The sequence below is a fragment of the Marmota monax genome, unplaced genomic scaffold, assembly GCF_021218885.2.
Source record: "Marmota monax isolate L192 unplaced genomic scaffold, Marmota_monax_Labrador192_F-V1.1 WCK01_AAM20220418_F8-fsc00152, whole genome shotgun sequence".
Classification (NCBI taxonomy): Eukaryota; Metazoa; Chordata; class Mammalia; order Rodentia; family Sciuridae; genus Marmota; species Marmota monax.
The window spans coordinates 2,884,852-3,461,567 of NW_026694348.1; the positions used below are offsets into that span (position 1 = coordinate 2,884,852).

A 576,716-nucleotide genomic window follows, 5' to 3' on the forward strand; every position below is an offset into this window, starting at 1 on the left:
ATATTTTCTGTACACAAAGCAGCCAAGATTGAAGCCACCTTCTTTCCCAGACTTTAAGTCAAGAAATGGCAGAAAAATGCAGAACCAGTCCTAACACCACCACCACCATCACCCCCACATGACCCTCTTCTAAAGAGAACTGAGAAAGGAACTGGTCACCTTCTTTAGAATAGCAAATTATGGGAAAAGTCTGTTCCTCCTAGAACCCATTCAGAAGGGAAAGAGGATTGCCTCTCTTCCCAAGACAACAAAGACAATTTCCACTGAGGCACCCAGAGAATCTCTTGTAAAGATTGGGGTGACCACAAAAAGACTGGCATTTTATTCCCTATATGATGTCTGCTGGGCCAGTAGACCTAATGACCTACTCCATGATACACATGTAGAAAAGAACCAGAGAGAGCAGGCAAATGGGAATAGGGGAGGTGCCTGGGGAAACAAAGTCAGAATGGTCTCCACCCCCTCAAGTTCTTGGTTTGTCACAGTCATGGAAGATGGGATCTCACATGTGTTTGCCAGTCCTAGAAGTAGGGAGTTTTAACAAGCAGTTGAGAATGGAAGAATTCTTAAAACCACCATAGTCTAAAACTACCATAGCTGAGTAGGCAGAAGGGAAGATATTTTCTATTAAAGAATGAGAATGGCCACCATCCTCAGGGGAACAAGGTATCGAACTATGACAAAGGGTTACCAATGCCCACCAACATTAAATGAAAACAAATTTTCCTGAAAGGAGCATACTGATCCTTTTACCATCCCCACTGACTTCACGAAAGCTAGAATAGCAGATACAACCAACCAAGAAAAAGCTGCAAGCAAGCCCACTTCCCCTCCCCACCCCCGACACACATACTCCTACAAAGATCCAAGCAGCTAAAGTCACACATAGGTGTCACAGAGAAGACGACTCGAAATTGCATTTAAGATTGAAGTATTAAGCTGAACACAGTGGCACACACCTGTAATCCCAGCAGCTCAGGAAGCTGAGACAGGAGGATCACGAGTTCAAAGCCAGCCTCAGCAATTTGTTGAGACCCTATGCAACTCACTGAGACCCTGTCTCTAAATATAATACAAGAAAAGGTCAGGGATATAGCTCCATGCTTAAGTGCCCCTGGGTTCAATCCCCAGTGCCAAAAAAAAAAGACTGACATTTTAAAATAAATATGTTAAATACCAAAATGAGTCCACTTTAATAACAGAAAGTGACAGGAAAGCTAGAGAAAAAGGATGGAGGTTTTACTATAGAGACTACACACCACTCAACAAAAAAGAAAAATTTAAAATATTACATTTGGGAGAAAGCCATTTTTAAAAAAATTAAATCATTTCATATTCATGTTTCAGTGAATTGTATATCTATTACGGTTTGAATATGGAATGTCCTTCAAAAGCTCATGTGCTAACAACTTGGTCCCCAGTGCAGTAATGTCCAGAGGTGGGGCTTTAGGAAGTGATTGGATCATGTGGGCTCTAACCTCAACAGTGGATTAATCCACTTAACGGATTGATCATTTGAATGGATTACTGGAATTGGTAAAAACTATAGGCAGGTGGCCATGGTTAGAGGGAGTAAATCACTGGGGGCATGCCCTTAAGGACTGTGTCTTGTCCTTGGTAACTTTCTCTCTCTCTCTCTCTCTCTCTCTCTCTCTCTCTCTCTCTCTCTCTCTCTCTCTCTCTCTCTCTCTCTCTCTCCCCCTGCTTCCTTCCTGGCCGCTTTTATGACTCTCTGCCAAGTTTCTGCCTCACTGCAGGCCTAAAACCAATGGAGGCAGTCGACCTTGTACTGAAACCATGAGCCCAGATAAATCTTTCCTCCTCTTAAATTGGTATTCTCAGATATTTTCCCCCAGAGACAAAAAGAAAAAAACAGAAAGCACCTCAATAATTACCTTCATGAATTGAAGTCAGCACATTATAGAAACACCTGCATGCCCATATTTATCATAACAATAAACAATTCACAATAACTAAGTTATGGAGCCGGCCCAGGTGCCTGTCAATTGATGAATGGATACAGAAAATGTGATATGTATACACAATGGAGTCCATTCAGTCCTAAAGAAGAATGAGATCATCTCATTTGTAGCAAAATGGATGGAACTGGAGATAATCATGTGAAACAAAATAAGCCAGACTCAAACAAGTATCACACATTTTCTCTTATATGTAGAATCTAGAAAAAAAATGTTCTTTAAAGATGACATGAAAGTGGAAGAGACATTATTAGAGAGGGGGAAGGGGAGGGTAAAGGAGACTAATGGGGATGGAAATGATCAGAAGATGTTAAACACAAATACAAAGAAGCCACAATGAGACCCATGGTTTGTATAGTTCATATATACTAATAAAAAGTAATTACCTTCATATTTTAAAAGCTAAATATACACATAATATATATAAATAGAAAGGATCAGAAGGCTACATATCAAACTGTTAACAGTGATTTCACATACAAAGGGAAAAGATAATGAAACGCATCAAAGACTGAAGGTAAATTTTCCTGCCTTATCCCATCTTCTTCAACATAGGAAACTTCATATCCTATCTTCTTTAACATATGAAACTTAAAGTAAGCATGTGTTTGCTTATTACTTATAGAAGTGTACTAAAGAAAAAAGCAAAGGGTTTTCTTGGACTCTCCCTAGGAGGTATTATGAGCTCCTTGTGTTAATAATTATTGTAAGGGTCAGAGGGGACGATGCACATAAAGCCTTATCACATGTCTTGGCACAAAAGACATTCACCTAGTTCCTGCTCCTTGACTCTCCCGTAACTGTGTTTGACACTGATGTCTTATACTAAGCACCATGGCCCTTTATAAAAGGAAAACCATTGTAACAAATGCCACAAATGCAATGATTTCTTTAATGTTCACTATGTTTTTAAGGATCAGTGTTAAATACTTTTGTCATAAATGACTTTGGCATTTTTTCAATGTTTTCAGTATCCCTGTACTTACTGGATTCTCCTTAGGTTCCTTTGCAGCTAAGGGCTTTCCTCTCCCTGCCTGGTTCTGATGGACCTTGGTCCAGACCAACTTCCCCTGCACAGCCTCCCTCCTGTGCCTCTCGGAAATGCACATGTGACCTAGAGATATTTTGGTAGATTAAATCTGGGTAGGATCTGGGAATATATGTTCTGAAATAGCATCTCAGATGATAATCAGTGGGGTTTGCCATGTACTTTAGTAAAGATCCAGGAGAGAAAGTGGGATGGTAGTTGTAGTCACGGCAGTGGATGTGATTTCCCAGGGAGACCACGGAGAGCAGGTGAGGTGCAGGGCTGAGGTCAGAGCCCATAAGATCAGGAGTGAGATGCACAAAAAAAGCACAGAAACAGAAAAGACTAGACTTTGGGTGCTCCTAAATCTTAGAATGATAAGCTTCACTTCTGAAACCACATAGAGAAAGAGTAAAGAATAAAAATTTTTTAAGACATCTAAAAACGAAAGAAAAGCACTCATGAAATCCTGAAGGTCAAACAAATGTCAGCAGCAGAATGCACCGGAAAACCCCGGCACCTTCTCTGTGTTGCCTCCCGTTGCCTCACCAGCTTTCTTTGCCTGGCTCTCATCCGAGGACTACGTCTTGCACTTTGCCTGATGAGCTGACAATGCCACCAAGGCATCTCCTAGCGTTCCACCCTGTGTTCATTCCACAAGTATTTATAGAGGGCTCCCAAGTGTCAGGGCTCTGCTAAGCCTTTGTGGGTTGGGGGGGAGGTAACTAGGCTAAACATGATACATTCAGTTCTCACTGGCCACACTCTTAAACCACAGATTTCCCAGTGCTCATGCAGCGCCAGGTTAAACCCTGCCTTCCAAGCTTACCGTGATCTAATTCTCTCTAATTTTTTTATAATTTTTCTAAAGTGGCTGCTATGATACTGTTTGCTGTGAATATTAAACACTACGTCAATTGGCCAAATGAAAAATCCAAGGTACAGTTCATTTTATATATATATAATGTCTATGATAACCTGCCTCTCTGGATCATAAAATGTTAACAAAATCATCTTAACTTTATGAGTACTGAAAGCCATTAACCATGATTTTTAAAAGATGTTTAATATAAAACCAGATCGGACATGACTGTGATTGTGGGCTCTAATCCAGCGGGAGGTTGACACCACTCTGGGAAGGCTATCACAACTGCCATTGAGTGTTAAATTCACAGTTTCCACTAAGTGTGAAGGAGTCCAAGTCAGTATTGCAAGTCTGTGGTATAGATTCTTGAGGGTGCTAACGGGACAAGGAGTTACCTTCCTATTTACTACATTACGCGTAACTCTATCCTCCCTGGAAGCTACAGAACAATGTGGAGATCTTAGTTTGAAATAGATGATTTATTGTGATTGTCTGACCACTCTGCTAATTTGTGCTTTTGAACAAAGTTAATATTAATTCAGATATGAGTTAATATTTAATTAACTTCTAATTAGTTTCTCTCTTATCAAAATGAATTGTCTGATAGAATTATTTCCCTACCTTTAATTTCTTTTCTTGGAGAAGAAAAGAAACAAAATTTCAAAGGAAACAAAATTGAAGGGCTAGAAAAGAAGGGAAAATAATAAACTCGTGGTCTGTGAAACTCACCTCTGAATTTGACTGTTGGTATCAACTCAAATATTGCATCTGATGCAAGAATATTGGTAGGTCAACTTTTGAATTGTGCTTAGAAAAAAAAACACTCTTGCTCCAGGATCTCAAAATTCAGCAGAGTATGTTTTCTTTAACAATAAACTGATTGCCAAAGTGTAAGTAGCATATCCTGCTATCATGTTAACATATAAACTCATATTTAGAGCTACAGCAAGTGATTTTGATTTGTTGTTTTAAAAGCACTGCTCCCTTGGATTCTTTAAAATCTGTTCCCTCCCTGGGCTGAGGTTGTGGCTCAGTGGTAGAGCACTTGCCTAGCATGTGTGAGGCACTGGATTTGATCCTCAGCACCACATAAAAATAAATAAATAAATAAAAGGTATTGTGTCCATCAAAAGTAAAAAAAAATTTTAAAAAAAGTCTGTTCCCTCCCTTCCTCACTCAGCTAAAGCTGACTTCTTATCCACCCTGTCACTCCCTCTCTCTCAAGTCACATTCCTTTGAAGTATGAACTCACTCAACTTTTGCCCCACAAGCAACTTCTTACCAAACTATTCTTTAACAATATTTCAACCCAGCCAGAACAAAATTCCAAGAGAAGGAATGTGACTGCAAGCCAGAACCTTATCTTTTTATAGAACAGAATAAAATACACAGCTATTTGACTTGTATGGATAGAGTGCATAGCCAATGTCATGTGCAGGAGTGCTTAATAAGATGGTTTGATGATGAAATACCCTGGGCAAAAAAGCCACAAGGAAATTCCAGAGAAAGGAGCAGGGCCAAATCCTGCAACAAATTTAATTTAGCCCGCCAAATCACAACATGTAATTGACAATAGCAGTGAACAAAAACAAAAAACAAAAGCATAAAAGTTGATCCTTAGGCACTAGGCTCATGATATTCAATTATAGCATGGAAAATACATATAATAAAATATACCAGGAGATTAACGTTTATAAAAACTGTTAGCTCTTTCAACACTTATTGCTCTTGTCCTAATACATTTAGTAAGACATCAAATAGAGGCCTTAGTTCACTTGTAGTTCAAATTACACAGCTAACCTCCTGCATTAAAATTAGGCATTAACCAGATACGAATGGTCATTTTAACATATTCATGTTGTCAGTGTGCACACACTGCTGCTGCTTTTGACCCCAAGAAAAGCTCTCCCCTGGTTTAAAAATATAACTTATTCATAGCATCATTGATTAATAGTCTTTAAGAAATCATGGAAAATAAAAGAAGTGTCAAAAAGAACCAAGAAGAAGAGACTGCCAGATGTTACCCTGAATTTTTAAATAGGGTAAGAAATAGATCCAAACAAGTGCCAGTCAATGGGAACATTGTAGCTACAACCTAAAATGTTAAAAGAACCAGGTGAAGTGAGGTTTAGTGGTATTTTTAATTTAGCTCCATACATCCAAATATCATTCCTCCATGTACTAAATATTAAAATTTTTAATGAGCTATGATACAACTTTTGTTCTACCACATCTTTAAAACCTGATATGTATATGATGTTTACACCACATCTTAATTAGGATCAGCCATATGCTCAGGAGTCACATGTTGCCTCTTGGTTAATATTGGTCTTTGCAGCTACTGACCCCAGCACAATCCTAAACCTGATTTTGGCAAAGCCTGAGGCAACAGCTTACCTGCCACTACCTTATAAAAGTGCAATCCTCCGGAAGTAGAAATGAGGCAAAGGAAGAGCGGTAGGGGAGGAAGGAGAGCTATCAGGAAGGTATATTACTGAATTGGCCACTGCTTAAAAACGAACACAACCATTCATTTCATCTCATACAGTCATCCTCTGAGACAAATAGAGGTACTTTATCTCAGCAGGAGGAAAGAAGAAGGATTTATCGGTTAGCTTCCATCTCGCACTGACCAAGAACACTTTGCAGAACATTAACTCCCCCGCACTTTCAGGTGATAGGCACCTGCTGCCAGCCCTGGTCTCACACCACCTCACCCACTACAAGCAATCCCAGGAAACGAGCAGGAAATATCACAGCAGGTACGGGAGTCAGGGCACTATTGGGATGTGCCCATGTAAAGCCAGTTGCCATAGCAGCTGGAAAAAACAAATGGCCAAAGCCCCCAGGGACAGGAATGTAAGTGAGGATGCGAGGTGGTGTGTACGATATGTCTGATGCAACCAAGAAAAGAATGCAGAAATGACTAGGAGTTACCACAGGTGCACACAGATGAAGTCATGCCAAATTAATTTCATAGAGTGCTTTAAGCCACCAGACAGGTATATCACGTTACAACATGCCTGGATCTCTATCCATCCATCATCTGTTTAATCTTCAAATCTGGTGCGGTTTAATTCCTTTCTACATACCAAGCTTTGCCGGAGGTGCTCCTCAAAGGTAGGCACTATGTAAGTAACAAAGTCCACCAGACTTATAAAACAAGAGCCAGAAAGCCTTATTCAGATTCTCCTCTGATTCTAGGGTCCAATTCTGGTGACTGGGTTCCTCCATTATTACTTCGTTCTTTTTTCTCTGTTTTCTCTCTCCTTCTTGGGCTGCTAGAGAGCAGCTGTGCCAGGACCCATCACCTAGAGCTGGAATTGTTCCACTGCCTTGATTTTCCTCATTGCTTCGGATTACTTAATCTTTGCTTGCCAAAGTATTGATCTACCTGGAAGCCACACTTGCTTTATTGGTTATTCCTAGTAGAGATGGATCATCTGGGTCTCCACAAATGCCTTCCTCCAGCATTGCGGGACTTCCACCAATGCCTACAGCGTGATCTGTCCCCCATTTCCACTTCCCTCTCCAGTATCCAATCTTCTTTAAAAGCACATCTGTTCTCCAGGGTACAAGGATCTACTGTCTTTGGTCTTTCCTAGCAAGGGCCTTCTCCAGAGGTATCTGCTAGCCATCCTACAATTTGTACACCTCTCCCTCTAGACAGACACAGTCCTGCATCAGGCTCACAGCATGAGAGCAGAAACACCCTGGTGCAAGTTACAACCTGCCCAATTTCACTTTAGGCTTCCCTTTTGAGGCCTGGAGCACGTTCCTCCCACACTCTTCTAAGACTTTCTTCCAGTCTCCGATTATATGCTCATCCTCAGAGGCCCTCCCTGGCTATCCATATTAAACTAGGCACTCATTACCATCTCAAAGCACTTGTAATTTACAGATGATACCTCCATTTTCTTAGTTACTTGCCTGTCTTTCCCTCATACTCTAAGCTCTATTAAAGCCAAAATTGCCAATAGATATCCAGACTCCTTAGAGTGCCAAGATAAATCTATTTGTTGAATGAAATAGAATGGGTGAATGAATTATTTATCTAGCAATCAAGTTCCTCTATTAAAAAGCAAGGAAATATCACAGATCACAGATCAGGTAGCATAATTATATAAACCACTGGTTTCTGATACTAGAAAGCGGCAAGACTTGGGGCAAACTGCACAAAGCCCATGCTGCCTAAAGATGTTCGAATTCAGATTTCAAATGCATCCACTGGCCCAACAGAACTTGCCCTGTCTCAGCACACTGCTTTGCACCAACACTGCTTGCCACCTCCTGAAGCTTGATGGCCAGCATTGGACTGTGAATGCATGACCCAATCGACATAATAGTCTTATTAAATTAATACAAAGCTTTACCTCCAGGTCTTTGCATGTGCTATTCCCTTCATTCCATTCACATCTATCCTCTCTGCTTTTACTTCACTAACTCCCGTTCACCCCCCAGACCTCAGTATAGGTACCCTCGTCAAGGGGCCTTTCATGATCATATCCCACCACCCTCCTATGTGATCCTTAGATGCCCTGCACCCCTGTTTACCTATTTGCCTCCACACCACACTTCCCTAAAGGGAAAGAGACTTGGACTTGGGTCCTGCAACATCCCTGGTGCCTAGCATAGTGCTTGGCATAGGATAAAAGCTCAAAATATTTACTGAATGAACATGTGACTCCATTCTAAGGGACTCCCAGAGAATAGAACCCTGCTCCTACAGAAAGCTAAAGAATGGATCCAGACAGATGTGAATTAAGATCTCTTATGCTGTGTGACACAGGCCCCATCCCATTCAATAACCTTCATGAGTGACATGGCTGAGGACAAGCTCTGTTCCAACATGCAAAGCTGGGAAGGAGAGTCAACGCATTGGGAAACAGCCAAAGGAGAGGAGATAGAGACTGTGGCTGTGGTGAGTGTGGGCTAGGGCCTTCATTTTTTAAAAGCCAAATCTAAACATTTTTGTGAGTGTTAGTGCGTGAAATTTGTAGGCGAGCATGGGGGGAGGAGCTGTGGCTCAAGTTAGGATGGTGCCTCTGTTGCCTGGATCCACTTAAGGGTGGTTTTACAGACCTGAAGCTGGAACAGGTCCAGGTGTTTCACTTTTGTTTTGCCAGAGATCTATAAATGCTATTTAAAAGTAGCTTTGATGACAGGATTCTATAAATTGATCTGTGTGTGCCTTTCTCTCCCAAGTTCTCAGTTTATAATACCCTGGGTTAGAATGCAGCTTCCTTATCATGTGCATGTAAATACGACTGGGTTTTTGTCCTCCTCTTTAAAAAAAAAAAAAAACTTACTGATGTTGGTTTTACTCTTAAACTTATATAAGGATTGCTAAATTTCTGTTGGGGGGGGGGGGGTTAGAGAAGCAGAGCTGATAAAAATGGGGCCATGGAACCAGTGTGTTTTGGATGACAGCCAAACTCCTAACATAGTCTCTCTGACCTCCAGGTATAATGCTTCAGGGAACCAGTTTTCCCTAAATTAGGTGTCATCCATTGTCCTACAAATGCCTCCCTCCAAGAATCCAAGCCTACTTGTTACTAGCAGGATCCCCATTAATACTGGCTTAAGGAAACACAAAAATTAGGCTGCCGTATGTGGGTGACCTTACTTCGTTTTCACGAAAACCAGCTGAAACTCATAACAGACAATGCAGGTGCCCTTCATATCCACTAGCCCACACTGTCTAAATGTTAACCTCTCATCATATAATAACTTGATATGTGGTTTGTGCAAATCAAGATATAAACTACATGGAGCTGGGGATGTGGCTCAAGCGGTAGCGCGCTCGCCTGGCATGCGTGGGGTGATAGGTTCGATTCTCAGCACCACATAAAAATAAAAAAAGATGTTGTGTCCACCGAAAACTAAAAAATAAATATTAAAAATTCTCTCTCTCTCTCTTTAAAAAAAAAGATATAAACACAAAATACACACAGACGTCAAAGACCTGGTATGAAAAAAATGTAAACTATAACATTATTAATTTTATATTGATCATTTATTACAATTATAGTACTTATATGTACAGAGAAATTAAATATGATATTAAAAAATTAATTTAATCTGTTACTTGTTACTTTTTTAATATGGCTACTAAAAAACTTAAAATCATATTTGCGGTATGAATTCATGGCTTGTGTTATATTTCCATTGGATAGTTCTACGTTCAATATTCACTTCTATACTCTAAAAGCTGCTTATTATGAACATCTGTGACTCTCACCCCAAGGGCTTTTTCCTGGCACCAGATGCTTGATTGACCCATGCAAAAGAAGTCAGAAGTGTTGAAGAGTTAATGCCTCCAGAAGCAGCCCCCAACCCATGATAAAAGGGGAGTTGGGGAATAAAACCCCAGATCTCTTGCCCCTCCATTGAAATAACTCTGAGGTGCATGTTCTGCAGAGACCCCCACAATTCCCTGGAAGGACTGAGTTCCAGCAGCCAATTGTGATGATTATGTAATAACACAGCCTTTCCTAGCTTCCTTCCCCTTCCCCTCTCATTCTCCCACTTCCTTTCTGGTGGTCCCTGGCATCACTTCCCACATTATTTGCACCCACATCCTTGTCTTAGCTTCTGGAGGAGCACAAACTGAGAGGCTTCTGCAAATTATTTTGTCTATTTAAAAACCTTAGTCTCTGGGGCTGGGGTTGTGGCTCAGTGGTAGCGTGCTTCACTTGCACGTGTGGGGCACTGGGTTCAATCCTCAGCACCACATAAATAAATAAAATAATTTACAACTAAAAAAATTTTTTTTAAATAAAATAAAAAATAAATAAAAACTTCAGTCTTAAAGAAGTTGGGGGGGGGTGGGAAAAACACTTGCTCAAGGTCATACAGTTAATAAGTAGCAAAGCAAACATTCAAAACCAAGTCTTCCTGACCCCAAAGCCCTCGGTTCTCAAGTACTATCCACCCCCATGAAATCATTCACCTTTGTAGGGGCAGTCAGGCACTAACTAGCTCACCTGAAGAAGGACCGTGGGATAGGAAAAGAAAACAAGGACAGCTCTTAAACACAGAGCAGAGTCTTGTTTTAGGCAACTTTTTTTTTTTTAGTACCAAGGATTGAATTCAGGGGTGCTTAACCGCTGAGCCAAATCCCCAGCCCTTTTTTAGATTATATGTTGAAACAGAGTCTCCATAAATTGCTTAGGGCCTCACTAAGTTGCCTAGGCTGACTTTGATCTTGTGATCCTCCTGCCTCAGCCTCCTGAGCTGCTGGGATTACAAGCATGTGCCACTATTCCCAGCATTTTAGGCAACTTTTAAGACAGACCCCCCCCCCAAAAAAAATGTCTCTCACCTTCTATTATTCACACTCTTTAAATCCTTTCCCATTGAGTATGGGCTACACTTACTGACATACTTCTAAACAAAAAGAATATGGCGGAAGTAGTGAAACATGGCCTCCAAGGTTAGGTTATAAAAAGGCTATGATTAGCATCTTGGCAGCTCTCTTACTTGCTCTCTCTGTATCTTGCCATGTGTCATGCACTAAATTGTGTCTCCCCCACTCCCCAAAATTAATATATTAAAGCCATCAAAGTGATGGTGTTTGAAGACCTTCAGGAAGGTCACTGGGGTTAAATAAGGTCAGAAAGGTGAAGCCCTAATCTGATAGGGCTGGTGTCCTTACGAAAGGAAGACACTGGATTGGTGGCTCAGTGGTTGAGCACTTGCCTAGCACTAGGGAAGCCCTGGGTTCCATCCCAGCAATGGAAAAAAGTAAATGAGACAGAGAGAAGAGATCATTTTCTCTATGCCCACAAAGAGAAAAGGCAATGTGAGGACTCCACAAGATGGTGATAGTTTATAAACCAGGAAAAGAGCTACCACCAAATATCAAATTTGCTGACATCTTGTCCATGAATATCTAGCCACCAGAACTGTGAGAAAATTAATTTCTGTTGTATAAGCTACCCAGCCTGTGGTATTTTGTAATGGCAGCCCCAGCAGAATCCCCCTCCGTTGGACCTTCAGATGGGACAACAGTTCTGACTGACAGATGACTGCCTCCTCATGAGAGACCTTGAAGCAGAGCACAAAACCAAACCCACCCAAATTCCTGACCCACAGAAACTATGAGATAATCAATGCTTGCTGGAATAAGCTCTAAGTTCTGCCGATAATTTGTTATGCAACAATACATGACACAAAATATCCAGGAGCAAAGGAAATATTGAGAGGTAAGGTGAGTAAAGTGGCTAACAAAGAGTCAGCTCCAAATGCACTGCAATTAAAAAATAAATAAATAATACAGAGCAGAGATTAGGGAATTCCAGCACGAAGCCAAGTGAAATAGACATAAAGAGGCAAAGGCAAGGAACAGCTAGGTGGCCATGCACTTGAAGGCTATTTTCTTCAATTCCCAGAACTACTTAACTTTAGGTTTGGACTGGACTTGTACATGCTGCAGCCTGAAAAATGCATTTCCTCAGATCTATAAAAATAGGTCGTGTAGTGTCTTCATTGAGGGTTACATCAGAAGCAAACTGAGATAAAGATGTGAGTGAAAGTCATTCATTGAAAGGACACCATTAAAGGAGTGGAAAATTAAGGCAAGAAAGAGAAGTAACCCAGTAAACAATGTGTTACTGTGCAAATTATCACTGTGAGCAACAAATGAATTTGAATGCCACTGGAGAATGCTAGGATCCTGGATAGAGAATGCATTTCCGAGTTATTCCATGCAGGAGTAAGGGAAGTGGGGTGTTTAAACACCAACTCCTGTCAATCCTTGTTGCAGGAGAACATTAATTTCCAGCATCTCTAGTCTATGAAGACAAACAGACATGAGTTAATAATTAGAAGTTAGCCAGTACGCTTAGACATATAGCAAGAGACAAGGGAAGAGAAGTGAGACTTCAAGAGCATGTGCTGTACTTAGGGCCTCCTGAAATAGCCTATAATTATTTAAGTAACAATTACATTCAATCTAACTAAAAGGAATCATAGAAAATTATTATGAAAATCTGTTGAAATAAAAAAGAATATTACATTTTTGAAGGGATCTGAAGGATAGTGTTTCAATTCAAATGAGCTCAGTCTCCCTTGCTGTAAGGCCTGAGTCACAGACCTTTGAAAAGCTAGTTTATCTGAGCCTTGGTTTTCTTATCTGTAAAATGGACATAATAATTTCTACCATACTGGGTAGCTGTGAGATAAAGTATACACAACAGGTAGCATAAAGGCAGATAATCAGGGTTTTTTTTATTATTTTAAATTTACAGTGATAGTTGATGATGGGAACTTTGCCTATACAAAAGATTCCTCAAAGAAAAATAGCAATACTACTTAAAAGTCCACATCAATGTGCTTAGGATAAAAGCTTAAATATCAAAATATTTATTCTATACAACATTATATAGATGAATATTTCTTGACACTTTATTTCACACTCCAGCACTTAAATAACATTAGATGGGGCTGGGTTGTGGCTCAATGGTGGAGCATTTGCCTGGCATATGTGAATCACTGGTTTTCGATTCTCAATACCATATATAAATAAAATAAAGGGCCATCAGTAACACACACACATAAATAAATAAATAAATAAATAAATAAATAAATAAATAACATTAGAAATTTAATATTGTTTCAGTCACACCAAAATTTTATTATTCACTCAAGTTTGTTTTTCCGGGGCTGGGGATGTGGCTCAAGCGGTAGCGCGCTCGCCTGGCATGCGTGCGGCCCGGGTTCGATCCTCAGCACCACATACAAACAAATGTTGTGTCCACTGAAAACTACAAAATAAATATTTAAAAAAAAAATTAAAAAAAAAAAAGTTTGTTTTTCCTATAAAACACTATCAAAGCCATTATACATAGGGTCAGGGTTGTGGCTCAGTGGTAGAGCGCTTGCCTAGCATACGTGAGGCACAGGGTTTGATCCCTGGCACCACGTACCAAATAAACAAATAAAATAAAGGTATTGAGTCCATCTATAATTAAGAAAAACATTTTTTAAAAGCTATTATACATAGAGGAAAGATAAAATCAAAACGGTAAAATTTTAAGTAAGTTTATTAGATTAAAATGAACTTTGAATTTTAAAAAGCAAAATAGATAAAATAAGGAAGTGGCATTCCAAAGTTGTGGCTTTTAAATTACAAAATCACAGTAGTTCACACAAAATTAATCAATAGATGAATTAGAGGTTAGAAGCACCCACATTTTATGAGTTTGGAAAACACAGATCTAGAGACTAAACTTAAATTCAAGAAAGATGGTCAAACAGGCTAAGAAGATCTAATTGTTCAAAAATAAGTGCACTCCAAATGTCAGAGAAATGGAAACATTGTACATTCTTATAATTACTTCAGTCTTTATAAAATAATTCAAAAACCCTGAAAATCTGAAAAAAATAAAGATATTTAAGATCACATAAAAATGGGCCACATCGCTTGGTGCACAAAATTACCAATATATAATAAACTTATGTTGGAAAACATTTAATTGGGGCAATTTGTTTTAGCCAATTCCCCAAAAGTCCCCAGGACAATCTGACAAACGTTTGAATATTAACGTGAGCTCCCCTTCCTTGGTATGCCTGCAATTTTGTTAAAGGAAGAAAATGCTGGTAAAGATTTCTCCAAGCCCAAACCATCCCCAAATAAGGCCTATTGGGAAAAGTTCAATTATGGGAAATCAAGCAGCAAGGTTGTGATGAGGTGTTTTGGGATTGTTTAGGAAGAAAAGAGTAACAAAGAAAGACAGAGATGGGGCACTGGGAGAGAGCCAATCCATACCTAATCCAAGTTGTACCCCCAAAATAATAATCATAAGGTCTATGAGCCCCAGAAGCAGAGGTTGGAACAAGCAGAGGAAATGGAAAGGCTCAGAAGCACCCAGTGATGCTAAGTATCTCCTGAGACGATCTTTTTTGCTAAACCAGACCAAAAACTGAGGGGAATCCTCAATGTAGTCAGAAAAGACTATTCAAAGTCCACCAGAAGTCTCTGATGTCTAGCACTCATATAACCCTGTAATGGAAGAGGATGCCTCACTAGTCTGACACGGCTCAATGGAAATAAATCTTCAGGAAGATTCAATTTCTTTGCATGGATTTTTTTTTGGGGGGTGGGCCACTGAGCCACATCCCCAGTGCTATTTTATATTTTATTTAGAGACAGGGTCTCACTGAGTTGCTTATCACCTCACTTTTGCTGAGGCTGGCTTTGAACTTGCAATCCTCCTGCCTCAGCCTCCCGAGACACTGGGATTACAGGCATGCGCCACCGTGCCTGGTTTACATAGATTTTATATTCATCAGACTTTGATTATTACTCTTTCCCAAAGAACTTATCACTAAGCATGAGATGCTCAGACCAGTGAGTGCGCTTAAACATTCTGGTTTTAATGGCCTAGATATCTAAAACTGTGAATTACAGTAATGCATTCAAGTTTATTGCCCACTCATCAAATCAAATCTGACCACAGCTGAATTAAAGTTCCTGATAATCCACATGCAAAGGCATATACACTCTGAGGGTCCTCCTCCAAGACTCAATCCCAGGCTCAGCCTGAAACAACCTGTCAGCCTCACATTCCTGCAAGTGTGTTCTGTGCTTGGACGTTAGCGATTACTACCAAAATCTCTGAATCCATTGAATCAAATTCTTTTCACGAAGTTAGAGGCAATTCTGTTTGGAGAGTTGCTAAGCAGCTTTGTCTCCCTCCTGGAGATCCACAATGAGTCATTGAACGCCCTGGTCTTATTGGCTTCCTTGTTGCTGGGGTGATGAGCTGCCCATTGTTACAGGGGCTATGGCTCAGGCCCAGACATCAGCTGTGCCACCTTTATTTGTGAAAGCCTATTGCCAAAGGTTTGGGTGACATTGGAGAAAGAGAAGACACTACTAAATTGACTCCATGTTTCCCTTGGTCAGAATCATTTTATTTGCTAAGCCTTGGTCATTTAGAGAAGGTGGCTGCCGTAATAAAAAAAAAAAAAAATCAACAATGATTTTATCCTGGCAGCTCCATGCCATCAAGTTAGAACTTGTAGAAGAGTGTGAGGGCGTGTCCAGGCTTTGAGTGGACAGACTTGGCTCTTGGATGATTCAGGTCATGTTTACCCAAGGGCATTGCCAGTGCCAGCCGGCTCAGCTACCCTCTGACAGCAGAGCTCGGTTTTCTGAGTGGATGGTACTATTTGGTTTTGGTGGTGATGAGAAAAAGCTTCCAGTCAAAACATGATTTGTGACCAGAACATTTGTCTAATATTGGCTTTGACTACCTAGTTGTATATGAACACTCAAGAATATGAAAATAGAGTACATCTTAGGACTTTATGTGTAGGGGATGATTCTGCATTCAAGGTTTAACACTAAATATAAAACTTTTTTTTAAAGTAATATTTTAAAATACAGTATTAAACAACCACATCAAATATCCTAGTATGCAAAACCATCCCCCACACATTAAGCCAGATTAACTAGCTGTCTGTTTGCCTCGTTTTCATACACAATGACTTGGGAATCAGATAGATGACTTCCAAGCCCATGTTTACCACCTGCAATCTCTGAGCTATTGAACAAGTCACGAAGCTTTGTAAGCTTCTGTTTTCTTATTTGTAAAACTGGGATAAGACTCATTTAATAAGTACTTATTGAGTGCCTAATATAGACCATTCTTTTAGGTACTGTGGATAATGGCGTGAAAGAGGGGCAGGGAAGATAAAAATTTCAGCTATTATGATGCTTAGATTTTTATGTGTCTCAAGATCACTTGAAGGAGTACAAGATAAAACAAAGCGCCGGTTACATTATTAGCACATAGTAGGTATTTAATGTTAGGTCCCCCAGCTAACCACCCCTTCAGTTTTGTTTCCTGTCGGGAGGTGCTGTAGAGAGGGTAGAAGACAATGTAATGAGTCACTTCTGACCTGTGTTTACGAATTCAAACTCATATAGGTCAATTTTTTTTTTAATTTCCATTGTGAGATGAAAATCAATTTACTGTGTTAAGGTCAGCATTTTTCCTCAATTAAAGACTAAAACAGAATGGAACAGAATAGAACAGAATAGGGAGGAACAGGATGGGGTGGAGTGGAACAGAAGAGAATAGAAATGTAGTAAAGGTTAAAAATAGATTCCTGTAGCATTTGTTTCAGTGTGTGTGTGTGTGTGTATACGCACACTTCTACACTGGGTCAGGGGGTAAAATACATTTCTGATTTTAGGTCACAGTTCTAAAATAAAGAAAGAAAAAAATTTTTCTGTTTTTGCTATTATGCTTAAATACCTAACATTCTTTCTTTCTTTCTCTTTTCTTTCTTGTAACTTTGAGATAAGATCTTGATAAGTTGCTGAAGCTGACTACAAACTTGTGATCCTCCTGCCTTGGGCTCAGGTGACTGAGATTACAGCTGTGTGCCCAGCTCCCTAACGTTCTTACCTCATGTTTACAATGATAACCACTATGAAAATGTACACAGAACTTAGTTTTTAAAGAAAATGAAGACATTCTGAAATTCATTTTCCATCATTCCGTAGACTGTACTTCCCAGAATGTCCAGCACAAAAGTGAAGTAGATGAAGGGAAGACAGGGCATATACTTACTCTAAGCAAATTTGCCAAAAGTGATACTGTCCCAGTAGTTTCTAATACATTTACATGAGGCTGTTGGAAACTATCACGAATAAAATTAGAGGGAGATGTGAAAATCAGATTGCGTGGCACAAAGAGAAAAGCAGACAAAGGTGGTGATCTTCCCTTCAACCAACCAGCAGGTCTTGCCCATCGTTCCAGACACACCATGCCCTACTTCCTGGGATACTGCTTCTGATTTAGAGCCTTACCCCATCTCTAAGCCAGCTCAGGATATCCTAGGCTGGGAGAAGTACAGTGGCTCCAATCATGAGCACATTTTCCATCAGTTTTACTTTCACTCCACTTTGTGAATCTTCCTCCACTGTGAACTTGCGCCAAGGTCAATGTAGCCATGAACAACTAGTGGGCTTCTTCTTTTTTTCTTTTTTGGTAAATATCAGTTGCCTCTAAAAAGCAGCTGTTCTTATTCATTTATGTCTTCTCGGAATAGCATTTTTAAACACAAATAAATGCATGAGATAAAAAGAAAGCCAAATGCATTGAAGTGCAACTGATGAAATATATCAAAATAATGTGTGACATACAAATACATAGGGTTCTCTACAAACGCATTAAAAATAGACCTACTAGTGGGACCTACTACTAATAAAATTTCAAAAGTAATGAGATTGAATGACATGTTGAATTATCTGTAACATCAGTAATGTGTCATGAAAATAAATGATTCTATTAGTGACAAAGAAAAGTTAATAATGCCAGAGTATGTTGCCTACACTCATGATTGAAGAAAATTCTATATTTCATTTAGAGCTAATGAAAATTAAAAATGTAATTCTTTTTCATATCCAAGACCATGAACTCCTTGAATTCTACTTATGCAGAAAGTCCATAGACTATGGACTAAAAAGCTGTAGTGGCAGATGACTCTATAGCACTCTACAGCCTCGTTCTAGGGCAACAAAATAAAGGCAAATGTATAACAGAATCCTGCCATTTAATTAACAGGCAGACCAAAGCAGTAGGTATCCTGGTATCCTGTCCTTTAAATTGCGTGAAATTCCAGCTCTCTGTCTTTTTTTTTTTTTTAAAGAAGATTTGATAGCACCTTACAGGAAAGTCGCACCCAAACTAAATGGGACATGATCCAAATATTATGATTCCACTAATCCTCAAATAGAGTCATAAGTCCAAGAATCTACCCAATTAGAGATTGAAAACAGGACTTCTTAGGAATCGCCATTCACCTGAGGCTCCATTCAGGGTTGCTCCTGACAGTTGTGTTGGTTGAGCACTGCAAAATCTTATAACCAAAAACAGCAACCCTGTTGCCATTCCTAAGGGTGCAGCCTGCTAGGCTCTCTCATTTTTATACTTTGTGCCAAGAGAAAATATTTAAAATATTTAACATCAAAAAGGGTACCAGACCACCCAGTTAGAATTGATGCTGACCCTAAACAATGAGTATAATCAAGACAATATATCCCAGCCCTGTCCTCTACACATAAGAGTGGGAGACTATCCTCTGACAGTCCCCATTTCTTGGTTGTTAATTCCACCAATGAATAATCTATAGTGTACTCATACAGAACCTTTATAATTGATCAAAAATCAACATAGATAATATCCTAACTTAGAGTAGCCATCACTGGAGTGTGGCCTCTTGATCAAAAACTGGCTAATCACTTTGGAGGGTGTTTTCTAGCAACTATATCTGATGTAATGACTAAAATGAACATGAATGCAGATACATATCTCACAGGCCATATGGAAAGTTTTTTTTAAAAGAATTACAAAGCAGGTCCTTATTTATCATTACTTTGAAAAATTAATCTACTAGGATTTTAACCTGTCAAACTATTTTTAAAGAAATATCTCTTACATTTATCCCTGGAAGGAATTCATGGAAAACTGTCTTTGAATTTGGGTGCTCCAGATCCCCTCCATTACACGATATTTTGCAAGCTTTGGGGAATCCCCAAAGCATCATGAAGTTTTAAAGGAATGGAATCTAGTCGAGCAGGGAGATCCTGCATTCCCCTTTATGAAGCATAAAGAGAGATAGTTTTCTAAAAGCCAGTCGGGAGAGACTAAAAGGCTAGAACTTGAAAGAGTTATGATGAAATCAAAGATACAGAAGAGGATAAAGTTGGTCTTTGCAAGTGACAAGTCTGAATGTGTGTGGAAGGAGACATTGGCACCACATGATTCAGGCACCAGAGAAAGACAATGAATGAGATTAAAAAGGATGAGATTGGGACACAGATTTCTATCTTCCTCCTCTGAGATCAAAGAAATCTCAAGTGCTCAGTACCATATACTACACTAGTGAAACATAGTTTTTAAAAACTGAAATCCATGAAGGTAGTTACACATCTAACCTCGGCATCAAAAAATAGCTCAAACAAAACTCTCAAACAACAACAGTGTAAAAGCTATAAAAAGAAAACATGGCAGCTATAAAAAGATGGAAACTAAACTATTTCTCATCAAATAATTTTAAATAAAGAATACTACTTCTAAGGGTAAATACACTGAATTATGGCCAAAACAAAGACAACTAGAGTGTCCAGGACTCAACAGAAAGTTATGCTTATGGTATAAAACACCATTTTGTAGCCAGGTGCAGTGGTGCATGCCTGTGATCCCAGTGACTCTGGAGGCTAAGACAGGAGGATCTCAAGTTCTAGGCCAGCCTCGGCAACCTAGTGAGGCCCTCAGCAACTTAGTGAGACCCTCAGTAACTTAGCTAGACATTGTCTCAAAATTAAAAATAAAAAAAGGGCTTAGGATGTAGCTCAGTGGTAAAACACCCCTGGGTTGCATCCCTAATACCAAAAAAAGAAAAAGAAAGAAACACCATCTTGTTTTCTTCTGGAGCAAAGCTTGTTTTCATTTCCCAGCATTCTTTGTAGTGCTGTGAATCATGAAACTGAGTTCAGACCAACTATGGATGAAATTGAAAAACCTCGCATCAGATCTGGCCCACCCAAACCATTCATGTACACTTGCACCCTCTTTTTTTTTTCCTTTGGTGGTGGTAGGGGAGGGTTTACCAGGGATTGAACTCAGGGGCACTAGGCCAGTGAGCCACATCCCCGGCCCTATTTTGTATTTTATTTAGAGACAGGATCTCACTGAGTTGCTTAGTGCCTCGCTTTGGCTGAGGCTGGCTTTGAACTTGCAATTCTCCTGCTGCTGGGATTGCAGGCGTGCACCACCATGCTCGGCTACTTCCATATTCTTTTACCTTTCAGTCTTTGTATTAAAGAAAATTTTGTGACTCTGCAGAGAAGCAGGACCACAAGGACTTTGGGTTTCTAGAAAGTGCATGGACAAAAGCAGTATGCAAAAAATACGGTCACCTATGGGTGGGAGGACTCTTGAGTAACGTTTTCTACACTTCTTTCTGATTTCCTTTACTTCTCAAAATGCAAATTATATGCAAACATCATGAAAGGTTTTTTTTGTTGTATTCGCTAATAGATTTTATAAGTAAAAAGCAAAAAAAAAAGTGATTTACTTCAACTTTATTTGGATAACTCCAGATGGCATGGATTTGGGTGTGCTTATTCATGAATATATCCTCAACCCCCAGAACAGAGCCAGGAACACTGTCATCAATCAATAAATACAGTTGAAAAGAACAAATGGTTTCTGGTATTCTCAACATTTGCTTATTTGTCAATATTCCTCTTAAAAGGTGATGATTTCATCTGCATAAAATGCTTGAGACCAAAAAATAAATAAAAAATACTCACACATCCTCTTCACAAAGTACCTTGTGACCATTATTCTTACTTTTTTCATTTAGTATTATATTGCTGCAAATATGGCCAAAGATTGAATTGGGGATTTTTTTTTTTTTTTGGTTTTGTTTTCAAAAGGAACATCGTATTGTTGGCTCATATTGATCTTATAATCAACTGAAACCCTCAAGTCTTTTTCACATAATTTGTTGTCAAGCCTGATTTCCCTCATTCTGCACTCGTACGATTGATTTTCGTACCTCCAAATGCTGGACTTCAAATTGTTCCTTGTTAAGTTTTATCTTATTTGTTTTGGTCCATTATTGGAGTCCGTTGAGATGCTCTTGAATCCCTGACTCTGCTGTCTTGTAGATTACCTATCTCTCTGAATATGTCTTCTGATAACTTTATTATGTTCTAAGTCTCCAAACTTGAGGGTAAAACTATTAATTGAATCTGAATCAAGAGGAAAATTGTGTTAAACACCCTTAGAAAAACTGAACATCATCAGAAATCCCATCCAGAGGAACACTGATTCTCACATCAATACTCTTGGAACAAATTTCATAGAATGTTAGGTTTGAAAGTAAAAAAATCCCCTAGCTCATCTGAATTCTAAGATTTACCCAAGCCTCACAGCATATTGGTTGTTTAACACTTTTATGGTTCCATCTATACAGAGATGTTCATTACTTCTTTGGACCTCAATTCTGTTTTCTCGGAGAAAAATTCTTTCTTAGAGAACCTACCCTGCTCCATCCCTGGAAGGAACAGCCCTGTTTGCTTATATAGAACTTTATTCCCTGACCACAGATGATCAGAATATGGAGAAACACCTACCAGAGTACAAACACATCTAGAAACAAGGATCCATTCTGTTATTCAACAAAAATACCTATAATAGAGAAGACACTGTTTGAGATCCTTGCAAAAGATCACTGATCAAGATAGACAAAGAGTCATGCACTTATGGAACTTACTTTAAGCAGTTGAAGAAAAATATATTAAGAGCCGGGCATGGTGGTGCACGCCTGCAATCCCAGCAGTTCAGGAGGCTGAGGCAGGAGGATGGAGAGTTCAGAGCCAGCCTCAGCAACCGTGAGGCACTAAGCAACTCAGTGAGACCCTGTATCTAAACAAAATACAAAATAGGGCTGGGGATGTGGGTCAGTGGTTGAGTGCCTCTGAGTTCAATCCCCGGTACCAAAAAAAAAAAAATATATATATATATATATATATATATATATATATATATGTGTGTGTGTGTGTGTGTGTGTGTGTGTGTATGTATATTTATAATATGTACATTATGAAAGTGATAAATCCTATGAGAAAGGAAAATTATGGGTAAATGGTATGGGAGGTAAGAAATGCAGTTTTGAATAGACTGACCAGGTCTTCACAGAGAAGGTGACATTTGAACAATCACCTGGAGAGGAGGGAATGAGGCTTGCAAACTTCTGGGGAAAGAGCATTTGTACTGAGGAAACAATCAATGCAAAGACACTAAGGAACATAATAATAAAAAATAAATAAATAAAAAGACACTAAGGCAAAAGGCAACTAGCACTTTCAAGGTACAATAAAAAAAATCAATGTGGCTGCAGCAGAGGAATGATTTTAGGGAAAGGCTATGTCATTCGATCAGATATGTAATGGAAGCCATCAAAAGGGCTTTAATTCATACTTTGAATGGAAAAAGAAAAACTACTGCATAGTTTTGCACAGAAGAATGACATGATTTGATCTACATTTTAAGAGGATAACTTTGATGCTATAACCAACCTAAAAAGTAAGAAATTTTAGGACATTATTGGAGTAATATAAGCGGTGCCTGGGACCAGGGTAGACATAGTGCTATGTCATTAAAAAAAAATTGTGGTTGCTGCCAGGCAATAAGTGTAGCCCATGCTCAAGGGGAAAGGATTAAAAGAGTGAATAATAGAAGGTGAGGGACATTGGAATGTGTCATAAAAGTTGTCTAAAATGCTGGCCACAGTGGCACACACCTATAATCCCAGCAGCCTAGGAGGCTGAGGCAGGAGGATCACAAGTTCAAAGCCAGCCTCAGCAACTTAGCGAGGCCCTAAGCAACTAACTCAGTGAGACCCTGTCTCAAAATAGAAAATAGCTGAGGATGTGGCTCAGTGGTTAAGCACCTCTAAATTTAATCTGTGGTTCAAAAAAAAAAATGTGGTTACTCGTTACACAGCAAAATCTAACTGTTCACACTACCCCACATCTTTTGTTTTCTCTTTATTTTAAATTCCATTTCTCAGCATTTTGTCTCATTTCATTGCCAAGAAACCCTGCTCCTAAGCCCTACTGTACATTCTAGAGAAGTAGCACATTAGGAAAACAGCACAGGTATGGCTTGTAGTTCATTCCATGCTTTCAGAACTTGGAGAAGTTCCTAAGATTGGACTTCCATGCTTTCGGCCCTATAAATATGCAGTTGAAAAAGTTTATTTATATATGGATATACATCTTATATACATGTATGTGATTATACATTCAGGTAGAGGTAAAGTACTCTCTTGCTGGGTGATATGTAAAATGAATCCATTCAGAAAAAAAAAAATTACATTGTTCTCTGGAGAAACTCAAACCAAAAGTAATAATAATAATAATAATAATAATTTTTAAAAATGAATCCAGAAGTACTGAATTTAAAGATAGTCCCCTACTTTCCCATCATCAGAGAATAACCTCAGTTGCTTGTGTTCAGAGGGGGAGGAGGGGAGGGTGGGAGTGATAAGGGAGGCAACGGTCTCCAAGAGAACACTCATTTATAAGCACAAAAGCCAGCACTGGAGCTGTTAACACTTTGTTCCTGTCCTCCTATACAATATAAAATAGAAATTAAATAACTCCAGAAATCTGGGGCTGTGGCTCAGTGGTAGAGCACTTGCCTAGCATGTGTGAAGCACTGGATTCGATCCTCAGCACCACATAAAAATAAACAAATAAAACAAAGGCATTCTGTCCATCTACAACTACAAAAAGAATTAAAAATTTTTTAAAAAAATAACTCCAGAAATCTGAGATCATATCCAAAATTAATTCTCACACCTGCCAATGATATTTTAAAGATGCCCACTAATTTGCAATCAGAGTAACGTTTGCTGTAATATTCAAATATTTATATTTGGGTCTCTTAGAACTTTGTATTAATATGTACTCTGGATCCTATCACAGGACTGTGACACATTTTTGTCTTCCTTTTCCTGCAGGCATATAGTAAAATTGCTGTAATGGCGGTTTCATAGGCTCCTGCAGACTCTTCCTTGGGATTTATGTAAATGGGGGCCTAGACTATGACAGCACCTTGTTAATTAGCCAGTTAACATGTTTTATGAATGCTCCTGTGCGTCAGCTGCAATGGATCTTGCCCACTCTAAAAGCTTAGGCTATCACTTCAAATTTCATTCCCATGTATCAAACGCAGAACCATTTGAGCAAACATTTTGAAGTTTGAACTAAAGTAGAAGCCAAATGATGGAATAGGTCAATATGGAGCCTGTTATTATTTTTTTAACCAGAAAATATCCTGTTACTTTACCCCTCCCTTCTTACCTTGTGAAAATAATGGCATTTGACATAAGACTCGCCTTCCAGGAGAGCAAAGAAGCTGGGGCCATTTGATGGTGATACTCCTCACGTTCATAATTCATTGACCTATAGGAAATAAATGTTTCGATGGTATTTAAATCTACACTTCAAAGGTTTGGTTTGTTTTTTTTTTTCCTTCAGTTTGGCTTTTACCCATTGCTAAGGTTCATTGGATTTATGTTTGCTCTGTAAAATATACAAAAATTCCTGCACGTAGGCCATCACCTGACTAGTAGTATAACAATTATATCGAAATCTGTCCCAACAATCCATAGCTAAGAGACAGAACTCAATTTACCTTCACACTGAAACAGCATGTTAATTCTCCAAAAACTAAAACAAGAACAAAGTGGAGGCTTGCTTCCAAACCCCATTAGTGTAAGTACATTAAATCTCCATGCAACTAGTGACACTACACGAAAGGATACACACACACACAAAAAAAAAAACACTCTGGGAATCAAAACATCACAGCTCTTTTACTCTGACAAACAATCCCATGGATTCTGCAGATCAGCTCCTAGAGTGAGTGATTTTCCTTGGATTTTCATGCCCGTATTAGTTGAAAAAAAAAAAAAAAGAACTTGAGAGTAAAGGTTTACAAAAAGTCTGCATCCAAATCTTCCATAAAACACTGAGAAGCTTGCATCATTCATCTTGCCTCCTCTAAGCATAATTCAGAGATGAATACAGAAATTATGGGAGAGTGATATAGCTAGTAATGGAATTTACATATTTTTAAGAATGAATTCTGTCAGGAAAAAAAAAAAAAACATGTTCATGATGGAAAACTCCTCTCCACAAATAAAACACATGGAGTTGAAATGGCTGATTTAAGGCACATGGGTAAAGATTTTCTAGCATGTAGTACAAAATTATCAATCAAAAAAATATATTGAAAGTTGCAATAGCTATTTAGAACAACTTTACAAAAAAAAAAAAGATTTATATGTATGTGTGCATGTCTGTAGCCACCCTTTGGTATTCACAGGGGACTGATTCCAGGACCTTCTGAAGATACCACAATCCATGAATGCTCAAGCCCCTTATGTAAAATGGCATAGTATTGGCATTTGACCTGTGGATAGTCTATATTTCAAGTCATCCCTGGATTACTTGTAATATCACTATAATATAAATGCTCATTATGTTGTATTGTTCATAGAATAATGACAAGAAGAAAGCATACATGTTCAGTACAGATATAATTTTTTTCCAAATATTTTGACTGGTGTTCCAGTTGGTTGGATTCATAGGCACCAAACCCAAGGATATGGAGAGCTGACACTAGATAGATAGATAGATAGATAGATAGATAGATAGATAGATAGATAGATAGATAAAGAGATGCTAGAGATAGAAACAGACAGAAGTTTGTCTTTATAAAAATAGTTCCTATATCCTAATAGCTTTGCCTTATATCTGGCAAAGGGAATATGTTGATTGATAATTCTTCCATAAATGAATGTTTTACTGAGCAGTAAAATGTGGAAAGAAAGATGTCAGTGAATAATTCCAGAGAAGAGAACACTGAGCTTGGTTTTGGTTCACCTGAATCACAACCTCAGATCCACCATCAATTGAACTACCAAGACTCTGGGCAGACCAAGAGCAACTTATTCACATGGATTCCACTGTTCACTAAGTGCTCTCAGATGCATTACTGTGATAGATTGCCTTCTTGTTAAAAATACCTGCTGTTCCTCCCAGCAGGAAACCTCTTCCCCTAAGAGAGATCATATTTTCCACTCCTTTGATATTAGACAGCTGGTGATTTCGAACTGAAGCCCTAAGAGCCAGTATTTGCTTTGCCATGATCTCTTTAACCCTGGATCAGCCAGCAATGTCCCAAATAGGGACTGCTCTGTCAGCCTGTTCTCAGAATAAAGATATTACCAAGGAAAGCCACACTGACCATAAGCATAGGCATAAGCAAGAAATAAATTCTGGTTTTAAATCACTGAGATTTGGGGATAGTTTGTTACTAAGGCATAACAGACTAAACTGACTGATACAATTAGACTGAAAGAATTTAAGCTTCAACTGAGACTCACAGAAGTAATGGTTTTGCATGCTTAAGGTTACACAGAGGGAAATGCCAGTGTTCCTTCCCCTTCCTGCACTGCCTGTGATTTTACATTCTATATTTTCATGTCCTTATCTAAATTTTTAAAAATTTTGAAAAACTCATCTCTAAATTTCCTTCCATCTCTCAAATATTCTTCTTCTTTTTCTTCTTCTTCTTCTTCTTCTTCTTCTTCTTCTTCTTCTTCTTCTTCACTGGGCACTGGGGATTGAACCAGGGGCACTCTACCACTGAGCTATAACCACAGCCCTCATTTATTTTTTAATTTTCAGTCTCACCAAGTTGCCCAGATTGGCCACAAACTTGCAATTCTCCGGCCTCAGCCTCCTGAGTGGTCAGGATCACAATGTGTGTGCCACCAAACTCAGCTCAATTTCTAACTCATTGTTCTGTTTCCTCCTTTCAGAGTTGAGTTTTGCAAGGATTGCCTGGGCAATATTTGCCACTGTATTAGATATATTCCTTTGGATGAGATTAAAATTGTTTGCATGTTATAAAAAAATCTACAACTATTATAGCAAAGTTTAGAACCTATTGATTTGCACTTCTTGGTTCTTTGTAAATGTTACTAAGTTTTTAAAATATATTTGCATACAACCTTTCCAAAGGTTCATTAAAAAAAAAAAGAGGGCTTTTTTTTCCTTTTACTTTAATCCTGATTTAATAAGTTTATGATTTAATGAGTGCTTAATAAACTTGCTCCTCAATGAATAAATCCTTTTCTTAATTTGAAAATGATGGAAATCAGACTTGACAAAAGAGTAAAACACTGATTGTAAAGATTTTAAAGATGGGAACAAATTTCTTTGATATTCCTCCTACCAAGATTGGGTCTCCAACCGTAGTGACTCACATGTAACCAAAAGAATGCACCAGAGGCAAGTCATGCACACAGCCAAGCAGTTGCAAAACTTCTGAGGCTAGGTCAGAAAAAGGCATGCAGCTTCCACCTGGTTCACTGGCACACTCATTCTTGGAGCCCTGAAGGTAAGAACTGCAGCTATCCTCAGCCCGCCATGCTGTAAGGAGGCCCAAGTCGCACAAGGAGGCCATATGGGAGGCAACCCAGAGACAGTCCCAGCAAAAGCTAGTTTTCAGGTCATCCTAGCTCACAAGCCAGACACATACTTGAAGAAGATTCTAGATGAATCCAACACTCAGCTATTAATGTCACCCCCAGTTGTCCTAGAATAGAGACGAACAGTCCTCTTTCTTCCCTATGTAAATCTCTGATCCGCAATATTTATGAGCATAATAAAACATCTGTTGCTTTCTGTCACCACATTTTGGGGTGATTACGCAGCAGCAGACAACTGGAATGTTGGTATCTGTAAGTCAGCCTGGACCACAATGTCAGCCCAGACAACCACAAAGAAGTGTGTGCAGCAGCCACATGTTTCCTGCTTTGTTTATTTTTATTAGGGTGTAACAGCTTATTGGGGTAAACACATCCCCAGCAAGAGCCATGTGGAAGACAGGAGTATTAAAACATCAGGCAGAGATACAATCAAATTATTATCAAGCAATTGCAACATAAAAAAAGAGTAGGTACTGATAGAATCTCAGAACCTATTACTTTACGGTGCAATTGCAACATAACAAAAACACCAGTCAAAGATGTAATCACAAAGACAAGGGAAATCGATACTGACTCTCAAATACATTACAGGGCATTTTAAAGTAAATATGTAAAATCTGCTTTAAATTGAGTCTAGCTCAGCATAGAGCAAACAGCTGGAACAATTTTTACATAGAAAGCCCAGAGGGGGAAAAAAAAACAGAGAGGAACAACCTGGAGCAGACACAGCTTGGGGTGAAGATATTCTTCCACTTAAACTCATTTTGTTACATGAAGTTGTCCTTTATACTCAGCAACAGATTTCACCTTGTGGGTCTCAAAAGCTCTGCTCAGGAGAGAAAAACCAACTTGTTCAAACTATAACATCTAGAGAGTTAAAAATAAAGCCAAGTGCTCTTTGATGTCAGTCCACTTTCCTAAGAAATCTGTACAGAGGGAGTAATCAAAAGTGTTAGGTTTCCTATTTGGTTGTATTGTTTGGGTTTGTCTCTGGAGCCAAGTATCATATTAGTTTATATGCAGAAATTTAATGACGTTTCTGTGAAGGGTACTATTTCTAGACATCATGAAGACAAAAGATATGAAAGTCATAGTCCTTGTCCTCAGAGCTTATCAGTAAGAACAAGATAGGTAAATCTAAAAGTAACTATTCTACAAAGTAGAAGGTATTAAGAGAGGAAAACAAGAAATATTTGTGAAACAGAGAGAGAGAGACACCTATATCACAGAGGTTGAATTTAACTTGGATATTAAATAGTCCAGAAGCCATACTCTGATATTTTAAAACATGACTGTAAATTCATACACACACCCATTCCCATACTTCTCTTCCAAGATGGCAGCCTCTTTAGACAAAAGAACATTTAGTTGCATGTTATGTGTCTACTAAATCCCTCATCATGTCCTTCAGGTATGTTGCTACATAAGAGCATGCAATAAATATTAATGGATACAGTGTATTTTATGCAAGATCTGTCACTAGAGAGTAGCAGCCTAGGAGAATTTGGGTTTGGGTGTCCAGCCTAATTCTGGGGTATCTATTGTTCTTATTCTCATCTTCTCGCTTTAAAAAGCTGCCAGTATGGTTTTAGGGAAATTTGAAGTGTTACCTCAAGAACTTAGCAATTTGAACTTTATCATGAATTATGTGACACTGAAGCTTAGTTCTGTGGGCAAGAAAATGGCCTTTCTCTGTGAAATCATATCATGGGTAGATAACAATACATTTTACCTACAACTGACTTTGTTGGAGAGAAAAGTCCTGATTTTACCTACAACTGACAAGAGTCACTGACTTTGTTGTCCTACTCCAGCTAAAATATAGGCTCCTACAGACCCAGGATTCTGAGTCTCCAGCTTTGCAAGGGCCTTTTAAATATTTAAGATCTGATGAAAGAGGTGCTGACTCCAAAATATGAACAGAAACCTGCAAAACTGAAGTGGAAACATGGTTAATAAAAAAGGCTTCAAAGGATAGTTAATAACCTAGATGACTGCACCTCATCTCTTACATGGTTGGGCAGAAATGTGAACAACGAGGGCTTCAGAAAGGATGTGAACCATCAGGATGTGGTAGGAACTGTTATTGTCTTCCCTTCTCTATTCTGCCACCCCATCTTTCCACCCCTTGTTTTTTCCATTTTTTTCTAACAAGGTTCTGATTTTGTTCATCATTGGTGTGTCCACCTGGAATTTGGACCTGTGGAACTACGTGATATTCATGTTCTGATAAGCCACTAGACTTAGATGATTTGTCATACGGTATTAGAAACAAAAATGTAGCTGGGCACAATGGTGCATTTCTGTAATCCCAGCAGCTCAGGAGACTGAGGCAGGAGGATCACAGGGTCAAAACCAGCCTTAGCAATTTGGCAAGGCCCTAAGCAACTCAGTGAGGCCCTGTCTCAAAATAAAAAGTAAAAAGGGCTGGGGATGTGGCTCAATGGTTAAGTGTCCCCAGTACCAATTAAAACAAAGAAAGAAAGAAAATGTAAGAAAAAAAAAATTAACACACAAAACTGATAATATATGATATGCTAGGGGTCAGAAAACTACAGTGCACAGTCTACACAGAGCCTTGTTTTGATTTTTTTCTGGCTCACAAGCTAAGAATGGTTTTTATTCTATTAAGGATTTATAAAAATTGAAAAAGAAGAATATATGACAGAGGATGAACATATTTCACAAACCTAAAATATTTACTATCTGGCCTTTAGAAGAAGCCGGTTGACCCTTGCTATGCCTGACTTTGGTGCGGGGACAAGTGTAAATAACAGGGTCTCAGGGATGCACACCATGCTGGATGTCTTCCATGGGTCCCCTCTGGCTCCACTTCCCAGGTTCCTCCCTGTGAGGGGAGAGTTTGAACTGTAGGGACCACGCCAGTGTCTTCTGCTGTCTGGTTGGGTGTGGCAAGTAAAGGCACTGTCAGCAGAGGAAGGAGTGGGAGGAGAAAGGCAGGGCGTCTCTTTGCCTGCTCCCTCTCTGCATGGCTGCTTCAAATGGGTTGTGTCCTTCCACCAAAGGCACATTCTACAGAGGCTGCCTGCTCCACACAGTTGTCTCCTCTGAAAGTCAGGAACTGTTCCCTCCCTCCTCTGCTTTAGGCCTAGAGCCACTAACACTCTGGTTTTCACTCTGATCTCCCTGCCTTCTGCCCACACCTGTGTGAAGGATCTCTGTCAGGAACATTCACAATTTATCCATCTGGAGCATGACATCTGCTTTCTGCCAGGACCCTGATGGAGACACCCACTAAATCAATTATAGTGAAGGGAAGAGAAACCAGAGAAGGGAAACAGAAAACTTCAACTTGATCTTTAACGTGCCTCTCGTTTGCTAAAGGATTAGAAGCAAAAGGAACAAACTGTGAATGTTGGCTCATTCTGGATGGCAAATACACAAACATATGAGGACTTTTCTGGTATTTCTCTATGTCATCATCCCTCAAAATTAAAAGACTTTACCAACCATCCTAGTGGTTGGTTGTTTGATCAGACAGTGGAAGGCATCTATCTGAATTCAGAACCCACAATGTACCTGACTGGCCCCAGTCTTGCCTGATTGGCAGGTGTATCTCTAACTGGTCACTTCATCAGAACTTGCAGCACCAAAATCCCCACTGCCCACTCTTCTCATCACCACCCAAGGCACGAAGCCACAAAGGCGATGCAGCCCAGGACTGACTCAGCAAGCGTTGCTCCCACATGTCCATTCGGTGTCTCTCTCTCCACCCCTGGACCTCCACAGCAGGCTCTGTGTGCTGTTTTGGGGATGAAGTAATAAACCTTCCCTGCCAGTACTTATAAAATGTTCTGGCTTTATGGGACAGCATCTCCTGCTGCTTTGGGCACAAGTCCAGTTTAAGCAAAGAGGCTGGAAGGAGAGCAAAACGACAGTTTTATAATCATTGCACTAGGATGGTGGGAAAGAAAAATTAGGTTCGTGGTGAAAGAAGCTCATCTTCTGAACAAACGTGGAAAAAAAAAAAGATAGGGCTGCTGGCTTGGATCTGCCTAAATGAACAATGATCTGCCTAAGTTTTGAAAAGGAAATTCTTGGATTAATCATGAAAGCTTTAAACATATTAGAAGACACCCCCCCACAGACACCCACAAAAACTGTGTCACCCTCCACCCAATGCTCCGAAATACTTAATCTCCACTTCACAGTCACACTTCATTTCACGCCATGGACCCTCTTCATCTGAATTCCGACTTTTAGGGAAGTGCTTTGGGTGAGTTATGGATGCTCCGTGGTTTTACATGTACTTCGTTTTTTTACCAGCTGTGACAAGATTTTTTAATCTTTATACAAGAGAAACTAAACCCATACAAGAGCAACCTGTCAGGAATAGTTACAGCCTTGTAGTTAACTCTCTCTTGAGTGTGATTTAATCAGCAAGGTGCTGCTGACAATGTGTAATAGAACATCATAAAAGCTACAGGTTAATACCTCTGAGGGTGCCAAAGGAGAAGCCATAAAGGGTATGGCAGGGAAATGAGAAATGATTATTATTTAGCATTTATTAATCCTAGGTGGTATGTGGAGCTCTAAAGAGCACAGCATAGACAGAAGCAGATTACCTCTAAAGTTCTGTGCTTCCCTTTACAAAAATGGAAGAGGCTCTCACAGCGCTCTCTCTAAAGAATAATATGAAGTAGAAATACCTTGACTCCACGGACAAAGGTGCAAAAATATCAAAATAAAAGCCAAAAAGATTTCTGATATTTATGTCCTTCCTCCACAATCTACTTTCATAAGCAGCACCGTCCTGTATATCTAGACCAAGAGCCAGCAAAGGACAACCTGTGGATGCATCTTTTTGTAAGACTTCATTACAACACAGCTATGTTCACCTGCCTACCTATTGTCCTTGGCTGCTTTTATGCTATGATGAGAGGTGAGTACTCATGACAGAAATCTACCAAGCACATGTCTGTAATTCCAGCTACTTGGAAAGATGAAGCAGGATAGAAAGTTCAAGGCCACTCTGGACAATTTAGCAAGGAAAAAAAAGAAAGATAATAAATACTTATTATCTGGCCTTTTCTAGTTTGACCTAGAAAAATTGTGATCCAGATTTATAGTTTTCTGGATACATTAACACATTCATTTGCATTCATTCATTAAGCATATATACAATGCCAATGCTGTAGCATTGTAGAAGAATGTCGTATTACTAGTGAAAGCTACTAGATTACTCCTCCAGAGCAAAGGCACTCTGATTCTGATGGAATTGTAGGAGATTCTCCCAGATTCTTCCCTAGCAAGATCTTTCCTTTTGAAAGTCAAAGATTTGAATAGAGTGGAATGGAAGGTCTGATTATACAAGACATCACTCTACAAAGGATAATTGCCCATGCTTTAATTTTGAAAACCATTATAAATAAGATTTGAAAATGATTTGGAGCATTAAGTCATTCGTGGGTTTTGAAATAAAACCCATGAACTCTTGAAAAAAAAAACATCCCTTGCGATCTACTTCCTTATTCTGCGGTTATAGTATCTGAGCCACACAGTCAACAGTGTGATCAAATCAAATGGCATTTGTTTACTCAGAGGCCACAAATGGCTTTCTCGATATGAAAGTAAACATTGTTTGAAAAGTTCTAGCCTGAAGGATTGCTTTTTCAGCCCTCTTTGAAGAACTACTTTTAGCACTCCAAAAAAATGTGGACACTGGAAAAACTCCTTTTTTAATCCGAACAGACCAGTAATGGAGTTTAAATCTTTCAGACACATGGAAAAAAAATGTAAATAGCAGTTTTTCAACACACAGGTGGTGCTTCGAATGGATGTTCGATTTTGTTCTTCAAGAATTGGACTCTGATGTAATTTTACCAGCTTAACCTCCAAAGATTTGTTTTAGGTTTTTGGCAAACCACACATGCTTCCCGTGGCAACTGCACAATAACATCATATAGTTTGAAGAGGGAAAAAAAAAATCAGAACCTTTCAGGCCCTATTACTTCATGAAACTAATTTAAAAGTCAGACTGAACCAAATTGCTGTATTTCCATTTACAAGTATCTCTTTACTTTACAACATTTTTAAACAATCCATTTGAACAATTTAGATCTTTCACCACTTAAACTCTGAATAAAACACCTCGTCAGAAAGAACTATGAAGAAAAAATCCAGGCTTGTTCAAGAACTGATCATGGATGTGCATAAACAGAATCAAAACTAGCACCAAATAGGGTGAGCTGGCAGGACTTGTGGTCTAGCTCTGCCACCATTAATGAACCAGACGAATGACCTTGACAAGTTCCCCGTCTTCTCTGGATTTTATTTTCCTCATCAGGAAAAGCAGGTAATTTAAGCCTACCTCTCAGAGTCCTTCCAGCCCTAAATACAATGATGACTAAACTTGGCCTCTATCACAGCTCTCAATATAATTACCTCTAACCTTCTTCCAACCTTTTTCCTATGCATGACAGAATGCCAGTGGGAGGGAAATCACAGTACGCCAAATGTGAACTTGATCCTCCCTTTTCAATTTGGAAGGAGGCGTCAGGATACCGCTAAGCCACAGAGAAAGTATATTCTTGACCCTTCTTCCAGAACTTCATACAAGGTTAGACAGAAGCCTAATCTCAGTTTCTCCATCAATATCGTCTTAAAAAGTAAAAATAAAGAATGATTTAAAAAAACAATCAAGGAGCTGGAGTTGTGGCTCAGTGGTAGAGCGCTTGCCTAGCATGTGTGAGGCACTGGGTTTGATTCTCAGCACCATATATAAATAAAAGTGAATAAAATAAAGGTCCATCAACAATTAAAATTAAAAAAAAAACTTTAGGATCATACAGATTCATAGATTGACACACTGGCTCATTGCAGAAATTTCTTTAATTACCTAAAGCATGATTCCAAAGCAACTTTATCATCTGTCCTTTAAAAAAAAAAAAAGAATGTAGAGTCACTGGAACTCCCTACAATCACTGATGGAAGTTAAAATATGGTCTGAGTTTGGAAAACTGTTTGGCAATTTCTTATAAAGTTGAACATACACCCATGCTGTGGCTCAGACAGAATATGGCTATTAGCATCAAATTTCACAAAAAAAAAATGTAACATGACAATAAATTACAATATAGACCCTTACTTAAAAGTGACTATCACAAGGACTCTGAAAAGTTCTTTGCAAGTAATGTTGACCTTCAAATGATGACAGTGTCACAAACTAATGTATTAAGATACTGCCAAAGAGAACACAGACCAGGTGCAGTGGCACGTATCTGTTCTGGGGTACTTGGGAGGCTGAGACACAAGTCCAAGGCCAACCTGGGCAACTTAGAGACAACTTTATTGTCTCAAGAGAAAATAAAGGGGATGGGGATGTAGCCAGTGATGGTACACTGCTTGCCTAGTATAGGCAAGATTCTGGGTTCAACCCCCTGCACTGCAAAAAAAGAACACAGCAGTAAGCAGGTAGTCATTTACAATAATAGTTAGGAAGAATTAAAAACGTGACAAAATGGTTTGGTTTGGATGTGAGGTGTCCACCAAAACTCATGTGTGAGACAATGCAAGAAGGTTTAGAGGAGAAATGATTGGGTTGTAAGAGTCTTAACTCTATCAGTGGATTAATCCCCTGATGGGATTAACTGATAGCTGAAGACAGGAGGGGTGTCATTGGAGGAAGTGGGCCCCTGGGAGTGTGCCTTTGGGGTATATATTTTGTATCTGGCTAGCAGAATCTCTATCTCTGCTTTCCAACTATCATGTGAGCCACTTCCCTTCACCACACTCTCCCACCATGATGTTCTGCCTCACCTCGAACCTTGAGGAATGGAACTGGCCATCTATGGACTAAAACCTCTGAAACTGTGAGCCCCCAGATAAACTTTTCCTCCTCTAGATGATTGTTCTGGTCAGATCTTTTAGTCATAGCAGCAAAAAAACTGACTAACACATGGATTGACAGACTGAACTTTGTAAGTGACCAGGCTGGGAAACACTGAGGATAACTTCAAACATTCAGTGCTTTCTGATGCCAGAAAGGACTATCCAAGCAAAAAAGCAAACAATTAAGCAATCCTATCTTTCTTCTCTATGATGAAGGGCCCTCCAGGAGGTAAGAGGTCCCAGAGAGGAGCTGATGGAGGAAGAAGTAATTAAAAGCAATGAAGCACAAACTGCACATTGGTTCTTTTCTAGGATTTTTTTTTAAACTTTATCTCAGAGCATTAAAGGAAACAAAGAATATAGCAATATCCCCAAGCAACAATAATTCCTCACTTTTCAGTAATCTTATGCAGAATAATAAACTCCAGGAGGCACAAGAGTGTGAGGATGTTTGACGGTTTCTCAGATCTGCCAACAACAGCAATACCATGTGAAGAATCCAGACAACATCTGAATTTTAAGCCCAAGGTACCAATTTTACATGAAATAAACTTCAAACTCTTCACACAGCTCATAAAACCCCAAATGACCTGGCTTTTGTTCACTTCTCTGCCTTATCCCTCTGCCTCTGCACCTCACCCTCTTCCTTCCAGTTGTTTCCTAGAACTCCCCAACACCTGGTCCGGCCTCAGGGATGTTGCACCAGCCCTGCCTCTCTCTGCCTGAGGTGCCCTCTCTTCCTCCTCTTTGCATAATATTCTTGTGTTTCAACTCTCAGCCTGAAGGTCCTCACCCTGGAGTGGTCCCCTCCAATCACACAATTGTTTAAAAAAAAAAAAAAAACACTCATCCACATACATTTTTTTTAATTTTCATGTCTGTTTATTTTCTTTCTATACCCATTAGAATATAAGCTCCATGAAGACTAATAACTTGTCTGTTTTGTGCCTGGTACTATGAAAAAAAATATGTTGACACTTGTTAAAAATATAAGGGAAACTACTTAAAACTATGGCAAGGCTGGGGATATAGCTCAATTGGTAGAGTGCTTGCCTCGCATACACAAGGCCCTGGGTTCAATCTCCAGCACCACCAAAACAACAACAGCAACAACAACAAAACAGTATTACAATAAGAGTGAGAGATCAGACTTGACTCAAATCCAAAAGAGTATGTGGGGATTTGTACCCCAAGGAGCAGGGTGAGGGGGGCCCTGGAGGGAAAATGACTAAGAGGAGAAATCAAGGGTAAAGGGATTCTTGCTACACTGAATTAACCAGATTCTTGTTGAAGGTAGACCAGGATGATAAAGATACCAAGGGTTGGGGATAACTTAGCAAGACTCTGCTAAGACTGGGTTGGGTGGCCAGATAGGACAAGGTCAAGGTTAGCGTCCTCAAGAGCAGAGCTCAGTAGTTCACATCAACCATGCTTCCAAGGGGGTTGGGGAGAACATCTCAGGGATAGGTGCAACATGGTGCTGTTCACATCCTAGGAGGAAGGCAGTGCTGGGTGCCATGGGAATGAGTGAGAAGGAAGAGGCCCTACATGAGGCCCTATGTGAGGAGGCCTGGGAAGGGTCTTGGCCTGCAGCTTTAGGCCAGAGGGGCAGAGGAGGGAAGAGCAAGGGCCTACTATCTGCTAGAAAAAGCATCTTGAAGAGAAAGAAGAACGGTTGCACATCCTAAAATCAAGATTCAGAAACAGATAAGCTTACTATAAAATTTAAAGTCATAAGCAACAGCAAGTAGCAAAATGAACATGAAAAACAGAATCAGAAGATCCATATTTCTGGATTTCAAAATTTACACTAAAGCTAAAGAAGTCAAGTCTTTGTGGTTGCAGTCATAAGATAAACATAACAATTAATGTGATAAAATCTATACATATGTATATTGTATATATATACACACACAGTCCGTAAATAATCTATTTTGAGTGAAATTTTATATACACCTTATAAAATTTATAATTTTTATACATATATACATCTATATGTGTGCGTATTTATTTAAACAGTGATGTGTGACTGGATGTAAACATGCAAAATAATGAATTGGATTCTTACCTTACACCACATACAAAATTTCACTCAAAACAGGTAATATTTTTTTTGTATATGTGTGATTCTGGGAATTGAAACCATGGTCTCATGCATAGCCTTATGCATGCTAGGCAAGTGCTCTCCCACTGTCTGATATCCCCAGTCCTCAAAATAGATATTTTTTAAAAAAACTACATATAATGAACAAAGCTTTTAAAAAAAAATCCCAATAGAAAACATAAGGGTAGCGCTGGGGTTGTAACTCAGTGGCAGATAGCTTGCCTTGAATGTATGAGGCCTTGGGTTCAATCCTCAGCACCACATAAAAATAAATAAATAAAAATAAAAATATTTATAAGCAAGAAAACATGAGGGTACATCTACATGAATTTGGATTTGACGATGATTTCAGATATGACACAAAAAGCAAAAGTAACAAAAGAAAAAATAGATCAATTAGACTTCATCAAAATCTTCTAAAATGTCATCAGGAAACACTATGAAGAAAGTAAAAAGATAGCTTGAAGAATAGAATAAAACATTTGTAAATCATTATCTGATAAGGTTGTAATGTCCAGAATACAAAAAGAACAATTACACCTCAAAAAAAATTCAAATAAAAATGGATTGATGACTTGAACAACCTTTGTCTAAAGAAGATGTACACAAGGCCTGCGACTACATGAAAAGACACCCGATGGCATCCATCAGAGGAAATGCCAATAAAAAAAAAATAATGAGATGCTACTTCACACCCACTGGGATGGTCAAAAATTTTTTTTAAAGAGCAGAAAAAGGACAAGTGAAGAGGAGGATGAGGAGAAAACAAAACCTTCATACATCGCCAGTGATTATAAAATGGTTCAGCTTCTGCAGAAAATAGTTTGCGGTTTCTCAACAAGCTGACAGAGAACTCCCATCTGATTCAACAATTTTACCCTTGTGCGTGCTCCCCAAATAATTGAAGACAGGTATTCAAACAAGAATTTCACAGCTACACAATTCACAATAGGTAAAAGGTAGAAAAAACCTACATGTCCACAAGTGAATACCTGCAATAAAAATATGGCATATCTATTCAATAAAATATCATTCGTCCCTAAAAATGAATGAAGTACGGACACATGGTACGGCATGGATACATTTGGGAAGCATTATGCTCAGTGAAAGTAGCCTGATTTAAAAAAAATCCGTATATAATATGATTCTTTAGCATGAAATAGCCAGAATAGGCACATCTGTGGAGTCAGAGAGCAGATTTGTAGTTAGCAGGTTAAAGGGAGAGAAGAATGAGAACTGGCTGCTTAGTAGGTTTCAGGGTTTCCATCAGTGTGCTGAGAAACTTCTGAAACTAGCAATTGGTAGGGCAGCAAAACATTGTCAATGTATTCAGTGGGACTAGACTGTATACTTTAAATTTGTTGAAATGCTTAATTTTATGTTATGCATGCCTTATTACAATAAAGACTGAAACGCTGGAATTTTGGCATGTATAAATGGAAGATGGATGATAAAGAGAAAAACAGTGATGTCTCAGAAGAGAAAAGGGGAGAGTCTTCGTTAGCACTCAGTAGACTTTCAAAAAATATTGACTGATTAATGCATTGAAAGAACAAAGGAATGAATGGATTTTCTCCCCCAGAATTAAAGTGATATTTGTTATTTAAATTTTTTCATTGCTTCACTTCTCTATTTTACCTCACTCCCATGAACACTGGTAATCATTGAAATAAACGAGGAAGGAAAGCTGGAGAATAAACTCTCTACTCTCTTCCACAGTAAACAGTTTAAATCTTCACAATTAATGGGACATTTTGTCACTTATTCCCCAACCATTTATTGAGAGCTCACCATGTCATATGCTGCCTACTTTTCCAGGCATGGACAGGTAAAAATCCAAAGGAAGAATCCCTGCCTTCAAATTCATTGTCTATTAGGGTCATTGTCACTGTCTACTGAGTGATAAATTCATGAATAGCTTAAGTATGGAAAAAAAGGAGTCATGATGGCTAAAATGGGGACAGGGCAGAAAGGGAACCTCATCTGGCAATGAGGCAGGCAAGAGAAGAAAACTCTAGTGAGAACTTCCCAAATCAAATGCCTGGTAACACTTCTGCCTGCAGCCCTATTTATCTTCCACAGAAGTATAAACCTCAGGACATGGACAGTATGATTTGATTTCTTGTGGAAGCCAGGAAAGGAGTCAGGGTGAGTGAAAGATTTGTGCAGTCCTTAGACTCAGCCAGGGAGACAAAGGTACAGCTGCACTTCAGGGTTATGTTAATAAATTGGAAATCATGATTATAAAACATTTAGTCTGATTATTGCAAGACTGATGTCAAAGAAAAAAAAATGGCACAGATACCCATGAGAATATCATTTTACTCTAGTGAATCCAGAGGGGTAAGGAAGAAAATGTGCTGCAATGAATGCAATGCAGCTACAAAACTGGCATGGATTGTGGCCTCAGTGGGTCCCCACAAAAGAGGATGAAAGGTGAGGTGCTCACTCCTGATGCTGTCCTGAGCATGCTCCCTGTATCCATCACCTCCACTCCTAAGGGTGTGAAAGGTAAGCTACAAAAACTGAAAATAATATTTGCTAATACCTGTGTATTTCTTTCTTATTTTTAATATAACCAATATGTGAGTTTATGGTGATATTTTCAAAAAATAGAAAAAAAAATATTTTTAAATGTAGAACTTTTATTTCGAGAGTACTATAACCCAAAGCAAACTAGATGACCCCAAACTATAAAAGCAGAAGAGCTGACAAAAAGAAGACTAACTCAATGTAAGAGAGGTGATAGATGGTGGCAATGATTTCCAACACATGCTCATTTAAAAATTGTGCTAATTAGAAGCTCTGCTTCTTCCATCTGAAAGCAACTAATAAGAAGTTGATGACAGCAGAATCAGGCTTCAAAAACCCCACAAGGAAATTACAAAAGTAATAGATACCTCTGGGTGCGTATAAGACTTTTAAATCTAAATTGAATCTTTATTTAGAAATCAATTTATGTGGGTAGACTCGTTGCCCGAGGGTATTTGTTTGCTATTTTATGAATGTTTCAAACCAGCAATTTTTTTCCTGAGGGTTATAAATGCCTTTGACTAAATAAAATATGAGAATAGATTCGTGTAATAAATATGTCTCTGACATTAGCTATTTATCTGTTCATTGATATGTGCAGACTTTATCTAAAAACAGTTATCTATGAAACTTTTTATTTTATGAAATAAAATTGTCTACACATGACTTACTTCCCCCTGTGCCCACCAAAAGAACTAAAATAGTAAGACTTCAATTTATCCTGGAGATTTTGAGGTCAACCTGTCTCCACTTCCAAATAAAGTAAGGACTATGCAAAGTTAGCCAACCTTTATTCTATGTATCAAAATATTTTACATAATTTTTTAAAATAAATATTCTTTAGAGTAATTATCCTTTAGAAGACAATAGAAAATTCTCTCCAGTTGCTCCTTTTTAAACCACATTTTTATATCCTGAAAAGAAAGAGGGTCATAATTGAGGCAGAATCAGCCACTAGACCTAAACTGGTGGGAAGAGAGGTTCTCCCAGAATCAGACAGAACCAGGCCAGGGAACTGCTCAACCTAGGTGAGCACCAAAGGTCCTCACTCCAGATTCCTTTAGAAGACAGTGAGCTGGTGCAGTTGACATGAATCTCCAAGGAATCTACAGCAGCATGTTCACTTATTGGTGAGTGAGGAGGTCAAGGGATGACAACATCATGGAGATATGTAGTCCATCTGGTTTGGGAAAAGATTGTAGTGAATAACAGGAAGCTTGGAGAACAGAGTTGAATCTCAGCAAAAGCAGATTTGTCAATGGCTGAGATTTAGGGCAAGATCCCTATCAGGAACTCAAGAAGCAGCACATTTAGGGCTGGGGTGGTGGCTCAGTGGTACAGAACTCGCCTAGCACACATGAGGCACTAGGTTGGAACCTCAGCACCATATAAAAATGAAATGAAGATATTGTATTCACCTACAACTAAAAAATAAATATTTAAAAAAAAACATTTAAAAAGAAGCACATTTATACTGACTAGACAAGGTTAAGAGTAGAAAAATTTGGACACATGGGGATTTGAGCCTACATATGCTACACAACCTCTCAATAGGACGTAGCCATCAGTAAGGGCAGGCTCCCAACTCTTGTTTAATCTACAGTCAAATTAAAATTTGAAATTGCATAGGATTATTCCACTGTGCCCCTTCGGTTCCCTGAGATGACCCATGTAGACTTTGCAAGACAAGGTGAGAAAAACTCAACTATCCAAGGGAAAAGTTATATGGAAAACACTAATACAATAGCCACATCAAGTAATAATAATAAAATGATACATGCTTTCTACTATAATCAGCAGAAATTTAAATGATGTGGTATTTTTTTTCTGGTTGTATATAAAGTATATTCACACCATTCGTGTCTTCATACATGTACTTAGGGTAACGATGTCCATCTAATTCCACCATCTTTTTTACCCCTATGCCCTCTCCCTTCCCATCCCACCCCTTGTACTTTAGTGTGTCTGCCTGCCCCCAATTTCAAGGTATAGAAGCAACTTCGAGCCCAATGTTCTCTTGATCATCAAGTTTCATATTTAAGGTTCTCTTTTCCAGCAAAATCTCCTGCTGTGCTTGAGAATTTCTTAATTACATTTTTGAGTTTTCTGCTATCGTGGCAGAATACTTCAGAAAGTAATTATGGAGCTAATAAAAAGAATGAAAAACTTTTTTATTTTCCCAAAAGCATACAACAATGCAAAGTTGTAAACACAAACTTAAATGATTTGCTCCACATTTACTTCTGCAAATTAAAATGCCATCTACCCTTTCTGAAGAAAATTTGGATAGTAAAAATAGAATATAGCAAAGTAAAGAAATAACTAGAGACCAAATTTCCATCCAAACTCACCATGGGATTAATTAAAAGCAAAATTTTGAAAATTTTAAGTAATTTCCAAAATTGCTTGTTTTTTATGATTAAAACTATAGCAAATGTTTGTGATAGAAATTTGGGTAAACAGAGAAAAACACTTTAAAAAAACAAAAAGAAATATTCAAAGCCCCAACATTCAAAGTAAGACAAAGCTAACATTTAAGTATATACGCGTTGATCTCTTTACTAGACACATATGTGCATTTTTTTATATTGAGAAATCATAGTACACTTAATTTTTTGTAAAGAACTTTTTTCTCTTAAACACAGAACTATAAAAATTTGTCCATCAATGAATACTCTTCTAAGGCACTACTTTTATGGATTACAAAATATTTCAAAACTATAATTTATTTTATACTCCCCTATTGTTGGACATATAGTTTATTTCCAATTTTTTCTTTATTATGCACATTGCTTTTACATATTTCATTTAAATGATTAACTATTTCATTGTGCATAACCATGACAGTTTCCTTAGGTTATATTTAAACCTTTTGCCCAAATCACTTTCCAAAATATACGTACCAACTTATATTTGTCCTCCCCTTATTATGTATATAAGTGTTTATTTTCTAGTATCACCAATAACATTGGCTTTATTACTTCTAATTATTGCCAAATTGATAAAGAGCAAATGCGTTCATTTATATTTCCATTGTCCCAACTACTAGTCATGCTATTCCTTCATGCTTGTTGCCATGTACATTTTCTGTCTTGCAAATTGCCTGTTTGAATCCTTTACCCAAAACGGGGCAATGGGAAAAATGCCTACTGGGCTGCTCAGTTTTTCCTTTATCATAAAATCATTCTATTTAGATTTTTTTAACTTTATTTTATTTATTTTTATATGTGGTGCTAAGGATCAAACTCAGTGCCTCACATGTGCTAGGCAAGCGCTCTACCACTGAGCCACAATCCCAGCCCCTATTTAGATTATTAAAGTAATAAATTACAGACATTTTACTCAATTTCTCACTTGAGTTTTAGTGATCTTTCTACTGATTTTTTTAATATACAGAATATTTTTTTTCTAATCTTAAATAGTTAAACCTATCAGAATTATCTTTTATAATCATTTACAATATTTTCTTTTTTGTTGTTGTTTTTATTTTATTATTTTATTTATATATAACAGTGGAATGCATTCCAATTCTTATTACATATATAGAGCACAATTTTTCATATCTCTGGTTGTATACATAGTATTTTCTTACAAGGTTTTTGTCACCCTCCCTCCAGGGTCATATAATACTTGCCTACATCCTCTTTTTTAAGTTCTTTAATAAATTTCATTTTTACAGTTAGTCCATAATCCTCCTGGAGTCTGTTGGCATTACGCTGTAAGATTTTAACTTTATTCCCTTCCATATTCCTAAACACTAGATCATACAACTTCTGTTTCTGTGGTTGTTTCAACATATTTCTATAATGGTGGAATGCTTTCTCCAAACAAAATCTTACATGAAAAGCCACTGAACGTAATACAAGAAAAATGGAGCTGTGTTAGTGGCATCAGAGGTGGGTGACAGGTTCAGGGAGGGGATTTTCTGCATCAGCCTGCAGGATTCCACAGAGCTCCATTTGCAAATCACTGATTTTTTTTTTCCCCCTACAGATTGAAATGTCACCATTATATTGCATTTCTTACCTGACTTGGGTCAGGTTTTGATCTTCCTGTTCTATTCTGGTCATCTATTCTTTCAGCACTGTCCTTTTATTTTATGCATTATAACTTGTCTACACTAACTTGAACACACACAGAGACACATGCCCCCACATTCACTCAATTCTTTTTCAATGTTTTTTTTTCTTGGATCCTTGTGTCCACTTATTTTTTTCATCCAAACTCTTTTTTTTTTTTTTTTTGGTGGGGGGAGAGGTATTAGGGATTGAACCCAGAGATGCTTAACCATTGAGCCACATCCCAGCCCCTTTTTAATTTTTTATTTTGAGACAGGCTCTATCACTCAGTGCTCTATCACTGAGCTACATCCCCAGCCCTTGTTTGTTTTTAATAAGCATCCAGATCAATTTGGAGGAGGAAGCGGGTACCAGGGATTGAACTCAGAGGGACTCAACTACTAAGCCAATTCCCCAGCCCTATTTTGTATTTTATTAGAGACAGGATCTCACTGAGTTGCTTAGCGCTGAGGCTGGCCTTGAACTTGTGATCCTCCTGCCTCGGCCTCCTGTGCTGTAGTGATTACAGGCATCCGCCAAAGCATCCAGCTTCACATGAACTTTTTAATGAGACTATTAGTCTTATTCACCCCCAAATCTACAAATAATAATTCAGGAGAATTACATCCAATTTGTAAATTAATTTGGGGCTAGCTGGCATCCTAACAGTGAATCTTTTGATAGAAAATGGTAATATACTTTTTCATATTTCAACTCAGCTTCTCCTTTAGCAAAATTTACATGAGTTTTATGCACTTAATATGTTTCTAACTAGATATTTATATGTGCTTTGTTATTGGGATTGAGATTACCATAATACATTTTCCTTCTGATTATCATCAATTTATAAGAAAACTGTTGTTTTATTATCATCTTACTAATTTCAAAATTATTTTGTTTGACTGTTTAGAATTAGTAATCAAATCACCAGTCATCTGCCCTATGCATCTTTATTATTTTTTTTTTTTTCAAATCTAACTGCATTAGCTGAACGTTCCAAATGAATGTTTCTTGGTAGAGCCACTCTTTCTTTGACTCTGACCTTGACAGGGACGCCTGAGATGGTAGCTTAAATATATTAACTGATGTTTGAAATAAACAGCCCAGGACTGGGGATGTACCTCAGTGGTAAAGCACATACCTAGCATGCACAAGGTCACTTGTTAGATCCCAGCTCCACAAAAAAATTAAAATAAGAAAATAAACAGCTCATAACAATTGATAAGGAAAGTATTTTCTACCCTAAGTTTAGTTAAAAATGTTGATTTTTATCAAAACCTTTTTCAGCATTGGATTATTTTTCTCCTTTCAATTATTAATATGATTAATTACATTGATATATTTTCTCACACCAAGCCATCTCTGAAATTCTGGAAATTATTACTTAATTATATATTGTTCTTTTAATATAACACTGGATTTTATTTGCTAGTATTATATTTAGGAATTCTGCATCTGTGTGTGTAAGAGAAATCAGCCTATGGCATTAGAGTTTTGACACTTCGTTAGGTTTTGGTATTAATGTTATATTAGTTTCATAAAAGGATTTAGAAAGCTTAGTCTAATATCATGATTTTAATAAAGCATATGCTTCCAGGGTAAATTGCAAACACAGCTCATTATCAGTAAATGATAAAACATTCCATTTACATCAGTGAAATTCCATAAGACAAAGTTTCCCCAGCAAGGTTAAGCAATAAATTTCTTACAGATAATGATAAAGGCTATGTATAGCCAACATAGGAATTTATAGAACTATTCTATCATAAAAGATGAATATTGAATCTAATACTCAAACTTTATACAATTTGCAGGCATAGTGGTTTGATGCTTTAAAACACACAAATGAGGCTTATTGAAAATACAAAGTGGAAGTCATTATAAAGTAATATAATTGACACACTCAAATTAAACTTCATTCACCAAATGTTTGAGTATGATAGTTTTATCAGATAATGTCCTAAATGGTATAGAATATTCCTAAGATGCCACTTGAGGTAGTGGTTAAAAACAAGATTTCTGAGCCCTCCTCCAGACTTAATGAACCCAAATTAAAGGTGAGGTGTCTAGTATATCTGTTATTTATTTATTTATTTATTTATTTATTTATTTATTTATTTATTTTTGCAGTGTTGGGGATTGAACCCAGGGTTTGCACTTGGAAAGTAAGTGCTCTATTACTGAGCTTTGTTCCTAGCCCTTGTTTGTTTGTTTTTAATAACATCCAGATCAATTTTTTTGAAGGAGGGGTACCAGGGATTGAACTTAGGGGCACTCAACCACTGAACCACATCCCCAGCCCTATTTTGTATTTTATTAGAGACAGAGTCTCACTGCGCTACCTGGTACCTCACTTTTGCTGAGGCTGGCTTTGAACTCATGATGCTCCTACCTCAGCCTCCCGAGCCACTGGGATTAAAGGCATGTGCCACCACACCTGGCCACATTAATTTTTATCAGGAAAGTCTAGAAAACACTTGCTGTAGGAGATCAGAGTAGATTGCCTTCATTGCACTGAGAAATCCGGGTCCCTGAGACATACACTGAGACATCCAAGATGTGGACTTGAGACTCAGCCTCTGTAGGAGCCTGAGGGGACAGCCCCAAGCCATAGACAGGTTTGTAGAAGCTCCTGAATTTCTCCTAGGGGGTTTAGGATTACTATCTGGTTATAAGTATGGGCAAAGGAATGTGTAAGTGTACTCCGTAGCAAACTGGCTCTTTGTATTTGATTATATGTTTAAGTGGGGCGGCTTTGGGAGTCCAGTGAAAATTATAGAGGCTAAAACCACCCTAAGCCACCATTTAGCACCCGGAATGCCACAGGATTTGAGCCTGTTTTCCAAAATAGATTCAGACAGAAACAGCCTGAGACTTTGCTCTCTAAAAAAAAAAAAAAAAAAAAAAAAAAAACATTAAGCCTTTCCCCATACTACAGAATTCAGAATGGAAACAGCAAGATGCAAGTGAGAACATTAGCTTGAGATATTCTGGGGCGGGGACTTGTTTATTTAGGATGAGGGAGAATTAAGTGCACAGGTAGAAGAGTGGGATGAAGAAGAAAGAAAGAACAAAATTTGAAAGCTCAGAAAATAAGAGAAAAATATGGGGCAGAGCAGAGGAACCAGGACAAGAGTTCTGAAGTGCCCCTATTGGAAGCAGAGGTAGGTGACAGCTAGCAAAAGAGAGGAAGAAGTGATGTCAAGATGCCCAGGACCCTTCTCAGCTGTGGAATCTTTGGTCACTATTCTGTTTCCTGTTCATCAACTGATCCTGTCCTAAGAGAGAAAGAGCATTAATAACTTTAGCCTTTAATCAGAATGTGGGTATTAACACATCTTCAAAGTGATTTTTTTTTAAGTACTATATTCCCTGGGCATGGATCTGCTCTGTAGCATGCCCAGGATGAATACTGGATACCCACAGGAGGACCAAGCTGCAATCTCCCTTTAACCAGACTAACAGGTAAGCCTCGTGTTCATCCCAGATACTCCAAGCACGAAGCAGCTGTCTACGTTTTATCGGCCTTTCCCAGGAAACAGATCTGGGCATCTGAGGGGCTAGAGCTGCTGCTTTAGCCAATCAGATTTGCAATTGCTTTCAGGTGACCTGCACCTGAGGGCCAATGATCTTGGATTAGGGAGCAGAGCAGTCAACCACCTCCTCTGGAGGTTTCAGTTAGTCTGCCCTAGGGCAGCATCCTCTAGAGCTGAGCTGTGCTTCCCAAAGTGTTCTCTCAGGATTAGTAGTAACAGCACCAACTCTGAACTTGTTACAAATGCAAAGTGCTCAGCCCCATCCCAGACCTACTAAATCAGAAATTCTGCAGGCCAGGTCCAGGAAGGTAGGTATTAACACATCTTCAAAGTGATTTTTTTTAAGGTACTGGGGATTAAACCCAGGAGTGCTTATCCACTGAGCTACATCCCCACCCCTTTTTATTTTTTAATTTGAAACATGGTCTCTCTTAGTTGCTTGGGACCTCATTGAGGCTTGCTGAGGCTGGCCTCAAACTTGCAACCCTTCTGCCTCAGCCTCTCTAGCCATTGGGATTCCGGGTATGTGCCACCACCCCCAGCTTTCAAGTGATTTTGATGTGTGAGAAAGCTTGCAAGTCACTGTCCTATAGGAAGGGGAGGAGATTACTGCCTTACCCACCTCTCTCTGGACCTTCTAGGTATTGTCCTGATGGAATCACCTCTGTGTCTAAGCTCACTCACTTGGTCCTGCTCAGTGGCTGTTCCCTCCTCTGAAGGCGGTAAAGGGGGAACCCTCCCACTCCAAGTAGAAGCACCCCTCTCCTGGCCTCAAGCCTCCATTGGCAGGGTCAGATGGCAGCCCCTGCACCTGTGTATTGCTGTGGCAAAATTGCAATAAATCACCAAGTCCATCTTAAAACAGGAGACGGAAACTTCATTCACCAGCTGGAGGTCTGGACCTACCAGCTGGTGGGCCAAAGGGTAGGCTGCAAGTTTACACCCTTCAACCCCCTCCAGGGTGTGAATATATCTTTTTAATATACCTTTTATAGTCCAAAACCACATTAATCATAAGTGGCCATTGCTATGATCCAAAACCATAAACAAACATCATAAAATCATAAGCAGAAAAGGGAGTGGGCCAAAACGTCCCTAGGTGAGTACAAGTTAAAGAATGGTTACTAACATCTAGACAATCAATCTCTGATAGGGTACATTGTCCAAGAAAAATGGGAACCAAAGAGAGAACAATTTTACATTGTACAAGAATTGCCATTTTGTGTTGCCAAACATGCTATGCTAAGCAACTATTGATGGGTGCAGAGGCAGGGCTTTCCCAGGGGAGAAGCAGTTTTTACATGACGTAGAGTCTCAGGGTAAGATGGAGTCTGTTTGGTCATTGCCCATAGAGCCTGGCCCATAACAGTGTTTTTGGCAAGACTCTCCCTCCTTTTCCCTCTCAAAATTCACAGTCTTCACCTTGACCATCAACACTAATGTTCTCCTGCGTTTGTTCCTTCATCCCAAGACCCTCGACCCCATCTGTGCCCCCTTTCTGACATTAGCGTCCCCCCACTCCCCAACTCCTGGTAACACTTCTCCTGGGCCCTCCAGAATTCATGATCCATCATCAGCAAAATATCCTAAAAACTCATCCTCCTCTCTCAATGTTGGCTTCACGTTATTGTCGCAACCAAGGGCTCCAATTTCAGTACTCTCCGCTGATGAGTCTCATACTGGGCCTGAGGATGGAGTAGGTTGCCTTCAACATCCTCATGGCCACATCTAGCCCATTCTCCCTCTCTCCTCAAAACTCCTGGCTTTGACTCTCACCACGCTCCAAATTCTGTTTCCTCTCCTTATACCAGTCATCTACTCATCTGCAAGTTGCTCCTTGCAGATTTTAGCTCTGGTTCATATTGCCAACATAATTCCTCTGGATTTCCAAATGCATACATGTGATCTTTTCAATACCCTGTCCTCTCAGTTCCTGGATCTCCTTCCCTCCAGTGATCATTCCTTGTCTCTAGTGCTCACTCCCCTAGCTGTATTGTACATCCCATAATTACAAATAACTCCCTGGGATCTCAATCTGCAGCATCCCATGTTTTTGTTTTGGTTTTGGTACTGGGGATAGAACTCAACGATGCTTAACCACTGAGCTACATCCCAGCCCTTTTTATTTTTTATTTTGAGATAGGGTCTCTCTAGGTTGCTTATAGCCTCCATAAATTGCTGAGGCTGGCTTCAAACCTGAGATCCTCCTGCCTCAGCCTCCTGAGCCACAGGATTACAGGTGTGTGCCACTAAGCCTGGCCCAAGAATCCCATTTTCATGGCCACTTCCTCTCTTTCCATTTAACATTTACCCCAGGGCTTGACCCCATCAGAGCCACATGTGTCTCATGTGATCACTTTCCTTCTTATTCAGCCTAAGTATGGCTTATCATTTTAATCACTCCCTTGCATATACCTGCCTCCACTCCTGTCCGTCTTTCACCTCAGTCTCATACTAACTTTATGAGGCACTATTCTGTAATGTCCGTCTTTCACCTCAGTCTCATACTAACTTTATGAGGCACTATTCTGTAATTATTTGCTTGTTGTTTCTTATTTTACAGATGATATATCTCACAAAGAGATATAGCAATAAATACTGACAAATCCAGACTTAGAACCCAGGTCATCTGGTTCTAGCACTGGGCTTTTAACCACTCCATGAAACTATCCATGAAGAACAGATGTAGATACATGGCATGTTCACAAGAAGACTAAGGGAAGCCATATGGAAACTCACTCTGGGTCATCCCAGTTTTTTTCCTTAAAAGAAGAGGCAAGAAGGTTCCCAGAACTGCTGTCCAATAGAAATATAATGTGAGCCACAACTATGAGTCCCATAATAATTTTAATGTTCTAGTGGCCACAGTTAAAACATTTTTAAAAAGTGAGATTAATTGTAATTTAACCCCTTATGCCCAAAATATTATAATTTCAATATTATGATCAATATGGGTTTAACGACATTAGATCAATTGAGATATTCTACACTTCTTTTTTCAGACAAGTCTTAGAAATTCATGATCTATTTTAAACTTATGGCACATATCAATTTAGTCCACCCATATTTCAAGTGCTCTGTGACCACCATATTGGATTGTGTAGTCATCAGTCAGGTAGTGAAAGTGAATTCAGGATGTAAACAGTGATAAGGTTGTTTAGGAAGGGGGTTTCTGTAATACCTAGGATTATCTGTCTGGAGTCCTTGAGAGAAACAAGTATTAAGACTGACAAGTAGAAGCCAGGTTTACACTAAAATAAGATACTATAAACCTATACAAATGTGTATGTGTGTGTGTGTGTGTGTGCATGTAGGTATATATGCACACTCACACATATTAGATTCAGCATTTATTTTTGGTGAGGTAGCAACTGGCGTAATGTGATGTCAATGAAAATTAACCATCTCCCTCCCACAGTGCCTTGGGCTCCCGGTAATAGAATATGGTCTTTGGTGAAATGATCTCTACTTGTCTTATATCTGTCCACCCTGATCATGCTGTTCCCAGTTGCCAGTTTTATGGATCTCTCCAGTCTGACACCTCCAGCCCCTGTATGTCCTTCACCTTTCCCTTCATTCTCGTGAGCATCTCTCTCCTCATTCGGACACCCCTGGATTAACACAGGGATCCTCAACTTGCTTGGCACTGCCCTTGACCTTTCCACAGCCACACCTGTCCCTCGGCCAGTTTTACACCTAGTGCGAAACCACATCCCATTGAACGACACCTGAAATTATCCCACTAAGCACCCCACGGTTCAACGTGGCATCTTTCAGTTTATTTAATTCCCCCTCTTTATTTAAAGCTTGTCATCTCTTTAGAATGAATGTTCAGTCAAGATCAAGGAGGCAGCCAATCACTGAATTGCCATTCAGGTTAGGAAGCACCGGGCAATTTACATGGGGGCCAGATTGGAAGACAGGAGTCGGAAAGGGAAAGCAAAATGGCCGAGGGACTGTCTATCTATAAATATATTTTTAAACTATATAGCAATATAATAGCTATGAAATTGAATCTTCTTCCCTAGGGTAAGTAAGTAACAGAGTATCATAGGCCTTGGCAGACAGAATAACCCCCTTTCCAAGCTGGAAGATATCATCCTTTGATCAAAAACATAAGATCCTTTCATTTTCCCCACTACAGTCAGTGCCTCAATTTCAAAGGCCACTCGCTGTTTCTGATCTGTTATCAGTCAGGCAGACTCCACACACACAGAGAAAGCCACTTTAGCAGAAGCTGCTGCGTCCTTTATCACAAAGGCAGACTTAAGGATCCTAGCCTGCTAAAGTGCCACAGCTCAACGCAGAAAAGCAGAGGTGGGAGCCGAGGAAAGCCAACTTCATAACGGGAAGTTGCAGATTCTCTTGAGCAGAGAGAGGTGAAATGTAAGTGAGATGTGGAAAGGGGCTAGATGTGGCTAAATAAATCCTTTCGTTGCTGAGTCAGTTTTGCTCCTAAAATCAGGATATCAACCCAAAGAAAATACTAAGATGCTATTGGGAGGTATAAATATGACATTGCAACTAGAAAGGAAATCGACCGTGCATTCGTATGTTCTATTACATAACACATGGCAGGCACAGTGCTATCTTTTTTAAAATACATCAAACTCCAAGATCACCTCTGCATGGAAAAGAGATGCTCCGAGGGGTACGGTGGCACAGGAGGCTGAGGCAGGAGGATCTCAAGTTCAAAGGCAGCCTCAGCAACTTAGTGAGGCCCTAAGCAACTCAATGAGACCCTGTCTCTCAATAAAATACAAAAAAGGGCTGGGGAGGTGGGTCAGTGGTTAAGCACCCCTAAGTTCAATATCTGGTACCAAAAATAAAGGCGCTCTTAAGAAGAGGAGCCTTCAAACCTCTGTTTCTCCTCCCCTCAAGGCTGGGCTTTCTCTTTTCTTTTCATTTTTTAATTGTTTGTTTCCTTCCATTCTCTCTCTCCTGTAGCACTCTGCCTTCATAGAAAAAGCAGAGTTGGCTGTGAACTGGTTTAGCCAGAAGAACAAGTCCAACCACACTAACATCTGTTTTCACTCTCTCCATTGTGTGTACATCATAAATGTACATCCCTCAGGGAAAAAAAAAGTTAGGGCAAATAAATACCAGGCACACAAAAACATCTGTGCCTTTCCCCACAATATAAATCATATTTGCCAAAAGTTGTTCAATTTGCTAAATTTGTGGTTCATCGGTTTTAAACTACAGATTCATTCACATGCTTAATTAGCAATGTAATGTTCTTCATGTGATTTTTTTTTTCAGGAGCACTTAACATCACTCATTCATATTATTTATTCAACAATTTCATTCAACAAAAGACAATTGGGCCAGCACAGCGGTGCACACCCACAATCCAAGTGTCTTGGGAGGCTCAGACAGGAGGATTGCAGATTCAAGGTCAGCCTCAGCAATTTAGTGAGGCTCTAAGCAACTTAGTGAGATTCTGTCTCAAAGTAAAAAATAAAAAAGGGCTGGGGTTGTAGCTCAGAGGTAAAGTGCCCTTAGGCTCAATTCCCAATACCAAAAAAAAAGACAATTTTACAAAGGATAAAAAGGCCAAGGAAGATTGGAACAGAACAACTATAATTGAACCAAACAAGAGCTACACAACTAGGTTAATTTCAGTCTTACATTACTTCCCCTGTTTTCTTGTGTGATATTTGGTCTTGACCAATTCTTAGAATTCCAGAGTGATAAGAGTGTTTTCTGTAGGCTCCTGAGATGTCTAGAGGCTGTGGTCTCTAAATAGCCTAGGGATGGAAACTGGTTATCAATGAATCCAACCATGTGATTAGAGGGAGGGGATTCCAACCCCATCCCCTGACCTCTGGGATGGGAGAGAAGCTAAACTTGAGTTGAACCAACTGCCCATGATTTAATCAATCATATCTTCACAATGAAGCTTCCATTAAAAAAAAAAAATCAAAAGGATTGAGATCAGGGGACCTTGAGTTTGATGAACAAGAATCCATCATGTGCTGGGAAGGTGGTACATACCAACTCTATGGAAGCCCCTGTGCTCAAGACCCTTCTGGACCCCATCTCTTGTATCTTCATGAGGTTTATCCCTTTTATTCTCTAGCAATGAACATTGAAGTTGTATTCCAAATGTTTGGTCGTCGTTATTGTTGTTTTACTCTAAGTACTATTAGAACAAACTTCTTTGCATACATATCCTTCTGTATAGGTAGCTGGGGGCTACATCATAACAAGACGTAGCCCATCTGGGGGTGTAGTTCAGTGATGGAGTGCTTGTTCAGCGTGCATAAGACCACATCACTGCAAAATAATAATAGTAATGATAATAATAATAATAATAGCACCACCAAAATGTGTGTGTGGAACTGTTAAAAGATTAAAAGATCATGTGTTCTAATAGATATTTCCATTAAATGCAGCAGTGGTAGACTATTTGCAAAAGCACAGCTGTGACTCACTGCAGCAGGTATAGCAGAAGAACATGGTAGCTCTGAGAGGGGAAACGTTCTGACAGATCTCCACCATTCCCCACCACCTTAGTCAGTAGCTTCCAAGACACAAGAATCCTCCATCGGTGTTCAGGCACCCTTCATCACCAGCCTTAGCAAAACTATCTCCTGAAATCTGCCTGCATTATACCGTATTTTCTGACAACTATGAGGAAAAAGGATAAGAGTAGAGGAAGAGATGAGGAAAAACAATTCACTGCTACCCAGGATAAAGGGGAAGAAGGCTAAAGGAGTCTAGGTATCTCTAGAATTCTCTAAGCAGATAATCCTAAAACACCCCTAAACAATCTGTGGACCTGATGCTGGAGGCAGAGATAAAATATCTCAAAATTCATTTAATCACAGCTGTGGTAAGAATAACCACAAATATCTGTTATTAATTTAAAAAATCTCTTATTGATGAAAAGGAAAAAAAAGGGCATTCAAATCAAGAAATTAAAAAAAAAACAAAAAAAAGGTAGGACGAAAATCCCTAAGGAAGGCAAAACAAAGGAAATACTAAACATAAAAACCCAGGTAACTAAGGAAGAAGACAGAAAAATAGTAGAATTTACAAACAAATCTAGGAGTTTGGGTTTTGTTATTTTGGTAGTGGGATGGAACCCGGGGACACTCTACATCCCAATCCCTTTTTTAGTTTTTATTTTGAGACAAGGTCTTGCTGAGTTGCCCCTGCTGGCCTTGAACTTGCAATCTTCCTGCCTCAGTCTCTAGAGTCACCGAGATAACAGGGCCTGCACCACCACGCCCAGCAAGAATTTTATTTTTAAATATAAAAATCAATTAGATAATCAAAACCCTGAAAAGAAATCAAGCAAAGTATTGTAAGATTAAAAACATACACACAAATTAGAAATAAAATAGAGAATATAAAAGTATGAAGATTTTGTCTAATTCAGAGCAAACATATTCAATCCAAACCTAATAAAATTGAAACATTGAAGAAAATAGGTAATATTCTAGAAGTATACACAGATTAAAAAAATTGGAAAACCTGAGCTGGGGATGTAGCTTGGAGAGTGTGTCTGAAATGCATGAGACCCTGGGTCCATCCCAAGTGCTGGAAAAAAAAAATTTTTTTTTTAATTAAAAAAAAAAAGGAAAACCTGAATGAACTAAATGCATTTTTTAAAAGGAGTAAATGGTTAGGGAATGCCTTCTGGAAAAGTAAGAATTCTCTGGATCTATTCTACTTTCCAGTCAGACTTTCCTTCAGATTTTCTGTGGTTTTTTTTGCCTTACATATTCTTTCTTTGCATTTTTGACAAATTTTCAATGTAACTGAATGAACATAGTATCTTGTCTTTCCCACTTAACATTCTATCACTAATACCTTCTCATGGAATTAAAAATCCTTTATGGTCATATTAATACCTGTAAAACATTGAATTTCATTAATGTGCTAGTTTTTTACTTGTATATATTTAGCACTTTTTGGCTTTTCAAATTGTCACTCAAGCTGGGCACAGTGCCACACGCCTATAATCCCAGCAGCTCAGGAGGCTGAGTCAGGGGGATCATATGTTAAAACCAGCCTCAGCAAAAGCAAGGTGCTAAGAAACTCAGTGAGACCCTGTCTCTAAACAACATACAAAATAGGACTGGGGATGTGGCTCAGTGGTTGAGTGTGCCTGAGTTCAATCCCCAGGATCCCAAAAACAATTGTCACTCAAATGTCTATAAATCATCTTATATTTTTTTCCAGATGTTCTTTCTTCATTCAGTCTCTATCTATGAACATTTTTAAGGCTCTTGAAACAATACAGCTTTCCTAAGGGTTTATGACATTGAGTAAAGAATATGTGAGCATCCCTCTCAATCTGCACTCTGACCAACATTGAGTAATGTCCATTTTAAAAGTTTTGAGCTGATTTCTTAGATGCACACAGAGTCTCAGTTTAAATGTCCATAATACCGGTGATAACTTCGCAAATATGTTAGTTATTTTTCATTCGTTTTGGTTTAGATTGTTTTTTTCTGTTAATTAACTCATTTGTGTATAATAACATGATTTGGGACATTATTCAGTTAAAGAAACTCCTATAGAGTAAAAAATGTAGCTTTTTTTTTGTTATGTTTGTTGTATGCATATTTTCCCTCTATTTTAAAATTTTATTTATGACATGTCTTGAATACAGTTTTATATCTCTCTGTAATAAAGTTCTTTGCAATTTCTTCATGTTGTTTTATCAAAGTTTTCACACTTAGTTTATCAGGTATTAAAATTATTATTTTTATCATTATTATTTTCTACAGCTTTGTGATTTTTGAAAAATGAAATATGAGTTATTTTTCTAATTATAAAAATCATGTACACTAAGTAGAAAAATTGATAAGAACAAAAAGGTATTTAAAAAAATCCCCATTCCCTATATTTCACAACTATTTAATAGGAATTCAGGAAAAAGTTAATATTAGGAAATCTACTAATGAATTTATATTAAAATACCAATTAGGAATAGACCATATGATCTATATATATGCTTATAGACAGAATTTAATAAAAATCAAGAGTAGTCCTTAATTTTAGAAAAAAAAATGAACTATGTATAAAAAAAGGGAATAGAGGAAGTAATAAGATTCAAAGAGACATGAATAAGATAGAGAATAGAGAAACAATAGAGGAAATAAATAAAACCAAACCTAGTTCCTTGAAAAGATCAACAAAACTAATAAGTCTTTAGCAAAACTGACCAAGAATAAGATAATTCAAATTACTGAAATCCAGAATGAAATAAAGACATAACTATTAATCTTACAGAAACAAGAAAAAAAAATAACTTTATAAGGGAATTCTATAAGCAATTGTATGCCCTCAAATTAGATAACTCACATGTGATGGACAATTCTAGGAAGACAGAAATCACAAAACTAACTCAAGAAGAAATAGAAAATACAAGGGAAACTGTAATAAGAGATTGAATTAGTAATCCAAAAGCTTCCAACAAAGGAAATCTCAGATGACTTCACTGGCAAATTCTAGCAAATATTTAAAGAAAAAAAAATAACACCAATTATTCACAACTTTTCCAAAAATATAGAAGAGTCAGAAACACTTCCTCATCAACTTACTCTATGAGGTCAGTACTACCCTGATACCAAAACCAACCACATCACATGAAAAGAAAGCCAAAACCAATATAACTTATGAATATAGACAGATAACTCTAATAAAATACTAGCAAACTAAATTAGGCTACACATAGAAACAATTATACACCACGACTACATAAAATTTACCTGGAACACAAGCATGTTTTTGCATGGAAAAATCAGTCAATGAAATATACCATATTGCTAGGATACTGAACAAAACCCTAATGATCTTCAAATGCATGAAAATCAGTTGACATTCTAGGTGTGTGCCTTAGCATCAAATATTTTTTAAATTCTCAGCTGATTCTAATGTGGCACCAGGGTTAAGACCATGGCTTTATGTCTGTTCTGCTTATTGGAAGGAGAGTTTTCCTAAAGATAAAGGAAAAATTAATTGGGGATTCCCTGAGTTATTTGCCATTAATATTTTCAGATCATGTTGTGAAACATGTAGGCTTTGAACCTGGTGGTTTTATATTAGAAAACCTCCTTGACCTACTTCTTTAGGCTAATCAAATTACACAATTAATTGCAAAGGAATACCAGGGTTTTTTTCTGTGTTTTGACTGAGTATGAAAGAGTGATCTGTTTAAGGAATTCAATCCAGGCACAACCTATCAATGTAAGTTAGTGGTCCATAAAGAATTTCTTTCATGGTGAATTAAGTTGTTCCAGAAGATGGTTTTCATATAATCTTGACCAGACCACCCACAAGTATATCCAGGAATTATTCAAATCCAAGTGGAGTTTAGAGGCACATCTGGAGTCCTTGAATTGAATCTGGTATTTAAGATTGTAAAATAATGCATCTCAATTCTGTTTACCAGCATCACAACAACAACAAAGACCCCACAGGTAGTGGGAGAGTGTGAATTCTAGCTCACTGTTCTGTCATTTATTCTGGTTTTCCAGAATTAATATTAATGCTAATTCTGGAGGATTATAATAGGGGAGAAACATCTTGTTCACAGGAGACAGTGACTTAAAGGGGCTCAAAGTGCTCACAATTTTCATTTCAAATGTTGCTGCAACAACATCATGGTTCTAAACTACAAAGATCTGACAATAAATCAGCCATTGCCCCAGTTGAGTTTAAAGAATTGGTGGAAAGAAAACATATACTAGCTTTCATCGCCCTGTTCACACCCAAGAGAAGAATCTGGTTATAATGGAATTGAAATGCTCCAATTGTTGGGGGAGATTGCATGATAACTCTTGTCAGAGTCACCTTGCTCAGGGTGTCCTTTAGTCACCAGCTCAAGTTTATCCTCTGGAATTACTGATGGATCAACATCTTTAGACTTGCCTTGATGGTGTTTATGCTTACTTAGGAAAATTTATAGGACAAACAGGACTGACTTCAGAGATTACTTAGCCTGTACTTATCTTTATTTCTACTACAAGAATTAGTTGTGATTACAATATATAATAATGAATCAAGATGAATTCCAGAAAATATGACAGAAGTTGAGAAAACCTGAGTTCCATAAAAGACCTCAGGTTAGTCCCTGTTCGTCGTCACCGAACGCACAAAAATTCCTAGCCTGCCTACTTGCTCAGGTATAGTGACTCAAACATGACCTTGAAGTGACTGAGGCCACTATCAATGTCATATTGTGTGATACATCATAAGTCCAAAAACATTCATCTGTTTGTTTTTGCAAATATTCATTCTTTGGCTTAATACATTTTATATCATTAAGGAAAAGAGGCCAAGTTCCTGCCCTTAGAGATTAAATTCTGATGAAGAAGAAAAGTAATAAATGAGTAACAAGGACCTTTATGTCCTAACAGGAGGCAGCAATAGATGTGCTATAGAAAAATAAAACCAGGGCTGGGATTGTGGCTCAGCGGTAGAGCACTCACCTAGCTTGTGCAAGGCCCTGGGTTCGATCCTCAGCACCACATAAAAATAAATAAAATAAAGGTATTGTATCCAACTACAACTAAAAAATAAATATGTAGAAAATAAAAATAAAACCAGGTAAGGGAAAAGGTGGTAGTGTTCTGCTATGGTGAGCAATGGTCTCTCTAAAATGGTTGTATCTGAGCAAATCAATGAAAGAAAAGAGAGGGTGGGAAGAAAAATGGGTGATATGAGTGAGGAGCCTTCATTTTTATTCTTTTTCTGGGCCTGTTAAACTGCAGAGGTGGACCTACATAGATACAACCTCATATTCCCCATTTGAATTCTCCAGTTCAATTTAGCACTGTGATCAAATTTAAAAAAAAAAAAAAAAATTTATTTATAATGTCGTGCTGAGTTGGAACCCAGATCCTTGCCCCTGTTAGACCAGCACTCTACCACTGAGTTACATCCCCAGTCCACAAAATTGTTTTGGAACAGTTTTATTGTAGCATAGTTGCCATGTGGTAAGTTGCATATATTTAAGTAATATCATCCAATATGTTTTCACACCAATAAAACAATTACTGTAATCAAGATAATAAGCATATCCATCACCTCCAAGAGTTTCCTTGTGCCCTTTTGTTCTCCCTTCTTTTTGCCCTAGCCTGCTTTCCTCAATCGCATGTTACTTAATGTGCCCCTAACGTTAAGTAACATTTTCTAGAATTTTTAAAAATAAATTGGATCATGCCATACAAACACTTGTCTGGTCTCTTTCACTCAGCATAATGGCGCTGACACTCATTCTCACCATAGTATCAGCAGTTCATTCCTTCTTATTGCTGAGTGATATTCCGTAGTACAGAGGTACCCATGTTTAACCATTCTTCTATTTAGGGACATGAGGCCCTTTCTAGCTTTGGCCTATTATTAAGAAGCCAATATGAACATCCAAGCACAAATCTTTGTACAGGCACATGGTTTCTTTTCTCTTGAGAAAATTTTATCTGTAGTGAAATGGCTGGATTGCATTGGCAGATACATGTCTACATATTTTTTTTAAATGCCCGTCTGTTTCCCAGAATGGTTATGCTGCTTTATATTTATACCATTTTGTATTTCCACCAGCACTGTTAAAAAATTCTAATTATTCCACATTTTAAGCAACACTTGTTATGATTAGTATGTTTAATTTTAGACATTCTAATTGGTGTCTAGTGCTATCTCATTGTAGTTTAATTTATATTTCCCTAATGACTAAGGATATTCAACATTTTGTATGTGCTTATTTTCTATCTGTATATCTTCCTGGGTGAAGGGTCTATTCAGACCTTTTGTCCATTTTTTAATTGGATTACTTTCTTATTATTGAATCTTAAAAAAAAATTTATGCATTCTGGATACAAGTTACTTTGGATACAAGTAAAACATATGTTCCACATGTATTTTTCCCAGTCTATATGGCCTATTTTTTCACTCTCCTAAAAATTCCTTTGAAGAGCAGAAGTTTTTAAGTTTTATAAAATCCAATTTACCAATTTTTTTTTCTTTTATGAATTGTGTTCTTGATATCACATCTCAGAAATCCTTATTGAATTTCAGGTCATGAAGAGTTATACATCATCTAGAATTTTTATTGTTTTAAGTTTCACATTTCGGTCTACAGTCTATTTTGGGTTAATTTTTTTTATATATAATATGAGGTGTAGATCAATTTTTCATTCTTTTTCTCTTTTCTGCTTGTGTACAGATCAAACTCTTCTATGTAACGATGGTTCCCTTTCTCCCTTGAATTGCCTCTGCACCTTTTTCAAACATCACTTGTTATACATGTGAGTCTATTTCTGGATTGTCTCTGCTGTTCCATTGATCTGTTGTTTAGCCTGCTGTCAATATTACACAGTCTTAAGTCCTTTAGTTCTATAAAAAGTCTTAAAATTGGGTAGTGTTAAGCCTTCAGCTTTATTTCTTTTTCAAAGTTATTATTTTGAACCAGTTTTAACTGGTTTCTAATGAATCATCTACAATGAGCCAGCTTCTCACAAAGCACACTCATTCAAAGTACTGATATTCCTGTGCTGTGTTATGTTCCTCAGCAACAAACCCAACCCGTCCTCCGAGCTGGGGTGCTACAAATTACATTTCTTTGCCACCCGAATGCATTATCAATCTCTGCAATACAGAAAGCTGCCCTGCTGGAGGAGAAAGGGACTTGCTCCTTCCTATTTGCTCTCTGCACCTATGAGCATCACCCCAATACTACATCTTCACCCCAGCAGTGTCTCCTTGTAGCAACAGATGAATCCACTCTGCAGTTTTTTTCCAACACTTGCAAGACCAAATTCATCACACCTGCACTTCCACCCTCAGGGACACCAGAACAGCACTCTCCTCAATGATCTGAAATTTAGCTTCTCCAGGTTTCCAGAGTTTATACAATTCTGATAATTCCCCCCTTTGTTTTACCAGTCCGAGGGATAGATGCTTCCTGCATGATATTTTAGAGCTCAACTTTTTACCTAGTTAACAACTTCATATTCAGTTTAACTTTCTTCCTAGTACATTCTTTCTATTCTAATAACTAATGTGCTTTTTGCCTCCTGACTAGACCCTAAAGAAAACTGGTTAGCATCCTAACAGATCAATGGATGTCTTCCCTCAAAACATGGTCCTGGGACCATCAACACTAGCATGACCTGGGAACTTGCTAGAAATACACATGCTTGGAATGTGCACCAGACCCAAGGAAGCAGAAATTGGAGGTGGACCCAGAAATCTGTTTTAACAAGCCCTCCAAGTAATTCTGGTACACACTGAAGTGTGAGGACACAATTAAGTATGTGAGACTTAAGTGGGGGGAATGAGCCAGATACAATATCAGTCCAATGAAGTAATCATATTCCAAAATTTGAAATGAGTTTCTCAAGGGTGCAGGCACTGTCCTTTAAGTTTCTATAAACCTGAAGTCTAATGTATTTGATTAAAAGATTCCATTATTAAATGATTCTGTCAATTAGCATTTAGGAAGGAAGATGTTAGTTTGGTTACACAAGCTCTGTGATTGTTAAATTATCCCAGACTTTAAAAAGTGCATTCCTCCCCCAACCCCATTTTTCCAACAGTGGCCAGGATACAACATGCACATAGGAGCACACAGAAATGAGCCAAGATTCTGTGGGTGACAAAGAAAGGGAAAGAGTGGAAAACAAAAATATGTTTGTCTTCTGTTCTCATGTAATTTTCTTTCTTCATTTGCTTAGTTCCTTGGAATTCTCTCTTTTATGATCAGCTCTTCCTGACACATCAAGTAAGACACTTAAAACAGACATGCATTCTTAGCTCCCAGGTGCACACATCGAAACCCAAAGTGAGTTCTCCTGGACTCCCTCCCATAGCATGGCCTTTCCCATCAGCCTTATGACCCAGAGCAGCAGCAAACCTCCTTCTAGCCAGATGTCTCTCTCTCCAACTTCTTTCTCCCAGTAGGTACTTCCTATTGCTTACCATCTTCAGGTTCAAGGTACTGTAAAGAGTGCAGCCTGGCTCCAGGTATTTCAAAGGCCACATAAAATCCCATGATTTGTCCTCTAATTTTAGATTTTCTGTTTCCTTCAAAATCAGTATAAGGCAGAGAAGTTAGGTGATCATAGAGAAAATATTAGCTACCATTTATTGATCCCTTACTATGTGCAGGGCCATGTAGTATGGACTTTAATAATATAGTCACATATTTTCTTTTCAAAAACTGCTATTGGCAAGGATAGGGAGGAACAGGAACATTCATTCATTGCTGTCAGGAATGCAAAATGGTACAGCAACTTTGGAAGACAGTTTTTGCAATTTCTTATAAAACTATACATTCCCAGGTATTCCAACCATTCAGGAGCCTGAGGCAGGAAGATCACAAATTCAAGGTCAGCTTGAGTGATTTAGTAAGACCCTGTCTCAAAAACAATATCAACAAAAAAGAAAACTATGGACTTTGAGTAATATGTCAGGGTAGGTTCACCCATGATAACATTGGTGGAGGGGGTAAGATGTTGATAGTGGGAGAGATTGTGTTTATTTATTTTTAGAATGTTTATTGATTTAAAAATATTTATCTATGAATTAAGGAATTTTATGCTATTTCAAAGATAAAGAAATTGGGGGACTTAAAAGATTGAGTAGTTTACCTAAGATATAACTCTCATCAAGAGAAAGAATTCAAGTTTTGGCAGTTGATTCCAGAGTTTGTCTTCCCAACCACTACAGAAGAAATCTCAGAAGTATACAACCTTAAAATTGAAGGACAAAGCACAGTAGATTATACTTGTAATCCCAGATACTTACTGAGGAAGGAGGATTGCAAGTTTGAGGTCAGCCTGGGTAACTTAGCAAGAACTTGCTCCAAAACAAAAAATATAAAAGGCTGAGTACGATGTAGCTGGTAGAGCACCCTTGGGTTCAATTCCCAGTCCCATAAAAAAAAAAATGGTTGAAGAATGTGAAGGTATGGTAAATATTATGTAGGCTGATGGTTTTCAACTTTAAGTGCACACTAGCATCATGGGTTGATTTTAAGATATTGACAACCAGGTCATAATTTGGACCAATTAAGTAATAAGCTCTGGGGATGTGACTCCATGTCTGCATTTACTAAAGCATTGTGGTGATTATTCTAATGGACAGAAACTGTTGAGATCCCCAAGTTAAAGAACAGAAGGCTCCCACCTGCCACTGTCATGCATTGCCATTCTACTTCAAAAAAATTAACTTTTAAATCATCCTTGTCTAACACCGATAGAAAGAAACATCATTGTTTTCCTTTGAAATTTTAAGACTTTTAAGGCTTTAAGTGAAACTATTCTATATGTTATAATGTGTGTGTATGGTATACTGAAAAGAGCAGGGTTAGAGGTAACACATTCTCAACTCAACTCTGACACTGATTAACCACGATCTTGGAACACAGTCTTTCTAGAACTTCAATTCCTTATCTGCAAAATTAGTACAATAGTCCATGCATGCTTTATTGATTTCATAGCTAGTTCTAATAGTCAAATAAGACGATGTGTACCTTCCTTTTTCTCTTCTTTCTTCTTTTTTTCTAACTTGGGGAATGTCATAATGTTTGCTTTTAGCACATAGTGAACTTAAAGAAAATGTACATTGATGGCATGTGGTCTTGGTATTTATTAACTGCTCTTCAGGAAATTGTATGAGTTTTTTTTTTTTAAACGGGGAGAGAGAGAGAGAGAAAGAGAGAGAGAGAGAGAGAATTTTAATATTTATTATTTTTTAGTTTTCGGCGGACACAACATCTTTGTTTTTGTATGTGGTGCTGAGGATCGAACCCAGGCCGCACGCATGCCTGGCGAGCGTGCTACCGCTTGAGCCACATCCCCAGCCCCTGTATGAGTTTTTTAAAAGAGTACTCTCATCTACAACATGTATAAAGCAAAATCAATAACCTCATGATTGTTTTGAGAATTAAATAACACAGTACATAGCACTTAAAAGTTATTCAAGAAGTGTTACTTTGTAGCTGGGTGTGTAGCTGGGTGTCTGACACATACCTGAAACCTAACCACTCAGGAGGCTGAGGCAGGAGGATGGAAAGTTCAACTTAGTAAGACCCTGTTTAATATAAAATAGACTGGGGGTATAGCTCAGGGGTACTTGCATAGTATAAAAGAGGTGCTGGGTTCAATCCTCAGTACCACACAGAAAAAAAAAATTGAAAGTAAGAATAGCCAGAAAACATTGAAAAGGAAAATCTGCAAATAAGAACTGTTCTACTGATCATTACAGCTTTGTACAATTATAATTAAAATAGTGAAGAGCTAGCATAAGTACAGACAAGCATATAAGAAGAATAAAATGAAGTCAATAAGTATGCCCAACTAAATGAAGAAACCTAGAATAAGATCAAAGGATATCTTTGGAGGAAATTCAGTCATTTCACAAGTAGTATGGAGATAAGCAAATGACTATTTGGGAAAAAAATAAGCAAATTTCTCTGAGTATAATGAAAAGTTTCTATGACCAAATATCTAGAAGTAATAAAAAAAGAAACCTGATAAATTTGACCATATAAAAATAGAGAATGTGCAAGGTCAAAATACACACACACACACACACACACATACAAAGTCAAAAGGCAGATGAAAAACTGAGAAAAAAATTGTAATCTATATCACAAATAAGGAGATAATAAATCTAAAATGTTTTAAATTGAGGGGGAATAGATCAAAAATCCTAAGGAAAACTTATAACAAGAGAAATTTATTTCTCACTGTTCAGGAGGTGGGAGGTCCTAGGTCAAAGCACAGCAAATTCCATGTCTGGTGAAGATTTCTTTCCGGTTCATATTCAGCTATCTTCTTTTTTTTTTCCCTCACCTTTATTTCATTTTTATGTGGTGTTGAGGATAGAACCCAGTGCTTCACGCGTGTTAGGTGAGCACTCTGCCACTGAGCTACAACCCTAGCCCCAACAGCTGTCTTCTTTCTGTGTCCTCACATGGTAGAAGGGACAAGGAAGCTCCCTCCATCATCTTCTCTAAGGGTGCTAACTCAATTCAGGTGAGTTCTACTGTCAGGACCTCATCACCTCTCAAAGGCACCACCTCCTCATAACACCATCTCACTACGTGTTAGGATTTCAACATGAAAATTTGGGGGAGACACAAATATTTAGTCTGTATCTAATACTCACAATAAAAGAAATGTGAATTAAGCTGGGCACAGTGGCACATTCCTGTAATCCCGGTGGCTCTGGAGACTGAGGCAGGAAGATTGTAAATTTAAGGCCACCCTCAGCAAATTAGCAAGGCCCTAAGCAACTTCGTGATACCCTGTCTCAAAATATAAAATAAAAAGGGCTGGGGACGTGGCTCATGGATTAAGTGCCTCTGGGTTCAAACACTAATACCAAAAAAGGAAGGAAGGAAGGAAGGAAGGAAGGAAGGGAGGGAGGGAGGGAGGGAGGGAGGGAGAAAGAAATGTGAATTAAAACTATAGCTAGATACCATTCCTCATCTATCAGACCAGCAAACATTAAAAAGCTTGACAACACACTTGGTGAAGCTGTGGGAAACAGACATCTTCCAGCACTGCTTGTAGAATGCAAAATGAAGGAGAATTTCCCTATGGAGGAAAATATGGCAATGTTTAACAAAACTACACATGCGCTCCCACTTCCAGGAATTTATCCTGAAGCTATACCTCCAATAATATGAAAATATACAGGCACAAGGTTACTCACTGCATATTGTTTGCAATTGAAAAATATTGAAAACTATATAAATGCCCAAGGTTAGTTATATAAACTGGTATATTCACAATAGAGTACTATGTTGCTGTAAAAGGAATGAAGTCAGTCTTTAGAAATGGATATAAATTTATTCCCAGAAGATATTGTTAAGCAAAAATAATGTTTATGTATAAAATGCAATAAGTTACATAAATAAAAAGGAAGCTCCCTTTAAGGGAAAAAAGGGGGGGCAAATAAGATAACATACAGGTATCTGGTTTTTGGGTTTTATTTGCTTGTTGCTAAGTTGCTGAGGGCCTCGTTAAGTTGCTCCGGCTGTCTTTGAACTCATGATCCTCCTGCCTCAGCCTCCTGAGCCACTGGGATAACAGACATGCACCACCGTGCATGGCTCATGCATATATCTGTTTTTAACCAAAAATAAAAGGATAAGACCAATAATCAAAGGTAGGAGGAGACCAGTGAAGTGGAAGGACCACAGGAGAGAGTGACATTTCTAACTACTTATTTTTATATAGTTTTGAACTTTGGAAGCATGTTACCATTCTACATATTTTTTAAATTACACCAAATAAGCAAAGATGGTAAAGGGAAAAATTAAAAACTTAAAACTGAAAGCAAATTAAAACAACAAATCAATCCTGTTTCATATGAATGACATCCATAGTGAGGGGGGGGGAAGAAATAAAGAAAAAAAACTAATCTAAATAACATGAGCAGAATACTTGATTTAAATATATACTCGTGATCTTGTTGTGGAGTAGGTGAAGAACACAAAACCCACACTCTTTTTTCTGGGTTTGTTTATTAAACTGGTATGAGCAAAGTACTACTGGAACTATTTTGGATGAATTAGAGCAACAAGGGGGAAAAAATGTGTCCATAATTTTGAGAGCCAAAGTTCTCACTATGGAAGAAGGAATATTCAATATGGGATGGGAGAATGCAAGAAGAAACACTATGGAGATGAGCTGAATTTGTAGGTACTGGTGAACTCATGACTTAAAATATGTATATGTACATGTATATGCACATTGACATACATGTGTGTCTGCATGCATAGATGTATGTATTTGTGTTATGCACATGCATATATCTATTAGCTTTGACTGCTGAAAGGCCTAGAAGTAAACATACCTCAATAGCAATGAATGTAAGTAGTAACTAGACTATCATTTCTAATACTATTCCTCACCAAAATGAACCAGGGCTCCTCAAAAAATAACCAGCTCTGGGGCTGCAGAAAAATCGGTACAATAAGAGCCTTGAAAAGCTTATAAGGAAGTGATCACCAAAAATAAATAAATAAATAAATTCATTAATTAATAATGATGAGGCAGAGGCTGAGGATGCAGCTTAGAGGTAGAGCATTTGTAGCATTCGTGAAGCCCTGGCTTCAATCCCCAGCACTGCAGCAAACAAATGGGGCCAAGTCACCAAAACACGGGACCCAGCTTCAGGGGGTTCTGCCGCCCAAATGTGTTGACACGGCTCCCCAGTCCACTGGTCCCTGCCAAGAAGCAGCAGCAGAGCAGTGAAATGGCAGAGTATCAGCCCAGGTGGGCTTAAGCACAGGCAGCAAGAATGGGCTGCCCTGTAGAGCCTGCCATGTCCGTATGAGCCTAAGGCACAGCACAGGGCAATACCATCTCCCCACCCCACGCACAGCCCAGCCTGCAGTGGGGATGCCCCTTGCAGAAGCACACTCCATGCAATTCTGCAGCTCTAGACACCCCCCTGAGCATGCTCAATTTAATGACTTCAACCTCCTGCTTCCCAAGCAGGGAAAAAATGAAAGTAAAGTAAACCTGAATGGGTTCAGGACTGATTAATTGCATTAGTACCTTTCTAAACTCTAACTAGTATAAGTTTGGACCAACAGCAGTGACCCAAGTGCTATCTAAACCCACATACTAGCACACTTAGAGACAACCTACTATGGGGTCCCCTCTTGCACTGTAAGACTTCTGTTTCTATTCTTCAATAAATCCTAGTCTTGAACTCATCCTAGTCTGTGGGTTTCATTCTTTCAATTCACAAGACAAGAACCCCCAGAAAGAAGAAATTAACGGTGAGCTGCTGAGGTCTGCTGCAACACTGAAGGGCATAGCCCACCATAAAGAGAAGCAAAACTTAAAGAGGCCTGCAACCATAAAGAGGCCTGCACCTTACACAGACTCCCACCAGCAAAATCAAAGAAACTCCAGTCTTCCACTAACAGAAGTGGAGAATCAAGTTTCATCTCAAAACTCCTGTTTCACTGTAATAATTTTTTTTTGGTACCAGGGATTGTACTTAGGGGCACTCAGCCACTGAGCCACATCCCCAGCACTATTTTGTATTTTATTTAGAGAAAGGGTCTCACTGAGTTGTTTAGCACCTTGCTTTTGCTGAGGCTGGCTTTGAAACTGCTGTTCTCCTGTCTCAGCTTCCCAAGCCGCTGGGGTTACAGGTGTGTGCCACTGCACCCAGCCCTTCACTGTGACAAACTGAGCACCAGAATGTCTAAGGAGTACAATAGCTATAAACCATTGGGAGAAAAAAAAAAAGGACTTTGTAAGCCCATACCACTAATAAATGCATAAATTAAAATGAGGAAGAGAGAAGGGATCCTGTTTACAGTAGGAATTCCACATGCCAACAGGGAAACCTGGAATACGGGAGTTAGCAAATCATCATTTTGCAGCCATCGTAGAGAAACTTGGTTCAAGCAAAACTCATTAATGGATGCTAGATCTAGGGGAAAGTTTAATGATGGGAAGAATGCTTGTATGACCTTATCGTGTCTCTCTACAGATTGCTCATTAGTGCCAAAAGTAAAAAATAATATCTGTACAGTAGAGACATAGGGATCACCCTGTCAAGACAACTCTTGACTGGATGATCAGACTTAGCATCACAGATGTGGAACAGAGGAACATCACAGGCCTCCAGGTATATGCTGAAAGGAACATAATGTCACTCGTACAATGTTTCAGCCAGGAAGGCATAACCTGAATCTAATTATTATGAAACACTGGGGAAACCCAAAGTGAGGAACTTTTGTCATAATAGGCAAAGAAATGCCATGAAAATTTTTTTCCAAATCAAAGGAAACAAAAAAGGCATGGCAATTAGATGCAATGCACAATCCTAGACTGGATCCTGTACTGGAGGCCAAGTCGGGGTGAGAGGAGGAGCTAAACAGAACATTACCGGATCTATAAATAAAATTAGCCCAGATTAAATTGAAGCATTATATAAATATATTTAAATTTTAACTATACTGTGATTGTATAAGGCATTATTCCTGTTCTTAGGAAACAGATCCTGTTGATGGATAAAGAGCAGTGATATATGCAACTGACAGGCGAATAATTCATAAAGACATCAGCATATATTTCTGTGTACTTATATACACATATACACACATAGACACTGAGAGATTATGCACAAATAACACAACAAATGGGGTAAAATAGATTAACAGATGGGCTAGGATTGTAGCTCAGTGGTATAGCACCTGCCTAGCAATGTGAGGCACTGGGTTTGACCTTCAGCACCACATAAAAATAAAATAAAGGTATTATACCCATCTACAACTAAAAAAAAAAAAAATCAAAAAACGTTAACAGATAATCCTGGGTAAAAGACACACAGTTTTTCTTTTTTTGTTTGTTTGTACCAGTCTCAATCTTTGCAACTTTCTAGTACACTTGCATTATTTCAAATAAAAAGTATTCCAAAAAATACACAAATAAATAGAAGGGTTCAGGGTGTAGTTTAATGGTAGAGCACTTTCCTAGCATGCATGAAGCCCTGGGATCAATCCCCAGCAACTGGAAGGAAGGAGTGAGTGTAGTGTCAAGAGTTAATTGGAAACACAGAAAAAAATAATGCAGGTTAGCCCAAAATAGCATAGGTCAATATTAGAATAGTTATAAATTCATTTAAATCCTGGTCTGACAATGTTGCAAGCTAATTTTGCCTAAATGGCTTCATTATTTAACATTTATAATGCCATTCACTGGAACAGTTTTAAAATAGCATACAAACTATAGCACAACCAATAGAGTAAATTATATTTAATACATAATAATGACTTAGCAATGTGCCACTGATTAGCTGGATGTCTGAGACCCTTTCAAGGAAGACCTGCTTAATGATAAGGAAAATATTGGAATGTCTAATCCATAGGCACTAAATACATTTATTAGAATTACTCTTAAAATTATAACATGCTTTTTCTTATTTCAAAATAATGTAACCCAACAGTAATATATTTTAATTTCACATTTTAAGTGCTAACCTTTTTAGTAATACTTATATTACTAATATTCATAGTGAGATAATTTTTTGTGTGTGTGGTGCTGGGGATTGAACCCAGGGGCTTATGCATGTGAGGCTAGCACTCTACCAACTGAGCTATATCCCCAGCCCTTATATTGAGATTCTGAATGGGAAAGATACAGAATTAAACATTTCATACCCTACAAAAATGCAGTATCCTTTAATTCACATGGATATTGAGAGGTTGACACCATAATTTTTTTATTCCAGTGTTTGCTTTTTAGAAACTAATATAAACAGAATAAAAACTGTTGCTTCCACAGCATTCAGACCGCTCACATTAGCAGGTCAGAGGTAACTTTTTTCAATGGGTTAAGGTCATTTTGACCAAATCATCTGTAAGGATTGGTTGTGTACTATGACCTCAGCCTCTGTTTTCTGTTTTTGTTCAATATTCTTTTAAAGGAAACAAACTTATTACAGATCTGAGATCTACTTTAATTCACATTTCATAGCAAGAAAATACAACTTACTTATTCACAAATTATCTGCTATAAGCACAAAAGCTAGTTACTTGTTTACCTAATAAACTAAGTCTAAATACCTTAAGTGGCCATTAGTATATGGAATAGTATTTGTTCTTTTAACAAAAATTTTAATTCCACTCTGCATTTCACATGTAGTCTTTTTATGTAAAAATGCCTGATGAAGTCATGACTCCTTAAAGCTCACATTTAATTTCTTGGAATTGCCTGTATAAACCAAAGGAGAACGCACAATTTGTAAATTTTCTGCTGTAGACATCAGGTCATGTCCTTGAAGTTCAAATCTACTTGAGTCTATTAGCATGTAATGATTCCAACACTGGCAGGGAGATAACAGGAAGAAATGAGAGTATGGGGGGAAAAAGTGAATGCAAAGAGGGAGAAAAAGAACAAAATAAGAAGAGGAGGAGGAGAAGGAGGAAACAGAAGGAGGAGAAAGATCAGCAAGAAAGAAAATAGAATAGATGGCAAGAAAGAGGAAATGAGAATGAAAGGAAGTGGGAGATTAAAACTTCCCTCACCTGCAGAGTTGTTGGAAAGATCCTGAGCTGAAACTGCCTCATTCACATTTTGGTCAAAGGGAGTACTAAACTCTTAATCAGAGATTAAGAATTTCTTATATCTCATATTGCTTGTGTGTGTCTAATGTCGACTTAGTGTATGTACGTTAAGATACAACTTGGCTTGTGTGAAGGTATTCTTTAATACTTGCACAAGCTTCAAGTGTTTGCTTCAGAGGTGGCTGTTAACCGTAATAGACGGCTGGGCTGAGCAGAGGCTTCGCAGCACGCCTGGAATTTGTAAGAATTGCCGACTATTAATAAAGCAGTGTTCTTCCAGTTGTCACTGTGTGCCATTCTTTGAAGCATCCCCGGAGGACTATTTTTAAAGAAGCTTAGATAGAGCTTGTCATGGTATCATATAACCACGATTGAAGTGTGCTGAGCTTTGGATCAGCCATGTATCCTTTGTGTGACAAAGGAAAACAAACTGTCATAAAAGTGCATGAAAGTCGACAAGATTTTCTCTAATCGTTATATCCTGGGAATACATATTTATGAATGTTTTTCAACACAAGCGTAGTAAACACATATGACATCCTGGGATTGTTTAAAATATGAACCACTGGCCTAACAATCACTACAACTTACATTGTGGATAAAGCTGTGGTTTCCTGACCATCCAGCAGCCAATAATGTTCTATATTAAAGAACTTGTGTGTGTTTTTTTTTCCTCTCAATATTTTAATGATTAAGTATAGACATAATTTAAAATAACTGCCTCAACTCATCTTAATGTTTCTATAATTTCCTTTCCATATTTTAATTTATGATTAGACATAGACATCATTCAAAATAACTGCTTCAACTTGTATTACTGTTTATATAATGGCCTGCACTATATCAACAATTCTCTAATATTCTGTCACTATTCTATGAAATCAATGAGGTTATTTAAAGGCAATGACAGTGCAAAAAGAAACTCAAGAGATATTTTTTCCTCTTATCTAAAAATTATTTTTCTCTTTCAAATCTTACAACTAATCCATACTATTTTTAAAGTAGACATTTTTCCTGGCTTTGAAGGCAATGACTTCTAGATTGAGTGGCAATGCTACTCAGTGATACACGGATATTTTTAGGACACATAAAAATGTAAATAGGAATGAGTGATGATTATATTGAGGAATATTTGACTATATTTGCAGAGTCTCTGGAGTCAATGGTGTATCCTCATTTTTAATTTATGGTGGAGTTGACTTCAGGATTCCCAGGATGAGCACACACAGACACCTAGTAAAATACCCCAGGATGGTTCACCATTAAAAACAGGAAAAGCAATTGCAGGAGTGCCTTTTATAATAGTCAATCATAAATATTACTGTTGTCCTTGTATCTGTTACTTGTATAGCCTTCATAAGTATATCCCCATTATTTCTTCTTTGACCCCCAAATAATATTATCTGCCTTTTAAACAGAAGGCATCTGAGACAAAATGATATAAAGATAACTTCACCAATTAATTTAAGGTTCATTGTGATTCATGAGCTCTAATTCCTGTGTTCACCGTACCAAGATACCATTTCCTGCCATCTCTGCTTGTGACATTTATCTCAAGTAATACCAAGATTAGTTTAAGAATTAAGGCCAGAGTCTAATGCAGTAGAACGCAGAGGCATAAAGCACTAAAGAATTTTAGAGCTGATAGATTTTAAAGATAATGTGCGTAACATTTCAAAGGAAACTGAAGTCAAAGAATGTGAAAAGATCTTCCAAATCTTGCATCGCTGGAGAGCAGATGCTGCTATGAGAATAAGTAGAAAGACTAAAAACATTCAATAAATACATAGGAAAGGGTAAGAAAATAAAGTCTTGGCAACTTAGGTCAACTAGACAATATTGCTCAGTACCCCACGGGGCAGAATGGTTTATGGAGCACTGCTCAGAAAATTCCCTTGATGCGGTGATGAGCTGTGAAGTTGATGCGCTTCAGGTTGCTCCTTCCCCACAAACAACAGCAAATAGGCTTTCAACCCTCACTTTGGCTGCAAGGATCTGTCCCTAGATATACTTCATAAGCAGCAGACACACAGGACTTCTAGTGTCCTATTTGTTTTTACTAACAGAACACACCAGCCCTTTAATCATATGCAAAGAGAAAATGTTTTAAATAATGAGGAACATTCCCTGATGTCTTTCAAATGTGAATAAAGAAGCAGAATGGGAAGGAAAAACGTGTCAGGGACAGCATGACCCCTGTGACTAAGGGTAAAGAGAAAACCTTTTTGCCTTCAAAGTGAAAATCCCCTTCTATTTTAAGGAACACTCCCTTCTTTAAAAAAAAAAAAAAAAACTCTCCAATGAATCATTAGGGTTAGGTCATAGTCTCCTGGGACATTTAGTTTCCAAAGAATAAGTTTTTTAAAAAAAAAAAAATTTTATTTGTTCTAATTAGTCATACATGACAGTAGAATGCATTTTGATTCATGGTATATGATGTACACACCATATGTGCAGTCAAGAATAAGTTTTTAAAGAATCAATAAGGGGGGAAATGTATAATCTGACAACTAGGAAGGAGAACCATCCCTTTCCAAATGTCCTGGCTGCTTTGGTCTCATCAGTCCACAGAATTCAAATAACTGTGACTGGCAAAGATCCCAACTTTGTGGAAATAGAATGGCTCAAACTTGAGTTCTCTGAGCCCACATTTTCATATGGCAGCTTTTCTGTAGCTATTAGCCTTGCAAAGCCTCTATTTTGCCTTTAGACAATGTGTCTCAAGGACAGAGAATGGTACTTTAAAAACTTTTTGGACGGATGCTGCAGCCTAAACATGGACGCCTGAGGCACTTCTGGATCCTAGAGCCTAAACATGGATGCTGAGGAACTTCCAGACCTGGGGGCTTAAACATGGACGTGCACCTGAGGAATCTCTGGATCCGTGAGCCTAAATATGGACGCCTGAGGAACTTCTGGATCCGGGGGCCTAAACATGGATGTGTGCCCGAGGAACTTCCGGATCCGGGCACCTAAACATGGACGTGCACCTTTGAAACTTCTGGATCCGGATCCGGGGGCCTAAACATGGATGTCTGAGGAACTTCCGTATCTGGGGGCCTAAATATGGATGTGTGCCTGAGGAACTTCCAGTTGCTTCCGCCTAAACATGGAGGACTGATGAACTTCCGGATCCATGGACGTGCGCCTGAGGAACTTCCGGATGCTGCGGCCTAAACATGGACGCCTGAGGCACTTCCGGATCCTAGAGCCTAAACATGGATGCTGAGGAACTTCCGGATCCTAGAGCCTAAATATGGATGTGCACCTGAGGCACTTCTGGATGCTATGGCCTAAACATGGATGTGTGCCCGAGGAACTTCCGGATCCGGGCACCTAAACATGGACGTGCACCTTTGAAACTTCTGGATCCGTATCTGGGGGCCTAAACATGGATGCTTGAGGCACTTCCGGATCTGAGGGTCTAAACCTGGACGTGTCCCTGGAACTTCTGGGTCCTTATGCCTATAAAGGGGAGGGTGTGACTCTCAGAAGGGACGTGGCCCATGAAGGGGAGCCGAGTATGGGGCCTGTTGGGGGGCAGACTGAGTTGTCGCACCCTGAACTTGAATGTGACGGTCGCCTCACTTCCTGGCCTTCACCTGGGTGTCACTTCCTCCCCTTCCAGGCAGTGCCAGGGAGGAAGTGAGACCAGGCGCAGGGGCCAGGCCCTGAGGAGGGACACTGTCTTTCTCCTCGCTTAGCCAAGCGCCCAGCCTGGCTGGGGATGGGGACGTCTTATGACACTAGCTGCCTCCTGCATCCCTGCCCCAGGACCTCAGGGACCACAGGCGGGGAGTCGTTGACATGATTCTCCCCTGGCCGTTGACCCTCAGCCCCAGGGTCTGCCCAGGGAGAGCTCTGTCTCCCAGAGGGTCAGGGGGCCCCTGTGACCTTCTGCTCCTTACCCACCATCATCCCGGGTGAGCAAAGTTCAGGACACCAGACGATGCTGAGAGTGACATCTCCTGGATGAGCGGCTGGGGACTTTACCTCTGTCCCCAGGCCTCAGACACCAGATGATCCCTCCCAGAGACACCACACTGCCCAAGACTTATTTTTAAGCTTTGGATTCTGTAATTTTCCTGCTGCCACCTTCTTTGTGAAGCCAGTTTTTCAACAGAGACAATATTCCAGTGGGGGAAAAAAAAACAACAACAACATGGAGTCAATCAAACCAAGCTGACACATCTGGTCCTCCCAGAGAAATCTAGATTGGTGGGAGAACAGCCATTCTCAACTGGCGAAATAGTGAAGTTCCCTTGTCCTTATTTTGTGTAAGCAAAATAAATAATCTGGTGTTAACTCATCAAATCATTTTTGAGGAGTGCTTGGCTCATAGGAAAACTGATTCTGTTTTATGGAATGAAGTGTTACCTGATTTTAAAATTAAAAATGAAGCCAAGTAGGATTGTTAAATTACACTGTCATAATTCTGTTCTTTGATAGCAGAAATAAATAAACCTTAAAAAAAAAACTTTTTGGTACTTTATGGTACAATATGGTACTTTAAAAACTTTTTCAGCTTTTGGGGTGAAAGCATAAACATATACCTGAAGTTGGGCTAAAGATATATATCAATGCCTGCTATTTTATGGTTTGCCCATTTAAAATGACTTTTTATCTTCTGGGCTACATTTATCCTCTCCTATATAATCTCTGAATTTATCCTACAACACAACCCTCTTTATGGAAATTTCTACTTCTTAAATAATTTGGTTTTATATATTTAAAGAGTTGGAATCAAAAAGTAAACTCTCAAGTTCCCAAATAACGAGGAAAACAGGCCTTCATTTTCATATCGAAAAATTCAACTATATAGAAATAAATTACAGCATAGAGTGGCTGTCGACCTATTTATGAAGCTACAGTGATAGATCTGTGAAAACAAAAGTGGCCCGGCTTTCCTCGAGAGCATGTGAGAAGAGGTGTTAGGTAGGACCCTAAAGAGAGGAACTAAAGTTCTTTGATTGGTATCCAAATCCTCATATGAGATAGCTTAATTCAATGTTGAACCTGAGGAAAAAATATGTACACACACACACACACACTCACATACATAAAAGCTCAGGCTTTTTCTATGCGAAGGGAAAGCACTATTGCTGGCCATAAAACTATAGGACGTAGTTCTAAGCAGAGCAAGGAAGGATAGCCTCATTCCTCACTCATTCATTTATCCAACAACCACCTATTAGCAATTTCTGTGTGCAAGCACCATGCTAAAATGAAGAAGACCAGTATCTTCAGAAGCTTAAAACTCAGTGGAAGAGGGAATGCACTATTAACCATCCTATTGATGAGGATTCTTTGCATCACAAATGACAGAAGCCTACTTCATAAGAACACATGTGCTGGGAATTTATCGGCTCATGAAACTGAATGTTGTACGTGTAGATTTCAGTCACCACTGGATGGAGCAAAGTCAGCAGGCACTCTGTCTCGCTTCACTCTGGAGCCTTCCTCTGGACTGATTTCACTCTCAGGTGAGTTTTCTTTCGCCTTTGGTGATAACAAGACCACCAACCACTCCAGGCTTATGTAACACCAGCTTAGTGACCATACAATCTTTGCCCAATCGTTTTAGCAGAAGTCTCAGAACTGATGCCAATTTGTTCTGACTGGGATAATGGTCACTGCTAAACATCCTCAGTGCTAATAGAGATAGAATATGTTACTCAGCCTGGTCGGTAGGCTAAGCATAAGAGGGATGCAGATGAAACAGAGATGTTCACTGCAACATTACAAGACTGAGTGGAAAAGGGCTGAACAAAGATAAACAGAGAGCGCTACAGGAATGTGGAGACAGGACACTGAAACAGGACAGCAAGAGGAGGCTTTAGGAGGCAGGCAGGCTGTTGTCAGCTTCACAGTAAAAGCCATAGTTCCAAAGCAGCCACTTTGGACAAAGATCGGGCAGTTCCCTGAAATAACTAAACATAGTTATCTTATGACTCAGCAATTCCAATCCTCAGCATATACCCAAGAGAAAAGAAAACAAATGCCCGCACAAAATCTCATACAGTGCGTATTCACGGCATTACTCATGGTGCCCCAGAGATCAAAATAACTCAAATGTCCAAGAACTAAAAAATCTGGATAAACAAATGTGGTTTATCCACACAGTGAAATATTATTTGGGCATAAAAAGGGATAAGGGGCAGATACATACTACAACATGGCTGGACTTGGAAAATGGTTACAGTTAAGAGAAAGAAGCCATAAACCAGGCACAGTGGTGCATGCCTGTAATACCAGTGGCTGGCTCGGGAGGTTGAGGCAGGAGGAAAGTGAGTTCAAAGCCAGTCTCAGCAACTTAGTAAGGCCCTAAGCAACTCAGCAAGATGTTGTGTCTAAATAAAATATTAAAAAGGGCTGAGGGTGTGGCTCAGTGGTTAAGTGCCTCAGGGTTCAATCCCTGGTACCAAAAGAAAAAAAGAAGCTAGACACAAAAGACCACTTATAAGATCCATCTATATGAAATGTCTAGAATAGGAACTAAAGAGAGAAAATAGATTCATGGTTTCTTGGGGCCAGGGGAAAGAAGGGGATAGAGAGCTAAAGGTAGGGATTGTTCTATGGTGATGAAAATTCCTAAAATTGACCAAGGTGATGGTTGCACAAACCTGTGGGTACACTGAAAATATACTGAATTGTACATTTAAATAGCCGGATTCTATGGCATATGAATTGCATTTTGATAATAATGCAGTTTTTAACAAAACAATATTGAAAAGGCAGGTAGGATTTTAACACAGGTCATCTCAGGCCAGCGCATCATATGAGGCTGAGGAATTAGTTGAATAGAAGACAGATTGCACAAAAGAGAGAGAGAGACAGAGAGAGAGGGAGAGAGAGAGAAGAAGGAGGAAGAAGAGGAGGAGGAGGAGGAGGAGGCAGATTGCATTACCTCACCTGTTTTATAAGCACAATACAGTCAGGTAAGTTGAGTCTATAGTGACTGCTGTGGCATGCCACACAGACCTTCCTTTCCAGAACTAAAGGGTCTATTTCTGCAGCTGCTGGGAGTGGTCTCCCCATCAGTCCTCTTTGGGAATGGCTCCTAGCAGCACAGAGCTGGGCCAAGGTCATGCCTCCCCCCCCCACCCCCCACCCCCGCCCCGTGGAGCCTACCTCCAGGGGCTGCTCCTTATGAGTATGTAAGAACCTTGCCCTCTGGGACTCAGGATAGTTTAGAAAGGTTGTCTGTTCTTCAGGGTCACTGTGCAGTTGGCTGAGACCTTTGGTGTGACTGCATTGCAGCTTATCCTCTTACCCCACCCACTCCTGTCTCCTCCTCCTCCCTTCCCCGGCCCCCTGCTTTCCACACAACACAATCTTCATCCGGTGCATAGAGGGATACAATTAAAAGGAAGAGAAAAGTAGATCTGGGATAATTATAGAGGACCTTGAATGCCATGCTGAGGAATTGGAGCTTCAGTGGAATATAAGAAAGTTATCATTATAATTACATTTGGAGAAAGAACTCAGGCAAGCATGTTAAAAATTATCTAGAATGCAACAAGATAAAGACAGAGATACAAGTTAAGAAAACCACAATAGGAGTATGAGCAAAAGGAAAATTTACTGGAGACCACAAATAGGACTACAGCAATACCGATGAAAAGGAGGAAAGAAACTGAGAAAATCAATTGGGTTTGACAAATGATGAGGTGAGAGGCAGTTAGAAAGAAGGTGAACAAGACTACAAGATTCCTAGGCTTGGAGTTAGCTACCAGGGAGAAGAGTAGCACAGTGGTGAGGGGTACCTGTCAGGAACCAGTCAGAAAAGGGAAACCACGCTAGTTATTTTAACTGACAAAAGAGAATACAACTTAACTGGAGTTGGAGCATCACAGGGCCAAAAAGGGACAATTAGAAATTCTAGGTAGATAGTGCAGGAGCAGCTACTGTTCCAAAAACTGGGGAACCAAAGGAAGAGAGAATACAGATGTTTGGAAGAGGAACCCCACAAGGTGGGACCTAGATCTAGAAGGAACATGCTCTCAACTGCTGACTGTTGCTATTGATTTTTTCTTCTTTCTTTCTTTTCCCTTTCTTTCTGTGTTTTTTTTTCTAATTAAAACAATCAAATTTATTATCCTAGAGGGATGTGGGTCAAAAGTCAAACTTGGGTCTCAAGAGCTTAAAATCAAAGTGTTGGCAGGGATGTGTTCCTCTTAAGAGGCTCATTTAGATTATTTGCAGAACTCATTTCCTTGTGATTGGAGGGCTGAGGTTCCCATTTCTTGCTGGCTATAATTTGGCTATATTAAGCTTCTAGAAGCTTCCTTCACCCATGCCTTGGTTCATAGACCTTCCTCCATCTTCATGCAGCTATTTCTGAATGTGATAGGATCCCATGAGACAGGTACCCAAACCCTTGAGAAGGGGGGGCCACAGCCAGTGATACTGGTGATAGTTTTGAAAATGGGAAATTGGGAACAGGAACTGACCTCTGCTACTAGAACAAACTGTGAAGAGGCATTGCAAGGGTGATACTCTACAGGAAGCAAAAACATCCTTTCCCCCTCTAGCCTTATGGCCTCCCTCTGGTGCCCCTGAACTGCACAACCTCTATACACTAGAGTGACCATTTAATTTAACTCCTCAATTTCCTCATCTATTAAGTGGGAGTTCACATTGGTCCTGCCTGACAGGGTGATTGGGAGCAGTCAATGAAATGTAATGTGGCATTTATGGTGACCTTTCAGCAAATAACTTTGGGATTAAAATAGGGGACAGAGAAAGAAAGAGAGAAGTCAGAGTTGATTATTTTTGTTTTGTGAAGTAGATGAGGAACAAGGAAGAGTGAGTTGTTGGGGTCATGTTGAGTTTAACTGTCTTCTAGAACAGTTTTATTTAGTAAGGATAGAGTTGGGAGTGTATTTTGTTGTTGTTGTTGTTTTGTTTATTCTTGTTTTAGTCAACTTTTTTGCTGCTTTGAACAAAAGACCCAACAAGAACAATATTAGAGAAGGAAAAGTTTATTTGGGGACTCACAGTTTCAGAGATCTCAGTCCATAGAAGATGGCTGCATTTCTCTCGGCTCGAGGTAAAGCTAAACATCATGGCAGAAGAGTGTGGCAGAGGAAAGCAACTCACATGAAAATCAGAAAGCAGAAAGCCAGACCTCCACTTGCCAAATACAAATATGTACCCCAAAGCCACACCCCAATGCCCCACATCCACCAGCCACACTCTACCTGCCTTCAATTACTACTTAATTAATCCCACCAGACAATTAATTCACAGATTGGGTTAAGGCTGTCATAACCCAATCATTTCTCCTCTAAACCTTCTTGCAATATCTCACACACGAGCTCTTGGGGGACACCTCACATCCAAACCATAACAGTGTACATCTGAACTTGCCTCAGAGGCTAGGGCTAAAGTATCAACAGAATGAATTTATAGCCAGGTGCGTGGTGCATGCCTATAATTCCATCGGCTTGGGAGTTGAGGCAGAAAGATCACAAATTCAAAGCCAGCCTCAGAAACTTAGTGAGGCCCTAAGCAACCTAGCAACATCCTGTCTCAAAATAAAATTTTTAAAAAGGTCTGGAGATGTGGCTCAGTGATTAAGTGCCCCTGAGATTGATCCCTGATACCAAAAGAAAAAAAAAGAATGAATTTGTAGCCACACATCTTGGTTAATATACCATTTTGCTGACAATAACCAGCCAAGCAGGATCGGGAGCAAAAAACATGATGTATGCTCAAGAGTCAGGCAGAAGCTTAGACATGAAAAAACACTAAAGCTGTCGTCCTCAAATTCTAGCATACATCAGAAGTTGGAGGACCTATTCAAACACAGATTGCAGATTCCTACCCTCAAAATTTCTGATTCAATAGGTCTTGATGGCAAGGCTTGAGAATTTGCATTTCCAGCAGGCTCCCAGGAGATCCCAATGCTATTTGTTTCAGCACCATACTGCTAGTAGCAAGGCTGTGGAGCTCTGAGAAAAGAGTTTGGTTAGTATTCAGACCAGATTTTAAAGGGGAGGAAGAAAATTAATTGTTGAGTGTCTACTATGTGCAAGGAGTTTAACAGGCATCATGTAATTTGAGCCAAATAAGCCTAGAGAGTGGGTGCCATCATCCCATATTCCAGATTAAGTAAATTGCAACTCAGCAAGATAAACCACGTGATAAGTAAAGTGGAGTACTGGTGCTCTGATCCAGATCTGTTCAACTCCAAAACCCATTCATTTTCCACTCTGTTATGCTCAATTAGCAAAATCAGGAGGGCAATACAAGACTTGTCAGATAAGAAAACATACCGTTTACAATGAGGTTTTATGTACCATCCAGATGACAACTGCCAAATTTATCTTTCCAGGCCAGACCTACCTCATCAAACCCAAAGCTCAGCTTCCTGTCCAACATCTCCAACTTCTTCCTCAGTGTGTCCAACAATGATTGTAAATATTACCCTCAAAGGTAATTCACCCTTCCTTCTCTCTTTGTAGCTGATAGCAACTCTGTCCTCAGAAATGCCCAAGCCACATATTTTATTCTACTCCTTCTTGCACAATCCACAACTAACCTGTCAGTCTTGATGGTTCAGTTCTTCAAATAGGCCCAGATTTCCCACCACCCCTATCCAAGTCACTGACATCTTTAGCATCGATTCCTTCAATGAACGTATTCTCTGCTCCCATCTTTTCGCCTCCTGACTTTCCTCTGAAAAATCCAAGTTCTGCCTAACACTGATCCCCATCCTTCCTTGACCCTAACCATACCGACCACTTTGCTGTTCTATAAACACTGATGGGCGTATTGTCACGTTAGAGACTTTCTACTGACTATTCTCTTTGCTGGGACACTCTACCCCTAGAAGTCTGTAGTGTAAAATCCCTTCCTCCAAGTCTTTGTTTGAACTTCACTTTGTATTTGAAAGTACAATGACTCCTATTTTCAGAAATCCTGAACTCTCTTTTCTATTTTTTCCTGCTTTCAAATTTTTTCTTCCTAATCCTTCTAAAACACTGCATAATTTAACCTGTGAGCTCTGTTTACCGTCTATTGTCTGTCTCCCCCCACCCCACCCCAGAAAGTCAGGTTTATGACAATAGGGATTTTCGATTTTGCTCACTGAAGTATCTAGCATGCCTAAAACTGTGCCTGCCACTGAGTGGGTGCTCAGGAAGCCCTTGGGAAATGAATGAGGATGAAATTGAGTTCAATGTGCAAACAGAGATGCAAAGTTAGAACAATGACATTAGAGAGAACTATTTTAGAATGGGAGCTCTAGCCCGGATGCGGTGTTGCATGCCTGTGATCCCAGTGATTCAGAATGCTGAGACAGAAGAAGCACATGTTTAAGGTCATCCTCAGCAACTTAGCAAGATCCTAACTCAAAATTTAAAAAATTAAAAACGGAGCCGGGCACATTGGTGCACGCCTGTAATCCCAGCAGCTCAGGAGGTTGGGACAGGAGGATCGAGAGTTCAAAACCAGCCTCAGCAAAAGTGAGGCACTAAGCAACTCAGTGAGACTCTGTCTCTAAATACAAAATCGGGCTGGGTATGTGGCTCAGTGGCTAAGAGCCCCTGGGTTTAATCTCTGGTACAAAAAATAAATTAAAAGAATTGGTGCTCTTGAAGTAGCATGGATCCTGGTGATAATGGCAGTCTAAGGCATGTGACTGTGGCCTGCACAAGGGAACTGAAAATGGGGATGGGCTGGAAGGAAGGCAAGACAAATAGAACATCCAAAGTTTCAAAATAGAAAGGCTTTAAGGAAAGAGGGAAGGGAAAACTGAGAAACCAGTTTCCCTTTTGAAAGTATTCAAAGTTTCATAGTAACCTTTAGAGGATGCATCATTTCTCAAGTTTCTCTGGGGGTGCCTACCTGTAAAGAAGGGTAAACAGGAGCAGCTGCTATCATAAGAAGCCCTGTCATGTTCCACAGTCTGTGCTTCTGCCCTGCTTCTGCTTGAACCAGGACATAAAGAAGAAGTGTGCCCTGGACAGTCACAGACCCTCTATCCAGACCCAGCAGAGTTCCAAGGTCCAGGCTGTCAGAATCTTTGTGTAAGCAGTGACAGAAAACCCAACTAAGACTGTCTAAACAAATGAGGAAGAGGAAATGCATTGGCTTTGGGAATGTAAAAGTCTAGGTCTGGCTTAATGTAGGTGAAGCAAAAGTTTTGAGTTGAAATTCAATTCCCTGCTTCTGCTGCCAGGCAAGACTGGAGTTTCTCTGCTTCTGCTGGCAGGTAGGTTCTATATGAGGTTGCAGGACTCTGCAGCCAAGAAGCTTTGCACCTCTTAATGGTGGGCCAAGCCCTCCAGTGTTATAGCAGACCCCAGCTGCTCACCATCCATTTCTTCTTCACCACCAATTTCTTCTATTTTCAGAGTTCTTGTCTTGTGAATTTGAAGAATGAAATCCACAGACCAGGAAGACAAGAAAGATTATGTTGAGGAAGAGATACAGGAACAGAAATCTTCCAGTGCAGGAAAAGACTACCAAGTCAGCTCCTCCTGAATGTGCTAGTCTAGGTGCTTATATAGCACTTGGGTCACTGTTATTGGTCCAAATTTATGCTAATTAGGGTTTGAAAAAAGTACTAATGCTATTGGTCCAAATTTATGCTAAGTAGGATTTGGAAACATACTAGTGCTATTGGTCAACTCTCAAGTCCTCACTTCCATTTCCAAGTCAAGCAGTGAGAGGTTGGGCTGGGGCTGTAGCCCAGTGGCAGAGCACTTGCCTAGCAGTGTGAGGCACTGGGTTTGATCCTTGGCACTCATAAAAATAAACAAATAAAATAAAGGCATTCTGTCCATCTATAGCTACCAAAAAAAAAAAAATTTTTAAGCAGTGGGAGGTTGAGATTTTGGCTGCAGGGCTGTGTGGATCAGGCTTCTGCAGTAGTCATCTATACAGTACCTAGGCCTTGCTGGCTGTGTGGTTTGGCTTGCAGAGCCTCAGGACAAACCTGCATGGTAGGCTCCACATGACGGCAGGCTGTGCTTGCCACTGGTTCTCCAAGTCACCCAGGCCACCACTCCACCTCTCCTCTGCTCTGTTGCCACTTGGGGCAGAGACCAGTAGACTGGCTGCAGTGGCTTGGCAGCCACAGAGGGGAACCATGTCAAAATCTAAAAGTCCCAATCCTTCTGATGCATTCCCACAGATGTTAGTAGGACTCCAACTGCCAACAGGAAAGGATGAGGTTTCTGGAGGATACAACTGAATGGGATGATGTGCAGCAATGGGAACCTGGGACATGTTGGGGTGGAAGACCTGGAAATAGAATGTACAATGACGCCATTTGATGGGGACCCTAAATAGAGGCTGGGGAAGGTCAAGGAAAGCTTTGCCTCTGTATTTACCTAATGTCTAGCACCAAATCTGGGAACTATTAGACATCTGCTATGGGGAGTGTAACACAGGACTCAGTGTGTAGGATTATTTAAATAAACAAATAAACTTGTCCTCAACCATGGCATTCATTGAAAATGACTTATCCTTACAAAATATGGACTTTCTAGGGGCTAGGGTTGTGGCTCAGTGGTAGAGCGCTTGCCTACCGTGTGTGAGGCACTGGGTTCGATTCTTAGCACATAATCTAAATAAATAAAGTAAAGGTCCGCTGATAACTAAAAAACTTTTTTTTTAGCAGAAATAATTTGGGGTCTTTTTTTTTTTGGTACCAGGAATTTAACCAAGGGGTGCTCAAACCCTGAACCACATCCCCAGCCCTTTTTTTTGAGACAGGGTCTCATTAAGTTGCTTAGAGCCTCACTAAGTTGCTGAGGCTGGCCTTAAACTTTCAATCCTTCCAACTCAGCCTCCCAAGCCACTGGGATTACACGCGTGCAACATTGTACTGGGCTAGCCTTCACTTCTTAAATTTACCTAAGATCATTGTTTCTTGATGATACCATATTTGTGCCTATGACACAGCTCCCTGGCTACCAAGCCATGCAGCCGGCCTCCTGGTTCCTGCCAGGAAGCGGCTGCAGAGAAATAGAACAGTGGAGCCATACAGTGCTGCCCGGTGAGTTGAAGAACCAGCAGCAAGCATGGCCTGTGGCCATGTGGAGCCCACCATGCAGGTCAGGCCTGAGGCACTGCAAGCCAGTGAACATCAGCAGCTAGGCCTAGGCACTGTACGAACGACTGCTGCAGAAGCCCACTCCACACAGCCCTGCAACAGGAAGCTCAACCTCCCATTTCTTGACCTGTGGTAAAAAAAAAAAAAAAAAAAGGAAGTTGGGACTTGAAAACTGACCAATAGAATTTGTTTGAAACCTATAGCAAAAGATTGAGCCAATAGCTTTGGTATGTTTCCAAACCCTAATTAGCATAAATTTGGACCAATAACTGTGACCCAAGTGCTATATAACCCCTAGACTAGCACACTCAGATGGAGAAAACTTGGTATCTGGTCCATTCCTGCACTGAAAAGTTCTATTCCTGAATCTCTTCCTCAATATAATCCCACTCTTACACTCACCCTTCCTGGTCTGGTCTGTGGATTTCATTCTTTGAATTCACAAGACAGGTATGCTGAAAGAAGAAGAAATTGGTGATGGTGAGCAGCCTGGATCTGCTCTAACGCTGAAGGGCTTGGCCCACCACTAAAAGGAGCAAAGCTTCTTGGCTGCAGAGTTCTGCAACCTTATATAGAACCTACCTGCCAGTAGAAGCAGAGAAACTCCAGTCTTGCCTGGCAACAGAATCAGGGAATTGAGTTTCATCTCAAAATTTCAGTTTCAGCTCTACCTTAGAAATCTACAACCATCTTAGAAGTACTATCCCCACCCGCCAAGTTTACTCACAAGTCTGAAATCCAATAAGAAAACCCACAAGCACCAGCTCAGTTTAAGTGTTTTCAATTTTTTTTCTTTTTGTACCCAGGATTGAACTCAGGGGCACTCAAACACTGAATCACATCCCCAGCCCTATTTTGTATTTTATTTAGAGTCAGGGTCTTCCTGAGTTGCTTAACACCTCACTTTTGCAGAGACTGGCTTTGAACTTGTAATCCTCCTGTCTCAGCCTCCTGATTATGGGTGTGCACCAGCACACTCAGCTCAGCTGAAGTTTTTTATTGTTGTTTCTAGAATTGAGCAAGGAATCTCAATGCTAAAAATAAATAAAAATAAATGTAGTTGTCACCTGCGCTGGCTCTGTAATTGCTAAGTAGCAAAGAGACTTGTAGACCAATGATGGCAGTACAGGTGACCACACTCTCCATCCTGCTGAGAAACCCGCTTGATGGTGATTCAGGACACCAGCAGCAGGAGTGACAGGGAAAGTAAGAGAGACATCATCTCTCCCAACCTGGTTTTCTGTCCTTTGTTATCCTAAAGCTTGATTTTATTGTTTCATTTATTCAATTATTCCTTCAGCAAATATCGGTTTGGAACCTATTATGTGCCTGATGAAAACTAGGTCTCATGTGAAAAATATCCTGTCCTTCTCAGATGTTTAATCTAATGGGAGAAATAGGTAGGTACTAAAATGTGTTTGGTAAATACAATAGAATTGACAGTGTTAAAGACTAAAAGCCTCAGGACCTGACGCATAAGGTCTTGCAAGTTTAAAGCCAGACTCAACCATTTAGCAATGCCCTAAACAATTGCCGGTACCCTGTATTAAAGTTTTTTAAAAGCGGCCTGGAGATGTGGCTCAATGATTACACACCCCTGGGTTCAATCTCAGATACTAAAGAAGAAAAAGAGGCGACTAAGAAGGGTAGAAGAGGGACTCCTAACCCAGCTCAGTGGCAGTGGAGAAACCAGGGGATTCATTGCTTCTGCTGGCAGGTGAGGTCTTCACAAGCCACAGAACTCTAATGGAGAACTGTTGCCACTGATGCAATTTTTCCACAGACTGGTATGAGCAAGTCTAAGAGAGAGGTTTGTTGAAGAATAGAAACAGGACCAGAACTCTCCAGTGCAGGAGCAGGCAATTCTGTGTTTTCTCTACCTGAGTGTGCTCATCTAAGGGGTTTATATAGCACTTGGGTCACTGCTATTGGTCCAAATTTATGCTAATTTGGGTTTGAAAAAATCACCAATGCTATTGGTCCAGACTTTCGCTAATTAGGGTTTGGAAAAGTACTAATGCTATTGGTCAACTCTTTAGTCCCGATTTCCATTCAGGTCTGCCCCATTTACATTTTCTCAACCCTCAGGTCAGGAAGCAGGAGGTGGAGGTTCTGGGTTAGTCTATGCTGCATCACTGCCTGGAGCAGGCTTGTGCAGCAGGTGTCTAAACCATGCTCAGTCCTGGCCCCAGAAGGTGACAGGTTGGCATACCTTGGCTCACAGTGCCACCTCAGGACCACCATGCCCACCCGGTAAGCTCCTCACCCCCATGGGCTGTGCTTGCTTGATGGCCAGGGAGCCATGTCGGTGGGATCTCATGGAAAACTCTCCACCTGAGATAAAACTGAGCTGAATCATCATGAATGAGTTGGGAAGAAGGGACAGCATCATGAGTAGAAAACACTCTCAACAGAAGGACAACAAAACTCAAGGCAGCCAAGAGGTAACTTGGCACATATAAGTGATGACTAGAGAGCTCAACAGAAACCAGATCATGCAGAATTTTTAGGGCAAATGAGGGAACCTGGCAATACCAAGTGCAGAACTATCAACACATTCCATGCAATGTAGTAACATTATCTGTCCAATTTTCACTTTTGATAAAACAATCAATTGGCAGCTGTGTGGAGGGTACGTTATGAGAACAATATTAGTCAAGGAGGAAAATAGATAAAAGATTGAACCAATAAAATAAAAACAATCGAAGATAAGAAAAAATATATTTGAAAAATATTTAGGAAGTAAAATCAGAATGACTTGGATATTGGATATTGATTGGATGTAGGGATTGGGAAAAGAGTGAAACAGGGACCAGAGTCCCTGTTTGGTGACTATAAAAGCGAGATCTGGCTAAAGTCAGTTATCATGGAAGGTAAGGAGACAATTTACACTTCTAGGGTGGTAAAGATGCAAGTCCTTCCTATGGACTACATGCATGCAATGGAAGTTAAGCATGATTAAGTCGTCTGATGGGACCTACCTAACAAACTGATTTGATCATTATACATTTTATACATGCATTAAGTTACCAAATTATACCCCCATGAATATGCATGGTTATTTTATGTCATAAAAGAGTGCAATGAAAAGAAGGTGAAAAATAAAGCCAGGAAGAGGAAACCTTAGGAGTTAGACTGTTGGATATATTGCCAAAGGCAAGAGTAGAGTGGGCTGGACCCAGAAGTCAGCAGTAGAATGTGTCATACACATCACTCTGGAAATCCCCTCAGGAGGAATTCAAAAGAATGCAAAAAATGTCCCACAAAAGAACCAAAAATGTTAATAAAGATGGACAATAGATGGTGGCTGGGGATATAGTTCAGTGGAAGAGTACTCACCTATCTGGAATGAGGCCTGGGATTCTTTCTCCAACATTGAAATAATCAAACCAAACCAAACCAAAAAAAAAAAAAAAAACTCTTGCTTTTCTCCTCTAAGAAATAAGGAATTTTTGGACATTGTAGGTCTCCTGGATTTGAGATTGATTCTTTGGTCTTAAACTGCACTGAATCTTTTAACACCTGAAAATGATCTATAATCACCTAAAGGATGTTTACATATTTGAAAATGACTGCATAGAACATACTCAAGTTCTTGTTGAACGGTGATAGGGGAGCAGTGTATGTTGGTTGAGAACAATGTTTAGAGAAAAATAAAACCAATTTTTTGTTGACTTGTTCCCCCTGAGTTTGTTCCACCAGATTCATTCCATCCTTGTAAGAGTTACATTAATATCTCTGTGCTCCATATTCACCCAAGGTAAGACTATCCTTAGTGAAGACAAATGGTATAATAATCCAAGTATGCACTTAAAATGGGGCAAGTAAACTTCAAGGCATCAATCACAATGCTGTGAAAGCAAAGGAATGAGAGCATCAAGGTCAACTCTTCCTTCCAAGTTCACATGCACACACGTTGGAGCTCCCATTCTTACCTGGAGACACCACAAAGACAGTGTGGATAGGTCAGTGTCTGATATACACTACAGGCACCAGTCTCAGTAGGTGTATTCATCATTAGAAAACTTAGTGAGTTTTGTTTTTTGTTTCTTTTGTGTGTGTGTGTGTTTTGTGGAGCTAGAGATTAAATGCAAGGGTGCTATAACACTGAGCTACACCCCAAGTCCTTATTTTTTGAACCAGGGGCTTGCTGAGTTGCCAAGACTGGCTTCATACTTGCCATCCAGCTGCCCCAGCCTCCCAAGTTGATGGAATTACCGGTGTATACTACCACACCCAGCTAGAAAGTCTAGTTTTAAATGGAAAAAAGGAGGGGGCAGCTCTGGTGTTTTTGCCCACCTTCCAGAGGATCATCTCTCATACCACCCTGCCAGTGAGCCCCATGTCTGGAGACCCTAATGGGGTCCATCTTCTGCTCTGTAGACCTATCCTAGCATCTCTCAGGCCAGGCTCAGGTGGTCCACAAATACTGTTTGATTTTTACTCCTTTGTGCTCCTTCAGGATTATGCTGTCTTATCTTAAGCTTTGGGAAACCACCGGATGTTCTCAAGGAACCCAGGCTACATGACAGTATCCTTTTTTTTTTTTTTAAATCCTGAAACACAAAATTCTAATTAATTTCTCTAGGCAGAGGAAATGAGGTATGGGAAAGGATTTTTCCATCACTGGTCTGTGAGTCATCTTTTCAAAGGGCACCCTTCACTGAAGAAGAGACCAGAGGGCAAGGTTAACCTCCAAGCAATATTGTATGACATGTGGAATCAGTGGTCCTTGGTGAGGACTCAGGAGACAGAACCAAGTCAAGGGTTAGGAAGGCTTGTTATTAACTTATTATTTTTATTATTAAGCAAGCAGCAAGGATTCTGATTAGGTTGCAAACTACAGGCGACTGTGCAATGACAGCAAGGACCTTCTCTTAAACTGTTCCCTTAAATGTTTCTGAACTCTTTTCTATCTGCTCTTCTTGATGTCCTCAGCATCCTTCTTCTATGCTGGTGTTTCCACTAAATCCTGGCACTTTACTGATATCCTGAGGTTATCTCACATAATTCTGCTCGTGCTGAAGCACCACAGCTCTGTGATTTTTTTCTAAGCTGTCTTTATGCTGGGACTCTGAGTAATATTTAGTATATACCAACATGCCTTCAAAGTCCCCTTTCTTGTCTGTTCCCACATACTTGAAGATATTTTTTTTAATTCTTATAGTGAAATGCATGTTGTATTTCTCATAGGAAAATACACCTTTCATTCTGGATTCACATAAATGTCTATTTGACTTTATCTTTCCATGGGTATATAGTATTTTGAATTATAAATATACACACTTCAGATGTTTGTTTCGTACATACAGCTCTGTCATAACTTTTTCGTGCACACATGTATAAAAGAATTCTGGAGTAATAAAAATCATGGAAAAATAAAAACTAAAAACAATTAATAGCTGGTCATGATGGCACACACTTGCAGTGTCAGCTACTCAGGAGGCTGAGGCAGGAGGATCACAAGTTTAGGGCCAGCCTAGTCAACTAAGACCCCGTCTCAAAGTTGAAAAATAAAAGGAGTTGGGACATAGGTATAGTTCAGTGGTAGGCACCCTTGGGTTCAATCCCAAGTCTAAAAAATAACAGCTTTAGAGGTAACATAAATTATTGGATTATTTTTACAAGTTAAAAAGAGACAAAAAAAAAAAAGAGCAAAGATATTGTGTCATCTTGGCAAATCTCATCACATTATCCATGCAAATGTATGAATTTGAATCTCTTTTCCCCTTAATCTCATTTAGGTAGCAAATGCTATTTCCATCTTGGTGCTAGCAGATACATGGATATGAAATGACACCATATCAAGATACATGTAAATATATATTCTATTTAGTTTTAGGAAAACCTGCCAATCTACCCTATCACTGTTGCAATCTGTCCCACACTTGCCAATACCTCTGCTGATACTGAAATAATTATCACCCACTGTATTCAAGGGAGAAGTTTCATGTGACAATTTACTCAGGCTAGTGGAATTTACCAGACACCTACAATACAGGATTTGTTATATTGATGTTGGTAAACATTTTCTCTATAGGCATCTGGTGAGCTGCTATTCGTCATCCTTTATGTAGCAACTAACCTCATAGACTATTTTTTAAACTTGAAAGTTTGTTTTTAATAAAAAATCCAATGTGCAAATTCAAGTTGCTAGATCTATCTATGCGTTGCAAGTATTACTAGCTTTTACAGTTTTTATTCCAGAGTACTAATTGGAGCAATGAATGTTAGTCAATTCTCCTACTTTCATCAATTTCTTTAAAAATAAAAATCTAAAGAACAGGAAATTAAAATCACTATTTCTAGATTATTTAAAACCAAAGAATGTGCATGAAGAATAGGAATTCTATTTTCAAAGATGGGAAATGCTATAATACCTGAGCTTCTAGAATTCCTTTCTTTTTCATTTGATTTTTCATTGGAAAATTCTGGTTGAGTCAAAGGAATGCAAAATTCTCTGAGCTTTCAAGCCTCCTTTTGCCATTTAAAAGGAGGCTCACAGGGGGCCCTCTTATTGATCTTGATAGTTGCTCTCATTGTCCAGCAATGGCTGCTTCTGGCTCAGAACTGCTCTCTTTTGTGAGAATTGTCCTCAGCCAAACTGGGACCTTCAGATCCTCAGGGCTATGGCCTCCAATTCCTACAGGAACAGCCCTCAGCCAATAACAGAGTGGCATGTGGATACAAAGCCCCTTGCCTCAAAGGGCATCTAACTCCTAACTCCGTGGTTTAGGATGTGTTTCACATCTTCCCCTTGGGGTAAGGTTGAGGCCATCTGCAGCTGAGACAGCTCTTAGTTTAGCTCCTTTCCTACAGTCCTGTTCCTGGACTTCTTTCTTCTTTCCCAGTAAATCAATCATCCAAATTTCCACCCAAGGCTCAGCTTCTAAAGAACTTGACCTTAGACAAGTTCTAATAAGAGATTTCTCAAAAAGAACCGTTCCTGCCTGATCACCTGAGTTACACCTCAGAAACCGATGCCATCTTGCTCAGTATTTTTTAACATGAAATATATAAAAACTTACTTAATAGCTATAGCATTATTTAGTAAATATTATGTTGGTATCTATAACATTATTTTACTAGCTATAATGGTATTTATTGTATGACTTTATAGAAACCTTTTTCTCTTTATTGAAAAAAAAAAAAGTAATATAAAATTTCAACTTTAAAAAAGACAAGCACAGTAGCAGACACTTGTGATCCCAGTGCCTTGGGAGCCTGAGGCAGGAGGCCCATTAGTTCGAGAGGCCAGTCTGGACAACTTATCAAGGCCCTGTCTCAAAATTGAAAAAATGTTAAAAAGGTTGGGGAGGTAGGTCAGAGGTAGAATGCTCCCAGTTTCAATCCCCCATACCAAAATTAATAAATAATAAAATTATTTATATACATATGTATTTTATATTTGCCTACTGTTATGAACTTCACAAAATTCTCGCATATATATACTCTATCTAACCTCACCCTATGTCAATTTAGAAACATGTCTACTCTCCACTTTCCTCACTCCTCCTGTCTGTTCTATTTCCTGTCATACATTACTTTTTGTTCGTTTGTTTTTAACTTCTCTCATCCAAATTATAGAGAAATATCACTTTTTAAAAGGAGTGCATGGCAAACTGAACTCATGTGTGTGTATATATATATATATATATATATATATATATATATATACACAAAAAAAATGAACATATATATGTATACACATACATATTTACACAATGTACACTTGCATATATATATATGTGTGTGTGTAAATATGTATGTGTATACATATATATGTTCATGTGTGTGTGTATATATATATATACATACATATATATATTGTATACTTGTGTACAATATATTTTTATATATATACACACAAGTATATTGGTGCTGGGGATTGAACCCAGGGTTCTTTAGCAGTGAGCTACATCCCCATGTTATGCTCGAATTCAGGGCCCCCAAAAGACCACCAGAGACCAAGATCGATGTAAACAGCAAAGAGGTGTTTATTGCAAGCTAGCTGGGTCCTCTGCGCGCACACACAGCAACTGGTGACACTGAGAGGCCCCGAGCCCAGGGTTTACAGCAGTTTTATACATTCTTTGGAGAAGGCAGGGACCCCCACATACATCATAGCATCTCTTAGCAAATCATCACACACCTCGGGAAAATCAAATAACAACTCTGGCGGGATTAGCACATTCACTGGCGGGAACAAGTTGGGTAGGAGTGATTGGTCAGTACAAAATGGGTATTCATTTGAACTGATTGGTTTAAGCCAAGAGGGGTGTTCGTGCTGAACTACATGGTTTCCCAACACGTTATCAACCACCATAAACTACTGGGAGGGTCATCTGGCATCCCAGGTATTTCCCTGTCTCATGCTGATTGGTGGCTGCTAGGGGGTTGCTATGGATCCCCACCTAGCCTGACAGAGTCAGGGACACCTGGCGCAGCAGATCTCTCCTGTTATTTGTAGATAAACAACTTGGCAGGGTGGGAATGTGCCTAGGAATGCTCTGTGGGTCTTTCCAAGGACAAAGGTGATGTCCCTTCCTTGGACAGGCTTTGCTCTGAGGTAGAGGCTGGTTTTTCACCCAGACCTTTTTATTTTTTATTTCGAGACAAGATCCTGCTAAATTTCTGGAGGTCTCAGTAAGTTGCTAAGGCTGGCTTTGAACTTGCCATCCTCCTGCCTCAGCCTCCCAAATTACTGGGATTACAGGCGTGCACCACCACATCCAGCTGTTACCGCTTATTACTGGTGACTAGTCCTTGCTTCCCCGAATGCTGAAATATAACATCAGAGAAGCACGCTGAGGCAAGTGTAGAGTGGAAAGTAGAAGCTTTATTAAAGGACAGCAGAAAAGAGGTCCCCGGAGGAAGAAGGGGACCCAAAAGGCGGAATCCCTGAAAGGGCGAGGTCTTCCCTTTTTTATAGCTAAGGTCTTCTTTCAGCTTTCCCACACTAGGGTTTCTCGTTATCACGCAGTGATAGAATGCAGATGGGAAGGTCCAAAAGGTGGGAGATAGGTAAGAAGTAATCTAGGCAGGAAGGGCCTGGGGCAGTTTTGATTAGCACCTCCCTGTTTGCTGGGAGCTACTTCATTAACATTTCCTTAGGATGGGTTCCAGGCCTTGGGGACATTAACATTTCAATTTCCCCAAGAGCTGCTCTTGTTTCCTGGATTCCATTCTCAATAATGGCTTCCATTTTATTTATCTTACTCGATATTAGACCTGATTTACCTAACTACACTAACTACCTGTCCTTAAATCTGGCTTCCCAGCCATAAATTATTTATTTATTTATTTTGGTACTGGGGATTGAACCCAGGGGCACTTAACCACTGAACCACAACCCCAGCCCTTTTTTATATTTTTTATTTAGAGACAGGGTTTTAATAAGTTGCTTAGCGCCTCACTAAATTTCTGAAGCTGCCTTTGAACTTTTGATCATCCTGCCTCAGCCTCCCCAGCCGCTGGAATTACAGACATGCATCACTGCACAAAGTTTTTTATTTATTTTATTTTTTATTTTTTTTAATTTTAATATTTATTTTTTAGTTCTCGGCGGACACAACATCTTTGTTTTGCATGTGGTGCTGAGGATCGAACCGGCCCGCACGCTTGCCAGGCAATCGCGCTACCCCTTGAGCCACATCCCCAGCCCACAAAGTTTAAATAAATATTTTTTTAATGGTCTGGGCGTGTAGCTCAGTAGTAAAGCCCAGTGGTAGAGTCCTGCCATGCACAAAGTCTAGGTTTGATCCCAGCCCCCTACAAAAATAAATATATAAATATGAAAAGCAAAAATATTTCACTGATACATGTAGAAGCAAGCAAAGTGGAAAAGATGACCCAATTAAAATTAGTCTGCTTTGAGTAGCAATTAGATTACAGGAACAAGTATTCTGTCTTTAAAAGCAAATTTAAAATACACCTCCACACATTTTTAGGCAACAATACTAGTTTCTCAGGCTGCATTTCAGCCTCTGAGTAGCTTCTAGCTGTAGGCTAGCTGTATGGATGGCTCATCTCTCCTCTGAGCCATCAAGTCCTTTTACAGAAAGAGAGAAATATGTGTAGTCAACTTTCAATTTTTTCAGCTTTAATGGATGCACTATTCATTCCACAAATATTTATTGAGTTTATGCTATGTGCACAGCACTTTGTTAGGTGTAGTAGAGAACTCAAGAGCAGGAAATAGGTTGCTAGAGCACCAGAGCTATGCATAAAACCAAGAAACTGTGTCTGGCTTTTGAATATCATGGTGTGGAGGACCTCAACCCATGTCAATTTAGAAACACACCTACCCTCTCTGCTTTCCTGTCTCCTCCTGTTCTATTTCCTCTCATACCTTTATTCTTTGTCTTACCTTCTCTCAGCCAAATTACAGAGAAATATCACTTCTTAAAAGTGAAAAGCCAGCCTCTATCTCAGAGCAAAGCTGTCCAAGGAAGGGACATGGCCTTTGTCCTTGGAAAAACCCACAGAGCACTCCTAGGCACATTCCCACCCTGCTAAGTTGTTTATCTACAGGAGAGATCTGCTGCGCCAGCTGTCCCTGACTCAGTCAGGCTAGGTGGGGATCCATAGCAGCCCCCTAGCAGCCACCAATCAGCATGAGACAGGGAAATACCTGGGATGCCAGATAACCCTCCCAGTAGTTTATGGTAGTTGATAACCTGTTGGGAAACCATGTAGTTCAGCACATACACCCCTCTTGGCTTAAACCAATCAGTTCAAACAAATACCCCTTTTGTACTGACCAATCACCCCTACCTAACTTGTTCCCGCCAGTGAATGTGCTAATCATGTTTTAGAGTTGTTGTTTGATTTTCCCGCGGCGTGAGGTGATTTGTTATGCTGTATGTGAAGTCCCTGCCCTTTTCAAAGAATGTATATAAGCTCTGCTCAAGCTGTTCTCGGGGCTCTTTGCTCTTTACCTCTTCGAGGTAGGCTTGGAGCCCCAGCATGCTGGACCCCCAATAAACCCTTTGCTGTTGCATGAGACAGTCTCTTGGTGGTCTTTTCCTCCGACGTTCGCCTGACCTTTACAAAAGAAGTGTGTTGCAGGCTGAACTCATACTTCTCATTTTATTCTATGCTTCCTCTCTGATATCCTATCCAATCCCTTTTCTTTTATGCTTCCTAAGGGCAAGAGAATAAATAGGAATTAAGTTATTTGGCTTTAAAAGATATTGTATTGTCTGGCCGGGTATGAAAAATGTTGCTAGCCTAGATTTAGTGAAAATGCCGCAATTGCAAGTAAGTTAAACAGTTATTTTAACAGTCCTAAACTTATCAACTGTCAAAGATGGATTTAGTTCATTGGCAAATTAATGAGTCCATGTAATGATCCTTTATATTTACATATTGTTGTGGAGTACCTAGAAGTGCTTAACCACTGGGCCACATCCCAGTTCTTTTTATTTTATTTATTTTATTTTTTTTATTTAGAGACAGGATCTCACTAAATTGCTGAGGCTGGCCTCAAACGTGCAATCCTCCTGCCTCAGCCTTGAGAGCCATTGGGATTACAGGCATGTGCCACCACACCCAGTAAGTTTACAAAATTTTTGCACAGATATACTTTAACTTCCACCATAATCCTGTGAGGTCAACCTACTATATCAGAGAAAACTGAGGTTCAAAGAGGTTAAGTGGCTCATCTAAAGTCACACTGTAATAAGAGAAAAGTCAGGGTTTAGACCTAAGTCTTCTAACTCTAAGCCTTCTAACTCTAAGCCTTTCCTGCAGGATTGTTTCCTTGAAGCTTGTGAGAACCCTGAATTCCATAAAGTGTTTTCTCTTCTGTTCTCCTCCCCCTTCAGCCACTACCTAAATCAGCAACAATAATTCTCCTTCAGAAAAGCTCATCTTTGGAATATTGCAATTCACTCTACCCCTCTGTACTGCCCAAGTCTTTAGAAAATTAGATAGATAGTATATGGACCATCACTGTAAGGATGGTAATTTTGTTAACTACCTTTCTTTCTCTCTTCACTTGGCAGGAAATGATGCTGTGAGACACAATATAATAGATAGGAGGGTGAAAAAAAAAATTCATTCAAAGCATGTCTTGTTAGGATTCCTACAGGGGTTTTATTTTATTTTTTATTTTTACACACTCCAGTACACTATCAGAGGAAGGCAAGAACCTACATGGTGAAGTATGTTTGGGTCTCCTTGTTTTGGTGTCTGCTCTATGATTAACTTTATTTTCTCAAGGGAATAATGAAGAGGATGGAAATTAATGTTCTCAACTTGGATTTGTCATCAAAATCATCTGGGCATCATTTTTAAGGAAAATAGTTTAAAGTATTCATTCATACATAGTCTTACACACTATATCAATGTTCTTATGTATTATTCATTGGTAATCAATGCCTAGATTCATTGCTATTGATGATCATTGACTAGATCCATTAACTCTAGGAGTAACAGAAAGGTGATGTTCTAATACTACTGTTTTTTCTAACATTTCTAAAAGCTTAAGAAAGTTGGATACAGTGGCTCATGCCTGCAATCCCAGCAACTGAGGAGGCTGAGGCTGGAGAATCACAAGTTCAAGGTCAGCCTCAGCAACTTAGCCAGATCCTATCTCAAAATTTAAAAATGAATTTGACTGGGAATGTAGCTCAGTGGTAAAGCACACCTGGGTTCAATTCCCAGCATCAAATAAATAAATAAATAAATAATAAAAAGCTAAAGAAACTTTAAAACACGCATATGAGAAATAATGCATGTAACAATAACCATACACAAAAATCAGTACTTAGGGGGTTTCTTTGGTTTTGTTTTTGTTTTTTTTTCAATTTAAAACTTCATCTCAGCCAGAGTTAGGCAAACTTTCTGTAAAAGGACAGATAGTAAATGCTTTAGGATTTGGGATCCACACAGTCTCTGTTGTAGCATCAAAGCAGCTACAGGCAATAGGAAAATGGATAGTTTATTGTGTTCTAATAAAACTTTGTTTTCAAGAATAGCAGACTAGATTTCACCTGAGGGTAGTAGTTTGATGATCTCTGACAAAAGATAATGCTTTTGCATTTTTTTGGAATATAATTTTTAATTTTTTAAGACGGACAATTCCAACCATATAAAAAAGTCAAAAGAATAACATAATGAATTCTTATGTATCATCACAGCTTTGACACTTACCAGTTTAGGGTCAGTCTTGTTCCTTCTGTTATTTAGTCCTCCAGTTCCACTCTCCCAGAGATCATGTTGCATGGATTAATATCTAAAATTGACCTGTAGAACTGGATGTTCATCCCATGGAGTATTCAAGAAGGTGGCAACACAGAAGGGTGAGATTCAGGAGCCACAGCCACATAAGAAACACATTTATTTGAAGTCCAGGGACAAATTCATCAAATCCTAGCTCTCCCGCTTACTAGGTGGCTAGTGCCAAGTTATCTAATCTCTTTGGGCCTTGGCTTCATTGCCTCTACACAGGGTATAATAATAGTAACTATCTCATTGAGTTAATCTGAGGATTAAATAGGTTTAATACATATAAAGTGCTTAAAACAGTGTTTTGATCTGAGATTGCTAACCACTACTGTTATTTAGAGCCAAGAATGTCACCTGCCACAAATGGTGGCTTTTGGAAAAAGCTCTGAGTCATTATTATAAGGACTCTGAGATTAAGAACAGAGTAGGATAAAATTTTCCTTTTCCTATTGTGAAAGTGGTCACATGAATACTGTGAGCTGGTGGCGGGGGTTGGAGGGAAGGTGGGCCCAATATCCACAAGTTTTAGTAAACACGAAAAAGATTCAAGCCACTATCATTCCTCTAACTCCACAGTTTATGCGAGTTCAAAGACACCCTTAACTCCAACAATACTTTCTGCAACTTTATGTGTCCACCTCAGACTTCAGCCTCTTGCTTTTGAAGTGCATCTCATAGATCATGTCATATTGACCTGGGTGAGAAATACAGCCCTTTCTTCAATTTACACTCGCTCCTACAGAACATTCAAGAAATTAGTAGTCTTTGCAAGCAATTTAGGGGAAAGATGAAAAAGTTGCTTGTCTTACATCAGTGAAAACCACCTCCTGTGGTCACACAGATACAGACATCCTGTGACTTGGTGCTGTCCAATAGAACTTTCTAAGATGATGAAAATATTTCACTACTGCACTGTCTGATTCAGTCACCACTAGCCACGAGTGGCTTCTGAACACTTAAAATGTGGCCAGTGTAACTGAGAAATTGGATTTTAACTTTAACATACTTAATTTTAAATAGCTACATGTGGCTCTCGTGACGATCTTATTTATAGCACAGCTCTAGTTCCTTTCCTGTAGCCTCACTGACTCTTAACCTCATAGTCCTGCAACCTCTCCATCTTTCCTACTTTTCTCATCATTTTTTCCACATCTTCCCTTAATTTATGCCAAGCACTTTATCCTTTCACAGTGGTGCCTGCACATAGCCACAGAATCTCACCCAAAGGACCTCTATTTACTGTGTGATTCTTAGCAAGTTATTTTGAACCCCAGTTTCAATGCCTCTAAAATGGGTGTAACAGAAGGGTGGGTTTGGTGGCGCATGCCTATAATCCTAGCAGCTTGGGAGGCTGAGGCAGGAGGATTGGAAATTTTAGGCTAGGCTCAGCAACTTGGTGAGAACTTATCTTGAAATAAAAAGTAAAAAGACCTGAGGATGTAGATCAGAGGTAGAGCACCCGTGGGTTCATTTGCCAGTAATTCAAAAAATAAAACTTTCTTTTTAAGTTCATTTAAAATTAAATAAATTTCTACATATAAAGTGGAATATATATCAAAAATGGGCTTAATAGGACATCCCAAAGAAAGACATTTTCATATCTAAAATAAATTCCTGCTCGTTCTTTTTTTGGTGGTGGTGGTGGGGGGTGCTGTGTAATCGGGATTGAATCCAGAGATGTTTTATCACTGAGCCATAATCCTAGCCCTTTTTAAATTTTTTTAATTTTGAGACAGAGTCTCACTACACTAACTTGCTGAGGCTGGCCTCAAATGTGCAATATTCTCTTGCCTCAGCCTTCCAAATTGCTGGGACTATAGGCATGCACCACCATGCCTGACACTGAAAGAAACTCTGATAACAAGTGTTAAGAAATAAAATTTTGACCTTGTTACATAATTTTAGGCTACACTATGAAAGTAGTTGTAACTGACTACAAGTGGACATTTAAATTTAAATCTTAATTCTTAAATTTGAAGTTCAGTTTCTCACATTTCAAGACCTCAATAGACACACACATGGCTAATGATTATCACACTGAACATGTAAGACATAGCAAAGATCTATTGATCAGTGGCAGAACATTATTTTCTTCTTGAACTCAAACAAGAAGAATCGCTAGAGTAGGTCAGAAAACCATTTAAATTGGGGAAGCCAATCAACAGCAGATTTGGCCACTTTATCAATCTCACCCTCTCATTCTTCCCAATCCGTATTTTCGCCTTTCATTTTTCCCTTTTTACTACTTCCTCTTCCATCTTGACAGTACAAATGAAAAGCATTCAATAAATATCAATAAAATATTGTAGATCTGATTTTAAATGTTATCAAGCATACTTTCTTCGGAATTTATTTTCTTTGAAGTCTTCACAGTGGAAGAGATTATGTCTTCCTTTTTATTAATACTATGTCATATCTGGCAAAACAGGCATAATCCTGTCCATTTTTTTTTGCAAATACAGCACAGCACAATAAATACATAACTTAATGAACATTTTTATATAGCCCTGATTGTTTATAGATTGACAGAGCCTGACATGAGATGATAAAGGAGAGAAAGTTTAGATCCACAATGTGTCTGTGTGTTCACATCCACATATGACTTTTGTCATTAATTGTAGTTGGTAGAAATTTGTCTGAGCAGTTAATGAAATTTCTCCCATTAAGCGGCTATTCTCTTGGGCATCTGCTCCAAAGGGAAATGTTATCATTAATACATGATGGAAACTTTCTAACTTACAGAAGCTTATCCTGAGAGTGTGCAGTATTGCTGCGAATATCGTTCTGAGTATTGGCTGCCAGAATATTTGTGTTTTAATCTTGGTGAAGGCATAGATAAATAGCTAAGTGTGGTGGCACACGCCTGTAATCCCAGCAACTGGGAAGGCTGAGGCAAGAGGATGCTAAGTTCAAGACCGGCCTCAGCAACCTAGTGAAACTCTGTCTCAAACTAAAAAATAAAAAAGGCTGGGGATGTGGCCCAGTTATAAGTGTCCTAGGTTCAAATCCCACTACCAAAAACAAAACAAACAAACAAAAAGACCCAAATGAAAAGGAGTGTACTTGGCCAAGTATAGTGGCGCACGACTATAATCCCAATGGCTTGGGAGGCTGAGACAGAAGGATCATGAGTTCAAAACCAGCCCCAGAAACAGCAAGGCACTAAGCAACTCAGTGAGACCCTGTCTCTAAATAAAATATTTTTAAAAAGGGCTAGGGATGTGGCTCAGTGGTTGAGTGCCCCTAAATTCAATCCCTGGTACCCCGCCCCCACACACACACACACACAAAGAAGTGTACTTGGCAAAGAAAAGGTTAAAATGGTCCACCACCCTGAACCTGAAGAGTACTGAGTTAGTGTTTGTTTCCATTAAAAGAAAATAAAAACAAAGAAGTAAGAGATCCAGTAGGAGCTTAGTGGTAGATTTCTGGCTTGGCAGGCACATGGCCCTGGGTTCTGTCCCTAGCACCGCAAAAATAAAAATTCTTTAAAAACTAGGTAAATAAAATACTTTAAAATACTATTCAAAGAAAGAAGATTAAAAAAAAAAAAACCCTCACTATCAATCTTCAAAAAAAAAAAAAATCTAACCATATATTATGTACAAAAGGAAAGGGATCCAGATCCAAACACGTGGTCTGAGTCAGACTCTATCAATTCTTACAAGCTGTGTGACCTCGGGCAAGCCTTATCTTGGAGACTTTGTTTCCAAGCATCTCTAAACCTCAGATTCCAAGTCTCTAGGTTCCCTCCCTGATTGAAGAATATCTTATGTAAATTTTCCCAGGAAACAGATTCTGAAATAGAGATTTACTAACCAGAACTTTAAGGAAGGTTGCCCTTGAGAACAACATCTATGGGGGGGTGTAAGAAAAGCAGGGTTGGACAGAGAGAGGAACTGGGTTGCATGAATTGGGCAGAGTCCTTGGTTGTTATTACAGGGAGCTCCAGAGTTAAAATAGCTCTTCAGAGTTGTCCTAAATGAAGACAAGAGGGTCCAGACTTGAATCCCCTGCACAGCCATGCCACAAAATCTGTCCTTTGGCTATTGGCCATTCACAGAAAAAGATGTGAGCAGCTATGGGAATGAGCACCTAGGTCCTGAATGAGCAATCTGAGCAGCATTCATTACAAAGAAGTAAATCCATCTCATTTCCTGTCCCAGGGGTAATATCTATTTCATTCAGGTGTGAGGTCTGGCTTCCATGAACCCACTCCAGGCAAGGTAATTGCAAGGGTCCACGGTGCACCACCTGTCTTAGGAGATAGTCTTAAAACGTACCTTGAGGATTTGTGTGAAAGTGATTTATTAGGAAATAATCCCAAAACAAACCAGCAGGAAGTGAGGGAGTCTAGAAAAGAAAGGAGCCCAACCAAAGGTCTTTATGCAAAGTTCTATAGATAGAAGCTTTGGTTCAATTCTATAGGAGGGCCCTGAGGACAGAGTTGAGGTGGGGGGAGGCTTTATATATGAACATCCACATCAGACTTTGGTTAGAGACTGCCTCCAGACAAATGAAACTCCCAGGCACTTCCAAGGCCCCAAATGTAGGCAAATTTGATTCCAGCTTGGGGAACACCACTTCCACAATGACCACAGGTGCTGCCTCTACTGAGCATGAAAGCACACAGGAACCCAAGTGCATTAAAATGATAAAGAGAAACTGTAAATGGTGAACTTCCAACCAAGGACTGAGTTCATCAGTCTCCAATAAACCCTCATGAGGTATTTTTTAGACAGGAGCTGAGTCCAATTATTCTACTTCCTTGTCACATCTATGTGCCAGCATGAAGGGATAATCAGATTTATACCTCACTCCTTTTTTTCCTATAAGAACACATTCTCTAATAAGAACATGCTTACGAAAACATGCACCCACATTTACACTTCTCCCAAGGACAAGAAATAATCTCTAGGTCAGGGCAGTCCTAACCCCGATTAATGAAATACAATATCATTGTCATGACTAGAACTAATCATGGATTCTCCTAGGAATTCATCATCATCATCACTTCAACTAGATTTTAAAATAACAGCCCTTCTAAAATCCATCTATGAGGTTGTAGTTAGACAATTTATCCTAAATCACAAGTACTTATTTGCATAATATTAGGAAAGTTTCCTCTCAGTTTATCCTGTGAGTGTGTATTAAGGATGTCCTCAATGCAATAACTTTCCCAACTGCTTTCTAAAGTGATTAAAAAGAGCTTTTTACAATGATATTCAAGTATTTGTGAGGCCATAGCCCTGGTGAATTACCATAGATCATTCTAAATTTCTTTGCCTCTTTTTAAATGTAAGCTATTTCATCAAATGACTCCTACCAGCTTGTAAGACTTATATTATAAGGAAGATCATTTCAAGCTAATATCTCATTCTCAAATACTACTTTACTGTTTAAAAATCCAGAGAGATGACACCATAATAGGAGACAGATTATAAGGACATGGATATCTGGTAACTCTTTCTTATGGAGGACAGTTTGAGGGCACAGCCCTTGCTTTATTTTTTTTAATTAAATTAAATTTATTTATTTATCATACTAGGGATTTAACCCAGGGATGCTTGACCACTGAGCTACATTGTCTGGAATCTTTTTATTTTTTTATTTTGAGTTAGAGTCTCACAAAGTTGGTGAGATTGACCTCCAACATGTGATTCTCCTGCTTCAACCTACCAAGTAGCTGGGAAAGGCGTGTGCCACCACACAGCCCTCACTTTATAATGATAAATAAAATGAAAGGAAGCCAGCATTAACCACACTTGAGGATTGGTGCTCTTATGCAGATGAGAAAGGGGAACTTCAGGGCAGGCACATAGCTTTATTACACCTGCTATAAATAGCCTTTCTTCTACCTGAGGGTCTCCTGTGACTTTACTGATCCTGTCTGCAAGGATAATACCAACTGCATTTCTACTAGGCTAAGGAGAGCAATTTATCCTCTTTCACTAGATAACCATTTTGAAGTGATAACTTAGGTGTATGATATTAAGAAGCAACTTTGATGTCATACCAAAACTGAAGTGCTCTGTTTATTATTCTACTAATCCTTATTATAATTTAATTGACAGTGTATTATCCACATCATAAGCATGGAATTTTGTGTCTCCATGAAAGATCTACATGTGCTTTTTAAAAAACATTATTGTAAAGAATCACAGATCGTTAAATTAAAGGCACTTCATAAAACATTTTTTGAAGACCATATTATGAGACCTGCAGGTTAGAAACTCTTATCAAAGTAGTTCTTTTTGTTGTCCAGTAGGTAAAGTTTGAAAGTAAAAATATATTTAGGTCTGATCAAGTATACACAGCTTAATGATATGCAGGGATTTACAAAGAAAGATTTCAATCTAAATTGGAAGTGTACATATGGAAAAACAAAAGACCCAGAATAGCAAAAACAATGCTAAGCAGGAAGTGTGAATCAGGCGGTATAGCGATACCAGACTTCAAACTATACTACAGAGCAATAGTAACAAAAACAGCATGGTACTGGTACCAAAACAGGCGGGTGGACCAATGGTACAGAATAGAGGACACAGAAACCAATCCACAAAACTACAACTACCTTATATTTGATAAAGGGGCTAAAAGCATGCAATGGAGGAAGGATAGCATCTTCAACAAATGGTGCTGGGAAAACTGGAAATCCATATGCAACAAAATGAAACTGAATCCCTTTCTCTCGCCATGCACAACAGTGAATTCAAAATGGATCAAGGAGCTTGATATCAAATCAGAGACACGCCGTCTGATAGAAGAAAAAGTTGGCTACGATCTACATACTGTGGGGTCGGGCTCCAAATTCCTCAATAGGACACCCATAGCACAAAAGTTAATAACTAGAATCAACAAATGGGACTTACTCAAACTAAAAAGTTTTTTCTCAGCAAAAGAAACAATAAGAGAGGTAAATAGAGAGCCTACATCCTGGGAACAAATCTTTACTCCTCACACTTCAGATAGAGCCCTAATATCCAGAGTATACAAAGAACTCAAAAAATTAGACAATAAGAGAACAAACAACCCAATCAACAAATGGGCCAAGGACCTGAACAGACACTTCTCAGAGGAGGACATACAATCAATCAACAAGTACATGAAAAAATGCTCACCATCTCTAGCAGTCAGAGAAATGCAAATCAAAACCACCCTAAGATACCATCTCACTCCAGTTAGATTGGCAGCCATCATGAAGTCAAACAACAACAAGTGCTGTCGAGGATGTGGGGAAAAGGGTACACTTGTACATTGCTGGTGGGACTGCAAATTGGTGCGGCCAATTTGGAAAGCAGTATGGAGATTTCTTGGAAAGCTGGGAATGGAGCCACCATTTGACCCAGCTATTCCCCTTCTCGGTCTATTCCCTAAAGACCTAAAAAGAGCATGCTACAGGGACACTGCTACATCGATGTTCATAGCAGCACAATTCACAATAGCTAGACTGTGGAACCAGCCTAGATGCCCTTCAATGGATGAATGGATAAAAAAAATGTGGCATTTATACACAATGGAGTATTACTCTGCATTAAAATATGACAAAATCATAGAATTTACAGGGAAATGGATGGCATTAGAGCAGATTATGCTAAGTGAAGCTAGCCAATCCCTAAAAAACAAATGCCAAATGTCTTCTTTGATATAAGGAGAGTAACTAAGAACAGAGTAGGGTCGAAGAGCATGAGAAGAAGATTAACATTAAACAGGGATGAGAGGTGGGAGGGAAAGGGAGAGAGAAGGGAAAATGCATGGAAATGGAAGGAGACCCTCAGAGTTATACAAAAGTACATACAAGAGGAAGTGAGGGGAAGGGGAAAAATAATATAAGGGGGACAAACGAATGTCAGTAGAGGGAGCAGAGAGAGAAGAGGGGAGGGGAGGGGAGGGGAGGGGAGGGGAGGGGGGATAGTAGAGGATAGGAAAGGCAGCAGAATACAACAGACACTAGTATGGCAATATGTAAATCAATGGATGTGTAACTGATGTGATTCTGCAATCTGTATATGGGGTAAAAATGGGAGCTCATAACCCACTTGAATCAAATTGTGAAATATGATATATCAAGAACTATGTAATGTTTTGAACAGCCAACAATAAAAAATTAAAAAATAAAAAAATAAAAAATTAAAAAACAATAAAATAAAATAATTAGTGACCAAAATAAATAAATAAATAAATAAATTGGAAGTGTATAGAATTACCGGTAATTTGGGGAGAATTATAGTTTTAGTCAATTTCCTTAACTTTCTATCGTAGGAAGATTGGCTTTGTTTCTAAATTTCTTTATTTTTTTTTGTTTCTAAATTTCTTATGATTAAGTTTATAAATTACTATAAAACTCACTGAACACCTTAATAATTGAAAAACTGAGTAGGCTCAGACAGTCTAGCACTGTTGTAATTCAAATTTCTTATCTGCAGAGAGGAAAGACACAATGTCTTATCGCCTGTGTTTTATCTGATTTTGATTGGGAATTCCCACTATGTTTCTTATTCTGTTGAAGACATACTGAAACCAGACAAAGGATCTTAAGGTAAAGAACAGGAAACAGGTATCGATTTCCTTTATCCACCCCAGTCTCTTCGAATCTTTTTGTATTGTACTATGATGGATTAGGTGGCCAGGCTAGCAAATGTTTCACATTTGCTACCGATTTGATGGGCTTTGGGGAACCAAAAGAATTTGAGACATCTGGTCTTAAAGAGAAGAATCCTTAAAACCAGGTCTGGGTCAGTGTGATAAGTAGCAATATGTCTCCCTATATCTGAAGGCCCCAAACCTCCTACTTAGTACCTTATATATCGTTCTCTTCACTCCTCTTTCTAAACACACATACACACACACACACACACACACACCACTCTCACTAAAATAAATGCTGATGCGTTTGTTGTCTTTTGAGATGGGGTTTCTCTTTGTTGCTCAGGCTGGCCTAGAACTTCTGGACTCACCATCTTCTACCTCTGTTTCCCGTCTTTAATCTAATATTTCTTTTGGTTACTTCTGTCTTTCTTTTTCTTTTTAGTAATTGGGATGGAACCCAGGGCTACTAAACCACTCCCTAGCCCTTTTTTAAATCCTTAATTTAGAGACAGGGTCTCTCTAAATTGCTTAGGGCCTCTCCAGATTGCAGAGGCTGGCCCCAAACTTGGCAATCCTCCTACCTCAGCCTCCCGAGCTGCTAGGATTGTAGGCATACACCACTGTGCCCAGCTACTTCTTTCTTTTGTCATGAGTGAATACAGTCATCAAAAATATGCTTCCTTAGCCAGGAGAGGTGGCCCAACTCCTGTAATCCCAAGGGCTCATGAGGCTGAGGCAGGAGGATCACTAGTTCAAAGCCAGCCTCAGCAATTTAGCAAGCTGCTAAGCAACTCAGTGAGACCCTGTTTCTAAATAAAATACAAGAGGCCCTGTCTCTAAATAAAATATAAATTAAGGCTGGGGATGTGAATCAGTGGCTGAGTGCCCCTGAGTTCAATCTCTGGTACAAAAAAAAAAAAAAAAAAGGAAAAAAAAATTGCTTCCATATCTGTGGAGAGTGTATCCAAGCCATCTAAAATGAAGATTCTAAACCAAGTGAATCAGAGTTTCAAGGAGGGAATCCAGAAATTTACACTTTTCAATATAATAGTCTTTGGCACATTTAAGTTTGAAAGTCATTGCTGTAGGTTAACATGTAAGATTTACAGACTAAATTAAAGAAACGAAGGAGCTATTTGGCTACAAGATTCTAGAGTGTTAGCATACCAGCTTCCCTAGCCCCAGGAACATCCCAGTCCCTCCTCCCTACTCTTTTGTGAGCTTTCACATTCTTCTCTTTCTCAGCAGTAAATTATTTACAACATAATTAAGTAATCACCCTCGGAATGTTTCCTGCCCCTGTTCTTATCCCACCTCACCTTTCTATTTTCTCCCGACTTCTCTTTCTTATTCCCTTTAGGAGGGAGAGTGAAGTTCAATGAATTGAAAAACTAAAAACAGAATAATTATAGTAGAAATGTAACGAGAATAAATAGCTCTCTGCCAGACACCGTGGGGCAATGTGCCGCAGCCAATCTGTTTTAGTCTTCCTCCGTTCCCACTCCCCTGCATCTCACCTCCTCTTCATCACTTCTCCTTCCCTCCAACATCATCCGTGTAGCCCAAACAGCAGGTCACCTAAAGTAACTTCTGGAAAAATGCTTCTCAGGCGGCACATCCTTTGTCTTCCCTGCTTCACATAAAAACTTTTCATTTCTGCCTTATAGGTAAACAAAACAAATAACAACGAACAGAACAAACAGCAAATCACAGAGAAAATTACCTCTTGGTAATTTTTTCTCCTTGTGTGCATCCATTTTTAAGTTAAACTTTTTCTGGTACCAGGAATTGAACCCAGGGCCCTTAACTACTCCCCAGCCTTTTAAAAAATCTTCTAGTTTGAGACAGGGTCTCAATAGCCTAGGGCTTGCTAAATTGCTGAGGCTGGCCTTGAACTTTTAATACTCCTGCCTCAGCCTATTGAGTCCCTGGGATCACAGGCACATGCCACTGCACTTAGCTAAGTTAACATTTGAAAGTATATTTTACATACAATAAAATCCACCCATTTTAGATGTACAGTGCAAAGGCTTTTTGACAATGTGCACCTGTGCAAATATCTCTGTAGCAAGATATGTAACATGCCTCATCACCCCCAGGAAGTTTCCTCCTGTTTCTTTGCAGTTAAATACACCCCACACCTGATCTCCAATGCTTCCCCAGTCAACCACTCCCCTCCCATATCCACTGATATGCTTTTGGTTACTAGGTGTGAACTTGGCCTGCTCTGAAGTTCCATTTAAATGAAATCATGCCATAGGTACTTATCTGTCTAGCTTTTCCCCCCTCAACACATTATCCTTGAGGTTCATTCACAGTTGTTGCTTGTATGAATATGTACCACTGTTTATCCATTCTCTTTTTGATACACATGTGGCTTATTTCTAGTTTAGAACCATTATGAACATAGCTGTTATCACCATTGTGCACAATTTTTCTTGGGCATATTTATCCATTTGGAAAGGAATAACTGGATCATATGATAAGTTGATGTTTGACTTTATAAGAAACTTGCCAAGCAGTTGTCTAAAGTGGTTGAATCATTTTACATACCCATCAGAAATGATAAAGTTCCCATTGATCAATATTCTCACAGGATTGCCAACCTTTTCAATTTTAGCCATTTGAAGAAGTGTGTAGGTATCTCCTTATGATTTTAGTTTGCATTTCTCTGATGACTAATGATGATGAGTATCTTTTCACGTGCTTTTTATTGACATTTGTATAGCTTATTTTCAGAAGTACCTATTCAAATATTTTGCTTATATTATGTGCGTTGTTTTATCTCTCTCTCAACATACACACATTCACACATACATTCCTGCGTACACTCTATACTTTTCATATTGAATTCAATTGGTTCTAATAATAGGCATTAGACATAGTAACCAAGTGTAATCTAATTTTTTAAAATATGTAGACTTTTATTTATTTATATATTTGGTCCCAGGAATTGAACCCAGAGACACTTAACTACTGAGCCACGTACTCAGCCTTTTTATTAAATATTTTATTTTGAGACAGGGTCTCACTAAATTGCTTAGGGCTTCAATCAGTTGTGGAGGCTGGCTATGAGCTTGAAATCCTCCTGACTCAGCCTCCTGGGCCTCTGGGATTACAGACGTGTGCCACTGTACCTGGCAAATGTAATCTAATTTTGTGCGTGAGAGTGGAAATTTTACCTCCATACAAACTGCAAAATACTGGAAGCCAGTGTCAGTATTTTCCCTGCTTTATTTTGATAGAACAAAGTGATTAGGCACACAGATTCTTGAGTCACTCAGCCTGGGTTCACATACGTACTAGCTCCACCACTTACTAAATGCATTTCTCTGGGCAAAAATGCCCAGTCTGTGCCACAATTTCCTCTACTGTAAGATGGAGCCATGATAATACAGATGTTCCTCAACTTACAGTGCAGTTCTGTCCTGATACACCCTTCATAAATTGAAAATATTGTAAGTCAAAACACCCTTAATACACTTAAGCTACTGAATGCCCTAGCTTTGGAACTGAGTACAATATAGAGTATCAATAGTTTACTTTGATGACTCTGTGACTAATTGGGAGCTGTAGCTATGAAATTTAAAGGAGGCCAGTTAAAGTACTTTGAGTAGTCCAAATACAAGTGAGCATTCAATACATGTTCCTTGTTATCAGGATAAAGAATCTGAGTTTGATACAACCAGAGATATGAAAAATTGTGCTCTATATGTGTAATAAGAATTGTAATGCATTCTGCTACCATATATAAATTAAAAAATTAATTAAAGAAAAAAGAATCTGAGTTTGTTCATTAAAATGCTTACCAAACTATACTCTTTACAGAATCCTTATTAATACAGCATCATCTCTCTCCTTCAGTTCTCAGTTCCGTTTCTACAACTATCTTCCAGATCAGCAATATCTGGAAATTTATTTTTGTCTCGCTTCCAGGTGATTTGTAAAAGCAATGATAGAGAAGGAAATGGGATCAAGGTAGGTTTTACCTGATTGTGTTTAAATTTTGTATCAATTTATACCAATTTGTTCCTGGGGATTCTAATTCCTTTTGGAATATTTCAGCAAAGTCCTGATATAATTTAAAGCTTGTGAGAGGGAGAGAAACTAGACTCATTCCAGCGGGAGGCTGGGAATAACATTTGACAATCAGATTATTTTATTTTAGGGCAAGACATTAGTTTCCTCCTGGATAAAGAGAGGAAGTAAAACTTTTTAACAACTTTTGGCTCTGAATGTCAGGAAGCCCTAAAAATTCCTGAAAGCACATGTTTTTAAAAAAGAAGAAAGAATTAAGACATAGGTTAACATACTAAGAGACAAAAACCACATGGTTATTTCAATAGATGCATAAAAACATTTGAAAAAAATCCAACATTCATTCATAATAAAAACTCTCAAACTAAGAATAGAATTCTGCAACCTGACAAAGAGCATATATAACAAAATGGGATGTAGCTCAGTGGTAGATACTTGTTCAAGACCCTGGATTCCCCGTATTGCAAAGGAAAAAAAAAAAGTAAGTAAAAAGAAGAGTAAACCTGGCAAGGATTCTCTGTTTTCTTCATTTGTATTCAACCTTGTACTGTAGTTTCAATAGCTCGTGCAATAAAAAGAATTTTTTTAAATTAAGGGCATCTGATTGGAAAGAAAGAAGTAAAACTGTATTTTCAGATAACATAGTTCTCCATGAATATCTAAAGGAATTTTACTAGAACTAATAACAGACTTTAGCAAGGGTACAAGATCAATACAAATTTAATAATATTTTTATATACTAACAATGAACAACAAGAAATTTAAATTATGGAAATGATTCCCTCACAATAACAGTAAAGAGAATAAAATACTTTGGATAAATTTAAGAGAAGAAAAGCCAGACTTACATGCTAACATATATAAAACATCATGAAAGAAATTAAGGAATACCTAAATAAATGGAAAAAAATTTAATATTTATTACTTGAAAGACTCAATATTATCAAGATGGCTGTTCTCCTTATATGGATCTATAAATTCAATGCCATTTTTATCAAAATCCCATTAGAGACTGGGTGGGATAGTGAGTAACTATCATTGGCTCTGTTTTGGAGCCTAGGGGCAAAAGTAAAAAAATCAAAGTGCCAGCTCTAGCCTGTTCTCTTCTTTTCCCATCGGCTGGTTCTGTCCGACACCAGAAGGACATCTCATGTCGTGTTAAGTGTACATCCCTGCCCATAAATACAAGTTCCAACACTTTCTTTTCTAGTGCCCTCACAAACAGCTTCCCCTGGGACACCCTTCAACCTAGGGCTATGTATACCAGTGTCAAAAGACAGAACCAGAAGTGTCAGAATGCCAAGCAGTTGCCAGGAAAAAGCTGTCTTGGAGCCATCTGGGCCAGGGGATACCATGGTCCTGTTTACCTAAGGTGTGGTCAAGAAGCAGAGGCGTGGGCACATCCATTTCACACCAAGGATTCCTCACAAAAGGGCTAAAGAGATGTCCTCTAAAGCAATGCTTCTCAAAATTTAATATGCAAACTGACCACTGGGGAGCTTAATAAAATAGGTTTAGTTCCAAGGTGCTGGGAGCCATTAGCCAAGTAGGTATGACAATTTCCTTGCCAGCGTACCCCATGTTGCTGACATGTTGCAGTGACATTGAATGTACGTGACCTTGCTCAAGGACCAAGGCAGATTAGGGTGTTCCCGGTTTTAAGATAATCCTGTTTAGGGCGTTCCCAGTTTAGGTTCCAGGTTTAAGGTTTAAGATTATTCCTGCTGGGAATAGGGCGTATCCTGCTGCCTGAGTTCCCCTTGAGTTCTCACGGGATTTAGACAGTATATTTTGGAGATAGAAGCCCAGTGGAGGTGAATTTGGGCAGAGAACGTGAATTTGGGCAGAGAACGTGGATTTCCCCAGAACGTGATTGTAGACGGCTGGTGTGAGTTCGGGAATAAAGAGTTGCTGTTTGAATCTACAAGCTGTGTGGTGGCTCGTGATTGTGTGCCCAGCCAGACTGCGGCACCAAGGTAAGGCCTGGTAGTCTGCATTTCTAATGGGCTACTGGTTTGTGAAGAACGCCTTTTGAATAGTAAAACTGTAGAAGCACAGAGCCCAGATCAGGGACACTACTAAGCTGGCTCTGAGGAAAGAACTCAGCTGTGGAATGGGAGTGAAAAACTGCACTCCAGCACAGGAGACTGAGCACATTGGTGATGGCTGATGGAGACTGAATGAACAGTGTTTGCAGTGCTGGCTCTTCAAGAACTTATGGTCTTTATTTAGACATAAATAATTGCAAGACATTGTATAATGCAAAACAATATCGGTAAGTGTAAGACACATAGGTGACACAGCAGAGGTGAGATTAACTAACTCTTTGTTGGAAAAATGTTTCAGAAAGAAAGAAATGTCTGAGTAGAATATTGAGGGATGAATTGTGTTTCACAGAGAACAAAGAGGAAAGGGATTCAAAGCAAAGGGAATTACATCTCTGTGACAAATAACATTTTCCAAAGATGTTTGTAGCAGTATCTCCAGTCCCATAAAACCTTCTAGGAAACTTTCCATTTCCTTTTTTTTTTTTTTGGTACTGGGGATTGAACTCAGGGGCACTTAAGCACTGAGCCACATCCCCAGCCCTTTTTTGTATTTTATTTAGAGACAGGGCCTCATTGAATTGCTTAGGGCCTTGCTAAATCGCTGTGGCTGGCTTTGAATTCATGATCTTCCTGCCTCAGTCTCCTGAGCTGCTGCGATTACAGGTGTGCACCACCTTGCCCTCTCCTCTTAAGAGGTAAAGTCTTATTCCCCTTTCCTTGAATATGTGTAGATTTATAGAATTGCTTCCATGAAAACAAAGTGGAGAAATTACACAATGTGACTTATGAAGCTAGATTAGAAAATGCTATTTATCTTTTGTCTGGGTTTCTTGGGATGCTTACTTTTGGAACCCAAATCACCATTCTGTGAGGAAGTCAGGCAGACATAGAAAGTTCTGGTGGGGAGGAACTAAAGTCCCCACCCAGAGCTCCCATGGAGATCTTAACTGACTGCCAGCACCTACTTGTCAGCGGGCCATGTGAATGAGCCATCCTGAGAACAGGTTCTTCTGTCCTTCAGTCACACTGTCCAGGTGACACTGTGTAGAGCAGAGATAAGCCATTTCCATCAGGCCCTGACCAGATTTCAAATTCATGAGAAGAATAAATGATTGTTGTTGTTTCAAGGTCCAGCATTTGGAGAGGTTTCTTATGTAGCAGTAGATTCCCTGAACAACATCTAAAGGTAAAGAGGTGTGAAAGAGCCTGATGTTTTAAGATATGACACAAATAGGGCATATTTATGTATAACTCAGCTAATAGAAATACAAACAGAAAAATATGGGACATGTTGGGAATGTTGAATTTGTGATGTGGAGGGGAAAAAGTTTAGTAAACAAACTATTAACAGTGTAAATGTAATGAAGTTGTACTGTGTAGTCAACCATGCTTGGATTAATTGTTATTCATGGCTGTGCCAGAAAATATTCCAGATATGAATGTAAACATATTTATATAACAAAGTTTTCTTGCTGCAAAAAATTCTTACTGGAATGAAAATGTTAGGGCTGGAGGTGTAGCTCAATGGTAGATCACTTGCCTAGCGTGTGCAAGGCCCTGGGTGTAATTCCCGGCACCAAAAAGAAAGAAAAAAGGAAAGGAAAATTAATAGTCTGCTTGTGTGTACTCTGTAGATGAAATCCAGGCAGACAGTTTCTAAAAGAAATCATTTTATTGTTTTTACTACCAAAGTGGAAGCATAATTTGGGTATGATCTCAGAGACACAGAAAAAACCCACCTGAATTCTTTCATGGAAGAAAAAAATCTCCATATTCTTGGGATTAAGGTTCATGATTCTAATTTACCATCAGTACCTCTGTTTTTTCCTCATAAACACACATTTCTAAAAGAGCCAACCAAGAATTTCTGAAAGAGATAAAATTCTTTAAAGCTGACAATATTATTTTCTATAGGACTTAGAAGTGAAAAGTGCATACTAATTTGAGAGGTAAAGATGCAGAACCCAGTGAATTGATATGCCAAGATTATTTCCTGGACTGTTGGTCTCTTGACTTTTATTATTATTATTCTTTTGACCCTAATCTAATATGTAATTGAAAAGCAATATTCCCAGACAGTATGGGAATTTATGTTACACTTAATAGTTGGGAATGGCAGGTTCTTGGGAAGGGATAGCAGGCGACGAATAGCTTCTTTCTCTTCTTGGCTGAGCTGACTCCTCCTGGAATATTGTGTTCGGTTCTTGACACCACATTTTAAGGGAAACATAGACAAACTAGAGTGCATTTGGAAGAAAGTGGCTTTAATGGTGAGAGAACACAAACTCATGTCACATGAGAGACAAATGAAGAAAAGGGAGATGTTTGCTTCAGGGAAGAATCAACTCAGAGGGCATGTTAGCCATTTTTAAATAATGAAAGATCCTTCCTGCAGAGGGCTATTAGCATTGTTCTGTCACCTCCAAACTCATAGCAAGAAAAGGACTGGGAGACAATTCGGCAGTGAAGAAAGTCAAAGCTTCTTGAGATTCAGTCAGCAGTTTACCAGGAGTAGGCAGGGCTCCTGTCACTGGAGATATTCACACAAATTTTTGTGGAAAGAATTCCACATAAGACAGAGGTTGAAGTCAACTTCCTGAAAGGTCATTTCACTATTGTCAGAGCATCACCCTCCATTAGAGGTCCCTATAGAATCCCACTGGGAGTCACCAGGTGTGCTCTCTCATGAGTTCATACCACAGCCATTTCCTTCCTTCCACTTCTGGCTCCCAGAAGTGAGGGCATTTCCTGGAGCCTCCATAGCCTACGAAATTCCAGAGGTAATGTGCTCTCTACCACTGGCTAAAGGCCTTATGTCATCCCTGCTCTGCATCAGTGCCTCCCTCTGCAAAAGCTGCACCTCTGGGCCAAGCCACTGAAGCTGCTGGTGCCACTTTCCACTCCGTCAGAGTCCCTCAACAACGCCTGACTTCCTCCCTTTCTCCTGTTAGATTGCACAGCTGTTCTCAAGTAGATTTTGTGGGCAAATAGCTGTTAGTTCTTAGTCATAGAATTTTTTTTTTTTCTACTTGGACTTAAGTATAAGTTTCTACTGGGGTTGGAATAATCAGGAAGCAGCCAATTTTTATAAAAATTGCCTTTATCCAGAATGATGTGGTCCTTTTCCTTAAGCAAATCTTCTAGGCTCTGAATCTTTTTTCTGTTAAGGTCAATTTTTCTCAGGATACTCCTTGGTTCCTCATTTGAATACTCACTCCTCCCTGCAGGCTTGTTCTCCCAGCCTCAGTACATATTCTTGGTTGAGACCCAGAGCTGTGGCTCTTTCTCCTTCTCTTCCCCATCTGTCTCCCCCACCCCCACCCCCACCTCACCATATATGATTCTATGACTGCAGGATGAGAGCAGAGAAAGGAAGATAAAAATAACAGATGAAAAAAAAAAATGGGAAGGGAGAGAACTATGTGAGGGGAATGGCTTAATTCACCTGAGTGAATTTTAAAAGGTAATTTCATATGATGTTTATACTAGTAAATAGTATAACTGAAAGAAATATTCTTGTAATTTTGCAGTGACAAGGTGATTGGTTATTTATCATAAGATTTCACTGATGAAAATCTACTTCATAAATACAGGGAGGTAAATTCGAATATTAGGTGGGTGCAGTGGCACACACCTGTAATTCCATTGGTCAGGAGGCTGAGGCAGGAAGATCATGAGTTCAAAGCCAGCCTTAGCAATCTAGTGAGGCCCTAAGCAACTTAGTGAGACCTCGTCTTAAAATAAAATATAAAAAGGATTGGAGATGTGGCTTAGTGGTTAAGCACCCCTGGATTTAATCCACGGTACCAAAAAAAAAATTTTTTTTTTCAACAGATTGCTGGTAACAATTTGCCAAAACAGTTATTACTCTTTCAATGCTAATTATTAATTTTGATAGCCAAATTAATAATAAATTGTATGAACACAACATAAAGATATTTTATATATATACACCATGTGGGTCAATCAATATTCTTTAATTCATGAGTTTATAACAACTTGTGGACAATCTCACTGGCAAAGTTAAGCTGAAGATACATGGAGGAGAGAGCATATGTCTGCCCTCCACTCTGAACAAGCAGACAGATAAACTGTTGTCAATACTTCCATCTGAACCTTCCTTAAAAGTGTATAACTCCTTAGAGATGCAGTTTTGCAACAGTTTAGGAGGGCAAAGGAGTCAACTATTTGACTTTTTTTTTTTTTTTCCAATATACTGGGGATTGAATCCAGGGGCACTGTACCACTGAGCTACATCCCCAGTCCTTTTTATTTTTCATTTTGAGACAATGTTTCTCCAAGTTGTTGAGGCTTGCCTTGAACTTGTAATCCTCTGATCTCAGCCTCCTGAATCTCTGGGATTACAGTTATGCACCACCACATCGGGCTGCTATTTGAATTCTTCTCTATTCTTCAGCACATACTGTAGTGGGCCTTTTTCTCTTACCTTTAAAAAAGAGAGATGTAATAGAAATTAATAAGAAAGCTAACACTTACTCTAACCTGAAGCCTCCAAAGAAGAACCCAGTTGAGCACAACACAGTTTTGAACACATCAACTTTCAGACAAATGAAAGAACTAAGGGCAGGATAGCAGTTATGATCGAAAAAGCTCAAAGCTTGTAGCCTTGGTTAAAACAAACCAGCTATGGAGAGGCATGATCAAGGTTGCTCCGCAAGAAAGAACTTTCTATGAGTTTCGAGGTATCCAGTCAGCTGCTGGGGCCAGCTCTAAGTGCCTTGAGGACCCATCTTTGCTTTTGAACCCAAGGACATGCACTTCCCAGCAAAGGCTGGAGCATGGTTCAGCACTGGGATCCAGCAACTACTGCAGAATGTTTATGGCAATCTTTTCACTGAAACTTTCTACGAGACTGGACGGGACCTCCTCAGAGCTGCACTTCAGTGTGAGCCTCTTTCTAACCATTCTTCCTTCCTACCATCTCTCCTATCAAAACTGCATTGTAGCCTGAAGGATTTCCCTGCCTGTTCTTGTTCCTTTTCTTCTTTTTCTTTCAAATACATGGTAGATAAATCTCTTGGGCCTTCTAACTTCATCCTGGTGCCTGCCTCCAGGAGGACCAACTGATGCAAAGGAGATGCTGGTGTTAGAGGACACAGACTGAAAGGGGCCAGCCTAATAAGACAAATCACCAACTGGGGGCCTTGACACTTGGTGACTCTGATGATGACATCTTTTCATTTGACTCTGATTTTCATGTTAATCCCAGTGAGCCCAAACAAATGGTTTACATACAATGTCCTTGCTGTAAATCCTGGTCAAGAGAAAAATATAACAGACTAAGACAAGAAGTGAAAGAAAACAGAAGAGACTTTGTTTTTCTCCATTCACAAAAGTTGTGTCTACCTCTGAATATGTAAGTGTATGAAAAATTTCTGCATTATGTACTTTATTTTTGCATTATAAATATTAACTCATATTATTTGTACAATTACTGGGTTTGATTGTGACATTTCCAAAAATGCATACTTTGCATTTTAATCATATCCATCCCTACTTACCCTGTTATGCCCTCTCTCTCTCTCCCCTTTTCCCTAAGATCCTCTTCCTCTAATAGCTCCTCCTCCTCCCACATATGAGAGAAAACATGCAATACTTGTCTTTCCATGTCTAACTTATTTCTGTTAACATGATGACCTCCAGTTCTCTCAATTTTTCTGCAAATAACATGATCTCATTCTTCTACATGGCTGAATAAAATATATATATATCTTTTCTTTATCCTAAACTGGTAAATTGTATGGTCTGCAAATTATAACTCAGTAAAACTGTCATTAAAACATTGTGCACTTTCCACCAGGTATGATAGCACATGCCTGTAATCCCAACTACTCTGGAGGTTGAGATAGGAGGATGGCAAGTTTGAGAGACCCCGCTGCAAAATAAAATTTTAGCTAGTGCTGTGCCCTTTAATCCCAGTGACTCAGGAGGCTGAGGCAAGAGGATTGCCAAGTTCAAAGCCAGCCTCAGCAATTTATCAAGGTCCTAAGCAACTTAGCGAGACCCTGTCTCTAAATAAGATATAAGAAAGGACTGGAGATGTGACTAAGCACCTCTGAGTTCAAACCTCAGTACCAAATGAATAAATAAAATAAAGTAAAATAAGATGTGATTAAGCACCTCAGAGTTCAAACCCCAGTACCAAATAAATAAGTAAAATAAAATTTTAAAAAAGGACTGAGAAAGAATTTCAGTGGTAAAGCACTTACCTAATATACACAAGACCCGGGATTCAATATCCAGTACTGAAAAAAAAAAACAAAAACAAAAACATGCATTTACAAGTTTAGAAGGTACTACTAAGGTAAATGCAGAGGCAAATAAAAGCAATAAGATGAAGTCAGCTAACAGGATCTTTTTTCATTTGACCATATGTAAGAATTCCATGAATTTTCTTCATGGAAACTTCAGACTGGGCCAAAGTGGTCATGTGTGGTGAGCCGCTTCTGCCGTTTCTGCAGACTATGGTCGCCATTACAAGATGGCGCTGGCTCCGCTGTGGTCTGTGACAAACAACTTCTTATCTGGGAAAGTTGGCACATGATTTTTCACCACCCTGTGAGAAAGTTCCACGCGGCAGCTTTGCATTGGGGCTTGGGATGCTTTATTAAGGCTGGGAGGGGCATCCGGGAGAGAGAAGAAGAAATATCAAGGGCCTGAATAAACTGCTGAAAGAAGATTCCCGAGTTGCGTCTTCCTTGCGGGCAAGGGGTCGCGACAAGTGGCGCCGAGACCCGGGAACCAGAACTTTCAACAGTCGGGTGGTGCACCGGTTAGTCCCAGGTAAGTGGGATCCGCGATCAAAGCGGGGTTAGTCCCAGGTAAGTGGGATCCGCGATCAAAGTGGGGTTAGTCCCTAGTAAGTGGGATCCGCGACCAAAGCGGGACAGCTCCTCTGTAATGAAAGAGAGAGCCTTACATTTTATTGCAGCTGCACTGTGTACTTTCGCTTTCTTTTTTTTTGTGCTTCCTTTGTTGTTGTGTCATGGGTGCCGCATCTTCAAGTCCGCTTCTCCTGGCCCTAGATGGCCTGTTACGTTCCAAGGGACTGGAAGTGAAACATAGTACTTTACAGAGATTTTTACAGAAGATAGATATCGCTGCACCGTGGTTTGCATTTTCGGGCAGCCTTACTGTGCCTAGTTGGGATAAATTAGGCAAAGATCTTGACTTTGCTTCTGAGCAGGGCATATTAGAGGGTGGGGTGATACCCCTTTGGAAAATGGCCCGTGGTTGCCTTACAGATGGTAAATGCCAGGAAGCTGTGAGTGAGGGTCAAGCTATTCTTGAGCAATTGCATGAGGAAAAATCTGAAGGATCATGTAGTGAAGTGGCAGAGAGTATTAAAAGTAACAGTAGTGAGAAGGCAAAAGAGCCTGAAGATAAAAATAGGAGAAGGCTCTACCCAGACTTGACCGAATTAAAAACGCCTGAGAACACAAGCGACTCAGAGAGTTCTGAGGACCTTGATATATTGTTACAACAACTACATAAGATAAAAATGAAAAAGAAGAAAAAGGAGACACAGGGCACGCAGGCCTACTGTAAGAAGGGGAAGGGAGTTAACATTGGTCAACAAAACTCTGAGGAGGAGGAGGTAGAATATCTAGAAGAAGATATGGTGCCGATTGCCCCACCTCCGTATGTGGGGGGGAGCCAAGGTTCCGGGAGATCTTTTCATGCACAAGTTTGGAGGACAGTTAATACAGATATGGGACTTGCATACCCTGTATTTCAGGACAATAACAGGGAAGATATCATGAGCCTTTAGACTTTAAGCTAATTAAAACCTTGGCAGAATCTGTCCGCACTTATGGCATAGATGCCGCTTTCACTCTCACTCAGGTGGAGGGACTTACTAGATTTTGCATGACTCCCTCAGATTGGGCTAGTCTAGTCCGCGCTTGTGTTTCCCCAGGGAAATATTAGGAGTCCAAAGTTGGCTGTTTAATGTTTCTGGCAGTACCCAAGACTCGGAGCGAGGTAGGAGGCTTAAAATTTCTGCAAATAATTCACAATTATCTAATGCTACATTACCCTCCGCAGCAGTCCGTCTCCAATCTCCGTTCCTGTTTCTTTTGGCTAATGTTACATTACAGGGGATGCTTAATTGTTCTAATATTACCTGTTATTTGTCTGCGTGTTGGAATGGCTCCTGGACTACGGCAGTGATTATGAAAATTCCAACTTTTGTCCCGATCCCGGTTACTGCAGATCCAGAGTCTTTTCCTATTGTTGAACTGATTAGAGCCCGTAGAGATTTTGGAATTACGGCAGCTATAGTGACAGCTGTGGCGGTGTCTGCTGCTGCAGCAGTTATAGCTGGAGTAGCCATGGCCAGCCAGGTACAAACTGCTGCCACTATTAATCAGGTTATTCAACAAACATCCACCATACTTGAATCTCAAAGTAGAATTAATCAACACATTTTATCTGGGATTCTGGCTGCTAATCAAAGGATAGATCTGCTTCAAGCTCAAGTTGAGGAATTGTCTGACCTAGTACATTTGGGTTGTGTTGACCAACGTGCACATTTATGTATAACCTCTGTCAGATTTAATGATTCCAGAAATGCCTCCCGCATCATCGGAGAGTATCTATCCGGAACCTGGTCCATGGAAGCAGAAAACTTGATCCAGTCTCAACTAACTCAGATTGCTGTTCTGAATAGCACCCGTGTCGATCCTGTGACTTTGGGTCAATTCACCGATTGGATATCTTCTGCTTTTTCCTTCTTCAAAGAGTGGGTGGGAGTAGACATTTTTGGTGCAATGTGTTGCTTCAGTGTTGTGCTCTGTTTGTGGCTTCTCTGTCGCCTTAAAACTCGCCATGCACAAGAAAAGGCTATGATCATACAAGCTCTTGCAGCTTTAGAAAATGGCAACTCGCCTCAAGTCTGGCTTGCGCATCTTAAGCAGTAAACCTTTGTCATGGTCGTTACACCCCAAGTTATTATAACATTGCACTGGGATCGACATGACTTTCCTTGTTATTCTCTTAGTGTTGGAAAGCCCTTGCACTCTGCCGGTCTTACTGCCATTGCACGCAGATGGGTTTCCACACTAGTACTTTTCTATCGCCTTGAAGTTCGTGCCTTTCTTTCAGGGTGCTGTCAACTTGTTTGTCATTATAAACAGCCACAGTTCAGCCTCAGCTATCCCCCTTCGTCCACCATCGTCACGATACAGGATGCGAGGCAAGGCACTGCACTTGAGTGATCCTTGACGAGGACCTCAAGGAGAGCATGTCCTATTGCATGCGGGTTAGACGCGTCCACGCCCCGCCCCACGAAAAAAGGCGTCGGCTGATATGGCTTCAGATCTGGGGAAGGCGCCTCCTTAGGACTAAGTCATACTATGCAGCCACTTCTGCACAGTGGGATAGGACCTCTACTCTCGCCTGTATTGTTTTAAGAAAACAGAAAAGGGGGAACTGTGGTGAGCCGCTTCTGCCGTTTCTGCAGACTATGGTCGCCATTACAAGATGGCGCTGGCTCCGCTGTGGTCTGTGACAAACAACTTCTTATCTGGGAAAGTTGGCACATGATTTTCCACCACCCTGTGAGAAAGTTCCACGCGGCAGCTTTGCATTGGGGCTTGGGATGCTTTATTAAGGCTGGGAGGGGCATCCGGGAGAGAGAAGAAGAAATATCAAGGGCCTGAATAAACTGCTGAAAGAAGATTCCCGAGTTGCGTCTTCCTTGCGGGCAAGGGGTCGCGACAGTCATGATGTACTGGGCAGCAATTTTTAATATATACTTAGAAAGAGTTAAGAGCTTGTGTATTCTTGGAAATGGCTGTTGATATGAATGACATGAAACAGTGATACCCACCTCTTAGAGTTCTATAATTTAGGGAAAGGGCAGGTGTAAAGGCAGGTACATTGATTCATTTGACCCACCTTTATGGGGTGACTTCTCTTTGTACTAAACAAAGACATGGAGATAAACAAGACATGGTGTCTGCCCTGAAAAATAAGCCCCATCTTCAGGGGAAGAACAGGAGGTAGTAAGTCAAGACACTGGCTCAGGATCACATAGCAAAGAAGGATTTCAGTAGAGCCTGATCATGGTTCTAGACAGCCCTGTTCCAAAGCATCTCTGCATCATCCACAATATCGCTCAGCAAATCTCTGACTCTTTGATGTCATTATTCTTTCATTTCTGTTCTAATAATCTCTTTCAGAGCCGATTGTTACTTTCTTAACTCATGTGTTGTCTAAAGATGGCCCTTTTGAACCAATTTTCTTTTTCTCCACACCTGTCCTTGCTTTCTCTGAGAACCATTACCCATATCTCAGCACCTACTTAAGCCCCTCTGTGTTTCTGGGAAGTTGAATGTAGTAACCTGTTTTAGGGATGAGTATAACTCCTTGCCCTGAAGGAACCACCACAGCTGCAGCATCCTTGATGTATAGGGGATGTGGGAGGTGGAGAATGTTGTCATTAGAAAGCAGACAGCATGGTGTATCAATCATCTATTGTTGCATAACAAATTACCTTCAAAACTTGGTGGCTGAAAACAACAAACATTTGTTTTCTCAAGGTTCTGGAGTGGCTTAGCTGGGTGTCCCTGGCATAAGGTCTTTCATGATGTTGCAGATAAGATGTTGATCAGGGCTTCACTGTCCTAAGGCTTGAGTAAGGATGAAGGATCTGCTTCTGTGCTTGTTTGTATGGATGTTTCCAGGAGACTTCAGTTTCTAGCCACATGGGCCTCTCTATTGAGTGACTCACAATATGGCAAGTAGTGTCCACCAAAATGAGCAAAGAGAGAGAATATACACATAACCACACTGAAAGTGCTACTTTTTTTTTTTTTTTTTTTGAGACAGAGGTCTCACTATATAATTTCCCAGGTTAGTCTCAAACTTCTGGGTTCAAGTGATCCTCATGCCTCAGCCTTCCAAGTAGCTGGAACTTCAGGCGAGTGCCAATGCACCCTGAACTTAATGTATTTTACAAACTGACCTCGTAAGTAACATAACATCATTTCTTTGAGTTAACACAACTCTAGTTGAAGGGGAATACATAAGATGTGAATACCAAGAGGTGGGAATCATTGGGGCCATCCTGAAGACTGACTACTGTGTTTGGGCATGGACTAGGGGTGGGTGAAGCAGCCAAACTTCTGTGTTCACATCTTAATTTATATGAATGGCATCTGACATTTTGCAGTGTATAACATATGCAATCACAGAAAGTGGCCTGTGTAGCAGTCCCAGATCAAGGAGGAAGTCAGGGGAATTAGTCTTTGGTACTCTTTCATTCCCTGTTAGAAATGTATTCATGGGCTGGGGATGTGGCTCAAGCAGTAGCTCGCTCGCCTGGCATGCGTGCGGCCCAAGTTCGATCCTCAGCACCACATACAAAAGATGTTGTGTCTGCCGAAAACTAAATAATAAATATTAAAAAATTCTCTATCTCTCTTCTCTCTCTCACTCTCTCTTTAAAAAAAAAAAGAAATGTATTCATTCATTCATTTATGCAACAAATACTTTTTAGGCACCTGGTATGTACATTTATATCAGTACTATAGTTGGTAATGGGGTCCTTAGGATTTCAGTTCTAAGGAAGTTTCTATTTTCCCACATTAGTGTTGCCCTTTTTAAATATGCAACTAAATTTAACATCCATTTAATGTCCATTCTTGGTGACCACAAGGTGCCTATTGCCTATTCCTCAAGCCAGGCTTTAAGCTAAAGATCATTGTTTTCCTTCCTATTCTCTCAGGTTCTAATCTTTGTAAAACCTGAGTTCATGTCATGTTCCCTTCAGGGAGTATAATCCTAACTTTTAATGACCCCTGATCATTGGGTGCCTAACAAGAATGAAGCTGCTTAAACAAGTAGCAAGGATCTGTAGGTATGATGCTTTGTGCTGAAATCTAGTCCCATTATCCCAGAGAGTTTTTTTTTTTTCTATCACCCATCCAGACAAACTGGAAAATTAATTGTTGCACTACCTTCTCATGAAGGTGGCAGTGACAAAGTTATAAGAAGGACCCTTCAACACACATTACTATTTGCCAAATCTAAAAGGGAAATGTAGCCTCTGCCTCAAAGTTCGGAAATAAGAAACATAGGAAAGGAGAAAGTAAGTTCATGATGACAGATTAATGGACCAGAGCAGGAAATAAAAGAGTGGTGGGCTATTTGTCTTGGAGACTAAGTTTGAGTTCTCAGAGGACAGGAACTGAGAAAATCAAATTTAAAAATCTGTGTTGCTAACACTGGCCTTTTGGTGAATGTCCTGAAGTTCGAAGACTCTAGAGCCAAACTTCTGATTTCAAATCCCAGCTCTACTACTCTCTAGCTGTGTGACTGTGCATAAGAACTTAATCCCTCTGTACTTCAGCGCTCTCATCTCTAGAGTTTTCATTTATACAATGGGTTTGATTGAATGAAACCATCCTGTGCTATGTTTGGGACTTTGTACATGTGAAGTGGTTAGAACTTTGCCTGGTACAAATTAAGAACACAGTATGTGCTATTTTTTAATATTTATTTTTTAGTTATGGTGGACACAATAACTTTTTATTTGCTGAGGATCAAACCTAGTGTCTCACGCATGCTAGGCAAGCTTTCTACCTCTGAGCCAAAGCCCCAGCCCCTGTGCTAATTATTATTGAAGAAATTTAAACAATATCTATCATGTCATCAACTGAAAGAAGTCAATTTCATTCACTCAACCAGTATTTATTGAATATATAGCAATGAACCCCTAGGTGCTTATGTGTATATGGGGGTGGGGTGGGGGGAGGTGGGCTGGAGAAAGAAGGAAGGGGAAGAGGCAGGAAACTTAAGGAAAAAGATAAGTAAAAATTATGTCATAATCATGAAAATTATTATCAATAAAAATTATGGATCATGACATGATCAAAAATTATTAATAATCATGAGAAAAACAAAGGAAAGAAGAACAGAGATTTCTGTGGGAGGGGCAGGATGTTCTAGAGATAGGAAATAGTAAAGATCAAAGTCTTGAGGCTGAGGAATGCTTGGTGTGTTCTATAACAGTAAGGCTAGTAGGCTGGAACATGAGGCCAGAGGGATCCTGGTTGCAGGTAGGAGGTATATCATGCAGGCAGATAGCCATTGGAAGAACTTTGGCTGTTGTTTTAGGAGGCAAAATTGTCAGGAGTTTTTGAGAAGAGACATAATCTAATCTATGTTAAACAAACAAACAAACAAACAAAAAATCAACCCACTCATACTCTGTGAGTGTGTGTGTGTGTGTGTGTCTGTCTGTCTGTCTCTGTCTGTGTTAGGGATGGCATGGCAGGTGGATCAGGGGATATAGACAGATCAGATAGGAGACTGTTATTGAGAGATGATGATGGCTTGGACCAGGGCATTAGCAATGGGAGGGTAGTTGGAAGGAGTGGACAATCTAAGGATGTATTTTCAAAAGCAAAGTCAACAGAATTTGCTGATAAATTGGATGTAGATTGTGTAAAAGAGAAGGATCAGGAATTGGGAAGCTCTGTGAAGACAGAGATGTTTCTTTCTCTCTTTTCTTAAATTATTTTAGTTGCAGATGGACACAATATCTTTATTTATTTATTTTTATGTGGTGCTGAGGATCCAACCTAGTGCCTCATACATGCTAGGCAAGCACTCTGCCTCTGAGCTACAACACCAGCCCCAGATGTTTGTCTGTTATTCAAAGTTATACCCCTACGATCTAGACTCAATATAACATTGAGTGTCTGCTACTCAATATTTCTTAAAAGAATGGAAAGGGTGACTGGTTCCTACTATGCTTTTTTGAACTTAGTAAGTAGTAAATATCAGATAAAACATCTGTAGACAAATGAAGTATTGTTGCAACCAGTTTTAGCAATCAAAGCAGTGAAACTTCTTTCAATCATTTCTACAACAATGGAAATTGACACTGCTGCACCCCTGGCCCAGTTGCCAATGACTAAGGATAAAAAAATAATTTTGATTCTTTCTGTAACAGAAGAATACTTAGTTATAAAAAATTCATTATAAACAAACAAACCCCTACAGGATATATACAGAAGAATAGACAGGCATAGTTTATTGGAGAAAAGCATAAGAAATGGGAGCCTTCTGGGGGTGGGGGTAGCTCAGAGATACTGTAAATATGCTAAGCATGGGTAAGGCCCTGGCTTCAATCCCCAGCAACCACTAAAACAAACAAACATTAAATAAACACAAACAAAACACCCCAAAATAAAAATAAAAACAAAAAAAACTCCAATGAGTTGCAAAACACATGGATTTGATTTCTGTATTCTTGAAACATAATCAGTAAGATGAAAATAGTGGTATACAAAGGTTTCATAAGATGAATTATACACACATTTTAGGCTCTATGAATTGCTTTATTTGGTCATCTTGTAAATATTGAAAATCAAATATGATGCCACTGAGCCACATCCCAGTCCCTTTTATTTTTTATTTTGAGGCAGGGTCTTGATAAGTTACTTAGGGCTTCACTAAGTTGCTGAGCCTGGCTTTCAAGCTCAGGATCCTCCTGCCTCAGCTTCCAGAGTCTCTGGGATTACAGGTGTGCGCCACCGTGCCTGGGAAATATAATGTATTTTACACCAGTTTTTCCTACTAGTTTATTACATTGTCACTACTAATATATTGCAACATGTGACAGTTACACATTAATAGATAATTGACAAGCCAAAGTTATTCTCATTTCTTTTTTATGGGTTCTTTTTAGTTGTACATGACAGTAGAATTCATTTTGATATAAATATACAAGCATAGGATATGCTAATTTCCAATTCTCCAATATATACTTTAGAGTTTAAGGGCAATGGAATCTATTGATATCCTTGAGTGACACATAACAGAGCTCTCATTTTTGCTTGATGGTGATATACATAGGCTAGGTGCCAAAACTTGCTTTTGGCAGTTTTCAGGGATGTTATAATAGTCCTTTCTTGAGGAAGAAATTCAATGAAAGAATTTTCAGTTCGAGATACATTCATGGTTCTTGACTTGGTCATCTTATTGCACTGATTTCTTTAGGCTGCTTGGGTTGCTCTGCACTCTGCTCATTGCCCAATGCTGGGCACCAAGTAGGCTGGTTTTCCTCACCTAATTGTGCATCTGGCTAGGTTGTTCAGGTGACTAGATCTGTCTCTTTCCTTGGGTGTGTGTATGTTTGGGGTGGGGGAGGGTCTGTCTTCTACAGTGTGTGGGCAGGACAACTCTCCCCGCCACCACCCGGGCTCTTAAAGTCTATCCTTGTAAGTTTGGGAGCAGTAACAGCACTCCGTTGGTAGGAGGACCTGGGGAAATTTGGTGGGAGCTGAGTTTGCAAGCATGCAGTTCTTTATAAAAAATAACCACTTTTATGGGAGTTATACGGGGCAAAAATGATTGGGAAACCTAATGTTCCCTCAGGCAATTCCACTACTCCTGGTTGCACACTTTCCAGTGGGGCACGGAGGCAGCTTCCCACTTGCTCAGAGTGCTGCAGCTCTGTGTCCCTACTCCTGTCTCCAGTATTCCAGGGCAAATGGGTATGCAACTTCTAGTTAAGGGCTGGTGAGCACTACGGGTCAGCTTGAGCCAAAAAGGAGAAGGATCTTCCTCTATGGGGTCAGGCTTAAACTGGGAAGTTTTCCTATCTTGAATGCATGTGGGCACCAGGAGTTTGAGTTACAGCGTCTACAGGGTCTGTCACTGCAGCTACTTTGCGAAGCCTCTGAGTCAAAGGACTGGATAAAAGGCCTCGCTGGGTACTCCACCCGTCGCTCCCGGCACCTTCTTTGGGGCAATCCCCCACCCCCCTAGCCGGCGTTTCCCTTTAACGCGCGTGCCCGTCAAGGTCCCGCGTCTCCTCCCCTCAAACCACCCGGTCAGCCTCGGTTTCCCCGACTTCTCCGTCCCTGACTTTCCTTTCTGGTGGGACGGCCCTAGCCCACGCCCACACTACCAGACCGGTGCGCGGGACTCAGCTGTCACTTTACTTTTTTCCGCGCTGCCACCCCGCCCCCTCGCTTGGCCCGCGAGACAGCCCGCCTGTGCGCGCTCCCGCCCCCGCCCCCTCGCGGCCGCGCGCCGGCGGAGGAGGGGCGAAGGGGGGAGGGGGAGCGCGCGGCGCCGCACGGCCGACGTGGGGCTCGCGCTCTCGCGGTCTCTCCCGGGCGGGCGGGCGGGAGCGCGCACTCGAGGGCGCGCGCGCGGACGGGCGGGCGGCGGCGGCGGCTCCGGAGGTGGTGGATTCACTTTCCAGGACTCAGGGGCGGCCACAGCGGCAACCGTGGGCAGCAGCCTCGGGGGCCGGAGCTGGAACGGCCGGAGGTGGCGGCGGTGGCGCTGAGGGTGAGTCCGGGCGGGCACGAGCGCGGCGGGGACAGGCGTGGCCGGGCGGTCTGGTGCGTGGTGCGTGGGTCCGGCTTTCGGTGACTAGACGGTCTGTGAGGGACATCCCGTCCCCGGGCCTCCCCAGTCCTCCGCCCCCCTCGCACCTGGGCAGCCCTCCGTCCTCTGGCTTCGTCTCGAGTCCGCGACCTGCGCGGACACCCTTTCCTCAGGTATTCTCCCGGGCCGCGCCGGTGCCCCCGCCTCGGGCGTCCTCTCTCTCGCGGGCGTCCTCCCCACTTTCCCAACCTCCTCTCTACACCTCAGGTCTCTGCTCACACGGCTCGCGCCCTAGTTCTCGCCTTCCCCGCTCCCCCCGCGTGCCCCGTTCCCTGCGCCCCCTCCCGAGAGCCTCCTGCCCCCGTTTCTCGCCTTTTCTACCCCTCCCCCTCTTTCCCATCCTCCCCCCCCTTCTGCCTCGTCCCTCCCTGCCCTTCTTCTACCCCCTTCCGTTCTCAGTTCCCCAAGCTTCTTCACCCTCTTAGCCCCTTCCCTCTCCCAGCCGCATCCTGGAACTAAGTCTTTGCAAAAGTACAGGATAAATGTCACGGTGCAAAGTGCCCGGGTTGATCCTTTGCGATTTTCCCTAATTGCATAATTGCTGCACATGGTGTCTCTCTGGGCGAGTGCAGGGTCTGCTTCCACTGTCGCTGCACCCGGTAGCCCGCCCACAGAAGACCTTGTGGGGTGTATTTATGTGTGCCCTGGCGTGGGGTGTGTGTTGTATTGGTCTTTTGTGATGCCTGGTGCTTGTCACAGTTTGGATCAGAAGCCCATTTTTTCTCTGGATTCTTCTCTGCAGCCCCCACTGGCCTGATTTGAAACTGGATTCCCTCTGTTCTCCACCCCCCCCCCCCCCCCTTTCCCTCTCTTCTCTCATAATGTTTTGATCCTTTTGCCCTTTTCCATTACTAATGAAGATAAAGCGTGGCTTCTTGTGCACCCCCCACCCTCCACCCCACGACCAACCAGAAATGTCCAATCCATCTTCCCTAAAGGAAATTAAGGCCGGTTTAGAAAGACATCATCCTGTGCTTGGTAGCTGCTAGACCCATTTACATGTTTTCAAGATTCATCTTTTTGTATTGTATATTCCCTTAGCGTCAACTCAAATATTTTTATTTAAAAGTATAAAAGGAAGTACTGGGACTTATCCTTATATTATCTTGTGGTTCCGAAAGATTTTAAACTCTTCTTAGTTTTAAATTCCTGATTTTTTGAAAAGTATGTTTCTGAATATGTGATTATTGAGTCTGGACCTGCGGAATCTAAATATTTGTCTTTCCTGAGATAGTTTGAATGCTACTTGGTTCTTTGGAGTTTCATATGTGGGCTGATGATGACAACTGAGTGTTTTCATAAAATGTCATGCCCTTTTCTTTCTCCCCTAGGATACAGTATATACTTCACCCCCAAATCCGGTAGTCTGTTATTATTTCCTGAATAAATATATCTTTTTTTTTTTTTTTTTTTTTGCTGTGCTAGGGATTGAACCCAGGCTTTGCACATGATAGGCAATAGGCAAGCACTCTACCAGTGAGCTATAAGCTCAGCCGACCCCCCACCTTATCTTTACAGTTAGGTTAAAAGCTGAATATTGATAAATATTGTGGATAAATGTAAATTATTTTACATTGTATAAAAGTTTAAAAAGGTGAGTAGGAAGACTGGAAGGCACAGATGATAGTATGAAACGTTTTCCTGTTATAAAAGCTCCAATGAACCCTTGGTTTTGCAATTTTATCCTGTGATATGATCATAAGGCTTATTTATATAGTAATGTGGACTTAAGGAATGAATATCGTTGCTTTTATGTTATCAGTAATTATTATAGCCAAATCATTTCATTTTTATGAAACATGAATTTCATTTATTCTGTGTTGCTAATGTAATTACAGCATAGAGTACCAGGCTAATACAAGCCTGGGTGATTTGTGTTGGAAGAAAGAATAATATTTAAATCTTAAATATTATACTGTTTTAGGAAGATCTATCTTATTATTTTATGTTTAGAAACCAAGTTTTATTTTGAGTATGAAATAAAAGTATTTATTTGTGACTTTGAAACTATCACTGGAGAATATATCTGTGTTTATAACCCAGGAATTTATCTTCTCTATAGATTAGATGATTGGATCAACTTAGCTATTTAGGAATTAATTTTTTTAACTTTTTTGTTTTTAATTGTTGATGGAGCTTTATTTGATTAATTTTACCATTTCTATGTGGTGCTGAGAATCCAACACAGTGCCTCACACATGCTAGGCACGTGCTCTACCACTGAGCCACAACTCCAGTCCCTAGGAATTAATTTCAAAATGTTAATTTAGAAGATAATATTTGATAAGTTTTAATTCAGGAATTTTTATTCGTTTTTGTGTTAGAGAAACAAGACACCAACTTAATACATAAAACTAATTAAAATGATTCATAGCCTGGTATGGTGGCACATGTTTGTAATCCCAGATCCTCCAGAGGTTGAGGCAGGATGGTCAAAAATTTGAGGCCAACTTTGACAATTTAGTGAAACACTGTATTGAAATAAAATTGGAGGAAAGGGCTGGTGATGTTGCTTAGTGGAAGAATGTTTGCCTAGTTAGTGTAAAGCCCTGGATTCAATCCCCAGTACTGGGTCAGGGAAAAAAAAAAATTTATAGACTACTTTTGCTTCAAAAAGATTAATTATGCCTGATTACTACAATAATTTTTCCCTTGCTTTTTCTATAATCAGGCATTAAAAAAAAAAAGCAGAAATTCCCCTTCTTTTTTTTTTTTTTTTTGGTGCTGGGGATTGAACCCAGGGCCATGTGCATACAAGGCAAGCACTCTACCATCTGAGCTATATCCTCATATCCTCTTCCCCCCCTTATTCTATTTGTTTGTTTTTGGATTTGTTTTTGGTGCTAGGGATTAAACCCAGGAGCAATCAACTACTGAGTCACATTCCCAGCCCTTTTTAGTTTTTATTTTGAGAAAGGGTTTCACTAATTTACCTAGGCTGGCCTTGAACTTCTGATCCTCCTGCTTGAGCCTCCTCCTGGTGAGCCTTAGTCTCTGGGATTGTAGGTGTGTGCCACCATGCCAGGTTACTCTGATAGTTTGATAGTTTAAGGTATGAAAACTTCATTTCTAAAAGTTTTTATAGTGTTTTTCAGTGACTTCAGATGAATTTATCATTTGTTAGGTTAAGAATTGTATGAAATAGCCAGATGCAGTGGTGCATGCCTGCAATCCCAGCAGCTCTGAAGTCTGAGGCAGGCAGATCACAAATTCAAAACCAGCCTTAAACAATTTAATGAGACCCTATCTCCAAATAAAAAAATACAAAGGGCTGGGGATGTGGTTCAGTGGGAAGTGCCCCTGAGTTCAATCCCTAGTACCAAAAAACAAAGAAAAAAAGGTATGTATGAGATAAAAAATGGAAGTACTTTTTAAAAATTGTGAAACTTTAGAAATCATGCCTCTGTTTGAGCATGCTTAATAATTATGTGGGCTTTTTTGTGTGTGTGCTGGGGAAGGAACCCAGTTCCATATGCATGTTAGGCCAGTGCTTTATCACTGAGCTACATCCCCAACCCTTTAACTTAATAACTCCCTAGAGAGCCTAGTTTTTACTTTAATTTTTTTCTGATTTTTTGGAGTAATTTCTGAAATTTTGATTTTAGATTATGGGCATTACATCATTGAGTAATTTTTGATGTAATTATATAATCATGACATTAAATAGTATGTAAATGCACATAAGAATATTGAGAAGAATGTAGCTTTATAACATATGACATCTAAGCATAGTTTATTAAATTGTAGTTTTTTAAACTAAAGCTTCAGCTTCAGCATAAGAGAACTTTTGGATTTTCATGTATTTGTCATATAATGGATTACCTCTGGTTTAAAATGTATGAAATGATTTTTCATGTCACATTTCTTAAAATACTGTTGGCAGCATTTTTCTAGATCTGAATACCATTCTGTAAGAACTGTTCTCTTTCTCACTCCCATGCGCATCTGCTTTAACATGCTATTGTGTACATACTTATAAGGTTTTGAGTTTTTGGGGTGTGTGTGTGTGTGTATGTGTGTGTGTAAGAGAGAGAAATACATACACACATATATCTCCCTACCCCCTCACTGAGGATTGAGTCCAGGGCCTCAAGCATGATAGGCAAGTGTTCAACCACTGAGTTACATCCTCATCCCTAAACTTTTGATATATTTTAACTGAGAGAAATAAACTGAAAAAAACAAAGAACCAATCTTAAGTCTAAAAATGATAATTTAAAGTGAAATAAAAATGAAAAGAAGGACAAGAAATATATTTGGACTTTTAGAGCTAGACATGAAACATACTGATATAAAATTTCAGTATTCTATTAAGTGACTTTAGTGCTCATAAAAGATGTCATAGCTATGGAGACTGATGCTCTCCATTTACAGAACAGGTAGAAAAGTAGATTTCCTGTCAGTGTGTTTCAGATCTGTTTGGGCAGACCTTTTTTTGTTTGACATAGGGGAAGGGAGCTGTAAGGGTTGAAGGTGGTGGTGGTGGTGGTGGTGGTGATTGTGTGTGTGTGGTGTGTGTGGTGTCTCTGTAAAGGCATTTGATATTTTCTGTTGACTTTTAACCTCTCTTTGCTTCCTGGTTTTTCCAATCTTTTGCAGTCCTTTTTAGTTTGTCTTACTATAAAAATTACAATCCATGAAAGGTCTCTATTATAAAATCTCCTTGGTTTTGAGCAAGCTGCAAGTTAAATATTTGATGATGAATGTTCATCAGTGTCAACTAGCTGTCCATTTGGATTAGGTATAGTAATAAACTGTGCTTTATTTGAGGTTATCTTTCTTTTACCCACTCTTATTCTTGATCATGTCAGGAACGGTTTTATTTCAAGTCTTAATTTGAATAAGAGTAATCAGAAGTATCTTTTTCAAAAGGAATTTGTTGACTATATTTTTGAGGGAATGTTTTGTGAAAAAACAAAAAATTCTTCAGTGTCTCAATACAATTCTTAGCCCTTATGAAACAGTTGACTAGTATTTGGCTGGATGAGTGTTGATACCATCATATGTTTCAGTATTTATTTAGAATCATGCAAGCCTCTGTGTTCTATTAACACAGAGATTACTTAACAATTTACTAGTTTAGAGAATTTTAACTTTAGCTCAACCCTGAGGATGTAGTGATTTGATACGGATGTGCAAGTGTCCTCCCCATTTCTCTGTTCCTGTGGCTATTTATACTAATTGCTGTTATGGCACTTAGCAAGTTGGTTTACTTACTAGTTCATATTTCTTATAAGTGGGTACAAAGGTTTAGCACAGTGCCTGGAAGAGATTAGGCCCTCAACCCTTCCCCTCTTCTTTTTCCTTTTAACATCTCAATTGATAAATAATTCACATACTGTCAGATACACCCCACCATTTTTTTTTTTGTGTGTGTGTGTGTGTGCTGGGAATTGGAACCCTGGGCCTTTTGCATGCTAAACATGCTCTCTACTGAGTTACACCTCCAGCTCCAAATTCACCCTTTTAAAATGTATAACTGTTTGGTTTTTAGAATATTTATAGAGTTGTGCACTATCACCATTAAGAACATTTTTATCATCCCCAAAGGAAACTTCATAGCCATTATCAGTGGTTCTCCTTTCTTTTCTCATTCCTAGTGTCTTTGTATGTCTCTATGGATTTACCTATTCTGGACATTTCATATAAATGGAATTGTACAGTTTGTGGTCCTTTGTGACTAGCTTCTTTCACTTGGTATAGTGATTCAGGATTCATCCTTGTAGCATATAGATGCTATACTTAATTCCTTTTTATGGCTGAGTAATATTCTATTAGGTAGACATACCACTTTTTGACTATCCATTCGTAATTAGTGTACATTTGAATTACTTCTTGGTGTCTATTGTGAGTAATATTGCTATGAATATTTTTGTGTAAATTTTGCATGAATGGATGAAGGAAAAGTTTTGGCAACTCCCAGAGCTGTTTTGTAAACCATTTCTATTTTATAAAACTACTGAGTTTTACTTGTTCTGTTTTTGGACTCACTTTCTCTCCATTCTGGAGGTACCCACAGCTGATTAAATGATTTTTGATTCTTGAATCTAGAATCTAAAATGTCCACGGAGGCACAGAGAGTTGATGACAGTCCAAGCACTAGTGGAGGAAGTTCTGATGGAGACCAACGTGAAAGTGTTCAGCAAGAACCAGAAAGAGAGCAAGTTCAGCCCAAGAAAAAGGAGGGAAAAATATCCAGCAAAACAGCTGCTAAATTGTCAACTAGTGCGAAAAGGTACCTGAATTTTTTTTAACTGTTTTAATTTTTGGTATCAATTTATAAAGTCTGTTTTTGAAAAATGCATTTCATTCCCTCCGGGTTGTGGGCCATGAAACTCATGGATTTTTCTTTTGCATTCGAGATTATATTTTTTACATGGTTTCAGTTGTGGACAAATTTTTAAAGTTTGTTAAACAGCAAACAGCATGACATTTATAAAATACATATTCATAGTGTGTTTATGTGTACTTATATCTTGTTAGGTCATGTGTGTAAAATATGATGGTTTAATTTGTAACCAAAAAATACTGGTTTTTTTTTTTTTTTTTTAAATTTTCCTGTTCAGTAATACAGAATAAAGATTGAGAATCTATTGAGCTGGGTACGGTGGTGTTTACCTTAATCCCAGCAGCTCAGGAAGCTGAAATAGGAGGATCTCAAGTTCAAGGCCAGCCTCAGCAATTTAGCCAGGCCCTAAACAATTTAGTGAGACCTTATCTCAAAGTAAAAAAGTAAAATAAAGTCTGGGAATGTGTTTTCTACTATACTTTGTTGGTAAAATCAGAAATGTGTGAATTGAACAACAAATTCTTGGTTTCATTACATTAGTCAGTGAGTCAGTCTTGATACAGATTTTCTTTTCCCCTAGAGAATAGATTTGGAAAGTAAAGTATTTGAATGATCTCTATTGTCACTTTAATCTTTTATGATGATTGGCATGTTGTTGGACTTAGGGGAATCTGCTTTGATACTGTTAGAATATAGAGCCTCTTGGAAAACAATTTGAAAGTTAAATTTAGTAGAGTCTTACCTGATTTTGTAATTTTGTGTTTTTACTTTGTTTTAATACGTTTTTCATAGCATATAGGGAGTGTGAATAAAAGTAGTATATAGATGTTAATTTAGCTTTCCATAACATGTAACTTTTAGGTCTATTAATGTCTGAATATTGAATAATAGTTTTATTTGATATTGTATAATGGAGATTAGGGAAAACTTCTTTTCCAAAGATCAAAGACCTTGTTTCCTTTGGTTTAGTCAATCTACAGGGTTGGGAAGAATCTTTTCAGGTCCCCCTTGTGAGAGATGGAGTGATCGTGAGTAGTCAGCAAATCTATTCCGAAGGACTAAAGTAATTCAGTTTCTTCTTCCCAGGGCTGTGTTGTTGATCCCTGACCTGTTGAAGGAATTATGTGAAAGTCAGATAGCCTGAACATTAAGCCTTTAAACCTCCATACTGGAACATGATAGGGTGGGAAAGGGTTCAGTTTGTTTTTACTATTACAACACAAGTCCAGGGGAATTCAGCTGTCTGATTCTTCTACTGCCTGGTCACAATGCAAAATGATCTACTATTAGGAAATGAGGGGTCAGAGGCTAGAGTGGATAAGAAAGGTGAGCAAAGGAGAACAATATGACTTGGGTGAAAGAAAGGAGGATATTCAAATAGAGATTGTACAGCTTCATGTAGTTGAGGACACCGTATGCAGTCCTCAGCTTCTGATGCAGGTTTTCACAAGCTTCTTCAGTTTTTCAGAAAAGGGGAAGAGTGAGCAGGCCAGGTTTGTGGGGAGTAAAGTCCTGATGGGCCTGTGCTTTGCTCTCCTGTGACTGCTTATTAACAAAGATCTCTCTTTTCTCTAACTGGAAGCATTACTACAAATACCTTAGTCATTTTTTGGGGGGTGATGTATCAAAGACCAAATTCTGCTTACAAATGAGGGTGTATTGTTTAATGTGTGAATGCATTTTTTAAATACATGGGTCATCTTTTATTTCATTTTAGTATATTCAAAATGCAGGTTATATATTCAAACCCAGTGATAGATTTCATGAGGTAAATATGTATAGAGAAGATATTTTCTTCTTTAAATAGGGGATTAAAAACCTATTTTAGAGATAGTGTGTATGAAGAGTCCAGAATAGTACTCAATTGGTACTCAGTAGCAAACAGTGTGTTACATTTGTGAAAGTAAGAAGTATCTTACAAGTTGCTTCTTGGCTGAAAAAATCCCTCCACTGACAGATTCATTCTTGTGAACCTGTGATTTTCAAGTTCTGGTTCATGGTTTTCCTCTGTAAGGTCTTCAGGTAGCTTATATGTGTCAGTATATGAAGTGACTTAGTCTTTAATTCATTTTAAATATAAAAAGACTGCTTTACTGCAAAACTTTTTAGTTAAAAAGCTTAATTATCTTCATTATCTTCCCCTTTGTCAACCTTATTCTAATTCAGTTAATAGTAAAGTTCTGAGAACTTAGAAAAAACTTGAGAATCATGAGGACAGGGGACCCACATCTTTTAAATTCACCATTATATCCATAGTACCTAGCATAATAGATTACAGTATTTATTGCTGGTTGCCTTAGAAGCCTGAGCTTACTATAGGGATTAGATTTTCCATGGTTATTAGGATTTCAGTTAGGATTCAAAGTTGGAGGTAGTTTCAAAATAAAATTTTAATTTATACTTTTTTATTTTTAAAATTTATCTATTTTTGGTACTGGGGATGGAACCCAGGGGCACTTTACCACTGAGCTGCATCCCCCGTCATATACTTTTTTAAATTGATAATTGATTTTTTTTTTTTTTTTTTTTTTTAATATTTATTTTTTAGTATTTGGCGGACACAACATCTTTGTCTGTATGTGGTGCTGAGGATCGAACCCAGGCCGCACGCATGCCAAGCGAGCGCGCTACCGCTTGAGCCACATCCCCAGCCCCGATAATTGATTTTTATTCAAATGAGAATTTTTTCCTAAATAGTGTTCTGTGAGGTAATCAGTAACAGCGAAGAGCTTGAACTCAAAAGACAGGAACTGGGTTTGAACATAAGTCCCGACACTTGCCTCTATCATCTTGGATATATAATTTAATGTCTCTAAGCCTTATTCTCCTCTTTAGTAAAATGAAGATAATAATGGTGCTCTCTTCATAGAACTGTTGTGAGAACTAAATGTGTTAAAGTATTCATTTGGCACATAATAATCAATTATAGACTTTTAATGCTAGTTAAATTCTACAGTGACCTTTTTCAAGTCCATTTTGTACTAACCTTGGCAAATTGAGATATAACCTCAGAAACAATTCTATTGTTAAATTAGAAGTACTCAGATGCTGTAATTAAATACATTTTATTATAACTCAGAAAAAGTGATTTACACACCGGGGCTCAAGTACTGAATGAAATATGCTATAATTATAGAACCAATAATTGTTATAATAAACTTGTTGTAATTGTAGAATTAATGATTTGTTGTAGAAACATGTTTTCTTAAAAAAAATTTATTTTTTGAGATATTACAGAATAGTACTATACACATTTTGAACATTTAAACAATGGTGTAAATTAATTTGTCTTATTTAGAGTTAGAAGGAAAGATTATAGTTACATCTTTGATTCATTTTTGCCCTTCTTTGGCAAGAATTTTTTTCTTAAGAGGTTGGTGTGCTCTTACACAGCCTATTCTCTGTATGTAGCTCAGTGGTACAGTGCCCCTGGGTTCCATCCCCAATACCAAAGATAGATAAATTTTATTTTATTTTATTTTTTATTTTTTCCCCCCCAGGGCAATAACAGGCATTTATTTAACTTTCTCAAACCCAAGAACAACTTATTACTTATCAAACAGAAAAAACTTAATGGATTTTGTTAGTGTTCCCATAGCTACAAAGTTCTTTTTTTTTTTTTTTAATTTTTTTATTGTGGGTTGTTCAAACAAAGTTCTAAATAAAAATTTTATGTACAGCATCAGCTGACTGACACTAGAAGCAGTTACTAAACACCTACAGTGACAATTTCCACATGTCTGGCTACTTCTAGGGGTTATGTGGTATGCCATACTGTCAATGAAATGGTAAGTGTGCTCCATCTTTACAGATAGCAATGCTTACTCCAGGTTAAATAATCACATGTGTATGTAGTTAGTGTTCAATATAAGTTTTTCCCCTTAAATGAAATATATAGAGAACCACAATATGTAAAAGCAAGTTTTAGGAAATTGCATTGGCAGTGGTGACTGGCTAATATATATCCTCATTCTACATACATGCTGGGGAAATTACAGGTTACAGGAATATATGCAGTATGGGGATGGGGGGAGAACATACACAAATACAGAATTGTACAGAACAAGTATAAAGGTCTCTCTCAACCTTTACACCCCTGGGGATATGCCCCTTCTCTCCCTGTGAACCTTGGGGAAATGCTTAGCACATCAAGCCTCAATGCCTTCCAATCTCAATTCAAAGACTGGGCATTGTACCAGAAACACAGAAGTTCTACAAATGTGGTTACCAATCCTAATTGCCCTCTTTTCAGGTAAATAATAAGAGGCAGTGTAGTTCACATGCCATTATCTAGCTCTTTAAATCTTAAATTTTTCTGGCTTTTTAGTAACAACATGTTTTCTTTCTTTTTAAAATATTTTTTTATAGTAGATGGACACAATACCTTTATTTTATTTTTATGTGGTGCTGAGGATTGAACTCAGTGCCTCACATGTGCTAGGCAATCACCCTACCAACTAAGATAGAGCCCCAGCCCAACAACACATTTTCAACAAATTAATATTTCTTCTTGTGTTCAGGCCAACAACACATTTTCAATTAATATTTCTTCTTGTGTTCATATAGGTTTTAAGATTCAGACATATCTCCTCTTTTAGAAGAGTGAATAGCAATCAATCTGTCTAAACAATGAGAAAGTACTTAATATTCCTAAAAGGTATACTATCCTGTTTTCTTTCTTTTCCAGTACTGGGGATTGAACCCAGTGGTGCTCTACCACTGAGTTATACCCCCAGCCCTTATTTTTTATTTGGAAACAAGATTTTACTGTTACCCAAGCTATCCTTGAATTTGTGATTCTCCTGCCTCTGCCTCCCAAACAGACGGGATTACAGATCTACACCACTGTAACCAACTCTAATCTGTTTTTTGAATATGGTGGTTCTTTTTCTTTTCTGCATATTCTTCTAGCCGAAGAAGCCACTTGGTCCAATACTGGGAACAGAGCTCTGCATCCATGAAATGTGGGTGGGCAGGGGATCCATCTTTGTAAGCTACCACAATCAGGCCACACTGAACCTGAAAACTGTAGTTGGCATCATGGTTTATGGCACCCACATATGCCACAACTTATAGAGGGTTGTCATATGTATTTTGGATAAAAGGCTTTGGTTTCTCTGATGTCTTCCAATCAATCACACACAACTTGCCCTGATACTCAGCCACACAGTCCAGTAGACCTACATACTTTAAGGTCTCATGCTGAACAGCGCTTTCAAGAGCCCGCACTCCACTGACATCTTTCAGAATATGTTGGATGCTTTCAATGTAGCCACATTTGAGGAGTTCTTCATCTCTCTCTTTTATGTTCCCCAGGGGTGAAAGTATGCTTTCCAAGGCTTCATGGAACTGTTTCCCTTGTAAAAAGATGTCTTGGACGCCACCATGCTTTGTTAACTCCCAGGGTGCCAACACCTTCTCGGGAATCCTACTTTTTAGATAAATTTTAAATAAATTTTAAACAAATATTACTCTTGTTATATTTGCAAGTATGTAGTTGGACAATGTCTGCAGTGACAAATTTAGATGATTTGATCACATTGACTAGTCAGTCCAATTAAACATTTATTTTGAGATCATTATTGAATTGCTGCTTTTTCATGTGTTGTCATATCTGTAAATGTAAATTTTAAATCAAATTTATCTCAAATTAACTTTGTTCAGAGTAGACATGATGTTATTGGGCTCTCCATATGGTAATGTTCTAGAAATAGCATTTGATTTTTGAACTCTAAAGTTTTGTTAGGTTGAAAGGTTGATTCCAATGTGTTCCAGTGTGAACTTTCAGTGTATAGGCTCATCAAGTTTTATTCCACATGAGCATGAGGTAGGACTGTTCTTAGATTACCTTTTGTGTAATTATTATATTTTCTTCATTCTAAATGTATATATATATATATTTTATTTTTTATTTTTTTAATATTTATTTTTTAGTTTTTGGCAGGCACAACATCTTTGTTTGTATGTGGTACTGAGGATCGAACCCGGGTCGCACGCATGCCAGGCGAGCGCGCTACCGCTTGAGCCACATCCCCAGCCCTCTAAATGTATACTGAAACTTTTTATGAGTTTAAAATCAGGGTACATCTTATAGTTGATATACACAATTATTTAATTGATGGAATGTCTTTTAGAATGACAGGTACATAGTGTATTTCACCATTTAGAATTAAACTCCAGCATTATATGCAATGATAGTGTTTTCTAGAGACTTCTTTGATATTACAGTGTTTTAATTAGTTGTATGTATGATGCAATAAACTGATTTTAGAAGGAAGTTGATTTAGTTAAAATATGAATTCTTAGGTGACTAATGAATATAATCCATAAGAAAATACAGAAAGTCATTTAGGTGTTGTGAAGTTTTGTGTTTTTTTTTGGGGGGAGGGGTAGGGAACAGGGATTGAACTCAGGGGCACTCGACCATTAAGCCACATCCCCAGCCCTATTTTGTATTTTATTTAAAGACAGGTTTCTTAGCACCTCACCATTGCTGAGGCTGTCTTTGAACTCACCATCCTCCTGTCTCAGCATCTCGAGCCACTGAGGATTACAGGGGTGTGCCACCATACCTGGCAAGTTTTGCTTTTTATATTAGAGCATTATAATTATACATAGTAGTTGGGTTTATTTTGACAAAAATGCATGGTTGGAATTTGATTTCAATCCCTCTTCTGCCCACTGCCCCTCACCTCCTTCCTCCATTCTACTTTTTAATTAATTTATTTTTTGATTGGTACTTTTGCCATAGACACAAAAAGTGAAATTTCCTGTGGTATATTCATATATGCATAAAGCATGATTTTGTTGCGAAGGGTGTTTTCTTTTTTGTTACTGAAGTTAGAACCCATAGACGCTTTCCCACTGAGCCACTTCCCCCGCCCTTTTTATTTTGAGACATGGTCTCACTAAGTGGCTTAGTGCTTTGCTGAGTTTCAGAGGTTGGCTTTGAACTTGTGATCCTCCTGTCTCAGCCTCCTGAGTTGCTGGGATTAAATGCACATGTGTGCCACTGCACCTGGCCTGTGAAGGATTTTTCTTTTTTACTTTTTTTTTTTAGAAGAGGAAAAGCTTATGTGATCCTCACGGTTTCAGAAGTCTCATTCCATAGATGGCCTACTTCATTGCTCTGGGTCCAGGGTGAGGCAGAACTTTATGGTGGAAGAGTGTGTTGGAGGAAAGTGTCTCAGGACATGGCCACCAGGAAGCAGAAAGAGAGAGCTCCCCTTACCATGAACAAAATATAGTAAATCCTAATGGCCTTTTCCCAGTGACCCACCTCCTCCAGCCAAACCCTACTAATTATAGTAACCACCGAATTAATCCCTGTGAGAGGATTAATGTATTGATTAGGTTAATAAGACTGATAATAATCATTTCACATCCTAACTTTCTTGCATTATCTCACACATGAGCTTTTAGGGGACAACTCATCTAAACCATAACATTCTGCTCCTGGCTCCCCAAACTCATGCCCATCTCAAAATGCAAAATACATTTAGCCCACTTCCAAGAGTCCCCATAGTCTTAACAGTTCTAGGATTTCCCAAAAGCCCAAGTCCAAGGTCTTCTCTGAGATTCAAGACAATGTGAGCCCCTGGAAAAATCAAAAGCAAATTGCATATATCCAACATATAAAGGCACAGAGTAAACTTTGGAGTCCCTACAGGAGAAATAGAAGGGGTGGGACAAAAGCAAGACTGAAATCAAGCTGGGCAAACAAGTTCTATAGCTCCATGTCCTACATCTGGGGCACATGGTATCTTGCTGTTCTTTCCAAAGGGCTTGTGTGGCTCCACCCCTATGACTTTGTTGGTTGTAGCCCATAGGGCTCTCTTGGCTTGTTTGTGCTCATTTTCTACAGCTTTCCTGAGAAGACATTCCACAGTACTGGCATTTCTTAATCTTGGGAATCTCCAGTGCTGCTTTGGCTTTCTTGTTCACATCTCCACACATTGCCCTCTCCAGGGCCAAAGGACTCTGACTCTGCTGCACTTTGCCTGGCCTTCCAGGCCTTCCTTTGAAATCTCAATGGAAGCCTCCATGACCCCCTAACTTCAGCATCCTGCACTCCTGCGGAACCAGCACCACGTGGTTGATGCCAGTGTCTGCCACCATCGTCTGTCACCATTTTTAGCAGTTGCCAAGCCTCCAGATACCACAGCTGCCACAGCCTCTGTGTGCCTAGATGGTTGAGTACAATGCAACAACTTCTTTGGCCCTCCTGTGCAAGGAGTGTGCCACACTGATCTCTTCTCAAGACAGTTTTTACTTTTCCATCATTGAGTCTGAGATAAATGTGGTCTTACTACTTGTGGAGATGCCCTTGAGTCTTCTTTTCTATTGTCTATGGGTAAAGGTTTTAGCATTTCTTTAGTGGCTATAAATGTCTTTAACAAATATGCCTTCCTTAGCCCCAGTTGTACTCAGTTCTGGCCAAATTTTTAAATTTTTCAAATCTTTCTGCTTTGATTTCTGCTCTTGATTATTGTAATAAACTTGAACGAAACCTACCATTTATATTCATGCTGCTGTCTGAATGCTATGCTGCCTATATTAAGAAGTCCATTACCTTTATATTCAGCCTCATAGAAAGTCTTAGGACATGGGTAAAATGTAGACAACTTTTTAGCCAAAACATAACAAGAATGGATGGGGTCTAGTCCAATTTCGAATAAAATCCTCCTTTTCCCCTAAGACCTCATTAGCTCAGTCTTTACTGTCCCTGGTCTTGTTGACATTCTGGTCTTTTCAACTTTAACCAGAACACCCACAAAGTTCTAAATCTCTAAACTTGAATCTCTAAACTTTCAAAATTCTTCCCATAGATTTTAGAAAGCTCAAAAAGCTTCTCAACTAAATGGTCAGGGTATTCACAGCAATGACCCTACTTCTTTGATACCAATTTTTGTTTTAGTCAGCTTTTTTGCTAACAAAAAATCTGACAAGAACAATTTTAGAGGAGGGAAAGTTTATTTGGGTCTCACAGTTTCAGAGGTCTCAATCCATAAATGACCAGCTCCATTGCTCTGGCCCTGAGATGAGGCAGAACATATGATGGAAGACTGTGGTGGAGGAAAATGGCTCAGGATATGGCCACCAGGAAGCAGAGAGAGACATTATAAAGGGTTTAAAATAAAACAAATCAACACCTGCTAAAATACCACTTTTGTAGCCAGGTTTAGTAGCACATGCCTGTAATCCTTGCAACTGTGGAGGCTGAGGCAGGAGACTCACAAGTTCAAGGCCAGCCTCAGCAATTTAGTGAAATCTGTTTCAAAATAAAAAGTAAACAGGGCTGGACATATAGCTTTGTGGTAGAGCACTCCTGGGTTCATTCCCTTATAACCCCCCCCCCCCCCCCGGCCGAAAAATCACTTTTGTAATTTCTATTTCCATATACTCATGTTTTACTTCACCCTGAATGAATTGCTGAATTTTCTTTAATCCAGGGTTTGTGTGTGTATTGTACATATGCACTGCTTCATGTTTCAGAACTATTAATTCAATATCTTGATTTTAAAATGAGTGTTTCGTATCTTCTCCATTCTGTATAATTTTGGCACCATGTTCAGTTAAATCTGAATGAATTATGTTATGAATATCCCCTTTCTTTTAGCAAATGGTAATCCCACACAGTATTCTTATTATACTCTTATCATTTGTTCTTATAACAGTTAAAAGTATTAGGTGCAGTCATATAAGCTGGAATTTTGTACTTTACTCCTAACTTGGTTCAGTAACTATATGTAGATGTTAACTTCTGTAAAATAGTAACTTATAGTCGTACCATAATTGCCTAGTGGAAATTGAAAATATTGACAGTTGTACACTTGATGTATGTCTAATTTTGTCTTAAAAGTTCTGCTAAGCTGGGCATGGTGGTGCATGCCTGTAATCCCAGTGGCTCAGGAGGTTGAAGCAGGAGGATCGTGATTTCAAAGCCAGCCTCAGCTACAGCGAGGTGCTATGCAACTCAGTGAGACCCTGTCTCTAAATAAAATACAAAATAGAGCTGGGTATGTGATTCATAGGTCGAGTGCCACTGAGTTCAATTCCCGATACCAAAAAAAAAAAAAAAGTTCTGCTGAGAGAGGAGTCTTTTTGTTTGACTTAAAAGATAATTGCCTCAGTCTTTCAGTTTACCTTTTTAAAATACATAATCTTAGTTTCCTTATTTTTTTAAAATGAGCACTGATAAAACAGTGGTAATTAGATAATTTTGTGAAATTTATTTTATTTACTTTTAATGATCTCAGATCATCATGTAAAAGGTATACTAAGTCAGGTATGGTGGTTCACTCCTAAAATCCCAGGAACTAGGAAGCCTGAGACAGGAGGATCACAAGTTTGAGACTGGTTTGGGCAACTTAGTGAGTTCCTGTCTCAAAATAAAAAAAAATAAAAAGGAGTGGGGATGTGACTTGGTGGTAAAGCACCCCTGGGTTTAATTCCCCAGAGTCTGCCCCCACCAGAGGTATACTGTATGATTTTTGACACTTTCATTTCTCCTTACCCTAAGGGACAGAATCTGAAATAGCTACCTTCCTTGTCCCACAATGTCAAGAACTGAGAAACTTAATACATACCATAATGATTACAACTTTTGAGATTGAATTCAATTGCTATCATTGAAAACAGCAGGACATCTTACAATAGTTTAAATAGCAATTTTTAGTATAATCTTTTCTATCAAGAGAAATATAACCATTCTTAGGTAACAGTGGCTTGAAATATAATATAGTGGCTCATTGCTCATAGTTGTCGAATTTATCAGTAAATTGCTTTTTGTATTGAGTAATATAGATTTGGAATTATAGTCATCTGGAAGAGTTCAAGTTCTGTTATAGAATTCTGTGACAGAAAATTATGATTTATCATTTTTGTAAACCAAAAGGGGAAGTATAAACAGAAATCAAGTTGAGTAATTTGAAAACCCTAAAGTTCTTTGTTGTTAAAAATGGTTTTCTTTGATAATTTAAGCAGGTCTTTTTTTCTTTTCTTTTCTTTTTTTTTTTTTTTTTTTGCATTACTAGGGATTGAACCCAGGGCCTTGTGCATGATAGGCATATATTCTATCACTGAGCTTCATTTTCAGCCTTTTTTTGTTTTAATTTTGATACAGGGTTTTACTAAATTGCCTAGACTGGCCTACAACTTTGGACCCTCCTGCCTTTGGAATAGCTGGGATTATAGATGTGTACCACCACGCCTAGCTAAGCACACTGATTTGAATGCCTCTTGTTTTCATTCTCTCAATATAAAAACAATTTATAAAGATTACTCTTGTTTCTCCTAACAAATCAAGCAGTACAGATATTTTTTAATGGAAAGCAACAGGTTCCCAACAGTCTTTGTTGGTTTTCTGCATAACTCTAAATAATATACTTATTTCTTATTTTGTAGGATTATTAAATAATATTTTTTGACTCTCTGATCGGAAATATTAAGATTTAGTTTTGCTTGTTCTTCCTTTTCCCTCCTCCCATTTAATGATAGTCAACTAAAAGAAAGAGACTGATTGATTATTGGTTGCCTTTATACCCTAAAAAATTAAAGAATATAAATTTCTGTTCCCTGTTCCTTCAAACTTCAGCAATATTTTTTGATTATCTACTTTGTAAAATAGGAATAGGAATTCTTTTGTTCTTATATCTGTTCACTGGTAACAGATAAAAGAACAAAAGTTTTTTGTTTTTTGTTTTTTTTTTTTTGGTGGGCAGGATACTAGAGATTGAACCCAGGGGTGCTATACCACTGAACTACATCCCCAATCCTTCTAATTTTTGAGACAGGGTCTTGTTCAGTTGCTAAGGCTGACCTTGAATTTGGTATTCTTCTGCCTCAGCCTCCTGAGTTGCTGGGATTATAGGTATGCACTACATTGTCCGGCTCCTTTACCCTCTTTTAGCTGGTTTTTAATTAGCTGCCTTTTATGGTTTCTTTTGGGTTGAAGGTTAGTAACATTACATTGTATTGTGCAGTGATAGCTCTTCTTCTGTGTTTTGCCTATAAGTAAAAGACCAGTAAATTGTATAACTAAATATCCATTGCTAGACCAGACAACATGTTAGGATTAGATTTCCTACAATCCAATGCCGTGATTCTTGGATTACCCTAGGTCATAGCATTTAGGCAAAAATAGATTCTTTTTCCCTTTATCATTTATTGATTAAAGCTATGTTACATTTTAGTTTTCTTCAGTTTGATCTATGATTTTCTTATACAACTTTTTTTTTCCTTTTAGAATTTGATTCTTCCCACTCCCTTCTTGAATCTTATTTATTTATTTATTTTTGTGTGGTGCTGGGTATTGAACCCAGGGCCGTATGCATGTGAGGCAAGCACTTTACCAACTGAGCTATATCCCCAACCCTTTCCTTGCATCTTTATTATGTCTTTATACATTTCTTTTGCTCCCTTTTGCCCATTACATCCTGTTTGATTTACATCCACTGCCACTTCCCTTCTTTTTTTTTATTCCTTTCTGCATTTGCTGTATCTCCCACCCCAAGGAGGGTTCCTTAGCTCAGAAGAGGTAAATATGTGTGTGTGCTTACCTTGGCATATGTAACCTGGATGTATCCATTTAGTTTTGAAATGCCTGTTTTATACTTTTGTGAAATCCATAAATGGTGTTCTGTTGTCTTAGATCTTTGAGACTTCCGTATTTTAATTATGGGCTATATGTACTTGTATGCATGTAAGCACATCACAGAATCTATATTAAAAAAGAGATCATGGAGCTTAATCTTTTTATTTTATAACCACTGAGGCACATCTTTAGCCATTTTTATTATTTATTTTTTAAAAAAATACTTATTTAGTTGTAGATGAACACACTATCTTTATTTATTTTTTTATGTGGTGCTGAGGATTGCACTCAGTACCTTACACATACAAGGCAAGCACTTTACCCCTGGGCTACAGCCTCAGCCCCTAGCCATTTTTATTTTTTAGTTTTGATTCAGGGTCTTGCTAAGTTGCTTAGGGTCTCACTAAGTTGCTGAGGCTGACTTTGAACTTGTGATCCTCCTGCCTCTGAAGTTGTGATCCTCCTGCCTCAGCCTCCCAAATTGCTGCGATTGTAGGTGTGCGCCACCACACATGGTGTTGTTAGTAGTATTTTTGCCTGTGGACTCAATTAATAGTATACTAGAATTTAAATGAATGTTTTTGGCTTTTAGCTTATTTTTCTTGCTCTCATTAATAATACCTTCCCAACTTTGAATCACATGGTTTAGAAAGGTGAATTGTATAAGTAATCATATAATTTTATCAGGCAGTTTCTTTAGGCAGTTGGTAACCATCCTGTTGGAGGAGTTCCATTTATTCTAGTAATTCTGTTTGTTATCTTAAAAAAAGGTAAAGAATGATTTGAGTGTAATTGTTTCTGTTCAGATCCACTTTTTAAAGGTACTTTAGTCAACTATTATTCATGTACTATCACAATAATTACCCAACAATAGGCAGTTGTTAAACATCTCATATTTAAAAACCGAGGCAAAAGAAAGAAATGCTTTTGAGATTTTTAAAAATTTGATTTAAAAAAGTTTGGAGCTGTGGCTGTGGCTCAGGGGTAGAACGCTTGCATAGCATGTGTGAGGCCCTGGGTTCGATTCTTAGCACCACATACAAACAAATAAATAAATAGAGATCCATCAATAACTAACAAAAATATTTTTAAAAAGTCTAAGTTTAATAAGACATGAATGATAGTTAAGAGATTGTTAAGTGTAGTCTTAGAAAATAGTATTGCACTGTTAGCCCTTGTATACATTAGATGCAGTTAAAAAATCAAAGTAGAGAACACTTGAAGGGGTTGGGGTTGTAGTTCAGTGGTACTATGAGTGGTTAGCATGTGTGTGGCCCTGGGTTCAGTTTCCAGCACTGCCATCCCCTACCAAAAAACAAGAAGGAAAAACACAGAACAGAAACAGGTTTAAATTTTTTTCTTTGTATGAAACTCATGCAATGACATTAAAATAATTATTCATGTAATATCAGGATAGTTCTAACAGAAGGAATGGTGTCAAACTTCAAAGCCTCAACCTGCTGTAATTTAGAAGCTTCAGGAAGCTTATGTGTTTTGGTAGGAATTTTAAATGTTGGAGTGAGATTCTGATATTCCTTTCTTTGTCATTTGATTGGATCAGTCAGTATGTGTGAATTCAACCTAATCAATCAGCTTTCCATCCAATGTAGAGGTTTCTAATATAAATCAGAAGTTAGAATGACCCCATAAATAGTGTAACAAATTTTTCCAATATAAACTGGAAATTTTGGTTAGTGCTGTTAAGTGGTTTGATGAAGTGTTGCCTCCAAAAGCTGCAAGCAGTGATAGTTGTCAGTCTTATCACCCTTTGTAAATATATCCTCAAAACTTGCAGAAATTACAGCTTTGTTATTGTATCTGATGTTTTAGACAGTATTTCAAATTAAAAACATGCAAAAGGAAAATATTATTAAAACACAATATTTTAATTAAATAGATTAATATTAAGAGTGAAGACATTTTAACATAACTTTCTTTGTCTTTATTTTAAAGAATTCAGAAGGAACTTGCAGAAATTACGTTGGACCCTCCTCCCAATTGTAGGTAAGTACTTTCTGATTTTTATTTACTTGTATCTTTTGCAGAAGGTATATTTGAACTGTTGGTCTGATGTGTAATTGTTGTAATCTGACTAATGAGTAAAAACATCATTGTGGCTTGGACTTTAATGACTGTGGAAAACAATGGTTGTGGTTGTTTCTGTACAGAAAGAGAATTATTCAACGAACATGTTTATATTGATACATGGAGTTGCCAAAACTAGTGTAATCCAATGAGGTAGTGAAATTACAGGATAACAAATAAAATTATCTTGATGGAAGAGATGTTAGGGCCTTAAATGATTTCTTTAATGATAGAATAGTAGTACGGATAAAATATGTGCTGTTTGATAATTATTCAGTTGTCTTGATGGAAATTGATTTTTAAAAATGCAGGAAAATGGAAAGTTATACTCCATGTATGTCAAAATGCATTCTAATGTCATGTTTAACTAAAACATGCCATTAACAAATAAAAAAATTTAAAAATGCAGGAACATTAAACAGTGTTTTTTCTGGTTTACGTTTTTTCTTATATCACCTGTGTTGACAGAGTAGGAGTGCATGATTTGAGGAAATGATGTTAAATATAAAACACTCTCTTCCTTTATGACCACATATCTCCAATTTTATGGTTATTGTTTACTTAGAGGAAATAAAAGTACTTTTCTGGAAATGATTAATGCTATACAGGTACATAGAAGAGAGGAGAAATATGAACTGCCTAATACTATCTTCCGGGTCTAGTATAATAGTTGAAGGATGGTGATTTGACTATATAAAGGCATTTATTTCTGTTTTGATATGAGGTCAGTGTTGGAACCAGATCAACGGAGTTTTTATAGTTTAAATTGTTAGTCTTATATGTTAAAGGTGAGAAGGTAGATAAAATGAAAATGTACCCAACATTGAATATAAGTAGAATTTATTTGGTATGATATCTTATATATATATTTAGATGGACACAATACCTTTATTTTAACTTATTTTAATGTGGTGCTGAGAATTGAACCTAGTGTCTCACATATGCTAGGCAATTTCTCTACCACTAAACTACAACCCCAGCCTCATTTTGGTATAATTTCTGATTTTACTGGTTTTTTTGTTGTTGTTGTTCATGTGAGAACAATGATACCAACTAAATGTATTAAAGTGAGAATTTTGCAGATGGTTATGTTGATCAATAGCTAGTTGACAACAAAATAATTGTCAACAAAAATTCTAATAAGGCTTATCATGTTTGTGGTAAATCTAATGTGGTTCTTAACATGACAGTAATGTACAGTGTATAAACTTTTAGTAATAATGTTCAAAGACTGTTTCACTCAAAACAAATAGCTGGGTGCATTGGTATGCACCTATAATCCTAGCAATTAGGGAGGCTGAGGCAGGAGAATCACAGGTTCAAAATGAGCCTCAGCAACTTAGTGATAGCCAGACCCTGTCTCAAAATTAAGATAGATAGGACTGGAGATGTAGTTCAGTTGGAAAGTGGCCTGAGGTGCAATCTTTAGTACAAATTTGTTCAGTAAGACTATTTAAAATTTTTGTCACACTATCATGGTTATTTCAGGTGGCAGATCATTGTTTTTAGCCTTTGATGACCATTTCACAAACTCCAGTTTGGATTGAGTTTGTTTTTTTTAATCCCAGTTTCTTAAAATATTATATTTTTTAATGATGGGGATCTTGTTTTAAAAAAAATGAACTATATTATATCAAATGTTTTCTTTTTGTTGTAAACAACTCAATTGTTATATTGTGTGAGCTTATTTGTATATTACTTTGTTTACATTCTGATAATAGATTATTGGCCAAACAAAAAGGGACTTTGTTTAATGAGTTGTTTAAAGCTCAGTTTTGATAAATATAATTCACATATTGTGTGATGTAGACTGTTTTGTAACTGTTCTTAGGTATTTTATTTTCTAATTTTGGGAAATATTTAGTTTGTTTTAGTTTGACTTGTTATAGATAATAATTTAACTTTGATTAGGTGTATACTGTAAGCATGCATAAAAGCTTAATATACCAAGGAAAGGAGTTACATATTGGTTATTTAAATAAATAAATGATTGAGCCACTGTTCTATTTCATGTAAGAGAGAAAAGTTTAATCATAGTGTCATCTGAAATTTGGAGGTTTACATTTTCGTTGAGCTTTGGTTGAGGATTCTGTTTGGTTCATATGTGAGTTTTTTAATAAATAAAGCAAAATACATAAAATAGTTTTTGATTTTTAAATATAGACGTCATATATAACAAATCCCTCAGACAGTTTAGGAAAGATGCCTACTTTGGGTTAATTTTCTGGTTTATGGAAATTTGTAAGGACATCCACATGTGAGCTGAGAATTGGATAGCTAAATAACTTTGCTTTAGAAGCTGGGTCTGTCTTCAGTGCAGTGGTTTTGGCTTCTTTTATTGATTTTCTAAAAAGATTCTTGGACTGGGTCAGGTGGAGAAAAAGATCCTGTACCTTTTTGTGTGTTCTGTTTGGTAAGCATAGGGTCCTTCTGATGTGGCTGATAGGTAGGTGGTGGTTGGTTGTACATTTCTTGTGTGCTTGGCTTCCTAATATAGATGGTGCTTGTTAAGTGGATTATTATGGTTTTACGATTGTTTGGTGTCAAATATTTATTTGTGGCTCAGTAAATCTGCCCATCTATATTTCAGTGAAAATGTGATTACTATTTTCAGAAAAATAAGTTAGAACATAATTTTTGTTTGGTTTATTTTTGGCCAAGGTTAACAGTGCAGTGGTGGTTGATATTTAAAGTTCTGTGTTGTCTTTAAGGTGTTTACTAATGACTGTAATGAATTAATTTACAAAAACATAGCAAATTAAAGCTGTCTGCCTAACGGAGTCAGAGTCACTTAATTAGTGTGTCATATCTGATTTCAGAAGAAATCATTTCCTTGATACTACTTTGTGTAACCACTCTCCCAGTATACTATCTAAACCCTGCCTTTTGGCTCTGTAGGTTTAGTCTGCTATCACAGTTAAAGAATAATTGTGAGAGAATGCCTGTGGGGTTACTTGTTTAGGCAGAGAGCAGAGAAGGATTTTACCTGTTTATTGACTGGTGTGTGTAAGGGTGTATGTCAAATTCCATTCAGAGTGTTATTTATCCAGTTTTCTGGAACCTTAATAGAGTACAACATAATTCTCTATGTCAGGTTAGAGATGAGACTTCTGAATTTAGGTGCATTTCTTAGGCGATATCTAGTTAAGGAATTCTTGGAATCATATTAAGGGAACTAGGAATCATATTAAGAGAATTAGCATGTATTTAAGAATTGTGCAAGTATATTATTTGAATATGTTGTTTATGTAAAGCTTTTTCAGAGGAAGTTACTAAAGTATTGGTTGAATTTATTTTTAGGTGTTTGAATAAACCTAGGTTTTTTTTTTTTTACATTTTATTTTTGGTGCTGGGAATTGAATCTAGGGCCTTTGCATGCTAAGCAATACTCTACCACTGAGCTACCTAAGTCCTCCCAAATATTATTTTAAAATACATCCACAAGTGATTTAATAGGTTGAATTATTTCTTCTTAGATGAATTATATGCTTCTGCATCTTGCAGTTTTCCTATTTTTTTGTTGTTCTTAAATGAAGTAAAAATGTAATAGGGTTTTGTTTTTAAAATGGAATTTAATTTATCTTTATCAATAATTCATTTTTATGCTAATTATAATTTAAGGAATACATGTTTAAAAGCAATCAATCTTTACTATACATGTGTATATTTTTTGGGGGGGAGTGGTACTGATAATTGTACCTAGGGGCTTGGACATGCTAGGCAAGTGCTCAACCACTGAGCTACTTTCTCAGCCCTTTTAGAAAATTTTATTCTGAGACAGGATCTCAATACATTGTCTGACTGACTTTAGACTTGGCAGGTCTTCTCTCTGAGCCTCCCAAGTAGCTGGGATTACAGATGTGCACTACTGTTGCCAGCTAAAATTTTATGACATACCTAAGAAAAAATGTTTCTGCTCATAAAATAATAGAGTCTCTAGCATCATAGAAAAATGCACATTATTTGATTGAGATTTGGTATATGCTTAGAGTATTTCCTATAAAGAGTAGAATATATTTTGCTTGGCCTCAGCTGTTATGTTGGATGTCATAAATGATCCATGACATTTGAGGGTCTCTATCCTGAGGTCTCTGAAGATCCATAAATATTTTCATGACAATTGAGTTAGAGGTGCTGAGCTTGATTATAATTGCTCACTACCTCACTGCCTTGCATACCAGCTTAGTTGGATGAAATAGATCATATTCATGTTATATTCTTTCAGAGATCTAATGGCTGGAATCACACTGTCCTTTATAAATGACTGCAAGTTGTGACTTTGACAATTATCCATAGTTTGTCACAAGCTAAGACCTTAAATCTGGGAATGCCAGTGTTTATATTATCTTGGTGCTGGTGGAGAACTGATAGCTAGTGGACCAGAAAATTTCCAAATTAAAATTAAATGTTTATCACCTTTTAAAGAGTGACTTGTTCCTCTGTATTGCAAAGAAGCTAAATTCAAATGTGTTATGATCTGTTGTTACTGCTAAAGCTTGTACTAGGTTTATGAACATGGGAATGACAAAGAATCTTTGTTACTTTTTGAAAGGTAAAATGAATCATTTGGATTTTGAGTTTTAATTTGGTAATTGTATAAGTAAAAGGAGGAAGTAAACCAAAAAAGAGGAGGTAGAGGTAATTCAAGTTTACTAGCATATTTATTCATTTTCTTTTGCACATTTTTATTTCTCTTGTTTCAAGAATTTGCTCATTGTATGCTGTCTCTGCTTAACTTTTTTCAAAAACAGCTTTATTGAGATATAAAATATAAAATTTTCTTATTCTTTTAGGTTTTTAAAATATTCACTGAGTTGTAAAATCACCATAATAGATTTTATGACATTTTGTGTACCCACAAAAGATAACAACATGCCTTTTAGCAGTTACCTTTTCCCTAACTCTTCCATCCCATGACCAAGGCAATAGTCTACTTTGTTTTTCTATGGATTTATCTTATCTGAACATTTTGCATAAATAGAATTATACAAAAATCTTTTGCGGGAGAGGTTAATTGGTTTCTCATAAAGCATATTTTTATTATAGTATATTGCAGCATATATCTGTACTTTATTCCTTTGTGTGACTAAAGAATATTCTGTTTTTATGGATATGCCACATTTATGCATCCACTTATCAATTGATGGACATTTTGGATATTTTCACTTATGGGCTATTATGATTAATGCTGTTGTGAACATTTTTTTTTTTTTTTTAGTTGTAGATGGACAGCATGTCTTTATTTTATTTGTTTATTTTTATGTAGTGCTGAAGATTGAACCCAATGCCTCACACGTGCAAGGCAAGTGCTCTGCTACTGAGCTATAGCCCCAGCCCTTGTTGTGAACATTTTAAAAAAATATTCTCTCAGTGGACCTTTATTTTTATTTATATGTGGTGCCAAGAATCTAACCCAGTGCCTCACACATGCCAGGCAACCTCTCTACCACTGAGCCACAACTCCAGCCCTATAATGACCATTTTTGTACAATTTTTTGGTAGACAATTTATTTTCATTTTTCTTGGGTGTACACCTAAGAGTGGAAGTGCTGGGTCATATAGTACATCTATATGTAGCCTTTGGGGGAACTGCCAGACTGTATTCCGTACTGACTACACCATTTTATTTTCCTGTCATTAGGATTCTGATTTTTCCACAACATTGGCAGTACTTCTTATTGTCCCTCTTTTTGATGATAGCCATCCAAGTAGGCATGAAGTGGTATTTCATTGTGGTTTTGATTTGCCTTACCCTGGTGGATAATGATGATGATCATCTTTTCATGTGCTTAGTATATCTTCTTTGGAGTAATGTTTATTCATTTCCTTTGCCTATTTTAAAATTTGTATTGTCTGTTTTTGCACTACCAGGGATTAAATCCAGTGCCTCAAGTATGCTAGGCAAATGCTCTGCTACTGAGCTACATTTCCAATCTCCTTTTTAAAACAATTTGTTTTGAAACAGGATCTGACTAACTTGCCCAGGCTCCCTGCAAACCTGTGATCCTCCTTCCTTAGCCTCTGGAGTAGCTGTGAAAATGGTCGCGTGCCACTGTGTCTGGCTACATTTGATAGTTTTTTTTTTTTTGTTTGTTTTGTTTTGTTTTTTCTGGTCTTTTTGGGACTGGGGATCAAACCAGGGCTTTGCAAATGCCAGGCAAATGCTTTGCCACTGAGCCACATGCCAACCCCATTTGACAGTTTTTAACTTCCTGTTTGTGAAAGTCTGCACTTTACTGCCAGATTAGTTTTTCCCGGTTACTCAGCGTGATTCTATGTCACATTTTCCTACAATTCAATTTAGAATTCATTGAGGGGCTTAATGGTAGATCTATGCTAAGCCAAGTGTAGACTTAAAAAGATACCCAGATGTGCCACCTAGTTCTGAAGATCTGGTTACAATTGATAAGACATAAAGATGCTTAGAGAACCATGTGAATAGGACACGTTGTGAGAAATCAAGTAGATTTCATGAAAGCTGAGAAACCAAAATGAGAGAACATTTTTAAGGAAGGAGATGAAGTAGGCTTTGAAGAACGGATAGGATTTGGAAAGGCAGGAGGAAGTAAAGGGTGGCTTAGGTAAGAGAAAGAAAAGAGTTGAAGCAGAGACATGAAGGGGGAGAATTTAGTATAGTTACCCTTAGAACAGTGATGTCAGCAGTTTGGCCTCCTTCCCATATGGGAGGCAGATTTGTTAAGGGCTGTCTAGGAAAGGTATTAAAATTGTCAGTTGCTATTTTTTGAGATTTAAATATTGAATAAAAGAAAATGGAATTAAGTTTTGATAAAAATGTCATATAAATTAGTTTTATAATTTTTAATATGGAGTGGAAAAGGACATTAAAGAGAGGAAGATATAATGAGTTAGAGGGTACGCTAAGAAAGCTATTGCATGAATACAGGTGTCATGTTCTGGTGGGACCTGATGATGTGATGTTAGAAATAAGAGAGAGAAGGGGGGGGGGGAAAGGGAGAGGAAATGGGAGATGTTTTGAATTGGCAAACATTTTTATGGTATGATTTTGTGAGACAGAGTTAAAGATATGAAGAATGATTGTAATGAGTGTGATGTTTATAGACTAGGAGAATGGTGTTACTACAGGCAGAAACCAATTTGTCTTTGCAGCCTCTGCAGATTGTCCTTTAGTTTGGCTGCCCAGCAGCCTGTAGCCTTATTAGCTCCACAATTTTAGTAATTAATGACATTTTGTATAGAAACCTTAACCCTCTGGTTGTTGTATTTTATTTTTCTACCCCCTTTCCCTCTTAAATCCATATCTTCATTTTATACTGTGATACTACATACATTTTTGTAAGCCAGCTTAGAGTCTTTTGGGGTGCAAGGCATATAATTAGTAATATATGATATGAATAACTAAAAGTTATGTGAATGTTTTTAGCAAAATGCTGGCATATTTCTTGCTGCGGAATCATTAACATGATGAAATTTAAGTATACATTGAGGGCCTGTGTTATAGGGAGCTGAATTATTCATATCCATCTCAATACAGGCGATCAAGGAATATTTTTTATTCACTTACATAAGCGCTTGACTCAGTTGCTACAGTGTTGAGTCATCTTACATAGACTTCAGGAAGAGAAAAGACTCTGTAAATAATGGAAATGTACTAAGTAAGTGACTAGATAGAGAATTTAATAAAATTGTTTGGAATTGTACCTGCAATTGACAGACCTGCAGAGTTGGGATATGTGTACTATGTGATGAAGAATGAGAAAGCATGGTTTTACCCTATGTTCTATTGGCTGTTCAGAATTTCAGTAGTTTCAATCTTGTTCATATTCTCATTTCTGTAAATTTTTTTAATGAATTTTAAGAGATTTCCTTTATTACTGCCAAAAGTATATATAGTTTTATTTTTGTATTTTCCTTGAAGCTGACTTTTCACTCAGGGTACTACCAACATAGTCTTAAAGAGCTCGCTACCTTGTTATTGCAGAAGGGCAACTTTATGTGCCATTACTTTACTTCAAAAAATAAAATAAATAACTGGAAAAATTTCTTGCTTTCTTATTTTAAAGTTATTTTAATTAAAATACTTATTTCTTCATGAAAAAGAACATGTTGAATGATAAAGTAAATTTAGTGCCCATTGCTTGTGGTCTTTTAATATTGTGTTTCCTTTGTTCTATTCTTTGCTGTTTTAAGAAAAGTACAGGAATGTGCCTGAGAAACACGTTTTTAAGTGATCACACTGGGATTATATTTTATAACAGCTACAGAACATTTTTTTATTTAGTGTGCTTAGACTTACAACTGATTATTATTATTTCAGATTTATTAATTGAGCACTTTAGATAGAAAATGTCAATTAGTCACTAACTTTAATATTTGAACTCCCACAGCTCTTTATCTTTTAAGCTATACTGAAAACAGTATTCTTTTGCACAACCGCATTATTTCTTTACAGTGATTAGTACATTCATTGATTTAAATGTTTTTATCAATTAAGCACTATTGCAAATGACAGGTGAAACTTATTGTTAGTATATTTTATTTTGAGAAAAATGAGAATTTTCACATTTGCATTTATGTTTCAGAATTTTCCTCTTGGACTTTTCTCCCTGTCTAAGGGATTGAACCCAGGAACATTCTACCATGGAACTATATTTTTTACCCTTTTTATTTTGAGACAGAGTCTTGGAAGTTACCCTAACTTTTTTCTTCCTCTCTTTCTTTTTTTCATGTTCATTTAGAACTGGCAAATGGACTTACTGGGATGCTTTTAAAAGTCTAAGTCTGTATTTGTGTAGAAATAAAACATTATTCTAAAATGTATAATAGAATTAGGTAAAACCATAAGCTAATAAAATTCATGCACAGGTAGACTCATTCATATGAAAGATGAAGTATACACTCATCCATATGAAATATGAAGTCAGATAACAATTTGAAATGACCAAAAGGAGAGGCAGAGCCCTCATCTCAGAGCCAAGGTTTGTCTTGACATTTGCTGTTTCCTCTTCTTAGACTGTGTTGCTGTTTACCCAACACGCCACTCCTGTCTATACACCTGACGCTTCATAGTACAACCATTTTACCTATTTCACTCACTTGGGTGGTAGTGCTCTCTTTAATCTTGTATTTCAAATGTAGCATATTGTTTTTATTCAATATGATTATGAATGAATAAATATAGTTATAGTTGGGGAAGTAAAAACTATTGTGTGCTTCCAGTGTTTGAGGCAGTGTGCTAAGTGCTTTATCAGTATATTCCTATTAAATCTTCATGATTTATCCATTGAGGTTTATACTAGTTTTAGACAAGATTTCATGGCTAGGAAGACAGGTTTAGAGAGGTTGAGTAATTTGTCCCAAGGTCACATATTAGTGGAAGAACTATGAATTCAGCCTTCTGTTCGAGTAGAAGTTTCTCACATGAAACAAGTGTTCTGTATCTGCACTGTTCAGTACAGTAGCCACTACCCATATGTGGCTATTGAGTACTTGAAAAGTGGTTAGTCCAAGAGATAACTGAATTTTTAATTAAACAATTTAAATATGTGACTAGTAACTATTGTATTGGATAGCACAGATCTCAACAAGTAGCTTAAATCTATGCTTATATTTAAATATCAAGTAATAGTAAACTATCTAGTTATTTCATCTTTATCTTTTTCCTCTCTTGGGGGGTTTGTGTTCTGGGGATTAAACCCAGGACTGTGTATATGCACAGTAACACTGAGGTATACCCTCAGTCCTCCTTTGATGGTGCTTTTAGTTATGTGTGTATTCTACATAAAACCACATACTTACTACATGGCTGTTTTGTCTCCCTTCATCCCCCACCATCCAGCATTATATTAGGTTCTTTTAAAAAAAAAAAAAAAATTTTTTTTTTTTTTTTGGCAGTGCTGGGGATTCAACCCAGTCCCTCATAGATGCTAGACAAGTGCTCTACCACTGAGCTACATACCCAGCCTTTCCAGCCCTTTCGTCTGGTGTTATTCTAAGAGTTAGGGCTTAAATACTCTTTCTTAGAGCATTAAGCTGTGTTTTACATCTGAGAGGCACTTAATTAAGCAAACGTATTAATGTTATATTTTTAACAAAATGAAAGTGATACTTTAAATCACTGTTTTTTGTAGTTTTTTTTACAGGGAGGTGTTACTGGGAATTGAACTCAGGAGTGCTTACCGCTGAACTATATTTGCAGCCCCTTTTTATTTTGAGACAGTCTTGCTAAGTACTTATTAGGGCCTAACTAAATTGCTGAGGTTGGCCTCGAACTTGAGAGATCTTCCTGCCTCAACTTCCTAAGTCACTAAGTTTACCAGGCCTGTGTTGCCAGGCCCAGCTAAACACTGTTTTTTTTTTGTTGTTGTTGTTGTTGTTTGTTTCTAATTTTTTAGTTTTAGGTGAACACAATATCTTTATTTTGTTTCAATGTGGTGCTGAGAATCGAACCCAGTGCCTCACGCATGTAGGGGAGTGTGCTACCACTTGAGCCACATCGCCAGCCCCTAAACACTGTTTTTTGTAGAGACTCATAGGCTATTGAAACTGGGAAGTTTATGGTTTTGTGGTTCCTTTAGCCCAGGGAAAAATGCAACTTCCCCAAAGATGGATAGTTTAATGACAAAGTCAGGACTAGTATTTAGTTCTGAGAGTTCACTGTGTTGCTTATTTCCCTGATAAAATGGATACATCTTGTGTATTTAGAAAATTTAGATACAATTTATAAAAGTAAAGATAATTGGGAATTCTTTTCTTTTCTAACTCAGGACATTACATGCTAGGCAAGCACTCTATCACTGAGTTATATCCCCAGCCCAACAGTTGTGAATTGTTATCCAGGATCATAGGGTATGTTTGAAAAGAATTGAGTTATTTTTTTCATGGAGAAGTTGAGAAGGCCATAATTGTGTTTAATTGTTTTCTGAGCCATAAAATGGGAGAGAGATTAAACTTATTTTGTATGATTTTTGGGGAGAACTAGCACTGCTTTTTTTTTTTTTTTTTTAAGTTGGAGGGAAACCATTTTCTGCTTGAATAAAAAGGCTTCATCTTAAATCAGCTGTCCAGAGAAATAATGACAAATTCAGGAGGGAGTGAGTGCCCCATCTCTGGATGAATTAAAAATGAATCTGTTTGCTTATTTCAGAGTGATTTTCAGATATTGGGTAGGAAGTAGTACTGAAATGATATTTCCTAGCTGCTGTTACCTAGACAAAAGAAGGATATTTTTTTTTTCAGTTTTGTCCTCCTAGATTGTGACCCTCTTTTCCTCTCTGACTTCTTAGAGCCTGTGGTAGTTAATTTATAGTTTACTGGCTTATTTAAAACAGTCTGTTTATTTGTTATCAGTTCCATATTTGAGTTAGAACTCAAGTGAGGCTTTTATTCCTTCTTTACTCAAAAGTTTTTAAGAGGATATATGAAGAACATGAGGAAATGAGTTTGGTGTGAGGATAGGGATATAAATTAATATCTCTCAGTTTAGTCAGTCCCAGGTTATTACATGTTGTTTCACATACTCCACTTACTTGATATAGTCAAGAAAGAAAAATATTATCATTAATCAAATGTTAACATAAGTAGAGTCAATCAGCTAATGCCAATTTTTTGAATATTAATTTGGTCAGTATATACATCACTAAGTTTATCAAACTATGTAACAAATTGTTTATAATCCACTTGGTTTCCCCCTTCTCCCTTTTGTCCTGGAAAAAATATTCTTGGCATCCTAGAAATTGAGTGAGTGAGTGAGTGAGTGAGTGAGTGAGTAAATAAATAAATAAATATATATATATATATATATATATATTTTATTTTATTTTTTTTGCCTTTTTTCTTTTCCTTTTGCAGTGCCAAGGGTTAACCCAGGGCCTTGTTCATGGTAGGAGAATTCTACCACTGAGTATTTTCAGCCTGAAATGGAATAAATATTTGAAGAAAATTTATGGTTAGAAATGCATTTTCTCCCCTGGACCCAGGAGTCAAAAAACATCTTAGAATTGAAAGAAACTCAAAGTTTTAAAGATTTAAAAATGACAGAACACACTAAAGAAATCACCATTGGAGGCTATGGATGTGGCTCAGTGGTAGAGTGCTCCCCTAGCGTGTGCAAGGCCCTGGGTTCTATATATATATATAAAAGAAAGAAAGAAAGAAAACAAATTACCACTACTCTATATATACATGCAGAGTGTCTGTTTGATTTATAATCTTAATGATTAAGAGACATTTATTTTGGAACTTTTGTCTAGTCTTAGAAAAAGATGACTGCATGTCTGTAGGCAAGGGTAAAATTCTGTGGCCAAAATTCTCACAGCAGAAAGATCGAGACTTGAATGTAAGTGGTGAACTGGAAAAAGGTGAGAGATTCTTCTGCTGAAGGGAAATCTTTGTTGCAAGCTAAGGCAAAGTTTCTGAAAAGTGGCATAACTATTGATTGTTTTGAGCAATTGACATTTTGATGTAAGGTTTAAGTTAACAGGCCAGTAGAGCCCAGCATGTGCAGTCTTTGAGAATCTCTAGAAGTAGCCTGAGCCTGCAGAGGCAGGGGGAGATGGTCTATGTCATGGTTAGATATGTAATATCCCCCAAAACCTTAAGTGCTCAGAAGTGGGATTTTGGGAAGTAATTTGATCAGGAGGACTCTGACTTTCTTAATGGATTCATCTATTGATGACTAAATGACTACTAAGAGGTGGGGACCTTGTTGGAGGACCTAGGAATGACCGTACCCTGGAAGTTTTATCCTCTCTCTAGCTCCTTTTCTCTCTGCTTCCTGGCTCTCATGGGCTGAGCAGCTTTCTTTCTTCTGCCTTGTCCTTCCAACAGTGATGGTCTCAGTTTTACTCCTGGCCCAAAGAATTGGAGCAGATTGACCTTATACTCAAACTTCTGAAATCACAAGCCCAAATAAATCTTTCCTCCTCTTAAGTTGTTCTTTTTAGGTATTTTGTTACAGTGGCGAAAACCTAACTCAGTCTAGAATTATAATGAGTGGGGAAGTGGAATTGAAGGGGTTTGAGAATGAGGCCCCCAGACTAAGGTAGGGCAGGATTGGATAGGAGTAATATCATTTCTTTCTGAGGTAACTCTTATATTCTCTAGCTTAAGGTGAAAGATTTGCCTTCTTAACCAAACCCTTTTGCATCACTTCAGTAAAGGTCCTACAATAAATAGTGTGGTTCATAATTGATATCAGACAGTGTACAGTCTGACTTTACAAACAGCTGTTACTTGAAGTGGGGGGAAAGAGGAAAAATTTATATTATAAGAGGGGACAAATAAAGAGATTGAATTTACTATCTTGTTGCACCGGGTATAAAATTGTTTAGAAGATTTTAGAGTTTATATAATAGATTTTTTTTTGATGATTTCTTAATACTTTAGAGCAAAACCTTGTGCATTTAGCCTAAATTCTGGTGGTTATAGGGCACTTCTGGGACTATCAGATGGCTTGGACTATCTCCAAATGGCTTTAGTTATTACATTACCAAAAGATCCTCATTGTAAGTTAGCTTTGCCTAGAAAGGTAAAATGGGCCCAAAAGACAATATTACTCTCTAGTATTTAGGTAGCAGACTTACTGTTCTTGATTATCTGCTTTAGTAGGAAATTATTAATTCACTATGTAGTATATGGTGAAAATGAGTAGTACTTAAACTACTATATATTCATGGAATATCAATCCCAGATTGTATCTGAACATATTATAATGGACAGAGTGCTTTGAATACTATTTTCGCGTCTAAATAGTTTCTATCAAACGTGTCAATATAGTTGATATAAAATATTCATCAAGATTATCATATAATAATTTTCTAAGGTTGATTCTTTTGCCTTTCTCAAATTATGTATGGCCAGATATCCAACTTTCAAGCGGGGAAAAGCTATTTAAATTGTTCTTCCATTTTTGAGCTTTTTGAGGTATTGTTATTGGTTTGGTGACAGAATCTTTGTACAGAGAAATAGAGTTGTACATGGTTTCTGATTTCATCATTCACCGTGCTTGAAATATTCTTTCGTTCTCCATGCTGACATCATTTTAAATGAGCTATCTGGAGTGGGTCATGACTAAATTGAGTATAGCTTTGTAATCAGCTGATTGGGGACTACTGACCATGGAATTTGGAGGTTTTGGTAAATCTGGTTGAGTAGATTTTCATTCTTCTGTATAGAAGATAGTGAGAAATGCATGTTCACTTGGATACACATTTGTTCAGTTGGACACATTTGACCAGATTCCCCGAGTGGCCTTCAATTCCTCAGTGGTCAGTCCCACTAGCTGAGAACCCAGCTGGAAAGCTACAAAGTAGAGCGTGTGTTTTAGTAAGCACACTTTTTTAGGCAAGAGATTATGTTGGTTTAAATAGATATTTATATGTTTAAGTTAACTTTATAAGTTACACCTATTAGTACCATTAGGATTGATGCCCCATAATCTTCTGGAGACTTGGGAAGGAGGGGAATCTTTTGGCTTACTGATCCCTAGGGGCTCAGGTTAAGTATGTTTTTTCTAAGCAGTTATTAGAATTAAGATAGTATGGAACATAAGTGCATTTTGCCATGTTAAGAGGTAAAAATTATCAAAGATAAAAATAGATTTCATGTTTGACAAAGCAGCTCTTCAGAAATTAATAGGAAAACCTATAGATAGGCTCAGAATGGTACTGGGGGTCTGGGAAATAGCAAAATAAAAGTATATTCTTGAAAAAAATGTGTAAGGATACAGGTGTGTTAAGAAAACAACTGCCTATGCTGCTAGGTAAGTTGAATGATAAGATAAATTGAATAAGGTGTATTTTGAGAATGATATTCATTTACCATTAAACAAATCAGCACTAAGTTGGATACTGGGGATGCAGTTGTGAACAAGATAAAAGGGATCTCCAGCCTTTGTGGAGCTTATGTTTCAATGTGAAGGCAGATTGGAAATTATTTCAAAACAAAACAAAAATTACCTTCATGGGGAAGAGGAAAAGTAAACAGACATAATAATTGCTATGGAAGAAAACAAATAAGGGATGAGTTTTAGAACGGGAATTTAGTTTAGTTTAGGTTAGGTTGGTAAGGATTTTTTTTTCCTTTTTCCTTTTGGTACCAGAGATTGAACCCACTGAAGTACATCCATAGCCCTTTTTAATTTTTAATATTTTAAATTTTGAGACAGGGTCTCACTAAGTTGCTTAGGGCTTTACTAAGTTGTTGAGGCTGGAATTGAACTTGGGATCCTCCTGCTTCAGCCTCCTAATTTGCAGGAATTAGAGGCATGGGCCACCATGACAGGCTTGGGAAGGTTTTTCTAAGGAGGTGGCATCTTAACTGAGAACTAATAAAGGTGTGAAGGACTGTTGACATAACAGGCTATATGTGCTGAGGTTCTAAAGCTGATACAGTCATCCCTCAGCATCTACTGGAGATTGGTTCCAAACCCCCTCACCCCCCATGGATACCAAAACCCACAGATGCTCAAGTATCTTACAAAGAGTGGCATAGTGTTTGCCTGTAATTTAGGTACATCTTCCCATATGCTTTAAATCATCTCTGGATTATGTATAATACCTAATACAATGTAAATAATTATACTATATCGTTTAGGGGGAAATGGCAAGGCAGTACAGACTTTTAAAAAATTTATGTATTTTTTTATGTTTTCAGTCTTAAGTTAGTTGACTCTGGATGAAGAACCCATGAGTATTTAAGGTTGAACTGTACATATTCTGGGTTCAGGGTGCTGGAAGAAGCTTGGTGTGATTGGATTGAAGGAGTATGGGGAGTGGGCAGGGAAATGCTATGGAACAAAAATAAAGTTGAAAAATGAGGTTAGGCCAAATCAAGCAGAGTTATACTTTATGAAGATTATTCTGGTTGCTAGAGAGGGTGAGATATAAGTCTAGAGGCTGATAGTCATCCAGGTAAGAGACGAAGATATTCTAGACTAGGTTAGTAGCAGTAGAGATGAAAAGAGGGTTAATTTGAGGTACCATTTTTTGAAAGAGAATTGACAGAACTGGCTGATTGTTAGATGGCAGAATTGGGGAAGATTTTTGAGGAAAGGAAGATGTCAAGAGGTTCAATTTGAGTTTCTTGGGCAAATGGTGCCTATTTTGAGAACAGGAACATTCATGGGGAGGAAGTGGTTTTTAGTGGACAGGATGAAGAGTTCTGTTTCGAGTATGTTCATTGTGAAATATCAGTAGGACATCCAAATGCAGGTGTTAAGCAAGCAATTGATTGTGAATATAGAGCTTATTGGAAAAGCTGAATATGTCAATTTGGAATTTTCATAATAAAATACTTAAATTTATAGAAATTGATGAACTTGTTTATGGAAAGAATACAAAGAAGATACACAAAACCAAGCCAAACTCTCTGCAACCATAATATTTAGAGATAGGTGGAGGAGAAGAATCTAGCTGAGGAGTCCAAAGGAATTTGCTGTGCAGGAGATAGAAATAAAACCAGTAGAGAGGTTTCCATGAGGTTGAGAGAGAAAGGGAATACCCAGTTCTTTGTACATCAAAAATTTATCATGAATTAATTTGTCAAGTGAATAAAACAGTAGAATAAAATTGTAATTACTCAGTCTCTTCACCAGGAAAGTAATAAGTGTATCTGGTTGCATTGAGATTTCAGGAGTAATTTCTTTTGTGATTTTCCAAAATTATCTGTATTACCTTTTCAACCAGGGTCCATAATCTGGCTCAGGAGGGAAGGCTTTCCCCTTGGGAAGTGAGGTTTTACCCATGTAAATGTTGCCCAGTCAGGTCCAGGGGCTTAGGAAAGCTTCTGAAAACTCTTCCTTTTTTTTTTAAATGGACCAAACACAAGTGTTGTATATATGTCATTATTTGTAGTTTTTCTCTTACCGTAGTGTATTTCTCACTAGAAAAGACATCATTGCTGGTAGAATGTCAATTTATATATGTCTAGCTCCCATTTCTTGGAACACACAGTTAAGTGTGGTCTATATTCATGTTTGCCCCTGAGAAAGGGCTGTCAGGAATGTCACATTTGGAGAACAAGCCTTCCTTAGAGTTGGGGTTGGTCTAAGTGTGCTCTTCAACATTTCCTGTGGGATGTGTGGCCTGCCTGTCACCACTGCATACCTTGTGCACCAAGCCAGATAGGAGGCAGAGATGGAAAGGCTTTCTTCATGCATGTGCAAAAGCATGGCCTTTCCTCTGTCTTTTCCATTTAGACTTAAAGACCTGCCTCAAATATCACATCCATTTATAATTTCCTCTACTTTCAGTGCACCCACTGCATTTGTTCCTTTCAGTTTGAGGCAGTGTTACACAGTGGTTTCTTCTGGACAGACTGTCTAGGTTACATGTATGGTATCTAACCTCTTGGTCTAGTTACATAACTTGTCTGTGTCTCAGTTTCTTCATCTGTAAAACCACATTGGATTATGTTAGGATTAAAGCACTCAGAATAGTGCCTGGTTCAGAAGGGCTTAATAATTGTTAATTGATGCTCCTGTTATTATTTAAAGGATTGTATACATCTCCTTTCTTTGTTTTGCAAATTGTGAAGGCATATGACATCTATTATTCATTATTTTCTTAATATGGTATGTTGCATATAATAGTTGTTTTTACACAGTTACTAAGGTAGATAATTTCTGTATGTTTTATTTTTCTTTAAAATTCTAAACCTTAAGTATCTTGTTACTTAAATGTGACCTAAATTACTTGGTTGTTTGTATCTTTGGATAAAATTTTTGTTTTCATCTGTATGTGGAAGTCTCAACAGCTGGTCTGATATTAGTAAAGGAAGATGATTAGAAAATTTATTAGGAGGTTGCATTTATTATTTTATCATCAAATTAACTCATTAGTTTTTCATGTTTACAAAATTCATTAATATTATGTTTATTATCAGCTAAATTTTTTTCCTTAAAATGTAATCTTGTTTTTTATATTAATTATACTCAGTATGCGGTCTTTCACATCATTTTCATAGATATGTGAATTGTACAAGACTTATGTCTTTTAGCAGGATCTACCACCATCACTGGGTGAGCACAATAGTTTTTGAAAGGTATAAATTTATACCCAAACCAAAAAAGAATTCTGTACAATGCATTTGTAAACAGGGTCTTCAAAACATTTGGTAATATTTGTTAAGAAGATGAGCCTTACTTTTTTTTTTTGAGGGGGGGGAGGGTACTGGGGATTTAACCCAGGGGTGTTTTAACACTGAGTCATATCCTTAGCCCCTTTTTATTTTTTAATTTACGGACAGGGTCTCGTTAAATTGCCAAGGCTGGCTCAAACTTGTGATCCTCCTGCCTCAGCCTCTCCTGAGATGCTGGGATTACAGGTGTGTGCCACTGTGCCTGACTTTAAATTTGGTTTTAAGCTCATGTGAGGAAAGATTAAACAATTAGTTTTAAATATATTCAATTTTTATGAGTAGCTTGGTATTCTAATCATTCCATCCATGTGCTCAGTGTAGTGGAGACATAGAAAGGAGTTGGGAAGCAGATCAGTCCACTTTTGGGTAAAATGTTTCAACTTTTATCTCTCCTCTAAATCACAATTCCCATTTCTGCCCGGTTTTAATTTCTTGCAGTTTATAGCACTTTTGCTTCATGATGCCAGCTTTTTCTTTTTTATGTATTATAAAGCATCTAGGTTAAATTTTGTAAATAGTATAGACTAGAAGAATAAGCACCTCATTAATTTTTTATTATACTTTATTGCTTAATATTTAAGGTTAGGACAGTTGGCTAAATATCTACATTTATTAAGTGGACTAACTTCCTTTTTTCATTTATTTCATCAGCATTTTTCTTTCCCCAATTCTATTTGTTTACCTAAATTTTAATTATTTAGTTTACCACTTCTTACAGGGCATAGTTTTGTTTTATATTATTTAAAGCTGTGCTAGTGGATTAGCCAGTTAAAAAATTTTTGTTTTCTATTTGGTAAAGTTTAGCTAGCTGATTATTTAGTAAACAACTTCATCATATACTACAATAACTCAGTAGTTCCATAATTGATCACTGTATTACAGTATCATAACTGAAGTAAAGAGTAAGGCCTCCTCTCCCCCCTGAAAAATAAAAAGTAATAAGGTCCTTAACTAAGAAGATAATGTTAAACTTAGTACACTCTATTTTAGAGGGGAGGGAAATGTTTCTTTTTTTTTTTTAAATTAATATATGCTTTTATTTATTTATTTTAAATATTTATTTATTTAGTTAGTTTTCGGCGGACACAACATCTTTGTTTGTATGTGGTGCTGAGGATCGAACCCGGGCCGCACGCATGCCAGGCGAGCGTGCTACCACTTGAGCCACATCCCCAGCCCCATGGAAATGTTTCTTTGATAAACAGCTAACTTGGATATTATTTGATCATATGGCAATATGATCATATTAATTATTGGTATTCAGTTCTGTTTTTACCATATTATCCTTAAAAAATGATTGTTATTTTGTTAAGAGTGAAAACCTGTCATTAAACATTTTTGTGTCTGTGAAGTATAACAGCACTATTTTTGCCTTTATGAATCTGTAGGGCTTACTATATTTGCAATGAAAGTTACAGATGAAATCTGACAGAATCTTCTGGCATTTTCACTTCTAAGTATACATCTATTATAGGAATAATTTAATTCCTTTTGTACTATTGAGTAGTGATCATTTAAACTTACTTGAATATTATTTTTTCTAACAGTCATTTTTAACTAAATATTGAGTTAAGTTATTAATTCTATTAGAGTATTTTTTTTTTTTTTAGTTTTGAGACTTTTAATGATGGAGCAAATAGATGTGCCAAATCAAGGTTAATAATAGTGAAAATTTATTGATTAGCTAGTCAAATAGATGTTCACACTTAAGGTTTGACTTTATTGAGCTCTTCTTTTGTTTAGCTGTCTGTAAAATAAACTCATTTAAAATTTACTGATTATGTATAGCTGGTCCCTAAACACTCCATTTGAGTCCTTTAAAAAGTTAACAGCTCTGAACTTGAACTCCTGTGTTTTTCCCCTAGATCTGCATTAACCCCAGTTTTTTTCTTTTTCTTTCTTAGTTAATAGCAAATCTATCTTTCTGATGAGGCCAAAAACCTTGCTATCATCCTTGATTTCTTTCCTTTTCTTTCTGCATTTGTTTTGTTCTTTCTTTCAAATATATCTGAGTCTTATCTCACTTCTCACTTCCTCTGTTGTTACTGCTATGGTCCAAGTTATCTTTATTTCTTGCTTGAATTATTGCCACAGGTTTTTCCTGCTCTGTCCTTTGATATGATAGCCAGAATGATCCTTTTAAAAAGGATGTCAGATTATTTACTCCTTGGATTCCCATTATAGTGACTTATGAAAGTGATCAGTTCTCATCTTCCCTCCCTCCCTCCCTCCCTCCCTCCCTCCCTCCCTTCCTTCCTTCCTTCCTTCCTTCCTTCCTTCCTTCCTTCCTTCCTTCCTTCCTTCCTTCCGGTTTGAACCCAGGACTTGGCACAGCAAGCACTCTACCGCTGAGCTACACCCCCAGCTCCATTAGCCCCATCTCACTTTATCTCTCACCTCACTTCTTATTCACTTCATCATTCTGCTCCTCTTGCACTGTCCTCTTCCCTAAGCTTCCACTTTAGAATCTCTGCACTGGCCATTTTCTCCACTTTCATTGCGTTTGCCAAATCACTACATGCCTTTCTCCTTCACATTCAGTCTTTCCTCAAGTGTCATCTAAGTGAGCCCTATGATCTGATCACACTGTCTCAGCATGCCCTATCTTTTTTTTTTCTACTCTGCCATCTATTTTTACTCTGCTTTCTTTCTTTCCTTCCATGGAATGTAAAACCTAACATTTACTCATTATTTTGTGTGTGTTATGTATTCTCTTCTATTAGAATATGAGTATCCTAAAGGTGCTGATTGTTTGAACAGTGCCTGGAACATATTGAGTGTTCAATAAATTGTACTTATTTGACATTTGGCAGTAAAACATAACTAGCTTCTTAAAAGCCTGTCTCATTTTCCATTCATACCTCTCCTCAAGTACAGTGCTTTTTAAAGTTGTTTTAAGTATGATAGGATGTTATTCTTAAACAAATAAAGATCTATCACATAGCAGAGTAGTCTTTTCCATAGAACTTTATTCTTCATGTGAGGTATTATAACATCCTTTTATATTTTCTAGCATAATCATGAGCAGTCCACAAAGCCAAAATGTAAATTGAAACATTAAGACTATTTGTTGGGTTTATGGAAATGTGTTTAAAATTGTTTCTGCAGGTTTATTGGGGGGGGCGCTTCTTATAAACCAATGTCACAGGGATGATAGCTTTCCCTATTTTACTAGAGTCATGATTTATATGATCATTTTATACTGTTGACAATATGGAACACTTTGTAGATGTATAAAGTTGTCATATTGAAGAGTAAAGCAGTGTGTTCTGCTAACTTACGAGTCTTTCTTTTCTTTCTTTCTTTTTTTTTTTTTGGTACTGGGCACATTCCTAGCCCTTTTTTTGGTATTTTATGTAGAAACAGGGTCTCACCAAGTTACTTAGGACCTCACTAAGTTGCTGAGGCTGGCTTTGAACTTTCGATCCTCCTGCTTTAGCCTCCCAAGCCTGTGGGATTACAGGAGTGCACCACCACACCCAGCACTCACAGGTCTTTCTGCTAAGAAAAAATTAATTGTTGAAGTGGCATTATGTTAATGATTAGGTAAATAAGAAGTTAAGATCCATTATAACTTGATATAACTGCTTTTTTTGAAAATAGTTATTAGTTGGGTGTGGTGGCACAGGCCTGTAATTCCAGCAATTTGGGAGGCTGATTCAGGAGACTCACAAGTTCAAGGCCAGCCTCAGCAACTTTTCGAGACCCTCAAGCAACGTCCTTAGACCCTGCTTCAAAATAAAATATAAAAAGAATTGGGGACGTAGCTCAGTGGTGAAGGCATCCCTGGGTTCAATCCTAGTACACACCCGACCCCTTCAGAAAGTTATCATTGAATAGAAATATCCTAAAGATTAAGTAACTATTGAAGTTAAAGAGAACTGCAAAGAAAAGTTTCAAAGGACACTGCCCCAGTTTGTGGCACAGTTCTTCACCTGCTTCACTAGAGCCAGTACTATGGGCAGTTTTATTACTATTGATTTTATTACTACAGTTTTATTTTTATTTATTTTATTTTATTACAACAGTTTTATTACTACTCCTTTGCTCAAACTTATTATTAGCAGGTTTCCTTGCTTCATCTCTTACGAAGATGGCAGATACTATAGTTTCATTTTTCTAAATAAAAATAGTTTCTGACAATGATGATTTGTCTTAGGATTCTTTTTTTTTTTTTAAAATTTAGATGGCCTGAAAGCGATATTCATTCAATAGAAACTGTACTTCAAGTTTTGAACTTTGGTCTTTTCCCCGTCTGGGGATGTGTTGTTACACTATAGTATCATGAGTGAGCTGTGATCATGATGGAAAAACAATTCTACAGTGTACTGTGTTCATTCAGAAGGTTAGTTGTATTAAATGCACTTTTTTAGTAGTTGTAGATGGACAGCATGCATTTATTTTGTTTCATTTTTATATGGTGCTAAGGATCGAACCCAGTGCCTCACACGTACTAGGCAAGTGCTCTGTCACTGACCTACAGCCCCATTCTCTTAAATGCACTTTTGACTTAACAAATATTTTCAACTTTTGATGGGTTCACTGGCACATAATCCCATCATAAATCAAGGAGCAAATGTATGTATGCTAAATTTCTGAGCTTAGCTTTCTTATCAGACCTCAGAACTTGGTCCCTTTACATTATATTATTCTTCTCTATCTCACAACTGACTACTTTTTGAATTTTTATTTTGTATTTTATATTCTGAGTTTTCTCTGAAGAGCAATATATATTCATTTGTAAGTAACAGCTTTAAGAAAATTAGTTTTTTTAAGAATAGTAAGTTTTAAGATTCAGCAAAAAATGATCATTTTTGGCAAGTACACTGCCATTTTTTTCAGGCATTGGGTTAGGCTAATTGAACTTCTGAAATCAGTTATCTACAACTTGTATTTCTTTTTCTCAGCCGTAAGGCTATAATAATGAAAAATTTCCAAGTAGTTTTCCTGAAAATACTTAAGTATAATAGGATAAATACTTAAATATAATAGGATGCAATAGCTTTTGTTCTACCCCATGCCAATTTAGAGACTATTTTACCATTTCAAAGTACATTATGATGCCTTAGGATCTTTCTTTAGCCTGTGTATTCATTATTCATTTTCATCTGGTATTTTAGCTGCCATTGCATATCAGTGATAGAGCCATGATGATTTTTTTTTTTTTTTTTGCCTCCAATCATGGAGATTTTTTTAAAAAAACCTTTGCAGGTTTTAATGTCTTTGATTAAGTGTGATTGTCTAGGTAGAAAAACGTACACTGATTTTCATCAGAAAAAAATTAAATTCTTAAATGGGAAAAAAAAATGCTTAATTTAAAAAAATGCCTAGGAGAAATTGAAGCTGCAGACATCTTGTGCAGAAATTTTAAGCAAGGCAAACAAAATGGTCTTTTATAATTATATTCTCACCAAAAGTTTGCAAATTCATATTTGCATACATGATTTGTATATAATGAAAGATTAATTTCTAGCTGTGTTTGAAGCCCATTTTACAATGTACATTTTTATAGCAGGTTATATGCCTCATTGTGCGGTCGACTTTTCAGTATTTGTGTTCATTAGCCTCTTTAATGAAGATTTTTACAGTCAAAGTGGAAGAGAGCCAACTTTTTATTGTTAGCACAGCAGCATAATTAACTATACAAGGTTTGTTTATTATAGCTGAGTACTAGAACAATGCTTCGAAAGGGAAAACTTACAGAGTAGATTAGTAAATAATATAGCAACGTGTGAAGCTGGCCAATTGTAATAATGCCGGCTTTGAGTGGTTCTTGAATTTGTAAGCACATGCTTATATTTTACAGAAAACAGGAACTAAAATGTCTAATTTTATTGCAGTTTCTATTGCAGTATTATAAGGAAATAATGGGAATTTTGCTTGAATAAATTTTTTAATTATTGGAGAAATGTGTACTTTCTGAGAGAGTTTGAACTCATGCAAGTGGTAGTGTTAAAAAGATGTGAATAATCACTCTAGGGTAAAAATTTATTTGACTTTTACTGAGTTCCTGAAGAAAAAATGATGCATTGCAATAATTAATTTGAATAATAGAAATTTGCAATGGGCTCTGGTACTATGCAAAAAAGGTTAGGGCTTTGTGTTTTTTTTTTTTTTTTTTGAGTTCCTGATTTCCTCCTTGCTTTCATTATACGTAAATACAGTTGTAAATCAGAATACCCTTTTGGGGCTGTTTATGTGGCCTGATGTGGTTAACCAATACTTTAGGCGTTGGGGTGATACACAAAACAACTAAAAGATACTGAAATCACAGTTTCATTTATGTAAAAGTGGAGGGTTGTAGGATTTGAACAAAAAACTTAGACCCTAGAGAGAGAGCACTTTATTGTCTAATAAATGAGTATGTATTTGATAAATAGGGTATACATTGTTTGAATATACAAAGGGAATATTAAGCTCTCATGTGGTAGGCTTCCTTGATATTGTCATATTATCGTACATTTAAATTTTACAGCATTGTTATCACTCTAATTTTCAGTTGGAGAGACCAAATCTAAGAGCTTTGCATTGTTGAAGGTCGTCATACAAGGCTAAAATTCACATCCTAACTTCAAATTCAATTTTCTTTCTGCTAAATCATTGTAAAGGATTAAAAATCATTAAAGGATATAATTTATTTAAAGTTGAATGAATTGGCATTATGCAGTATCTTTAAATACTACATCTAAACTTATAATGAAATATTACAGACCTTAGTTCTTACATGTATCAATTCAGGTGGTAGGGGACTTTTGATATTTGTCTTAATAGAATGAATAGTTGAAGGTGTTAGTAATCAAGCAGTTTTGTTTAGTGATAATATATTACATTAGAACATCATTTTACAGATTTAAAGGGCATATCTTTCATGTCTGTTACAGTGTTAACACCTTAAATCTTTTATTAGATCCACCAAATAATTTGTTTTGTTCCTGCTTGATCTTTTTAAACTTTTTTTTTTTTTTTTTAAAAAAAAGCTTGTGTTCAGGAACTGTCTTGAACACATAACTTCTTTCATCCTTCCACCAGCTGTTGGATTCACAATTATTGGGCACTTCTGAATAAATAAGTAAATGAAGAGATAAATAAACGGATTGGTTTTAAAGGGAGAGAAGCCAGGGGCTTCAGGTAAATATTTACCTATAAATTCTTGAAAGTAGGCAGTATAATACATTTTGAACTTAGAGTACCTTTTTAAAAAATTTATTTATTTATTTATTTATTTGGTACTGGAGATTAAACCCAGGTGCTTTACCACTGAACTTCATTTCTTTAAAAAATTTTTAAATTTTGGAACTGAGTCTCATCCGGTTGGCCTTAAACTTGTGGTCCTCCTGCTTCAGCCTCCTGTATTTTAAGCCATAGTGTTCTATGTGAATTTATCAACTAGATCATTGCCTGATATGTAGTAGGGATTTATTTGGTCATTACTTAATAAATGAATGAATACAGTAATGAATACAGTAAAATTAATTAATTTTTTTCAAAAAGCCAGTTTCCAAAGAATAAAAAATGTAAGAGAATTAATTTATTGCTGAAATATTATAAAACTAGAGATTGGCTTGTTATTATTCTGAAACTGTATTGTCTTATTCTTTATTATCAGAAAATAACTTGATTATGTATTTCTTATGTCTGAGTATATTTTTATTATTATTAGTATTCCCAGCATTATGGATTGAATTCAGGAACTTTCTACTACTGAACTACATTTCCAGCCCTTTATTTTTATTTTTTACTTTGAGACAAGTTCTTACTAATAAGTTGCTGAGGATGGACTCTAACTTCCCATTTTCCTGCCTTGCTTTTCCAAATTGGTGGGATTATAGGTGTTCATCTGGCAAAGTCTATTTTAAGTAGGGTTATTTAGGCCAAGAGAAGAAGAATTCTTTCATGAGTATGGAAGAGGCACTTCTTTGGTAGGGGGGGAGAATTTAGAGGCACATTTGATTTTCAAGAGAGCTTTCCATTACACCTCATGCCCAGAAATTGGCTTACGAAATAATTTTGACATTTACTCTTTTCCTTTTCCTTTGTTATTAAAGAGAATAAATTTATAATCATTTGCAAATTCATTTATGAATATTCTTTTGTATTCAAATAGCAACTCTAAAGACTATTGTAAAAGTCTTAGTGTTTATATTAACTTAGGTATGTACATGTAAAATTTTTGATTATCATAAAGAGAATTCATTGCATGTGACAAACATGTACACTTTTGTCTCCAATTCCCAATTCTTAGAAATCTGGTCATTTCTCATTATTGCAAAAATATAAATCATATTGCCCCCCCCCCCCTTGGTAGTTGAATATGTTTTTATTCAATCGAAAAAGCAGTTACTGGCCTCATAGATCCCACTTTTATAGAAGATTCAATTAGTGGCTATCTTAATGATAGATATTGATAACTTTATTTACTTATTTATTTTTGAAAATGGGAATGCTGATTGGGCAAAATGGCCAGAATTACCCCATATTCTCTTCTCACCAGTATTCATTTCTCTCTCTCTCTCTCTCTCTCTCTCTTTAAAAAATAGATAGGAGAAGAATTTCTCTGGCATTTTGCTAAGACTGCACCTTAATTCCTTGATTATAATCCTGATTGAAGGAAGGTTCAGGGATAAGGTGAAGTTTGAAATTGTTACAGAAAATCTGAATTCTACCACCTGGGTGGAATGTTGAAACTTTAAAACATTCAACACAAAAACATCTGATCACCTTGCTTGCTTATGGAAACCGTAATAGAATATGCCATTTGATAGATAAGCCATATATAAATATTAAAGTTTTATGTCACGAGAACCCCTTTTAGAATTTTTAGTACAAATGTCATCTCACATATATTGTATCTTTTTCAACTTGGGTAAATTAAACTATATATAATCTTCCTTACAATAAGGAGGGAACATACTTGAGAAAAGTATAAAGAGTGCAGGTGAATCATTCAGTCATTCCTTTAATTTTGATCAATAGATGTGTTTTTTTAAAAAATTTTTTTTAGTTGTTGATGGACCTTTATTTTATTTATTTACATGTGGTGCTGAGAATTGAACCCAGTGCCTCACACATGCCAGGCAAGCATTCTACCACTGAGCCACAAACCCAGCCCCAGTATATGTGTTCTTAATGGAAACACAGGTGGAAAGTTCTCAGTTGTATTTCATAGTGTGAACATCTCACTTTCCTGAGTGTAATTTTAGTCCTTCCTGAAGTGGCCAGCTACTTCATCTGTATAGTGATCTGTTATAGTGCTAGACAACACATAGTTTTGGCCTTACTGAGGAATAATACCTTACAGGTGAGTTTAAGATCAATTTTTGCCTTTTAAAAGGTAATTTTTTTCCTTTTACAAAGACTTAGGACCTAATTCTGGAATAAGATATGACTTTACCATAATATTACATGAATTATGATTAACAAGAACAGTAGTGCTGAGCCAAACTGAAACATTTGAAAACAAATGACTTTGAAAAATACTAGATATTTAGTAAGGTATATGTAAAGAAATAACTCTTTAATCAAACAATGTTCTTTAAAAGCTGCTTTGTATATTTTCCACATTCTTAAAATTTTGACCACTGGACAAGTAGGGAACATGGGATTAATTCAGTATAAATGTAATTTAATTACCGAAGATTGGGGATTCCAGTGACCTCAAAAGTGAAAGTCCAATTACAATTCAGATTATTTTAATTAAATTTGATGGTTAAATAAAAAGGTCTTTTTTTAATCAGCCTGGAGTTTACAAAAATTCTTGAAAGATTGCAAGTGCTGATAAGTTAGACTCTAAATATTACATTAATAATTGGTAATTTAGATAATGTCAAACCCTGAGCTAAGTAATTTGCCTGTTTTATCCTTTTAAACTAGTGCTTATAGACACTATTCTAGGAGCTCTGTATATTAACTTTTTAAATTCTCTACAACTCTAGGAGTAAGGAGTGTTGTTATTTACAATGTTGCAAATATAAAACTGCATTATAGTCATAATCAGATGTTAACCAGTTAAGTCTCACAGCTATTTGTAGATAATTCAAATTCAGACTCATTGAGAATGTAGCTCCATTTCTTGTACTCTTTTTAAAAATTTATTTAATAAAAAGTGCATTATGGTTACATAGACATTTCTTGTACTCTTAACATGTCTTCAATACTAATTTTTCTTCTTATTTTTGATACTGGGGATTGAACCCAGGGCTGTTTTACCAACTCCTTTTTATGCTTTATTTTGAAATAGGGGTATCTCTGAGTTGTTTAGGACCTCACTAAGTTGCTGAGGCTAGCTTTGAATTCATAATCCTCTTGCCTTAGCCTTCCGAGTTGCTGGGATTATAGGCGTGTGCCACTGCACCTGGCTATACTGATTCTTAATTCTCTGTTACATTATCATCTCATATGTAAAGGTTTCAAATGTCCACTCAGTCTCAAACTTCTGGATGCTGACTCAACAGCACAGTGCAGGTAAATTTTGGGGGTGGGAGTCCTAGGCCTTTCTCAGAGTTTCAATGGGCTTTCTCAGACTTCCTCAAAAAAGATAACTATTATTCCTTGATTTGGCTTTTCATTTTATGTTTTACTGGTCTAATTGTACAAACTCTTTTAAAAGCCTTTGACAATAGTTGGGTTATAAATCATACCTTAGCATTCAAACCATCATACTATTTTTCAGAAAGTTAAAAAACAGACTCTGTAAATTTAAAAACACTCAGAAACTTAAGAGAGTAGTTGTTTTCCATTATGGGACCTTCTCTCATTTAAATTTATTTCCTTAAGTAATAAGTAGTAATACTAAGCTATCTGTATAGCAATTTATTTTTTAAAAAAATTTTTTTAGACATTGATGGACCTTAAATATGCAGTACTGAGAATTGAACCCAGTGCCTCACACATGCTAGGCAAGTGCTCTACCACTGAGCCACAATCCCAGCCCTAGCAATTCATTCTTGTATTTACAATTAACATTTTAAAACCATAAAATGTATGTATGAAAACAGTACTCCTACATCTTTATCCTTAATTTTGTATGTGAACAGAATCAGTTATATAATCCTAATCATGTCTCTGGTCTACTTATGTATTAGGAGATATAACTCATCTGATCCTCTCTAATTTGAAAAATCCCAAATCTGAAACTTTTTGAAGGCTGACTTGACACCACGAGTGGAAAATTTCACACCTGATCTTGTGATGATGGGTTCCAGTTAAAGTGCACACATACTGGAAATATTGTGTGCAATGTCTTTCAGTCTAAGTGTATAAGGTGTATGTGAAACATCAGTGAATTTGACAAGTAGGTTTAGGTTTTTGTCCTCACATATCTCATGTATAAAGCACATGATACCAAATCTGAAAAATCCAAAATCTGAAATACATGTGGTTCCAACCATTTTGAAGAAGGGAATACTCAACCTATATATCATTATAGGAAAATGAAGCCAGTGTTAAATCTCATCACTCATAGTTACAATTGTCTATTTATCAATTGTATAGTCTTCAAATGCAAATTATGAGTATTTTACATAAATGTGCTGTAATCCAAGGGGTCACATGAATTGTGTTTTTGAAGACTTTTTGGCCTAATTCACTATTTACTTGCAACAAAAAAATAGTTACTTGCTGAGCACAGTGGCATCAACAGTGGCATTGTGCTTCAATAGCAGTAAAAATATTCCCTCATACTGCCGCAGTCTGGCTGGGCACAATTCACGAGCCACTTGTCAATTGTCAAGCAGAAACAAACTTTATTTTTAGAACACATGCAGCACTACACAAGCTCTTCAGGAATTCCCTCAGAGCCCAACTGCCACCACAGGCTTCCAGCGAGCCTCTCAACCCCCCACTCTTTCTGCTCTTGAGGCCTATTGGCTGGGTCGAGTGGGCAGAGACGAAAGAGTCCCCCAATGAGCAGCTCCATGGTCTGAAAGGGCGGGAAATAGCCCAATGAGCATCACTGCAGAGGAGCCAATCAGCTGGCAGCTGGAAGTTTGCTGGGGCCATGGTGAGCTAAAGAGCTGGAAGTTTGCTGGGGCTGCTGTGAGCCAATCAGCTGGAAGTTTGCTGGGGCCCCTTGGGCTGTGACTCTCAATATCATACCATTTAATTCAATAATTTAACTTATGAAAAATGATTAAAATTATGGGCTATTACCTGAAACAGTGAAAATGTGTAAGTGAGCTATGTTATGCAAAAAGAAATAGCTAAATAAATTATGGTTGGTTAATTCATTGAATGCTTCTGTGGTCAATAAAAATAAATGGGCAAACTATAGTAATGTGAAAAGATACATATAAAAAGGAATAGGCTGTATTATATGAAAAATGATTATAAGTTTAAGGATATAAATTCAAAAAAATCCCTGAAGAAAGTTTTAATTGATAAACCTTGTGTTAATGAGGTTGCAGGTTATCTTTCTTCTTGTTTCTCTGAAATAGTGTTTTATTAATTGAAACATTTAAATTTAGATTTATTTATCTCTCTCTCTCTCTCCCTCCCTCCCTCCCTTCCTCCCCGGGAATTGAACTGAGGGGCACTCAATTACCTAGCCACATCCTCACCCTTATTTTGTATTTTATTTAGAGACTGCATCACTGAGTTGCTCAGGGCCTCGATAAGTTGCTGAGGCTGGCTTTGAACTCGAGATTCTCCTGCCTCAGCCTCCCAAGCTGCTGTGATTACAGGCTTGCGCCATTGCACCTGGCTAGATTTCTATTTTTAAAGGATTCAGTTCTGGTGATTTCTGTTATCCCAGCAACTCAGGAGGCTGAGAGAGAAGATCCCAAGTGTGATGATTTTCTGAACAACTAAGTGAGACCCTGTCTCAAAATAAAATAATGAAAAAAGACTGGGGATGTTGCTCAGTGGTAAGGAACTCCTGGGTTCAATCCTAGGAGAGAGAGAGAGAGAGAGAGAGAGAGAGAGAGAGAGAGAGAGAGAGAGAGATAGATATCTAGTTCTTGTTCTGAAGGTACTACCAGTCTAACAGAATATGCCATATATGGTATTGATATGACAATCAAATATTCTGGGAAGCTTCTTAAATAGAGTTTTGTTACGGAGTATTTAAAAAGTCTCTAGGCATGCATCTCGTGGTGGGTATGAATGGATATAAATAACTTGGTCTTTGTTCCAGGGGAGTTGTTTTAGTTGTGAGTTGAAAGCATGAGGTAGAAAAGTAATTTTGATTGAGGGATGCTGGGTTAATTGTGGGGTTAGGGAATATCTGGTTGCCCGGTCTTTCTGGAATGCCAGTATGTGTTCATGGAACAGTAATAGGAGAGTCATAAGAAACTGGAAATTTTGTGTTGTAATACTTGACAAAAACAGTAGATTAGTGCAGTCTATAATCCTGAGAAGTGTGTTATTTAATTAAGATAATTTAAATTCTTAGTTGTAAACTTTAAAAAGCAGGGGAAAAGGATGATTTGTTTAAGTTATGCTAATTTCTTTGAAAGTAATTAAATCCCTTTAAAATTATTAGAATGTATAAATTCTTCATAATTAATACTAAGGAAAGTAGCATGGTTGCATTTTTGCTCTGAATCCTTCTACATTTTAATGCATTACATTAAATATTTGATTTTGGGGGCTGGGTCTGTGGCTCAGTGGTAGAGTGCTCGCCTAGTATGCACGAGGCACGGGTTTGATCCTCAGCACCACATAAATGTAAAGATATTGTGTCCACCTAAAACTAAAAAAAAAAAATATTAAAAATAGAATGTAAAATATTTGATTTTTGGTTTTTCACCTAGAAGCTTTATTTTATTGACTCATCTCCAAGTACATGTGCATGTGCACATACTCCCATACATATAAACTCACTTTCTCCTTATTACTGTTCATTTCCATTTTAGCCTTTCATAGGTAGCTAGAATGCTAGCATTGGTAGAATGGCAACTGAATGTGTAGGATTAGACCATGTTATTGAGTATACTGAAGAAGGCAGAGATGTCAACTGGGAGTTCAGAATGTGAGTCATGTTAGTGGAAATGGTTTTGATGTAATTTTGATGTAATTTGGGTTAGTAGTGATAGTAGAAAGAAGAAAATTTAAAACCGTTTTTGTCAACTGATTTTAGTATAACCCCTTGAAAAGTCACCTTAATCTACTGCTTTTCAGTGGACTGATTTTAAGTAGTTTGCCTGTGTATATCAATTTTATTAATAACAACTGTCTACCAAAAATTAAATTGTTATGTTAATTATAACAAGCATATTTTGTTTGGTAGCGATCTTGTAAAAATGGATCTAACCCCACACAAAGAGAATGTATTTGTAATAACATTTTGACTTGTATAAAATACCTTTTCTGAAACAGAAAACCCCTGGCAGTTTATTAATTTAATGTGATCAATTTTGTACACAAGAAATCTGCTTTTTAAAATGAACATTGCAGTGGAAAAAAAGTCACAAAACTACTTTAGGTTATGGAAAATTTACAGAACGGAGGGTGGGGGGGGGGGATACATGTTACCGAATGAGCACTTCTCTTGCACTACTCTCTCCTTCTCTGGGAATTGAACTACTGTCTCTTGTATCATAGGCAAATTCTTTACCACCTAGCTACATCCCTCTGCCCCCTGGATTTCTTAACTATTGAAACCACTGAAGGGCCATTTCTTATCTTCTGAAATGAACTGAAGTTCTTCTCCACAATCAGTAGTACCCCCTAAATTTCTATTTACTTTGTTATTGGTTCTTGTGGTCATTTTTATGAAGTCTTGCAAGTTATCTTTTGGGCATGATTTGGACAAGAGGTTAAGTTTCCCCCATTTTCTCTAAATATAAAGTGAAGGCACTGCATTATTCCTCAAATTCTCAGTTCCTCAAATGAAAAATTTCTATAAAATATTAGAAAGTTTACCCTTAGAAACAAATGTAAAATTCACTAGTTTTTCTTACTTTTTTTGTTTTATAGTTTGACAAGAGCTATAGATTAAAAGTATGTGGAGTAATCTAGGTGTGGTGGTGCACGCCTGTAATCTCAGTGGCTTGGAAGGCTGAGGCAGGAGGATTGCAAGTTCAAAGCCAGCCTCAGCAACTTAGAGAAGCTCTAAGCAATTTAACAAGACCCTGTCTCTAAATAAAATATTAAAAGGGGGTGGGGATGTGACTTAATGATTAAGCGCCCTTGTGTTCAGTCCCCAGTATAAAAAAAAAAAGAGAGAGAGTAAAATAAGTAAATGCAAAATGAACTCAGGTTCATTAAGTATAATGTTTATCTGGAGTTCTGCTTTCAACAAAAGTAACTATCTTTTCAATAAATGAAAACATTATTCTTCTGATTTAAAATTATATGTTAAACATCTGTCTTCACTATGAAATCTTAGATATGTGTAGAAACATTGTTGGGTTAAAAAATACTGATTTGTGTGTCTTGAAGCATCGTCAGACTACAAACAAATTTCTAACATGAGTCATTTTTTTCTTTGATTCATTTATAAATAAATATGATTATTGTGTGGTATGAAAACAGTTATTACATGTTTATAATAGTTTATTATAATGATAATAGTATTATAGTTTAATATACTTTATTATAATTATAATAGTTTATAATAGGTATTTTTAGAATTGAAAGATTGCTGTAAATGATCATTTTGTACCAAATTGTACTTGGATTATTTTGTCTGCCAAGAATATTTTATAACTAATTTTGATTTAAAAATTAAAATGAAGAACCAGAAAATATTTAAGGTACAAAAATGATATAGTTCTTTTAATCCAGTTACATGTAAAATAATGCACTTTACTAAAAAAGAAATTTAATACTCATGTGTGATGAATCCTTGTAGTTTAATAGAACAGTATTTGGTAGGTAGTGTAAGGGTATAATGAAATCCTTTTAAAATCTTAGGAATTATGTTAGAAAGTTCATTTTAAAAATATAATATTTGGTGTTAGAAATGTAAAGTAAAGAAATGCACTGGTACTGAAGAAGTATACCTTTGATAATGACCATCTTGACATGGTACTTCCGAAGGAAGAGGGACCAAAAAGTGGGTTTTAACCCTCTTCCCGGTTTCGGCACCAATGAAAGGAAAGTGACCACAACACTCGGAGCGATCAAGAGATCTTTATTGCAGCAGTGCAACAGAGGAGGAAAAGAGAGAAAGAAAAGTGTGTGTGGCGGGGGGCGCGGCTGGGGAAGGCTTTTATAGCCCTTCTGCTGTGCTGCCTAAATCTAACAGGGTCTCTGGATTTGCAAGCTGCCTTGTTGGCACACAAGGGGGTTAAGTGCTCAGCCTTGAGTGGCAGGCTGCGTGTTCAGCCTTGAGCAGGGGGGTCTTACCTCCCACATCACCACATTGGGGATAAAACTGCCAGTGAAGACAAACCACATATAAACCATATCAGTTCACCCCCAGTTCCCAAGTTTCATGTCCATCTCACAATGTGAAATGTATTCATTGCATTCCAGTCTTTTTTGTCCTAACTTGTTCAAATACCACTCAAAAGTTCAAATCCTAAGTGTTTTCTGAGACTTAAGGCAAACTCAGCTATGAACCTATGTAAACAAAGTGAAACAAAACAAGTTAGATGCTTCCAAAATGTAATGGCAGGACAAGAATGGCATAAGTATTCCCATTCGAAAAGGAAGAAGTAGACCAGTAAAAAGGAGTAATTGGCCCAAAGCAGAAAAAACCCAGTAGGGCAGAACTTAAAATCTGTAGATCTGCTTCATGTATCATGTGTTTTCCATGCTGATGGGTAGGCCCCCAAGGCCTGGAGTAGCCGCCTATCTACCAGCTTTGCTGGTCTTCGCTCACATGGTTGCTCTCTGATTTTGCACACTGATGTAAGTGGCTTTCTTGGATATGTCGTAGTAGTTTTATCTTTCTAATGTCCTCATTGTGACTTCACTCCTGCAGCTTCATTAAGTGTGCCTTATCAAATATTCTTTGCAGGGACTCTCACCCTGCAGGAGACTTCTGCCTGGCTTCCTAGGCATTCCTTTAAGTTTCAGTGGAATCCACCATGACCCTGTTAACTGTTCCCATGTTGCATTCCTCATGTGTTCAAAACCAGCTCCCTGTAGATATCAACATCTGACATAAGTATGAAATGCTCCTGGGCATACTTGAACCATGACTACAGTGGCCTACATATAATTTGCTTGCTGAATGTAAGGGTACAGCTCCTGAGGCAATGCTGGGCTGGTAGCACCTGGAGAGTGCCCCAGGATTTTATGAAACAATTCTGCCCTTTCAAACCTGTGGGCCTGTTTTGGAGGGGCAGCCTCAAAGATTTTTGAGTGTCCTTCAGACTCTTTCTCATGTCCTGATATAAAACAAGTGGGTTTCTTTTATCTGTGCTGATCTCTGTGTGCTGCTTCTCCACTCCTTCCCTGACCAGGCTGAGGATTTTTCAAACCTATCTATTCTGCTTCCTTTTGCTCCTGAGTGTCACTGTAAATCTGACTGAATGTAGCCAATGATCCATGGTGCACCCTGAATATTTTGTTGCTTTGAAATCTCCTTTGTCTTATCCACAAAGTCTTAGGAGAGTTCAGCTTAATTCTTTACAATAGTTATAAGAAAAGATGCTTTTAGTCCAATTTCTAGTATAATCCTCATTTTCATCTGAGACTAGTTCCTTAGAATTTTCATCTTCTGAGCCCTCACCAGAGTTATCTATATGTACTTAACAGCATTCTAGGCTCAATCTAGCTACTTCTTCCAAGCTCTTCCAATCTGTACCTGTAACAGTTCATTCTCATTGCCAGTTTTCTGACTTAATATGTTTGTGTTGATAGTCTTCTTGCTGGCAAATTCCTGAGGTTGTAGTGCAGATCATTGTGTGGCAAGAGACGAGGAACATGTTGTCTGTGTATCTTCTAGTCTCTCTCCTTCTCCTTAGGAACTATTAGTAAGGAACCTGGATTTGTTCCCCTCACAGAGAAAGCTTGTTTTAGTTGGGTAAGATATTTAAAACCTTCTCAGAGTTGGCATGCAGAATTAAAAACTAATGCCAGAGGCTTAGTGTCTGTTGGTGTTGTTGACACCATGAAGTAAAGAAATGTAAAAGGTAAAATGTAAAGGCTAGACTTTATTTTAGTTGGAATATTGCACAGTCTGCCAGTAAATCAGTTCTCACATTCCAAAGGTACAGGATTGGGGGATTTGGAGGAGAGAAAGAGAAGAGATAGTTTATAACCATCATGCAAAGGGCCAGTTAGGAGAATCTCAAGTGCACACCAAAGATCAGCTTTTAGTTGATATTTGAGCTGGAACAGGGGTAGTAGCAAATGAAATAGCTTGTGCAGGACATGAGAGCTCCTCATGAGTAGAAAGCAGAATGCTCATGGTAATAGAATTGGTAGTAGAGAGGAATCACAGAGGAGTAAAAATGATGTGCAACTTAATGTGGTAAAAACACCTATTAGAGTTGGCTGTAGTGGTGCATACCTATAATTCCAGCGGCTTGGGAGGCTGAGGCAGGAGGATTATGAGTTCAAAGCCAGCTTCAGCAGTTTAGTGAGGTGCTAAGCAACTCAGTGAGACCCTGTCTCTAAATAAAATACGAAGTGGGGATGTGGCTAGGTGTTGAGTGCCCCTGAGTTCAATCCCCAGTACTGCCCCCCCCCCAAAAAAAAAGAAAAAGAAAAGAAAACCAAAACACCTATTGAAAAACTTTACCCTATATGTAAATGAACAGCATGTTTTCTCAGGCCCTTTAGCAATCTCAAGAGAAGAAGAGTCAAGAAATTGAGATCAAATAACATTAAGAACTAGAAATTCCTTGAAAATCTTGTTTTAGGGCCCCTTCTGTACAACTGTGAGGACCTCAGAAATACCTTGTCCCCGTGCAAGACCTGAGTAGCTCATATGCTGGCTCTCTGGCTCCTATCCCAGCAGCAGTAGTCTAGGCAAGTCCTGGCCTCTGGGCTTTCAATTGTTAGTGATCAAGATTCTTCTCCTGTTTTCCACTGAACCAGTGGCTACTTTGCTCCTTTTAACTATTGGCCTTTCCCTACCACAAGGTGTTCCATATCCAAAGTAACTGTCAGGTATCTGCCCCATTTTACCCTCCATCTACTGTTGTGTGATAGGATTCCCTTTGAGTGCAGTACATCTGCCATGGTAGCATACTTGTGCATATAGGGCTTGTCTGAGCCAATCATTTGCATTCTCTAAACTCCTTTCTGTAAGAATCCCATGGTTATTCTCTAATTCAGATAAGAGCCTGGAGCCAAGGCTTGGGAGTTATAGGAACTTCTCAGTGTGGTCATATAACCTTGGGGCTGAGGATTTGCCCACTACCCTGCAGGGCTGGATCTGCTTTCCTTCTAGTCAAGGGTCCATGTGGTTCAGGTATTCTGGACTTCAGGACCTGTAGAGTACTGTAAAACTTACACTAGACTGGATAGTTCTGATACAAGTTATCAACTGAGTATCTATCTCTGAAACTTTTGAGTTTCTGAACTTGGTAAAAAGTAAGAAGGAAATTCTTCACTATGACCAAACTTAGAGGAGGAAAAGTTTAGTTTGGGCTCATGGTTTCAGAGGTTCAGTTTATAGTCAGCTGACTGCATTGCTTTGATTTCAGAGTGAGGCAGAACATCATGATGGAAGGGGTAGTATTGGTAGAGGAAAGCAAAAAGAGAATGGGTGTACAAAAGCAAGGCACCAGAGATATGTAAACCCCAAATACATACTTCTTGCTTACTGTAGCCACACTCTGCCTGCCTATAGTTACCACCCAGTTAATTTATTCAGATTATTAACCCATCAGATGGATTAATTCATTGATTAGTTTACAGCTCTCATGAATTGATCATTTTGACTGAGCATTCCTGCATTGATACAGGAACTACAATGTTTAATAACAGTTTCAGGAATTCATTTAACAGATTTCTATAAGTGTGCAATCATTTTTTAAAAATTTATTTATTTTTGCAAAACTGGTGTTGGATCATATCCTGGATTAAGAATAATTATATAATATTTACAGAATCCTCCTAAGAACTCAGTGTATACTCCATTTGTTAGCAGACTGTATTGCATATGCCTGCCTGCATCTCTTTTAACCTTTGAGCAATCTGGAAAGATCAGACTTTATTTTACTTATCCTTTCCTCTATTCTCTATTACTAATAGCAGTAGGCACTCAAAAGTTACGATATGGGCTGGGGATAAAGCTCAGTGGTAGAGTGCTTGCTTATTATGCAGGAAGCCCTGGGTTCAATCCCCAGAACCACCACACCTCATCATCTGCTGCCAAAAAAGTCAAGATATAGCAATAATAAAGAGATAATAGCAATTAATGATGAGACATTGAATTTCCGAACTTATGATATGCCTTCAGAAGATGATGAATGTGGAAGTATTTGTACATGTGTTTTTGGGAGGTGTGAAATTAGCACACGGAATGGTGTTTATAGGGTTCTTTGAAAAAGATTTATTAGGCATTGGCTTATGCAATTAAAGAGGCTGAAACGTCCCAGGATATGCAGTTAGCAAGCTATAGACCCAGAAGAACTGATGGTGTAATTTCAGTCTGAGTCCAGAGGCCTGAGAACCAAGAGAACTAAAGGTATAAGTTCTAGTTTGAGAGCTAGCAGGCTTGAGACCTAAGGAGCCCATGCTTCATTTTGATGCAACAGCTCACAAAGACAGGCAAAAAGGTTTCTTTCTTGATCATGGTGGGGGCCCACCTTTTTGTTTTGTTATGGCCTTCCTGCTGATTGGATGAGGACCAACACAGCAGGAAGGAAAATGCACTTTTCTTATTCTTCCAATTCAAATGTTCCTTTCATCCATGAATACTCTCACAAACATACCCAGTTTGGTAATGTATGACCAAATATCTGGGTAGATTGACACATACAATTAATCATCACAAATGGTTTTTACTTCTAAAACATTTTCTTAGAATAAAAAGCAATCTGATAATTTTAAAGCATCATGAAATAAGTGAATGAACTCTGAATCATTCTCCTATTTTCAGTATTATTTTTATTTAAAGGTGACATAGTACATGCTGTTTAAAATGTGATCCAGATGTCAACATGCTTGATTATTTTTACTAATTGGATATTTGGGCTGGAGCTCTTTGATACAGTGGAAAAAACTATTGAAAAAAGGAGAAAGGTCAAATGTTACAAGGCAGGGTTATTTATTAAAATATGATTTTAGGGCTAGGGTTATGCCTGCCTAGCTAGTGCAAAGCAATGGGTTTGATTCCCAGTACTACCCCTCCAAATGTGTATAAACACACATTGAAAGCTGTAATTATGAATTATTGCTGCATTGTATTTATCTCTACATGTGTGTTGATTTATAATCTTAGATTATGTTTAAAACCAGTGGCAGCCTGGAAATGCAAAAAAAAATTAATATTTTGAGATACCCTTTTTCACTTATGAAAAAACTCATTGTTAAAGAAATGCCTGGATTCAATAAAAAAATTGGTTTTCAATATCTCTATATTCCTTCATCAGTATGTTCCACAGTTTATTCCTTATCACTAGTATTATTTACTTTTAAAAATAATGATACGCTGGATATTTTTATTTATAGTCTGTGTAACTCTCTCGTTGTTCCTTTATAGTAAATGTTGTGGACTTAAATAAATGGAGTGGAGCTATGCCAGACAGTATCCATTTTTGAAGAGAAGAGTTTGATAAATGCTGATTGCCCTTATTTATTCAATCATGTAAAATCAAATTATAATAACAGCTAACTTGTATTGAGTGCTGGTGGACCTGGGCTTTATTTGGATTATTTAGTTTAATTTTTAGAACAACCTTTTGAGGGAGCTGTTATTAGTATCCCCGACAGGGAACATCTGAGTACCTGCTGTGTGCAAAATGTTGTGCTAGGCAGGGGAACTAAGGTTAATGAGCAAAATCATTGTTGATGCCCACATTCTACAGGAAAAGACTTAGGGTTTAACAAGTACTCTCTGTTTAATTGAGAGTATTATTTGTGATAAAGGTTATGAAAGAGAAATTTGGGCTTCTCTGAAAGTATATCATAGGGTAAGAGGAGAGAAAGCTAGAAGGAAATTACGGAAAATTTTCCTTTGGAGCCCAAATTTAGTTGTCAAAGTGGGTGGGGAGAGGATATGTTTTAGGCAGAAGAGGCAACCTGGTGTTAAGGCCTTGAGGTGGATAAAAAGTGAGAGCTGAAATTAGATCAGGTGTGACTGGAATCCTGATGTGTTGAATAGATTGACTCAATTGACGAGATCTTACAGAGTCTGTGTTGGCCATGTTAAGGATTTATTTCTTTTTCCTAAGAGCAATGGGAAGCTTTTGAAGTTTTTCTTCTAGAGTAGTGGGAAGAGTATATATATTTTAAAAACACCTCTTTACAATCTGTTTGTAAGGTGTGAACTTTTTTGTCTTATAGTTTCAGTATCATTATTGTTAGTTTGATAGGTATAAATGCTTAATTTTCTTAATTAAAAAGAAACCAAAAAACAAGGAAATCCATAAATGTAGGGTTGGGGAGAGGATTGAAAGGGGTGACTTAGGAAGGGAAGAATGATTGAAAGCTTAAAAGTCAAAGAATACATAGCCCCTTTTGGTCACTGTGTTGGGAAGACTAAATTTATATTTGAAGCAGATCTTTAAAAATCTGAATTTAGCTTCTTTCTGTTCACAATGTTTTTTCCATCTCATCTGATTTCCACAGGCCACATCTGAGAGGCTATCTCTTAAGGTCCTTAACTGAAAGGTACCGAGGGCTTTGTACACTGATAAGCCATGGTATGGGAGAAAAAAGTAGAGATAAGTTATTTTGAAAAAAAATTCTGTTTGTTTTATTTGCCTTTTGATGACAATGAAAGTAAATTGGCCATCAAACATGTGCACGAGTTGGTGGTTAGAGAGGCTTTCTGATTTTCAGTTATTCATTTCCTTTAGATAGATCCTTCAGTAAGTTACCTACATATTCCCTTTTCCCCCTCAAGACAGAAATAGTAAAGTACATTTCTTAGAATGTATTTCTATAAAAGTTACATTTCTTTTAGTTAATTTTTGTTTTAATTTTAAGTTTAAGTTTCAAGAAATCTTTTAAAGTTGAATATTAGAAAACTAAAATTATATTGCTCTAGAACCAGTTAAAATCATTTTTGACTAAAAAAATTCTAAATGTATAAATTAAGGAGGGGCTAATTTCCATTAACATAGGCTCCCCTTTCATTTATTTTCTTTGAATCTTATTTTTAATTTTTTTGTTGTACATGAACACTATATATTTGTTTATTAATTTATTTTATGTGGTGCTGAGGATCAAACCCAGTGCCTCACACATGTGAGGCAAGCACTCTACCACTGAGCCCCAGCCCTCTTCTTTGAATCTTAATGTATCTTCAGAAATAAAACTGTAGAAAGTTTGTAAAAAATGTTAATGTATTTCAAGGTCGTTTCTTTCTTCTGAAATGTTTGAATCTTTCTTATAGTTCGGCAAATGTGTAGAAATCAGAAGTAGAGAGGGTGAACTGTGTTTGTAGGTCTTTAATAATTATGTACAAAAATACAATAGAAAGTTATACTTTAAGATATTATATTGGGATGCAATTTTACATTGTGAGCATTTATACTTAAGTAAAATTATATTTTAATCTTGATTGTGGTTTTTTGAGACTATTTCTTACATAAATAAGAAGTGAAAAAAGAAAAAGTTATAGTTCTTTATAGTTTTAATATTTTAAGAGAATAATTATTTTGTACTTGCCTAAAGAAGAGAAAAAGAAGCTTTTTCTTCTTTCACACTTAAAAAAACAAGCATAAGTAACAAACAAACAAATAAAACTGAGCTAATTTAAACAGTTGCAGTACTCTGGGAAAACAAAGGATTAGGTGAACATGCTTCTGATAGGCCTGAGTGTGACCATATCATGTATGCTTTCTTAATAATGTCTGACATTATCAGATTGATTAACACAGCATGAGGCTTAATCAGATTTAACTGTGGTTGGCAGCGGTACACTAGAAGAATAATAATATGGTGGGGGAAATAAAACCAGTTTTTAAATAAGCTACGTTAAATATAAAACTAATACTTACATCAAAAGTGTCCAGTATATCACAGCAACATGTAAAACTATTGTATCCATGCAGTATCCTTCTTAAATCCATGCTGACTTAAATTTTCAGAATTGGTTACTGCCAGAAGCTTTTGTGCTGATAATATGATTTTCATTTGGTAATTAATGGTGTGAGTTTTAGGCAGTTTTGATTTCCTGCAGGCTTCAAAGGTCAACGTTTTTTATCTACGTATTGTGTTTACTATGTAAACCTCCAAGGCTATCTAACTCTCTCAGAATTGGAGCCACTATTACTTACTTTTCCTAGGATGAACAGAAATATTTCAATAAGTCATTGCAAAGTCATTGTTTTCCTCCTGCTTTTTAAGAACATAATCATAAAAACTTAATAAAGGATTCATAAGAAAGAAGCTTAATTTGAGGGTTGTAAATTAACTAATTGTACCACTAACTATAGCCTTAAGGTATCAGTTTAATTAGATCAATTCATTGTTTAGAAAACACAACTTGCACACTTATTCTGGATTCTAGGCCTATAATAATGACCAAAACAGTAAATATACGGTTCTCATTCAAATCATCATTTTTGATGTTCTCAGAATCCATAGATTTTGAGAACTGACATCAAGATTATTGAGAAATAGGCATGACAAAACAGTCTGTATTTCTGAGTTGTGTTCCATAAAGTTTATAGACAGTGTTTTTATATTCTAGGTGTGCTACCCTCCCCCCTAAAAATATTTCATTGTCAATGGACTTTTATTTAATATATTTGTACGTGGTGCTGAGAATTGAACCCAGTGCCTCACACACTACCACTGAGCCACAACCCCAGCCCTGTGCTACCCCCTTTTAAACAGTGTTCTAAAGTTATTAAACTAATAAAACTCAATGTTACTATTCAAATAGGACCCAGTGTTGTAGTATCATTGGGATTAAGATAACAAAATACCTGATAAGTAAGCAGAAAAAGTATATAAACGATATGGATCTATGTTTCATCTTCTGGGAAAAGAATAACTACATTTCACACAGCAATTTTCCAAATAAAGGTCAAAGTATACTTGGATACCTTGTGTGTTAACACATAATCAATTTATATGTATGTATGAGATATATGTTAAATTTCTCATTGCTTAACATTTCTAACTTAATTAGTACAATATCATGACTATTTTGAATCCAGAAATTATTGAAAAATATATTTGATTCAGAAAAAGAAGCAGCTTCTTTTATTTTAAGCTGCAGTCATCTCGAACAGATCTTCATTTATAAATCAACATATTTTCTAGAGGCTTGATAAGTCCCTGAATATATGAAGTTAGATAATTTATACAGCCTCCTTTAAACTGTGATCTTACATACGAGTAAAAATATTCCAGATCCAAGAGGAGTTATTTTGAGGAGTTTTAAGTGCAATAAACACAAACTTAAACATGTTTATTTATCTTGCACTGTAGCCTGATTTTAAATGTATGATGTTTCTAGGCCAACATGTTGTGTGTGTACATAAACATGGTTGAATTGAATTGAGTGTCTGCTTTTCTGCTTCTTAAATGTAGCTTTCAAAACGTATCGAGTAATTGTGCAACTCCATTAAATAATAAATAGTCATCAAATGATCAATCTCTTTGATTCTTCTCTGTTTACATTTTGTACTCTTTTCTTAAGTATAGTTGGCAGTTGATTGCATTGAGGTTGCAGTTTAGTTGACAAACCTAATGATCCAGTAGCAGCTCTAATGATCCAGTAGTCTTACCCACTCAAAAAAATGGTCATCAGAAATGGTTAATATTTGTTGAATAGAGAAATAAATACTAGAGACTGGCTTCTGTGTATCTGCTTCTTACTCTTCTGTTTTTGTTGATTGTGTTTTTCTGCACAAATGCTAGTATCATCTCACATTTTACAGAGCTTCTTTAGAGGGTGTCATAATATGCACTAGTATAACAGAATACCATAGTCTGGCTTATACAGCAGACATTTATTTCTCACAGGTATGAAGATCGCAAGGTTCAAGATCAAGGGGCTGGCAGATTTAGTGTCTAGTGCAGGAACTCTTCCTGGTTTGCAGATGGACAGCCTTTTCATTGTACCCTCACATTTTTTCCTTTTCTGTCAGGGTATTAAGCCCCTTAGGGAGGATCCAACCCATGTTCAACTCTATGCCAATTGCCTTTCAGTGGTGTTGCCACCAAATACTAAAATATTGGGGAATTGGGTTTCCATATATGATTTGGGGGGTGGGGCACAAGCATTCAGTCCATAGCAGAGGTTGGATCTGAAATGTCCCTCAAAAGCTCCTGTGTTTAAAGTATGTTCCCCAGTGCAACAAGGTTTAGAGGTGTGCCTTTTAGGCAGTGGCTGGATCATGAGGATCATCATCATCTGTCTATCATCTATCAATTTGATGGATTAATGCATTGGTAGCTGAATTACTGCTGGGAGGTGGGACCTGGTTGGAGGAAGTAAGTCACTGGAGGAGTACTCTGGAAGGGTACTTGGACCCCTTGCTCTTTCCCTCTCTTCCTCTAGGTCTTAAGTTGAGCAGCTTTCCTCTGTTATACCTTTCTGCCTTAATGTTCTGTGTCACCTCAGGCCCACAGCAAGGGAACTGGCCAACCATGAGCACAATTAAACTTTTTTCTCTAAGTTGTTCTTATCGGGTATTTTGGTCACAGCAATACTAGCTCAGTAAATTCCTCAAAACAATGCTTTTTTTCTTTGGCTGACATATTTTGCACATGTATCTTATAATGTAAAAAGGAAACTTTTCTGAGCAAAAAACCAGCTCAGCATTTTGCCACACTTCCAGATACAGTTTTTCAAATGTTTTGTGTGACTAGAAAATAGCAAATAAGCAACTCACTGGGAAATTGATACAAATGTCACTTTAAAATAGGACACATTTCCAGATCCTTACTACATTTAAAACACATTTGTATTATTTTTATGCCTTTCCTTTTTGTATTTTTAAGTATGTAGATTAGCTTAAGTAGTAGGAATTTTAAGTGCTTGGTATTTAGTTTTAGAATGTTAAAGTATTTCTTATTATTTAGTTGAACTTAAGTTATGAAATTGTAAAGGAATACCAGTGATGTAACATTAAAGTCTTGCATTACCAAGACTTTATTTCAGTGAGTTGTTGCATTAAATTTCTATTGTAGGAACAGAATAGTTTTCTTAAAGATAAAATCATAATTTGAGTAAGAATTGATAGAGTGTTTAAAATTAAAATTTTGTCTCAAGGTGCATATGTGTGTTCAAAATTGACTGAGGACTTATTTACATCTTTTTAAAGGGAAAACTTGATTTAATGAAAGGGTGAATATTAAGATATTTTAAGTCAGTAATTTAACTATCCAGTAATATAGTTTCACAAGGTGGCTTTTTAGGGTATAAAAATGTATGTGTAAAAAACTATTTGTCACAATGAAATTCATATATGTATTTATACTCTTCAGAGTTAGGTTGATTACTTTAAGGTAATAGCTACTGTATCTTTTATCTTGTTAGGTTAAAAAAAACTAATGAGGAGAGGGCAATTAGATTAGAGGCCATTCTTGATGCTAGTCAGCTATATGGAGCCCAATGTTTGCTATTTCTTCCTAGTCTAGATTAGTGTTTTTCAGATTTTAATACAGGTAAGAATCATCTAGGGATCTTTAAAAAATAAAAATTCAAATCTTGTTTTTTTTTTAGTAGGTCTTGAATGGGATCTAACAGCTTATATTTTTAATAAGTTACTAGGTAATACCAGTGTAGGTCTGAGGACCAACCACTCTGTGAACAGCAAAAGACAATATTATGATTGCAGTTTAGAATTTAAAACTTTAGGTAATATATTTATATGGACTCTTAAATGCTTCAAATTTTATTAGTTTCTTGGATTTAAAGAATTTTTTTAAAAAATATTTTTTGCTTAGGGCTGCTTCCAGTTTATACAATGTCTTTTACGAATAGACATAAATGATCCTTAGAGTAGATAAATAGCTTGGCCAGTTAAGAGACATTTCCTCGGTAGATGGCAGGCCTGTATGTACATCCAGGGCTTAAATTTTAGATTACATGTCCTGGGAGTATACAAACTCATGGATGAGTAGATATCCCTGCCTTTGTTTAACTCTGGGTGGAAAGTACAGAATAATAGTAAAAGACGTATCTCTTCATATGTTGTAATAATAGGACCCCCCCACACACACACAGTTTGAATATACTTCAGAAAATTAATATTGTGTCTATAAACTCAGGTTGAATAAAACATGGAGACCACATACAAGCAACACATTATCAAATTTGCTATCTTAGAAATAGCCACCTTTACAGGTGAACTAGGGCATCAATTCCAAAATTTGGTAGAATTTATATTTATTTGTATCGTGAGACAGATATAAAGCAATTCTTACTGAGTCATGATAATAAACCACTGTCTAATTAAACTAAGAAAAACAGTAATATTTATTATGTACACCTTCCTGATGCAGTTCATATTATGGCCTGCTAGCTTTATAAGAATAGATTATTTGACATTAGGTTCATTGATGGGAAACCTTGATGTGGATTCTACTATCTTTCCTATCCCCACATCCCCTCCATTCCCCTTCCATCACTTCTCTCTATCTAATCTAAGGTAATACGCTGTTCTTCACTAGTGCCCCCCACCTTATTGTCTGTAGAGTCTTTTTGAAACTAATTTTTCCTTATTCCTCTTTCCCTTTTCCATTCAAATATGTATAAATCTCCATCAGTTTAAAAAAAGATCTTATACAACCACAAGAATGGGATCCTAATTAGAATAAGTTACACTCCATGTATGTATAATAGTCAAAATACACTCTACTGTCATGTATATCTAAGAACAAATTAAAAAATGCAAAAAAAAAAAAAACCCCTTATTTATACTTGAACTCCTAGGCTCTACTGATCTTCCTGATTTAGTCTCCTAGGTAGCTGGATCTATAGTTAGATGCCACCATGCCTTACTCACTCTTTCCTTGATTTCTGTAGCACTGTACTTTTCTGCTTTGCTTTCTCATTTTCTTCCTCTTCCTCCTCCTCCTCACCCCTCATCTTTTCTTCTCTTTTCCTCCCCTCCTCTTCCTCCTCCTCCTCCTTCTCCCCTGCCCTGCCATTTTTGCTGGTTTCTTAAAGTGTCTTCTAAAGCTTCTAAGGCTTTAATTCTTGGTTTCTCTCTATTTCAGGATTGCACATTCCCCAGAGAGGCCTGTGAATGATGTGAAGGAATGAATGGGCCAAACAGGGACACAAGTCATAAGACATCAGCTCTCTGTCCAAAGGGAACATCACTATTTGACTTCAGCTTATTAGCATTATGTGGGAAAACAAGCTTTACTGTAATCACATCTTCTAATAAGAGAAATATGGGAAACATAGATTTTTATGTGAAATATCCCATATTTTGAATGTTGGCAGCCAATTGAAGTTCAGGAATAGTCAAATAAGTGGAGTTTGAAGCAGGATTCTGGTTGGAAGGGGATTTATGTAGCTTCCTCATTATAGTCTTTGGGTTTGTAGTCTACATTATGATGTGTACCACTTGAACTATAGTAAACAGTGGTCCTAAAGATTGCTTTAAAGCTATATTTTTACAATAGTTGCACATTTTATAATTTGTATATGTATTGTTTGGGTGTGCCACAGAAGACAGGTTGATTGAAAAGTGGAGTAAATACCACCACAAGCCACACTTTCTTGCTACAATTGTTAGAAGTTAATTTTTCTTTTCTAAACATTACAATCTGAAAAATATGACTGTAAACCTTTAATTTGTGACCTTTGCTCTGAGATCTTTAAGAACTCATTCTAACAACTTGGGTCTCTTCAAGAAATTTTTAGTTGTCAATTCTTTGGCCCTAAATTGGCTGATCTTTGAATTAGAGGCAATTCAATCCCTAATTCAGCTTAGGGACTTTTCTAGTTCTGAAATGAATGATTATATGATTCTTGTCTGACCTCTCAAACTAGTCTGCATATTATATTTCCAGCCATTAGTGTAATTTTCACTACGCTAGTGTTTGTTCTTTTTACCAGCTTAAAATTAACATGTGTTATTCTCTTTCTGAAGAGGAATTCATTTTTCTACTCTATATAGTTCCTTTTTGTCTTTAATCATTTTCCTGGTAATTCAGACTTGTGAAAACTTGCTGACTCAACTCCATTTATCCTCCTGGCTATGCTGTCAACAGTTAGTATTAATATACAGTCTTATGTAACTCACTTAAGAATTTTTTGAATCCATGAATCAGAATTAAACATCAAGATCTATTAGGTCTTAACAAACAATGATTTGGTTTGTTTATTTCTGCATAGTTGTTAAAGAATTTTTTTGTATACAGTTTGAGTATACCTTTTCTGCAGTGCTAGAACTAGACATGTTTCAGATTTTGGAGTTTTTTGGATTTGGGGATGTTTGCACAAAACTTTATAGATTGAACTTCCCTAATCTGAAAAATCCCAAATCCAAAACTTTTTCCTCCAAAAGTCTTGATTTTTATTCTGTAGAATTTAAGAGGAATAATTTGACAAGACCCTAAAACTAGTCCAGGTAGAAGGAATATGTATGTGTTAAACTTTTCTCTTTTTTAGAATTTATTTATTTATTCTAATTTGTTATATATATGACAGTAGAATGCATTTCAACTCAATAGTACACATATAGAGCACAGTTTTTCATGTCTATGGTTGTACACAAAGTAGAGTCACACAATTCTTATTTTCATACATGTACTTGGGGTAATGATGTCCATCTCATTCTGTTATCTTTCCTACACCCCTGCCTGCTTCCTTCCCCTCCCTTTTGCCCTGTCTAAAGTTCCTCTGTTTCTCCCATCCTCCCCCCACCCCATCCCCATTATGGATCAGCATCCTCATATCAGAGAAAACATTCAGCATTTGTTTTTGGGGATTGGCTTACTTCACTTAGCATAATATTCTCTAGCTTCATTCATTTACCAGCTAATGCCATGATTTTATTCTCTTTTATTGCTGAGATATTCTCTTGTATATATGTACCACAGGTTCTTTATCTAATGAAGGGCATCTAGTTGGTTCCACAATTTAGCTATTGTGAGTTATGCTGGTATAAACATTGATTTGACTGCATTACTATAGTATGCATTACTATAGTATGCATTACTATAGTATGCTGTTTTTAAGTCCTTTGGGTATAAACCCAGGAGTTTCCATAATTGGGTCAAATGGTGATTCCATTCCAAGTTTTTCAAGGAATTTCCATAGTGCTTTCCATATTGGTTGCACCAGTTTGCAGTCCCACCAGCAATATATGAGTGTGCCTTTCTCCCCACATCCTTGCCAACACTTACTGTTTTTTGTATTCTTAATAGCTGCCATTCTGACTGGATTTAGATGAAATGTTAGTGTAGTTTTGATTTGCATTTCTCTGATTGCTAGAGATGTTGAACATTTGTTCATATATTTGTTGATTGTATATCATCTTTTGTGAAGTGTCTGTTCGTTTCCTTGGTCCATTTATTTGATTGGGTTATTTGAGTTCTTTATATATCCTAGAGATTAGTACTTTATCTGGTGTGTGTGTGGTAAAAATTTGCTCCCAGTTCTGTAGGATCTCTCTTTACTTCACTGACTGTTTCTTTTGCTGAGAAAAAGCCTTTTAGTTTGAATCCATCCTATTTATTGATTCTTAATTTTATTTCTTGCGCTACAGGAGTCTTATTGAGGAAGTCGGGTCCTAATCTGACATGCTGAAGATTTGGGCCCACTTTTTCTTCTATTAGGTGCAGGATCTCTGGTTTAATTCCTAGGTCCTTCATCTACCTTGAGATGAGTTTTGTGCATGGTGAGAGATTTTGCTACATATGGATTTCTAATTTTCTCAGCACCATTTGTTGAAGAAGCTATCCTTTCTCCAATATAATTTTTGGCACCTTTGTCTAATATGAGATAACTGTATTTATGTGGTTTACAGGACACCAAATGTACAAAATCACAGCAGATCTACACCAAGGCACATTGTAATGAAAATGACTAGCATACCGAATAAAGAGAGAATTTTAAAAGCCACAAGAGAAAGGAATCAGATTATATATATGGGGAAACCAATTAGGATATATGCAGATATTTCAACCCAGACACTGAAAGCTAGAAGATCCTGGAACAATATATACCAAGCTCTGAAAGAAAATGGATGCCAACCAAGAATATTATATCCAGCAAAATTAAGCTTTAGATTTGATGATGAAATAAAAATCTTCCATGATAAACAAAAGTTTAAAAAATTTTAAAACTAGAAAGCCTGCATTACAGAACATCTTCGGCAAAATATTCCATGAGGAGGAAATGAAAAACAACAATGAAAATCAGCAAAGTGAAGTATTACATTAAACTTTTCTTAATGCCAGAGTCTTCCCTCCTCCTGTTAGTAAGCTTCTAACAGTTTTAGCTCAGTATCACCTTGTGAACTCTTTTTTCCCCCCACAGGAGACAAAAATTTCTTATTTCTGTAGTAGCACTTTTTGTTTGTTTTGTTTTTGTACCAGGGATTGAATTTAGGGGCATGTAACCACTGAGCCATATCCCTGGCCATTTTTATTTTTTGAGACAGGTCTTGCTAAGTTGCTTAGGGCCTCACTAAACTGTTGAGGCTGGCTTTGAACACGTGATTCTTCTGGCTCAGCCTCTTGGGCCACTGGAATTACAGGCATGAGCCCCTATACCTGGCTTTCGTAGCACTTTTGTACCTGCCTCACTTAGTCCAAGCATTATTTGTTCATACCATGACTGATTATGAAGCTCCGTCAAGCTGAAAATTGTAATGTACTTCTTTACTTCCCAGGGCCTTGACTGAACCATAGTGAAGCTCAGTACATGTTTTGTTTGTTTTAATTAATAGATGAATGTATACTTCATGCTTGATAGGGGTTTGTGAAATGTATAAGTCAAATAATATGTACTCCATGATTCTGGCACTATTATGTATTTTATTTAGAGACCGTCTCACTGAGTTGCATAGCACCTTGCCATTGCTAAAGTTCGCTTTGAACTTGCAATCCTCCTGTCTCAGCCTCCTGAGCCAGTGGAATTACAGGCATGAGCACCATGCATGACTCTTGCCAAACTTCTTTAAAAACAAAAAATAAATAGTAGTTAAACTTTTAAGTACCCCAGAAGTGAACTCAAGAAGGACCAAACTTCCTTAGGAATTATGAAGGGAGTTTAAAGGTTCTGCATCTTTCAACCAGTATGACTAGGGTCTGATTAATCAGTTCCTATGTATTCTGTGCTTTTCTCCTCTGCTAGCAGACAGCTTCTGACCATGTTCCTGCTTATTAGCTATAGTATCAGAAGGTGGAATAGGAGATGAAGTTCACATCCTTAAGTTTTGTTACCTGTTAGCAAATTACTTAAATTTTGTGAAGACTATAAATAAAGTTAGATCATTTGTGTTGCACCTTTCTGTCTCCTGTGATCACAAACAGTGATGATTTATGTATAGTTGACCAACACTGCAGGAAAAGGAAAGCATTTAGGAAATGCTTCCTCAAGTTTCCAAGAGGTGTTTTTTTTTTTTAATTAAACGTCTTTTTGGGGGGGTTAAAGAATATTAATAAAAAAAGACCTAAATATACTTGTATTCTTTTTTTGTTTATATGTTATTTTGTTAAATTGTACAGTATATAATGAAGAGTGGAATTGTTTGTAAATTATGGAAAGTATCACATATGATAAAGACTATGGTTTTGTGTCTGTGCAGCAAACCAGGTGGAATTGAAATGAAACTATAAATATTTTATTTTATGTTTTGTAGTTTAATTATGTGGTTTAGTTGTTTTCTGCCACCAAACAGGACTAGTCCTAATGAAAACTAGGTCTGCTGATATGAAATTAATGGGAAGCAGGGCAATATAGGACCTTTAATTTAGTGCTGGGAAAACTTTTTAGAAGTTTTGAAAGTGGTAGGCACATTTTAGTTTTGATCACTAAAAATACAGTTATTAGATTTTTTTATTCTTAAAAATTGAAGTAATCACAGTACAGCTATTCTCTACCTCCCCCCCCCCCACCTTGGGACAAGGATTAGATTTGATAATAAAATGTATATTTTGTGTAGAGGTATTCAAGGTATAACAGTGTAAAAAATGAAAATACTAAGTTTATATATTCTTTTCACAATTTGCATTCTAGTTTGATGTGGGACTAGAGGAGGGAGATAAATTTCCAAATTATTCAATTGCTGGATTATATAATACCCTCAGAAACTTTTTCTTGAAAAATAGTAACTAGTATGATTTTATTGTTAGGATTTGAACTTTCTAGGTCCTTAATATAGAGAATATTAGAATATTTTTAATAGATTAAATAATTTCCATTCTCATTCTTTTCTTGGGTCTCTTTTGAGGGTAGAGGGTATTGGATTTCTTGAATTTATAAGTCCAGACCCATAGAACCAAACTTGGATTTTGTCCAGAGGAGTTAGAATGTATACGTTTGCTTATGCTTCCCTAAGTAGTTGTGAAAATTCTCTTTAGTTCATTTGTTAATTCATTTTCCAGCATGTAAAATTTGATTTAAAAAAAATTTTAAGATAGTCTATCACTGTGACACACGTGATACATTTCAAACTTTCTCGTATCCAGCTTCCAGACGAGTAGATGAGAGGGAATTATGAAAATACTAGGACCCCTCTTATCCTGGCATAGTCACTAATCTCACCCCTTTTGACTTTCAAATGTTCTAGTTTGGATAATAAGTTATACAGTCACACTGTGAATAATTATATAAATATCAGGCCAAGTTTAAACATTAATCACCTTCAAAAAAAAAGCATGGAAATTTAAAAGGGCAAGTTAATTTACGCATGGTTGGGAAGCAACAGCTATCTGACACACAAAAGGAAGCCGTTTGATTCTTGGCAACTCTTAAGTATAAAAGAATTTCATCTCTCATTTTCACTTCGTATAGATGGATATATGTGTTTTAAATTGTGATCTTAAAAAGAAAGGAGAGAGGGGCACCAATTCTCTTGCTCTTCATCCCCCTCTCCCTTTGAGCAGCAGCTGAGATTTTTGTGTGTTCTAATTGGTTAGAGTAAAAGAGAAATGTTTAAGATGTGCTTGTCCCTTGCTTTCCTAAGTCACTCTTTTTCTGGGAATATTTTGATTTAATTGAGAAAAAAGGTCATGATTAATGTCAAGTTTGAGTTTGTATGTAGTTTGACTTCAGAGATTTTCTGTAAGTCTTTTAATGACACATGAAGTTTAATCTATAATACAGAAGCTGATCTACTGCTCATTTCCTCTGATCATCATCCTATTCCATTTCGCTAAAGTGGAACTTTTATAGTAATTTTCATACTAGGAGAAATATAGATAAGAGTGTTTACTGTATTCACAGCCAGGTTTGTTTGTTGCTGCAGTTAGTGTTGGATACTGTCATTTAAGAAGTTTTCTGGAGTTGCTTATTTTGTTCTTTTAGGCAATGAGGGTATATGACTTCATTTTCTTTTCATTTCTTTACAGAAGAAATAATAGCTGCTTAGTAAATTGCTCAGTGTCTCTTCTTGGCCATCCAGGTACCAGCATAACAACCAATACTGAATGCTTGACCAAGCAATATTTTACAGAATTGTATGATAGGCCTCAGCTAGGAAGATGACTGGGGATGAGAATTTAGAATCACAGACCTGTTGAACTAATAAAAAAATCAATGATGACCTAAAATAAAAGGATGTATTCTGGTGAACGATGTGTTAACAATTTAAAAAGTAAGTCAAAATTCTGGCTGTGTTTTGGCACAAACTCTGGGGAAGGCTTAACAAAATTTTATAGAACAGTGAAAAAAATATCATAAACCTGCCCATAAGTTTCAGACAGAACTTCTGTGCATGAATTAGGAGTTACTGTGCTTTAGGAATTTGTGAAGATAAAGTTATTCAGGGTTTTGGTTTTGGTTTTATGAAATATCGTTTTGGATTTCTTTAATATCAGGTGTAGTGTGATAGGAATATGCAGATTCCTTATTTAACATTATGATTTGTCTCTTATAATTACCATAAACATGGAACAGTGATCACAGGTATTGAGGAAATGAAATGTTTTTCATTTTTGTGATCTAATATGAGAATTAATGGAATATTCCTGACTATTTTGGTAAACAAAAAATGAGGCATGTCAGTAATCGGAACAGGCAAATTTTCTAATTTGTAAAATAAAAGGTTAGATTAGGTGATCTCTAAAAAGAGCCTTCTGCCTCTATGTTTTTGAGTCTATAGATTGCATTCCTCTCATTTAGCTAAAATGGTTAAATCTCAGTAGTCCTTTTGCACTTGTACTGTTAAAACTTACACCTCCATACTCATGCCTGCCTTTCTTACCCTGGGCTTTTATTTGTTGAAGTAGATGTTGGTTTGTATGTTAGTCAGCTTTGCATTACTGTAACAAATTACCTGAGATAATTAACTTAAAAAGAGAAAAAACTTATTTTGGCTTACAGTTTCAGAGGTTCCTGATCATGACCTCTTGCTTTGGGCCTGTGACAGGGCAGCATGTCATGGTGGAGAGTATATGTCCCAATGTCTCCTTTAAGGGCATACCCCTAGTGATCTAACTTCTTTCACATAGACTTCACCTTCTAAAGGTTCTACCACCTCTCAATAGTGTTTCTGGGTAGGGACTAGTTTTTTTAAAACACATGTTTGGGACACATTCAAGATTCAATTATATCAGTTTCTCTTGTCAATGTGACAGAATAATTTTTGATGAACATTTTAATGTTTAGTGATATGAAAATTTAAGATCAGAACTCATAGATATGTGAATTTTTACATTTGAAAATAGAAAATGTGTTATAGCTAAAGGTCAAATTTTCAGTGCTGTACTGAAAAGTCAAACCAAATAGATAAATGTTGTAGAGTTTCTAACATGAGCAAGTCTCCTGTTTCAAAATAGGCATAAAATAACTTCCATTGAATGACTATCCAATGCATTTTACTAGGTGATGTGGAATACAAAATTGCACCTAATTTTGTTTGTGTTTTTCCCTGAGTTTGTTAAAAGGAGTTAAAAGTAAATGTAGTGCTTATATATTACCAAAATAGAAAGACAAGTAGAACATTGGTATATAGGCAGGCAAAAGGGCAGATTCTCTGCCAAGTCCCTCTAAATGAGTTGATGCAAGGAACTTAAATATTAGGCTTTGATGAGAGATTGTTCAATTTTTTTCAGTGTTGTTGTCTCCACTGGTATGCAAGCTAATTAGACATAACAACTAACTGGAGCCAGTAACTCAACCTGCTCCATTTGCTACCATTGGCACAAATACTGGAGGGTGGCACAGTTGGCCTTGTTGCTGGCCAGGAAGTTTTCCATCAAGGCTTACCTGCAGTCATATCAACAGTTTTTCCTGGTTTTCTCAGGAGAGTGTTGCCTTACGTGGACCTTTGTTAAGAAGAGGTTTCCCAGGGAATTTTATCACCTTTACTCATTATGATATTAATAAAATTTGTACTCACCTCTCTTAATACATTTTAGCAATTTCAGAAGTCTATCACTCTAGATAAATGGAGTGATCTCCTCTGTGTCAAAAATGAAAAAAATTATTACGAAGCATTCTGGTTTTGCATAAAGTGCTAAGTTCTGTCAGAGCAGCTGATATTAATCCTAATTGTGCATAAAAACACCCAGGAATCTTGTTAAAAATTTAGACTCCTTTGGCACTGCCCTATAAATTCTGATGCTGTAAGTGGGGGATGAAGAAGCTTCTGTAGAAGCCTCTCTTAACCCAGATTGGAGGTTGTCTCTCCTAAAATGATGTTAAAATAAGGGGGAGTGTTTATAAATAAATTTAAATGAGTTTTATAAGTATCTAAATCAGAGCTGAACTTAATACTCTCTTTTCTAAATATTGTACTTTTAATTACATGAGTTCATTAATGTATCTATAAGTAAGCTTTTGGAAATAGAATTCCAAAAGATCTTTTCTTTCATTGTGTGGAAGTAATATTGAAAAATTAGAAAACCTCAAAGGTAAATGTATTCCGCTGGTTAGAATACGTTTATCCTGTAGGGGACAGGTGATCACGATCTTTAAAATTTTGACACATGAAGTTTAAGAGAGATCATCAAAAGTTCCATATTGTTCACTCTCATATATTGAATAGTAAAACAAGGAAGAGTGATTTAAATGTCTCCTAATTGAGTCATCCGAATTTGGATGAGGCAGAGTGCCTTCCCTAGAGGTATATAAGAGAGATTCCACATGACCCCTGCGTTGTCCAGCAGCTTTATTATGCATTGGCATTGGAATAGGTCAGTTTTGGACACTTGATTTAGGAATCTAAAATGCTCTGAACTTCTAGTTCTATTTGTTTACATAATTGTTTCTAAAATGAATTCTAGGCTCATTAAATAATATTGAATTTACATAGTTTTGCTCAAAGAACTTGCTTATTCCTCCTCAATAAGAGTCATGAAATGAGAGAGGATTTAATTTTGTTGAAAAAGATTAGAATGACATTGTTATACCACTTCAATTATTTCTAATCATCCTTTTATGATTCCATAACTTTGGGGGGTATACATAGAAAATCATTGCCAAATCAAGTGTCGTGAAGCTTTTGCTTTCTGTTTTCAGAGTTTAGTTTTCTGTTGTTGTTTTAAAATATTTTTTTAGTTGTCAGTGGACCTTTGTTTTATTTATTTATATGCAGTGTTGAGTATCGAACCCAGTGCCTCACACATGCTGGGCAAGTGCTCTGCCACTGAGCCACAACCCCAGCCCCCAGAGTTTATAGTTTTAAGTCTTAATGTTTTTGTTTTTTTTTTTTTTTTGGTCCAGGTATCTGTCCAGGGTACCAGTTTGTTTTTATTCATCATATCTCTATGGGCTCTTCTGGACTATAACAGTCATTCAGATTTTCCTTGTTTTGGTTGACATTGACAGATAGTTTTGAAGAGTGTGGGTCAGAGATTTTGTAGCATGTCCCTCAATTGGGATTTATTTGGTGTTTTCTCAGGATTAGATTGCAGTTATGGATTTTGGGGGAGAAAAACTACAGAGATAAAGGGCCATTTTATTATATCAAGGGCATGTGTAATCATCATGACTTATGATGTTAAGGTAGATCCTTGCATAGGTAGTATACAGTTGTGCCATACTGCAGTCTTTAGAAGAAAGTCACTATGGTAGCTTACATATAAGAAATAGGGAGTTAGGCTCTTTCTCTCATGTTTTAATATGGTATATTTTCTTTCAGTTTTATATATTTTTCTTTATTTCCTTTGAGGCTTCTTTGGCCCATAGATTATTTATTATGTCATTTTTATTTCTGACTATTTGAAGATTTTCCTATTGTCCATTGATTTCTGGTTTGATTTCATTAAAATGGAGAATACATACTTCAGTTTTAATTATTGTAAATTTTTTAAAAATTTGTTTTATTTTCCCAGGATGTGGCCTTTCTTGGTAACTGGTTCCATTAGCTCTTACAAAGGGGGTGTGTGTGTGTGTGGAGTGATTGAGTACTTATTCAATTCTCCTCTTGATTTTCTGAGCAGTACTTATATCAGTTGCTAACTGTAGGATATTGAAGTTCCCAATTGGAAATGTGGATTTGACTCTTAGACCTGTTTCTACTTTTTTGGTGAATACTCATTAATGTTGTTTTGTCTAACTAATGGTGTGATTCTTTTGTCATTATGTAGTATCCCTATTTATTTTAAGTGATTTTCTTTTTGTTCATTTTTAGCATTTATTTTTTAGAAGTAGTTGTACACAACACCTTTATTTATTTATTTATTATTTTTATGTGGTGCTGAGGATTGAACCCAAGGCCTTGCTAGGCGAGGGCTCTACTGCTGAGCCACAACCCCAGCCCCCAAGTATTTTTCTTTGAAGACTACTTTATTGCTATTAATATTGCTACTCCCTTTTTTTTTAAATTAATGTTTGCATAGTATATCTTCGATCCTTTTATTTTTATCCTACTTATGGGTAACTTTGGATTTTAAATCAAATCAAATTCATTCAGTTCTTAAGTATTCTCAAAAAATTCTATTGATTTCTTTCAATTAATGTTAGGCTAAATATGTGAGTAAATGGTATAAATCACTGTAAAAATATAGAAAATGGAATACTGGTACAACTGAAAGTAGGAATAAAGCCTTATTCAGTTTTTAGTCATCAAACAGGTATTTTTGAACACATCATAGGTATCAGGTTTAGATGCATTGTTTAGGTGCTGGAGAAGTAGTAATGAACAAAACAGAAGAAAACAAAACACTGGAGTTTATACATTGTAGTAGAGGAGGAAGGAAATGAAGAAATAAACTGTATCATATATTGGAAGGTAATAAAATGCTTTTCAGGGGCTGAGGCTATAGTTTAGTGGTAGAGTGCTTGCCTCAAACGTGTGAGGTACTGGGTTCGATCCTTAGCACCACATAAAAGTAAATAAATAAAGATATTTTGTCCATCTACAACTGAAACAAATATTTTAAAAAAATGCTTTGTAGCAAAGTCAAGCTGGGAGGGGAGCAGAGATTAAGTACTGGCGTTAAGGGTGGCTGGGTGGAAGAGGTGAGCTTATTATATCAAATATGGAGATGACCTCTCTGATAAAGTGCCATGTGAGCAAAGACCTGATTATGGCGAGGGAACAAGTCTTAATAATTTCCCTGGTAGGAGAATATCTTATCTAGAAAAAAAATACACTTGACAAGTGAGAGGAACCAGCAGGAGACCAATATGGCTGGAGAGAATGAGTGGCAGGAGATGAAGTCAGAGAGGAAACGAGGGACCAGACCATGCCAAATCTTGAAGAACCTTGTAAGGACTTTGGTGCTTATGAGAGATGGTAACTCACTCTGAGGGTTTTGAATGGAGTAGTAACATTCTTTTGCTTAATTTCAAAGGGAGATTTGACAATTTGTATATACAGATAATACCAGGAAGATGGAAATTTATTGCAATTGTTTATTAAATTATATTTTGAAAAGATAAAGTTGGAGCCAGGTGTGGTGGCACAGGTCTGCTATCCTAGCAAGTTAGCAGTTTAGCAAGGCCTAACAATTTACTGAGACTTTGTCTCAGAATAAAAAAAAAGGTCTGGGCATGTTAATTAGTTAAGCCTTCATGGGTTCAATTTCTGGTATAAAATAAAAGCAAAAAAATAAACCAGATGAAGTTGAGTCAGATAATTTCAAAAGTTTTTTCCCAACCTGTCTTTTTTCACCTTATGGACTTAAAGTAATATATTTTTAACTTTTAAAAATATGGAAAGTGTTTTGAAATGATACATCTGTTAATGCTGTTGCTGTGTGTTTGACATGTTTAATGTTTTGTTTATTATTTATATCTTGCCACATCTGGAAAGGAAATACTACATAATAGTCATTAAAATAAAAATAAATCCCTGAAAAAAAACATTAAAAATGATGTGACCATTAAAATCTATGAATTATATGATCATTTAGAGAAAGAAAAATTAACAGGATCTATTATAACAACAACAAAACAAAAAAGAACACAAGTTGTCAGAAAAAAGGGCTAAGTATACTGTTGCCTTGGACATAACAGTTTAACTTTGAGCTTCCTGGCAGCCAGTGCTCATTGTTTTTTGCTTGCAGTTATGGGTCTCTGTTTAGGAACGATATCAGGCCATGTTTTTGTTTGAGAAAAAGAATATTATTTAATTCTAGGAACCACTACTAGGTGCCGCAGTCTGGCTGGGCACAATCAGGAGCCACTTGTCAAAAGAAACTAACTTTATTTTTAGAACCACACACGACAAACAAAACAGCCTCTCAGGAAAAACCCTCAGAGCCTCAACTGCCACCACCGGCTTTCCACAAGCCTCTCTCTCCCACCCCAGCTTCTCTCCACCTCCCACAATCCTCCTGCTCTTGAGGCCGATTGGCTGGGTCACGTGGGCGGAGCCAAAAAAGTCCCCCAATGAGCAGCTCTGTGGTCTGAAAGGGCAGGGAAACAGCCCAATGAGCATCACCGCAGAGGAGCCAATCAGCTAGATGTTGCTGGGGCCGCTGTGAGCCAATCATCAGCCGGCAGCTGGAAGTGTGCTGGCAGCTGGAAGTTTGCTGGGGCCCCTTCGGCTGTGGCTCTCAACATCTCCCCCTCTCTGTTTAAACAACAAGCATGTGGCTTAGGGACCGTGTCTGTTAGGTAGTCCAATTCAACATATGGTCCTTACCCGTCATCGGATGAACTGACCTCTAGGCGTCAGCCTCCTGTCTTAGGTTGGTACCACTGCAACTGGATCATACCCGTCACTGACTACCGGTCCAGCATACAGCTATACTTGTGGATAGGTCTTTGCACCAGTGGGGGGGTGAGGTTCTTTGCCTCACCTCTGTTGGCTCCCAAATTTTAGACCATCACTAGTAGAGGAGGATGCAAAATGCCATGACATTAAGCCAATTGAGGGCTCCTTTGAAAAATTGTACCACCGGTGACATCATCAGCAAAAATACCCCAACACTACCACAAGTCGCTGCACCAACAGATAGTTCACAATGCATACAGGTGAGCTCACAATGTGTCCAGGCAAGTTCTGCAAGCAGTTCAGTCATGGCTATTGTAGAAGCTGTAGATTGGTTTTATCTTCGACTTCACCAGCACTGGGATGAAGATAGGAATTCTGGCAATAATGGCTAAAGAAAAAATTATGTAACATTACAGAAGGCACTAAAAGAAAACAATTTTCTTAACAATTTACATTGTCTTCACCGGCACTGGGATGAAGATAGGAATTCTGGCAATAATGGCTAAAGAAAAAATTATGTAACATTACAGAAGGCACTAAAAGAAAACAATTTTCTTAACAATTTACATTATCTTTAAGAGAATTATTAAATATAATGAAAAGGAAAGGTGAAAGTAAACAAACAGATCTGTTAACCTTCTTTTTTGTTTACATATTAAAACAATCCTCAACAGTTGTTTACCCAATTTAAATTAAACCATATAAATCACGTGAAAAAACAAAATATTTGGAGCCATTTTATCATGAGCGCTCATCATATATGATATATGGACATACGTACATTCAAACATATAACACAAAACACAAGTGTGCACACATAATATAATACATACAACACATAACATTATAGTAAAGGCCTTATAACTTTTTACAGGTGAAATCTCCATTGCAATGTTTAAAAACTCTATAGTCAAAAAATAGAACTGATCAGCAAAACATTAACCTAGGTCTGTATGAGCTCAAAAAACAAAATAGAACTTCATGATATGGCAAAGGGCAATAATAAAATAGATATTGAAAAAAGCATCCTGGTTCTGTTGCAGATGTAAGAATAGCCAAACTGGAGTTTTGGATATCAGTTGTTATGGATTTGAGCCAAATCATCTTCTTTTTGGTCTGTAGAAATCGCTTTAGTTAATCTTTCTGGAATCCAAATTGGCTGCTGTTCTCCCTGTGGAAACACATAAACAGACCCCCGACTCCAGACAATCACTGGGTCAGGACCTTGGTTAATCTCTCTGGAATCCAAATCGGCTGCTGTTCTCCCTGTGGAAACACACAAACAGACCCTCGACTCCAGACAGTTACTGGGTCAGGACCTTTCCATTGTCCTGTTAGAATATCCTTCCAAAGTACCTTGGGCTTATGTACATTTTTTGGACACATATGCCTTTCCGCAGCACTAAGTCCTGATGAATCCAAATTTAAAAAGTTTAGAGTAAAAAGGGTTATTTTAAGTTTATCTTTGGGGAATATATACCCCTTCCCAATTCCTTCTTTTTGCTTTAATAAGTACATTTTAATAGTTTGATGAGCTCTTTCAACTATGCCTTGTCCCTGTGGATTGTATGGGATTCCTGTTATATGAGTAATGCCAAATGTTGAGCAAAATTGTTTAAAAGAGGTAGAAGTATAACCAGGGGCATTATCTGTTTTTAACTGTTTTGGAACACCCACAGTGGCAAAATTTTGTAAGCAATGAGCTATAACATCTTTAGTTTTTTCTCCGGCATGAAGGGAGCCCATCAAAAATCCAGAAGAAGTATCAACTGTAACATGCAAATATTTTAATTTTCCAAATTCTGGCAAGTGTGTGACATCCATCTGCCAAATATGGTTAGGTATCAATCCTCTAGGATTGACTCCAAGATTAACTTGTGGTAAAAAGGTCACACAATTTTGACATTGTTTTATTATTTGTCTAGCTTGTTCCTTAGTTATTTTAAAACGCTTTTGTAAAGTATTAGCATTGACATGGAACTTTTTATGAAAATTTATAGCTTCTTCTAGTGTAGAGAAAATATGTATGTCATGTGTAGTTTTATCTGCTAAATCATTGCCCAAACTAAGGGCTCCAGGCAATCCTGTATGTGCCCTGATATGTCCTATAAAGAATGGATCTTTTCTGTCCCAGATTAGACTTTGTATAGTGGAAAGCAAAGAGAAAACAGTAGAAGAAGGGGAAATCCTACCAGCATCTTCAAGAGATACTATAGCATTAACTACATACTGACTATCAGAAAATAAATTAAATACAGAATCTTTAAACATCACAAAAGCTTGTAAAACTGCATTAAGCTCTACCTTTTGAGCTGATTGTTTGGGTACTAAAAATGTAAAAGTTTGATCAGGGGTAACTACTGCTGCTGTACCATTATTTGACCCATCAGTGAATATATTTGGAGCATTCATGATAGGTGTTTTTCTTGTCATTTTTGGAAAAATTACAGGATGCAATGACCAAAAAGACAATAAAGGATTAGATGGTAAGTGGTTATCAAATGAAACATTAGATTTGCACATGATTATTGCCCAAGTATTTAACTCATTAGCTAACTCATCAATTTGATTCATAGTATATGGAGTAATAATTTTATTGGGAGAAATTCCAAACACTCCCTTTGCTGCTTTTATTCCTTTGAGTATTAATTGTCCTACAGCCTCAGGATACCTAGTAAGAATAGTGTTAGGAGAATAAGATAAATGTATCCATAATAATGGACCTTCTTGCCAAAATACTCCTGTAGGAATATTTTTTGTTGGTAGTACAATAAATAATAAAGGCAAACATATCAATTCTATCCAAATGCATATTTTCCATATATGTTTCAATGATTTTTAATGCCTTTCTTGCTTCAGGCGTTAACATTCGGGGTGAATTTGGATCTGATGGACCTTTTAGGATATCAAATAAAGGTCCCAACTCTCCTGTTGGTATACCTAAATAAGGCCTTATCCAATTTATGTCTCCTAATAACTTTTGAAAGTCATTAAGTGATTTGAGTTGATCTACTCGTATTTGAATTTTTGGTGGACGGACCATGGTTGAGGATAATAGAACTCCTAAATAATTAATTGGAAAATTTAATTGTACTTTATCTATTGCTATCTCTACATTATAATTTTTTAATAAGTTTGTAAGTGTGGCATAACATTCTAGCAATGTGTTTTTAACTTTGTGTGCTAATAATACATCATCCATATAGTGAAATATTTGTAGTTCATGATTTTGATTTCTAAGTGGCTGGATTACTTTGTTAACATAAATTTGACACATAGTTGGGCTGTTAGCCATCCCTTGAGGGAGTACTTTCCATTCATATCTCTGATCAGGACCTTCATGATTCAGTGCAGGGATAGTAAATGCAAAACGTGGACTATCCTCAGGATGAATTGGAATTGAAAAAAAACAATCTTTAATATCTATAACTAAAACATACCAGGTTTTTGGCAAAGCAGACAACTGAGGAATCCCTGATTGAGCAGGTCCCATAATAACCATCTCATTATTAATGGCTCTTAAATCTTGCAATAATCTCCATTTACCAGATTTCTTTTTGATGACAAAAATGGGAGTATTATGGGGAGATACAGAAGGTTGTATATGTCCTTCTGCTAATTGTTGTTTGACCAGGTCATGGGCTGCTTGTATCTTTTCTTTAGTCAGGGGCCACTGAGGAACCCATACTGGTCTTTCTGATTTCCAAGTAATTTTTATTGTCTCAGTGGCCCTTTCTGAAAATCCAACCCATGTCTGTCTGTTCCTTGATCTATTTGTATTGGTGCTGCTATACCTTGTTCTTGTTTTTCTAATCTTTTTCCTTTCCTAAAACCTTGTCTAGTCATAATAGTGGGTGCATTTTGGTTGATGTTATTTGTTAATGTCAAACCTAATTGATCTAGGACATCTCGTCCCCATAAATTTACGGGAAGATGATCCAATACATATGGCTGTATAGTTCCTTCACATCCTTCAGGATCCTTCCAATCTAATACCATTGCACTTCTATGGGGATTAGTCGCCACTCCTAGGCCTCGAAGCGTTTGAGTGGCTTGTTGTAATGGCAAATGTTTTGGCCATTCTTGACGAGAGATGATGCTAAGGTCTGCACCTGTATCCAGTAGCCCATTAAATTCATGTCCTTGAATATTTAGTTTTAGCATGGGGCGAGAATCTAAATTTAAAGAAAGCATAGCCCAATCTACACCTGTGGAGCCTAATCCCTTGGAACCTCTTTCTACAGTACGACTGGAAAATTTATCATGTAGGCTGGGTATTATTAGTAACTGTGCTATTCTATCTCCTGGTGAAATTACTGATATACCCGTTGGAGAACTGGCTATAATTTTTATTTCACCTTCATAATCGGGATCAATTACCCCAGGACTTATCATAAGTCCTTTTAGAGTAGAAGAGCTGCGTCCCAATAATAAGCCTACTGTTCCTTTGGGAAGAGGTCCTTTCACCCCTGTGGGAATGATTTGAACTCCCATCTCTGGAGTTAGTACTGCTCTGGCGGAGGCGCAGATGTCCAACCCTGCGCTCCCTCTGGTTTGTCTGATGAGGGATCTGATGGACAATGTGTCCTGGGCACTACCCTGATGGGGTTGCTGGGTTCCTCCAGTGCTCCGTATATTTGTGGTTTTGGGCCCTGGAGCATTGGGCCCCCCTGTCCATTTTTTGGCAATGGAGCCCGATGCCTTTCTCCACGATATCGTGGATAAACACCTGGTCCTTGTTCGTTTTTTGATAATGGAGTACCCTCTATGGTGGTTTGAGAACGGCATTCATTAGCCCAATGTCTCCCTCTATGGCATCGTGGGCAAATACCTGGTATTCTACTCCTTTGATACCTAGTTTTGTTAAACCCTCCTCCAATGGGGCAATTCCTTTTAAAATGTCCTGTTTGTTCACAATTGTAGCATGTTCTTGGCCTGGCATCTAAAGCCTGTTTTACTGCAGCTGCCACAATTTGCCCTTGTTCATTAATGTCTCTGGCATCTAAAGCCTGTTTTACTGCAGCTGCCACGACTTGCTCTTGTTCATTAATGTCTCTACATAATTTAATATATGTGTTTAAATCTTCATGTTTCCATGGTCTAATGATATCTCTGCACCAACGATTCGCTTGCTCATAAGCCAGGTGTTTTAGTAATGGCATTGCTTGTTCTGTATTCCCAAAAACTCTGGTAGCTGTTTGAATAAGCCTATCTACAAATTCAGCATAAGGTTCATTAGCTCCTTGTATTACCTTAGATAATTGACCTTGTAAACCTCCATGTCCTTGTAAAGTCTTCCATGCCTTAATTGCATCTGCAGCAATTTGTGCGTATACGCCAGGATCATATGCAATTTGTTGCTGCTGATCCTCATAAGGTCCCTTTCCTAACAACATATCTAGATTTCTCTGAGGATAACCAGCTGCTGCATTTCGCCTAGCCGTCTCCTTGCAAAATTCCTCATTGGCAACCTTCCATAACAGGTATTGTCCTCCATCTAGCACAGCTTTACACATATTAGCCCAATCTGCTGGCGTCATGTTCAAGTTGTTAATGGATTCGACCATGCTTACAGTGAAGGGTGCTTGAGGACCATAGGTTGTTACAGCCTCTTTTAGCTGCTTCACTGTTTTGAAATTTAAAACTTGGTAAAATCGCTGCCCTCCTGCCTCAAATACAGGGCACGTTAATATTTGAGATCTTGTCTCAGGATCCCAACTATCAACTGCGGGGGTTGGGGGCCTCCCAGCATATGGAGGTGGCGCTGTTAGTTGGACACTTACGCCCTCTGGTGATAGAAAGGTGTTAGTAGCAGTCTCCTGTAGAGGTGGTGCTGTTGGTTGGACACTTACACCCTCTGGTGATAGAAAGGTGTTAGTAGCAGTCTCCTGTTGTAACTTTCCCCCCGATGGCTTTTTCTGTTTTACACTTTCTTTCTCTGTCTGACTAGCTTGAGAGGCCTTCTCTTTTACTTGAATCTTTTCCTCTGTCTGACTAACTTGAGAGACCTTCTCTTTTACTTGAATCATTATGTCTTCTCCTTCCTCTACCATTGTCTGAACTGAAGGCTTTGGACTAAGCAAACAAGATACGAATGTCCACAATGGCAATGTGCCAACTGGCAGAGTCCCTGGGCTTTTCTTTTCTATTCTTTTTAAATCTTCACCATGATGGTTCCATTGTGATATATTTAACAACTCCTCCTTAAAAAGCCATGGGCTACATTTTTGTATTGTATCAACGTATGCCCTGATTGTTCTTGATTTTACTGGGATGCCTCCTTCCTCTAACAATTTACTTAACACTCTTTCAGTTTGTTTTTTACTAATTTCTGATCCCATATTTCTACTATAATACAACCCAACAAGATGACGCCAAACAAAACCGAGACAGAATGAAATAAAAAGGGAACAACAAAAAGTCATTATAGCCTTTCTATCCTCCTGACATGTGCATCCGTCCTTTCTCCCTATCTGTTCCTCAGACGTAAATAGTTTTTCCTCAGATGTGAGCGGTTTTTCTTCCGTCTCACTCATCTCCAGGGACAGGCAACTTAAAACAAAAGTGAAGCAAAATAAAAGAGGAATCTTAAAATGGCTACCCATCCTCTCGCCCTGCCCTCAGGGGCGAGCAGTTTCACTTACCCTCAGTCGCTCCCGGTGCGAGCCACCAAATGCCGCAGTCTGGCTGGGCACAATCAGGAGCCACTTGTCAAAAGAAACTAACTTTATTTTTAGAACCACACACGACAAACAAAATAGCCTCTCAGGAAAAACCCTCAGAGCCTCAACTGCCACCACCGGCTTTCCACAAGCCTCTCTCTCCCACACCAGCTTCTCTCCACCTCCCACAATCCTCCTGCTCTTGAGGCCGATTGGCTGGGTCACGTGGGCGGAGCCAAAAAAGTCCCCCAATGAGCAGCTCCGTGGTCTGAAAGGGCAGGGAAACAGTCCAATGAGCATCACCGCAGAGGAGCCAATCAGCTAGATGTTGCTGGGGCCGAGGAGCCAATCAGCTAGATGTTGCTGGGGCCGCTGTGAGCCAATCATCAGCCAGCAGCTGGAAGTTTGCTGGCAGCTGGAAGTTTGCTGGGGCCCCTTTGGCTGTGGCTCTCAACATACCAACCCAAATATATTTTACTGAAATTTGAAATCGCTTTGATAATTTTAAAGAAATCTAATTAACAATTTATAGTTTTCTTCAAATTTTAAAAAGTAATGACAGGTGTACATGACTGTCAGCTCTGGAAAATGTAGCTATATATTTTGTTGTATAGGTGATAAAAACATTTGTTCTGATGCAGATATTTTTTAGAAAGATTAGTAAAAATATAATGCTAGTGATTTGTGTTGATCCCTTCCCCCCATTCTGCAGAACCCATTGTTAACCTCTGTACTATTGTTGTTCTTGAATAGATCATAATTTCAGCCCTTGTGAAATAGGTAAGCCCTGCAAGGTTCTCTGACATTAGTGGTGTTCAAATTGTATTCAAGGGAGTTGTGGAGGGATACCAACTGCAGAGGGTCACCAGCTGCTAGAGCTTTGAAGAAAGAGCTTTTTATTTTTTTCCCAGCTTTTTTTTTTTTTAACTTGTATACATAATATTAATCAAATATGGTATTATCTTTGTCTCTTTGGAAGGCTAAAAGCCTGAGAGAATATGCTATAGGACATTTGAGTGACTGGCTTTGGATATTTTCTTCTTGTACATAGATAGAACCATGAGAGTTAATAGGTTAAAAGATTTTGGTGTTCCTGATCAGCAGTGGCAAGGGAGAACCATAGGAACAGGGTTTCTGGCACCAAACTATAGCACTTGCCTGTTTGACTCACCTTTTTCAACTGTAAGAGAAAAAAATATCAAGACCCCCTGAAGCTTCCCTAGCATTCATTTATTTTGATAACAGCAGAGTGGTGAATGACAATATTATAAGAACTTGGAACTATTTATAATTATGTGTTGTATTATTGTTAGTAATAGTGGTAAGTAGCAGGAGCAGTAGTGTCTCGTAGTAGTTTAGTTTATAAGCAGTTTACAGATTTATAGTATTAAATGCCTGCATATGAGAGAAGGTATAACATATCTAAATCTATCTATATGTATTTGACACATAAAGAGTTGTATATCTGAGAGAGAGATACATTTGTCATCATCCCATTTAACAGATGAATAGAGCAAACCTTATACAGGTAATTTTAAGTAGCCTAAAATATGTTAGTGAATGATAGAATCTGAGACTCTAATAAATATAATTTATATTATATACATTTATAATAAATAATAATAAAAATCTGTACAAATTTTTCTTCTAAATGGTTTAAAGCATTTCCTTATCTGCTTTACTCTAGTCAAACTTGTATTTTTGGAGTAATTATTTTTATTGCTTTTTTTTGAGGTTATGGGAAGGCTTTCAAGAAATTATTTTGTCTATATTTTCTGGACTTTTGAGATCTTTCTCCATCATTAATGATGGGGGCATAGCCACTGAAGTGTAAATATCATCCTGTGCCTGCGAACCAGTGGTACCTGCATGTAGGAAAAGATTTTAGTGTGCCAAAAAATTGATCAAAATATTTATGTTTCACCCTTTTTTAATGATCAGAAATTTTAGAATAAAACGTGGCAAGTGAAAAAATTATGGCAGTATCTGTTAAGTATCTTAAATCATCTAGAATGATTTTGACAATAGGGATACATTTTGAATAAGAATGGAAATAAAATAATGGCATACGTTATTACATTATATTAAACATTTTAGTATTAATTAGACATCATAAATGCAATATGCTTTTCTTTCTGCTAAGGTGTGTGCCTGGCAGGTAATATTTTTCAAAGCTCCAGGAGCAGCTTTTCTAACATTTTTCTGGTTGGGGCACATTCCACCACAGACTCTGGAAAGAGGCAATTAGCTGTATGATTCAAACTGGGAGATATGCTATTGAGATGTGAATTATCATTATTAGTTAACTGTCTTTTCCATTTAAAATTCAGCTTATTTTTGTTTCACTGACTGCTCATAGAGACTTGTATTACATGCAAATTTAAGAGAAATTAGGATTTGGGACATTAAAAGCTATGGCAAATATCACCTCAAATATGCACATAAATGAGTGCCATTCATAGATGCAAGGTATATGTTAGTCCATTTTATAGTACTATAACTGAATACCACAAGCTGAACAATTTATGAAGCATAAAAATTTATTCATCTCACAGTTCTGGACAGTCTAAGGTTGAGGGGCCACATCTAGAAAGGCCTTCTTGCTGGTAGAAACTGTGCAGAAGGCAGAGTAACAGAGAAAGCCCTTCTAGCGTCAATCGCTTTCCTTTTATAACATTCCTCTTTAACATTATGTAATTTGATATTTTATTTCACAAATAGAGGCCAACAGTTTATTTCTATTCTAAGTGTCTTAAAGCTTTGTAGGAAATTTGGTTAGTTTTTAACAAAACTTTTTAGGTGCTTTAGAAAGAAAATAATGTCCATTAAAAAATTATCTGGTTCTGCAGATAGATTATGATAGTTGTATAAAGTGTGAATGTACTTAATGCCACTGAAGAGTATACACTTAAAATGGTTAAAATGGCAAAATTTTTATATGTACTTTCCCAGGTTTAAAAAATGAAATTTAAAAATATCTGAATATAGAAATGCTTATTATAGAAGATTTAGAATATAGTGAAAAGCTGAGGAAAGACTACCATTGTTTTATATTAAAACTCACTTTGAGTTTTAATTTTTTTCTAGTGATCAGATACATATTATACATTTAAACCTTTAAAGTTTTAAAAAAGATGTGAGTTCACTACACTTGCTTTCAACTTGTGTTTTTACACATAGCTTTAACCTGTAGTAAATAGCTATAGTGATAATGTCAGGTATAGTGAAACATTATCATTTGAAGCTCATTTTTTTAAACTTGTTTTACTTTTGGGTGAAGTAAAAATGTAATTTGTATCTAACAAAGTGAAGCCTCTATTAATGTATTCTATTAATGCATTTTGAATTTTATGTGGTATGATTATCATTTAGTGAAATTAAATTTAATGATCAGTTGTTTTAGTCAAACCAGTGATTATGGAACAAGGTAAAAAGTAGTTTGACTTAGCTCCTTGTGAAATACCTGGTGACATAATGAATCGGTAGTATAAACCTCTTTAATCTCTCTGTATACTAGATATTCTCTTGTTATTCTCAGATATCCGAGATTAAAGGTTAACATTTTTTTTTCTCTTGTGATACATGGTTGGTCTCATTTATTAGTGAAAGTGAGAGAAAAATGCTGCTTAAAATTTTTTTAATAAAAATAATATTGGTTAGATTTTATATTATTATTTTGAAATCATTAATTTACTAATGTGTTTTTAGTTCAGGTTTCTGGAGGTAAATTATACCCAAACACAGAAAAAAGGGGGTGGGGAGTTCTTTTCATGTGTCACTTCTTAGGAAAATAAATTAGGATTCTGATTCTATAAGCATTTATAAGAATAAAAGCTATATTTCCCAGATTCCTATGAGCAAATTAAATTGTTTTGTTGGGAAAGTACATTTAAAGCCTACTTATGCTTGGTTCATCACCACGTTTAAACATATTGGTGCTCGTATTGGTGTTTAAGCCAACAGAAATTATCCTCAGTGCAAAATTGCAGTAAGCATGCAAAGCAGGCCAATCTGGATATTGCATATCTCTTAACAGCTGGATTTAAAATAAGTGATGATTAGCAAAGTCTAACAAAGAACTTTTGAGAAAGGAAAGGTTGATGATGCTTATTACTATTTTGGTTTTAGACTCATGATACCAACCAATTTTGTTTGCTGGATACGAATAGGCCTCCTTTCTATCTTAAAGTGAGGGGTTTTTGTTTTGTTTTGTTTGTGGGGTGGGGTGGGGTGGCAGGACTAGGGATTGAACCCAGGGTTACTCTGTCACTGAGCTATATCCCCAGCCCTTTAAATGTTCTCTTTTGTGACAGGGTCTTCCTAAGTTGTCAAGGCTAGCCTCAAACAGTGATCCTCCTACTACCCTAGCCTCCCAAATGGCTGGGTTTACAGGCATGTGCCCTTGGCTTCTAGTGATATTTCTGATATCAACTAGGTAATATAATGCAGAGGAAAGGAACAAGATGTTTCCACATCCATCTGTTTTAGAAGTTTAGTTTCTACATATTATTGGTGGTTAACAATCATAAAATGGTTCTAGCATCTAATCTATCTTCTATTTTTTGGTTTATTTGGGCATTTATTGAGTATTAATTGAACCCTGCTTTTGTACTGTTGGTACCTAAGCATATAACAGTGTAAAATAGAGAGTCCTCCTCCTTAAGGAGTTTCTAATCTAGCTGAAAAGGCTGACTTTGGAGAATTACACTTGATCTTGGCCAAAAGGCTGAGAAGCGATACTTTGGAGAATTACAAATGTGTGTAGTACAGATTGTCATTGAGGGAATGATTTCACATGGAAGTCTAACCCAAACTGGGTATTCAGGGATAACTGTATCAAGGAAATAATCTCTCAGTAGAGACTTGAATAATGTTTAGAAGTTAACAGAACTTAAAAAAAAAAAAAGTAATTCTGTGAGAAAAAACAATTCTGTATTTCTTTCTGGTGTTGCCATCTGTTACCAAGACATTTCCAGTGGCTGGAAGTGTGTGTGGGCATGTAATTTGTAAATTTTAGGATCACATTGTACAGTCTGAATAGGCTTATAAAGCAAACTCTAACATGTAAATTAGCAACTCTAAAACTACTTTATGTGTTTTCTAAGAATGAGTAAATAATTATATTGCAATTATTAAACTTCTTTTAAGATCAGAGAAACTTGGTACAAATAAAAAGAGGGAAACTATGGTTATCCTTGGATTTGATTGGAATTGGAGATATCAATAGGAATTAATGGGGATAGATAGGTAGAAAGTTGTTGGAGTGTACAGTATATATTTCTAAGCTCTGTTCATGAGAAGGCCTAAAAAAAATGAAACTGTAGCATTAATGAATAAACCTTTTTCTCAGATTTGGGTTTCTAAATGCTGGATAGCAATACAAGGATCCAGGGTTCCTAGGAGAAATGGTTGATTCCAGCACTGGGATAGGGGAATATAGGATGAAAATGCCAGAATGAAATGTTGAAATGTTCAAAAAGTGATGGGAGCATATCAAAAATAACGGGAGACTGGGGGTGTAGTTTAGTGGTAGAGTGCATGTGCTTAGCATGCACAAAGCCCTAGACAGACAGACAGACACACACACACACACACACACTCACACAGTTGAGGGGACCAAAAAAAAAAAAATCAACATAGGAGTCAGCTTTGCCAAATTAGGGACATTTTGAGCTGTAATGATAACAGACTATTCCATAGAGCAAAAAGAAATATCTAGATAAAACTATGTAAATAGAAAAGAGAAGACTGTCTCTTGTTGTAGTAATTCCCATTGATAATGTAGAAGGAGTGATGGAAAAAAGAAATCACCATTTGGGATGGACAGTAATAATTGTTTCAGGCAGGAATCATTATTGGACAAAATAATACAGTTGTAAACAGTACATGTGCATTGTCACAAAATATGTCATTAAAAGGTACATACTATAGTAGTCTTTTTATTAACAGGGAATATGTTATAAGACCCTACGGGATGCCTGAAACCATGAATAGTATGAACAAACTGTAATATTTTCTTCTGTTTGTACCATCTGTGATGCTTAATTTATAAATTAATCACAGTAAGATTAATAATAAATAAGATGTTATTAAAATTTATGTATTATAGTCTTTATCTCTCAAGATATCTTACTGTACTATATCCACTCTTTTTCTTTCTTTTTTTTCCCCCTTTGTACTGAGGATTGAACCCAGGGGTGGTTGAGTAACAGATAGCTACATCCCCAATCCCTCCTATTTTTGAGACAAGGTCCTGCTAATTTATTAAGGCTAGTCTCAAACTCAAGATCCTCCTGCTTCAGCCTTCTAAGTTGCTGGGATTACAGGCATGCACTACCACTCCCAGCAAAACCCTTTTGTTTTGCAGTGCTGGGGTTCAAAAACCCAGGGCCTCATACATGCAGGGAAAGTACTCTACTGCTCAGCTTATACTCACCCTTTGTCTTGTGGTGATATGAGATGATGTAATACCATTATGATGAAGTGAAGTGAGGTGAATTATATTGGCATTGTGACATGCTGACTCTTAGGGTTACTTGAGCACATGCTCTGCAGTACCTCAATAGTTGATCTGATAACAACAAAGAAGACTGCAATGCTACTTAGTCACTAGGGCATGGATGTGCTGGGCAAGGGGATGATTCATTTCCTGGGTGGGATGAAGTGATAAGGTATGAGATTTCATCATACTATGCAGAATGGCCTCTAATTTAAATGCTTGTTTCTGGAATTTTCCCACTAAATATTTTCTGACTATGGTTGTGGGAGGGTAACTGAAACCATGGAAACCAAAACCTCACATAAGGGGGACTACAGTATTCACAAATGGAAGCATAGTGGAGAAAGTGGACATCTTAACCAGTTAATTAAGAATATCAATAACAGGGCATATGCATATCATATACTTTTCTCATATGATGTACTATGGAAGGCTCAACATCACTTTTGTGGTAGTCTTAACAAAAATGCATCCCCCAAATTTAATCATAGAAAACATTAGACAAACCCAAATTGTGTGCCGTTCTATAAATTAACTGACTAGTAACCATTCTTAAAAAGTGTTATGATGATGAAAATAAATGGAGAAACTGTGCCAGATTAAAGGAAATTGATATTTAATAACTAAACAATATAGGATTATGAATGGAACACTAGATCAGAGGAAGGACATTAGTAGAAAGGTAAAATTTGAATAAGGTCTATAGATTATTCAGTAGAATAATGTCAATGTTAATTTCCTGATTTTGATAGTCGTACTGTGGTTATATATGATGTTAACATTTGGGAAAGCTGGATGAAGAGTATATGAGAATTCTTTGAGGAATAATTTGTAGTAATTTTTAACTTTTAAAAGTGTGAAGTTATTTCAGGATTTGAAAATCCAAAGCCTTTCATTTAATCTCCCCCCCTCCCACCGAAATTAGGGTTAAGGGAGGCAGACATAATGGGGTTGGTTTAAAGTTGCCTATAATTTGTGTTACACTTCATTTATGATCCTTGAATATTTACTTCATTTAAGGATTCCCCCACCCAAATCTTCCCATTCCTTTCTTAAACATTCTTTGGGAACCCGGTGTATTTTATTGTGTTTGAAGAATGAATCTTTAAAATTTATTCATAAAATATAGTGATTGTGCTTCCAGAAATGTTTTTTTTTTTTTTTAAATTGTAGATGGACTCAATATCTTCATTTTATTCATTTTTATGTGGTGCTGAGGATCAAACCCAGAGCCTCACATGTGCTAGGCAAGTGTTCTACCACTGAGCCACAACCCCAGCCCAAGAAATGGTTTAATTTTAAACTAATTCAGAATCATCACAGGTCAAATTGATTGATTTTGTTTTATTTTACTTCTAATTGTCTGGAAAAATTGGAAATATTGAGCTACTTAGAGAAAAGGAATGAGAAAGAAAATAGGGAAAAACCTTTAAAATCTCTAAATTTTTGATAATTCTGTGTATTTTCAGTTGTTAACCTCCATTTAACATTTGGATAAGGTGAAGCCTGGAAACTGGTTTGAAGGCAATACATAGGTAATATATATTAGAGTTGATATTTGGGCCTACACCTGTCAGACTTCAAATTTTCCTACAGAACTAAAATGATTGAAGAATATATATACATTGTACTGAATTTGGAAGAACCATTACTCCTTTTTGAAAAAGTTCTTTTTTTTCCCCTGATAATCAGATTTTCAGAGTACTAGATTGTCAATATTTATTTTAGCGAATATAAGAGTATTTATAAACTGGTTTTGGACAAATTAAGAAAGCAATTTGCGTCTCCTGTGTACCACACTCTTTTCTTCTTGTGATGATGTGATTGCAAGTGCCTGTCATACTCTTGGGGAAAAAAGAAAATCTGAACAGCTGATGATTATAAAAATAATTATAGGTTTCCATTGTGAAGCATACAATCAGACCTTTCCTCCTTAAAATAAAATAAAACGTATACTTAGCTACACCAAAACACATCTTTTAAAATGTTAAACAGAAAAAGTTCTAAAAAGACTCATGAAAAGTAATATTTTTTTGTCAAGAGACTGAGTAGGAACATGGTGGGAATTGTTTAAAAGAAAAAGAGAGTTTAAAAAAAAAAAAACACCAAAAAATTTTAACTCTGAAAACCCTTCTTGGCTTGCACTGAAAATAAATTTCCTTATTTAGTCTGTAAATAAGTCAAAATAGGAAAGATTGAATGCTGGGAGCAAAGGATGTGTTTGTTAACTCTATTACTGAGAGCCAGAAATGTGAAAATAATGGTCATGTTAAATACAATCTTCAGGGAACATATATAAACCATTTATATGCACTTTCCCTCTCCAACTGTTTCCTCATTTCCTGCATTTTCTTTTAGTATGCCCTTTTCTTTCACTGACAGTCCCCCTCCTCCACTGGAAACCAGAAGTAAGGCATCAACACTAGGGGGAGAGTTTTCACTTCCTTGGAAATTCTTATGACTATATAATTGAATAGGTTAAGATTGTCTTTACCCACAAAAATGATGACTATTTGATTTGAAATATAGACCATTGCTTCCAAGAAGTGTATGATCACAGAGCCAGAGACTTTGCATTGTTGGATATAGGTCTTGGTAATTGACTAACATTCTGTTTTTCATCTGCAGCATTAAATATTGAAAGTAGGACTGTAGACTGACACCAGACTTTGTAAGCAGTCTTATTGGTGATTTTAGTTGGAGCACATGGAAGTATTTACTCATGTTCGTTAAATAATGATATGGGAATATATGTATGACTTAGTGTTAAATTGGAAAAAAAAGATTCAAGATTGAATATGGTCATATATTCAATTTTTTTTTTAATTATGAAGTGATTTTAAGGAAAGGGTTTTTTTAAGGTAATATTTACTTTAGGTATTTGTTTCTCTTAGTTTTTTTTCCAGAAAATTGATTTATTTATTGTTTTAAATTTGTTATATATGACAACAGGATGCCTTACAAATCATATTACACATATAGAGCACAATTTTTCATATCTCTGGTTGTACATAAAGTAGAGTCACATCTTTTTTGTCCTCTTATGTGTACTTTGGATAATGATGACCATCATATTCCACCGTCTTCCCTACCCCTTTTATTATGTATCAAAAAGTGTATAGTCCTAAGTTAGAGCGTAAGGAATCCTCAACACATCTGTGCAACCACTGCCTCAGTTACAAAGAGAACATTTTTAGCACCTTCTCATGCTCCCTTCCAATCACTGCCTCCTGCATGACTAAATAGCTGGTCTCTGAACTTTTAACACTGGGTTTTGACCATATATAAATGGAAATGTATGGTATATTTGCTCTTGTATCTGGCTTTTACCCAGTCTCTTTGTGGGTGCTTGTGTAGATTCCAGTTTGGACTTAATGTTTATTACTTTTATAATTAGATTTTAAAAACCAGACTTATCAACTAAATGTTTTTCAAATTAACACCTTTAAGTTGGCAAAAATTTCTATGCTAATTATTTTATAAGTTTTCTAATTTCTGATGTCTTTTTTTCTTCAGTTGTGATGTGTCATTAAATCTGCAGGTTTAGGGTATCTAACCAGGTTATTGATTAGGCTTACCCTATTTTTCTTTAAACATAAGTACTTTGGCTTACCTGATTTCAGAAATTTTTGTTCCCTCTTAACTGAAGTCTGTGTCATTTTATTGTAGAAATGGCCAACTCACTCCCTGTTTTCATACCTCAAAGACTGTTCAGAACCTCCCAGAAAACTAATCCAGAGGTCACATAGTGGACAACCTCTGCTGTCTATAATAAAGAAACCAAACTCATGTTAAAAATAAACAACAACAAAAACCCCTCAGAATCATAAAAATCTTTACACCTATTCATTAATGTAATTTTGGGCAGATTTTATAAAACAAACTAATGACTTAGAACTTTTGAAAAAATTCAAACACTCCTATCACCACTTCCAGTCTCTCTCTTAGTTGCTTTCCTAAAGCATTCTCTGGCAAGAAATAAGTGAGTGAAAATGTTGAGAATTAAAGCATGATGTTAATGAGATAGCATGAGGTAAGTTAAGTGATAAAGTGTGAGAGAAGGCAAAAAGGAGGACTGCTAATGTGCCCTTTATTGGAGACAGTCTTCGGGTTTGCAGTTGTGAATGATGGAAACAGCATTCTCATAAGATTCTAGGAGTTTGCTCTGTACAGCTGCACTCATTTGCACAGGTCTGTTTCTGTCTCTGACTAGAGATTAACCAACTGAAATGACTTTGAATTTGAAGACCACCCTCCTAAAACTACACTTAACATGCACCTGATCTTTGTTATCTGAGTATAACTGTGGTTGTAGCACAGAAAAAGTTGAATGGGTACATACTGGGAGGGTCTAGTCCAACAGTCTTTACTATGAATTGTTCTTCCTCCTGATACCTAATACTAAACCCCTATTTAGGCTATTAAAATTTAAGGCAAGTTGGGGCTGAGGATGTAGCTCAGTTGGCAGAGTGCTTCATGCTTGTCTCCCATGCACAAGGTCCTGGGTTTAATACCCAGCACCCCCCCCCCCCCAAAAAAAAAATTAAGGCAAGTTAATGATAATATTTTAGAGTTCAGCAATAGATCCTATACAATGTTATTTTGTGTTTATCATTTTGTTACACATGATTTACCTTAGGTGGCTTACAAAATATCGTACTAAAACACTCTTCAGAGTTTTAATTGCAGTAATTACCACAAAACCACATTTTAGGTATTATGTACCTAAAAAAAGAAATTGAATGCTCTCAGTAGAACTGAGTAATGATTCACAAATTTGATAGTCATGGAAGAAAATGGGCATAACAAGAGGACCAAAATTTAAAATTTGGGACATCAAAAATTGGAAAACACTAAGTAAATTTTGACATGTTAAACATTCAAATTACTTTAAAATATTCTTCACAACCCTTTTGAGCAATTGCTTCTGTATATTTGATTAATATATAAACAACATTTTGATTGCTAAGATGTTTTTGTTCACTTCCAGTTCTGTATTTAAGGTTAGCAGAGCCTCAGGCACTGCTTGAGTAGGAAATTTGATAAACTGATACTAGACTTCAGAGAAGGCAGAAAATCTTCTCACCAACAGCAGCCAGCAGCAACTAATGGTTTTCAGCCGTTGCTGATCTCGTTGTTCATGGTGTTATAACAGCAGTTCTGTGTGATTCATATGTTCTATTAGAATGCATTCTACTCCCTTGTTATTCTTAAGCCCCACTAACTGTGGGTTTCCCTTTCCTTAAAAGGCAGTTTCTAACAATGTGTTTCTTTTAAAGCTAATAATTAATAGTGAAAGAAAACCTGACATGTTGAGTTTTAACAAAAGTTAAGTCTTTATAGGACATAGGAAAAATAGTATTCTTTATTTGATTAAAATAAAATATTCAGCTATGAGAAAATGTATATACAGTTGTTAAATGCTTTCAGTTATTAATATTCTAAAATAGAAAAATTGTATCTTTCATCTCTAACTAACCTGTTGATTTCTGATTTTGCTTTTAGATATTATCACCACACATAGGTTAAACAATGACATTTTCTGCCTTGAGCAAAATGTTTGTAACTGTCAGAGAGTAGCAGGCAATCCATTAGTTGACACATGGTGCTGTCTTGATTGATAGTGAAGTTTAGCTATGCAAATGATCATACTGTTTTACTAAAGACTGTGTGATACATTGCATATTAATTAAAGAGACGTTCTCATGTGAATATTCTCTAAGTTGGAATTAGTGATATTTTTCTTTAAACATTACTGGAAATTTTAACAATTTATTGATAATAACAGAAAAAGTATAAAACTTTTGCATATATTAAGCATGTTTCTTTTACTTTTCTACTTATAGCGAAACCAGGATTAGAGATGAAACTCAACTGGTGATTGGGGTCTGTGAAAGCTACAGTTCTCTGGAGCTGAAAAAGCCCATTTTAGTGTTAGCAGCTAATCAGCAGGGGATGCCTGCTGGAGACGGCTCTGAGGGTCCTGGCCAGCTAAGCTGGATTCTTTTTTTCTTTACTATAGAGTGGCGTGTTCCAGCTCTTAGTGGCAGACTATGCCCTCCGATGTCACAGGAGACCCAGGCAGCTCACTGCCAATATTTTTCCAGGTTCTTATGCCACAAATTCAGAGACTGAAATCCACGGATAATTAATGGAAAGCAAGAGTGAAAGGAATAGATTTAAGTGAGAGGAAAAGAGAACTCTTTCAAAGAGAGAAGGTACCTGATAGAAGATTACCACTTAAATGTACTAGTCTAATAGCTTATGTAGCTACTGGGTGTTAGAGTCTGTAAACAAGTCTGGCAAAATGCCAGAGGGAGTGGTTTGTGAAGTAACACCAGCGAGCCATTAAGTGTGGAGATTCCTTATTGGTTGACTGATGTATCTAGTTTATGCTAATTAGATAAGCTGTGTGGAATGTATAAATACTGCTCCTGCCCTGCGATAAACGGCTTCCACTCCTGCTGTATCAATCTACACAAGTTGTTCGTGGTCCCCGCCCCGCCCCGCCCCCCCCCTCCCCGCCCCCCCCCCCCCTCCCCCCTCCCCCCCCTCCCCCCCCCCCCCCCCCCCCCGGTTATTTTGCTGAAGCCGGACTGCGGCAACTGGGTATGGGTACCGATCAAGATCTGTGCTAATCAAGTCTTAGAAAAGTACCAATGCTATTGGACACAATCTGTTCCAGCAGGAACATGGAAATGTACCAGTGCTATTGGTTTGGCCTGGACATTCTAATTGACAGTGCCCTTTTGTTTGATCTTTATTGTAACCTTCATTCAGGTCTGCCCCTGCTTTTGGGACCCATTAACTATCCTATCTTCTTTAGTAGAATCATGATCAACTATGGAAAAAATTCTGTTAATTGCTTATTACATTTTGAAAACTTGATTCACATCTGAAAAGTTCTTATTTAACCTCTTTCTGCAGGTGAAAACTAAGTTACAAATGAGTCCACCATTATTACGGCATTGCTATTAATTGTATAATACCTGTGGATTGTAATCAGAGTCCTCTCTTCCTTGAAGCAGTAGTCATCTCAGATGGCCCATTAATACATAGTACTAACGTAGTAGTTTGTTGAATGTTATTCAGTACCTTTTAAAATCTTGCCATATCCTTCTCTTTACTCCTCTCTCCCCATCCCTCCACCTTCAACCCCAGCCTCCTCCTCTTGCCATTAAGAAGGGCTTACTAAGCTGTCCAACTTACTGCTAGGGATGCCACCTAGAACAGGAAAGTTTTACTTTGAGTTTGAAAGTAAACTCTCTTAATAAGCCTCAACTAGACAATAGTCAGGATCTCAAATAGTTAAAAAGGGTTTTTTCAAAACTGCGAAAGCTGAGTTTTTACTTGACAAAGAACACATTTAGAAGATTATCTATATCATATGCCGCAGTCTGGCTGGGCAAAATAACCGGGGGGTGACGAGCAACTTGTGAAGGTTGATACAGCAGGAGCAGGAGCCGCTTTATTGTCGGACAATAGAGGTATATATACACTTAACTGGTTATACACAGCTTGTTTCAGTTAACTCAGATACATCAATTGGTCATTAAGAAATCCTTATCATCTTAATAATTACACACAGCTTAACTTAATTGACATAATCTAGACACAGCAGTCAGTCATTAAGGAATCTCTATCATCTTAATGGCTCACTGGCGTTACTTCTCAATCATAATCATAGAATAATAATTCTATATAATACCACAGAAGAGACAGTTTGTCTCTTTCAGGTATAGAAATGCTGATGTTGCATCGAGATATCCAGAGTGAATAAAGCTAGGATGAGTTTAATACCTGAGACCCGAAGAAGAACTTTTAGATTCCTTCAGTCTCCCTGGATTTTATACTTGAGGTGTAAGAAGATAGAATCCTCAGAAAAGTCGACAAAAACCCAGAAACTTTTTTAGGAAGTCCCATCTGGGGCAAAGTACCATGTCCATCATAGCACAGTAGTAGTGGACAGAGTGAATGAGCTATGAGTCTGAGGGAAGTTTCCATAGGATTCCACACATCCTAGGTTAGTGCAGAGAACACAACTGAGAGGGGTTTTTTTTTGTTTGTTTGTTTTTTTGATACTGGATCTCATTGTGTTGTACAGGCTGACTTCAAATTTGTGTGCTCAAGTGATCCTCCCATCTCATCTTCCTGAGTAGCTGGGACTCTAGGTGTGTGTCACCATTCCCGTCTTGGAACCAAGACTTTTTGAAGTCTCCCTGAAGAGTTTGAAAGTGCTGAATGAACTACAGGAATGAATTGACTTGGTTTCAAGAGGGAAAAGGCAGTAGTTGAGTCCCAATTTCTTAAGAACAAAGAGATTGCACTCCTCTAACTACACTTAAGGAGGCTTGCCTACTATCTAGGCAGAGGCTGTGTGAACAAAATCTGATATTCAGAAGTCAAACCCATGAAAAGCCTCACTGAAATATTGTAAGAGGAGCCATGTGTCTTCCGTCACCCACAGGCCAATATGGTAAGAGAAGGGAGGTGACAACCATAAGAGAAGGGCAGAAATTTTTATAGACTGAATACCAAGACAAAAGGAAGTGTTTAAAATAAGATACTAAGATGGATTTTTAAATGGCAGGGTTGATAGATGCCATTATTGAATGGCAAGATCTACCATGATTTGGAATGGTGGTTTATCACTATAAATAGATCAGTTTAGAAAATAACATTCCTTTTTTTGGGAGGTGTGGGGGCATACTGTAGATTGTGAATGGCCACTTTATACCTATTATTGTAGAAAATTTCAAGTTAAAATAGTTATTATCACAGTCCCCATAGATAATAAAATCTCTGATCTATAAAATTTCATGAACAATACTGTAACTTTTCCTCTTGCTATAGTATTACCCTTACAGAATAAAAAAAATTCATGTCTCTAGTAAACTCTATTAGTTTACTGACCATATGAAGTAGAATATGCAGTGTGTTGTGTGTAATACTCTTTTATCATTATATAAGCTTTTTTGTAAATGGTTTAGACTTTCTGAAGTTTTTTAGATACACTACACATAGTCTCCTAAAGCCTTTATTTTACATAGAGGTCTGTGAGCTATCAACTGATTGAGTTGGATACTTCATTAAAACTGGAAATATAGATAGGATGGCTATAACAATTGAATAGGAAACAGGGCTTGGAAAAACAATAGAATGCTCCTAGTACCAGGGGTCTTGGTTTAGCAATCAGCCAGGTAAGTGGGCTAGCAGCCCTCAAGATCAGAGCAAATCAGGAAGAAAGTCAAAAACATTATGATACATTGATACATATCCAGTCAATTGTGGTGATCAAGTACTTGAGTCAGTCAGAAACCTCCAGGGCTATAGGGAAAGAAAAGAGTTACTATGAACCATCAGCAGTTGTTTTTTTTTTGAAGCATCCCAAACAAAATTATTTTTTTAAAGTTTACTGTATTTGTTTTTGCTCTGAGGCATTTTATGAAGTGGAGTTAACAACATGATTGTACACATTAGGACATTTTAACAGACCTTTCTATTAAAAAAAGAGAGAAAAAAAGTTAGTGGCTAATTCGAAGCTCTAACAAAACAACAAAAGGCTACCTGAAGTACATAAATATTCTTTCAGTCAGCTCTGCCATCAATTTTCTTCCTTCCTTCTTGTCTTGCAGATTTAACATTTTCATTAAGCCTGCCAATTAAATTAGTCCAGAAACATCAAATATGCTTGTCACTATACAGTATTCTGTATAATATCCTCTTTAAAAGAAATAAAAAGTGACAATTAGTTTCTAATATCTCCACCAAATATTAATAAGTACTTCTGCAAAAAAAATAGTTGGGACTGTTATTTTAGGATTAAAAAAATCTGCTAGAATCAAATTTATACTTGTTCTATAATTATAAATTAGAAAGTAATTTATCAAATCATATGGTTGAAGACAGTCATGTTTTGCTGATATATTTATTTAAAAATAGCTGTTAGAATACAAGGTTACTGAACATTAGTCTTTTAATATCAGAATATGTTTTGCTAAGAGAAGGAAAAGGCACATCATATGCTTTAAAGAAATGTGCCGCAAACTAATATAGCTTGAGTGCTTATGTCAAAGCATGGTAACCTATTTATTATGCAAGATATCTGTTATAATCCGGTGAGAATTGAGGCTCACATATATTCAATGAATTGCCCAAGAACACATAGCTAATAAATGTGAGAAGCAAATTGTGGACCATCATATATGTTCGTTTCACTATATTCTGCTATTTCTGAGCTTTGATGTTGGGGTGAGATTGGGAATACCATGGACAAAGGAATGATCATAAAGGAACCCACTCTCTTTTCAGTCATCAAGATCTTGAGCTTACCTTCTTTTTAGAGTACTTTCTTTGATGCTTCTTTAAGTCTCTGGGCTCATCTCTCTTGTACTCTTTCAGGATTTTGCTCCAAGTCTAATGGTATTGCTAAGGGCGTTGGTGGCAGAATGTTGCTCCTGTCATCCTTAATGCTAACATCCACTTTTTAGAAACATGGTTCTGGCAAGTTTTTAGAATGTAGAACAATAAGGTCAGGTTTGTAGGAAGCTTTTGTAGGCATAGACAACCAGGAATAGAGAGATTACCTACATTCCTCAGGCACAAATCAGATATGAATGGACCGGTATTAGCTATGAATGGGTTTTGGTGTTAGCTCATTGTACAAATTTCTTTTCTAAACAAAATACTATCTTTGTTTTTTTCCTGTTGAAATTAAATGAAAAGTAATTTCTGAATAACTTTTCATGGCCTCTGTCACTGGTACCTGCAGATTTTAGAAACCGCTTTGATGGTATGACATTTAAAACTAACATTGATCTACAAAATAAACATTCATACCATGTTTAAAAACTAATGTTTAAGATGTAGAATTTTTCTTTTGTCTGTCACTGGGCATTTCTTTTCTCTAAATCTCCCCTGCCTATTTTTTCCTCTCATTTCTGGAGATTGGTACACTCCACCATCAAGCAGCCTTTTAATTTTTTTTATTTTGACACGGGATCTTGCTAATTTGCCCAGGCTGAACTTAAACTCGAGATCTCTTACAGCAGCTTCCCAATTCCCTCGTATTATAGGTATGTGCAAGCCATCAACCCTGGCCTCATGGGATATTTCTAATGACATGTTTTTATCTTTGTGTAATTCTTAGCTGAATATTCAGACATTTGGGGGTTTTATATAATTAAGGATTTTATGACTTAAAAAGTTACATCTTGAGGATATTTTGAAAATTTGGAATTTCAGTGTACTTAGAAGTGAAAAAGTCATGAAACCCGTAATAGAATTAAATATGAGTTAACTTTCTGAACTCTGAATGTAGGAACAAATCTCTGAATCCTTAGGAATATGGATTTATTTTTAAACTGAACTGTTAGAAAGCCAGTCCCTTTACTTGATGTCTTAGGAATAACCCAGGACTGTTCTCAGTGTTAAGGTTAACCTGCTTATTAACTGGTTTTTCTTGTCAACCTTCAGTTATTTTGCAGATAGAAAAGGTGACCACTGGAAAGGTTCTTCAATAGATGAATCAAGCAATTTAAGCATTTGAATAGTACTGAGAAACCTCATTATAATAACACAGTACTATAATATTGATGTTATTCTAATATTGATGTTTCAAATTACCATCCTTAGTCATCCAAAAAAGTTAAGTGCATTTATACTCTATGGTATCAAAAAGGAATACTGTCATTGTTTAAAAAAGGGGGGGGGGCTTTAAAAAAGGTTATTCCTTGTCCCCAGTGCCAATTACTGCCAATTAAATAATGAGGACACAGTTTTGAGAAAAAGGAAAAAAGCTTTATTGCTTTGCTAGCAAAGGAGAAACACAGGGGACTCCTATCCCAAAGGAGGGGATGGGAGTGTGTGGAGGTTAAGGGAACTCTTAAAGGGTTACATTCTGATAGTGGGCCACAGAACTCCCTGATGGCGTTGTAAGATTCACTTATTAATTTTGGAGATATTCACTTCCCACATTCTCAGCAGGCATCTCCTTCCTATAGGGGGTGTGTTCTCAAGGGCAATTAATTAGGGGAAGAAAAGATAACACTGCCTCCCTAATATTGTTAGAGAGGGGGAGAGGGGAGAAGAAAAGAAAAAAAAATCTATCCTAGTGGCTTGGGAGGCTGAGACAGGAGTTCAAAGCCAGCCTCAGCAAAAGGGAGGTGCTAAGCAACTCAGTGAGACCCTGTCTCTAAATAAAATACAAAATAGGGCTGGGAATGTGGTTCAGTGGTTGAGTGCCCCTTCACAAAGTCAAATTTGGAGAATGGTGTGCCATTTCCTGTTGACTACTTAATAGGAATCCTGTGATTGCCATTGGAATTGCATTTATTTTACAATATGTATTTTTATGAAATCCATTACTCTAAAATACCAGGATACAATAATTGAATTAAGGAAATTTAGATATAGGTTAAGTATTATCCCTTACCCAAAATGCTTAAGATGGCAAATGTTTCAGATTTCAGAGATTTTTGGATCCTGGAATATTTCTACAGACTTTACTGGTTGAGTGTGTTTTCCTTACCCAAAATCTGAAATACTTTGAAACCTAACTTTTTGAGCATCATTAGATTTTAGGGTATTTCTTTCTGTCTGGTACCAGGGATTAAACTCATGCTCACTCAATGACTGACTGTGCCACGTCCCAACCCTATTTTCTATTTTTTATTTTTAGAGACAGGGTCTGACTGAGTTGCATAGTGCTTTGCTTTTACTGAGGCTGACTTAGAACTTGTGATCCTCTTGCTTCAGCCTCCAGAGCTGCTGGGATTTCAGGTGTACACCACTGTGTTCAGCTTAGAGTATTTCAGATATTTATTAGGGATGCTTAGCCTGTTTTTTACAGTTTAAGTGAAGAATGTAGACTTTCAGATACTGGTTTCAGTCCATTCTATGACGGATTTTTCAGATGTTGAAAAAAAACAACTGTGATCATGACTTCTGATCAAAGTTCTGTTTACATTGTTAAATTAAGGAAAGAAAAAAATACATGAGGAAGGAGACCAAAATTAATCGGTAAGGCACATAGAACTTCGTGGTCCCAGAAATAATGGCTTTATACAGTGCATCCTGATCAGTAGATGTTACTGCTTTATTGCCTTTCGTTTTTTACTGTTGACCTCTAGCATGTGTGATTAAATAATGATGCATTTCTTAGGTAGAGCCATAAAGTTTGTCAGTGAGTTTTCTTTCAGGCTTGGATCTTTTAGTTTCTTGATTTCTTTCCTAAGTAACAAAATGGAATTACATTCTTATTTTAAAGCTGGCTGTTTCTTGCAAGTAGTTTCACTTACATTTCTTTTTTTTTTTTTTTTTGTGCATCATGTTCCCAGGGACTTGTTTATTGTTATTTCTCACTCAGCATGTTTGAAAACTACCAAACCTACTGAGGCTTTAAGCAAACTCTTTGGATATGCTCTTAGGAATATGGGGATCAGCATTTCAAAGCCACTTTTCCAGCTATCATGTCTGTTTTTCTGCTTTAAACACATTTCTGTGTTGCATTAGATGCAGGCAGCATCCTGAGTTGCCTGCCTGGGCAATAATGTTCAGACAGGAGAAATTTCATTTTGATTGCACCCAATGATCTCTCTGTGCCCTGAAGCATGAAAACTGATTTCTTATAATTCTGGCTTTCAAAGTGTAATCATAGCTATCTTTATTTTTATGTAGGCCCCTGAATCTAAACTACCCGTATTCTGTAGAGGAAACTTTAGGCTAATTTTGGGTTAATTTTATGTAATTAAAAAAAAATTCTGTAAAATATCGTATATATTTTATTTATTTTAACTGTTTATGTATTAAAATCCCTGTGTGGTAAATGGAAAATGTAAGCTTGTCCCTGTGCTGTTTTCAAACTGAAACTTTCTCAAAAGTTATATCAGCATAGTCATTGGAACACATTTCTGCACTTTGTTGTTCCCCATATTTTTACCAAAAACAGCGTTTTTCTGTTGTTGTATCCTGTTTTATTTATTGACTTTGCTTCTTTACATATATTTTCTCTTATCCTGCCCACATTCTTTGTGAAACTTTTTGTTTTACTTTTCTTCCAGAGATTGCCATTTCTGTCTCAAGTTTGTCCCTGTTTTGATTGACTATCAACTTTTTCTGTAGCAATCTGTTGAGGCAGTATTGAAAGTGAGTTCAGTAGGCACCTGTCCCTGCCACCTAGCAGCTTAGAGTGAAAACATAAAATGTTGGAATGCATTAACTCTGTGAATAATAATATTCATACTAGTTAAAAGTTATAATATTCATAATAGTTAAAAGTTTTCTAAATGAGTTTTATCACATTATTATAGATAGGATTGGTGTAAAAGAAAGAAGGGAGGAATATGTCTGTGAAATGGTGGGAAAACAGGGATCTGATGATTATATTTGAATGTTTAAGGACCCAGGATGAAGATGAAGAAATTATAAGCTTTACCAGTGTTGGACATGGAATCATTCCAATAGAAAATAGAGGATGCATTGCTTTTTGGAGACCCAGAAGACAATCAAAAGACCCTCTGTGGGAGATTCTAGGAGAATGATAGCAAGCTGAAGAAAAGTAAACTTCATTGTAGCTTTCTTATAAAAATGGAAGGAAATTGAAGCAGAAGCAGAAAAGGGAAAAAAAAAAGGCTATTGCTTACAAAAAAATTTTAAAGCTAGGTTAGTGATGAAATTATGGCGAATGATTAGCATTTTAAAAAATACACAGTGGAATTTACAATCAACTGTGAACATTTATTAATTTTTAAAAATTTATTTATTTTGGGGGAGTTGTGATTTTACTGTGAATTTCTTACCTCAAGTGATTCTCACACCTCAGCCTCCTGAGTATTGACTTACAGGCACACATCGCTGTGTCCTGCTTGTGAACATATTTAAATATATGTTTTTTGAGTTGTTAAACACCTGTACCCTACATCATTATATTCAGATTTTTCGCCCAGTATGTTGATTGGTTACATATTTTTTAAGTTATATATAATCTCAGAGTAGCAAATTTTCTACCAAGAAAACTGTATTGTTGTTACTTAATAGTTGGCTTTCCCATGAAATAAAAGCTGCTTTTCATTTAACAGGGTAGGAAGAATTAAGGCCAAGAGAAAATTGTTCTGAAAATATATTGAAGTAGGGAGCATGCAACTTTAAAGCAAATACTGGAGTTTATAAAAACTTGAGAATAAATAGAGAATGAAAACCTTTGAATAATAATATTGTTTTGCAAGGCACGAAGGAACTTTCTGGCTTTGTGTTAATATTGAATACTTTGACAGCCTGTCCTCCCTCAGCACAGGTGTTGGAATGGGGAAGCTTGCAGATGAGGGATTCCATTGATATGGGACAGATATTGCAATTTCCTTGATGTACCACAAAGTGACTCACTTAAATGTTCTTGATTTCTAAAAAAAAAAAAAAAAATACATTGAATACTTTGATATGAGTGCTGATTACAAGGATGTATTTCTTCTTAAAAAGTCATTGAGTTGGTTAGGCAGGGTAACATATGCTTGGGGTCTCAGCAACTCTATGAAGCTAAGGCAAGAGGATCCTATGTTGAAGCCAGCCTGTAAAACTCAGTGAAACCCTGTCTTTAAAAGTCCTGGGGTTGTACCTAAGTGGTAGAATGCCCCTGGTTTCAATCTCCAGGGGGGGGGGGGCGGGGAGAAGGGGGAAAAAAGTCATTGAGCTACATAAAACCTAAAGAAAGCTTAATATGTATACCTTTTGCCATATGTTTATTATACCTCATATTTTTTTTTAATGCAGAAAAAAAAAAACAACACCAGATGAATTCTAATGGATGCTTCAGACTGAGTTCAGACTGAGATACTGCTTTAATTTTTTTTTCAACGAGAGAGAGAATTTTTTAATATTTATTTTTAGTCTTCAGTGGACACAACATCTTTATTTTATCTTTATGTGGTACTGAGGATCAAACCCAGTGCCCCATGCATGCCAGGCAAGTGCACTACCGCTTGATCCACATCCCCAGCCCAAATTTTATTATATCATTCACACACACACACACACACACACACACGATATAATTTCCTTGTTACTTTTAAAATGTTCTTTAAAGTGGTACCTTAGGAAGAAAAACTAGCCAATCCAATATGTTTCATTTATAACTGCCAGGAGCTGAAATTTCCCAACACTAACCTCTGTTTCAGATTCCTGCTGTTGCTTTTGCACTATTAGTTGGTGTCAGCAGGGAGTTAACAGCACTCGATTTAACCTTGCTGTTTGTATTCTGTTTTGAATTTTTCTTTTTTCCTCATTTAACATCCTTACATAGATCCCCCACTTTAAAGATCTTGCGTGCACCATGGGGTCTGTACGGTGAAAAGACTAGTGCTATAGTGCAGATAAGCACACAATAAAAGAACATTTAAAGATAATGTGAAGCTACAAGACCTTCCTTTCAATTTTTCTGGGCACATAAAAGCATTGGCTGTGAAAATCGTTGGAACAAGAGAAAAAACTGAGTAAGCCTATGCATGCTGTTATTTTTCTGTGAGGATTATAAACTTCTGTAACAATAAATAGGGACTGTATTAGATGGGATTAATTATAGGTTTATATTCATATAGTGGGGTATCTTTGTGACTGATAACAGTATCTCACCAGAAGCACTCCTCTCCTTCTTCCACATTAAAATTATAGAATCTATTAAGACTTGAGAGTACATCACTATTACTCTCAATTCACCCTCTCACTCATCCTTTGGGTCTTTCTTGACCTTTTTATCCTATAAATGCTAAACCTTATCTATTCTAAACAGTCTTTAGTAGCCTGATGGGAAGAACTTGTAATTGAAGAAAGGTGCCCAGGCCCCAAATCTCTACTTTGTCCTTAAGCCACCCCTACTCCACCCTGGTGTGGAAATAGCTTCTCTGAAAGGGACTCCCTGGAATCTTGATGAATTTGAAGATTTACTACACTTTTTTTTTGGGGGGGGGGCAGTAGTGGACATTGAACGCAGGGATGCTTTACTATTGAGCAACATCCCCAGCCCTTTATTTTATTTTTTATTTTGAGACAGGTTTTGCAGACGGCCTTGCCAAGTAGCTGAAGCTGACCTTCAACTTGTGATCTTCCTGCCATTGTCTCTTCAATATCTGGGATTGCATGCCCAGCTAAGATTTACTACTCTTGTGAGTGGTCTTGAGTGATCTTTTCTCTTCCTGATCAAAGATCAATGAGTCAAGTACAAAGTTAGTAGAAATTGAAAGGAAAGAAGGGTGGCTTAAATTTTGGAGATCCTGTAATAACAGGAATAATAAAGACACTGTATTTTAGGATAAACAGGAAGGGGAGAGCTCAGCTTCTCAATTCCTTAGCTTCCAATTCCCTTCGTTTCCAACCACTACTTTGCTTGTTGGTAGTACACTCTTCTCCTGGTCTCAAACCTGAGATTACTTACACGTTTCATTTTTCATTTATCAGGCACTTTGTTAGGGACTGAAGACTTTCAAGTATAGACAACAGCAAACACCTCCAGTAGAGTTGACAGAGACCTAGATCCAGCTGTGTGTAGCAAGGAGATATACAACTTGCTACTCTAAGTAGGTATTTCAAAAGCATTTCTCCAAAGATGCCTTGCTTTAGTGATTAGGGAGTATATTAACCCAGATATTGTACTATAATAGTCCACTCTTACAGTAAGATGTCACACATCTTGGCTCACACTTTGTCCGGGCATACATAATCTAATCTTATCTTATCTTTTCTTTTCTTTTCTTCTTTCTTTCTTTCTTTCTTTCTTTCTTTCTTTCTTTCTTTCTTTCTTTCTTTCTTTCTTTCTTGGTAGCTATTTATTTAATTTATTTGTTCTAATCAGTTATACATGACAGCAGAATGCTTTTCGATTCATTGTACATAAATGGAGCACAATTTTTGACTTCTCTGGTTGTACCCAAAGTAGGGTCACACCATTTGTGCAATCATACATAAACCTAGGGTGATGATGTCTGTCTCGTTATACCATCTTTCATACCCCCATGCCCCCTCCCTGGCCTTCCTTCCCTTTGCTCCATCCAAAGTTCCTTCACTTATCTCATGCCCCCTCCCCCCACTTACCAGAGAAAACATTCAGCCATATTATTTTATTTTATTTTTTTGATTTTTTTTTATTGGTTGTTCAAAACATTACAAAACTCTTGACATATCATATTTCATACATTAGATTCAAGTGGGTTATGAACTCCCATTTTTACCCCAAATACAGATTGCAGAATCACATCGGTTACACATCCACATTTTTACATAATGCCATATTAGTAACTGTTGTATTCTACTACCTTTCCTATCCTCTACTATCCCCCTTCCGCTCCCCTCCCATCTTCTCTCTCTACCCCATCTACTGTAATTCATTTCTCTCCTTGTTTTTTTTTGCCCCATTCCCCTCATAACCTCTTATATGAAATCTTGTAAAACAATGAGGGTCTCCTTCCATTTCCATGCAATTTCCCTTTTCTCTACCTTTCCCTCCCACCTCATGTCTCTGTTTAATGTTAATCTTTTCCTCTTGCTCTTCCTCCCTGCTCTGTTCTTAGTTGCTCTCATTATATCAAAGAAGACATTTTGCATTTGTTTCTTAGGGATTGGCTAGCTTCACTTAGCATAATCTGCTCTAGTGCCATCCATTTCCCTGCAAATTCCATGATTTTGTCATTTTTTAGTGTTGCATAATAATCCATTGTGTATAAATGCCACATTTTTTTTTTTATCCATTCATCTATTGAATGGCATCTGGGTTGGTTCCACAGTCTAGCTATTGTGAATTGTGCTGCTATGAACATCGATGTGGCAGTATCCCTGTAGTACGCTCTTTTAAGGTCTTCAGGGAATAGTCCGAGAAGGGCAATAGCGGGTCAAATGGTAGTTCCATTCCCAGCTTTCCCAGGAATCTCCATACTGCTTTCCAGATTGGCCGCACCAATTTGCAGTCCCACCAGCAATGTACAAGAGTACCCTTTTCCCCACATCCTCGCCAGCACTTGTTGTTGTTTGACTTCATAATGGCTGCCAATCTTACTGGAGTGAGATGGTATCTTAGGGTGGTTTTGATTTGCATTTCTCTGAGTGCTAGAGATGGTGAGCATTTTTTCATGTACTTGTTGATTGATTGTATGTCCTCCTCTGAGAAGTGTCTGTTCAGGTCCTTGGCCCATTTGTTGATTGGTTTATTTGTTTTCTTATTGTTTAATTTTTTGAGTTCTTTGTATACTCTGGATATTAGGGCTCTATCTGAAGTGTGAGGAGTAAAGATTTGTTCCCAGGATGTAGGCTCCCTATTTACCTCTCTTATTGTTTCTTTTGCTGAGAAAAAACTTTTTAGTTTGAGTAAGTCCCATTTGTTGATTCTAGTTATTAACTCTTGTGCTATGGGTGTCTTATTGAGGAATTTGGAGCCCGACCCCACAATATGTAGATCGTAGCCAACTTTTTCTTCTATCAGACGGCGTGTCTCTGATTTGATATCAAGCTCCTTGATCCATTTTGAGTTAACTTTAGTGCATGGCGAGAGAAAGGGATTCAGTTTCTTTTTGTTGCATATGGATTTCCAGTTTTCCCAGCACCATTTGTTGAAGATGCTATCCTTCCTCCATTGCATGCTTTTAGCCCCTTTATCAAATATAAGATAGTTGTAATTTTGTGGATTGGTTTCTGTGTCCTCTATTCTGTACCATTGGTCCACTCGCCTGTTTTGGTACCAGTACCATGCTGTTTTTGTTACTATTACTCTGTAGTATAGTTTGAAGTCTGGTATCGCTATACCACCTGATTCACACTTCCTGCTTAGAGTTGTTTTTGCTTTTCTGGGTCTTTTATTTTTCCATATGAATTTCATGATTGCTTTATCTATTTCTACAAGAAATGCCATTGGGATTTTGATTGGCATTGCATTAAACCTATAGAGAACTTTTGGTAATATTGCCATTTTGATGATGTTAGTTCTGCCTATTCATGAACTGGGTATATTTTTCCATCTTCTAAGATCTTCTTCTATTTCTCTCTTTAGGGTTCTGTAGTTTTCATTGTATAAATCTTTCACCTCTTTTGTTAGGTTGATCCCAAGTATTTTATTTTTTTTGAAGATATTGTGAATGGGGTGTTTTTCCTCATTTCCGTTTCAGAAGTTTTGTTGCTGATATACAGAAATGCCTTTGATTTATGTGTGTTGATTTTTATATCCTGCCACTTTGCTGAATTCATTTATTAGTTCTAGTAGTTTTTTTGTAGACCCTTTTTGGTCTTCTAGGTATAGAATCATGTCACCTGAAAATAGAGATAATTTAAGTTCTTCTTTTCCTATTTTTATGCCTTTAATTTCTTTCGTGTGTCTAATTGCTCTGGCCAGTGTTAAGAGAACTATATTGAATAGAAGTGGTGAGAGAGGGCATCCCTGTCTTGTTCCAGATTTTAGAGGGAATGCCTTCAGTTTTTCTCCATTCAGAATGATGCTGGCCTGAGGCTTAGCATAGATAGCTTTTACAATGTTGAGGTAAGTTCCTGTTATCCCTAGTTTTTCTAGAGTTTTGAACATAAAGGGATGCTGTACTTTGTCGAATGCTTTTTCTGCATCTATCGAGATGATCATATGATTCTTATCTTTTAGTCTATTGATGTGGTGAATAACATTTATTGATTTCTGTATATTGAACCATCCTTGTATCCCAGGGATGAATCCTACTTGATCATGGTGCACAATTTTTTTGATGTGTTTTTGTATCCGATTTGCCAGAATTTTATTGAGGATTTTTGCATCTAGGTTCATTAGAGATATTGGTCTGTAGTTTTCTTTCTTTGAGGTGTCTTTGTCTGGTTTCGGAATCAGGGTGATGTTGGCCTCATAGAATGAATTTGGAAGAGCTCCCTCTTTTCTATTTCATGAAATAACTTGAAAAGTATTGGTATTAGTTCTTCTTTAAGGGTTTTGTAAAACTCTGCTGTATACCCATCTGGTCCTGGGCTTTTCTTGGTTGGTAGTCTTTTGATTGCTTCTTCTATTTCATCCATTGATATTGGTCTGTTCAAATTGTGTGTATCCTCCTGACTCAGTCTGGGCAAATCATATGACTTAAGAAATTTATCGATGTCTTCACTATCTTCTATTTTATTGGAATGTAGGTTTTCAAAATAATTCCTAATTATCTTCTGTATTTCTGTAGTATCTGTTGTGATGTTGCCTTTTTCATCCCATGTGTTAGTAATTTGAGTTCTCTCTCTTTTGTTCGTTAGCATGGTTAAGGGTCTGTCGATCTTATTTATTTATTCGAAGAACCAACTTTTAGTTTTGTCAATTTTTTCAATAGTTTCTTTTGTTTCCATTTCGTTGATTTCTGCTCTCATTTTAATTATTTCTTGCCTTCTGCTACATTTGCTGTTGTTTTGCTCTTCCTTTTCTAGGGCTTTGAGATGAAGTGTGAGCTCATTTATTTGTTGGTTTTTTCTTTTTTTGAGGAATGAACTCCAGGCGATGAATTTCCCTCTTAAAACTGCTTTCATTGTGTCCCATAGATTCCGATATGTTGTGTCTGTATTTTCATTTATCTCTAAGAATTTTTTGATTTCCTCCTTTATGTCTTCTGTAACCCATTGATCATTCAGTAACATGTTGTTCATTTTCCATGTGATGTAGGATTTTTCCTTCCTTCTTTTATCATTGATTTCCAGTTTCATTCCATTATGATCAGATAAAATGCATGGTATTATCTCCACCTCTTTATATTTACTGAGGGTTGCCCTATGGCATAATATATGGTCTGTTTTTGAGAAGGATCCATGTGCTGCTGAGAAAAAAGTATATCCACTTGATGATGGTTGATATATTCTATATATGTCAGTTAAGTCTAGGTTATTGATTGTGATATTGAGTTCTTAGTTTCTTTATTCAACTTTGTTTGGAGGATTTGTCCAATGGTGAGAGAGGTGTGTTGAAGTCACCCATAATTATTGTGTTGTGGTCTATTTGATTCTTGAACTTGAGGAGAATTTGTTTTATGAACGTCCCAGCACCATTATTTGGTGCATAAATATTGATAATTGTTATGTCTTGTTGGTGAATTGTTCCTTTTAACAGTATATAATGTCCTTCCTTATCCCTTTTGATTAACTTAGTCTTGAAGTCGATTTTATTCGATATGAGGATGGCCACCCCAACCTTTCACTTTCAGCCTGTGTATGTCTTTTCCAGTCAGATGTGTCTCATGGAGGCAGCATATTGTTGGATTTGTTTTTTTAATCCATGTTACCAGCCTATATCACTTTATTGGAGAGTTTCGGCCATTAACGTTTAGAGTTACTATTGATATATGGTTGGTACTTCCAGCCATGTTTGATTATTTATCTTTTTTTTTTTTAATTTAGTTTGTTTCTCCATGATTTGCTTTCCCCCCGCCCTCTGTCTTTACTGAGGCATTCCCACTGATGGTTGTGGTTATTGTTTTTCCTTTCTTCCTCGTGTAGTGTTTTGCTCAAGATGGTTTGCAATGCTGGTTTTCTGGCTGCAAATTCTTTTAACTTTTGTTTATCATGAAAGATTTTTATGTCGTTGTCGTACCTGAAGCTTAATTTTGCTGGATACAAAATTCGTGGTTTGCATCCATTGTCTTTCAGTGTTTGAAATACATTGTTCCAGGATCTTCTAGCTTTCAGCATCTGTGATGAAAAATCCGTTGTTAACCTTATTGGTTTACCCCTGAATGTAATCTGCCTCCTTTCTCTTGTAGCTTTTAATATTTTCTCTTTGTTCTGTATATTGGATATCTTCATAACAATGTGTCTTGGCGTTGGTCTACTGTGATTTTGTAAGCTTGGTGTCCTGTATGCATCTACAATTTGTATATCCGTTTCCTTTTTTATTTCTCGAAAGTTTTCTGTAATTATTTCATTCAGCAGATTGCTCATTCCCTTGGTTTGAACCTCTATACCTTCCTCTATCCCGATGACTCTTAAGTTTGTTTTTTTTTACATTATCCCATATCTCTTGGATGTTTTTCTCGTGATTTTTTACCAGCCTTTCTGAGTTGGCTAGACTCTTTTCAAGATGATGTATTTTGTCTTCATTATCTGACGTTCTGGCTTCTACTTGCTCCACTCTGTTAGTGATACTCTCATTTGAGTTTTTAATTTGGTTTATAGTTTCCTTCATTTCTAGAATTATTGTTTGATTTTTTTTATAATCTCTATCTCCTGATAATGATGCTTAATTTCTTCTTTTATCTGTTTATGTAATTCATTTTTAATGTGTTCTTTCACTGTTTGAATTTGCTGTCTCATATCCTCTTTAAGGTTCCATTCCATCTGTCTAAGGTAATCCTTGAGTTCTTTATTTCACCATTTTTCTGATGCCTCTAGGTCCTCCTCAGTATTTAGGCTGTCCTGCATTGTTTGTACTCCTTTTCTTCCTTGCTTTTTCATGTTGCTCATGTTACTTCTTGTTCTGTCTGCCTGCTGAGTTACTGTTTACTCCTATAAATTTATTTGATGCTTAGGAGGAAAGGTATTAGAAGGGAAGGGAAGAAGTCACTAAAGAGAATGAGAGTAAGCAGGTAGAATTCAAGGAAGGGGGAATAAGGAAATTGAAAAGACAAAAGAAAAAAAATAGAAAATAAAAAAAGAAAGAAAAATTTAAAAAAATTAAGATTTAAAAAAAATAATATAAAAATTTAAAAAACATCAGAAAATGAAAATGAAAAAAAAAACCCAAATTAAAAAAAATTAATAAATGCAGTCTTAGAGTTTGATTAACTTCTCTTCCAGTAGGTGGAGCTGTTCCCCCCGGACCGAACTTCTCTCAGTACGCGGGAACCAATCACTGTGCAGCAGCTCCTCCTCCCAGACTGGGCGGGTCTCCAGTCCTGAGTCCCTAGGGCCTTCTCTTGTGTCTAGTCACTTCCCCACTTTTCCTCAAGCCAGGCCCCGCTCACCGGTGATGCTCACCACAATACTGGGTACACGCCAGGTCTGCTGTTCTCGGGAGCCCTGTTTTCATGAACACTCTCCCTGTTTGCCATTCCCTCAGACCCTAAGTTTGTATAGCTTGGGGCTGAGAACCCTCAGCGAATTTTGCCTGCCCTCTGGTAGCCACGCCCCCGGTAGCTGGTGCAAGAGACCTCAGTTGTCAGCACTGGTGGGAGCAGTAGCTGGGAGTTCCGCGCCGCGGGTCCCGCGCCACTCCTGATTCCCTCAATCTGGCTATAGCTCTCATGGGAGAGGTGGGAGGGGCCCTTAAGGTTTCTCCGCTGTGTGGAGAGGGAAGGCTAGGGGGTTACACACCTGTCACCGCCGGTTTCAGTGGAGTTATCTCCTCCGCCGCATTTTGGTGACGTCAGTTCTCTGCCATGGTGTATCCCATGTAAATTGCGACAGTTCGTTCCCTTTGCCGGGTGACCAATGCAATGGGTGGGTCCTGACTGGCTCTCCCAAGCCCCGTTTCAATCCTGTGGCCACTGCCTATGAAGGCTCGGTTGGCATTAACCTCCGTAGGTTCAGAAGGGCCGACCAGTTGTTTCAGCAGGATCGTTTAGTCCTGAGTCACAGCAGTTTGTCTGCGAGAAGCAGGTGAACGGGAGCTTGAATTCAGCCGATCCGGGCTTGGTGTGTGTTCTGAGAGGCCCAGACTGTTCGCCCCAGATCCACGTCAGCTCAGCATTGCCTAGTGATCCTGAGCAAACAGCATTTAGACGGTTTACGACTCCCTATGCCCGCGCAGCTGAAGAGGTCAGAGACTTGATCTCTCTGCCCCCGCTGCCATGTTGGATCTCCCCATATTATTTTTAATAATAACTTCCCTGTCATTTTCAAAATGTTCAGATGAATACACAGAATTCTTAGTTTATGGGGAATGTATAGGAAAAGCCCAAAATATTGACATATGATATTTAATATTTCATAAAAGTGGAAGAAAATAATGTTTTAAAATATCCTAAATGCTAATGCTCATTAACTGTTCTTCAGAACAAATAACTCTTTAGAAAGAATATTGTTATGACAATAATTAATACAAAATTCCTGTATCATTGCCTTTACAGTCAATATAAAATAGCTTTCTAATATTTTAAAGATTAAATCAAAGTAATGACATAATCTAACAGAACACTCAAAATTAGGGATTTGAGCTTTAGATAATATAGTTAAATTCTTAAACTTTTGTGTTAGCCAGTTCTTCAGTTAAAGGTAACCTTTATTTGTGGGTCTTCATTTTGAACTTTGTTTTTTAAACTCATATTAATGTAGAAAATATAATAATTAAAAACACCTTGATTTTAGGAGGTAAATGTTCATTTATCTCTATTTGCCTTTTAAAAACAGATTACTTAATCTAGGTTATTCTGTATATTTAAATGTGTAAATGCCAACTAGAATAAGTAAAACATGTTTTGGTAAGAAAGCAATTTATTTTTTGAACTAAAACTAATCAACCATTGTTAGTATGCTATAAAATTGTACTTAAGAGAGATACAGACTCTAATTATTAAAGTTAATGGCCTCTAGTTACTTCACCTTCCCTCATCTAGGATATTAAGTATGCAGAATCGTGATTTAATTATCACCTGTTAATATTGGCTCTAAGTTCGTTTTTGTCTTTTCAGGATGAAATTAAAGTGATGAGCCAATTAAAAATCATTATCTTCCTACTTAAAATGCAAGTCTACTAACTATATCCATAGTATTGGATTTCCTGGGACTTTCAAGAAGGAATTTCTCTGCCTTAGGGATTGTTATGTTAAATTTCTGTTATTGTCCGTTTGTCATTTTAATTTTTAAGTATCTAGATTATATAAAGTATTTTTTTTCACATTACATATCTTAACCATTAAAGCAGTGGAGTTAACATTATTCTACAATAATAAAAGGCAAAAATAGGGATTGTGGGAGTATAGTACAGGGGTAGAGCACTTGTCTAACATGTGTAAGACCCTGGGTTTCATCCCCAGCACTGCAGTAAATGTGGTGAAGTGGCAGGAATAAAAGAAATCTACCCTTTTATTTCTATTTGAACATTATAAAATGTAATAGAACACCAGAGGTTGTGGTGCAGTAGGAGGGTCTGCTTATCCTAAAATCTCATTGATATACGCCAGAAAGTATGCAGTTGATTTACAATAATGTATTAGAAAGTTTGTCTCCTATGTTCTCCTTATGTACCATTCCACTGAAATCTAATTTTATCGGTTCACTCATGGGAATCAGATTCTGGAAAATTAATTTGTACAAACCAAACTCACAAGAAGTTTATTTATAAACTAGTAAATCACTTTTTAATTTGCCATGTGAATGCTGCCTGATCCAAAACTGAGAAGAATTCATATGATGATTTTGAGTTCCTACCACTTTCAACGTAGGCATTTCAGTGAAAATAAAGATGAATGTAACGTTCCCATCCTCTCTGTGTTTATACCGTGGTGAGAGGATTTGGATAAAATACAAGTGAGAATTTAATAAGTACATGGTTGATGTGTAGTGGTTAAATGTATAAGGGATGCCCCTTTCTTTTTACTATGTATACTCTTACAGTTAGGAAACTAAATTGAACTTGTTTCCCTTAAACCATTGCTAGATAGTAGATTAACCCAGGCTGGCTTCAAACTTGTGATCTTCCTGCCTCAACCTCCTGAGTAGCTGGGATTATAAGTGTATGCCTTTGTAGTCAGTATCTTATTCTTTTTTTTCCCCCTTTGGCATGTTTCTATATAAATAACCAGTCTTTAACCTAAAACACCTTTGCTTAGAGGTACACTCTAGAAACTGTACAAAGTTTTAAAAACCTTTCGTTGTGACCAAATCTATGAAAAGCCCACTCTGCCTGCAGTTGTTGTTATATTAGCCTTTTTATTTCTGTACTATCGAGTCACAGCACATAGGGTGATTCCAAAGGTAGTGCATAAGGCAGAAATTAAATTATGTACAAAGTATCCTTAAAAATTCCATAGTAGTCTATAAATTATAGTACATTTAGATTTGTTAAATATTATTTGATAATATAAGTGAATAATGTTTGGCAAAGTATATATAACAAAGTACATAAAACCTAAACATAAATTTGAAAGTATTTTAATTTAAAAGAGTGTTTGTAGTAAGGAATTTTTATAAATTAAATAATGTATCATATACATCTTCCATCATAACACCCAAGTTTGTCATTTTCTTCCATCAATTAGATTATAGGTGGCTCACTCTAACAATATATTTTGCAATACTTTGTTTTAAAATATAGATAATTTAGGCTTCTTTTGAGGAGTTTTCCTATTGTCAGCTTATTTTAACCACTTTATGTGGATTTGTTTTGTATGAGGATGATAAGAAGATGACCCAAGTGTGATTTAATGAATCGTGCAGTTTATTGCCATTCACATATAATTTTTTTTTCTCTCAGGTTTATGATGCTTAAAGGGGGGAGAATAATACGAGCAAATCTTAACAGGGAATACACTAGTTTGATAAGGTACATTAATCACTTGGTGAATAAGTTAAAAATTTATTAAAGACTAGTTGCTCAGTTAGGATGGAAGCAGGTCTCTGTGGAAAGTAAAGTCTAATTAAAGATTGAGGTATACCTCAAACTTATGAGAAGTTTCTTGGGGAAAGCTATCTTTGACCAACACAGCCGAGATCCACGATGACTTGTCAGGTCCCTTGATGCTAGTGGGTGGTGCAGTTATTGGTGGACAAGTTTTAGAGCTGTGCTTGAGGCCTTGTGCTCTCTCCATCTTTGGAGAAATAGCTGGCAGACTATAGCCTGTGATGGCCTAATTTCTCAAAAAGTTTCTGTCAGACTCTTAGGTTTATATATCTAGTTCTTAATTACAGTAGAATTATTCAAGTAGCAAACTAAGTGTTTGGAATCATCTTCATAGCTGTATAATAGGATTCTTATTGAAAACAGCCTTAGGGGCACCTCTTCTAGATTTGGATGATATTCATACTTTTTTTTTATTATGTTCACCCAAACATATCACTGGCTAACATTGGATCCCACGTTCTATCTCTGGGCTCTGGATAGCTTAACAGTCTACAGGGAAATCAAACCCCTGACCTTGCTATTCCTGCTCTTTACTATAATTCAGCTGAGCCTCAGAATCCTTATACCTGAAGAATGATAAAATGGTCTCCTTTCGTAGCCACACTGAAGCAGAAACAACTGTGTCTGTATCTTTTAACCCACATCCATAGTGTGTAACTATGTGACTTTACTCATTATCATAGTAATTTTTAGGTGATTTTTAATGATATTGTTATTGGCACTAATTGTTCCCTAATCATTTCCATAGTGAGGTTAATACTTCTGTCTTTAGGAGACCAGATTTGCAGAAATCTTTATTTAAAAGCCTGTGACAAAACTTGAATGATATTTTTCTTCATTTATTCATTAGATTTTGGATATCATACAGAATATTGAAAGGGTCTGATAAAAGGTGGGTTTTAGGATCTGGCACTGAAAATGTATAGAGCTGTCTCTGGTATCCAGGATTTCTTATACTTACTGGTTGAGTGACCTCTAACAAGTAACTTATACATTTGAGTGACCTCTAACAAGTAACATACATTTCAAGCCTCAATTCTTTATCTCCCTTAGGGTTTTTGATATATTTAAATAAAATAATATAAAATGCTTAGTATAGTACCTGGTATATAATATGAAATTAATAAATATTGCTTATTTTTTAATCTTAAAAATGACATTTGGAATTTCAGGTTTTCAACAACTTTCATATACGTCTGTTAGATCCACTAGATACATACACTATTGAATTCTCCCAGAATTTTACAATGCACAACCTTTTTAAAAAATTCTAATATTAATTTTACTTCTTCCATGATTTTCTCTCTCTCTCTCTCTCTCTCTCTCTCTCTCTCTCTCTCTCTCTCTCTCTCTCTTTCTCTCTCTCTCTCTCATTTCATTTTTTATTTTGAGACAGGGGGTCTCTGAGTTGCTGAGACTGGCCTCAAACCTGTGATCCCGCCTGTAATCCCAGCGGCTTGGGAGGCTGAGGCCAGAGGATCATGAGTTCAAAGCCAGCCTCAGCAACAGCAAGGACTGGGGATGTGGCTCAGTGGTTGAGTGCCCCTGAGTTCAGGCCCTGGTTTACCCACCCCCAAAACAAAAACAAAAAACAACAACCTGTGATCCTCTTGCCTCAGCCTCTCAAATTGCTGGGATTACAGATGTGTGCCACTGTGCCTGGGCATGATAGTTTATTAACCTGCTAAAATGTGAGGCAATGACTGTAGCTGAGAGGTATTAAAAGCAGAGCAGGAAACTACACAATTATATACATGCATTTATACATATCTAAAAAAGGAAATGTAGTCAATGAACTGAATATTCCCAAAGCTGACTGCAAATAAGGAGTGGAAGAATGCCACACTTTTCTTTAAAAACAACTTTCATTAAAATATACAGAAATTTCATTATAGAATACATTAAAAGCTTTTTAGTGCTTCAAATGAATAATTCTATTATGATGGGGATTATACAGGAAAATATGTCTGTGAAGCAAAGGCTACTTCATCCTTCCAGACTGTAACAGCAGAAATGCTGTCTTGCCAGACTCTTATCATCTGCTGGGACTAGCAAGTCAAGCCCATGTTTCTTAGAGACTGATTATATGAGCTGCTGGTTATACATGTTCATGTGTGTAAAATATTTATAGGTAGCTCTCAGTATTTATTAGTAATGTGTGATGAATTTTATGATCACCTGTTAATTGCAGGTGAATTGGCATTTGTTTTTGTTTCAGTTTTTATTTATTTTTTAAATGTGTTAATGTAAAAACTTAACATGAAAATTAGTATGGGTTAGAGCAAAAAGCACAAATGTTATAGTCAACTGGATAGTTTTAGAGACTGTCAACTAAACAAAGGTTAGGTAGGTATTTGATATTTTAGCTTGGAAGTATTTGTTTGCAGACCTAACTTTTGAGAGAATAAAATAATACCCGTGTTGTATGACAAATAAATCTCTGTGACTTTCTTTAACTGTTACTTTTTCAGTAGCAGTGGATGGTACAAATCCTGAATTGTGGTACATACATGTCTTAGTGATTGAAATGTTCTCTTTACAATCAGCACAGCTATATAGCTATAGAAATCTTTGGGAGAGGATTGCCTTTGAAAATACTGATTGACTGGCTCGTTATAAGATTGAATATCTGTGATCATTACAGTACTGTAAATATTTGAATATGTAGTTGTAATGAACTCCTTACTCCTGAAAAAATGTTCTACATAGATTCCCCAATGTAGCTTTAAGTTTATTTATTGAGATCCATTGTTATGTCAGGCAAGGTGCTAAGCTTCGAGTATACAGAGTGGTGAACAAAGTGTAATCATGATGGAGAGACAGATGGTAGACAATTAAATGCACCACCTCACTGAGGAGATGACTTCTCAGTTGAAAACCTGAAGGGAGAAGGACAAGTAAGGTCTAAGCAAAAAGAAAATGTGTAATGACTAGGGCAGGAAGGAGTTCCGGTTTGTTAAGACAACCTCAAAGTAAGCTTGCACAGCGGGAACTTGGTGAATGCAGGGAAGAGAAGTGAGAGATGAGATGGGAAAAGGAGGCAGTCGTCAGTTTGGCAGATATTGTCAATGTCATTCTAATAAATTAACTCAGTGAAACCACATGGAAGATATATAAATATAAAGGAAGGTGTATTAAGAAAATCTGAATATCGTGGGAAAAAATCTATAAATCTGCTAAGTTTTTGTATTTGGAATTTAAAAACAAAATAGACAAACCCCCAAAACATCCTTTGTTGAAATTACCGTAAAAAAGATTTCTAATTGTTCAGCTAACCTACAAACAGATGGCTACTTGGGAGTGCAGCAAGAATTTCTTCAGTTTTTAGATGCTCTCTGTGGCCACAGTACCATGCCTCTCATGTTTTCCCTTTAGGAAGAAAATACAGGACATGGTCTATCATGACAGAACCCATGATGGTAATATCATAGTAGGGTTAATGAGTGGAGTCTTCATGCCTCCTGCTTTCCTTGCTGGAAAGGATGCTTTATTTATTTATTTTTCTAATGAAGACTTTTAGATAATCTTACTATAAATCTTCCTTTTGGTATCTTTTGTTTTTATTTTCCCACATTAAAAATAAACAGGAAAAATGTATTTTCAACTTAGTCTTAGCTTTAAGGTATAGATAACCACTGGATTCAAATCAGATGGTCAGATATTTCTAGGGAAATGTGAAGATAAATGGGTAGAAACAGATTTTTGGTAGCAGAGTGAGAAAAATACTGTCAGTTTCTCCCCACTCCTTTCTTTCTTTTTAATTTTATTTTAAGAGACAAGGTCTCATTATATTGCTTCAAACTCCTATGTTCAAACAGTCCTCCTGTCTTAGCTTCCCAAGTAGCTGGGACTACAGGGGCATTCCAGAAAACTATCTAATATTCCTCCAAATCTGTAAATCTCATTAAGTAGAATAAAAAAAATGTTAACTGATTATAAGCCATTAGTTTATGCACATGTCTCAGAGAAAGATAGGGAAAGGTATGGAATTTGTTTAGGAAAATATCCCCAAGGTGATGAAGTATGTGTTAAGTCATTCCCTTGGAGCCCCTCATTACTCTGTTAGACCTTCCTGCCAGTATCTTGCTGGCCAAAATTCTAGTTAAGAGATCATTTCTTTTCCTCTTGAATTACGCTAATATCAGCAGGAGGAGACAAATTACTTATTCAAAGATACTGCATAACATTTATGCATATGAATTTAGATGTACCTGCTAGTATCATTTTCTGTAGTTGAGAATTCACTTCACAGTTCATTCTGATTGGGAACATGATTTCACACAGTCCCAGTTTCATTTGTTTATTTACTTTAAGATGAAAATAAACAAGTTTTTGTTTTGTTTTTTTGGTATGGTGGTGGTTGTGTTAACAATCATTTTTTAGATGCCAATGCTTTAGGCCATTGTGACCTGGGGAGTGGAGGAAGATGTAGATTGAAAAGGTTGGAGTTAAGGCAGAGTAGCTGCCAACCACGGGATTTCACAAGGTTAGGGTTGGGATTGGTCATTGTCCATAGTCTAAAGGATGCTTCTGCATCCTGCTGCTCTTTTCCCATCATGCCAATTCTTCTGAATAACCCATTTTTAAAAACTGCTATTGTAACTTGAGGGGTTGTTAATTATACTTATCACTGATACTTTACCAGGATTACCAGTTTTATTGCTCTAGCTTGTGAAATGTCAAACAAGATAATGTAAAATATACTACTAATAAATACTGTATTTTAAAATCTTAAGCACTGTTTTTACTATAAGCGTATCAATAGCATATTGGTAGAGAAATTGATATTCATATTTTAAAGTGACTCCACATTTTTATTTGGGGTAATAAATGATACTGATATTCACTGCACATATTATATTATTTTTAACCAAATTCACCATCTTTCAAAGTTGTTTGAAAATCATAGCATTCGGTTCCCCAAAAGTCAAAGGCTGAATGATTTCTCTCATGTGTGGAATCTAATCCAAAATGGGGCAAGGCAGGGGGAAGGGGAAAGAAAGAGAGAAAGGAAAAAAAGGGAAAGGGAGTTTTGTCACAATAGAGAAAAGATTAGTAGAGTAGATGAAGGAAATTGAGAGCGAGGAAGGAGAGATAGGGGAAGAGCAGTGGAAAGAATCTAATAGAACTTGCGTATGTACATACATGAATATACCACAGTTAATCTCAGCATCAAGTATATCCACAAAACACTAATTTAAAAAACTATAAATAAATTACTGAACAATCAGAGAGTGGAGGGGAGCAGGAGGATGGAGGAAGAGGGAAGAGAGAAGGGCTGGGTTCTGAATTAGAACAGTTTATATTCCATGCCTTTGTGATTATGTCAGAATGTAGCCTAGTGTTATATATAACAAAAAGAATAAATATCAAGAACAGATATTATAACATTGCTTGTGAGCTTCAGAAGCTAGCCCAGAAGATAATTAAGATCCATGATTTGAGTAGTATTTAGGCATATTATGAATATCAGGAATTGTGACCCCTTAAATAAATATCTGTTTAATGGCTTGTTTCTTTATACATTTGAAATGTGCAAAGGATCAGAAGTGAGAGGGAGTAACTTTTTTTTTTTTAATCAAATTACAGGCCAGGCACGGTGATACACGCCTGTAATCCTGGCAGCTCAGGAGGCCAAGACAGGAGGATCACAGTTCAAAGCCAGCCTCAGCAACTTAGCAAGACCTTATCTCAAAATAGAAAATAATTTTAAAAGGTGCGGGCTGCGCTGGGGATGTGGTCAAGTTGTTAAGTAACCCTGAGTTCAGTAAACCACCCCACCCCACAAAATCACAAAAGTCAGTTGTTTCTTATGACAGGAGGTAAGAGGCAATAGGGATAATATATAGGTGTAAATCTTGAAGGGCATTGTAATCCATATTAAGGATTTCTTTAACTGAAGACAAATAAGAGTAGTTGGAGAGTTTTAAATATTTGTAAAAGTAACACTTTCAGGTTAGAGTTTTAGGATCTAGCACTATAATTTATATTCTTTATAAGTTCTGTACTTTAAAATCTTCAGCACTGTTTTTACTTTGAGCATATCAATAACATTTGACAGAGAAGTTGATATTCATATTTTTAAAATGACTTCAAATTTTAAAATGTGAAGTATTTGATGGAAGAATAGTTTTGAAAAACATTTAAGATGTTATTCCCTTAATGTGGGTGAGAATCAATTGGATGTAGGTGTAGGAGGGAAGGGTGAGAAACTCAGTTTTTACCTAGGCAATGTGTGAATAATGCGTACATTTTTTTGAGGGGATGTAGCAGAATAACTCACATATGGGCATTCTAATTTAAGTTGTCTTTGGGACGTCTAAATGGAAATGTTCAGTAGGCAATTGTACGTATAGATTAGCAAACTTGGAGGAAAGGTGGGTGTGGTAACTTGTACATGTGATCCCAATGACTTGGCAAGCTAAGGCAGGAGAATCACAAGTTAGAGGCCAGCCTCAATAATTTTGTGAAATCCTGCCTCAAAATAAAGAATAAAGTTGGGAAATAACGTAGCTCAGTGGTAGAGTGCTCCTGGGTTCAATTCTCAGTCTCTTCTTTCTAACCACCCCCGCTTAAAGAAAAAAATCACAAAACACCTTAGAAGAAAAGCTCTGGATGTGGGTTATAGATTTGGAAGTCCAGCAAATGATTATTAAATATAGGAACATAAGTGAACCACAAATATATATAGAATGAGGAAGAAGTCAACTGTCTCTTAAAATGAGACTAATTATTGGATCAACCCACTGATTAGGTTACATTTCTCATAACCTAATCATCTTTGAACATCCCTAACATGAACTTTTTGTGGAATACATTGTATCTAACCCATCACTATCCCCTATTCTTCTTTGTTGTTTAATAACTGGTATTATTTTAGTAGGTTCTACTTTTTTCAGTGGAAATGTACATCATTTTAGGCATGTTGTGGGTTGAATTGCCATCTATAGGCCAATCTGTGAACCTAACCATTATTGATCACTTCTTTGAAAAAATGCATTTCTTTTCTTTTCTTTTCTTTTGTTCTTTTTAGTTATACATGGTAAAGTATAATTTGACTTATTTATACAAACATGGGGTACCTCTTATTCTAATTAGAATCCCAGTCTGTGTTGTACATGATGTACATGATTCACTGTGGTGAGTTTTTCTTAGTTTGAAAATTGAAGATATAACTTGCTTCTAAATTAGGAGCTTAGCTATATCTGAAAATATTTTTTTCTCAGTCCCCATTTGGCCCAATCTTTTCCAGTAAAAGTTTGATGATAATATACTTAGGTTGTAGGACTTTGTAACTAAGTTATTCTATACTATTGTACTAATATGATTTATTCAAAGGCAAATGAACAGGAAAATAGTGTGTCCATTGATGAAATGATTATTTCTAAAGAAAAACATTTCAGTTTCATGTCATAGGAGACTTTTAAAAAAATTTATATGTAACAGCGGAATACATTACAATTCTTATTATACATATAGAGCACAATTTTTCATATCTCTGGTTGTATACAAAGTATATTCACACCAATTCGTGTCTTCTTACCTGTACTTTGGATAATAATGATCCTCACATTTCACCATCATGAATAACCCCATGCCCCCTCCTTTCCCCTCCAACCTCTCTGCCCTATCTAGAGTTCGTCAATTCCTCTCATGCTCCTTCTCCCTATCCCACTATGAATCAGCCTCCTTATGTCAAAGAAAACATTCGGCATTTGGTTTTTTGGTATTGGCTAATAACTTCATTTAGCATTATCTTCTCTAACTCCATCCATTTACCTGAAAATGCCATGATTTTATTCTCTTTTATTGCTGAGTAATATTCTATTGTGTGTGTATGTATGTATATATGTATGTGTGTGTGTGTGTGTGTGTGTGTGTATATATATATATATATATATATATATATATAGAGAGAGAGAGAGAGAGAGAGGAGAGAGAGAGAGAGAGAGATTTCTTGGAAAATTGGAAATGGAACCACCATTTGACCCAGCTATTCCTCCCCTCGGTCTATACCCAAAGGACTTAAAAACAGCATACTACTGGGACACAGCCACATCAATGTTTATAGTAGCACAATTCATAATGACTAAACTGTGGAACCAACCTAGATGTCCTTCAATAGATGGATGGATTTTTAAAAAGTGGCATATATACATAGAAGACTTCTAATAAATTAATTCCACAATTGATCTAATATGTCATGCACTAAAGGAGGGCGGAACATTCATTACACTGGAAATTTAGCTGTTTGGACATTTCATATAACTTTAAATTCTCTTTTAGATGGATTAAAAATATTGCATCTTGATAATAATAAAGGATCATATTTCTAATCTAATGTTGTTTGTGATTGCTTTAAAGAATCTAATTCTTTTCATGCTTTTAATTAATCATCCTTTAGTCTGAGTTGCAACTGTTATTGTATATTCATTTATTTGCAAGCAGTTGATTTAGAATCATGTTCTTTTTTAGTGACTTTGCTGTAAAAGAATCCATTTCTGATTATTGTATTCACAGAAACAATTGTTTCCTGTCTGCCCTGAGCTGTATTTTATCATTTGGTGCTGTGATTCCATATGCCCTTAAAACATTTCTTCTTTCTGCCTGATTTGTAGTTCCTGTTTTAGATCATGATGTAGCAGCTGCTTGGATAGCCTTCTGCCATCACTTTTCAATAGTTATGTAGAATTCCATGTGGCTTCAAGGATGATAAATTGGCAAGACTCCAGTGCTTGTATTGTAATCCTGCTTTGTCATGTAACATTGTATATCTCTTAGCTGACACTGATGAAACTGCATAAGAAATCAGATATGATCTTAGCTGAGCCAAATCACAGTTTCACATGCAGGGTTGGGTTATGTTTTGATCAATTTCATGGCAAAAACTCTATTTCATAAAATTGCATTATTTCTTTAATGTGTTTTCCATTCACCAGTCTGTTCTTTCATAGTTTTGATTACTAGGATGCATTTACTGATTTGTACTTGGATTGAAATAGGTCCCCTCAAAACAAACTGAATTTAACTGGTGTGGTTTAACTCACATATGCTCTGTTCCATGAGTATATATTCTGTTATTATATATTAGAATGTATATATCTGACCTTCTAAAGTTTTTTCAGAAATTATTTTCCCTGACATTAGAGTCATTTTTTTCAGACATACATACTTATGTCTGCTTAGTGTCCTACTCTGTTAGGGACTTTAAAAACTTTGCATATTAGGACCTGTTTATAGGAAATTGGGAAAAATGTCTCAGTGTTAAAAGGAAATTAGATTTGTCGGTATATTGCTTCCATTTATATACTACATTAATGTGTTACTTAATGATAGAGGCACTGTCTGAGAAATGTTCCTTAGGTGCTTTTGTCATAGCATGTAGAGGTCCACTTTAAAGGAAATGTATGAATCTGCTTTCAATAAGTATATATTGTACATAATTGTGCTATACTTTTGTACAGTTGATATCATAGAATCTTCGTTTACACCAGTATCACCACCAATGTGTGAATAATACCTTGTGTTACTATGTGCATTGCATTATTACCACCGTTAGGATATCACTAGGCAATAGGAATTTTTCAGCTTCATTATAATCTTCTGAGACCACTATTGTAAATATGATGGACCAATAAGTTGCTAGGGCACGTGACTATTACAGAGTCAAGATTCCATCACCATAGTTTTTTTAAAAATGGTTTTAGGACTATCGCGTAATTTTGGTTATTATTTAACTATTACTTGTGCATTAAATTAGGAATAGCATTATATAAATGAGTAACAAAAAATGTCTTGCCTTTTACTTAGTGAAATTCATAAAAGTTATTGAAAGTATTCCTAACCTAAAGCAAAATTGTTATTTATACTTTGATGAGGCAGAATGAATGATTAAAGGACACATTGGCAGCAGGAATATAAGAAGAAAACCAAGGGCATGAATAACCTACACATTGTAGTAGCTTGCCCTAATATTTGAAAATTGACTTTGTCCTTGAATGATTCACAAATTGATGATTCAGTTTCTAAGTGTTTCTCATTAGTAACTTTCTAATAGATGAGAAAAGTGAATTAAAGAATGTTGCCACAGTAGTTTCATTAATTACATGAAGAATTTGAATTAAAATCAGTCTAAAATTGTTGCTTTTCAAATGATTAGTTCAAGAAAACAAAAGAGACTTCCACTTGTCTGTCCAGAGGTTAAATGTTTTACTATTTTTTTAATAGTAGGTAATTTATACCAGCTTTCCCAAATCACTTAGGATTTGTTTTAATAGGGTTTTATTTTTATTTTTGTGGTGTTGTGTCTGGAAACCCAGGGCCTCACACATGCACAGCATGCACTCTTGAGCTATGTCCCAGATTTTGTGTGTGTATGTATATGTGGTGCTGGGGATTGAACCCAGGGCCTTGTGCATGTGAGGCAGGCACTCTGTCAACTGAGCTATATCCCCAGCCCTGTCCTTAGATTCTTAATGAATTTTAGTATGTTTCTATAACTGTCAACAGATTTCATAAAACAGTATTTATTTTGTAGAGGAAGAGATGGCTTACATGGGGACCCAAAAACAACTTTAAAAGGAGATTGGTTTTATTTTGTGTCAAAGGCTTGCAAGAGAGCACATCTTTTTTTTTTTTTTTTTCCCTATTTTCTGTGTAGGTATACTTCTTGTAGTTTGTTTCAAACTTCTTATAAGCTATGAATCAGGATGATCCATTTTTCGTCTGGACTTTTCATCAGTTTATCTACCACTTTGGTGAGAAACAAGATCATATATTTACTGAGGGCCTATTAATGCCTTGAACCTTATGTCTTTTAGATATTTGTAAAATGGATGAGATGAATCCTTCAGACATTTCCTGGTTTTCTTCTTTCTTTTTTAATATTTTAGTTGTAGTTGAACACGATACATTTATTTATTTATTTTTATGTGGTGCTGAGGATCAAACCCAGGGCTTCACACATGCTAGGCAAGTGCTCTACTGCTGAGCCACAACCCCAGCCCCCTTTCCTGGTTTTCAAAAGAATAATTATTTGAAGTTATCTTGGGAGCTGGGGTTGGTTTCAGAGAAGTGTTATCCCAGTCATTATGTCCCTCAAAATAATGGTGATGAGAGAGAGTGAACTACTTAAAAAATCATGTAAAATTTGTTACAATTGTACTGAAAAATCTGGTGTATCTGGAAGTTTATATGTTATTAGCACTTTAAAGATATTGTTTTCTTCCTTCAAAGTCAGCCTCAACTTTGTGTCTGGTAATGTAGGCTTTTGGGGAGGACTTGATGATGAAGTGTTAAGTCAGGAGGATGAAGAGGATGATCATTTGGGAACTTTTTTTTTTTTTTTTTTGTGAATTAAAATAACACGAGTCCTGATAAACATTTAAAATAAAATGGAGCTGTTTTTTAAGTGAATGTTTTCCAGAGCTGTTTCATGTGAGTGAAGATGTGGGAAAGAGAGCATAGTATTAACCAATAGGGGCTTATATTTAGGAAAGAATAAATATACATTCACCAAGTAGCTAGAGAACTTCTTAAGTCCTACGTTATGAAATGTTAGATTGTGTTGTAGATGCAAAAGTCTTAGCAATTCAGAGAAACCATCAGTCTGGGTTTACTGTCAAGGAAGCTTCTTGTAGATTTTGGCACGTGGGCTTTCCACATTTATATGCTGGACTTTTTCTAATAAAGGAGACTAAAATGCCAACAATTAGTAACAACTTAACCTTGAATATATATGGTAGCTGCTATCATTGTTTTATTTTTATTATTCGGTGAGAATTGGAGAAATTTGGGAAGGAAAGTTCTGTAGTTGGAAGATAAAAATAGTTGGAAGATAAAAATATTTATCAAATTTTTATTATAAATTCAGAACTATTCATTTTGGAAACTAAGACATTTGCTCAATTTGTTATCTGTTGGCCACCTGCTTCCCTGGTTTTCTTTATAGTTTTATAAATAATACATTGGCCCCCATGTAAATTTTTTTCAGTTTTTCTAATTAAAACACATACATAACTTATCATGTCAAAGTCAACTATCTGGAAATTATTTTTTTTTTCCATGAGCTTAAAGTAATTCTTAGGCCAGAGGTAGTTAAATTGGTGTGGGTGTGTGTGGGTGGGTGCTGGGTTGGGCTTTGAGAGACTTTGAGGACTCAGTGAGCTATTGGTTATCATAGGATCACCATGAGGTAAGAGAGAATTGAACATAAGAGATACTTGGACATGAAGTTCACCTGCTTCTAATTTTGATATGAATGGTAGTTAAGAACGGAAGTGTTTGCTAGTTCAAACTGTCAGTATGTAGATGCCCTACCTGTTCCTTTAGTAGAGTTGGGTTGAGCTGGAGAGTTGTAGATCTTGAAGGCACAAGGTGGCAAAGCTGAGCAATTCATCCAGACCCTCTTGGAGTATGTGTAATGCAGCAGAAATCATTCCAAATACTGTATCTAGCAAAATAGATCTACTAGGTTTTTGGCTGTAGGTGTTATTGTTGGAATGATCTAATAATCTAGTAATCTATATCAGATGATGCAGTTAGGGATGATGGGTGTGAGTTGTCAGTGTTCTCTTACAGAGTACATCTACAAACAGTCCCAAGAGTTTTTGTTTTTTTTAAAGACAAATATTGTATGATTCCATTTATTTGAGATACCTAGAATAGGCAGATTCATAAAAACAAAGTAAAATAGAGATTACTGGGGATAGAAGCTAGAGGTAAATGGAGAATTACTGTTTAACTGGTACAGTTTCTGTTTGGAATGTTGCAAAGATTTTGGGAAGTGGATGTTATGGCTTTACAAACATTGTGAATATATTTGATGACATAGAATTGTAAATAGTTCACAATAAATGTTATTTTACCACAATAAAAGGAACAATCAGTTACTCTCAATTTAAAAAGACAAGCTAAAAAGAAAAGGTACAGTAATATCCCCCTTATCTGAAGGGGATATGTTATAAGACCTCTAGTGGAGGCCTAAAGCTGTGGATATTGCTGAATTCTACATGTACTGTTTTTTCCATACATGCATGCATACATACATAATTTATAAATTAGGGACAATAAAAATTTAACAATAACTAGTAATAAAATAGAACAAGTAATAATATACTGTAATAAAAATGTGAATGTGATTTCTTCTTTTTTGAAAAGTCACAGTAAGTACCAATATTTTCATACCAAGGTTATCTGCAGGTCACTGAAACTACAGGTAATGGAGAACTCATTAAATAGAATGCTAAGGAGACCATTGGCAAAGTGCCAAACTAGAGCAAAGATACTGTGGCCCAGAGCTATGTAGCAGGGCTATTTAGCCTTACAGCACTAAATGTCTTTCTTCCCTGTGTGTGGTGAGGGCTAAATAAAAAACAGCTGCCTAAGTCTTAAAACCTTAATCATGGATCCAAGTCTCCAAACTTGGTACCCAAGAGTGCTTGTTTATTGAAGCTAGATCTTAGAATCCAATTAATGAAGTTTTTATACAATTATGCATTTGGGGTTTCAGTAGAATTTCAGTTTTTAGTACAACCAACTGTCGTCAGTTGCTAATATAGTCAGTCTAGATGTTCCCACACATGTGGGAATAGTCTTCAATGTTCGTTGTGACTTTTGGAGAAATAATTTTTATGAAAATTATTCAATATAGCTTATTTGGTACAGAATATATTTTCAAAAAATATGGACATTTTGTTCAAATAAATGTAGTTTTCTTTACCTGACATAGTAGTTTTTTCCAAAGTATGTGATTGAGCAGATGTCAACTAGTTCATTGGTTTTAAAAAATATGCTCCTCAGTTAGATATTTCTCTACCTTAACAAACAAACAAACAAATGTAACTCTCTTGGATAAACAAACAAAATGCCACAGCCTTCTTAATTTGAAATTTCAAAATAAATCATTCAGGTATTTCTGTTTCTGTTTAGCCTCCTGAGTTTGTATAATGAGAGATATTTGGTTAAAAGTATTTCTGTCCGAGTTTTGGATGAAAGCTTGTGTATCAAAACAATAGTACAGCATCATCTCAAAGAATTTGTTCACTTCCCATGTCTGGTAGCATGAATTCATTTAGGGAGCATTTGCTTTGTGAGTGATACATTTATTATGGCTTCAAAATAATAAAATGATATCAGTAGAATGAAATGTTGATTTAAGACCTTGTTAGCTTACTTCTTATTTTGTGGAATGCCCTTTTAATATAAAGATGTTTCATAAGAATATCATTCCATAGGATAAATAAAGATATTCCATAGGAATGGAATATCTCTTCCAATATAAAATATATAAACTCCATATCAATTTCTGTTTCTGGTGGCTAACATTTACATACAAGTAGGTGAGACTGTTTAGCATGTAAATATAACTATGGGGTATGAAAAAATTTAAAGAACTTGATCATTGACCTGTGTAACAAAAAGTATTGTTTGGAGACTTTTTGTTTGTTTGTTATGGTTTGTTTTTTAATGTAGAGCCTATTGTAGGTTATAGTGAGACCAATGGTAGAGTAGAAAGTCCCTTGTTGAGATAAGCCTTAATATGGTCTACTGAATAATATATATAACATTTTTCTTAGTACTTAACCAATTCACTCACTCGTTCATTTAATAAATTGAGTACCTGCTGTGTACAAGACTCTGTGTGAGGTCCTTCATCTTGGTGCCTGACCACATAGAAATGAAAATCTACTGATGTTCTCTATTCAAGAGGTGATATTTATAGGCTGGAGCAGATGGCTTGGATTTGCATTCTGGCTGCTTGACCTTGGGTTAACTTTTTATGTAGTTAAAGAAAGGAAGAGTAGGAGGGTTACTCAGTAGAGTAACTACTTTATTAGGATTTGTGAATATTAAATAAATTTGTGAAGGACTTAGGATAGTTGGCTATAACAGATTTTAACTCTTTTTATTTTTTTAACACAGATGCTTAGAAAAATTACACACTAATAGGGTCTTGGCCCTGTCTAGAAGAGTCAAGGATGATATTCCTGAGGATGTGATTTGGTCATGAAAAGTTGTTGACTGATTAAGTAGGGAGAAACAAATAAACTGAGCATCCTCAGGCTGAGAAAAGTAAATTTGAAGGCCAGGAAGGAGCATGATCAGAGCTTGCCAATGTAAAGAGCTTAGTGAAGACGAGGCAGAAGAAATGATGGAGGCCAAATCTTATAGAGCCTTAGAAGCCTGTGAAGGATGTTTTAAAGCAAGGTAGTAACATGACTGAATTTTCATTTTACAACGATTTCTCTGAATTCATACAGCAAACTGTACTGAAGTTGAATATATGTGAGGAACACAATGAAAAGGCTATTGAAAGTGCAATGACAGAACTCAGTGTAAGGTGGAAGATAAGATGGACAGAAGTATATCCATCAGAATTTATGAAGAGATAAAGTAGACATGACTAAATGTTTTATGGGATATGAAGGATGAAGAAGTGGTGTCAGTGAAGACTACCAAAGTTTCAGGTGAAAAGAGATTTCAGATAAGAAGTGGAGGGAATATTTTGAGAAACTTGTATCAGTCAGTTTTCCATTGCTATGACAAAATGCCTGAGAAAATCCACTCATAAAGAGCAAGGTTTGGGCTGGGGATGTGGCTCAAGTGGTAGTGCGCTTGCCTGGCATGCGTGCGGCCTGGGTTCGATCCTCAGCACCACATACAAATAAAGATGTTGTGTCTGCCGAAAACGAAAAAATAAATATTAAGATTTTCTCTCTCTCCCCCCCTCTTTTAAAAAAATAAAAATAAAGAGCAAGGTTTTATTTTGCTCATGGTTTCAGTCAATAGTTGCTTGGGGCCCATGGCAGCAAGTACATTGGGGTGGGAGGACATGGCAGAGGAAGCCTGTACTACTCATGGTAGCCAGGAAGCAAAAAGACATAGGAAGCGACTGGGACCCAGTGTTCCTTCTGAGGGCATACCCCCAGTGACCTAACTTCCTTTCACTAGGCCCCACCTACTGAAGATTGAACCACCTCCCCAAAGTATCACAGGCCAGCAACCAAGCCATGGGCCTTTGGAGACAGTCAAGATCCAAACTATAACACTGATGACATGCTAGAGTTTGCTAATATTGAGGAAGTTCTGGAGCAATGATTCTGAAGGTGCTAGACCAGCAGCATCAGTATCACCTGAGAACTTGTCAAAATATCTTAAATTGTCAGGTCCTACCATGGACTTACTAAATCAGAAAGCTTGGGTATGAGACACCTCTATTCCATATTTTAATAAGCCCTTGATGATTCTGATGCATAAAAATGTTTGAGAACCACTGTTTTTAGAAGCCATGGTGGAAAGTTTTTGGAAGAGGGACAGATGAATGCTAGAATCAAGCCATATACTTGCTGAGTTCTATGGAATATTAGTGCCTTTGATCAGAGGTTAGCAAATTGTAGCCAATGGGCCATATTCGTTTTGCCACCTATTTTTGTACAAGCCATAAGCTCAGAATAGTTTTTATAACTCTTTTGATGGTTTTGGGGAAAAGAAATTAAAATGATATGAAATTCAAATTTCAGTATCCTTAAAGTTGTATTGGGATGCATTTACATTCATGTATATGAATATTTTCTTTGGTTGCTTTGGTTCCAAGATGCAGGAGTTGAGTGAGTAACTGAGAGAAAGCATACAAAGCAGGATATTCTTACTATCAAGTCTTTTATAGAAAAAACTTGCCAACTTCTACAGTAAAATGTACTGGTTTTAGTGATTGATGAAAACAGTATGGGGAGTTTAGTACTCCAGTCTCTGGGCAGAGCCTAATGGACAGATGTTTCAACTTGCTTGATTTCAAATTGCTTTTTGCTTTATAGGGCAGAACCCATGGTTTTGTCTGGTAGTAACTTACCTGGTACTTTTTGTAATAATTCTTGGAGAATTTTTTAATGAAAATGATTCAATATTATTTATTTCATGTAATGATGTTATCTTGGTATTGAATGTACTGTAAGAAGATCCTACATTTTCATTTAAATGTGTAAAATGATTCGAGATCTTCAAGCATATTCTCCATGAGTATGTTTTTATGATTTGTCAGATAAGATTCAATCCTATCCTGGGGAAAAAAATTGAAACTTTAGATATTTTTGCTTTTGATGTTGATGGGGAAACTTCTTGTCAGCTAGCCTTCCTACTAAGAACAATTAGAGCGTAACAAAACAAAATCTGTTTGAAGATATCAGGGATCTGATAAGGCATCGAGGATTTAAGTGGTCCTATTCTTCACCCTTATTTCTAGCTCAATCTCAGCAGTTTAAGAATCTGAGCAGAGATTCTGGTGCTGTTCTGGAACTAGAAATTTAAAAATTAGAATCCTGAAATTACTAAGAAGAAGTGGTCTAGGTAAACACAGACTTTTGTTTGAGATTCCAAAAGGTAGAATGGTAATCAGAAAGACAGTCCAGGCTCCTCCCGTCAGTTCAGTTCTTGATTGGAATAAGGTGATCTGCTAGAGAATTGCTTTGATTTTATTTTTATTAAACTGAACTATTAATCAGTAAAGCTATTGAACCTAATAATTATGACACCCGTGTGGACTCTGGGAAAAACCAAGCCAGTCGGAAGGAAAAATGTTCTTCTTCTTAAATAATGAAAGAGGGAGAAAAGGACCATTTATGTGAGTAAACCTTCTTTTTCTAGTGTCATGGAGTGTAAGCGTGGGAAAGCTGAAAGAAGCCTGAGGCATGGTCATAAAGATGATCTGTTAAGAACCAACTTTATTCCTCATAACCTCCCTCATAATATGTATTGAAAACTACTTTGAGTCCCTTACAACTTTCCTCTTAAGAAAAAAACAAACAGAAAATGGGGGCCAGATAGCAGCCAAGTTTGTGGATTTTCATGTAGTCATTTCCTGGTAACAATCTATCTTTGAGGCAGTGTCCCAGTGCCTGCAAATCCTCTGCCTGGGTATGAAGGCTAAGAAGAGGAAGATAGGCAACTGGTATCATTTCTGTTTTTTTGTTCCAGTGCGTTTGAAGTATTTAATTTGTTGAAACATGCAAGTAGGTTGTAGAATGTTAAAACAACAGGTCTACCTATAAATTATCCAAGCTGAGAATCACTCTACAGCAAACAATAGAATGAGAATAGAAGTAAATTTTTCAGAAAAGTACACCTCTGAGCTTAGTTATTCTTTTGTTTTGTTGTATCTTCATCCTGTTTTTTTCCCCAATTCATATTTAAGAAGTCTCCCTGGGAGTGGGGGGGGGGGGCAGTATTGGAGTTGGACCCAAGCCGTTGAGCATTCCAGTGCCCCAGCACCAGACCTACATTTAAAAAAATATTGTTTATAAAGTTGAATCCAAAATCATTCTTAACTTATAATGCCAAGGTGGTCATAGCTTTAAATTTTCTTTCTATTGCTTGTATCCTGTGGTTACCTACACAACTGGAAAGGAGAATCAAGGAGTGACTAAATATCATTTGTATTACTTTGTTTCCTACTTTAATTACTTTGTCCCTACTTTAGTGACTAATCATGTGATCTGTCAGCCCACATGATTAGTAGCATCAGGAAGTGTGGTGTTTGTTTAGAGGAAAGGGGAAGAATTTCTAAGTAAAATTTATGTGATCGTTTTCAATTTGATTATCGGTACACTAAGTATAGGTAAATATAATGGAACTGAATTTCATGCAACTCAATTAAATTATCTTCTTTACTAACATTAAGTATCCAAATTTTATTTGTAAATTTGAAGGATTTTCTTATGTTGTTACTGTAGCAATGAAAGTGTTGAAATTAATCATCATTTCTGTGTTTTGAATAATAGTTTCTTTGATTACTGTGCTTTTAAAAACTTTTAAATCTATTTCCTATATTTAGTCATTTCACAAATTAGTATAATGACTGTAATTATAACAATTTCTTCTAGGATATGGCAAGAACTTAATTTTTGCAAATAAATTTATGAACATTTCCAGAAAATGTAATATCTAAGGATTTAGTTTCAAACTTGGAGTATAGGCCAGGGTAAAACCTCATCTCAGTTATTTTATAAAATATTTATGACTCCCAAATAGGCTTTACTAAGCTCCTTAAGGTCTAGTGACATGACACAATAGCAGGATTTATCAGAAACAGCATGGTCTTAGAAATCAAGTAGGTCAGCAAACCTAAGTTAGAGTCCCAAATCAGCTATTTTTCATCTTTATGACCTCAGACAAGTTAAAATTTTCGTGCCTTATTTTCTCTATAAAATGGAGCTAATAATAATAATTTCATAGGAATCAATAAATAATATAAAGTATTTAGAACACTGATGCACTCATAATAAGGAATCAGTAAATGTTAGTTGTTACTTTTCTTGACAACAATATCATTTGTATTACTTTGTCCCTACTTTAGCTAGACATTGTACTGGATACTGGAAGTGCAGTCACAGCCTCGTTTTGGTAGACAAATGGAAGGTGGAAGAATAAACGATAAACACATGTGAGACCAGCTATAAGTCGATGTGGGTGCATTGTGTTAGCTCTTGTGAGAAGTGTCTAGCTTCTGTTATCTCATGGCATCTTCTTAACACATCTTCCCATTTACAGATCCAGAGGGATAATGATTAGAATCTCAATTCTGAAACCCCTGTCTTATAGCATATGATCGCACTACAGTTCTGTGGTAAATAAATGCCAGGCAAATAAGAGTTCTTTTGAGCACTTACAAAGCATATAGAGCCATGTTTTCTTTTTTTGTGGGAGGATATTTGGGAAATGGAAGACTTGCTTTTCATCGCAAAGACTATAAGTTATCCAGCCTGAAAAATATTCTACAGGGCTGGAATTGTGTCTCAGTGATAGAGCACTTGCCTCACATGTGCAAGGCCCTGGGTTTGATCCTCAGCACCACATAAAAATGAATAAATAAAATAAAGGTATTGTGTCCAACTACAATTAAAACATAAATTTAAAAAAACTATATGCTGCTTTAAAAAAAAAGAAAAAGAAAAATATTCTACAGTAGCAGTCAATATGTATTTGAGTAAATGAGACCCAAATGATGATGGCAAATAACTATTAATAAATTATTGGGCTGGGCTGTAGCTCAATGGTAGAGTGCTTGCCTAGCATGTTTGAGGCACTAGGTTCAATCCTTAGCACCACATAAAAATAAACAAAATAAAGGTATTCTGTCCATCTACAACTACAAAAACAATTTAAAAATATCATTGGTAAACTTTTCTTTTACTTTAAAAATTATGAATAATAACATTTAGAAAAGTGAAGACAAAGTAAGTGTATAAATGTATAGTATAATGAATTGTTATTATAAAGGGAATATCCAGTAACCACTACCTTGGTGAAGAATTAGAACATTATACCCCTACCCACACATACACATTCTTTTTCCTGGTCATAATTACTGCTCTCTCCCTCAAGGCTATCCACTGCTGGGGTTTGTGATGATTACTTCCTGGCTATTCTGAAGTTTTGCCATCTTGCTGTGCATTCCTGAGTATTATAATGTTTACCCATTTTTAAAGTACTTATGTGGAATCACTCACACTATCTATATTTTGATGTCCAGCTTCTTTGTTGAGTGTTAAGTTTCAAAGATTCATCCACGTTGTATGGAGCTATAGTTTATTTCATTTTCTTTGTTTTATATAATTCTCCATTTATAAATACAACACATTTTGTTTTCCCATTCTACTATTGATTCATATTTAAATAAAATAGTTTCTTTAAGATTACTATTACAGGAGAAGCCACTTTTCTTTTTCCATTTTCATTCTTGATTATTTTCATTCATTTGAAGATAAATTATTGCACATGTCTATTCTCTTGTGAATGAAAAATATACTACTAATTTGTACGTAATTATTTCTAGAGTAATAAATACTACCTTTTTTATTTCTTGGAGTATCATAGTTCCTTTTCACATTACTACTTTATACTACTTAATTGAGCTTTCAGAAACTTGGAAAGTAGAGTTCTTCAACACAATGATTTTTCCAAAGTAGTTGCTGTATTGTTTAAGTTTTGATCTTATCATCTGGGTTTTTGTGCTCTTTCCAGCTTTGGGAATGGCTGTTAAATCACCAAGGGCCTAGGAATTCAGATTTTAGGAGAGACATGACAATGATAGTGATAACTTAATATGGGAAATGTTCCAAAACAAGTTTACTTTTTCTGTGAATACTTGTAGAGAACTTAGTACATTATAGAGATGTATATTAAGGGGTTGTATGCTGAAGTGAACCTTTCTTCTTCTGAATTGATGTTAAAGTAGTGTTTCACTGGGTAGTTTTATTTTTTATTTCCTTACCAGCATTGTAAGTCTTCTGAAAACTGTTAGAAATGCTCTCTCTGTCTGCCTGGAGATTTTAAGAAACTCTGAAGGCAAGGTGTTTTATAGCAGAGCCTTCATATATAGTGTGTTTTCTTTCTTTAAAAGAGCCTGTAATCCCAGCAATTGGGAAAGCTGAGGCAGGAAGATAATGAATTCGAGGCCAGACTCAGCAACTTAGCAAGGCCCTGTCTCAGAATAAAAAATAAAAAGGTCTAAGGATGTACCTCAGTGGTAAAGCACACCAGTTTTAACCCCTAGAAACCCCCTACCCCTCTCAAAAGTCTGAATTTAAACCTTGAAATTAATTAAGTCAAGAAAAAAACTTCATGGAGTACTTTGTTCAATATTATTATAACTATGAGATAACAAGTATAATACAACCGTGTTCTTAAATAAAAATAAAAACTGTACATTGAATTTGAAAGTAAAATAAAAATAAAAATTTTAACATGTAAAAGCCAGTTTAAATACTTACAACTTTCATTTCATGCTAAGAAATACCTTTACATTTATAATATTGCTAAAGTGGAAGGGGGGAAAACATTAGATAGGTAATTACCATACCCTTCCTTACTTTGAAGTGATTGCATCCTTCTTTGGCAGCTGAACTGAGAATTGTGCTCCATGCTGCTGCATGGCAGGCCACTTTTAATTGCTCTCTGAACATTACAGTACTTTGGAGCGTTAATAAGCAAAATAATCTATTACTGTTCCCTTGAAAAATACTGAAAGAAATATACTAATTTAATAAAAATGCTGCAGAGAAGGTCTTATGAAACTTACAATGTAGTTTTGCAGGGATTCTGAGCTTGTGATTTGCAGTATAGAAAGATTTGCCAAAATGCTGAACTTGGAAAATCATGATCCTATTAGACTAAAACTTAAAACATTCCTACAGATTAGAATCCTTGACTAATATCTTTGTCTAATTAACCACATTCAATCAAAACAGTAAACAGACAAAAGAAACGAAGCAAACCATTTAATTTATAGGCAAGAAAAAACAATAGTAATTGAGTCCATGCGTTCTGTGAGTAGGAGCACATGACTATCAGTTACCACTTAAAGTTCATCCTAACACCTGCATTAGTGGACAAAAAGGGGAATAAATGAATATCTCCATATTTACCTATCTAATGCCTTTTGAGGTATAGGAATTCAATAATGGTCCACTTATAGAAAAACAGTCCTCTGTGGAATAGTAATAACTTTTTAAAAAAATATTTATGTTTTAGTTGTAGTTGTCAGTACCTTTATTTTATTTGTGTATTTTTATGTGGTGCTGAGAAATGAACCCAGGGCTTCACACGTGCTAGGTGAGCGCTCTATCGCTGAGTCACAACCCTAGACCCGAACGTAATAACTTTTAAAGCTTCAAATTAAACTTTACAGGGTTAGACTTTCTGCTTCCCCCTTTTTGTCCTCTCCCCCTTTTCTCCCATTCATTCTTTTCCTATCAGCATTTTCTGGGTATTTAAGAGTGCTAAAAATACACCTGTGAACAAGTCTATTTTCAGTAAATTTATATTCAGTGTGATGAGACACTAATCAAACTAATAAGTAAGAGAAAATATCTGTGGTGAAGATATGCTCCATTGTGATAGAAAGGCTGCTATGTTCCATTAGGATGGTTGGTTAGAGAAGACTTCTCTCAGAAGATGATATTTAAGCCATGGCCTTGATATTTTGGAAGAGTCATGTTACTATCTCTGGGGAGAACATTTTAGGCAGAGGAACTGACTATAGTGGAAGGCAGGAACTTGCTTTGCTCAGGAATAGAAAGAAGACTGGTAAATGGAGTATGGAAGTATAAGATATTGATGTTATATCATAGTATAAAATAAAAATAGAAAGATGTAAAGGAATTAGATCACGTGAAGTGCTTTATAGACTAGATAAGAAACATGGATGAGCATAACCATAACAAGAATAGTAATGGTAGCAGCTACTATTTATGTACTCATTTTAGTATCTGCTTAAGTACATTACCTTGCATTTTCTAATTTCTGACTCTTCATAGGTAAGTATTTATCATTCCATTTCGGACAAGAACTGGAGAAAAGTTGGAACCCTGCTCTGAAGGGTTCCAAAACCTGTGCTCTCAACTATTATACTGTAAGGAATCTTCATTTATTTAGATTTAACATCCTGTCTCTGTTCCCTTCCTGTCCCCTTCCACATCCAAATAATGTCTTCTTCATGGCTATGTTCCCAGGACATAGCCAGAGAAGGTCCTTACATTCCGTTAGAATTGGCTTCTAAATCTCATATTTATTTTTATTTTATTTCTCCCATTTGTTGCTCTAGGTCCCTTACTTGATAATCTATCTACACTGTATTTGTTTGAAAAGAAAATGAACTTATAAGGAGACCAGGACATTACAAAGTAGCTTCCATGTAATGTCTGACCCAGATAATGATCTACTTGATAATTATTAGTACTTCAGAAAAAGCAGCAATTTGGTAAACAAATTTTTTTGTCAGTAACAGCTGGACACCTGATATGATTTCTTGGGTTTCTAATTCCTGGCATTTAATAACTACTTTTTCCTCTTAGTGGTATTTGCTTTAGAAATAATGGTTTGCTTCAAAAAATACACAATCCCTGGGGAGAAGTGATAGTGCTGACATTTTGGTGTATCGTATTCCAGATTTTTATGTGTATGTATTTATACTTTTTAATTTTTCGTTAAAATGAAATCATCTTATACCTAGTACTTATAACCAGCTTGCTTCATAACATGTCATTTTCCTGTGTAATTGTCCCATTATATTTAAAAGAAGTTTGTTGGGGGGGGGGTCAATTTTTTTTCTCATTTTCTAGTTTCGCTAAAATTAGTACTAGATGAATGACAGGATTGGTAAAGTTTAGAAAATATCTTAAGTTCTTTAAGAACTGATATTCAGTATTTCAAAAAGAAGTTAGTAATTTAACCACATGCCCTGATGGTTGTCAACTCTCTTTAATTTGAAAATTATTTGCAAGTGACATAATTGAAATATCATTAGATATTTAGGGAAAAAATTGACATTTGCCCTAGATATATAGCTATGATATTATCAGGATTATAACATAACATTTTGGTTCTATGCATTTAAAGGGGAATATTTTTCAAAGTATCTGTCCAGCTGTCCTTGACATAGCTCAACCTGTGTGGGTGGGCAAAAGGCTGCTTGAAGAGGAAAGTATAGGATAGCCTCAGGTGCAGATTAGGTGCTACTTTTACAAAATGAGTAGCATGCTGATTTGCCTGGAAAAATGTTGGTTCTTGCTACATTTGTACTTACTCGAATCAGACTAACACAAAAAGTATTTTGTAAAATTAGTCAAAGATTATAAAAGCTTAGTGAAACTAAAATTAATTTGACTTCTTGAACAAATGTTATTTTTGCACAGCTGTCACTTAACTTGCACTTTGTAGTACCTGATGACACTTTCAGAGAAATACTCTTGGGCAGGATTTCATGAATGTTGCAGTGCTTGTATGAAGCAGATAAAATTTCACAGCTTTCTTACATATTTTAGTTTCACTTTTTAAGATCTAGTAAAATGACTTGTTTGCTATTAATTGCCAGTGCCTTATATCTAAATCCAACCTGATATTCTGTCTAGTTGTTTGTAAATTTTAAGTGCCAATAGTATAGTACTCTTCTGACGAGTTCCTTTGTTCGCCCTGAATACACCTATTTGGGTTTTCATGAAATAACATTGTAGCCACATAACAGAACTCTATCTAGCATATTAAATCCCCTGAGTGATTATAAATGATGAATGCCATAATAGGATAGTAGTGACTTTAAAAGCAGAGGACAAACAAAAAGTACTTTCTACTTCTATCCCAAGAAGAAGAATCAGTCATGTCAGAAACTAAAAAATGGGGGCATTGCTACATAGTAATCTGTTGCTTCTTTGAGTCTCATTCTTCCTGCCCCCCCCCCCCCCCCTTTTGGGCTACCATCTCACTTTCTCTATACTCATGAGCAGGAACTGGATTCACAGTACTGGCTGTAATCCTGAAATAGATCCTCCTGCTCCTAATCTCTTGAATCTTCTCTTTCAACATTACTTTCTAAGAGAATGGTGCTAAAGATTGCACACATGCACAGAAATAAATGTATAGACAAGGCAATGAAATTCTGCATGTTGAAATATCATGAGAAATATTTGTATTGGTATTTATATAACATTAGCTTTTATGTGACTGCATTAAAGATTTGATGCCAATATTTTGAATTATTTCATCCCTCCTTTTCTACTTATTTCTGCAACATGACATTCATTTATCAAAAGTGCCCAAATCAGTGAAGTGTTCTTTAGCAGGTATTAATCACTTAGATTATTACTCATAGCCCCCAGCCTCTTATCATTATTCTTTATCAGATAACCCATTATTTCTATATTGAAAGAGATTAGGAGCTACAAGTTCATTTTTTTTTTGTTTTGCTATTTGATGAACACATCTCTTGGTGACTGTTAGAAATACAGCATTTGAAACTATATAAGTAATAAGTTAAAGTTTTCTCCTTTTTAAAAATTTCTGTTTTATGATTTTGTTTATGGCCCCCAAGTACCTTCTTTGGCATGATCTTTTCACTTTGTAAAGTTGAAGAAAATTGCTAACTAGCATTCAAATATTTGCGAAGCCTAATATGTCTGTTTATTCTGTATACTCCTATGGCAACAGGTAGAGAGACTATGCCTGTAAATTTCCATCACTTTTCTGCACTGTCAGATTTTATTATACAGTTGCAAGTATACTGAATACAAGAAAATCTGAAATATCAGTAGTTATCACAGTCCATGCCCCAGGACTCTTCAGTTCAGCCACTTTGTTAACATTATGAAGTCTGGCTTCATATACTTTGACTCACTCATGAAAGTGGGTTTTTTGGTTTTTTGTTTTTGTTTGTTTGGTTTGGTTTTTGATACAGAAAGTGAAGGATGACACTAGGAGTTAATTGATAAGATGCTGCTGCTATAATTAGTGCATTTTGAAAAATATATTATAGCAACAGTTTCCTATAAAATATCCTAGGGTTTGCATTCATTATAAGATTTTACAGTTGCGAAGTCACACAAGATAGTATCATGTGGTAGGCATCTAAGTTTTAATTCCAAATCTTTTAGCTTTCTAAACATGGACAGTTTAGAAATCCCTATCACCACCACCACCAAAAACAAAACAAAAAGACAGAGCATCTATTCCTATAAGCTTTGGTATCATTTTTTAAAAATGTGAGCAATAAGCTTACTTTATCAAGTTGTAAAAATGAACGAGGTCATATAAAACAACTAACACAGTGACTAGTGCTTTTCTTTAGTTTAAAAGTCCCAGGGCTTGATAGTGACAGAGCATCAAAGTTAGCTCCTTTAACACAAAGAAGTACTTTTTTAAGCATAGCAAATTATCTGTTGTTACTGGTTAGTAAGGAGCCTAGGTATGGCTACTGGTTATGCAGAGCTATGACACTATATATATATATATATATATATATATATATATATATATATTTTTAGGGTACGTGGACAATAGTACCTTAATTTAATTTATTTATTTTTAAGTGGTGCTAAGGATCAAACCCAGAGCCTCATGTGTGCTAGGCAAGCGCTCTGCTTCTGAGCTCCAGCCCCAGCCCGAGCTATGACTTTTTTCAGGTAACTTTTCCCCATACATGCAGAAGGTCCTGGATTCAATCCCTATCACCCCCACCACCAAAAACAAAACAAAAAGCCCCCCAGAGACCAATATATCAAGTAATAAAATTGAAATAGCAATTACAAGCCTTCCAAAAAATCAAAGCCAGGACCAGATGGATTCTCAGCTGAGTACTACCAGAGCTTTAAAGAAGAACTAACACCAGTTCTTCTCAAATCACTCCATGAAATTGGAAGGGAAGGAACAATCCCAAATATATTCTATGAAACCAATATAACCCTGATACTAAAACTAGACATAGACACATAAAGGAAAGAAAACTGTACACCAGTTACCTTTTGAACATGTATATATAAATCCTTAATAAAATATTAGCTTGCCACATTAAAAAACATGTGAAGAAGATAATACACCGTGATCAAGTGGTCTTCATCCCAAGGATTCAAGATTGATTCTGCATATCCAAATCAACAAATATAGTTCACCACGTAAGTAGAATTAAGACCAAGGATCATATGCTCATCTCAGTAGATGCAGAAAATACCTTTGACAAAAAATTCATTAACCATTCATGTTCAAAACACTGGAGAAACTAGGAATAGAAGGCACTTATTATAAAGGTTTTATATGACAGACTCAAAGTTAACATCATACTGAATGGAGAAAAACCGAAAGCTTTTCCTCTAAAGTCAGGAATAAGACAAGGTTTTGCACTCTAACTACTTCTATTCAATAGAGTTCTTTAGGCAGAGCAATCAGGCAAGAGAAGGAAGAGAAGGAAATTAAAGGAATACAAATCAGAAAAGAAGTCAAACTATCCCTATTTGCTCATGAAATCCTGTATCTAGAAAACCCAATAAATTCTCCTAGAAGACCTCTAAAGCTGATAAATGATTTAGCAAAAGTTGCATGATACAAAATAAACATTCACAAAGCAATAGCTTTTCTATACTCCAACAGCAATTAAGTTGAGAAAGAAATTGGTAAAACCATTTCTTTTACAATAAACTTCCAAAAATAATTAAAAATCTGGAAATTAATCTTAATGAAGGATGTGAAATATCTCTACAATGAAAATTATAGAACACTGAAGAAAGACATTGAAGAAGACCTCAGAGGATAGAAAGACCTCCCATGTTCTTGGATTTGCAGAATTACTATTACCAAAGTGGATGTACTATAAAATGCAGTATACACATTCAGTATACTCTCCGTCAAAATATCAATGACATTCTTCACAGAACTAGAAGAAAAGAGTCCTTAAGTTCATTTGAAAGAATAAGAGACCCAGAATAGCCACAGCAATTCTAAACAAGAAAAGTGATGCAGGAGGCATTACAGTAATCCACCTCAAATATACTGCAGTAATAACAGCAAAAAGAGTGTGGTATTGGCATCAAACAGTGAAACAGAATAGAAGACCAGTGAAGCAGAAGACATAGAGACAAATTCACATACTTATAGCCATCTTATACTCAACAAAGGTGCCAAAAGTATGTTGGAGAAAAAACAACCTTTTAAATAAATGGTGCTGAGAGAAATGGATATCCTTATGTTGAAGAATGAAATTGGATCCCTATCTTTCACTCTGCATAGAAGTCACATAAAAATGGCCAAAGACTTAGGAATGAGACCACTTTTCAACTGCCTGAAGAAATAAGAGTCAGCACGCCATCATATAGGTGCAGGCACCAACTTCCACAAAAAGACCCCTGACACCCAAGAAATAGAAAAAAAAAAAAACCCAAATAACCTAATCAGTAAATGGGCAAAAGAACTAAGAAATTTCTCAAAAGGAGAAATACAAATGACCAACAAACACATGAAAAAATGTTCAACATCTCTAGCAATCAGGTAAATGCAAATCAAAACTACTACACTGATTCGTTTATTCCAGTCAGAATTTTTATCAAGGAAAAAAAAATAATAAATGCTGTCAAGGATGTGGAAGAAAAAGGGACATTCATACATTGGTGGTGGGACTGCAAATTAGTACAACCGCTATTAAAAGTAGTGTGGAGATTCCCCCAAAAACTAAAAATGGAACAAACCACCATATGATTCAGCTGTCTTATTCCTGGGCATTTATCTCAAAAAATTTATCGCCAAAATCAGCATAGTATAGTTGTACAGTCACTTTAGTGCTTATAGCAGCACAATTCACAATAGCCAAATTATGACATCAACCAAATGTCTGTCAGTAGATAAAAGGATCAGGAAAATGTGGTATGTGTACACAATGGAGTTTTACTCAGCCATAAGGAAGAATGAAGTAATGGCATTTGCTAGTGTATTGATGGAAATAGAGAACATCATAAGGAGAAATAAGCCAGACTCAGACAGGAGTTGAATTTTTCTCTCATGTGGAAGCTACAGCAGAGGCTGTGGGGTTGGGATCAGAATATCATAAAGACATAGGGAAGATCAGTGGAGTACAAGGAGGAGATTAAAGGGAGGGAGGAAGGGAAGGGGAAGAAATTATGGAATGAATTTAACAAAATCCTGTTATATACTTATATAAATATACCAAAGGGAATTTCACCTTTATGTATATATGGAAAATACCAATCAAACCAGGGAAATGTGCCAATAATATGTAAAACTTTAGATCTGGTTGGACTGTCTCACTCTAATGACTGGCTCTTAGAGGTAATAAATCTTTATGCTAAGATTCATAAGACCTGAATTAAAAGTGAACTTTTGCCAGCTTAATATCCAAGTTATAAATTGGAAGTGAGTTTTTTGAAGACTATGAAAACTGTATACTGGAGCATCTCATGGGCCTCGTGAGCTATATGTAAGTCACAGTTCTTAAGTTTTACCAATACTGCAGTTTCATTTTATTTTCTCTCAGAAGTATACTTATTAGAATGTTTGTCAGTTTTAATTTTTTTGCTTTACCAGCTATAATACCTATTATGAACGATTGCAAGAGTTATATTAGCCTTTGGTGGCTTTTCCTCAGGGATTATAAATAAAGCCATCAGAAATCAGTAATGATTTTTATGTGACTCAGGAGAATGGGCCCTTGTATTTGAAATAATGCTTCATTTCTACTTTTGTAGGAAGTTATTAGATTTGAATAGTCACATTACCCAAACTAAATCAGTGATGGGTCTCATCATACTTCATAATTAAGGAGAATGATTTTATGATGTTATTTGTTGGACCAACAAATAACATCATAAAATTTACCTGGTCATTTTCCTTTCTGAGGAGTATTGGAAAGTAGATTGTGCTGTATCATCACTTCTCTTTAAGCCACATACCTTGGGATGGGTGTAGGTAGATGTTTGTAAAAGAGGGTATTTCCATAGTTCTTATAAACATTTAACACAGTGCCAGTAATGCAGAAAAAAAATCTCATAAAAGATTTATACAAGTTCACTATTATAAAACAGGTATTAGATCACAGAATGAAAGATTTCTGTGATTGATGTAATGCTGAACTAAAACAAATGTTTATAGGCACCTACAAAATAAGCGTTAATATTGGCAGAATATAAGAACTCCTGAGTAGAAATTTTTAGAAGTAGCCTTCTGGTCACTCTGTAACTAACATGATTTTACTTGGGTAGAAGATAAAAGGGTGTGTGTGTGTGTATGTGTGTGTATGTTTTAGTGAAATCTATCTCCCAGGTTCTTTCCCTCAGATTATTTAAGGTAACTGAGAAAACGGATGCTGTAACTGTTTACTTTGTGCTTTTTTCCATTGTTACTGAACCTTAAGAGGTTTCCTAGGGCTGCTATAACAAATCATACAAATTTGATGACTTAAAACAAAATAAATTCATTCTCTCACAGTTCTTCAGGCTAGAAATCTGAAATCAGTGTGTCTGCAGGGCTGTCCTCTGAAGGCCATGGGGAAGAAACCTTTCTTGCTACTTGTTATCTTCTTGTGATTCCTTCCAGTCCTTTGAGTTCCTTATCATGACCTGCCTCCTCCCCACCCACTCCCCCAAGACCTTCTTCTCTGTGTTTGTCTTTTCTGTGTCTCTGAATCCAACTGTCTCTCTCTTTCCTCTTATAAAGGCATCAGTCATTGGATTTAGAGTTCATAGTAATTTAATATGATATCGTGTGTGTTGCTGGGAACTGAACTCAGGGCAAAGCACTCTACCACTGAGCTACATCCCCAGCCCATGACCTCTTCCAACTGTATCATCAAAGACCGTGTTTTCAAATAAGCTCGAATTCACAATTCTGAGGAGTGAATACTGGGGATTAAACCCAGGGGCACTTAACCACTGAGCCATATCCCCAGCCCTGCCGCAGTCCGGCTGGGCAAAATAACCAGGAGGTGACAAGCAACTTGAAGGTTGAAGCGGGAAATGCTTAATTGCAGAACAGCAGAGGTATATATACCTAACTGATTACACACAGGTTGACTCAATTAGCATCATCCAGATACAGCAATCAGCCAGTAAGGAATCCCCACCATCTTAGTGGCTTGGTGGCGTTGCCTCACAAACCACTCCTCCTGGCAAACTGCCAGGCGCCATCTTGACTTGATTGCAGCCTCCAACACAGCCCTTTTTATTTTATTTTGTTATTTTTAAATTTTGAGACAGCATCTCACTGAATTGTTCAGCGCTTTGCTAAATTCCTGAGGCTGGCTCTCAACTTATGATCCTCATGCTTGAGCCACCTGAGCTACTGGGATTACAGGCATGCACCACCATGCCCTGCTTGAGCTTACCTTTTGAGGAACAGAGGTCAACTTAGTATAGAGGCTAAATCAGCTTTCTGTCACTGTGACAAAATACTGAAACATTATAAAGGAGGAATGGTTTATTTTGGCTCATGGTTTTAGTCCATGGTCGCTTGTCCACATTGCATTGGGCCTGTGACAGCATAGTACATGATGGTAGGATCTCATGTTAGAGGGAGGATACTCACCTCCCAGCAGCACAGAGACAGGAGTAGGCGGCAGTCCCACTATCTCCTTTAAGGGCACATCTCCAATGACCTAACTTCCTTCCACTAGACCTACCTCCTAAAGGTTCTGTTACCTCCCAGTAGTGCCAGAGATTGTTGACCAAACCTTTAGCATACGGGCCTTTAAAAACATTTGAGATCCAAACCATAACAGAGACCATAGTTAAAGGTAAACAAGAGGATGAGTTTTCAATGCAATTTTAAGTTATGCTTTCTTAGAAAAATATTTTTAGTTGTATATGAACACAATACCTTTATTTTGTTAATTTAGGGTTTTCTTTGTTTGTTTGTTTTTTTGTGCTGGGGATCAAACTCAGTGCCTCATGCATGCTAAGCAAGCACTGTACCACTGAGCCACAACCCCAGCCCAAGTTATGCTTTTTGTATACAGCTGTTAATCACAAAATATAAAAGATATCAGTTCTCTGAAAACATAATGGAAACTTAAGTAAGGGGTGATTCTTCTTCTCTACAGCATTTAAACAACAGTTTAACTCTTAGTCTGTATTCCTTGCATTGTCCTTTCCTTCGTTTTTCATTGCTCACTTACTTGACACAGATTTCCAACATTGGAAATATGTAAAGAAAGTAATGATAAAGCCAGTCATGGTGGTGCATGCCTTTAATCCCAGTGGCTTGGGAGACTGAGACAAGAGTTGCTGAGCCAGACATAACAACTTAGTGAAGAGCTATCTCAAAATAAAAAGGGATAGGGATTTGGCTCAGTGATTAAGCATCCCTGGGATTCAATCCCTGATACAAAACAAACAAACAAAAAAAGGATAGAACTTAGCAATAAACCCTGTGGTTTATTAAAAATAATGTAAGGAGGCATGTATGTTATAAATGTTCTAAAATAGTATAGTTTATTATGGAGAGTAAGGGTGAATAATAAAATTGTAAAATATGTACTACTTTTTTTTTTCCTACTTAGTTTACCCTTGCAATAACCCTATGGGCCAAATTAGAATATGCCTTTTTATCTTCTAAAATACAGGAAAACTGAAGTATAGAGAGAGAGCATGCAGCAGGGTGCAGTGGTGCATGCTATAATCCTAGCAATTTGGGATGCTAAAGCAGAAGGATCACAAGTTTGAGGCTAGCCTCAGCAACTTAGTGAAACCTTGTCTCAGAATAAAAAAATGAAAAAATGAATGGGGACGTAGCTTAGTGGTAAATAGTATTCCTGGCTTCAATCTCCAGTACCTTTCCTCCTCACTCCACCCGTGCCTATAAAAGAATAAATGGCATGAACCTGCCCAATGCACCAAGTGAAAATGTATGTAGATAAGATAAAAATAGAAAACATCAAATGTTCCTTATTCTCAAGGCACTTATAATCAACTCCAGGGTACAGACAAGAATACACAATTATGCCTGATATAAAGTTAACAGTAATATTAGCAAATGAAGGTAGGTGAAAACAAAATTGTTAGGAAAAATACTTAGAAAAAAGACTCCCCCCCCCTTTCTTACTTCTACCACCCCATCCCTTTACAGGGTCATAATTTGTAAGATTTTTAAAGTTCCCTGAAAATTTTTTTGCAAGTGGTCACTGCACAGCACTATAGCATGCTCTGGAAGGTCAGGTGCAAATATTTCACATCACAAAGCAAATACACAAGGAATGGACAAGGCAGTGTCTGCTTTAGGTTGAGGAAAATCAGGATTGGGTAGCACATTGTCCCCCTTTAATTGAGGCTATGAGTGGAGCCCTCTGCACCTAAGCTACAGAGACAGTCAAGGTCAGAAGTTCAGAAGCAATTGGTTAGAGAGAGGGAATCATCTGGGGATGGAGATTGACCTCTGGCTCTGTACATGTCTAGGTGCTGGGTGAAGGTGTTGGGGGAGGCAAACCTTCTCCTTTGCTGCTTTTCCTTTGGCTCTTGTCTAATTATGAGGAAAATGAAACTCTTCTTTTGTTCTCACCTTTGGATAATTTTGGGCCTTACCATTATGTGTGTTGTTTATCGAGGAGGACCTCCCTAGAGGAGAGATTTTGGGGGTTGGGGGTCAAATTTATACTTGCTAGATTAAGCATTTTAATTTTTTATATTACAATTTAGAAGTACTCTAGTTTTTTGTTTTGTTTTTATAGTATTGGTATTGAACCTAGAGGCTCTCTATTACTGAGCTACACTTCCAACCCCCTTTAAAATTTTATTTTGAGGGAGGGTCTCAATAAATTGCCTAGGCTGGCCTTGAACTCACTGGGTCCTTCTGCCTTAGCCCTCCAAGTTGCTGGGATTACAGGCATGCCCAAGAGCACCTGTCTTTTCCACTAGTTTCTTCTTGTATAGTGATGTCTCACTCAAAAGTATGAAATATCATAATTTACGCACAATGTTTTGGTCATTTTACGAAGGTATTTGCACAGATTTGTTAACCATTCATTATTACAATTAATAATTCTAACTGAAGCAAAAGTGAATTAGCAGTTGCTTGTCCTTGGTGTATATATATGCGTAAAGAGGATTAGAGTTAATTATACTAACCCATCATAAAATTGGTTGCTGTGATAATTAAGATTGTTGTGGTAGGCAACACATTTAGATGGTGGTGGTATGGACCCCATATGTAGCCAACCTGTGTTCAAACAAGTAGCAAACTCCCCAGAGATGGTAAAAGATTAATTTGAGATTATTATAATCACATTTAATTAAATCGAATGTAACAAACAATATATGTAAATATTGGCCTTCTTTCATGAAGTGTATTGTAATTGCTTATAATTTTCATTTTCACTGTTTTGTTACTTATTTACTGTATTTGTTTGTTTATTTTGGTTCCAGGAATTGAACCCAGGGACATTTAACCACTGAGCAACATCCCCAGCCCATTTTATTATTTTTATTTTGAGGCAGGGTCTTGCTAAATTTCTCACTAAATTACTGAGTCTGGCTTTTAACTTGTGATCCTCCTGCCTCAGTCTCCTGAGCCACTGGGATTACTGGCACATGCCAATGCACCCAGCTCTTATTTGCTGTATTTTAAAAGAAAAGATTGTTGTCCAAGATAAAAAAAAAATGTTTTACCTTATACAGCAGCTTATTTGTGCGCTGGGTGATTTTAGAAAGATAAAGTTACATTTTGTAATAGTGACAGTGGTAAAGATAAATTGGTTTCAGAGAGCTTTCAAAGGCACAATGATCTTCACAGCAAATGTTTCTTGCGAGACATTTTTGAAAAGCTAAAACCATTTAACCATGATTTGAGATGTTAGAGGTAGGCTGTTAGTAGAACTCCTATTAGTTCGTTGTTAGAATAGAAAATTCATACAGAAAGTTTAGACTATCAGTTCTTCAAGATGTTTAGAAAATGTAGTTCAGCTCAGATTTAGGACCTGAACACCTACCTATTATTACCTTAGTAAAGAGTTCAGAAATAACTTTCCTGTCTCCTTTGTTCAAGTACACTGACAACATGATTCTCTGATGTGATGCATCTTGAGGTGTGGTCTCCTAACCCTAACATGGGAGTTTCTCAGAAATACAAATCCTCAGGCTCTAGTACAGAATTACAGAATGAGAAACTCTGAGGAGGAGTACAGAAACCTATGTTTTAATAGACCTTCTAGTGAATGCTAATGCAATTTGTGTATCACTGCTTTTTTATAATAATGACTCTCAGATAGTTTGATTCAAGTTTTAAGGAAAAATTGACAAACTTGGAGTAGAGATGGGGGATTAGGTGCTCCTTGAAAAGTTAATTTAAATTTAGCACATTGTGTGCTTACTGCTAATCAAGTAAAAATTTTCCTTCACGTTTGTAGCATAAAAAAGTGTTTCAGAAGGCTATTAGTATGAAATGTATATTATAATTGATTTCTGGGCTAGTATAGCTTATGTAACAATATTTTAACTGTAAACCTTCAGGGATGAGATTGAAAGTATGATATTTACAATTGTAACCATATTTATTAATATTGGTTGAGCCTTAGTCTTTTGGCACTTTCCCTGCAACACCATAGCTAGTCTTAACTACTTTATTTCCCTCAGATTCTGATGTCCTTTCTCACCTTTCTGTGAAAATATTCTCTTTTCTCTGCCTAGGAGTACCCTTTTGCCCACTCTTCCCCTTTGCTTGCTTTAAGTTTTAGCTTAAATATTGCTTTATTGAAGTCAGCGTCCCCATACCTTCTCTGTGTTCCCACAAACCTTTGTGCTTTTTCTTTCTAATGTCATTTCACTAGAGAGTATTTGCTAGTGTTTTGTTTTCTGGGCTATAATATACTGTAAGCTCTATAAAGTCAGAGTTTCTCCCCAGCTACCATAGTGCTGGACATGTGTTAGGCATTCAGTACATATCTGACGAATTGAACAAATCAACTAAGCATTTAAGAGAGAAGTATGGATAGATACATGTATGTATATATGTTCTGTTATTACTATAAGTTTACATTTTTTTCGCTTCTTTCATATGTTTGGAGAGTAAAATCCTTTATTGCTCATTTCTTCCCTTACTTAGGAATTGTTTTTTTGTGTGTGTGCCTAATCCCACTTAACCATCTTTTGAAAGAAAACAAACAGGACCCAAATAAGGATTTATTCTAGTGTGCGACTGAGCACGTGAAATTATGTGTTACTAAGATTTTTACAGTATGAAAGAAACTTTAAATCTCAGATTTGGCTTTATGAATCTTGTAATAAACCTTGGAAAAACATATGATTCATTGCTTTATATTCTCAGGGAATACTTCACTAGCTAGAGACATCTTCCTGAACCAGTTTTCAGTGAGTGAACTTATCTTTTATTTTTCTGTGCCCATGCACACTTGTAGAGTGTTTGACAAAGTGTGTGGTATACTGCAAATGGTAAATAAATGTAAATGGCCTCCCTTCCCTCTTTTGAGCTTTCAGAAACATGAATAGTCCATGAGAACATTGAGGTCACTACTTTATGAGGGAAAGTACTCAAGCATAACCAAAAATTTACTTTCTAAAGGTTATTAGATATTATGTATTTTTCTAAGTTAAGTTTCAGAGTGAGTGTTTCATTTTATCATGTGTACAAAACAAAGTTATTTGTTCAGTGAATGTCAGTAAGCCAAAAAACAAACAGTGTTTTAGCCATTAAAACAAAACAAACTGTATCTAGGTATATGTTGTGATGTGGACATGGATGTGTCCCCAAATAGTGAAGGCTTGGTTCCCAGAATGGTGCTATTGAGCGATGGTAGAACTTTTTGGGAGGTCTTTAGGTCACTGGGAACTTGTGAGACCCCTGTCTGGTGCACTCTGCTTCCTGGCTTATGATGTTAGGAGTTTGCTCTGCCATAATCTCCCCACCATTGTTATCTGGCATTTTGACCACCCTGAGGTCTAAAGCAGTGGGCCTCCCCATTTTGAATTGGAACCTCCAGAACCACAAGCAAAAACTTCCTTTTCTCTTTATAAAGTGAATTGTCTCAGACATTCACACTAAACTGACCAGTACACTGTGCTTCCCAAATTGACGGATTAATTCAGTTATCCTTATATTATGTTAGAAACTAAACTAAAATCATCTATTCTTAAAAAGTATGATGGGTGAATTAAAAAATAGTTTCATGACAATTTGGCATTTAGTCCTGGAAGGAAATAACTAACCACTACTGCTATTAAATCATGTATTTGCTTTTATTTGTGTTATAGACTGTGAAAATATTTTTAATCAACTAAACAAGAAACAAACCAATAGAATCAGAAAATTCAAATAACCTGTATTTAGCCAACCGGATTGGCAAAGGTTAAATGATAAAACCCACTTTATCCCAAGATGTGGATATTTAGAAAGTGTCACATATTGTTGGTGAAAATGTATACTGACACAGTCTTTCTGACAGTTATCAGTGTGTATCCTGTGACACTGAAATTACATATGAAGTAGTTGGGAAAAATACCCAGAGAGATTTATTTATGGCTAATCATGGAACATTTTGTGTAATAGTAGCAGCCTACATTTTCAACAGTGAGAATTTAGATAAATTATGGCAAATCTGTACAACAGAATGAATAGGCAGTCATTAAAATATTGACATAGATACACATATAAACATGGGAATAATTGCATATTGTGTTAAAGTGGTTATATAGCTATGTGCAAAGCTACAAACAAAAAATTTCAGAAGGAAAAGAACCAAATATTAGAAATTATTTCAAGGCAACTCTCCTCTCCTCCTCTTACCTGCATTTTGTGTAATTTTATTTTTGGATACTTAACTATTGTTCCAAACCCACCCACCCCACTCACCCCCGCCAAAGGGAACCATATTCAAATAACATTAGGTTCTTCTATTCTAATTCAGTAAGGTAGGAGAATTGGATTTAAGAAAGTTTTTCCATAGGAAATTTATTTTAGTTATATCTATAGAAGAACAAAATTAGGGGTACTTGGCATAGCCAACCTGCTAAGTGAACCTTATAGCTTTTCTATATCATCCTAAATTTTCCAGGCGGTTATAAAATTTAATTTGCCTGAAACCAGGGCAATCCTTATGAATGCCTAAAATAGGAAACCACCATGTAGGTATAATATGAGGGAGCTCTAAAGGGAGGAAATCCCCCACTCCCAACCAGGTGTAGTTTGAGGGAACCTAGCAGTCTCCCTGCCCTTCACGTCCTCCTCATTGCTACCACAGGCTTAAGATAGAACCAGTAAAAGTATATTCTTTGGCAGCTGGGGATGTTGCTCCGTGGTAGAGCCTAACATACCTAATGCCCTGAGTTTGATTCCCAATACTGCAAGGTAGAGGGGGAGTATATTATTTGGTTTAAACATCGTTTTCCTGTGCCTTTTTTTTTTTTTTTTAATAATGAAAGGTTAGCTAGAGGTGTTATGTCAAAGTACTCCCCATTTTTTTGGTGAATTGGTTCATCAGCTTATCTAGTAAATTTAAGTTTTTGAAGCAGAGAGCAACTCGTGTGAGGGACTTGAAGGAACTGAAGTACAGACATCTGATCCAGTACATAGGGAACCATAGGGAAGGATTTATCTTTCCATTTTGCTTTTTCCTATGCCATATGAAGATTATTTTCCAAGTAATTAGATGAAAAAAATACATTATTATGATAGCAGATTTCCAAATGATGAGAGAGTACTAAGTACAGGTTTCATTATTATGTGTGTCTAGTATCTTTTGAGAGCTGATTTAGATTAGGCTTAATCAGATCAAAATGTCTAAGATGACATTGATCACCTATTCCAGAATATCTCTCTTCTGACTTTTTATATATCTTGGAAAAACATTTGTGTGATCCTGGTGTGCTCTCTGGTCATCCATAGACTGAGAGTCATTTTCAAGCCTCTTCTGTACATTTTGCAGTGGGAGGACTCATTCTTTGTTAAAACTGTTTATTTCCTTGGCTTCCATGTAGTCTATGTTTCTTTGTCCTCTCCTATGTTCCCACTACTTCCTGTTTGACTCTTTGGTTACTCTTCAGTTCTATAATGGACATTCATGAAAGCCTAGTTATTGGCCTTTACTCTTATTTTCATACATTCTTCACTTTGATGATGGGCTTTTCTGTATTAACTTAAACAATTACCCTTCATGTTTGACTCAAATCTTTCTCTGCATGATTATGTTTCTCCATCTCAGTCTCTTAGAAAATCATTTTCCTTTGGGAATATCTCACTGATGGACTTAGTATGCTCAAAATTGAAATTCTCTCTGTCTACTTCAAAATCTCTTATTTTATTTATGCATCACAAATATCTCTAGTTACTGAGTCTCAGACCTTAAGATATTTGTGTTTGTTTTTTTTTTTTTATAACTTTACCCATCTCCTACACATTCTGCATTAAGTCAGATTTCTACTGTCTTGTAAATGACAGAGTCTAAAGTATTTTGTTACAACAGGCCAGGTGGACTAAGATAGTATGTGGTGTCTAAGACCTGAAGACTTTCATAATCTTGGATGCAATTCAGAATGTGTTAGACTGCTGGACTTGCCAAATAATCCTACTCTTTTCATGTAGGAGTGGAGTACCATGTATGTTATTTCTGGCCAATCCCATTGTAGGGCAGGCTATAGTTAGGCTCCCTACCAAGACTTCCTGACAGCTATGTTTTAGTTTGTAGTCAAGGTCGTGAATACCTGACTTAGCATATGTACTCAAGCTCATAAAAATTTGTGCTCATTTAAAAACCTGTTGGCAATATGCCTTCTTTGTCTAACCTGCATATAAAAAAAGGCCTATGGAAAGATGCTGGGGTCAAGGACTGGAACTGCCGCCACTTCCAAATAAAGTATGTTTTGCTATTCCAGTTTTGCCTTGCATCTTCTTTCACCTGCCAGGATCCCAAATCTATTTCCCAGGATCTGAGCCTCTGCCCAACACACATTTTCAGTACTGTTTATTTTCCTAATATAATTTGTTCTGGGTCTAAATATCATTTGCTATTACAGTATAGGATGGGATAGAGTAGAAGTATACTGCTTATCGTAAGTATTGTTTCTTGAACCCAAAGTTATGTATGAATATGCCATTTGGGTAGTGATGTACACTGCATTTCTATGGGTCATGGAGGAAAATATTTGAAATTAATAGAATTTTAAAATAAATGATGGTGTATAATTATAAAATATACACCATAGGATTATAGTGGTTTTGAACTTATAGGTTCTTCAGGGGCATTTAAGGAGGGAAAATTTAGCTTATTTTGAATTCCTGAAATTATTCTGTACAGAGGTGTCAGGTAAGATAGTTATCGGGGGGAAAATCTGTTTGTTGAAAAGCAGATCTTAAGCTAGGTATTCTTTCAACCACAAAGTGTTTTCTGGAGCTGTTCAAAACCACTGCTATAGATCTTCCATGACATACATACATACATACTCCTTCAATCTTCAGAACAACAGTAGAGAGAGATGTGATGTGATGATTACAGCAGTAATGACTCTACGTGCCAAATTTAACAGTATTTAAGTCATACTGTTACTTTGCAAATGATACTTAAATATGGTTAAGGTACCCTTGGCAGTAAGTATGTTTGATTAAAGGTTTTAGCACCTATTCTGGTCTTTCTGACTTTTTCTTTCACATATGTAACTTTCCCAATTAACTTGTAAGAAATCCTGAGCTTTGCTGTTTCTGGTTATGCAGATACTTCTAATACAGAGAGGGATTACCACCCCCTTACCTTCAGATTTACACTTTGTGTCATACCTGAAGAGCAATGGGTTGTCAACATGTGGTACACTTCCTCTTAGAAAAGGTCGCTTTTGGGTCCAACACAACACTGCATAGAGGGACTTGAAATAACACAGGAAAATGCCTCATAAGAATCATCTGGGAAGCTTTTAATAATTTGTGGGTGTTACTTGAGAATTTGTATTTTGTCATACGATGGCCCTACAAGATTATTCCCACTTATCTGCTGTGCATACACTTGAAAGAAACCAAACTTGATTGTGAGCATCATGGGAGCACATTTTCCTTAACATCATGGCTTTTGTTTCTGATAGAACTTCTGACAGACCGTAGGTGCTGAATAAATGTTTGTAAAATGAGTGAATGAATCATTGATTTAATTGACATTTGCTTCTCTTGAGGCACCTGCTCAGTTGATTTGAATTGCATGGTACCATGTGCAAGGGGGAAACTCCCTTGCCTCCCTCTTTCTTAGGTCTGAGAACTTATAACTCTCTCCTCAGTTAAGGGTTTTTAGAACCAACAGTTGTTGGCAAAATGCCTCCTCCTGATGGACTACTACATCTGGGAATGTAAATACAGAAACAAACAATATGTTTAAACATAAAGATGGAGAACAGATACTTGAGAGAGTCCATGATGAAAAATTAGAACAAATACTCTCCATCTACTGTAGAACTTAAAATTTTATAATCTGATTATTAGTTTCTTTACGTGTACATTCTTTGAGTGAAGATTTGTCTTTTCCTATTTATAACCACCATAGCCTCTGACCTAATGTATTACACAAGGTAGGAGCCCAGGAAATGCTTAATGAAAGTATGAATGAATCTAGTTGCCCAGAAGGAACTCTGTAAATGTTTACTGAGTTTTATCTTTAATAAAATGAAAGAATTGAACTAGAAGCCTTCTAGAAAAGGCCCTTCTGTCTCAAGTTTAATGATCCTGCGATTTGGAAAAACAATTTAAATGGACTCATTACCTGAGTGACATCATGTCCTTAAGATACATACATAGTTTGAAATTTAGAGACATTTTTAAATATGGTATTGGAAATGAAAATGTAATCAGAGGCACTTGAGAATCCAGAGTTTAGCACTTATGAGTAGCAATGCCTGGTAATGATATATCACTATTTCTTGTCATCTCTATTGTTGTTCATAGTGGTAACTTTCAAGACAAGATTTTGGTTTGCATAGTGTTCTTCACTATCCATACCAGAGTCACTTGAAAGATGCAAGAATATTTGGAGTTGAATCATGATTTTTCTGTTGATATATACACGTGAATTTTAGGAAGTTGTCTTGATTCTCCCCTTCACTCCAGGAAAAGACTGATCTTGTACATGTGTATCTTTTTGTCTTTGTACTTAGGCCCATAAAACCTTTAACTCGGTGTTGCCTAGTTAGGAACAGGGTAAAGTAGAGGAAGATACAAAAAAATGTTTTTAAACCTGTATAAAGAAGGTTGTGTGGAAAAGCAAGAAACTTTATTCCTTTTATTGCCAAACACTTAAGGGCAAAAGTTATAAAAAGCAAAATCTTATTAGGAAGAACTTATCTGAAATTTGAATTCTAAAGGGGGAATGGTCTATTGTGTGCACTAGAAGTGCTCGAGTTTCATGTAGTGATTGTTACGGAGGGTGTTTTTCTGTTAGCTTTGAGGTCAGCTAAGTGACCTGAGAATCTATAATTCTTGAGTGAACCAGAAAATATTTTAGTGCATGTTTGTAGTAATCACTCTTAATGTAATTAGGTAATGATTAGTATCTATTTTATTCTAGCATAACTTGGCTTAGGAGACAAGTCTTATCTAAAAATTGAAACATAACAGGAATAAATGCAAGGCTCCAAGTGTCACTTTCCCAAATAATGACATAGTTATTGAGTGAGAAAAATGGTTATATATAGTGATAGCAGGAGATTTGTTTACTAACTTTGGTTAAATACCAGGAGATTTGTTGTTAAGTGAGTCAAAACATTACTGGGTTGCCAATAAAAACTAGTGAACTCTTATGTGATAATGACTGAATAAACATTTTTTAAAAAAATTATAGACATGTATGCATATTTCAAACTAGGGCAATAAGTGAAAACTGGTAGTTGATTTTGATCAAGCCGTAATCCAGAATATTAAGTTCTTTAGGAGATACTTTTTGTTTTTGTATTTTATTTAGAAGCAGGGTCTCACTGAGTTGCTTAGCTTCTCACTTTTGCTGAGGCTGGCTTTGAACTCATGATCCTCTTGCCCCAGCCTCCCAAGACACTGGGATATGAGATACATTTTTTTTAAATTCTGATGTGTTATGTATGACAGCACAATGCATTACAATTTATATTACACCTATAGAACACAATTTTTCGTATCTCTGTACACAAAGTAGAGTCACACCATTCGCGTCTTCATACATGTACTTAGCGTAGGTTCATCTCATTCCACTGTCTTTTCTACCCGCATCCTCCTTCCCCACCCCGCTTTGCTCTATCTAGAGTTTCTCTAATCTTCCCATGCTCCCCCACCACCAATCCCATTATGAATCAGCATCCTATATCAGAGAAAATATTTGGCATTTGGTTTTGGAGGATTGGCTAACTTCACTTAGCATATTCTCTAACTTTATCAGTTTATCTGCAAATGCCATGATTTTATTCTTTTAATGTTGAATAGTATTCCATTGTGTAGATATACCACATTTTCATTATCCATTTATCTTTTGAAGGGCATCTAGGTTGGTTCCACAGTTTGTCTATTGTGAATTGTGCTGCTATAAACATTGATGTGGCTATGTCCCTGTAGTATACTGTTTTTAAGTCCTTTCGTATAGACCGAAAAGAGAGATAGCCGGGTCAAATGGTGATTCCATTCCAAGTTGTCTTAAGAATCTGCATACTACTTTCCATATTGACTGCACCAATTTGCAGTCCCACCAAGAATGTATGAATGTGCCTTTTTTCCCACATCCTCGCCAACACTTATTGTTGTTTGTATTCTTAATAGCTGCCTTTCTGACTAGAGTGAGATGAAATCTGAGAGTATGCAAATCTTTGATTGGCATTTCTTTGATTGCTAGAGATGTTGAACATTTTTTCACTTATTTATTGATTGATTGTATTTCTAATCTTATGAGAAGTGTCTGTTCATTTCCTTGGCCCCTTTATTGACTGGGTTATTTGTGTTTTTTTTTTTTTTTTTTTGGTGTTAAGATTTTTTTGAGTTCTTTAACATATCCTAGAGATACGTTTTATCTGATGTGCGTGTGGTAAAAATTTGCTCCCATTCTGTAGGCTCTCTATTCACCTCACCGATTGTTTCTTTTGCTAAGAAGAAGCTTTTTAGTTTGAATCCCTCCCATTTATTTGGTTCTTGATTTTATTTCTTGCACTATAGGAAGTTGGGTCCTAATCTGATGTGCTGAAGATTTGGCCTACTTTTTCTTCTATTAGGTGCAGGATCTCTGGTTTAATTCCTAGGTCCTTGATCCACTTTGAGTTGAGTTTTGTGCAGCGTGAGAGATAGGGATTTAATTTCATTTTGCTACATATGGATTTCCAATTTTCCTAGCACCGTTTGTTGAAGAGGCTATCTTTTCTCCAATGTATGTTTTTGGCGCCTTTGTCTAATATATTATAATTGTATTTTTTTGTGGGTTTTCTCTCTCTTTCTCTTTGTTAGCATAGCTAAGGGTTTGTCAATTTTATTCATTTTTCAAAGAATGAACTTCTTGTTCTGTCCATTTTTTTCAATGTTTTTTTGTTTCAATTTCATTGATTTAATGATTTTAATTATTTCCTGTCTTCTACTAATTTTGATGTTGGTTTGTTCTTTTTCTATGGCTTTGAGATGTAATTGTTAGGTCATTTATTTGTTTACTTTTTCTTCTTTAAAGGAATGAACTCTACAGTGAACTTTCCTTTTAGTACTGCCTTCGTAGTGTCCCAGAGATTTCAATATGTTGTATCAGTGTTCTCAATTACCTCTAAGAAATTTTTAATCTCTTCCTTGATGTCTTTTGCAACTCATTGTTCATTCAGTAGCATATTATTTTGTTTCCAGGTATTGGAGTAGCTTTTATTTTTTATTTTATCACTGTTTTCTAGTTTCCTTCCATTATGGTCCGATAGAATGCAGGGTAGTATACTTTTTTGTATTTGCTAAGAGTTGCTTTGTGGCATAATACATGGTCTATTTTAGAGAAGGTTCCATGTGCTGCTGAGAAGAATACATATTCTCTTGTTGAAGGATGAAATAGTCTATATTTGTCAGTTAAGTCTAAGTTATTGATGGTATTATTGAGTTCCATAGTTTCTTTGTTCAGCTTTTGTTTGGAAGATCTATCCGTGGTGAAAGAAGTGTGTTAAAATCACCCAGAATTATTGTGTTGTGGTCTGTTGGACTCTTGAACTTGCGAAGAGTTTGTTTGATGAACATAGATGCACCATTGTTTGGGGCATATATATTTATAATTGTTATGTCTTGTTTGTGTATGGTTCCCTTGAACAGAATGTAGTGTCTTTCTTTATTCCTTTTGATTACCTTTAGCTTGAAGTCTATTTTATTTGATATGAGGATAGAAACCCCTGCTTGATTCTGCAGTCCATGTGAGTGAAATGATTTTTCTCCCAACCTTTCACCTTCAGGGTTGTTATTAAGACATTGGTTGGTGATGTTATCTGTGGACATTCTTGACAACTCATCACCAACCCATCCACCATCTGCTTGAATACCACCTTTCTAGAAATAGAAGAATTTCCAAGCAAAGAGCATATACTTTTCTATTTCTAATCTGCTCTAGTTGTTAAAGTCTCCTTGCTTTTCCTACATCCACGCCCCCGCCCCCAACCCCCCTTGCATATGTGGCTGGGAATACAAGTCATGTCTTAATAACAACCCTGAATGCTAATGGCCTGAACTCACCAATTAAAAGACATAGACTGGCATATTGGATTAACAAATAAAAAAAGACCCAACAATATGTTGCCTCCAAGAGACTCATCTCATAGGAAAAGACATTCACAAACTGAACGTGAAAAATAAAAGAAAGTTTTCCCCCAAATAATGCCAGACACCAAACCAAAGAACCAAGAAGCTCAGAAAGTACTAGGTAGGATAAAATGCAAAACCAAACCAAACCCTACACAAGCATATCAAACTACAGAAAGTCAAAGATTAAAACTCTTAAAAGAAGCCAGAGTAAGAGACAAAGACCCATACTTAGAGAGGAGGGAAAGATAAAATATCCAAGCTTTCCTCAATCCCTGCAGAGAGTGGAATGAAATGCTTAAAAGGTTTCAGGGGGTGGGAGTGCAGTCCTTCCAATTTAGCATTCTGTAACCTGTGAAATTATCGTTTAATAGTGAAGAAAGAGTAGGAATATAGCTCAGTGAGAGCCTGAGTCTGATCCCCGTATGACCAAAAGAGGGGAAAAGAGAGAAAGAGGGAGAGATTAAGACTTTCTCAAATACACAAATATTAAATATTGAGGGAATTTGTTGTCAGCGGACTTGCCTTGCAATAAATGTTAAAAGAAGTTTTTCAGAGAGAAGTAAAAAAAAGAAATTTTGATCTACATTAAGAAAGGAAGAGCATTACAGAAGTGCAGGTAGAATAAAGAACTTTTGTTCTTCTTTTTGATCTAATTAATAATTTGTGCTTCATAATGATAGACACAGGTGTTCAGTTTGTGTGTATGTATACTTAAGTATAAGTAAAATGAATGATAACAAGGGATGAGAGGGAAGATTTAGGGTTATTTTATTATTTAGGGTTATTTAGGATTATTGTATTAGCTGTGAAATTGTATATGTTTGCTTGAAATATAAGTATTTGAAAGTGGACTTGAATTGTTATAAATGTATATTGCACACTTTAAAACAACCACTAGAACGTAAGTATAACTGAGAGTTTTAAGAAAGGAGAGAAAATGGAACCATATAAAATGCTCAGTTAAAAACTATAAAAGGCAGAAAAAGAGTGCAAGACAAACCCAGGAACAAAGAACAAGAGCAATGAATAGAAAATAAGATACAAGTGTATATTAATTCAGCTATAATCAATAGTCACTTTGAATGGCATTGGACTAAATGCACCAATTAAATAACAGATTGTCAGAGTGGATCAATAGCAAGACACAGCTATATGTTATCTGCAAATAACCCAATTTAAGACCACATGTCAAGTAAAAGTAAATGGTTACAGAATATACCATGCCATCACTAGTCAACAGAAAGCTGTAGTAACTGCATTAATTTCAGAAGGACCCAACTCCACAGCAAAGATAGTTATTAGGGGTGAAGAAAGGCATTACATAATAATAAAAGGGTCATTTCTGCCAAGACTGAGAGTATTGAAGAGAGAAATAGATGAATTTACTATTAAATTTGGAAACTTCAACACCCCCCTGTCAGAAATGGACAGATTAAGTAGGCAGAAAATCAGTAAGGGCATAGTTGTACTCTAAATGGCACCATCAGTCAACTGAATATAATGGAAATCGTATGGACTGCTTCATCCACTAATAGTAGAATATACATTCTTCTCAAGCTCACTGGAAACATTCATCCAGATAGACTACATTTTTGGCCCTGAAACATACCTTCATCATCAATGTTTGTTCTCAGAAAACAATAGAATTAAACTAGAAATCAATAATATAAAGAGAGCTAGAAAATCCCCAGATTCCAAAGTTAGAAGATACAGATCTAAATAATGCATAGGTAAAAGAAGAAATTGTAAGAGAAAATTAAAGACAATATGAATTGAATAGAAATGAAGACAGAACTTACTGAAATTTGTGAGGTATAGCCAGAAGCAGTGTGTATAGGTAAATATTAGCATTGAATAAATGAATGAATATACTACAAAAAGATCTAAAATCAATAATCTTAAGTTTCTACCTTAGGACACTATAAAAAGAGGAACGAGTAAAATATAAAAGTAATCATAAGAAAAATTTTGAAATTTAGAGCATAAATCAATGACATTTGAAACAGGAAATTTGTTGAGAAAGATCAGTGGTACTGAAAGCTAATTCTTTAAAAGATCAATAAACTAAGTAAGACTTTAGCCAAGCTAAGAACGAGAGATAAGACATGAAATACTAACATCAAAAATGAAAGAGAGGGGTTGGGGTTATAGTTCAGTGGTAGAGCGCTTGCCTAGTGCTGTGAGGCACTGTATTCAATCCTCGGCACCATAGGTAGGTAGGTAGGTAGATAGATAGATAGATAGATAGATAGATAGATAGGATAAGATAAAATGAAGGTGTTGTATCCATCTACAACTAAAAATATTTTTTAAAAAATGAAAGAGAGGACATCACTACAAATAGCAAGGACATGAAAAGGATAATAAAGAAATACTATGAAAAAGCCTGTGTCCAAGATCTGATAATTATCAACAGTGTCTTCCAGAAAATAAAATAGGGAATATTTTCTAACTTATTCTGCTAGGTCAGCATCATCCTAATACCCAAATCAGACAAAGATATTGCAAAAGAAGAAAAGTACAGACCAATAAATCTCACGAATATAGTTGCAAAAATCAACTGAATATTAGCAAATCAAATACAATGATTTATAGAAGTAATTATACAGTATAACCAAGTGGGATTTATCTGGATATGCAAGATTAGTTCATCATTAAAAAAGTAATTCAATCCATCAACTGGATAAAGAAGAAAGGTTACATGACCATATCAATAGACATGGAAACAGCACTTAACAAAATTCAGCACTCATTCATTATTAAAAACTCTGAGCTAAGTAGAAATAGAGCAAAATGGGTTCAATTAGATAAAGAACAACTGCAGTATACCTATATATAACATATTCATGGTAAGAAATTTGAAATTTTTTTGCTAAAATCAGTAACAAAATAAGAATGTTCCCTTTGGTCACTCTTTCATGACTTCACACTAGAACTCCTAGTTAATGCAGCAAGACGAAAAAAGAAATAAAAGGTACATTACTTAGGAAGGTAGAAATAAAATTTGTTTCACAGATGGTATGATTGTCTATGTGGAAAATCTAAATCAACAACAAAAAACTAATATGCAATTATAGAAAGTTGCAAGATACAAAATTTATAAACATACATTCCTTTCTATATACCAGCAAAGAAATATGAAGTTTAAACTTAACATATAGTATCATTTACTTTATTATCCTAAAAATGTAAATCTTTAGGTATAAATTTCACAATATATGTATGTTTATATGAGGCAAAACTACAAAGCGCTGATTATAAAAATCAAAGAGGAACTGAATACATAGATATTCCCTGTTCATGGATAGGAAGACCCAGTATCACCAACGTTATCAGTTTTTCTCAGCTTTACCTGTAAGATTCAACAGAATTCCATTCAAAATCCCAGCAAATTATTTTGTGGTTATTAACAAATTGATTTTAGATCTTGCTTTTCTGGATTTGTATTCAAGCAATACAGTGAATGATCTTTTAGTTAGTTTTCAGTCAGAGGTTTTCATGACCTGAATGATACATAGATTTCTTCCTTAATGAAAGAACACATTCATATAGGACAGCAATAAGAATCCATTCTTTAAAGAATAGGACTTGAGACTGGCCCTTTGAATGAAGCAATCTGTGTAGCAATCTGTGTAGTGCTTAAGAATATGGATTCTGGATGCAGGCTTCCTGAATTCAAATGTTATCTCTTTCACCTTCTAGCTGTGACCCAGGGCAAGTTATTTAATCTGAACCTCTGCCTTGTTCCTTCTGTGTCAGGTGGTAATAATAAAAGTTTCAACCTCTTAGGATTATTAAAGGGATGAAATAAGTCTCATTTGTATAAAAAGTTTTTAGAATAGTGTCTGGTTAACATTAGGTGCTTAATTTGTTGTTTTATGGTTCATAGTTTACAAGAGTCTATGAACATCAAAACCATACAGGGAATTTGTGAAATGCTGTATCCCATTGCCAGAGAATTGACTGAGTTCATATAAATTTGGCCAGTGCATCTTATGGGTAATTCTGCTATACTTAGAAACTGCAGGAATAGGTAGTCATTGGGGACTTTGCAGCAGTGGAGAGAGACAGGACAAGTGGTCTCTTCAGAAAGAAAGAAAATCTGTTGGATATTTTTAGAGAGAATTGGAAGTTGGAGATTAGAAATTAAAAGGCTTTGAATAGGTACCTGAGATGTGACAAAGAAAATTTTGTCAAACTTTGGTGAAGAAACTACTTTGAGAGGCTGAGCCTGTATGACTCAGGATGATGGTACTGTTGAAAGAACAAAAATCAGTTAGACGAATGCGTTTGCTGGTGGTTTATTTTTGTTTAATATGATTGAGGGCCACTCAGGGTCATACCCAGTAGGCTATTTAGAGATGTTTGCCTCAAGGTTTCTTCTAGATGAGTGTCAGAGGAGCAGGAGGGTACCTAAAGGATGATTGCCACTAGCCATGCTTTCACTATTGTATCTAATCATGTGGTAAACATGATACTGCTTTATTATATTTATTTGAACTCTACTTAGGGACTTTTCATTAAGCTGATGTTATACTTTTTTATGTTGCATATAGCATATGGGTATTATTGATGAGTTGTGGAGACCAAGAAGATCTTGACATGTCTCTGTTTTATCTTAATGAAGAAATATTATCATATAAGTATTTTAACTTTTATATCCCTGTTTCATATTCTCATGTGAGATGTCAAATTCACTTTTTCCATTTTAGTAGAAGATGTACTTTTTTTCTAGATTATTGCTCCTATTTTTCCTTCATCTGCCTTTGCTATCACAAATAAATTACCACAAGAATACATTTTTTCTTGTGTAAGAATAGAAATATCTGCTTAATAAAACTTTTTAAAAATCCCTTTATGTCTGAAAAAGAATCTAGTTAATCTTTAAGAATAAGAAGAAAATTCCCTGGGTATGTAGTCTATGAATCATCCAATAAGTTTTACAGCTGAATTCCAAGTATTCAAACATGTTTCAATAGTTAGCCAACATTTTACATCCTATAAGAATTAAATCCAGAGTTTGGGATTAGTACATTAGCAGAACTCTTGAGTAGCACATGTAAGATCTTGGCTTCAATCTTTACTTTGGGGTTGGAGGACCAAAAATTAAATCCATTGCATAAACATTGGGAAAATGATGTTTATTATAGTACTGTGAATTAATTAGAGAGTTTAATATATTTTTAGGAACTTGTGAGGCATTGTAAAAGCAATCTGTGAACACTATCCACTCTTTATTGCCTCAATGAAATTGGGTTTTCTTTAAGTCTCCTTAAAAGAGTACTATATAACAATAGGGTTTTTTTGTTGTTGTTTTTTGTTTTTATTACTGCCATCAGCAGCAGTGGGCATATGAACAAACACAATGACAGTGTTCTGCCTGGTTTTCCAGAAACTCTTGGGTCTTTACTGTCACTGTTGCCACTCAGTTAATAAGCAGAGTCAAAAAGTGCATACATATATTTGAGGAGCCCTTCAAGTGTTGAAGTGACACTTATATTTGCCTATGAAAACCAGTTTTCTCTTAATTTGAAGTCATATTTCTAAATTAACCTGCTCAATCATTTATGAGCCAGTGCATATTCAGCTTGGGTAAGCTTATAAAATTTAAGATGAGTTTCACAGCATTTCCACCTTTCCTTTTTCTTTACTCAACCTTTTCTCATCTTCCATTCCCAACCTTCCACTCACTCTATACTGTAATCAGGTATCTGAACTATAGGGAATGAGAGAACACAGGAGATGCGATTCAGCACAAAGAAGAAAGTAATCAGTTTTTAAATTGTTTAACTATTATTTGTCTTTGTTTCTTCTTTTTGTTCTTTTGTTATTTTTTCTTTTTTAAACCATGGAACTCTTTGGTCAAACAAAATTTAATCCAGGATTCTAGAACATGTAAAAGCTGAGCTCTTCTTTTTGCAGGGATATGAAGCTAAGCCCTCCTCATTAAAAGGCTTCCTGCTCCTGAGTAAAAATAGGGGGCATAGAGGAGGTTTTTGCATAATTTTGAGCAACATTCTTTAAAAATCACTGTTCTGTGTACTGAAGATTTATGCTGTTAGGACACATTATTTTGAGTCCAATAGAAGAAGGCTCACCACAACTTTCTAGAATAATTCATAAGAAGATGTTTATGTTTTGTTTGTAAGCTTAGTATATATGCAAGGTATTAGAAAGCAAACTTTAATAGATTTCAGAAGTCGAATTTCCAAACTTAGTTGACTTTTTCATATTGTTTTCCTTTAAGATTGTCCATTTTATAAAGAAAGAATGTAAATGAGCTGGGCTTTGTGACGGAGGATATTCATAATCCCAATCATTCAGGAGGCTAAGGCAGGAGGATCACAAATTCAAGGCCAGCTTCAGAAACTTAGGGAGGCCTAAGCTATTTGGCCAGACCCTGTCTCAAATTTAAAACAACATAATAATAATAAATAAAAGGGCTAGGAATGCACCTCAGTGGTAGAGCACCTCTGAGTTCAATCCCTGTATAATCTCCCCTTCCCCAATAAAGAAAGGAATGCTATAGTTGCCAATTTTTGTTGCTTTTGGGAAATGGGATAAGTATAGTATATCATACTTATTAAGGAGAAATTTTAATGATTTAAGATTTTCTGATGCTTCTTAAGCTGTGGTAATATCAGCTGTTAACTTTTTTGTCCTTTTCATAAGTTACATAATACATTTAATAAAGCACTCTTATAAGTCACATAATGATGTTCACAGACTTATAATTATTTGATATATCTTTAAATTTTTTAAAAAATACAAAACAGAGGAGCTGGGGTTGTGGCTCAATGGTAGAGTGCTCACCTAGAGCAGGTGGGGCACTGAGTTCTATCCTCAGAACCACATAAATAAAATAAAAATAAATGCATTGTGTTCACCTATAACTAAAAAAGTTTTTAAAAATACAAAATAGAGCTTTGCAGTAACAATAAAAATATAAACACATTTCCTAGTATTTGGAAACATTTTATTTGTATTATTAACCACTCTATGTAGAAATATCATTTTCTTCCCAATTAATATCCATTTGAATTACTAATTCCAGCAAGCTTGAATTTGAATTCTTTATCATCATATTTGATGACATTTGCAGAATGTGATTGATTATATGATACCGGTTGAAAATAAAAATTCAATAGAGTTTCAGATTAGTTCAAAATATTTTCAGTTAGAATGAGGCCAACTTGGTCCACATAAATAGTAATCAAAAGATTATGAGGTAAGATTGATAAATAAGCTGCCTTAAAGACCTCGTAGAAAACCGTCTTTAAATCTAATAATTTTACTTAAAAGCATGTAGGCAAATCCTACTAATTATTATCCCATGGTAGTATATAACTTCCGAAAGTTTTAAAAACTTCTACGACTATAGTCAGAAATCAGTTTTTCATAATTTCTGTAAAGTATTCCCTGTATTTTATCAAATATAGTAACTATATCACAAGCAGTGTCAAATTGTAAAGTGGTATGAATAGAGGGGAAAAATAACAGATTATCATAATTTAGAATAAATAGTTCATTTTTAATTAATTAGCTAATGCTTTAATATTGTGGTCTAAAAAATGCCATAAAGTACAAATTACTGTTTATTTGTTTGAACATCCTATATGTTGAATAGCAAAATGTGAAATAAATGGAAAAGCCAAAAATTATAACATAGTGTAAACGTTTAATTTTTTTTTCTAAAAATGATTATTGCATTAGACTTGGATTTAAAATCAGGTGAGATGATTTTTAGTTTTTCAGAAATATTTAGAAGACTTATTTCATAAATGCATATATTGGTATGTGAATTATGTCTTTGTTGATAAGGTACTACTATAAATCTCTCCACAATTTTAGTGTTTATATTTCCCTTTATTGTTTCAACAAAGTTTAATAGTTTAGAATGATGCTTGTACTTATTCTTTCCTAATTTAGTAGTAGTTCTGAAATTAAGTATTTCATATTCAATGAAAACTTACTTTAGAACATTTAAAAGCTCCTTCCTCCCAACTCTATTTTTTTTTAATTTTTATTGTTGGTTGTTCAAAACATTACATAGTTCTTGATATATCATATTTCACACTTTGATTCAAGTGGGTTATAAACTCCCATTTTTACCCCGTATACAGATTGCAGAATCAAATCAGTTACACATCCATTGATTTACATATTGCCATACTAGTGTCTGTTGTATTCTGCTGCCTTTCCTATCCTCTACTATACCCCCTCCCCTCCCCTCCCCTCCCATCTTCTCTCTCTACCCTCTCTACTGTCATTCATTTCTCCCCCTTGTATTATTTTTCCCTTTCCCCTCACTTCCTCTTGTATGTAATTTTGTATAACCCTGAGGGTCTCCTTCCATTTCCATGCAATTTCCCTTCTCTCTCATCCCTGTTTAATGTTAATCTTCTTCTCATGCTCTTCGACCCTACTCTGTTCTTAGTTACTCTCCTTATATCAAAGAAGACATTTGGCATTTGTTTTTTAGGGATTGGCTAGCTTCACTTAGCATAATCTGCTCTAATGCCATCCATTTCCCTGTAAATTCTATGATTTTGTCATTTTTTAATGCAGAGTAATACTCCATTGTGTATAAATGCCACATTTTTTTAATCCATTCGTCTATTGAAGGGTATCTAGGTTGGTTCCACAGTCTTGCTATTGTGAATTGTGCTGCTATGAACATCGATGTAGCAGTGTCCCTGTAGCATGCTCTTTTTAGGTTTTTAGGGAATAGACCGAGAAGGGGAATAGCTGGGTCAAATGGTGGTTCCATTCCCAGCTTTCCAAGGAATCTCCATACTGCTTTCCAAATTGGCTGCACCAATTTGCAGTCCCACCAGCAATGTACAAGTGTCCCCTTTTCCCCACATCCTCGCCAGCACTTGTTGTTGTTTGACTTCATGATGGCTGCCAATCTTACTGGAGTGAGATGGTATCTTAGGGTGGTTTTGATTTGCATTTCTCTGAGTGCTAGAGATGGTGAGCGTTTTTTCATGTACTTGTTGATTGATTGTATGTCCTCCTCTGAGAAGTGTCTGTTCAGGTCCTTGGCCCATTTGTTGATTGGGTTATTTGTTATCTTATTGTCTAATTTTATGAGTTCTTTGTATACTCTGGATAATAGGGCTCTATCTGAAGTGTGAGGAGTAAAGATTTGTTCCCAGGGTGTAGGCTCCCTATTTACCTCTCTTATTGTTTCTTTTGCTGAGAAAAAACTTTTTAGTTTGAGTAAGTCCCATTTGTTGATTCTAGTTATTAACTCTTGTGCTATGGCCTCAGGCTAGCATCATTCTGAATGGAGAAAAATTGAAGGCATTCCCTCTAAAATCTGGAACAAGACAGGGATGCCCTCTCTCACCACTTCTGTTCAACACTGGCCAGAGAAATTAAAGCCTCCCAACTCTTTAGAGGTGAATTTACATTATGGATTTATTTCCACATAATGGTAGCACACAGATTAGTTTTCTGATACCGATTTTTTGCAGTTGATAATGAAATGAATAGATTTTATTTGTGATCTGTCCTTATATAAGGATATCATAATTTTTTTATATCATAAGAAAAAGATTCTTAACTATCCTGCAACTGAGTGTATTTAACACCAAACTTGCAGCTTTTTGTGCCTTTAACAGGTACATATATGATAAGATGTTAATGGAAGCCAAAAGTAGATCTGACTGTTCAGAGAAATGGTTTTGCCAGATGTTTCTTCATTCAACAAATAATTAAAGAAAGCCAGATTCTGTTCCAGCACAGTGTATCAAAGTCTTGTTCTCATGAGCGTGTCTATAAATTGATGTCAATTTATATAGGCTGTTTGCATCCTATTGGCTATAATTAGCTGAGTATTGATTGAAGTATTGCAAATATCATACGATATGAGGAATTTAAAAAAAATAGATTGTCTTTATATATGTATTTTTTAAACACTAAGCCAAGTTTGGGATTAGTTTAATACTCCAAGTTATTCAGCCCAAGGGAAAGACAGATTTAACAGAATGAGAGTAAATGAAAAATCTGTGCCATCATTGAGCTTCTTTTGTAAATTTACAACTCTTGAGAAAAGCTAATTAACCAAAGCATATCCTGTCTTACTTTTTTTTCTAAACGAGAATACAGGAATACATATGAACTGAATGGAAAAATGTTCAACTACCCTGTTTGTAAGGAGAGAAAAGAGACTTCCTTTTCTTTTCTCATTTATATTTAAAATAAATCCTCAATATTATATGTGTATTTTTGTAATATATAGTGAAACCTGTTTTATTTAGACATAGAAACATAAAGATTTCCAATAGTGTAGAGCTAATATACACTATCTGAAGCTAATAGATTAACCACAGTATTGTTGGTTTCTTGAGCAAAAGTCAATGCTTTTGAAACCAATACTCAACTATGGCATATGAGCAGTCAGTATTCTGTTTATTTTTATTATAAGCTTTATACCTGTACAATTTTATTACATGTTTATAATAATCTACATTAAGGTAGTGCTTAAATTTTTTATTGAATGTGATAGCCAAAGAACTATATTTAAAAGGTACATTAATCTCAATATGGCATCCATATACTGAGTAGCATAACCTTTATTATGGTTTTTCTTAAACTTTTAAATAAGTAATATTTCAATATCCAGTCAAATTCTGAAGAGAATAAAATCTGCATTAACAAAAATGACAAAATTGTGTACCAGTGCCTCTAAAGCAAAGTCTAAAGTCCAACAGTTTTAGTAGCAATAAATAAATAAAAATACTCCAGGGGTTGGGGACTGAGTGGTGAATCACTTGCTGAGCCTGCACAAAACCCTGGATTTGTTCCCTAACACTGTTCCCCACCCCCCCCAAAAAAGACACTCCAAAATGTTCTAAAAGGCTATCTATGCTATAATTGTATAAGTCTCTTTCCCCTACCCATTTTTATAGTTCTATATTTTCCTTCCCCTCATTTTTTGTGGGGTTTTTGGGCTGCATTATAATTGTACATAAACTAAATTTCAATGAGTATTAATAAGATTATATATTTTGTAATTTCCCTTTTCTCCAAACACATTAATACAGAAACTTAGTAATATACCACTGAATTCTGGAAACATTGATACACCAGAGTATGCATTTTAATAAGTAGTTGCTGTTAAGATGTGAAAGAAAAGGAAATTTTCCTGTAGTAAAAATTTATTTAGTGCCACCCCCCATCTTTATCTGAAGTAACCAGTTGTTGATGATGATGATGATTTGATTTTTCTCCACTTTTTTTAAATTGGTGCCTGGTGGTGAGATTTGTTGTTACACATTTGTACATGCACACAATATAACAATGTAATTTGGCCAGTATCACTTCCCAGCACCTCCTCCTTTCTGCCTCCCACCCCTACCGATCTTCCTTTAATTTTCATTAGATCTGCCCCCACCTTTCTTTTCTTTTTTCTTCTTTAGCTTCCATATGAGAGAAAACATGACTCTAGACAGACTTCTGAGATCAACTTTGTCTGTTCAACATAATGGTCTCTAGTTTTATCCATTTTCCTGCAAACGACATAATTTCATTTTTGTTTTTGGCTGAATAGAACTCCATTGTGTATATATGTACCATATTTTCTTTACCGTTCACCCGTTGATGGATACCTAGGCTGATTCCATTGTTTGGCTATGGTGACTTGTGCTGTTATAAACTTGGGTATGTGTGTATCACTGTAGTATGATGACTTTAATTCTTCAGGATAAATACTAAGGGGTTGTATAGCCATGTGGTTCCATGCCTGGTCATTGGAGGAACTCTATACTTATTTTCATAGTGGTTATACTAATTTACAGTCCTACCAACAATGTAAAGGTGTTCGTTTTTCTCCACATCCTTTCTAGCATTATGTATGTATGTATATATTTGGTACCAGGGATTGAGCTCAGGGGTACTTAACCACTGAGCCACATCTCCAGCCTTTTTTGTGTGTTTTATTTAGAGACAGGATCTCACTGAGTTGCATAGTGCCTTGCCATTGCTGAGACTGACTTTGAACTTGTGGTCCTCCTGCCTCAGCCTCCTGAACTGCCAGGATTACAGGCATGCACCACCAAGCCTGGCTATTATTTGTATTCTGTGACTGCCATTCTGACTGGTATGAGATGAAATCTCAGTGCAGTTTGATTTGCATTTTCCTAACTGCTAATGATGCTGAACATATTTTTACGTATTTGTTGACAGTTTGTATTTCTTCTTTTAAGAAGTGTCTAATTCATTTGCCCATTTATTAATTATTTGATTTTTTGGCATAATTTTTTTAGATTTTTTAATATATTCTAGATATAAATCTGCTGTCAGAAGAGTAGATAGCAAATATTATCTTCCTATTCTGAGGGTTCTCTTCACTTTCCTAATTGTTTCCTATGCTGTGCAAAAGCTTTTAAATATTATACCATTCTTTTTATTAACTAGACATTATTCCTGAAATTTAGGGGTCCTATTGAGAAAGCTGTGGCCTGTGCCTATATGCTGGAGTATTGACCCTACATTTTCTTCTAGGAGTTGTATAGCTCCTGGTCTAATTCGTAAGTCTTTGATCCATTTTCAGTTGATTTTGTGGAGAGTGAGAGATAAGAGTCTTGTTTCATTTTTCTATATATGGATAACCACTTTTCCCAGCACTGTTTAAATAAATAAATAAACAGACAATTGCCTGGCTTGCTGGCGCACAACTTTACTGTAATCCCAATGGCTCTGGAGGCTGAGACATACAGGAGGATCATGAGTTCAAAACCAGCCTCAGCAACTCAATGAGACACTAAGCAACTCAGTGAGACCCTTCTTTTTTTTTTTTTTTTTTAATTTTTTATTGTGGGTTGTTCAAAACATTACAAATTTCTTGACATATCATATTCCACACTTTGATTCTAGTGGGTTATGAACTCCCACCTTCACCCCATACACAGATTGCAGATTCTAGACCCTTCTTAAAAAAAAAAAAAAAATACAAAATAGGGCTGGGGATGTGGCTCAATGGCTGAGTGCCCCTGAATTCAATTCCCAGTACCCAAAATAAAAACAAAAACCACTATTTTTTCTCTGGTGTATATTTTTGGCACCTTTGTCAAGGATCATTTGACTGTAGATGTGTGGGTTTATCTGCCTTCTATTTGGTACCATTGGTCTGTATATCTGTTTTTATGCTTATACCATGCAGTTTTTGTGAAGTAACCAGTTTTTTTTTTTTCATGTTAGCTATTGAACAGACTTTTACTGCTATAAATTGATGCATCATCTGCATAACCAGATTCATGAAATCAAAGGTACCGTTCAGCCAAATGTTCAATATCTTGAAAGTAGTCTTGATTTCATGTCTACTTATATTATTTGTTCAAAACTCATGTAACTTCTCCTTGTAGTATTTTTGTGGTGACTAGAATTAAGTTATTTCTAATAAATAACCCAGATGGCTTTTAAATCAAATCTGGTTAATTTCATTTATCTCTCCACTTACTGTTAAAACTCTGTTATTAATTTTAATTTTAGAGGTTTTAAATAACTAGTAACAGTTCTGATATTAGGGGAAAGTAATAGGATAAGGATGGTATTGGTAGAATTAATCATGAGAATAGCATTGTACTGTTAGACTTGATACACACAATAGTAACTGGTAAACACAATGTTTATACAATAATCTATAAGGTGAATATTTTAAATCTTAGTTTACAGAATAAAAAGGCTAGAGATGAAACTTATTTGGCTGAGGTCTCATTTACATATTCAAAAAGTGGCTGTTTTCATCCCTTGCTTTTTACTCTGTTGATCAGGGAAAGATTCTTGTCATATGGCCATAGAGATGGCCAAATGCACCCGATGAGGTGGACAAGAGTTTATTAGTCACATACAGTCAATGCCCTAGGGGAGAAAGACTCCACACTCACCAGGTCATATGAAAGTTACACTTAGGAACAGAGTGAATAAGGGCTGTGGGAGACTGACAGGTTTTATAGGTTAAGAGGGTGTGGGGTGTCCCTCATTCCCACAGAAGGATATAATGGACTTGTTTGAATAATTCCTCAAGCAGGCAAAAAACTGAAACCCTACTACTCAAGGATAAGCAACAACTGCCTCTGACCCCTTTGATAAAGATGACTATTTCTAGGGTTCCTTTTCTTCTGGACCAGAGTAGGGAGTGAAACTTGTGCTTAGGTAATTCAAGGCCTTGCCGGTTTGACCAGAAGTCAAGAAGCACATGATGTGAAACGTGAATTTTACGTTTTACCCCACACTGACTAAACTGGGATTCAAATTGTGGATTTTCTGACTCCAGTACCTATGTTCATTCTACTTTTCATGATATTTCTTTCTTTATCTAGTATCACATCTTAACATTTTAATAGTAACTGAGTACTTTTCTTTTATGGGCATTTTTAGTCTTATTTCCTAAAGAATTCATAACACTGTAGCATCTGTTGTATTCTCATAAAAAAAAAAAAACAAGCGCATACTTGTTTGTAAGATGTGTTATTCAGTTTTCTGTTAATATGAAAAAATACCTGAGAAAGTCAGCCTAAAGGAGGAAAAAATTATTTTGGCTTACAGTTCACAGGTTTCAGTTCATAATTGTTTGGCCTCATTGCTGTGGGCTTGTGGTGAGGCAGAATGTCATGCCCCCTGGGAGCACCAGATCAAAGCTTTTCACCTCATGCAGCCCATTAACCACAGAGAGAGGAGAGGAGGAAGAGCCAGGAACAAGATACATCCTTCAAGGACAAGTTTTTAGTGACCCACCTCTTCCAGTTAGGTCCCACCTCTTAACATTTCCACCCACCTCCCAACAGTGCCACTGTTGGAGGACTTTCCAGATCCACACTATAGGAGAAGATAATTTAAGAACTTTTTTTCCATTTTAGAGGAAAGAAGTATGTCTTAATTATGTCTTGATTTAGCTTTCTTCCACATAGCAAAAGTTTTTTTATATAGATTCTATCTTTCCTCCCCCAAATCTTTGTTTCCTCATATCCCATGTTATTTTTATTAGAACATCTTTACTTCCTCTCCACAGCCATATCACAAGCTGTAATGCTCCTCCATCTCTACAATTACATCTCCTGTATTACAGCTTTCCTACTATTCCTGCAAAGAATTACATTCACCCCATCTTTCATCTTGATTAGGAAATACTTTGGGTTTGGAGGCTAAACAAGATGCACAAAAAATAAGAGATGGTTTCTGCCTTTGAGACTCTGACTCTGGTGAACAGAAATAAGGATTGTGTATTGTTGGTAAATCAGTACACACAGATCTCATCATGCTCCTCCTTCAGACTCACAAGGCCATCCATGAGCTGGCTGTTCACCTGTCTCTGAAGCCCCATTTTCTGCTCCTTTTCCTCACTTTCAGTAGGCTCTGACCACAATGGCCTTCTTTCCAGTTTCTAAAATACACCAGGTTTTTATCTCTCGGGGCCTTTCTTCTTGGCCTGGAACACACTTCCTTTCGTGTCTGGCTCTTTCTCTTCTTCCAGGTCTCATTCCACGAGTTAGGCTGGAAAAGATTTGAATTAAAAGGGACAAATATTCTCAAATTAAGTTGCAGATACTTTTCTATTTGTATAGTTCTAATATTTTATATTAGATGATATAAGTGAATTTTATGGTATTGTGAAAGTAAATTGATGACAGGCAATCATTGAGCTCTTGGGTATTAAAATTTTAAAGCATTTAAAATTTTCCTTTTTAATTTTATGTGTGACAAACATAAAATAATATGTGTGCTATAGTCTTGAAATGTTTACTAAATTAAGTATTGTGGCATATGGCCCAAGCTGTATATAAATAGAAAAGAAATGCTTATCATAGTTCATAAATTTAAACATTTGGTTTCAAACCATGAAAGAATCTGAATATGGGTTTATGCTTGTTAGGTTTATCACCATAGCTACAAATTTTCTAATAACAATATCAGTATTCTTATAAGGTTAGTGCCTTCTTTCCAAGCATATTTGAATACTTACCACACCACATACTGGTTAACTATTATTGTCTTTATAGTAAGGAAGACATGAATATCATTAGATTTGCCCCCAAATAAAGAGTTAGACCATTTTCCCAACAAGGTAATCTGAGGTTACAAAATTTTGAATAGGAACTTGGTAACTATACATAGGTTGATCAAGTGAAATATTTTCTATTCCTTGACATTGAGTTTGTTTTGATGTGAATTTTGAAAGCTATTGTTTATTTAGGGTATTTCTCTGGGATAACATGATGGCATATCCTCATGTATATTCCTCATTTATACTGCAAAAGGGAACGAAAATTTTCTTTCTAACTGATCAACACAGATAGTTAAGGGGCATTTGCCAGGAACCCAAGGACTGGAGGGGACAGAGAGTTTGTTATTGACCTCTTCCAGGAGATGCTGCCTAACTCAGACCCCTTTAAGCCTGAATCATGGAATTGTGCTGGGAATTCTTATGGATGTATGTTTGGATTAAGGTGGAAAATGGAGATGGAATTAGAATGCCAACTGCCCAAACCCTGTAGGACCATAAGAGATTGTCAGAGGGAGTCTTAGAAGACCTGGAATGTATCATACACACTCTTTCAATGAATACTCTCCAGCCTGTCTTCTAGCTTCTGTCCCTACCTCTCCCCTCAAAAGAGTTTGGAACCGCCATTAATTATACCAACTTTTGAAAAATAGAAAAAGAGGTATATTTTTATGTTATGTGTTTAAGTGAATGAACAGCTTAAGCCAAAATGCATTGCGTTTCTCACCCATGTCCCACCCAGTCCAGATGTACCACAGCACTCTCAGTGTGTTTAGCCTACACGGATTGAGCTTCCTTGGCTATGTAACCTACCTATATCAACAATTGATTTGAAAGAATCACCAGTGGAACCAAAGAAACTGTTTATTAATTGTAGACATTCTTATCCTTTTTTAAAAATAAATGCCTAGTAAGATACAAAGTATTGAATGCTTTTTAGCTCTGTGTTAACATTTCCACCTCAAAGTCTATATAGGCCCAGGTTCATACTTTGTGAATTCTTTGAGCATCAAAAGAGAATTGTGGGCTGGGGATGTGGCTCAAGCGGTAGCGCACTCGCAGGGCATGCATGCGGCGCTGGGTTCGATCCTCAGCACCACATACAAATAAAGATGTTGAGTCTGCTGAAAACTAAAAAAATAAATATTAAAAAATTCTCTCTCTCTCTTAAAAAAAAAAGAAAAATTGTGTTTCTTGATAGAAAGGAAGTGGTCATAGATCATGCCAGCCAAATAAATATGCCAGTGCTTTGAAATACAGAGCTGTTGGATGAGATCCTGGGATAAAAGATTAAAGTAAGATCAACCTAAATGTTTCAGTCTAGTTAATTTGTATGCTGCTTAAATTTTTCACTTTCAGGAGAATAGCTTTCAGATATAAAATATCATGAAGGTCTGAGTTATTGTTTGACTTGGCTTTAAAGATAATAGTAATAATTTTAAAAGATGTCCTGAAGATATTTCCTGCTGGATCATTCTTCCAAGTTTTTTTTCTTGCTCTTCCTAGATAGAATCCCCTCTTGACTCCCAGCAGTGTAGCTGAATATTTAAATCCTGAGACTTGTTTATTGTTAGGCAGATTAGTTTTCTGTTGAAGCAAACACAGAAAATTACCTAGAGACTATTTTAAAAAACCCTTGCCACTGGCATTTTAGTTAGAATTCTAGGGAGAGAATGGACTGTTTGGATACTGAGTTCTAGTAAAAAAGTGCTGAGATTTTTAGTTTGAAACTGAATTTCAAGCCATTTGACCTAGTATTGTGTCATTTGGGCATTCTGAAGCCTCAGATAAGAACTAATACCAACTCTGGTGTTGGAAGGCAGCTGTTGTGCTTATCAAATGAGTTAGAGTTGTTGGAATACTGTCTACTTGATCAAGGATGGAAGAGTTGAGGAAAGAAAGCTTGATAAATAAGAGGCTATTCCACCTTCTTTAAATAGGGATCAAATTGGCCCAATTGTTGGAAAGAAGCACAGACTGGTTCATTAGAGGAGCTGCTGACTTACTCTAAGGCTCCTGTGGCTGAGGAAGGCTACCAACATTGCAGATAGATAGCATTGATTCTCTTGTTTTTTACTGATAGCATATTCATTATAGTTTTATGCTATTACTTTTGAAAGGTAGTTTTAAACTGTATAACATTTGAGGCAATATTATGAGCTAAAGACTTTAAATGTGTTATGTTTTTAATTGCTAAAAGCTGCGGCAGAAAATAAGTCTCCACTTGGGAACTTTTGAAACACACTTACTATTATTGTAATACTTATGTTCAAGAACATTACATATTTATTTAAGTACATTAAGAATGTTATTATAAAACTTCGATTTGTGATTTCAATTGATATTCCCAGGGTTCATATGATTAGTTAGAAGTTTAGATTTTAGCCCCAGACTTTTATATTTTTAACATTGGACCAAAGTGTAGCCTTTGTAATGCATGCTACACAAATAAAACCTGTCTTGGAGGAAAAGAACATGAATGCATTTTTAAAATAAAGATCTAGAGTATTGTTACACTTATCAAACATTAAAATTGGGCTAGGAATATTGACTGAAAGGGACAGGTAATCAGGGAGAAAATCAGGCAGAACAAATTTTGTCATTAATACTTAATTAAATAAAGAGACATTTTAATGAACTGAAGAAATGAAACAGCTGGGGTTGTGGCTCAGCAGTAGTGCTCTCACCTAGCATGTGCAAGGCCCTGGGTTCAATTCTCAGCACCATGTAAAAATAACTAAATAAAGGTATTGTGTCCAACAACCAACTAAACAAAAATATTTTTTAAAAAAATACTAAAACAATTCTTAACTTTAAAAAAAAAAAGGTTTCATGGCTGATGTTCAAATAGAATTAATCACCACTGCCATCACAAAAGGTCTCTATGGCTTCTTATAACACAAGATGGCATTATTTGCTTACCTTTTAGCCATGTGATAAATTCAAAGTATTAAGGAAGATTTGTTTTCTGATCCTAAGTATTCATAAAGATGTATGAAGCATTTTTATGTATCCTTATGTTTTCCTGTGTTTAGGGAAGAAAGTCTTGCTGTGAAGTGTAATTTTATTAATATAATTATACTAAATTAAAGTATAATTTAAACTAAATTAAAGTGCTTTACTTAGGGCACTGAGCTTTCTATGTGTGTGAATATGGGTTTTTTTTTTAAGAACTCATATATAAAATTTATTGATTATTTCAAATAGATTTCCAGAATTAAGCAGTTGCTACTAAACATTTATGGGCAGAAATAAAGCCAATAAAATGGATCATCATTTTATATTGTTTCTTTGAATCATTTCTTTGGGGACATCAATCATCAGTTCCAATTTTCCAAGCTTTACTATGTAGATATAGTGTGAAAGTCAAATTATAAAATGATAGTTATTTTAAAGAATATGTTAAAACTTTCATGCACTTGTGCCATTTTTATGCCATTTCTTCTGTGTTTTCATATTTTTCTGAGTGTCTTTCTTTTTTGTGTGTGTGTTTTTATTTTTATTTATTTTTTTTAATTTTTTATTGTGGGTTGTTCAAAACATTAGAAATTTCTTGACATATCATATTCCACACTTTGATTCAAGTGGGTTATGAACTCCCACCTTCACCCCATACACAGATTGCAGAATCACATCAGTTACATATCCATTGATTTACAGAATATGGGGTTTTTTTCCCCTACAATATCTCCTTACAAAAACTTGTTTTATGAGTCTTGTTGAGAGCCACAGCCGAAGGGGCCCCAGCAAACTTCCAGCTGCCAGCAAACTTCCAGCTGCCGGCTGATGATTGGCTCACAGCAGCCCCAGCAACATCTAGCTGATTGGCTCCTCTGCGGTGATGCTCATTGGGCTGTTTCCCTGCCCTTTCAGACCACGGAGCTGCTCATTGGGGGACTTTTTTGGCCATGCCCACGTGACCCAGCCAATCGGCCTCAAGAGCAGGAGGATTGTGGGAGGTGGAGAGAAGCTGGGGTGGGAGAGAGAGGCTTGTGGAAAGCCGGTGGTGGCAGTTGAGGCTCTGAGGGTTTTTCCTGAGAGGCTGTTTTGTTTTTTACTAATTTCTGATCCCGTATTTCTACTATAATACAACCCAACAAGATGACGCCAAACAAAACCGAGACAGAATGAAATAAAAAGGGAACAACAAAAAGTCATTATAGCCTTTCTATCCTCCTGACATGTGCATCCGTCCTTTCTCCCTATCTGTTCCTCAGACGTAAATAGTTTTTCCTCAGATGTGAGCGGTTTTTCTTCCGTCTCACTCATCTCCAGGGACAGGCAACTTAAAACAAAAGTGAAGCAAAATAAAAGAGGAATCTTAAAATGGCTACCCATCCTCTTGCCCTGCCCTCAGGGGCGAGCAGTTTCACTTACCCTCAGTCGCTCCCCGTGCGAGCCACCAAATGCCGCAGTCTGGCTGGGCACAATCAGGAGCCACTTGTCAAAAGAAACTAACTTTATTTTTAGAACCACACACGCCAAACAAAACAGCCTCTCAGGAAAAACCCTCAGAGCCTCAACTGCCACCACCGGCTTTCCACAAGCCTCTCTCTCCCACCCCAGCTTCTCTCTACCTCCCACAATCCTCCTGCTCTTGAGGCCGATTGGCTGGGTCACGTGGGCGGAGCCAAAAAAGTCCCCCAATGAGCAGCTCCGTGGTCTGAAAGGGCAGGGAAACAGCCCAATGAGCATCACCGCAGAGGAGCCAATCAGCTAGATGTTGCTGGGGCCGCTGTGAGCCAATCATCAGCCGGCAGCTGGAAGTGTGCTGGCAGCTGGAAGTTTGCTGGGGCCCCTTCGGCTGTGGCTCTCAACATCTCAAACATATTTTCTCTACACTAGAAGAAGCTATAAATTTTCATAAAAAGTTCCATGTCAATGCTAATACTTTACAAAAGCGTTTTAAAATAACTAAGGAACAAGCTAGACAAATAATAAAACAATGTCAAAATTGTGTGACCTTTTTACCACAAGTTAATCTTGGAGTCAATCCTAGAGGATTGATACCTAACTATATTTGGCAGATGGACGTCACACACTTGCGAGAATTTGGAAAATTAAAATATTTGCATGTTACAGTTGATACTTCTTCTGGATTTTTGATGGGCTCCCTTCATGCCGGAGAAAAAACTAAAGATGTTATAGCTCATTGCTTACAAAATTTTGCCACTGTGGGTGTTCCAAAACAGTTAAAAACAGATAATGCCCCTGGTTATACTTCTACCTCTTTTAAACAATTTTGCTCAACATTTGGCATTACTCATATAACAGGAATCCCATACAATCCACAGGGACAAGGCATAGTTGAAAGAGCTCATCAAACTATTAAAATGTACTTATTAAAGCAAAAAGAAGGAATTGGGAAGGGGTATATATTCCCCAAAGATAAACTTAAAATAACCCTTTTTACTCTAAACTTTTTAAATTTGGATTCATCAGGACTTAGTGCTGCGGAAAGGCATATGTGTCCAAAAAATGTACATAAGCCCAAGGTACTTTGGAAGGATATTCTAACAGGACAATGGAAAGGTCCTGACCCAGTAATTGTCTGGAGTCGGGGGTCTGTTTGTGTGTTTCCACAGGGAGAACAGCAGCCGATTTGGATTCCAGAGAGATTAACCAAGGTCCTGACCCAGTGATTGTCTGGAGTCGGGGGTCTGTTTATGTGTTTCCACAGGGAGAACAGCAGCCGATTTGGATTCCAGAAAGATTAACTAAAGCGATTTCTACAGACCAAAAAAGAAGATGATTTGGCTCAAATCCATAACAACTGATATCCAAAACTCCAGTTTGGCTATTCTTACATCTGCAACAGAACCAGGATGCTTTTTTCAATATCTATTTTATTATTGCCCTTTGCCATATCATGAAGTTCTATTTTGTTTTTTGAGCTCATACAGACCTAGGTTAATGTTTTGCTGATCAGTTCTATTTTTTGACTATAGAGTTTTTAAACATTGCAATGGAGATTTCACCTGTAAAAAGTTATAAGGCCTTTACTATAATGTTATGTGTTGTATGTATTATATTATGTGTGCACACTTGTGTTTTGTGTTATATGTTTGAATGTACGTATGTCCATATATCATATATGATGAGCGCTCATGATAAAATGGCTCCAAATATTTTGTTTTTTCACGTGATTTATATGGTTTAATTTAAATTGGGTAAACAACTGTTGAGGATTGTTTTAATATGTAAACAAAAAAGAAGGTTAACAGATCTGTTTGTTTACTTTCACCTTTCCTTTTCATTATATTTAATAATTCTCTTAAAGATAATGTAAATTGTTAAGAAAATTGTTTTCTTTTAGTGCCTTCTGTAATGTTACATAATTTTTTCTTTAGCCATTATTGCCAGAATTCCTATCTTCATCCCAGTGCCGGTGAAGACAATGTAAATTGTTAAGAAAATTGTTTTCTTTTAGTGCCTTCTGTAATGTTACATAATTTTTTCTTTAGCCATTATTGCCAGAATTCCTATCTTCATCCCAGTGCTGGTGAAGTCGAAGATAAAACCAATCTACAGCTTCTACAATAGCCATGACTGAACTGCTTGCAGAACTTGCCTGGACACATTGTGAGCTCACCTGTATGCATTGTGAACTATCTGTTGGTGCAGCGACTTGTGGTAGTGTTGGGGTATTTTTGCTGATGATGTCACCGGTGGTACAATTTTTCAAAGGAGCCCTCAATTGGCTTAATGTCATGGCATTTTGCATCCTCCTCTACTAGTGATGGTCTAAAATTTGGGAGCCAACAGAGGTGAGGCAAAGAACCTCACCCCCCCACTGGTGCAAAGACCTATCCACAAGTATAGCTGTATGCTGGACCGGTAGTCAGTGACGGGTATGATCCAGTTGCAGTGGTACCAACCTAAGACAGGAGGCTGACGCCTAGAGGTCAGTTCATCCGATGACGGGTAAGGACCATATGTTGAATTGGACTGCCTAACAGACACGGTCCCTAAGCCACATGCTTGTTGTTTAAACAGAGAGGGGGAGATGTTGAGAGCCACAGCCGAAGGGGCCCCAGCAAACTTCCAGCTGCCAGCACACTTCCAGCTGCCGGCTGATGATTGGCTCACAGCGGCCCCAGCAACATCTAGCTGATTGGCTCCTCTGCGGTGATGCTCATTGGGCTGTTTCCCTGCCCTTTCAGACCACGGAGCTGCTCATTGGGGGACTTTTTTGGCTCCGCCCACGTGACCCAGCCAATCGGCCTCAAGAGCAGGAGGATTGTGGGAGGTGGAGAGAAGCTGGGGTGGGAGAGAGAGGCTTGTGGAAAGCCGGTGGTGGCAGTTGAGGCTCTGAGGGTTTTTCCTGAGAGGCTGTTTTGTTTGGCGTGTGTGGTTCTAAAAATAAAGTTAGTTTCTTTTGACAAGTGGCTCCTGATTGTGCCCAGCCAGACTGCGGCAGAGTCTTTAATTTTTTTTAACATCACAGGCTTTTTTTTTTTTTAATTCAAAAGAAATCCTCACAAGGTAGAATTTTGTAAACTAATAACTTAGCAAGTCAGATCATCTTCTTCTTGTTTTGTGTCCACTACTAGTTTGTATTCCAGAGAGGCTCAGATAAGTGGACCTGGTCAGTGGTTTCTGATTCCTTTATTCTTGGATAGCTCTGCCTGAGGTTTTCCTCAAAGGAAGTTGCTTTGAAAAAATGTTTGCTTCACTTATATTTGTATATTTAATTTTGTTTGATAATACATCACATCAGATATCCATAGCAGTCAGGATCAAACCACATTTAGTAATTAAAAAGCAGCAATTCCTTAGATATGCATTACCTTCATGCCCCTATTAAATTCCCTCAGAATAACAACTCTTCAGTTTTTTCACGTATTTTGGGCTACTCTACAGTCTTCCTTTCTGGCCATTTTCCTCCTTGTAGCCATTAATATATGAAGTTATAGTTTCTTTTCTCTTCTGATTCTGTCTCTCTGCCTAAATGATCTTATCTCTGCCTTTGGTTACTTAAAAGAAATTACTTCTTTCATATAATAAAGACACCACAGACCATCAGGTCTGTCTTAGCTTGACTTCTCAGAAAGTAGAGCCTGAAGCAGAGGGCCATGTGTTATTAACTTTGTTAGGCAATGCATTTCCAATAAGTTGAACGAGGGATAAGGAGAATGTACTTTTATAGGGGGAAAGCCAATGCATGGATAAGCTATTGAGTTGTCTCCTACTGTTCAGTCGTATAGGGTCATCCTTGAGAAATCATATTAACTGTCTTAAGACTGTGTGTTGTGAGGGGAGAATGGAGGAAAAATTTTGCCACTAGTTTCTGTTTCTTACTGCTCAGAGATTCACCCTATAGTATATTAGCCACTCCATAACCCACAGGTAGTTCATGGAGTGTTGTGCAAGTGGGAATGCAAAGCAGCATCAACATAGATACCCTAGAGTGAGAGGCAAGCCACAAGGTGGGGCACTATCAGGTTGATATTGTGTACTATCAGGTTATACTTGTGTGAAGTTGGTGCTGGGGAGACAGATGAAATGAGGCACAAGTGAGAATGGGAGGATCTGACGTGGTATATATCCATTTATGCCCTGCATTATACCTTAGTAGCAAAGGTATTGGGAACTGAAAACTAAATCCATATCCAGAGCAGGTATTCTGTAAAGACAAAATCATTGCCACTCCACTGCCACTCCCATTCCCACCCCAATGTAATCAACCTTAGCTTGAGTGATTGTCTGATCTCCAGTAAAGGTACCATATCAGGGGCTTGACACCAGTCTCCCTTGTTGGCAGGTTAGGCATTTAGCAATAGCTTTTCAGCCTAATAAAAAGGAAGCATTTCAGCTACTCTACTGTGGGCCCATTGTGTCAACTCTGGTGGCCTAAGTGGGAAGCTGGTTAACATCCATAGAATGAGTCATTCTGTCCACCTCATTGTTGACATTAGAGAACACCTATTAACATTTTGGTGCATATTTCCTGATAGGTATTAATGAAAGACACAAAAATGCACCTGATGTGCACCCAGTCCATCTTTGTCAGACTTACTTATCACCTTTTCTTTCCTGGTTGTTTTTTAGACTCCAGATACAAAAGCCAGCCTGTTCACTACTGCCCATGTGTCAGGGCATAACTGTAGCACTGGGCATTTCTCCCTCCATTTGAAATGGATAACAAAGTTATTGCTTCAGTTGCTCTTACCTGCCATTTACCTTTTTAGGTGTACTCCTGAATATGCCTGCAATGCAGCAGCAGTTAAGTTTTTGGCTAGATTTGAATTCCTTTGTTAGTTGATCATGAAAGAAAAATGCATTGGTGATTTGAGATTCTGAGTTACATGTAAATGTAATTTACTCATGCCCTTGAAGGTATTTGTACCTAATACCAAAAGTGCCATTTCTATCCTATAGCAGGCTGGTTTTTTGTCCATCTAACCTTATGACTTAACAGATACTTAAAAAATCAGTCATTTGTTCACAGGCATGCAGGTTCTACTTAGGCCCTATAACATACTGGAAGCTGTTTCTTTTTTTTAAATATAGTTGTTCTCTGCTCCAAAACCCCAGCAATATTCATTGTGACTTCTTTTTTGGTGATTAACAGAGATTTCAAAGGTCCTATACCATCAGATGCACTGATCACAGATGCCTAATGGCCTGAACCGACTACAGAGCCTTCTATTTTATTCTGGGTCATCTTTCCAAGTCTCTGACAAATGGGTAAAAAAAATGGTATTTTAAAGTAAGGAATATGCAGCCTTCAAACTCCAAAGAAACCTACCTTGTATTAAAGGGTCGATGTTGAGAGATGTAACAACTTGTTCTTTACCTGAGAATATTCTCAGCATATCTCAGATCCCTGGACTCCTTACAAACTTAAGCAGTGTGCCTACCATACCCCTTAATTTTAGCAAGGTGTCTTTTGTTTGTGTTGCACTGGGTTGTCTGTGCTTTTCATTTCTTACTCATCAGATCTAGTTGATATGCTGTCATCAGTATAGTAGTATGTGAAGATAATCTAGGCCGATTGAATTTTGAAGTTCAGGAGAATTGACTTTATTCTGGGACAAGGTATTATGCTGTTCCTGCCTTTGTGAAGATAATCTGCTTTTGATTCTCCCCATAGATCGAGACTGAGAAAAACTGTTGCCACATCAGTAAGTAAGCATCACATGCCAAAGGCTATTTTATAATACCATGACAACTGCAACTGGGCCTTCCACTAGTTTCAGATTATAGTGATCCATTATTATTATTATTATTCACATATTTTTTTCTGTTGGGCCATGCAATATAGAGAAAGAAGCTATAATAAGGACCACCACCTGTCTGCCTCTTTAAGTCCTTAATAGTGGTGTTAACATATCTGCAACTCTTCCTAGTATATAGTGTTGCTTTGATTTAGAATCTTGATGGACAATAGAGTAGTGGGGGGAAAGTTTCAGGGACTTGTATTCAGCTCTTCTTTGAAAAATGATACCTGTTACCCATGTCAGAGAGCTAGTGTGAAGGTTTCCAGTTACACACTTGAATACTGGGGAAATAACTCCAAGTAAGTCTGCAGATCCTTTGCACCCATCATGAGAGAGATTTGGCCGATAGCTTCATTAATTATGTGGCTTCCATAAACCCACACTCTAACATGATAGCAGTTCAGGTACCCCCATATTTGGTGTAGTTTCATGTCCAGTTGTAGTAGTACTCAAAAAGCCTGGCTTTTCCTTTTTCCTAGTACACGTTATCCATGCAAAAAAAGTTATTTACTCATTCTGTCTTTCTTTACACAGGCCTTTTCCTCTGTATGACCCATTTCTTCCTCTGTGAAGATGTTATATGGTTTTCCTCACCAGGGCAAATCAGATATATGTTATTGCACTAAATGTCTTTTTTTCTTAATGCTGTTTATGATAATCATTGTTTTGTTTTGTTTAGAATGTTTTTTATTCATCATTTAACCAACAGAGATGGTAAGCTAGAGCCAACCCAAGCTAAGATAGCCTCTAAAGACCTACCTCATTAAACAGGGGAAAAAAAAAACAAATCTGAAAACTGGGAACTGAATTCTTTTCAGAGAAAACCATGCATGTATTTATACGTTGGCACCTCATTAAAAGCTGCTTGGCAGCTAAGTGTGGTGGCATATGCATAGTCCCAGATATTTGGGAGACTGAGAAAGGAAGATCACTTGAGGCCATGAGTTCGGGACACCTGGACAATCTTACAAGATCTCATCTCAAAAAACAAAACTGGTACCACACCACCACCACAAATACAGAGCATGTGGAAATCAAAGGGAGCTCTCCTGTAGTCATAAACAATTCTTGGTTTCACTGTGCAATCTTGAGTGATCTCATCATTTATTTACTTTACAGATGCTTTACCTGTCAGAGTATCAAAAAATGTCCTGTGAAATAGGTGATGGTGGTTCCCTTAAGAGGAGTTTGTAGGGAAATCATGCAGGATTCTTTAAGTACTTAATCCTGTTGTTTTCTCAGATACTTTTTTTTACCTGGGTTAGTAGGACTGCACACACTGAGTGCCTACAGGCCTGAGGGAGGTGCCTCTCAGCAGATAGCAAGAAGAGGTCAGGGAGACTGAAATCAACTGAAACAACCCATGCTGGTTCTGATCTGTTCCATGTCATTCAGGATTCTGTAGAACTTGAGGCCCTGTTAGTTCTGTATACAAATTTGCAGTTTAATGTCCTTTATTAACAGCCAATTTTAATTGGTTAAAAAAAATTCTTCCCACTTTGTCCAATTTGCTGTTCCCAGATGTCACTCCAAACTTCCACTCCCTATTAATAAACTGATTAATCATCAGGATCTGACTCATGGACCATTGAAAAAGTGTAGGGGCATTCTGTTTCCACTTTTCAACACATAAGGGACTTTTTCCTCCCTAAAACCCAGCATTATGAAACCCATGTAAATCTGCTCAGCTGTTGAGACTCTTCTTTAAGGAACCATTTGGAACCAGGGAGAAGGCTTTTCGTGATGCTTCTTAGGGGGCCAATACTGATCTGATTGGTAATTCCAAATTTAGACAGCTGTGCCAAAAATCTTTACATTGCTTTGGAGCTCAAGAAGTAGAAAAAAGTTCTTCTGTCTGTACTGAGAACTGTGAGACAGCTTACCTTAAGACTCCAGAGAGGAGAAGAGTTCATCCTCAGGGAGGGGACTTGCAACCTTTCTCTAACAATTATTTCTTTATCTTAACTGTCTATGGTTAGTTAATGCCATTCTCTACATGAGTTCTTTGAGGGTAGTGTCATTGCCTGTTTTGTTCATCTCTGTCCCTAACTTATTCCCTAGGTCACTTCAGTCAGTCAATAACAATGTAAGGAATGAACAATTAGATGATGAAATGGGGGAAAAAGAAAAATTTTCCTCCAAAATCAGGGTTCCTGTTTTTTTTTTTTTAAATCTCATCTAAGAAACCTATATTTTCCACATTTTAGCATTTCTAATATTAATCACTTTGGGTCATGTAGCTATTGTGAGTTAATTATTATTTCCTGTGCATGTACAAACAATTTTGGAAAGGAATATAAACAGCTTGGAAGAAAATTTCAGAGATACAAATGGAGTAATATTTCAAGATATACTGCATCAACATTACTCTTTATCATACAAACGTCTATATTTTGTGGAAAAACAGATATCTGAGCTGAAAAGGAATTCAAGATTCAAAACAGTTGGGACTATTTGAGGAAGATTAGTAATTTTATCGCTCCCATAATTGTGTGTGTGTGTGTGTACTCAGAACTGACATATTATTAAATATCACTGTTAAACTTATTAAGAGATCTCTTTCAGTAATAAAGTATACAATATTTTTATGTGATAAGAAGTCACTGTTATAGTTTGGCAAGATTTCTTTTAGTAATTCATAAAATAATGGCATAACTTTTATGGTCAATGAAATATGGCACTGTGTAGTTATCCTCAGAAGCTTTGTTAACATAATATAGCCTTTCATGTGAATTAGAAAAAGGTATTCCTTTCCTTAGGCCAGAATAGCCTTGCAGTTGCATGTAAAAGACAGGTGGACAGAGCTCCAGCTAGATTTCAGCTCCTCTTCACCACATGCTTCTGGGTAGAGGAAACCAGCACTATTAGATGTGACAGCTTCAACTATCCTCAAGGTTATATAAGTTTTTGTAAAGAACAATTTTGTCATAGAATTTAGAACAGAGCATTATTTGTACTTTCAGACATTGCTGTCCTGTTTTTGAATGTTAAAAAAGGTTGTAGAAAAACTTTGTGACATTATAGCAAACTATCAACATAAGTGTTCAGAGGAATACATATCTATTTAAAAAAATCACTCTTCTTTATCTAAGGCAGTTTTTTCCTAATGGCTAAGCCTGTTGTGAAGAAATTTTTATTTGTGGATAACAGAGCATTTCTGGGTAGACAGGAAGTCTATCAGAATTTAATTTTGAATGAATATGTCCAGGTTAGTGACCTCATAATCTTTTTAGACTGAAACTCTGGCCATGAAGCGTTCCAGTCCTATCCTTAAGGAACTTTGGTCAACTCCTGAAAGACATGCCTGCCTTTGATGTTTAGTGTTGGATGTAATCTTTATTTTTATGTCCTTGGCAGTGTTTTTGTTTGACTGTATACTTTGGAAATACTTTTTACACTGTTGGTGTCAAAAATTGAACTTTTACAACCTTATTTTGGCCAGATCAGCAAACATATAATGGAGGTTTTTAATAAAATTAGGAATAGTTTACTTACTTGATATATTCTTATGCATGGTCTAACATAAAGATTCTGATTGGAAGCTAATCAGTAATTCTTAGTAGTTCTCATTGTAGAAACCTATAGTTTTTTCCTTAAGTACTTGTTCTCTAAATACCTTCTATCTAAAATAAACTTCTCTTGTGAATTAGAAAATGATATAATTTATATTCAAATCTATCATCTAATTTTATGTAACACTTTTTCATGCTTATGATTCCTTTCTCTGTCCTTCCACCTTCATTGTAGTACAGACAGAGAAATGCAGTTTATAATAACCTGACCTCTAAATTGCTGTCTGTGAGCATAATTACAAGAGATTAGAGGGGAAAGCTGCTACTCAAGAGATTGAGAGAGTAAGTCAGGAAGATCCAGAATCTTTGCTACCTGGTGGGAAAGGTAATGTCTTGAGTTTCAGTGCACAGCTCCACCTATTTACTTCTTCTGCATCTCCCCTCTCAGCTTTAACCACAAACTTCAATTTTCTGCCTTTTCTTTGGTTTTTAGAAATGTGATGTTATCTGTCATCCTGAAGTATCCATAGTGTTCAAGTGAATTGGCCCTTATTTAATTGCCCAAGATATGCTGTAGTATGTGAATATAAAGTATATTGGCAGGAAGAGTTTAAACTGGAGGAATTTAGGGTAACTGTTTTGGAGTTTCAAAACGTCAATAGGAAAACACCTTTCATTTTATGTTGTAATTATGTGTGTTATACCTAAAGCAATGAAAATGTTCATATCATGGAAGTAGAGAACATTTTATAAATGAATAGTTCATGGGGGATTTTTATTGTTAGCCACACTTTAAAATATCAACAAACTGCTTACATGGATTTTATAAAATTTGTTTGACAAAAGCAACACATCCTTGTCTTTGTTGACCGTTTCATAACTGTTATTTAGTATCAAATTACAGAATGGTCAGAAATGAGTGGATGAATTAAAACGTTCACTTCTCATCTTTAGCTCTAATTTTAAAAGTCTGAATGGGGTGAGAATGAGAAGCAGTGAAAGTTTGTGAGGTTTTTGTTATATATGATTATATTTGTGCTTTTCTCCACTGCCCATTATCAATAATTAAAAGACAGTTACTCTTATTTTTTATCCAGACTGGAAAACAAAAAATAGCTGGTTCAATTTAATCTTTTCAACATTTAACTAAACCTAAGATCTTAATGACAGTTCCAGTAACACTGCAGGTTATTTTTCCTGGGGGACTGAAGGGCAGACCAAATTAGAACATATGTCATGGTTAATCAGTTCTAAAAGTTTCTTTCATATGACTCTGTTTTGAATTAACTAAACAATCCAGTAAGCAGTGTTTTTATTAGCTCAGTGGGTAAAAGTTTCAAAGCTGGCTAACAGTGAAATTTCCCATTTTTCACTGGCAGGAACCCCAGCCCCATAACGGGGAAGGTCCCACCAGTGTGAAGGCCCCACATGGGGACCCTTCCCCTAGTGAGGAAGTATACCCCTGAAGAGGAGTCTTCCTGGCCACTGGGCCTACTGCTACCCTGCCACGTGAGTACAGCAATAGTTTTGAGTACCTCAGCAATTTTTCCATTTCTTGGTGGCCATGCACCTGATATAAGAACTGGCAAGCCCTCTTCCTTTTCACCTTCTTAAACATTTCAGAAAATGGATAAAAGCCTCCTTTTTTTTTTTTTTTTTTAAACAAGATTTTTTTTTACAAGTTTAATAAAAATAAATTGTTTGGCTAAGAGGTTAGGACTATAAGTTAAGGCGCAGTTAAGCATGATTAGAGAAACAATCTATACCTATTTAGAGAAGTTCTGTTCAATAGACTTTTATGAAGTGATGGAAATGTACTATATCCGTGCATTTCAAAACAATAATCCCTAGCCAGTGTGGCTACTTACTCAACACTACAGAAGTCTAGTTATAGTCCAGTTAAAGAGTATAATTTTTATTTTATTTCATTTTTATTCACCAGTAGTATGTGGCTAGTAGCTACTAACTTGGACAGTTTGTGTCTACATTTAAAACATTGCATGCCTGAGATAATTAGCCTCTATAAACTTTCCTATAGATGTACCTCTTTATCTCTGTTTCTATTTCTTTCTTTTTTTCCTTTTGGCTATACTGGGGATTGAACCCAGAAGTGTGCTGCCTCTGAGCTACATCCCAGCCTTGTTTTTTATTTTATTTTGAGACAGGATCTCTTTAAGTTGCTGAGACTGGCTTCAAATTTGTCATCCTCCTGCCTCATCTTCCCTGAGTCTCTAGGATTATAGGTGTGCACAACTGCCTGATGTTTACCCCTATTTCTTTATTATCCCAGGAAACCTTGCCTTGTATTATATTAATAATTATAATATGATTCTCTAAGAGAAAAGAAATATTTGAACTAAGAATTTTCATTTCAAAATTTATTCACCCAAATAGATCTTATGTGGTTTTAATTACTATATGATATTAAGAAAATTATTTAGTCTTAAAATTATAAAGTAATATCTATTTAAATACATCAGCTTTATTTTCTGCTTTATATGTTTTAATTTGCAACTCAGTATGTATATAGAAATAATTACACATATTACAATAACTTTCATTTTATTATTCCTTTTTAATGGGAGTATAAAACATCTTACATTAGTGCAGTATTGCATTGCTATTACTGAAACATTAAATTTAGTACACATTAATTATAATATGGTATAATAAGTTTCAGAGTTTGGTTCTGGTAGGTAGATTACTGAAATTTCAAATTAATTGAATTTTTAAGTTTACCTGCTGAGAGTAAATTTACTTGCACGATTCATCATCATTAAAAGTTGCTTATATCATAAAATGTTATTAAGGGAAACCATAGAGAATATATGGGAACTCTTTATACTGTCTTTCTCATTTTCCTGTAAATCTAAAGCTATTCTAAAATTTTCTAAAAATTTTAAAAATATTGTCCTGCCATCCTTTTTTTCCTTTCAATAATTTAGCTGTGTGTGTATCTAAAACAAAAATTTTCAGATTAGTAATAAAGTCTTATTGCATGGCATCCTCAAAACTTCCATGAAATTATTATCATAATTTTACAAATGAGGAAGCTGAAGCATAGATAAAGAGTAATTTGAGCAGGGTTTCTCAGCTGGACAGTGGATGAACCAGGATTTGAAACTAGGGAATTTAGATTTTAAGACAGTGTTTCCAGTGACTATACCATGCTGCTTCCTAAGCAGCCTTAATTATGCATTGTAAATTTTGTCTGTCCACTATCAGTGTAGCAGGACATATCCTTCACTGTAGGAAGTCCAAAATAAACTTGTAGTCTGATATTAATTATTTTTATAACAGAAAAAAATGGAGATGTGCTTTAGTTCTGTTATAGTGACTCAGATTTTATTCTCATACAATGGTTAATTATTGAGTGAGTAATATGCTCATATTCTTGACAAGAAACGTGTATATTGGTGGGGTTTTAAAAAATAGTTTTGGGGGCTGGGGTTGTGGCTTAGTGGTAGAGGGCTCGCCTAGCACATGTGCAGCGCCGAGTTCAATCCTCAGCTCCACATAAAAATAAATAATGTTTTTTAAAAAATGTATTGTGCCCAACTACAAATAAAAAATAAATATTAGAAAAAACAGTTTTTTGTTTCTTCAAGATAGTGACCCCCCAGGCACAGTGACTCATACCTATAAATCCTAGCTACTTGTGTAGCTGAGACAGGAAGTTTTCACAAGTTCAAAAGCAAGACCCTCTCTCAAAATAAAAATATGAAAAAAGGAGTGTGGGAATGGAGCTCAGTGTTATACCATGTCCCCTTGGTTCAATCCCTGGTACTGCAAAAAAAAAAAAAAAAAAGCAGGAGGCAGGGTGGGATAGTGGCCAAGAATGAAAAAGGACAAGTGTATATAAAGGGTAGGGGGGGAATGGATGTGATTGCTTATCTCAAAAAGGTAAATTTCTAACGAACATGGAATAATATATGAATTACTTTTATTATTTTTATATATTGTTTTAACCATATGCTAGTTAAAATTATTCGAACTAGACATTATAAATATTTGATTGTTAAATTTTAAATGGAAAATTTGTTGGTGAATTTTTAGCATCTCTCTGATATATTTTTCTGGGTTTTGGAGGGTATACATTTGGCTGAAAATATGGAAGAAAAATGATGGAATAAGTTGCAGAGTTCAAAAATCGTTGCAGCAGAATATGTTAGTCCCTGTAGTCATTTAATGTATGTTATATATCCTTGGGTAGATTCATATTTTCAACAGAATGATATATATCGATAGCTGATATATATGGTTATATATATACTTGTCAGCAGGAGACAAGATGGAAATACTTCAAGAAAATCTGAATCGTAAAAGTATTTTATAAAAACTATAATCATAAACAAGTGCATTGTTTTTTCATTTTTCAGCACTGAGGACTGAACCCAGGAGTGCTCTATCACTGAGCTACACTCCCAGCCCATTTTTTTTGAAGCAGCTGGCACTTTTCCAGTGACTCTTGCAAATTATTTGAATTTGGAAGGTGGCATTTTCTTGCCGAGACTGTATATTTTAAAGACTACTAAAGTTTTTGATAGATAAAGTTCAAGGCAAAATTCATGTTTGGAAAATAAAAGAATTTTAAAATTTAGTACATACCAAGCAATTAAAATTTTTATTTAGATTGTTAATTTAGAATGACACCTCAGCTTGATCCAGTTATTTTTATTAGAACAGGTGATTCATGTTATTTAAAGTAGTTAAATGGCTTTTACATAATTTTGTGTTGGGTAAAGGAGGACAAAGGCTTTCTCTCTGATAGGAGAATGACCAACCTTTTAATGCTATCGTTCTAAAAAAGATGGAATACAGCAAGAGGCCTGGCTGGTATAACCAAGGAGGGGGCAAGAAGGATTTGAAGTTCTATAGTTTATTCTAAAATGCCAGTGGTCCAACAGATAGTTGTAGGATGGACAAGTTAATTTTATGCTGTTGGGTTCTTACGGATTTCTCTTCTCCACTGCACATAGGCACATGCTTTTGCTCAGATAACAACTGTATATCCTAGATTTCCTGGAACAAACTAACTTTTGATATTCCATCCCATTTCTTTCATTCGTCCACCCATACTTCTTAATCTGTATGTTTTATTTTAAAATAGAGTACTTAGAAATAGAGATTTTATAACATATGATATATAAAATTTTTGAAATGTTTGGTATCAACAAAGTAACAAGTGTGCATATGACTTAGGTTCATAAATTTGAATCTGCCTTTATATAACCAGCAAGTGCTACCTCTGGTGGTATACTTTTCTTCTATAGTGTGTACCATTTTAAATGTTTCAGTTAAATCATCTAGTTATGGTTTTCTACTAATTAAAAGTATGGATTCTTGTTAAAATGAACACAAAGTATTTTTAAATTCATTATTTCTATTGGAAAAAAAATATGTCCTCAAGCTCTTAAGTGGTTTTTGTTTTTCATGGTGAGGAAAACATGTTATTATCTTTAACCTGATTTTGAAAAGAGGGTTGGTATGAATATGACTTAAAGGAAGTAAAATAGAATACCCAAAATATTAGCAAAAGAAAAAAACACAACTTTCTGGTATAATTTTTCTTCTAATATATTTACTTCTCATTTAAAAATTGTATAAATATTTGAAGACTAAAACTGAGGTGTATAGACTTACAGTTTGGGGATGTTAAAAAAACCTATTGTATGATTTTCAGAGTCTGGAAAGGGAATCATTGAAGATCCTAATAAAGTATAAGTTAAAATGTTTCATATAGCCAGGCATAGTGTTGCACACCTATAATTCCAGCTACTTGGGAGGCGGAAAGTTCTAGCACCAAGTATTATGGCTTTCTATTCAGGATGTATTGGCACATTGGCACAGGAAACATGATACTTTGATTGGAGAGGAACTCCAATCTGAGCTTATATCTTAGTGGTGATGGTTACTTCCTAAAGAAGACATACATATCTGAGAGTAAGCAGAATGTCTGTTATGAAGTAACTTTGGAAGTACAGTTTTCTGTATTGTTTAGTTTCAATGTAGAAAGACAGGTACAAATTGTGTAAAATTATAATCCTAAATGCAGGTATTTAACTTATTAGAATAATAGTCACTAGAATTTAAGGAGAAGATTAAAACAGGTGATTTTATTCCTCAGTTTAGTTCTGTTTGGAGTTTTTGTTTGTTTTATGCAGAACTAGGGATTGAACTCAGGGCACTCTGCGCTGATCTGTCAAACTACTAGCCCTTTTTTATTTTCATTTTTATTTTGAGACAGGGTCTTGCTAAGTTTTTGAAGCTGGCCTCAAATTTGTGATACCGATGCCTTAGGCTTCCAAGTCACTGAAATTACACGCATACCCCACTGTGTCTCGTTCTTTTTGATTTTTCTTTATAAGCTGATGAATTCTTAGATATTCATTAGTTACTCTAAAATTTAATTGACTTTTAAACTTTTAATAGTATTTAAACAGTAATTTATATGTTTGTTTGTTTGAGTTTTTTTTTATTGGTTGTTCAAAACATTACAAAGCTCATGATATATCATCTTTCATACATTTGACTCAATTGGGTTATGAACTCCCATTTTTACCCCAAATACAAATTGCAGAATCACATCGGTTACACACTCACATTTTTACATAATGGCATATTAGTGACTGTTGTATTCTGCTATTTTTCCTATCCCCTACTATCCCCCCTCCCCTCTCCTCCCCTCCCATCTTCGCTCTCTACCTCATCTGCTGTTGTTCAATTCTCTCCCTTGTTCCCCCCCCCCTTTCCCTTCACAACCTCTTATATGTAATTTTGTGTAACATTGAGGGTCTCCTACCATTTCCATATGCTTTCCCTTCTCTCTCCCTTTCTCTCCCCCCACTCATCTTTGTTAATCTTTTCCTCATGCTCTTCCTCCCTGTTCTGTTCTTAATTGCTCTCTTTATATCAAAGAAGACATTTGGCATTTGTTTTTTAAGGATTGGCTAGCTTCGCTTAGCATAATCTGCTCTAATGCCATCCATTTCCCTGCAAATTCTATGATTTTGTCATTTTTTAGTGCTGCGTAATACTCCATTGTGTATAGATGCCACATTTTTTTTATCCATTCATCTATTGAAGGGCATCTAGGTTGGTTCCACAGTCTAGTTATTGTGAATTGTGCCGCTATGATCATTGATGTGGCAGTATCCCTATAGTGAGCTCTTTTAAGATCCTCAGGGAATAGTCTGAGAAGGGCGATAGCTGGATCAAATGGTGGATCCATTCCCAGCTTTCCCAGGAATCTCCATACTGCTTTCCAAATTGGCCTCACCAATTTGCAGACCCACCAGCAGTGTACAAGTGTACCCTTTTCCCCACATCCTCGCCAACACTTATTGTTGTTTGACTTCATAATGGCTGCCAATCTTACTGGAGTGAGATGGTATCTTAGGGTGGTTTTGATTTGCATTTCTCTGACTGCTAGAGATGGTGAGCATTTTTTCATGTACTTGTTGATTGATTGTATGTCCTCCTCTGAGAAGTGTCTGTTCAGGTCCTTGGCCCATTTGTTGATTGGGTTATTTGTTATCTTATTGTCTAATTTTTTGAGTTCTTTGTATATTCTGGATATTAGGGCTCTATCTGAAGTGTGAGGGGTAAAATTTGTTCCCAGAATGTAGGCTCTCTATTTACCTCTCTTATTGTTTCTCTTGCTGAGAAAAAACTTTTTAGTTTGAGTAAGTCCTATTTGTTTATTCTTGTTATTAACTCTTGGGCTATGGGCGTCCTATTAAGAAATTTGGAGCCCGACCCCACCGAATGTAGATCGTAGCCAACTTTTTCTTCTATCAGACGCAGTGTCTCTGATTTGATATCTAGCTCCTTGATCCATTTTGAGTTAACTTTTGTGCATGGCGAGAGAAAGGGATTCAGTTTTATTTTGTTGCATATGGATTTCCAATTTTCCCAGTACCATTTGTTGAAGATGCTATCCTTCCTCCATTGCATGTTTTTTGCCCCTTTATCAAATATAAGAAAGTTGTAATTTTGTGGATTGGTTTCTGTGTCCTCTATTCTGTACCATTGGTCCACCTGCCTGTTTTGGTTCCAGTACCACGCTGTTTTTGTTACTATTGCTTTGTAGTACAGTTTGAACTCTGGTATCACTATACCTCCCGATTCACACTTCCTGCTTAGAATTGCTTTTGCTATTCTGGGTCTTTTATTTTTCCATATGAATTTCATGATTGCTTTATCTATTTCTACAAGAAATGCCGTTGGGATTTTGATTGGCATCGCATTAAACCTGTAGAGAACTTTGGGTAATATCGCCATTTTGATGATGTTAGTTCTGCCTATCCATGAACAGGGTACATTTTTCCATCTTCTAAGATCTTCTTCTATCTCTCTCTTTAGGGTTCTGTAGTTTTCATTATATAAATCTTTCACCTCTTTTGTTAGGTTGATTCCCAAGTATCTTATTTTCTTTGAGGATATTGTGAATGGAGTGGTTTTCCTCATTTCCATTTCATAAGTTTTGTTGCTGATATACAGGAATGCCTTTAATTTATGCGTGTTGATTTTATATCCTGCCACTTTGCTGAATTCATTTATTAACTCTAGCAGTTTCTTTGTAGACCCTTTTGGGTCTGTTAAATATATTATCATGTCATCTGCAAATAGCGATAATTTAAGCTCTTCTTTTCCTATTTTTATGCCTTTAATTTCTTTTGTCTGTCTAATTGTTCTGGCTAGTGTTTCAAGAACTAAATTGAATAGAAGTGGTGAGAGAGGGCATCCCTGTCTTGTTCCAGATTTTAGAGGGAATGCCTTCAGTTTTTCTCCATTTAGGATGATGCTAGCCTGAGGTTTAGCATATATAGCTTTTACAATGTTGAGGTAAGTTCCTGTTATCCCTAATTTTTCTAGTGTTTTGAACATAAAAGGATGCTGTACTTTGTCGAATGCTTTTTCTGCATCTATTGAGATGATCATATGGTTCTTGTCTTTAAGTCTATTGATGTGGTGAATAGCATTTATTGATTTCCGTATATTGAACCAGCCTTGCATCCCAGGGATGAATCCTACTTGATCATGGTGCACAATTTTTTTGATATGCTTTTGTATTCGATTCGCCAGGATTTTATTGAGAATTTTTGCATCCAAGTTCATTAGAGATATTGGTCTGTAGTTTTCTTTCTTTGAAGTGTCTTTGTCTGGTTTCAGGATCAGGGTGATGTTGGCCTCATAAAATGAATTTGGAAGAGCTCCTTCATTTTCTATTTCTTGAAATAGCTTGAAAAGTATTGGTATTAATTCTTCTTTGAAGGTTTTGTAGAACTCCGCTGTATACCCATCCGGTCCAGGGCTTTTTTTGGTTGGTAATCTTTTGATGGCTTCTTCTATTTCTTCCTTTGTTATTGGTCTGTTTAAATTGTGTGTGTTTTCCTGACTCAATCTGGGCAGATCGTATGACTTAAGAAATTTATCGATATCTTCACTATCTTCTATTTTATTGGAATATAGGGTTTCAAAATACTTTCTAATTATCTTCTGTATTTCTGTACTGTCTGTTGTGATACTGCCTTTTTCATCCCGTATGTTAGTAATTTGAGTTCTCTCTCTTCTTCTCTTCGTTAGCATGGCTAAGGGCCTGTCAATCTTATTTATTTTTTCAAAGAACAAACTTTTAGTTTTATCAATTTTTTCAATGGTTTTTTTTGTTTCAATTTTGTTGTTTTCTGCTTTAATTTTAATTATTTCTTGTCTTCTACTACATTTGCTGTTGTTTTGCTCTTCCTTTTCTAGGTTTTTGAGGTGTAGTGTGAGTTCATTTATTTGTTGGTTTTTTTCTTTTTTTGAGGAATGAACTCCAGGAAATGAATTTCCCTCTTAAAACTGCTTTCATTGTGTCCCATAGATTCTGGTATGTTGTGTCTGTATTGTTGTTTATCTCTAAGAATTTTTTTATTTCCTCCTTTATGTCTTCTGTAACCCATTGATCATTCAGTAACATATTGTTCATTTTCCAGGTGATGCAGGATTTTTCCTTCCTTCTTTTGTCATTGATTTCCAGTTTCATTCCATTATGGTCAGATATGGTGCATGGTATTATCTCCACGCCTTTATATTTACTAAGAGTTGCCCTATGGCATAATATATGGTCTGTCTTTGAGTAGGATCCATGTGCTGCTGAGAAGAACGTGTATCCACTTGATGATGGTTGATATATTCTATATATGTCCGTTAAGTCTAGGTTATTGATTGTGCTGTTGAGTTCTATAGTTTCTTTATTCAGTTTTTGTCTAGAGGATCTGTCTAATGCCGAGAGTGGTGTGTTGAAGTCACCCATAATTATTGTGTTGTAGTCTATTTGACTCTTGAACTTGAGGAGAGTTTGTTTTATGAACGTTACAGCTCCATTGTTTGATGCATATAAATTGATAATTGTTATGTCTTGTTGGTGGATGGTTCCTTTTAACAGTATATAGTGTCCTTCTTTATCCCTTTTGATTAACTTAGGTTTGAAGTTGATTTTATTCGATGTGAGTATGGCCACTCCTGCTTGCTTCCGAGGGCCATGTGAGTGGTATGATTTTTCCCAACCTTTTACCTTCAGCCTGTGTATGTCTTTCCCTATCATATGAGTCTCCTGAAGGCAGCATATTGTTGGATTTGTTTTTTTGATCCAGGTTACTAGCCTATGTCTCTTGATTGGTGAGTTTAGGCCATTAACATTTAAAGTTACAATTGAAATATGATTTGTACTTCCAGTCATGTTTATTTAATTATTTATTTACTTTAGTTTGGCTAGTTTTTACTTTTTGGTTATTTTCCTCCCCCTTTACTGAGATACCTCCCGCTGTTAGTTTTGGGCACTATTTTTCAATTCCTCTTCTTGTAGTATTTTGCTCAAAATGCTTTGCAGTGCTGGTTTTCTGGCTGCGAATTCTTTTAGCTTTTGTTTATCGTGAAAGATTTTAATTTCATTGTCAAATCTGAAGCTTAATTTTGCTGGATACAGTATTCTTGGTTGGAATCCATTATTTTTCAGCGTTTGAAATACATTGTTCCAGGATCTTCTTGCTTTCAAAGTCTGTGATGAAAAATCAGTCGTTAACATAATTGGCTTATCTCGGAATGTAATCTGCTTCCTTTCTCTCGTAGCTTTTAATATTCTCTCCTTGTTCTGTATGTGGGCTGTCTTCATAATTATATGTCTTGGAGTTGGTCTATTACGGTTTTGAATGTTTGGGGTCCTGTAGGCTTCCAGGATTTGGCAATCCATTCCATCTTTTATCTCTGGGAAGTTTTCTAGAATTATTTCATTTAATACGTTGTCTATTCCTTTGGTTTGAATCTCTATGCCTTCTTCTATCCCGATGACTCTCAAATTTGGTTTTTTTATGACATCCCATATCTCTTGAATAGATTGCTCGTGGGATTTAAGCATCTTTTCTGTGTTGACTATATTCTTTTCAAGTTGATAAACTTTGTCTTCATTATCTGATGTTCTGACTTCTACTTGATCTAGTCTATTTGTAATATTCTCGTTTGAGTTTTAATTTGGTTTATAGTTTCCTGCATTTCTAGGATTACTGTTTGATTTTTTTTAAGGTCTCTATCTCCTGGTAAAGCTCGTTCTTTGCCATTTGAATTTGTTTGTTTAATTCATTTTCAAAATATACTTTTATTGCTTGGACTTGCTGCCTCATGTCTTCTCTAATATTCCTTTCCATCTGAGTTAGGTATGCCTTGAGTTCTTTCCCTATCCCTGTTTCTGATGCTTCCAGGTCCTCCTGTAGACTTAAGTTGTCCTGCATTGTTTGTACTCCCTTTTTCCCTTGTTTTTTCATGATGTTCACTTTACTTTCCAGCTCTATTTGATTGCTGTGTTTCTGCTCTCTTCTATAGATTTGTTTTGGTTTTTTATATCTCTTTTGTCTCTCCTTTGTGTTGGTAGACTATGCCAGCTAAAGTGGATTCCGCTGGGAAGGAATTCTGACGGCTGAGCTCCAGTGATGTCACCTCTCTGCTATGGCTGGCCCCACGCTCCTTGCCGGGGTGTCCGAATGGGGGGGTGGGACTGGACTGTCTCTGGTTGGTTTCAGCTCCCGGTTGCTGGCGGGCGGGCGGTCTCCAGCCGCCCAATCGCGCGGGCAGCCGGCGGGTGGACGGACTCCAGCCGCCCAGTCACGTGGGCAGCGGGCCGGCTGTCGCCGGCGGGCGTGCGGTCTCCAGCCGCCCAGTCGCGAGGGCCTGGCCTCTAGTCCCCTGGTTTCTCCTGCTAGTCCTGGTTTCTCCTGCTAGACCAGATTTCCCCTGAGTGATGCCTCTCGGCAGTTCAAACTGTACTCTGGGCCTGCCGTTTGTTGGGTGTGGAGGGTGTCTATTGGGAACCCCAGCACTCTATTGTTTTGATTTTTTCCGCTTACCCCTCCCCCAGCGCTGGCTAGACAGGTTTCGTTTTCGCTGCTAATGGGAGGGGGAGTTGAAGGTCAGGTGTCTCTAGTTTCCCTGTGTCTTTATGCAGGCTTGCTCTGATAATCCCACCCCCGGAAAGCCTAGGAAAGATTTTATGCGAATTCCCAGCTGTATGGGAGCTGAGCTGAGTAACACACACCTGTTTTATTGTTGCAATCTGTCGGAGAGTGGCGGTGGTTACTTCAGCTCTCCAAGATGGTGGCCGCTGGTTTCCTTGGTGGAGTTTCCGTTGTGGGGGATAGAACTGTACCACTTCCTTCCCCGTCCGAACTCCCAAACTCAGCCCAGGGCTCAGTGGGGGCTCAGCCGGCAGGATTCCACAGAATCCACAGCAACTTTTCTCCCTGCTTGCTGGTCGCTTCTCGGTGGTGCCCCGCCGTCTGTAGCTGCGGGGCGGGCCGCGCGGATCAGTCAGCCCGAATCTCCTGTTATTTTTTTTTATTTTAGCATTTTTTGTATTAGTTACACATGACAGTACAATGATCTTGACAATTCATACATTTGAATCAAATGAGGTATAATTTCTCATTTTTTCTGATTGTACAGGTTGCAGAATCACATTGGTCATACAGTCAACTATATACATACAAAATGTTATTGATTTATGGCAGAATCCCTGTTAAAATGAGTTTTTAAGCCCAACATTATGATGCACACCTGTATTCTCAGTGACTTGGGAGTCTGAGAGAGGATGATTGCAAGTTCAAGTCCAACTTAAGCAATGTAATGAGAGCTTGCCTCAAAATAAAAAATATTTAGGTTGGGAATGTGGCTCAGTGGTTAAGCATCCCTGGGTTCAGTCCTCAGTACTAAAGTAAAGAACTTATTATTTTTGATTAACAAAAAGCTTTGAGAAAGAAAGACCTGTTTTAAAAGGTGCTACTCATGAGTGCAAACCATATTTTAGAAGTTCTTAGTTGGGTCAGCCCTTTAATGGGGCCTTATAGGCAAGTATTTTCTATCTACTTGGTAAATTCTCAGTCTCATGTTCTCCCTTGCTTCTTTAGTCTCATAAAGAAACTTTGAGACCAAAATTATGGATTACATTGCCAGAAAATTTAAGACAACAGTATTGTAGGATGGAGGAAGTTAACTAATAAGTGTAATGGGAATAAGCATTCTTCACAGTGGCTTCTCTTATAGTACAAGACATGTCACTTTATAAACCAGATAACACAGCCTGCTAATCAAATAGCTCAACAGCTGTCTTTCATCTATGACTGATGTCTAGGTATGTTTATCTAAGAAATAATACTGTGTAAATCCACCAGAATAGCAATTCCTTTAAAGCTGTGTTTGAACTAAATATAGTATTAAGCCGCAAAACCATTTTTTAACAGCATACAAATACACGCACTAAAATAAAACACATTAAGTAACAAAACATGAAATTGTTATACTTGTGAATATCTGTTTAGCTGAAGCTGAACTGAATTCAAATTCTGAATCCTGCACAGAAAATATTAGGAACATTTTTCACCTGTTCAGCATATATTTTGCAGTTTGCTTTGCTGCTTTACAGGTATGTCAGAGATTCCCAGAAGTCAGTCAGGCAAGGTGTGGGGACTTGATTACTAAGCGATTGGAGAACTCACTGTGGCTGTCCTGTCTTCCTGTCTACCCAGACATCTGCATGGCAAGAACAGTTTAATGCAGGTTTTATTCTCTTTTTCTGAGATACCAGATAAGTTTGGGTTTCCAAAGGCTTCCCAATATGCAAAGTAAGTTGAAACAGAACTGTCAACAGGGCTATAATTAATCAATTTGTCCATACGCAAAATACCTTTTGTGTCTACCAGATGAACAAAATAAATGTCAGTAAATCATAAAGGAAGCTAATTATGAATTACCTGTATTTTACATATATTCTGGTTTGATAATTCAGATTCTATCTTATTTATTTGCAAATGGTGTCTTGAATTAGATTTCCATTTGGCTTCCATTTTTTTTATCTTAATTATATGTGGCCACACATTTTTTAAATTAAACACAAATCTGTATTCACACATTATTGACCTCTAATTAAAGTTTGCAAATTCTGCCAAATGCTTCTCCCCCCACCCCAAATAAAAGCAAATCCACCCATGGTAAGTAAGTTCTATAGGATTCATCCTTTGACTTATAGGAGTATTTTTCTTAAAATTTATTTTTCATTTTTCAATTATTTTGTAGAATAAAACAAATTTTTTCTTTCATAAACAGTCTGGTCATTGGCAAGGCTAAGAGAGATGAGAAATGCTAGCAGGAAAACTTGTAACTAATATACATATTTGAATTATATCCTCAATGAATTCAGTTGTCATTAAAAGCTGCATGTAATTGTGAAATTTTAGCTCTTTTCCAGTTTTTATTTATGAGAAAATTAGTGGTAAAAGAAGCATAACATTTTTATAAATGGACACACCTTTATGAAACAGAATTTAAACTCTCCAAAATATAAAGAGGAAAAGAAGCACACAACATTGTGCACTAGGGGAGCTATATAAACACTCCCATGAGCTCTGCAGTAACCCTTCTTTTACTTTGAGGTCTGTCAGACAAACTCAGCATACAAGCAGATTAGTCATGTCTTGGGCCATATTAAGTTGTTAAAGAATCTTCTGGAAAAGGTTTACCAGTTTGTGTAGGGAGCCATTTTGCCTGACTTAATCACATGTTTTAGAATTTTTGTGATCTGTAAAACTGTGGTCTAGAATGAAGCCTCCATTTCTCAGCATGTTTTCTATACACTAATAAATTAACATTTGTATTTTGCTTTTTTCGGGGGGTGGTACCAAGGACTAAATTCAGGGGCACTCATCCACTGAGCCACATCCCCAGTCCTTTTTAAAATTTTATTTAGAGACAAAGTCTCACTGAGATGCTTAGAGCCTTGCTTTTGCTGAGGCTGGCTTTGATCCTCCTGCCTCAGCCTCCTGATATTCTAACTCCACCCATTGAGATTACAGATGCATTAGCTTTTAAAATGGTGCTGGAAAAACTGGAAATCCATATGCAGCAAAATGAAACTAAAGCCCTATCTTACCATGCACAAAAATCAGCTCAGAGTGGATCAAGAACCTAGGAATTAAACCAGAGTCCCTGCACCTAATAGAAGAAAAAGTAGGCCCAAATCTTCATCATTCTGATTAGGCCCCGACTTCCTTAACAAGACTCCTAAAGCACAAGAAATAAAATCAAGAATCAATAAAGGGATGGATTCAAACTAAAAAGCTTCTTCCCAGCAAAAGAAATGATCAATGAGGTGAACCAGAGAGCTACATTTTGGGAGCAAATTTTTGCCACACACTGGTCAGAGCACTAGTCTCCAGGATATATAAAGAACTGAAAAAACTCAGCTCCAAAAAAACCCAAACAACCCAATCAATAAATGAGCTAAGAAGAAAAATGTTCAACATCTCTAGTAATTAGAGAAATGCAAATCAAAACTATTCTAAGATTTCATCTCACTCCAGTCAGAATGGCAGTTATCAAGAATACAAACAATAAGTGTTGGCAAGGATGTCAGGGAAAAGTCACACTTATACACTGCTGGTGTACGTTGGGGAAAAGGCACACTCACACATTGCTGCAAATTGGTGCAGCCAATCTGGAAAGCAGTATGGAGAATCCTTAGAAAACGTGGGATGGAACCACCATTTGACTCAGCTATCCCACTTTTGGGCCTTATACCCAAGGGACTTAAAAACAGGATACTACAGTGACTCAGCCACATCAATGTTCATAGCAGCACAATTCACAATAGCCAAACTGTGGAACCAACCTAGATGCCCTTCAGTAGATGAATGGATAAAGAAACTGTAGTATATATACACAGTGGAATATTACTCAGCAATAAGAAAATAAAATTATGGCATTTGCAAGTAAATGGGTCGAGTTAGAATATCATGTCAAGCAAAGTAAGCTAATCCCCAAAAAACCAAAGGCCAAATGTTTTCTCTGAAAGTGGATGTTAATCCATAATGGGGAGGGGGGGCAATAAATGAATGGAGGGACTTTGTAGGGGCAGAGGGGAGGCGGAAGGGGCATGGGAGTAGGAAAGATGGTGGATATCATTATCCTAGGTACACGTATGATTGTACGAATGGTGTGACCCTACTTTGGGTGTAACCAGAAAAGTAAAAAATTATGCTCCATTTGTGTACAGTTATTTGAAGAGCATTCTGCTGTCATGTATAACTGATCAGAACAAATAAATATTTTTTTAAAAAAGTTTAAAATGAAGAGAAAAAAGAATAAAGATTACTTTGTGTCAAATAATTTCCTTTTGAATAACTAAAAGGTTTTTCCCCCACCCTTAACTTCAAGTTCTTAGAGTTTGGGTAGGTGTCAGTACTTATCTCCATTTTCCAGATGAAGAATCTCTTGACAGGGAGGTAAAATGACCAAGCTGGCTTTCACAGTGTGACTAACAAAGTGACTAACATGGCAGTTCCAAGCAGCAGCAGTACTGTGCATGGCACTCCTAGAGTTATTTTTAAAAAATGTTTGTTTATTTTTATGCAATGCTAAGGATTGAACCCAGTGCCTCACACATGATAGGCAAGTGCTCTGCCACAGAGTTACAACCCCAGCCCTAGAATTATTTTTATTATTTAAGCCAGATGTAACTTGTTGGTACTTTGAGCCATTGAGCTGCCTCTTAGAGGTTCTCTGATACACAGTTGGAATTAGTGTGAAATGCTAATGTACTTACTTGGTAGGTTTATTTAAGATTCTCTGTTATGATTTTTGGGTACAATAAGCCCTTTAAAGATGGGTGCAGCAAGAGCAGGTATACTGTGTATTGATTTATAATCAGAAGAGGTAATATTGGTAAATACCTACATTATAAGGTAGAAGATTATAAATTCATTGAGCATCTTGAGCTCTTGTAATTTACAGAAAGGAGAGATTATTTCCATCTTGGTTGTCATAAGAGTGTTCTTCAAAGAGGTGGTTTTAGAACTTGGGTAGTAAAGATATAGACATACCAAAGCTGTAGGAATTGAAAGTGGTAAAGGACATTTCGGGGAGAAACAGAAGAATGAATAAAAATAAACACTTTAGTGCTAAACTGTTACATTGATTTTAAGAAATCATTACAGTTTATTCATCTTTTGGCTATATATATATAATCTATATCTATTAATAAGAACATAGCCTTGTTTTTCAGATCCTGAAAATGTTCACAAAATTTTTCAGTTTCCACATAAAACCAGTAGGATAGGCTTTTGTTATTTCCATTTTTTAATAAGACCACTTTCTGAAAATGTGTGCCACATTCAGAAGGACTAGAGAGAATTTAGGTGGTCTCATGCAAATTCAGCACCATTACTGTAAATGTAACCCCAAAGCTACAGGTAACTAGTTATCATACCAAGAGGGAAGCCACATTTTTTAAATTAACATCATGATGGCCTTTGTACCATTTTGCCACAAGTAGTCAAGCTCTTCTCTTCTCTAGACTTTCCTAGATAACTTAGATTAAAAAATCAGTCATTAGATTGTTAAGTTGAAACTGACCAGTAAATGAGTATCAGGTCTCAGAGTTGTTCTATAGTATGATAGAGGAATCCTATTTTTGACTCAAAGATACTTTAAAAAATAATAAATCAGGATTTGGATTTATTGATATTACAAAATTATATACTAATCTAACATTCAAATCATTGAAATAGGCTCTTACTTATACCACCGCATAGTATTCTGAGCAATTTTCTATTTACCATTAGTGTGATTTCCTTTTAAAGCTTTTTTTTTTTAAAGCACTGATCAAGTATCATGAACTTACCTGCTTTTAATAATATATTTTGGCTGATGTAAAAAGGACATAAAAGCTCATATTTTTTCATTAGATGTCCCAGACAGATATCTCTGGTATTAAACAAATACACTCCATTTCCCACGATTATGCCATTGCGTGTTCGTTACATTATGAATATGAAGCTAACATTCTGTTTGCAATGTCTTGATTACATTGCATATTCTGAAAATGCAAACTACCCCAATAAATCTGTTACTTCAAGAGTAATATGGCTATATGATGTGACATTTATATTAAATGTGATTTTCATCTCTTGTTAAGGTTTTCTGAAATTATAACAAACTGTAATTTCATCTGTCTCTGGCTACATTGTTAACTTGGCAGGGAGCTGCAGTGATTTGTCATAAATATTCCACTATGGAATTTATTTGGAATGTATTGTAACTTTTTTTTAATAATACAAGATTAGCATCATTCAGTTTGAAATACTATATTATTATACAGCATGATTCAAGAAATGTCTCCCTGATGCTGTCACTATCTTGGATTAATTTTAACTTGATGTCTTCAATGTCTAACACTTTGTGTATTTTATATGCTACTTATTCTTAATATTCCTAAGAATTTTGTATGTAATTTTATATGCCTTTGTTACTAGTGTATAGCTGGTGTCAAGAACATCTGTTTCCATTTTGTAAATGAAGTAGTAGTTTAAGCACCAGTCTTGATACACAACACTTATGAGATGCTTAAAAATGCTAATTCTCATGTATAGTAAGAGATTACAGAAATTATTAAATTTACTTTAAAGCCTAATAAATCTCCAGTTTGTCTTCTATTGATGGAGCTTCCACAATCCTTGCCTTACCTTCTTTGCCCAGCACCTATCTTGGCAAATTTGAGAAAAGTGAGTAGGACTGGGGGAGGACAAGAGTTAAGTGACACTTGAGCACTCATAAATTTAATTAAAAGATCAGACAAATTATAAGCCAAATTTCTGTGTAGAAAAGTTGCTTTTGATGTTTGCACATCATTTATATATATATATATATATATATATATATATATATATAATTTATATATATATATTTACATATGTATATGTATATATTTTAAATTATTGTTTTTTTAAATGTATGTGAAGTCTTAAATACAAATGATAAAATCTGTATCTTTGGAAGACTGTATACCTAACATTGTTTGAAAAGCAAACATGCTGTCAAGCTTTCACTGACACTCAAATTTTTGTCTCATTCGAAAGGATTCAGATATTGCCATAGCTAATATTAATTGATTTTTTACTATTATTTTACATATTATTTCTACTCTTCAACTTATATTTCTACATATCACATCATTTAATCATCACAGTGATTCTATGAAGTAGGTAAAATTATTAGTTAACCAAGGGGAACCAAAACAGAATTGCTTAAAAAATTATCCAAGATCACATAGCTCATAAGTGACAAAACAAAGGTTGAATTCAGAGCTAAGTGATCCCAGAGCTCCTCCACTAACTCCTACAATAGGCAGTTTGAATCACATTAGTTATAGTATAGTTTACTTCATATTGAAGCCCCCCCTCATAAATTTCTGAAAGCCTATTGTCATGAAATTACTTTAGAACTGGTGGCACTATAACTTTCATCTTTAAAAGGACTCATTCTTTTTTGCTAATTAAGTAAGTATATGTGACAAATTCATTATCAGACTTTAAGGTGAAAATTGATGACCCTCTGGCCTCTCAGAGACTACTAATGTTTATACTGTAAACAAATCGAAAATTCTTTATCCAAAGCCAGGTGCTGTGGTACATGCCTGTAATCCCAGCAATTTGGGAGGCTGGGGCCAGGAGGATTGCCAATTTCAGGCCAACCTCAGCAACTTAGGCCCTAAGAAACTTGGTGAAATCCTGTCTCAAAAAAGTAAAAATAAAAAGGGTTGAGGGTATAGCTCTTTGTAAAGCACCCCTGGGTTCAATCCCCAGTATTTCTGTGACCAGAACAAAAAATACTTACAAAAGGAATCCACCAACTCCTACCTTTATTTTGGCTGCTTCCTAGGCCAGATCTGCAGAAATTGTGCATCTCCAAGTCTCCAAATCTCACTTGCCCTTCAGCTTCCCAGCTGGAGCACAACTGGCTTTTTATCTTAACAAATGATTAAGTATAATGACATATTTAGAGAATTAATTAAGCCATGTTAATGGAATGCCTGCAAAATCCTCCTGAACAGTAGTTCTCAACCCAAAAAAAAAAAAAAAAAAGAATTCATTTTAGTTGTAACTAACAAATTACGTAATTTGCCTCCTATTTTCACAAAATTGCCTTTTTTTCCCTTCTTTTCCTTCCTGTAGCTGAGGATCAAACCTTTTTATATTTTGAGACAGAGTCTCATCAAGTTATTCAGGCTGTCCTTGAAGTTGTGATCTTCCTGCCTCACCCTCCCCAGTCCCTGTACAGGTGTGTATCACCACACCCAGCTGAAAATTCCGCATTTGTGAGTGTAGGTTCACAAACTAATTAGGTAGCTTCATATAACAACACAGTTATTGAGGGATTTTTTTTCCTAAACTATCCCTGTGTTAGGGGACCATGCATAATGGTATCACCCAAAATATGGTGCCTTACCACTAAAGGTGTGCAGAATGATTGCTGATTACAAAATAAACATTATTAAAATTTGTAATGACATTTTTGTAATATAAATTAAAATTAATATATAACTAGTACATGAAAACCATAATTTCATGGTTTTTAGTTGAGGTTAAACTCATTATGTACTTTTTAGAAAAAGATTTAAGTAAGTATTTTGTCTTTTGGAAAAAGTTAATGAAAATAGTAAATAAAGACTATACTAGAGTTATTACCTGAATTAAGTAGATGTGGAAGACATTGGCCTATAACTTGCACAATTATATAATAACAAGTTATCTACAGTGTTGTGTGTCCCAGATAACAGTCTTGATGATCCTACTTTTGTGACAGACTATAATGAAAACATTGGATGGGTTATCTCTGCATATAATAGTGAACTCATTACAGATGTCTTCAAAATACCAGTTAATCCCCAAGTCATGTGTCCCTATTTCTCTATGACAATATATTCATTGGGTACCCGTGCCTTCACAATGAATGAGGCTCATCAGAGTTTGCTGTGATATGTTTAGAAAATGAATACAAAACAGTAAATTTTTTGTTTTAAATGAGATCTTATTATGGAAAAGACTGAGATAAAATTTCTCAGTTGTTTTCTTTTGGAAAAATTAGATATTCAGTAAGTAAAGTTAGCCTATAAATAATATTTAATTACTCTGTTAAATATGAAATGTATGTTCCATTGGGATTTCAAAATAACTATTGATCAGGTAATATGATTTTATACACACACACACACAAACTCTCTCTCTCTCTCTCTTTCTCATACATATATGTGTTTTTTTAAGGCCTCATGAGAAACCTCAGACTTGAAGGAGTCTTTTGTTGACTTTTGATCTGTTACTTGTCATTTTCTCTTTGTGGTTATGTTTGAGAATAAATTAAAGGCCCGATGTGCTTTTGGAAAGTTTTGTTGTTGTTGTTTTATCTCTTGGTTTTAATTAAGAAATCACTGAGATAATGTAGGTTTTGGAATCTAACCAACCTGGTTCAGGATACTGATCCTCTACTTACTTTCTCTGTGACTGGCTAAGTTGGCTAACTGTGAGTCCTCAGTTCTACAAACTGAACATAGGCCTAATAAGTTTTACTTTACGGAGTTACAGTCAGATTAATGTGGAATGTTATAATGTTAATGTTATTAATGTGAATTGTTGGGAATAGAGTAAATAGATGGTAGTTATTAGTTTTATTTTCAGAAGTCAACAGTTGATACGTAACTATCATTATGTAGCCCCACCACTCAAAACCTCAATGTCCTTTTCAGCAACCCACCTTCCTTCCTTAACTTCTCTCCACTTGGATTGTTCTGGGTTTTGCTACTGAAAACTATATTCAAGCTGTATCTGGGTTTTTGTTTGTTTTTGGTTTTGTTTTTGTTTTCATTTTTTCCCCTTGAGGGAAACCAGGACGCTCTATTACTCAGTTATACCCCTCCCCCACCCCCCTTTTTTTAAATATTGTTTTTAACTTGTCAACAGACTTTTATTTTATTTATATGCGGTGCTGAGAATTATACCCAGTGCCTCACACATGCTAGGCAAACGCTCTACCACTGATCTACAATCCCAGCCCCATCTTTTTATTTTTTTATTTTGAAACAGGGTCTCTTAGGTTGCCAAGGCCAGCCTTGAACTTTCAAGCTTCCTGAGCCACTGGGATTATAGGCGTGCACCACCATGCCTGGCCTATTAATTTGTTTTAAAGCATTCTTTTTTTTTTTCTTTTAACCTTTCTTTTGTTTATTTTTATGTGGTATTGAGGATGGAACCCAGTGTCTCACACATGCTAGGCAAGTGTTCTACCACTAAGCCAAAACCCCAGCTCCTGGCCTATTAATTTTAATAAGGACATTTTATTTTCTTTACTATACTGAAACTTTGGGAACCATACCATAGCCGTTCTTTACTGATGAGATTCTAGCCCTCTGAAAAAATAGTTAATTATACAAACTTTCTAGGACCTATGAAATAGTTGTTTCCACTGTCCTTAAATGTTGTCCAAGAAAAGGTGGTTAAACCTCAAAGTTTCACAAATACATCTCTGGTAGGCAGATTGTGAATGCAAAACATTCTCTTCCTACTTTTTGTTTCTATGTGTAATACCTAAAATTTTAATTAATGTTCTGTGTATCCCACTATTGATACAGATAGTATGTAAATCTACCTTTGTACATATAGGTGGAGGGATATAGAATTTTAATGTTCATGGATGCAGACAACAATCAGAGAGGGGAGAAATACATTTCAGACTTCTCTGAAAATATTCATTATATATATTCCTAGAATATTCTCTTTCACCCTTTGGAACACTGGCCATGTTTTTTTCTGTTATGTTTTGTACTGGAGATTGAATTCAGAGGTGCTTAACCACTGAGCCACTTCTCAATCCCTTTTTATTTTTTATTTTGAGACAGGGTCTCACTGAGTTGCTGAGGCTGGCCTTGAACTTGAGATTCTTCTGACTCAGCCTTCCCAGTCACTGGGATTATAGGCGTGCACCATTATGCCTGGCCCAGAGGCCATTCTGTAGGTAGAGCCTGGGTACACTGTTCATTGTCTTTTCCTATTTGTCCGTTTCTTGCTTACATCAGCCTCTGGTCTCTCATCCCTGTAGAATCCCCTCTTGAGAATGTTCTTCTGACAATTATCTTTGTTTTTCCCGCTTCTCTCTACCTTACTTTATCATCAGGGGTTTGTGGTGAACACTGTGCTTAACCATTGCTTTACTCTAAAACTGATGCTTTTCAAGCCTTCTTGACCTTTTTTTAACATAGCATCAGAAAGTCTAATCATACTTAGAACAAGATCACATCTAAATTTTTCTATTTTTGGTATACTTCTAGTATTCCTGTTTCTATTGTTAGGAAGTAAGCACGTCTCAGAAATTTTGTATCTGAGACCATTTTTCTAACTGAAGTGCTTTAGCAACCTTCTCCAAGAGAGTATCTCATTCTCTTCCAGTCCTTCCTTTATTGTGTTTCTTTAGGTATATATTTTTAATAACTGCATAAAATGTACTTTTTGAAATTCTAATCAATAGATCAAAGCCTAGACCAGTTGAGTAATGGAGGAACAGTACCTCGCCCAAGGTAGTATTTGGCTGAGTTTGTATTTTAAGGATGATTAACTATGAAATAGAACTGGGGTCTTGATTATTTTATGTTGAATTTCACAATTAGTCATGTATCTCTTTTTGAAATCCATGTGAGCTAAGTTTACAAATACATTACCAGGTCTTCAATCTTTTTTCTGGCATAGAAGCTGATGTTATAATAATAATAATAATAAAAAGAATCCATTGATATCTTGATTATTCTAAGGGAAACACACTAATATATCTATTAGTAGTAACACAACTACTAAAAACCAGACCCTTCTCTTTTGCAGTGTACCTTAATGAACATACAAGCCCACTAATCTTGCCAGTAGGGCATTAAGAGTGCATCTGTGAATATTTGTAATGTGTCTGTAACAAATTGAGCCTTTTTAAACAGAGGGGTTAAAAACATGAATTGACCTATCATCTGCCACTTGAATAATACTCTGAATTTTAAATTTTGGGAGTCACTCACACTGTGGTAATTCATTAGGGTTTGGAAATAGAGTTGTGCTAATCTAAACAAAGCAAGGAATACCCAAGGATTACTTTTTATTCACTATATGAGTTATAATCTATTTTAGTGTTTGAAGCTTGTCTGCTTCTTCCCTTCCTATATTGTTTTCTGCATTGTCTAGAGAGACCTAGCAAGCAAATTTGCTCAGCAAAGTGGATTTTTGTTCCTTTAGTCAACATACTTTAACAATATTGTTTTGCTTTTCTGTTGGAATTATCTCTGAGATAATGGGATTGTCTCTGAGATTTTTGTTGTTTCTGTTGTCTTAAAATTTAGAAAATATAGATAGTATTTCAACAATCTGAATGTTTTCTTTTCACTGATAGTTCTGCAGGCATAAACACTGAATATAATTATTATGCTAGATAACTTAAGATTTATGAAATTTCCAGTAGTACACCACTCAAAGATAACCCACAATATGAATTTAATGAATCTAAGTGGTTTACTTTCAGTTTTATCATGTGTGTTTAATAAACTGTTCTTTATTATTTTCATTTTGTGTATTATAAAACCTGTCATATGAGTTGTTGCTACACATGTCGTACATAAAGTTACAAGAGTAGTCAAATTGAATTAGAACAGATTTTTAACTAATAAGTCCCAGAGTTTAATATGTCCAATTGTAGCACTGATTTAACTCTGGGCATTTTAGTTGTATTACATATTTCTTTTATTAAAAAATATTCTGTCTTTATTTTAATATTCTCTTGAACTAAATAATTGTCATTGTTAAATTATCATTTAAAAAATTACATTGTGAATGCTTAGTATGCTGTGGTCTTAAACAGTCTAATTGTGTTTGCAATGAATAAATGGTTAGCCTAAAATAGAAAGAACTGTTACATGAATTAGGAGAGAATTTCTCTTGATATTGTGCAAACCCTTAACCAACTGTGAATATACAACTAAATAATATTACTCCACAGAGAAAACAATTTATTATGTACTAATATAATTTTAGGAGCTTTTGTATGATTAGTTTTTAGAGTGGAAAATTTTAGAATGTAGAGCTGGGCTGGAAATGTTGCTCAATGGTAGAGTGCCTGACTAGGAAGTGTGAGCCCCTGGTTTTTATTCTAACACTGCAAAAACAAAGGGGCAGGGGGCAGCGTGAGGAGGGAAAGAGAAATTTCAGAAAGTAATACTTAAGTGTTCTACATATGTGTTTTAGAGAGGTTTACTTGTTTATTTATAATAATAATTTAGAATCACACATTTCACCAACTCTGCCCTCTTATTATTATTTCTAATTATCAAACGTTATGTGTATGTGCATGCACATGTTACGTGTATATTTGTTTAATTGTATATATTCACTTACTATTTTCTTCCCATCTCTAGGATGTATGTTCCATGGAACAAAACTTTGGATTGTTCATCCCACGGCACTCTATCACTGAGCTACTTTCCTAGCCATCTCCACTGCCTGCCCCCAACCCCACCCTGCATTTCTTTAGGTGCTGCTGAATTGCCCAGGCTGGCTTGGAACTCAGGATCCTCCTGCCTCTGCCTCTTGAGAAGCTAGGATTATAGATACGTGTCCCTACACCTAGCTCCAAACAGCTATCTTTTACTCCTAATTTATTTCCTATTTCTTTTCTTCCCCCTTTTTTTCTTTCTCTTCTTCTTTATCTTCCTCTGTCTGTATACACCCAAGACATAATGAAGAGGTAATTGTTGGAGTGACTGTTGCTTAGTTAGTCCCACTTCCTTTTCAAGTCTCTCCTTAAACCTTATTATTATTAATAATTTCCATTCTATACTGAGCTACATGACCAGACATTTGACAGGCAAATATACAAGGAAGGAAGATAACTTTGAGAGTATAGTATAAAAAGTGGATTTTAACAGCTACCAGGAATGTTATTATGTTGGAGCCATGGTGTTGATAGTGACTTATTCTGTGCTGCTTGCTTATAAAAAGCTACAGGAATGGACAAGAAGACAGAAATGTGGCCTACTTTACAGAATTGATAGTGACCACTGGCCAACTCCTGGCTAATTTTAGGGTTTTTATATTATATCTGTTGAGTACTCAGTTGACACATTGCTTCAGATAAAATCTGGAATGTCACAGCTCCTCCACATCTTTATCCACTGATTAAGGAAGGTATTTTGTGTTCCTAAACTATCATGACCTGTGACACTGGAAAGTTGTCATTGGCATCCCTGCTAATTTTTATGCTGTATCCATTTTCAGGCAATTTAGTAAAAAAATTTTAAAACTAACATCCTGGAAGGGACAGGGTCTAAGGAGCAAACAAACAAAATTTAGACAATTTAACTTGAGTGTACATCAAAATATCCCAGTTGAAATGCCCCCAACCTCATCTCGCCTCACACTTCTCACTGTCTTTCCTTCTTATCCCATTCCCCCTACCCTGCCACACACACACAGAAAAACAGTTTAAATGTTGATAAGTTACTAACACTACTGGTGATTATTATCATATTACTAATTAATAGAATTAGAATATAGCTAACATGAAACATTTGTCAATATTTCAGGAAAACCTCCATGTACAGAAGTGGATGAATAATCATATATTTTCATTTAAACCTTAAGCATTGTTCAAGCTGTACATACAGAAATTTTCATTAATGAAAAATGAAAGAAAATGTCACTCTTCGTATTAATTTCTTCAGTTAACTATTTTGGAATAACTATAGATTTACAGGAAAATTGCAAAGACAGTTTAGAACATTACCATATACCTTTGACTCAGATTTTCAAGTTTTTATTTTATCATATTCTAAAAAGAAAGGAACCTATGGAGACATGGCTACTGCCATGGTTTGAAGATGGTTTATCTCCTCCACAACTACTATTGAAACTTAATCCCCATATGAAATATTAAGACTTGAAACAAGGTGAGACCTTTAAGAGGCAATTAGGGCACTACTTTCATAAGTGGAGTAACTGCTTCATGTGATTTATACATTGATGGATTATTTTGAGTGGATCTGCTATAAAAGCCAGTTTGGCTAGATCACTAGAGCACTCCTGTCTCTTGCCATTTTATGCCCTACTGTACCTCTTGGGACTCTGCCATCACAAAGGCTATTACCAGATGAGGCAATCCTTCAACCTTGAACCAGAACCTTGAGCCAAAATAAACCTCTTTCTTTATAATTTATCCAGTCTGTGGTGTTGTAATAATAGCAACAGAATGCAGACCAAGACAGTTACTAAATGTACTGTGGTATCCTGGCTGGGATCCTGGAATAGAAAAAGGACATTAGGTAAAATTAAGGAAATCTGAATAAAGTACAAACTCTAGTTAATCATTAATTGTGACAAATATATTATATTAATAAAGTAGGATGTTAGTAATAGGAGAAATTTGGTGTAGAGTGTAGGGGAACTCTACAATCTTTGTAGTATTTTTGTAAACCTAAGACTTTTAAAGCAAAAGTTGTATTTAAAAAAAAAAAAACTACTCACCGTACACCCAAATAATCTAGTTATTCAGTACCTACTCTATCCTCAGCACTTTTTGGTCAGTATTACAAGTGTCACTTCTTTGTGAATTCACACAATCACAATGTTCTGGGAGTATCTGTTGTTCTAAACCTGTTACAGCTACCCAGGATGCAAAGTTGAATAAGATAGAGTGCCTGCCCTCAAGGGACTCCGAATCTACAAAAGACAGGCAACAAGTTAATAAACAGCAAACTCTATTCTGTTCTCATTTAATCATCCTTTTATTTATTATATGCAGAGAATTATCTTTAAGTTATAAATGTATGAAATTAGAAGATCAAGAGACTGAAAATAAAAATGGAAAATAAGTCATTTAAAAAATTCATAAAATCACATTGTATAGAAAAAAAATTTCTACTTCTCTAACTTTCCAAGACTATACCTGAAATTTTATTAGGACACTGACAAAATGGTTTGTGAACACAAGTAGAAGAAAAGGCCTTAAATTTGGCGAAATAAAAATGAGCATAAGAAAAAAACCTTTTAGTGTGAGAAAAATTAAACATATTAAGTCAATAATGAGAGAAACAAACTACGCTCTTTGATTTAGGGGGAAATTGTGCTCTTTTTGGGGGGGTCTAGAAACGACCATTGATCTTTGATTTGAAAATATTAGATAAAAAGTTTTAATAAGGGTATAAAATATCAATGACTGTTTTGTAATCCTAATACATAAATATGACATATGTGCTTTTGGTTTTGATTTTCCCAAAGGAAAATTAAATCCATCAAAGCAAAAAAGCCCAGCTGGCATAGCACTTGACAGAATCAAAAGCAGTAGGTCTTTTCTGTAATATATTCTATTCTCAACCTTTTGTTTCAGCTTTAACTTTCTGTCCTTTCAAAGGCTGCGTTAGATAGTTCATCTGCATCAAATGAATAATAGTGTTTTTTTTTTTATAAGTAGTTGTTATTTTTTCTGTTTGTAGACAATGAGTACCCATCTTGAGAAGAAATTTTTTTTTGTTTTTGTTTTTTTTTTTTTTTTAGGAATCAGACTACCCTTACTTTTTCATTAGAACTAATTACTTGATGCTTTCAGAGCTTTGCTTTTCATATACTATAGTCAGACTATGTCCTTAGCATTTGTTTCAGATAGTAAAGAGTACAATTAGCCTTTATAATGCTTAGTTCAGTCACAATTAAATCCCTCCTAATGGTTAGGGATTGGTCTTTCTAAGGCTGGGAGGTGTTTTTAATTATTCATTCTTCAGTTTATTTCTTATAGCAGCCTCAGCTGGGCTTTATTTTTAAAAGGTTAATGCAAACTGAGAAGTGGATAAATTAAATCTGCTTTGAAGCCAACAGTCCAAGGTATTAGCACACACTACAAGATGGGGATGGGCAGTGTAAATTGTTTCTACCATTGCAGAACTGCCAAAAGCAAAAATCACCGAATCTCTGCTGACAGAGATACTACAAATTGGTGGTTCTTAAATATCAGATCTTCTATAAAATCTGTTTTGCTTACAAAGAGAGAAGGCAAAGGCTGAAATTTGAAAGGCAATAATAGCTATGGTAGAAAAATTGATGGAGATACCATGACCAATGAACTTTGTATGATATTAAATCACCAAGTCAAGTGCTAGAAGTCACTTCTATAGACATTTTACAAGAGCAGACTACAAAATCTCAGATGAAAGATGGGGCATAATAGACCTTCCTTAGACAGCAAACTGTTAAATAGTAGACTGTAACATCATTGAAAATGTTGTCATAACTGTTCTTGTGAACATTGAAAAGAACATAGTGTTTCTATATCATTTGCTTCCCTTGATAAGATATAAGGTTTGTGAACACAAGTAGAAGAAAAGGCCTTAAATTTGGTGAAATAAAAATATATATGTATGTATGAATGCATATATATAGAACCACACACATATCCTTTACAGGTGTGCAGTCAGGGATTTTGTAAACTCTTGGAGGATGCCTGGTAGAATTATTGACACAAATGATGAGGAGAATGGATGACTTATTTTATTAAGGAAAATACATTTTGTGACTATACCAAATGCCAAAAAGTAAACGTCTTAAGTCTTTTGCTTGGTTACCTATCATCCTTTTTTCCACCAAGGTGTTCTGTATGGCTAGTTTCTTTAAAACTCACTTCCAGCTGGGGTAGCACTTGCAGCAGGAACCCCCAGAGTTTAGTCAAATACCTTTCAAGCTTTCTCTGTGGAGCAGATAAGAGTTATCTTTTACTCAGCCATAAAGAAGAATGAAATTGTGGCATTTACTGGTAAATGGACAGAACTAGAGATTATCCTGCTAAGTGAAATGAGCCAATCCTCCCCCAAAAAACAAAAGCCCAGATGTTCTCTCTGATATCCTGTAGGATATGTGGATGCTAACACAATGGGGGGGCGGGGGGCTTGGGTTGCAGGGATGGAAGAATAGCAGTTCATTGGACTAGACAAAGGGGAATGGAGAGAAGGAAAGGGGGATGGGAATAGCAAAGACAGTAGACTGAATCAGACATAACTTTCCTGTGTTCATATACGAATGTATAACCAGTGTAACTCCATGTCATGTACAACCAAATACACTCTGTACTGTCATGTATATCTAAAAAGAACATATTTTTATAAGTTAGAGGCAAAACAGACAAACAAAAAAAAGATATCTGTGCCATGTTTCCTACCTGTTCTTTAGCCTGTGGACCAAAAAAAAAAACACCTGTCTTCCTGACTTTTCCTTATGGGCTGAAGGGAAGAAGGAAAAATTATCTGTGTATGTCATTGAGGGCCTGATTTGTTTGTTGGTGTTTGTTTTGTTTTTAACAAAGCCTAATTTAATGAAATCAACTGTAAGGTATTAGGGAATATAGTTTTATGGTATTAAAATAGAAATTTAAGGAAAAAAATGTAAGCAAAGCAATCTCATTTGAGAATTATCCCATCTCACATAGTTATAGTGAAGGGTAAAAAAAATGGTGCAAATGAAAGTGGTTGACTCAGCCAGGAGCAGTGAGTTGTGTACCTGTAATTCCAGTAACTCCAGAGCCTGAGGCAGGAGGGTCACATGTTCCAGGCCAGCCTTGGCATCTTAGTGAGATTCTCAGCAATTTTGTGAGGCCATGTTTCAAAATAAAAAGTAAAAAGGACTTGGGATGTATGTAGCTCTATGGTTAAGTGCCTTTGGGCTCAATCCTCAGTACCAAAAATAAAAATAAAAATTCAAAAAATTAAGTAGTCAACTCTATTCAGAGATTAAACAAATTGATGAATAACTATTATATAGTTAGCTAAATTTTTAAGTGTTTAGATGATGTTAGAACATGCATGTTTTCCTCAGACCATAATATCTCTTAATTTGCTTTTTATGGATATTTCCAGAATCAAAAGTCCCACCTTTCTGCTGCTCAAGTACCAATATTGGTAGATAAGTGTTAGCTTTATTCAAGGGTGGTCCTGAAGAAGATACAGGAGCTAGATTTTCAAAGTTCCTTCTCAGGCTCATTCCAGCAAAGGGTTTTTAAGGGGGGCTGGGGAAGAAGACCATGAGGCTGCAGGCTAGATAGGGCCTTAAGGGCCTTAATCAGTGAGGGCCTGTGTCTTTTTCAGAACCTAACAATAGATTTCACCCTCATGGCTACTCCCTGAGGAAGGGTGGTTAAAAGGCCATCTAAAGAACCCATAGGGGGCTTCTATTCAGCCTTGGAAACAGATTGCCCTGATCGTAATTCTGTATCTAAATAATGGGATTTTAACTACCCAAAGGAAGCTAGCTGAATCTAAGGTCCACTTCAGCTTAACTTTTAAATGGAGTTTTTATTTTTGATACACTGTAAATGTTAAAAAGTAATAAAGTTACATTTAGAATGATACCTGTAATCTTTGTATTCTATAATTTATGAATGGTAACATTTTGAGAAATTAAAATTTTTGAGAAGAGATTTGGCTTCAGACTTTTGTAGGGGCAGCAGTAGCTTGCATTCTTGTCAAAAGCTTGTTTATACTGCAGATAATATCAGTAGACACATTAAAACTCTACAGCCTTCCTGTCTGACATGTGGGGGGCGGGAGTTAAATCATAAAGAAACATTACTTGCTACATTGGCTAGCTCACATGCCAAAATTGTTCTTAGAGTACAAGTTTATTTTCTAGAAGCTCTGGAAGTTTTGTCCAATTAATTCTAACAACCCATGTATACAAAAAAAAATATGATTTGGTTCTTTTTGACTCCTGGACTTCTCTTGGTACTTATAAGTGAATGTGACTTACAATAAGTGAATGTGACTTTTAAAAAATGTAGTTTACCCTGAGGACTTTCATTTCTCACACAGAAATGAGCTAAAAAAGGCACAAGACTTTGGGTGGGAGGTGGGCAACAAAAGTAGTGTTTCAGGAAGAAGTGGTAGGCTTGCTAAAGAAATGAGGAAAGTAATTCAAATACTGTCACTGAGTTTTTCTTGTTTGTTTGTTGTGAGGGGGATACTGAGGGTTCAACCCAAGGGTGATTTACCACTGAGCTACATCCTCAGCCCTTTTAAATTTTTATTTTGAGACAGGGTCTTGTTTAGTTGCTTCCGCTGGTTTCCAGTTTGAAATCCTCCTGCCTCGCCCTCTTAAATTGGGATTGCAGGCATGTGCCAGAACACCCAGCTGAGTTTCTACTTTGAAAAGCTAAAAAATTAAAAATAACTGGTAAGTGAAATTTAAATGACTGTTTAACAAATCTTTGAGACAGCCCAGAATTAAAAGGTATCCAGATACCTGGTCTTCTATCTTAAACAGGGAACTTTATCATAATGGTAACCATCCAGTTTCTTCTTGAGTTTTCATACATAAATGGGCAGAATAAGAGCCGCCACTGCAGGATTTGAGGGATCAAGCTTTCTTATATGGGTGTGGCATTGGGCAAAGCTGATCCTCAGTTTTATCAATTTTGAAATGAAGGCTTTGAATGAAAGTGGTGAAAGAGTAGTTTTCAGTTTTTCTGATTATTCCTTCCTTTTCTCCTGTGTACATGCTGAGAGTTACTGCTAAAGTGGATCGATTTTATTGGTGGTAGAAGACAATGATATGTTGGAAAAGGAGGATATAAAAGTTGAAAAGCTGCCTGTTAACTCATTTCTAGGGTCCTTTAAGGTAATTGAAGGGTTAAAAAAATCTATGATTCTATATTTTAAGTAATTTTCATTGATTTTTATACCTACTTATTCAAATCAAAGGAATTCTAGTTCATTTCTAGTGTTTGCTTCTATGTTCTGAAAAAGTTGAAATACATGATTTCCAGACCCTTTGTACTTCTAACTTCCTTTTTTATTTGTTCTTTCTAGATATACATGGCAGTAGAGTAGATTTTGACATATTATACATACATGTAGTATAACTTATTCTAATTAGGATCCTATTCTTGTGGTTGTGTATGATGTGGAGTTTCACTGGTAGTATATTCACATATGAACGTAGAAAAGTTATGTTCGATTATTTCTAACAACCTATGTATACAAAAAAAATATGATTTGGTTGTTTTTGACTCTGTGTCTTCTCTTGGTACTTATAAGTGAATGTGACTTACAAAAATGTAGTTTAAAAGAAAAAGAATAATACATAGTGTTACCCTATAGTTTTCCTTCCTCCTTCCCAGGTTCTTTACCTGTCCTTGCTCACATTCAGTTATGTCTCTTAAAATTTCAAGTCTGTTACATAGTTGTGCGTTCACTGCAATATATCATGCATTGAGAATATTAAAATCACTTGCGTGTACAAATATGTAAATGCATAAAGAAGCAGGATAGCCTAGGGGTGTCATGGACTTAGTGAAAGCCTTCCTTTCTCAATGACTCATAATAGGGTCTTTTTCTCATTAAAATTTCTTCCCTTGGGAGAGGAAGTATTATGATTATTAGCTAGTTGTTATTTTTTTTAATATAGACACCTCTTCTTGTTTCTTCCTTGCTGAGTTGTTTGTGTTAACAAAGAGTATAAAGTAGATTGCAGTCGTGACTTTAATATTTGATGGAAGGTAACTAATAGCCATAATCTTTTTTTTTTTCACCTTTACATCTCAAATCTGGAAACTATTCTTGAGGGTAAATAGCCTTCCCATTTATTAAACACTGGCTGACAAAAAAGTATAAAATATTAATTATTTTTTTAAAAATCAAATGATGATGGCAAAAGGATGATTTTCAAGTTTCTAACTAGATTAGAAATACCGTCATTGTTTGGGTGATTGTCAAAGGTGGATAATGAGATACACAAAATGAAAATGAAAAGACAAAGGTAGCCGAGTGTACAACCTCTAGAGAGGCAGACATGGAAAAGGTGTCACTGAAGAAGGCAGAGAAATTGGAATAGTACCGTCAGAGGGAGACCTCCAGAGATTCTTGGAGAAGAGAATTTTTCAAAACTCAGTGTGTGGTAGCAGGTGAGAGTTCTAATGAAATGAAGGCAAAAAATCGCCAGTGGCTTTTGCAGCAAGTCACCCCATAGCCTTGAGAACCCTAAAATATTTTCTCCCTTAAATTTCCCACCCCTGCATGCTTTTTCTCATTTTAATCAAACAGTATCGTGGCATTTCCCCTTTTTGACTGCCTTTCTTATCTTCATCTGTAACTGATCCTGGGTCATGCCTTAATATTTTCTTTTAAAAGGTGGGAACTACCCTTTCCTTCCAGTCTGATACTAGAGAGACACATTGTGTTGTAAGCCAGAGCTCAATATTCCTGCAACTCACTTCCAAAGAAACTTTGGACACATGTGAAGCATATTCATCTAGGTGTGAAAAATGTGCCTTTCTGCTAGAAGGGATGAATTCAATTACAGTGCCTGACATGTAAACAGGGATTACTAGTACTTCTGAAAAATCCCCTTGTACTGTCTTCTTCTCACCATCCCATCCCTGTCAGTTTTAGGTCAGTCCCTCAGTGTGAAAACCATTTTTACTAAGTTTGATTTTGACTTGCTGGAACTGCACATCTGCTCTTTTTTTGGGGGGTGGGGAGTTATTGAACTCAGGCACTTGACCACTGAGCCACATCCCTAGCCCTATTTTGTATTTTATTAGAGACAGGGTCTTACTGAGTTGCTTAGCAGCTCATTAAGTTGTTGAGACTGGCTTTGAACTTGTGATCCTCCTGCCTCCACCTCCCGAGCCACTGGGATTACAGGCATGCACCACCATGCCCGGCTGCACACCTGCTTTTTTAGACAAGATATAGTCATTCCTCCTTACTCTTGGGCTTCATATCCTGGTCTTCAACTAACAAATTGAAAGTTTTGGATGGGGGTAGTAGCATTATGTCTGTACTAAACTTGTAGAAACTTTTTTTCATATCATTTTTCCTAAGCAATATTATTTACTTAGCATTTGCATTTTATTAGGCACTGTATGTAATCTAGAAATGATTTAAAGTGTTTAGGAGGGTTTATGTAGATTACATGTAAGTATTAAGTCATTTTATGTAATGGATTGAAACATCCACAGATTTTGGTGCATGAGGGCTTTCTGGAACTGATCTTTGTGGATAACAAGGAATGGCTATACTTCTGTACTTGATGTGTGTGTGTGTGTGTGTGTGTGTGTGAGAGAGAAAGAGAGAGAGAGAGAATTCCCACGTGCTGTACAGTAAGCTTGAATTTATAAATACATGGTGAAGTTTAAACCTTATTTTTAGCTAGCCTCTTCTGTCAATACTGACTTTAAATGCCTCAGTCCCCTTTGATTTCTACTAGTTATGTCATCAAAATTATCAAGATTTAACCTAATAATATAAATAGCATCTATTCAGCTTTTACTACTGAAATACAACTGCAGTCCCCACCCCACCCCACCCCCTTTTTTTTTTAAAGACAGGATCTCACTGAATGTGGCCCAAGCTGGTCTTGAACTTGGGGTCCTCCTACCTCAGCCTTCCCAGTAACTAAGAGTACAAGTGTGCACCACTATAACTAGCCCAGACATACCACTCCTAAGGTAATAGAAGACAGATGGCTAGGACTCAGAATGTGAATTATTGAGGTAATATTAGTTTTGTATACATTTTAAAACATCAAACTAGTTTGTTGCTACTGGCTAAATATTTCTTTAAAATTTCCATTGCATGGAAATGGAAGGAGACCCTCATTGTTATACAAAATTACATATAAGAGGAAGTGAGGGGAAAGGGGAAAAAAAAAACAAGGGGGAGAAATGAATTACAGTAGATGGGGTAGAGAGAGAAGATGGGAGGGGAGGGGAGGGGAGGGGGGATAGTAGAGGATAGGAAAGGCAACAGAATACATCAGACACTAGTATGGCAATATGTAAAACAGTGGATGTGTAACCGATGTGATTCTGCAATATGTATACAGGGTAAAAATGGGAGTTCATAACCCACTTGAATCAAATGTATGAAATATGATATGTCAAGAACTATGTAATGTTTTGAACAACCAATAATAAAAATTTAAAAAAAATATATACACCTTAGCAGCATAAACCAACTTTTTTTTTTTTTTTTTTTTTTTTGGTACTGGGAATTGAACCCAGGGACACTTTACTGTTGAGCCACATCCCCAGCCCTTTTTTGTAATTTATTTAGTGACAGGGACTGACCTAGTTGCTTAGGACCTCACTAAGTTACTGAGGCTGGCTTTGAACTTGCAAACCTCCTGCCTCAGCTTCCTGAGCCACTGGGATTACAGGGTGTGCACCACCAAGCCCTATAGCTGTGGTATTTTCACCCTCTGTTCGTAATTGCATAGACAATTGACTGACTTGAGAGAACCAATAAAATTTGGAGTTTTGATTAAGCATTAGATAGAATTTGGAATGGCCACTAGATTATCTACAGATGTTTCCCTCCTTGCTGAGGTTTTGAGGCATCTCCTGTCTCCTACTTTCGGGCCCCTTCCTTGACCTACACTATTAAGTAACTCCTTATTTAATCTACATTCTACAACTAACTGTGGTTATCATTTTTGAAAGATCATCTTTAATTGCTCAGAGTGACTTGGGGAAATTATATCTTGATGTTTGAGAAATGTGTTTTGTTCGTACTGTTTCATAGCTGTGCATTCTGTGTGTATGTTTTTAACTAAATTTCTCCATCTACACTGAGGTAATGTTGTAACTATAAACCTATACTTTACTTTTAAGCTCTTCCTTCTGATAAACTTATCTATCTATATTGGGTCTAATTATAGCTCAGGGTTTAAGCCTGTGTTTATTCATCTGAATGAGCAAACTTGTCTGGCAACAAGAAGCTGCTGTTACCAAAGCTTCATTGTCATCTAAGCTGAATATATTCCGCTTATGCCTGGTTGCCAACTTCAGGAGAAGTAGGTAAGGAAGAAGAGCAGGCAGAAATGCTGTGTTCTGGTCACTTGCCCCATTGGTTTGCAGTGTATTTCAGCCCATTGGAGTAAGTTAGGATAACTTTGATTTGATTTTATTCTTATCTGTTTCATATAAGAGAAATAAACAATTGAAATAAAATTGAACTCTGCTTCATTTCATCTCTAAATCTTTTTTCCCTTCGTCTTCTTCCTCCACACTACCCCTTGTTCTTTGTACAATCATTGTTACTACTTTAAGTTTAACTTTGTTTCCAGTCTCCCCCCCCCCCCCCGCCCCCCGCAATTAGAGGTTGAACTCAGGGGCACTTAACCACTAAGCTTTTTTATTTTTTATTTTGAGGCAGGATCTCACTAAATTGCTGAGGCTGGCCTTGAATTTGTGATCCTTTTGCCTCAGCCTCCCAAACCACTGGGAATATAGGCATGCACCACCATACCTGGATTCCGGTCCATTTCTTATAAGACTTTTGACGTAGATATTTATTCATGATCCATATATTTATACAGTAAGGCAGTGAGGATCTGGGGATTTTTGTTTGTTTTTTTTAGTTTGTAGTGTTGAGGATCAAACCCCAGTATCTTACTCATACTAGGCAGATGCTCTTACCATGAGTTACATCTCCAGCCGTGGGTTTACTTTTAATTTATATAGTAGGATCATACTGTACATAGGCTGTAACTTGCTTTTTTCACACAGCATTTTTTGTGAAATTTTTGAACACACTTTTTCTTTATATAAAAATTCAACATATATAAAGAACGTTTATATTATGTGTTATGATCAGATCAAGATAATTTGGCATATCTGTCATTTCAGACAATTGTCATTTCTTTTTGTAGGGACCATTCAGAATTCTCTTCTACTACTTCAAAATATTCAATTAATTGTTGTCAACTGTGGTTATTCTACTGTGCAATAGGACATTAAAAGTTATTTCTCCTGCCAATTGCAGTTCTTTAGCCATTAACCATTTTCTCTCCACTCCCTTCTTAGGTTCTGGTGACCACTATTCTATTCTCTACTTCAGTGAGATCAAGTTTTTAGCTTCCACATGTAAGCGAGAACTTGCAGTTTGTGTTTTTCTGTGCCTGACTTACTTCATTTAACATAATGTCCTTTATTCCCCATTTATATTACTGCAAATGACAAAATTTTACTATTTTTTTTATGAAGATAAACCCACATTCTTGTCCAAAGTGATTAAACATGCTCATCAGCAGTGTACAGGAGTTCTGTTTTCCCACAACTTCATTAATACTTGGTTTTGTTAGACATTTATTTTTGCCTGTATACTTTATAAAATGATATTATTAAGTTGGATTTTAAACCTCACTTCCCTGATTTTGATGAATTGAACATTTCATTCATGTTTCTTCTTTTTGGAAATGTCTATTCATTTCTAATGGATTACTAGTCTTTTTCTTATCATAAGAATTTATACATTCTGAACACAAAAATTGTTCAGTTTTGTGTGATCCAAGTATTGTTTCTCAGTTTTTTTAAAACATTCTAAATATTGTTTCTCAACCCTGTCACTATCTTCACTCAAATTCTAAAATTTTGACTTTTGCATTTAAGTGTCTAATCCATGTACAAGAAACAGATTTTTGTTTGTCTGTTGAAGCCAGAAATGCATTTCCTCTATTTTCCAAATAAAAAACTATTTTCCCAGCCCTATTAGATTTTCATATATATGTGTGGGAGAGTTTGAGGAATTTTTTTGAACTTCTAAACAAATATTAGAATCAATTTGCCCTTTTTCATTTTTTTAAAAATGGTTGGAATTTTTTTTTTTTATTAACTGCTGTTAAGCTTTTTATTGGAATTGTAATGGATAATTTGGAGAAAATTAGCATCTATAGGACACTGAGTATTCCCCTTCGTCCAGGAACCTGATATCTCTCCTCTTATTTAAATATCTTGTGTTTATTTAAATAAGCTATATATTTTTCTCTATAAAGATTAACATATTTTCATGAAATTTAATCATAGGTTCTTTGTGTTTTTAATACTATTATTACTCATTTAAAAATATATTTTCCAGGGTCTGGGGTTGCGATTCGGTGGTAGAGCACTTGCCTAGCATGCATGAGGCACTGGGTTCAATCCCTGGTACCGCATAAAAATAAATAAATAAATAAACAAATAAAATAAAGGTATTGTGTCCATTTACAACTAAAAAAATTTTTTTAAATATATATATTTTTTCCAATTTAGTTGGTGTATTGAAATGAAGTTGATATTTGGATATTGATCTTACATATAGCCACTTTATTGAAATCTTTTATGAAGTTTGGTAAACTATATTTTTATATTGGAGATTTTTTTTCCTGCAAACATAAATATTGTAAATACTAACATTTTTGTTCTTTCATCCCAGTCCATATGAATTTCCTGTGTGTTTCATATTTCAATGACTGTGATAGCTAGTACAGTTCATATTAGCGGAGAGGATAGGAGGCATCATTGTCTTATTCCTCAGTGTAGAGTGAGCACTTTAAATATTTTACCATCATCAGAGGACATGCCTATAGGCACATGCCTATAAAATCTCAGTGATTTAGGAGGCTGAGGCAGGAGGATCTCAAGTTCAGGGCCAGCTTAGACAGTTTTAGTCATCTTTTTTGTTGCTGTGACCAAAAGACCTGACAAGTACAATTAGAGGAGAAAAAGTTGATTCTGGGGCTCAAGTTTCAGAGATCTCAGTCCATAGGCAGTTGGTTCCATTCCTTGGGGCACAAGGTGAGGCAGAGCATCATGGTGAAAGGGTGTGGCAGGGGAAAGCAGCTGGAAACATAACACCCAGGAAGCAGAGAGAGTTCTTCTCTACAAGAACAAAATATATACCCCCAAAGTCATGCCCTCAGGGACGCTGTACTCCAGCCACATCCTACCTGCCTACCTTTACCACCAAGTTAATTCCTATCAGGGGATTAATACACTGACAATAATTTCACCTATAAACCTTGCATTATCTCACACATGAACTTTTGGTGGACACCTGATATCTAAACCATAAAAGAGACTCTGTCTCAAAATAAAAAATAAAAAGGGCTGGGGATGTAGCTCAGTGGTAGAGTACCCCTAGGTTCAATTCCCAGTACCATCAAATTATAGTATTGACTGTAATAGTTGCTGTGAAGTTTTGGTACATGTTCTTTATCAGGCTAAATAAATTTGAAACTTTGTAAAGAGGATTTTAAAATTTTGCTTTTACTTTTTAAATCATGAATGGCTAATAAGAACTTTTGATCCACCAATGTTATCATTTTATTTTCTACTTTTATCTGTTAGTGAGATGAATTGCATTGATAAGTTTCTGTTATTAAACCATTCTTACATTTCTGAAATAATTTGAACTTAGTTGTGATAATTCTTTTGATATGCTGCTCAACAATGACATCATTTTTGTAGATACGAACTAATTTTAAACCAAGAGAGAAAAGAAGTTATGTATGTTTGTTGCAAATAAGGTCTTTTCAGAGTATCTTTATAAGGTGGTCCACTTTACTACAGGGTGTGAGAATCTCCAGATATTAATGTAGGTAGTAGCTGATGAAGAAGAAGGAACACTGGAAAATTAAATTAGTTGTTTTTTTAAGGTGATGGGGACCAAACCCAGGGCCTTCTGCATGCTGGGCCAGTGCTATACCATTGAGCTATGCCTCCAATCCCTACAAAGTTACATTTTAATCTCATTTTGTCCTTCTCTTCACCTGAGAGAACTAATAAAATTACTTGATTCATGTGGGCCTTATCTTTCTCACTGAATTTCTTTGAGACTCAGAGACATGTTGGCAACTAGCCATGTGACTTCACTTGCTTTACTATTAACCTGTCATTACCAACAAACATTTATTTATTAGAAACTAAGGACAAAGCAAAGTCTATTCCTTAAGGAATTTCTATTCTGGGAGGGGCAGAGGTAATAGTTTATTTATGTCTTGAAACAAAATGATTTATCTTATCCTCTATAGTCTACACTGGTCATGATGTATGGGGAGAAGGTAGGGTGCCAAGGAGTCCTTAGGGTAGAGAAAAGGGAAGAACAAGTTCCCGATTGCATATGATCTCAATCTCCTGAAAGGTGGCCATGAATGTCTTCATGAACCTTCATGAACCAGTTATTAGCAAAGGCCTTAGACTTTGTTCTCCAGTGGCCTTTCTGGGTTGGAAATTTTGTCTCTTTGACCTCAGGACTGTGTCCCCCTTTTCAAAGACTTTACAAATAATTTCATGCTTAACCAGTTTGTGTTCCTACCTCTGGCCTATGGACCTTGGACTCTTTTGTTCTAACAGGCTTAAGGTTGTGAGTAATAGAACAGAATCTTCTTGGTTCTATTTAAGTAATACCAGCATATTTCACTTAGAGAAAATGATGATATTGACATTAATCATAACAGAGAATTAACCTATTAACTTTGTTTTTTATGGAATTTCTCAATTTATTGTTACCGTAAATAGATTTTTAAATTTCTAGACAATGTAATTTCTAAGTGCATTTTATTTGTATCTTATTTCAGTGCTGGACCCAAAGGAGACAACATTTATGAGTGGAGGTCAACTATATTGGGACCCCCTGGATCTGTCTATGAAGGAGGGGTGTTCTTTCTTGACATTACCTTTTCACCAGACTATCCGTTTAAACCCCCAAAGGTCAGTATGAAGTGTTCATCCATTTTTAGCAATATGTATTGCTATATGTGTAAATATGTACTCTTAAACACTAGGAATATATGTTAGTATAGACAACTTCCTGAGACTAGTAGTATGTAAAAGGAAACAACATGAAAGCCCCAGCCCAACATAAAAAATTATACACTACTCCCCTGTCCCATCTTTTAACTCAAATTTTATTGCTTTTTTCTCAGTCTTTCTCATTATCTTCTTTCTGTGGTACATGTTTTGTTTTAACCATTATTTTATTTATTTATTTTTATGTAGTGCTAAAGATCAAGCCCAGTGCCTCACATATATAAGGCAAGTGCTACCACTGAGCCACAACCCCAGTCTTGGTACATGTTTTAATGTAACAGAAAACACCATGTTTTATGGGTAGAAATAGGGAAATGAAGTTGGGCCAAGGTCAACCCTAGAACCCAGAGATCCAAACATATCCTGGAGCTGGAGTTAGAGTCGAGCTTAGAGGTCAGACTAAAAGTAGAAGCCTCATCAAGGCAGTTTATAGTACCCGTTGTGAAGCTTTGATGTGTCCCCAGTTCAGCTGTTCATGTGAAGTGTACATACATGTGCTAGAGCAGAAAATACAACCCATAGAGACTAAAAACTTTGCAGAGAGATATTTATGGGACTGGGGTTGTAGCTCAGTAGTAGAATGCATTTTTAGCATGTACAAGGCCTGGGTTCATTCATTCCCCTGCACGGGGGGTATGGGGTGGAGAATACATACATACACATGGGTGTGTGGGCACGCATACGCACACACACACACAGCCTATACTAGCCAATTAGTAAAACTGATTAGTGAAAAAATGTTTGAGTCTCTGAAGAAAATACAAATAGTTCAATATAATCAGAATAGAAAAGCTTTCAGTTAAGATGAGATTATATACTTTAAGAAGTCTTGACATTCCTCTCTAATGCTGGTAAGTCAGTAATTAACTATTTTGAATATTATCTCCATTCACATTTTTTTCTCCATTCTGGCAGTGGAAAAAATCCAGAGGACACTTATTCTATATATTGGTTACTAAGAAAGAATTCTCATGTGTCCCTGACTTAACTGTTCAGTACAGAGGGAAATAAACTTTGAGTTGCAAGTTGGAGTAAATAATTATAAAACACAAGAATAATACCCTGCCTTCACCCTAACTTTCTGAACTTCCTTGAACCGTTTTTTCCCTCTGCTCTTTCTTTCTTCTTTCTGTGTGTTCATGTGCTTACAGTTTTTTTAATGCAAAATCAAGAAGTAGTAACTACAATTATCCTTACATATAAGATGAGGAAATCATAGCACAGAAAAACTAAGTAACTTGTCCTGCATTATGCAACAAGCAAATCATAGTGTCAGGATTGTGACTTGGAAAATGAGACCCCAAAAACCTTGATCTTTACTACATGATATAATATGTTTATCCTAGTTGACAGGGCTGGTGGCACTTACGACCACTCAGAGCTTGCACTGGGGAGGTTTTCCATGACAAAGCTATAATGAATCTAATACTTATTTTCTCTCTTTACTGAATGGGAACCTAATATCTTCCCATTCTACTTTTGGCCAGCCCATAGGTCACCTGGAGTAACTGTTGCACTTCAGCTCTCTTTCTCTATCATCCTCTACAGTAAAGGATGTATAGAGTGAGGAAGAAGAGGGAGAACTTAGACCATACCAATGTGCTGCTATTCAAAAGCAGACTGTCTAAATATGGGTCCGATTTTTCTCACAAAGAATAGAAATCTACTTCTGTAATTGAACTCTCCTGTTTCCATTTTTGTTCTGTCCAGACATCCAGGATAAAGTCTAACCCCAGCCCACACCATAGTCCCTGATACATTTGAGGACAGATATCACATTCCTCTCATGCCCTGTTTTTATTAGTAAACGTCTCCAGGACAGCTGTGTATAGTGGAACAGACGTGGTCACTGGAGTCAGAGTTCAGCAGATTCTTGGTTAGACATTCTAGAAACCCTTCTAAGTCTCATCTGAGTTTCTACACCTGTGGAAAGGGAACACCTAAGGAAAGCCAGGATGTTCCCCTTCCTAGAGGAGAAATGAATTGGCACAGCTGATGTCCAGCACAAGGCATGACTTGAAAAAACTCAAGAGTGCTAACAACTCCCCTTGGCTATTACTGTCTGTTCTTCTTAAAATGAGCATTTTAGAAGTGAATGAGGTATTCCAGACACAGTGTGATTAGCTCAAAGTTATAGACAGTATACTCCTAAAAATGTCTCCTTATGTTTACAAGAACCTCAACTTCCCCCAGAGTATGTTAATTCTTTGCTTAAAATCCATCAGTGATTCCCAGCTTGCTAAATAAAAGCAATAAAATAAAATTAAAAACTATGAAACTACTTTGTCTACAGCATAACTTTCAAAGCCATCATCTGTCACTCTTTACTCAAATACTCTAAGCCTGCTCCTTCCACAAAGTTTTGCATTTGCTCTTCCTTCTTCCAGCATTCATATGCTCCCTACTGCTGAAAATTCACGACTCATTTCATTACTCCTTCAAGTCTCCTCTCCAGTGTCACCTTTAAGAGGGGCTTTTGCATGACAAATCCCAGCCTCCTTAGTTTTCCTGTGTTTCCCACCACTTCCATTATATTTGATCTTTTGCTGTAGCACTTGTTCCTTCTGATATTATGTATTTGTTTATTATGTTTCCTTTTCTCCAGTTAGCATATAAGCTCTGTGAGTTCAAGGACTCTGTCTATGTTGATATCCCTCCTATATCCCCATCATGTACAACAATGCTTAATTAAATCCGTAGGCATTCAGTAAAAAATTGTTGAATTACTTTAATCCATGTAGCTCTTCTATAAAGATAAATGTTGATTACCCACGCTTTGTGGGTCAGAAAACAGACCAATGGAGATTAATTGGAACACAAACCACATAGAAAACAGTAACAGTAACTGGAATCCAAACTCAATTCTAAATTAGGCCTTTCACTCTCCATTGATAGAGAAGATTTAAATTGTGTGTGCTCCTAAGAGAAGGAACACTTATTCTTAGGTTTTATATTCAGTAGCAGTGCTGGAATCCAAACTCAATTCAAAATCAGGCCTTTCACTCTCCATTGATAGAGAAGATTTAAATTGTGTGTGCCCCTAAGAGAAGGAACACTTATTCTTAGGTTTTATATTCTGATTTTAATTAATCATATGAGATTATTTTCCAACCAAGTTTTTGGTAGAAAAAAAAGAGGTGATATATAAAGAAGAAAGAATGTTAGAAGACATCTTGAGTAACTTTCTCTTTTTCAGTTTTGCTAAGGGTCCTCTTTCAACTGACAACTTTTTCTCCAGTGTTTCTGATTTACAGAGGCTGAGGAATTGAATCTGTGTTGAATAGTAGATACTGATTTCTGGATTTTTCCAGCCCTAAGTTACTGGAGAAGTCATTTTATGTTTAACAGATTATTTTCACACTTATGTCAAAACAGACATTCTTAGTACCATGAATGGGCTAAAGTAAGGCATTTTGTATGTAATAATATTACTTTTGATCTGTGCTCCTTTTTGATAAATCCTTAAAAAGTCATGCTATCCTTTAATGTATAAAATTCGAAATAAAAATGATGATTAAAAGTAGACCAAACTGTGTCATCATCTTCATGCTTTTAAAATAGTACACATCATCCTATATATGTGTGTAACCACCACCCAAAATTGAATTTTGTGTTTTCAAGACAAAGAATATCATCTTTATTTGGTATAAATCAAATTCAGTATTTCTATCATCTAATAGGAAATCAGCCATTTGTTTGACAGAAAGCTGTTATATTTGTTAAGGATTCCTCTCTCCTTAGCTTTCTATAGTCTTGTGCACTTCACTAGTTTTAGAGGGCTCTTGTCTCCTGTGAAATGTTTATTGCCCAAGACAACTTAATCTGTTCAAGTTGGATCAACTCAGCCACCTATACTTTTTGTTATATAAGTTCTGGTAGAGGTCACGTATACTCAGCTTCTCCTATATATCTACTCACATATCCCTATATGAGTTCTTCTATAAAGGCAGGGACTTCAAACAAGTACTTTATTGTGCCCCTCCGTCCTCTGAGAATTTCTTTCTCTGTGGAATGTGACCTCACTCCAAATTATTACTGTTTATTTATGACAGTATTATTACTGTCAGCATGGAAAAGCCTAAATTCCTTTGCTAAGGATGTTCTTCAGGGATTTAGAACATATATGAACAAAAGAGTCTAGGGTGGGATATTCAGCTGTTTTGGAAAATGAGGCACTTGTTTGCAGTCAAGCCCAGGTAAAGATGGCAGCTCACTTATCAAAGAGAAATGACTGTTCCAAGGAAAGAGCTACGTAAGTGATACTCTTGTCTTCAATATCCCAAATACCAATGAGAAGTGATTGAACAGAAAACAGTGAAAGACTATGAATGTCAGAAAGTTTAAGAACAGTGAGGTGTTGTTGACCCAAATAGCCTTGTAAAGATAAAAACCTTCTGCAAGACTGAGCAAAAAAAAAAAAACCCTCAAATCAGGCTCTTTCCCAAGTTATAAGAAAAGGCCCCTGATGGAACCAGATCAAGACTTGGAATAGGCACCCTTTGTTGATTGTCTATAAATTTAAAGACAAATCAAAATTTTTTATTGTCACCTTGAAAAATGGGATGGGGAAATAATATTCTACATGTAAAAAAATTATAATGTTCTCCACTTTGTTTGAATGTATATATACTTGCTTAGATATCTATACCTGATGTTATTTTGTTTAATCCTGGATGGAGAGTGGGCAGGTCTGATTTCATTTTAAGACTATTTGCAGAATTTCAATTCCTTTTCAATAGGTAATCAAGATGCCTTGATTTTTTTTCCTGCTTTGAGTTTTCCCCCTCTTAGAGTTGGAGCTAGATCTCTTGTTAAGGTAGCACCCCTTTTTAAAAAAAAGTTTAATGTTATGATAATTTTATTATTTATTTTTTAAAGTTTCATTTAATTTTAGTTTTTTCCCTATCTTATTTTTAATTTTTTTAATTGATTTTTTAAAAATAAATGACAGTGGAGTGCATTACAATTCTTATTACACATATACAACACAGTTTTTCAAATCTCTGGTTGTATATAAAGTATGTTCACACCAATTCGTGTCTTCATACTTGTACTTGGTACCATCCTTTTGTAGACTTGCTCAGGCTGGTCCAAGGATAGTGAGGAAGAGAGAAAGGAATGTTCTCAGTTCCTAGTTGGCCAAGATCAGAGTCTGTATGTAATCATGGCTTCTCATTGAAATAGAGAAAAGACCAAATGGGCTTTTGCACGGGTATTGTGCTAGTCTTGCCTTGTAAAAAATTAAGGAGAAACAAAGTCAAAAGGTAAAAATGATAAACAAAATGGATCTATGATTCATACAGATACAGACATTGTAAGCCATCAGGTAGGTATGTTTCTGTTATGGTACTAGTATGTTAGCAGAACCCTGCCAAAATTTCTTATAGGTTGGTTGCCTTATAAAATATCTAGTTTTAAGGCTAATTTGTAAAGTAAAGGTTGTTTGAGCCCCTATTACTTTCTAGACATTTGATATGTAAAAATAAACAAGATATAGTCCCAGGAGCATGGAGATATGAACAATAATTAGGAGTTAATATAGTAGTTCAGGCCAGAAAAGAAGTAAGGCTAAGCTGTGAGGGTAAAAATAAGGGCAATAATACGTGAATTCTTTTTAGATTCCTATATTAAATAAATACGTATTTATTTATTATTTATATATCACTCCAAATACTAAACACACAGAAGTGAACAAGAGTTTGCCCCTTCTTGTATAGAGTTTACATTCAAAACACAATACAACAGGATACTCTCAACTTTGACACAATGAAATTTTGATAATTATGTGTTATAGAGGACTATCCTTTGCAGTGTAGAATACATAGCAGAGTCCCTGGCTTTGACTCCACTAGATACCGGTTGCAGTCTCCCCTTCCCTCTTGTGACCCAAGTATATCTAGACACTGTCACATATCATCCATATCAGTCCATATAGCAACTGATTTGAGACATGTATGAGGATTTTCTGATCTAAATTACAAGATGGGGTCATGTTAACCTATGAGGAACTTGAAGGATCTGAGTGAGATATATTTATAGGTCTGGAGTTCAAGTGAGTAATTTGAGTTAGTAGATACAGATAGGAGTTAAGACCTTAGAATAAGTTTCCTTAGAGAAGTTTACATTTTTTAATCGAAAATGAGTTCTTGAATCTTTAAATCCCAGAATCGTGTTTCCCAGAGGATAAAAGTAATCATTGAAAAGACTAAAAAGTGTCATTTTTTTTCATTATGTTCTCAGAATTTGGAAATTGAAAAGTTATTTTTCATATAAAGTATTTAGAGCTAGAAAGCTTACACAATAATACCTCACAAATTATCATGTTCTTCTTATGCAAAGAAAACAAACTTACTTATTGTTAATTAATCATGAAAGCATGAACAATGAAACCAAATAATCCCTTCAAATACCTAAATCAGACCTAAAATAGGCCTGTAAGGCCTGTAAGTAAAGTGAACTTCTTCAGGGGCAAACTAAAATGACTTCTTTCAAGCTCTCCTTGAACCTTCTGACTTTACAAGAAACTAAGATTTATAGATATTAAGTAATGTAATAGATCTAATAACTAATAGGTACTTAGTTCAGTATTAGAATGCCTGGCCTCCTGATTTGCTACCCAGCAACCCCTCTTTTCACATCCGACTAAGCTGTGAGATGGTCTTGCTAACCACATAGTAACTCAGTTTATTGCCAGCAGCTATGCTTTAGATTACCCCTTGCTTCTTCTTCTGTAGAGAAATAAAACAAGTCTGTTTTGCCCCTGTTCTTATGAAGTTTTTTATTTTGGTATGTATGTACCAAATTATAAGTTGTATCCATACAGTATATTGTATGTTTATGTTTTCCCCTATATTTTTCCACTGATTTATTTAAAACTATAGATTATATAAAACACTAGTTTGTGCAACAAGGAAATAATACATGAAGCAATATGTTTAGTTTAAGTTATTTTGAGTTATTTTCATCTACAATTTTTCTCTCAACCTTCCTTTCTTTCTTAAAAACATCCTTTTTTAATTATTTACTTTTAAGATCAGACTATTTCGTTTTTAAAAATAGTTTTAAATAAGTAATATATGTATGCAAAAAGTTCAATAGCACAAAAGGTACAATAAAATTAAGCCTTTTTCCCCATTTGCTCAGCATTCCCATTGCCTTCCCATACAGTGTTTCCCTACATTTTCATGCTTGCCATAGTGAAGATTGTCCCATATATGTAAATCCTCATTGTGATGTCATTATACTTCATTGAATGTACCATAATTTTAACATTTATCCTGTGGTAAACATAGATTATTTCTAGTCTTTCCCATCCTTTATAATGTTTCACTGATTATAAATACTGTTTTTTTTTTTTTGTTTTGTTTTTTTGTGGACTTGTGCAAAAACTGTGTAGGATAACTTCCTAGAATAGGAATTGCTAGACTGCTCTCCAAAATATTATACCAAATTATACTCCCAACTTAGAGACCCTGGCTTTTCTCTATATCCTTATCAATACTATGTTGCATAAATATTTGACCTTTACTAATCCAATAGAGAGGAATAGAAGTGTAATTATAATTGCATGTCTCTTATTGAAAAGAAATCTTTGCATAATGGTGCATGCCTATGATCCTAGCAGCTCAGAAGGCTGAGGGAGGAGAATTGCAAGTTTAAGGCCAGCCTCAGCAATTTAGCAGGCACTAAGTAACTGAGATCCTTTCTCAAAATAAAAAATAAACCTTATTATTGAGACCAGTGTTCTAGGCCCCTTTTTACACTCTACAAACTTGTAACTTAAATGACACTAAACTCTTTGGGACTTGGTATTTTCATCATAGAAGAGAAGGTTTAATAATCTCTAAGACTGCTTTCATCTTCAACTGTTAGTGATTTGCCACTGCCCTGCCTAAAACTTTGTAGTGGCTTCCTGTTGCACATAGAATAAAACCTAAACTTCTTTCCTTGGCTACAGGGCCTACATGATCTTTCCATGTGCCTCACCACAGTACAGCTATCCTAGGCCTCCTTTTTGTTCTTTAGAACCTTTGGATTTGCTGACCCATTTGCCTTGAATATGTTTAATCTAGTTCTTTTTTTTTTTTTTTTAATTTTTTATTGTTGGCTGTTCAAAACATTACATAGTTCTTGATATATCATATTTCACACTTTGATTCAAGTGGGTTATGAGCTCCCATTTTTACCCCATATACAGATTGCAGAATTACATCAGTTACACATCCATTGATTTACATATTGCCATACTAGTGTCTGTTGTGTTCTGCTGCCTTTCCTATCCTCTACTATCCCCCCTCCCCTCCCCTCCCCTCTTCTCTCTCTGCCCCCTCTACTGGCATTCATTTGTCCCCCTTGTATTATTTTTCCCTTTCCCCTCACTTCCTCTTGTATGTACTTTTGTATAACTCTGAGGGTCTCCTTCCATTTCCATGCAATTTCCCTTCTCTCTCCCTTTCCCTCCCACCTCTCATCCCTGTTTAATGTTAATCTTCTTCTCCTGCTCTTCGTCCCTACTCTGTTCTTAGTTACTCTCCTTATATCAAAGAAGACATTTGGCATTTGTTTTTTAGGGATTGGCTAGCTTCACTTAGCATAATCTGCTCTAATGCCATCCATTTCCCTGTAAATTCTATGATCTTGTCATTTTTTAATGCAGAGTAATACTCCATTGTGTATAAATGCCACATTATTTTAATCCATTCGTCTATTGAAGGGTATCTAGGTTGGTTCCACAGTCTTGCTATTGTGAATTGTGCTGCTATGAACATCGATGTAGCAGTGTCCCTGTAGCATGCTCTTTTTAGGTCTTTAGGGAATAGACCGAGAAGGGGAATAGCTGGGTCAAATGGTGGTTCCATTCCCAGCTTTCCAAGGAATCTCCATACTGCTTTCCAAATTGGCTGCACCAATTTGCAGTCCCACCAGCAATGTACAAGTGTCCCCTTTTCCCCACATCCTCGCCAGCACTTGTTGTTGTTTGACTTCATGATGGCTGCCAATCTTACTGGAGTGAGATGGTATCTTAGGGTGGTTTTGATTTGCATTTCTCTGAGTGCTAGAGATGGTGAGCATTTTTTCATGTACTTGTTGATTGACTGTATGTCCTCCTCTGAGAAGTGTCTGTTCAGGTCCTTGGCCCATTTGTTGATTGGGTTGTTTGTTCTCTTATTGTCTAATTTTTTGAGTTCTTTGTATACTCTGGATATTAGGGCTCTATCTGAAGTGTGAGGAGTAAAGATTTGTTCCCAGGATGTAGGCTCTCTATTTACCTCTCTTATTGTTTCTTTTGCTGAGAAAAAACTTTTTAGTTTGAGTAAGTCCCATTTGTTGATTCTAGTTATTAACTTTTGTGCTATGGGTGTCCTATTGAGGAATTTGGAGCCCGACCCCACAATATGTAGATCGTAGCCAACTTTTTCTTCTATCAGACGGCGTGTCTCTGATTTGATATCAAGCTCCTTGATCCATTTTGAATTAACTTTTGTGCATGGCGAGAGAAAGGGATTCAGTTTCATTTTGTTGCATATGGATTTCCAGTTTTCCCAGCACCATTTGTTGAAGATGCTATCCTTCCTCCATTGCATGCTTTTAGCCCCTTTATCAAATATAAGGTAGTTGTAGTTTTGTGGATTGGTTTCTGTGTCCTCTATTCTGTACCATTGGTCCACCCGCCTGTTTTGGTACCAGTACCATGCTGTTTTTGTTACTATTGCTCTGTAGTATAGTTTGAAGTCTGGTATCGCTATACCGCCTGATTCACACTTCCTGCTTAGCATTGTTTTTGCTATTCTGGGTCTTTTATTTTTCCATATGAATTTCATGATTGCTTTCTCTATTTCTACAAGAAATGTCGTTGGGATTTTGATTGGCATTGCATTAAACCTATAGAGAACTTTTGGTAATATTGCCATTTTGATGATGTTAGTTCTGCCTATCCATGAGCAGGGTATATTTTTCCATCTTCTAAGATCTTCTTCTATTTCTCTCTTTAGGGTTCTGTAGTTTTCATTGTATAAGTCTTTCACCTCTTTTGTTAGGTTGATTCCCAAGTATTTTATTTTTTTTTGAAGATATTGTGAATGGAGTGGTTGTCCTCATTTCCATTTCAGAGGATTTGTCGCTGATATACAGGAATGCCTTTGATTTATGCGTGTTGATTTTACATCCTGCCACTTTGCTGAATTCATTTATTAGCTCTAATAGTTTCTTTGTAGACCCTTTTGGGTCTGCTAGGTATAGAATCATGTCATCTGCAAATAGTGATAATTTAAGTTCTTCTTTTCCAATTTTGATGCCTTTAATTTCTTTCGTCTGTCTAATTGCTCTGGCCAGTGTTTCGAGAACTATGTTGAAGAGAAGTGGAGAGAGAGGGCATCCCTGTCTTGTTCCAGATTTTAGAGGGAATGCCTTCAGTTTTTCTCCATTCAGAATGATGCTAGCCTGAGGCTTAGCATAGATTGCTTTTACAATATTGAGGTATGTTCCTGTTATCCCTAGTTTTTCTAGAGTTTTGAACATAAAGGGATGCTGTACTTTGTCGAATGCTTTTTCCGCATCTATCGAGATGATCATATGGTTCTTATTTTTAAGTCTATTGATGTGGTGAATAACATTTATTGATTTCTGTATATTGAACCAGCCTTGCATCCCAGGGATGAATCCTACTTGATCATGGTGCACAATTTTTTTGATATGTTTTTGTATCCGATTCGCCATAATTTTATTGAGGATTTTTGCATCTAGGTTCATTAGAGATATTGGTCTGAAGTTTTCTTTCTTTGAAGTGTCTTTGTCTGGTTTAGGTATCAGGGTGATGTTGGCCTCGTAGAATGAATTTGGAAGTTCTCCCTCTTTTTCTATTTCCTGAAGTAGCTTGAAAAGTATTGGTATTATTTCCTCTTTAAAGGTTTTGTAAAACTCTGCTGTGTACCCATCCGGTCCTGGGCTTTTCTTAGTTGGTAGTCTTTTTATGGTTTCTTCTATTTCCTCAATTGATATTGGTCTGTTTAGGTTGTCTATATCCTCCTGACTCAATCTGGGCAGATCATATGACTTAAGAAATTTATCGATGCCTTCACTATCTTCTAATTTATTGGAGTATAAGGATTCAAAATAATTTTTGATTATCTTCTGTATATCTGAGGTGTCTGTTGTGATATTGCCTTTTTCATCCCGTATGCTAGTAATTTGAGTTCTCTCTCTTCTTCTCTTCGCTAGCATGGCTAAGGGTCTGTCGATTTTGTTTATTTTTTCAAAGAACCAACTTTTAGTTTTGTCAATTTTTTCAATTGTTTCTTTTGTTTCGATTTCATTAATTTCAGCTCTGATTTTAATTATTTCTTGCCTTCTACTTCTTTTGCTGTTGTTTTGCTCTTTTTCTAGGATTTTGAGATGAAGTATGAGATCATTTATTTGTTGGTTTTTTCTTTTTTTAAGGAATGAACTCCAAGCAATGAATTTTCCTCTTCGAACTGCTTTCAATGTGTCCCATAGATTCCGATATGTTGTGTCAGTGTTTTCATTAATCTCTAAGAATTTTTTAATTTCCTCCTTGATGTCTTCTATAGCCCATTGATCATTCAGTAACCTATTGTTCATTCTCCAAGTGATGTATTCTTTTTCCTTCCTTCTTTTATCGTTGATTTTCAGTTCCATTCCATTATGATCAGATAGGATGCATGGTATTATCTCTACTCCTTTGTATTGTCTAAGAGTTTCCCTGTGACATAATATATGATCTATTTTTGAGAAGGATCCATGTGCTGCTGAGAAAGAAGTGTAACTGCTTGATGTTGGGTGGTATATTCTATATATGTCAATTAAGTCTAGGTTATTAATTGTGTTATTGAGTTCTATAGTTTCCTTATTCAACTTTTGTTTGGAAGATCTGTCCAGTGGCGAGAGAGGTGTGTTGAAGTCTCCCATGATTATTGTATGGTGGTCTATTAGACTCTTGAACTTGAGAAGAGTTTGTTTGATGAACATAGCTGCACCATTGTTTGGGGCATATATATTTATGATTGTTATGTCTTGTTGGTGTATGGTTCCCTTAAGCAGTATGTAGTGTCCCTCTTTATCCCTTTTGTTAATCTAGTTCTTCAAGTCTTCGTCTTCATTGTTATCTCCTTCGAGTTACCTTGCTTGACCAGTTTATACAAATATGTGGTTGATTTTCTTTATCTCCCTAAATACACTAGACTCTAAGCTCAGTGAGAACAAACACCTTGTCTATCTTATAGTGCTTGGCAGATAGTAGGATACATGACACAAATGAATATTCATTTTACCTGTCATGTCTTTGCCATTTCTGAAATGTTTTGTTCTCTTGGTTTGCAGGACTGAATTGTTCAGTAAATATGTGTGTGTTGTTCTCTTCCTCCCGCAAAATTAGATACACCTAGAAGGCAGGGGCTTTTTTTTCTCTTCTATGATGAAAATACCAAGTCCCAGATTCTTTCATAAGAGCATTCAGCAGATGCAGTAGAAAGTAATACATTTTATTTTAAAGCAGTGAAACTAGTACAATTTATCTTAAAATTCTTAGAATTAAACATATATATATTGGCATGAAACTTGTTGTCTGGCTCAACAACAAATTAATTAATCCACACTAAAGAAAAATTGAGGGTCTGAACTTGTAGCTCAGTGGTAAAGCACTTGCCTCATACATATGAGGCACTGGGTTCTATTTCTAGCACCACATATAAATAAGCAAATAAAATAAAAGTACATCAACAACTAAAAATATTTTTTAAAAAAGAAAGAAAAATTCTATTTTATTTCAGTCTTGCAAAAAAATTGGTATTCTTGATTTTAAAAAGTATCTAGGCTATATTTTACGAAGACCATCTGTTGACACAAATTAGAAGCAAATAATTGGCATTCTTAAATACAGGTTTAAATAGAAGCTCAGTACATGGACCAAATTTTGAAAAGCAAGATAATATCACCAAATCAAGTACCTTTTCTTGTGAATGTTTCTCTTTCACTATGAACATACTCATTTTTATGTAGTTTTTATAGCTTCAAATTTTGAAGTCAATCATGAAAGCCAAATTAACGTGTATGCTTATGTTCATAGGCAAACAGTTGTCTTTGCTGTCACTTTGCCATGTTGTATAGTTGTTACTTCTTACCTTTATTTAAGTGGAAAATTGCTGTGGGGAGGGATCGTGTACAGTAGAATGGACAAAGAAAAATGTGGGAGAATATGCAATACATATGAATCTCACATAGGAGTACTAGTGAATGTAAATGTATAAATTCATTTATAAGTTCAAAAATGGGAAAAACTAATATATAGAAGTGGAAGTCAGAACATGGTTACATTTTTGGGGAGATGGTTATGACTGGAAAAAGGCATAGGGAGGTTCTGGGTACTGACCATATTCTACATGTTGTTCTAAGCAGTGATTACTTGGGTGAGTTAACTTCATTAAAAAACTGAATGATTTGTGTATTTTATGTATGTTATGTTTCAATTTTTCAGTAGTCTTTATTTTAAAATCCCTATTATCTTAAATTTAGCTAAGGTCTTTTTCATCTTGTGAAAATTAACTGCCTTGAACCTAAATGTCTCTCTTTTTTTCTGTTAAATTTGTGTTATTTGTTTTATCTTATACTTTAACATATTTAGATCTTTTGATTCTTCACTTTTGGTCAATGCATTGACTATCCAGCTTCGTGTCATCCATACATTTAGTAAGCAGATCTTTTATGTCTCTACTTAAAAAGAACTAATCACTAATCGTCCCACCTTCGCACTGCTTTGTGCTAACTTAATTTACATGGTGTATGCTTTGAATGTCCCCACCAAAACTCATGCTGACATTTAATACCCATTGTGAGATATTAAGAGAGTAGAAACTTAATCCAACTGTGGCATTTGGTGGTAGGACCTTTGAGAGATAATTAAGGTTAAACAAGGTCATGAAAATGAAGAATTAATCCAACAGTCCTGTGACTTTGGAGACAAGGAAGAAAGACCTGAGCTAGAGTGATCTGTCTTGCCATGTGATATCCTGTGCTACCTTGTGATTTTACAGAAAGCTGCCACCAGGAAAAAGAGTCATCAGATATAGCCCTTTACTCTTTCACCCTCTAGAACCATCATCAAGATAACTTTTTTATAAAATTTTCAGTCTCAGGTATTTTGTTACAGTAATAGAAAATAGACTAAGACATTTAGTCATTCAGCCAGACCTGCTAAAATTTGCTGCTGAGCATAATCTATTTCTGTCAAACTGAGTTATCATTCAACATGGAATTTTCTGTCACCTATAAAGATATGCTCAAAGTGAAGCTTGCAACAATCCAATTTGCTTTTGGACCCTACTGTTTGCAATCTCCTTGTTTATGAATAATACTTCCCCACATACATAAAACTTGAATTTATGATTGCCAAGGTGGTTCTTTTGTTTTGACACTAGGCCAGTACCATTGACAATAATAAAGAAAGAAAGCTTTTGAGAACTTTATTGTGTGTATGCCTGACCACAAAAGGAAGAAGCTGTTAGTGGGCATAAACACAGATGGTGTGATTACCTCAAATTGGTTGGCATAGAACCAGCATTCAAAGAGTCTGCATGTGACCCTCAGTTTTTAAGTCAATGATATGACTTAGTTTTTTGAAAGACTTTTTTTAAAGGAACTCATTATTGACTGTGCGGAGTTCAGATGTGCTATGTCTGCTTTATTTCCCTAATCTGCAATTTTAATAAGCTGTATTGAAAAGGAAATGGAATTCCATGGTACAATTTGTTTTTTGTGTATCTGTGCTTAATCTTGTTGATCACAGCACATTTTTGAGGTACGAACTAGTAATCTGCTGAGTAATCCATTCTAGAATTTTGTTTAAAATTGTATCAATTTTCCTATTGACAAACAAGATAGAATTTAATATAATTGAGTTGCATAGAATTGAAAAAACAACTGCATTCACTTTGCCATCTTTTAACATTTTACTGTCATCTACTCCAACTAGTGATTTTGTCTTTGTCACATTCTCGCTTGAAAAACAGCCCTTTTTTTCCCCCCTTGAGCATTTTTTTACCCTAAAACTCATTTCTGGAACTATATATAGGAAAGTAAAAACACCTATCCTAGAATAAAGGAAGAGACCCAACCTTAACCCTCATGGAACTTACAGAACCCTAACCCTCAATAGATTGTATGAAGCAGTAAGTACAGGCAAAATTCTTAGGAAAATATACATATAAATTAGGGTAATCACATTACTTGTAAAAGTATTCAAAAACATCATCTTAAAGCAGTACATAAAACTTGAATTTGTAAGATTCCTTCAACAAGATTACATTATCACTGTGGACACAATCTGCAAGACAAATTAGTAAAGGTGAGATACAGTTGAATCTTTCTCAGATATATTAGAGAACAAGGAAAACTTATAATACTCTGGGAATATAATCTTATACCAGCAATGTCTAAAGCCAAAAATATCTTGTTTCTCCACTAAACTTAGTATAAAGTAAGTAAATGAATATGATAAATTTGTTACCAGTGTTTGAGAAAACACTATTTCTGTATTAAGTCAGATTCTTAAAAATTATTTTAGTCCTGAAGCTGCAACTAAATGGTAGAGCACCTGCTTAGTATGTGTGAGGTCCTGTGTTCATTCCCAGCAACGCGCCCACGCACACACACATACACACACACACAAGCACACACATAAATAAAGGTGGAAATGTAATAACAATTAATATTTTGATAAATGTTAGGTTTATTCTTGTATTCTCTTTCATGAGTTAGTTTTTATGGCAAATAAAGGATATAATTACTACCAGACCAAAAGTATTCCATCATGTGCCTGTAAAATAGTGATCCCTGTTTTAAGTACATACCTGAAAAATGAATTTTAATTAGAGTTTTACCATATCCAAGAAAGAAAAGCCATGTATTTATTATAGTTGCAGGATAATTAATATATATGCTGGTATACATCATTGCTTTACTGTGAGGATATATTAGTTTTTACTATAAGCAGAAATTGATTCTTTGTCCTTTATTTCATCTGTCACTAAATAGTTCTGACCAAAAAGAAGAAAAAAACAAAACACTTCTACAGGCTTTTGAAGAAAAGTAAATTCTTATAATGTCAGACTAATAGTATGAGAATCATCTTCTGGGGAAAGAGATGCATGGTTTGTTAGTCATGCTACCTAGATATCTCAGATTTTTTTAATTCTTTGTATGATTTATTTGAATTAGACACAATGTAGTAATATGTCCCATACTTGTAGAATTTCTATCTGTTCTGTTTTCTAATTTAAAAAATTTATGAAAGGTTCTTAACTCCAAAGATATAATTAATGTATAAGACTGTTATAATCTCTATTGAATAAAATGTTAATCACCAGACTGAAAATTGCCCTAAGTCAAAATTTAAATAGCAAAATGCATTTCCCCTTAGAAACTTTACACATCTGTCAATTGACACTCCCTAACCCTCAGTCCTCACAAAAGGTACTATAAACCTAAGGGTTGGAAAAATCAGAAGTTATTAATGAGTTATCTCTCTTAATTATGGTATGTGTGGCCTCTTTTAAAATGTAAGTATCCTTTGTTTTTCCTGTTAATTTGTTTATTGAATAAACACATGTTGACATTCTGTTCTCCCTAGAGGGGATAAAAATATCAGTCATAATCTTGTCCTAAAGTTCTGATATAAATTCATTCCTTTTGTAAATAACATCTAAAATCCTTACTTAGCTATATACACAGCTATCGGTTTTGTAAAATGAAGTCAGCACTATTTATAAAAAAGCTACATATGGTGCAATTGTTTGCTTTCAAAAGGTAATATTTGTTGTTATACTGCAGCAGCCAATTTTCTGCAATACAAAGATAAATGTTGCAAATTATAGGGAAAGGAAAAAAGCAGTCTAGAGTGTTTATTTAGTATACTACCTCAGATTTTTTTTTTTTTTTAGGGATTAGAGATTCAGGCAACAGTAGTAGTACATTAGATAATGAGGTTGTATTTTTTTTTCCATACAGTTCTGAATCATTACTATTTCACTTCTTACCTCCATTCTTTTCCCTCTTGTTTCTATCAGCTACATTTCCACACAATCTTAGGGAAAATTAACCTAATTTTTTAGAGCTGTTGTCTTACAAAAGATACTGGGGGGGGGGGGAATTTTACACCCAAAAGCAAGATATGAATGAAGCAAGATAACCTAGAAAGTAGAGACAGACTAGAGGAATAATTTCAGAAATGACAGTGATAACAGAGATTAGCCTGTGTACGAGTGTAGAATATGAAAGGGACAGAAGTGGAGGAAAGAGATTGCCTGGAATAAAAGATTAATTAGGCATGAACATATAAGTTGAAAACATACTCCCATAGTTATTATTAAATAAAAAATAAAGATGTCTCTCACAATACTGAACAAACAAGTAATTCTACCTATGTGGCAGAAAGATACTTTGGTGATAGTCCTTGAGTTCTTGATATGAATTAAAGTCTCCCTTTTATTGGGGGAGTGCAAAGAGGGAAACATATCCATCTTCATAATGATATTTTGGACAATAGCCTCAGAATGCTTACCTTTACATATTTGCTGTCTTCTTAACAGGTCAACTCGAGGAGATAATGAAGGCCATGACCAAAATTAGTTTTTCAGAGGGGCTGGGGATATAGCTCAGTTGGTAGAGTGCTTGCCTCACATACACAAGGCCCTGGGTTCAATCCCCAGGCCTGTGCACTCCCCACCCGAGCCCACCCCAAACAAATTAGTTTTTCAGTCAATTCTGTTTGCTCTTTGCCTGCAATGCCTGGTTCCTTCATTTCTCCATATGTGCTTCACACTATGGGTTGAATTGCCTTTCTTTTCTCCATTTCTCTCCTCTCCCCACCCCACCCCCTTTACATTCTGTATTTATTTTTCTCTTGGTTTGGTCAGCTTTTAAGACAATATAGACAGAAAGTTTCCATGGTATTGATTTTATAAATGCCAGTTTGTGAATTTAGATGTCACCACAAAGGATTTACTCTACAAGAAGTTAAGGAACATTATATAACAATCATATTTCAAATTCCTAAAATATCCTTTTATTATAGCACTCTCCTGATCAAAAAATATAGGATTTGAGACCTTAGTTGAGCATTCATTCAGTATTCATCCCTCATTCTTCCAATCAGACTGCAATATTTTCTAAATATTTCTGAGAAAACCAACATTTTCATGCCAGGTTGTTGTAGAGGGTTTTGGTACATCTGTAATCAGTACAATCTCAAATAGAATTAATTAGCTTAGAGAAATAAATGTGCTTTCTTCTGCTTTACCAAGTTTTTTAAATTAGTGTATCCCTTTATTGAAAAGACTTATACAGTATCATTATTTCTAGTTTAAAATTAATTCAGATTATCACACAGTATTTGTCATGCCTATAAAACAAACTAAAAGCATTCAAATATTAATAAAAGTTTAAAATATCCTTTTTATTTTCATGTAAGCTACCTGGTTAGCTATCCATTTTACTGTACAGTATCATGAGTATCAGGTCAGTTCATTAACCAGCATTCACTAGTATATTCTAAATACTGAGATTTAGATTGTTCAAAAATTGGACAAATGTGATTAGTAACAGTTTTCAAGTTACGTTAAAATAATTCTCTTTTTTTATTGACTTCACTTTTCTTATCCTCCATAATCTCACAAAGATTATAGGTTATTTGGAATAAGAACAGTAATAGCAATGGTGGTTATTATTGAACATTTCTTCTCTTTGCTGAACACTTAACATACATTCTCATTTTATCAGAACTCAATCTAAGAAAGCTGTTGAACACCTTCATTAATAGGTTTGCTGTCTAAACTGTTGACACCTAGAATGCATAAAATTTGCTTTTTTTCCCCCAAAAAAAGTTTGGGATGTGAATTTTCTTGTATGTTTGTTTTCATTTTCCTTCCTCTTATAACTTCTTTAGTTATTATTGGAATTGACTTAATTCTAAGCAAGCATTTTAATTCCTCTGAACCCATGGCTCAGTTACTTTATCTGTTAAATGGAAGTAATAATTACACCACTTCACAGGGTGACTATGAAGATTAAACTGTGTAAAAAATGCATAGTCAGAACAGTTTCTAACACATAAACATAGCATAATGGTTTTTTTTAATTTTTATTATTTTTGGTTACAACTTTCTGTGATATACATATAAAATATTTTAAAAGATCATTGAATAAGCATAAGGAAGAACTATGATTATCCTCTCTAGTATGCATGCAAAGTTTGGAAACTTTTATGTTACTTAAGGAGGAGTATCACTTTCAAAGAATGTCTCTATTGTGTGTTATATAGATTCACCAAGAAAGTAGGCATCAGCCAGTTCTTTAATTGCTATAAATTTACTGTATCATTAACAGAATTAGTTGCTGCAGTCTGGCTGGGCACAATTCAGGAGCCACTTGTCAAAAGAAACGAACTTTATTTTTAGAACATACACCACACCACATAGCTCCTCTGGAAAAAACCCTCAGAGCCCAACTGCCACCACCGGCTTCCCACAAGCCTCTCCACCTCCCGCACTCCTCGTGCTCTTGAGGCTGATTGGCTGGGTCTAGTGAGGGGAGCCAAAAAAAGTCCCCCAATGAGCAACTCCATGGTCTGAAAGGGCAGGGAAACAGCCCAATGAGCATCACCGCAGAGGAGCCAATCAGTTGGCAGCTAGAAGTTTGCTGGGGCCGCTGTGAGCCAATCATCAGCTGGCAGCTAGAAGTTTGCTGGGGCCCCTTCGGCTGTGGCTCTCAACAATTAGTGATTGTTTTTAGGTCATTCTAAAATATATTTTATGAATGGATAAAAAAAATGTGGCATTTATACACCATGGAGTATTACGCAGCACTAAAAAATGACAAAATCATAGAATTTGCAGGGAAATGGATGGCACTAGAGCAGATTATGCTTAGTGAAGCTAGCCAATCCCTAAAAAACAAATACCAAATGTCTTCTTTGATATAATGAGAGCAACTAAGAACAGAGCAGGGAGGAAGAGCAGGAAGAAAAGATTAACATTAAACAGATACATGAGGTGGGATGGAAAGGGAGAGAAATGGGAAATTGCATGGTAATGGAGGGAGACCCTCATTGTTATACAAAATTACATATAAGAGGTTGTGGGGGGAATGGGAAAATAAACAAGGAGAGATATGAATTACAGTGGATGGGGTAGAGAGAGAAGATGGGAGGGGAGGGAGGGGGGATGGTAGAGGATAGGAAAGGTAGCAGAATACAACAGTTACTAATAGGGCATTATGTAAAAATGTGGATGTGTAACCGATGTGATTCTGCAATCTGTATTTGGGGTAAAATTGGGAGTTCATAACCAACTTGAATCTAATGTATGAAATATGATATGTCAAGAGCTTTATAATGTTTTGAACAACCAATAAAAAAAATAAATAAAATAAAATATATTTTACTTCTATACTGTTGTGGGTGATATGAAAAAACAAACTGTCACTTCTAGCTAGTTGTTACAGGCACCTCATATTGTGTTGTGTATGTATTGGATTACTAATGTCTTAAGATAAATAACTGCCTCTTTATGTGTTTACACATATGAAGTTTATTTCTTTCCATAAAGATGAAGGAAGTTCATGTATTTCATTTACATTTAGTATATCTACAGATACATTATATCTTACAGAATTGCTTTGGATAGTGTAAGACCTATAAATAAGGAAGCAAGTAAAATTTTAAAAGGGTTTATGTCACTGTCTTTAAGAACAAATGTCTTATGGTCAGTCAGTCATTTATTATATAAACATGGAATCCATTAAGTATCTCAGCTAATGTGCTTCCTAATTGTTATGTAAGAGACACTTTCACACTTAAAAAGCTGAAATGACTTGTCTTATTTAAGAGAGGTAAGGTCATTGGACATGTGTTGACTTCTCTATACAGTATTAATTAATAAATGTTGGATTAAGATTAAGAAAAGTTTGGAAAAATTAAGAAAGCTTTATATTCTAATTTTGATGCACATATTATTATATATGCTTAATGAATTAAAATTCTGGAAATGTTTACATGATTCTTTGTGTACCTGTTTAAGTTCAGATACCTGGTCACCTTCATTTTTCACCTCAGTTGTTTGGGATTCAGAATTTTTTTAATCCCATATGATTGTTACAGTAAAATTTGTCACATACCATAACAACTTATTTGTAGAAAACTCATAGACAGGTTTTGTTTTGTTTTGTTTTGTTTTTTTAACTCCTTAACTATAAAGGACTGGGGATGTAGCTCAGGGGTAAAGTGCCCCTGGGTTCACTAAGAACTTCTTTAAATTTCTGATATCTAACTCCAATCCAACAGATTAAGGAATGATATTCCCATTATGCATACTAAATAGGCATTGATTGAACTGGTTGTAGGCTGTTGTATGTTTGCCACATACAAAGAAAGATTCTTAAAAATTTAAATGTGCTACAAAGGTCTTTTATTTATTTTTTGTTTTTGTAGTGCTGGAGATTGAACTCAGGATTTTGTGCAAGCTGGGCAAGTGCTCTACCTCTCTACATCCCCAACCTTTTTTTTTTTTTTGAAATGAGGATCTCACCATACTGCTCACACTGGTCTTGAATTCCTGGCTCAGATGATCAGATCCTCTTGCCACGGTGCCTCAGTAGCTGGGACTATAAGTGTGCACCACTGCCACTAGCTGAAAGTCTTTTTATTTTTAATCATTTTAATTGTTTTATTTGAAAGTTTGAAGAAAAAAAAAAGCTCTCTCTTGCATCATGTACTAACATGCAGCATGCAGCATTCACAGCTGACTAGGTATCATTTTTGTGTATTAATGTTTATAAGGGATGATTGATTTTAATTTCTTACTGCCAGTTATTCAAGAGCCAAATATATTTTAATTATTTTGGTAGGAAATAGATAAGAGTGTTTTGTTCTGCTGAGTATATTTCTTACATATGCATTTTTTTTTTGAGATTTGTGAGTCTCTTCACTAATAATAGATTATCCAGTTTTTATTATGTCACTAATACTGAAAACTAATCTTGGGGCTTAGCACTTGCCTAGCATACATGTGGCCCTGGGTTCAGGCCCCAGTACCACAAAACAAAACTAAACTCAGGGTGTGGAAGTTATTGATATAGTGCTCTTAAATCAATTTTGAGAAAAGAGCATTTGAAACCTCAAGGATGGGTGATTCTAACATTTTTTAGATGTGTACTGTCAAACTGTTCAAATACACTACAATTCACAGTGAGTCTAAGGCAGAGATCCATTTGAATGATATTACCTGCCTTGCTATTTTAGGACCTTTGTTATGTGATCCACTGATTCATGGCACATATTCCAAATACTTCTTTTTTGGGGTCTCCATGGAAAAGTATTTTAAGAAGAATGTGTTTCTTATTTCTCAGTGATCTTTCCTCAATAAAATCACAGTACCATTTATTAATCTCCTGATTTTAAAACAAAATTTTCAATGGAAAGCTATATGTAAACCAGAGGCTATCATTGAACAATGATATTTAGGTTGGGGGTATGGCTCAGTGATCAAGAGCTTGCCTAGTATGTGTAAGGCCCTAGGTTCAATCCTCAGTACTGCAGATATAGTTATATTTTTAAATGGTTATTTTGCAGGGGGTTACTGGAGATTGAACTCAGGGTACTCAACCACTAAGCCACATCCCCAGCCCTTTTTTGACAGGGTCTCACTGAGTTGCTTAGTGCCTCACTGTTGCTGAGGTTGGCTTTGTTGAGGTCCTCCTGCCTCAGCCTCCCAAGCCATTGGGATTTACAGGTATGTGCCACTGCACCCTAATAAATGGTTATTTTTAACATCATTATCAGAACTAGTTTTCACCTTGGAAATGTATGTTTACTTTAAAACATTTTTCTAAATTATGTATAGAATCAGTTTGTTGAAAAAAGTTTTATTAAAGTATTTTCATCTCTGTACTAAACTAAAACTCTACGTGATCTCTGTCTCCTTACAAAACTACTTTTTATCTGTATATGAAGTGTTGTCTACAACCTTAAGCAAGGGTGTTCATAAAGAGAACATATTTAAAAATCAGGTAATATGATTAGTGTATGAACACATTCATCCTCAAATAATCTTGTACTTAGAGGAGGTGAAGGGGGCGGGGGGGCAGAGGATTGACTGGATACCTGCTGAGTACCAGGCATAGTATGAGAATTGTGTGCTTCAGTCTTCACAGCCATTAGGTGGAAAGCTGTTACTTTCCCCTGTTCACAGATAAGGAAAATGAACTTCCAAGATGCTAAATGATTCATCTAAAATCAAGGATGCCAACTCAAGTCCAGTTGACTCCCAATCCCAGGTACTCTTTCCAGAATCCAAATCTTGGAACTAAAGTGAGTCTTAAAATTAATCTAGTTTAAGTCTCTTATTTTATTAGGAGATAGAGTCTTGGAGTAGAAAAGTGACTCATCTAAGATTAGTCACTATTTATTCTTTTTTGCTATAGTTAACATAAAGAATTGCTAGCTGTTTTACTATTAATTAACTTATTTTATTTATGTGATACTGGGGATTGGACCCAGAGGTGCTTTAACACTGACTTACATCCCCATCCTTTTTTTTTTTTTTATTTTTGAGATAGGGTCTCATTGAGGCTGGCCTCAAACTTCAGATCTTGCCTCAGCTTCCTGTGTCGCTGGGATTACAGCATGTGCACCACACCTGATTTCTAAAATAATTTTTAAGGAGGGGTAATTTTGTAAAGTAGAAAAATAGCACAGTTTCAATTTAAGGTGCTTTTTTAAATAATGAAGCAACTAGTAAATATATATTCATGTTGTATTAATATCTATTGGTGCTGTAACAAACTACCACAGACTTGGTAGCTTTAAACAGTATGAATTTATTATCTTATAGGTCTGAAAGTCAGAAGACTAAAATCAGGATGTTAGTATGGCTGAGTTCTTTTGGTGGGCTTCAGGAAAAAATTCATTTTCTTGCTTTTTCCAGCTTCTAGAGGCCAAATGTATTCCTTGGCTCATGGCTTCTTCCTCACATCACTTATCACATCCCTATTACCGACTTTAATCCTCCTACCTGTCTTATAAGGACTTTTGTGATTATATTGGGCCAACCCAAATAATTCAAGAAAATCATTTAATCTCAAAATCCTGAATTTAATCATAAGTTCCTTTTACCATATGAGGTAACATTCACAGGTGCTAAGGATTCAAATGTGAACATTTGGAGGGAGGGGCATCATTCTGCCATTGCATATATATATATATATATATATATATATATATATATATATATATATATATATGCATGTCTGGTGGTTTTGTATATCACATGTAAATTAAAACCTTTCTTATCCAGAGTCATCTGGCAATTAGCCAGTCTAGATAAATAAGTTTTCTATATTTCCATATTGAAATCTTGTTTTTAAAATTTCCTTATTTATAGAAAATGATTTTAAAAATTATCTCTTCCTTCTACTTAAGGAATAATGACTATTAAACTGTGCTTCAAATATAGCTATAAATGCAAATGTGGGTGGAGATTATTTGATACATAGAACTCAGTGGATAAAACTCCTATAAAACTGGAATTTGCTTTGCAGGCTTTTTTTCCTTTTCTTTTCTTTTTTATTATTTGCTTCTTTGTGAGGAATATAAAGTGAAGGAGGTACAACTGCTGAGTCTGCCATGCAAGATAATGTGATGGGCTTTCTGGTAAATTGAGTCAGAGATCAGAGCAGTCTTGATGTGTGGCGGGGAGTGCTTTCTTAGACTCTAAAATTCTCTTTCTGCGAGTTGCAAATCCTTTGCTGTTTATCTGTATTCAAAACAGCATTTCTGATTTCTAAGTGACTAGTGTCTAACTACTGCAAACAGTCACTTATCAGTTTGCATGTATTTTCTCTCATTTCCTGTAGGTTTGTTGCTACGGTCTGAAAGAGAATGCTGGCTGTTTCAAAAGCTTTTATGAGTGAGTTTGCCTTGATTGTGGAATATGACGAATCCCACATTGTATGTATGTTATGTATTTTGCAATACTGGGGATTGAACCAGGCCTCACTCATGCAAGGCAAGAGATTTGTTTATATTGGAGTTTATGGCACATATTGAGTACCTACTAAATATTTACTATATTATCAGTTTAATTTTTATGAAATTTCTGGTGAAATAATAATCTGTAGGAAAATTTGATAAAGTAGCATAGGGCCGAAAAATGTTCAAAATATTTTCTGCTTCCTCAGATAGTCTCCCCAGTTTTCCAGCTTTTGCTGTTAAGTTGTACTCTTTTATCTAAAAACTATGTTACAACCCTTCAGGGATGTACTTGTCTGTTTGAGCACTAACCTATGGTAGATTCACATTTGCTCCACAAACAGTGGGCTCTTTCTGTATGGGCACTGCACTGGACATCAGTAGAAAGAAAATACTTTTATGACTAAATCACAGTGTCGTGAGGAGGTCCCATGGCAAGTGTGATGGTAGAAGTAGTAGTATGATGAAGGAACCCTGAAGAGGTGTAGCCTATTACAGTAGGTAAATATATTTTTTAAAACTCTGGGATCATGAATTTTTCCACCTTTGAAAGATAGTTACGGGAATCTAAAGCATTAGAACGTGTAGGAACAGTCCATGTGCCTATTAGTTATTAATTCAATAACACCTATCAGAATAGAAATTGACCAACTTCACCAAAGCAGATCCTTTTCTTTAGCATTATAAAACATTCAAGTATAAAACACTGTCTATCCAAAACATTCACAGAATTATTTGCAAACTCATGCTTATTATTTTTTGTCCAGCTATTCCTGTTTCCATGTTTATGAAATGTCCCCACTTTTAAAACACTACTAAGTAGAGTCAACACTTAAAAAAGGAAAGGAAGGGAAGGGAAGGGAGGAGAAAGGAAAAGGGAAGAAAGGAAGGGAATCTTTAATTAGAAAATGGGAAAAGACAGGTCAAACTACAGAGTTTAGCCAGATAGCACATAAAGCACATGAAAAGCTGTTCGGTGTTGTTAGCAGTTGGGGAAATGGCAAATTAAATCCACAGTGAGGAATCACTGTATCCTATCAGAATGGCTAGAATAAAATGTGGCAGTACGGCATATGCTGGCAAGGATGCAGAGAAATTGGATCATATTGATAATGGTAGTATAAAATGATTTAGTCACTCTGGGAAAAGATATGACAGTTTCTTATAAAACTAAATATGAGCTTTCCATATGACCCAGCAGTTACATACACTCTTGAGCATTTATTCAAGAGGCATAAAAAACCTAGGTTCATGCAAAAACACAGAAATGCTCATTGCAGCTTTATTTTTGATAAAAACTGGAAATCATCCTGTAGTATTGCAATTTCTAAAGAGAAATATACGGATGTGGTAAATTATTTAATCAATCATGCCTAGGTAATGAAGTCTGTATTATAAACCCTAAAATACACCCAGCAACTCTGGAGGCTGAGGCAGGAAGATCTCCAAGTTCAAAGCCAGCCTCAGCAACATAAAAGACCCTAGTAATTTCCTGTGTCTCAAAAAGGTAGGGGGTGGTGATGGGTAATATTGCTCAGTGGTTAGGTATCCCTGGGTTCAATCCCTGGTACCCAAAAAAAGAAGAAAATCTAAAATGTAGGGTTCAAGGAGCTTCTGACTTACTGACTTCCTGAAAGTCGGTGTACCCCAGGAGAGCACAGAAGCTCCACTCTCCCCTGTATTTTTACCCTGTATGTCTCTCCTGTCTTGCTTTTCATCCATATCCTTTGTAATATCCTTCATAACAAATCAGTAAAGCACTTATTTGTGTTCTATAAGATGCTGTAGCAAATGTTGGATCCAACAAGGGAGTCATGTAAACCCCATTTATAGGCAGTAGATCTGAAGTTCTGGAGGCCCAGAGTTGAGATTGGCATCTGAAACTGCAGGCAGTCTTGTTGAACAGTGCCTTTAATGTGTGGGATCCTACTCTGACTCAAACTCCAAGTTGATAGTTGTCAGAATTGAATTAACTCAGCTAGTGTCAGAAAATTTGTTGTTAGCGGTAAACTTTGCCCCGTATTTGGTCACAGAAGTGTTTTATGTTGAATGTGAGAGTAGGAAAAACAGTTTGGTTTTTCATATCTCATTGAAATGCAGATGTCCTTCAGTGGGTAAATGGTTAAACTGGTGCATCCATACCGGGGACTATTGGGCAATAAAAAGGAATAGATTATTGACAAAGAACAGTGGGTAGCTCTCAAGAGAATTATGCTGAGTAAAAGGAGCCAATTTCAAGGGTTACAAAATATAGAATTCCATTTCTAAAGCATTCTTGCAGTGTGCATTATAAAGATAAGAAACAGAGTTGTGGTTGGTTGCCAGGAATTAAAGAAGTAAGAAAAAATGATAATTGTGGCTATCAAAATGTAACACTATAAGGGTATTTTTGATGGAACTGTTCTGTATCTTGACAGTATTGAGGGATAACACAAACACATAGTCAGGTAGCATAGAACTAAATAATCGTGTGCGTAAGTGTATACAAAACTGGTAAAATCTAGGAAATGTCAGTGGACTGTATTAATGTTGGTTTTCTGCACTATACTATATTTATACAAAATGTTGCTAATGAGGGCAGTCGAGTAAGGATATAGGTGTTTTCTCTGTATTAGTTCTTATAATGGTATCGTAATTATTCCAAAATTTAAAAAAAAAAACAAAAAAACAGGCATAGAAGCTGAGTACTAGAACACTAACTTTTTGGATCAACAAAATTGTGTGCAAATTCTGGCTGTATCCCTTACCACCCTTGCCACCCTTGAGCCAGTTCTTTAACCTCTCTGTGCCTCAGTTTCTTCATTTTTAAAAGTGTATACAATAAAACTTTACTCATGAAGTTATTTTAAGGATTCGCTCAATAAATAATATCTGATAGTTTTTTATATATATAGGAAAAGATAGACAGAGACAGACATTGATGGACCTTCATTTTATTTATTTATTTATTTGTTTCTTTGTTTATTTGTGTTTCTGGAAATCAAACCCAGGTCCTCACATGTGCTAGGTGAGTGCTCTACTACTGAGCCACAACCCCAGCCCTATCAGAGAGGTTTTTAAAATACTGTTACATAAATATAAACCTCTCATCATTTATGTTGGATAATAAAAATATTTTTCTTTCTTTTAACACTTACAATAGGAAGCAGTCTGACTTCTCTGTGGAAGTTTTTTAATTATTAGGTATTTCCTTTTTCATTAAATTCTGTTCATGTCTTTATTTCTTCTTCCTTGAAGTTTACTGTTAACTCTTCTATTTTTCCAAGTTGTCTTTCTTCCTTTCCTAATATATACATTAGAAACTGTAGATAACCTCTTTTTTCTTGCTGTCTTGACTAAAGTCACAAATTTTGATATTGGCAACACAACATTTTCATTGTCAGTTGGCTATAAATCACTTATTTTTTTTTCTTGATCAAAGAATTATTTACAAATTGTTTTTCAGTTTCCACACATATCTGGGATCTTTTGTGTGTGGATTGATTACATTATGATCTTAATATCAATTATTTGAAGTATCTTAATCTTTCTTTAAGGCTTATATGTATGAATATGTATTCTTTAATTGTTGAATGTAGGTTTAATCTACACTCAGTCCCTTGATTTTGCTTATTTGCTTGTTCAAGTCTTCAGATCCTTCATACTTTTTGATCTAGTTGACCTACTAGTTACTGTAGTGAAAATGTTCCTCTGTGATTGAAGATATGTTATTTTCTCTTTATAATTTTGCCAGTTTTTGCTTTGTATATTTTGGGATATATTGTAAAGTGCAACAGATTCCTGATAAATGGTTCAACTTATTATCATTTAGTGACTCTCTATTCCTAAAGGTACTTTTTGCCTTAAACATATATTTGTAGTCATTTAAACTCTTTTTAGTTAGTGGTTTTCCTATTATGTTTGTCCATGGTTTTCAATTCTTAGGGAAAGCTAGACATGTTGGCTCATGCCTTTAATCCCATCTAATTGGGAGGCTGAGGCAGGAAGATTGCAAGTTTGAGGCAATTCAGCAAGATCCCATCTCAAAAAAATAAATAAATAAATAAATCCAGGCACAGTGGTACATACCTGTAATCCCAGCATCTAGGGGGAGGCTAAGGCAAGAAAATTGCAAGTTGAAGCTCAGTCTCAGCAACTTAGCAAGCCTAAGCAACATAGCAAGACCCTGTGTCCAAAAAAAAAAAAAAAAAAGAGGCTGGGGATGTGGCTCAGTGGTTAAGCACTCCTGGGTTCAATCCCTGGTGCCTAAAAAGTAAAACGTTAGGGAGACATTTTTTTCCCCAACTTAGAGCCCATGTTTTCTCTGACAAGTTTCTTTGCTGTCTCCATCCTTTACTTACTGAAAAACTGTATGTCCTAATTTGCATAAAGAATCTCAGTTCAAATCTCTTGCTACATACAGGCCTAAGATTTCAGGTTTTTCCTCCAAGAGGGCATCACAATGCAAACCTTCATTTTATTAAGATTGACTACCATCCTTCACTCTCTGCCTTTCTACCCCACACCCTACCAGCACTCAGCTGGTACTATAATTTTTGGCCGCTAGGGATTCCCCTGGTAGATTGAGCTATGCATTTTAAAGAATGTTGGTTATATTCTCTTCGATATTTCTAGCATTTGAGGTGTATATCTGCGGGGAGATGTCAAGGTTATTTGGCCTGGCATGATGTCTTAAAGGCAGCTCTTTTTTTTTTTTTTTTTTTGAGGATATAAAGAAATAAGTTTAATCCATTCACAAAAGTTAAAAATGATTAATACAAGAGAGAATTATACTATTTGCTAAAAGGATTATCAAAGTTATAGCCTTAAAGGCAGCTCTTGAGTCTTAATCTAGCCTGAGAATACTGCTGTGTTGTTCAACAACTGTTGATTTCTGAGATTTGACATCATATAAATTATATAAAATCCTGGTGTTTGGATGCTGGATTTCCTGTTGGGGTGTTAACACCTACAAGGATCTGTCATGTCTTTTGATTTGGGGTTGTTTGTTTGTTTGCTTGCTTGCTTGGTTTTCTTGGTCCATAACCATATTGAACTTAAGGGTACTAGAAGACTGGTCTTTAGAACACCAAGATTTTTTTTTAATATTTCAACTTATCAATTTGATAAGTTGAAATATAATATTTATAATCATAATAGTAGTGAATAGCATAAAGTCTTGATGATGCTTATAAAAGGCTCAGATAGCCAAAAGTGGTTTAGACTATTTTCAGTTGAAATTATTTTTAAAGATGGTATAACATTCAAAATTATAAGGAAAGTATAGTGGTAATCTTGCTATCAAAAGTAGGCTATACTAATATTACATTCAAAGTATAGAGTTCAATAAGGAAAAGTTTGTAAATTATAACTATAACTACTATAATAATTTAAGTAAAATAGTAAATTACAACTATAACACATACTTCTGTAATCTAGGCAATTATTTACATACATGCCCTAGTTCATGTTTTAAAGTCATGTTATTGAATAACATTTATTTTCATCGTATTAGTTATTCTCATGCTTTTTGGTGTTTGAGTGTTATAAATGTACAAAATCCTAGAATTCCTGCTTGAAGGAATGGATTTGTTCTTCCATGTTTATGAATAAACTCTACTTTTACATGTTTATTATATTTTAGTAATAAAAACTTCTTCAGTGAAGAAATGTGAAATAATTTAATAAAATAATTGGAATCCAACAAAAGTTTTCTTTGAAATTTTTTGAAGGCTGGAGTTACATTTCACTTCATGAACATTCTTATAACTGCATCGAGTGTAAATTCAGTCCTCAGAACATTACTTAAATAATAGGACTCTTCATCAGAAGTAGAATATCCTGATTTTGTTGCTGGCATTTTCTGTACCCTGGATGACAGATTATGAATGTTGATTTTTTTGTTTATTGATTGAGTATTCTTGTGTGTATCTAAGGAAAATCAAGGTAGATTTTAACCAGTGTCTTGGACTATTTTGTTTAATAAAAGATGTGTCTACTTAAATAACAACTTTACATTTTCTTCTAGGTTACCTTCCGAACAAGAATCTATCACTGTAATATTAACAGCCAAGGTGTGATCTGTCTGGACATCCTGAAAGACAACTGGAGTCCAGCCCTAACCATCTCTAAAGTTCTTCTCTCCATCTGCTCACTTCTTACAGATTGCAACCCTGGTAAGAAACTTTACATTAGTTTTGAATAGGCACTTTTCAAGACTTAAATACCCAACCTTGGAACTTGTTTACTGCTACTAATGCCACTACTTCTACTGTTATAGTCATTGATTTTAAGTTTACATAATATATAACTAATTTTTTTTAAGTTGAGTCTTCTCATTTTTCTTTTTAAGATCTATAATTGACCCAAAAGGAAAAAGGATAGTGTGATAAAAAGTCATGAAAAAAATCATTTTAGAGGAGAAAGTGCATTTAAAGAATGTATTAAATTCTTCTGACAAATAATAATAATAATTAATAGTTTAATCTTTAATTAGATGCCTACCAAAAAATGTTAATTTGAGAAATGTGGGCTATTAAAATCTGATTACAACCAGGCAGTACCACACAGATGTGACCTTTTGGCATCTTAATAACCATGCATCCTGACAAGCTATTAGAACAAAAAAGCTGAATGGTCCTAAACTAGGAAATACAACTTCCCAGGAAAACTGAAGAATTTACGTCAAGGTCTTTGTGGCTTACTGCTGTGCTTAACACTGAAAGTTTTTAGTCCTATATGTGTAAGTATGTTGTCTTTGACTAATTTCTTCTAAATAAAATACAAACCAACCACTGATTTCTTTTTTTTTTTTTTTTACATATTTGATTTAATTTAAATTCAAAGTTGTTATAAGGTTTTCATTGATGTACTCAATGGGAGCATGCTTTCTTGACTATTTAATTAGTAACTTTAATATTGCATGAAATCCTACTACCTTCCATGTTTATGAATAAACTCTTCTACTTTTACATGTTTATTATATTTTAGTAATAAAAACTTCTTTAGTGAAGAAATGTGAAATAATTTAATAAAGTTGTAATGTATTTAAAATGTCAAAATTATAAATTGCTTTTAACACCAAAGGAAATTGTATAAGGTCATTATAAAATATTTTTTAAATTAATTCATACTTTACCCCCAGATAGTGAATTCCAATTGCTATACTGCATAGACTTTTTCCTCCCCCCCCCCCCCTCCCTCCTCTCTCTCTCTCTCTCTCTCTCTCTCTCTCTCTCTCTCTCTCTCTCTCTCGGGCGGGGGAATACCAGGGATTGAATTCAGGGGCTCTCGACCACTGAACCACATTCCCAGCCCTATTTTCTATTTTATTAGAGACAGGGTCTCACTGAGCTGCTTAGCACCTTGCTTTTTACTGAGGCTGGCTTTGAACTCACAATCCTCCTGTCTCAGCCTTTCAAACCACTGTGATTACAGGCATGCACAACCACGCCAGCCTATTTTTTTCTCTCAATCATATTATTCCTATTTCAGTCTCATTTGTCACTTTGATTGTGTATAACCTCATTTAGAGGTAATGTTGCAAGAAGGCAAAGGCTCTTTTACTTGTTACCGAGAGTCTTCTTTGTGAGAATCTGTGAATTCTTACTTCAGAATTCCTGCTTGAAGGAATGGATTTGTTCTTCTAGTACTGTCTCTCTCAAAGATTATTGTTAAATATGTTAGTGGGTTTTTTTAAGGGTTTGGAAAGTTTAATTTTGTTTGGGGTTTGGCTGTCTCAAAAAATTACAGATGCATTCTACAAAGAAAAGAAAAAATCACTCCTGACTAAAAGACTAAAGTACAATCAAATAAATTAAGGAGACATTTTGAAAATAATGCTTTTTTTTTTTTTTTTTTTTTTTTTTTGAGTTAGGGTCTCATTTAGTTGCCTAGTCTAGGCTGGGGAGGTAGATCAGTGATAGAGTCCTTGCCTTGTATGTGCAAGGCTCTGGATTCATTGCCCAGCACAGCCACACCCACACACACACACACAAAAAAAAAAAAGCCGGGCATGGTGGTGCATGTTTGTAATCCCAACAGTTTGGGAGACTGAGGCAGGAGGATTTCAAGTTTGAGGACAACCTAGCCAACTTAGCAAGACTCTAATTCAAGTACTTTTTAAAGACTGGGAATGTAGCTCAGTGGCAAAGTACTCCTGGGTTCATTCCCCAGTACAATCAATAGATGGATGGATGGATGGATAGATGATAGATAGATAGCCAGCCAGCCAGCCAGCCCAATCTGGCCTCAAACTTGCTGTCCTCCTGCCTCAGTCTCTCCAGTAGCTGATATTAACAACTGTGTATCATAACTAGTGAAAATAATACTATTAATAGTAAGAAGTAGTCTAAAAATAATAATGGCCCTTAAAGCTAGAGACAACCTATCTCAGCATAAGAATGGGATAGTATTCATAAAATCATGCTGAAATTTAGTTTATTGCACTGCAATACATTATAAAAAGGTTTTCAAATTGGCACCTCACTTTTATGAAGGTCGGCATTTATAGATTAAAAAGTTATCTTAAACTAGTGAAAAAATCCATTTTTGTTTAATAGTCTGCTTTCATACTATTATCTGATTACATTTTAAACCTCTGTAGATTTTTTTCCTTCTTAGCTTAGATTGAAGTTCAATTTAAATCTATCTTCATATTATCACAAGTATATATTTGATGGATATGAATAAATAGATTGTCCTGTTACTGAAACTTTACTTTAACAAGAGAAATGTGATCATTTCAAAAATAGTCCTGCATGACAACACATATATAACCAACTTAAAATATGCTCTCACACTTATCCCTACATAAACTAATTTTTAAATCTTTTTAATAATTTTCTCATAATTTACATTTGTCTCTTTCAAGAATTTTTGGCTCATTAAAAATAAAAGTTATATTTTTAGGATGTGGCTATACATCCTTATTAGGATGATATGGATAGACAACAGACATGGATTTAAAAACCACCTCTACCATTTATTGGTTGTGTCACCTTGGGCTGGCCACTTCATTTTGCTCTTGCATGGTTTCTTATGCAAAATGGATATTATTACCAGCCATACCTAAGTCACTGGGTTCCTGTGAGTTTAAAATGAGATGCTATATGTGAAAGCCTTTTGTAAACACTAGTATGCTGTGTCTAATATTCTTCCCTGGAGTATTTCATACACCAAAAGGGCATACAGTAGATAAATATCCACTCAGTTTAATTTAACTGCAAGAAGATAGTATTGAATAATCCCTTACACCACCGCATCAACATTGACATTCTTGGATTTCATAATCCAAGCCTAATTCTGAATTAGTAGTGCCTACTGTATATCTATTTACGGTGGCAAACATCCAGTCCAAACATAATCAGCCCATTGTTGATGGATACACCAAAACTATTCTGTTCCCAGTGCAGTGATCTAGGAATATCTAACTGTTGCCCTTATTAAACCACCATTTAATAGTGGTGGGTACTGAGCCTGATGACGCACTCTTACTTGTCAGACATTACCTGAGCACCATAGTTTGGCTGTAACACAATAAAAAACAGAGGAGCACCAGAAGGGACTAAAGGATGATAAGATCAAATGGTCAGCATCAACCTCCCAGATTCTCTGGATTTGGTTCTGCTTGGAGAATAGGTTTTGGCTAAGAAATCACATTGCCATTTGTCACAGAATGCTGTTATTTGTTAATACTCTCTTCTCAAGTCGTTATTCAACTGCAATAGCAGTTCATTTCTATTTTTGTGTCACCTTTTGATGTTGCGTGGTCATCCTTATTATAAAATCTGTTTCTTTAAATGTTATTTAAAATATGCTTATTATGGTCTTCAGACCTATAAGAAATGAGTATTTTATTGCATGGATGGTGGAAGGAGACCCTCATCATTATACATGTGCCCCAGGTTTGATCCAAAATACTACCAAAAAAGAAAAAAAAAGCTTTGCCGAGAACACTGACATTTATGAGATGAAACAAGAAGCCAAACAGTTTTCCTGTACCTGAGGCTTTATTTTTCCTTTTCCTTTGCTTCTTGGGATTGAACCCAAAGATACTAGTTTCTGCTCTGCTACTGTTCTTTTTAAAGTATAATTAACTCATTTCATTTTAAGCGCATTTAAGAATCACCCCCACCCTACCCTACCAAGCATAGACTTTTTATGAGACAATTGTCAATTTGGGGGGAAAAAGCATTTGATGTTGAGCAGTTTTTATCAGAAGTTTTTAGGCATGATAATGGAATCGTGATTATGAAAATTTTTTCCTTTTAGAAGTGTATACAAATAAAATTTTTGGTATCTGAAATTTGCTTCAAAATAGTCCAGAAAAATTTGAGGTATGTAGGAGTATAGAAGATATCAAGATTGACTATTATCATGGTTGTCTCTGAGCAATGAGTACATGGATATTTGTTACTATATTTTTTTCTATTTTTGAATATGTTTGAATTTTTCTAAAATGAAGATTTTTTTTTTTAATTGCCAAAGATTAGATATACTCAGCAGTGTAATGTGTTAAATATCTGTGATTTGGCTCTCTTCCTCTGGGAGTAGGTAGAGTCATTTGGGCCCCAACCTAGCTCCTTGTATTTCTTTCTCTCCTCATCTGCCTGAACCAACAGGGGCCTGTCTTAATAAGCAATCTTGACTTCTTTGCCACTCTTCAGGCAGGCAGTATCTGTGAATCGGATCAAATGAAAAACTGGTCAGAGGACACCCACAAACATCAACAGTTAGGGTAGGGGAGCCATTTCCCCTCCTATCACCTTTCAAATGAAAATCAAGTATTGATTACCTCATTCTTATATTTATGCAAATCTTCATTAGAACAACAAATAGAACTAAGAATGGCAACTAATTAACCCTCAGCCTTACACCGTAATTAAGCTGAGGGTGAGCACAGCTGCAGCTTCACTGGTAAGAGCTTTATTCTTCTTAAATGGACTGAACAAATGAAAAAAGGATTTTACTCCCAGTGGCTCTGTTACAGTGATCTGTAAAAGGTCAGGAGAATGGCTTTTTTCTCATCTCCAACATCACAGCTCTTTGTTTCAGATCACTTAAAGCCTATTTTAAACAGCTAATGCAATTGTTATCCATAAATTGTCTCTGATACCATAGGTTTGATTATTATTAATTGCTTGTCTTTGGCCTGGTTATCATTAGATAATAAATTGTTATTGAACATTAAAGTTTTATAATTGGTAATGGATACTGGTGAATGGATACTACAAAATCAGATTAATTTTTTTCCACACATTTATTTTGTGTAGATTAGACTGTTTATGAGCTGCTAGACTGATGAACAGTACATGTAACACTTTCATAGGATTTCAGTATGTTCACAGTGGCCAAGACCTTACTCCTACATAGCCCATTCTGCTATAATTCAGAACTGTCACAGACCATCTTCTTTAACTGAACATCAGATGAAAATGAGAAGTCTGCTTGTTTCTACAGCAGGCCATATTGGCAGAAACGGTTTTTTGAAAGGAAATAAAAGAAAACAAATTCTAGAATATCCACTACAGTTGGCTGCATAGACACCAGCTTTCTTCTGATGCCTACAACTTTTTTTAAAATGAGAAACTTACAAAGTAGAAATACATGGCACAACATGTTAGCAAACATCTAACTTCAAGGTATTTATCTGGGAAGAATTAACTTCCAAATGATTACAAGCTGAAATGATTCCAAAAAATCATTCTGATCAGTACTTTCAAATATGAATGTAGATAGACTATAATTAATAGTCATTTAACTTCTTTTACACCCAGTACAAAGAACAAAAAAGCTTTTTAGTTATAAAGAGTTTACACTTTGGCCCCTGCTGATTAGGAAACATTAAATAGCTTCTATTAATAAGTCTACTTGGTATTTCTAATACCAGAAGAGTAAACAAAGTCCAGAAAATTTGTATACTAGCTTAGCATTACCTGTGAACTGCTGGTACACTGTTGCTTTTTACCCCACAGGTTCCCACAGGCTTACTCAGATCAGTTTGGAAATGATGCTGTTCAATGGTACAGGAAAAAATCAGGATTCATTGATATAGATGAGTAAAATCAGAAAATACACATCATAAATTGAAGAACATCTCTCTTTTATGAATTAAAGATTCACAGAAGTGAATAAGCTTGGTTTAAAAAGTTTAAAAAAAAAAAAAACAGTATCTTCGTTTGTCTTTTGTTGTTCTAGTGACCTTTTAGCAAGGAAGATCCTAGATATGATGTCAAATTTTAACCACAGGCAAAGGCATCTCATTTAGTTTCAGGTACTGTACATTAAGAGTCATTGAGAAAGAAGACAAAGTTCCAGCCTCATCATTTAGAAACGTTCATGTTAAGTAGATAATTAAGATATAATATGAAAATGGCAATTTCATAATACTCACTTTGACCTATTTCAAATTGTGAGCTTTAAATGCTATTGAAAGAATTTTCTTACATGTTCAGTTCATACAAATAAACTTATTAGTTAATGTTTTACAAGAGATACTGATACTGTATATAATAATTGTAGCCTTTTATCAGAGAATGATTTTCTAGGGAATACTAAATGAGAAAGGGAAGCTGTCATTACTTGATCCTAGGTTTAGATATTGGATTGTCTAATTGTGAAACAAATAACAGGCATGCCTTTTTGAGTTAGAGTTGCCAGGAAAGGATTGGTGACCTCAGTATAAGAGATGACACCACAACAAAGCAAGAGTATCCTCTATAGCCCTTGGTATTTTGGTTTTGTGTGAACAAGTCTTTATTTACAGTAACTCAGGTTGATATTTTCCCTAAACATTCAGTTTGCTTAGGGAAAAAGAACATCAGTTGTTTATTATTTTTTGATAGGTCATTGTCCAGAAATTTTCATCTGCAAAATCTTTGTTTTGTTTTGTTTTCACATTTTAAATATATATCCTTGGTAAGTTTAATTCTTTTAAAGATGATGAAAACTAGACTTGGCCATTTTTGCTGATATATAGGATGCATTGAAAATGTATGTTTCGGGTCTGGGGTTGTGGCTCAGCGCTACACATGTGAGGTGCTGGGTTCGATCCTCGGCACCACATAAAAATAAATAAATAAAATAAAGATATTGTGTCCAACCAAAACTAAAAATACATAAATATATATATATATATATATATATATATATTTTTTTTTTTTTTTTAATGTATATTTAAAGTGCACCCTTGCTCTTTTGGAGATATTGTTCCTGTTTGGTAGAGCAGAAATTACATGTTTATCATGTTTGTGTTTATTTTTTTCACTTCTGTTCCCCTAGCCTGATTCCCTGTCAACTTTGGTCTGAAAGTGTTAACAGCATTCTTAAAAGTAGGAAAATGAATCCCTAGGTTGGCAATTTCTGATTCTTTTTTAGGTTTTTTTTGACCATTATAAAGTTGTTGTGCATCCTTTTAGGATCCTAATGAGTATGTCCTATGACAGCAAGTACAGTAATCTCACCAATTCAATATAGCTGACAGAAGGTCGGCCTCATTAGTTGTTTGTTAATGAATTGTAGACCATTTTTAATGAGTGAAATGTAACACTCTTATGTCCTTATAGGAAATATTAGTAAAGTGCTTACACTACCTCACACTGATGCCACTTCTAGATTCTGCTTTACCAAGAAAAAGGCTGAAGTAGGTTTTTTACACATTCAAGAAAACATTTATAATGAACCATAATGTATCCCTCACCTAACTTCAGACTTACCTACAATAAGCAAGATTTGGGGTTTAGGTCTTTATATAGTTTATCAAAGACTTTTTGGACAGGCTAAATATTTTCATACAATATTTTTTTACACTTGTTAATTTTCTTGGCAGCCCCTTTTAGTTAAGATATTATAGTAAACTTCAAGAGAGGCTGCTGCATCAGAATTTTATTAATGTTAAATTAGCAAGTGTCAAGTTAATGATATGTTATGGAAAGGTGCAGTGTATTGCTGTGGGAGTCAGGCTACTAAATAAAGTTTTTGTTATTGTTGTTTTGTGTGTATGCGTGTTGTGTTTGGTTTTATTTGCAATATTGTAGATTAAACCCTGGACCTCCTGTAGGCTAAGAAAGTGCTTTACCATTGAGCTACATCCTCAGCCCTGTCTTGTTTTTCTACTTAAGGAGAATTGCAGATAGATTATGTAAACAACATGTTCAAATAATATGTATTTGAAATCCAAATATGCACTGAGGTGTTTTAATATGGAAATTTGAGTTTGAAACAACAACATAAATCCTCTAACTTTTTATCTAAAGAGTAGATATCTTTATAGTTTATCTAGCTTTCAATGCAGCATTATATTTTATAAGAGAAACTCTAGAAGAGAGCACACAGTACTGAACTAACTGCAATTGTCTTATATAGACAAAACTTCCATATTATTGAATACATTTTCTCTTTTTAATGTAGGTATTTGAGATCATATGGTGTCTTGGAAAAATATCAAAATTATGAAAATTTGGTGAATTGATGTAACTCTACCAATGTCTGAGTCTGAGACCCTTACCAACTGAGCAGTTATCTTTACTTTTCCTTAACTCAGCTGTCCATTCAGTATCTGGTCTGAGCAAGACACTACCAGTAACAACACTCAGTAGTTCTTTTTTTAATATATATATTTATTTTAGTTGTAAATGGACCTTTATTTTATTTATATATGGTGCTGAGAATCGAACCCAGGGCCTCATACATGCTAGGCAAGTGCTCTACCACTGAGCCACAACCCCAGCCCAATACTCAATAATTCTTACTCAAAAAAGAAGTTATATTCCTTGATAACACAATAGCATGTTTGTATTGGCTTCCCCTCCCCCCTTAATTATTTTCACACTGTCACAATAAAGACTTTCTCTTTTCCTAATATTTAAGAGATACTAGAGCTTAAAGTTTGGTTTGGGTGTTTTGGTTATATCATACTGTGAAGAATTTATGTACTGAACAGTATAGGAATTCCATTTTTTAAAATGCTAATATATTTCTTTCCATAACAAGTGCAGTTCTAGAGAATATATAATCAAATACATTAGAATATATTAGATGTATTTGAAGAACTTTTTGCTTAAGAGTATTCTATGAAAAAGCCTATTGTCAAATAATTCTTTGCTTGAAAATGCAGTGGGTTTTGATTGTGGATATAGCTCAGTGGAAGTGCATTTGCCTAGCTACTTGGAGTGGACCTCAAGTACGAAAAGAAAATGCAGTAGGTTTTCTCCCTTAATTCAGCACTGTCTTCCCTCTCGAAGATGTTTTCCTGTCTTCCCTCTTGAAGATGAATCATATTGTTTGTAGTGCTCAAGTGCCTGAAAAGCACATTTAACTGTGTATGTGTAGGCACATATAGGATAGTACCTTTTGGGGAGACTGTTCACACAAGAGGGGTACACTACCTTCCTTTTACTTTAGAGCATTGTTACAGCAATTGACTGACCGTGTGTGTTGGGGGAAGCCTGAGTGGAACAACTGGCTCTTGTGATGGAAACACATGCATACATAGTCTAATTTAAATGCATTGGTGAAGTTAGGAAGAGTAGAAGTCTAAAGGAGATATCTATGGTTTATCTAGCTTTCAATGCAGCATTATATTTTATAAGAGAAACTCTAGAAGAGAGCACACAGTACTCAACTAACTGCAAGAAGAACTATGCTTCACTGGGGCAAAGTCACATAAGAGGGCTAGCCACCCCTGCTCCTAGTGGGAGGGTATATTTACCTTAGGAATGTGTGTATGTTTTTTCTTGGTAAGGTCTGATAGGGCTGGTATATTTAACTGAATTCGTAGTCAAAATATTGTGGATATTTTACAGTTGTAATTTATCATAGGAGTTCAAAAAGTTAGCCAGTGTCCAATTGAGTGAAAGTGTTTTAAGTGTAAAATTACTATTTAGAGTAAAATAAATTTTTGTTTGATTCTCCGGAAAGATGATTTAAAGTTGCGATATGGCAGCTTAGCAAAAAGACTTTGATTTATGTTGTGAGTTGCATTTGGGAATAATTCAGGCCATGTATATATTGGTGGTGTTCATGTCCCAGGGGTGATGTCTTAAGGTGAAAAAAAGAGGATTCTCAATATATTCCTTGATAACACAATAGCATGTCTGTACTGGCTTCCCCCCACCCCCAAAGTGAAAATATTTTTGGGTTTGGGGACTTTCTGGTTTTTAGTTTTTCCGTAAAAATGATCCCTGCTTCTTAAACTGTTCTTAAAGCAAGTATCTTTTAAAGATAAGTATTTAATTTTTATTTGAGGTTGTTTGCTTTAGGAACTCAGATTCAGTTGGACTCAGCAAAGTGTATGTCAGTTAAGTTTGTCTCATAATCTTGGTGTAAATTTAAACTCACCTCAATTTTTAACCCTGGCGTTGACCTACTTCTGCTTAGCCTTTCTCTATGTATATTTTATTGCCCCATAGTTCATATAAATCTTGCTTGCTTGCTAGAAAGTCTATAGCTTTCCCTGCAATAATAATCTTTATTTTTGTTGGTTTGGAATTTGATCTCATTAAAAAGCTGCTATATCTGACTTAGGATGAAAATTATTTTCAATTTACTTTTTAGAAGATAGTGTCTGGAAGTTTACCTTCATAGGAATCACCTGTGATCTGATCTGTCCTGCTCTCTTGCATTCTGTTCTATTTACTGGGGATTGAGCTCAGGACTGTTGAGTCGTGTTAAGTATGACTGTGATAGAGAATACTGAGAAGGAAGTGAGAGGGCGGTCTGGATCAGTACCTGTCAATTTCTATACTATCCCAAAATGGAGGTCTTCCTCCACTAAAACCAAACTTTCTTACTAATAAGATTTAATAAAACGTCAGTACTTTAAGTGTTTTTCTCCCCCTAAGTTATCTTCAAATCTTTTTATTGGATGTTCATTAGGGAATTGGGTAAAGCTATAGAAATGTTCTTTATTGATAAAAGGATCTGAAAACACAAATAAGAAATTAAAAAGAGAAGCAAGTCCTCCATATAAACAAACATTCTTTACTCCCATTTGAATATGTCTTCTACTCAGAACTATTTACCCAAGGAATGATTCAAAGACTTTTCTGTTGCATGAAGAATTTCTGGAGCCAAGAACATTTAGTTGAGATTTTAATGAATTTTTTTTCATGATTTTTTAAATGAAAATAAAAGATTAATATCAATTTTTTAATTCAGAAGATTAATTCTCATTTTAGAGTAAAAAGATCATTTTTTAAATGATAAGGAAAAATTATCTATGAACTATATATTTTAGCTCAAAGAGGTTTCCTGTTCCCCTAATACCCTTTTAAAAAACAGTTTTTATTGGTGCCTTTTATTGGTTTGGTTTGGGCAGGGGTGGGGTTGTTTTGTAGTACCAAGGAGTGAACCTGTTCTCCAGCTACATCCCCTAGCCCTTTTTAAATATTTTAAAATTTTGAGACAGAGTCTCCCTGAAAATTGCAGTAGCTGGTCTCGAACTTGTTATTCTGCTTTAGGTGTCTGAGTAGCTGGGATTACAGGTATGTGTTACCACACCCAGCTGTTTCTGTTTTGCTTTGGACCTCTCTTAGCATCACACTAATTTAATGTTCAGTCAGCCACAATGTTAACCCTTATTATTTATTATTTATATGCTAACGTAATGCTTCTTTTCTATAGTTTTATCCATGCTTTTTAAATATAACATGATTTTATTTCTCTTATAATTTTATTGAACATATGTATTTCATTGCAAATTGTTTTGACTCTTGCTTGGCTAAGTGAGGTGTATAAATAAGAAATTAAATATTTTTGCTAAGTGCTGCACTCAAGAAGCATATTTCATAGATACCCAGCACTTACAACTGGGTTTATTTACAGCTTCCCTCACGAGATACATAACTGTGTCAGGCTTTGCTAAACAGGTTTGTTCCAATAAGAGTTATTTTTCCTGTGCCTGTTGTCTAGCTCTTCAGGGGGCTCTTGGTCTCCACGCAAAAAGAAAAGTTTCAAATGTTATTCACAGGTTGGGATTTGCCTTAGGTGTCTTTTTCACCATTTTAAAATACCTAGAAATAGGGCTGGAGATGTAGCTCAATGGTAGAGTATGTGCTTTGAATGCAGGAAGCCCTGAATTCAATTCTCAGCAATAACAAAAAATAATAAATATAAAATACCTGGAAATGATGAGATTATTAAATAGCCGACTGTGGCCTGTGTAATTCTTAGTTCTTCACCACTTGCCACTTTTGAAATTTTAAATGCTATTTCTTTATTAACTAATTTATTTTGCAATTTAGATTTCTGTCCCCTTTCAGTACATATCTGTAATGTGGTTTTGGAATCATTCCAGTGGAATTTATTGTCATAAACAACCCTTGCCTGATTTATAAATAACAGAACATGGATTTTACTTTGTGTAAATTCAAAAAGTAAATATATTTTACATTTGATAACAGTATATAACACCCTCCAGGATGGTGACTTCATTCTGTATCCAGAAGGATCCCTAAACTTAGAGCACGGTATCTAATGTCCTCAGGGATCAGATGTGAATAAAATAGAAGAGTGATGACTCTTAATGATTTGCATTTTATTTTTGGTAGGTTAATGCATATGTTTATAATGAGGAGATTTTGGATTTAGAATTGAAATAATTTTTTTCATGTGTTTTTTATTTTTTTAATTAGTATATATATGACAGTAAACTGCACTTTGATACATCATATATAGAGAGTATAATTTCTCATTCTTCTGGTTGTGCATGATATAGAACCCCACCAGTCATATAGTTATATATGTATATAGGGTAATAATGTCTGATTCATTCTACTATTCTTCCTACCTTCATACCCATTCACCTCCCCTCACTCCCCTCTACTTAATCTAAAGTAACTGTGTTCTTCCCTAGCCCCCATTGTGAATTAGCATTCGCATTTCAGAGAAAACATTTGGCCCTCAGTCTTGGGGAATTGACTTATTTCGCATAGCATGATATTCTCCAGCTCCAGCCATTTACCAACAAATGCCATAATTTCATTCTTTAAGGCTGAGTGGTATTCCATCATACATAGATAGATAATAGATAGATAGATAGATCATCACTTTTTTTATCCATTTCATCTGTTGAAGGGCATCTAGGTTGGTTTCATAGCTTGGCTATTGTGAATTGAGCTGCTATAAACATTGGTGTGGCTACATCTCTATAGTATGCTGATTTTAAGTCCTTTGGGGTATAAATTAAGAAGTGGGATAGCTGGGTCAAATGGTGGTTCCATTCCAAGTTTTCTGAGGAATCTGCACACCGTTTTCCATAATGGTTGCACCAATTTGCATTCCCACACGTAATGTATGAGTATACCTTTTCCTCACATCCTTGCCAACATTTATTGTTGTTTGTATTCTTGAAAATTGACTCTTTAAGATGAAACATTAGACTCTCTCCTCTACCTACAAATAGAAAATATACAAAGCAGTATGAACAACTGGTTTTTACTGGTGTTCTGACATCAGCTTATTCATTGCTTCCTTCTAAAGATGCCTCTTTCAGGAATACTGATCTTTTTAGGGTCGTCTGCCTCATTTTTCTAAGTCGTAATTGCATGTCCTTTTCAGCAAACCTTATAATGCCCCTTGCTTGACTTACCAGTGTCAGACAGATCGTGAGTACAATGCAAGGTAGACCCTTAAAGGATTAAGTCAAAGAAACAAAGTTTTTAAGCTGTCAGGAAAACCAATAGAAAAGGCAATTCAGAGGAAGGGAATGAACCACATCCAAGTTTACTAAGTAGTATGATCCATATCTTTCACAGCAGAAACTAGTATATCATATAAAGCCCTCTGTGACTCTACACCTCCCATTCTTTTTTACTCACATGTGACTTGTCTCCAGTAGTCCAGGGAATTCTCATTTTGCTTTACTTCTTTGAGTTTGTACTGTAAAACAGTCGATCTGTATGTTTTTAGAGTCCATATGCATGAACTCCACCTTCACCTCAGTGCTTGATTTGTCTTCATCTACAGGCCTAAAGTATGTCCCAATTCTCTATAAGAATCACTGCCTGGGGACCAAAGGCAAAGGAAGTGAACTAGCACATTGTTATTCCTTTAGGAGGAGCTTTATGGTATAGCCTGAGTTGCCCTTTCTTCCTTATCTCTTTCCCACTAATCTCCGTGTTTCTAGCCCCCTGATTTTGCTGCTGTTTATCTTACTATTCTCTTTCCCTTGACTTCTTTTAACCTTTCTTGCAACCAGGAAAATGTTTAAAAACAAAAAGAAGGAAACCCAAACTATATGTTTTGTTTTTATTTTAGAAGAGCTCTATTATTATCTCTGTAACCATGTGACTTAGCTTGTCTTACCCCAGTATAACCTTGGAATATTTCATTTCACTTCATGTGCCAGATTTACTGACTCCTGTTCTTCTGATGTCCCCTCAACTCTTGATGTATTTATAGTGTCAACTCTGAAAATGTGGCTGCACATTGCAAGTAACGTTGGGGTCCTTACCAATCTGTCAGTTCAAGCGTCTTAATGCCACAACACTTTCCCTGGTTTAATGGTTTGTTGTTTTTTTTTTTTTTTTTTTTTTTTTATCTAGTTTGGAAGATATATTAAATATAATGTCCTATACTCTGTAAACAGCACTGCCAGAGCAGTATCATGCATATTATTATATACAGCATAATAATCTCATTTTGATGCTGTGAACTTCTTTGGGTCTTAAATGTTAAACACTAGGGTTGATCCATAGTGTGAAATATTTTGTATTGTTTATTTCTAAGCTTTTTGACTTGGTCTTCACTGCATTTGTGCCTCATTTCTCCAAGTCATAATGACATGTTCTTATGTGCATCTTTTCAGCAAATCTTATGATGACTCTTGCTGGACTCACCAGACAGATCATGTTCAAACTGCAAGGTATAACCTTAAAGAATGATGAAGTCAAATAAACCAAGTTTCACTGAGATTTAAAGCTGTCAGGAAAACTGGAGTTTTGACACAGCTCTCTCACTAACTAGCTTAGTTAGATAAATATATACTCTCATTTGTGAATTGAAGGCTGTACTTTTGACCCTATCTGGTAGCATTATTGTAAGGGGGGAAAAAAGATGTGTGTAGATCTCTGTAAACACTTTGAAAGCTGTGAGTATGGTTGTCTAGAATGTATTCAATTAAAGGCCCATATTTATCTGTGTTAAGTGTAATGACCTGACTTTGAGATGTCTGAAAAAGTAATTTAATTGCTTATATAATACCTAAAAGTATCTTCTTCATAGATTTGTGAGTTTGTAGTTTTTGCATGTGATGGAATTTATTTTCAGTAAGTACATATTTTCTGTTAAAAAAAGGGGGGCAACAAACAATTAAATCAAACTTAATTTCAATTTGCTTTAGGTTCATATCTTTATATTCTGGATAATTTAAATGTTTAAGATTATCTTCTATCATCTATAAAATGAATTATAAATCTCCTTCTCTATTCCCAGCACCCTTAATGCCCAAATTATATCCCCTGTCCATCTCCCACCTGACGGAAGAACTTTCCAGGAATCTGCCTTATTTTGAGCTCAAGACTTTTTACCCTGTCCTGCCACCCTGTCTTGTATGAGATATATCTCAGGCCTAAAATACAACTTAAATATGTCAGGATTTACATTGGATGACAAAGTCCTGGAGGTCCATGACTATGTGTAGTTAAGGTAGGAGTAAAACCTCATTGTTTAGAGCTAGGTTTAAGTAAATTTAATTACTAAACTAAATAGAGTTTATCTTAATTGGTCATTATGTTTTTAAAATACATCAATGTGAACTTCTGTTTCTGGTCATTAAGAAGCAACAGGAGGGGTTGGGGTTGGGGTTCAGAGGTAGAGCACTCTCCTACCATGTGAGAGGCAGTGGGTTCAATCCTTAGCACCACATAAAAATAAAATAAAGATATTGTATACACCTATAACTAAAAAATAATTTTTTTTTTAAAAAAAGAAGCAACAGGAAAACAGACCCATGCTTTACTTTATGCACCTAGGAAACCAGATACTGGAAAATAGGCATCCCAGGAGTACAGTCCCCAAGAGAAAAGAAACAAGTAAAGTGATCCTTATAGTTGCCAAGCTTTCTACTTAGGGGCAGTTTCCAAGCTGCTGTATAGGCAGAAAGAATTCAGCACTGTGGCTGATTTGAGGAGACAGGCAGGAGCTTTGAAACACCCAAATGGTCAATGTTAATGGGACAGAAACCCAGAGAAGAGGGACTGCACAGAGAATGCTTCAGAGACCTGAAAATGAATCCCCATGGGTCTGTGGTTAAGTTTGCATGTGTTCCCCAAAAGATATTGCCTTAATGTCAGAATAAATTTGTTCTAACCACTACACTGGATCCATCCTTATGAATATAAAAGCCAGACAACTACTTATTAGGATAAAGTACAGTATTATTTAAAGGAATATAACAAATCCCAACACCCAACAGTGTAAAAATCACACTTTGTTCAATAGCCAATAAAGTATTACCAGCCACTTAAAAAGCAGGAAAATAAAATTCATAACCAGGAGAAAGTAAATACAAATGGGAGAGGCTAAAGTTAAATTTTAGTTGATAAAAAGGGAAGATTTTAACTTATTTACTAAACATTATTATGGTTTCTAACTATATTTTCAGATTTTTTTCAGTTTTTAACATCGTGAAATGTGATACTTTAAAAATTGATTAGCATGTCTTTTGTTTAACTAGAGCCAAAATAATAAATTTTTTGACTATATTAGAAACTTACATTGGCTGTAATAAAAATGTACAAACGGATGTACTATTGAGACTTGGAATAAATGTTATTATCTTGACTATGCTTCGTGAACATTCTCTGTACCCCTTTATGGTTTCAAAGCTTCAGTCTTTTCCTTTCACATAGTCAGTGATAGTTCATAATTATCATACTATACTTATACTGCGTTAAATTTATAGAGAACTGGAAAATAGAAGCAACATGTTATAGAACTAAATAAAATTAATTTCCATCTTCTTCAGGAGTTTTAGTAAAGTTAAAGGTTGTCAACAAGGTCATTTCTGAGGTTCCCTTATGAGAAAAGGAAGCATAGGAATAGGCATCTGCTAACCCCCCAAAAAGAGCATAATCTTCTTGTTTCTTTTGTGTTTGTTCTAGCAGATAACAAAACTATTTTTGAGAGGTTTTTAATTTCATTTTTTTAACTTGTAGTTGTATAATTATTTTACTAGATCATCACAGTGAAATATATTGTCATTGTATTAATCAATCAGAAGATTTATGGAAACTTTTTTGACACCAAGAGGGAAGTTCTTAAATGGTTGCGGTATTTTCTTCTTAAAGTTCTCTAATTTAACAGACTTAAATAGTTACAGAGATAGTGGGTGTTGTGCAATTGAAATAGTCGAATAAGTGATAACATTATTATCTGTAAATACTGTCATCCCATTTCCTTAAAATCTATTTATAGTGTGAATTTTCTATCTGTGGCCCGGGAGATGAAAATTAAATCTGATGTCATATCTTAGTTATACATCCATATGACAACAGTTGGGTTCCCACCAGTCATCATTTCCTGGTTTCACTATCCATAAACATAAATATTACCATAAAAACAACTTAGGACAGGGTCTTACTAAGTCCCAGATAGTACCACATTATGAAGATTGCACTTAGTGCAGTACCAGAGACAAAGCAAATCCTTAGAAAACACCTAGGAGGAGGACTCTTGGTCACTCTCAGGGTCATCAGTAAACTCAGGAGAAGAGAACTATCCTAGAAGTCACAAAATGTTGTCCTCCTCAAATCACCATCCAGCTGGGCATGGTGGCACCCGCCTATAATCCCAGCAGCTTGGGAGGCTGAGGCAGGAGGATTGCAAGACACTAAACAACTCAGTGAGACCCTGTCTCTAAATAAAATACAAAATAGGACTGGGAATGTGGCTCATCGATCAAGTGCCCCTGATTTCAATCCCTGGTACCAAAAAAAAAAAAAAAAAAAAAGAACATCCAGCAACTATTTGAATGTGGCTAATTCCACTGAACTACATGCTTAATTAAAAATTGTTAAAAGGGTAAATTTTACATTATGTATATGTGTGTATATATGTATATGTACACACACGTATAATCACGATAAAAATCACCATCCACTTTCTAGAAGCAACTCCCCAAGGACACCAAACAGCTTTCCCTAAATGTTAACCTGTTGAGTAATAGGTTGATCCAAGGTGGGAAAGAATGAAATGAATCCAGCAACATTAACACCCTGGTGGCAGTAGGGGAAGTAGTGTCTGTTGACTTTTCCCCTTTTTGCCAGATTGGGCAATATAATGCTAATGAATATAGTAATAACAACAAAGATAATGATGTCCATCTTCAGCCTACCATATGCTGTCCTCAGTGCTTCTCATTAGTTTGTTTTGTTTTGTTTTAATTAGTTACACATGACAGTACAATGATCTTGACATATCATACATTTGAATCAGATGGGGTATAATTTCTCATTTTTCTGAGTGTACAGGTTGCAAAATCACATTGGTCATACAGTCACATATATACATACAGCAATAATAATGTCTATTTTATTCTGCTGTACTTCCATTCCCCCCTTTCCCTTCCCTCCCCTCCCATCACTTCTCTACCCAATCTAATGTGACACACTTCTTCTATTTTTTTCTTTTCCCTCACATCATCATACATGTATTCTGTATAAAGATGAGGGTCTCCTTCCATCTTCCGTGCAATTCCCCTTCTCCCTCCCTTTCCCTCCCACCTCTCTTCCCTATTCAGTGATAATCTTCTTCTCATGCTCTTCCTCCCTACCCCATTTTGAGTCACCCACGTTATATCAGAGAACACATTCAGCCTTTGTTTTTTAGGGATTGGCTAACTTCACTTAGCATAATCTGCTCTATGCCATCCATTTCCCTGCAAATGCCATGATCTTGTTATTTTTTTAGTGCTGAGTAATATTCCATTGTGTATAAATGCCACATTTTTTTTATCCATTGAAGGTCATCTAGGGTGGTTCCAAAGTCTAGCTATTGTGAATTGTGCTGCTATAAACATTGATGTGGCTGTGTCCCTGTAGTATGCTGTTTTTAGGTCTTTGGGGCGTAGTCCGAGAAGAGGAATAGCTGGGTCAAATGGTGGTTCCACAGACACTTCTCAGAGGAGGACATACAAACAATCAACAAGTACATGAAAAAATGTTCACCATCTCTAGCAGTCAGAGAAATGCAAATCAAAACCACCCTAAGATTCCATCTCACTCCAGTAAGATTAGCAGCCATTATGAAGTCAAACAACAAGTGCTGGCGAGGATGTGGGGAAAAGGGTACACTTGTACATTGCTGGTGGGACTGCAAATTGGTGCAGCCAATTTGGAAAGCAGTATGGAGATTCCTTGGAAAGCTGGGAATGGAACCACCATTTGACCCAGCTATTCCCCTTCTCAGACTATTCCCTAAAGATCTTAAAAGAGCATACTGTAGGGATACGGCTACATTGATGTTCATAGCAGCACAATTCACAATAGCTAGACTGTGGAACCAACCTAAATGCCCTTCAATAGATGAATGGATTAAAAAAATGTGGCATTTATACACAATGGAGTATTACTCAGCACTAAAAAATGACAAGATCATGGCATTTGCAGGGAAATGGATGGCATTAGAGCAGATTATGCTAAGTGAAGCTAGCCAGTCCCTAAAAAACAAATGCCAAATGTCTTCTTTGATATAAGGAGAACAACTAAGAACAGAGCAGGGAGGAAGAGCATGAGAAAAAGATTAACATTAAACAGGGACGAGAGGTGGGAGGGAAAGGGAGAGAGAAGGGAAATTGCATGGAAATGGAATATACAAAATTATATATATACAAAATTACATAATAAGAGGAAGTGAGGGGAAAGGGAAAAAAAAAACAAGGGAGAGAAATGAATTACAGTAGATGGGGTAGAGAGAGAAGATGGGAGGGGAGGAGAGGGGAGGGGGATAGTAGAGGATAGGAAAGGCAGCAGAATACAACAGACACTAGTATGGCAGTATGTAAAAAAGTGGATGTGTAACCGATGTGATTCTGCAATCTGTATATGGGGTAAAAATGGGGGTTCATAACCCACTTGAATCAAATGTATGAAATATGATATGTCAAGAGCTATGTAATGTTTTGAACAACTAATAATAAAAATAAAAAAGTTCTGAAAGATAAGTTGGAGTTCACTGAATAGGAAGACCTTTTCTTCCTCCTAAATTTTTGTTTCTTGAACTTATAGAGCACGAAGGAAAGCATATGAGAAAAAAAAACTTATATTTCTATTTATATATTTGCATTCAATATGAGTATAATAAATATATTTGTTCATTTAATTAAAGTAAAAAAAAAATGGTGGTTCCATTCCCAGTTTTCCAAGGAATCTCTGCTTCTCATTAGTTTTAATTCAGTCTTAACTACCTCTCTGAAATAGAAATGTTATCTGAAATTGGCAGATGAGAGAAAGTTTTAGAGAATTAAATGACTTGTCTAGATTAGGGTCGTAGCTAGTATCTACATTCAAAGAGTTTGACTTCAGAGCTTGAGCTCTTGGCACTGGTTAATACTACCCCAACCATGGTTTCTGTATGTGAAACTGTTGAGAAACAGCTTCTACATACCAGTACCACATTGATGCCTTAAGCTTAATCTCTTGGTTGTTGAACAGCACAAAAATTTAATAGTAAATGAAATATCACTTAAAACCGGAAGTCAGGGCCAGAACTTGTGCTGGCCGTGAAGACCAACATGACCAGTGATTGAAGCCTGTCTACCTGAGAACACCTGCTCTGCCAGAGTGCTTTACAGTTTTAATCCACTTAACACCCACAGATTGCTATGGCTAGGATACAAGGTTTTCCTTTTTAGGGAACCCTGAATGCTTTTATCAGCATTTTTATGGTATATATATCCCTTCAGGTGGGTCTGAGACGCTCACAGGATTTCTTCAGGGAGTGAAGGCATTAGGTGGGGACATGGGATAACAGTAACTAAGCTCTTTCTGGATTATCAGCCTCCTTTGCAAGGGTGGGTTCCTAATAGCCAAACACATTAGCCGTAAGAATCGAATTTCTTTAATATACTCAATCACTTTTCCTTCTCCCAGTGCAAAAGTGTATTATCTCCTCACATATGCACCCCCCTCCATTAGGACCCAAGCAACCTATACAAAAGGAGCATGAAGAGAAAGAGGAAAGCACTATGTGGTCAAGATTTCAGAAGCTGGGTTTAAGATATATTACCCTTATACATGAAAGTTCTTCTAAACTGATGTATTCATCACACAAGTCTACTGTAGCTCACGTTCACATGCATGTTATACACTCACAGTCTTCTCCAGGAACAATTTTTAATTTTGGACTTAAAATTAGGCACCTTGGAGTAAGATAAAGGAAATTGCCTTTGTAGTTCTGAATACCTCAGAACCTTTTATACAGAAGCTAGGAGTGATATGTAAATGTTTTCTGCATTTGTTCTGTGGAGGATTGGGGGTTTTATTCCATTAGAATATCTCCCAGTATGGACATCTGTCCAAGTTTCCAATATCTCTTCCAAGATATCTCTGTTTATAGAATGTCTTGCTTTTGGCATTGTAACTACACCCTGCAAGTCTCTCTGAATGTCTGAGGGAAAGCAGTCTTTTCAGATTGTTCTTCATCTACCTCAGTCTTTTAACAGCATCCCATTTACAGACTTTCACCTCATAGAGACTACTCAGATTTCTGAATGTAAAATAACTTCCCTGTTCACTTGTAGTCATTTAAAAATGAACTAATAGATAGCCATCACAATTATTATTCATTACTCATTTCTCAGGCATTCAGTTCAACAGATATTTATTTTTAGTACCAAAAGTTGAAAAGGCACTTCCTATTGGGTATTCTAAGAGGCTGCTATGGCTACTGCTACTGTAGAATTTACTCCTCCAGCTACTTACTGTCTAACAGAGGGCAGGTGGTAAATAAGGGAAGTGCCAAAATAGCCTTATTGAAGCTTGGAGAGGATATAGTTAGAAAGGATAGGGGCAACTGGGAGAGGATTATCCTAGAGTAAAGGATAAAGAAATGTAGAGATGTGTGAAAAAGATGCTGCACCCAGAATGCCTTGCCTCTTGGGACAGAATGAGGAGATGTAAAGCATGGCTCAGGGAGAGCAGTTCTAAGGATGTGCTATGATTCCATTTTCCCCCCATGAATGCAAGTACATTATGAAATGCTTTTCATCCTACCATTCAAAGGGGTTTTAAGTTAAATTAAAATATTGACCTCTAAGTTGACTAAAATTTCAAAATTCTGTTTTTAGCCAGTCTTAAAACCACCAGCACATTAATAGCAAAATTAATTTTGAAAAAATATTATCTTCCATATAAAATGTTAGAATGTAAAGGGAAAGTCTTATCTTTAAATTTTAGTAAATATTTTGTTTTCAGCCCTAGTCTACTTGATTGTATTTGAGTTTTATAGATAAAAGTTGAAGATAATTTTAGAGAGAAAATTGGGGGAAATGTTCTCTATCAATTGTAAGGTTAGCCAAGGCCTACTCAAAGATAACAAAATTAATAAATTACTTAGTGTATGCCCATTGTTACAAAGCCCAAAATGTTTACATTTTCTTCCTAAAGAATGATAAAAACATTTGATTACACTCTTTATAAAACAAAATGCTATATTAAGAATAACTGGTTTTTATAATAAATCTTATTTGTAGCCTTTTTTTAAAAAGATAATTTCAAAAAATGCAGGCTTGTGGGGGCAGTTTCCATTATTTCAGACTTAGTATCTCTTGAATAAGTTTGTACTTCAGTCAGTATTCTGGTCCCAAAACCACAGGGCCTTAATTTTGGTCAGTGATATTTAACTTACAGTTTATGTGAATAAACTAACATAGATCTTAAAGTAGATCATATATTAACCACCTAAAATTGGACATTTGTTTCTGAAGGAAATGGTTTGGTTCTCTAAATGCCTCTTTTCCACTTACATTCATTTTTAAATCACTGACAATAGTTCTTTGGATTTTTTGTTTGTTTGTTTTTGTTGTTTGTTTTAAGACATAAGGAGGCTTTTCCAAAAGAAAATGGAATAAAACAGTAGCTACCAGGGTTGGGTTGGGAGGTCAGAAATGGGGTTCTGTCAAAGGGTACAGAGTTGTAGCAACAAGTTAAAAGATCTAATGTTTACCGTGAGAACTATAGCTAATAATAGTGTACTGTACTTAGGATTTTGGATAAGTGACTAAACTATAGCTACTCCTGGGGGGAGATAAGTAACTATGTGAGATGATGGATATGTTCATTTGTTTTACTGTAGTGGCCCTTATGCTATATATCTCATATGGCTTAACCATGTGTATTTCAAGAATCTAGCATTTCTTTATACCATCAATACTTATATTTTAAATTAGCTTATCAAAATCCTACACAATTTTAAAAATACATGCTAAGATTCTGTGATTCAGAAATGATGGGCACAAAATTGGTATTTTCTGTAGAATTATTCCTTTCTTTACCTACAAGAAAGGTAATTCATACATTTGATGAAATTCATCATCCCAGTCTTTCACTCAATTTTCCAAATAGAAGGAGCATGGTTGATAGATCTATAATTTTTTCCAGTGGTAATGTCTCTGTTCTTTATTAATGGAGTCGTGCTATCATTGTATTTCTCTACCTTGTCCGCAAACCAGGCTTAACTAGCCTTCCTTGGAGTTTATGGGGATCTGACAAATTCCATTAGAAAATCAATCCAGCTTTTTGACTGTCTTGACATCAACACATTAGGTCAGCCTGTGTCTAAGAAAAGCGTGTCAAAAGGGCTGTCTTACTGCATTTCTCATTGTTACTCTCTAGGGTGATATCCATTGAAGGTCATATTATAGATCTTTTTATCCAATGGCATGTTGACAATAGTAGCTGGGCAAGGGTTGGTCTTGCCTAATGAGACGTGTTCTCCAAAACCACTAAGAGCTTGATGCCCTAACAAAACCTGGTTGCCTAAATACTTCACCATGACTTCAAACTGATCTCAAACTTACCATGTCTGATTTTTGCGTTCATTCTCAAAAGTGCATTGTTTTCTATCTTTTATTCTATAAATACAGGGTAAAAGCTCAGATAACTGCAAATATGCCAACAGTATTTTACTTTATTATTGCTCCTCTGCCTCTTAATTTATTCACCTAAGGCAAACACATGCATAAGCATATCTTAGTTATATAATACAGTTCAGTTCACAGACTTATGTTAAAAGCAGGTCTGGTAAATTAAAAGTTGTCCTGAAATCAAACCATCTCCAAGAAAAGGACTTTCAAGATACTAGCTTATCTGAAGATTTTTGCTAAAATAGAATCTCCTCGTGGTTAATTTTGCAGAATTTAGCACCCATCATCTGGATATTGTCTGTCCAGGATGAGCATATAAATGTGGCTATTTCAACACTACTCTGTACTAAAATCCATTCACCTGAACATTTTTTTTAACTAGCTCATGTGCTAAAACCAAATTTTATATACATCTTTATTTCCATGATAAGTTATTAGCATCATCTACTAAGAAGTTGTAATGAGGTCAGTCAAATAAGTCACAGAAAAACTAATGTCTCAACACAAGGGTAATGTGACGATTTGCTCTAGTTGAACTAGGTAGGGTTGAACATATTGTGATTCTATGGACCATAGTTATGACAGATTAAAAATGCCCAGCTGGTGAAATTAAGCCACTGAAGTTTTATTCTTACATTATCCATAGAGAAACAATTATTCATTTGTATTTTAGTTTATAACTTTATTGTAAATTGAGGTTGACTTGTTAGTACAAGCACACACCTTTTAAGAATCCAAGTGCACTCAGTTAAGTATTTAGTATCACTCCCAGAGGCAAGCAATCCAAAGAGCCACTAGGCATTGAAAATATTGAACATTCCCTAGTTGTTCTGCCCCCTAATCAACCTTAATCTCATGATGTGCCCCACCACACATACAATTACCTAGGGGCCTTTCTGTATCAGAAAGACTATACTGAGACTTGAACTTAGTACAAATGAGAATTAGAATTAAATTATTAAGCTAATTTTCATTTTCTATTTTAATCAAAATTTAAATATTTTCCACAAGAAACAAAAGATATCATGTTTAACTAATACGTACAGCCCTGAACCTGTCTTCCATGAGCAGTTTTTTGCCCATTCTTTTTTCTTTTTCTGTATTTCTTTTTTACAATGTACAGTGTTGGATGAAGGACACAAAAATGCGCCTGTTGCTCCAAGTAGAGTTTTAAAATGTAGTTAAAATATTGAACACGAATTGACCATATAGTGGCTTGGCTTTATTATACACAGTAGAAGTAACTTCTGACCTAACTTAAATACTGATATTTCATTCATTATCTTAATTGGAATTATACTTGATTTATTGATGCTTTTGTTAATTTAAATATGTAAAGTTTTGTAAGTTTGCTCTGGACTTAGTTTACAAGTAAAAAAGAGTAGCCTTTGGTGATGGGGATATGGGTGTATGCTCATTGAGAGGCTGAGCTGTCTGTATCACTCTTAATATGCACCACCCACTCTTTGTCAGTCTGTTAATTTAGAGCTGGAAGTATTTCTGGATATGCTCAGCAGGCCATATTATTATTTTTAATGTTTTTCACTGTGAAGCTTTTTTAAGTTCTTTATCTGTATTGTATTCTTTTAAGAATTCAAAAATTTTAAAATTGATAATTTACTGATGTAATAAGCAAGAATCCTCACTAAAAGTATTTTATACATGAAATATTGGCAGATAGATAAAACTAAAAGGGGCTTTCATTCTAATTAATATTTGCAACAGTTATTGAGGTATACATTTTCCATAGGCTGAATTTTTTGTTTGGCTCTTCCTAGGTCTAAATAAGCCAGTATAACGTGTGAGTGCAAAAAATTCATTCTTATGACCTCTGACAAAATGGAGCAAAAACTTTACAGACCTAGAGGGTTGATTTAACCTTGTAAAACTGTGTGTGTGTGTGTGTGTGTGTGTGTGTGTGATTCCTAAGAATGATCATTGTGTTTATGAATGAAGAATAAACAAGGAAAAGTTATTGGAAAAATAATAAAGAAAGGTCACCAGGTTACAGAGGACAGTGGCTTGTTAGGGAATTTATCAAATTTTAAATTTACAAGTGAAAATATGATTGTTCCTGCAGATGTAAATGTATTCTTATTTGGGGATAGTGGATCTATTGGTCCTTGCCTCTTTTTTTCCCCCCACTTTTTTCTCTTCCAAAATGTAGCTCTAGACATACAATCACTATGCTAATCTAGTCCTCATGTTTACACTGGGAACAAATGTAGCCAATTAAAGAAAAATAGGTAGGGAATAACTATTTTAGAATTTAAATTCTAAATGGTACCTATTGCCACATTCAATTTTAACACCAAAATTCAGCCTCCAAAAAGTATTTCAAGTGAGGCATTTTATTTGGGGACCTGTGATTGTATACCATCCAAGCATTTAAAAAAAAAAACAGGGCCTGGGTTGTGGCTCCATGGTAGAGCAGTTGCCTAGCATGCATGGGGCACTGGGTTCAATCCCCAGCACCACATCAAGATAAAAACGAATAAAAAACAGGACCTTAGCTGGGCATAGTGGTGCACAACTTAATCCCAGAAACTCAGGAGGCTGAGGCTGAGGCTGAGGAAAGTTCAAGGCCAGCCTGTACAATTTAGCAAGAGCCTGTCTCAAAATAAATTTTTAAAAAGTGGGGGTGGGGATGGTGTATAACTCAGTGGTAGAGCAAAATTTAATCCCTAATATTGCAATATTTTTTAAAAAAAACTTTCAGAGCCTTAGATCTGTTTTTATGCAGAATAGGAGTGGCCTTTGTATTTCCTATAAGAATTCTATGAAGAAGTTAGTATAGCTAAGTGATAGAACTCCTGCAAGGCCTTTGGTTCAGTGCCCACCATGCAGGTACACAGATACATGCATATATAAACATTAGCATAGTGATTGTATGTCTAGAGCTATTGGTCTTTGCCTCTTTTTTTTTTTTTCCTTTTTTCTCTTCCAAAATGCAGCTCTAGACATGCAATCACTATGCAAATCTAGTCTGCATACACACATACACGTACAAGAATTCTGTTTTATCACCTTCAATAAACAGGTGAGTTAAAGTTGCAATGAGCTTCTGTCAGCATTATCCACAGGATAAAAAGTATATAATTCCTACCTGTTAATGGTCTGCATGATCATAACCAAGAAAGCAAGTTTCTACAACCCATTTTCTTACCTTTAATGATGTGCTTTAGGGAATTAGTACAGTATAATACAAATGTTAATATGTAATTTTAGAAGTTAAAATATCAATGAAGTCAAATTTCACTGAAGACTGACTTGCACAGTTAGTTACATGAGAAGTAAAATAAAAAACAGGCTTATGAGAATGAGGAGTAAAAGGTACAATTGTGTGCCAGATATTGTGCTGAGTACTTCACAGTGGCAGAGGGGACAATGGCTTTCCAACCGTGTGATTTGAAGAATCCAGAATTCCTCCTTGTCAAAAAACAAAAATAAACTAATATACTCTCTTGTTCACATTGTTTTGTGTGAGGGTTTTTATTTTGGTGCTAAATATAGACTCTTTTTATAAAGTTCTCTGAAAGCATAACTTCCTGTGGAAAAGATGGCACATATTAGGTAAAAGTCACATATGAATCAAAGTATATGAACATCTCTGTCAGAAAAGGAAACAGGCTATGGGGAAGGGTAGAGGCAACTTAGATGCAACCTGACATTCCCTACTTTACAGAATTGCAATGCAGTTGTCTGGAGAGAGGTCCAGCTTTGAATTACCACACTCTGATGAAGAGTGAGACACTTAGGAGAGTTTGGTTGATGTCCTTGTCCCAAAATAGACTTGACCTTTTTTTAAAAGTGAGATAGGTTTACAGCTGGCCTGAAAAGTATCAGGGTAAGAAAGGTCACCAAGTTACAGAGGACAGTGGCTTGTTAGGGAATAATCAAAGATGGCAGGAAGAAGAGGGTTGGGATTTCCACCCTAGGGAAGCTAGAGAGAAGTTGGTCATTGCTGAAAAGGTTGAGAATCCAGTTTAAAATGCCCATTAGAAAAATCCTATAATAAGCAGTTTGTCTTTTGTTTTTCCCCTCTCACATGTAGAACAAGTTGATTGTACCTAAATGGTTCAGTATTATTGTAAAGAAGTGAATGTGTATGTAGGTTACTTTGATCAGTACTCTGCCATCTCTTTTTCTCCCTTCTGTGCTTTCAGAGTACCCCTCATGAAATCAGTGGTTTCCATCTTCTCCCCCAAAGATTGGCTTTCTTAGGGAAGAATAGAATAACAGTGTAGACTAAATTGTTGTCCATTGTTGTTGTTCCTGTGGGAACCACTTTCCTGTTGATATCCTGAATATGTAGGGTAGCACTTTAGTGAGCATAAAGGTTTTTGCTATGTATTTTCATTTTTTTATAATTTTTTTTTAGTTCTATATGGACAAATACCTTTATTTTATTTATCTTATGTGGTGCTGAGGATCGAACCCAGTTCCTCACACATGCAAGGCAAGTGCTGCACCACTGAGCCACAACCCCAGCCCCTGTATTTTCCCTTTTGAACAGTTATTTCCATGACTATTTTTAGACTTTTCCTTGCATTAACATGTTTGACATGTTGATGAATATAGAAAAAATAATAAAGCATCTGAGACATCGGTTGTTGACAAAAATGCATCTTTATATACATAGTTGGCCTTGTTTTTAGAGATTTTTATGGGGATGAGACGATTAAAAGGGAAGTTGTGGGGCTGGGTTTGTGGCTCAGTGGTAGAGCACTTGCCTATCATGTGGGAGGCACTGGGTTTGATTCACAGCACCACATATAAATAAATAAATAAAGGTCCATCAACAACTAATAAAAATATTTTTTAAAAAGAGAAGTTGCATGACCAAATTTGTATTTTTAAAGGCTGAAGATGTATTCTAGGACCAGTGAACATTGTTTAGTAGTTTTATGGTACCTAGGGGATTAACCCTCTTGTTATCCCATTAAACCACCCCCCATTTTTCTAGCAGAAAAATAGAAAACAAGGTTCATAATATACCATCTATAATATATTAGGATCCATTTGGACACAATTTGTTATGTATAACTAGGGATACAATAAAAGTTTGAATTCTAAAAATAGACCCACCTACTTGGCTGAAGCAAGAGTAAGGGAGAAATAGTGTATATGAATGGTTTGGTCTGGTTAAAACATGTTGCCCAGTGGGATAAAACAACAGTAGAGTTCAGGCAGGGTGTCACAAAGAACACTGAACACAGAATGTAAGAATCTTTATTAATTATAAGAATTGAAACCTTCAGGGATTGAAAGAAGATCACAGGGAAGTTGAAGACAAAACAGTAGGTTTGTTATCTGCTTTAGACTTGAAGCAGAGATAGCTAGATATTAAACTCCAAAAAGTGAGACGAGGACTGACCAAGTCATTGACTTAGAAAGTCCCTGGTCCTATAGGTTAAAATGTCATTTAGACCCAAGCATGGGAAGGAGAAAGGATGTCTAGTTAGGAACCTACCACTACTCACAAACTAAATTCATCCTGACCATTGGACTTAATCACTCATTAATTTATTTTTTAGGTAATTTTTATTGCATGGTCATTTACAGTGTCCCAGACACTGCTAGTTTCTTGATATAAGACTGAAAGAAGGGAGGGCGGATGAAAATAAGAAAAACAGTGGGATGAATCTGATACAACATTCCTATATACATATATGAATACACCACAGTAAATCTCCACATCATGTACAACCACAAGAATGTAATCCTAATTAGAGTAAGGAATATACCATGAATATATAAAACATGTCAATATACTCTACTGTCACGTATATCTAAAAAGAAAAAAATTTTAAATAGATATAAGATATGAGGGCGCACGCCTGTAATTCCCAGCGTCTCCGGACACTGAGGCAGGAGGATTGCAAGTTCAAAGCCAGCCTCAGCAATTTAGCAAGGCCCTAAGCAGCTTAGTGAGACTCTGTCTCAAAATTTAAAAAATAAAGTAGGGGAACTAGGGATGTGGCCCAGTGCTTAAGCATCCCTGGTTCAATCCCTGGTACCAAAAAAAAAAAAAAAAAAAAAAGACTGAAAGAAAGACTGCTACCCTAAAGAACAGAAGGGACTTGGCAAGCACAGTGTGGTAAGCATCCTCTTTGATAGAGCTTATGGATGGTTTGGCTTTAGCAAAAGATTCAATAATACCTTCTTGGTGGTGAGAAGAGCAGGGCCTCAGCCCAAAACAAAATCTACACCATCAGTGGACAGTCATTCCTCAAAAATGGATAGCATGCCTGTGACTCATCAGGCTACTGTGATCACAGATTCCCAGCCATCAGAGGCAGCCAGAATGGTCTAGTAAACTGAAACCACTGAGGCTTTTGTCCAGCTCTGGCTCTAAACCAGGTTATTTATATATCTAGGCTCAAGTCCAGATTTCCAGATGCAGCAGAGTATCTAGGGCATGGCTGCTATATTCACACTCTCTCACAATACCTCCCATCCTTCTCTTAGCCACTGAAGAGGAGAATGAAGAGAAGAACTATAAAGGTTACTTTGGTATATTAGAGTATTAGTTTGTCACAGGTAGACTACATTTGATGACTGGGTTAAAAAAAATGTTAATATCCTCTGAGCCAGGTGTGCGCATACCTATAATCCTAGTGATCGAGGCAGGAAGATCACAGGTTCAAGGCCAGCCTCAGCAACCTAACAAGATCCTGTCTCAAATAAAGGGGGTGGACTGGCAGGTGTAGCAGTGGTAGAGTAACCCTGGGTTCAATTCCCAGTACCATACACACACGCTCAAAATAGCATCTGGTGTTTTAGGGGGGTATATATATCAGTGGTACAGTATATGCCTTACATACATGAGGCCCTAGGTTTTATCTCCAACACCAAAAATAAAATCTAACATTCACAGTGTTTTGGTTTGGATGTGAGGTATTCCCCAAAAGTTCATATGTGAGACAATGCAAGGTTTACAGGAGAACTGATTGGATTATAAGAGTCTTAACCCAATTAGTGATATAATCTTCTGATAAGGATTAACTAAGGGGTAGTGTGTGTCTGGAGGAGATGGGAATTGGGGCATGGCTTTGGGTGTACATTTGTATCTGGAAAGTGGAGTTTCTCTTTCTGCTTCCAGATCACACTGATGTGAGCTTCTTTTCTCTCCTGCCATGTTCAGCCTCACCTCCAGCCCTGAGAAATGGAGCTGGCCTTCTAGATTAAGACCCCTGAAGCCGTGAGCTCTCGAGTAAACTTTTCCTCCTCTATAGTTGTTCTGATCAGATCCTCTAGTCACAGCCACAAAAAAGCTGACTAATACACATAGATAGTAACAAGTATTAGTGAAGATGTGGAAAATTAGAAACTTTACATGTCCTAGTAAGAATGTAAAATGGTATACCCAGTGTGGACAGTACTTTGGCAGCTCCTCACATGTTTAAGCATAGAGTTACCAATGACCAAGCAATTTCATAGCTACAAATATATCCAAGATTAATAAAAACATTAAAGAAATTGCACAGAGATGTTCATTGTGGCATTATTCATAACAGCCAGAAAGTGAGAACAGACCCTTTCAGATAAATGTGATTGTTTTAGTCAGCTTTCCATCGCCATACAAAATACCTGAGATAAATCAACATAAAAAGAGAAAAGGTTTATTTTGGCTCATGGTTTCAGAAGTTTGAATCCATTGTCACTTGACTCTATTGTTCTGGGCCTGTAGCAACACAGAACATTGTGGTGGGGAGTGTACAGGAGAGGAAACCTGCTTACCTTATGGCAACAAAAAGAGACAGAAAGGAGCCAGGGTCCCAATATTCCCCTTCAAGAGTACACCTCCATTACCTAACTTCCTTCCACTAGCCCCTACCTCTGAAAGGTTCTGCCACCTCCCAGTAGTGCCATGGGCTGAGGACACACAGGACATTTCAGATGCAAACTACAATAGTGATATAGTCAAACAATGGAAAATTATTTGGCAATAATAAGGAACAGAGTACCAATGGATGCCATATATGGGTGAATCTTGCAAATATTATGCTTTATAAAAGAAGATAGTTGCACACACAAAAAAAACTATTATATATTATGATTCCATTTAGAAGAAATATCTAGAACAGGCAAATCATTGGAGACAGAAGTAGATTAATCAATATCTAGATGGGGTTGGAGGATTTGGGGAGGTGGGTAGTAACTGCTAATGGGTAGGGTTTCTTTTTGGGATGATGAAAATATTCATATAACTCTGAATATACAAAAAACTATTGACATGTACAGTTTAAATGGATGAATTGTATCGTATGTGAATTATATCTCAAACCTATTTCATTTAGGGCTGGTGTGGCTCAGTGGTAGAGCGCTTGGCTAGCATGCGTGAGGCACTAGGTTTGATCTCTGGCACCACATAAAAATAAACAAATAAAATTAAGGTATTGTGTTTAAAAAAAATTAAAAGCTATCTCATTTAGCCACAGCTTTGTGTGTGTGTGTGTGTGTGTGTGTTACTGGGGATTAAACGTAGGACCTTGTGCATACAAGGTAAGCACTATACCAGTTGAGCTATATCCCCAGCCCTAGTCACAGCTTTTTACTGTGATATTTGGGGAAAGTAAAGGGTGGCTCTCTGTCTCACATCCTTTTCTATAAGGCCTTTTTTCTTTCTTTTTTTTTTCCCAGAATTCACTAGGAATTTTTGTTTAAGCCTGGAATTGCAGTTCAGCTTTCCTCAGCAGGAATGTACCATCTGTGCTATTGTTACCTGAGACTGTTCTAATAGATCACTTTATATTTCAAAACACACATTGATTTAATATACTAGAAGAATATAGGCTTATCAGACAAGTTTTTAAGTTTTTAAAAATATTTTATGAGCTGTATACTTTAGGTTATAGCCAGTGTATTTTTACTATTTATTGAGTAGTCTCAACCAAGTGGCATTAATTTGGAGTGGTTTTAATTTTCTCCAGTCACTGCCTAAGGCCGTGTTTTGTCAGATTTCACTTTTCTATCCCTTAACATTAAAAGGTCAGTCTGGTCCACTTTTAACTCCCATCTTGTACTTAATGTAAAGCTAATTTCCTCTATCCACTCTACCAGGGTGGGTGGAAGATAGTCTGGTTTTCCAATACTTCTTTCCTCTCCAAGGCCTAACTCTGTAGAGTTGAAGACTGGGTAATGGGTAAGAACAATGTCCCTTTGCCTGATTTCTCATGATTACCACCCTCCTTGAATTTTTGTCCAATACTAACTTGCCATCCCTGCCTTCTGGGTGACAGGATCAAAGTGCTGCTTCATAATGGATAATTTGGAGCTCATTTTCCAGTTCCCTGATTTTCAGCACCCAACCCTGACTAGGCCTCCTTGACCAACCCCTGGCCCAATAGTGTACTGGTAATGCTTGACAAACAGCTGGGGGCAAGGGTGGAATGGTAGCATGTGCATAAGTTTACATTTTACTGATGTGAATGGAAGTGTAGTATTTAATTTACAAATAATAACAAAATGGGTTTGTTTGTTTGTTTGTTTGTTTGTGGTACTAGGGATAGAACATGCTGGGCAAGTAGCACCATGCCTGCCAAACATATAGATGGACTAGAGGCTTAGCTCAGTGGTAGAGCACTTGATTAGCATGTGCAAAGGCACTGGATTTGATCCCCAACACTGGGAAGAAGGGGAAAAAAGAGAGAGACACAAAAATGAAACAAAGAAGTATATTGGAACTTGACTCTTCAGTCAGTGTCATGAGCAGCTTCTTTGCTGTTTGGGTACAGTAGTCCCTCTTATCCATAGTTTTGCTGTCTGCTATTTCAGTTACCTGTAGTCAACCCCAGTCTGAAACTATTAAATAGAATATTTCAGAAATAAATATTTCACAAGTCTTAAATTACATGCTATTCTGAGTGACATGATGAAATATTATGAATCCTTCTTTTCCAGCATATTCACAGTACATACACTACCAACCCCTAGTCATTTAGTACTGTCTTCACTGTTGTCAATATTGCTGTACTTGTATTCAGGTAACCCTTATTTTACTTAATAGTGGCTTAAAAATAGTGATGCAAAGGAAATACCAGGACATAATACATCAAAAGTCAGATTGCTTTAACTCTGGTACTACATGGCAGTGCTGCAGGGTATATAGGAACAAACATAGGAGATATAGGATTCAGTATTATCCAGTTTCAGGCATCCACTGGGAATCTTGGAATATGTCCCCCACAGATAAGAGGTAACTGTCATAATAGTTTCCAAATACTGGAAGAATATGTCCTCCAATTTTTGTGATGTTCAAAATGTAAGAACTCTTAATATGGTATACTTTTAGCTTTAGTCTGCATTATGAGCATTTTATTCATCACTTTCTTAAGTCTAGACAATCAACAAAACAATAAACCAAGTTCTTATTTGTGACATTTGCCAATTTCAAGCTACCAATGACCCTATTTATTACCTACATAATTGGGTCAAGATGCTCAGTGGCATGCCGTTTATCCTACCATATAGATAGAGTGGGCATAAAAGAAGAGCATAGATGATGCTAACAATAAAAGGCAGTAAATGATTAAGCAATAAGTTTTAAATTTTATCTTATTTTTAACATTTAATTGTAAGTTATTATATAAATTTAATTTTTAATAATGGCTGTGTTCAAATTCCTAAAAATTTAAAAATTACCTGGCAAGTAGTTTCAAGAGTGCCAGTCTGCCTCTCACACAGCATTCTCCTAAGAGTCTTTTTGTACCAGAGTCACTTAGTGGGCTGGCTTCTTGATGGAAACACTGACAAGAGAGGAAGGAAAAGTATAGACTGCTTTCATACTACTGCCTTGCTCCTTGGCTAACAAGGGGCAGATCTGCAGCATAAGATAACACTCAAAAGTCTCCTTCTTGCAGGCACTCCTAGTCTTTACTAATGATTTACTTGGTACCCTTCTCTTGTAGATGCACATAAAATGTCTTTTTAGGACATTTAATGTCTCTGTTTGGATTAGACCTATAGTGGTGTGATTTCCCACATTTCAACGAAATTCCAACTTTGTCCTAATCACTTGATCTTCAACTAGTAAACCAGAGAAATCCCAATATTCCTAAATCATGTGATAACATTCTTTAGATAAGAGTCTAAAGAATGAGATAGAAATAGCTTTAACTGTTCCACAAATCATATTAGGGTTATAAAAAAATTGTGTGTGTGAAGAAAATGAATGGGTATGGTAAGGACCTACCCTGCCAGATGGAAAAACCTACAATAAAGCTATAGTGATAAAAACAAGAGTGAATAAAACAAAAAACAAATTAACCTGGGACTGTAGTTGTAGCCCAGTTGTAGAACTCTTGCCTACCATGCATGAGGCCTTATAATAGAATCAGGTCCAAACATGTATAAGAACCTTATGTATGATATTAGCATTTCACGAGAAGGTTGCTATAAATATAGGAGAATGTAAGTATGGGAGAATATTTCTAAAACACTGAGAGTGGATGGAGAGGAACTTTATAAGAATGACATAAAACCAGAAAATATTAAGGAAAGATTTGACTGATTCCACCACATAAAATTTTTAAATTTATATATGGCAAGAAACATCATGAACTAGGTTAAAGGACAAATGATACACATGAGAAAATATTTTCTCCACAAATAACAGATGAGCAGTATCAGCCTTAGAGGTACACAGAATTTATTTTGGCTGAATACTGAACAACATGTGTTAAAAATCAATGAACAGCCTAAGGCAAAGCTATAAATGTTCCCATTCCAAAATGAACTTCTGAGATACAAGAATAAATATGGAATTTAATTTTCAAGAATGTAATATTATAAGTTTATTATTAAAACTTAAATACCTTTTTAAAGTTTGTCATTACAATGTAGCAGTGTAATTTTTCAGCACTGCCAGCTGCTGCATGGCTCTATGCACAGTTCCAATACTTAAATAGTTGCTTGTTTTCAGCTGATGAAAAGCATGAATTTGGGGGTCTCTGTTTGTCAGTATGGCTTACTGTTAGTAGAGATTTTGCTCTCAGATCAACAAGCTTTCCTTTTTCTCAAACTGGGACAAAAAGGTCACGACTTCTCAACTCCTAGACTGAAAGATTTGGTGATGGTGATGATACAGTGTTGGTTGTTGAAGCAGTTCCACAAACTGAAGCTGTGTGCAAAGCTTAAAGAAAAAACTTATTGAATACTTAAGAAGCAGGCAAAAGTTTTTCTTTGGGGGGGCTGGGGCTATAGCTCAGTGGCAGAGTGGTTGCCTAGCATATGTGAGGCACTGGTTCTATCCTCAGGACTACATAAAAAATAAATAAACAAAGATATTCTGTGTCCCTCTACAATTATTTAAAAAAAATGTTTTAAAAGCTTTTCTTTTGTGTTGTTTTGTTTTGATACAGGGACTTGCCATGTTTCTCTGGCTAGTCTTGAACCCCAGCATTTAAGCAATCCTCCTTCCTCAGCCTCCCAAGTGCTGGGATGCATGCTGTAATACCTGGCTCAGACATAAGATTTTTCCCCTAATATTTTTATCTGATATTTTCACATTATTTTACTGCTTCACACAATCATTAGATGTGCCAGCAGCCTTTGGTTTTTACCAAGTGTTTTTTGTCAGTATCAGTATCTGTAGCAGACACTATTAAGACCTGTTACGTTCCAACAACCTTTTAACACATAGAAGCTGTTCTTCCTTCTCACTTTGAAGACTTGTATGAATACCCGTGTAGACAGATCCAAATCTTTCCCTGGGTATTATATAGTTTGTCTTTGGCCCTAAGAGATTTTTAGTCCCAAATTACATTTAGCTAGATTACCAGTATTTAAAAACTAGTATTCAGCTACTAAAATAAGTCCAAGTGATGATTGTATATGCTTGTTAAATACGATGGTAGCCAATATGATAGTTGATCTTTGCAAGCTCAGTAAAGTCCTTTCTTTATTTATTTGTTTTTAAATTTAGGGTACTGAGGATTGAATGCTAAAGCTTGCTTGGCAAGGGCTCTGCCACTGAGTTACACCCCCAGCCCTTTTTACTTTTTATTTTGAGACAGGGTCTCACCAAGTTGCTGAGGCTGGTCTTAAACTCATGATCCTTCTACCTCTCAACCTCCCAAATAGCTGGGATTACAGGTCTGCAACACCCCATTCTAACTTTCTTTTATTCACCAAGCTATTTTAACATTAAGAGCTATTTGGTTAATGATTTTTAAAATTCTTTCATTTTTTATTTTTGTTTTGTTCCTTCATTTGTATTTTAAACACAAGTAAACTTTTCATAAATTTACAGATGCAGTATAATAATGTTCCTTACAGCATTGTTTATGATGCTAAAGTTAAAAAGAACCCAATGTCTGTAAACAGAAAATTGGTCATTAGGAGAATATTGAAAATGATGATGAAGAAAAGAACTTATCCATGATAAAGCGACTTCTGTAAAAGATTATAAATGCAGACCATAAATTAATCCCTGTTTTATCATCATGTGTAGGGAGAAATACATCAAAATATTAGCATTAGTTTTTTCTAAGAGAATTTACAGATGCTCATTACTTACAACTTGTTGTATGTTGTCTGAGATGATTCTTTAAATTATTATTATTTATTCTTTCATAGTTAGCATGTATAATTTTACAAGTGGAAATAATCATTTTAAAGCAAAGTTCAAAAAAAGGTAAAAAGAACTCTGAAAAAAAAAGGTTAATTATATAAATATGCAAAAAAAAATTGTGTAGTCCATGTTATATTACCAGTTCTAACTATTTTTGAGATTTCTCTCTCTGCCTACTAAAATACTGTTAACACTTTATGCAACACCTTTTCCTACCCCACAGCTTTCTTACTCTTCATTTGTCTCCCTCTGCCTCCTTTAGGGTGAAATGACAGGCCTGTCTTCCTCCCTGTTCCCAGTATGTATTCACTCCATGAAGGTGCAATTTTAGGTAGAGCATTAATGTCACTAGTCATTCTTCTGATGTTAAGCTTCAGTCAGTTAAGAAGTACAGATGGGTTGTCAGTGTGTTTTACTAATGTAGGATCTATTTAATGAAACACATCTTGAATGATATAAGCTAAGGATGCCCAAGTTTAACCCTCAGCTTTACACTCTAGACTGCCAAGAATTGGGTCAAGATGATTTTTTTTCAAAGGTAGAGAAATGTGTTATACAACTCACTTTGGCCCTACGGTCATACTTAGTCTCAGCTGAAAGACCCATGTTTTCTTTGAAGTAGCTTGGCAAATTCCCAAGTTTTTAGTGTCTACCCTCAGTATTGCTGGTTTAAGTCTTATTGAATCAGAAAAAAAAAATCTTACTGAATTATGATTGGGCTGGTTTCAGTGGTAGTTTCAGTTTCAGCATTTGGGAGAGTGAAGGAAAGACGCACAAGAGTCTAAGAAGCAAAAGTTCTAAACAAACCCATATACTGGGTAGTCCTAATTTTTTGTGATCTAAGTGAATGCAGGAACCTGGCTTCTCTCTGGAATAATTACAATAAGCTTGGCACAATTCCCAAGAAAACTAGGCAAGACTTGTCAGGCAGGCCCTCTGAGGCTTTGTTATCTGCATTAGCAGATCATTTAAAAGGTGATGTCTATAATATTGAGAAAGCATAAGCACCAGTCTCTGTTAGGTAAGAATCTCCAAATCTTCCATATTCTCTACTTTTTTTTTTCCATAAGTAACCTTAGCTTTTGCTTTGTTATTTTCTCTTCTGATCCATCTGTTCTAATAAACCCAAGCTCTCAACACCAAATGTAAGGGAAATAAAAATCAGGGGAAAGAATGAAATTAGAGAATTGGAAGAAACTGGATGGATCTTGGGATCTCCAGAAACCTAAATTTCCTTTTTGTTTTTGTTTTTCTTTTATTAAACATTGATGGTAAAGAGTCATTTCCTCCCACGTACTATGTAGGTGAGAATATGGACTCCAGCTATTTGGAGTTGATGTGTTCAAATGTTAGGATGTAGTAAATATCATGAGTGTTAGCTAATAACATCTATTAACATTTTTGTAACATGAGCTATGTGGATTTTGATTGGAGAAAAAAGATTATCTCTCCCCTATCTGATTGCTGCTGGACTATGTTCAGCTGACCATCTGAAGGTTCCCTCCAAGCAGGGGAATGAGGGACATGAGAGCCACCACTTCCTTAACTCAAGGTAAAAGAGTTGCCCATGCCTTCCAAACCCCTGCCCAAGAGATCTCAAGGACCCTGTAATCCCCACCCCACATCCCGCATGCTTTTCTTAGTGAAATAATCTACTTAAAGACCAGAAGAGCAGGGTGAGAAGTGTGTGGTGGAGATAGGGAAATAAAATAAGACTTACCAAGAAATACATCAGAAAAGGTATCAGTAAAACACCTAGATGACTCTTCAGACAGTTTGTGTGAAATTTGGTCTGTGTCCAGGTCCCTGGCTCTGCTGCAGTGACTTTTTCCTTGAACAAGGGCCAGCTTCCTGGACACCCCTTCCCTGACTTGGAAGAGAAAGAGGTGCTGGTATTAACTGACTTCTGACCCTGCTTCCCTTGCAGCCGACCCTCTGGTGGGCAGCATTGCCACACAGTACATGACCAACAGAGCAGAGCACGACCGGATGGCCAGACAGTGGACCAAGCGGTACGCCACATAGGGACCTGCTGCCCACCGCCCCGCCGGACCTGTGCAAGCACATTCACCAAGTGCATAAATAGCCCTGCCACCCCTCCAGACCTCGGTTCTTATTTTCCAGTTTTTATTAAATTTTGAACTGTTTTGTGATAGTATGTCTCCCTTTTTTCTCCCTCCTCTCCTTTCTTTCTGTCCCTCCCTCCCTCTCTTTCTCTCTCATTTTATTACCTTTTTGATTTCTGTTAACTTGAAAGATTTGGGATTATTTTTCCCCACATCAGTGTGGATGGGAACTTTTATTTTCAGTGCAAACAACGTTGGATCTATAATCGTAAGAGCTTTCTTATAAAGCTTTGTAATACTGTGTGGTTTTGTTTTTTGTTGTTTGTTTTACTTTGGATTTTTTTTTCCTTTTATTTGTTCTTCAGAAAAACACAAATTCAGAATTCTATCTCGTTTCTACTTAAATGTAGTGCTTAGGGTTAATTTTTTGTACTGAAGTCTTTATTGGTGGGTGCATGCTACTGGGAACAAGTTTTTGTACAAAAGCTTCAATCAGAATCACTGTGCATTACTGAGACCCTGTTTATCACTAGCCTTCTGTTCACCACACAGAAGACTGTTGGATTGAACAAAATAATATGTATTTTGATTTACTTAAAGTGCTTGTAAATTTCTTAGGGACCTGCCACTTTTGACTGTGGATCAGTTGATGTACACTTGTATTATTAAAGCACTCAATAAATCACTGTGGCTGATAAATGCATTTGTGTTAACCCAGCATTTGCTTTGTGTCCTGATGACCTTCATAGCCCTACGTGCGGGAAGGCTTGTCCTGTCTAATTCAATTACAGTTTCAAGTGTATTTTTCATCTAAGACCTCTAAAATTGCTTTGTAGTTAAGTTGCTTAGCATGTGGAATTTCTCCAGCTGTCAGTAGCCTGATGATTTTATGGTTGTTTCAGTGGATTGCTATCATTGTGTTGTTGGCCATACTTCCATCCTGTTAACAACCTTCTTTACTCAGCAGTTAAAATATGTAACTCCAAAAATAGCCATCAAGTGAAGGTGCAGTCTGAGCTGATCATTGCACTCAATCACTTTCGAGTTTGTCTCCTTTTTCTTCTTGAAATTTTTGTAGTGATTGCTGTCTGTCATTGTTTTGTTTTGGTTTTTTAATTCCAAAATTTTGGTGAAAGAAGCAAACTTACCTGTATCTGTCATGGTCACACATTCTGTGACAGGGATATGTCTGTCTGACTTGACTTTCTGGCTATTTTAGTGTGTGGCTTCAGGAGGCAGAGGAAACGAGTGGATGAGTTTTAAAAACTGACTTGCTGATTGATGTTCAGGACTCTTTAAGTTATACACATACTGGAAACTTCTCTTCCAGTTAGCACAGTTACAGACTCACCGAACAGTTTTTTCTTAGTTAAGTAACCATGAACATCTTTACTGCTAATAGTAGGATTTATGAATGTAAGTCAGTGACTTCTGAATATTTCAGCATTTTAAAATCTGATTTAAAAGGTGAAGTTTTATTGTCTCTAAATGGTTAAAAAGAAACCCAAAATATAAATATATTTAAATATTTCTTTTAAACCAAAGTACCTAGGGTCATTTATTCTTTTTTAATAATGTTTTTACCATTCATTTTATTGGAAAAACTTTTTCAGCATATCAGAACTCTATGATCTCTGTTGCAATAAATACCATCTCAAACTACTTTCAACTCTCTAATCAACTCTCTAATGGTAGCAAAAGGAACCACAGATAATACGTAAGTAGGCATAGATTCATTCAAATAAAACTTCAGCAAAAAACAGTAGCCACATTTGGCTCATGGGCTATAGTTTGTTGGTTCCTGATACAGACCATTACAGAGGTTGGAGGGGACCAGGCAACTATGTATTGACTCTTTCTTTAACATAAAATAAACTTAATTAATAATAACACAAGAATACAGAATAAATTTCACAAAATTGCCAAGAATGGTGTTTTTGTTTTTTGGGGTTTGGTTTAATTTTGATTGATTCAACCAGATCCAGAATATTAGTACCAACTTTTGTTGTTGTTGTTGTTGTTGTTGATAGACCTTTATTTTATTTATTTACATATGGTGCTGAGGATCAAATCCAGTGCCTCACACATGCCAGGCAAGTACACTACCCCTGAGCCACAGCCACAGCCACAGCCCTATTAAATTCAGTTTGCCTTTCTTCTTTAAAATGTTAACTTTAGTGGACACATTTTAAATTATAATCTAAATATATTACTCTCTGCATTTCATATCTGCTTGTACTTCAAATCATGTAAAAAGTATGTTATTTCAGAGCCAGAGATTACAATTCTAGTAAGAAAATCCTAACATAAATCTGTTTGCTTTACTGTAAGCCATTTTTAGATCTTAAAACTTTTCTCCCCATCTATGTAAACTCTAAATACTTTATGACAAATATATCCTGCTCTCAAAATTTAAAAGCTAGGAAAACTCCAGAGACATCCAGCTCACAGCAGAGCCTATTAAGTCTAGGTTCCAGATAATGTGGAGATTTTACTTGAAATCTGTAATCACAGCAGGCAATCAATTCTAATAAGTTTCCAAAATGCTTATAAAATAATATTTTGGAGTAATTTGGCACCAGAAAACTAAATAGTATCCACTAACACTTAGACATTTCTGATCCCAAGAATGATTTCACACCCTAATATTACTAAATTTCCCACATCAATTATTGCAAATTATAATATTTTATAGCTTTGTTATTGCTAAATAAAATGTTGACAGATCCTTGAGTGAGGCAAAAGTATTGGTCATTGAGAAAGTAAAAGTAGTTTGAGATGGTATTTATTGATTTTAAATGATTCAAAAAATCATAGCCTTAATTTGTCAGCAAACTACAAATGAACCGTATTTTTATCTGTTCTTCTACAAGAATCCATTGAGATGGTGATTACAGAAATAAGTCAAGCTTTGCTCCCCTGCCCTTCAGTCTTTGCTTCTTATTCCAAAAATAGGAATTGCTATGGTTTGAATGTGTCCCCCAAAGTTCATATGGGGAAACTGAATTCTGAATGAAATTGTGTTAAGAAGTAGGACTTTTGTTTTATTTTGGTTTTGTTACTGAGGATTGAACCTAAGAACACTCTACCACTGAGCCACATTCCCAGCCCTTTTTATATTTTATTTGAGACAGGGTCTCAAGTTGCTTTGGCTGGCCTTAGACTTGGGATCCGGCTTGCACATTGTTGGGCTGAGGTGGGACTTCAGTCCTAAGGGCTCTGCCTTGTAAAGGATTAATGCTGTTATCACAGGATGAGTTTAGTCTCCTTCTCTACCTTTCTCCCCTTCCCGGTCCACACATGCACTATTGGCCTTCTGCCTTCCACCATGGAAGATGATGCAGGCCCCCATCTGATGTAGGCCCCTCTGCCTTGGACTTCCCGCCAATAAAATTATAATAATTTTTTTTCTTCCCTGACTCAGGTATTAGCACAAAACAAACTTAACATAGGAAACAGACACAGAAGTTTATCGTGGAATACTGGCTTAAGAATTAGGAAGAAATGAAACATTTATCCAAAGGAACTGTGTACCAGGGCATAGTAAGTTATTGTTATAGTTTGGATCTGGAATGCCCCCCAAAGGCTCATGTGTGGAAGACTTTAAGTAGGTGGAGACTTTAGAAGGTGGGGCCTACTTGGAAGATGTGAGTCCCTGAGAATGTGCCTTTGAAGGGTATATTTTGACCTTGGGCCCTCTGCCTGCACCGCTTCCTGCCACCATGAAGCAAGCAGCTCTGCTCCACCACACACACACCACTATGACGTTCTGCCTTGCCAGAAACCTAAAGCAACAAGGGCAAGTACCAAAGACTAAACCCATGAGCCAAAATAAATTTTTCACCTTTGAGTTATCTCAGATATTTCATCACAGCAATAAAAGCTGACTAACATAGTTATCTAACAAACCCTCAGCCTAGCCCTTGAAGGGTATAGATGGCCCTGAATCACATGAAATTAGCAGAGTGCCAAAGTGAGATTCCCACCACAACCCCTGCTATCCGCTTAAAGACTACAGGCACCTTTCTTCTAACTACAAGATCATGATATAAACATAAATTGGCATAATTCAGTCTTAGAGTCAAGATGGTGTACAGTTTTGCTACCTTCAATAAATGGGGTAAAAATGGTTGAACAAAGTGTAGACCTGGTATTAGGAGACTAAACTGCAAGAAAGGCCTTTCTAATCTCAAAAGACACCACACAGATTTGCCCTTGGGGAAACATGCCAATTGGGAAAACCTGAATGAACTCTGCATCTTGGTACGATAATAAAAGGGGTGTTAGCAGGGCACAGTGACATGGAACTGTGGTCTACTCAGAAGGACTCCTTGAGTCCACGTATTCAAGAGCAACCAGAGCAACATAGTGAGACCCTGTTTCAAAATAAAGGGTGGAGAGTACTAATTGTTCTCAGGCATGGTAATTTTTAATGTCTCTGTATTTACAAAGAGAAGTGTCCATGCTTATTACTCAAATAGTTGAAATGACACAGATTAGCCCTACCAGAAGATCTGGACACTACTGTATTTTATTTCAGGGTGACTCTCAAAATATCCCTACTATACAGGGTTCTCTGATACTTGGACTGGGACTTAGCCATATGAGCACACCCTAAGCTAGACCTGGACTTGTCATCAGAGGAAATGTGCAGCAGGCCTCGCTGTGTTCTGAACCATAGTACTTCAAGTTCCATCCTATCTGAAATCTTCTGGAGTGGAAACCATCAAGGGACTAAGAGCAGCCTGGCCTTTGCAATAGTTTGGATCTGGAATGTCCACCAAAGGCCTCTGTGTTAGAAGCTTGGTCCCCAGGTGGAGCTATTAAGAGGTGGTAGAACCAATAGGAGACAGGGCCTGGGGAGAGGTCTGGGGTTATTGGGATCATGCCCTCTTTCGCTCTCTGCTCTGTCACATGCTTCCATCACAACGCATCTATGCTTTTTGAGAGATCCAAAGCAATTGGGGCCACATGACCAGGGGCTGGAACCTCCAAAACTGAGCCAAATAAACCTTTTCTAAGTTTTTATCTCAGCTATTTCATTATAATGATGGAAAGTTGACTAACAGCTTCTGAGGACCTTCCGAACATTTCTCTACATTCATGCTGCCCCTCAGGGAGTTGACTCTGGTTCCTAAAGCCTAGAACATTCTTCTCCTGCTAGGCACTTTTTACTCTCACTTACCACCATGAGCACTGGTGAATTTGGATTATTGTAAAACAAGGTCCCATGTCTCAGGAATCCCTCAGTCCTCCACAGACCAGGACTGCTAGTCAGCAAGTTTGGAGATTAGGATGGAATTTCAACTTGAGAGCTCAGACTACACTACACAGGACCAGTTTGGCCCACAGAAATGCTTTGCTTAAAAATAGTTTAATTAATCATTTTTGCTTGATTTTTGCAGTACTGTGGATTGAACCCAGGGCCTCACACAGGCTAGACAAGTGCTTCACCTCTGAGATGCATCCACAGACCTTTTTTTTAATTTTAATTTGAGACGGGTTCTTGCTAAGGCTGGCCTCAAATTTGCAATCCTCCTGCCTCAGCCTCTCAAATATCTGGGATTACAGGTGTGTGCCAACACATCCAGCTCACAATGACCTTTTTAGAAGGGGTATGCACTCTACATTTTGGAGAACTCCCCCACTGCATAACTCATGGATTTCACACGCAGCTCTGTTGACTCTTTCCTTGGTCTAAAGCAATGTGAGGGATTTAAACTAGCTGCAACTTCCTTTGTACCACCAAACATGACTTACATGTATATGTCTATGAATGGGGAGTCTAAAGCATAATATGCCTTTTCAGAGAATTTTCTTTACCTATTTATTTTTTGAGATGGGATCTCACTGTGTTGCCCAGGCTAGGTTTGAACTCATGATCCTCTCTCAGCCTCCCAAGTAGTTGGAATTAAGGCATGTGCCACTGCATCCAGCTTAAGAGAACTTTTTAAAAGGAACATTCCTGAGTTTTAAAACTCTTGCTCAGGGGACCCACACAGGACAATGGCAGCATTATTGTAACCACTGATCTCTCTTACATTACCCACAGAGTCAAAGTGGGGGGCAAACCCAACTCCTCTGGAAAACCCAGTGTCAGCATTTTGAGCTCAGATTACAAAATAAACCTTATCCAGTCACCTTGGCATCCTTGGGATTCATGTGACCTCTAATCCCACTTCCATATCCCCTTCTACACTCTACACGGCCCTCTCATCCTTTCTAAAGGATGGGAGGTCAGAGTTCAAGATGACAATCACATTCTGGTTTATAGGAAATTTAGATCTCCTGAGAAATTCTGTCAAGCTATGCAACAGAAAAGTAACAGATGCTTTACAGTCGCTGCCTCTGAGCACAATGAGAAACACCAAGCAAGATTCTTCTCCTTAATCCACAGTGCAGGAACAGCACAAAGGGGCACTGAGAGGTTACACTCTCCAGGGACAGCCGCCTCCTGCTGAAATTGCCTGGAAGTAAGATGATAGCATTCTTCATTGTCTGCTCAGTCTTGAGCTCAAAACTACTGACAAGCAGATAAATAAATGAAGATGGTCACCACCACGAACTTTGACAGCTTTGATCTCTATCCTGTAGATCAACAGCTGACCTCATTCACCACCAGACAGCTCCCAACTACTATGATCTGAAAAACCAGAGAAGCTTATGGACAATTATTAGAAACATGAAAAGAAATTTCCAAAGCTTGTATTAATCCCTAAGAGATGCCATTTGCTTTAGCAATATATGAGGAAATTATTTAAAATTCAACCATGACTATGCATTTTTTCTTAAACGTAAAACATATGTCCTTAAAGACTCTCACCATTCCCATGTGTTCTTAGTAGCGTGTAATAAAATATCAGGATGTACTTGTCAGTACAGATTTGGGCTTCTAGATTTGGGCGGGGAATGGCAATGTTTAGTTATTGTTTAGGGTTTTTTTAAATAAATGTGAGAAAAATTAGTGTATATGAAAACTGTTGTTTTCAATATAACAATTTATATAAATGTGCTACCTTGCTGGGAGTACAAAATATCCCCAATACTGTTGTTATTAAATCCTCAAAATATTTGTAAGCAATTTATTCCTGACTTGTTTAAGAGGTTAAGGAGGAAATTGGCTGGTTTCTCAGAGTCAAAGGAGAATTAAAAACGTGCATGAGTTAAGAAGAATAGACATTTTGTCAGAATGGTAATATTATTATTTATAGCAAGAGATTGAGAGTGTATCCTCCATTTAGGGAAGATGAATAGGGAGCTATAATTCCTCCTGAAGCAGAATCTATAAATCATCCCAAATATCCATTCTCCTTTCTTTCCTAAATAGAACCATTGGAGTTTTAACTGAGCACATGCACCACCCCCCCCAGCTTGAAACTAAATTCCCTCTTAATCCTCTATGGCAGGCTGATTACAAAACTATAGGCCCATTTCTCAATTCTTCCCAATATCCATGTCCTGCACAGCTTCTTCCATGAAACTTTGTTTCCATGAAACAGCTTCTTTCTTGGAATTCTCCAGGCCTCAAGAGTAAGTCCCAGGTCATCCTGCTAGCAGACATGGAGAAGAACTGAGACATTCAAGGTTAACCAGTCCCTGCCCCACCCCACCCCCCCACCCCCCCACCCCCGCATGAGGGAGTTCCAACCAATATCCCAGGGCCACCTACACAGTGTGCAGCAGATACCAGGTATATCAACCCAGCCAAGACCAAATAAGCTGCCCACCTGATTCTTACATTATTGACAATAAGAAGTGATACTGATTGAAGCCACTGAGTTTGAAGTGGTTAATTACATAAAAATAACTAATACACTTCTTCAAAGGAGGCATAGCCATGAAACAAATTTCTGATCAGAAATTTGTGAATAAGCCAGGCATGGTGGCACATGCCTATAATCCCAGTGACTCAAGAGGCTGAGACAGAAGGAGTCTAAGTTTGAGGCCAGCCTCAGCAACTTAGCAAGGCCCTAATCAATTTAATAAGATTAAAAATGTCTCAAAAAAGAAATTAAAAAGGGTCAGTGGTAAAGTGCCCCTGGGTTCAATCCCTAATGCCCAAAAGAAGAAAAAGTGAACAGAAAATGGCTGGGGATGTGGCTCCAGGATTTAATACCCAGTACCACGCCCCACGCCCCCCCCCCAAAAAAAAAGACTATATTGGAGCAAGAAGACAGAAAATTTTCAGTTTCTAACATGTTGAAATTGAAGTACCTTGAATAGATACAAGCAGAAATATCTGGCCGTTAAATGTTCCAGTATCATATTCAGGAAAGCTCAGTACCCAGGATTGTAACTAGGAAGATGGGAAGCATCCGGGTATGGAAAGGAATGTGATTATGGGAAACGGTGACAACGCTTGGAGAGAGGAATATGTGGAGTGAGAAAAGCAAGAAGGCCAGAGCCAAGCCTTGCAGATGAATCACAAGGCTTACCACCATGCTGCCCAAAATGTCCAGAGATGACATTTAAACACATTTGATTTATTTATTTATTGGTACTGTGGATCAAACCCAGAGCCTCACACATCTAGGCAAGTGCTCTACCTCTGAACTACATTTGCAGCCCTAAAATGTTTATTTTTAAAAATCATATATCCTACTGATGAAAAAAAAATGAGGAATTCTGTCAATAGATGAACTATTCTGATGCTGTATGGGAAGACAAAGCAACTGGAAGTAGTGATGGAATTAAGGACAGAAGTATGTACAGAAGAAAATTCCCATCAGGGAGACATACAGAGATAAGATCCAGTCCACAGCAAAACGTCCTTCCTGCTGCTGCCCAAGTGCTACCCTGGACTGTAAGGCGGGGAGCCTGGATCCCCCATACCTCGTACCTCCCACCCAGACCTTCATGTGAATGAGAAGTCTGTTTTTGTCTTCTTTAAGCCAGTGCTGTGCTGGAGTTTCTGCCACCTGCAGATGATCTGAGCCTCACCAATGCACGTATCAACCTTGTGATGGTAGTGGCTTTGGGGAGCAAGAGCCCCCAGGCAGGGGTTGGAACAGCAAGCCCAACCCCTTAGTGGACTATGAGATACATAGAAAATATTAGAGATATATACAAAATATTTCCAATTTATATCTAACACTTTATTTCTTTTATAATAGAGATATAAAGCCACTGTGTGACAAGTGTTAACACATTCTGTGTGATGAATACATGTTTGTTTTTCACATTTTACTCAATATAAATATTTTTCCAAATTAAAAAAAAAATTTTTTAAATGAAAGTCATGCAAGGGAGCACGGTGATGCACACACCTGTAATCCCAGCAACTTGGGAGGCTGAAGCAGGATCGCAAGTTGGAGCCAACCTGAGCAACTTAGCTAGACCCTGTCTCAAAAATTAAAAGGACTGGGATGTATCTCATCTCCCATATAATGAAAGAGAGTGAGTCATATATAAGGGGGGTTAAGAGTTTAGTTTCTGTGTCACATTTAATCTTTTAATAATGTGGGGCTGAGGATGTAGCTCAGTTGGTAGAGTGCTTGCCTCACATGCACAAGGCCCTGGGTTCAAACCCCAGCACTGTAGTAGTAGTAGTAGTAATAATAATAATAATAATAATGAATGTGTATTTTGTCATCAAAAGAAAAGTATGAAGATGTAACAAAATGGTAAAATTTAGGATGGGAAGAGACAGCCCAGGTAGAAAAATCTTCAGTAAGTATTGCCTTGAAAGCAGATAGATTAGGGTGGTAGTCTGAGAAAGATGTTTGATCAAAGGAGAGATTTTAAAAATGGAATGTACTGGAATATACGTATGATGGTAAAAACAACCCAGAAAAGAAAGATGGAATGGGAATGTAGTTTGCTTCTCAGAACCTTGTCATCACCAGGGGTCTTGTCAGAAATGCAGAATCTCAAGCCTCTGGCCCAGACCTGCTGGATTAGACTGCGTTTGCAAAGCTCTCCAGGCGATTCACAAGCACTCTGAAGTTGGAAAGGCACCAAGATGGCATGCACTAGGAGGACAGGCCTGTGGTAGGAAGCACAATGTCTCTGTCACCATTGAAAGGAGGATCCTGTGGCTGGTACAGATAATGCAGGAAGATGTTGACTTGCAAATTGAGAGATGGAATCACCATCTGACAGCTTTCATTTTCTGACCAAAGACTGAAGCAAGGTCACTTTCTAGGAAGTAAGGGATACTGGAAGGTTTGAGAAGAAAGAAAGTATTAAACAGTCATCTGAGAGAGGACCTTCTTATAGAAGCATGGTAGGTTGCCACCAAAGTCAAGCATCTGCGTGGAAGTGCAAGCATATAAGCAGAAAGAAGCTGAAACTAGCAGGCCAGGTTGTATGACTGCAGCAACATGTAGACACTCAGGACCCAGGCAAGAGAAGGCAGACAACCAAGAACAGGCTTTGCTGGGCAGGGTGGACAGAGTCGGAAAAGAGAATTCAGGAAGGAAAGAAAGGAACTGATCAGGAGACAGAACCTGAAATCCACCCTGGTAGCCGGAAACCCAAGTCAGGGTAAGGGTAGAAGGTGGTGATTATAGAGTATGTAACAGTCAGTCTGTCACTTACGCATTGCACTGCATGACAACCTCTGACACCGTGATCAGGCAGGTTGCAGGAACAAAAGCAGCTCTCCTTCCATTCTGAGTAGAACGGTGTCTCTCCATGTGAGTCTGGGGTTGTGTGCAGGTTGATATGTATGCCTCCACTAGGCAAACTGAGGGAGCTCTGCAGTCATCTGAACCGCAGATAAAGGTAATACTGAACACGAGAGAGAAGGGAAAGAAAGGAATTGCCATCGTGACAGCTGAGCTCCAGCTTCTTCACATCTATTTTATTCTCTCACCCCTTGGATAAGCCCTGTAAGACAGGCATAGTCATCTCCCAATTTACAGGCAGGGAAACTAACACAGAAAAGTTATATAAGTTGCCCAACTTCCCCCAGCTAGGAAAAGTGTCAGGAGTTAGCCACTGTCAGGTTGCACACTTTTCCTCTCAATACCATCCAGGCACAAACTCCAGGAAAGACTCAGTGGGTGATCACGTGTACAAACAGGTGCACTTGGGCCCACTCACATCTTCCACAGCTCTGACCACATTCTATTTAACAAAGTAGCAAGACATGCTGGGCAGCACACATCTTGGGTGGAGATATGGCTTGCTGGAGGGCAGAGGTTTTCAAGCACATGGTAGCAATTCTTATCTGTAAATTGAAGAAAAAGAAAACCACTCTTGGCCTTCCAAGAAGAAAAATTCTTGTAGAACCACTCATGTAAAGGTTTGAGGTTCCAGAAAGCTATAAAAATTACATGCCTTTGGGCAATAAAAATAAATTTCTGTTGCAAAACATTTAGGGCTGCTTTTTCTCCTTTGGGTCATTTGCATTTTGTGATGGATGAATAAAAAGGGTGACCTACTAGGACAAGATTCTGTACTTATGTTGTTGTTATTGTCATTATCACCATCATTATCTCCACAACAATAAATAGTATTTATTTATTTATTCATTTATTTATTGCGGCAAGGGGGTTGAAACTCAGGGCTTCATGTACTGCCCTAAATATCTAAATATTCAGCACAAGGTATGAAACACAAGGTGCACACACATGTGTGCACACATCATTTTATCCAATCCTTTCTGTAATCCCCTGAGCTTTATACTATGATCCCCATCATACAAATATGGAAATAGAAACCAGAGGTTTTAATAGATCCAACCTCCTATAGCTGCTAAATGACAGAGCTCGGTCTCAAACCCAGGTCCACGTGGTCATAAGCCCACTCACTGTGCAACATCCCTTCCAGGAAAACTGATATAATCGTAAAGGTACAAACTGATGGATTTGAAAATGACTGAGTTTATGCAACCAAAACCTTTGAACCTAAAGCATGTTTGGCTGTGTGCCAGATGGACCTCAAGTAAAGCAAACTATTACAGGCAGTTCTGCTGGGTTGAATAGCCCCACACAGTGAAAAGTAGGAGGAAATCAGGGCAATCCTCCAAGTGGGATGTTTAGAAGATGGCAACACAAATCTGTCCAAGGAAGCATGGCGTCACCTCTGCCCTTGAGGAGTTGCTCATGGTCAGCTCTGTGCTGGTTTTTTTTCCTTCTGGCTGTAGGTTTCTTTATTAGTCCATCCACCCCAGTCCCCATGGAGAGATTTCCAGTCATTTTATAGCTCAGTTCAGTAGAAAAATAATGTTTATTCACTTCACAGCCAATTTGGACAGAACACATTTTTATTCCATAAAATAAGGCATTGATACATTTATGATTCGGGACTGCAGGCACATTTCTTGCATACAGTTTTGTTTCAGATGGATAAAATTAAAATATCACTTTCCTTCTTTTCTGTGGATTCACTTGAGTTGCCCTCATTAGGCAGACTGGTGCTTTTGGGAGAAATGCCAGGCTTTAGAATAAAGGCCCAGGAAATCTAACCTCATAAAGTTCAAGAGCCCGGAAACAAGACACAAGGTAAACACCAACATTAAATGTGCCCTTCTCTCTGTTTCTCTCTCTCTCTCTCTCTCTCTCTCTCTCTCTCTCTCTCTCTCCCTCCCTCCCTCCCTCCCTCATGCATCCGCATGTGCACACACATGTGCATGCACACACTGGCTTCCTTTCTGCTCTTTACTGAATTTGTTCACTCAAAGCTTACCAGTCACAAGACAGTGTCCTAGAAGCTCATCTTCAAGCTGTGGTAAATTTCATCAGCTCTCCTTTCTCAAAGTCTTTCTCTTAGCTCACTTTTGAATCCCCTGTGCCCCAAGGTGACCTTTCACACCTTTTCTTTGCCTTGGTGACCTCTGGCACTCAGTATGCAAGAAGTGCCTCCACAGGCCATGTGCAATTGCAAGAGAACTGGAGTCGAAGACAAAACTCATCCTACAAGGAACCTTGTCTACCTGGTACTGTGTACTTGGTTTCCCAAAATGGAAATGGTTCTAGGACTGACCTGCCACAGTTCCTCACACCACAAAGAAACATAAGCAAGACAGCATGGGCCTGGTAATCAGACCAGCGAGACACAGGTAAGTTACATGACCTCTCTCACCTCTGAGTACCTTCCTGTGAACTGGGAATAAAAATACCCAGTTGGCTGAAGATGTAGCTCATGGTAGACCCTACTTAGCATGAGAGAGGCCCTGAGTTCAATCTCCAGCCCAGGAAAAAAAGAAAACTCATTATGAAGTTGTATTTTAAAGTGTTTGTCCAATAGCAGATGCTAAGTAAATGTTACCCGTTATCTTACCTTTTCCGATTCTTATTCTAATGAGATTTATTGATCACCTAGTGTGTGCCAGCCAAAATATCCTTTATGGGCCAGTGTTAGTGGCTGGAACAGCCCACTTTATTCCTACTGTGTTCTTCACCCAAAAATGTAAAAAGATTAAAATCCATTCAAAAGAGAAAGAGGAGAAAAAAATGAGCTACTGGGGAGCTGGGTAAGAACCCCAAATCAGTGGAAGTTGAGGGGGTGTTCCCACGAGTTATGTAATTCTGGTGAGACTTGTTTCAGATACAGTCCTGTACCATGTAACAACAGGCCACACACACAACAGTAGTCCCAGAAGATTATAATGGACTAAAAAATCCTACTGTTCTCCGACACTGCAGCCATCGGAACTTCTTAGAGCAACATTTTACTTGTGTATGTGGTTTTGCTGGTGTGAACAAGCTGTTTAGATACAGCAGTACTTACTGTCATGCTCTAGTGACCTGCGACATCACTCGGTACAGTCGTTCACACCATACAGCTTCCGTGTGGGGAGGGTTGCCCCACAGACGTAGGTTTGTGTGAATACACTGTGTGATGTTCACACAGCAACAAAACCACCTCCTGAAACATCCGCTAAGTTACACAGAAATATATTTTGGAGGAATAAGTGGTGGCATGTGTTGAAGCTGCCATTCATTCCACCTTCGGATCTCTACACGGACACACAGGAAATGGTGGTGGCAGTTGCCTGTAAGGAGGGGGTTTCAGATATTATTAAGAACCAGGAAGAACATTTGTTACCACAAACTGGGACTGTATAAATTTTAACCATGTGCAACTAGCATATTTTTTTTAAAAAATAGAAGCTACCAACAAACAATGCAACAACACAGAATTCTCTCCAGCAAACAATTAGAAGTAGGAGAACCATCTTATGCAAAATTCACTTTTTGATAATAACCAAAAATTAGCTCATAGATACATGTATCACCCAGAGTTCCCCAGCCCCGGGCATGTCCTCACCCACAACACACAGCCCAGCTGCACTGCAGGAAGCAGGGAGCCTGCTCCTTCCCGGCCCTGGGTGTTGGAGACTCCAGGAGAGCAGCAAGGGATTGAGTAAATGCGAAGTGGGACCTGACCACAAGTCAAGCGATTAGGTTCTAGCCTTGGCCCAGGCTGGCTGGCCTTCACCTCTCTGGGTCTCATTTTTCTCTCCTATAAAATCTGATTTGCAAGGCCACTCTCTGATCCTCTTATCTGTGGTTCTGTGCAGAGTAATTAGACCTCACTTTCCCCTCCCAAACCACAGCACACTATGTCCTTTCTCTGTTCCCACCCCATCAAAGCAGTTGAGATTCTCATGCTAAGAGTGCTTTCTTGGCTTTTAATGTAACTTCTAGGAATGCCCTTTCCCCCATTAGGATTAACAGTGTGTGTTTTCCAAAAACCACTTTTACCAGCCAAGGATAAGAAAGTGATTTGGGATAGGGTAGGACACTGACAGACTTTTCAATGGTTATGTTTATGTTGATCATAACATTTGTTTCAGTTACAGTCAGTTGATTTATGTTGTTATTTATGTGTTTTATGTAGTATGTTTACCATTGATTTCCTTATACTTTATAACACTGGTTCTCTATATATGGTATACAATATAATAGTATTAAAGGAAAATTCAGGGCTTAAAACAAATAATAGTAAAAATGGGATCTTATTCAAGAGAACAAAGAGTTTTTAAAACCATGGAGCCAAGTAAGGTGATATATACCAGTAGTCCCAGCTAGTGGTGAGAAGATTCCTTGAGCCCAGGAGTTTGAGGCCAGCTTGGGCAACATGGTGAGACCTCATCTCAAACAAAACAAAACCACAATGAAAATGACTGAAGTTTGAGGAACACTGTTAGGAGTTAAATTGTGTTCCACTCAAAATTTATACATTGAAATCCTAACCAACCCCAGTAACTTAGTATGGACTCTTATTTGGAAATAGGGTTTGGGGCCAATATAGTTAGTTAAGATGAGGCCATATTGGATGGAGTAAATTGGACTCCTAATTCAGTATGACTGACTTCCTTGTAACAGGAGAGATTTAGACAGACATGCATGCGGTGAGGAGAACACCATGTGTACACAGGAGTTGTCCTGCCACCAGCCAAGGAACCACCAGCAGCTGGGATGGCCCCTAGCAGCTTCTGCTAGAAAGCCCCATGAACTGGGAGATATGGCTTTCTGTGTTCAAGCCCCTCCATTTGTGGGACCTTATTTCCTCGGCCATTTAAACATACTTTTAGGTAGATCACTTGCCTCCCTGAGGAGATGGAACCAAAGAAAGATGTGCAGGTGGAAATAATTTGAGGACTGACTAAGACTCAACAGTGTCCCCCAAACACTAAGTGTCCTCTCAACCTGTGCACCTGTGGCCCCGGGGAGGCTGTTCATGTCCATGGCTGGAGGGAGAAGCCATGGGTCTATCGAGGCACTGTTCCTCTGGATTCATGTGATTTGATGATTGTACATCTCTACAGCTGGACTTACTACCATGACCTTGGCTCTCCTTTCCAATAGTTACCTTTGACTAGAGTTCTTTAATCTTTAGTGCCTCATCTCAAATTTTGCCAGGACCCCATACCAAAAGCTAAATATTTTTTTTAATTATATTAATGAACTAACAACAGTGCAATTCATGTATGGTTGGTAACTACAATGATTTGACTTGTCCCCTCCAATATTCAGCTGTTGCCCATGTGATAGTATTAAGAGGTGAATAGGCCATTAGGGTTGCTCCCTTGTAACAGGTTTAAGGGCCCTTTTTTAAAAAGGCTCTATGCTGGTGTCATGGCATACTTCTGTAATCCCAGCAACTTGGGAGGCTGAGGCAAGAGGATCTCAAATTTGAGGCCAACCTGGGCAACTTAGTGAGACTCTGTTTGAAAATAAAAAATTAGACCAAGCGCAGTGGCGTACACCAGTAATCATAGTGGCTAGGGAGACTGAGGTAGTAGGACCTTGAGTTCAAAGCCAGCCTCAGCAAAAGCGAGGTGCTAAGCAATTCAGATCCTGTCTCTAAATAAAATACAAAATAGGGCTGGCGATGTGGCTCAGTGATGAGTGCCCCTGAGTTCAATCCCCGGTACCAAATAAATAAATAAATAAAAGAGCTGGAAATGTTGCTTAATGGTAAAGTGCCCCTGGGGGAAAATCCCCAATACCTCCCCTCCGCCACACACACACACACAAAAAAAAAAAAAAAAAAGCTTCACACAACTGTCAGTAAGCTTGTCCTTCCACCTTCTGCCATGTGAAAGCCAGCAGAAGGCCCTTACCAGAACAGATCTAGCTGGCAGCTTGATCTTGGACTTACCAGCCCCCAGAACTATGAGAAATGAATTCCTGTTGTTATGAATTCCCCAGTATGTGGTATTTTGTCACAGCAGCACAAGCAGACTAAAACAGTAGCTGTGCTTTTTTCACAATGGTAACTATTGGGTACCATTAACTCCAGAGTGCTACCACCTTCCTCACTCTGAGGTACCACTGAACACCAGGGCAATGTCCTGGCTCATTCATGCTGGGAGGATATAGAGAAGTTACAGTCAGAAAGCCTGGCCTGGAGTCCTGTGGGCTCAGTGCAGACCTCATCTCTGGGCTTGGTTTCCTCATCTATCACAAGCAGATGGTCATAACTACTGTTAGCTCCACAGAATGTTGCCGGAGGATCTTTGGAGATTGTCCACGAGAAAGGGCTTTGACATTGTGCAAACAATAAAAGACATTCACCAAATACTTGAGGAATTCCTAAGTGCTTGACAACAAGCAGAATACAGACATGTTTAAAATACTTTTATCCTTGGAATGTTAATTTAACTATATGAACATAACACTTGTCAAAAACAACTACCACAAAAAGATTTACATATGTTGAACAAAGTAGACTGGATTAAATAAATAGCTGGAATGTTCTGACAGAAAGGAGGCCCTGCAGGCTGGAAGAGGGTCAGGAAAGACCCTTCAGAACCTCAAGATTTGGAAGCAAGAGAAGATAGTCTATTCCAGGTACATAGGCTGCTGTGGACAGATGTAAGGCCAGGCATGTTCTGGAGCCCTGAGAATTCCAGGTTAGCGTGAATGGGGAAGAAGCCAGATGAAGCCTGGGTACCAGGGGTTGGGTTCTGTTCATAATGGTTTTGAGAACTGTTGGCAGTTTACATAAAGACCACAGAGACAACGAAGCAAGAGATGGCAGGGCGTGAACTCTGTGATGCTGAGAGATAAAGGAGATTGGAGTGGGCCTGTATGCCAGGACTGATGGAACGGAGAGGCCAGAGACTTGGGGAGTGTAAGCAGCCCCTGAGGGAGATGGGACAGGCTGGAGGTATCATCATAGGAAGAGATGAATGGTGGCAAGATGTGAAGTGGTGGGGCTGGGCACAGTGACACTCACCTGTAATCCCAGCAGCCAGAAGGCTAAGGCAGGAGGATCGTGTGTTCAAAGCCAACCTCAGCAAAAGTGAGGTGCTAAGCAACTCAGTGAGATCCTGTCTCTAAATAAAATACAAAAAAATAGGGCTGGGGATGTGGCTCAGTGCTCGAGTACCCCTAAATTCAATCCCCGGTATAAAAAAATAAAAATGTGGGTGGGGACTTCAATGAATGTCCTTAAACTTATGGAAGAAGAGGAACACAGTATTGTTCATCCCTTACTCAGAGCTCTGAGGCATTAGCCCATTTCATGTGCATAACCCCTATGAGATAACTGCTGTTTTCACTACTGGTTTATGGGTAAGAAAACTGAAGCTAGAAAAGTTAACTAACTTCCCCAAGATCCTACAACTGAGAATTGTGGAACTAGATATCAAACCCACCAGGCCTTGCAACCCCCAAATCTATAAAGTTTATTCAGGGAATATATTTAATAACAATGTAAGAGACTCTTGAATTGTTTTTGTGTATTTTAAGGTTTTTTTATACATACAACATAAAATGCATAGATCTTGGATGTTGAGTTTGATGAATTTTGACAGTTACATATAGCTGTGTAACAAGCACCCGAAACAAGATGTGGAAGATTCTACTCACCCCTGAAAATTCCTTTATGCTTCTTTCTTGTCAGTTCCCCTCCTGGCCCTCAGGGAACATGTTCAGCTTATGTCGTCTAGGGTTGTTTGCCACTTCTAGATTTCATATAAATGGAGTATGTATTCTGTCATATCTGGTTTCCTTCACTCAGCAATGAATTTTTGGAATTCACCCATGTTGTATGCATCAATAATTTGAGAAACTATTAAGTTATCCCTAAAAAAGCACACATAGCTTACATAAAGACCACATAAAGACATAGCTTACATAAAGACCTTTAGCTGTGTTGGCATTATTTTTTTTAAAGTGTCATTGGACTGTTCCCTTTGGGCTTTCTGAGGACCTCACCTTTCGCAAGCACCTGAAGCATGCTCTTGCCTAAGAGGAAATTGAGATTGACAGGAGGAGAAAAGACAAAGAGAAAGACCAGCAAACTGCAGACTTTCCTCTCATGATGACTGTCGAATTAACTTTTCAACATATGGCTCCTGAACCACATTGTGGACAATAGATTTTTTCTCTTATTCAGTCCAATAACCTTTTATCCAAAACCACACTATGCTCAAAGCATGGATATTTTGACATCCAGGCAGGCAAAAACACACTTGGCAATTTAGTCAGCATAACCGTGTCTTGTCAAAGAACAGCATGTGGAACAGATGTGATTGTGCTCTAAGTTTACACGAACCCAGTTTGCCTTGTGGTGTGAACCAGGCAGGAGCCAGGACAAGGCAGCCCCTTCCACCACTTGGTTTATTGCACTTGCACCCATCTCACGTTGCCAGGAACTACTGTATGTGGCCTTTAATTTTTCCTAATAATGCTTATCTATATGTATATAACTAGAAGTGCAGTTTAAGGTCAAAATAATTATGAGTCCAAGTGTTGAAAACATGAAGAAAGAAGAACAAACCTTCCAAAGAATGACTCCCTCCTGGCCCTCATTTATTAGCTACTCTTGCTCCTGTGGTGAGTTCAAAATACCCTTTTGACAGTATAGTAAATATGCAAACTGATTTACCTATCTTCACATTATTGCTTATTAATGTATAGATTCATGTTGGTTGTTCAGTGGATAGCGTTTCCTGCCCATGGGAGTTGTTTGGGTATCTCAAGTTGGCAAAAGATGTCTCATAACTTCCCATTAAAATTAATGGGAAAATTTTTTCATTAAAAATTTTTCATTTTCCTTCCCTTAGCTGCAAGATTTTCAGGAACGAATTGGGGGTTAAGCAGGCACAAGCCGAATTAGACCTCTGACCTTCAAAAATGGGACTTTGCAGCAAGACAATAGTCTTGAGTGGCTTCAATCTTTGGTCACTCCTGTGGTGTATCAATAGGCAGGGATTGACACAAAAGCCATCCTGGCTGAAAGGAGAAGTAGAGCAGCTGGCTCCCGGGCCCACCCAGAGGTGGGAGGGAAAGGCAGGGAGACACACAGAAATGGCAACGCCTCCCAGGCTTTGGCTTAGGGAAGGGAAGCTGCTGCCAGGTGACATCTCAGATCTGTAACTCTGGCTGCTGTGTGCCAACCTTGGCATTGCCCACACCAAAGGGAACTAGGCAAGGCCAGAACCCGGGAGGCTAGGTGTTTGGCTTTCCTGATTCACCCTCGAGTTCTATGTGGAAGGGGTTCCTTGCTGGAGCTCCAGGACTGTGGGGAATCACAGGGGCTTAAGGGTTGCTGTCCCAATTTGTGGAAGCCAAGGGATGAAGGACACCACACCACACAGGGACACTATGGGCTCTGAAATTTCAGGAGCTTAAGTCATAGCTGCCACAGATTTCAGAGAGCATTTTTCTGGAGATCCAGGTGGAAAGGACTCCACCCCCAGGACCCTGCCTCCTGAGCAAGTCCCCAGATCCTCTGCAGAGAGCATTTACAATGTGATGGGCTTTAGAGGTCTTTTTTTTTTTTTTAAGAGAGAGAGAGAGAGAATTTTTTAATATTTATTTTTTAGTTATTGGACACAACATCTTTGTTTGTATGTGGTGCTGAGGATCGAACCCGGGCCGCACGCATGCCAGGCGAGCACGATACTGCTTGAGCCACATCCCCAGCCCCTGTTCTATACTCTTGACCCACAGTGGATTTCCTGAGGACACCCAACCTCGACTCAAGGGCCTCAAGGGCCAGGGCAGAGGGACCACTAAAGTCAAGTTCTGGGATACTCTCAGACTCTGGGGAGTTCTGAAGAACAAGTGACCCTAGTTCTTCAACAGAGAAACTGGAGAGAACCAGGAAAAGGAGAGGGAGAGTCTGTAAATTAAAAGCAGAGTAGGAAATAAATCCACCATATACAGAGTGCAGACCTTATTTGGATTCCCACTTAAATCAACTGTAAAGAAAAATTTCTTGGGCTGGAGGTAGAAATTTCTTGGGCTCAGTGGTAGAATGTGTACACAAGGCCCTGGGTTCAATCCCCAGTTCCAGGAGGAAAAAAAAAGAAAGAAAGGAAGGAAGGAAAAATTAAAAAAAAAAAACTTTAGGCAAAAGAAGATTAAGGGATACAAATAGGAAAATAAGTTAATTTATCTGTTTGGTGATGATCTTAAATCTAAAAGACCCCAAAAAACTCCACCAGAACACTTCTGGAGCTCATAAATAAATTCAGCAAAGTAGCAGGACACAAGATTAACACTCACAAATAGCTTTCCTATTCTCCAGTAGTAATTATGCTGAGAAAGAAATCGGGAAAACTATCTCATTCACAATAACATCCAAAAACACAATAAAATACTTGGAAATTAATCTAACAAACAAAGTGAAAGACCTCTCTACAAGGATAACTATAGAACACTGATGAAAGAAATTGAAGAAGATCTTAGAAGATAGAAAGACCTCCCATATTCTTAGATAAGCAGAATTAATATTGTCAAAATGGACATAACTACCAAAAGCAATATACAGATTCAGTGCAATCAAAATACCAATGACATTCTTCACACACAAAAAGTTCTACAATTCATTTGGAAGAATAAAAGACCCAGAATAGCCAAAATAATCTTAAGCAAGAAGAGCAATGCTGGAGGCATCACAATACCTGATCTCAAATCATATTACAGAATAATAGTAATAAAAACAGATATTAACATCAAATAGGCATGAAGACCAGTGAAACAGAAGACACAAAGACAAACCCACATAGTTTTAGTTATCTGATACTTAACAAAGGTGCCAAAAATAAATGTTGGAGAAAAGATAGCCTTTTAAACAAGTGGTGCTAGCAAAAAACTGAATATCCATATGTAGAAGAATAAAACTAGATACCTATCTTTCACCCTGCAAAAAAGCAAGCCAAAGACATAGGAATTAAACCTGAAACCTTGCAACTGCTAGAATAAAACCTTGGGTTAACACTCCATCATATAGGGGCTGGCACTGACTTCCTTAACAAGACCTCTAAAGCTCAAGAAATAAAGCCAAGATTCAACAAGTTGGATGCCATCAAATTAAAAATCTTCTGCACAGCAAGGACAACAATCAAGAGCATGAAGAGACAGCCTACAGAATGGGAGAAAATCTTTGCTGGCTACTCCTCTGACAGAGGATTGATATCCAGAATATATAAAGTACTCAAAAAGCTACAGAGAGAGAGAGAGAGAGACATAATAATACCCTGGACAAAAGAACTAAACAGACACTTCTCAAAAGAAGAAATACAAATGGCCAACAAACATATGAAAAAATGTCCAAATTCCCTAGCAGTCAGGGAAATGCAAATCAAAACTATACTGAGATTTCATTTCACTGCAGTCAGAATGGCAATCATCAAGAAACAAATAATGATAAATGCTGGCAAAGATAGGGGGAAATGTATACTCATACATTGTTGGTGAGACTGCAGATTAGTACAGCCATTCTGGAAAGCAGTATGGAGATTCCTTTAAAAAAAAAAAAAAAAAAACTAGGAAAGGAACAACCACATGACCCAGCTAATCCACTCCTCAATATTTATCCAAAGAACTAAAATCAGTATAGTGTAGTGATACAGACATATCAATGTTTATAGGAGTGCAACTCTCAATATCCAAGGTAAGGAATCAGCCCAAATGCCTGTCAATAGATGAATGTGACGGGGAGAAGTGGCACAGACCAGGAGGCGGACAGTGTCTCAGCCTTGAAAGTGAAAACCAATCAGGATCCAGGCCACGTGGGAAGGAGAGGAGAACAGGGAGCACAGGCTTTTAGGAAGAGCTCAGCTGGCAAAGGCTGGGGACACTCTTGGGCACAGCACGTTTGAGGGTCCGGATGTGGATGGCTTGAGAGACAACTCAGGTCGTTGAAGAGCTCTGGGCCCATTACAGCCAAGATGGGTTCTGGAGCCACCCTAGACTGTGGAGCAATTCTGAACAGTTCTGTGGGTGTCCCATTGAGCATCTAGATGTGGACAAGTCTGCAGGTGGGTGTACCTGGAAGCCGCCCGCCAATCAAATCCCTGTCCCTCCCCTATCCTTCTGCCTGAATCTGCCCCAATTTGGTCTGAATCATCCACACCATTACCTGTGTCTGTTTGCACCACCAAAGAAATTAAACAAAAGTAAAGCATTACAAGGCCAGAAGGAAGATTAGGTACAGCTACAAAGGATTCTTGGCGTGGAGAGATTTGTGGGGCAGAGCCAGAGTGAGGGGAAAGGTGGCTGCTTTTACTCTTTGACCAGGAAACTAGAGCCCAAGGGCTGGTGGGCAGTCACAGTGGGACTCCAGAGCCCAAAAGTCAGGGGTGTGTTGTTAAAAACTCCCAAGTGGAAATCTTATATTTAGATTTTGTTTAAAATAAACTCTGATGAGGAGACGTTCTGTTTTGGTTTCCACTATTTCTATATTTAGAATCATTCACTACCTGTTTCTAAAACGAATTTAAGGGCTCTGCTAATATTAATTTGCAGATTTTCTTGGGAAATGGCTTAGAGTTTGAAACCACAGTGATATTCTAGCCCTGAGAAAATAATTTACTACTAATTGATGGTTAACATTATTTTACTGCCTTTACAAATACCTGGACCTAGATGATAGAAAAAAGAAATTAAGGGAAAAATTATTTTCCCATCTACATTTTACATGGCTCAAAAATCTATGGCTCAAGAACTTGAGGCTGACAACCAAAGAAAAATAAGCATGGATGTGGCTGCCTTGCAAAGACATCAGAGAGCCTGGTAAACATGAGAACGGGGCTGCAGGAAAGAGGGCTGTAGTTTGTGAGATGATTTGGAAAGGTAGGCTTTGCTTTACTGATACCATTTACCAATTTTACAATTTTCTTTCTAATATTTGAGAGAGAATGACATTTCCCTTCACCTTTGACTTGAAGAGGTCTGTACATTGGCTTACCATCCCTGTGCACAGGACCTCACTAAAAGTGACAGCCCTCCTGTGACCTCCTCAGGTCCAGGGCCTCTGATGGAACAGCCTTTTAAAAAAGCTCAGTCCTGAGCCGGGCGTATTGGTGCACGCTTGTAATCCCAATGACTGAGGACCCTGGGGCAGGAAGGAGGATCAAGTTCTAGGCCAGCCTGGGCAACTTGGTAGGACCCTGTCTCTAAATAAAAAATCAAAAGGGCCAGGGATATAGCTTAGTGGTAGAGGAGCCCCTGGATTCAATCCCTAGTACTGCAAAAATAAATAAATAAAAATAAAAGCTCAGTCCTCTGGGGATTTGAAAACACAGCCTTATTTTTTTTTTTTTTTTAGGGCCCAGGCTATGTGCAGAAGAACAGAGTCCTCAATGGGTTTTGGATTCAGACACCACTTCCTGACTGGCATAGTTTTAGGGAGGTTACTTAAGCTCTACAAGTTTATGAGGATTGAATGAGAAAATTTAGGTTAGACATTTAGCCCAGCGCCAGGCACACGGAGACTGCTGAGTAAACAGGATCTACTGTGGTTATTATTATTCATCGTTATTACCACTAGCATCATTATTTTATGGGCATAACTAATGAGTTGGCAATACTAACACAAACTTTAGCCAGAATTTGACAAGGCCAAAATAAAACCAGACCCAGTGAAAGAGACTATGCTCAGCTCTCCCCAGCTACAGCTGGCCAGCGGCCTCCCTCCTGCTCCTCTCCAAGACCTTTAGAAGAAGCTCCTCAGCAGCTGGTACCTTGCTCTTGTGCTGACACCTAGGGACAGCCCCTGGTGTTTGGGTTTTTTTTTTTTTTTTTTCCTACTATTATTGACGGACAGTCTGCAATATTCAAATCAGCTCTTTCAGTTCTTTTTTCTTTGGGGACCTGCCCAAGGAAGGCCTGGTGAGATGCTGTCAAGGGTTCCAGAGCAAGTCCTGTGTCTAAGACAGACCGGGTGAGTGACTGTGAAATTTCCTGCCAAGGTGATGGGGTCGGGGTGGAGGTGGTTTCCATAAGATTTTATAACATATAAAGAGGCAGAATCTGATGGATTTAGTTCATTGAAGAAGGCAAACCAAAGAAAATGGATTGGGGATGAGGAGGAAGGGCAGCCAGGTCAGTAAAGAAAAATCTGAGATTCCAGGGCGGGTGCAAGGCCTTCACTGGGCTGCTGGATTCTCCAGTTGAGATGCCCAAACCTGCTAGTGCAGCATAATTGGGGGAGTCAAGGGCTCTAGGGAAGAAGGTGTGAGGTCTGTGTGAAGCAGGTGAAGGACAAAAGTTCACCCTTACCTGCTCAGGGGAGACTCCTGTGTCCCTGAGGAAATAGCCATCTCTTGTAATCCCGCCCCAAGGGAACCCATTGGCGGAAGCTGGTTATTGCTCAGAGAAAATTCCAGAAATTTAAATCCTGAGCTGGCTGCCCCTCCTCAGAGCCAGAGGGAAAGGCAAGGAGGACCCTTCCTTTCTACTCTACGTGGTTTCAGGAAAGCAACGTGTCCAATCATTAGATTCTGCTAAAGAGAGTGGGAGGGGTGAAACTGAGCCACAACTTGCTCCTCCTTGGCTTGTCTAAAACGTCATCTATAAAAACTTCTCAAGGAGAAATGTAGAGTAAAAACAGAAGGAAGAGCTGCTTGCTTCTGCCTGTGGCGTGGGGGTGCAGGAGTGGCATCGGATGTGAACACGTGGGTGTAACTATTGGTATCAGCTTCCACCGCTCCAGCACACCCTCTCCTGTGACAGCTCATCGCCCCCTTACCGGGAAGTGAGTTTATTACACTTCCAGCTCACATAAATGAAAAGAAACAGGGCTGTAACTCTTTTATGGAGTGAGTGAGAAATGTTTTGTGTAGGTAATTTAAGTACAAACGAGAAGTCACCCATTGATTTTATATCATTTCCATAAATGTTTATTGATTTTAGATAATAATGTTTTGAATTTATATGGCCCATTTCTTTAGACAGAACAAAGCACATTCATATATATTTCCTTGATTTTTAAAAATCCCTGTGAAGTCAGATCCAGAAGGTACTATCATTCCTACAAAATAAAGTCTACAAGTAAAATGATTTTGTGTCTCTCTGTAGTCCACCAAGACACATTTGAATGCTGGGAGAAATTCTTTTTGTCACAAAAGAATCCCCCGATAATGGTTAGGAACACTTTAATTTTATTATGTGAGACTGCTTTATTAACTTCTGTACGGCTTCACGAATTCCAGCTTTGTAGCTACAGCTTCTTAAATCCGACTTTCTCCATTTGAACATCAGTTTCAAAAATAATCTTTTTGAACGTTTAAAAGATCAGAGGAACTGCTTAAATCCCTCTTTAAGACAGGAACATGATGGTGTGACAATCCCCCTTTCAACAGATGGCTCTACACTATAAGGACACTTGCCTTTTCATTATAAAAAATAATTTATTACACATCATTCCAGTCACTCTATTGCATCTTCTAGTATTTTTCCTCTTGTGGGTACCAGAGAAAAAGAAAAAATCCTTATTAGGATTTTTTTTTATCATCCATAATCATGAAATATTATGAAGGAGGGGAGGTCATGTAAATTTGAGTACAAAGGTGTTCTTAAAGAGAACAGTTTTTGTAATTGAGATGCCATAAAATTTACCTTCCCAAGGTGTACAGTTTAGTAGTATTTATGATACCGTGAAGTTGTGATACTGTCACCACTATCTTCTCCCAGAGCATTTCATCACCCCTAAAAGAAACCCCCCCCCATTAGAGTCCCATCCCCAGCCTTAGTCCCTGGCAGCCATTAAACCATTCGCTGCCTCTGTGAGTTTGCTGATAGTGAACATTTCATATAAATGAAAATTTCCAATTTTTTTCTCTTTTTTTCACTGAGCATGTTTGTCAAGGTCCAGCCGTGTTTCAGGACTTCTTTCTTTGTATGCTAATATTCTGTTGTAGTTATAGACAACATTTTCTTTATCTATTCATCAGTTGATGGACATTCGGGTTGTTTCTACCTTACAGCAATTATGAATAATTGAACATTCATGTGCAGGTTTTGACATGTTTTCAATCCTATCGAGTATACATCTAGGAGTGGAATTGGTGGGTCCTATTGGTATCTAAATTTAACTCTCTGAGGAACTTCTGTTTTTCACCATGGCTACACTATTTTATATCTCGACCAGCAACATACGAAGCTTCAAACTCATCCATGTCCTTGCCAATACTTATTTTGATTTCAGCCATCCCAGTGAGGGTGAAAGTGGTATCCCATGGTATAAAGACAGTGGCCACTCAGATCATCTATAAAGGTTTGCAAATAGATGGTAATTATTTTTTTTCCAGAAAACCAAACACTTGCTTCTTTGTTGCATGTCCTGCAGTTTATTTCTAAATCCTTCATTTTTGCAGAGCAAGATGTGTCTTCTGTGTGTTACAATCTGAATGACTTAACAATGAACATGAATGAATCACAGCTGAATAGATCCCAAAGAAGACAGTTCTCTTGGGTACCACTTCCTTTGCTACCCACAATCCCTAAATTGGTTCCACCAGCCCCACAAACTGACAGCAGTGGCTGACCCTGGGTGACCGGCACTCTCTGTTCAGCTGGTGGAAGACAGCATCAGATCTCAGCGCTCATGTGCACTTCAACTCCCCTGGCGCCCGGCCAGCCTTAGCTGGAGCTTTGCCATCTGCTGGAGCACAGGAGAGGCAGAACCCAAGTCTCCAATAGTTCTTTCATCCACATCAAGGTCAGGAGCTGAACTTTCTTATCACTAAAGTTTTTCTTGTTCCGATTTCCTTTCTGATGCCCCCAAAGTCCTTCTAAACCTCCAGAACTTGGACTCCCTCCTTAAGAGGTGTTCAACTTAGCCACAGCAGTGCACTTACTTCATTTCCAACAGGGTTAAAGTGAATAATCCCTGCGACAGCAATTTGAGCACACAAAGATAGAACTTCTTCTCCTACTAAAATTAACTTAGCTCTTCTGGACTCTCTTCTGCCCAGGGTAGAAAACTGTAATCTTGCCAATTCAAAATAACTGATCATTTTCTCATGGGTAACCACTGTTCGGTTCCAGGGAAGCTGCACACAGTCCACCTGCCTGTCCCTCCCTGGCCCCTGTGACGGGGCTAGCCCTGTTTGGCACTGACTTCTGACATCCCCAATCTGGAGGGACAGATCCAGGTCTGCCTGTCCCAACCACAAGGCCTGTGCTGGTCACCAAGATTCTGAGCCTCCCTGTAAGCTCAGCACCCAAGACACTGCTAGTTTTGGCCAGACTCTAAGATGCAGGATTCTCTAGGAGTATAAGGAGTTCCAAGCTACAGTCAGGAGAACCAGGCCATTTCAGGGCCCCTGGCCTCTCTGAGGTATTTGCCCTTCCCCCTACACTGGCAATTTGGAGTTTGCTCTGGAACAATCACAAAGACAGTGGGCATTTCTCAGGAAATCTCCCTGCCTGGTAGTTCTGGTCCTGTCTACAGAGTCTTCCTCCCCTTCCCCCTGGTCAAAGCCTATCTTTTGAAGCAGAACGTTCTGTTTCTCTCCTCTTTTCTTGAGTTTCTCAACCAGTGGTTCTCAGAGCAAGGTCTCAGGACCAGCAACAGCAGCAGCAGCACCCAAAGCCTTATAAAGCCCATTCTCAAGCCCCACCCAGACCTGCAGCTCAGAAACACAGGAACAAGTGAGAATACGGGTTTTGATGAGTCCTCCAGGTGATGGTGATCCAGCCTGAGTTTGAGAACCATCCCTGGCATCCCTGGCTTATGCCATATTCAGCTCCTGATTCTAAACAAAGCCTGGAATCCAAAAGCCTCTTTTTTTTTTCTTTCTTTCTTTTTTTTTAAATTAAGTACCAGGCTTTGAAAACTTATCTCTGCTTTAAATATTCAAGAGCCCATCCCTGAGCTCAGAAGCCCTGCTGTAATTTCTAACTGCTTGGGAGAGAAATGACACAATGAACTGCTCGTGTTTAAAGTGTACCTGATTTGTTTTGACTGCACACACCCGAGAGACAAGGCCACCATCAAATAAACAGACCCCATGGCCAGGAAAAGTCTCTAGTTGTCAGGATTTTGCTTCTGGTTTCAATGGGTTCCTCCTTCCGAGGGAGGACAAGCCTTGGCTTATCTGGATTTCCTGGTGAATGGCTGGGGGGCAGGAGGGCAGAGGAAGAGGGAGCAGCCCAGAAAGATAGTCCAGGGAATAATAATTCAAAACTCTGTCACTGCAGTCACTCCACACCTGCAATTTTGGAGGGAAGACTAGTTTCTTAGCCCCATGCTGAGAACTGGGGTACCAGAGCACACAAGGGAGACACCCTGATTCCTGAGCCAAAGCCCTGTGAGGAATCCTTGCTTTATTATATATCGTTGGATGTGTCTTAACAGAGAATGTGCTGAGCAGCAAAAATCAACTTCGCTGGGGGAGAAGGTCTGACACTCAACCTGAAACCTGGAGGACTGATTTGGATTGACAAGAGTGAGTTCCAGGCAGAGGAAGCTTCCCAGAGCCAATCAGGCAGCTGGAGGAGGAGAAACCAGCCCAAGCCCGTCTCAGCTCCCAGGACCTCCCCGCTCTGTAATTAATTACAGGTAGTTTTGTATCTTCCTCCGAATCATTATTTAATTCCTACAGTGTTGACTGGGTTGGTAATATTTGTCTCTGCTCTTTTTAGTTCAGGTTGTAAGCTTGTGAGTACAAACTCCATGGCTTGGTATATAATCCATGTCACATTTACTTGTTTCTTTAAATCAGGTTTAATCAGCTCAGAATCCCATCCCCCACTCACCAGAGTTGAGAAACCCAATTGTTGTAGGGACAGACAAGGCAAGGCACCAAAGATAGCAGGAAACAGTTTTATTTGGCTGCAGCCAGGTTCAGAGGGCACAGCTTTTGCTGTAATCAATTAATCCCCTGAACCCCGAGTTCAGGGAGTTTCAGAATTTTATACCCAGCATGTAAGGGGAGGGGCTCAGAAGTTCCCAGTCTGCAGAAGTTCACATAAAAGCAGCTTTTCTTTCACTGTTTTGGGCAAGTTAACCCTTCAAGGTCAGCACCTGAGAAGGGGAGAGCTTCTTCTTCCCTTCTTTCCTCCCCCTGCCAGCTGTTACCATGGAGCCCATTTGTAACTTATCTTAAAAATGTAGACATCTCTGTGAAGCCCTAGCTCAAGGCCAGAGGCCTTGTTTGCACATTTCTACAAAATACTATACTGGATATGTTTGTGAAAAACTAGTAAGGGGTGTCCAGCACCTGGGGTGCTGGTATCTTCCCGGCCAGTGGCCAAGTAAAACAGGGTGACATGAAAATAGGAAGTTTATCTACATTGAGCTCTTTTGCAGAGACTCTTTTGCTGACAGTCCTAAAATCAGCCATGGTGAAGATTTCTGGAGAAGCCCAGTTAAGTCTTTTCTGTGGAGAAAGGGGGTGCCACTTCACAACCTCAGTCTCAAGGGAGATACTTCCTCCTCTATCTGCCGCCAGCATCCTGAGAAGATACTGAGGGTCTGACACGACCCAGAGCAGGCATCAGGACTCTGGTTTCTGGCCTCCTTGACCGTGACTCAGGAACTCATCTCAGAATCAAGATGGTCCCCGACTACGGCACATTTATGTCTTGGGCCATGCTTGGACATGCAGATTTGCTGAGACTAGGGGTTTCCAGTGCCTTGGGTCTAACCTGCCTGGCTACACCCCAGCCCCTCCCTGGAGACCCTGTGAGGGAACAGGTGTGGCCCATGTTGCTTGCAAATCCCTCCAAAATGTCAGACCCTTGCCTGGTCTCCCCAACTCTCTCCCAGCCTGGCCCCACAGCCATGGCTGCATCCCTGCTAGCTTCTCCCTATAATGTCCTCTCCTTCCAGGCTGAGGTCATAATGCCAGCCAAGGTTTTCCTGAGGAACTCACTGACTTCCTTCCTCAGTCAGTGTTGGGACCCAGCATGGCACCTCAGTCCCCATCCCTGTGAGTCCCTCAAGAGAGTGGGGGATTGGCAGGCGTTGTGGCTCAGTGGCTTTATGCTTGCCTAGCTTGTGTGAGGCACTGGGTTCTATCCTCAGCACTACATAAAAACAAATAAATAAAATAAAGGTATTGTGCCTATCTACAACTAAATTTATATATATATATATATATATATATATATATATATATATATATATATAAATTAAAAGAGAGAGAGAGAGTGGGGGAGTTGGTTCATGACCTTGCCTCCCTTAGGGCCAGTAACTCCTTCTGACAGAGCAGCCTCCTAAGGGCAAGGAGGCAGGCCTGGGTAAGGTGCATCTTCCAGGTCTTGAAGGTGGCAGCCTCCTTGGAGGATCTCCTTCCTTCCACCCCAGTTCCCTGCTGACCCCAGGGCCTGCCCTGGCATACCCTCTGAGCCTCCCCATAACCAGGAGAGGAGCGATTGTCATCAGCTGAAAAGTTTTTGGATGAGGGCCCCTGACTCCAGCACCTTGCCTGCCCTGCGGATGGGAATGTGCTTCCACTCACATGTGAGTGCCGCCCCGAACCAGATGGGAACATCAATGTGTGGCGGCGCCCACTCATGCTCATTAACCTGCAGAGCCCCGCACAGGGCATGAACCAGAAAAGTTGCTCATTGTTCATTTGAATCAGAGGATATTTATTAAGTTGAAATCCATTCCTTACTTTTATTCAGGACCCCTCTCTGTATTCCTCCAAACAGACAGTCAAGTATTTATTTTAAGAGTAGAAACATCTGTGCTGTCTTGGAATGCTCAGTGTCCCCACAGATAAACAGCAGCCACAGCACCAAGCGCTGCCTGAGGCAAACAGCCTCCAAGCTCTTCACTAGTGGACACATGCTGAGCTCTCAGCCTCACAGTGGCCATCACGGGCACCTCAAATTGGATTCACAGGTAGCACGAGATAGTCAATCAGGGCATCCTCCTCCTCCTGTGGCCCCTCCCCACACAGACCTCCACCTGTCTTCTCCCCAGGACCTACAGTTTCCCACCTCTATTTCTGGGGAAACTAGGGATTGAACTCAGGGGGCACTCAACCACTAAGCCACACTCCCAGGCCTATTTTGTATTTTATTCAGAGACAGGGTCTCACTGCATTGCCTCACTTTTGCTGAGGCTGGTTTTGAACTGGCGATCCTTCTGCCTCAGCCTCCCCTAGGATTAGAGGCAAGCAACACTGCACCAAGCAGGTTCCCACCCTCATTGAAGCCACCTCTCCCGTTCCTTCACATTGATTCAAGACCTCTACTGCATATTTCAGAGATCTCCCTCTACCATCTCACTCATGACCCTCCTGTACCTCGCCATTCTCAGACTCACCTTTGCCCCCTTCGGGTTCACTAAGCCCCCTTCACATCGTAAGTTTATACTTGCAGTAAACAGCCACACCATGTAGGTTGCCTCTGATGAAACCCAACCTGGACACACACTCCTTCACTGAGATCTTATGCGTAACTGGACTCCAGCCTCCCATTTTACCTAAGAGCAAACAAAGGCCCAGGAGATGAAATGGGCTCCTGCCAGGGATGCCCTTCCTCCCTCAGAGCTCCTGCCTCAGGCCAACCTGCCATCTTAGAGTGGAGCCTTGCTGAGCCCAAGCCACAGGTGTGGCTAGATCTTAGGATTAATCAACAGAAATGTATTGAGCACCATCAGCTCTACTTGGAATGCATCCCTTTCCAAAATTCAGGTGTTGAAACTTTACCAGTGTGCTGGCGGTAGGGGGTGGGGGCCTGCAGGAAGTGCTGGGATCATGAAGCTCCTCCCCTTAGGGATGAGAGTCAGGCCTTTTAATGAGGCTTTGCGCAGTGGCCCACTTGCCCTCTGCATTGCCCTTCACCTCTGCCATGTGAAGACAGCGTTCCCCTCTCCAGAAGATGTAGCAACAAGGTGCCACTTTGGAGGCCGAGAGCAGCCCTCACTCGACAATGAAACCGGCGCTCCTGGATCTTGAACTCTCCAGCCTCCAGAACTGTGAGGAAGTGAGTTTCTGTTCATTATAAATTACCTCGTCTCAGGTACAGCAGCGCAAGTTAACTCAGATGCCACTCAGGTAGGATCCCCAGAAGCAGACCTGGATCACGGACAAGGGTCTGACCACAGAAGTGCCCCCAGGAGACTTCTGGAAAGAGTTGTGCAGAAAGGGTGAGGAAGGGAAGAAGCCAAGAAAAGGTACCATCTCTGCCATGCCCAGCCTCCGCCTGATCCCCCGGGGGAGCTGCCTTGGTGTGTGCTAGGCTGGAGTTCACTTCAGCGAGGCAAGGAGGTGAGTCCCCTGCACCCTCCACACCTCAAGCACAAGCCTCTGGGAGGACGGAAAGGTACGTGAAACAGACACATGGAAGCTACATTAATCCATTTTATGTGCGATGTGGCATGTCATATTACAAATAGAAAGTAGGCACCTTTAACAATCTGTGTGACAAGGGGGTCTAGTGGCCTCAGGGCAGTCACCTAAGAGAGGTCACAAGTATTGGATGTTAGCAGAACTGGATGCAGGTGCAGAGCCCATCATAGGGACCTGAGGGGCATGGTAGGTACCTGTGAGACCCCTGCAGCCACACTGTGGGCCTGCTCTATTCTAGATGCTTCCAGACATTGGCCATGTAAGCCATACAACAGCCCAAGAGGTCGGTACTGCCTTTTCATTCCTATTTCACAGAAGAGGAAACTGAGGCACCAAAGTCAAATCAGTTGTCCAAAGTTGTTTGTGTAGTGTCAAAAGAGGGTTTTCAACCAGGCACTCTGCTCCAGCCTCTCAAATCCTGGCAGTTGGACAACTCTCAGGACAGGGTGCAGAGCAAGGCCCCCCAGGAGAAAGAAAGCCAAAAGATCCCTCTGGGTGTGGGCAGGTGGGGAGGAGGTAACCAAAAAGTTTTGTCTTAAAACCAAGGAGTACATCTCTGTGTGTCTGTGTGTGTATAATTTTTTGGTTTTGCCTCTAGAACAGGCAAAAATTATGGTAGAAAAAAACATGGAAGGTTTTCTGGGTTGATGTTTATGTTATATTTTTTGCATCTGTCAAAACCAGTGCAAGTATACTTTAGTCTGCATTTCATAGGATGTAGATCTTACCTCAAAAACACACAAAAAAGTAAATATTAAACTCCAGCTGATGATTGTATGTTGAGGCTTTGGGAATCCTAGTGGGAGATGGCTGGCATCTGCAATTTGCTCTGAAATTCATTTGAACAAGAGGATGGATTGACAGATGAATGGAGCATGGAAAGATGGACAGGTAAGTGACAAAGCAGATATAGGAAGATGTTCATAGAATCTAGGTTTGGGGTGTACCAAACTGTACACAATTTCTGTGTGTCTGAAATTTTTCATAACATGTTGAGGGAAATGTGTTTCCCTCTGGGGAGGGTAGATATGGGTGAAGAAGAAGGGACTGTCCCTTTTCACTTTGTTTCTGTATTTTTTCATTTTTTAAAATATTTTCTTAGTTGTCAATGGAGCTTTATTTTATGTGTTGATACATGGTGCTAAGAATCAAACCCAGAGCCTCACACATGCTAGGCAAGCACTGTACCACTGAGCCACAATCCCAGCTCCCTCTTTCATTCATCTTTATCAGCATGTACCATTTTTGTAAAAAGTTGTTTTCCTTTAATAATTTTAAAAGTAGCACAAGATATGATCTTGCCCCTGGGGAGTTGAGCATGTAAGGGGAATTGAAGACAAAAGGTGCCTTTTATCATGTTGTCCTTGCCAAGGAAAGTGCTAGTATCCTATAACAGTGCTCTTGAAAAGGTGGCCCACAGTCAAAGGTCAAGTGTTCTTTGTCTCTGTCACCCACCCCTGCCTTTGTGGGCTGAGCCTCAGTTCCACAGACTGTCCAACAAGAGGATTGATTTGGGTGTTCCAGGGTCCCTTTCAACGCCGCCTGAGACATTCCCAAGAGATGTTTTTATGAATGGTGTCTGTTATATTTGAACACCTCTAAGTTCAAGAGTTTTTTTAGATTTACACTTTAAAAAATAAATGTTTGGAAGTCAAAATAAAGGCAGGCTTATGATACTTTGAGATTGCTGTGGAAAGGGATATTTTGTTCTGTGCCAGCAGAGGAAATTTGATGTCACCCTGTGCTCCCCATATGAGTGACTCTGTCCTTGTATGAAACACTCCCGTGAATTTCTTTTCATTTTTTGTGGTGCCAGGGACCGCACCCAGAGCCTTATTCATGCTAAGTAAGTGCTCTACCACTCAACTACCCCCAGCTCTGTGGACAAGGTTTTACGGCAGTAGAGCACTCGCCTAGCACATGCAGGCCCTGGGTTCGATCCCTGGCACTGCAAAAATAAAAAATAGATGACCACAACCATGCTGGCATTTGTGCAGTCTCCATCTGACCCCACTGCCCCCTAGTGAGACGGTCTCATCCTTTGCATGTGAGCTCTGCATCATGGCTTCCCTCAGACCACCCATGAAGTCCAAAATCCTCAGAAAGAGGATTCATCTGGCATCAGTTCATCTGCTATGTCAGAATTAAGTGTGACTGGCAGAAACCAGGAGGTATTGACAACAGGGTGAGGAAAAGTTCAAGGTCAGATCTTGATGCCCAACATTGGTTATGAGAGCAACAAGAAAGCAAAGCACATGCTGCCCAGTGGCTTCCAGAAGTTCCTGGTCCACTGGAAGAGCTGCTGTCATGCAAGGAGTCTTACTGTCTGGGCTTGCTCACAGTGTGTCCTGCAAGAATTACCACAAAGCCATCGTGGGAAGAGCAGCCCGCTGACCATCAGAGTCGCCAATCCCAGTGCCAGGCTACACAGGGAAGAAAAGAAAATGTGCACATTTGTTTGTGTGTGTGCTTGAATAAAACCACAAAAACTGCCACCTTCCCCCGCAAAAATCCCCAACCATGGTCATCTGTGCATTGCCTGTGTCTTGTCCAGGAAGACAGTGGTAGTGGTTGTGAGAGGGACCCTCTGGCCTCCAAAGCCTGAGAAAAACTTGTCAACTGCTGCTCCAGACATTCACCCCTCTCCTGATGTCATCAGGCTGGGCTTCATATTTTAAGTTTCTTTTGCCAAACATCACTAGAGTTGCCAATGCTGCTCTGGCCCATCACCAGCATGAAGCATGGGTGGGATGCAGGGTAGGCACAGCCCCTGGAGTCCCCAAGCAGGTCATGTTATCTCATGTGCCAGTGGAGACTGCAGTCATCTCGAGGCAGCTCTGTAAATTAACCATCCCCCGACACATCTGCACCAGGCCTTTAACCTGTCTGTGGACATGGCCAAGCCATGACACCTTCCCAGATGAAAGTGCCTGCTCAACACCCACCCCACAGTGGACCAGGACAGGCATGGAGGCTTTCTCCAGTGGCTGCTTTTGTGAAGACCAGAGCTTTGAAAGCCATGCAGATGGTCTCTGGCTTCTGGCGTGCAACCACTTGTGATCGGTGGCCTGGTGTGAGGATGGAGGTTGTGATGTATGAGAAACAGATGCAGGAGTGCTGTGGACGTGCAAATTTAAGAAACTGAGCCTAGCATGGTGGCGCACACCTGTAATCCCAGCGGCTTAAGTGGCTGAGGTAGGAGGATCGTGAGTTCAAAGCCAGCCTCAGCAACTTAGTGAGGCCCTAAGAAACTCGGCAAGACTCTGTCTCCAAATAAAAACATTTTTTAAAAGGGCTGGGGATGTGGCTCAGTGGTTAAGTGCCCCTGGGTTCAGTCCCTGGTACCAACAAAAAGCATATGTCCTTGGAGAACAGACATTATGGAAGACCAATGACCCATCTTCCAAATTACCCCCTTTAAAATAAAAATAAAGCACAGACTTGTCCTGTGTGCTGCACGGGGAAACGCAGATCGTTATTGCTGCTGCTCCTTGGGCCAGCCAGTCTTCATTTGGTTTCTATTTTTACAGTCCTGTTTGCCTTTAAAGCTTTTTCAGAATTGACAGATCAGCCCCTGAAGTCAGCAGGGAGGCCATAAAAAGGTTTCTGTATGAAGGTGCAACTCCTGACAGCAGTGGCGCTTGCCAGAGAATGGCTGTCTTGTCAGTCCTGAGCCCAGGCTGCTTCCTGGATGTTGTCAAAGGTCATAAACAAAGAAGGCTCTCCACTGGGGGAGAGGGGGGAACCCAACAACTAACTCAACTCAATCAAAGACGCTCTCTTTTCAAATGCTTTCTTTTCTTTTTCTCTAATGACATCAAGCCACGGTTTCTTATCAGAGCCTGCAAATGCAGAATTGTGAAATAAACTAAATGTGACACCGCACAACAAAGATTCATTGAGAAGCATGCAGGGCAGCAGACACTAAAGGACACAGGATGACTAAGACATAACACTCGTCCTCGGGAGGGTAGAGCCCAGCCATGGGTAAAGGGCTGACATTGGAGGATAGGACCTGTAAGAGAGGCCGATGGCAGGCTAAGGGGCTTGAAGAAGGGAAAAGCTATGGTCAAAGCCTTGTGAAGGTGTCAGGGGAGAGGAGAGAAGGGTGAGGGTGGACTTCAAGCCAGACTTAGCAATTGTCACAGGGCTGCACTGCACACCACCCCAAAACCCATTCGTGAGTCTGCAGGTTGGCGTGGGGAGCTGTAGGCTGGCTTGCTGAGCAGCTCTGCTCATGCCCAGGGCCCTGCTGGACTTGGCTCCTTGCTTCATAGGGCTCAGGCCTGTTCCACATTGGCTCAGCTGGAGAAGCTCTTTTCACAGTGATGCTAAGGCACAAGAGGGCCATCCCAGCTGCACAGGTGCATCTCAAACTTCTCCAGGGTCACTTCCACTAACAGTCATTGACTGATATGGTTTGGATCTGGATTGGTGCCCCAAGTCTCATGCATTAAAGGCTGGTCCCCAAATATAGCAGTGTTCAGAGGAGGGGCCCTTGGGAAGTAATTGGATCATGAGAGCTCTGAGCCCATAGGTGGACTAATCCATTGCAGGATTCATAATTTGAGTGGACTATTGGGAGCTGGTGGAAAGTGCAGGAGGTGGGATCTAGCAGAAGGAAAAGGGTCCTTGAGGGCATGCTCTTGGGGATTATATCTTGTCCCTGGCTCCTTCCCCTCCCTCTCTCTGCTCTCTAGCTTTGCTATGCTAATCAGCTTTCCTCTGCCATGTCATTCCACCATGATGCTCACCTCACCACAGGCCCAAAGCAATGGAACCAGCTCACCATTGACTGAAGCCTCTGAAACCATGAGCCAAAACAAATCTTTTCCCCTCTAAGTTGATTTTTTTTTTAGGTATTTGTGACAAAAAGCTAACATCATCTAAACCAATTCATACAGCCAAGCCCAAGCCTCTATTGAGCATTACTGCAAAATAACATGGCAAAGACGAAGAGGTGAAGAACTGGGGCCAGTGGTTCAATCTGCCTTGGAAGGGCTGCCAGGCCAAGGGAGGCATGAGCCCAGAAGCATGGAAGCTGGGAAACGTTGAGTCCTGTTAGGAAAAGGAATTGCCCTTTCTGACAACAGCTTTACAAGAATGCTGGAACCCTAGGCCCACGAGATGCTCCACACACAAAAGCAAAAGGTGGTGTCATTTTTTTTTTTTTTAATGAGAGGAAATGCATGTGCCAGAGTCTCTTGTTATTTCCCAGAAATGCATCAGCATGGTTAAAGCTCTGGCAAGTCCTTCCAGAAAGGGACCAGTTTCACTTTGTTTAACCAGAAGTTTCCCAAGTTCACTTGGCTTCAGATCCTGCCCCGTCAAGTAACACTGAAATTAGAACTTCCTTGGAGCAATGCTGGATTGGATCACAGGACTCACACAGGGGAGAGAAGAGGAAAACAAGCTTGGACCATATGCACATGCACACACACACACACACACACACACACACATATCCTGGAGATTGGACCCAGGGCCTAGCACAGTAAGCACGTGTTTACCACTGGAATACACCCCCAGGAACTGAAGTATATTTTAAAGGGGAACTTTGGTGCAAATCTACTACCTGCCCATGACTTGTATGACACTTCCTCTCTTCAAAAGGTGGAACTAATTTTCCTCTTGAGCGTGGGTTGCACTTAGTAGTAGTGACTCACTTCTAGAGAAGAGAATGAAATAAAAGTGAGGCTTCAGAAACTAGATTATAAAAAGCACTGTGACATCCTCTCTGGCACTGTCTTCAATCGCTCTGTCTAAGGGAAGCCAGCACCATGGAGGGCCTGTGTAGAGAATGGAGACTTGCCACCTGCAGCCTCCCCCCAACACCTTCAGATAACTGCAGCCTCAAGAGGGACTCAAAGCCAGAGCCATCTAGCCAAGTCACTCCCAGATTCCCAACCTCCAGAAACCAAGCAAGGGAACATCGTAGTCTGAGTCGCTGTCACATAAAGACAATAAACTGGGTGGCTCATAATCAAAATGTTTATTTCTCACAGTTCCAGAGGCTGGGAAGTCCAAGGTCAAGTGGTAGAAGATTCTGTGAAGATCCGCTTCCTGACTGATGTCTTTTCACTGTAACTTCATGTGTGAGAAGGGGCGAGAGATCTCTCTGCAGCTCTTTGTCAGAGCACGAACTCCAGAGCCCTTGTGGCCTAAGCACCTCTCAATACCAGCACTTTGCAGGTTAGGATATGAACACATGGATTACGTGTGTGGTGGGGAACGAGGAGTGAGAAACATTCAGTCTATTGCAGGTGACAAAAGTGTATTTTAAGCTGCTAAGTTTTAGGGTTATTGTTACACAGCCGAGATAACTAATACACAATGACATATGGGAAACCACTACCACTTGCCACAAAGAGAAATCATCCTGAAACTACCAAAACTCTGAATCTAACTCATCTTCTCTTAAAAATAAAGATTAGCATGTGTTAAAAACATACTAGATCCATACAGCTCAGCAATGTAAAGAAACAAACCACTGATTTATACAACAATGTGAACCTCAACAAGGACATAAAAGAAGCCAGACCAAAACACCACTTTTTTCTTTTCTTCCTTCTCTCTTTTTTTCTTTCTTTCTGTGCTGGAGATAAGCACCCAAGACCTTATACATGCCGGATAAGTGCGCCACCACTGAGCTACAACTCCAGACCCCCCAAACCACATATGTGATCCAATTTTAATGAAATTTTCAGAGAAAGCAAACACAAAGAGACAGAAAAATCAACGGTTGCTTGGAAGTAAAGAAGGGATGCTGATCAACTGCGTATGTGTGTAGAAGACACTGAGAGAACTTTGGGGGTTTTTTACATCTTGGAGCATGTTCTGAAATGGGGTTATAGTGATGGTTGCACAATTGTATACATTGACCAAGACTCGTCAAATTGTTTCCTTAAAATGGGTGAATAGCACGGTATATAAATTATATCTCAGTAAAGATATTAAAAATTAAAAGATAGAAAAATGACATTTTCACTATGAGAGCCTAAGTAACACATCCCTAACTAAAATCAGCACCTCAAATGCCACCCATGGTGGATGCCAGGCTTTGGAAGACCCTGTTCAGAATATCCACTCCTGCTGGTCTTCTCTGTGTCTGGGCCAGTCCCCAAGGACAAACCACAAGGGCAATTATGGTGATGATAACCTTCCAGAGCCAGGCATTGACTGCCATTGTGTTTCTGACACGTAGGCCCCAGAAAACACCCTATTTTCCAGCTCTAGTAAGGATCTGTGGGCAAATAGCCCTTCTGAAGTCAGAGTAGATGGCCTGTTAGTGTCTGCAGACTATTTTGAATAATAGATCTCTCCTTAGGAAAAAAAATTCTCTTTGGTGCTTGTGGTTGATTTTATTAATAGCCAAAATCAATCAATCTCCCTGTACCCATACCTTTTGCCAGAGGATTTTGCTTTGTTTTGTTTCTTCACTAAAGAACCCGTCTATTTCCCAGCATCTTAGTCTTAGGCTGGGCCATGTGACTTGCCTTGGCCAATAGAAAGTCAGTTTGAGCTGCAAAGGCTTAGCTAGCACTCATGGGGCTGGGTTTGCCTCTTGTTCTAGGAGGAAGAGCCAATTCGACTTTTTAAAAAATATATATATATTTATTTATTCTAATTAGGTTTATATGGCAGCAGAATGCATTTTGATTTATTATACTCAATTGCAGCAAAACTTTTCATTTCTCTGGTGGCACACAATGTAGTGTTGCACCATATGTCCAATCATGCATGTACCTAGGGTCAGGATGGAGCCAGTTAGGCTTGCTGAGGGATTGTATGCATGGGTGGAGATTAACAAGGAGTCAGGGTTCAGGACTGACCATCTAGATGGGTAGTGATGGCACGTAGGTGGGAAGGACTTGGAGGGAATGAGAGTGTGTGTGGGGACTGGAGAGAGCTAAAGGGACAGTCCAGATTGTAGTTGGAATAAGTTAAGCATCAAGAATATGGAGGGGCTGAGATTTTTACAAGTTAGCCTGCCAGATTTTCATTGTTGTTGTTATTTGGTTTTGTTTTTATTTTTCATTCTCATAGAAGATACAAGACTCCTGGGTCAGAGACAAAGAATAGATTATTACTCATTGCAAAGGCAGTAGCTAGAGTATCAGCATTTGTCCTTGGCAACATTTTACATCTTGGAAGGAGCAAGTTCAGTGACTTCTCTCTAGGTCTCCTGCCATTACCCATGGATGGATTCTTCTCTTCTCTGAGTCCTCTACAGTTCACTTCCTCAGCCCAGCAAATCAGATGGTGTCACACCCCAGCTCTTCCTTTCCCAGCCAGCCCCTGGCTTTCTCTCCTTCCTAAAATACACCAGGAGCTCTTTCCCTGCCTGGGAAATGCCATTATTATTATTTTTTTTTTTTTTTGGTGGGAGGTGGTACTAGAGATTGAACTCAGGGGCACTTGACCACTGAGCCAAATCCCAAGTCCTATTTTGTATTTTATTTAGAGACAGATTCTCACTGAGTTGCTTAGCACCTCAGCATTGCTGAAGCTGGCTTTAAACTCGCGATCCTCCTGCCTCAGCCAGAGCCTCTGGGATTACAGGTATGCACCATCACGCCCAGCAGAAATGCCATCCTCGACCAAATTACTTAAGCACTCTCCTACAGTGCCAACTTCTTTCCCCCATGGCATCTGCCACTTAATCTGATTGTTTTAGTTATGACCTCATTTGTTTATATTATCTTACTGCCAACAAATTTCTCAATAAATATTTGTGGAGCCCAAAATTATATTTCCCAAATAACAGCTTTTAAAAGCCTACACTAAGCCGGGTGTGATGGCATTCCAGCGGCTTGGGAGGCTGAGGCAGGAAGATGGTGAGTTCAAAGCCAGACTTAGCAAAAGTGAGGTGCTAAGCAACTCAGTGAGACCCTGTCTCTAAATAAATAAATAAAGCCTACACTAGCTGGTATATTAGAAGGATAAATTCAATTTACAAATGCCTTAGGAAAGATACATTTTAATAATCTGTGGTCTTAGTGTTTTTACAGACATTCTGAAAAGCATCATATACAGGTCAAATGGCTTTCTGATAGCTTTTCTGGACCTTTTATGCTAAATGATGAAAGATCTAATTAAATGTTACAAAATGAAATGCAGAAATTTTTTTCCCAGGAGTTGTTGAACCACATAACTGCTTTGACATTTCCTTGGCCCTCTGAGCTAACAATTGTATGGTAAATGCCTTATTAGTGTCATTAGTGTTAGGGAAATTTTTTTGGAGTTTGAGTTTGTTCAGAACATCTCATTTTAAAACAATACCAAATATTCCCCAAATTACACAAAATCTGGCAGAGGGCTTGCACTCTGCTGATGATAATGAATAAATGAATACATGAGATGTTGAATTATGACTAACAAATCTCTTTTGCAGGCAGATTCTTTTAGTGCACAAAGATGTCTCCAAATTAACTCTGAATACGTACTGATCTGTTTCTTCAATGCTTTATGTTATAGTTAAGATGTCCAAGAAAGGCTATTTCAGTTGACTTCTTTGGATGTTTGGATATGAGTATGTAGAGGCTACAGGGGAAAAGCTCTTACTTTCCTGATAAAAGGGTTAGGTGCAGCCCTTTTTTCTTTCACTCCTTTTGTCCTGGAATGTGGATGGAATGGCAGGACTTCTGGCCACTTCTTTGCAACCATGGGGGAAAGCCCAAAGAAATCTTAGTGTTAAAGTTAAAAAGAATGAGCTAAAGAAGGCTGGGAGAGCTATCAGATTATGATCAAGTCTCATTGAAACTGATGAGAAGGGAGACAAGGTTAAGTAGAAACATCTTAGACTGATCTATGACTTGGGGAGGTCTCCCAGAAGCAGGTCTGTCTGGATATCCCTGATGCCCTGAGCCATTGGCTGGGTGCTGCTGGGAAAGATGGCTTTAGCACAAATACTGCCACAGAGGTTCAAGAGCCACAGCTGGAGCCCTCAGTCAGTTACACTCCCTGTAGCTGGGAGTCTGTGAGGCCTACGTCCATGGCCACACCACTGCCCTCAAAAGAATGTCCCCTGGAATACTTGTTCTCAGAGAAAAATCGGCTCCCAATGCCTGTGCCCTCAGCTCATTTTCCATACCCTGCTGCTGGGTGCGTTCCTAACAGAACTCCCCTCTTTCCAGAGCCCCCTCCTGTTTCTCCTCGCCTTTCCTTCCTCCAGTTTCTCATGCAGAGCAGTTTAATTCTGTCTCTTTGACACTCCTGCCAGCACCCAGCCCTCAAGGTCCCTTCAACTCCAAAGTGGTTTTTCACACCTTTTCCCAAAAACAAATCATATTCTCTCCCTAGGAGGATCCTGGTGCCAGGTGATAAGATAAATATTTTAGCCATGTGCACACTCTGGTTGTTCTCTAGGGTAGATGACTGTTCTACCCTCCTAATACGTGAACTGCTCTAGATGGAGACCTTATACTTTTTGTGTATGATTTAAAAGTTTATTAATTCACAATATAGCAAAGTATCAATAATCAGATAGCCCGAACATACCACCTAGATTCAACAAATGTTAACACTTTACCATATTTCCTTTGACTCACTTTAAGAAATACATTCTTGCATATGTTAACAATTAGAATAATACATTGTGTTCCAGACCCTTATCTGATTAATGGTATTAACCTCTTTAAACCTCACAAAATTGGTGAAGTCGATATTAATATTGTCCCTATTTACAGACAAGAAGATTGGACCATGGAAATGTTAAGTAACTTGCCCCAAATCACACAGCTAATAAGTGTTAGAGGCAGAATTTGAACCCGGGCAGATTAGGCTACATGAAGTTTTTGCATCATATTTTATTTATTCTTATGCTCAGAATAAAATAATAAACATTCATTGAAAGAATGAATAAATAACCCCATTAATTTAGGGTGTAAACAAATGCATGACTGACTTTGATACTGGGAATATCAAGCTCAATGAAACCAAGTCATTTTTGTGAAATAACTCAATCCATAAATATCATTCATTTTCAATTAAGATACTGTAATCTTGGGTCCTAAAAAACAAAAATTATTTTAATACTAGGGATTGAATGCAGGGCCTCTTGCATGTTAGGCAAGTGCTCTACCACTGAGCTACATCCCCCGTTCTTTTAATTTGGAGACAGGGTCTCACTAAGCTTCCCAAACTGGCCTCAGACTTGCAATCCTCCTGCCTCAGGCTCCTGAATAGCTGGGATTACAAGCATTCCCCACTGTGCCCCGTCATCCTAAAAATATTTTTATTTTTTATTTTTTTGCTTTTGTTTTTAGTACCAGAGTTTGAACCCAGAGGCACTTAACCACTGAGCCATATCCCCAGCCTTTTTTATGTTTTATTTTGAAACGAGGTCTCACTAAGTTGCTAGGGGCCTTGCTAAGTTGTTGAGACTGGCCTTGAACTTGCAATCCTCTAGCCTCTACCTCCTGAATAGCTGGGATAACAGCTGTGCACCACCATACCCAGCCTTCCTAAAAGATTTCTAACTTTTTTGTTTTGTGGCTTTCTACCAGGAGGACGCATAGATCATCCTTGGTTCAGTTGTCCATTGCTTCCTGACAACTGATCCCAGCAAAGAACAGCTACAGTGATAGCCCGTCACCATCTCTCATGGTTCCCGTGGTCAGCAAGCATGGCTTGCTCCTGATCCCCAACAACAGGAGTGGGCCGGAGTCCCTGGAAGTTTCATGCACTTCCACATCTGGCAGTTGGTGTGGGCTGTGACCTGGCTATCAGCACAAGATTCCTAATGACAGGAAGGACAGTGGCTGGTCCAAGCACAGGTGACCCAGAGAGAAAAGAGAATCAAGCACAAGCCCTACTACTTTCTATGACCTCCAGAGTCTTGTAGCATCCTTTCTACCTCATCCTGTTTGTCAAGGAAGCTACAAAGTTCTGCCAGGACCTGGAGATAAAAAACAGTTCCTGCCTCTTATGGAAGTGTGTCAATTCACAGTGCAAGGAAAGCCAGTCAGCTGGGCTGGATGTGCAGTCTACCACAGATCCTGAAAAGCAGATGATGTAATGCTTACAGTTTGCATCCCAACATGAGAGTTGATTCTTCTTCACCAATTGGCTCCCACTAGAGGGTTTGAGAATGGGCTTAACCAATGTGACCATTATAAAGACGGACAAGGAACAAAAGTTACCATACATTTCAACAATTGTGCAACTAGTAAGTACTGTGCATTTTTCTTCACCTGTTCAAATATTATCAACCCTTTTAATACTGAATATACAGGCGATCTTAAAAATCTAGCCAAGTCTCATTTTCTAAACTTCTAGAGTGTTTTTCTCTCCAATGTATCAGGCCATTCCCTGCTTTTACCATCTTGTTAACCCACAATCTGCAGGTCAGACGGGGCCTCGGGTTCACAGGCAACAGCTTTATCTGCAGTTTCATCAATAAACTCCAGTGCCTCTGAGCGGATTTGACCAAGGTCAGGGGGTGCCGCATTATTCCTACGTAGGTGTAGACAGAACTATTGTCTGGCTAGTTTATATTCCTGGGATGAAGCAGATGTAATTCATACCTTGAAGAAATAAAGGCAATATCCTTTAAGTTCAAAAGGCTTATTCTCCTTGTCCGGTAGGAAATATCCACTTCCCAGAACCAAGCAAGAAAATGTAATAGAGTGCAGAGGCCTCCTGAGGAAGGTCGTGGCACCTTTGCTCTCTGAAAGAGGGCCGCAGCTGGCTTTTAGTGCTCACGTGGCTGTTTTGCTGAGCCGGTGATGGTAAAAGGAGGGAACCCTTAATGTTGTCATCAGTTGTAACCTGAGAAGGTGCTAAGTATGCCACGTTGAAGATCACCGGTTGCACCTGAGGTCTGCTGTGTGTGTGTGTGTGTGTGTGTGTGTGAGCGTGAGTGTATATGTGTGTGCTAGCACGCGCATGCACAAACCCAAGGGCACACTGCGATTCTGGCTTATCTGGAGCTGACCCAGAGGGAGACAGAGGTTAGCTCTGTCTAGTGACATCATTGTTTCCTTTGTTAATGCAAGAAAATAAGCCTTTTCCTGATTTCCTGTGGCCACTTTGCCCTCCATCGTTACTACATAAATAGCTTTGTGGTTTTGGCCTTCATTTTCCTAAGGAATGAGTTATTTAACTTCTCTAATTTAATCATCCTCAGATTATCTTCCTACCTCGATTTAATAAAGGAAATTAAAATGTGTTTTCTTTTTGTTAGTCTCCTCCACCACCATCTGCTTAAAAATGTGGATATAATCAGCCACTGGAAAGTATGAGAAACAGATCATGTTTACAAAGAAGTTTCTCTCTTTTTAAAAAGCATGTGAATAAAATTTTAAAATCCCCATGAGGAAAAAGAAAAATCTGCCAGAATTTTTAGTTGAAAGAGATTTCATTTCATAGCAAGAGCTGGTAATGTAAAATGATCTCTCCAAATATAAACCCACGGCTTCCTGGTAATTGTGTTATTTTTTGAGACAAATAAGGTATTTTTTCTAATTTATTGTTTTGCAAGAAACCCTATTTGCAGGCTGGTAGCAGTCAATGGGACTAAATTCATGCCACCTGTTCCCACTGGTTTTCAATCTTATGTATCTGGAAAATCATGGTAGTCATCTTTCCCCTGCAAGGATAATTCTGGCACCATAGATAATTTTTTTACGGTTAGTGGGAATGTTTTTTGAGAAAGGAACAGGAATATTTTTAAACTACTTGGAAGGTTAACGATTAGTTTTTTTTATTTTTTCCCTTCATCAAGGAAAACATACTGATTTTTAAAAAACAGCTTTATTGACATATAATTACATACCATGCAATTCACTTACTCTATGTATAAAATCCAGTTTTTTTAAGTGTATTAACAGAATTTTGCACACATCACAACAATCTATTTTTAGAACATTTTGTCCCACTCACGAAACAAAACAGTACTCTTCAGCGGATATTCCTATTCCTACCCCAGCCCTAGGAACCCACAAATCTTTCTGCCTGTATTGATTGGCCTTTTTTGGACATTTCATATAGAGGGGTATTATGATTTGGATGTGAGTTGTCTCCCAAAGCTAACGTGTGAAACAATGCAAGAAGGAGAAATTATTAGGTGAAGAATCTTAACCCAATCAGTGAATTAATCCCCTGATGAGGATTAACTGAGTGGTAACTAAAGGCAGGTGGGGTGTGGCTGGAGGAGGTGAGAATTGGGGATGTGGTTTTGGGGTATATATTTGTACCTGGCAAGTGGATACCTCTCTCTCAGCTTTCTGATCATCACGGGAGCTTCTTCCCTCTGCCACATTCTTCCACCCTGATGTCCGGAGCCAGCTGTCTATGGACTGAGACCTCTGAAACCATGAGCCCTCAAACTTTTCCTCCTCTACAATTGTTCTGGTCAGGTCTGTAGTCAAGGCAGTGAAAAAGCTGACTAAAACAAGGGGCTTACACAGCACATAATTTTCCATGACTGGCTTCTTTCACTTAGCATAACATTTTCAAGGTTCATCTGGGTTGAAGCATGTACAAGTACTTCTGCTTTATTCCTTTTGACTGTCAAATAGTATTTGATTGTTCAAATACACCACATTTATTTATCCATTCATCAATTGATGAATGTTTGAGTTGGTTTCACTTCTAGTTCATTCTGAATAATGCTGCTTATAGGCATTCACATACAAGTTTGTGGGCAGATGTATATTTTCTTTCTTTCTCTCTCTGTCTCTCTCTCTCTCTCTCTCTCTCTCTCTCTCTCTCTCTCTCTCTCTCTCTCTCTCATTCATACTAGGGATTGAACCCAGGGATACTCTACCACTGAGCCACATCCCCAGACCTTTTTATTGTTATTTTTAAAATTCTGAGACGGGGTCTTCCTAAATTGCTGAGGTTGGCCTCAAATTTTCGATCTTCCTGCTTCAGCCTCCTGAGTCACTGGGATTACAGGTATGTGCCACTGCATCCAGTGCAGACATATATTTTCAGTTCTCTTGGATGTATGCTTATAAGTGGAATTGATGGGCTTATGGTAATTCTACACTTAAGTTTTGGAGACACTGCCAAACTGTTTTCCACAGTGGCTGTACCATTTTACACTTCCACTAGCAATGCATGAGGGTTCCCAATTTCTCCATATGCTCACCAGTAGTTGTTATTGACTGTATTATAGTGGGTATGAAGTGGTATCTTTTTTTTTTTTTCCTTTTTTCTGTGCTGGGAATCCAACCCAGGGCCTCGTGCATGCCAGGCAAGCAGTCTACCCCTGAGCCACTTCCCCAGCCCCGAAGTGGTAACTTGTTGTGGTTTTGATTTGCGTTTCCCTAAAGTTTCATGATATTCAGCATGTTTTTCATGGACTTACTGGTCACTTATCTATCATACTTAGAAAAATGTCAACTCAAATACTTTGCGCATATTGAAATTGTTTTTTAATTAGTGAGTTGCAAGAGTGCTTTATGTATTCTGGAAACAAGTCCTTTATCAGATATCAGATATATGAGCTGCAAGTATTTTTCCCCGTTCTGTAGGTTATCATTTCATTTTCTTGATAATGTCTCTCCCTGCATAAAAGTCTTTAAGGTTGTTGCTGTCCAATTTAGCTATTTTTATTTTTATTTTCTTTCTTTCTTTAATTAGGCTTATTTAATGTCTGTACACACAAAGGATCAGCCTCTGATCCCAGCCAGCAGAAAACATACACAAACCCAAGGTCTGTGTGGAGGGGAGGGACCTGGCTATTTTAGCCAGTGTTTTTTTTTTTTTTTTTTTTAATTGTTATTTTTAAAATTCGGTGACCTCTATTTTTCTTTTGTTGCCTATACTTTCGGTGTCAAATCTAAGAAATCGTTACCTGTTATGGTTTAGATGTGGTGTCCCCCAAAAGCTCACGCGTGAGACAATGCAAGAAGGTTTGGAGGAGAAATGATTGGGCTATATCCTTAACCTAATCAGTGAATTAATCCCTGATGGGATTAACCGGGTAGTGATTGAAATGGGAGGGTGTGGTTGAAGGAAGTGGGAATGGGGGTGTGGCTTTGGGGTATATATTTTGTATCTGAAGAGTGGAGTCCCTCTCTGCTTCCTGATCACTATGATGTGAGCTGCTTACCTCCTCCACCTTCTCAAGCCGTGATGTTCAGCTGCACCTCGAGCCCCGAGGAATGGAGCTGGCCTTCTATGGACTAAGACCTCTGAAACTGTGAGCCCCTAATAAACTTTTCCTCCTCTACAATTGTTCTGGTCAAATCTTTTAGTCACAGCAGAGAAATAGCTGACTAAAACATTACCTAACCCAAGGTCACAAAACTACCTATTTTCTTCTAAGAGTTTTATAGTTTTAGCTCTTACATTGAGGTCTGCATTCCATTTGAGTTAATTTTTACATAGGGCGCACAGTACTGGGCCCAGTTATAAACAGACCACAATACGGACACAATACCTTTATTTTATTCACATGTTTTTACATGGTGCTGAGGATTGAACCCAGTGTTCAACTGAGCTACATCCCCAGCCCCAGTTGTGTTCTTTTATATCAATACACCTACCTGTGCTAGCACCATTTGTTGAGAAAGGAGTCTTCTTTCCTCATTGCTATGATTATGATGTGGGACCAAAGTTGCCTCAGGATTCTGACTTTCCAGAAAAGTGCTCAGTGGCTGCCGCAACCAGGGTTCAAACAGGCCCAGGTATAGCTGGTGCCAGTGACAGACTTTGGTCTCCACATGGAGCTGGTTCTGCAGGTACCCAGAATACAAGAGTATGGGGTGGTGGTAACTTCCACAAAAATTTCAAAGAAAAGCCTGGGAAGCCAGAACAAAGTTTGCCAAAGGGTTAGAACCCTGAAGAGAAGCCCTAGGGGGGTGTTGCCACTGTAGGAGTGGGGTCAGCAGGGACCCCGCAAATGCACAGCAGACAGCAGCCTGCTAGCCGGCTTTGGAAAGGAGTGGAAATCAGTGTGCAGCCCAAGGAAGCAACCATGTGGCTTTGCAATCAGCAAAGCCATAGGGACAGGGCTGCTCAAGGCCTTGGGGACCCACCCCTCATCTCAATGTGCACAAGATGCTGGACTGGAGTTTTAGGATTCGATGCCTGCTGGGTTTTGGTCTGCTCTGGGCTGACTACACCTTTCTACATACACCTTCCCTGCCTCCCTTTGGGAATGGAGATATTACTCTGTGCCTGTCCCACCGCTGTCTATCAGAAGGAAATTATTTTGATTTTACAGGTTCACAACTGCGGGGAGATTGCCTTGAGTCTCCGATGAGACATTGGACTTTTGAATTAATTCTAGAACAAGTTAAGGTTTAGGGATTATTGGAGATGGGTGATGTGTTGTGAGAAGGACATGAACCTTGGGCACCAGAAGAGGAATGCTATGGCTCAAGTGTGACCCGCCCGCCAACAGTTTCATGTGTTTTACATTAAATCCCCATCATGAGGTATTACATAAGGTGGAAATTTATTTAAACTCTGTCCTCTAGAGACAGGGCCTTCGGGAGGTGATTAGGATTAGATCGGGTCGTCAGGGTGGAGCCCCAAGATGGAATCCTGGCAGCTATATAAGAAGAGTGAGAGAAACAGGGACACACACACACACACACACACACACACACACACACTCATGCTTCCTGTTCTTACCCTGTACCTCCCCGGGACTCTGTCAGCAGGAAGGACATCACCAGATGCGGTGGCCCTCCGGAACTGTGAGCCAAAATGAATCATTTTCTTAAGACTTGCCCAACCTGTGGTATTGTGCTATTGGTAACACAAAAAGGATGAATGCGCCCACCATGTTACACTTGGCGGCCTTGTTGAAAATCAGTTGATAAATGCAGACGTTTATTTCTGGATTCCCAATTTATTCTGTTAATCTACACGATTATCTTACATTACAAATTACATTATAAATGTAATCTTACATTATTAATAATAATGTAAGATTACATAATATCTTACATTATAAAAAAATAATCCACACGGTATTGCTTACTGTACATTCTTAGTTTTGAAATCAAGAAATGTGAATCCTCCAACTTAGATCATCTTTTCAAAGATAATTTTATCAACTGTGGGTCCCCTGAGTTTCCATATGAATTTCCGGTTAGTTCAGGGTTTTTTGTTTGTTTTGGTTTGGTTTTGGTACCAGGGATTGAACCCAGAAGCGCTTAACCACTGAGCCACATCCCCAGCCCTTTTTATGTTTTATTTTGACACAGGGTCTTGTTAAGTTGCTTAGGGCCTTGCTAAGTTGCTGAGACTCCCTTTGAACTTGATCAGCCTCCCGAGCCACCAGGATTACAGGTGTGCACCACCCGGCTCCTCTTTATATTTTGCTGCTTTACTTTATTAGTATTTTGTTAAGAATCTTGGTGTTTATTGGTCTTTAGTTTCTTTTCTTGTGATATCTTTGTCTAATTTTGATATCAGGACAATACTGACTTCAGGGAATGAGTTGGTAAGTGTTCTCCCTTCTTTTTTTTGGAAGAATTGGTATTATTTCTTCTGGGAATCTCTAATAGAATTCATCAATGAAGACAACTGGACTTGAGTTTTCCTTTATGGGAAGTTTTGAAATTACCAATTTGACCTCTTTTCTTTATATGAGTCTATTCAGATTTTCTACCTCCTCTTTAATCAATTTCAGTAGTCTATGTCTTCCTAGGAATTTGTCCATTTAAGCTATATTATATATTATATATGTATGCATATAATATATAAATTATATATTATATGTTATATAAATACATGTACATATAAGATTTTTGGACATGCAATTCTTCATAGTATTTCCTCACAAACCTCTCTATTTCTGAAAGGTCAGTATTAATGTCCTCTCTTTTGTTTCTGATACTAGTATTTTGAGTCTTCTCAATTTTTTTTCAGGGCCAGTCTTGCTACATGTTTATGATTTTTGTTCATCTTTTCAGCTTTGGGTTTCAATTTTTTTCTCTATGATTTTTTTCTACTCTCTATTTGGCTAATTCCCACTCTAATCTTTATTCTTTTGCTGTTTGTGTTTGGCTTAGTTTGCTCTTCTTTTTCCTGTGTCTGAAGGTAGATGTTTAAGTTATTGATTCAAAATCTTTCTTTTTTCTTCACATAGGTATGGACAACTGTAAAATTCCCTCAAAGCACTGCTTTAGCTGCATTTTATAAGTTTGGGTATGCTGTGTCTTCATTTTCGTTCATCTCAAAGTATCTTCTCATTTCCTTTGGATTTCTCTGCCTGCTCAAATTTACAATTGAACCCCTCTGAATTTTCCACTTCTGTTTGTACTTTCCAAGTCTAGAATTTCTATTTCATTCTTTTTGATAGTTTCTATCTCTTTACTGATGTTTTCTTTTGATGAGACATTATCATCACACCTTCCTTTGGTTCTTTGAGCACGATTCTCCTTAGTTCTTTGAACATATTTATAATAGCTCTTTTGAAATGTCTATTTGCTAGGCCCTGTATCTGTGCAGCTTCAAAAGAAGTTTCTATTATTTGTGTTGTTTTCTTAACGCTTGGGTTTTGTTTGTGTTTATTTTTTATTTTTTGCAATTTTTTTTTGTTTGAAGCTGAAAATTTTAGACAATATTTTGTAGCAACAGTGGATACTGACACTACCTCTAGAGGTGGCTGCTTCTGTTCTTGTTGTTTGCTGGAGTTTATTTGTTTAGAGACTTGACTAAAATCATCCTGTGAAGTCTGTTCCCCTGCAGGGTGCAGCCTCTGACATCTGACCTCAGAATTCTCTCCTTCTTACTCCCTTTTAGCTTGGCCACCTCGCCTAGGAATCGCTTCCAGCAGACACAAGCCACTCCGTGGTCAAAGGTTGTGCTTAAACCCTCACAGCCACTTAGATGTTTGTGCCTCACTGTTGTATATGTGCGTGGCTTGGAGGTTGTTACACAGTTGGGGGTTGCTTTTTCTTTGTCCCACATTCTAATATCCACTCTGCTGGCTCCCTGGGAGGGTACAGGCTTGGACATGCAGTCTTCCAGGCTGCAAAGGGAAACCAATATTATTTTAAAGGTTGGCTTCCTAGGAGTTGCCCCTAGGTCAGAGTAACTTGCTTTTCATTCACTAGTTGGTCAGAGGTTGCGTATAAGCCTCTGAGCCAGTGAGGATTCCCTGGGTTGCAGAGTCTGTTGGAGGCTTGGAGAATGCTTTTGGGTCTGCTCCAAGTCTTCCTAGATGATAGGTGTAGCTTAGCCCCTGTGCACATCATTCCCATCAGATCCCAAGTTGGCTGTGACCCCAGGGGGTTCTCCTTGGCTGGCTCCTTCCTGCTTCTCCCTATTAAACTTGTGGCTGCTCTGCTGTTCTTGTATCAGAGCTACCTAGCAGCTTCCTCTTAACGACTGTCCACCAAGATCTGCATCCTTTAGTCAGAACTGTTAGCCATGAACTTTTCCACTCTCTGTTCAAGCAAAGTCAGTCTTGTAGGCAGAACTCCTGGGCTACTTGTCCTGTGGCCTGCCTGTCCCCCTGGGCAGAACCCCTGCACCACTAGAAGGACCTGGACTCTGGGATCCATGCTGCAAAGTGACGAATGTCCCTGCTGTAAAGTGTGTCCTGGGGATGAAGGCAGCAGGTCCTCTGCAGTGTGAACGGCCCACTAAGCTAGTGGGTGAGGGTGGGGGTAGTGAGCCTGATGTTCTTAGCCTGCTTTAGCTGGAGTACAGCTTCTATCCTATAAGCAAGTGGGGTAAGAGGGAGACTCGCCCTGCTGGCTGGACTATCTAGAAACAAGCTTCAGCAGCAAGGGGCTAGGGGCGGGAATCCACCCCTCTGGGGTGAAACCATAGCCTCAGACTGGGAGGCGGGGGTGGGGGAGGGGCATCCTCTTGGAAGTGCCTGCCCAGAGCAGCTGCCCCAGTGTAGGTAGCACTTCCGTAACACAGGGCTGAGGGTGCAGGAGGGGAGGCAGGATGTGGCTCCCAAGCCACAGACTCTCACTCTTCTTACTAAGGTTTTGTAGATTTTCTTGAATGACTTTTTCTCCATTTCCTATTTGCCTTTTGAATAATTTCCAGGGACTTTATTCCTTTTTTTTTTTTTTTAAAGATCATTTTCACCAGTTAAGTTATTGTTTTGCTGGTGAGAAATGTCTGTGGAGCTCCTTCCCTGGTTATTCTGAAAGTCCTATCTCACATGTTGTTCTTATATCTTCATAATATTGCATTGGATTGATAAGCCCTTAACCACTCTGCTGGGGCAGACTGAAAGCTGAGAATGTCATTAAGGGCTGAGAGGATGGGGAACAATGACTCATGACTCGTGGATGTCACCTAAAAATAGCAGTTGCTTAACGCAAACTCAGGTTGCCTCTTAAAATTTCAAATGATGTCACATATTTCCTCCTCTCCACCCTCCAGCATCAAACAGAAAGCCCGTAGCTCTCTTCCATTTCATATCCCAAATATGCAACATGCTGTATTTCCAAGTTGGAAGGGGACATCAAGCAAATGAGAACATAAGTCCCCAAAGGACAGGACTTGCTATTCTAGTTTTCAATTTTTGTATGAAATAGGAAATGGTAGCCAAACAACAAATGGTGTTTTTAAAATGGTATTTTCAAATCAAGGACTGTTTCTGGATAGCACAAATTATTCATAACTCAGCAGTGTCACAGCGAGCCTTCTATTCTCCAAAGAATGCATTTTCTTTGCCGAGACACAGGGCCCCAGACAGAACTGAATGAAGACATTCTCTCTCATCAGAAGCAATTGGAAGTTTAGTTCAAACGCAGTTTGAAATTTAAAGGCATTCTAATGTAACATTTTAAAGTAAAAAGACAAATTTCTGCCTTAAAACAGTATGTCAATTCTGTTAAAAATAAAAACTAATGATATTTAGGAAATACTTCTTTGAGGATAATAAAACCATAATATTCAATAATCTGTGGATACTTGTTCCACTGGTATAGTAGTAGCTGAATCTGATAAGTTGTGAATTAATTTTTCAAAAAAAAAAAAAAGAATAGGCATAACTCTAATGGTGTATTTTACATTTCCATCCAAAGAGCTTCCATTTTTTAAACCTATATAAAAGTATGTATATAAGGGTTGGGGTTGTGGCTCAGTGGTAGAGTGCCTGCCTCATACGTGTGAGGCACTGGGTTCGATCCTTAGCACCACATAAAAACTAATAAATAAATAAAATAAAGGTATTGTGTCCATCTACAACTAATATATATATATATATTTAGAAAACAGTATGTATATAGATGAGACTATAGTTTATTGAAAATAATTTTGATAATCTTGTCATTTCCATGGTCATGTGCATCTCAGCCATAGGCAACTGAGGATAGTCTCATAAAGCCAAAAAGCATCCTATAAAATATTCGGATAGTGTTCTAGAAACCAGGGAATCCTAAGATTGAGTATTTGGGAGGCTGAGGCAGAAGGATCATAAGTTCAAGGCCAGCAATGTAGGGAGACCCTATCTCCAAATATTTTTTTTAAATGAGGCTAGGGATGTAGCTCAGTGGTAGAGCACCCCTAGGTTCAATCCCCAGCACTGGGGGGAAAAAAAAAAGAATGCTGAGCTTGTAACCTTTGGGAAAACTGAGGCTCAGGAATATTAAAGGATTTTTCGAGGGCTCTGAGTTAGTAAGTTTTTTAGAGATCAGTTTTTTTTAAACCCACATCTTTTTTAAACCCACATCTCCAACTTCCCATGAATTTCCTGTGTGGAGTAAGGTATATCGTAGGGTGAGGTAATAGTGTTTCTTCTGGGTTTTTCAGTTCATAGGTTTTCGAATTCTTTTTCTACATATTCTCTTACCACAACCCTGTGGAGTTGAAGTCGTCCTCACAGGAAGAGCATCTGTAGCCTCACTTTGGAGATGAGGAAACTGGGCCTTCCCTGTGTCCACTGATTTCACCAGCATCACACAGGGAACAGGAAAGCCAAAGCAGGAACTTGCAAATCTGTGTTCCAGACACAGAATGAAGGTCAATGGGGTCCAATGACACTGACTACCAAGGTGGTGCAGGAGGGATCAGGATGGCCAAGCAAGGCCTTGCCCTAAGGGCACCTACGTGCATCTCCTGGCCCTTCATGTTCCTTCTACACCGTGGTCCACCACTAAGACTCCATTCAGCATTAACATCAAGAATGCCACAGCCTCGCTCAGGAGGCTGAGGCAGGAGGATCCCAAGTTCAAAACCAGCCTCAGCAACTTAGCGAGACCCTGTCTGAAAGTAAAGCATTAAAATGGTCTGGGAATGTGGCTCAGTGGCTAAGCACCCCTGGGTTCCACCCCCAGTACCAAATAAATAAATGAATGAATGAATGAATGAATAAATAAATAAATGCCTCACCTAACATCTAGCAATGTTTTGCCTTCGAGTGAGTTCTTCAATTTCTCTGTGCATCTGTTTTTGCTTTTAAAAACAAACAAAAAAACCTTCCAATCTCCATGTGATACAAAAAGGCCAACTCATTCCATTATAAATGTGAAGCTTTGGAGAGTAAGAGAGGTGTACAGTACTTCTTGTGAAGCCCTTTATCCCAGGCATCTCTATGAAAAAATATTTTCCTATCCTCACAAGAGTCTAAGGCACGGCACATTAGGAGCCTTGTTACAGCCATCGTTTCCCATGTGGTCTCCAGTGCTTGTTGATGCAGCATCTCCTATACGTAAAGTAACCTCACTGCACAGTGTCCGCATCACACCATGTAAGTTAAGAATGCAGGCCAGGAGGACAAGAGAAGACACAAACTGTGAGACTTGCTCTGCGATTCAGCTCACCTCTGTCTTTTTTGAAACAGACTATTAGTTTGTTCCCTAATCTTGAACTGAGAATGGTGATCGAAGCATTGGTATAAAGAATAGAAATAATTAGAGAAGGTTGTAGCTGGGAATGAGTGTTTCAGTTACCTATGGCCTCGTAATAAACCCCCCAAAACTAAACAGCAGTGAGTTATTCCTTCTCCCTGTTCTGTGGTTTCACCTGCCATCCCAGGTGTGACCGTAAGCCGCTGTTGGCTGGGGCATCTTTGTTCTTCTCCACAAGGCTAGTCTGGGATTCTGTGCAGGTGGCAGTCTCAGGAAAAGCAAAAGCTGCCCAGCCTCCTGAGGGATAGACAGGCACAGCATCACTTCCTATTGGTGAAATCAAGTAACCAGAATCAACCCAGACTCAAGAAGAGGGCAAACAGCCTCTACCTCTTAAGGGAGAAGAGATGTGCTCATTCAAGAATGGAAAAGGCTAGGCACAATGGCGCACACCTGTCATCCCAGCAGCTGAGGAAGCTGAGATAGGAGGACCACGAGTTCAAAGCCAGCCTCAGCAAAAGTGAGGTACTAAGCAACTCAGTGAGACCCTGTCTCTAAATAAAATACAGAATAGGGCCAGAGATGTGGCTCAGTAGTCAAGTGCCCCTGAATTCAATACCCAGTACCAAAAAAAAAAAATGGAAAGGGCTGTTGGTGACCTTCTTTGGAGACAACTCACCACAGGGGGAGTTCTAAAACAGGAGCCTTTTGACTTCTGTCTGGATGTTCCAGACCTGCAGAGAGGGTGGGGGAGGCAAGAGGAACTACGTATCTGAGGGTGGGAGCCAGTTCTAAAGAGATCAGTTGGGTGATCCAGGTTTACTGAAGGAGCCATTGGGTCTCAGGTCTCCTGGAAGCGTTCTTGAAAATTTCAAAAGAAAGACCTGTCCATATTTCCCCTGATCTCAGGAAGGAGTGGGGAATTGGGCAGGGTTAACTGAAGCAGAAAGTGTTAAGGACTGGATAATAGTCCTCTCAAAACATATGTTAAAGGCCTAATCTACAGTACTCAAGAATGTGGCTGTTTGGAGATAAGGTCTTCAAAGTTAAATTTAAGTTAAATGAAGCGGCTAGGACCCTCATCTGGCCTGGGCAGTGACCTTATGAGAAGAGGAGATTAGTAGGACACACAGAGAGATAGGCTTGTGAAGAGGCATCAAGAGGAGACCAAGAACAGAGGCCTCAGAACAACCCAACCTGCCAGCACCTTGACTCAGACTTGCAGCATCCAGGACTGTGAGCTGCGATTTCCTGTTCCCCAAGCCATTCCATCTGTGACATTTTGTTAAGGCAGCTGGAGGAGACTAACACAGACAGACCAAAAAGGGCCGGTAAGGGCGCAAGGGCGCATGCCTGTACTCCCAGCAGTTTAGGAGGCTGAGGCAAGAGGATTACAAATTCAAAACCAGCCTCAGCAACTTAGCAAAATCCTGTCTCAAAATAAAAAATAAAACAGGTTGGGGACGTGGCTCAGGGATAAAGTGCTCCCAAGTTCAATATCTGGAACAAAAAAAAAAAGCTCAAGTAAAGGTTCCCATAAAACCAAAACCCACATGGAAATGTGAATGTCTAAAATACCAGCAGGATCACTCCGGGGCTCATCACATCACAGGTGTCCAGAGCTGGGTTTGGGCTTGGTGACAGGTACCCAGGATTCTGAGCAGACATGCAAGAGAATTCTCCAGAGAGAAGCCACAAACTGGAGACAGCCTCAGGCAAGTCTATTGATTTCTCTATATTTTCATGAACATGATGATTAGTTTCAGACATTTAAAAATTAGATGGTTTTACTCTTTTTTTTTTTTTTTTTTTTTGGTACTGGGGATTGAACTCAGGGACACTCGACCACTGAGCCACATCCCCAGCCCTATTTTGTATTTTATTTAGAGTCAAGGTCTCACTGAGTTGCTTAGCACCTTGCTTTTGATGAGGCTGACTCTGAACTTGCGACTCTCCTGTCTCAGCCTCCAGAGCTGTTGGGATTACAGGCGAGTGCCACCACACCTAGTGGTTTTACTCTTTCTTAAAAAAAATTAGGATTTCCAAGTTCTCTAGGAAAATTAGAAGACCCCATGAGCCTCTTAGAGTCAAGGGCTGGGACTTTTTTTTTTTATTTGTATGTGCACTGCCAACCTGAGGGCTTCCAAGACAGGATTTTGTGAATAACAGGTGGTAAAACAGACAAGCACATTCTATCAAATTGCATCACTTTGAAATTTGGGAATTGAAAGTCTTTATGGTAATTTATGTCTTGTCATTACAGTAAAAAAGAGTATGATTCACCCGCTCAGCTTCGTTCATTGTGATTTACAGTAGAGGAAGTTACATAATTAGCCGTCTCTAGAAGGGTGGAAGCTTCCAATATCCCAGGTAGGGCTTTTAAAGTTTTTTTTTGTGATCTGAAACTGATTTTTTTATAGTTGTTTCTATTTCCGGAAGACATTGGAAATAGCTTTAAGTGTACGCGTGTGTTCAAATTGCTTCTCACTTGACACCCTTAGACACGCATCGGCAGCTTGTATGCTCCTTCTTCAGTGTAATGAAAAACCTCATTATAATTTGCACATCAAACAAGAGGGGCCCAGTTACTCTTGCTGGGAGAGACTTGATTGAATTTCTAGGCTTTTGAGAAACTCACAACATTCTCAGTTGTTCATGTTCTTTATACATAATACCTGAGACAGAATTAGCAACAGAATTACTGTTCAGGTCTGGTTTGCCTCTCTTACCTTCCAAAGCATTTTGCATACTTAAAGAGGCTTCTCCCTGTTCCCAGGTTAAATTAGACACTTGGAGAGGCCCCAAGCCCTGGGCGATGGGCCTGCCCTCTCCACCCAAGACAGCTGAAACTAAAGAAGGCTGGTATGGGCTGTTCACACCGCAGCCTCCCTAGGGCCTGGTGCTGAGACTTCCCATCCAGACTGTGTGGAACACCCCTCAGGGCCTTTGATTCCCCGCTCCTAGGTCCTTCTCTTTTAATGACCCCTTTACAATCATGCTACCTGCACAATCACATAACCCCCTACTGCTCGTCAACTGTTCCTGAGAGCAGCCCACTCCCTGGAACAGTACCCTTGATGCACTTCTTCCCTCAAGTTCCCACAGTCATTCTCTTGAGACTAGTTTTTCTTCTCTGGCCAAGACTAGTCCAATCTCCAGTATGTATTGCCCATGTGCCACCTTCTGAAGTCCTGCCTCGCCCCCCTACAGATGGGGATCCACAGGGTCAGAAATAGACACCCTGGTGTACCTGCAGTATCCGAGCCATGACTAGCACTTACTTGTAGGGCTTCGCTGTGCTGGGCACTGGACTGAGAGAAGATACATATGCTTATTGTGTCCATTTACAGATCAGGAGACTGAGGCACAGAGTCACCCTTCTTCACATAGTGGGAAATAACAACGCTGATTGTTAAACCCAGGCAGCCTCACCCCAAAGACCCAAAGCGACGCACGTATTACTTACATGTTCGTGCAAACTCACATCTTGTTCCAAAAAGGATCTGTGATGGCTCACAGAGATACATATAGATAAGGTAATTTTTTAAATCAACAGGAAGGTAAATCAGGACAACAGGAAAATGAGGTCAGGAAAAACCAAGTGGAGCCAGCCAACGGGGATCTCTGTACACAAAACAAGAGCCAGCAGCAGAGATTCTGTCGTGTGTCCCCATCCGGAATCCAAGCTCACGGCTGATCTGTGCCACCGAGCTGCCGCCGGCCACTTGGGGCTCGGTGGACCATCAGCATTTTTGTCTGCCACAGTATAACATCTAATGAATGTTTATGATATGACTCTGTCCCTTCCATCCTGATAACTCAGAAACAGGAATGTCTACATCTCTGAGGCCCTAGAGAGGTTCCTACCTTCCAGCCCCTCCCAGGCCCCACCCTGCGGGAAGTAAAGTGATTCCACTGGTTGGGAGGGGCCCTGTTAAAAGGTCTGCTCCCCTGTGCACCCTTCTCTCTCCTGGGTTCTTCCTCTTGGCAAGGACTTTCTGGCTCCTCTTGGCAGGACAGGCTCCACCCATGGCAGGAGGTGAGCCTGCAGGAGCCAGAAGTCCTCCAGCTGTCCTGTCATCCTGTGACCCTGAAAGGAAGCTGCTTGTAATAAGGCCACAGCCAGCATACTGTGGACAGGGGCCTTGGAGTCAGAAAGAACCTGGGTCCTCCAGGACATCGCTGAGAGGCCGGACCCACCACCCTGATGACCTCTCAGTGTGTGGATGGCCAGGTACAAGCGCCCATCCACTTCCTTAATGGTAAAGCCAGTTTGGTTGGATATTTCTGTTCCACAGTAACTGCTCACGGTGTTGTGCCCAGTTTAGAGATGAGGAAACCAGTATCCAGAGGGATGAAGTAACTCGCCCCCAGGTCATGCAGCTACAGCAGCTGGGCTGGGCTTGGAACCGGTGCCTGGCTCTTGGCTCCACACCCAGCAATTAATCTGGCTCTTCGCTAGGAAAACTGATTCATGTATTTTGAGATTATAAGAGCAGCTCAGACATGTTTAACTGAACTAAAAAACTGGCATTGGACTTCTCACACTTCCTCTACCGAGTTCAGAGCTGGGCCATTTCCTGTGTAACAGGGATCTCCGGAACATCAAAGACTTCACAAATCACGGTAATGGCAAATCAGGCAGATTTATGACTGGTTTTCAGGGTTGACATCAGTACTTTTTCTCCATTTTTTTTAAAGCATGCAGTAATGATGACAGAGTATAAAACAATATATACACCAGGTAGTGGCTTCCAATTTTCTCTTATCACTGTTGACAAATGTCCTGCACCTTGTGGGAAGAGTATGGGTGAGGAGGAGGCATTGAACTGGCAGTGGATTTTCCTACTGTGGGTTAAAAAAAAATGTGAATGCAGCAGTATAATGAACAAAAGCCTGAGACCTTTTCCTAGAACTTAAAATCTCAGCATTGGACAGGATTTGGAGGGCAGCTGGATTTAATCCCCAGTAGCAAAAAAAAAAAAAAAATCTGATATTGAAAAATAACAGCAATCTCCTACCATACACTCCCTATTTGTTTACATTTAATAATACAAGGTCTGATAACCAGTGAAGGTGAACCATTTTCAAAACCAATAACCCTAATGCAAAGTTTGAAATGGCCTGGCAGGAAGCTAGAAGGACACGGGGCAGGTACCCGAGGTCTGAACACTGGCTTGAGACATACTTGCTGCACAGTTCTGTAATGGAATATGTTGGTGTCTCAGAGCACTTTATAAACTGCCCAAGGCCAAAGAGCTAGCAAGCGGTGAGCCTGGCTTCAAACCTGATTTTTCTGTGCATCGTCAGCCCTAGGCAACAGTCTGCTTCTGCAGAGAACCGGAGCAAAGAGGATAGAGCGTGGGAGCGTGGAGGTGTCGAATAGACTAGGTGATCCATGTAATGAAATTCCATTTTATTTCTTTTCAATACTGATAAAAACCCAAAGGGACAAGCATATTTTAATATGTGAAAACAATAGAGAGCAGAGGAGGAAAGCATCATCTCCCAGCGGAGGCTGCAGAAATTCTGCGCACTTCTCTGCCTCGCTTCCCCTTTGGCAGGGAGAGAGGAGGCCATGATTGAGCTGGTAGCAGCCCTGGATGGGAACAGCTGGACCACTGAGTCACCAGATGAAGCAGCCACCTTGGAGAGCCGTTTGACTTGCTGTGGACTTCAGGTCTGTGAGAAATAAACTTTCCAGTGACCTGGGGTCATTCCTGCAGCGGTAACTTACCTTTTCCTGGCTGACACCCTCTAGCTTAGCAAGCCAAGCTTCTTACATGCAAGGAGATGTTCCTGAACTGGATTTTTCCCAAGGCTAAATGGAGTCCAGAGTAGTGAAGTTTGTACTATTTAGAATTGCCTAAGAAACTGGGCATGGTGGCGCAAGCCTGTAATCCCAATGACTCAGGAGGCTGAAGCAGGAGAATTGCAGCTTCAAAGCCCACCTCAGCAACTTAGTGATACCCCATCTCAAAATAACAAATAAAAACGGGGGGCTGGGGCTGGGGCTCAGTGGTAGAGCACCTGCCTCGCATGTGTGAGGAACTGGGTTCAAGGCTCAGCCCCACATAAAAATATATAAATAAAGATATTGTGTCCATCTACAACTAAAAAGAAAAATATTTAAAAATAAAAATAAAAAGGGGGTGTAGCTCGATGGTAAAGCAACCTTGGGTTCAATTCCCCAGTACAAAGAAGAAGAGGAAGAAGAAGAAGAAGAAAGTATAGAATTGTCTAAGAAACAACTAATATTATATAGCTATAGACCACCTTCTCCTTGGGCACATGGAAAAGAAATAGAAGCAGTCAGAAAAGGAGAATGTGGGGTGATAAAGAAGGGAAAGGGGAAAAACATGTTTCACACGTTATCATGTGCTCACAACTCACCTCCATTAACTTAGTTAATCATCACAACTCTAAGGAGATATTTATAGTGTCACTTTTACTACAGGAAAAAAAAAAAAGGACACAAAGAAGTTCCCAGGGATACACAGCTGGTGGATAGTAGTTTAGGAACTGAAATCTAGATCTGCATAACTGCCAACTGTCTGGCTTTTTATCTCATCAGATGGAGAAATGCAGACAGATAAGAGCAAAGAGCTTTTCCTTGGGCCCCCACATGCTAAGGCCAGTTGGCAATGGGTAAAAGGGGTGCAGAAGCAGTCAGGACCTGCCAAGCAGGGCAAGTGCCACTGTGGCGTGGGTCCTGGAAGCCAGCCAGAGTTCACCCACACCCATCAAGCTGCTCCACAAGGCACAGGGAGGTGCTGTGGTCGGAGGGTTGGGCTTGAAGTCTCAGGCAGGCCCCAGTCCCACAGGTGAAGTCAGGTAACTGGTTCAAGTCTCAATTCTGCAAGTTTCAATCAGATAATGTACAGAAAGCAGGTGGGAACCCTAAGCGCTTTGTAAATTCAGAGCTTGTCATAGTCCCTTCTGCCTTGACACCCACTGGGTCACATTTGCAGGCACAGCCATGCCAGCCCCAGGCCTGTGGTATAGTTAGACAGATGTGAGAGCTTGTTTTTCTAATCTCCTCTCAAAAAGATGCATTGGCTGGATATTACTGAAGGAGACCCTGATCTTTGTTGCAGTCACTAAGTATGGCTTGTGCAAACCTCAGGCCTCCATCTGTTAGGAAACCTGTTGGCTCAAGACCCCCTGAGACTGAGAACTACTTCATCCTAACTCTTCTTCTTGCTAAACTTCTCTCCCAAAGAATATGAAAACAAACAGCAATAGGGTCAGGCATGAAGTCCATCGCACAACAGAAAGATTTGTAAGAATGTGCCCATTTCTGCACACAAGGTGCCTGAGAGAGGGCTGGCAGGGAGCACTCTTTTTGTCAGCTACAGAGAGGCCTGACTCTCCTGTCCAGGAGGTTCCCCAGCCCAGGGAGGAGAGCTGAGCTACATATATTGCAATTAGCAACCAAACATCTTGCATTTATTCAAATCAGGCCATAGCTCTATTATGTAATATTAAACATAGGAAATGGGGACTGGGTTTGTGGCTCAGTGGTAGAGTGTTCATCTTGCATGTGTGAGGCCTTGGGTGCGATCCTCAGCATCACAGAAAGATAAGTAAAATAAAATAAAGATATTGTGTCCATCTACAATATATATATATATATATATATATATATATATATATTAACATAAGAAACAGCTGTCCTTTGTAGGTTAAAAATGGTACAACCTAACATGTTTTTATCACTTGACAGATTCCAGGAAAGAATATGTTCTCTAAGTAACTTTTAATATTTCTCTCTCCATACCTTCCTGCTTTTTCTTTAAAAGTATCAAGTATGAGTAAAAAGATGAAATAAAAATATATACTTTAAGTTTCATCTTCTCAAACAATAAATAAAATATAATTTCTTGCATATTAAATATATGGGACTCTGCTAAGTGCTGGAAACAGGGAAAAGGTGAACATCCATTAATACGTATTCTTTTCTCAGCAAGAAAAGACATAACGTGACTGTTAGCTTGCTTTATATTAAATAATCTGAAAAAAAATTATGCAAAATTAAAATTAAGCACCTCCCCCCACAAACAAACCCCATTCTTAACTACTACAATAGAACTAAAGATATTTAATTATGTGATAAAGGTCCTCCTCTTTGGATTTTATTATTGGGTATTATTCCCCATAGAAACAAATTATTGGTCAATTACAAATGTATTGAAGCATAAAATACTATATTAAGGCTGTGATTATTCCGATGTGGTTTCTAAGATGCCTACACCTTGGTGGGTTCATTCTCCCTGCTTTAACTCCATGGCACTTTTATTCCACGCAAGTGATTAGCATATCTTCATACTTAATAACAAATTATTGGATCTATTATATACTTAAGTTCTTGGCTATGACCATGTAATTAGATCCCAGGGTGCTTTAAAGGAGAGAAGCTTCATATAAATTGAGATAAAACAATAAAAGCATATGAGTTGGCTGCCAATATGTCTCACATTTACAGCACCCAGGGAGGGTACCCGGTAGGCACTTAAGGAATGTGGGGGTGGGGGTGGGGTGGGGGTTGATGATAGGGCTATATGTGGAGGACAATATTGAACTCACCCAGCCTAGCTGTAAATCCATGTAAAAAGGATTTTAAGTGTAAATTGATGACATTTTAATAAACTCTAAGGTAAAATAAATAACAGGATTTTTTTTTCCTGTAAAGGTTTTATTGTGCACAAAAGGAAGGGGAGGCTTGGTCCCTCTTGGCAGCCAGGACCTCGCTCAGCCCCTCTCACTTCCTCTTGGCACTGATGGTGTCCCCACCCTTCTCTTGGTGACATTTCTCAGCCTCCCACATCCTTGGAAACCTGGAGTGGCCTGGTGGCCACTGTGCACCACTAGCTTCCAGGAGAAAGCCACACTGCTCTCCATCACATCCTGCGTGAACTTGGTCGGTTTTGTGAGGTCTCTAGGGAGGTGGCTCTGTCCCACCTACTCCATTCTAGGTCACGTTGTCCAGGGTCAGGGCCACAGCACAGAGCATGGCTGCTGCTTTCCAAATGGCTGCTGAGGCAAAGGGCAGAACTCAGGATAATTTTACACAAAGTATTATAAAAACCCTGGTCACAAACTTGGAGAGATATCAAGGAAAAGCAAGTTTTGTGAAAGTGAAAAAGAAAGAGAAACTAAATGAGTCCATTCACTGATAACAGACTAGAAAAAATAAAGCTTTTGGTTACCTGGTACAAATAAACACGGATGAATCCTATGAAGCACTGGATGATTGCACCCCCCGTTTGGCAGAGCAGTGGCCTTTGGCATCTAAGTCCCCAGGTGTGGCATTGTGATTCCTAGTGTTGCAAAGCTTTGCCAGAACAAGGCCCCTGTCCACCTCCCTTCTGATTTTCTTATCTCTTTCCCTCCGTTTTCTTTTTTCCTTTCCTTTCCCCCCAAGCAGTTTTTAATTTTATTTTAACCATACTGGGCACTGAGCCCAGAGTCACGGCTCCCACTCAGCCACTCCCAGCCCTTTTTATTTTTATTTGGAGACAGTCTTACTAAGTTGCCCAGGCCAGTCTCAAACTTGGGATACTCATGCCTCAGACTCTGATGGGATTTCCAGACTTGCGTCACCACCCTGGGCTGATTTTTAATATAATTTTAACAATTCCATAAACATTCTAAATTGAATTTTCTTGGGCAAGTCTCAAACTTGATCTTCATTTTTCATTTCAAAGTTCCACAGCTCTAAATACTTTCTATCTCCTTGAAAAAAAAAATTTTTTTTGGAACAAAACAGACTAAAAGTACCCGCACAGATCCCTACAAGAATGAACAAAGGTTGACATTTTGCCCTAAAAATAATAATAATAATAATAATAATAATAATAATAATAAGTATCAGGTGCGATGGCTCGTGCCTATAATCCCAGCAGTTTGAGAGGTTGAGGCAGGAGGATTGCAAGTTCAAAGTCAGCCTCAGCAACTTAGCGAGGTGCTAAGCAACTCAATGAGACCCTGTCTCTAAATAAAATATTAAAAAGGGCTGGGGATGTGTCTCAGTGGTTAAGTGCCCCTGAGTTCAATCCCCAGTACCAAATTATAATAATAATAATAATTAGAAGCAACAAAATATTACTGGTAAAAATGACAGGCTTATGCCCCTGACTTAATCCCATTCCCCCTCCTAGTGTGTCCTGCTTCCTGTCCTGAACTTCAGCATGTGTGTGTATTGTAAGCACTGAGCAGTGCTGTGGGTTATTATTTTACCTTAACATGAATGTGAATTCTACTGTAAGTGCTGTTTTCCTTCAGCACTAAGCTCAGGTCACATGGATACAAAGACACAACCTTCATCCCTTTAACTGCCCCTTTAGTGTCACCATGTGGTCATTACTGAGTATGTTTATTCCCATCTTGACGGCCATTTGGGTTGTTTTCAATTTGTTGGTATTTCAAACAATGCTGCAACTCCATATAGTGGCTTCAGCTTTTGCAGGTACAGCCAAATTGCTCTGCAAAGTGGCCACATCCAATTTACCATCCCACTAGCAGATCCTGTAATAAGAGCTCTCATTTCTCTACTTCCTCTCAGACCTTCCGTCTTGTGAGATTCCCCCAACCCTCCAAGACTGGATCTTGCCAAGTTGTCCAGGATGACTGACCTTGAACTCCTGGGCTCCAGCAATGCTCCTGCCTCAACCTCCTGAGTACCTGGCACTACAGGTGGGCGCCACCTTGACCTATAAGACTTTTTGACTCCTGCATTTTCCTGATGACAGGTGTGCACCACAGTACCCGACTCTCTTTCTTCTTAATTTACAGTTCTTTGTATATTTTTAATATAATCTTTTATCTGTTGCATTTGTTGCAAATATCTTCTCTTGATCTGCCATCAGCCTCTTACTGCTTTTTATGCAGATGGTCTTCATTTTGGTGAAATCAGATGTTATCTACTGTTTGAGTTTGGATATTTTGTGTCATGTCAGAGAAATCCTTGACTGTCCCTCAGGTCATAAACCATTTGTGAAGTTTTGTTTTTCACGTATAGGTCTTCCATCCCATAGAGCGTTTATTTCCATGTAGTAGATAAGGAGGAGACCTAATTTTATTTTTTCCATTTAGATAGCCAGCTATCCCGGTATCCTGATTTGTAGGGCCACTGGTATGACAAGGTCTTGGAGTAAGACCAACCTAGGGTCAAGGTCTACTCAGGGCCTCAAGGGTCTATATCAGCCTGGTGTTGCACAAGGGCATTGTCTGAGATTCCCATGACATCTGTGCCACCTGTGCTCTAGCAGCCGAGGCCCACACAGAGTATTGCATTTGCCCTGGGAACCAGGGGGAAGGGCAAGAACAGCCATTCTTTTTATTTTCTTTTTTGTAGTTAAAATATTTTATCCCATATTTTATTGGTGGACTAGAGTTGTGCATAACGGTGGGGTTTGTTACTATGTATTCGCACATGCACACAATATATCCAGGAAGGCATGTAGACCCGCTGCAGTTCTGGAGGTGCATCTTCGTGGTAGTGTGGTTTTGGGAAAATGCTTATCCTCTCTATAGTCCAGTCTCCTCCTCTGGGATGGTAGAATAATAACTCCTACTTTGCAAGACTGTTGTTGTGGTGCTTAGATCATGAAGGCCAATGGTGTGTGGTCACAGATGCTCAGCTGTGTGAGTTGGGCTGCAGGTGGTCTTCCAGACCCACCCCTGAACTCAAAGGACTTGGGATGCAGTGACTTCTCCTAGATGAGAAGTATTGTTTGCCAGATAAGATGGTCCCATCCAGCTCAACTGTCTTTAAATTTTGTGGCAAAGAAGAAAGATCAAGCTCTTTAGAGAAACAGGCTTACATGTCATACCCAATCTTCTACCCACTCAGTGTGGGGTGTGAAGCCGTTTATTGAACTCCTCTGGGTCTTTTTTTCCCCATCTGTAAAATGGAAACTAATAAAACAGATCTCAAAGTGCTGTTGAGAAGATTAAATGTGCTATGCTAAGTGCAGACTGTGCCTGGCACATTCTAATTTCTCTCATACTTCCCACCCCTCCCAATCTAATTCTTTGTTTTATTTAACATTCCCCAAACCCCATCCAAGGAGATGTGCAGTCCATTCTTCAGTGGGGGGTGGAATAAGTCAAGGCAGCGATGCCAACCGCACCTTTCAGGATAGGATGAGAGAGTTTTCTGCCTACTGTAACATGGTACTAATTGCAAGTTTGTGAATTACTGGTAAGTGGACCTGAGTGGTACATAAAAATGAAAGTCCAGAAAGAGAAGCATTTTTGGATTAGCTCACAACCACCAGAGACTTCACTGGGAGAATCATTTCCCCTTAAACAACAAGAAAAGTCTGGCCACATTGGCATTCTCTAAATTCCCAGCAGAAATCCTCGTGTGGGAACATCCAGGTGTCTTTTACTACCGACTGTCTACAAGAGCTATTCCCCAGATGCCTTGTCTAGGCATGCAAACTGTGCACACAAATCTGAGGTGACTACAGCCCCCTCACAAACCCAGAAAGAGGTTCATCTGAAATGGAAACTGGTAGGGCCTGAGAACTAGATAGGAAAAGATGTAACCGTTGTTAGAACCGTGCCAGAAATATAAGCTCAAAAGAGTAGAACAAACTTGATTGAAGTTCTAGAGAAAAACAATCAATTTCACATGTCTTAAATCCAGATAGTGTTCTCCAAAGACCATATTTAATAGCTGAATAAATCAAAGAACAAAATAATGCCCTTTAGGGAGAAATAGAGAACCCCAAACCAGGCACTCCCTGCTCTTCCTCTTTGATTTCCCCCAACCCAACACCCCCTCCCCCTCCACTGGCAGTTACTGGCTATGACTCCGTGGAGGTAAGACATTAGCTGTCTCTTTTTTTCTTTTGCCCTGGCCTCATGCCAACCTCCTTTGCTAATTCCATGAGTTCAGTCTCTGTCCTTGAGGCAATCTTGTAATGAAGAGGTAGCAAATGATGAACTTTGCCCTGGGCAAAGAGGTGACAATTTCATTTGCCTTTTGCAGAGGGACTTTCTCTTTCCAAGAGGAAGGCATGCAGCACCTGGGCTTGGCTGACTCAGATGTTCTGTGACCCCCCCAAGCCAGCCCTCACGGATTCCTCTGTGCTTAGACTAAGCAGCACAGATTTCTTTTGACTAATAAATGGCCCCCTTTCTGGTTCTCAGTTAGCCGCTGTTGGTTTTTCTCTGGTTACATTTTCCAGCTCCGTCTGGGTCCCAGCTGTGTTTTCAACAATACCTCAAGTCGATTGGGACTTGGCACTCGGTTCTTTTCGTCACTGGTGTGTGATAAATAAAGCTTGTAAAAAGCTGCTTCCTTGAACATCGTTAACACGTCCCATGCCACAGGCAAATCCGCAGCCCTGCGCTGTCCCCATCTGTAGTAGTAGAGCAGCCCAAAGTTCCAAACTGGCTTTTACGAAAGGGCCTGAAGTTAGACTTGACATTTCTAGTAGCCAGAAAAGATTTCTTCTTTTACCTTCCCCCTTCCCCTGAACTCCTGTCTCACCAAAAGTGAAAAAAACAAACAAAAAAAACCATAATAATAAGAAGTAAAATCTAATTCATCTTGATGAATGTGAGCAACTAGCAGTTTTACTGTTTTGGCCAGAGAAAAATTACCCCCCCCCCCTTCTATTTCTACTGCTGCCATTAAACAGTAAACAGGCGAAATAACGAAACGATCTGTCTTGCCAAATCCACTCACCATAATTTCGTTGGCGAGCTTTCGTTGACACAGAATAATAGAATTTCAACATGGGAAGAGATTTGAGAAGTCATCTAGTCCAACCATCCTACGGATGCTTGAATGTCTACGCACCGCTGGCTCCAAAACCTGGCCACACCCCAGAATCCCCGCAGGCGCTTGCTCAAAATAAAAATTATTTGGCCTCAACCCTGTAATTCTGTGATTCAGCAAGCCCGGGTGGACCTGTTGATTTAGGTAAGCCTGATGAAACCTCTCCACAAACGGAACCAGAGAACCACCTGGTGCCGTCTCAGGGTTTAGGGGATCCTGTCAAAATTCTTTGCTTGGTCTTTCCAGCACCTTCCTTAGTGCCTGCCAAGGACACCAAACTGGGGTGGCTCTGTTGGCAAATTCTTCCTCAGTCTCTGAGGAAATATTTCTCCTTCCCACCTCTTCCTAGTGACTCTGCCCCTTGGAGTTACACAGAAGCAGTACAACCACTGGTCAGGCTCTGGGTGTTTGAAGATGGCACGATCCTGAGATCTGTTCTCCCAACCAAAGAGCCTCCCAGTAGCTCCTGTGCAGCAGGCTCTGACCTCCTCCCCAGTGGCTTTCCTCTCTGATAATAGACCTGACTTTGGCCCTCAGAATTCAATCTAAATACTAATACAAATTCTCTCTCTTCTTTGCTGTGTGGCTTGGGGTATGACATTCAGCCTTTGTGACTCTCCACTTAGCTGACCCTACAGTGAGAGGGGATGCTACTGCCTACATGGGTTGGTTGTGGGGTCAGCACACAGCTGGTCTCTGAGTCAGTTCCCATTCCACTCTGGCCCAGCCCTCTGTCCCCTAGTATGTGAAACAGCACTGCTGAAGAGACATGGAATGTGAGCCTAGGTAATTTTTTTCACATATGTCATTTTAATCACATTAATCATTTAATCACATTAGTAAGTAAACAGAAACAAGTGACGTTCATTTTAATAATTCAACTCAACATACCATTCCAACCCACGATGAATAATGAGATATTTTGCTTTCTTTTTTTTTTTTTTTCACTTGAAGTTGGCAATCTGATGTGTATCTTACGCTGACAGCACATCTCAATGTGGACTAGCTTCTTTCCAAGTGTTGAAGAGCTACATGTGGCTGCCATATTGAACAACGCCAATTTAAAGATGCATCTATGGCTGGTCCCATGCTCCTACCTACCCTTTTCCCTCTCCGGAGCCTCACTCCTTCGGCTTCTGCCCTTGAAGAGTTTCCCTATCTCTGAATAGTAATCTCAGGTCAAAAGTATACTTTCTCTCACAATTCTGTGTTCTGAAATCCCAAGGTATTAGTTCAGTTATTCAAGAGTCATACATTAGCCCTGACTACAGACCCTGACCTGGAAGAAAACTTGGTCATGAACAAAGTCCAGCTCCTGCCCTCAGGGAGGTGGGTCTAGTTAAGATATAGACCCACAGAGCTGTAAAATCAAGGCAGGATTATTATGTACATTAAAAAAAAAAACAACACATGAAGAGACAGCAGAATTCCTCTTGGAGATTGTTTGCTTTGCTGCTGTGTAAATTCCTGCCCTGCTTTGGCTACGTTCCCCGATTGAGCTTGTCACATTCACGAATGTCTTATATGAAAGGATTTTTTTCCTTTAGCTGATGGTGGGGGGTAGTATTTAAGGAAGTGGCGGGGCAAATGCCACAGGTCTGGGGTGGGCTGTTTTTACCATTCCACTAGAGACTGCTGTCCCTAGTCCCGAGGTAACAGGTCTAGATTTCAGGGGTACAGGAGACCCTGTTTATCGTGGGGGTTCTGTGAAATTCTCAAGAGTTTTCAAATGCTGAACAGTAGTTTGCCTCTGGCTGGGAGGACAAGGGTAGGCATCAGGGAGAGGGGACACAAAGCTGGAGTGTGAAGGACAGGAAGGATTTCCAAGGATGAGTGGCAGGAGGGCATTTCAACAGGAACACCAGCACATTTTGTCCCCATCGAGAGAAAACAAAAACAAAATTTTCAAATGTTTGGGAAAGGGTAGACACTGCAAAGGCAACCAGAAGAGAGCCCTGAACTAAGAAAGTATGTCTGGAACTCGGGCTGAACTTGCCCCTGGAAAGCTTTAGAGGTTTTTGACTTGAAAGTGCTGTTTTCTGGAATCATCTAGGGACTTAATCTGTGCCACTAAATATCTAAAGATAGAAACAGACCCAGGCAGTGATGTATCGAGGGCTTTGCAAACAAAGAACTCTTGGATATGAAAATAGAATGGACAAATGAAGCCACTAAAACTCTTGACTTCAGCTAATGGTCCTGAGGTGGAGTGGGGAGAGAGCGACAAACTCAAAGTAGCAAAAAAAAATAATAATAATAATATTCCCCTCTTGGAAAGAAAACTGCGAGTTTCCCAATCAGCTCTCTTCCGTGACACCACCACTGTGAACCAGGTCCAAAATCTTTAGTTAACAGGTTTCAGTAACTTAGTAGGCTACTGGGGTAAAACTAAATATCTTGTCTTATTTCCCCCAAACCCCTGAAATATCTCAATGCTCCTGCTGTCGAGTCGTTGAGCACCTTGGGATTCAAACATGTCATCTTGTTCCTGATCCTGTCTCCCACCAGCCCTGCATCCCAGCTGTTCTCCTTTATTCAAACAGTCTGGGCACACAGACCCAGCCCAGCTCCCTCCACATGGCCCTCCTGAAGGTAAAGACTGCTGTTCATCTTCCATATAGCTGCCCTGGCTGACCTTGACACATGTAGCTTGTCTCCTATCCTCTGCCTGCAGTTATTTCTGCATAAACTCTTTCTCTTCTTCTCCCCCTCCTCCCCATTTCTCTGCCCCCCACCCTAGCCCCATGTATGTGTTACTGGGGATTGAACCCAGGGCCTTGCACATGTTACCAAATGCTCTACGGCTGAGCTCTACCCCGAGACCTATGCATAAACTCTTCTTATTTTAATTATTTTATTTATTTCACTTTTTAAAATTCTTTTTAAATATGCATGACAGTAAAATGTACTTTGACATATCATATATACATGGAATATAAATTCCCATTCTTGTGGTTGTACATGATGTGGAGTTACACAGGTCGTGTCTTCATACAGGAACACAGGAAAGTTAACGTCTGATTCATTCTGCTGTCTCACATCTTCCCATCCCTCCCTCTTCCCTTTATTCCCCTTTGTCCAATCCAATGAACTTCTATTCTTCCCTTTCCCCACCCCCTTATTGTGAGTCAGCATCCACGTATCACAGAAAACATTCGGCCTTTGGTCTTTTGGGGGATTGGCTTATTTTACTTAGCATGATAGTCCCCAGTTTCATCCATTTGTTGACAATTGCCATCATTTCATTCTTCTTTATGGCTGAATAATATTCCATTGTGTGTATGTACCACATTTTTATTTTATTTTTTAAATATTTATTTATTTTTTAGTTTTGTTTGGGCATAATATCTTTATTTATTTATTTTTATAGGGTGCTGAGGATTGATCCCAGGGCCTCACAAGTGATAGGCAAGAACTCTACCGCTGAGCCATAACCCCAGCCCCTGTATCACATTTTTTTTTTGGCCCATTCATCTGTTGAAGGGCACCTAGGTTGGTGTCATAGCTTAGCTAGTGTGAATTGAGTTGCTATAACCATTGCCTATGCAAAAAATCTTAACTTTTGACTTTGTGGTATCTTTGCCTCACAATCATGTGAACTCCATTCCTGAATTTTCAGAATTTCCTTTGCTATGTCTGAATGTGGGTGTCCCTCCAAAATTCATATGTTGAGCCTGTCCCCAAAGATGATGATATTAGAGGGAAGGGAAGGGGCATGGGGGTAAAGAAGATGGTGGAATGAAATTGATATCATTAACCTAAGTACATGTATAAAGACACGAATGGTGTGAATATACTTTGTATACAACTAGAGATATGAAAATTGTGCTCTATATGTGTAATATGAATTGTAATGCATTCTGCTGTCATGTATAAAAAAATTACAATTTTAAGAATTTTTAAATAAAAACAAAAAAGATGTTGATATCAGAGATTGGGGCTTTGGGAAGTGGGTAGGTCACGAGGGCTCTACCCTTGTGAGTTACCACCCTCAAAGGGACTTTTTTACTCCTTCCACCATGGAAGGATGCAGCAAAAAATACCATCTATGCAGACATCAAATCTATCAGTGCCTTGATCCTGGACTTCCCAGCCTCCAAAAGTGTGAGTAATAAATTTCTGTTGTTTATAAATTATCCAGCCTAAGGCATTTTGTTATAGCAGCCTGGATTGACTAAGACACCTGTTCTATATGTCTGGGGATCAGTAGGGACCACAACCCACTATGAAAGCCAAAATAGGGCAGATTCTTGCTTCATTCCTGCCCCCAGACATGAGCTTTTTAACACGTGTCTCTTTGGAAAATAAGATGCTCCCACCCAGGGCCTTGACTTAAGAGTCAAAAGGTGGCAAAGAAGAACAGAGAGGGAAATATCCTTTCAACAAATCGCTGTCAGCTGGTTTTGTGCTATAGTGCAAGGAAGGCAGGCAGGGTTGCAGCCCCAGAATCTGGGGGTGGGGAACCTACACCTGTTGCACTTCTCCTCTGACAGCCCAAGGCAGGGTCACCAACCAGTGGGGTTTTCCGCAGCCGTGGGACTTTCAGAGCTAAAACTGGGACAACCTGGGGAAACCCTGTCTGAGCCTTGTGGACTTAAAGAAGCTGCAAGTCATTTCACTAACCATGTCCCGGAGAGAAGGAAGGGTCCCAGGAATGCCTTCTCCAGGGAAGAACTCAAAGGCCCTTTGTGGAAACACCCAGAAGTAGTCAGTGATTTTTTTGAGAGCGACTCATTCATAACATTTTGTTGTAAGCAGCACGCTGCTGAAGCCTGACCCTCGGAGGCCTTCGTTTGCCCTGGGAGTCCTCAAAGAGTCCATTGAACAGTCACAGGAGCACATGTGTTTGCTAATTTTACAAAATATTTCTTTTTCACCACAGTAGGTTAAGACACCTGTCTCTTTCCTTTCTCACCTCCCCTCATATCCATTGGTAGATATTGAAGTGTCCAAAGGCATTTTTTGGAAATTCTGCTAAGGGGTGATTGAACTTGAAATGCACTTAATGTGGGTTTCCATGGGACGTGCTTGTGACGTCACTTCCTTGTGTAGTGGAGACGTGGCTGGCTGAGCTGGTGCACAAATGCACACACCCAACCCTGAGTGTTCCGTATGATGTCGCACACAGAGGGCTTCTTAAACACACAGGAAAGAGGTGCCAGATTATCCATAAACTTCAAAGCCTGAGAGTGGGTGCAGGAGGGAGCTAACTGAAAATTCTGAAAAGGAGAGGAGCCCTTCTGAATAGACAAGTGAGGAGGTCTCTGAAAGAAGAAAGAACAGCTGGATGCAGTGGTGCACACCCATAATCCAAGTGGCTCCGGAGGCTGAGGCAGGAGGATCGCGAGTTCAAAGCCAGTCTCAGCAAAAATGAAGGAACTAAGCAACTCAGTGAGACCCTGTCTCTAAATAAAATACAAAATAGGGCTGGGGATGAGGCTCAGGGGTCGAGTGCCCCTGAGTTCAATCCACGGTACCAAAAAAAAAAAAAAAAGAAGAAGAAGAAGAGAGAGCTAGAACAATCAGCTATTTCAATCTACACAAAGAGGAGGTCTGGGGAGCAGACACATTCCTGTTTTGGATCCTTTATTTTGAACTTAAATTGGCCCAAGTTGAAACTGCCTTTAGTTGGGAGATACGGCGAGACTGGGAGCTAGTTAGATGAGAGATGAAAGTTGCAGGCGTGTAGATCAAAAGGTACTAGATTTATGATGAGAGAAACTATATTTGGAGAGAGAGCAGGCTGTTGTGAAGAGGTGGGGTTCCCCTCCCCAGAGGAGACGGGCACCAAGCCCAGTATACCCTGGCAGCTGCTATTAAACCAGCACTTATCACAGCCTTTGTTTTCTGCCCTCTGGGAACTCCTCAAGGGCAAGGTCTTATTCTTGATGCTTGTATCAGCAGCGCCTGGCAGACAGCCTGGATCCAGAAGTGGGCTCTCAAGAAATGTTTGCTGAATTTAATTAGAATATCGCACAGATACTAAGACCATTAAGACATTCAGTGCCCCAGTACTTAACAAAGGTTAATAACAATAGGGTGTTTTTATAATAAAAGGCTGATGTAGAAGAGCAGCTGAGGGGATTCTGCTACAGAGATGCTACACAGATTTCCCCCCCCCCTCAGTGGCAGGAAGCATGGATGAAAAACTGTGCAGCTGAGGCTCAGGATCTGGGGGTCACCACAAAAGCAAAGGCAGCAGAATCTATGCTCTGGGGTAGAAGCCAAGGGAAGAAAGTGTGGTGGGAGGACAAGTGAAACAGGAAAAAATAAATTTACTGAACTCAAATCCATCATCACATTTACCCATTTAAGATTATATATAAAGATATAAACAAAAACCAATTTTAAAAATCTATTAAACTATGATCCTTAGATGGGTCAGTAGACGTTCCCTCAGGTACAATGCTTAGGTTTTAAAAAGTCTTTTATTGGGGGTTCTGGCTCAGGTGGTAGAGTGCTCTCCTAGCATGCATGAGGCACTGGGTTTGAGCCTCAGCATCACATAAAAATAGAGATATTGTGTCCATCTAAAACTAAAAAGTAAATATCTTAAAAAATTTTTACTGGTGCATATTAACTATACAGAATAGTGGGTTTCATTGTGGCATAATTGTAAGTGCATCTAAGATAATCTAATAAATTTCATTCATCGGTACCTCTCCTTGCCCTCCCCTCCTCCCTCCCTGTGGTCCCCTACCTCTACCTCAATTATATCGCTTCTATTTTCATGTGATCCTTTTTTTCTTTTTCTTTTTCTTTTTTTTTTTTTTTACTTTTTTTCAATAGAGTCCACATATAAAACATATGGCACTTGTTTTTCTGAGTCTAGCTTATTTCGTTTAACATAATGTTCTCCAGTTCCATCCATTTTCTTGCAAATGACATAATTTTGTTCTTTATGGCTGAGTAAAACTCCAATGTGTGTATATATACCATATTTTCTTTATTCATCTGATGATAGATACCCAGGCTGGATTCATAATTTGGCTATTGTGAGTTGTGCTGCTGTGAACATAGTTATGCAAGTTTGCTACAGTGTACTGAATTTAATTCTTGGGTATATGGTATTTTCATTGTCTTGTTCTTTGAGGAATCTCCAGACTGATTTCCACAGTGGCCACACTCATTTATATTCCCACCAACTGTGTATAGGGTTCCCTTTTCCCATATCCTTAGCAACATTTATTGGTATTTGCATTCTTGATGATTGCCATTCTGACTGGAGTGAGATGGAATCACAGTTTAGTTTTGATTTGCATTTCCCTGATTGCTAAAGAACATTTTTTCCTATAATAATTAGCCATTTTTACTTTTTTTTTTTCAAGAAGAGTCTGTTTAATTCATTTGCCTACTTATTGAATGGGTTATTTGATGGCTTCTTGTTGTTTCTGTGTGTGTTGAATTTCTTTATATATTCTAGATGTTAATCCTCTATCAGAAGAATATATATCAAGGATTTTCTCCCATTCTGTCTTCACACTGTATATTTTTTCCCCTTGCTCTGCAGAAGCTTTTCAGTTTGATGCCATCCTGTTTATTGATTCCTGGTATTATTTCCTGAGCTATAGGAATTCTATTGAGGAAGTTGCTGCCTATGCCTATATGTTGGAGTATTGACCCTATGTTCCTTTTAAGCAGTTGCAAAGTTTCTGGTTTAATTCCTAGGTCTTTGATCCAATTTGAGTTGACTATTATGGAGATAGACACTTAAGGATCTAGTCTCATTCCTCTACATATGGATATCCAGTTTTCCCAGCACCATTTGTTAAAAAGGCTGTCTTTTCTCCAAAGGAACTTTTTGGCACCTTTGTCAAGAATCAGATGGCTGTAGCTGTGTGGGTTCATCTCTGTGTCTTTTATTCCATTTCATGGTATATGTCTGTTTTTATGCCAGTGCCAACCTGGTTCTGTTACTACATAGCTCAGTAGTGTAACGTGAAGTCAGGTATTGTGATCCCTCTAACTTTCATCTTTTTGCTCAGAATTGCTTGGCTATTCTGGGTCTTTTGCTCTATATACGAATGCTAGGATTGTTTTTTCTAGTTCTGAGAAGAATATCACTCATGTTTTGATAGGGATTGCATTGAACCTGTAGGTTGCTTTTGGTAGTATATGATGCCCCATTTTAATCCGTGGATTAAAAACCATGTGGGAAAACTGAAGGCATACACTGTCACAGTGATTCTCTTCCAAATGGAACTTGACCCCTGAGGTTCAGAGAATGGGGTCTAGAGCTGGGTCATATCTTACTTGGAGCAAGAAGACACAGCACAATAAAAACCTGGAAGAGAGGGGCTGGGACTGTGGATCAGCAGTAGCACACTTGCCTGGCATGTATGAGGTACTGGGTTTAATTCTCAGAACCGCGTTTAAATAAATAAAAATAAAGGTCTAACAACAACTTAAAAAAAATGGAAGCAAGAATGGAGTTTATTGGAATTGGAGAAACTGCCTAGGTAGGTAGTCTGTAAGAGGACACTGTGAAGACAATGAGAAGGTCTGAGGGGCACCAAGGATACAGGTGGGGATTAATGATGTGTGTAATTAAACCTATGGAATTATGCTGTGAGGTGGGACATCACGCCCAAAGCTGGAGACTGCCACTTGGAATACATGCTCAGTGTTTCTTTGAAATCAGCTTTGTAACTTTCTTGTTTTGTTTTAATTTCTCCTTTTTTCTATTTAAAATAGTTTTGGGCAGACTGAGGCAGGAGGATCACAAGTTCAAAGCCAGCCTCAGCAACCAAGCAACTAAGCAAGAACCTGTCTCAAAAAATAAAAAACGGCCGGGGATGTGGCTCGGTGGTTAAGCACCCTTGGGTTCAATCTCCAGTACCTACCCCCCACCAAAAAAATAAATAAATAAAAGTTTTTGAAATAATTTTAGATTTAAAGAAAAGTTAAAATAGAACCCAGATTCACCAGTTGCCACATTTGCTGTATCAAGTTCTAAGTACATATGTACTGTTTTCTGAATGAGTTGAGACTAGATTGTTCCCTTGTTCCTATATACTTCCACATGGACTTCCTGAGGAGGACATTATTTTATATAACTACATTATAATTATCAGAATTAGAAAATTTAAGGAGGAGGGGCTGGGGTTATGGTTCAAGAAGTAGAGCGCTGCTCACCTAGCATGTGTGAGACACTGGGTTCCATCCTCAGCACCACATAAAAAGAAAAGAAAATTTAACGAGGAAACAGTCAATGAATACAGATTTCCATTCCAATTTTGCCAGTTTCCCCAATATTTCTTTCTTGGCAGCACTATCCCAGGGAACTTTCCATAATGATGGGAAGGGCTTCTGAGCATTTAGAACATGGCCAGGGCCACTGAGACCATTTTAAACTTTAATTAATTTTGATTTAAATCGCCACATGGCTCAGGTAGCTATTGCTACCTTTGTTCCTTCTGCTTTGGTTTTAAATAAACAATTTTGAAACTCACAGCCATGTGGGAGCAATTCCTTTCTCTCAGAGGTCTCGGATGCACCCACCACCCCTCAATCCCCCCCCCCCCACACCGTAAGGCAATTTTTTGGGATTTTTTTTTTGGGGGGGGGGGTGCCAGGATTGAACTCAGGGGCACTCCACCACTGAGCCACATCCCCAGCCCCCATAGTGTATTTTACTTAGAGACAGGGTCTCACTGAGTTGCTCAGGGTCTCGCTAAATTGCAGAGACTGGCTTTGAACTCAAGATCCTCCTGCCTCAGCCTCTCTAGTCGCTGGTATTAAAGGTGTGGGTCACCGCGCCAGGACTCAATTGTTTTTCGCTCAGCGAGCAGGGCGTTTTCTTAAAAAGAAGCTGTGTTGCTTAGATTTAAAAGCTGAACAATTTCTTTTTTTCTTTTTTTTTTTTTTTAAAGCTGAACAATTTCACCTAACATTGGGAATGTCTGGCAGGCCTGGCCTCCTTCCCCACCTTCCCCAGGGCCCTTCAGCCCCACCAGGGCCAGCGTCTGAATGCACAAGCGGTCTGACCCACTAGGTGCCCCCATTCTGGGCCAGGTTACCCACTCCTGACTCTGGCCCCGGGACGAACAGACCACAAGTGCTTCCCAGTTGGTGATGTCCGTGATTGGCGCTTTAGCTGAGCTAATAGCCCCAGCTAGAGACCACAGCTGATTTCATTTCAATGGACGAAAATTCTTCTCGCCAAGTCTCATCCACGCAGTTATTGCGAGTTATAATAATCCCCTGCTGCCTGAACTTCCCGCCTGGGAAAGGAGCGAGAAGTCGCCGCTGGGCTCCGCGGCAGGTAGGAGCTGCGCCTCCTCCGCGTGCGCCGCGCAGAGGAGGGACTCGCCCGGTACCTCTCTCGTCCCCGCCGCGCTCTGCGTGTCCCGCCGCTTCCAAGACTCGCCCCTGAACCAAGCCTGGGAGGTACGCGCACGTGTTTAAATGCACATTTTATTCTAAAACCGTTTTAGTTTTACTGAATTCTCATGACAATAACACAGTGGGTTCCCATACACCTGGCACCAGTCTTCTCTTTTATCATTGTGCGTCAAAAAGAAACATGTGACAGTTAAAAAAATCAATATTGCTACCTCGTTATAACTAAAGTCTATACTTTGATTCCTTTTTTTTTTAAACCTAATGTCGTTTTTCTACCCCAGATCCCCTCCAGAGTGCTGTTATATGTAGTCTTTTTGTTTCCTAAGGCTCCTCTGTGACAGTTTATTCGACTTTCTTTGTCATTGATGACCTTGACAGTTAGGAGGAGCCCTGGTCAGGTACTCTGTTGTGTCCTTTAATTAGCATTTGTCCGATGTTTCCTCGTGATTAACTTGGGGTTATGCACTTTTGAGACGAGGACCACGGAGGTCCATTACGTCAAGGGTGAGTATTGTCAACATGACTTTTCGCCTATTGTGATACCTGGCTTGCTGTAGTATTTGTTGCATTTCTCAGGTGTAGTTAGTTTTTTAATCCTTTTCATCTTTTACTTTTTAAAAGGTAGTCACTACATGCAGTCTACAAGTAAGGATGATGATCCACACTTCCAAGGCAAAGTATTTATATAAAATCCCTGTAATTCTCGCAGGGGATGTAACTCAGTGGCAGATAATACTCTTGCCTAACATGTATAAGGTCCTAGATTCCATCCCCAGAGTTGCCAATAAAAACAATCAAGCAAACAAAGGGCCTGTAATTCTTCCACAAGGAAGATTTGTCTATTCTCGATTTATTCAGTCACTTATTAATAGTAGTATGGACTCACAGGTATTTATTTTGTACTTTAGGTTATAATCCAATACTACTTTATTTCATTGTCCAAATGGTCCCTAGCTTTGGCCATCAAGACCTCTTTCAATTGACTCCTGTGTCACTTTGACATGCCCTCCTCATTGTGGGGTGTTTTTGTTTTAGCACTTTCTGGAATGACAAGACATTTCAGATTATCTTGTGTAGTTCCTGTCCCAGTCCTAGCCTCAGCCATTTCTCCAAGGAGCCCCAGTTCCTTTTATTGGGGGTGGAATCGGAAAGCATGATCTGGCTATAGATATGCTTGCTGCAACTGGGGGGTAATAGGCCCTCTCAGCTGATAGAACAAGGCAGGATCTCTAAGTAATTCTATATGTTACTATCTGTACCTGTAGTCAGCATGAATTCATGCTGATGTCTCCAATTCTCATTCATTACCATACATATTATTCTGCCCTCCTGTACCAGTAGTGAAAGGTCTGGTTCCTACCATCTGGTCACTTACTTGTTTGATATCAGTATACAAGAACAGCAGTAAGAGAATGGTTAAGCCATACCCCCACAGAAACAGCTCTTAAAATTAACTAGTGCTTGTATAGTTTCTTTCATCTTTAGTCTTATAGACACTCATTTCCAATATTACTTAGGACAGCACTTTTCCCCCAACTTCTTCAGTGAGCTTTTTCATATATTTGTAATGCACATTCTACATTCATTTCATCTTGATATTTTTCAACCTCTTAAATTATTTTTAAAGTTTACATGCATACATTAAGATTTATTCTTTGTGCTAGAAAATTCTATGGATTTTTAACAAATGCATAGTGTCTTGTATCCACTATCACAATACCACACTGAGTAGTTTCATTGCCCTAAAAATTCTTCCATATTTCACCTCACTTCCCCTGTCCCTTCACCCACTGATCTTTTTACTATCTCTGTTTTGTTATGTAACTAGAATCATATGCAAGGATCCTTTTCAGAATGGCTTCTTTCACTTAGCAATATGCACTTAGGATTTCACACAGACCTTTTATCACCTTAGTTCATTTCCTTTTTCTTTCCTTTTTTTGGTACTGGGGATTGAACCCAGGGACAGTCCACCACTGAGCCACCTCCTCAGTCCTATTTTGTATTTTATTTAGAGATAGGGTCTCACTGAGTTGCTAAGCAACTCATCGCTGTTGAGGCTGGCTTTGAACTTGTGATTTTCCTGTCTCAGCTTCCAAACCACTAGGATTACAGGCATGCACCACCCTGTGCAGTTCTGTTCTTTTTATTGTGGAATAATCCATTGTATGGACGTTCCATATTTGTTTATCAACTTACCTGTTGAAGGATATCTTGATTGCTTCCAATTCTTGGCCAGTATGAAAAAAAGCTTCTATAACATTCATATGGAAATTGTTGTGTGGACATCAGTTTTCAAATTAGGTCAATACCTAGAAAGAGGATTGCTGGGTCCTATGGCAAAACTAAATTTAGATACTGCTAAACTATCTCCCAAAGGAGCTGTACCACGTTACATTTCTACTATCAAGGAACAAAAGTTTCTGTTGCTCCATCTTTTCCAGCAATTTGTATTGTCATTGTTTAGGGATTTTAGTCATTCTAATAGGTGTGTAGTGGTAAACCTTTTTCATTTTTATTTTGGGAGGTTTTTTGTTTTGTTTTTTTAATGTGACACTCTTTGCAGGGAGATGCTTATTTCATCCTGACATTTTTCAACCTCTTAAATTATTTTTAAAGTTCACATGAATACATTTCCTTAAACTACAAAGAAATAAGATATTAAAAGAATCAGAAAACAAATTAAGTAAAATTAATAGGAAATAGATATTACCACATGCCCAAAAGGATTTATTATTGTGCTATGTCACTCCTGTATTAAATTAGTTTTATATTGCAACTGAACAGTTTCACGTAGCTTTTAAAAAAAGGAGGTAGATAGGCATTTGGAGCATAGCTCAGTGAGAGAGCACTTGCCTACCATATGTGAGGCCTTGGGTTCCATCCCCAGCACTAAAGAGGAAAAAAAGAAAAAGAAACGGAAGATCATAAATTTATTTTGAAAGAGAAAATTTTTTCTACCTCCAAATTTAAGTAAAAATTGTCTTGTGCATTTGGAGCTAATGGCACTGGGTGTCATAAAAGAGAGCATCTTCAAGCAGTGATGGAACATCAGGCAGAAATTGCTTTCATTTGCCTTCCATGGAAGCTGCCCTCCACCAGCCACCGTTTCTTCTAAGAGTTACACTTCGCAGAAATGGTGACACTCATGTGTGTCTCTAAAAAGATTTTTAGATCAGATATGATGATCTGGATGTATTGAACCCTGAGAAATACTTGTGAATGAAACTGAATGAAGGTGGTGTAGACACCATCTTACTTGGTGATGTGGTGTTGGCTTGTTTCTCCTAGTAGCCCCAAAGCTGTTCTGATTTTCTTGTATTGAGTGATAGGAGAAGAAACACCTTTGCCGACTACAAACCCAACAGGTTTCTTTTCATGTAGCCCTCTTTTTTTTTTTTTTTTGTACCAGGGATTGTACTCAGGGGCACTCAACCACTAAGCCACATCCCCAGCCCTATTTTGCATTTTATTTAGAGACAGGGTCTCGCTGAGTTGCTTAGTGCCTCGCCATTGCTAAAGCTGGCTTTGAACTCATGATCCTCCTGTCTTAGCCTCCCAAGCCGCTGGGAATACAGGCGTGCACCACCAAACCCGGCTTTTCATGATAGCTCTCAGAATCTCCTGTGTTTTGTTTTGTTATGCTTTGGAGAAGAGTCTGACTTTCATTTTTTTCTTTTTGGAGGGACAGTGTTGTGTCTCTGCTATAGTTTCAGGAGTCTCTAAAATTGGATTTGAAGGAATCTCTGACAATGTGACCTCTTGGCTCTGGTTTTATTTAGTGCTGGCTGTGTGAGCGAGGGTTTAATGCTATGCATTTACTGTTCACCTAACAACTGTGGAAAAGAGCCAGGTGTTGGGAATGAGTAAGTACAATGAGCCATAACGCCTCTACCCGAATTCAAAGGAGCAAAAAGTTTCTTGATAATATTACACATGAATTTCCACAGTGTGGGCTGAAGACTGGCAGCTTGCAGTGACCTGACAGGCCTATTTGTCTGTGTCAGCCACGGGATGGAGAGAAGCAAGTGAAGTAATGCCACTATGTGCCCTCTTTATACAAAGATTTTATGCACAGTGCACTGTCGGAGGGAAAAAAAAGTAACATAGAGTGTCAGTAGCTATTTAGACAGAAAGACCGTAATGCTCTTTCCAGAGTGTCCTTTTACGCCAATTTGCTGTGAAACTTTCCAAAGCTAATGAGATATTAAATGTGTTTTGTTGAGGGAAGAAGCTGATTAGTCTTTGGTTTGATTTTTAATGTAATTGGCAAGGATAGTACACAGCTTAAGTTTTGGAAGTAATTTCCATTCAGAGCCCTGTGAAAGCATGATTGGACTTGTGAAGGACACAGAGACCTGAACGCACTTGGCTGTGAACCCCGCAGCAGATGTGAAGTGGAACACCACATGACCTTTCCTTGTGTTTTTCTGGGGAGCCTGTGCCCCCCTCATTCAGATCAAGAACACTTTATTTTCAGCGTATAAGTGTGATGGTTTTCAAAGGCAGTTCTCAGTCTGGTGAGGGTTCTGGAATTTGGGGGGTTTACAGTGACCCTAACATAGCAAAAGCAAACTGCTGCTTCTGTACCCTCACTCACAACACGGAGTCCTTCCAGAACACTTGGCTTCCCATGCTGTCTTCCTGGAGTGAGTTTGCACCAGAGCGCACAAGTGAAGGGCTCAGGCCCACGAGGCTGCCCCTGCTTCTGATAAAGTCGAATTGTCAGTGTCTGGCTATGAATCACAGGTTCCAGTGACCCCTCCTCACGTTCGATCATTTGCTAAAACAGCTCACAGAACTCAGAGAAACACATTTACTGGTTTATTATAAAAGACCTCACAGGCTGGGGATACAGCTCAGTTGCATCACGTGCACAAGGCCCTGGGTTCAATCCCCAGCACCACAAAAAAAAAATCACAAAGGATACAGAGGAACCACCAGGAAAAGATACACAGAGTGGGGTCTGGAAGGATCCTGGGCCGGGGTGCTCCCATCCCCTTAGAGTTTTGCCATATTTCTAGCATGTGGGTGTATCACCAACTCAGAAACTCTCTGAATCTCATCTTTTTTGTGGAGGCTTCCTCACATGGCATGATGGATAATGAACCCCTCTTGGGGATAGGGGTAGAGAGGCAAGACTGAAATTTCCAAGCTTCTCATCATGGCTTGGTCTTTCTGTGATCAGCTTCATCCAGGAGTCCACCAAAACTGGCCTTATTAGAGCAAAAGTTGCTCCTATTTTTCAGGAAATTGCAAGGAATTTAGGAGGTCTGTGCCAGGAACCAGAGGCAGAGACCAAATATGTGTGTGTTTTAATGTTACGTCCTTGACACATGATTTATGCCAGCAATGAATAATCAACTTACGTCAAACTCATAGAATATAGAACTATATATATGGTGTGATACACAGATCATGAGCTGGCTGACATAGGGCACTTGGCCTTATGCACCCTGGGAATTTTTTAATTCCTGTGATTTGTTTATTTATAAATAGCACCAAACCCCTTTAGGATGTATGGGGAGAGGGGGCACAGTTTGCAGAGTCCAAGCTTGGTTCAGCTTTAGTAGGCTTGAAAAGATAACCACATGCTTAAAAAGTAGTTTCACAGCAGTTTCCTAAGATCCTCAGGCTACATTTGGAAGATTGTTGTACATGGTTATTTTGTGTGTGTAAAATTCCCACTTGAATAAGATAAGAGCTTCTTAATCCAAACCTGGGGAGGCTAGATTTTCACCAGGTTCCTGTCATGTCCTCAAATAGAGCTAGACATTTTGATTGCCATATGACGGATTAAGCAGGTAAAGAATAAAAATAGATAATGCATCTGTGAATACATGAAAATAGCTTCTCGTTAGTGAAGGTATCTGTGCATCAGGAGCAATTGTTTGTAACTCTTGTGATGATGAGTGTCTCGTCAGAATTCATGGTTGAGCAAGTCAGGGGGAAGCTGAAGAAATGTTGAACTACTTCCATTAAAATGCTGAAGCAGCCAGGTACAGTGGCACACACCTAAAATCCCAGCAACTCAGGAGGCTGAGGCAGGAGGATCATAAGTTCAAGGCCAGCATGGGCCACTTAGCAAGACCCTGTCTCAAAATGAAAAATAAAGAGCTGGGGATGTGGCTTGATGGCAGAGTGCCCTAGGGCTCAATCCCTGGTACTACAAAGTATAAAACCAAATAGATGGGCAAAACTTTATTTGCTTTTCCTCAGAGAGGAGGGAAACTTTGAGGCAGCTTTTGAATGGTGAGTCATTTCGAACCAAGGCCCAGGACTTCCTGGAGAACAAACCTCTGAGCCGGTTCGCCAAACCCAGCCCTGGCTGGTACTACATTAAGTTCTTCTAATACAACCAGAAACAAGAGGACAATTTGCTTAGTGGAACTGAGGTTGTGAGGACTTTGTTCCAACATTCTCTGAAGTTCTGAGGTATAAGTAATGTTTAAACCCACCAAGCTTGTGCTACTTTGGTATGGTGGCCCCCCAAAAATCTAATATACACTGTATTAAGATTATCTTATCTGGGGCGAAGGTCACCATGGCGGCGGCCTTGGCTCGGCTCGGGCTGCGATCCGTCAAGCAGGTTCGGGTTCAGTTTTGCCCCTTTGAGAAAAACGTGGAGTCGACGAGGACCTTTCTCCAAGCGGTGAGCAGCGAGAAGGTCCGCGCCACCAATCTCAACTGCACGGTTATTGCAGACGTGAGGCATGACGGCTCCGAGCCCTGCGTGGACGTGCTGTTCGGAGACGGGCATCGCCTGATAATGCGTGGCGCTCAACTCACCGCTCAGGAAATGTTCATCGCTTTCGCTTCCCACGTTCGGGCCAGGAACCCGGCGGGGAGCCGGGACAAACCTGGCGCTGGTACTGAACGGTGACATCGCGAAAGAAACCAACAAGCAGATTTTGACTTGGGACAAGGACACTTAAGCGCGACTTCATCATTCAAATCACTATCTGGAGGGCCACGGAGCAGGGTGGGATGGGAGAGCTTTGCCACTACAATGGTTGGGGGGGCAAGAGAAGATAGGGGTGAGAAGAGGTTTAAATGAACTTGAATTTTTTTCTTTCTTACCCTCACAGCTTAACCCTTTTTAATATGGCTTCTTACATCACTCAAAATACCGTTTGTTCTTGTTTACCAAACGTGCTATTTCCTCAATCCTCAGCTCTCTATCTCATTAGCTTTTGTCACTCTTAATTCACCTTCTCGTGGTACCCCTGCCCCTCTTGGATTTTTCTTGCTTCTTAAACATAAAGGCATACTGCCCTCATCTTTTTTTTCTTCTTTGTGTTCTTCCTAGGGCAACCCATCCCCTGTCATAACTTGAACTATCCTCTCTGGAGTAAAACCCTACGTTTCTGTTTCGTTCAAATCCCAATTACTGCACTTTATTCAGGTTACTTACTACCAGCTTCTTCCAATTGCCATCAACATTCTTTTTCTAAAACAGTATTAATTCCAGGAGGTGGAACAGACCTGTAACCCCAGTGATTCTGGAGGCTGAGGCAGGAGGATCACAAGTTCTAGGCCAGCCTCAGCAATTTAGTGAGACCCTTCTCAAAAAAAAAAAATACAAAGGACTAGGATGCAGCTTAATGGTAGAGTGCCCCTGGGTTCAATCTCTAGTACCAGAAATAAATAATTAAAAAGTTCTTGATGGTTGGGGTTGTGGCTCAGTGGTAGAGGGCTAGCCTAGCATGTGTGAGGCACTGGGTTCAATCCTCAGTACCACATACAAATAAAAGTCATTGTGTCCATATACAACTAAAAAATATTTTTTAAAAAAGCTCTTGAGGGGCTGGGGTTGTGGCTCAGTGGTAGAACACTCGCCTAGCATATGTGAAATAAATAAAACAAAGGTATTGTGTCCAGCTACAACTAAAAAATATTAAAGAAAAAAGGTCTTGTATCACTAAAAAAAAAAAAAAAAAAAGATTATCTTATCTGGGACTGGTGGCTGTAGTTTCAGTAACTTGGGAGTAGGATTCCAAGTTCAAGGCCAGCCTGAGCAACTTAGTGAGGCCCTGTCTCAGAATTTAAAAAGAATTTTTTTTTAAAGGAACCAGGCATGATAGTGTACACCTGTAATCCCAGCAACTTGGAAGTCTGAGGCAGGAGAATCATGAGTTTAAGACCAGCCTCGGCAACTTAGTGAGGCCCTAAGCAACTTAGCAAGACCCTGTGTCAACATAAATATTTTTAAAAAGGCTGGAGATATGGCTCAGTTATTAAGTGCCTCTGGGTTCAATCCCCAATACCTAGCAAAAATAAATAAATAAAATATTTTATTTTATTTATATAAAATATAAATATTTTATAGCTTAGTGGCAAGCTGCACCCCCCAAAAAAAAAATAATTCTGAGCTACATTTTAGCACACCCTATTATTTACTTCTGGATTTAACTTGCAAAATCTCTGAGAAGTGCCTTCAATCTCGAGGGTAAGAACCCAGTGATAGGTAAATGAGAAAGAACTTATGACATCCATCTTTAAGTTGCTTTCATTCAACAATAACCTTGGCTTTGGGTCTCTCAAGTGTCAGATAGTGCACTGGAAATAAATAATAATAATAATAATAATAAGGCACAGTTCTTGTCGTAAGAAAAGATTTGAGGCTGAAAACAGACACTGCCCCAGAACACTAAGATGAATGCTTTAAAGAGGGCCTTAGGTTTTCTTGCTATCAGAACCACCTGGAGGTTATTAAGCCCCCAACAGCCAGGCCCCAACCTAGAGCCACTGATGGAGCAAGTTTCCAGCAGAGCCCTAGAATCTGTTCCCAGATGCTGCTGTTGCTGGCTGGGGACCACCCTGAGGGCCATGCTTGGGAGGACAGTTGCAAATGCCAAGTGTCTAGAATGGAAAGGCACAGTCACACAGTGCTGCGGCAGCAGGGTTTATTTTGTTGTTGTTTTGGGGGGTACCAGGGATGGAACCCAAGGGCACATACCCACTGAGGGTTGGGCACATCCCCAGCCCTCTCTTATATTTTATTTAGAGCCAGGGTCTCACTGAGTTGCTTAGGGACTCGCTAAATTACTGAGGCTGCCTTTGAACTCACAATCCTTCTGTCTCAGTCTCCGGAGCTGCTGGGATTACAGGTGTGGGCCACCGTGCCTAGCCTTGCAGCAGAGTTTTGAAGAACAAGGAGGGTTAGCAGTAGAAATAGGTAGAAAGGGGATTCTAAGCAGTAAGAATGGTGTGCGCACTCCCAAGTCTCCCTGGTCAGTTGGGGCCTCCTCCTAACCCTTCAAAATATCACAGAACATGGAGTGGAAAATCACTGCTCTGGACACTGGGGAGCCATTAGAGATTCCTAACAGGGACTTCCACCACCAAATCTATAATTTTAACCAATTAGTCTGATAGCACTGTGGAAGACTGGACTAGGGAAAGAATACAGGCAGAGAAAAGACACAGGTGTCACAGAGGTGTGAACCTGGGATGAAGAGGATGGGATCATATATAAGTAGGCTGCTTTAACAAATTACTGCAGCCTGTTTCTCACCTTTCTGGAGGCTGGAAGTCTGAGATGAGGCTGCCAGCAGAGTCGGGCTATGGTGAGGGCCCCCTTTCCATTGGAGATGATGGTTGCAAATGGCTGCCTTCTTGTTAGGGGTACTTGGTGGGAAGAGGGCCAGCTAGCACTAACTCCATTCAAAGTCCCCCGCCCCTCCAAATAGCATCATACTGGAAATTAGAGTTTAACCTAAGAATTTGGGAGTGTGGGCACACATATTTAGTCCATAACAGGTGGATCACAAGGCTAGCTCTATTAGAGACTCAGTTAGTGGGACTTGGTGATCCCATTGGGGATGAGCCCTTGGTTCATCTGAATGTCATTCATTCAGTGACCTGCTCATTCCCCTTCCTCCCCGCCGTTGTATCAGAGTCAAGTAAAAGACTGACTTCCTTCTAATAAATGAGGTTCCCATCTCAGACCATGCCTTAGGTGGATGGGGAAAAGGGTCTCCAAGCTCTAGCTGTACAGGAAATGGAGCGTAAAACTTGATAGTAGCTTAAAAGACACTTCCTTGGAAAGCACTAGTCGGAGACCCCAGACCGGGAGACAATGTGGCCTTAGCACGTCGGCTTCTCTCAGAGCTGTCAAACACTTGAGATCCTCAGTTTCTAGTTCCAGTTTCTCTCCCACCCTTTGGACCATTCTCCCTCAGCCTTCTCTGCAGGTTCCTCATCCTCTGTCTCGTCATTACATGCTGACAGCTTTCAGGGGTCCTGGTCTGTTTGTGGACTTGCTTTCTCCCCAGGTGATTTCATTGACCATTATTGCTTGGTACCTGCTGATTCTCCATTTCCTGCTTAGCATCTTTTTAAGTTCACTAGACTTGAATAGTCACGAGCTTATTTCAAATAGACTTTTTGATGTTGTGTCAGCTAGCTTTTGCCCACAGTAATGATGTATAATGAAAAACCACGAAACCTCAAGGGCACACAGTAATAAGTATTTATTGCTCAAGTGGTGGAGGTGCCTGGCTAGGCAGTCTTGCTGAGCTTGGGTGAGCTTGTTCACATCTCTGGGTAATCCAGGTTGGCCTTGGCTTAATGACTGGGGTAGTTGTGTTCTGCTGCAAGTGTCTCTCATCCTCCAGCAACCTAACCTGGGCATTTTCTTCTGGCCATGACAGAAACACAAGGCCTCATAAGACCTAGGCTTAGGACTGGCACACAGAGACCCAGGATGTGGCTTAGTGGTAAAAGTATTTGCCCAGAACTGGCACACCAGCATTTCCACTGGCCAAATCAAGTCACAAAGCCAGCCCAGACTTAAGGAGTGCAGTGAGATGAACTTCCATTATGAGAAAAGCAAAGGTCATAGATACAGATAAAAGAGAAAAACTGAGGATGTCAACACTAAGTCTACCCCAGATGTTTTGTGAGCATCAGTATATATTCATGATATCGAATCCATATTCTCCCCCCTACATGTTAATTCAATCTCAGCATGACACTCTCACAGCCATACCTGGTGTACCCACAAGCCTGTGCATTGTTTTTTTAATTTCCCACAACTCCCCTCTCCCTGCAGAGCTCCACTTGATCTGCCCTAACTCATCTGTGACTCCTGTAACCACTGAGGTTCTCCAGAGAAACAGACAGATACACGCACATATGCATACAAGTATGTATGCGTGCATTCACACACACGGGAACTGGCTAACATAACTGTGGGGACAGGCAAGGTCAAACTCCATAGGACAACTATTGAGATAAGAATTGATGTTATAGCTGGATGTGGTGAGCGACTCGGGAGGCTGAGGCAGGAGGATTGCAAGTTCAAAGCTAGCCTCAGCAATTTAGCAAGGTCCTAAGCAACTTCAAGAGACCCTGTCTCAAAATGAATAATAAAAAGAGCTGGGGTACACCCGCCCCCACATACACATGCAAAAAAGAGTTGCATATTTGAGTTTGAAATCCAAGGGACAAGCCAGCAACTTGGAAACTCAGGCAGGATTTCAATGGCAATTTTGAGGTAGGCTTCCTTCTTCTCTGAGGAAACCTCGGGTTTTTCTCCTAAGGCCTTCAGTGGGCTAGATGAGGCCCACCCATCTTATGGAGAGAAATCTTCTTCAAAGACTACCGATTTAAATGTTAATCATATGTACAGAATTCTTTCACATTCATAGATGTCTATGCTAGCATCTAACTAAACCACTGGACACCATAGCCTAGCCAAGTTGACCCATAAAACTAACCATCACAGGCCTTCATGATGTTCCCTGGCTGCCTAGATATTCCCTCAGTCTCTGGTACCTTGGGGTCTTTGTTCATTCTACTTGGCCTGCAGTATCCCCACTCTTCATTTACCTGGTGTCAGCTCAAGGATCACACCCTAAGCAAGCCCTGCCGGATTCTTCCAACTCAGTATCCCCTGGTACCCAGCGGCTCAGGAGGCCGAGGCAGGAGGATCACAAGTTCAAAGCCAGCCTCAGCAAAAGCAAGGTGCTAAGCAAATCAGTGAGAACCTGTCTCTAAATAAAAAATACAGAGCAAGTCTGGGTATGTGGCTCCGTGGTCAAGTGCCCCTGAGTTCAATCCCTGGTATCCACCCCCAAAAAAGGCAAAAATCTCAGGCTTCCCCATTTCTCACAGTCCTCGTAGCCTTGGGAGAAACTTTTAAGACTAGATAATAATGAAGGCAACTGTGTATCAAGTATTTCCTGTGTGCCCAAGGCTGTTATGTGTGCTTTTTTGGTACATCTCATATAAGCTTCACCTACTTGTGTGCTGGTGTTCATCCCCTTTTAGACATGGGGAAACTGAGGCATGGAGAGTTTAAGTAGCTGGACCAAATCTTATAGCCAGTTAATGACAGATGGAGAGTTTCAACCTAAAGAGTCAAGACCCACAGCCTGTGTTTGTCACTGTTCAGGAGGACACAAGCCTTGATAGGTCTAAAGCTGTACAATTAAAAAAAAAAAAAAAGCCACAAAAATGTAAGTCACATAGGTACTTTTAACTTTCTTAGTAGCCACATTTTTTAAAAAGGGGAAAAGTTGGATTATTTATGATTTTGTTTAACCTAGCATGTCCACAAATCTTCAATATGTAGTCAATATAAATAATCAGAAAATACTGGACATTGTTTTCTCATACATAGTCTTTGAAATCTGATAAGAATTTTTTTAAACCTCTCAATTGGATTAGTCACATTTCAAGAGCTCACCAGTGTTTGCATTTTAGTAGCTGCCATATTGGACGACTCTGGTCTAAAGACACCAAAATAGACTACTTTTAGTTCCTATCCACTAGACAACCCTTCTCTCCCAACACACACACACACACACACACACACACACACAGAGTGTCCCATGGGGCAATCAAGCTATGCCCTCTTTTTTCATTTTTTTTTTGGGGGGGGGGCTCAGTATGCTGGGGATTTAACTCAGGGGCAGTTTACCACTGAGCCGCATCCCCAGTCCTTTCTAGTTTTTTTTTTTTTTTTTTTTGAGACAGGGTCTCACTAAGTTGCTTAGGGCCTCACTACGTTGCTGAGGCTGGTCTTGAGCTTGCCATCCTCCTGCCTCAGCCCCAAAGCTGTGTTAGGATGCCAAATACTAGAAGTCCTGCGCCTCTCTCCCAACTCTGCCTTGGGAGTTTAAGGGTTATTAACCCTTTTCCTAAACTTGACCTATCTTTGCTCCAAGGACGGAAAAAAAAAAAACCTGGATTCCCTGGTCCCTCTCTGACCAGGATTTGGGCTGGCAGCTGGCTGGGCAGCCAGAGCTGCAGGCTCTCTCTCAGCCTGGAGCGAGTCCAGCCTGGTGAGTCAGAGCCTGAATTATGAGTAATCCAGAAGGCCCTGGAACAATAGTCTTCCCCACTAGATTTGAATCACCCAATTCTCTGGGAGATCAGATCAAGTTGGAGGGGCTGGTTCTGGCTGTTGGCGGGGGAAGGGCTCCCTGCCCAGATTTCTGATCCTTCCTTTCCTTCTTGGCTCCTAGACAGTCCAGGCATTTGGCAGAGGGAACTTGAATTTTCTGGAATTGCTTTTGCAGGGAATTTGGTGTAAACTAATCAGCCCCTTCACGTCTTCCATTCTCTCAAGGTTTAGTTCGTTGGTTTTGGGTCCCACCCCTCACCTTTTCCTTTAAAAATAAAAACAAACAAACAAACAAAAAACTCTAACCACTAAAAGGTAACTCAGGAAAATGGAGAGTGGTTAAATAAAATAAAGAATCAAAAGAAGATTCTGCTGGTGGTGTGTTGTCAATCTCTCCCAGGACTGAGACCCGTCTCTCTACCTGATTCTACCTCCAGGCCCTTCTGCCCATCATATTGGAAGAGACTTAACATACTGGTGCAAAATTTTCAATTCTTGCAAAAGAAAGTGATCCAACCCTGGAGGGATTCTAATATGGAAAACAAAACGTAACAATGGAGTTAATTAGCATTGCACGGCTCACAAAACCCCCTCCAGGGGCTCCTTCTCAGATTTAAATCAGGGCCTGGTGCAAGATGGGACAGCTCCCACAGCGAGACCCTTTCCACCAACCACTCTCAGCACCGTTTTTCATCCTTCTTCTTTGGCTCTGGGAGAAGTAACAGCTGAGCCTGTGTCAGTGGGCAGCGTTCACCAGCTGCATGCTAATGGTGCCCGGCCCTTCCCAGCCCACCTCCCCGCTTTCCCCTGCCCTTGCTTCAGAAGCCAGACCTCCTTAACCCTTTAGGCTCACTCCTAGTCCCAGCCTTGGTGGCTTTAGGTAGTTTTCCCGGGCAGCCTTAAGGTGAGCCTGAACTTTTCCAGATGGGATCCTCTGGCCCAACTCTTCCTCCCAGTTCTGCCTAGGAAAGCCATTTCCTAACTGACCCTGCCATCCTTTATACTCTGGTCATGAATGAGGAACTTCCCAGGGTCCCCGCGGGCACAACCTTGCCTGGTAGGTGTTACAAGTCCTCATTATACAAATGAGGAAACAGACTCAAAGAGAGGAAATGATATTTCAAAGGTTGACCCTGTGAAAGAGATAGATCTGCTTTCTCCAACGCCCGCCCTGCTCTGTTCCGCATCCGTCCCCAGGCCCAAGTGGCAGAGGTGCCACTGCAACCATTACTGCTGCTAATGCTAGCGATAATAATAGGAGCAGCCGAATACTTTGTGACAGATTGTATTTTTGCAAAGGTGGATGACTAAATCCATCTGTAAAATCCAACACAGACGGCTGGGTGTGGTGGCGCACACCTGTAATCCCAGCGGCTCAGGAGGCTGAGGTATGAGGATCATGAGTTCAAAGCCAGCCTCAGCAACAGCGAGGCGCTAAACAACTCAGTGAGACCCTGTCTCTAAATAAAATACAAAATAGGGCTGGGGATGTGGCTCAGTGGTTGAGTGCCCTTGAGTTCAATCTCTGGTACCAAAAAAAAAAAAAAAAAAAATCTAACACAGAAGGCCTTGGTCAGAGCTGTTAAGTGTTGGGGTGTGGGTCTGCTCTGTGGGTGCTGTTCCATCTCATATACACAGCCTGATTTAAATTTAAGGAGGCGTTATGAGCCATGCTATGACATCACTTTCTCCATATGTGTATGTATGTATGTATACTATATCATATGCATATATCACACATAGAATCACCCATCTGAATACTCTTACAATGTGACTAGCACTTGTGCCACCAAAAATTCATCTGTTCCCCTCCCCTTGAACCCAGGTGTGTTGAAACTGCTCCACACAATAGAATTCCATGGTGGGGGTGTTGCTCTGTGGCTCTTGAGGTTGGACCACGGAGGACTCGGGGTCCCCACAGGCTGCATTCGTCTCCCCCAGCCCGGGGAAGATCTGCTTCGATGCTCACTCGTGTGCGTTGGGACCTGGCCGTTGGCTGGAGAGATCAGCTCCCTGCCCCTTGAGCTCTCCTTAGGATTATTGAAGCTCTCTTTAGAATTACTGTCACATAGAAGCTGCTTTCCCCCCACAAGAGCTGGGAGGAGCTCTGGTCTTTTCATAGCTTAATCTCAGAAGTGGCACCCCATGGCCATCCACCAGGTCCACACACACACACACACACACACACACAAAGAATGAGGTCACACAAGGCCTGAGCATCAGTGGCAAAGTCCCCAGGGGCCACTTAGAGGCTGCTGGCACTAGAGCTGCCTTCACTGACCCCCTCAATAGGGCCTTGCTGTGCCCACTGCACATGGGCACAGCCTTAGACACACGAGGCTGAAGGCCTTGGATGGGGCTTTGAGTGGCAAGCAGACAGCCAAACGTATTTCAAAATGTTCTGTTTGCTTTGCTTCCTCAGGCATTTCAATTCCAGGAATGATTGGCTGCAGAGGAGAGAGTGTGTTCAAGTCTTCTAGATGCTTCATGACTTTTTCAAACTTACCTTTCATTGACTTGTAAGATTATAGGTTTGTCCACATGATCCTTGACTTAGGATGGGGTTCTATCCTGATGAACCCATCGTAAGTTGAAAGCATTGAAAGTCAACAAGATGCTTGTACCCCTAACGTACTGAACATCCCAGCTCAGCTCAGCTTGTTCCTCCTTGTGATCATGTGGTTGATCTGGAGCTGAGGCTTGCTGCTTCTTACTCCTCAACATTGTGAAGGTCTGGTGTGACATATCTATAGTCCATGGGAAGGTCAGAGTTCCAAGTACAATCTCTATGAATGTTTATTGCACCATCATAAACTCAAAAAATCCAAAGTAGAATCATCATGAGCTGGCACCGTCTGTATAGGCCTACGCCTCAACCCTCTTTTCTTTTTTCTTCTTGAGGTTTTTTGATCTATAGGGATGTGAATAACATCTAGAATTGGGGCTCTTCTCTACTGTAGCTGCACTTGGGAATCACTTATGGCAATTTAAAAAGTCCGGTCACACCAGGTGTGGTAGCTCACACCTGTAATCCCAGCGGTTCAGGAGGCTCAGGCAAGAGGATCACAAGTTCAAAGCCAGCCTCAGCAGTTTAGCAAGGGCCTCAGCAACTCAGTGAGACCCTGTCTCTGAATAAAATACAAAATAGGGCTGGGGGTGTGGCTCAGTGGGCAAGTGCCCCTGAGTTCAATCCCAGTACCAAAAAAAGAAAAGAAAAGAAAAAAAATCCTGTTGCCTAGGCCACACCCCAAGTGTATCACACCAGGATTTCTGGAAGTGGGATCCAGGGATCTAGAGACTGAGATTTTATTTTTATTTTTTTAATATTTATTTTTTAGTTATAGGTGGATGTAATGTCTTTATTTTATTTTTATGTGATGCTGAGGATCGAACCCAGTGCCTCATGCATGGTAGGTGAGAGCTCTACCTCTGAGCCACAACCCCAGTCCTTATTTTTATTTTTTAAAAAACCCTTAATGAATTCAATGTGCAGTCAGTATTGATAGCAGTCACCTAAGGACCTCTGTAGAATGCAGGCGCTGATGCAGCAGGTCTGGGAGGAACCTGAGAACCTGCTACTGGTCCATGGAGCACAACTTTGAAAAGCACCATTTTAGGACCATGGTTCTCAATCGTGACCGCATCCTGGAGTTATAGTGGAAGCTTAAAAAAATACTGGTGCCTGAGCTGCATCCTAAAAATTTGTATCCAACTGGTCTGGGTTGAGGCTTTGGCATCAAGAGCCCCCCAGACATCTCCAGCGTGCACCCGAGGTGGTGAGCCAGTGTTCTGGACTCTCCCCGCAGGGTCTCCGCCCTCCTCAGCCTCCACTTCCTGAAGTACATCCTCTCCCACTTGCTTTCTTCACTAATACTCTTCCCCATGAAGGCAGTCGGATTTAATGTGATTTTAAAGTGGAAGATGTTCAGGCTCCTAAACATCCCTCTCCAAGTGCAGAGAATTCCAACATTAGCAGTTCATCCCTGTGTTCAATTTCCCACTCTCTCGGAGTCCTTTTAGGAATATAACATTCCTAAATGATAGTGCCAATAAGCTCTTTGAAAATCTCTACAAAACATTCCTATCTGGACTTCCAATTTCTTCAGATTTCCAAAATGCAGCCCAAGGCTTCTTTCTCAAGTGTAAAACCATAACTGCACCCTTGCTTAAGCCCTTCAGTGGCTCCTATTGCTCAAGACATGCCAGCCCATGTGTTCCCTTCTGCAACCACTCTATCCCATTACATTTTTTTTTCCTCCAGCGCTGGGCATGTAGATGTGCATACGCCCCCAGCAGGTCCTGTTACCTTTACATACCACATTTCGGCTGCTGGATTCTGTGTAGTCCCTGAACCTGCCCAGCTCTCCTGGCCTTTGCTCTGAGACTCTCTTTTGCAAGACTCAGCTGGACCTTCCCAGGAAGCTTCCTTGACTCCTATCCCCCAACCCAGTAGCCAGAGTGAGAACACTCTAGATGGCAGGCCCTTCACCCTAGGGGCCTGACACATGGCGTCCAAGTGCCTAACACTGTCCTCACCAAACACTGGGGAAGGAAGGACGGCAATTGGGCACTTGAATGGACGGGAGTGGGGGCAGTTGTTACTAAAGAAAGAAGACAGGAATGGATGGCCACCCTCCTTAGGAGCTTTCAGGTCCCTTCACCTTGTTTTCAAGATGTTTCTTTTCAAAACATCCCATCGTAGACAGTGGCTCTGGCCTACGCTCCAGGTTTTCTTGAAGGATAACAAGAAAATGCAGCAATGACTCAATGTACTTTCTTGCCAAATGCACCTCCTCTGTCTGGTAACTCTCAAAATAACTCAGTCCTGATTCAGAAATAGTGACTCAGCTTCATAAAGATTGAAGACATTTTTTTTTCCTCACAAAAATGAAAGTGTGCACACCCTGCTGCGTGGGAAAGGTAATCGAACCCTGGCCTTTGTTGGGCGGTTCCTCTAGAAGGCAGCTTTCCCGTCAAGTTGCAGTTGGAGCCCAAAGGAAGATGAAGTGCACGTTTCCTGCACCCGAATCTTGCTTCTCTGCTCTCCTATCACCCAAACCCTTCTCTCTCTCTCTCTCTCTCCTGCTGGCTTCTTTTCAATGTGTCTTGGTGTAACTTGATTAAAGTAGAACTTTAGGCTTGCCTTACACATGCCTTGTCCCACCTGGGCTAGTTGCCCTTGACCTGTTTGTGTGTGTGTGTGTGTGTGTGTGTGTGTGTCGTTTTGCCAAAACCACCCATAATGGATGAAAGATGTATCCTCACCATGGGGGTACTCAGGCTGTGGTCTGTTCCTGATGATCACATTCTTAATGCAAGTGAGTAAGAGTGGCATTGACACCCCTCTTTAAAAAAGAAAAAAACACTGGGTGGGGCTGGAGTTGTAGCTCAGTGATAGAGCACTTGCCTAGCATGTGCGAGGCATTGGGTTCCATTCTCAGCCCTTTATATAAATACATTAAATAAAGATCCACTGACAACTAAAAAAATATTTAAAAAAAAAAAAATCCACTGGGTGCAGTGGTGCATACCTACAATCCCAGTGGCTCGGGAAGCTGAGGCAGGAAAGATGCAAGTTCAAAGCCAGCTTCAGCAACTTAAGCAAGGCCCTGAGCTAAAAAATAATAATAAAATAAAATAAAAAGTAAAAAATCTGGGGATGTGGTTCAGTGGTTAGGCACCCCTGGGTTCAATCCCTGGTACCCCCCCCCCCAAAAAAAAATGACTATGATGACTATGATGTTGTTTTAACTGTCATTTTTTAAAAAATAGACTATTTTCCCTAAAAATGAATCAAATCAAATCCATGCATTCTAAACCAGAGATTGCTTAAATTTCAACATGCATATAAAACAATCTTTGAAAATGTCATGAAAGCCGTGTTTCCTTTCTTCAAGAAGAAGTTCAGGGACTATCCTAGAATAGATATTTATTTTAAAATGCAGAAGTTTTGGAGATTTTAGTACAAGTTGAATAGAAGGTTATGCTTCTTATCGTGGAGCACCATGTAGTGTATATATATATATATATATATATATATATATATATATATATATATTTGTACTAGGAATTGAACCCAGGGGCAGTTACTCCCTGAATCACATCCTCAGCCCTTTTTTATATTTTATTTAGAGACAGGGCTCACTGAGTTACTTAGGGCCTCACTAAATTGCTGAGGCTGGCTTTGAACTTGTGATCTTCCTGCCTCAGCCTCCTGAGCCACTGGGATTATAGGAGTAAACCACCATGCCTGGCTTTCATGGAGCACCATCTAAGACATACAAAGTGCTCAGCTATGATATTACTAAGATAACTCATGAGTTGAAAGAATAGAAAGGGATCTGGCCCTCTGTCACATATTATTGTCACTGGTTGGGTCCCTGGCTCACCTCTGAGCTCATTGGACCACAGTATAGTGCCTGACACACAGTAGGAGTGCCATAAATGTTTATGGAACTGAACTGTTTATCTGATGGCTGAGTCAGAGAGGCAGATATAAAAAGAAATTGGCCTACTCTGAAAACTCCCTTTGGATTTTAGCCAGAACTGTTTCAGCAAATACTATTAGGATTAAATATATACTTATTTACAGGAGAAAATAAAAAAGATAAAATGAAAAGTCACTCTCTCATTTTTCTCATTCTGTTTTTTAAAAAAATCTTTCAGAATCATCCTCTACCATTTCTTATCCATCAGTATTACATTAACATGATATGTTGCCTCCCTTAAACACGTCAAATGGATTCATACTGGCACTTTATCAGGTACGATTTCTGTTTCCATAAAACATCTTTAGACACACCAACACTACTTAAATGAGAAGGAGAAAATCCTTCCCTTCTCCCATCATCCAGTTGACTCTGGAAAAAGGTGGCATTTCTGCAGCCTCCTCTGTCTTTGTTCCCTCCCTCGGGAGCTGTGCTTTGTGGGGGGGACCAGCTTGTCCCTGTGAATCCCTCTCTCCTTAAGTGTGCTAGCTCTAGCAGCCTGGGAGCCAGCTGCACCTGGGCTAACAGGGCTTTGCCAGCACTGACCAGGTGGAAGGAGGGGTGGAGGGAACACAGGATCAGCACAGGAGCTAAGCAGGATTAACTCCTTCAAATTGCTTGGAAAAATCTTCCTGGTTCCTTGGAGGAATGTGGAGAACGAGGCAGAAGCTAACTTGGGGTCATTCTGATGGATGCTCCAGATAGGCAGGCCAGTACTCTAGGGCAAACCATTATTTCCTGGAGTTCTCCCTGCACACTCCAAGCCTCTGATGCACAAGGAATGTACTAAGCTGGCAGTTCCTGGACCAGAATCACCTGGGAACTTGCTACAAATGCCAATTCTCGGCCACCCCAGATCCCCTGAATCAGCTGAGTGTTAACAACCCCTTTGGGAGAATTTATCCATGTTCAAGTTTGAGAACCTCTGTATGAGGCAAGCCCGGGAACGAAATTTTCTCCTTCTCTTAAGCTGGTGAGAACTCCCAGCAACTCTACGAACTCTACTGTGGTCCCCACCAGCTGAGGAGTAAGCTCACCATTTGTTATGACTCTGAAATGCTTTCTAGATGAAGGGAGGGGAGCGGAAATAACATTTACTGAGCACCTGCTGTGGACAGACAGTCACAAATGTGCTGTGGGCCTTATTTCCTTCACCCCCAATCCTTTTGGGTAAATATTAGAACATTATTATGGGTTGAATGGTGCCCTCCTTGCCCCCTACCAATTCAAATGTTGAAGCCCAAACCCAAAGAACCTCACAACATGACTGTATTTAGAAATGGGTCTTTTTTAAATGTGGTTTTAATTTGTTCTAGTTATGCAGGACAGTAGAAGGCATTTTGACACATCATATACAAATGGAGTATAATTTCTCATTCGTCTGGTTGTACATAATGTAGAGTTACACAGGTCCTGTAATCATGTATGCACATAGGGTAACAATGTCCAATTCATTCTACTATCATTTCTACCCTATGACCCCTCCCCTCCCCTCACACCCCTCTGTCTAGTCCGAAGTACCTCTATTCTCCCCACCCCCCTTATTGTGAGTTAGCATCTGCATATCAGAAAAAAACTTTCAGCCTTTGGTTCTTTGGGATTGGCTTATTTCACTTAGCATGATATTCTCCAGCTCCATCCATAGAAATGGGATCTTTAAAGATACAATTAAGTTAAAACGAGGCCATTAGGGTGAGCGCTGATCCCTCTGACTGGTGTTCTTCCAAAAAGAGGAAATTTGGACACAGAGATACCTGGGATGTGTATGCACAGAAAAAAGGCCACATGAGGATACAGGGAGTAAGCAGCCAGCCAGGAGTCAAGGACAGAGGCCTCAGGAAAAACCAACTCTGCCAGCACCTTCATCTTAGAGTTCTAGCCTCACACGGTGAGAAATAATTGTCTGTTGTTCAAGCCACCCAGTCTGCAATATTCTGTTATGACAGCCATAGCAAACTGATAAAATGGGCAGTAAAGTATTTCCCTGGAGAACCCTACTACTTCAACCTTTTAAAGAAATCCAGACAGTAAGGATAGCTATATGTTGTAATGAGCTTTTTTTTGCTGTTGTGACCAAAAGACCTGTCTGACAAGAGGCCGGGCCGGTAGGGCATGTCTGTAATCCCAGCAGCTCAGGAGGCTGAAGGAGGAGAATTCTGAGTTCAAAGCCAGCCTCAGCAATTTAGTAAGGCCCTAAAGCAACTTAGACACTATCTCAAAATAAAAAAATAAAAAGGGCTGGGGATGTGACTCCGTGGTTAAGCACTCCTGGGTTCAATTCTTAGTACCAAAAAGAAAAGAAACTCTGACAAGAACAATTTTAGAGGAGGAAATTTTATTTGGGGATCACTGTTTCAGAGGTCTCAGTCCACAGTGAGCCAGCTCCATTGCTCTGGACCCAAGATGAAGCAGAATAAGCTCAGCACCTCATGCCAGGAAGCAGAGAGAGAGAGAGACTTCTTTGCTCACCACCGACAAAATATAAACCCCAAGGGCATTCCCCCAGCTACCCACCACCTCCAGCCACAGCCCACCTGCCTGCATGACCACCCACTTAATAACTATCAGTGGATGCATGCACCAGTTAGGTTAAGGCTCTCCTAAGCCAATCATTTCACCACTTTTTTTGCATTGTCACACACATGAGCTTTTGAGGGACACCTCATATCTAAACCATGATGCTATACCTAACGCTGACCTAGTACTCACCTTTAGGTGTGTTGCAAGTTGTGTCTCATTCATCTCTTGTCATAAGAAGAAGTTCCATTAAGAGCCCCATTTTTACAAATGAGGCACTGAGGCTCAGAGAGCAGAGAGAGGGCTTGCCCAACTTGGCCCTGCTGGTAAATGGCAGAGGAGGGGTTTGAAGCCAAGCTGGTAGAGCCCAAGGTTTGTGTATGAGCTGCCCTTCTCCACAACCTCCCTGCTTCAGCCCCTGAACTGAGTACCTCAAGTTCATGATTTAAGTTTCACAGCCATTCATGAGGCCTCCAAGTCGCTCTCATTATTCCCCTTTTACAAGGGAGAATACAAACAGAGTTGGGGTTAGGCATGTAGCTCTGTGGCAGAGCACTTGCCTAGCATGTGTCAGGCCCTGGGGTTCTATCCCCAGCACCTCGAACAAAATAAAAAGAAACAGAGTCTTAGAAAAGATGAAGGAAATTGACCAAGGCCACAAAGCAGGCATGGTACACAGCTAAGAATGAGCCCAGGGCCCCTTCCTTCCACTGAACTGGGAGTATTGGGTTCCCCAGGTATGTTATGTTTTCATAGTCTTAAAAGCCTTCAAGAGAGGAGGTCGTTGATGGGAGAAGTTAACAAGAAACAGGAGAATGTGGTGAGGAATCATGCGATGTATCGCATGCCCTCTGTGCCCAGCATTGTGCTAGGGGCTGGTCCTCACCCTTCACTGTGCTCAGACGTGGTGCATTGGCCCCTCCAGCCTCTGCAGCAGCAGAGAGGAGCAGTTAAAGGAGCAGGGCTGCCTGGCAGATCCTGGCTCCCTGACTCACTACTGACCTTGGGCAAGTTACAGAACCTCTGCATGCCTGGGTTGCCTCATCTGTAAAATGGGTATGATTATGATCATGCTACCTCCTGTCTCTTGGGGATGTCATGGGAAGCAACTATGTGCCTGGAGAGTAGTAAAAGCTTCCATAGGGATTCCTTCTATTGCTATAAAGCAGACTGAAAAATGCCTCTGGTTGCTTATCAGACAAGTTCTCAGGAGTCTTTACTTCAGCCTCAGGAGAACTGTTCCAATAACTAAGGTTGAGCTCTATGCAAACCTGTGTAAGAGCAGTAGTCATGGAGATGGGGATGTGGCTCAGTGGTAGAGTACTTGCACAGCTTGCACAAGGAGGCCCTGGGTTGAATCCCCAGCACCACACCAAAAACAAACAACAACAACAAAAAACTGTGGTGCAAACCTATAATCCCAGTGACTCTGAAGGCTAAGGCAGAAGGATTATGTTTGAGGCCAGCCTCAGCAACTTAGTGAGACCCTGTTTCAAAATTAAAGAAGGGCTGGGGATGTGACTCAGGGGTGGTTCACTCCTGGAATCAATTCCTGGTCAAAAAAAAAAAAAAAAAAAAACTGTATCAGCAAGAGAAATGGAAAGAAACTGACTGGATAACCTCAAAGGTGTGTCTACAATTATGGCTTGCCAAACCCAACCTTGATGACTAGTGAATAGTGTTATGTCACAATTAAGCCACAAATATTTCCCAGAGAGTCCCCAGTTTTCCTTGTCCTCTTCCTGCTAAGCCCCCATCATAATGCTCAGTCTCATCAATAGCAGTGGTCATGAAGATAATAATGTATGAATTACAGATTACCTGGGAAAAATCATAACCCGTGGCAACAACAGTACAAGGGTGTATTTCACCTGCACCATGCACAGAGCAGGGTGTAAATTATGATATTACAGTAACAGCAGACCTGGTGGAGCAGGGCTGTACTCCCAGTGAAGGCACAGGGGCAGGATGAGAAATTTCAGAGAAATATTTGGACATGCAGCAAGACCTACATCCAAGGATATACATTATTCATTGCAGCACTGGAGGCAACCTCAATGTCCAGCAATATAGGACTGAATAAATAAAATTATGAGACATCTATACAGTGGAATGAGATGGGTATGGTCATGCTGATATGGGACTGTCTGAGATAAATGATACATAAAAAGGCAAGACACGCTTTAAATGGGTGAATTGTGCCATCTGTGAATTATACCTCAATAAAGCTGTTACCTTTTAAAAAGAAAGTCACAGAAATGTGTTGTGTGCTACCATTAGTCATTTTAAAAGGGCATATATAAAAATACAAATGTATATCTATATTGATTAACTGGATGGATGCACAAGAAAGAGGAAACATTTTCCAAGAGGGCAATGAGGGTTGGGAGTGACAGGGACAGTTTCTTTGCACTATAATCCATGTGTAAGTTTGAATTTTTAAAAATCATGTTCACGTATTCCCCAATCAATCAATGAAGGTAGTCATTTTGCAAAACCAAAGAAAGGGAAAAGAGGAAGTAAATATTTATTGAATGACACCATGTGCCAAGCAGTGTTCTAAATCATTTGATCCTCATTTCACACCCAGGAGATACACATGATTATTTTCATTTTGCAGAGGGGCAAAGTAGCTTCCCCCCCACACACACACACACCCCACCCTTCTCACAGGCAGGAGGTTCAGCCAATGAAATCTACGGAAATTCCCCAGCCCTTCCCTCTTTGAATTTCTGAAATCTAAAATTTGAGACTCCCCAATGGGATCCTATGGGATTTTTCTCCAAGAAAAAAAAAAAAAAAACAGGCCAAAATATTTTAAGAAGTAGAAATACTTCATAAGTCATTCTAAAACCCTCTGCTGAAATCTAACCTGCTGCATCTAAGTCAAGTTTCCTTAAAAAATCATGCTGCTGGGGGCTGGGGCTGGGGCTGGGGCTCAGCGGCAGAGAGCTCTCCTAGCACATGTGAGGCACTGGGTTCGATCCTCAGCACCACATAAAAATAAAATAAAGGTATAAAAAGAAATCATGCTGCTGGCCCCCACAGGCTGTCTACTGGGGCAGTATCCCCACAGCCCTGAACCCCTCTGGTCACCCTGAGTATAATGGGTGGGAACTGCCCACGCTGTTCAGGGGAATCCTCTGCCAGGCCCACAAAGGAAGTTTACTCAGAACTTACTGGAGCTCAGTGCAGTTCACAGATCCTTCTCTGGGCCATAAATGGGTGTTAATTTCAAAGCAGGTGGGAAGCCAGAATAAAGGGTCAGACATTCCGTGAACTTCCTTACAGGAGAGCCACTAGATTACATGAAGACAGGCTGTTCACAGGACAATTTGCGTTTCCTTGCTCAGACTGAGTTGCCTGGCTCTTGAGCCTTGAGGGGACTTTTTTCTTGGGCCGGGGGAAGACCTGGGTGCAGTGGTGCATGCCTGTAATCCCAGCGGCAAAAGCAAGGCACTAAGCAACTCAGTGAGACCTGCCTCTAAATCAAATACAGAATAGGGCTGGGGATGTGGCCCAGTGGTCGAGTGCCCCTGAGTTCAATCCCTGGTACCTCCCCGCAAGGAAAGGAATTGCCAGGGGCCAAAGCTGGCAGTGATTCTGAGAACATCCAGTTTCTCACTTGGCTATGTTTAGCAAGTTGGGAAATCAAAACATGAATTGGGCTGGTCTTAGCTTAATTTCTAGAGTTGACATTACTGTAAGACCTACTATGTGTCGGGTGCTTTATTTACACATTGTGTCCTTTAACACTCACACGCCTAAGGAGAGTTAAGGAAACCGTCTCTTCCTTAAGTAGATTATCCCCAAGCTCCTGGTTGATTCCAGACTGAGGGGACCCTTCCATCAGGATTCCTGACTCATTAGCTGTTGTCATGGGTGTCCTGGCATCTTCAGAGGAGGGGCCCCTCTGACCCTTGTCCTTCTGCAGCCCTGCTGAGACAAAGCTGAAGTGAATCAGGGAAGGCATCAAGGAGAGATGGAAGGAAGAGAATGCAAACCTAGAAAACGTACCTTAGAGGATGCAGTGGGTGTCGCCGTCACATCAGACCCCAGACAAAGATGACCCTGTTTTAGTGCTTTCTGTTCCCTGTTGTGTTCCCATTTGTTCTTTCCTGCATTTGCATATTAGAAAGTACTTGCTAAACATCTACTTTGTGCCAGGCATTGACGATATAGTTTTGGGGGCTGGGGTTGTGGCTCAGCAGTAAAGCACTCACCTAGCACATGTGAGGTGCCGGGTTTCATCCTCAGCACCACAGAAATAAATAAATAAATAAAGGTATGGTGTCCAACTACAACTAAAATACACACACACACACACACACAAATATATATATAAGAAAATATAGTTTTGCTGGGCGCAATGGTGTACAGCTGTAATCCCAGGGGCTCAGGAGGATGAGACAGGAGGATGGCAAGTTCAAAGCCAGCCTCAGCAACTTAGCGAGGCTGTAAGCAACTCAGCAAGACCCTGTCTCTAAATAAAATATAAAAAGAGGACTGGGGATGTGGCCAATAGTTAGGTAACCCGAGGTTTAATCCCAGGACCAAAAAAAAAAAAAGGAAAATACAGCCTTACAAGACAGTAAGTCTCTGCCCTCCTAGAACTTGCATTCTTGTGGGGAAACAGATAAATGAATAAATACCTATATAAAATAATCTGTGATAATAATTGAGGATCATGTAACAAATAAGGTGATATAGGGGTAGGAATCCCTAAAAGGCTTTACCAGCCAACCAATTTAAATAATAACCTTACAAAGTGTTTATACATACACATATAGAAAGTTATAGCCATTTTGTAGATAAGGAAATGGAGCCTGGCAAAACAGAATTTGTACTCAAGCTTCTCTCTAGACCCCTGGGTTTTCTCACTCTATCCTGTTCCCTGGCTTGTCATCTGAACTGTATACACTTGGACCCCTCCAGCTTTGTGGAATCCCACAGGCTGGATTAGCCTATGGCATCTGGTTTTCCTAGGCACAGTGGCACGTGGCTTCTTTTTTTTCTTTCTTTCTTTTTTTGGTACTGGGGATTGAACCCAGGGATGCTTAACTACTGAGCTATATCCCCAGCCCTTTTTAAAAATATTTTTAATTTAGAGCCGCATGGCTTCTTGAAGGAAACATCCGCTGGGATCTTCAAGAATGGAAAAGTGGGATTGGGGATATAGCTCAGTTGGTAAAGTGCTTACCTTGCATACACAAGGCCCTGGTTCGATCCCCAGCACCAAAAAAACAAAAAACAAAAAAGAATGGAAAGTCCTATGGGGACTGGAGGGACTGAAAACATCGGAGACTTATAGCAAGATTGCTCAGCCCAGAGCCTTACAGGAACTCCATGTTCAATAAACATGGTGATTTCATGTGTTCCCTGCTCCATTCCATTACTGGCCCTGCTGCCCTGCTTCTGCAAACAAAATAATAGATTGTTCTTTCATGACCTCAGACTGGCTCATCGTAGGAACTCCCAGGAACATCCAAAGACAGGAACTCAACCCCAGCTGACCTGTCAGGTTCTCTTTCACAGAGATCTAAAATGTGAATGGAGGCCTCCCAAATTTCTGAAGTGGCTGGAATCGTGAGAGATCAGAAAACTCCTACGATACTCCTTGTTCCTTTGGCCTTAATGACACAGGAATTTTCTTTGAGTTCCACAGGGTACCCCTCTCTTTTATAGTTTAAGCAAGCCAAAGGGTGTTTCTGTTACTTGCAACCAAAAGCGTACTGAATAATATATAAAGCTCTAGTCCAGTGGACAAGCAAGTAGACAAAGAAATCAATATATAATTACAAGATGTGATAAAGGGCCATGACAGAAAAAGAGCAAGGAGCTTGGAAAGATTAACAATGGAGACCAATTTTAGATTGGGTTGTCAGGGGGAAAAGGGGGTCTTTGGGGAGATTATATTCAAATGGAAACCTTAACGATAAGGAATCGGCCCTTTGAAGAATGGTGGAAAGAATATTTCAGACAGGGAAAGCATGTGAAAATGCCTTCAAGCACAGAAAGGCCCAGCACATTCCAGAGACTTAAAGGAAATTCATGGAGCTGGAGCAAGTCAAGAGAGATTTATTCTCTGAGTCCAGTGCAGTTTTTCTTAGTTAGATGGTGAATGTCTGCAGCTTTTTTTTTTCCCTTGAAAAAGGGCAAAATATATCTTAGCTTGGAGCTGGGTGTGTGTGTGTGTGTGTATGTGTGTGTATCTTGCACCATAACATGGAATCCTATTTGGGAAGGGGCCAATTTTTTCTCCATATCACATGAGTTTAGCACCTGCCTGCAGGAAGTTCTGAGGGACTAAGAACTTGATTTGTGGGGGATTAACTTGGATAAGTAATATAAGAAAAACACATGTCCTGGGCTCTGGTAGGTCCTTGTGTGTGGTGGGTGATGGAGGAAGGGAATGGGCAGCAGTAGGACCTGGAGAGAACTCTCTCGAATCGGCACTCTCCCTGCCCACTGCAATAGGTAGGGATGTGTGTTAGTTATCCACTGCACAACAAATTGCCACCCACTTAGCAGCTTCAAACAACATTCAGTCTCTTGCCATATAAGGTAGTATTCCTAAATCCTGGGATTATCACATGGATCAGTCTTTGTGAGGCCATTTTTCAACCAACCGGTTGAACCCCCTATCCCAATTCCTCATTCCCATGCACTAGGTTCCAAGCATCCAAATTATCAGAAGTCAGGTGTTTGTACCATCCTTCCCCCTGGCTTCCTCTGGGATGCTGAAGGTGCTTTATTCCTCTCTCTGCCTTGAAAAGGAAATTTAAAGTTCTGTTTGGATAAACAAATGTGATATCAGTACTCACTGACGCAACCACCCAATCTTGTTGCAGATTCTAAAGACCAGTCACCACCTCAGGTTCCACAGTGCTCTTCCTCGGGAGGACCCCATAAGCCTGTGTCTTGTCTTCTTCAAACCAACTGTGAACCTGGGAGCAAATGCCTACATAGTCCATGCAAGGTCTATACCACCTAGACAACACAGGGAGACATGGGGCAGCTTCTGAGGGTTCTTTTGAAATACAAACACCAGAATTAGTTACAGATCTCTCCTGTTTCCCACCCCCCTTTTAAATACTTTTTTATCTAAAATATGTATTGTGGTTTAATTTAAAAGTTTGTTTGGCGCTGGGTTCAGTGGCACACACCTGTTATCCTAGCAGCTCCAGAGGCTGAGACAGGAGGATTGCAAGTTCAAAGCCAGCCTCAGCAACACTTAGTAAAGCTCTAAGCAACTCAGAGAGACCCTGTCTCAAAATAAAACATAAAAAACGGTTGGGATGTGGCTCAGTGGTTAAGCACCCTTGGGTTCACTATCCAGTACCAAAAAAAAAAAAAGTTTGTTTTTGGTACTAGGAATTAAACCCAGGAGTACTCTAACACTGAGCTGCATCCCTACCCCTACCCCTTTATTTAATTTTTTGAAACAGTCTCACTAATTTGCCTAGGCTGGCTTCAAATTTGCAATCCTCCTGCCTTCCAAGTAGCTGGAATTACAGGTGTGTTGGTCCACCACATCCATCTTAAAAGTTATTCTTAGGGAGAAAAAAGCCCTTCATATGTGGAAGCTAATGAAGTCACCCTGAAAGTACAACAGAGAATACCAGAGAGATGGGGAAGGGGGGGGGGGGGGCTGGGGGAAGGCTGATTGCATTTGAATAGTGCCTATCATCTGCAGCTATGGAAATATCACACTACTAAGGTATACATTAATGCGTGTTGTAATACATTTTTAAATAAAAATCTGATTACTTTTCAACTCATTTCACAATATGTGTTTTTTAAGTGCTCTTAAAATGTGATGATCCCTAGTTAAATCTTGGATCTGATTGTCTTTATCTACCACCTGTAAAGTTTCTGTAGAAGAATACTAAGAATAATGAAAAATGAGTCCATGCTGATTAATCACCATGTTCTACAAAAAGCAACAAAGTCCTTTTTTAAAAAAACCATCATTTCAAGGAATTCTGGAAAGGATGGGCCATTACTTGAAATGAAGTAATGAGGGCAGGAAGGTCTTTAAAAAGAGCGGTCCCTCTCAGACGCAACTGCCTGTTAATTCACCTGACATTTTCGGTGCTCAAGACGAATTTATTTTTATGACAGACTTTAAAATATGATTTGAGAAATATCATGTGAAAAGAGTGCACATAATATGTATGCACAGCCAAAGATTAATAAGAAAATGAACATAAAGCATTTTTTAAAAGAAAGTAGCAGTAAGCTTGGAAAAGCTTAATATCACTGGAGTATGAAATATTTGACATGCTGTTGTGGAAATGCCAACACACAAATTATCCTTGTTCATTTTTTATAGCTGTTGCTTTATATTCCCCACACAGAACGCTGTACAAACATTTTATCAGAAATGGTAGAGGAAAAGAAAACCCATTGTTAACCACATCCGATAAAGTAATTAGGTTGCCGATATAACAGTCTTTGCAGTTGGCTGGTTATGTTGTTTGCTATATCCAACAAGGGGTAAGAATAACATACCGAGGGTGGTTATCAAGAAGCAAGTGGAAGTTAAAAAGCAATATGCCGGAATGTTTTCACCTCCGTGATTTCTCCCATTTGAAGCCCATGATGAAAATATTGAAGCAACACAGCCCACTGGGAATCTGGGGCTTTAACACAATCCATAAGGCATTGTGATTGATGGGTCTGGAGCAGGTGACACGCAGGGAGGCCTCAGGCAGGCTTTGCTCCATATGTGAGCCTGGTCCAGGTGCCCCTCTGCCTAAAGCCCCAGGTGGTGTAGGGAAGGGGTTGGGGGCAGACTCTGGGGACAGATAGCCTGGGCCAGAGACCTGCCTTTCTGTCCACTTGCTGCCAATAGGAGAGTTCTCATGCCTCGTTGTGCCTCGGTTTCCTCATCTGTAACAAGAGGAGAATAATGATATAATGAAATGAGCTAGTGAAACCACTAGAAGAGAATCCAGGCCATTGTGAGTGTGAATTGGCTGGATTCATACTTGGACAGAATCCTGACTCCTTACTGCGGCCTGCCCAGCCCTGCCACCTCCCTCTCTCGATCCTCTTGGCTCTCCCTGCTCTCCAGCAGCCCTGGCTGACCTTCTGTACCTCACACACTCATCCGGTCTTTCCTCATTCCCTCAACCTGCAATGCTTCTCCACAGCCAACTCCTTTGAGAGACCCTCCTCGCCCAGCTTAACCAAAGCCTCTCCCTCCACCCGGCCAACTCAGCAACTATCACCTTTTCAGTGTGACTTCCCTCATTGCATTTATCACCATTTGAAATGATTATATTTATTTGTGTGCTTCCTCTTGTAGGATAATCAACCTGTCCCAGTTTGCTTTCCCACTTTTAGCTCTGAAAGTGCCACATCCCAAGACTCACATCAGCCCCACCCTGCTCAGGTGTAAGCACCCTGAGGTCAGGGTCTTGACCTCATTCACCTCTCTTTGGTGCCTAGACAGTGGTTAGCACTGAGTCACCCCACAGTACACGCTTGTAGAATAAATGAATGAAGAACTAAGCAACCAGTAAAAAAACAGACTTAGCAGAGGAGTCCCACCATAAACCTACAGTCATCCTCTTTTATGAGAGAGAGACCTGGGAATCTTGCTTTCATCATTTGCAACACAGAACAACAAGGCCACATCAGCCCCGCTGGTGTTTAACCCCTAAGACCAGCCGCCTGTTTGCTGACATGCTCGATAATGTTTTTATTCCTGTCTCCATAGTTACCGAGACGCCTCAGAGGCCAACAGCTGCTTTGCATCCCAAGATCAACACTCACAAGCATCTGGAGACCCTGGATGATCAAGGCCAGGTGGAAGTTTTGGAATGGGGCCGCACATGTCATTTCCTCATGGACTGAACGCCTGGAGCCAGCTTGTCACACAATCAAACTCAGCTTGTCAGGGCTCTGAGATCTCATTCGGCCTGCGAGCTGAAGACACAGAGAGGACTTATGAAGAATCATTCTAAACACAAGTCAAAGAGGTTGGAAGGATCTGTTGTGAAGAGAAGAAAACAGAGACGACCAGGTATTTGGAAATAAATGGTGGGGTCGGGGCTCGATTTCTCTTTCCCTAGGATAACAAAGAAGTCCTACCATCTGGCTCTCTCATTAATGGTAATATGCACATAGAGATGCTAAGGCATCTGGAATCCATCCTACCCCTAAGGAAACTGTGTGTTAGGATGACCTGAAGAATACATCCTTAGTCTAGAAGCGAGTGTCTCTTCTGTGCGATGGTGAAAGCTGTACTTAATTGTCTCCGTTTATGAAGTGGGAATGGTCATTTCTACCCAAACTTACTCATGAAGATGTCACGTTGTTATGTGATAATCAGCCCGACCCTATGGGTTGAATGAAGGAAAGTGGTCCCTCTCGGGGGACATGTTAAGTGGGTCAGGTCATTCCACTTGAGTGAATAAATCAATTTCAGTTGACAGGTTGGTCTCCAGCTGCTCCCAAGTTTTTGCAACAGGAAGAATTTACTTTCTCTGAATCCACAGAGGCAGCCCGAACTCAGAACTATTTGAGGTCTTCTAAAGAAACAGACTAAGGAGTCACGATTATAATTTAACATTGGACATCAACACGCAGCTTAACATTATGTGTGAGATACGTTTGCATAACACATAACAATAACACGTAAGATTCATCCTTAAAGCTCTCAGGGTGAAATATTTTAGGATCTAGCCTTTTAAATAAGAAAGGTAGGGGCATAGAACAGTGCTCTGTGGGATGGAGACCCCTCCCTCCAGTTGGGATCACAAATCAAAGTCTGGTTTCTCTTCCAAGCTCCCGGGGTGCCGACTTCCCCCACCTTCTCCCTGCAAATCAAACCCCCATGCTTTAGATGACTCGCCTTGTCCTGGTGCCCAGACTTTCCTAGTCTCCCAGAGCCCATTCCTGAAGCCCTTTACAGCCCAGTTCAAATGCTGCCTCCTCCGTGACACATCCCCAGGTCTCCTCTTCCAAGAAGCGTCTCTCCACTCCCTCTCCTCTGTTTCTCACTATGCTGGTCCCATTGGATCTCTTCTCACATTATAGCAATTCATAGCTCCCCTTTCCTTCTACAGAGCAAACTTCCTGAAGCCAGATCCTGTGCATTATTAATTATCATATTCTCCTAGAGCCCAGAACAGTGCAATGAGCACCACAGGGGCTCGATAATTATTCATTAAGTTGAATCCAAATGAGAAAGTCTCTGAAATCCACAAGCAACCTCTGGGAGAGAGCCTGGGTCAGGAGAAAGTGGAGGACTGTCAGCAGTCAGGGGCAGCAATGGTTGGCCAATGTTGGTCCTCAGATGAGCATACTGTGGCTTATGTCAAAACAATTCTGAGCCAGGTGTGGTGGTGCAACGCCTGTATTCCCGGTGACTTGGGAACCTGAGACAGAACTGCAAGTTCAAAGCCATCCTCAGCAACTGCAAGGCACTAAGCAATTCAGTGAGACTCTGTCTCTAAATAAACTACAAAATAGGGCTGAGGATGTGGCTCAATGGTTGAGTGCTCTTGAGTTCAATCCCTGGTACAAAAAAAAAAAAAATTCTGCACTTGTGATCACATTGTGTATGTTTGGGTTTTATGGTGTCATTTATCTGGAGGTACAGAATTTTTTTTTTTTAAATCAGGGATTGAAACCAGGAGCACTTAACCGCTAAGTCACATCCCCAGCCCATTTGGTATTTTATTTATAGACAGGGTCTCGCTGAGTTGCTTAGGCCCTCACTAAGTTGCTGCGGCTGGCTTCGAACTTGTGATCATCCTGCCTCAGCCTCCTGAGCCACTGGGATTACAAGCGTGCACCACCGTGCCTGGGGAGGTACAGATTTTTAACTGACCCGTGTCCCTTCCAGGAATCCAACTCTGTACCAAAGCCATTCATTAAAAGAGCTGGTGCCTTGAGTCCTGGGTGTGCCCAAGAGCAGGACCTACATAGGTTCTATTTCAGTGTCAGGGAAAAGGGGACCAGGGATGCATGTAAATCCAAGAGTCACTGGGATTTGTTTGATCACAAGAAATCACACAGTGGAAAAGTCTCCCATCTCCATGGAAAAATTTACACCCTTTCCCCAGCCAGCTGTGCGAGTGGAGGAGAGATGGGGAAATTTATAATAATTTGCAAGTTTGCCCAGAGGATGAGTTGTGTCATTTTTCCTGCAACAATCTGTGCTGCTGGCTGACAGCATGGAATTTCCTCCTGGATTGTGTTGGCAACTGCTCACAAAAATAGCCAATTAAGCTGTGCAAAGCCAAAAACAGTGGCTTGCTGGAATCTGCTAGAGAAAGATGAGGATGGAGGGTGGACAAGTTTCGACATCAGGGCCCTTCTGCACTCTGATCTCTCAGTGTTTGGTTTATTCTCTCTGATTTCATCCAGCCCCCCCCCCCCCCCCCCCCCCGCTTCACCAGTAGCTGGCCTCTTTCTTAATAGGAGTCTTGGGTCAGTCCTCTCCTGGGCACTGGGCGGCAGCCCTTCCCTCTCCAGGCCCACAGTGCTTTCCCTTGCAGACACCTGGGAGACAGATGGTGTAGAAGCCCAGGAAATGCTTCCTGGGTCCAAGCTAAAGGGATGTAGATTTCAGATTGTTTGGAAGGATTCTCTCTGTGGTGCCACAGGCTGCTGAAACCAGGAAAGTTGGGGCCTCCCCAGTGGACGCCTGACTGTAGGGTGGTTGAATAATAAAGCTGAAAGGGACTTCCTCTAAGCACTGACAAGCCTGCTGGTTCTTAATATTTCAAGCAGCTTTTTCTCTGACTCAGTGCCTCTCGAAGAAGCCAAGAACCCCAAAGCCTGCCTTGCAAATACACATATGGCCTGATGGAGAATGAAGGAAATGACTTCCTGTTTTCCCGTCTCTTATTCCCTAGCCCAGGCCCACGTGGACACACGGGACGCTTTCTCTAGTTTGACTCTAGGATGGGGTTCCAAATAAAATACAGGATGCCCAGTTAAATGGGTGATGCAGATAAACAATAAATCTTTTTTTTTTTTTTTTTTTTTTAGGTGCTCCTATTTCTAGGGAGTGTGCCTGTACAGATGGTCCTTGGCTTCTAATGAGGTTCCATCCTGATAAACCCATAATAAATTGAAAATATCACAAGTAAACAGTGCAATGAATACACCTAGGCTACTGAACATTGTAGCTTAGCCATGTTTGTCCATGTCGAATACCAGTCATTTACAGTAGTGATCGTTGTGGTTGACTGGAGCCAGGGCTTGCTGCTGCTGCTGCCCAGCATCAAAAGAAAATATAAAACCCCATGCATCATCGGCCCAGAGGAAGATAAAAATTCAAAGTACAGTTTCTACGAATATGTCTCTCTTTCATACTAACATAAAGTAGACAAGTCATAATTTGAACTATTGAGTCGAGCCATTGTGAATTGAGGACCATCTATACTAAGAGATTATTTGATGTTCATCTGAAATGTAAACTGATCTGGGTCCTACATTTTTCTTGGTTGAATCTAGCAGCCCTAGCCAGGCGGACTCTGAGCCTTTTCGTTACTCCTGACTGTCAGTCATCTGCTAATTTATCTTGATGGCAGGAGTTTCTATGACATGGGATATCAGGTAGCTATTGCCATAAAGATACTATATAACCAAGCACCCCAAAATGCACTGGCCTGAAATAATAATCACTTCTCTTTGGGAGGAAAAAGTGATTTTCTTTCTATGTTTTTATTTTGAGACAGGGTCTCCTAAGTTGCTTGGGGCCTTGTTAAGTTGCTGAGGCTGGCTTTGAACTTGTGATCCTCCCACCTCAGCCTCCCACATTGTAGGATTATAGGCGTGTACCACTGCACCCAGCTCAAAAGTTACTTCTTATTGTGGGTTTGTGGGTCAAGTGGAAGCCAACTGATACAGGCTGATTCAGTTCAGGCATCTCTGCTCCATGTGTCTTTCTTCCTCTTCCTGAGACCTGTGGTTCAGCCTGGACAAGTTCTTGTTATAGTGACAGAGGAGGTACAAGAGAAGACTCCATACAAAGAGCGCTTTTCAAGCTCTTTGTGACATCACATGTGCTAGCATTCTGTTAGCCAAAGCCAGTCACATGGTCAAATGCAAAATCAGGACACAGGACTGTGAAGGGGATGCATATAAAGAGGGCTAAAGAACTGGACCCAATCTCTCATACTGGGAAAAGGCACTGTTTTGAAAGCCAAGTGAGCCTAAGGTCTCACTCCACTTTGCCACCTGTCAGATAGGACACCTTGGAAAATCCACATAGTCTCTCTGAGCCCCTGTTTCCCCGTCCATGAAGTAGGGCTGTGGTGAAGGTCACAGTAATGGAGTGGTCACTAAATGATGGGCTATCATTATGGTCAAGAACAGCTATAATTTGTTGAGGGTCTGATACAGCCATGGCTTCCAATTTCCCTAAGCCCTAAATGCCTGTTCTGCTCCCAAGTTTCCATGAAGAATGTGGCCAGTGAGATACACAGAGGACAGCACTGTACAGTGGGTATTGCACTGTGCTATTGGTCTAGGTCAGTGGTTGCTACCCCTCAGCTCTGAATGCTTCCTCCCATTATGGTAGGCACCTGGACCACCTCACCCCTGCCTTAAACTATATCTTGATGGCTAAAAATTTTTGACCCGATGTCTAAGGCTTCAACCCACTGCTGAATCAGTATTCCTTCTTTCTCTACCTCCGTTTATGGGATCTGAAGTCTTCTAAGAGCTCCAGCTCTGGGTTCTACTCTAGGTTTTTCTGGTTATCCACTGGGACCTTGAAGAAAGAAAATAAATGTAGTAATAGAACCTACCTTCTGAGATGGTTGTTTGAAAGATTGAGTCAATCTATCTACAGTTCTGTTAAGAGGGCCTGTCACAGTATATAAGCTCCATAAAGGTTGGCAGGGGGGTTGTGTGAGTTTTGTTTATTTTCATTATTGTTATTACATCCTGCTCTTGTCTCATGGTTGTAATATCTTAGATTTTCTCTCTGAAGACTTGAAGTTTTCTTCACCTTCCTGCATATTGTTTTTTCTGAATTATTTCCCTTGTTTCTTTTTGGTTTTGCCTCTTTTTCTTTCATGTTAGAAGATTTCCTCAAATGTCTGGTGATCTTTGGCTCTATGTCCATGTTAAAGAGATAATAAGAGAGGCTTAGAAGCCAGCCTTCAAGATTCTCACTTCCTGGTAATCCGATCTCTTTTGTTGACTAGAGCTGGCCTGTAACCAATATGATACTGCAGAAATCATAGGTGTGACTTCCAGTGCTAGAGAATAAAAGGCATGGCAGCTTCTACCTTGCTGTCTGACACAACTTGCTCCAGGTGAAACTGGCAGCCATGTTGTAAGGACACTCAAGTGGCCCTATGTAGAAGTCCATGTGGTGAGGAACTGAGGCCTCTTGAAACAAATAGTACTAACTCACCAGGCATGCGAGTGAGCCACCTTAGGAGTGGATCCCTAAGGCTGGGCACTGTGGCACACGCCTATAATCCCAGCAGCTCGGGAGAATCCCTAGTTCAAAGCCAGACTCAGCAATGGCGAGGCCTAATGGCGAGGTCAGTGAGACCTTGTCTATAAATAAAATACAAAGTAGGTCTGTAGATGTGGCTCAGTGGTCAAGTGCCCCTGAGTTTAATCCCCGATACCAAAAGAAAAAAAAAAAAAAGGATTCCCAGCCCCAATGTATTTTGCAGCAGTAGATAATATAGAAAGTATAGTTGGTTGGCTGGGTTGGAGGAGAAGATCTGGATGTGTATTCATCAGTTAAACTTTCAAGCAACCCTGGGTTTAGCCCCACATTACACTCCAGCATTTAGAAGTAATTTGGTCCTCCAAATTCTTTTTTTTTTTTTAGTTGTAGATGGACACAATATCTTCATTTTATTTTTAAGTGGTGCTGAGGATCGAACCCAGTGCCTCACACATGCATGGCAAGTGCTCCTCCAGTGAGCCACAACCCCAGTCCCTGGTCCTCCGAATTCTGAGATTTTCCAGAGTTTGATCAAGCAAATCTGCTCTCAGTTTATAGAAAGTAGATTTCAGTTTCTTTGTTCTGCTAGGTCAGTTATCATTCTTCTATTTGTTTTTCCTTTTCCAAAATTTTATTGATGTTGCTCATCTATTGCCAGCTCCACTCTTCTTCTCTTGGTCCTTGTAGGTCATATCATTGTTTTTAATTTGCTGTCATTTCAGCAGGTTGTGTGGAGAGGGCAGAGTTAGTGTCTATGTTCAATCTGTCATAGTCAAAAATCAGAGGTGATCTTTAACCATTTGGAATTCTTTCTTAGCTGATGGAGATAATGACTATGGCCACTCCATTTTAATTTACTAAATTAATTAATTTATTTCTGCTATGTTGGAGATGTCAAATACAGGGCTTTGAGCACACTGGATAAGTGCTCTTATTACTAAGCTACACCCCTAGCCCTTGATCAGTTCATTTTTAGGAAGTTGGTTATATAGACAAAGTGGTTGAAGGACCCAGAAGACCCAGGAGCTTCTGCGTGCCTTCGGTGCTGAAGTGTAGATGGAGGAGGTGCAGATGGAGTACAGATGGAGGTGCTGGAGTACCGCCCTTTGAGGAGGAGCCATGTAAGATGGCGTCGAGAGAGCCTGGGCAGATGCCAAGAACAAAAATGTGATCAAAATGGGTTAAAAATGGAAGTGGAGGGGGGGACATGCAGAATGATGGTGTACCTGTGATAAAATCAAGATGAATTCCGTTCTTAGGACACTCGATGCTAAAAACAGATCTATGGCTTCAAATAGTATGGTCTACAGAAGATGAGGATGAAAAATCAACTATGTATGAGACATTGTGAGAGTTTTGTAGATATACATAAGTTACAGCGTGGCTTATAGTTCACTTATCTATGTTATAACCTCTAAGTAGGTTTCCTGGGCCAAATGGAGCAATTGGGTGTATTTTCCTTTCTTTTAGGATTTCCCCATCTATCCTCATACCCCTGAAAAGTAATCAATAGAAGTAGACCTAGGATCTGCAAATATTTTAGAGTAAAACACTATTCTACCATATCATGCAACAGTAAAAGGAATGAGGTGGAACTATGCATACTGATGTGGCAATGACTCCAAGGAAAGTCCCTAAATGAAAAAAAAAAAAATGGAGGTTGTAAATATGACTAGCGTGCGATAGTTTATATTTAAAAGTGCTGACGAAATATATCCTATATACTCTAAGTTTACTCATTTAAAATTTATATAAAACTGCCAATTTTCTACCATTTTTGAAAGACAACAATGGTTATTCCCTATGGTTCAATCTAACGTGAATGCATAGAAAAAGTTCTGGAAGAATACAAACCCAACCATGACCAGTGATTCCTTCCAGGAAGGACTGGTATTTGTAATGATTTTTAAAAGGAATCTTAACTGTAATGAGATTTTCTTTCTGTTTAAATAGATTTTTTTTTGTATTGGGGATTGAATTCAGGGGCACTCAACCACTGAGCCACATCCTCAGCCCTATTTTGTATTTTATTTAGAGGTAGGGTCTCACTGAGTTGCTTAGTGCCTCACCATTGCTGAGGCTGGCTTTGAACTTGTGATCCTTCTGCCTCAGCCTCCTGAGCCGCTGGGATTACAAGTGTGTGCCACCGTGCCCAGCATAGACTTTTTTTTTTTTAAAGGCTGTTCTAGATTCATGGCAAATTTGAGCAGAAACTACAGAAAGCTTCCATATATCCTGCTCTGTCCTATTCGCCACTACTCTAGCCTCCTCTGCTATGAACATCTCATACCAGTGTGTGGTACATCTGTTACAGTTGATGAACCTACATTAACACATCATTAGTACCCGCAGTCTACACATTGGGGTTCACTCTTGGTATTGTACATCGTACGCATATTGACCTGTATCCAACATTATCATGTCATACAAACTAGTTTCATTGCTCTAATAATCCTCTGTGTTGCACCTATTCCCTCCCTCCCAACATCAACTCACAACTACTGATCCTTTACCGAGTCCTCAGTATCTGGTGCCTTTTCCAGAATGTCATAAAGGTTGGATAGCCTTTTCATATTAGATTATTTCACGTAGTAATTTGCATTTAAGTTTTCTCTATATCTTTTTTATGTCTGGACAGCTCATTTCTTTTTAGTGATAAATAATATTCCATTATCTGGTTATTATCTTATTTATTCATCTACAGAAGGTCATCTTGATTGTCTCCATGTTTTGACAATTCCCAATACAGCTTCCATAATCATTCCTGTGCAGGTTTTTGTGCGCACATGTTTATAACTCCTTTGGGTAAATTCCACAGTGCACAACTGCTGGGTAGTGTGTGTAGCTTTGTAGGAAACTGACAACCGCCTTCCAGAGCAGCTCTGCTCTTTTGCGCTCCTGCCAACAATGAATGACAGCTTCTTTCAATCCACATCCTCATTAGCGTTGGGTGTTGTCAGAGTTTTGGATTTTGACGATTCTAATCAGTGGGTGGTGGTCTCTCATTGTGATTTTACTTTGCAGTTTCCTAATGATATATGATATGCAACATCTTTTTGTGCTTGACTTCTTAATATTTTCCTTGGTTAGATATCTTTTCACATCTTTTGCCCTTTTAAAACTTGGATGTTGAGTTATTAGAGTTTATTATAAATTTTGGATAAGTCTTTTATCAGCTATATCTTTTTATGTTTTTCCAGTCTATGTCTTCTTCTAGCCTCTCTTTTTTTATATTTATTTTTTAGTTATAGTTGGACACAATATCTTTATTTATTTATTTATATGTGGTGCTGAGGATCGAACCCAGGGCCCCGTATGTGCTAGGCGGGTGCTCTACTGCTGAGCCACAACCCCAACCCCCCCATTCTCTTTTTTTTTTCCAGTTTTCAATTTTTTTCATAACGTATTTTTAAATTAATTAATTTTTTATTCTAATTTGTTATTTATGACAGCAGAGTGCATTACAATTCATGTTACACATAGAGAGCACAATTTTTCATATCTCTGGTTGTATACATAGTATATTCACACAAATTCATGTCTTCATACATGTACTTTGGATAATGATGTCCATCAAATTCCACTATCCTATTAACCCCCTGCCCCCTCCCTTCCTCCTCCCACCCCTCTGCCCTATCTAGAGTTCGTCTATTCCTCCCATGCTCCCCCTCCCTATCCCCTATGAATCAGCCTCCTTATATCAGAGAAAACATTCAGCATTTGGTTTTTTGGGATTGACTAATTTCACTTAGCATGATATTCTCCAACTCCATCCATTTACCTGCAAATGACATGATTTTATTCACTTTTATTGCTGAGTAATATTCCATTCTGTATATATACCACATTTTCTTTATCCATTCATCTACTGAAGGGCATCTAGGTCGGTTCCACAGTTTAGCTATTATGAATTGTGCTGCTAGAAACACTGACATGCCTGTGTCCCTGTAGTATGCTGTTTTAAGTCCTTTGGGAATAGACCAAGGAATGGGATAGCTGGGTCAAATGGTGGTTCCATTCCCAAGTTTTCAAAGGATATCTCCATATTGCTTTCCAGATTGGTTGTCTTTTACAGTGAAGTTTTTAATTAATGAGGTTCAGCTTACCAATTCTTTCCTTGGTGGTTTGTGATATTGGTGTTAGATCCTAAAAGTCAATGCCATACCCAAGATACCTTGATTTTTCTCCTACGTCATCCTTTTCAGGCAAGCCTCAATCTCACAGTCTCCTGCTTTGCCTCCAAAGTAGGTGGGACTAGCCACTGTACCTAGATGCCTTTTTTTTTAAGCATACTAATGTCAATGGTATTATGTTTGGGGTTTTTTGTTTGTTTGTTTGTTTGTTTTTCTGTTTGTTTGTTACTAGGGATTGAACTCAAGGCACTTGACCACTGAGCCACATCCCCACCCCTATTTTGTGGTTTATTTAGAGACAGGGTCTCACTGAGTGGCTTTGTGACTCGCCATTGCTGACACTGACTTTGAACTCATGAATCTCCTGCCTCACTCAGCCTCAGGAGCCACTGGGATTATAGGCATGCATCACCATGCCCAGCTTGGTATTATGTTTTTAATTTCAAATTATACTTTACTACAGGCAGATAGGAAAGCAATTGACATTTGTACCATTAATTAGCATTCCACCATCTTATTATTTTCAGGAGCATTTTGTTGATCCTTTCAGATTTTCTATATAAACAATCATATCATTTGTTTATTTCTTCCTTGCCAATCAGTATGTCTTTTACTGATTGTCTTATTACATTAGCTAGTAATTCTAGTAATAATATTGAAAAGGAGTGGTGAGAAAAGACATTCTTGCCTTGTTCTTTATTTTAGCAGAAAAGCTTCTAGTTTCTCAACAGTTGAGTATGATGTTAACTGTAGACAATTTTGTAGATCTTCTTTACCTAGTTGAGGAAGTTCCCCTCGATTCTTTGTAGCTTTGAGTTTTTATTGTGAATGAACACTGATTTGTTTTTTCAAATATGTTTTCTGCATTTATCAACACTGTCATGAGATTTTCTTCTTAGCCTTTTGATATGATATAATGGGTTACATTGATTTTCAGATATTGAACCAAGTTTGCATGTCTGAGATAAATCCCGTCTGGTCATGCTGTGTATCTTTTAATACATTTTGATTCAATTTACTAATATTTTGTTGAAGATTTTTGCATGTATATTCATGATACTAGCCTATAGTTTTCTTGTGCTGGCCTCATTCTGAGGTCATAATTAGTTAAGAAGAATTCCCTCTGCTTCTATCTTCTGAAAGAGATTACAGAGAATTGATTTAAAAAAATTTTGTTTACGTGTTTAGTAGCATTCATTGGTGAACTCATCTGGAACTATCACCTTCTATTTTTGAAGGTTTTTATTTTTGTTGTTTTTTGAACCCAGAGGAGCTTAACCACTGAGCCACACCCTTAGCCCTTTTATGTATTTGTTTTGAGACAGGGTCTTGCTAAGTTGCTGAGGCTGGCTTTGAGCTCCTGATCCTCCTGCTTCTGCCCCCTGAGCTGCTGGGATTATAGGTGTGCACCACTGTACCTCAGTGTGGAAGGTTGTTAATTATTGGATCAATTTCCTTAATAGATATAGGCCTCTGCAGACTTTTTTTTCCTTCTTGTTTGAATTTTGGCAATTTGTGTCTTTCTAGGAATTGGCTCATTTCATCTGGTTTATTAATTTTGTGGGTATGAAGTTGTTCATAGTATTGCTTTATTATCACTTTAAAGTCTTTGGGATTTGTAGTGATGTTCTCTGTTTCATGTCTGATATTAGTAATTTATGTCATCTTTTTTGCTATCTGGCTAGACTTCTATTAATCCCATTAAATAGCCAGTTTTAGTTAGGTGCAGTGCGCACACCTGTAATCTCAGCAATTTGGGAGACTGAGGGAGGATCACAAACCCAAGGCCAGCCTCTGCAACCAATGAGACACTGTCTTAAAATTATAAAATAACAAGGCTGGTAATATGGTAGAGGGTCCCTGGGTTTAAAAACAAAAACCAAAAAAAAATAATTTTGGGTTTCATTGATTTGTGTCTATTAATTTCTTATTTTTAATTTCATTGATTCATGTTCTAATTTTTATTCTTTTTGTTTTTTCTGCTTACCTTGGACTCAATTTCCTCTTTTTTTAGTTTACTTAGAAGCTTAAATTTGTGATTTTTAGATCTTTCTTTGTTCTAATACACATTCAATGTTTTAAATTTCTTTTTAAGTACTGCTTTTCACAAATTTTGATGTTGTGTTGTCATTTTCATTCATTGAGTTAAAAATTCTATTAAATTTGTCTTGAGATTTATTCTCTGACCCAGGTGTGTTTTAGAAGTGTGGTGTTTAGCTAAGGATGTACCTCAGAAGTAGGGTGTGTGCTTAGTATGCATGAGATCCTGAGTAACATGCTGAGCACGACTAAAAGAAGTGTGTTTGTTGTTTATTCTTTGAATATTTGGGGATTTTTCAGCAATATTTCTATTATTAATTTCTAGTTTAATTCCACTAAAGTCTGCAAGCACATGTTATGATTTCTTTCTTTTTTTTTTTTTCCTTTGGATACCAGGATTTGAACCCAGAGGCACCTAACCACAGAACCACATCCCAGCTTTTTATTTTTTATTTGAGACAGGGTCTCACTGACAGGAGTAAACATCAAGGATGAATAAACAACATGAATCAGCAAAAGGACTTGTTTTGGACTTGTTTTGGACTTTGCAGTGACTAAGTGACTTTTTAGTTGTAAACATGTTTTTGGTTATAGGATGACTAGATAGTATGCCCATGTTAGATAAGTTGATGATGTAACTAGGTAGTGTGCTTATGTTAGAAAAGTTAGACATAAACAAGTTTGTTGTAAACATATAGAGTATATAAGCGCGAGGGAAACTCCATGTATTTGCTCACAATCAACTCTCATCGCCTGAGAGTAAGATCGTGCAGTGTGAGCCAGTCACCTCGTGTATTGCTTTGTGTGGTGTGCGAATAAACCAGCATTTCAAAAGGCAATCGAGTTCGTGCTTGGTGTTCGCGTACGTCGCGGTCCGGGGTCCAGTGCAGATATCCAGAAGGGAACTCCTGGTAACCAGACAAGGCTGAGAAGCTGCTCGTGACACTCACTAAGTTACCTAGGGCCTCACTAAATTGTTGAGGCTGGCCTTGAACTTACTATTCTCTTGCCTCAGCCTCCTGAGCCACTGAGATTACAGGTATGTGCCTCCATGCCTGGCATGATTTCTGTTCTTTTTTTTTTTTTTTTTGTAGTGGTAGATGGACAGCATGCCTTTATTTTATTTATTTTTATGTGGTGCTACAAATGGAACCCAGTGCCTCACAATGCTACGCGAACGCTCTGCCACTGAGCTACAACCACAGCCCGATTTCTATTAAATTGGCTAAAGTGTATTTATAGTACAGAATATGGTCTCTCTTCTTATATGTTCCCATGTGAGCTTGAGAAAAAATGTGTATCCTACCATCATGGGACGAAGTAGACTATGGACATTAATAACATCCAGTTGATTGATGGCGCTGCTGAGTTCAGATGCTTCAGTTTTTTAGAGAGAATATAACCATACCTTGGATGTATTATTTCTATGAATAGCATTTGAAACAAAACAAAAAATAAACAGTGGATTAAGTTTTCAAAAAGCAATGGAGGGTCAGAACAGAAGGCATCAGTGGGGAGGAGGCTGCAATCATTGCCAGGGGCTGCTGTACTCATTCTGCCAGCCTTGCCAATCCCGCTGAGGGAATGGCACCACGGCAACCCAAGAGCTTGGACCCACTGCACTGACCACAGTTTAGTGCCAAGGGAGGCACGGGCTTGGGCTGGAAAGGGGATGGTGGGCTTGGGTCTGTGAAACTCTCTCAGACGCAAATGCAAATGCGGGTGCTAGATGACTGAAGTCCAGCCAAGCCTGCTCAACTGTGATCATAATAAAAGGCAGGGAGTTTACATTCCGGATCTATGTGTGCTTTATTTGATTTAACGATTGGAAGGCTTAGCCTTGTGTTTCTGGTTGAGCACTAAGCATGCCAACCCATAGAACCAAAGGCACCTATTGGAGAAAAGAAAAACATGACAGATGGAATTCCTTTTCCAGTCCCCTCTTCTTGAGATATTTAACTTTCTATACCAGGACCTCTTTCCTAATGGAAATGAGCCTTTATATGAGAAATAGTTGCTTTGCAAACCTGCTAATAAATGTGAGAGAATATAATTTCCCTTTAGAGTGTTTTCTGAAACCTTAACTTGCATAATGTCTCCCTCTAGCAAATCTTTAATTTATAGACTTTCCAAACGCTTTTGCCTAAATCCTAAAAGTAGATGGTTAACTTTTATTTTTCCTCTCATAACTGTGGCCAAGTCACCACAAAGTGGCTGTCAAAGGCAAGAGGGTGCATTTTATACATTTCTCAGAGTCCCTATCTGTATCTACATAAAAAAGTTATAAGATTTTTTTTTTGTACTGGGGATTAAACCCAGGGGCACTTTACCACTAAGCCACATCCCCAGCCCTTTTTGATTTTTTATTTTGAGACAGGGTCTCATTAAATTGCTTAGGGATTTACTAAGTTGCTAAGGCTGGCCTTGAATTTGTGATTCTCCTGCCTCAGCCTCCTGAGTCACTGGGATTTACAGGCATGCACCACCACACCCAGCAAGATTCCAAATTTTTATTTTCACTTGTAATGCTTCTTTTAGGTGAGGCATCGCTTTTTCTGGTTGTCCTTTTGTAAGCGTAAACATGCCTGAGAGTGTAATCAGACTGCTGTCCTGCCAGTTTGCTTTCCTCAATGACCTCTAGGATGAAGGATGGTTTAGGGAAGAGTTTCTTCATGGATTATTGTCAGTGAAAGAAGGCCAGAAGGAAAATTTTAGCTTATGTATCAATGAGATTTAGATTTCCCTACATGAAACATAAAAATCTAAGATAAAAATAGCTTGAACATAATAGAATCTATTTTTTCCTTCTCTAAATGAAACTCAGAGGCAGACATCTAGGGTTGGCTTCCATCCCCAAGGTTACCTCATGGTCCAACATGGGCTGCCAGAGTTGCAAGCCAGAATAATAGACCTGAAGACCAAAAAAAAAAGGCCCCTCCCTGCCAGGTCAGCTCCCATTAGACTACCTCCATGAGTTTCCCAAAGAATTCATCTTATTGGTGAACAACAATTTACATGGTCACGTCTAGCAGCAAGGGAAGCTGAGAAATCGTGTGTGTGTGTGTGTGTGTGTGTGTGTGTGTTGCTAGGGATTGATCCCAAGGCCCCACACAAGCTAAGCAGGTGCTCTACCATTATAGCCACAACAGCACCACAAGAGAAAAAAGAAAAAAGAGATGGAATCCTTCAGTCACCCTAGAAAGTTCGCTCATGCCCTTGGCAGGCATCCCTCCCTCCTGAGTCTCTGCTTTAGAGGCCACCACTGTTCTCAATTCTATTGCCATAGCACAGATTATTTTCTAGAACTTCAAATGAATGGAAGTACACAATTGGGAATCATCAAACTCTTGGTTTGGTTTCCTTCATTCAACCTAAAGTTTTTGAATCATCTATATATTGTTTTGTCCGTAATTGATTCCTTTTGATTGTTGAGTGGAATTCCACGGTAGGTATGGAAGCAGAGAGGCTGCCGTGTTTTTTTGAACATGGACTCTCAACACAAGGCTGAGCACTTCTCAGACCTTGTGTGATAACCCTTTGCAGGAGATTTCTATTTGTGGTTTTGTCTGTTACTGTCCAGTATCAACCCGCAGTCTCATTGGCACAGGGATCCGGTGTGGTCTCCAGGTTTCCTTCTAGCCCAGGAACTTCCCTTTTTGTTTAATGGAAGCAGATGGTTTCTGTACTTGCACACAAGACCCTTACTGATGCTCTAGCTCGTATCCACATTTCACAGATAAAAGAAACTAAGGCCAAAGGTCAGTGACTCATGTGGGTCACACCCCTGGCTAGGTGACAGGATGAGGATTAGAATCCGTCATTCTCACTTCCTGCAAAGCCAGAGAGGCCGTATAAGAACTAAGTTGGTGATACCAGGCTCACTGCAGCCCCGTGACTTTGTTTCCATGCTGAGACACGGGACAACATGGGCATGCTGGCATGAGGATAAATGCCCTGACTCCAGTGGGTGTGGTGGCACACGCCTGTAATCCTAGCAGCTCAGGAGGCTGAGGCAGGAGGATTGTGAGTTCAAAGCCAGACTCAGCAATTTATCAAGGCCCTAAACAATTCAGTGGGACCCAGCCTCAAAATAAAATGAGCTGAGAGTGTGGCTCAGTGGTAAAGGGCCCCTGGGTTCATTCTCCTCCCCACAAAACAATAAACAGATTTTTTTTAAAAAATGCTTTTGTAGCTCTCTGCTTCTCCTGGCAAGACCAACAGGGGAGCCTGAGATGGTTCCAGCTCAAAACTCTCCAAGCAGCTAAATCCTGCATTTAACCCACTCACTTACCCATTTCTCTCTTCTCCGGATCAGAAACAAAAATCTAGCCCAGAGCACTGTACAATCTTCCACGCCTTTCTGTGTCTTAGTTGAGCATTACATTTAAACCCTTATTCTGATCTTTGTTTCATGTTTACAGAAGTGGATTCCTTTTATTCCTTTCCCCTGACAGGAATAATCCCCCTGGAATTTAAGCTTTTAAAGCGTGTCTCCTTGGGTTATTTGAAAGGCAGCCCTTGGGACATTCCCTCTTGCACACCATACTCCTTCTGCAAGGGGTGCCTGGCTGAACCAGGGCAGGGGAGGGGGCGGGAACACTGGCACCTCGGTAAACCTTGAGGTGTGGCAAGGTCAGGCAATTGCAGGGAGGGAGTTCAGATCCAGCTCCTCCCCTCTGGGCTTCCTTCCATATTCATACCAGTGCACACCAAGGGCAAGGGGCGGGTAGAGGCTGTCAGCAGGAAGGGAGGAGTGGGCAGAAAAAGATGACACTGACCTGTCACCTGCTGCCAGCCAGGAGGGGTGAAGCCTCATTTAGCCTCCGGGGATATAGAACTTCTCATTCTTCCAGGTTCACTGGCTAATGAAACATGAGGATACCCCAGAGGAGGGCCACAGAGTGTGGTGAGCCAATGTTAGAGTGCCCAGAGCCTTTCAGTGAAGGACTTGGGAGCCAGCTGCTGGGGAGAGGACTGTGGGCGGGCGGCCCACACACAGACTGAGGGCAGCAGGGGGTGGAAAAGCCTGGTCATGTCAGCTGAGCTGAGGACATTCAGAGCCCCCTGAGGGTCAGCGCTGGCCATCTGTGGACCTCAGTTCAGCTCACCTCCCCCCAAGCCACTCCTGCTGCTTCCTCCCTAACCAGGGTGCTGATCCCAAGGGCGGTTCCCAAGGCGCCCCAGAGCACCCTCCAAGCCTGCTTCCCTGACAGCCCAACCTGTAAAACTGATTGTCGGCATGCACATAATACCCTTAACACATAAAAATACAGCATAATCGTAGAGTTGCGCTTTCCATGATAATTATTACATGAATTTTTAAAATCCAGATTCACTATATATACCAATCAGTTTCTTCAATCCTTCACACACACCTCTGTGTGTATCATTTGGAGATTAAAAGTCTTATGAGGGGCTGGAGATATGGCTCAGTTGGTAGAGTCCTTGCCTAGCATACACAGGCCTTGGGTTCAATTCCCAGCACAACCACTAAATAAATAAATGAATAAATCCATCCTATTATCTTGTTAAAAAAAAAAAAAAAGTCTTTCGAGATAGCTATTATTATCCCCTTTTACAGAAGCATCAGTCAAGGGACAAACAGGACAAATCAGTCACCCAAGGTACTTTCGAGCAGAGCCAGCATTTGACCCCAGGCAGGCTGGTTTCAGAATGCATGTTCTCAGGGCACAGTCTCCGGCACAGTCTCCGCTGCTCCTCATTTCTCTGCCCATCTTGAGACTATTTTTTCCTACAGGGCTGGGATATGAGGTCAAGGATTGCATCTTCATTTTAAACACGGTCATGATTAGGGCAGTTAAAAAAAAAAAAAAAAAACTAAGAATATAATAGAAAAAAAATAGCATGAGCTTGACTATAAATGGCAAATCTCAAAGTAAAACCTTTGGAAGTTAAAAATACGACTCACACAGAAATATCAAAAAAAGAGCATATCCCAAACTCTGGGTAATGAATGACCACAAACCAAATAGCTTAAAACAACACAGATTTATTCTCTCACAGTTCTGGAGGCCAGAAGTCCAACATCAAGGTGTCATCAGGGCCTTGCTCCTTCCAGAGTTTCTGGGGGAAGAAAGCTTCCTTCCTCTTCCAGCTCCTGGTGGCTGCCCAAGTTCCCCAGTTTCCATGGCGTGTGGCCACATCTCTCTGCTCTCTGACTCTGGGACTTCACCTCTTCTGTCTCAAATAAAAACCCTTGTCTCAGATTTAGGTCCTAGAAGGGAAATCCAGGACAATCTCATCTCAAGATTCTCACCCTAATTACATCCGAAGAGGCCCCTTTTCTAAATCAGGTGGCATTCACAGGGATTTGTGTGGACATAGACATGTCTTTTGAAGGCCACCCCTTCAAGCCACTAGGCTCATTAATGAGAGAATCATCAGGACGGGAAAGTTAATTCAAAGGGAAATTCAAGGAACCGAGGCTTATCTGGTCAGTCAGCACAGGCGCGCTGAAATAACTCTGCACAAATTGAACGGGTTAATGTCTTCCAAGGCAATAAACCTGTAACCTTTGGGGTTATCTTTTCCCACAGACAGAAATCTATTTGGGCAAAAATCCATAAGTGAGCATGTGACTGGGCCCTAATCAATAGTAAATCAAACAAGGTCCATTTCCTAGATCAATATCCCAAATAGAACTTTCTACGTTGATGGAAAGTTCTGTATCTGTGCTGTCCAATGGGCTAGCCACATTGCAGGGGTTCCCAGATGGCAAGCAAGCACTTGAAATGTGGCTAGGATGGCTGAGAAACTGAATTTTTAATTTTATTTACTTTTAATTAATTTAGGCTTAATATAAATAGCCACAGTTGGCTGGTGACAATAGCCTTGGATGATGCAGTTGTAGAGAATTAACTAACCACTTGCAAGGCCAAGTAGACAATGCTGTAACATATTGAAAATATATGCTGTTGCCTTATTTTTACCTTTTTATAATTTTTCTTAATACAACTTACCTTAGATGGTGCAAACTATAAGGCATGATAGGAGCTGGGGAGGACTGGCAATTCATGTCCACGTAATCCAGAAAGCGCTTCCATTAAATTCCAGTCCTTCATTGCTCTATTGCCAGAACTATTCTTTTTCTTTTTTAGAAGAAGTCAGACATATGAGATATGCAAAATCTCTTATTATTTAGATATTAGCTAGATTGGTGATCTCATGGGGGAGTTGGCCCACATGAAGGAATCTCTCATAATCTGCTTTATTTTTAGTTAATCTTCCCAATATCCCATGCCACCCCAGCACCGTGCATGGCACATATTAGGACCCCTCAATAGAACTTTCTACGTTGATGGAAAGTTCTGTATCTGTGCTGTCCACTGTGCTAGCCACATTGCAGGTAACTCAAATTGTGGAGTCTTCCTTCTCATGGGGTTTGCATTCCGGTTGAGTGAGAAAAATGGCATACAAGTCAACACATGCATAAATAAGAATTCTAGATAGAATTCATCAGAAGGTAACCAGACAAGGTGGAGGATGTCTTGGAGTTAGGAGTCAGGGGTAATTAGGTAGCTGCTCAAGGAAGGTGGGGTATTTGATCAGGGACCAGAATGTCAAAAAGCAGCCAGCAACATAATGATTTAGATTCTAGAAGGACAGCATTCCAGGTTCTAACTCCAAGAATCAGTAACATTGTTTTTGTAGCTAAACCATAAATAGATAGATAGAGATACATTCAAAAAAATTCACTTGTAATCTTATTTCCTTAATATCACTTCTATTCTTGGTTAAAATGCATTCCCTTTAATCTGGACCTTTATGAACATGTATTTTATAAAATTGATCATAATCAACTGTATGTTCGATTTCGTAGTCCTTTTCATTTAACATTTAAGCATTTTCTGTGATGACCATGATAGTCCTGACCATTACAATTTTTCAATTCCTGCTCTATTGTGCATCCAGGGAGCCTAAAATACAGATGTTAACCTTCATCCTGGGGCACATTTAGGCTATTTTACAAATTTTCATGCTTATGAAAATAAATATATTTACACATAATTTTCCTCATTTCATATAATTTCCTTAGGATAAATTTCCTGAAATGACAGGTTCCAGGTTAAAGGGAATACTTCATCCTAGGGCTGTTTTTGTTGTTATTGTTTGTTTATTTGTTTTACAGGTTGTCAAGTTGTTTTCCAAAAGGGGTAGGAAAGGAAAAAGTGGTGGGGAGAGAGAGTAGAAGGGAGAGAACCAGAATATGAACAAACAAAACCCAAAATATCAGTGGTCTGTTCTGTTTATTGTTGTATCTATAGTACTTGGTACACAACAAGTGCTCAATAAAGGAATGAGTGGCCAACTTCCATGCTCAAGTTTTGCAGTTCAAAACTGATTTGTAGCCAAGTGCAGTGGCATATACCTTTAATCACAGTGGCTCCAGAGGCTGAGACAGGAGGATCACAAGTTCAAAGCCAACCTCAGCAACTTAGGGAGGCTCTAAGCAACTCAGAAAGACCCTGTCTCTAAATAAAATTAAAAAAAAAAAAAAAAGAGGGGGATGTTGGGGGGGGACTGAGGATATAGCTCAGTGGTTAAGCACTCGTGGGTTCAATCCTCATTACCCCCTCCCAAAAAAAAATTGATGGGAAGCTGATTTATTAGAAAATGTTCTCAGAGAAAATGAGTAGGGATGAGATGGGCATCATTACCCTGGGTACACGTATGACTGCACAAATGGTGCATCTCTACACCGTGTACAACCAGAGAATTGAAATGTTGCACTCCATTTATGCACGATGAATTGAAATGCATTCTGCCGTCCTGTACAACTAAGTAGAACAACTTAAAAAAAAATTAAAGAAAAGAATTAGGGGTATGGGGAAGTGGGGCCAAGAGGGAAAGAGACCACCCAAGGTGTGATAGTGGATGGGGTCCTTCAGAAGATGACTGACCAAATGTAAGGGGTTCAGGAGAGAGTACAGGTCCCACTGCAGAGCCACATCTAGCTGGGAGGGACCTCGGGATTTATATCCCCTGTGCCTATCAGTATCTAAACTGTCCCCAGGGATCTAAACTCCCAGACACTTCTGGCTCTTGGTGTATGCTGGCAGAGTGCCATCCAGCAGGCGGAGGCCAGGGCCAGCAACAGCCACAGACCCTGGCTGTTGGGAGTAAGAGCCTGAGGAGCCTGCTCAGACTCAAAGAATGCAGGGACTTGAGGGTAGTGGATGGAGTCTTGCAGCTCAGCCTTCCTGCTCAAAGCAGGATCCACTGGGAAAACCAACCCCAGGAAAGGAGACCTCAGATTTAACCAGTGGAAGAATAAACATCTGGGAAAACAGTTTGTTGAAAAAAACCAGAAAATGACCCTCAAATAAATCTAAACAATATCCTCATAAATGTAGGAGCAGATATTACATCTATTGAATCTTGAGATCTGAGATCACTGCCCCCCCCCGCCCCCGCAAAAAAAAAAAAGACAGAAGATGGATTAACCAGCTGAATGGAAATAGCAGAGGCACCAATTAGAAGACTGAAGTCAAGAATTCCCTGAAAAGAGATGAAAAGTAAGAAAGAAAAGTTAGGAACAGCCGGGTGCGGTGGCACATGCCTGTAATCCCAGCAGCTCAGGAGGCTGAGGCAGGAGTATTATAAATTCAAAACCAGCCTCAGCAGTTTAGCAAGGCCCTAAGCAACTTAGCGAGACCCTTTCTCAAAATGAAAAATAATAATAATAATATTTACAGAGGGCTGGGGATGTGGCTCAGTGGTAAAACGACCCTGGATTCAATCCCTGATACCAAGAAAGAAAAAAAAGAAAGAAAGAAAAAGAAAGGAAGGAAGAAAGTAAAGTTGGGAACATGGAAAACAATTTCATAAATTGCTACATCCCAATGCAGAACATTTCTAAGATGAGAGAACAAAGAGGAAAGATGGAAGAAAATACTTTAAAAGATAATAGAAGAAAAATATCTAAAGTTAATGAAATATATGATTCCTCAGGATAAAAGTGCCCCCAAGACCTAAGTAGGAAAATGTCACACAAATTGTGGTCACATCCTGGTGAAATTTCTGAATACAAAGAGAAAACTCTAAATCTTCATGAGAGAAAAGCAGATAGTCCACAGGAAGAGAGAGGGATGGAGAGGGAGAGAGAGAAAGAGAGACCACATTCTCATTAGCAATAGTTAAACCAAAGACAGCAAAGCTAGATCTGTGAAATTCTGACAGGGGTGGAGGATGTGAACAAAGACTTCAAGGGAAAATATCATTGACCGAGGGAGGAACAAATAGGCATTGCAGGAAAGTAAGGACTCAGAAAATAGACCATTCACAAACCCTGTTTGAAAGGATTGCTAAAGAATGAACTCTGACAAAGCAACAAAATTTAATTTAAGAAGAGTTGCAGCATCGAGAAGCAATTGGAAACTGCAATGAGAGAACAAACTGGCGCATTTTGACGTTGAGAAAAACAAGTATTAACCGGGATTCCCATTTATGCAGCACTCACTCACTGTGCGCTTGTAACACCAGCAACAAATGATCACATTGCTTATCATCTTCAAAAAAAATGGGAACCCAAAAATGGGGACAATTCCAAATGGATAGACTCTGATATTTTAATGAGCTTAACTGTAAATTGCTAAATGCATACAGACAGGTCCCCCACGAGTTTGACCTGATCACTCAATTTGCAAGAAGGTACAAAATTAGTCGGGGCAGGGTCACTTGCCTAAGGTGTTTGTCTCCTGAACGCTCTGTCCCTGGGGAGGAATCCTGGACTAATTCACAGTGCCACTGGTAGGCATTCTCTCTTCTCAAACCACAGATTCTCTTATTTTTGTAAAACTTTTGGTCGACTCAAAATGAATTTGTATAATTTCTCCCCTCTGGTCTTTCTATTAGAGCACTTAAATTATTCCACCGAAACCTGCC

General features: G+C 38.1%; 3 protein-coding genes, 1 long non-coding RNA gene and 1 pseudogene across 5 annotated transcripts; 3 read left to right on the forward strand and 2 right to left on the reverse strand.

Moving 5' to 3' along the window:
- The first annotated feature begins 130,278 nt into the window (after positions 1–130,278).
- Positions 130,279–441,728, forward strand: Ube2e2 (ubiquitin conjugating enzyme E2 E2). 2 transcript variants are annotated; one of them, XM_046467736.2, is made up of 6 exons: positions 130,279–130,426; positions 136,577–136,760; positions 151,363–151,413; positions 370,061–370,193; positions 401,330–401,477; positions 440,887–441,728. In XM_046467736.2, exons 2-6 carry the CDS (start codon positions 136,585–136,587, stop codon positions 440,982–440,984), a joined length of 606 nt encoding a protein of 201 aa, XP_046323692.1. In that variant the 5' UTR covers positions 130,279–130,426; positions 136,577–136,584; the 3' UTR covers positions 440,985–441,728. The 2 variants fall into 2 exon arrangements, with proteins under 2 accessions (XP_046323692.1, XP_046323693.1); XM_046467737.2 differs by lacking the exon at positions 130,279–130,426 and adding an exon at positions 130,481–130,638.
- Positions 140,470–144,932, reverse strand: LOC124109180 (mitochondrial genome maintenance exonuclease 1-like). Its single transcript, XM_058586558.1, is given in 2 exon segments — positions 140,470–142,245; positions 144,871–144,932. Coding segments are annotated over 2 exon segments (636 nt in total). The 3' UTR covers positions 140,470–141,671.
- Positions 326,146–326,711, reverse strand: LOC124109181 (COMM domain-containing protein 7-like; annotated as a pseudogene).
- Positions 441,729–464,958: 23,230 nt separating the features above from the next.
- Positions 464,959–471,683, forward strand: LOC124109199 (uncharacterized). The gene is made up of 3 exons (XR_006856887.2): positions 464,959–465,604; positions 468,039–468,382; positions 470,024–471,683. It is a non-coding gene; the product is annotated as an uncharacterized LOC124109199 (long non-coding RNA).
- Positions 471,684–528,382: 56,699 nt separating this feature from the next.
- On the forward strand, positions 528,383–529,758 carry LOC124109200 (large ribosomal subunit protein mL53). Its single transcript, XM_046467738.2, has one exon. The coding sequence runs from the start codon at positions 528,385–528,387 to the stop codon at positions 528,721–528,723; it is 339 nt and encodes a 112-aa protein (XP_046323694.1). The 5' UTR covers positions 528,383–528,384; the 3' UTR covers positions 528,724–529,758.
- Positions 529,759–576,716: the final 46,958 nt, after the last annotated feature.

Excerpts from the sequence above, each read along its gene's own strand:
- Ube2e2 (XM_046467736.2), top strand. The coding sequence starts at position 136,585 with ATGTCCACGGAGGCACAGAGAGTTGATGACAGTCCAAGCACTAGTGGA. Across the intron at positions 151,414-370,060 it reads GACCCTCCTCCCAATTGTAG|TGCTGGACCCAAAGGAGACA; the intron begins GTAAGTACTTTC and ends ATCTTATTTCAG. Across the intron at positions 401,478-440,886 it reads TCTTACAGATTGCAACCCTG|CCGACCCTCTGGTGGGCAGC; the intron begins GTAAGAAACTTT and ends CTTCCCTTGCAG.
- LOC124109200 (XM_046467738.2), top strand. The coding sequence starts at position 528,385 with ATGGCGGCGGCCTTGGCTCGGCTCGGGCTGCGATCCGTCAAGCAGGTT.